Source organism: Rhinoderma darwinii, chromosome 1 (assembly GCF_050947455.1).
Source record: "Rhinoderma darwinii isolate aRhiDar2 chromosome 1, aRhiDar2.hap1, whole genome shotgun sequence".
Lineage (NCBI taxonomy): Eukaryota > Metazoa > Chordata > Amphibia > Anura > Rhinodermatidae > Rhinoderma > Rhinoderma darwinii.
In genome coordinates this window covers 321,927,696-322,449,348 of record NC_134687.1, presented here as the reverse complement: position 1 = coordinate 322,449,348, position 521,653 = coordinate 321,927,696, and the positions used below count along the sequence as shown (strand labels likewise).

Below are 521,653 nucleotides of genomic sequence, written 5' to 3'. Positions count from 1 at the left end.
GCGCAATCGATTTGGTACCAGGAGCTAAGCTCCCTAAGGGTAGGATATTTAATCTCTCTTGTCCCGAACGTGAAGCCATGAGAGAGTATATCCAGGAATGCCTGGCCAACGGTTACATTCGCCCCTCTACTTTTCCGGTAGGTGCTGGCTTCTTCTTCGTAGGGAAGAGGGATGGTGGTCTTAGGCCGTGCATCGATTACCGAAACTTGAATAAGGTCACTGTAAGGAACCAGTATTCCCTTCATTTGTTTCCGGATCTCTTCAATTAGGTTCAGGGGGCCCAATGGTTCTCTAAGTTTGATCTACGGGGGGCTTATAACCTTATCCGCATAAGAGAGGGGGATGAGTGGAAGACTGCGTTTAACACGCCCGAAGGTCATTTTGAATACCTCGTCATGCCCTTTGGGTTGTGTAATGCTCCCGCGGTCTTCCAGAATTTCATAAATGAGATTTTAAGAGACTACCTGGGGGTATTTCTTGTAGTGTACCTTGATGACATACTTGTGTTTTCCAAGGACTGGTCCTCCCATATTGAGCATGTCAGGAAGGTGCTCCAGGCCCTTCGGTAAAACAAACTCTTTGCTAAATCGGAAAAATGTGTGTTTGGGGTGCAGGAGATACCATTTTTGGGGCAAATCCTCACTCCTAATGAATTCCGCATGGACCCTGCCAAGGTTCAGGCTCTGGCTGAGTGGGTCCAACCTGCCTCCCTGAAGGCGTTACAGTGCTTCCTGGGGTTTGCTAATTATTACAGGAGATTTATTGGTAACTTCTCGGTCATCGCTAAGCCTCTTACGGATCTTACTCGCAAAGGTGCTGATCTCCTCCACTGGCCTCCGGAGGCGGTCCAGGCTTTTGAGATCCTTAAGAAGTGCTTTATCTGCCCCAGTGCTGACTAACCAAATGGAGCCATTCATCGTGGAGGTTGACGCCTCCGAGGTGGGAGTGGGTGCTGTCTTGTCCAAGGGTACCAGGTCCCTCACCCATCTCCGTCCCTGTGCCTACTTCTCCAGGAAGTTCTCGCCCACTGAGAGTAACTACGACGTGGGCAACCGCGAACTCTTAGCCATTAAATGGGCATTTGAAGAGTGGTGCCACTTCTTGGAGGGGGCTAGGCACCAGGTGACGGTCCTTACTGACCACAAGAATCTGGTCTTCCTAGAATCCGCCCGGAGGCTAAACCCGAGACAAGCTCGATGGGCATTGTTTTTTACTAGAATCAACTTTGTGGTCACCTATAGGGCTGGGTCTAAAAATATTAAAGCTGATGCACTGTCGCGTAGCTTCCTGGCCAGCCCTCCTTCCAAGGAAGATCCTGCTTGTGTTTTGCCCCCAGGTATAATAATATCCTCTGTTGATTCTGATTTAGTCTCCGAAATTGCGGCTGATCAAGGTTCAGCTCCCGTGAACCTTCCTGAGAACAAGCTGTTTGTTCTCCTGCAATTCCGGCTTAGGGTACTCAGGGAAAATCATGACCCTGCACAATCTGGCCATCCAGGCATCCTGGGTACCAAGCACCTCATTGCTAGAAACTATTGGTGGCCTGGGTTGCCTAAAGACGTTAAGGCCTACGTCGCCGCTTGTGAAATTTGTGCCAGGTCCAAGACTCCCAGGTTTCGACCAGTGGGCTTACTATGTTCTTTGCCCATTCCCCAGAGACCTTGGACCCATATCTCCATGGATTTTATCACCGATCTGCCTCCATCTGAAGGCAAGTCGGTGGTGTGGGTTGTAGTAGACCGCTTTAGTAAGATGTGCCACTTTGTGCCCCTCAAGAAACTACCCAATGCCAAGACGTTAGCTACCTTGTTTGTCAAACACATCCTGCGTCTCCATGGGGTTCCTGTTAATATTGTTTCTGACAGAGGGGTACAATTTGTTTCATTGTTTTGGAGAGCTTTCTGTAAAAAGTTGGAGATTGATCTGTCCTTCTCCTCGGCCTTCCATCCTGAAACTAATGGCCAAACTGAGAGGACTAATCAGTCTCTAGAACAATATTTAGGCTGGGTTCACACGACCTATTTTCAGGCGTAAACGAGGCGTATTATGCCTCGATTTACGCCTGAAAATACGGCTCCAATACGTCGGCAAACATCTGCCCATTCATTTGAATGGGTTTGCCGACGTACTGTGCCGACGACCTGTAATTTACGCGTCGTCGTTTGACAGCTGTCAAAAGACGACGCGTAAAATTACAGCCTCGTCAAAAGAAGTGCAGGACACTTCTTGGGACATTTTTGGAGCCGTTTTCTCATAGACTCTATTGAAAACAGCTCCAAAAACGGCCGAAAAAACGGCGCGAAAACGCTGCAAAAAACGTGAGTTGCTCAAAAAACGTCTGAAAATCAGGTGCTGTTTTCCCTTGAAGACAGCTCCGTATTTTCAGACGTTTTTGGCTGAGCATGTGAACATACCCTAAAGGTGCTTTATCTCTGACTGCCAATACGATTGTGTCTCCTTCATTCCTCTCGCCGAATTTTCTCTTAATAACCGGGTCAGTAACTCGTCAGGGGTCTCCCCCTTTTTCTGCAATTTTGGGTTTAATCCATGGTTCTCCTCCGTTTCACCTGGTGGTTCCAACAATCCTGAGGTAGATGTCGTTCATCGGGAACTGTGCACAGTCTGGGCCCAGGTTCAGAAGAACCTAGAGGCGTCCCAGAGCATACAAAAGACTCAGGCAGATAGAAGACGTTCTGCTAACCCCTTGTTTGTGGTCGGGGATCTGGTGTGGCTGTCTTCAAAAAATTTGCGCCTTAAGGTTCCGTCCCAAAAATTTGCTCCCCGGTTTATAGGGCCGTACAAGATCATTGAGGTCCTTAACCCTGTCTCCTTCCGGCTGGAGTTACCCCCGTCTTTTCAAATACACAACGTGCTTCATGCCTCCCTCCTGAAATGCTGCTCCCCGTCCTTGGTTACCTCGAGGAAACCTCCGGTCCCTGTTCTCACCACTGAAGGGGTAGAATTCGAGGTGGCCAAGATTGTGGACAGTACGATGGTCCAAGGTTCCCTCCAGTACCTGGTCCATTGGAAAGGATACAGGCCTGAGAAGAGGACTTGGGTACCCGCCTGGGATGTTCACGCTGGGGTATTGCTCAGGAGGTTCCATCTTCGGTTCCCCAATAAGCCAGGTCCACCTAGGAAGGGTCCAGTGGCCCCTCATAAAAGGGGGGGGGGTAATGTAAAGGATCTGCCGGACACAGCTTCTGTGTCGATGCCCGTGGTTAATCAGTCTGCATCTGCTCCTAGGTCTGATAGAGTGACTCGATCTGCTACCACTCCGGCTGGTAGGCTGAGGAGTGGGAGAACCTATCACAGCCTGGCCAGTCGGTTCTAGCTCCCGCCCTCCGTCTATGTATACCTTCATTTGCTTCTTGTCTTTGCCTGTGATTCTCTCCTGTTTCCTGGCTCTGCTGTTCCAGCTATTACTATTGACCTCTGCTTCAAATTGACCCTGGCTTTACTGACTACTCTCCTGCTCTGCGTTTGGTACGTCGTACACTCCTGGTTTGACTCGGTTCGTTCACTACTCTTGTTGCTGACGGTGTTGCCGTGGGCAACTGCCCAATTTCCCTTAGCTTCTGTGTACCCTTGTCTGTTGGTCTGTCGTGCACTTATTGAGCGTAAGGACCGTCGCCCAGTTGTACGCCGTCGCCTAGGATGGGCCGTGCAAGTAGGCAGGGACTGAGTGGCGGGTAGATTAGGGCTCACCTGTCTGTCTCCCTACCCCGTCATTACATTAGGTTTTGCGTCAGGAAAGCTATAAAGAATAATCTTGTTAGGTTTAGTGTCAGGGAATCGTCGCCGCAGATAGGTTTAGTGTCAGGGAAGTTCACATAAAATCTAGTTAGGTTTAGTGTTAGGAACCCTTGCCCTAGTTAGGTTTAGTGTCAGGCGACTCCACTCGTTCTATAAAAACCGAAAAACAAAAAAATAAATATAAAAAAAATAAAATATATATATATATATATATATATAAAAAGTTTAGATATTTAGTTATCTGCAGCATCTCAGCTGGTATTGGGGTTTCAGGGCATCATTCCATAAAAACAAAAAAAAAGAGTTTTAGGTAGCAATCTATTGCTTCTACTAGTACTAATAAAAGTACTAATAAAAGTACTGTGCAAGTGAATACATTTTGCTGTATACATAATACACGTGTCTAAGCACACAATTTACACGTGTGACACATAAATAATAAAATATGTCCCAAAGGTCATTTTCTCTAGAAGAGGCCTATGCGTTTCTTGCCTCTGACATGGACTCGTCAGATGGCGAGACTTTCATTTTATTTATAAACCTCCTCATCCAGTGATGAAGAGAAGGGACCCCCTAGGAGACGCCCCAGGACCTCCACCACAGTTAAAAGCCCTGAGAGAAGTAACCCCGCAACAGTTGAAACCTCCGAGCGAAGTGACCCCATTTGGACCATGAGTACATGGGCAGCCCAGGAATAAAATGTAATACGGCAGGGCTCAGTGAGATGGACTTTTTCAAGTTCTTTTTCACGGATGAATTTATAGAGCTTATGGTGTCCCAGACAAATTTATATGCCCAACAGTATATAACATATAATCCCACATCATTTTATGCCCAATCCTATAGGTGGACTCCTGTAGACGCAGCAGAGTTGGGCAAGTTCTGGGGACTGCTCTTGAACATGGGCCTTCTGAAAAAGCCATCCATTAGGACCTACTGGAGTACAGATCTGTTATACCCCACCCCGATGTACCGCATGGCCATGTCCAGGATGTGTTATGAGGCAATACTTTGCTTCTTACATTATGCTGATAATGAGCAGTGCCCACCCCGAGATTACCCCAGTTTTGACCGTTTGTATAAACAGCTATTAGACCATTTCAGTGCCCGGTTTGCCCAAGCATACACCCCCGAGAAGTGTATTTCTATTGATGAGTCCTTGGTACATTTTAAAGGGAAGCTTCAATTCCACCAGTACCAGCTGAGTAAGAGGGCAAGGTATGGCGTGAAAATGTATAAGCTGTGCGAGAGTACATCAGGGTATACGTACAAATTTAGAATATATGAAGGGAAGGACAGCAGTATTCAGCCCCCAGAGTGCCCCCGCTACTGGGAATTAACGCAAAAATTGTGTGGGATTTGGTGCACCCACTGCTGGACCAGGGTTACCACCTCTACCTGGATAATTTTTATACCAGCCTCCCACTCTTCAAGTGCCTCGCTTCCAGAAGTACTGCGGCATGCGGCACTGCTAGAAAAAAACCTGAGAGGCCTCCCTAAGACACTGCTTGGGCAAACACTAAGAAGGGGTGAGAGCAGGGCACATTCTAGCAGCAACATATTGTGTATCAAGTACAAGGACAAGAGAGATGTCCTTGTATTGACAACAATACATGGCCACACCAGTACCCACGTACCAGTACGTGGTACCAGTACAGAGACCCACAAACCAGACTGCATCCTGGACTACAATAGGTACATGGGAGGGGTGGACTTGTCAGATCAAGTCCTGAAGCCCTACAGCGCCATGTGGAAATCGAGGGTGTGGTATAAGAAGCTGGCCGTGCACATCATACAGATGGCATTGTACAATGCGTACGTGCTACATCGATGTACAGGCCAGAGGGGAACTTTTCTGGAATTTCAAGAGGTGGTTATCAAGAACCTAATCTTTAGGTACCAGGAAGGGGGGGCACCCAGTACTTCTGGAAGCGAGGCCACACGCATCGTACCAGGGCAACACTTTCCAGGAGAAGTTGCCCAAACTGGCAAGAAGGGAAAAAGTCAAAAGAGGTGCAGAGGCTGCTCAAAGAGGGGTTTAAGTAAGGATACAATAGACCAATGCGACACGTGTCCCGTGGGCTCTGTATGAAAGATTGTTTTAGAATTTATCATACATCCTGTAATGACGGGGGGTAGGGAAACGGACAAGTGAGCCCTAGTCTACCCGCCACTCTGTCCCTGCCTAATTGCAACGACCCGCCCTAGGCGACGGGGTACAACTGGGCGGCGGTCCCTGCGCTCAGTAAGTGCACGACAAACACGACAAACATACAAGGGAATACAAGCAAGGGAAAGGGGCAGTTGCCCACGGCAACACCGTGAGCAACCAGAGTGGTGAACGAGCCGAGTCAAGCCAGGAGTGTGCGAGGTACCAAACGAAGAGCAGAAGAGTAGTCAGTAAGCCAGGGTCTGTATGGAGCAGGATCAAAATAGAAGGAGCTGTAGCTGGGCCAGGAAACCACACAAAAAGAATCACAAGCACCGAGGGACAGGAAGGGCAGGCTTAAATAGACCGAGGGCGGGAGCTAGCTGAGTCTGGCCAGGTTGCGATAGGCTCTCCCACTCCTAAGCCTGCCAGCCTGAGTGGTGGAAGCTGGAGTCAGTCTCAGGGATGTAGATTCAGGTGCTGACTGATTAATTATGGGAGTTAACCCCGAAGCTGTGCCTGGCAGATCCTTTACACATCCCTTGATTTTTAATTTACCCTGATGCACTCCGCACAGCTTATCCCCCTCATCTTTCCCTTCTGAGCCCTGCCGTGTGCCCAGGCAGCAGATAACAGCCACATGTAGGGTATTGCCGTACCCGGTAGAACCCACATTACAGTTAATGGGGTGTATATCTCCGTTGGCACATGCTGGGCACAATATATCGGACACTGACATGGCATATATATATATAGAAAACTGCAAACCTCACTCTGCACTATCTGCTGCGCATTATCTTTTACACAGTTCCTGTGGGGTCAAAATGCTCCCTACACCTCTAGATGAATGTCTTAAGGGGTGTGGTTTTTCAAATGGGGTCACTTCTCGGGGGTTTCAACTGTACTGGTACCTCAGGGGCTTCTGCATACATGAGTTAGCACCAGAAAAGCTCCAGTAGGCCAAATGGTGGTCCTTTCCTTCTGAGCCCTGCCGTGTGCCCAGGCAGCTAATAACAGCCACATGTAGGGTATTGCCGTACCCGGGAGAACCCACATTACAGTTTATGGGGTGTATATCTCCGGTGGCACATGCTGGGCACAATAAATCGGACACTGACATGGCACATATATATAGAAAATTGCAAATATCACTCTGCACCATCTGCTGCGCATTATCTTTTACACAGTACCTGTGGGGTCAAAATGCTCACTACACCTCTAGATGAATGTCTTAAGGGGTGTTTTTTTTAAAGTGGGGTTACTTCTGGTGGGTTTCCATTGCTTTGATACCTCTGGGGCTCTGCAAATGCGACATGGCACCCAAACACCAATCCAGCAAAATCTGGACTCCAACGAACACATAGCGCTCCTTTTCTTCTGAGCCCTCCCATGGGCCCAAACGGCAGTTTATCACCACAAATGGGGTATTGCCGAACTCAGCAAAAATTGGGCAACAAAATGGGATATTTTGTTCCCTGTGAAAATAAGAAATTTTGATCAAAAATGACATCTTATTGGAAAAAATGACATTTTTTTAATTTCACAGCCCAATTCAAATAGATGCTGTGAAAAAACTGTGGGGTCAAAATGGTAACAACAACAATAAATGAATTCCTTGAGGGGTGTAGTTTCCAAAATAGGATCAGTTCTGGTGAGTTTCCATTTCTTTGATACTTCTGGGGCTCTGCAAATGCGACATGGCACCCGAAAACCAATCCAGCAAAATCTGAACTCCAACGAACACATAACGCTCCTTTCCTTCTGAGCCCTCCCATGGGCCCAAACGGCAGTTTATCACCACAAATGGGGTATTGCCGCACTCAGGAAAAATTGGGCAACAAAATGGGGCATTTTGTTCCGTGTGAAAAGAAGACATTTTTATCAAAAATTACATCTTATCGGAAAAAATTACATTTTTTTAATTTCACAGCCCAATTCAAATACGCGCTGTGAAAAAAACGGGGAGTTCAAAATGGTAACAACAACCATAAATAAATTCTTTGAGGGGTGCAGTTTCCAAAATGGGGTCACTTTTGGGGGATTCCTACTTTTTTGGCACCTCAACACCTCTTCAAACCTGGCATGCTGCCTAAAATATATTCTAATAAAAAAAGAGGCCCCAAAATGCACTAGGTGCTTCTTTGCTTCTGGGGTTTGTGTTTTAGTCCACGAGCACACTAGAGACACGTGGGACATTTCTAAAAACTGCAGTATCTGGACAATACATATGTAGTAGTGTTTTCCTGGTAAAACCTTCTGTGTTAGGGTATGTTCACACGCAACAATTACGGACGTAATTCGGGCGTTTTTGCCTCGAATTACGTCTGAAAATAGCGCCTCAATAGCGCTGACAAACATCTGCCCATTGAAAGCAATGGGCAGACGTTTGTCTGTTCACACGAGACGTAATTTACGCGCCGCTGTCAAATGACGGCGCGTAAATAGACGCCCGCGTCAAAGAAGTGACCTGTCACTTCTTTGGCCGTAATTGGAGCCGTTATTCATTGACTCCAATGAATAGCAGCGCCAATTACGTCCGTAATGGACGCGGCGTTCAAGCGCCTGCACATGCCGTTACGGCTGAAATTACGGGGATTTTTTCAGGCTGAAACATCCCCGTAATTTCATCCGTTACGGACGCCCTCGTGTGAACATACCCTTACAGAAAAAAAAATTGAATAAAATTGAAATTCAGCCGGAAAAATGAAATTTGCAATTTTCACCTCCACATTGCTTTAATTCCTGTGAAATGCCTAAAGGGTTTTAAAAAAAACAACTTTCTAAATGCTGTTTTGAATACTTTGAGGGGTACCTTCAAAAAAGACTTTTTAAATTTTCTTAAAAATATGAGAAATTGCTGTTTATGTTCTAAGCCTTCTAACGTCCAAGAAAAATAAAATAATGTTCAAAAAACGATGCCAATCTAAAGTAGACTTATGGGAAATGTGAACTAGTAACTATTTTGGGTGATATAACCATCTGTTTTACAAGCCGATGCATTTAAAATCTGAAAAATGCAATTTATTCAAAATTTTCTCTAAATTTTGCAATTTTTCACAAATAAACACTGAATATATCGACCAAATTTTAGCACTAACATAAAGCCCAATGTCTCACGAGAAAACAATCTCAGAATTGCTTGGATAGGTTTAAGCATTCCGACGTAATTACCACATAAAGTGAAATATGTCAGATTTCAAAAATGGACTCTCTTTTACTAGCTGGGCGTTCTGATGAGAAGTATCATCCACTTCTCTTCAGAACGCCCAGCTTCTGGCAGTGCAGACACAGCCGTGTTCTCGAGAGATCACGCTGTGACGTCACTTCCCCAGGTCCTGCATTGTGTCAGACGAGCGAGGACACATCGGCACCAGAGGCTACAGATGATTCTGCAGCAGCATCGGCGTTTGCAGGTAAATCGATGTAGCTACTTACCTGCAAACGCTGATGCTGCTGCAGAATCAACTGTAGCCTCTGGTGCCGATGTGGCCGACACGATGCAGGACCTGTGAGTGACGTCACAGATCTGCACTGCCAGAAGCTGGGCGTTCTGAAGAGAAGTGGATGATACTTCTCATCAGAACGCCCAGCTAGTAAAAGTAGTAAAAACGCCCCGATGTACGCACATAATACACGCCCAGTTGTACTTTTACTTTTCAACACGCCCAGTTGTACTTTTGCAAGCCTCATTTGCATAAATACAAAAATGGCCATAACTTGGCCAAAAATGCTCGTTTTTTAAAAATAAAAACGTTACTGTAATCTACATTGCAGCGCCTATCTGCTGCAATAGCAGATAGGGGTTGCAAAATCTGGTGACAGAGCCTCTTTAAGGCCCAAACTAGGCTGCATCCTTAAGGGGTTAATAGACATCGCTTCCTGGCTGGAAGCGATGTCTATTTACTCTCAAGACACTTCAGTAACGTTTATGTGGGTGTAAATGACAGCACACGATGTGCGGAGTACAAATGGAATGAAAGGAGTGAAGTGTATGACGCTGATTGGTCAGCGTCATACACTTCTCTCCACAACGCCCACTTGGTCAAAAGTAAAAACACGCCCAGTTGGGCATTAAGAAAGTCATTAGCATAAAGCTAAAATAGGTCATAACTTGGTGAAAATTTATCGTTTTTTGAAATAAAAACCACTGCTGTTACCTACATTACAGCGCCGATCTCCTTATGTAGGAGATAGGCCACTTATAATGTGGTGACAGAGCCTCTTTAAATGTATCTGCTTGTAAGACAGATAGTAATACCACACAAAATTGTTGCTAATTAACATCCCCCATATGTCTACTTTAGATTGGCATCGTTTTTTGAACATCCTTTTATTTTTCTAGGACTTTATTAGGCTTAGAACTTTAGCAGCATTTTTACAAGGGGCAGTTCAGTTGTGAAGTGGCTTTGAGGGCCTTATATATTAGAAACCCCCAATAAGTCACCCTATTATAAAAACGTCACCCCTCAAAATATTCAAAACAGCATTTAGAAAGTTTCTTAACCCTTTAGATGTTTCACAGGAATTAAAGCAGAGTAGAGGTGAAATTTACAAATTTCATTTTTTTTTTTGTAGAAATTCATTTTTTTTGTAAATTCTTTATTTTTGTTTTAAAGTATTCTAGGGGGGGGGGGATGGGGTACAGAAAAGAAAAAACAAGGGATGGGTGGGATAGTAACACAATAACAGGTCATGTTAAACATATTCCCCTTGGGGGAACTAGCTGACTAATACAAATAATCAGTAACTATCTAATTAGCGTATTTATTTGTAATTGAAGAACACATATATAGAGTTATACTTGCACAGAGTCTCGAGAAGGTATCTGCTTGTTTGCCCGATGTGTGAACTATATTTTCTTATGACATGGTGTTAATTCGTTATGTTTGTGGTAAGTGGGGTTCTATGTGTTTTGAGCCATAAAATGTAGACCAGTCATTCCAGATGCTCATATATTTATCATATTGTAAGTTCCTAGACCATTTGTTTCTTTCATAGGATTGGATGAGATTGATCTCTTTTAACCATTCTAGAATGGTAGGAGGATTTGTATTTTTCCAGTGTCTCGCTATTAGAGTTTTTGCTGCATTCAAAAGGTGAAGTATAGTGGAATTTGAGTTACTATATTGATGAGTAGTATCTAGATTGAGTAGTACCAGTTCTGGTGTAAGAGTGATAGTTTTTCCAGTATATTTGTTTAAGATCGATTCAATAGATTGCCAAAAGTGGGAAATATCACAGCATTTAAACCATATATGTAACATGGTATCTTTTTCTTTATTGCATCTCCAACATATAGGTGAATGATTCTGATCTATTTTATTTAATATGTCCGGGGTTTTATACCATCTTGTTATGATTTATAATTGAGTTCCTGAATTCTTGTAGAAACTGAGAACGAGTGGGAGTTCTTAAGAATCAATTTAGATTGTTCCGACGTGAAGGCGGTGTTTAAGTCATTTTCCCACTTCAATAAATATGATGGGAGTGCCTGTGGGGCTATAAGAAATGTATATAGTTTCGCTATTTGGCCTTTGACTGGTCTGTTTTGGGATTTTATAAGATTAATTAAATTCCTCTGATTTAAGTCAGTAATTAGAAATTCATTTTTAATCATTTTGTAACACAGAAAGTTTTACTAGAGAAACGCAACTCAATATTTATAGCCAAGGTTCTGCAGATTTAGGGAATATCCCACATGTGGCTCTAGTGTGGTAATAGATAGAAGCACCAGCCTCAGAAGCAAAGGAGCACCTAGGGTATTTTGGGGCTTTCTTTTTAATTAGAATATATTTTAGGCACCATGTCAGGTTTGAAGGGCTCTTGCGGTGCCAAAACAGTGGAAACCCCCAAAAAGTGACCCCATTTGGGAAACTACACCCCTCAAGGAAATTATCTAGGGGTATAGTGAGCATTTTGACCCCACAGCTGCTGTACCTGCATTTCAAAACGCTGAAAACTTTTATTTGATGGTACTCTGCTTTCCTGTCTTCCTATATAGTCTAATGTTATCTCTAACTTTTGTCAAAGTGTTTGATCGTCGTTAAGTTTTATGATCATCCAGATCAGTTAGTCTGTTTTTTTTATCTCTGCATAGCTTTTCACCTCATGTTTCTAGTTTATTTGATTAATAGCTGAACGAGCTTAATTAGGCCTTGATCTGAGCATCTACTCCCCTATAAATTTAGATGTAGCATAAGGGGAAGGCACTCGTGCAGGGGGGCACGATGGCAAAAGTCATCTCTGTCTAAGTGTCATATTGTCAAAGTGTCCTGGCAGTTATACATGGCAGTTAGACAGGGAAAGTGGCAGATAAGCTGCATTACCAAACCAAACAAACTAGCACACATTCTAATTATTAGATTCTAGATTCTATCTGTTTACAAACAAAATACAAACAAACATGTTCACTACCGCACTCATCATTATAGCTGCTCTTGGTTTACAATTCTACCGCCCATTTAGGCGTAGGGAAAAATCAGTCCACATCAGTCCCTCTCTCCTTGCCTCGCCCATGTACAGCTCCCATGCACTATTCACTTTCCTCAGTCAACTTAACACATCTCATCCCACTGCTCAACATAAAAATCACTCTCATAAATCACATAACCATCTGCTTTCTCTCTCCATTCTCCTGCTACTAGCTGCAGGGGACATCTCTCCCAACCCTGGTCCTCCCTTTTCTTCTGCCAAGCTCAACCACTTACTTGCCACACATAGAAACCTTGCAAATCTTCTTACCATTCCTTGTACATCTTCTCCTGTCTCTTTTAACTGTGCTCTCTGGAATTCTCGGTCCGTGTGCAACAAACTCACCTTTATTCATGACTTATTCATTTCTAACTGTCTCAACCTCCTGGCTCTTACAGAAACATGGCTACACCTGTCTGACACTGCTTCCCCTGCTGCTCTATCTTATGGTGGTCTCCAGTTCTCTCATGCCCACAGACATGAGAACAGGCAGGGTGGAGGAGTAGGTATACTTCTTTCCCCACACTGCACTTTTCAGGTCATTCCCCCGATCCCCTCATTCACATTTCCCTCTTTTGAAGTCCATACCCTCAGACTCTTTCACCCTTTTACCCTCCGAGTGGCAGTTGTCTACTGCCCCCCGGGCTCACTTCGCCAATTCCTGGATCATTTTGCTGCCTGACTTCCACAATTTCTATCCTCTGAAACACCCACTCTCATCATTGGTGACTTCAACATCCCCATTGATAACCCAATCTCCCCATCTGCCTCCCAGTTTCTATCTCTAACCTCATCCCTAGGTCTGTCACAACTTACTAACTCTCCTACACATGAGGACGGGCATTCACTTGACCTGGTCTTCTTCCGTCTCTGCTCAGTTTCTGACTTTATTAACTCTCCTCTCCCGCTCTCTGACCACAACCTTCTCTCCTTTACTATCAAATATGCTCTGCCTCCTCAGGTCATGCCTACGTATCAGACATACAGAAATTTACATGCCATTAACACTCAGAAACTCATAGACAGTCTACAGTCCTCATTGTCCCCTATCTCTTCCTTCTCCTGTCCCAATCTGGCTGCCAAACTTTACAATAACACTCTCAAAAATGCATTGGATGAAGCAGCCCCCCCCTACACTCCGAACCACCCGACGACAACCCTGGCACACGCCTCAATCCCGCTTTCTTCAGCGGTGCTTGAGATGTACCGAACGACTGTGGAGAAAATCGCATTTGGCTGCAGATTTCCTCCATTACAAATTTATTCTCAAAACTATCTAATAATCCAAAACGCCTCTTTGATACTTTTCACTCCCTCCTTAGTCCTAAAGTGCAAGACGCCAATCACAGATCTCAGTGCTGAAGACCTGGCCACTTATTTTAAAGTTAAAATTGACAACATCCGGCATGATAATATCTCCCAGTCCCCTAGTAACATCGATCCTCTTCCCTCCCACACTCCCTCTTCTTCACTTTCAACATTTGACCCAATAACAGAAGAAGCAGTCCCCAGGCTCCTCTCTTCTTCTCGTCCTACTACCTGCCCTAGTGATCCTATCCCCTCACACCTCCTCCAGTCCCTCTCCCCAGCTTTAGTCACCTGACTAAAATATTTAACCTCTCTCTTTCCTCTGGTATCTTTTCCTCCTCTTTTAAACATGCCATTATAAACCCATTACTGAAAAAAACAACTCTTGACCCATCCAGCGTTGCTAATTACCGACCAGTCTCTAATCTGCCCTTCATCTCCAAACTCCTGGAATGCTTGGTCTACTCTCGCCTTATCCGCTATTTATCTGCTAACTCCATTCTAGACCCCTTACAATCTGGTTTCCGCACTCTACACTCCACAGAAACTGCCCTTACTAAAGTCTCAAATGATCTCTTGGTGGCTAAACCGGATGGTAAATACTCTCTCCTGATTCTTCTGAATCTCTCTGCAGCCTTTGAGACTGTAGACCACAAACTCCTACTTAACATGTTCCACTCTATTGGCCTCCAGGACGCTGCTCTCCCTTGGTTTTCCTCCTATCTCTCTGACCGCTCGTTCAGTGTGTCATTTCCTGATTCCACTTCTTCTCCTCTTCCCCTTGCTATCGGGGTTCCTCATGTCCATCAGTCCTAGGTCCGCTCCTCTTTTCTCTCTCTACACAGCCCCTATTGGACAAACCATTAGCAGATTTGGCTTCCAGTGCCATCTCTACGCTGATGACACCCAATTACATGCCTCTTCCCATGACATCAGCCCTGCTCTAATACAAAACACCAGTGATTGTCTGTCCGCTGTCTCTAACATCATGTCCTCTCTATATCTGAAACGGAATCTTTCTAAAACTGAGCTCCTTGTGTTCCCACCATCTACTAACCTTCCTAAACCTGATGTCTCCATCTCTGTGTGTGGCACTATCATAACTCCTAAGAAGCATGCGCGCTGTCTTGGGGTTAATTTTGACTGATTTTTCCTTTACTCCTCACATTCAATCACTTTCACGCTCCTGTCATTTTCACCTCAAAAACATCTCCAGAATCCGCCCTTTTCTTACGGAGGAAACAGCCAAAACTCTCATTGTTGCTCTGATTCACTCTCGTCTTGACTACTGTAACTCATTACTAGTCATTCTTCCCCTCACTAAAGTCTCCCCTCTCCAATCTATCCTCAATGCAGCAGCCAGGCTCATCTTTATGACTAACCGCTACACCAACGCCTCTAATCTGTGCCAGTCACTGCACTGGTTGCCCATCCCCTTCAGAATAAAATTCAAACTTATTACTCTTACCCACAAAGCTCTCCACAGTGCTGCACCTCCTTACACCTCCTCCCTCATCTCTGTCTCCCACCCTACTCGGGCTCTACGTTCTGCTAACGACCTTAGATTAAAATCCTCCTTAATCCGAACCTTCCACTCCCGTCTCCAAGATTTTTCTCGTGCTGCACCAGTCCTCTGGAATGTGCTACCCTAGACAATCAGATTAATTCCCAATATCCACAGTTTTAAACGTGCCCTGAAAACACATCTATTTAGACAGGCCTATAACATTCCCTAATCTGACTCCTTTCCATGGCCCCCCTTTTAGATTAGTCATCAGAAAAAGATTCACTCACACTCCTCTTCATGTCCGTCATACACGGATACTGGCTGGTGACCGGCTCATGCAGCTTATGTGTACCACCCCATGTGTATACAAAATGGCTGGACTATTGTACAGAACAAACTCTGTTACACTTTGTGTCTCCCTTATTTCCTCATAGATTGTAAGCTCTTGCGAGCAGGGTCCTCACTCCTCTGGTTTGAATTGTAAATGAACTTTGTCACTATGGAATGTCTGATATTGTTTGTTTCATGTTTCCAAATTGTAAAGTGCTGCGTAATATGTTGACGCTATATAAATAAAGATTATTATTATTATTGCAGAAATTATTGGAAGTAGGCTGTGAAATTTTAAAATATATATTTTTTCAAAGAAAATGTAGGTTTAGCTAATTTTTTTTAATTTCCACAAGAACTAAAGGAAAAAAATTTGTAAAGCAATTTCACCCGAGTACGGCAATACTGCATATGTGATAATAAACTGGAAGACAAAGAAATGGATCCAGCGCTGTGTCCTTGGAGTCTTTTAAAATAGGAAACTATTTCCAAGTTTTATTATATAATGAAAAATAAAAACAATAGCATTGCAGGTAGATATTCTCAAATGAATGGTGGATTTATGGCAGTGTGAGCGGTGCCTACGCGTTTCTGACGCTTGCAGCGTCCTTAGTCATGGCTTCTGTTAAATCTCTTAGTCAGTCTGAGAAGCCATGACTAAGGACGCTGCAAGCGTCAGAAACGCGTAGGCACCGCTCACACTGCCATAAATTCACCATTCATTTGAGAATATCTACCTGCAGTGCTATTGTTTTTATTTTTCATTATATAATAAAACTTAGACTAAAAGACTCCAAGGACACAGCGCTGGATCCATTTCTTTGTCTTCCTTTGTATCCCATACGTGTGCCGACACGAGGACCCGCGCGCAAGTCCACATATGCGATAAGGTGAGCTGGAGGAATCCTCCCAAACATTTTTTCTCTGATAATAAACTGCTTTGGGGGCACACAGTAGGGCTCAGAAGGGAAGGAGTGTCATTTGATTTTGAGTGCAGATTTTACTGGATTGGTTTCTGGGGGCTATTTCGCATTTGCAAAGCCCCTTTGGGACCAAAGTAGTGGAAACCCCCCAGAAGTAACCACATTTTGGAAACAACACCCCTCAAGGTATTCACCTAGGGTTGTAGTGAGCATGTTAACCCCGCAGGTGTTTTGCAGAAATTAGTGCGCACTCGATGTTGCAGAGTGAAAATGGGAATTTTTCCATAGATATGCCAATATGTGGTGCCCAGCTTGTGCTACCATAACAAGACAGCTCTCTAATTATTATGCGGTGTTTCCCGGTTTTAGAAACACCCTACATGTGGCCCTAATCTTTTGCCTGGATATTTGACGGCTCAGGAGTGAAAGAGTACCATGCGAAATTGAGGCCTAATTTGGCGATTTACAAAGTATTGGTTCACAATTGCAGAGGCTCTGATGTGAAATAATAAAATAAACCCCTGAGAAGTGACCCCATTTTGGAAACTGCACCCCTCAAGGCATTTATTAAGAGGTGTAGTGAGCATCTTCACCTCACAGGTCTTTTCCATAAATGATTGCGCTGTGGATGGTGCAAAGTAAAAATTAAAATTCTTACCTAGATATGTAATTTGTGGCAAATATGTTGTGCCCAGCTTGTGCCACTGGAGACACACACCCCAAAAATTGTTAAAAGGGTTCACCCGGGTATGACGATGCTATATATGTGGAAATAAACTGCTGTTTGGGCACGCTGTAGGGCTCAGATGGGAGGGAGCGACATTTGGCTGTTGGAGCGTGGATTTGCTTTGTAGTAGATTTGTTTCAGTATTGTTGGTGTTTCCGTTTATAATGTGGGGGTATATGTAAGCCGGGCAGAGTTCATCAGGGGCATAGTCAGGTGGTATAATAATTGGGTTAAAAAAAACAATAAAATAATCCATAGATCTGTGTTACGCTGTACTCAAGTCGGTGTCGCACTGATAAATGTCCTTTGTTATCCCCCTTTTGGTCCACACTCCGCATCTTTGCAGTTTGGGGAATTTTGCTGGGAAGTGTTGTCCTGGTATAATACGGGCACCCTCGCTTCCAGCAGATATGTTTGGGCCCTCCCCTTCCTGCTTCCCTAATTTTAGGGCCTTGATAAATCGCCTCTTGAAACAGAAGAAATGTTCCTCTCGGGCCGGCACAACTGCATATTTTTTATTTCCTGACTTATGAAAGCCTTAACTAATTTTAGTTTTTGATAGACGTAGTGGTACGAGAGCTGTTTTTTTGTGGGATGAGCTGTAGTTATTATTGATACCATTTTGTGGTACATGCGACTTTTTGATTACTTTTTATCCAATTTTTTTGGGAGGCAAGGGAGCAAAAACAACTGCAATTCTGGCATAGTTGTTATTTTTTTTATACAGCGTTCACCATGCGTTATAAACTACATGTTAACTTTATGCTAAATTTATAGCACTTTTTTATATTTTACAAATGTTGCACAATAAAATTACTTTTGCAAAAAGAATGTATTTTTTGTTGTGAGAACCATAACATTTAATTTTTTTCGGAGCTGTACGAGGGCTTGTTTTTTGTGAGACGAGCTATAGTTTTTATTGGTACCATTTTTGGATACATGCAACTTTTTGATCACTTTTCATTCCAATATTTGTAGAGCAAAGTGACCAAAAAAACAGAAATTCTGGTATAGTTTTTTTACGGGTTTTTTTTAACGCCGTTCACCGCATGGAATAACATATTTTTATAGTTCAGGTGATTACGGACACGGCGATACCAAATATGTATGGTTTATTTTATTTTTTTCAATAATAAAGGACTTGATAAGGGAATAGGGCAATTGTGTTTTATTTTATTACTTGAAAAAAAGTGTAAAAAAAAAAAAGTTTTAAAACATAACAAAAGTTTCAAGTCCCACTAGGGGACTTGAAGGTCCAACTGTCAGTTTTTTCCCCCGAATATATTGCACTACCTATGTAGTGCAATGTATTAGATGTCAGTCATTCAGAGACAGCAAGCCGATTAGTCATCGACTCCCCGCGGGGCCTAATCAGCTTCTGTAATTGCAGAGCAGGCCATTGTTAGGTCCCCTGTTGCCATAGCAGCAATCGCCAGTTCTGCTTGCATAGCAGGGCTGGCGACCTGCTAGCAACCTCTAAGATGCAGCGATCGCTGCATCGAAGGGGTTAATGGCAGGGATCGGAGCTAGCTCCCGTTCCTGCCGTTACAGGTGGATGTCAGCTGTGACATACAGCTGACATCCACCGCTGAGGACGCTGGCTCAGCTGCTGAGCCGGCGCTATGTTGCCGTCGGCTATGGAAGCCTTTCAGGCTCCGCCAACGGGCGGGTCCTGGAATGCTTCCGTGCTAGGCAGACCGGGAGGCCAGTATTAGGCCTCTGGTCGCCATTGCAGCCACCGGAACCACAGCAATTTCATTGCAGAGGTTCTGATGAGCTGCAAACAGCTTAAATGCAGCGATCGTGTTTGAGCGCTGCATTTAAGGGATTAATGGCAGGGATCTAAGCGAATTTCGGTCCCCACCATTACAGCTGGATGTCAGCTGTAAGATACCGCTGGCACCGACTCAGCTTCTGTGTCGGTGACCACCATTTGTCGTATGGATAGGGGAAAATGTGGGAAACACTAGCTTTCCATGACGTATCCATACAACAAATGTCAGGAAGGAGTTAATAAACATAGCTGTAGATCACTGTTGCCACCTACAGTGATCAATCTTACCATCAACATTGCTGCAATATAATGAAAATGAGACTGTTTCTTTCAGAAAAGTCAGTTTGAGAACACCCCCTTATACACATAGCAGCATAAAGCCTCAGATGATATTATGATTGCTGGTGGACTAGAGGAAAGAGCAGGAGTAGCTGGAGAATGGAGAGCTGGTCCTGATGCCTCTATATGGTGCAGCATCAAGACACACCACAGATGGCATCACGTCATCTACATGGCAAACACAGAGGCCTATAACTACTGTCTGGGTACAGAAGACTGACCGTACCGTGCAGTACTGCGGACTCTTTACAAAGCGTTTGCGCTGTGAACTGTATCCTTTTCAATAAATAGATCTAATCACATGACAAGTGTTTTTTCATGATTTGTAATATTAACATATAGTAACCACAGTGAAGAGAAACTGTCCTTGTGTTTATGATTTTTTAAACTTACTGTCTCCATTACTAGATGCGGTAAGGAAGGTGGAAGATAAAGTCATGGCTGATCTTGCAGTGATACTACGACCACTTTGTGTACATCCCTTTCTAGTGAACTATGTTGGAATATTGTTTATTATTGCGGGGATTGCAGCAACTACTTTATAATATATACATTTAACCCCTAGGCGGACCAGGACACAACTGTATGTCCATGCTGCCAGTGTCTTAGAGCACAAGGACGTACAGTTACTGAGTTTTTCCCGATGCACACTGTCGCCGACAGCTGACACTTCACTCTTGCCGACCAGCGGTCCTTTGCCGCTGGTTTCGGCGAATTAACCCCTTAAATTCGGCGATCAAGTGCAATCGCCGAATTTTGGGGGTTTCTAACATATCGGCAGACCCCGGTCCGAAATCGCGGGGTTTGCCGATAGTTACTATGGCAAACGGAAGCCAAACAATGGCTTCCGTGTCTGCCATGGACGGAAGACCATCAGGACCAACCTTCGGCTGGTCCTGATAGGCTTCCTGTCAGTGACAGGAAGTCACTGTGTCGTTCCCGATGGCACACTGTCGGCGCCAGTGTGCATCGGGAACTTGGAGATCAGCTGTCCCCAACAGCTGACACTCCAGTGTTGCCGATCAGCGGCTCATCGCCGCTGATTTCGGCAATTAACCCGTTACATGCAGGGCTCGATTGCGATCTCCGCATGTAGCAGGTTTGTAGCGCATCAGCAGCCCCATGCAATCGTGGGAGCTTCTGATGGCACCCGGGGGCCAGACAACGGCCCCCAGGTCTGCCATGTATGTCATCCTATGAGGATCAGCCTCTGTCAGAGTGACTGACGTCACACTGACAGTTGGAATACGTTACACTACCTAGGTAGTGTAATGTATTCTAGCAGCGATCAAAAAAATAAAGTGTAAAAAGTAAAAGAAAAGTTAATAAAAATGTTTTATAAAAGTGTAAAAATAAGTTGTTTTTTTCCTATAGTAAGTCATTTATTATAGGGAAAAAATGAAAACGTTAAAAAAAGTACACATATTTGGTATCACCGTGTTCGTAACGACCCAAACTGTGACACTATAATGTTAATTTTTCCGCACGGTGAACGGCGCAAACAAAATAAATGGAAAACTATGTCAGCATCGCTATTTCTTGGTCACCATACCTCCCAAGATATAGAATAAAAAGTGATCAAAAAGCATTTACCCCAAAATCGTACCAATAAAATCTACAACCCGTCCCGCAAAAAAACAAGACCTCCCACAGCTTTTTTGACGAAAAAATTAAAAACTTACGGCTCAGAATAGCGTGTCCCAGAAAATAAATTATTTTATAGAAACGTAATTTTATTGTGCAAACGCTGCAAAACTTTTAAAAAAACTATACACATATGGTATCGCCGTAATCATACCGACCGGCAGAATAAAGTAAAACGTAATTTATTGCGCACGGTGAACGCCGTAAGAAATAAAGAATTGAAAGTGCCAAAATCGTTGTTTTTTGGTCACCTTAGCTCTAAAAAAGATCCTGTGGGGTCAAAATGCTCACTATACCCCTAGAAAAATTCCTTGAGGGGTGTAGTTTCCAAAATGGGGTCACTTTTGGGGGGTTTCCACTGTTTTGGTCCCTCCGGGGCGTTGCAAACCCAACATGGCACTAAAAACCAATCCAGCAAAATCTGCGCTCCAAAATCCAAAAGGCGCTCCCTCCCTTCTGAGCCCTGCTGTGGGTCCAAACATAAGTTTACGACCACATATGGGGTATTGCCGTAATCGGGAAATTGCTTTACAAATTTTGGGGTGCTTTTTCTCCTTTATTCCTTGTAAAAATGAAAAAATTCTGTTTCCACAGAAAAATAGGTGATTTTCATCTTCACAGACTAATTCCACTAAATTCTGCAAAAAAAACTGTGGGGTCAAAATGTTAACTATACCCCTAGAAAAATGCCTTGAGGGGTGTAGTTTCCAAAATGGGGTCACTTTTGGGGGGTTTCGACGTTTAGGTACCACAAGACCTCCTCAAACCTGACATGGTGCCTAAAATATATTCCTAAAAAAAGGAGGCCCCAAAATCCACTAGCTGCTCCTTTGCTTCGGAGGCCGGTGCTTCAGTCCATTAGGACACTAGGGCCACATGTGGGGTATTTCTAAAAATCTGCAGAATCTGGGCAATAAATATTGAGTTGCGTTTCTCTGGTAAAACCTTCTGTGTTAGATTTTTTTTTTATTACAAATGAATTGCGGCAAAAAAAATGAAATTTGTAAATTTCACCTCTACGTTGCCTTAATTCCTGTGAAATGCCTAATGGGTTAAAATACTTTCTGAATGTGGTTTTGAATACTTTGAGGGGTGCAGTTTTCAAAATGGGGTGATTTATTGGGGGATTCTAATATATAAGGCTCTCAAAACCACTTCAGAACTGAACTGGTCCCTGAAAAAATGACCTATTGACATTTTCTTGAAAATATGAGAAATTGCTGCTAAAGTTCTAAGCCTTGTAACGTCCTAGAAAAATAAAAGTACGTGAAAAAAAATGCTGCATACATAAAGTAGACATATAGTTAACTAGTGACTATTTTTTGTGGTATTACTATCTGTTTTACAAGCAAACACATTTAAATGTAGAAAAATTGTAATTTTTGCAAATTTTTGCTAAAATTTGAAGTTTTTCACAAATAAATATTGAATTTATCGACCAAATTTTTTCACTAACATAAAGTACAATATGTCACGAGAAGACAATCTCAGAATCGCTTGGATAGGTAAAAGCGTTCCGGAGTTATTACCACATAAAGTGACATGTCAGATTTAAAAAATTGGCTGTGCCACAAGGCCAAAACAGGCTGCATCCTAAAGGGGTTATGGTAGAACACCAGTGCCTGTTTCTATGTGCTCTTGTCATATTGCTAATAATATGTAAATGTTAACTATTGGTCCTATAGGGCTGAGCAAATTTTGGCCCTCGGCACCCGTCACCCAGACCCTAGGTCCTGAGACCCCAAAGTAAATTCAGTCATACTGTACTTCGTTTTTCTTCCTCTGGTTACTCTTTGGTGGCTCAGCCAGGCACTATTCGTTCTTGATAGTTGACTGTCATCTCTGACAGTAATTACTAGCCCGGGGCATAGCAAAATGCCACACCCTGCAGAAGGAATGCTTGGCACAGGCGAGTGGCTGCCAAGTGGGCAGCAGGGAGACATCTGCCTGCATTACACACTGAACAACCAATACAAGCAGCATGAGAATCTAGGTTCTCTTCCTATTGCAGGATTCCGCCAGGCCACCCTACAACTTGGGCCTGGTCAAGGTACTTCTGCATAGGAGACAGGGAGAAGAGATTGCAAAAAGACTGAGAAACAGTCAGAGATGTACTGTTAAATAAAAAGGCAGGTCAGAGGAAATTATTTTGAGTGCCCACCCCTCCATCTATACAGAAAAGGTACACGTCCATACTTAGATGGATTGTAACATTATCAAGCAGGACGCATCTTTAAAGGGAACCTTCTAGCAGCATTTACCCCCATCAAACACCCGTACCTTTCAGCAGTAGTTGCCCTTAATTGTATACCAGTGCTTTTGAATATTGTGAAATCATCGATGCAAATAATACACAGGTAAGATTTCCCTGCCTGCCATGTAAATGAACTGCTCAATGTCATCATGGCTGATTTCTCCATGCTATTAACCCTGCCTCCATGCCAATGATTGACAACAGCACAGGCCCCCATCACGCTGCAAGTCCCATGGTGCATGGGATCCAACGAGATGATGTCAGGTGAAATCACACCGCAGCTCATCCGATGCATGCTCAGTATGAGCTTTCCACAAATACCCTCCCCTTGAAATGAAGATAGCCATTCTATAATTAAAATACATGTTTCGCCAGACATTCTAGTAAAATGAAAAGCAGAGTGTATACTGAGAGAACATTTGAACTGTACTTGCCCCATGGTACCAAAAATAAAAAGGGACAAGATGTGTTTCAAATGTTAGCATCAGAGTTTTAGATCCCTGCTGTGTGCAGAAAACACAAAAACTCCTATGTTTTATTTTATGAAAATATCTCGAGGAGCAAGCAAGACGTCATTGTCAGTCATCTACAAATGTGAGTCTTCCTGGTCCCTCATTCTTCATCCACCTTCTATATCTTTTCCATCGTGGATCTGAAGCCATCTTTTGCTTCATTTCTTCCTCCTGCTCTTTTTTGTACATCTGTAAAAACACAACAATATAAGGTAACGTTGTTTATAGGCGTAGAGGTACAAGTGCATCAATTGCAATTCTCTAATATACTTTCAATTGCAGAATTCCTCAAACTGCAAGAAGGAACTGTCCAAACAAAGCAGGGAAGCTGGGAAGATATGTAGTTCCCAGCAGGTTCACTCTAACATCTATAGGCTAAGGCTTCAGATGATCAGAACATGGCCCCCAAGACCTGGACCCTTACTGTTCTACTGAACCAAACTTGGGTCACTGAAAGGATCATAAGTACAGTGCAGTAAAACCTTGGGGGGGGGGTGTATTGAGTGTTACATCTGTAATATGGATAGTAAAATGCAGCAATATTAGACATGTGAAACCAGCTTAGGGCTACACACAGACATTTTATTACTAGTCTTTAGAATTAAAAAAAATAAAAGCTGAAATGTGAACATGAGGACCCTGAGAGTGTGCTTACATTAAATGGCTATTGAATTATTCAGCATACACCGTTGTTTTCCATTATTAGTGGAGATATAAAAAAAAACAAAACACCTCCATAAAATAAGAACTACATACTTTACTTACTTCATAATTCTCTCGGATCCACAGCTGATCCTCAAGAAGCATTTTCTTCCGTTCATCCTCTAAACTGTCAAACTGAGACTCTGACATTTTCATGTATTTACGGATGAGGTAGAGCTTTTCCGTTTCACCATACTCCTCGCCTTTGATATTGAATGTATACACCCACCAGATATACCAACTCATATACTGGATGAAATAATAGGGGAACATGATTATTTGGAAAAAAAGAATGTCATAAAATTGGGGCTTTTGATAGCCTCCTTTAATGTCTATTTTGTTCTTGATTATGTCCCTAATTATCTCCTCATCTTCCTCTTTAATTTCTTCTTTCGATCTCCGGTTCTTCCCCTTTTCCTTTCCACGATTCAATAGACCTTGCTGCTTTGCAATTTCCGTGGCCTGAATTCGGTATTTTGGCACTGTTGATAAGTATTTAATGGCTTCGTTGTAGCTGCTCCTCCAGCTGTAAAACTAAAAGAAATATTTTATCATTTTTTTTTAAATGAAAACTACAGCTACAAATGTAAGTGACCTCACTTTCAACTTCGAAAACATTTTCAGAAACTTGAACTTAAAGGGGTTGTCCACTACCGGACAACCGATGACCTATCCACCAGATAGGTCATCGGTATATGATCTGTGGGGGTCCGACACCCGGACCCCGCAACGATCAGCCGCTCCGACTGCCTCCGGGGCACCAGACGTCCATGCCTGAAGCAGATGGCTCCGGCCACGGAAAAGCAGCCGAGCTGCAATCCTGCAGCTCTGCTCCAATTCAAGTGAATAGGAGCAGAGCTACAGTTCTGCAGAACGGCCGCTCTGCAACGTACGGAGCCAACTGCTTCCACTCTGTACATTGCACACAGTGCAATGACATCCGGTGCCCGCAGGTAGCCAGAACAGCTGATCGGGTCTGGGTGTCAGACCCCCACAGATCATATACTGATGACCTGTCCACCGGATAGGTGATCAGTTGTCCGATAGTGGACAACCCCTTCAAGCCAACAGAACAGCCCTGTAAAATATCATCCTGGGATGGCAATAAATATAAAAAGAAATAAAAACAAAAAAAAGTTAAAACCAAAAGGCACAAATACTACATTGCATACAGGAACTCATAAGGTTTGACTAAAGGTGACAACAGAAATGAGAATTTGTTTATCAGAACAAGTTAATTTTTATAATTTTGGATATGCCATAAATGACTGAGAGATGCAGGACATTTATTGGATCCGCACCTATCACGAGATCTCCGTCCTGCCTGCTGGCCGCAGATTCCATACGGGGACTATGTGGAGAGGTGGCCACCCATGCGCGCGGCTCCCCATTACGTTCTATGAGAGTTACGGAAAAAGCCGAGCAAGCACTGTGACACGCGTGACCACCTCTCTACTTAGCCTTTACCTTGAATTTGCAGTCACCGGCCGCCTTGCACTGCGGGGCAGGTTGATATGTCAAATGTCTGAGATGGGTATAACCCTCACCATAACAAATTATTTCCAGCCATGTTCACATTATATATAATTTTTTTTTAAATTATTGTCGTCCCCGAACTGAATGCATGTGGTGAATACAATAATAAAATATATTGTTTTGGGAAAGCTGTAAGGCATATCAGCTGGGCACTTTGAATCCTTATGATCTAACCAAGGAATTACAGTTTATAAACCAAATTGGAGCTTCCATTTAAGGAGTTTCTCCACCTAAACATATTTTTAGAATAGGAAAAATACTGCAGTCAGATTGGGAGTGACTTTGTTCTGACAGCTGCCCAGCTTCTAAGCTGTCAGCACAGTGCCAATCCAGCTGATAGTAACACAGCCAAATAACCAGTATTATTTTGGTTTGGTAAGAATGTCCTCAGCTACCATTCTCATGGCAGAATAACCACTTTAAGGGGTTTTCCCAAGAAGACAACCCCTGGCCATGCTCACTATTATGGCATATGGACCCCATAAAGAGGGGTCTCCTGCTTGGTCAGGAGAGTTGGAGGTGCCAGACTTATTGTGACAACTCCTATGACTAAGGGCAGCGATAGGGCAAGGATGCTTGGCAGGACTTTAAATATACATTTCTCTGTGTTCTACAACTAAAAATGTATTCTTAAAGGGAATGTGTTGCCAGAAAAACATGTTTTTTTTAAAAAAAATTAAACATTTAGTGTGTGGGTGATTAAACATTGTTCAAATTTTTTTTATTTTTTTCACGAGTCAGGAAATAGTCAGGAAATATTATAAATTAATTCTAATTTATAATACTACCCATTTTTGGTCACTAGATGGAGCTATTCCCAAAATTGCAGAATTGCAACAATGGGTTAAAAGCCCTCGCTCTAGTGAGTTCTCAGCATCCCCCCCTCCTTTATCCTGGCTAGTGCCGGGATAAACGAGGGGTTTGAACGGTGTAACCTCCTACGCTGTGTGTCGCCATTTTTTGAGCTAACACACAGTGTAGTAGGTTTACATACAGTAGTAAACACACACAAACACGAACATACATTGAAATCTCTTACCTGCTCCTGCCGCCGCGGCTCCCTCCGGCCCGTCCGGTCCGTTTGCTGCCGCTGGTCCAAGTGCACAAATCCGGAAGCCGCGTCCGGAAGTAGTAATATTACTGTCCGGCCGCGACTTCCGGTCCACAGGAAAATGGCGCCGGACGGCGCCAATTTCGAATTGGACTGTGTGGGAGCGGCGCATGCGCAGTTCCCACACAGACGCCGTACACTGAAGTCAATGGGACGGGAGCCGTTCGCAGTCCCTATGGGACTGTGGCTGCCGTATTCCATGTCTGTATGTGTCGTTAATCGACAGACAGAAATGGAACAAAAAATGGCAGCCCCCATAGGGAAGAAAAAGTGTAAAAATAAGAAAAAGTAAAACACAAACACACAAATGAATATAAACGTTTTTAATAAAGCACTAACATCTTTAACATATAAAAAAATAATTTGTGATGACACTGTTCCTTTAAATCACACCTAACTTTTCAGAACAAGTTGTCATGTGTGTGTATATGAGGAATAACACTATTTCTGGACATTATGGCTTGTATATGGCATTTTTTTTTAGCAGTTTTCTCCTCTGCGGACAGGCTCTCTCGGTCTTCTATACACTGCACACACAGAAGAGGTAAATATTGCTCTCCTATCTCTATCACATACATAGAAACAGCAGCAACATGGAGGACATTACACAGCAGTAATAAGCAGTGTAGCTGTGTAATAATAGTCCAACTGGTCTTGAAAAGAAAGATTTAGCAGTAGATTGAGTGAGTGAATAGTTAGGAGTGGGGGGCGGGGGGTGCCGGACAAGTGAAGAAAGGCATTTTTTTCTCTAATAAGATATATTACTAAAGTTTCTTGTATTTACTTGTACTATTGTTTTGTTGCAAAGTTAGTGACCATTTAAGTTAAGGCAATGTGCCCACGGTGAAACATCAGGGGCAGAGGTATGGGAACTTATGCCTGGGATACCTCTTAGAAGTTCTAGCTTAACAGCCAACGACCGCTACAAATTGTAATAGTAATAGTCGTAGTAATCTGGCCAGTAATTACCTGAAAGACTGAGATGACACACACTGTAACGAGAATGACTATCCTCACATCCACTTTTGGTGCCAGTCTCCTACTGTAGTAATGATAGTAGTGGCGGTAGTACTCCTCAGGGTTATCCAACATATAATCATAATCTTTCCGGGTTTCTTCATCCTAGCAGGAAACAAAATTGGATGATAATATTGATGTTAATATGGTTTAGATATATTTCCGATCAAGAACAGAATTTTAGTCTTCATAAAACAACCACAGATGGAGACAAGGCTGACACAAATACTGCTATCCATAGAGTACACAAAACTAGCTCGGACTATACATACCCCCTAGCGTATAACGTTACACACCATGTACAATCTGTCACCCACACAGTCCAGTCTGTCCTTACACAGCTAAAACCTGCTAACCATTATAAGGCTCTGTTCACATATGTGTTAATGCTTCTGATTCTGGTTATTTTGTTTAACAGATCAAAGTACAAGCATAACACATCCTAAGATTCCATGGACTTTAAAGAGATTCATAAGTTGTTTTATTTTAGAATAGCGTGGTACACTGCGACATACATCCCACCAGAAACAACAGAATCCTGACAGAATGGAGAACGGATTTGCGAACTATTGAAATCAATGGCTATATTCACACACATGACAAACACTAGTGCCTAAGCTTAGTTTCACAGGGGATTAATATGGGTGGCCGAATTAATGCCATTATTATTCCCCGTATTATGCTCGACCTGCGCGCTCCTTTCTGCAGTTAGCCATCGTGATTGACCCAAGGAAAGAAGGAGAAAGCAGGTCAGGAGCGTGCTCTGCTCACTCCATTACAGCCTATGCAACGTTTTGGCCTTTATAGTGACGACAAGCCTTTCACTAAAGAACTTGTATTATCTTCTATGTGTGTAGGTAGAGGGCAAAAGCTCACAGTCACCGACCAATAAGAAGTGGCCAACACATTCAAGCTCGGCTAGTCATGTCTGGAGCCTAAGCTCTTCCAATGAGTCAGCCCTGATCAGGACAACTGGCATAGCAATGTAGGAATCCAGCCAAAAGTGATCTACAAGTCAGGTCACATTGGTGAAGTCTGTGAGCTTGGACCAAAATCAAATTGCAGGACCAATGAGGGACAGATGGGGAGATTAACAAGCACCGTATACCACTAAGTATCTAACCACAGCAGTAAAATAAAATATATCTTCCATTTCTATGCTCCAGAACTCAGGAGTGAACAAAGTACAGGGGCAAGACCCTGTGAGGACACCTTGAGTTCTCTGCAGAGGTGTATTCATTCCATAGAAAGCTGCCCAAACTTTATCATGCGCTGCCTAGAAATCCCAAGACTTCCAAACAGTATAGAGGACTATTCACAGTGAGAAACGACTACATATACCGCAATGATGGCCCACTGGACAGAGTCGGTACTGCCTCATCTGTACACCCTAGGATCATATACGGTTACTATTGTCCGTATATAAACCGGAGGATCAGTTTTTCTATAGGCTCTAGTGTGCTGTGCAGCGCTGCCGCGTTACCTTCAGGGTCTCGTAAGCTGTGGCCACTAGCAGAAAGTGTTTATGCGCGGTCTCTTTGTCCTCAGACGTGCGGTACCGGTCCGGGTGATACTTCCTGGCCAGCTGCCGGTATGCCCGTGCAATGTCCGGCTTCTCGGCTTCTCTGCTCACCCCCAGAACATCGTAGCACACCTGCTGGCCGCAGTACAGTCCCTCGGTGAGCGCCTCCGAATGGCCAGCGAGACATGCCAAGCTCAAAAACAGGAAGACAAACCGTAGAGACATGGAGGACCCGGGAAGGAGGAGAGGGACACCGCACGCAGCCGCTTCCCCCTCCGCCTTCCCCGGGACCGCCATGTCAGCAGCTGCAACGTGACACCGGGGAGGAGCAGCTGCCGGATCGTCCGCGCATTACAATAACTTTATTGACAGACACATAGCTGGACAAGTGCAGCGCCGCTGAGGTGAGGCGGTCACCAGTGCTGAGGAAATTACATAAGGGAATTTCACTCGTGTGTTTTTTGTGTCATGTTAAGAAAATGGCTAGAACAATGTGGAAATATTTTCCCCTCAAATTTCCCGCAACTATGCGGTTAACGCTTAAGGATATGTGCACATGTGGCGGTTGGCTTCGCTGCTTTGAGAACTTCATGTGTTTTGTTTAAGAATAATCCGGTGTTGTATGCAGCATTTATTTACAAGTGAGAATAAACCGTATAAAAGACACATCAAAAAGGACTTGAAAACTGCCACCTCGGTAAATAAAAGTGCAAAACATAGCCTCAATGTTTGAACTTCATTTGGTTAAATCAACTGAATTTAGGCCTTATTCACGCAACAGGGTTTCCCGGCCGGGTGACGGCCGTTCATAAATCGTCCGTCACCCGGCTGCATTAGGAACAATAGACCCCTAATGGGGCTATTCACACGACCGATTTTTTGACGGGCCGGGAAAACCGGGCATCAAAAAATGGGACATGCCCTATTTTCGGCCGGGTACCCGGCCGCCCGGCTCCCATAGAAGTCTATGGGGCCGGGTAATACACGGCCATCACCGGAATGTGTCCCGAGTGATGGCCGGGTCTACCGTCGCTTGCGCTCTATCTCCTCACAGCGCAGAGTGCATGTGAGGAAGAGGAGTTTATGCCATTCGGACGAATGGCTGTACGCTGGAGGCAAGTTTATACACTGTGTGGCAGGGCCGGGGTGTACAGCAGGTGGAGGGAGCACTGCGCTGGCTCCCTTCCCCTGCTTGTTAAAAGCGCACTGGCCCGGCGACACCTTCCATGGCCGATGGCGCCGCTAGCAACTGCTGCTGCTGCGGCTGCTACTACTGTAGCGACGCCACTATAGCAGAGCAGGGAGGTATCTCCCTGCTCTGCTATGTGCTAGCCCCACTTTAGCTCCTTGAAGGAGCGGAATCCCCGATGCAGTGAGCGCCAATCAAGACATCGTTGATCGGCGCTCGTCCCCATACCTTATTATCATGTTGGCAGCTCATCTCCCTGTTTACACAGGGAGATGCGCTGCCGACAACGGTAATATTTTACTTTTTTAGGTTTCGTTCACATCTGCACTAGGGCTCTGTTCCGTCGCAGATTTCCGTTGGAACGGAGCACTGACAGAGACAAACGGAAACCATAGGATTTCAATGGTGACGGATCCGGTGCCAATGATTTCCGTTTGTCTCCGTTGTGCAAGGGTTCCGTCATTTTGCCAGAATAAATAGCGTAGTCGACTACGGTATTGGTTCCGTCAAAACCCTTGCACAACTGAGACAAACGGAAACCATTTGCAACCTATGGTTTCCGTTTGTCTCTGTCAGTGCTCCCTTCCGCTGGAAATCTGCGACGGAACAGAGCCCTAGTGCAGATGTGAACGAAGCCTTAAAACGATACGATCAGCAGATGATCGAGCGTTTGCGCATTCATCTGCTGATCACTGCCCTGTTTACACAGGGCAATTATCGGGAACGAGCGTTCTGTGAACACTTGTCTGACCAATAATCGACCAGTGTAAAACCCTCTTAAAGGGTTAGGGTATGTGCACACGATAACGCACACGAAAACAGCTCCTGAATTTCAGACGTAATTGCTCGTACTCACGTTTTTCGCGGCGTCCATTACGGACATAATTGGAGCTGTTTTTCAATGGAGTCAATGAAAAACGGCTCCAATTACGTCCCAAGAAGCACTTCTTTTGACGAGCCGTCTTTTTTACGCGTCATCTTTTGACAGCGACGCGTAAAATGACAGGTCGTCGGCAAAGTACATCGTAAAGCCCATTGAAATTAATGGGCAGATGTTTGTCGGCGTAATGGAGCCGTTTTTTCAGATGTAATTCGGGGCGTAAAACGCCCGAATTACGTCTGAAACTTGGTCGTGCGAACCCAGCCTTATTCCCATCTACAAAAATCTATCTATTAAGCTCACCCTTCTAAAGACATACATTTTTGTAATTACCTTTCTTTATCTCAGCTATGTTGTTTTCTGGATATTCTTTCTTGAAGTCGCTGTCAGTCCCTCTTTGTTTGTAGCTTGTTGTCTAGGGATTCAGCCACCACTATTTACCTTTAGTGGTGGCCTCGCTTGCGCAATTATATCCTCTCCGTCCTTAGGAGAGGATGTCATTTCTAGCATGAACGCGCATATCGGCGCATTCGCATATGCGCATTAGATGCTGGGCCGGCCACCAGTCGTGAGGAGAAATCAGCGGTCTGCTCAAGGTACTGCATGTAACGTGTGTGTGTGTGTGTGTGTGTGTGTGTGTTTGTGTCTTTGTGTGTGTGCATATGTGTGTATATGTGTGAAGGGTGCCGTGGTGTTGCAATTCACGGTGTGTTCGTCTCAACCAGGCTTACCATACCTGGTTGAGACGAACATTCTCCCGATGCTGCTAGAACTACATTAGCTAGCAACGTCGGGAGCACGCACAATGCAGAGCGGCTTGATTGACATCGAGCCGCTCACGCCCCTTTTTATAAAAGATAACCAGCACTAGCTGAGTTATCAAGTTTTAAAACAAGGTAGGGAATTAATTTTGAAACATTTTTAACAGCAACTTATTTTTTATTTAATTTCAGCTTAGAATGCCTAAAAAAAAAATTTGACTCAATTTAGGAATAACCCTTTAAAGAGGCTGTATGTTCATTACCCTGCACATAAACCAATCACGTTCTCCGAATATTCACAGCGCAACCAATCTGAAAGTTTACAGTGCTTGGGAATAAGTGATTGGGGCAGAAGAGGATGGAGGCGCAGCCTTATATAGTGGATCGAGCGGGTTCCCTAGCAGCATTTAAAAAAAAAACAGGATCCTGACCTGTCCACAGAGTTTAAGGCAGCACAGAGTATTTCAGGAGATGAGCGTGCGGATCTTGTGCGGGGTGGTGACTTGCCAATCATGTGAAGGTGTTATTGAGGACAGGAGTGGAGGAGAGGTAACAGACTGAGAGCTACGTAAGGCTTTATTCAGACGAACTGGAAAAACGTCCGTGCAACGCGCGTGATTTGCACGCGCGTTGCACGGACCTATATGTGTCTATGGGGCCGTGCAGACATGTCCGTGATTTTTCATCAGCGTGAGTCCGCTGAAAAAAAGTCACGATATGTCCGTTCTTTCGGCGTTTTGCACGCATCACGCACCCATTGAAGTCAATGGGTGCGTGAAAACCACGCATGCCGCACGGAAGCACTTCCGTGCAAACTGCGTGATTCGCGCAAGAGCTGTCAAAAGGATCAATGTAAACAGAAAAGCACCACGTGCTTTTCTGTTTACAAACATCCAAACGGAGTGTCTTTGAGATGAGCGAACCCGGACAACCGAACCGAACTTCACCGGGTTTTGGCCGAACCCGGCAAAAAAATTTCCGGTACGCGACGTCAGCAGACAGTCACTGTCCAGGGTGCTGAAAGAGTTAAACTGTTTCAGCACCCTGGACAGTGACTTCCGATCCCAATAAACATGAACGTGTACAAAAAAAGAAGTTCTGACTTACCGATAACTCCCGGCTTCTTCCTCCAGTCTGACCTCCCGGGATGACAATTCAGTTCAAGTGACAGCTCCAGCCAATCACAGGCCAAGCACAGGCTGCAGCGGTCACATGGACTGCTGCGTCATCCAGGGAGGTGGGGCCAGATGTCAAGAGAGGCGCGTCACCAAGGACGCGTCACCAAGGACGCGTCACCAAGGCAACGGCCGGGAGGGAAGTTCTCGGTAAGTACAAACGTGTTTTTTTTTTTAAACAGGTTGCTCGATATTGTGATCGGCATTCACTGTCGAGGGTGCTGAAAGAGTTACTGCCGATCAGTTAACTCTTTCAGCACCCTGGACAGTGACTGACGTCGACTAGCCTCATCTCTATGATGGCGGCTGCGTGAAAATCATGCAGCCGCGCATCATACACGGATGACACACGGAGCTGTCAAGTGTTTTTTGCGCGCGCAAAACGCCGCGTTTTTGCGTCCGCAAAAACGCCACGTTCGTGTGAATCCAGCCTAATGGTAAGAGCAGAGTTCACAGCAGCACAGAATATTTCAGGAGAGGAGCGTGCAGATGTTGAGGAGTGTATGACGCTGACTGGTCACTGATTGGTCATCGTCATACACATAAACACGCCCAGTTAAAAACACAATACACGCCCAGTTGGACATAACGAAAAAAAAACGCCCAGTTGTCCATTTCAAAGCTCATTTGCATATATATAAAATAGCTCATAACTTGGCCAAAAATGAACGTTTTTAAAAAACAAAAACGTTGCTGTTATCTACATTGCAGCGCCGATCACATGCAATAGGAGATAGGGGTTTGAGAATCTGGTGACAGAGCCTCTTTAAGTACATGAAATTTCTGATCATCTAGATCTGCCCCGGTCAACTGTATAGCTTCGTTCACATCTTCGTCAGGGCACCGTTCTGGCATTCCGTCAGAGCTTTCCGTCAGAACTGAACCCTGACTGAAACAAACGGAAACCATAGGTTTCCATTTCCATCACCATTGATTTCAATGGTGACGGATCCGGTGCACATAGTTTCCGTTTGTCTCCATTGTGCAAGGGTTCCGTCATTTTGACGGAAGCAATACCGTAGTCGACTACGCTATTTATTCCTGCAAAAGTGACGGAACCCTTGCAAAACGGAGACAAACGGAAACTATGTGCACCGGATCCGTCACTATTGAAATCAATGGTGATGCAAACGGAAACCTATGGTTTACCCTTTCACCTATTACAGCACCCCTGGAGAGACATCCCATTCGCTGGACAGGAAGCCTGAGGATATAAAAAAGGACACACCTCTCCACACACCCAGTCAGGTTTCTTGTCCTCCGGATGGAATCGTCCTGTTAGGAAAGAAGCACTTCTCCATGGGTTGCAGGCCCCCTAGCAAGGTCTTACCTTTTTTCCCTAGGGGTGCCCTGGAAGGTGTAAGTCTCCTTCGGAGGGAGCAACATTAAGCCTGGGGTTGGTTACTCCCTCCTTTCCCGGTCCATCGCCTCCCTCCCTGGAGATGGTTTTAGGTCTCACGGGTTGGGACCTTCCTCTGGCGGGACAGCGGTTCTCCCGGGGTCATCTCGGTTCCCTCGTGGGGCCGGCACGCATGCCCAGTGTTGGCGGCTTCTGGCGGACTGCGAAACTTCCGGTCGCCGCGACGCGTCACTTCCGGTGGGGTGACGCGACCTACACTCCAGGAGGTGGTGGTTCCTGCGGCCCCAACGGGGAGGAGCAGCTTCTGGTGTCTGGAGCAGAGGACCTCCCCAGCCAATCCAAGGCCTATTTAGGCCTGAACAAGACGGAGCCTCAGTCTCTAGCATCTCCTTCCATAATAGAAACGCCAGGAGAAGCAACAGGATGCGCTGACCGCTTGAATGCCACAAGATCCTCTAGTCCGGTACTTGAGAAGAAGGCAGGACCATAGGGTAAGATAAAAAAAACAAAACTCTTTCTTGCTGATACTGTTCCCTTCTCTTGTACATGTGTTTACGCCAGGAAAGGTCCTAGGAAAAAATTGGATAAAACCCGTAACAAAGAGTGCGCAGTTTGTAATAAGAAACTAGCAGCCTCTTATAATAAAAGACTTGCCAGAATTGTTTAGATAAAATCATCACGGAAGAATCTACAAGTCCTGCCTCAAGCATTAAAGAGATTGTGGGGGCAGAAGTTAGGAACTCCTTAAAGTCCCTAAAGAAAAAGAAGGATCTTCCATCCACCTCTTCTAGTCGGGTAGATTTATCCGATTCCTCTGCTGAAGAGGATTTTCAGCTAGAAGAAGAAGGAGAGCCGAGCTCTGCAGATAATTCCTCAGTCGGGGGGGGGGGGGGGGGAGGGGGCGGAGGTTTGTTCTTAGCAGAAGATGTAGACCAGCTTCTTAAAACTGTAAGAGCAACTATGAACATTGATAACCCCAAAGAACCTCGTTCCGTCCAGGACATAATGTTTGAAGGCCTAGGGCCTAGAAAACAGAGAACCTTCCCCATTTATAAGAATGTATAAAGTCTCATTAAAAGGGAATGGAAAAATCCGGATAGGAGAGTCATATTCCCAAAATTCTTAAGATGAAATATCCCTTTGAAGAAGTCTGCAAGGACTGGGATAATACCCCTAGACTTGACGCCCCAGTGGCAAAAATATCTAGGAAGAATGCTCTTCCATTTGAGGATCTAGGCTCTTTATCCAATCCCATGTATAGGAAAGCCGATTACTACCTCAAGAGAACCTGGGAAGCTTCTACAGGGGCCTTTAAGCCAGGCATTGCAGCCACTTGCTTGACTAGGTCTCTAAAGATATGGCTAGCGCAATTAGAGCTCCACCTTAGAGATAAAACTTCTAGGGATCAGATCCACTCCTCCCTTCCAATCTTATATAAGGCACGAGATTTTTTTGGCCGACACCTCGGTACATTCTGTGCGCCTCTCTGCCAGATCAGCGGCTCTCTCAAACTCCGCCAGGAGGGCTATCTGGCTAACAACCTGGAAGGGGGACACTGGGTCCAAAGGAAAGCTATGTGCTATTCCCTGCTCTGGTGATTATCTATTTGGGCCCCCGCTAGATGACCTGTTAGAAAAAGCGTCTGATAGGTAGAAGGGGTTCCCTACACAAGGGAAACCAACGGATTCCTTTAGTCCCAGGAAATTTAAGAAGTTCAGGAGCGGGCTATTTTAAGCCTTCAGGACCAGACAGGGTTTAGCCTCTTTTAGCACGCGTTAGTTAAATGGCTATAACTTTTTTATTTGTTGGGCTAGAGACGTGATTTTTGCAAAGTTTTTTTCCGTAGATAATGCAGGTTTCTTTTTTTTTTTTTTTTTTTATCATTTTTATACATATCCTTTTTGCTATTTTAGAATTTTTAGGCTTAAAGTTTGAAAATAATAGTAAAAAAAGAAGTTTTTTTACTTTTCAGCTATTTTTTTGGGTAACATAGTTTTACCCTAAAATAGACCTTTTATTTGTGATCGTCATTGTCTACACAGCAGCCCCAGTTACAGGGGAATTCAGCCCTCTCATAGTGACTATTGTCACTAATAGGGCTGTACTGGGTGTAGTAAGACCCAGCAGCAGTCTGCCACTAATGGCACCCGGCGATCATGTGACCAGTCACATGATCATGGGACCAATAGAGACAGAGGCGCAGCCGCTGCCTCTATTCCTATACACAGCATTCATTGACAGCTGCTTCTATCTTCTCCTCAGAGTCCCCGGCAGTCACTGACTGCCGGAGACCCGACATTCAGCTGCCCGATCACTCGGGCAGAAAGTTAAAATCCGCGCCGTAAATAGTCTATGGCGTGGGTTTTAAGGACCCTGACCACTGACCGTAAATACACAGCCAGCGGTCGGGAACCAGTTAATAAATGACCTAACCCTAGGCCCTCAAAATTTCCTAAGAAAAACAAGGGCTTTCTTTTCAGACCTCAAAACGACCCCAAAAACAGAGACCACCGCCAATGACGCCAGAAGGCCCATGGTGGGGGGTCATCTTTCCAGGTACAACAGAAATTGGGGAGAAATAACATAGAATCCATGGATCCTAGGAATTATAAAAACAGGGTACGTCCTGGAATTCAGATCTCTTCCCTCAAACAGATTCTTTCCCACAAAGACCCTAAAAAATTTAGAAAAGCAACAAGTATTAGAGGCAGAAATTCTGTCACTTATAAGAAACTGGTGAAGAAACCAGAAGGGAAATACAGGGTCATAATAAATCTAAAGGATTTGAACTCCTATCTAACATACAAAAATTTTTGTATGGAGAGCATTCCTTCTACCATAAATCTCCTTTCCAAAGATTGTGTGATGGCATCACTAGACCTGAAGGATGCATACTATAATGTACCAATATGCAGTCCTCACCAGAAATATCTAAGGGTAGCAGTGACCCTCAACAAATCCTTGTTTCACCTGCAGTGCAGAGTCCTCCTCTTTGGCATTTCACAAGCCCCAAGGGTGTTCTCAAAAATAATAGCAGAAATTACATCATACATCAGGACGAGAGACATCCTCCTGATTCCCTACCTGTTGGATTTTTTGATAGTGGCAGAAACATCTCAGGCACCGATCCAACAGATAAAAATAATATGCTCTATCCTAATGAATTTAGGATGGAAGATAAATCTAAAAAAATCTAATTTAATCCCAACAACCAGATGCGTCTTTCTAGGGATTCTGCTAGATTCCTCCAGGCAGATGTCCTTTCTCCCAGAAGGGAAGATCAATCCCCTGACAGACAGGGTCTCAGAGATATTTTTAGGCCATATCACCTCTTTCAGGAAGGCTATGTCCGTTCTGGGCCTCATGACGTCATGCATCCCATCAGTATTATGGGCTCACTTCAGATCCAGGGCTCTACAATGGGACATTCTAAATCAGTGGGACAGGAATAGTCTCTCCCTAGATCAATCCCTCCACATATCATCAGCAGCCAGGCTGTCTCTCAGATGGTGGTTCAACAGGGAAAACCTCAGGCGGGGCATTCCATGGATAACAACCCCTACCCTAAATATAACCACGGATGCAAGTCCTTGGGGATGTGGAGCTCACTACGACTCCTCTTTTCTTCATGGCCAGTGGGATCACCAGAACGCACAGAGGTCCTCCAATTTCAAGGAACTGGCAGCAGTTTTTCAAACTATGAAAAGCTCTATACCAGCAATTTCAGGTCAGAATATAAAGATATATTCGGACAACACAATGACAGTGGCATATATAAATAAATCATCAGGGGGTCCGAGATCTGGTCCCCTGATGGATTTATCTTCCCAGATATTTTCTCTGGCAGAACACCATCTATTGACTCTCTCAGCTGTCCATCTGAAGGGAAGGGACAACCAGATGGCAGACTTCCGAGAAAGGTTACGCCAGTCAGAATGGTCTCTGAATACGGAAATTTTTCAGAAGATTGTTTACAGATGGGGGAATCTCTCAATAGACCTGTTTGCATCCAGAGGAAACAGGAAGGTCAAGAGATTCTTCTCCCTGAATCCAAAGAACACCCAACAGCAATAGATGGATTCTCCCAGTGTTGGATTCAAGAGAAGGGCTATGCCTCCCCCTCCCCTATGTCTTCTCCCAAGGGTGATCACGAAAATCAGGGAAGACAAAGCTTCATTAATCCTGATAGCCCCCTTCTGGCCAAAGAGACCATGGTTCACATGATTAAGGAAAATGTCCTCAGACGAGCCTTGGATTCTCCCGACCATACCAGATCTCCTATGCCTGGGCCCAGTCATGCACCCAGAAATTCAAAAACTTCATCTGGCAGCCTGGAGACTGAAAGGGTAATCCTTAGACAGAGAGGGTTCTCAGAGTCTGTAATTTCTACTCTACTAGGGAGTAGGAAAAAGGTTACCTCTGAAATATATCTAAGGGCCTGGAAAGCATTCATAAATTTTGCAGGGGTGAACATAAATCCTCTAAACAAACCAGATATACCTTTGATATTAGATTTTCTCCAGGCAGGATTAAATAAATAACTTCAAGCCTAGCACCTTAAAAGTACAGATATCCGCACTAAGTTCCTTTTTTTACTTCAGATTGGCGGTACACCCCTGGGTTAGGAGATTCCTGATGGCCTCCTCTAGGCTTAAGCCCCAGATTAGATCCTTGGGACTTAAATATTGTTCACCAGGCCATGACAAATCCACCGTTCGAACCACTAGACTCTATAACCATAAAAATGCTGATGCTCAAAATGACGTTCTTATTAGCCATTACATCGGCCCGTAGAGTGAGTGAGATTCAGGCCCTTTCTGATTTTCCCCCATATACACTATTAGATGACAGGGTCATCCTAAAAAGCTTACCGGGATTTCTCCCTAAAGTAGTCTCCCCGTTTCATCTAGACCAAGAAATTGTTCTTCCCTCTTTTTGTAATTACCCGAAAAATCTGAGGGAACAGCAGTTCAAGTGCCTGGACGTAAGGAGGTGCCTAGTCCGATACCTAGAAAGCACTAAAGACTTAAGAACCTCAGAAAATCTGTTTGTCCAGTTCCAGGGTCCCAACAAAGGTTTGGCAGCCAGTAGATCTACAATAGCAAGATGGATTAAACAGGCCATACATTTAGCCTATCTAAGTCAGAATTTCCAGCCTCCAGAGTTCTTCAGAGCCCACTCCACCAGGGCTGTGTCCACTTCCTGGGCTGAGAGAGCAGAGGCATCCTTAGATCAGATATGCAAGGCCGCTACATGGAGCTCTCCTCCCACCTTCCTCAAACATTACCGATTACAACTGCATACAGCGTCTGACTTGGCCTTTGGTAGAAAGGTACTACAAGCTATGGTCCCACCCTAAATTTTGACTTCTATTGTACATCTCCAAGGGTGCTGTCATAGATGAAAGGGTAAAAGATTAATTACTTACCGGTAATCGGTTTTTCATGAACCGATGACAGCACCCCTCTGTTACCCTCCATAATTCTTGTAGCGTATGTAAACCTCATAAAGTGAGTGCCAACATGAATACAAAGGGATTCCTTGTAAATACTGTATATATGAAGGTGTGAGGTAATTCAGTGGCGCAAAAAAATAAATTATATATATATATATATATATATATATATATATATATACAGTATATAAAATAAACAAATTCTCATCCTGAGTTCTTCCTAAGACTGGGTGTGTGGAGAGGTGTCACGAAGCGGGTTAGTGGACCCACTAGGCCGTACCGCCGTAGCGGGAGGGCAGCTGGCCAAACCACAGGAAACCCCAGAAATCAATGTCCCGCACAAAGGTACCTGAACAGTCCAGACGGTGGCCGCAGCTCTGGCACAGATGAGATGGGTGCAGCAGATGGCGCCAAACGTGGCGGATGACAAAGGAGCGGCAAGTTGCGCCAGACGTGGCGGATTCCTCCGGACGTGGCAGATGACACAGGATGTGGCAGATTCCTCTGGACGTGGCAGATTCCTCTGGACGTGGCAGATGACACAGGACGTGGAAGATTCCTCTGGACGTGGCAGACGACACAGGACGTGGCACGTCTTGATACTAAGGCAAAGCACGGGAAATAGGAACGGGGAACAAGGCACGGGTAACAACAGGAACGGGAAACACTAAGGGACCATTTGCAAGACAGACTGGGAAAACTAACAATGCTCAGGCAAGGATTAGAAGGCCAGGGGCCTTCTTATAAACCAGGAAATCGTGGCAGTTGATGATGATGACGATTTCCTATTGCGTGCGCTGGCCCTTTAAGGCCGGGTGCGAGCGTGCGCGCGCACCCTACGGGACACAGTCGGACGGAGCGGAAGTGAGCGCTGGCGTCTCCTAGGAGGGAGACGGGGACCAGCGCTCACGGATCCATGGCTGCGGGCGTTGGGAGGTGAGTGAACCCGACGGCCCACGGCCATGGACGCTACAGTATCCCCCCTCTTACGCCCCCTCTTCTTGGGGCCAGAGTGAGAGAGGAACTTTTTAATAAGAGCAGGGGCGCTGGGGTTCTCTTCTGGCTCCCAGGACCTCTCCTCAGGACCAAACCCTCTCCAGTCCACTAAATAGAAAGTCCTTCCTCCTACCCTTTTGCAGTCCAGGATCTCCTTTGCCTCGAATATATTAGAGGGACCGCAGGAAGCAACTGTGGAACTAGAAGTCTTGCTGTAGCGGTTCAGGACCACTGGTTTCAGGAGGGACACATGGAAGGAGTTGGGGATTCTGAGGGTAGGAGGCAGCTGCAGCTTATAGGAGACAGGGATGATTTGTTGCAGGATCTCGAAAGGACCAAGGAACCTGGGAGCGAACTTGTATGAAGGCACCCTCAACCGAATGTTCCGAGAGGACAGCCAGACTTTAGTCCCAGGAAGATACTGAGGCGGCTCTCTTCTCTTAGTATCTGCCTTTCGCTTCATGCGATCTACCGCCAGCAAAATAGAGGACCGGGTCTGTTGCCAGATTTGCAGAAAGTCCCCATATGCAGAGTCAGCAGCGGGTACCTGAGATAAAGTTGATACAGGAAGAGGGACTCTGGGATGTTGACTGTACACGATGTGAAGCGGAAATGAGCTCTGGCGTCTCCTAGGAGGGAGACGGCGACCAGCGCTCACAGATCCATGGCTGCGGGCGTCGGGAGGTGAGTGAACCCGACGGCCCGCGGCCATGGACGCTACAAGAGGTGTGTCCTTTTTTATATCCTCAGGCTTCCTGTCCACCGACTGGGCTTTTCCCCATTCAATTCAATGAGGAGGTAAAACCCGCAACAAATAGCAAATGTTGCGATTTTTGCGGCGTAAAAGCTGCGATTCCACCGCAAAAATCGCAAATCAGAATAAAAACAAAACAATTTTTTTGTATTAAACACAATAAAAAAGGTTAATATTTACCACCCCCGGTCTTGTTATAGAGACGCGTTCATCTGTTCTCCTTCCAGGCCGGCCTCTTGGGATGACTTTTCATCCTATTTGACTGCTGCAGCTAATCACAGGCTGCAGCAGTCACATGGTGTAGCACCAGTGGCCGCTGGTCTCACCCCATGTAGCGCCCATGGCCGCGGGCCGTCGGGTTTACTCACCTCCCGACGCCCGCAGCCATGGATCTGTGAGCGCTGGCCTCCGTCTCCCTCCTAGGAGATGCCAGCGCTCACTACCGCTTCGTACGGCTGGGCCCCGTAGGGTGCGCGCGCAAGCTTGCGCCCGGCCTTAAAGGGCCAGCGCGCGCAATTAGGAAATCGTCATCACTATCAACTGCCACGATTTCCTGGTCTATAAGAAGGCCCCTGGCCTTCTAATCCTTGCCTGAGCCTTGTTAGTCTTTCCCAGTCTGTCTCGCAAATGGTCCCTTAGTGTCTCCCGTTCCAGCTGTTACCCGTGCCCTATTACCGTTCCTGTATTCCGTATTGTTCCTGTGCCTACCCGCGTTCAAGTGTCTTCTGCCACGTCAAGTGCCATCTGCCACGTCAAGTGTCTTCTGCCACGTCAAGTGCCATCTGCCACATCAAGTGCCATCTGCCACGTCTAGTGCCATCTGCCACATCAAGTGCCATCTGCCACGTCAAGTGTCATCTGCCACGTCAAGTGTCTTCTGCCACGTCAAGTGCCATCTGCCACTTCAAGTGCCATCTGCCACATCAAGTGCCATCTGCCACATCAAGTGTCTACCGCTCATCGGATACTGAGCGCCACGTCTGGCGCCACTTGTCGCACCTGCCTCCACCCGTGCTGAAGCCACAGCCACCGCCCGGACTAATTCAGGTACCCAAGCATTACTGTCTGCCATTTTACTTTCGCATAGACTCTGACCTGGTCAGCTGCCTCCCCGCTACGGCGGAGCGGCCTAGTGGGTCCACAAACCCAGTGTCCGTGACAGTACGCTCAGGCCATGGAACCCGCTGGCCAGCCCAAGACCCAGTAAAGAAGATTCAGACAGAGATGCAGGACCTACGCACACGTCAGGATCAACTCCTTGAGGCGGTGAATTCTATTCTGGTCCGCCTGGATCTACTCGCGGTTCCACCCCCGTTTCTTCCTCCTGAGGCTGTTGCCGTGCCACTGCCTGTTGCTCCCCCTGTTTGTTCTGGATCCTCAGTTCCTCTGCCTCTTCCTCCTCGCTACGACGGTGACCCCAGAGCATGCAGAGGATTTCTGAATCAATGCACGGTGCATTTTAGGCTACGGCCTCATCTCTTCCCCTCCGAGGAGGCCAAAGTAGCGTTCATTATCTCCCTCCTCGCTGGCAAGGCCCTCGCATGGGCGAACCCAATCTTGGAGCAACAAGGACCTGTATCCTCGGACCTAGCCTTGTTCCTGCAGTCCTTTCGTGCCGTGTTCGAGGAGCCGGGTCGAACATCCTCTGCCGCAGCCACTCTGCTGACCCTCAAGCAAGAAGGCTCCACAGTAGGGGATTATGCGATCTCCTTTTGTACCCTAGCAGCTGAGCTGGCATGGAACAATGAGGCACTGGTGGCGACCTTCTGGCAGGAACTGTCCTCTCACATCAAGGACGAACTGGCAGCCCGCGACCTTCCTTCTACCTTGGATGCCCTCATCCTGTTAGCCACCCGGGTTGATATGAGAATCCGGGAGTGCTCTCAAGAGGTTCGTCAGGAGAGCCGGGCCCACAGACCAGCACCCTCTGCCCAGAGACCACTATTGTCCACTCCTAGTGCGCTACCTGAGGAACCCATGCAGGTAGACAGAGTCCAGTTATCTGAACAGGAGAAGCAGCGCAGACGCTCCTCTGGACTTTGTATGTATTGCGGCCTCAAGGGTCATTTTGTGCGCCAATGCCCACAGAAACCGGGAAACTCCAGTACCTAGGGTTGGTTGGAGAGGCAACTCTAGGTGGAACGTCTCCAAACGTTAAAACCTCTTCCAAATTATCGATACCTGTGGCCATCGTCACCGGACAGGCATCACATCCTTCCTCCGCCTATCTTGACTCTGGAGCGGCTGCTAATTTTATCCACCAAGATCTAGTGGATTGGTTTCAACTACCCACAGTCCGTCTGGAGAGACCCCTGGCAGTTGCCTCTGTGAATGGTCTACCGTTGCCTGATCCAATCATGCTCATCACTGAGCCGTTGACATTACGGGTCGGAGCTCTTCACTCAGAACAGATCTCCTTCCTGGTACTACCCAAGGCTATCAATCCTATCCTGCTGGGCCTGCCATGGCTCCGTCTACACGCCCCGACACTCGACTGGAGTTCTGGAGAAGTTCTTCAATGGGGTTCCAGATGCCATAGCCATTGCCTGTCACAAGTCCGTCCTGTTGTGCCCCCTCTGCCTCAGTCACTCTCCGATCTACCTTCTCAGTATGCCAGTTTTGCAGATGTCTTCTGCAAACGAGAGGCTGAGACGTTGCCTCCACATCGGAATTATGACTGTCCCATTGAACTGGTTCCCAATGCTTCTCTTCCCCGTGGACGAGTATATCCTCTCTCCTTGCCAGAGACTTTATCGATGTCAGCCTATATCAAGGAGAACTTGGAGAGGGGTTTTATTCTAAAATCTTCCTCCCCGGCCGGGGCAGGATTCTTCTTCGTTAAAAAGAGAGATGGATCTCTCCGACCCTGCATTGACTACCGTGGTCTCAATCAGATCACGGTCAAGAACAAATACCCGTTGCCACTCATTTCCGAGCTGTTTGATCGCATACGAGGAGCCAAACATTTTTCCAAGCTAGATCTGCGGGGGGCCTATAATCTAGTCCGGATTTGCCGGGGTGACGAATGGAAGACGGTATTTAACACCCGCGATGGGCACTACGAATACCTAGTGATGCCCTTCGGATTGTGTAAGGCTCCCGCATTATTTCAGGAGTTCGTTAATGACATCTTCCGAGATCTCCTCTATACGTGTGTTGTAGTTTATCTCGATGATATTCTAATTTTCTCCCCAGATCTGATGACCCATCGGAGGCATGTTCGTCAAGTTCTTCTGCGACTAAGAGAGAATCGCTTGTATGCCAAGTTAGAGAAATGCACCTTTGAAAAGAGGTATTTTCCCTTCCTGGGCTATGTCATCTCGGATCAAGGCCTTAAGATGGACCCTGAGAAGTTAAAGTCTGTCCTGGAATGGTCACGTCCTCAAGGCCTAAGGGCCATACAGCGGTTCCTGGGTTTCGCCAATTTCTACCGCCAGTTTATTCCGAACTTTTCTTCTCTGACGGCCCCCATCTCTACCCTTACCAAGAAGGGTGTGAACGGCAAGGTATGGACTCCAGAGGCAGAGTCCGCATTTATTAGCCTCAAGAAAGCCTTCACCTCAGCTTCGATCCTCCATCACCCTGACGTATCTCAGCAGTTCTCACTGGAAGTGGACGCTTCCTCTGCTGGTGCAGGCGCACTTCTGTTCCAGAGGAGCTCCAAAGGAAAGGCAGTAGTATGTGGCTACTACTCAAGACTGTTTTCCTCGGCTGAGCGCAATTATTCCATTGGAGATCGGGAGCTACTGGCTATCAAATTGGCTCTGGAGGAGTGGAGACATCTTCTGGAGGGCGCTGCTCACCCCATCCTGATCTTCACCGACCACAAGAATCTCACTTACCTTCAGTCCCCTCAAAGACTGAATCCTCGTCAAGCCAGGTGGTCACTGTTCTTCACCCGTTTCCAATTTCTGCTCCACTACCGTCCCGCTGACAAGAACGTGAGGGCCGATGCCCTGTCCAGATAATTTGAAACGGAAGACACGGTGGAGTCCCTTCAGACGATCATAGACCCATCCTGCGTTGTCACCGCCAATCCTCTGCAGCTTAGAAATATCCCTCTGGGGAGAACTTTTGTTCGGTTGGCAGACAGAAAAAGAATTCTCCGCTGGGGACACGGTTCTAAACTAGCTGGGCACGCCGGTGTCCGTAAAACCCAAGACCTGATCGCTCGTCACTTCTGGTGGCCCACGCTACCTAAGGATGTTCTGGACTTTGTCTCTGCTTGCACGGTGTGTGCCTCTAACAAAGTGACTCACAGCAAGCCTGCCAGCCTGCTTCAACCCCTGCCTGTACCCAGTTCCCCCTGGCAGCACATCGCTATGGACTTCGTCACGGACCTGCCTCTCTCTGCAGGATGCAACACCATCTGGGTGGTGGTGGACCGGTTCTCTAAGATGGCACATTTTATCCCGCTGACCGGCCTACCCTCTGCTCCTCGTCTGGCAAGTCTCTTCATTCAGCACATCTTCCGCTTGCATGGCTTGCCTCTTCACATTGTGTCCGACCGGGGGCTTCAGTTTACCTCCAAGTTCTGGAGAGCCCTCTGTAAACTCCTGGATGTGAGTTTGGACTTTTCCTCTGCCTATCACCCCTAGTCCAATGGGCAAGTTGAGAGGATCAACCAGATCATGGAAAATTACCTCCGCCACTTCATCTCTTCACAGCACGATAACTGGGTACAGCTTCTTCCATGGGCGGAGTTTTCATATAATAACCACACAAGTGAGTCCACCACCTCCACTCCGTTTCACATCGTGTACAGTCAACATCCCAGAGTTCCTCTTCCAGTGTCGACTTCATCTCAGGTACCCGCTGCTGACTCTGCATATGGGGACTTCCTGCAAATCTGGCAACAGACCCGGTCCTCTATTTTGCTGGCGGTAGATTGCATGAAACGTAAGGCAGATACCAAGAGAAGAGAGCCGCCTCAGTATCTTCCTGGGACTAAAGTCTGGCTGTTTTCTCGGAACATTCGCTTGCGGGTGCCTTCATACAAGTTTGCTCCCAGGTTCCTTGGTCCTTTCGAGATCCTGCAACAAATTAACCCTGTTTCCTATAAGCTGCGGCTGCCCCCTACCCTCAAAATCCCTAACTCCTTCCATGTGTCCCTCCTGAAACCAGTGGTCCTGAACCGCTACAGCAAGACCTCTAGTTCCACAGTTGCTCCCAGCGGTCCTTCTGATGTATTAGAGGTAAAGGAGATCCTGGACCGCAAGAGGGTAGGAGGAAGGACTTTCTATTTGGTGGACTGGAGAGGGTTGGTCCTGAGGAGAGGTCCTGGGAGCCAGAAGAGAACCTCGGCGCCCCTACTCTTATTAAAATGTTCCTCTCTCACTCTGGCCCCAAGAAGAGGGGGCGTAAGAGGGGGGATACTGTAGCGCCCATGGCCGCGGGCCGTCGGGTTTACTCACCTCCCGACGCCCGCAGCCATGGATCTGTGAGCGCTGGCCTCCGTCTCCCTCCTAGGAGATGCCAGCGCTCACTTCCGCTCCGTCCGGCTGGGTCCCGTAGGGTTCGCGCGCACGCTCGCGCCCGGCCTTAAAGGGCCAATGCGCGCAATTAGGAAATCGTCATCACTATCAACTGCCACGATTTCCTGGTCTATAAGAAGGCCCCTGGCCTTCTAATCCTTGCCTGAGCGTTGTTAGTCTTTCCCAGTCTGTCTCGCAAATGGTCCCTTAGTGTCTCCCGTTCCAGCTGTTACCCGTGCCCTGTTACCGTTCCTGTATTCCGTATTGTTCCTGTGCCTACCCGTGTTCAAGTGTCTTCTGCCACGTCAAGTGCCATCTGCCACGTCAAGTGTCTTCTGCCACGTCAAGTGCCATCTGCCACGTCAAGTGCCATCTGCCACGTCAAGTGCCACCTGCCACGTCAAGTGTCTTCTGCCACGTCAAGTGCCATCTGCCACATCAAGTGCCATCTGCCACATCAAGTGCCATCTGCCACATCAAGTGCCATCTGCCACATCAAGTGTCTACCGCTCATCGGATACTGCCTGCCACGTCTGGCGCCACTTGCCGCACCTGCCTCCACCCGTGCTGAAGCCACAGCCACCGCCCGGACTAATTCAGGTACCCAAGCATTACTGTCTGCCATTTTACTTTCGCATAGACTGTGACCTGGTCAGCTGCCTCCCCGCTACGGCGGAGCGGCCTAGTGGGTCCACAAACCCAGTGTCCGTGACACCCCAGCCGCTATCCTTTTTGTCCTCTGAGCCGGCGTCTCCCTGCTCTGGGCCGCCAGCGCACTCTTCTCTATCCAACGCTCTGTGCTCGTAGGGTGTATCCGTAGGAATATGGACCCCAACCTATCCCAGCACACCCTGGACTTTAAAAGGAGGCCTGCCCACTACCTCTTTGCCTGAGCAATGTTGTGTCTTCCCCGGTGTTTGTCTGCAAAGGTTCCCCAGCTGTATCCTGTATCCAGTATCTGTGTCCGGTGTCCGAGCCAAGTCAAGGGTCCGGGACGACTGCACTATCCGTGATCGGTGTCCGAGCCAAGTCCAGTGTCTGAGACGACTGCACTATCCATGTCCGATGTCTGTGTCAAGTGTCTTCAGTGTTCAAGTACAGTGTCCGTGTCAAGTGTCCGAGACGACTTCAGTGTTCAAGTCCGGTCATCCAGCACAAGCCTGCTTCGGATAGTCCAGCACAACCCTGCTTTGTATAGTCCGGCACAAGCCTGCTTCCGATTGTCCAGCACAAGCCTACTACCAATAGTCCAGTTCAAGGCAGCTACCCAGGTACTCTCACTCTAGTGTTTGTCATAGACTTTCCGTTTGACCATCTGCTACTCTGCTATGGAGCGGCCCAGTGAGTCCACATAATTCACAGCCGTGACAGTTTGCTCAGGCCATGGATCCCGCTCGTCAATACAAACACCGGTCCAAGCGATACAAGCATACATTCAATATATCCGAGCACGCCAGGATCAGCTTCTGCAAGTGGTCAATGCTTTTGCTACATGCTTGGATCTTGCTTCAGTGGCAGCCCCACCTACTCCACTGCCCGCCAGCACTCCAGTCAGTTCTGGGTCCGGAATTTCGTTGCCACTTCCACCTCGTTACAATGGAGACGCAACAACCTGTAGGGGCTTTCAAGATCCAATTCCAGTTGCACGCACATCTCTTCCCCTCTGATCTTACCAAGGTTGCCTTTATTGTCTCCCTATTCTCTGGCAAAGCTTTAGCATGGGCGAACCCTGTCTGGGAACGTGAGGATCCGGAATCTTCCAAACTGCAGCTATTCCTGGAAAATGTTCTCACAGTGTTTGAAGAACCAGACCGAACCTTCTTCTGCAGCTGCTATGATTCTAACTCTCCGCCAAGAGGAATTGACAGTAGGAGAGTATGCTATCAAGTTCCGTACTTTGGTAGCAGAGCTTGCCTGGAATAATGAGGCCTTGGTGGCAACCTTCTGGCAAGGATTAGCTCCTCAAATAAAAGATGAGCTGGCGGCCCGTAATCTTCCATCTGCCTTGGATGCCCTAATTCTTCTGGCTACACGGATCGACATGAGGTTCCAAGAATGCGCCCAGGAAGTTCATAGGAAAAACGGTCCTACAGACTGGCGCCTAGGTTCCAGAGACCTCTGCTACATCCTTCGGTTGTTGTTCCTGAGAGCCGATGCAGGTGGACAGACTCAGACTGTCTGACCAGGAGCGGCAGAGCGGAGATTCAGCAGGATTATGTTTGTACTGTGGCCATAAGGGTCATTTTGTGCGTCAATGCCCCGAGAAGCCGGAATACTCCAGCACCTAGGGTTGGTAGGAGAGACTACCCTAGGTGGATTGACGCCTGCTGCAAAATTCTCTCCCAAATTATCAATTCCTGTGACAATCTCCTCTTGTGAAGAATTGTACTTCATTTCCGCTTATCTAGATTCTGGAGCGGCTGTGAATTTCATCCAACAGGCCTTAGTAGACCGTCTCTACTTGCCCACTACTCCTCTGGAGAAACCTCTAGCAGTCGCTTCTGTAAATGGTCTACCTCTGCCAGACCCAATTCTTTCCATTACTGAACCTCAGAAGTTGCAAGTGGGAGTTCTTCATTCGGAACTAATAGCTTTGTTATGTTCTGCGAAAAGCTATTAACCCTATCCTGCTTCGACTACCTTGGCTTCATCAACATTCTCCTGTCCTCGACTGGAATTCTGGAGAAGTACTCCATTGGGGATCCCGTTGTCTTCACCGCTGCCTGCCTCAGGTTTGTCCTGTCCAGCCTCTATACCTCAGTCACTCGCTGGTCTGCCTCCACACTATGCCTGTTTTGCAGTAAGAAGGAGGCTGTGGTTCTTACCCCCCATCGTCCATACGATTGCCCAATTGAATTTGATACCTGAAGCTTCATCTCCTAGTAGACGGGTTTATCCTCTCTCCTTGCCTGAGACCCAAGCTATGTCGGGATACCTCAAGGAGAACCTTGAGAGGGTTTTATCAGGAAGTCTACTTCTCCAGCTGGATCTAGATTCTTCTTCATAGAAAAGAAAGATGGCCATGTATCGACTATTGTGGTTTAAACAAAATCACTGTCAAGAAAAAATACCCCTTGCCGCTAATCTCTGAGCTCTTCGACAGAATTCGTGGGGCCAAGATTTTCACAAAGCTGGATCTACGTGGGACTTATAACTTGATCCGTATCCGCAAAGGTGACGAATGGAAAACTACATTCAACACCCGAGACAGTCACTACGAATATCTCGTGATGCCCTTTGGATTGTGTAATGCTCCAGCTGTGTTCCAGGGATTTGTAAACGACATCTTTCAGGATCTACTGTATGTCTGTGTGGTGGTATATCTGGACGACATCTTGATTTATTCACCAGTTCTGAGGACTCACCGGAAGCATGTTCGCCAAGTCCTGTTGCGGTTAAGGGGGAATAGTGTCTACGCTAAACTTGAAAAGTGCATGTTTGAACAGAAATCCTTGCCCTTTCTGGGCTATATAATTTCAGATCATGGAATCCAGATGAATCCGGAGAAAGTGAAGTCCATCTTAGAGTGGCCATGTCCTCAAGGTCTCCATGCCATACAGAGATTTCTTGGTTTCGCAAATTTCTACCGCCAAGCTTCAGCCATGATTAAGGACGCTCGCAGCGTCTGAAACGCGTAGGCTTTTCATTTACCACTAGCACTTTTTTCCTTACATTATCAGGATGTCACGCTGTGCTCCTCATTCCTGATTTTAACTTGCCAAACGTACTGGCCCATTAAACTCGGAAATTTTTTTTCTTCCATTTTATCAAATCTTCTGTGCTGGATCCAAACCCATTTGTTTCTAGTCTCAGCATTCTTCAATCTCAAGAGAGCCTTCAGCTTCTGTTCTTCACCATCCTGATGTGTCTCGCAATTCTCGTTGGAGGTTGACGCTTCTTCCATTGGCGCTTGAGCACTTCTCTTTCAAAGAAACTCCAAGGGTAAGCCGGTGTCCTGTGGTTTCCTCTCAAAGCTCTTCTCTCCAGCAGAACGAAACTACTCCATTGGGGACAGTGAGTTACTGGCCGTCAAATTAGCCTTGGAAGAAGTGGAGGCATATGCTAGTGGTCGCTGCTCATACTATTATCATCTACACCAATCGCTAGAACTTCACTTATTTACAGTCTGCACAAAAACTGAACCCTCGTCAAGCCAGATGTTCGTTGTTCTTTGCCAGATTCTAGTTCCTGCTTTATTCCCGTCCTGCTGATAAAAATATAAAGGCCGATGCACTGTCTCTGTCGTTTGAGACAGATGACTCAGAAGAAGATCCTCAACATATCATTGACCCTACTAGGATTATTTATGTGAACCCTCTGCAGATTAAAGACATTCCTCCTGGCAAAATCATTGTTTGTCCTACTGACAGGAAGAAAATTCTCATCTGGGGTCATAATTCCAAGGTGACAGGGCACTCTGGTATTTGTAAGACTCAGGACTTTATTTCTCGTCATTACTGGTGGCCCACGCTGCCCAAAGATGTTGTGGACTATGTCTCTTAATGTACCAACTGTGCCCAAAACGAAGCTACCCATTCCAAACCTGCGGGTCTACTCCAACTTCTGCCTGTTCCTGATGGTCCTTGGCAACATATTGCCATGGATTTTATCACGGATCTTCCTCCTTCTGCTGGTTGTACCACTGTCTGAGTCGTGGTGGATCGTTTTTCTAAGATGGCACATTTTCTTTCTCTGCCTGGCCTTCCCTCAGCTCCTCGCCTGGCAAATTTGTTATATTTATGCAAATTTGTTACATTTCTACATATTTTTCGTCTGAAAGGACTGCCCCTCCATAACATGTCTGATCGGGGTGTACAATTCACGTCTAAGTTCTGGAGAGCTCTGTGTAAACTCTTGGATGTAAAATTGAACTTTTCTTCTGCATATCACCCACAATCCAAAGTCCAAGTTGAAAGGATCAATCAAGCGCTAGAAAATGATCTTCATCATTTCATATCTGTTCAACACGACAATTGGGTGCATCTTCTTCCATGGGCCGAATTCTCTTACAATAATCACACGAGTGAGTCTACTGCTTCTTTTAAATTTTTTATTGTTTACAGCCAACTTCCACGTGTTTCCCTTCCTGCACCGGCTACATCTCAAGTGCCTGCAGCCAATTCTTCGTTCGGAAGCTTTCTTCAGGTCTGGCAACAGCAATTGTTCCCAGGGGTTCTTCTGACGTCTTCGAGGTCAAGGAAATCCTGGCCCTCCTGGGCTGCAGCGTCATCCCAGGAGGCCAGACTGTACAGAGAACAGAGGGATGCATCACTACGACAACGCCCGGGTCATTTTCCAGGTTTTTTTATTTTTCCAGCACTATTTCCGCAGTGGAGATTCTGGCCTAAAATTTGCACCACAATTTGCATGTTCCAGGGCTATGCTGTGTACTTTTACACAGCGTACCCGCCCTGTGTGAACATACCCCTATGCTCCGAAATACACTAAAATACGCCTGCAAACAGCTTCCTTTTGATTTCAATGGGAAATTGTAGTTCAGGGGTCGGCAACCTACGGTACCCGTGCCACAGCTAGCATGCAGGGCCTTGATCTCTGGTACACTCTCTCCATGTCCGGGCCGTTGTATGCTGCGGCACTGAACACAGGGGGAAACAAAGGGGGAAAGCAGGGACACACAGGGGCAGAGCGGGTTAGAGCGAAGAGAGAGCTGCTTCCTTAGGACGGCAGATCGGCTCTTCAGTTTGAACTATCAGATCGCTGATAAAAAGAAGAGCCTTGCTTTTTGTGTTTCTCTGCGCTGAACACTGGGCGACATTTAGTGTTTAGTAGCCGCTCTCTCCTGTGAAATGGAATGAAATGGGTTTCAATGGTCAAGCAACTGCACAGAAGGCCTAAGATCACCATGTTTAGGCAGATGGTGACTTGGGAGGTTTATAAGGTTCATTACTGTATATGAAGGGGCATCCTAATCAGCTGATTGGTCCAGCAGTACTCTTTTACGAGAAACCATTTATAGAAGTGGAAAAGAGCGTGCTTTGCTCGTTTGCAGAAAATTAGATAGTAGTGCTGACTAGAGGATCTCGTACTGGAGGAATTATTGTTACAGCTGGTCAAGAAACAGGGAGCTGTAACTGCAAAGTGTGGCTAAGGAGTTGCCCGGGTGAGCAGTCTTTGCCTGTGGGAGTGATGGAAACAGCGTCAAAGTATGGATGTTGAGAGGCCATCAGCAGGAGAAAATTGTCATCAGCCAGTGCCCCTAGTGGAGTGAAATGAAGAGAAGGAACGGCCATCAAAGAGGCTTAGGAGGCTTTTTCACTACCTCCTCATGGTAGGCGGAGGGAGTCTGGCAGCCAGAACGCATCGCCTGCATAGGTTATTCCATGTCTCTCTAGCACTCCTCCTCTCTAAAATATTTATATGCTATCCGCCATGCCCTATTTCACATTATCAAAGTGTGGAGATACACTATTCCCTCTCCTGAACACTGAGGATATTTAGGGAAGGGAAGTGTGGAATCTCCGGTGAGATACAAATGTAGTGGTAAGAGAGCGTTCACGTGACGCAGCACCCTTAATAATAATAATAATAATAATAATAATAATGATATTGTATTGACCAACGGGTGGTGGACCCACTGTGCTACTTAACCGGTTTGACTTAGAGACACCTCTACGGGCATTGTCTAAGTAGCCTCCCTGGTATTCACCTTTTAACCCTCGTATAGAGATCCGGCATTTGATGCTGGGAGACTAACTGGTTGCTACCTCTTGAGGTGGTCCCGGTGTGAGTAGCAGCTGGCTCAGTGGACCAGCAGACAACGGTGAAGTACACCTGGGACATCATTGTGTGCATTATCCAAGGTCTGTGACATCACTGTTTAATATCCCTGCGTTGGGACATCATTGTGTGCATTATCCAAGGTCTGTGACATCACTGTTTATTATCCCTGTGCTGGGACATCATTGTGTGCATTATCCCAGGTCTGTGACATCACTGTTTATTATCCCTGCGCTGGGACATCATTGTGTGCATTATCCCAGTTCTGTGACATCACTGTTTATTATCCCTGTGCTGGGACATCACTGTGTGCATTATCCCAGTTCTGTGACATCACTGTTTATTATCCCTGTGCTGGGACATCATTGTGTGTGTTATCCCAGTTCTGTGACATCACTGTTTCTTATCCCTGTGCCGGGACATCATTGTGTGCATTATGCCAGTTCTGTGACATCACTGTTTATTATCCCTGTGCTGGGACATCACTGTGTGCATTATCCCAGTTCTGTGACGTCAATATTTATTATCCCTGTGCGGGGACATCATTGTGTGCATTATCCCAGTTCTGTGACATCACTGTTTATTATCCCTGCGCTGGGACATCACTGTGTGCATTATCCCAGTTCTGTGACATCACTGTTTATTATCCTTGTGCTGGGACATCATTGTGTGCATTATCCCAGTTCTGTGACATCACTGTTTATTATCCCTGTGCTGGGACATCATTGAGTGTATTATCCCAGTTCTGTGATATACCAAATATTCCAATACATATATGAGGGTATGTTCACACGCAGTGTTTTCAGGCGTAATTCGGGAGTTTTACGCCTTGAATTACGCCTGAAAAAACGCCCCTAATACGCCTACAAACATCTGCCCATTGCTTTCAATGGGAATTACGATGTTCTGTTCCCACGAGCCTTTATTTTACGCGTCGCTGTCAAAATACGGCGCGTAAAATGACGGCTCGTCAAAAGAAGTGCAGGTCACTTCTTGGGACGTTTTTGGAGACGTATTTCATTGACTTCATTGAAAAACAGCTAAAAAACGGCCAAAAAAAAACGCAGCGAAAAACGTGAGTTGTTAAAAAAAACGTCTGAAAATCAGGAAGCAGCGTTCTGGGCCGGTTTTTTACGTGGCCGTTTTGAAAAATGGATGCGTAAAAAAAGGGCCGTGAAAAAGAAGTGCAAGACACTTCTTGGGACGTTATTGGAGCTGTTTTTCATAGACTCTATTGAAAAAAGCTAAAAAAACGGCTGAAAAAAAAGCCTCAAATATCGCGAGTGCCACAAAAAACAACTGAAAATCAGGAGCTGTTTTCCCTTGAAAACAGCTCCGTATTTGGAGACGTTTTTGACTGTGCGTGTGAACATACCCTAAGGGCTTATTTAGACGAACGTGATACACGTCCGTGCAACGCGCGTGATTTTCACGCGCCTCGCACGGACCTATGTTAGTCTATGGGGCCGTGCAGACTGTCCATGAGCTTCACGCATTGTGTGTCCGCTGCGTAAAACTCACGACATGTCTGATATTTGTGAGTTCGCGCATCACGAACCCATTGAAGTCAATGGGTGTGTGAAAATCACGCGCAGCACACGGAAGCACTTCCGTGGGACGCGCGTGATTCGCGCAACAGCAGTAAAAAGTATGAATGAAAACAGAAAAGCACCACGTGCTTTTCTGTTTACAAACATCCAAACGGAGTGTCATAATGAAAATCACACAGCCACGCATCATACAGGGCTGACACACGGAGCTGCTAAGTACCTTTTGGGCGTGCAAAACGCAGCGTTTTTTGCGCGCGCAAAATGCACACGCTCGTGTGAATCCGGCCTTAGGGTATGTTCACACGTCTTAACAAATTACGCCTAAAATTACACCTCGTCTGAACAGAACATCATAAAAACCCATTGCAAGCAATGGCCAGATGTTTGCAGACGTATTGGAGCCGTCTTTTCAGGCGTCATTCTAGGCGTAAAACGCCCGAATTATGTCTGAAAATAGGGTGTGTGAACATACCCTAGTGAATGATATTAGCTGCGTTTTATAAGTTGCAGCGCTTTTGTACTGACTTTAGGTTTAGCGGGCTTTTCATTTCCCAATGCACAGTACTTAGACTTTCCACAAAATGTTTTATCCTAGTAATACCACTAGGTGGTGCCCTTATCCAAATGTATTGCCATCCCTAGTTTGGAGCGGCTGTTGTGCTCTGGATGGGTAGGAGGGCTGCCTGCTGGTTTAGCTGCTTGTGAGATCATTTCCTGCCCCGGGATCAGAGAAGTATCTGTGGAGAAGTAGCAGAGAGCACTTTTCTCTCCTGGATAGACATGTCTTCTAACTCTAACCTGAACAGCATGCAGAGACTGGTGGAGCAGCTGAAGCTGGAGGCCAGCGTGGAGAGGATCAAGGTAACGACTCCCTGTGCTACTTGTTGGATGTTTTACGTCACTTTCCCGTTCTGATCTGGGGTGTTTGTGCTTCATTTACTGCTGCCAGCTCCTCACTCCAAGAATGATGTTCCCCTCCCAGTAGTGTAGTGCCATGACTTATCTTCTACAGGGTCAGGACTGGCTGCAGCTGAATCATACCACCGTGGAACAAGCTGTGCCCAGTCTGGAGATGTCCCCAGCTGAGGGCATTGGCAGCCACTTCTCCATCACTGTATACCCATGACATGGTTTGCTCATATATTATGAGCAATTTTCCATATAATGCTAGTGTGATAGGAATGAACCAAACATAAAGCCGGGCAGCCAAAGAACGGATCACCAACAATCTATTGTTTGCACAACGGTCGCTTGTGTTTTAGGAAAAAAAGTAGAAACTTTGTCCAATTCTTTATCCTTTTTTTTTTTTTTTATCAGAGAGGCTTGAAAATGAATCACAAATCCATAATATCGCGCTTTTTGGGACTATCGAAAGAGGGAATGGAAGGAGATAAATGACCGTTTTATAAAAAACTGGATTATGATTTCCCATTGAAGTGGATTGTGCTTGTAATGTATTCCTTGTAGAAAAACGCAAGAGCGCACATAGATCTGTATATAGAGAGATTTAGTACTTTATTGATCCCGCAAGGGAAATTTCATTCATGACCACATCTCCACCAAACAAAAACATTACAAATATTTTATGTTATACATAAAAACACTCAAATAAAATTAAGATATATTAAAAATACAATCCACCCTAGTCTTGGATCCTGTAGCTGCCTAGACTTATTATACAGTGTGATAACGCTTGGTAACCTCTCCTATATAGTTTGCGGCTGAATAGATCTCCTACTGCTTATTAACTACCTCATACAGCGCATGTAAATTATTACTAGCCATATCCACAAACTTCTGTGACACTCTTCTATCTGTCATCATTCACGTATCAACTTATTCATTCACATCCGCCACCTTTGCACACGTTTCCCACCACATCACCACACAAAAAATTGCACTCGCCACTGCCGCCAGATAAAGAACTTCCAATAATCTGCCACAGACATTGAAAGACCTCAGCATTAGGACTGGGTGAAAATCACGATTTAGGGCCCCATGCACACGACCGTAAAAAAACTCAATTTTTTCGGACCGCAATTACAGACCCATTCACTTCCATTGAACGCGGACACCTTTCCGTATCGCTACGTATGAGTGCCGCAGAACTGTGCCAGGAATTATGGAGCGTGTCTGTTCTTGGTCCGCAATTGCGGCACGGACTCCTCCATAGAAGTCTATGGGGGAAGCCAAAATTGCGGATGGCTTCGGTGGTGCGTCCACAAACACGGATAGCCATCCGCAATTACAGAAGTGTTGCTAAGCGACACAGAGGGGATTTCCCATCAAACAGACTTCTTTATTTTTATTTTTTTTGCAGAACCGTATATACGGATGCACTACGGCCCGTATTTGCGGATACTATTCAGCAGAAATGAGTACGTTGCTTATGATTTGCTGATGACTATAAAGCAATACGGAACCGTATTTACGGTCAGTATTTGCGGATACAGTCGTGTGCATGGGGCCTGATTGCACAGGTAACCTAGATTTATGATTAATGAACAATTATTTAGGTCATGCCCCCTTTTACAAGACACCCCATTTTGACATGCCACACCCCCTATTTTGCATACCATACTATTGCATTTTGGTCATTTGTTGATTAATTGACCAGCCCTACCTCATGGTTTACTGACAACGGGGTTGGGTGATGGGTGTGCAGATGCTCAACTATTAAACCTGGGATTTTTTTTCTAATGAGCGAGTGCATATCTTTGCGATTTTAAAATATTTGAAGGAAACACCACAGATGAATTATTTATGGTTATGTATTTAATATTTAGAACATTTGAGATCAAAGTATATATTGCTTGATGACGTCTTATGTCGTCCGACGTCTCATACGTTGCCTTATAAAAAAAAAAAAGGTCACATTTCTTATATTCAAAGGTCAAAACCACGATACTTGCTGAGCTTCCAGATACATAGTACAATATATATATAACAGCTACCGTCGGCCGGTATATAATGCATTGGACACCATACTCATGTATATACATGTGCATGTAGCAGACATTCGTGAGCAGGATGCAGAATGTTGTATATACAGACTGGCGGCTGTTCTATATGTTACTATGAGTCTGCTGTATACTACTGCATATAATACACCCCCTGAGCCTGCTGTATACTACTAGTATACAGAAGGTTTAGAGTCAGGGGGTATACATACAGCATATATATTAGTATACAGCAAGCAAGCTCAGGGGGTATGTATTATATAAAAAAGTATACCATTCCACTTACACTTGGCTGAGGCATCTCGGTGCATAATGTCAGCTGCCTCTCTCCCCCCGGATGGTCCCCATGCTCTCTTCTGCCGTCGACGCTCACCCCCCTCCCCATGCTCTCTGCTGCCGTCGCCGCTCACCCCCCCCCGATGGTCCCCATGCTTTCTGCCTTGTTTAACAAAGCTAAAAGCATGGGGACCGTCCGGGGAGAGGGCGCATGAGCGGCGAAGGCAGCAGAGAGCATGGGGACTGTCCGGGGGAGGGGTGGTGTAAGCGGCGACGGCAGCAAAGAGCATGAGGACCGTCCAGGGGGAGGGGGGGGTGAGCGGCGACGGCTGACCAAAATAAAGTGTAGTGAACTAACTGTAAATAGTGCAGCGACGGCACTGACGTGCGCTGCTCGTGTGGGGGAGACCACTCTTGGCTCAGGCAGGGCCCACCGGGTGATTTAGTGGGTCTGCTTGTGCCTTTATATGCTCGTGCCTGTATAGGTTTTTTAACTGATAGAACCCTGACCTGTTCATTTCAATGGGGCCATGCACACTTCCGTTGTTTCAAAGGAACCGTGTGGCCGTTCCGTCAAAAATAGGACAGGTCCTACTCCTGTTTGTTTTTGACGGAACAATCTCAGCCTTTTCATTGATTTGGTCTGTGAAACAACGGACTGCACACTGCGCATTACTTCTGTATAAACTTCATGCTGCGATAAAGAAGTCCTGTGTTAGGGCCTGTTCACATCACCGTTCGCTTTCCGTTCCGTCGGAGGTTTCCGTCGGGTGAACCCCGTAACGGAAAGTGAAACTGAAACCACAGTTTCAGTTTGTCACGGAAACCTGCCAGAATGGTGACGAACGGAAACCATTAGCAATCTTTCCGTCACCATTGATATCAATGGTGACTGAAACTGAAGCTGTGGTTTCAGTTTCACTTTCCGTTGCGGGGTTCACCCGACGGAATCCTCTGACGGAACCCCGGAATGGAAAGCCAACGCTGATGTGAACAGGCCCTAATATGTATATAGATATACAGAATTTTAACCCCTTCAGAACTGAGCCTGTTTTGGCCTTCAGAACGAAGCCGATTTTTCAAATCTGATGTGTTACTTTATGTGGTAATAACTTGGAAATGCTTTTACCTATCCAAGCGATTCTGAGATTGTTTTCTCGTGACATCTTATACTTTGTTAGTGAAAAAATTTGGTTGATAAATTCAATATTTATTTGTAAAAACACCAAGATTTAGAGAAAATTTGCAAAAATGTGCATTTTTCTAAATTTAAATGTATCTACTTGTAAAACAGATAGTAATAACACACAAAATACTTACTAGTTTATATTTACCATATATCTACTTTATGTTTGCATTTTTATGAACATCCTTTTATTTTTCTAGGACGTTACAAGGCTGAGAACTTTAGCAGCAATTTCTCATATTTTCAAGAAAATTTCAAAAGGTTATTTTTTCAGGGACCAGTTCAGTTCTGAAGTGGCTTTGAGGGCCTTATATATTAGAAAGTCCCCATAAATCACCCCATTTTGAAAACTGCACCCCTCAAAGTATTCAAAACAGCATTCAGAAAGTGTTTTAACCCTTTAGGCTTTTCACAGGAATTAAAGGCATGGTGTTGCCAGAAAAACATGTTTTGTTTTTTTTAATTAAACATTTAGTGTGTGGGTGATTAAACATTGTTCACATTTTTTTTATTTTTTTCACGAGTCAGGAAATATTATAAATTATTTCTAATTTATAATACTACCCATTTTTGGTCACTAGATGGAGCTATTTCCCAAAATTGCAGCATTGCAAAATTGGGTTAAAAGCCCTCGCTCTAGTGAGCTCTCAGCATCCCCCCCCTCCTTTATCCTGGCTAGTGCCGGGATAAACGAGGGGTTTGAACGGTGTAACCTCCTACACTGTGTGTCGCCATTTTTTGAGCTAACACACAGCGTAGTAGGTTTACATACAGTAGTAAACACACACAAACACGAACATACATTGAAATCTCTTACCTGCTCCTGCCGCCGCGGCTCCCTCCGGCCCGTCCGCTCCGTTTGCTGCCGCTGGTCCAAGTGCACAAATCCGGAAGCCGCGACCGGAAGTAGTAATATTACTGTCCGGCCGCGACTTCCGGTCCACAGGAAAATGGCGCCGGACGGCGCCAATTTCGAATTGGACTGTGTGGGAGCGGCGCATGCGCAGTTCCCACACAGACGCCGTACACTGAAGTCAATGGGACGGGAGCCGTTCGCAGTCCCTATGGGACTGTGGCTGCCGTATTCCATGTCTGTATGTGTCGTTAATCGACACACACAGAAATGGAACAAAAAATGGCAGCCCCCATAGGGAAGAAAAAGTGTAAAAATAAGAAAAAGTAAAACACAAACACACAAATGAATATAAACGTTTTTAATAAAGCACTAACATCTTTAACATATAAAAAAATAATTTGTGATGACACTGTTCCTTTAAAGCAATGTAGAGGTGACATTTACAAATTTCATATTTTTGTAATATATATTTTTTCTTTACCATAGAAGGTTTTACCCAAGAAATGCAACTCAATACTTATTGCCCAGATTCTGCAGTTTTTTTAAATATCCCACATGTGGCGCTAGCATGCTAATGGACTGAAACACCTGCCTCAGAAGCAAAGGAGCACCTAGAGGATTTTGGGGCCTCATTTTTTTTAAATATAATTTAGGCACTATGTCAGGCTTGAATAGGTCTTGTGGTGCCAAAACAGTAAAGACCCCCCAAAAGTGACCCCATTTTAGAAACTACACCCCTCAAGGAATTTATCTAGGGGTATAGTTAGCATTTTGAGCCCACAGTTTTTTTGCTAAACTTATTTGAACTAGTATGTGAAGATGAAAATCTACTTTTTTTCTGAAAAAACATTAGAAATGTTTAATTTTTATAAGGAATAAAGTAGAAAAAAAACACCCCAACATATGTAAAGCAATTTCTTCCGATTATAGCAATACCTCATATGTGGTAATAAACTGCTGTTTGGACCCACAGCAGGGCTCAGAAGGGAAGGAGCACCATTTGGATTTTGGATTTCTGATTTTGCTGGAATAGTTTTCAGTGCCGTGTCGCGTTTGCAATGCACTGGAGGGATGAAAAGAGTGGAAACCCCGCCAAAAGTCACCCCATTTTGGAAACTACACCCCTCAAGGAATTTTTTTAGGGGTAAAGTTAGCACAGTTGTTTTGCTGAATTCATTGGAATTAGTCTGTAAAGGTAAAAATCTACTTTTTTGCTGAAAAAACGTAGACATTTTTACAAGGAATAAAGGAGAAAAAGCACCCCAACATTTGTAAAACAATTTCTCCCGATTTACGTAAATAGCCATATGTGGTAATAAAGTGCTGTTTGGACCCACAGCGGGGCTTAGAAGGGAAGGAGCACTATTTGGCTTTTGGAGCTCAAATTTAGCTGGAATAGTTTTTGGGTGTCATGTCGAATTTGCAAAGCCCCCGAGGGGCCAAAACAGTGGAAGCCCCCCCCAAAAGTAACCCCATTTGGAAAACTACACCACTTAAGGAATCTATCTAGGGGTATAGTGGGCATTTAGACCCCACAAGTCTTTTGCAGGATTTATTAGAATTAGGCCTCATTTAAACGAGCGTAATATACGCGCGTGCTTTTCACGCGTGTCGTACGCACCTATATTACTCTATGGGGCAGTGCAGACGATGCGTGAATTTTGCGCAGCGCGAGTGCGTTGCGTAAAACTCACGACATGTTATATAATCGTGCGTTTTTCGTGCATCACGCACCCATTGAAGTCAATGGGTGCGTGAAAACCACGCATGCCGCACGGAAGCACTTCCGTGCGAACTGCGTGATTCGCGCAAGAGCTGTCAAAAGGATGAATGTAAACAGAAAAGCACCACGTGCTTTTCTGTTTACAAACATCCAAATGGAGTGTCAAATTAGAGATGAGCGCACCGTACTTCACCGGGTTCGGTCGAACTCGTTTTGACCGAATCCGGCAAAAAAATTTCCGGTACGCGACGTCAGGAGACAGTCACTGTCCACGGTGCTGAAAGAGTTAAGCTGGTTCAGCACCCTGGACAGTGACTTCCGATCACAATATACATGAACGTGTAAAAAAAAGAAGTTCTGACTTACCGATAACTCCCGGCTTCTTCCTCCAGTCTGACCTACCGGGATGACAATTCAGTCCAAGTGACAGCTGCAGCCAATCAAATGCCAAGCACAGGCTGCAGCCAATCACAGGCTGCAGCGGTCACATGCACTGCCGCGTCATCCAGGGAGGTGGGGCCGGATGACAAGAGAGGGACGCGTCACCAAGGCAACGGCCGGGAGACCGGACTGGAGGAAGCAGGAAGTTCTTGGTAAGTATGAACGTCTTTTTTTTATTCACAGGTTGGTGTATATTGTGATCGGAATTCACTGTCGAGGGTGCTGAAAGAGTTACTGCCGATCAGTTAACTCTTTCAGCACCCTGGACAGTGACTGACGTCGACTAGCCTTATCTCTATGATGGCGGCTGCGTGAAAATCACGCAGCCACGCATCATACACTGATGACACACGGAGCTGTCAAGTGCCTTTTGCGCACGCCAAACGCTGCGTTTTTTTGCCTGCGCAAAACGCACACGCTCGTGTAAATTAGGCCTTAGGCCGTGAAAGTTAATATCAACATTATTTCCACTAAAATGTTGCATTTTTTTTCAATTTCACAAAGAATAAAGGAGAAAAAGCACCCCAACGTTTGTAAAACAATTTCTCTCGAGTACGGCTTTACCCCACATGTGGTCATAAATGCTTTTTCATTAGAAAGTAATGAACCCTTTCCAGACTGATCCATGTTTTCCTTTTTCTTTTTAATTTTTCCCTCCCCGCTTTCCGAGAGCCATAACTTTTTTTTTTCATTTTTCCGTCAATAGAGAGGTGTGGGGGCTTATTTTTTGCGGGACGAGCTGTAGTTTTTATTTATTTTTTAGTACATACGACTTTTTTAGCACTTTTTATTACATTTTTTGGTAGAGCCAAGGTGACCAAAAAACAGCGATTTTGCTGTTTTTAAATTCTTTATTTTTCATAGCGTTCACCTTGCGCGTTAAATAATGGTATATTGTAAGAGTTTGGACTTTTACGGACGCAGCGATACCAATTTTGTGTTTTTTGTTTTTTTTACATTACTTAAGAGAAAAAATGTGAAAAGGTTTTTTTTTGGACTTTAAATATTTATTTATTTATTTTTTTCCCACTAATAATAACTATTTACTTTTGTTTTTACACATTTTATTAGTCCCTATAGGAGACTTGAACCAGCGATTGTTAGATCACTGGTAGAATACACTGCAATACTAATGTATTGCAGTATATTGTCATTTTTACATGCTCCTGTAAGGCTGGGTTCACACGACCTATTTTCAGACGTAAACGAGGCGTATTATGAAATAATAGACGACTGAAAATACGGCTACAATATGTCGGCAAACATCTGCCCATTCATTTGAATGGGTTTGCCGACGTACTGTGCCGACGACCTGTCATTTACGCGTCGTCGTTTGACAGCTGTCAAACGACGACGCGTAAATTGACTGCCTCGGCAAAGAAGTGCAGGACACTTCTTTGCAACGTAATTTGAGCCGTTCTTCATTGAAGTCAATGAAGAGCAGCTCAAGTTTACGGGCGTCAAAGACGCCTCGCAAAATGCGAGGAGGAGCTTTTACGTCTGAAACGACGCAGCTGTTTTCTCCTGAAAACCGTCTGTCTTTTCAGACGTAAAAGACAGTTCTCGTGTGCACATACCCTTACAGTGCGATGGCTGTTTCTGTCCGTTAGTTCCGGGTGTCAGCTGTAATACACAGCTGACACCCGCAGCGTATGGCGTAGGCTCAGTGCGTGAGACGCTCCATACATCACCCCCCACACCACGGCTTGCTATTAAGTCATGGTGCGCGAAAGTTTTCATGCGCAGCGGATGGTGCAAAGTGAAAATTAAAGTTTTCGACTGATGTGCCATTTTAGTGTACAATATGTTGTGCCCAGTTTGTGCCACAAATACCACAAATAAAATATTAACCGGGTTCTCCCGGGTATGGCGATGCCATATCGGTGGACGTAAACGGCTGTTTGGGCACGCTGTAGGGCTCAGAAGGGAGGGAGCGCCATTTGGCTTTTGGAGCACAGATTTAGCTTGGTAGTAGCTTTGGCGTTTTGCTGGTATTTCAGTTTATAATGTGGGGGTACATGTAGGCTGGGCAGAGTACATCAGGGGCATAATAAGAGGGTATAATAATCTGCAGGTATGTGGCCAGTGTCGCACTTATAAATGGCGCCCGATCTTATCCGCTTCTGGAACACTGCACATTTTGCATCGCTATATTCTGGGAGCCAGAACTTTTACATTTTTTTTCACCACCGGAGCTGCGTGAGGGCTTATTCTTTGCGGGACAATCTGTAATTTTCATTGGTACCATTTTGGGGTACATGCGATTTTTATTTTTATTTTTTTTGTGATCACTTTTTATTCCATTTTTCGGCAAGCAAGGCGACCAAAAACCATCAATTCTGATAATGTATTTTATTTATTTTTTACGGCGTTCACCCTAGGCTATAAATGAGCATTATATTTTATTCTGCGGGTCGATACGATTACAGCGATACCATATATATATATATATATATATATATATATATATATATATATCGTTATTTTAACATTTTGCAGCGTTTTCGCAATAAAAGAACTTAGTTATAAAATAAACTATTTTTTGTGTCACCATATTCTGAGAGCCATAACTTTTTTATTTTTCAGTCAAAAAAGCTGTGTAAGGGCTTGTCTTTTGCGGGACGGGATGTAGTTTGTATTGGTACCGTTTTGGCGTACATGCAACATTTTGATCACTTTTTAGTGTATATTTTGGGAGGCCTGGTGACCCAAAAATAGTGATTCTGGCATTGTTTTTAGTTTATTTTATTTGCGGTGTTCACCGTGCGGGAAAAATAATATTATAGTTTTATAGTTGGTCGTTACGAACGCGGTGATACCAAATATGTGTACTTTTTTTTTTACGTGTTAATTTTTTTTCCTATAATAAAAGACTTACTATAGGAAAAAAAGCAGTTCTTGTTTGTCACTTCTAACTTTTATTTTGACACTTTTTAAAAAATATATTTTTATTATTATTTTTTTTTTTTTTACTTGTCCCACTAGGGGACATTTAGACTTACAGCTCTGATCGCTGCTGGAACACATTACACTACCTACGTAGTGTAATGTATTCTAACTGTCATTGTGACGTGACAGTCACTCTGACAAGACGCCTACGACGACCAGCCTCCGGCTGGTCCTCATAGGCTTCCATACATGGCAGCCCGGAAGCCATTGTCTGGCATCCGGTTGCCATGGGTACCATCGCCAGCCCCCGTGATTTCACGTGGGGGCTGCCGATCTCCGCTAAACTCCTTAAACGTGGCGATCGGAATAGACCGCTGCATCGAAGGGATTAACTGCCGAAATCAGCGGCGATGGGCCGCTGATCGACAACGGGGAATGCAGGGCAGACACACTGCACAGTTAACCGCCGCGCGACGGTTAACTGTCAGAGCACTGACTTAACTGCACGTCGAGGTGCGCGAAGTTACTGATCATCTCGACGTGCATTAACGGCAAGGTGCGGGAAGGGGTTAAGGGTCCTTTTTTTTCGTACTATTATGGAAACAATTTCAGTACAAGAGTTGTTTTTGTCCTCGCTGGTACCATTGTCAGAAGCTTTTTCTAGGTCGATTAATGGAATTTTCTCTCGAAAGCTGGTGCCAGGTTTACTAGTGTGGTGTTTTTGTTTTTTTTATTATGTCTAATCATTCTGTAAAACATATTTGCTTGCCAACTTGTTGATTTTGTGTTGATATGTTGCTTCAGTGACTGCTCGTGTTAGCTTCCCTGGGAAAATCAGCTGCAGGGGAAATGTAATATTACATAGCAGCCAGTTAAATGATTAGTTTCCCATGTAATACATGGACAGCTCGAGTCCAGCAGACCAAGAGCTTCTGCTTATTAGCATCTCTCTGCTCTGGCTCATAAAGGGGGGTCTTGAGTGGAGAATCCCCCTCTATGATGTCTATACACACTTATCAGTTGTCCTAATTCATGCATATCTCTAAACTATCGTACAAACGGACAACTTGTGCAGCAGCCAATTTTTTTATGATTAAGCCACAGCTCTAACCCCCCCAATCCCAGCTTAATCCCTGTCCAAACACACCAAGTTCCCTTTGTACTCTCACACCGAATCATGGCAAGTAGTGCCCCCACATAGTAGCATGCCCCTATGCTTTTCCCATATAGAACCCTGCCTTCATAGTGCCCCCACACAATATCATGTCCTTATAGTGCCTTCCCATCGTATCATGCCTCCCATATCGTATAATGTCTCCATAGTGCCCCACACATAGTATAATGCCCCCATAGTGCCCCCCACTAGGTATAATGCCCCCATAGAGCCTCCTAAAAATGCCAAAATAAGTACTCACATAGCCCCATTGCCACGACAAATGGAGGCGATCTCTCTGCTGTTTTCCTCCAGTCTGTGCTGTGTGTGTGACCCCGACAGAGGCGATATGACTGCATTACGCCTGTCTGTGCCAATCTGCTCGCGGCAGACATCAGATAGTGAGTGGTGGAGCAGGGAGATGATGGCTCCCTACTCCACCATTAGATTCAATTGTATATGCGTCCTGTGGAGGCAGATACAGTTGAAACTGGGACATGCCGCAATCGGTCGGATTCCGGAACTGACACCCTGGTTTTGGGACAGTTGGGAGGCATGCTTTTTGTAAATCCTAACCGCATATTAAAGGGGAATCTGGCATAAAATTGCTTAGCAACAGACATTGCAATGGGTGGGCGACACAGCCAGATGTTGGTGTTTTGTTTTTTTAGCCAAAGCCAGAAGGGATCCAAAAACAAGGAAAAGTGTAAAGGAAAGACTGATATGTCTCCTCTCGTTTGTATCCACTCCTATGTTTTGCTCAAAAAACTGCAGCAAAATCTGCCACAAAAACTGCATGTGTAATTCCAGCCTTGGAGAGCCTGCTATATAACCACAATACTACTGAAGGCTTGGTGGTTTGTACAGGCACCTCTGGACACAAAAGTGAAGATTGCCTCTTGTCTCCAGAACTGAAGCATGGACTCGAAGGTAAGTAATTGAGTTAATTTTTATTCTTTTTTTTTCGTGCTGTAGATAAATTTTGTGGATAGGGAGACCATATTCCCGCTGGAATGTTTGTGTCTCCTTTTCTTCTCTTTAACTCTATATCGCCATATATTTGCTGCATCCTGAAAAGTTAACATAAAAGTGTCATAATTTACTTTATCACGTTGTGGTTGGAGCGTCCAAGTCGTTCTCTCCCTGTCCGTGATACAATTCTGTAATTGTGTGCAGTGTCCAGCCTGCAGGCAGTGGGTGTGCTGAATAATACATGCCTCTATTTACTGAATGATTCCCTTCTGTGTTTTTCCAGCTATTGATTCGGCATGCCTTGTAGAAGGAGCAGCCTGCCAGCTAGATCAGCTGCTAGCCCAGATAATGAAATGATTTGTAATGATAATATGATCTTGTCCTGAAACAGACCGTAAGATAATCTCTTCTCACATGATACTTTTCAGAAGTTCTTCTAACTAGTAATAAAACACAGGTCTCTTTTTACACTGGGTTATGGTCTCAGTTTTGGCGTATATGACGGGAAAAGCTATCAAAGTATACGTTAAATGGAGGCTGTGACGGATGCCTACCAGTGTTTTTTATCACCTGTAGAATATAGTGGTATCCGTTTAATGTACACGTCATGAACTCTCGTGACCCTTTTCAAGACGCCTCCGTAAAAAGGATACAATAATAGCCTATGAGTAACGAATGCCACTGTATGGCATTTGTCTCAGCCACAGTTTAATGGATACGTCTGGAAACTCCAGTGGCGTAACTGGACAGTTGTCACTTGAGCTTCTCTGCTCGGTGTCTAGTGTTCCCCACTTCTCCTTCACCCCTGAGCCCTCTGTTGTCCATCACTCACCCCAGTCCCTCTTCATCAGATGTGTGCGCGACTGTGTTGGGCCCCCCTTTTAAAGGCTATGTACACATTTGATTTTTTTTTTTAAATAAAACCGTGTAACAGTGTTTGATGCAGCTTTGTAATTACTTTTTATTTAAAAATTATTTTTACTTTTTCAGATACAGCTGCTTTGCATCCTAGATACACAGCAGCTGTATCGTGCACAGAAACCTGTATTCGTCAGGTCAGCGGGACTGACGGGTTCAGTGACAGCGGGTACGAATGTCTCTGACACGCAGAATCCACCTGTTATCGGTCACATCTAAGTTCATAAGTTAGATGTGATCGATAACATGTGGATCCTGTGTGTCGCTGATTCAGGTCTCAACGCAAGCTACAGCTGCTGTGTATACGGGATACAAAGCAGCTGTATCTAAAAAAGTAAAAACTATTTTTAATGTAATTACAAAGTTGCACCAAACAACACACTGATACACTGTTTCGTTAAAAAAAATGTTTTCAAAGGTGTACATAGCATTTAAAGGCGTTTGCCAATCAGGGACATTTATGGCATATCCACAGGATATGCCATAAATGTCAGATAGGTGCTGGTCCAACCCCTGGGACACGCACCGATCTCTAGAACAACCCCGTTCTACCTTTCTCGGTTCCAGTTGCCACTTCCTGATTACATGGTTGGAAGTTATGAAAACCGCATAGCTCGCTGAGCTATACTGTTTCTGTAACTCCTGTAGAAGTGAAAGGCGGTTACATAAACACCGTAGCTCGTGTGCTACGCTGCTTCCGTAACCTCCATTGACTTCTATGGGAGTTACGGAAACCGCATAGCTCAGCGAGCTACGCTGTTTTCATAATTTCCGACCATGTAATTAGGAAGTGGCACAGGAGGCAACGGGGACTGAGAAAGGTAGAACGGGGGTGTAGGGCACCCCGTTCTAGAGATAGGTGTGCGTTCCAGAGGTGGGACCAACATCCATCTGACATTTATGGTATGTCCTGTGGATATGCCATAAATGTCCCTGATGGGCACAGCCCTGCAACTTTATGGTATGTTAATGCACACTATTAAAGACAGCTGAAAATTCCGGAGCTGTTTTCAAGGAAAAAAAGCCTCCTGATATTCAGCCGTTTTTGAGGTGTTTTTTTCAGCCATTTTTGGAGCTATTTTTCAATTAAAACTATGAAAAACCGCTCCAAAAACATCTAAGAGGTGACATGCCTTCCTTTTACGCAGCATCTTTTTACACGCCGTTCTTTTGAAACAGCGGTGCCAAAAAAGGCCACATCTGAACAAAACGCCATTTTTTGATTACAATGGGAGGCTGTTTGTCTGCGTTTCACTAGCGTTTGTCAAGGCGTATTTCGAGGCGTTTACGGCCTGAAATACGCTTGGAAACACGGAGTGTGAACATACCCTTAGATAGTAACGGGAGTTTAAAAGAGTCCACCTGTTAGGTGTATATAGCCTATATATTGTCAGGCTTTTTTTGTCCCAACCCCTGAAAACACCCACAGATAGTGTCCATGTAGATAGTGTCACAGTGGTAACATGGATAGTGCCACACAGTGCACAGGTAGATAGTGCCACAATGCCCATGTATATAGTGCCACATTGCCCCCTGCGGAACTGATCAGTTTTTAACGGACGTCATACGGATGGCTTTCTTAAAAACTGCTGTTGAAAACTGATCCATCTCCAGTAGCCATTTGTCCTCTGCTATACAGATCATTGATAAGCCACCATATACATATAATAACTGTATATTAGACTATTACTTGTGTACAATTTCTCTGTCCAAGATATTTAACAGCTTACTGTCAATTTTTTTATTGTCCTATTCCCATCCGCTTTTTTATGTATTCACTGTTAAATATTTGTATCACATGTATTATGCATTCCATGTATTACACTATACTTCTCTTGTACCGATACAGCTGTGATACAATGTGTTTTTTTAACTACTGCTTTTCTTGTTAACAATAGAAATAGATTTGAGAGAGAGAAAACTGATCCATGAACTTCTATGGGGTCGTCGGCCCGTGAGAACACCTGAAAACAGAACATGTTCTATTTTTGACGGCCAGTATTCACGGTCCATATAAAAAACAGCCATGTGAATACACCCACTTGTTGTTCTAAAAACACGTATTTTCCCTGTCGTTTGAATATAGCCTAATACTGGCGCAGCGTGCGCCCTGTTGATGAATCTGTCATAGACTAAAAACGCCACCAGGTCAGGCCTGCCATTACAGTGGAGGAAAATCTCCATTAATGGGTTGGAAAATATGGTGCAGGGGCTTCATAAATAAATCTTTCAGCTTGCTCATCATCTTTTCAATTTATTTGTGCCAAGCATAAATACTTTGATAAATCTGCCCCATTACTCCTAAACTGTTGATGTAAAATGTATATAAAACACATTGTAAATTTGGCACACGCTTTGTACTTAAAGGGGTTCCCCAGTGCTAAGAAATTGATGGCCTATCTTCCGGATAGGCCGTCAATACCTGATAGGTGGGGGTCCGACTTCCTGCTCCTCCGCCAATCAGCTGTTTTGAAGTGGCCGCGGCCCTCGTACGAGCGCTGCTTCCCTTTCATTGCTGTCACTCCTTGTACTGTGAATCGTGGACACACTTATAGCGGTTTATAATATTACAGCCTTCTCCCACCCACTTCAATGGAAGAACGCTGTAATACTGTGAACCGCCGCTACAATTATGTTAGTGATTCACAGTACGAGCAGGTAAGAAATGAAGGGGAAGCAGCACTCATACACGCGATATGGCCCCTTCAAAATTGCTGATTGGCAGGGGGGGAGGAAGTCGGATCCCCACCGATCCGGTATTGATGGCGTATCTGGAGGATAGGCTATCAATTTCTTTGGACTGGAAAAGCCCTTGAATTTTTGTGCACAATTTGCCACCGAATTTTTGCGTGATTTATTTTCTGTTTTCTTTCCACTGTAGTTTTTTGCGCAGTGGTTGAACAGCGTGTGACGGGAAATAACACCAAATTGTCAATTTATTCTTACATTCTGTCACGTAGGGTTTGTGGACCCACTAGGCCGTACCGCCTTGGTGGTATGACAGCTGGCCAACAGGGCGCAGGTAACAGTCTATAGTTCATATAGGGTACCTGTAGCAGCTCGGACAGTAGCAAGGCAGGCTTGGCTGGGGCTAGGCAGCGGGTAGACGTCAGGCGTGGAATACAGTACAGCACTACTACAGCATAGCACAGGATACACTGGAAACTGAGACCATTTGCATAGAAAAACTAGTATACGACAAACAACGCTCAGGCATTGAAGGAAGGGGCTGGGCCCCTCTTATAGTCCAGGGCACTCATGGGCTGATTTAAACATTAAAGTCTACGGGACCCGGCCGAGGTGAGTGGTAATGAGCGCTGGCGTCTCCTGAGGAGGAGACTGGGGCCAGCGCTCGCAGACCCATGGCTGCGGCCGTCAGGGGGAGAGTGAACCTGACGGCCCGCAGCCACGGACATGACAGTATCCCCCCTCTTACGCCCCCTCTTCTTGGGGAAAGAGCGAGAGAGAAACTTCTTCAGAAGGGTAGGAGCATTGAGGTTCTCCTCTGGCTCCCAGGACCTCTCTTCAGGACCAAACCCCCCCCCCCCCCCAATCCACTAAATAAGTCTTTCCTCTCACTCGGTGTCCAAGATCTCCTTCACTTCGAAGGTGTCTGAAGGACCGCTAGAGACAACCGCAGGGCTAGGAGTCTTGGTAAAGCGGTTCAGAACCACTCGTTTCCGGAGAGAGACATGGAAGGAGTTGGGGATCCTGAGGGTAGGAGGCAGCCAAGTTTGTAGGCGACAGGGTTGATCTGCTGCAGGATCTCGAAGCGTCCGAGGAACCTGGGAGCAAATTTGTACGACGGTACCCTCAGTTGAATAGGACAGCCAGACCTTCGTGCCAAGAAGAAACTGAGGAGGTTCTCTTCTGCTTGTCTCCGCCCTCCGTTTCATGCAGTCGACCGCCAGCAGGATGGAGGATCGAGTCTGCAGAAGGTCCCTAAAAGCCGTGTCAGCAGGAGGTACCTCGGACGTATCAGGCACCGGGAGAGGAATTTGTGGGTGTTGGCCGTAGACCATGAAGAACGGTGTCTTCTGTGTGGAGTCGCTAGTGTGATTATTGTAAGAGAACACAGCCCATGGGACCAACTGCACCCGGTCCTCATGCTGCTTGGAGTGAAATGGCATAAGTAGTTCTCCACGATCTGATTGATCCTCTCGACCTGACCATTGGACTGAGGATGGTAGGACGAGGAAAAGTCCAACTTTACACCTAGGAGTCCGCAGATGGCTCTCCAGAACTTCGGGGTGAATTGAACCCCCCCCCCCCCCCGATCAGACACACTATGCTGCGGCAAGCCGTGCATGCAGAAGATGTGTTGGAGGAGCAGAAGGAAGACCGGTCAGAGGAACGAAGTGGGCCATCTTCGAAAATTGATCCACCACCACCCAGACAGCACTGCATCCAGCAGAGAGAGGCAAGTCAGTGATAAAGTCCATAGCTATATGCTGCCAGGGAGCGTCGGGCACAGGCAATGGCTGGAGCAGGCCAGCAGGTTTGGAGTGAGTGACCTTGTTAGCTGCACACACTGAGCAGGAAGAAACAAAGTCCAAAATGTCCTTGGGCAGCGTGGGCCACCAGAAATGACGGGCAATCAGATCTCGGGTCTTACGGGTCCGCGCGTGACCTGCCAGTCTAGAGGAGTGTCCCCAGCGGAGGATTCTTCCACGATCAGCCTGGAGCAACTTGCAGGGGGTTGACAGAGACCATGCAAGACAGATCAATAATGTTCTGTGGAATCTCAATGGTGTCTTCTGTCTCGAAAGACCTGGACAAGGCATCGGCCCTCACATTCTTGTTGGCTGGGCGATAATGGAGCTCAAACTGGAACCTGGTAAAGAACAGCGACCACCTGGCCTGACGAGAATTCAGCCGTTGGGCCGTCTGGAGATAGGTGAGGTTCTTGTGGTCCGTAAAAATCGGGATGGGATGAGCTGCGCCCTCTAGTAGATGTCTCCACTCCTCCAGGGCCAATTTAATGGCCAGTAACTCCCGATCCCCAATCGAGTAGTTGCGTTCTGCGGAAGAGAAGAGCTTAGGAAATATCCACATACCGTAGACTTTCCCTTGGAACCTTTCTGGAACAGGAGTGCACCAGCACTGACCGAGGATGCGTCCGCCTCCAACGAGAACTGTAGAGAAACGTCTGGATGACGGAGGATAGAGGCTGACGTGAAGGCACTCTTCAGGCTATTGATTGCGGACTCTGCCTCAGGAGTCTACACATTAGCGTTCATGCCCTTAGTGAGGTCAGAGATAGGAGTTGTCAGTGAGTCGAAGTTTGGAATAAACTCTCTGTAAAAATTAGCGAATCCCAGAAAGCGCTGTATGGCTCTCAAGCCTTGAGGGCGTGGCCATTCCAGGACGGCCTTTACCTTTTCATGATCCATCTTGAGACCTCTATTCGAGACGATGTAGCCGAGGAAGGGTAGAGCTTCCTTTTGAAACACGCACTTCTCCAACTTGGCGTACAGCAAAGCTTGACGGTCTCTGAGTCATAGGATCTGGAGAAAAAATCAAGACCACAACACAAACATAGAGGTCACGGAAAATGTCATTAACCAACTCCTGGAAGACCGCGGGAGCATTACACAGGCCGAAGGGCATTACTAGGTACTCATGTAGTCCATCACTGGTGTTAAATGCAGTCTTCCATTCATCACCTCGGCGAATCCGGATTAGCTTTTAAGCCCCACGCAGGTCTAGTTTGGAAAAAATCTTGGCACCACGTATACGATCAAACAATTCAAAGATCAGTGGCAACGGATACTTATGTTTCACCGTGATTTGGTTGAGACCCCGGTAGTCAATACAGGGAGCCATCCTTCTCCTTCTTTTTTTTTTTTTTTTTTTTTTGACGAAGAATAACCGGGCTCCTCCCGGGGAGGAAGACTTCCATATGATGTCCCTCTCCAAGTTCTCTTTAACATAGGCAGACATGGACAGGAGAGAGGATATATCCTACCACGGGGAAGGGATGCACCAGGGATCAGCTCGATAGGACAGTCATACGCCCGGTGTGGGGGCAGTGTCTCCGCCGCCCTTTTGCTGAAGACGTCCGAAAATGCAGCATAATGACCAGGCAATCCTGCCAATGACCGAGGTAGAGGAGGCTTGACCGAACGAATCTGCACCAGGCATCGGCTGTGACACTCGGGGCCCCACTGGAGAACTTCTCCAGAGTTCCAGTCCAGGACTGGGGCATGTAGTCGGAGCCAAGGCAGGCCCAGCACCACGGGGTTAACGGCCTTAGATAGGACATAGAAAGATAGAAGTTCGGAGTGGAGAGCCCCTACTTGGAGCCTCAGCGGCTTGGTCACAGCTATAACTGGGTCTGGCAGAGGTAGTCCATTTACCGATGCAACCATCAACGGTGTCTCCAGAGGGGTAGTGGGTAATTGGATCTGCTGCGAATTTCATTTGTAGAGACCTGGTGGACCTTCTTCAGAGTCCAGATATGCAGAGACCTGATGTGTTTGGTCACGGGTATGGACAACTTAAATGGGAGTCCTTCTTTGCCCAAGGTTGTCTCTCCTACCAACCCTAGTCTTTGGGGCTTTTGGGGACACAGACGCACAATATGGCCTCCGAGGCCGCAATAAAGACAGAGTCCCGAAGTGCATCTGCGTTCTCTCCTGGGTGGATAGCTCACATTGGTCCATCCTGACAGACTCCTTAGGAGGATCGGCATCTTGGAGCCGTTCTCGGAGCCTTCTATCAATCCGGGCAGCCAGAAGAATGAGGTCATCCAGGGTAGACGGCAGGTCTCGAGCGACAAGTTCGTCCTTAATTTTAGGAGACAGTCCATGCCAGAATGTAGCCACCAGGGCCTCATTATTCCACAACAGTTCTCCCACCAGGGTGCAGAAGTGGATGGCGTACTCTCCCACAGAGATGTCTCCTTGGCGTAGGTTCAGCAAGGAAGCTGCTGCAGAGGAGACTCGTCCAGGCTCCTCAAACACCGTGCGAAATGTCCGGAGGAACCCCTGGAAGTCACGGGTCTCTTGTCCCTGTCTCTCCCAGATAGGATTTGCCCATGCAAGGGCCTTGCCAGTGAGAAGAGAGATGATTAAAGAGACCATTGCGCCATTAAACGAAAACGTCCTTGAATACAGGCTGAAGTGGATATGGCAATGGTTAAAAAATCCACGACCAGTACCTGCGTCTCCATCGTAGCAGTCAGGAAGTGGCAAAGAAAAACGAGGATCAACACTGCCAGGAGGTGTAGTAGGAGGAACGGCAGCTCGTGCCTTCTGCCGACGTGCGAGAACGTTCAAGGCCTGGAGGAGTTGGTCCTGTCGAGACCGGAGGTCCAGCATATCCGTCCGCATCTCTTGTGACGTCGTCTTGGACCGACCAGCGGAGTCCATGGCCTGAGCGTACTGTCACGTAGGGTTCGTGGACCCACTAGGCCGTACCACCTTGGCGGTATGGCAGCTGGCCAACAGGGCACAGGTAACAGTCTATAGTTCGTATAGGGTAAATAGAAAAAGGAGGAAACCTCCAGCTCACCGGTTCTGAGTCTCAGAATGAACACCTCGCTCAGAATGTCATTCTTAGCCATGAATAAGAACACTGCACGTGTTCGAAACGCATAGGCTTGGGCACCAGCCCACATCATTCTCCACCTTGGACTGCGTCTCTGTTCTATTTGAAATCATTTTTCTACTAATAAAAGTGGGAACAGAGTATCCCTTTTAACTCAACACAGCGCTGGATCATCTTTTTCTCCTTTCCTTCGTATAGGGTACCTGTGGCAGCTCAGACAGTAGCAAGGCAGGCTTGGCTGGGACTAGGCAGCGGGTAGACGTCAGGCGTGGAATACAGCACAGCACGACTACAGCACAGCACGGCACTTGACCAGGATAGCACGGGATACAGGATACACTGGGAACTGGAAAACACTGGGACACCATTTGCATAGACCAACTAGGATACGACAAAAAACTCTCAGGCATCGAAGCAAGGGGCTGGGCCACTCTTATAGTCCAGGGTACTCATGAGCTGATTTAAACATTAAAGTCCGGTGCGAGCGCTGCCCCTTTTAAGAGCGAGCATGCGCGCGCACCCTATGGGACCTGGCCGAGGTGAGCGCTGGCGTCTCTTGCGGAGGAGACTGGGGCCAGCGATAGCAGACCCATGGCTGCGGCCGTCAGGGGGAGAGTGAACCTGACGGCCCGCAACCACCGACATGACATATTCCCACAAGAAATAAAAGAGGAACAGCACAATGCAGAATGCGCCAAAATTTTGAAATAATGAGGAATACAAGTAATTACGAAGACATACATGTCCAGGGGGCTGGTCGTTCCCCTTTAAGCAATTTGGAATTAAATTTGTTTTTGATTGCAAACTACAAACCCTTTTGTAGTCTGATCCTGCAATTATGTTTTACTTCCTTCTATCTGCCCCCTTTTCTACTTTTCTACTCTCTGTAGATTAGCAAGAAGTAGAGAAGGCATATGGATGAGAGAATACACCGGTGGTTTCAATGGAGGAGCAGCAGCAGCAGCAGCAACCTCTGGAAACAAACTTCTGCATAGAAGCTGTATACCCAAAACGGTGGAATATGAAAGTGGTCAATATGATGTAGCGATAAATAGGACTGATGAAAGCTCTCGACGTACACAATAAGTGTGTCCATAGGGCTTAATTAACCCCTTAGTGTGTAAGCCTGTTTTGGCCTTGTGGACACAGCCGATTTTTTCAAATCTGACGTGTGACTTTATGTGGTAATAACTCCAGAATGCTTTTGCCTATCCAAGCGATTCTGAGATTGTTTTCTCGTGACATGTTGTACTTTATGAAACTGAAAAAATTTTGTCGTTAAATTCAATATTTATTTGTAAAAAAAACACCAAAATGTAGAGAAAATTTGCAAAAATCTTCATTTTTCTAAATTGTAATGTATCTGCTTGTAAAACAGATAGTAATACCACACAAAATAGTTACTCTTTAACATTTCCTATATGTCTACTTCATGTTTGCATCGTTTTTTGAACGTCCTTTTATTTTTCTAGGACGTTACAAGGCTTAGAACTTTAGCTAGAATTTCTCGCAAGAAAATTTAAAAAGGCTGTTTTTTCAGGGACCAGTTCAGTTCTGAAGTGGCTTTGAGGGCCTTATATATTAGAAAGTCCCCATAAATCACCCCATTTTAAAAACTGCACACCTCAAAGTATTCAAAATAGCATTCAGGAAGTAGTTTAACCCTTTATGCATTTCACAGGAAATAAAGCAAAGTATAGGTGAAATGTACAAATTTCAAATTTTTTTTTTTAATGAAATTCATTTGTAATAAATTTTTTCTGTACCACAGAAGGTTTTACGAGAGTAACGCAAATCAATACTTATTGCCCAGATTCTGCAGTTTTTAGAAATATCCCACATGTGGCTCTAGTGCGGTAATGGACTGAAACACAGGCCTCCGAAGCAAAGGAGCACCTTGTGGATTTTGGGGCCTCTATTTTATTAGAATATATTTTAGGCACCATGTCAGGTTTGAAGAGGTCTTGTGGTGCCAAAACCGTGGAAACCCCCCAAAAGTGACCCCATTTTGGAAACTACACCCCTCAAGGAATTTTTCAAGAGGTATAGTGAGCATTTTTAGCCCACAGGTTTTTTGCTAAATTTATTGGAACTGGTCTGTGAAAATGAAAATCTACTTTTTTTTCTGAAAAAAACATACAATGTTTTAGTTTTTACAAGGAATAAAGGAGAAAAAGCACACCAACATTTGTAAAGCAATTTCTCCCGATTACGGCAATACCCCATGTGTGGTAATAAACTGCTGTATAAACCCACGGCAGGGCTCAGAAGGGAACGAGGGCCATTTGGATTTTGGAGCACGGATTTTGCTGGAATGGTTTTCGGTGCCATGTCGTGTTTGCAAAACCCTGGAGGGACCATAACAGTGGAAACTCCCCAAAAGTGACCCCATTTTGGAAACTACACCCCTCAAGGAATTTTTCTAGGGGTATAGTTAGCATTTTGACCCTACACGGTTTTTGCTGAATTTATGGGAATTATGCCGTGAAATTGAAAATCTAAATTTTTTTCTAATAAAATGTAGTTTTACCTCAGATTTTTTCATTTTTACAATAGATAAAGGAGAAAAAACACCCCAATATTTGTAAAGCAAACTCTTCTGAGCACAGCAATACCCCATATGTGGTAATAAACTGCTGTTTGGACACATGGCAGAAGTTAGAAAGGAAGGAGCGCCATTTGACTTTTGGAGCTCAAGTTTTACTGGAATGGTTTGCGGCCCCATGTCACATTTGCAAAGCCACTGAAGGGCCAAAATAGTGCAAACGCGGCAAAAGTGACCCCATTTGGGAAACTATACCCCTCGTGGAATTTATCTAGCGGTATAGTGAGCATTTTGACCCACAGTTTTTTTTTTTGCTGAATTATTGGAATTCTGCAGTGAAAATCAAAATCTACATTCTTTCCACTAAAATGTTGCATTTTTTTTCATTTTCACAAGGAATAAAGGAGAAAAAGCACCCCAACAATTGTAACCCAATTTCTCCCGAGTACGGTAATACCACACATGTGGTTATAAACTGCTGCTTGGATACACCGCAGGGCTCAGAATGGCAGGAATGCTACTTGGCATGTAGATTTTGGTTGATTTGTTTTTTGGGCGCCATGTCGCATTTGCAGAGCCCCTGAGGTACCCGTACAGTAGAAACCCCTGAGAAGTGACTCCATTTTGGAAACTATACCCCTCAGGGTAATCATCTAGGGGTGTACTGAGCATTTTGATACCACAGGTGTTTCATAGATTGTATTAGAATGAGGCAGTATGAAAATTATTATTTTTTCCCCAACAAATATGTCGTTTTGCACCCAATTTTTTTTCCACAAGGGGTAATAGGAGAAAAAAACACATTTGTTACCCAATTTCTCCCGAGTACGGCAATACCCCATGTGTGGCCCTAAACTGCTGTTTGAGCACATGGCAGAGCTCAAAATGGAAGGAGTGCCATGTGGCTTTTAGAGCACAGATTTTGCTGGACTGGTGTATGGGCGCCATGTCGCATTTGCAGAGCTCCCTTAGGTACCAGAGTAGAGTGTAAAACCCTGAGAAGTGACCCCATTTTGTAAACTACACCCCTCAAGGCATTTATCATTTGCCTGGATGTATAACACGGCTTAGGAGTGAAAGGAGCATGTGAGGCCTATTTTGCTGATTTTCGCAGCATTAGCCCACAATGGCAGGGCTCTGGGGTCAAATAGTAAACAAACCCCAAAGTAGTGACCCCCATTTTGGAAACCACCCCTGAAGGCATTTTATTAACGGGTGGAGTGAGCATTTTGACCACACAGGTTTTTTTTTTTCTATAATAAATGAATGCTCAGTTGATGGTGCAAAGTGAAAATTGCAAATTTCCACAGGTATATGCCATTTTAGTGCACAATATTTTGTGCCCAGTTCATGCCACTGAAGACAAATACCTCAAACTGTTAAGCGGGTTCTCCCGGATATAGCGATGCCATATATGTGGACGTAAACTGCCCGTTGGGCACGCTGCAGGACTCGGAAGGGAGGGAGCGCCATTTGGCTTTTGGAGCGCAGATTTTGCTTGGTAGTAGTTTTGTTTGGGGTTTTGCTGGTATTTCAGTTTATGATGTGGGGGCGTATGTAAGCTGTGCGGAGTACATCAGGGGCATAATAAGAGGGTAAATAAATAATAATTCATAGATATGTGGCCGGTGTCGCACTGATAAATGGTGCCAGATCTTATCCGCTTTTGGAACACTCTGCAAGTTTTGCATCGCCATATTCTGAGAGCCAGAACTTTTTATTTTTTTCTCCACCGGAGCTGGGTGAGGGCTTATTTGTTGCGGGACAATCTGTCGTTTTCATTGGTCCCAATTTAGGGTACATGCGATTTTTTTTTTTTTGATTTTTTTTTTTTTTGATTTTTTTTAATTTATTTATTTATTTTTTGATCACTTTTGTATTTCATTTTTTTTGGCAAGCAAGGTGACCAAAAACCTGCAATTCTGATGTTTTTTATAATATTTTTTTTACGGCGTTCGCCATGCGCTATGAATGACAATTTTACTTTATTCTGCGGGTCGGTACGATTACGGCAATACCAGATTTATATAAAATCACTTGTTTCAAATTTATTTTTTGTCACCATATTCTGAGAGCGATAACTTTTTTATTTTTGCGTCAAAAAAGCTGCGGGAGGGCTTGCTTTTTGCGGGACGGGCTGCAGTTTTTAATGGTATCATTTTGGGGTACATGCAACGTTTAGATCCCTTTTTTTTTTTATTCTGTTTTGCGAGGGGTAGTGACTAACAAACAGCGATTCTGGAATAGGTTTTTCTAAAAAAAATATACAGTGTTCACCGTACGGGTAAAATAGCGTGATATTTTTATAGTTTGGGTCGTTACGGACGCGGGGATACCACATATGTGTACTTTTTTTTTAATGTTTTTTGGTTTTTCCTATAATAAAAGACTTAAAGGAAAAAAGGCTGTTATAGTGTTTTTTGAAACTTAGTTTTTTCATGAAACTTATTTTTTTAAAACTTTTTTACAACATTTTACCTTTTTTTTTTGTGTCCCACTAGGGAACTTGAAGGCATGAAGCCCTGATCGCTATTCTAATACACTGCACTACCTACATAGTGCAGTGTATTAGAGCTGTCAGCTATTCACTGACAGCAAGCCTATTAAGCTTCACCTCCCAGCGGAGCCTAATAGGCTTCCGTACTAAGAAGCGATTGTTAGGCTACGGTTGCCATAGCAACCATCGGAACACCCGCGGGTGCCGAAGGTTGACATTAGCAACCATAGCTTGCAATCTAATCACTTAGATGCAGCAATAGCTGCATCTAAGGGGTTAATCGGCCGGATCGGAGCCTAGCACCGGTCCTGGCCGTTAGAGCACGATGTCAGCTGTGACAAACAGCTGACACCCGCGCCTGTGGCAACCATCGTGGTTGCCGACAGGCTACAAGACACTTCGATGCATCGATCGCGTTGATCGATGCATCGAAGGAGTTAATCGGCCGGATCGGAGCCTAGCTCCGGTCCTGGCCGTTGCAGAGGGGTGCCGGACATCTGATTACCGGCGGTGATAGCGCTGGCTCAAGCTGAGCCAGCGCCATCACATATACCACGTCATGGAGCTGTGATTGGTCAGTCTGCTTTGACTGACCAATCACAGCGATCGCCGGCAGGAGACCGCTGTGAATGGTCCCCTGCCGTCTTACTGTGCCGGTCAACTGTCATAAACCGTTGACGGCACAGTTCTGTCACATTGTCCTTTGACAGGGTGACAGTTTTTAGCCAGGACGCACTGGTACGTCCCTGTGCCTTAAAGCACTTCAATGCAGGACGTACCGGTGCGTCCTGGTGCGTTAAGGGGTTAACCTGACATAGGCCAAAAGATTAACTTTTTGGCCTTCATCAAGCTGGTATACATCGGTTGATTTCCTGCAGTTTTCAGAAAAAATGTCACCATCAACAGCCCTTGAAGAAAAAGTGGCAAAATCCGCACTATTTTCCTCAGTAAAAAATGCATGAAATGGTATGGACTGTCTGCTACTTTATGCAGAAATACTGCCGAAGTTTTCTGCAGCAAATCTGTTAAGTGTGGACAAGCCTTTAGGGATCCCGCAAAAAATTTATTCTGTGCGGTATATGGTTTTTTAACTTGGGAGAGCATGGGTGACGGATGCCCCTGTTAGGCATCAATCACCGGTATACGTTAAATGTATATGTTGGGAAGCTGAGATGACACAACTGTTCATATATGGACTGTTTATTCGCTGGAGCTTCATGCACAGCTGCTCTGCCTAGGGAATCTGGCCCTGGGGAAGCTCCTGACATCTGTCCATATATGGACAATGACATCAGGGGCTTCCCCAGGGCCGGAGTTCCCAGACAGTGATTTTTGATGCTTCCTCTACCTGGGGACTACGGCCCTAGCAAAGCTCCTAAAGTCACACTCTGTATATGGACAGTGACATCAGGAGTTCCCCAGGGCAGGAGTCCATGGGCAGAGTGATTCTTGATGCTTCCTCTGCCTAGGGACACCGTCTCTGGGGAAGCTTCTGACATCACTGTCCATATATGGCTGGAATCCCCGGGCTATGTATACCACTGCGTGCCATGCAGTGGGATAAGTTGCAGCCTTCTGTCGGAGGTATACGTCGGGGTCCTCCCGACATATTTCCCTCCGACGGAAAGCCAAAACACGGCGTGAAGATTGCCTGAGAGAGAAGCATCTTTTTATTTTTAGCAGTCTTTCTTACATTTTTAAAATCTCTAATAACTAACATTGTGGTGCCTGAGGGAGGGGTAGTCCTGCACAAATTTCCACTGACTGTGGGAAGACAGGATGGGAACAACCATAGCAGCTGCAGGGGCTACCTCTGATACGTTGATCCATCTTTATATAAACTTGTTTGTCAGGTATTGTGCCTACACACCTATGAAATATTTGGCTTGCGGCTTTTTAAACCAATTAAATTCCAGGGTGGAGAATACTGTGAAAGTGATATTATTATAGGGATGAACAACCATTCCCTTTCGCTAAAATGTTTCCTGAGTGAGAATATAATTAGAAGCACTTATAGGATATATAAAAAGAAACCTAAATGCTGTGCAACAAGCAAGTGACCACAAACCACTATTACTCATCAACAGTTTCTGGACAGTGTATTTCCTCACATCATTCCAGCGTTGCTAAGTAAACACCGCTTTCCAGTTTGGAACTGCAGTCTGTGGAAAAGTGTAGATTTGGCCTTGGCAGTGCTCCATATATGATAGCTCTGATTCAGGCTTACTTTCCCATTGATTGGCACTGTGAGTTACCCTCCGCTCAGTAGATGAAAATAGTAAGGCCAAGTGGGTGTTCGAGCTGAATTGTTATATATAGACCGCAGTGGAATATTGCATTTTGCTTAAAAGAAGTTCTCCTTGAAGTAGGAAAAAAAATCCTAGTTAATATAAGACCTAGAATTTTTCCTTCAAAGGCTATGTAAACCGTTTGAAGACTTTTTATTTATTTTTTGTTTTTAAAAAAAAAATAAAACTGAATTAGAATGTTTTGTGTAACTTTGTAATTTGTTTTTAACAAAAATTTATTATTACTTTTTCAGCTACAGCTTCTATGTATCCTGGATAAATAGAAGCTGTATCATGCACTGAAACCTGAATTAGTCAGGTCATCGTGACTGACTGCTTCAGTGCCAGCGGGTCCTGCGTTTCTCTGACACACAAGATCCAGCTGTTATCCACCACATCTAAGTTGCAGTGCAGGATACAGCTTCTATGTATCCAGGATACATAGAAGCTGTATTTGAAAAAGTAAGACAAAGTTACACAAAACACTCTTAATACCCTGTTTTAGTAAAAAAAAAAAAAAGTCTTCAAAGGTTTACATGCTTTTAAATGCCTTTAATGATTTTATGTAACTCAAGCTTAATCGCTGTATAAATAATTTCTAATACACTTTGTGTTTCAATTCCTGACTGTAAATACTGCAGGGTCATGTGCGTGAGGCCTGATAGTTTGCTACAATGTGTGATTCCGGAATCCAGGCTGTTTAGCTCACAGATTATTGCCTTTTTACCTTTTTATTAATGCATATTTAAATCCATGGTATCTGCAGCAAACAGTCTTCTATGCTTCAGACACAGGTCCTTGATCCCTTTAGGACGTGGCCTATTTGGGCCTTCAGGTTGCAGAGATTGTTTTAGTTTTTTCATCACCACATTTCACTAGCCATAACTTTCTTACTTGCTCAGCAACGTAGCCGTACGAGGGTTTGTTTTTTGCGGGATACGTTATATTTTTCAAGGGCACTATTTTGGGGTACATATAACTTTTAATATAAAAATTAAAAAAACCTGCCAGAGGTCGTTATGAATGCGGCGATACTAAATATCTGTACTTTTTTTTTTAGGTTTTGCTACTTTTACACAATGATGCATGAGGGACAGAAATGCTGCAGCATTTTTAGACCATGTTCAGGGGCCTCAAAGTATTTTTTCATAAAAACATATTGATTGTACGTCACCATGTTCCGAAAGCCATAACTTTTTTTTTTTTTTCTGTCGCTGTAGCTGTATGATTGCTGTTTTTTGTGAGTTATATTTTTCAATGGTACAATTTTGGAGTATATATAATTCACAGGTTACGTGTAAAAAAAAAAACAAAAAACCTGCAATTCTGCCATTAGTTTTTTTGGCAGTTTTTTTTTTGTTCACCATGCAGTATAAATAATATCTTAACTTTAGTATATGCAACACAGCAATATTAAATATTTTTTTTTTTTAAAGGGATTGTTCAGTTTAGAAAACCCATTTTCATATACTGAATTAGGGAAGAGTGAAAAGAGGAGGATCCTCTGTCCAGGATCCTTATGTCTTGGCCTGAATGGGGAGCTGTTAAAAAGTGTTTATTGCTCTGGAGGACCTCTACTGACATCCATTACACAGACGCCCCATTGATTTCAATGGGAACTGTGTAATGCTTAAAGGTAGCTAGGTTTGGAGCCACTGAACCATCAGCATGTTGTTTGGCAGCTGGGGTCTAGCTTTCCAAACATGTCCATGTGAAAAACATCAGTTTCGACAATAGTGAAAGAACTTACAAGTTGCGAGAGGATGCAGGAAAACAGGTGGGTTGGATCCAGCGTAGCTGCGGATAAAAAGGAACTTGTTCCAAGTTTAATGAGGATATTAAAAAGAGGTTGATCAGAGTGATGTCCTCGAGTGCTGGGAGAGAAATGGAGGGATTGAGGAAGCCTACGCATTTCAAACGCTAGCTGCGTTCTTAGTCATGGCTGGGAACGCAGCTAGCGTTTGAAACGCGTAGGCTTCCTCAATCCCTCCATTTCTCTCCCAGCACTCGAGGACATCACTCTGATCGACCTCTTTTTAATATCCTCATTAAACTTGGAACAAGTTCCTTTTTATCCGCAGCTACGCTGGATCCAACCCACCTGTTTTCCTGCATCCCACACAACGCGTGCCGACGCGAGGATCCGTGCGGAGACCAGAGTACAAAATCTGCATACATAAGGTGAGCTGGAGGTTCCCCTCCTCTTTTTTCTGCAAGTTGCGAGAGGAGTCGAGCTGCATCGGGCGCATTGCACACATGAAGATGAAGCCGAGGACCGTAAACTTCGCTAACGCAGTGTACGTTACTCGGCTTCATGTGTGAACCCTATGACAAAAACCTGACATAGACCCCAGTAAGTTTAACGGGTTGTCGGGCCCTGTTGTTTTCTGTCATGTGACGGATTTGTCACACCATTAATTTATTTTTTTTCTGCTCTTTTACGACGGAACAGAAAACTAGAATTCTTAACGAGAGATTGGGCGTTATTAAACTAGTGACCGATCCTCTTTGAGGGCTTTTTACATGGGGCGATAGATAATCGCCCGAATGATCGTTCGTACAAACTTTTGTTCCTGATCATTGCCCCGTGTAACATCAACAGATCGAACAACGAGCGTTAATTTGCTTGTTAGTCATTGACCGAATATTTTATGATGACCTAAAAATCATAATTTGTCAGCAGCACATCACCTTGTGTAAACAGGGGTTGTGCTGAGGATGACAAGGTATTGCACTGTACAAGGGGAACGATGGTTTGTACGTAAAAACTTAATTGCAACATATATATGGGGTAAAGGAGCACCGATTAACATGCTGTATCATTGATTGGTGCTAGTTATGGGCGATTTATAGGGTTAGAGAATGCGTCTTCCATTCGAAAAAGGGTCTTCTGCAATCGGTAAAAAATGGCCATGGGGGAAAGACCCATTACTCGCCTGATAAATCCAGTGCCGCCGCTCCACTGGTCTTTGTTTACGTCAGTGCTGCTATGACGAGTCTGGCTGCAGCAGTCACATTGGTATACAATCGGTGGCCTCAACGGACATGTGCCTTTACACCACTGAGGATGAGCTGAGCACTACTTTTATAGGAACCCCTTTATTCAGCACAATTTCAATGTAATAACTAGTTTCTTATTGTGAGAGGTCAACATTACACTGAGTGAATTCCCATAATCTATTTTAACTGCATGCAAGCATCTATTCCTGGACAATATAATATTATCTTGTGGGAAACCTGCAGACTTTGGCTGAGGAAATAGAACTACAATTACAAGAGTATAATACCTTTAAAATAGAATCTGTAAAACGTTCTAACTGGACATCATACAGTGAACGTGCCATGAGTGCCCTTTTCAGGTTTTTTTGTGAATTCTGTTTGCATCGTGTATGATAAAGTTTTGGTTTATTTTGATTAAATGTGTGGTGCCGGCAGGAAAATGTCCACCTACGGCTGGGTTCACAGAGTTTTTTGCAGGCGATAAATCTGCCTCAAAATTCAGTTTGTAAGTTTGAGGCAGATTTTCCTCTGCCTGCACTCCGATTTTCGCGGCGTGTTTCGCCCACGGGCATTGAGCGCCGCGGGCATAAAACGCAGCGAAATTCGCTTTCTCTGCCTCCCATTGATGTCAATGGGAGGTCAGAGGCGTAACTCCGCGAAAATGGGGCATATCCCTTCTTTCTCCCGCAAACCCAGTTTTACCGCTCGCGGGAGAAAACCGCCTCCGCCTCCCATTGAAATCAGTGGGAGGAATTTTCAGCCGGTTTTTGGTGAGTTTTGCGGCGTAGTTTCCGCGTCAAAATACTCGTCAAAAAAACTCAATGTGAACCCAGACATATATGTTTTCTGGGTAGTTTTAAGTCTTCAGTCACATACATATAGAAGCTTTTCCATCCAGGTATGGATATCATTTGTGTTTTTGTTTTTTTCTGACAGGTGTCTCAAGCAGCAGCGGAGCTCCAACAGTATTGTATGCAGAATGCCTGTAAGGATGCTCTCTTGGTTGGGATGCCTGCTGGGAGTAATCCATTCCGTGAACCTAGGTCATGTTCACTCCTGTGAGGCTGCTATATCTGACCGATGTAAGTATTCCATAAAACATCTCACCTATGGGTGTAGAAAGTGTCACAGGAGGAGATGACCATTGTGTTCTACAGTTTTCCAGAACTGTTTTTCTCTATAAGAGAAGTGCATTAAGAAATACTGGAAGGTTTTTTACAGGTCATTTGATGGACACACAGGTGCACAGCTTGTTACAGTACAGGTATCAGATCTCTGTCCTGTGACAAACCATGCAGCTGTGTCCATACCAGGACAGAATTTCATCCTCTCGAAGTAAACAGTGAAGGTTTCCTATTGAATGACAGCAGGGCCGGCCTTAGGATAGGTGGCGCCCCGTGCAAATTTCTCTTTCGCGCACCCTACCCCATCATCAAAAAAAAAAAGAATAATGCTCCCCCACAGTATAATGCCCTATATATTGCCCCCAATTTCCCTTTTAGTGCCTTCCATAGAGTATAATAATATTTCATAATATATTATAACTCCTTCAAGGACACTGTATTTTGTCCTCTAATTGTGCCCATACAGTATTATGCCCCCTAATTGCCACACACAGTATATTGCCCCCTGTAGTGCCCCTACACAGTATAATGTCCACTTTGTGGCCTCAAAACAGTGTAATGCCCCTCTCCCCTGGTTGCCACACACAGCCCCCCCTTGTAGAGTGTGCCATACAGCCTCCCTGTAGACCAGGGTTCTCAAGCCTGCGAGCCGCATGCGGCCCCTGCGGCTGTCATCTGCGGCCTGCGGGACACCGAGCCGCTAGTATAGGCTCTTCTCCAGGACTCTGTGGAATCCCCTGACATTGCTGTCCATATATGGACATGCGATGTCTGGGGCTTCCCTAGAGCCGGAGTCCCGGGCAGAGCGTTAGTATAGGCTCTGCTCCGGGACTCTGGAAAAGCCTCTGACATCACTGTCCATATATGGACAGCAATGTCAGGGGATTCCACAGAGTCCTGGAGAAGAGCGGGACTCTGGCTCTGGGGTTGCCCCTGACATCACTGTGCATATATGGACAGTGATGTCAGGAACAGAGCTGGAGTCCCAGTCAAAGCGATAGTAGCACTGGTGTTGCCCTGACATCACTGTCCATATTTGGACAGTGACGTCAGGAGCACAGCTGGAGTCCCAGGAAGAGCGCTACTAGCGCTCTGCCCGGGACTCCAGCTCTGGGATTGCCCCTGACATCTCTGTCCATAAATGGACAGTGATGTAAGGAGCATATCTGGAATCCCAGGCAGAGTTCTTGAAGCGGCTCTGCTCCGGGACTCCAGCTCTGGGCAAGCCCCTGACATCACTGTCCTTTTGTGGACACTGATTTCAGTGGCTTCACAGTGCCCTCTGCAGATGCTGCTACTGTTCCCTCTGCAGATGCTGCCCCTGCTGGAGGAGTTCCTGACGTCACAGTCCATACACAGTGATGTCAGAGGATCTTCCTGGACCGGAATGTGATGTCAGAGGATCTTCCTGGACCGGAATGTGATGTCAGGGGCAACCCCAGAGCCGGTGTCCCAGAACAGAGCAGTAGTATAGGCTCTGCTCCGGAACTCTGGGGGCTGTTACAGAGGGCACTGTGGCAGTATCTACAGAGGGCACAGTGGCATTATCTACAGAGTGCTCTGTGGCACTATCTAAAAAGAGGCTGCCCAATCTTGACATTTGTGTGTCTGCCAAACGCTGCCAACTGAGCCGCCGAACTGCATTTAGCGACACTTAAAGAGGCTCTGTCTCCAGATTTTGCAACCCCTATCTGCTATTGCAGCAGATAGGCGCTGCAATGTAGATTACAGTAACGTTTTTATTTTTTAAAAACGAGCATTTTTGGCCAAGTTATGACCATTTTTGTATTTATGCAAATGAGGCTTGCAAAAGTCCAAGTGGGCGTGTATTATGTGCGTACATCGGGGCGTTTTTGCTACTTTTACTAGCTGGGCGTCCTGACGAGAAGTATCATCCACTTCTCTTCAGAACGCTCAGCTTCTGGCAGTGCAGACACAGCCGTGTTCTCGAGAGATCACGCTGTGTCGTCACTCACAGGTCCTGCATCGTGTCGGCCACATCGGCACCAGAGGCTACAGTTGATTCTGCAGCAGCATCAGCGTTTGAAGGTAAGTAGCTACATCGACTTATCTGCAAACGCCGATGCTGCTGCAGAATCAACTGTAGCCTCTGGTGCCGATGTGTCCTCGCTCGTCCGACACGATGCAGGACCTGTCAGTGACGACACAGCGTGATCTCTCGAGAACACGCTGTGTCTGCACTGCCAGAAGCTGGGCGTTCTGAAGAGAAGTGGATGATACTTCTCGTCAGAACGCCCAGCTAGTAAAAGTAGTAATAACGCCCCGATGTACGCACATAATACACGCCCACTTGGACTTTTACTTTAAACACGCCCACTTGGACTTTTGCAAGCCTCATTTGCATAAATACAAAAATGGTCATAACTTGGCCAAAAATGCTCGTTTTTTAAAAATAAAAACGTTACTGTAATCTACATTGCAGCGCCTATCTGCTGCAATAGCAGATAGGGGTTGCAAAATCTGGTGACAGAGCCTCTTTAAGCTGGATTGTTGAAATAAGCACATGGAGAAATCTCGCAAATTTCCGTTAAGTTTAAACCTAGCAGTATTATTATAGTAATGTAGTATTTTTAAAGTAATGTAATTTAGTATTATTATAGTAATATAGTATTATAGTACTGTAGTATTTTTATAGTACTGTAGTATTGTTATAGTAATGTAGTATTATTATTGTAGTTCAAATAACTAATTGATTAGGTATTTGTATCAAATTTGAAAGTAATGCAGCCTTGTAACTTCACATATTTTCTATATGTGGCCGAGTTTGAGACCTCCGCTGTAGACCGTGCCATAATACCCCACCTCCTTCTTGTAGACAGTGCCATACAGCCACTCACCTACCCCTTGTAGACAGTGCCCCCAAACAAAAAAAAATTTACTCACCTAGGACACGAACTGAGATGCTCCACGTAAGTCGCCGTGATCCTGTAGCCTAGTACAGTTTCCCAACCTTTTCGGACTCGAGGCACCACTGGAAAAAACTAAATTTCCTCTGGGCAGCGCTAAAAAAAATTGTTTCGAGAAAGACAGAAAACGGCTAAAAATAGTGTTTTTTGTAAGGCAGCGTTGACAGCGTTATTTGACTAAAATGACCATCAGCCCCCCATTCACAATAAAATGACCATTAGCCCCCCCACTCACAGTAAAACGACCATCAGCCCCCCCACTCACAGTAAAACGACCATCAGCCCCCCCACTCACAGTAAAACGACCATCAGCCCCCCCACTCAGTAAAATGGTCATTTTATGTGAGTGGGGGGCTGATGATCATTTTATGTGAGTGGGGGGCTGATGGTCATCAGCCCACCACTCACAGGTGCCCCCTGTAGGTAGCGCCACACAGACCCCTTGTAGATAGCACACCCCCCCTCTTGTAGATAGCGCCATTGTAGCTCCATGAAGGAGCGAAATCCCCCCGTGGCTGGGGATTCCGCTCCTGGACGGAGCGCTTTATGTTTCCGTCCCTATATGGACAGTGACATCAGGTGCAACTCCTGAAGGTCGGGGATTCCACTCCAGGAGTGGAATCCCCAGTCACAGCGTTTGGATATATATGGACAGAGACATCAAGCGCTCCGTCCAGGAGCGGAATCCCCGGCCACATGGGGATTCCGCTCCTTCAGTCAATTACAGTGGCGTAAGTAGATAGCAGAGCAGCGAGATACTTCCCTGCTCTGCTATAGTGTTCAATGGGACGCAGATACTATTGAATGTGGCGTCGCTACCGCTGTAGCCGGTATCGCCGCTAGCAGCCGCTGTGGCTGCTATAGCGGTAGCGATGCCACTGAGAAGAAGAAGCGCCCGGGCGGAAAGGCCGCTGCAGTTTTGCTGGGCCCGGGCGCTTCTGAAACACAAGCAGGGGATGGAAGCCAGCCCAGCACCCCCTACCACCTGCTGGAGTGATGCACCCTGCTGCAATGGCACAGGTTGCACACCCCCTAAGGCCGGCCCTGAATGACCGCAAGCAGAGATCTTGAAAACGGAAGAATTGATACAGAAAGTATATTAGTAATTTTTATAACTTTTTATTATACAAAGAACAACATTTATTTGTTAGTCTCTTAGAGCTTATTTTTTTAACTGTGGATATATCCTCATCTTAGATCTACACTGATCCTACAAATCCTATCCATATGGATGAGCATACTTTATATTAATTATACATATCTAGTATATATATGCGCATTATCTCCACCCCTCCCCCCACAGTGGTTTGAATTTTGACATACAATATAACGATTTAGTATAAGACCATATGACAGTGACAATAGAAGGGAACATCTGTGTGGAGGACTGTGTGTGTGTGTGTGTGTTTATCTCTGTCTAATATTTTTCCACTGTTTTATATTTGTAGGTATATATCGCTTGAAGATCTAGAATATATACATCCTGCTTTTCCGGTGCCATTCCAAATGCGGCCAAAACCTTCACCGTTCAAATATTTATTATTCCTTTTCCAACCTTACAGTTTCTGTGGCGGCTTCTTCTTTTTTTTTTTTGTATAGTTTTCCTTTCTAAACCACAACAAAAAAAGTTGCCATGTAGTGCTTTATCAATGTCACAGAATCTTCAGATGTGTTATTTACACCTCTACCCATTTCATCTGAAAGTTTACTTATTGGGATTTAAGGTTAAAAGAAATCTAGTTAACATTTTCTATTTAAAGTGAAGAAGTATTTTTCTGGACAGGTATAATTGTTTTATGAAATAATATACATTACTGATCCACGAAACCTATATAATCTGTCCTCTGAAATATAACATTTTTATAACTTCAAAATAAATATTGCAATTTTATTGCAAAAAACTAATTTGATGTAAATTGCACAGATTGTACATTGCAAATATTTCCCTAAATTATTATTTTAAAAGGTCTGCATGTGAAATTATTTGATATGTGAAAAATACATTTGGGAATACATACTAAATTAGTTCTGCCACTTTGCTGGGATAACTCCATTCGAAAATATCATTGTTTTTTTTCCAAGTGCCTTATTTCTGAAATGCCACTGCCGTTTTTACTTACACGAACAACAAATTTGTAATTTTTGTCAGTAAAAGAGGTTTCCTAACACTATTCTAAATAGCCTATCCTATTTGGTATAATCTACTAAAGTTGGCCATACATGTTGGATAAAAGTAATCGGATCCTGCCTCTAGAACAACAAACACTGATCGTGTTGGCTCTTAACTTGCTCCATCTTTTATTACCCTTGAGTAAAGTGGCACCGGAGGTGTCTGGTAGCCGCGTATCCTGAGGCAATAAGCCTGCATGCTTGACCCATCCGTCTGACAGTAATCTTAAGAGTATGGCCAAGAATAAATGTATTTTTGCAATCCGAGGGGATGTGAACTGGATTGTTTATGTTCAGTACTCATTGTACATGCTCACAGATAGTCTTGTGCAGTCTGAATTTTGAAGGGAGCAGCACCTAATCTTTCTGATGGGGACTGATGTTTGCATAAGGCTAAAGCTTCATGGTGATATGAAGCGATTCGTTGTAAAATAGCAGTTGCATGTGACTCAAATTGTTGCCCACAAGGAAGGAAAATAACACAACCAACCGTGTGACTATTGCAAAAAATGTTAGAATAATCGCAGTCGCTTGCAACTTTTCTCCTCATAGGAAACCAGTGAAGATGCGTTGCGCTCTTACAGCAATTTGCGTGCAGCTTCCAGTCATCATTTAGCCTCACCGTGCAGAACTGTTACCCGCTGTTAAGGTTGTTGACCAGCCAGAAAACCTGTGCGGTCCTGACCTTGGATTAACAATCTGAAAACCACATATATTACAACAGCACAAAACAAACGATAAATGCATTATTCTTCCTTTTTAGGCTGGGTTCACACTGAGTTTTTTTGCAGGCGGAAAATCTGCCTCAAAATTCAGTTTGGAATTTTGAGGCAGATTTCGCTCTGCCTGCACGCTGATTTTTGCGGCGTTTTTCGTGGTGTTTTTCGCTCGCGGCCATTGAGCCAAATACGCTTTCTCTGCCTCCCATTGATGTCAGAGGCGTAAATGCCAAAAGATGGGGCATGTCCCTTCTTTTTCCCACGAGACGGTTTTTCCGCTCGCGGGAAAAAAACGCCTCTGCCTCCCGTTGAAATCAATGGGAGGCATTTTTGACCGTTTTTTTGGCGCGTTTTCCGACTTAAAAAAACTCTGTGTGAACTCCCCCTTATTCCTAAACCAAAAGTCATCCTTACGAATTTTACAAATTTTCCAGTGAGGTGCCCCCTAGTTGTTGGTAGGGCGCAGCAGGGGGCACTTTTGACAGAAGTGGTCATAAGGTGCACAAGCCTTTTTCTGCAACAATATTTGGTTTTTAATGTTTTACAGGGTTCAGGAGACAAATAAAAAGTAAATGAAGCAATCATTTTGGCATGTAGTTTGAATATGGGAGGTGAGGCCAGGCAATGTTCCAGGTGGTGAAACCCCAGTAGAAAAAGTTTGAGAAGCCTTGAAATAGAAGACTACTCAAGTTGCTCCCCACTGCCCTCTCACCATGCCTCTATCTTCCCTATGCTTGATCACCCACCACCTTACTCCCCCATTTATTCTTATTGGTTGTAATATTTTTGTTGAATAACACCAATAAAATGTATTTGTTCAAAAAAAAACGTGAAAATATTGAAAGCTCCCCATCATTCTCTGAAGCACTATTCACGCTTTAAAATACAATTGCCTTTATTCTCCTCAGACGCTGAAGGTAAATCAGGGAAAAATACGTATCATAGAGGCAGACGATGTGGCTACCATAGGGCCCATGGGGAGAGTGAGAGCGCATAGCCCTGGTTTGGTTTGCAAGAACCTATACAGGACTCCCCTCTCCAAAGGAATTGCTTGTTAACCAGGGGTGAGGAATTTAACTGAGGGTCATGGAAAGGATGGGGAGGGGGAAACAAATGCCAGGACCTTCTGTCATCAAAGTTACAGACTACCCTTCGCTCTGATTTCAATGCTTATGTCCCCCAGAAGTGACTGGGGTCAACTATTTGTTATTTTTAGCACACCTTTGCCAAGTGCCTGATGTCTTCATTGTTACTTGGGTACCATAAAAAAACAATTTGTCAGCTCCTATCGGGCAGCGAATGATTTGTGTGTGGACACTGTTACTGACTACATAGCATACACCGTTCAGCCATAACATTAAAACCACCTGTCTATTATTGTGTAGGTCCCCCTCATGCCACCAAAACAGCTCTGACCCGTGGAGGAATGGACTCCATAAGACCTCTGAAGGTATCCTGTGGAATATGGCACCAAGACACTACCATCAGATACTATCAGTTCTGTAAATTGTGAGGTAGGGCCTTCATGGATTGGACTTGTTTTTCCTGCACATCCCACAGATGCTCGATTTGGATTGAGAATTTGGAAGCCAAGTCAACACTTGGAATTATTTTGTTTTGTTCCTCAAACCAATCCAGAATTTTTTTGCAGTGTGGCAGGGTGCATTATCCTGCTGAAGAAAGCCACTGACACCAGAGAATACTGTTGCCATAAAGGGGTGAACTCGATCTGTAACAACGCTTAAGTAGGTGGTATGTGTTAAAGTAACATCCACATGAATGCCAGGACCCAAGGTTTGCCAGCAGAACTTTGCCCAGAGTATCGCACTGCTTCCACCGCCTTGCCTTCTTCCCATAGTACATCCTGGTCCCATCTCTTCCCAAAGAGATGCACACGCACCCAGCCCGTCCAGTCTGTAGCTACGCAAATGTTGCAAGCTATATATTCTAACATCTTTCTATCATAACCAGCATTAACTTTTTCAGCAATTTCTGCTACAGTACCTCTTCTGTAGTAGCAGACCTCCTGCATGCCACTGCTTATATTTAAGGTTTCAATACAGTGCAATACTGAACTATAGTGTGCACCATATTGCAGGCAAAACTGTTCCGTATTGGGTGCTGTAGCTCAGGCTATATTTACCACTAAAAGAATTGAAAACGATGCTTCTATGAGAGAATCCAGTCCAAGAGATTCCTTTTATGTAGACTCGTATAAAAACACAGCTGTACGGATGCTACAATTAAAATAAATGCACCCATAACAACATGCCTGCCGCAGATGTCCCTCATAATAGCATATCAACAACAGATGCTCCCACATAACAAGGTCTCATAACAGGGCAGAACGGTGGCTCAGTGGTTAGCACTGTTGCTTTTAGCACTGGGGCAGATGTCCGACCAAGGACAACATCTGCATGGAGTTTGTATGTTTGTGTCTTTATTCTGGGTATTCCGATTTCCTCACACACTCTAAAAATATAGAAAACGGCATACTAGAAACCAGAGCTAGGACCCGCATCTATCAGACATTTATTGTGTATTCTGTGGATATGCCATAAATGTCTCTCATAACCCAGCCCCTTTAAATTTGCCATGTAGTTGATAAGCAGAGTCCTCCTCCTTTCTGAGTTCCAGCAGTACAGACACTACTACACACTCCTGTTACTGACTGTAAGGGTATGTTCACACGGCTTATTTACGGACGTAATTCGGGCGTTTTCCGCTTCGATTTACGTCCGAAAATGCGGCTCGATAGCGTCAGCAAACATCTGCCCATTCATTTGAATGGGTCTTACGATGTTCTGTTCCGACGGTCATTTTTTTTACGCCCTGCTGTCAAAAGGGGGCGTAAATAGACGCCCGCGTCAAAGAAGTGCCTGTCACTTCTTCAGACGTAAATGGAGCCGTTTTCAATTGACTCCATGGAAAACCAGCTCCATTTACGTCCGTAATTGACGCAGCGAAAAAGCGCCTCAACATGCCATTACGACTGAAATTACGGAGGGGTTTTCTCCTGAAAACAGCCCCGTAATTTCAGCCGTAACGGACGCCGCTGTGTGAACATACCCTTAGGCTGGGTTCACACGACCTATTTTCAGACGTAAACGAGGCGCATTATGCCTCGTTTTACGTCTGAAAATACGGCTCCAATACGTCGGTAAACATCTGCCCATTCATTTGAATGGGTTTGCATATGTACTGTGCAGACGACCTGTCATTTACGCTTCGTCTGACAGCTGTCAAACGATGACGGGTAAAATGACTGCCTCGTCAAAGAAGTGCAGGACACTTCTTTGAAACTTAATTTGAGCCGTTCGTCATTGAATTCAATGAAGAACAGCTCAAATGATCGGCCGTCAAAGACGCCTCGCATAATGCGAGGAGGAGCTTTTGCGTCTGAAACTACGCAGCTGTTTTCTCCTGAAAACAGTCTGTAATTTCAGACGTAAAAGCCAGTTCTCGTCTGCACATACCCTCAACCTCCTGCAGCAGACAGTCCTGTGCTCTGTCTCCTACGCATCCGTATCCAGTAGAAAGTCCCTGCTGAAAAGCTCCTATTCATTACAATAGAAGCAGCACAGTGAGGCTTCTTGCCTAGGAGGTATGCATTAAATTCCGTTAATAGCACTTTCAAAGTAATTTGCAGTGTTTCTAGCATGAAAAAACCTTTTTTTTCCCCTCTTGCATTCCCTTTGGTGCTGCTGCTAATCTCTGCTGTTGGGGGAGGGACTCTCAGCAGAATCAGTCTTCTTTCCCCTTTTGCAGCTGACTATCTAGTCCCCTCCTACCTTCCCCGCATAAGGAGCCTCCTAAACTATACTGCCATGTTACTGCAGTTTCTCCTACACTGAAGAGCAGGGATGAACACTATTTATATTGGCTATGCTGCAGTGAACAAAGGATTACAATACAGAGACCTGGTTGTGAGGAGAATGAGCATGCGTGCCCACCAGCACTCAGCTTTTTAGGTAGACCTGCACATTGCTACACATTTTGACACCAGGTGGTGCCAAATTATGTAAATGTCATAACTCTTTACTAAATCATTTTTTCAACAGCATTTAATTGGAAATGTTAATTTTTATGGTCTATACAATAAAGATTATTGTATAGGGGGTAACTAAATGTTCAACAAACTTCTGATGTGTCATAGTGACACGTCAGAAGTTTTGATTGGTGGGGGTCCGAGCACTGAGAAAGTGCTCGTGTGAGCGCTCAGCCGCTTAGTTTCTGTTCTGCTTTTTCCGGAAAGCCGATGAAGCGGTGTACGGGCTCATAGACTTTCTTTTGAGCTACATTGATTTCTGGAAAAAGCCAAACAAAAACTATGGCTGAATGCTCACACGAGCAATTCTACCGCTTCATTTTAGCGATTGGTGGGGGTTTCCTTGCTCGGTATGTCAGAAGTTTGTGGAACGTTTAGTTATCCTTTAGGGTATGTTAACACGCAGTGTTTTCAGCTGTTCTTCGGGGAGTAATCGCCTCGAAAAACGGCAAAAAAACCGGAAGCTGAACGCCTCCAAACATCTGCCCATTGAGTTCAATGGGAAAAACAGCGTTTCGTTCAGACGGGGCATTTAAAAAAAAAAAGACGGGTAAAAAAACGCCCCGTAAAAAGTGCATGTCACTTCTTGAGCCGTTTTTCATTGTGTCAATAGGAAAACCGCTCAAAAAACGGCCCCAAAAAACGTAGCAGAAAATGTTTGTTGCTTTAAAAACGGCTGAAAATCAGAGCCTGTTTTCCCTTGAAAACAGCTCCATATTTTACAGGTGTTTTTACTTTAGTGTGAACATAGCCTTAAGCGTATATTCAACTGTTCCCATTAATTTATATGCTGCAGAAACAACCCCATTCAGTTGAATGGAATTGATTTTTCAGTCGAAGACATTTATGCAACAAATCTGCCACCTAACTATTCCCAGAAGCAAATATAATGTGGGGACAGAGCCTTTTTAATAACACTATAAGTGCCCTATCTCCTATATAAGGAGATGGGTGCTATAATGTAGGTGACAGCAGTGTTTTTTATTTCTAAAAACGATCTTTTTTTACCACGAGATTACGTTTGCCTTGTTGTTGTAAATCTCGCAGAAAAGATTGACTTGTCAGGATTCTGAATACACATCACGTCCTGCCTGGAGGTAATGTATATTCATTATCAGGACACTACAGTAATGTTAGTGTGTGTATGTAGCTGCACATAACGATATAACTATATCACTAGTGCAGTGTAAATGAATGAAGAGAAGTGCATGACGCTGATTGGTCACTGATTGGTCAGCGTCATACACTCCTCTGTACAACGCCCACTTGGTCTAACGTAAAAACACGCCCACTTGGGCATTAAGAAACGAATTAACATAAAGCTAAAATTCGCTCATAAAGTGGTAAAAAAAAGCTAGTTTAAAAAAAAAAAAAAAGCACTGCTGTCAACTACATTACAGCACCGATCTCCTTATATAGGAGATAGGGCACTTATAATGTGGTGACAGAGCCTCTTTAAAGAAGATTTCCACTCAAAACCCAAAGTTTGACCATATATTAGTAACTCAGAAGTAATGGGTATAGCCAACATTTGGTAAGTATTTTATTTTTTTACTTACAGAGCTATTGGCAATTGCAGTAATAAAATATTGATTAAAAAAACTTGAGACGAGTTTGACCATCACATCTTCCTGGCACTCTCTCATAAGTCAACTTTCTCCTTTTCAGTTGGGGCAGCTGTGTAATATTGTTTTCTGTATTCAAAGAAAAAAAAAATATATAGAATCCATTTAGTACAATTATGAACTTGTGCTTAGTGGGTAAAACATGCTTTTTAGATCTAAATTCTCTTTAAATAAGCAAGCAGAGAAAAAAACATGGTTAAAAGTATAGTACCAGGATGGCCACAGTGTGACTTGAGGGCCACATATGACTTGTGGCCCCGTTTTGTGCGGCTCCTGGCTTTCAACCTTGTGACAAACAAGTGTCCAAAATTCCTGGCGCCACCCTAGAGCTCTACACATTTAGATCCTGTTTACCTGACAAATATCTCCGGTACTGATCTCTGACTGTCTAGAGATTAGCACAGGAATAGATAGGTGCATGTGGCTGGCTGCTGAGTAGAGTGTGTTGAATACCAAGAGACAGCAAGCCAACTAGCCCTGGTATATTTGTTAGCTTCCCATCCTAGTATGTTGTATAACATGTTGATCAGCTCCTTGTCACAAAAATTGCTAAACACAGAACTCCGAATGAGTGTAAAATAAATAAATGAAAAAAGTAGTAAAATAAATTAAATATAAAAAATGGTTAAAGAAACTATAAAAAATAAGAAATGAAACCCCTCGCTCTATATTGGTAGCAAATTAAAGTCCCATCTCTCCTGCAAAAAAACCCAAATGTGTTAAAACGAATAAAAAAAAAAAATAACATTCGGAATGTGTCACTGTCACTTTTTTTTCTGGACATTTAGGCATTAATGATCTTGGTGCTTTTAAGGACTATGTACACCTTTGAAATTATTATTTTTATTGTTTACTTGTTTTCTAAATGCAAAATTAAGCAAGTTTCTAAATAGTCTTCATTGAAAATTTACTACCATGTGGCTGCAGTAGAGTCTGTGTAAGGCTCTGTTCACATCTGCGTTGGGGTGCAGTTCTGACGCTCCGTCTGAGGATTGCTTCAGAACGGGACCCTGAACAGACACAAACTGACACAGACGGAAACCAGAGGTTTCCATTTCCATCACCATTGATTTCAACGGTGACGGATCCAGTGCCCATGGTTTCAGTTTGTCTCTGTTGTGCACCGGACCCGTAGTCGTAGACTTCTGGCAAAACAACAGAGACAAACGGAAACCATGGGCACCGGATACGTCACCATTGAAATCAATGGTGATGGAAACGGAAACCTCTGGTTTCCCTTCGTGTCTGTTCAGGGTCCCGTTCTGACGGAAAGCTCAGACGGAACATCAGAACGGGACCTCAACGCAGATGTGAACAAAGCCTAACTCCTGTAGACAGCAGGTCTGCAAATTCTAACTCAAATCCATAAGTCCACTGCTCCTGACGACTGACTCAACTGCTCTCCCCCTTTCTCTCAGTGTTAGGGTATGTTCACACGGCTTAGCAAAATACGTCTGAAAATATGGAGCTGTTTTCAAGCGAAAACAGCTCCTGATTTTCAGACGTTTTTGTAACTACTGGTATTTTATGGACGTAATTGGAGCTGTTTTTCAATGGAGTCGGTGAGAAACGGCTCCAAAAACGTCCCAAGAAGTGACATGCACTTCTTTTTCGCGGGCATCTTTTTACGCGCCGTATTTTGACAGCGACGCGTAAAATAACACCTCGTGGGAACAGAACACCGTAAAACCCATTGAAAGCAATGGGCAGATGTTTGTAGGCGTAATGGAGCCGTTTTTTCAGACTCAATTCGAGGTGTAAAACGCCAGAATTACGTCTGAAAACAGTGTGTGTGAACATACCGTTAGAGATAGCAGAACACAGCAGGTAAGTGTATAGAGAAAGCATCTTGATAGCCTTTCTGATTTCCTCCCTACTTACACTACGATACTAACGGGTTAAAGAGACTCTGTCACCAGTTTATAAGTGCCCTATCTCCTACATAATCTGATCAGCGCTGTAATGTAGATAACAGCAGTGGTTTTTATTTTGAAAAACTGTCATTTTTGAGCAAGTTATGAGCAATTTTAGATTTATGATAATTTGTTTCTTAATAGACAACTGGGCGTGTTTTTACTTTTTACCAAGTGGGCGTTGTACAGAGGAGTGTATGACGCTGACCAATCAGTGACCAATCAGCGTCATACACTTCTCATTGTTCTAGCCCGGCTTCTTTCACTGCACAATCACACTGTAACAATGGGCTGGAACAATGAGAAGTGTATGGCGCTGATTGGTCACTGATTGGTCAGCCTTATAAACACTCCTCTGTACAACGCCCACTTGGTCAAAAGTAAAAACACGCCCAGTTGTCTATTAAGAAAAACTAATTAGCATAAATCTAAAATTGTTCATAACTATTATAGTTATTCAAAATAAAAACCACTGCGGTTATCTACATTACAGCGCCGATCAGATTATGTAGGAGACGGCATTTATAATCTGGTGACCGAGCCTCTTTAAGTGATCTTCCCTGTCCACACATTGATCTGCTTTATGTAACCTCCTCCCCATCCCTGCTGTTATCTCTAAGGCCCCATGCACACGACAGTATTTTCATCTATCTAGAAATACTGTCCGTAAATACGGTCCGTATTCCATCCGTATATACGGATCCTTACAAAAAGAGGGAGGTTGCAAATGATGTAATCAACATGTTGCCTAGCAATGCTTCTGTAAATACGGACAGTATACGGATACACATCAGTAGCCGTCCGTATTGATGGAAGCTCCCATAGACTTCTAAGGGATAGTCCTTGCCGTAATTACTGGCAAGAATAGGACAGGTTCTATAATTTTTTCAGCACAGACATCCATCAGTAAAAATACAGAAAGGTGTCTGTGGCCAATAGAAAATGAATGGGTCCGTAATTACTGTCGGTAATTACTGATGAAAAATACTTTCGTGTGCATGGGGCCTTAGGCAGGATTCACACGAGTCCGTGATATACGGACTGTATGTCGGCAGTATTTCCCGGACCGAACACACATCGGGGGGCCGGGCTCCTAGCATCATAGTTATCTATGATGTTAGGAGTCCCTGCCTCGCCGCGGGAAAACTGTCCCGTACTGAAAACATAATTACAGTACGGGACAGTTTTCCTGCAGCGAGGCAGCGACTTCTAGCGTCATAGATAATTATGATGCTAGGAGCCCGGTTCCCTGAAGTTTGTTCGGTCCGGGAAATACTGCCGACATACAGTCCGTATATCACGGACCGAACACACTCGTGTGAATCCGGGCTAACACTGAAAGAACGGAGGAGGGGCAGCGAGCAGTTGAGTTAGGCTGGATTCACACGACCATGTTACGTCCGTAATGGATGGAACGTATTTCGGCCGGAAGTCCCTGACCGAACACACTGCAGGGAGCCGGGCTCCTAGCATCATAGTTATCTATGATGCTAGGAGTCCCTGCCTCGCTGCCAGACAACTGTCCCGTACTGTAATCATATTTTCAGTATGGGACAGTAGTTCCACGGAGAGGCAGGGACTCCTAGCGTCGTAGATAACTATGATGCTAGGAGCCCGGCTCCCTGCAGTGTGTTCGGTCCGGGACTTGCAGCCGAAATATGTTCCGTCCATTACGGACGTAACATGGTTGTGTGAATCCAGCCTTAGAATTGAACCACTTTGTGTTAGAATTTGCAAGAGACCAGCTATCTAAAGGAGTTACACAGACTACAGCAGCCAAATGGGAGGACATTTTTAAATGAAGACTATTTAGGAAAAAACAAATAAACAATAATAATAATAAAAAAATAAATAATCAGATCAGAGATATACATAGATTTTAAGGGCTTCAACATCTAATATAAAAACCATGGAGCTCCTTTAACAGACTCCACACTTCAGGAAGGCTTTCTACATTTTGGAACAGCAGAAATGTGTCATCTCTGACCGTCTAATTTTCTATGATCTCCCTAGGGCTTTGAGGCCTTTGTCATTTCCCCCTCCGATGTCTCCATGACCAAATGCAATAAACAGAATATACGTGTTTAATTTTCTGTAATATGTACTAAATAGACAGTGTTGAAGCTTACACTTAGAATAAGAGGCACAAAAGCAATGCTGACTGAACATCATCTCAATATAAGAATGTGTATGAATTATTCTTCTAAGCTCATACTTGTAGAATACCTTTTCTAGTTTTCGGAAATGACTGTTTGAGAAACACACTTTACCTGCTGACATTCCGTCTTTTGTCATGACACTATTTACTGTTAATCTCCTTTTTCCAACAATTCCTTTTTGGGAGTAATAAGAATCGTCTGTCTCTTCATTGCTGTTAGCTGTTAAAAGATTATTGTGAAAGTTCCCCTGTGTTTGCTTCAATGGGGCCCTTTGTATTTGTGAAGGTAGTGGCTGGCTAATGCAGACCGCATCCATTAATTCATTTGTACAATATGATGGGGTTGTTGAATTTTGTTCACTTAATAAATCTGCATAGAAGCTTTCATGGTTAATGGAAAAGCTTGGTTCTTGTTCGTTGCTTTTGTAAACAGGGTTCAGGTGATAGGAAGCCCTCTGCAATAAACCGTGTTGTCCAGAGAAGAATGTTTTATCAACAGTATTGTCTTGTAGACATGCAGACTGGTGTAAGTGTTGATCCAATCCATTTTCGGACCATGTCCACTTTTTTAGAGGCTTAGAAAATGTTCCAAAATCTCTATTTGTGCAGCAACTGTGGCCGGACTGTGGCTCAGAGATAGTGGATATCTTATAACGCTCTGATGTGTGACAGGCTGAAGGCAGAAGTGGTTGCGAAATCTTATCTATTCTTTGACTTTTTTGAAATAGGAAAGATAAAGATTTGTCATTACATTTATTACTTTTTGCTTTACTCAGTAAAACATCTGACTGAGGCAGAATTTCATTGCTGACACATGGACTGGGAATGTTAGAAGTAGGTCCTTGGACGGCAGCAGTGTATTCCATACCGGTTGGTGTTTGAGAAGGTTTTGATGGGGAGGCAGATAAACTCAGCTGATGGAGGGCAGTGATGTCACTGAAATGCTGAAAAAGGAAACTAATTTTAATAAGAATGAGGATCCAAAGCATGTGCATAGATTCTTGAGATATTTAACATTCACTTTGCAAACAATTTTAGTAAGAACTAAGGCCAGGACTGGATTAAGGTTGGTGGAGGCCCATAAGCTGAAAATTTGGTGGTGCCACATCCCACTTCTGGGACCCAGGCAATACCTGACTCCTGTCTCTTTGGTATTATGGATACAACCGAGCCAGAGACCCACTTAGACTTCAATAGAGAAAGCCAGACACATGCATAGCCACCTTTCCAAATCTTCAAGTAGAGGTAACCCGTTTGCGCAAATGGGCGAACCATTAAGTTTTAATTGTGGTCTATTGAGCTAAAGGACGGAATGGTACGCCCAGTGGATGGCACGGGCAAAGAAGTTGAGCCCATGACATCCGCAGCAGGTACCAACTGTAATATACAGCTGACATCCCGCTGCAATGGCCAGGATCGAAGTTCCCTCTGATCTTGGCAGTTTAACCCCTTAGATGCCACGGTAATTGGTGAATGCGGCATCTAAGTGGCTGCAGAGGGAGGGGGCTCCCTCTGTCACCCCATCGGTGCCCCGCAACACAATTTCGGGGCACTTATGGGTTGCCATGGAACCTGGGGTCCTAACAAAGGCTCCCACGCTCACCATGGCTTAACCGACAATAATGTTTTGGTATATTTAGTATACCAAATCATTATATAAGCGATCAGAAGTCCCCTACTAGAACTAAAAAAAAATTGTTAATCACAGTTTAATAAAGCTTATTAGGAAAAAAAAAACTTTCACAGTAATAAAAAAAAAATAAACCATTTATTGGTTTTATAGTTTTATTCAGCAAAAGTATTTAAAAAAAAATCACACATGTATGGCATTATCGCGATTTTAACGACCCTTGTAATAAAGTTTACACATTATTTAAACCACACGATGAACGTAAAGAAATTAAAAAAAAAAAACAATGGCAGAATTGCTTTAAAAACATTAAGAAAACTATACGTACCCCAAAATGGTTCTATCAAAAAATAAGACTCATCCAGCAAAAAAAAAAAGCCAACATAAAGCTACATCGACAGAAAAATAAAAAACATTTTTTATGGCTCTTGGAATGTGAAGACATAAAAAGCGATTTTATTTCCATGAAACCTACTATTATTGTGCAAGAGTAGTAAAACATAAAATATATATATATACATATTCCGTATTGCCATACTCGGACAAACCTATTGAATAAATGTAATTTTATTATTGCCGCATGGTGAACGGCATAAATTTAAAACGCACAAATCTATGTTTAACCCTTTCAGGACCAAGGGTCATCGATGCCTGAATGACCAGGCCTAAATGTAAAGTTTTGGCATACATTCTTTTACACAGTTATAACTTTGGAACTATGTTGGATAACTTAACCATTTTTTAGAGTTCTTCAGCTTACTAAGGCTCTGTTCACATCTGCGTCAGAGGCTCCGTTTAGGGCCTCAGTCGCAGATCCGGCAGGGTTTACCCTAGAAAATAGCGCAGCATGCTGCACTATTGTGTCCGGTAGAATCACGGACACCACGACGGAAAGCCAACGGAACCTAGTAAAGTCAATGGGTTCCATCGGCAACCGCCGATGTCCGTTGGTTCCATTATTCCCTTGTTCTGCTCCTCTGACGGAGCCAAACAACGGAATGACACAACGCAGGTGTAAACATAGCCTTAGCTACTATGCCTGCCTGCCTATTCTAAGGCTGAGTTCACACGTCGCGGATTTGCCGCAGATTTTCAGCGCAGATTTTACACTTTGCAATGCAAAAGGGTGAGATCTGCTTCAAAACCGCAACAAAATCTGCGACAAATCCGCAACATGTGAACTCTAAAAGGCAGGGATTACAAAGTATATACTTTCTATATACTTTGTAAATGGGGCATATGCGGCTAGGACGTGAATCTACAGATTGGTGGCGTGAAGGGGTTAAGTTGCTGGTTTTTTCCCCCCCTCTCATGAAAAGTTAATAAAAGTTATTCAATAATTTACATATACCTAAAAATTGTGCTATTGAAAAACACAACTTGTCCTTCAAAAAAGAAAGCCCTTATACAGTTCCATTAACGGTAAAAAAAAAAAAAGTTACGGCTCTCAAAAAATGGCAACACAAACTATATATATTTGGTATAGCTGTAATCGTAATAACCCTCAGCATAAAGTGAACATGTCATTTTTACTGCACGAGAAGTGGCGTAAAAAGGAAACCCAAATAACAATGGTGGTATTGATGTTTTCTCCCACGCCCCCACCCCCCCCCCCAAAATGGTAATAAAAGTTTTTTAATACATTATATGTACAGTACTGTGCAAAAGTTTTAGGCAGTTGTGGAAAAATGCTGCAAAGTAAGAATGTTTTAAAAAATAGAAGTGTTATAGATTATAGTTATAGTGTTATAGTTTTTTTTTATCAATTAACAAAATGCAAAGTTAAAGGGGTTTTCCCATGAGGGACATTTATGACATATCCACAGGGTATCCTCAGAAAAAGCATGGTTGAACAGCAGCACATTTCTCCCAAATTTCAATCAATATGTTCTTTTATTGGTCAAACATCCAGTAAAAAAGGCAACGTTTCGAACCGTGACAAGTGGAGGGTCTTTCTCAAGCCTATATCGCTCCTGAGATCGGGATTTGTGCTGCTTCAAACACTTTATTTTTTGAATTATATCCACAGGCTATGTCATAAATGTCAGATAGATGTGGGTCCCACCTCCGCACCCATCTCTAGAATGGGGTTCCCTTAACCCCGTTCTAGCTTTTTGTGCCCATGCTGACTCCCGGCCACTTCCTGACTACATAGTCAGGAGTTACGGAAACAGAGAAATCAAATCAATATTTGGTGTGAACACCCTTTGACTTAAAAACAGCATAATTTCTTCTAGGTACACTTGCACAAAGTCATGGATTTTGTAGGATTATAGTCAGGTGTATGATTAAAAAATTATACCAAACAGGTGATATACCAAAGAAACGGGCAACGTTGAGGATCGTAGAATCATTGGTTGGCAAAGGAAACTTAGTGCAGCAGATCAAAGACACATCATGTTTACTACCCTTCAAAATCGTAAGTTGTTCAGCAGTGCCATCAGCTCAGAACTGGCAGAAACCAGTGGGACCCAGGTACACCCATCTACTGCCAGAGAACTCTGGCCAGAAGTGGTCTTCATGGAAGAATTGCAGCCAAAAAGCCATACCTTCGATGTGGAAACAGGGCCAAGCGACTCAACAATGCACTAAAACATAGGAACTGGGGTACAGTAAAATGGCAGCAGGTGCTCTGGACTGGCGAGTCAACATTTGAAATATTTGGCAGTAACAGAAGGTCAGTTTGTTTGCCAAAGGGCTGGAGAGCGGTGGAATAATGAGTGTCTGCAGGAAACAGTGAAGCACGGTGGAGGTTCCTTGCAAGTTTGGGCTGCATTTCTGCAAATGGAGTTTGGGGATCTGGTCAGGATTAATGGTGTCCTCAATGCTGAGAAATACAGGCAGATACTTATTCATCATGCAATACCATCAGGGAGGCGTCTGATTGTCTCCAAATGTATTCTGCAGCAGGACAATGATCCGAAACATACAGCCAATGTCATTAAGAACTATCTTCAGTGTAAAGAGGAAAAAGGAGCCCTGGAAGTGATGATATGAACCCCACATCTCAACATCGTTGAGTCTGACTGGGATTACATGAAGAGACAGAAGGATTTGCGGAAGCCTACATACACAGAAGATCTGTGGTTAGTTTTCCAAGATGTTTGGTACAACCTCCCTGCTGAGTTCCTTCAAGTGTGCAAGTTTACCTAGAAGAATTGATGCTGTTTTGAAGGCAAAGGGTGGTCACTCCAAATGTTGATTTGATATTGATTGCTCTTCCGTTCATTGACTTTAAAAAAAAAAAAAAAAAAAAAAACTATTAACACTTCTATTTTTGAAGGCATTCTTAGGTCATGTTCACATGCTTACTAAGAAACGTCTGAAAATACGGAGCTGTTTTCAGCCGTTATTTTAGCAGCTCGCGTTAAAAAAAAATAAAACAAATTGCTGCATCAAAGGCTCAAAATAGCTGCATGAAGGGGTTAAGAATTAGTTGAAGCATTCACCAGAATATAAAAGTTTTAGTTTAGTTTTAGTCTTAGCTTTAATAGAGTACAATAATAGATAGATACAAACAGGGAAATAATGCACAAAGCTAAATAAGTAAATGACTGACTATATAAACTGTCTAGGAAGATCTCATGTTTAACCCCTTCCCGACATCCGCCGTATATATACGGCGCACGCCGGGTGGGGGAATATGGAGCGGGCTCACGGGTTACTTCCGCGTAACGAGCGGGATCACGTTCAAGCGCGATCCCGCTTGTTTAACCCATTAAATGCCACGTTCAATTGCGATCGCGACTGTCACGAAGGGTCTGTGGACCCACTGAGCCGTACCGCCTTGGCGGTAGGGCAGCTGGCCAACAGGGTGCAGGACAATGTCTATAGTTCGTATAGAGGGTACCTGTGGCAGCACGGACATTAGCTTGGCAGAAACTAGGCAGCAGGTGACGACAGGCGTGGGTAGGCAGTCAAGCATGGTATCCAGAGCGGCATGGCAATGGCAAGCACGGCACAACACGGCAATGGCAAGCACGGCACAGCACGGCAATGGCAAGCACGGGATATAGGAACAGGAGCAGGAACGGGAAACACTGGGATCAGGAAACACTAAGGGACCAATTTGCATAGACAGACTAGGAATACACAACAACGCTCAGGCATCGAACTAGGGGGCTGGACCCCTCTTATAGCCCAGGGTACTCACGGGTCAAAGGTCGTTCATGAGGTCCGGTGCGCGCGCTGCCCCTTTAAGAGCGGGGACGAGCCTGCGCGCGCACCCTGCGGGCTCCAGCGGAGGTGAGTGGATGCAAGCGCTGGCGTCTCCTGAGGAGGAGGCTGGGGCCAGCGCTTGCCGACTCGTGGCTGCGGCTGTCAGCGGGAGGCTGGAGCTGACAGCCCGCAGCCACGGACATTACAGTATCCCCCCTCTTACGCCCCCTCTTCTTGGGACCGGAGCGAGAGAGAAACTTCTTTAGAAGAGTAGGGGCATTGAGGTTCTCCTCTGGCTCCCAGGACCTCTCTTCGGGACCAAACCCCTCCAATCCACCAAATAAAAGGTCTTTCCTCTCACTCTCTTGGTGTCCAAGATCTCCTTGACCTCAAAGATGTCCGCGGAGCCGCTTGGAGCAACCGCAGGGCTGGGAGTCTTGGAATAGCGGTTTAGGATCACAGGCTTCAGGAGGGAGACGTGGAAGGATTTGGGAATCCTGAGGTTAGGAGGCAGCCGAAGCTTGTAGGCGACAGGGTTGATCTGCTGCAGGACCTCGAATGGTCTGAGGAACCTGGGGGCAAATTTACATGATAGCACCCTCAGTCGGATATTCCTGGACAACAGGCAGACCTTAGTGCCAGGACGTAACCGAGGGGGCTCTCTTCTCTTTGTGTCAGCCCTCCGTTTCATGCGGTCCACTGCCACTATGATGCAGGATCGAGTCTGCTGCCAGATCTGCAAAAAGTCTCTAAACGTGGAGTCAGCTGCGGGTACCTCAGAAGCATCAGGCATCGTAAGAGGAACTCTTGGATGCTGGCCATAGACAATGCGGAACGGAGTACTCCTAGTAGACTCACTGGTGTGATTGTTATAGGAGAACTCCGCCCATGGGAGCAGCTGCACCCAGTCATCATGCTGCTTGGAGATGAAGTGGCGTAGGTAGTTCTCCAAAATCTGGTTGATCCTCCCGACCTGACCATTAGACTGAGGATGGTAGGCAGAAGAAAAGTCCAACTTTACGCCAAGAAGTCCGCAGAGGGATCTCCAGAACCTTGAGGTAAACTGAACCCCCCGATCGGACACAATATGCTGTGGCAAGCCGTGCAAGCGGAAGATGTGTTGAATAAATAACTTTGTCAACTGAGGAGCGGAAGGAAGGCCGGTCAGAGGAACGAAGTGGGCCATCTTCGAAAATCGGTCCACCACTACCCAGACAGTACTGCATCCAGCAGAGAGAGGCAGGTCCGTGATAAAGTCCATCGCTATATGCTGCCAGGGAGCATTGGGCACAGGCAATGGCTGGAGCAGGCCAGCAGGCCTGGAGTGGGTGGCCTTGTTGGCTGCACATACAGCACAGGAAGAAACGAAGTCCATAATATCCTTGGGCAGCGTGGGCCACCAGAAATGACGATCAATTAAATCCCGGGTCTTACGTAACCCCGCGTGACCTGCCAGTCTAGAGGAGGATTCTTCCACGATCAGCCAGGTGCACAAAAGTCCTCCCAGGGGGAATGTCCCCAATCTGCAGGGGATTGACCGAGACAATACAGGATGGGTCGATAATATTCTGTGGATTCTCAATCGTGTCTTCTGTCTCGAAAGACCTGAACAAGGCATCGGCCCTCACATTCTTGTCGGCCGGGCGATAATGAAGTTCAAACAGAAACCTAGCAAAGAACAGTGACCACCTGGCCTGACGAGGGTTCAGCCGTTGGGCCGTCTGGAGGTAGGTCAGATTCTTGTGGTCCGTAAAAATCAAGATCGGGTGAGCTGCGCCCTCTAGTAGATGTCTCCACTCCTCCAGAGCCAATTTGATGGCCAGTAGCTCCCGATCCCCAATCGAGTAGTTACGTTCTGCAGAAGAGAAGAGCTTAGACAAGTATCCATATACCCTTGACTTGCCCTTGGGACCTCTCTGGAACAGGAGTGCACCAGCACTGACAGAGGATGCGTCCACCTCCAACGAGAACTGTAGAGAGATATCCGGAGGATAGAAGCTGACGTGAAAGCACTCTTCAGGCTATTGAATGCAGACTCTGCCTTGGGAGTCCACACCTTGGCGTTCATACCCTTCTTAGTAAGTTTAGAGATGGGAGAAGTCAGTGAAGAGAAGTTCGGAATAAACTGCCTGTAAAAGTTACCAAATCCCAAAAAGCGCTGTATGGCCCTCAAGCCTTGGGGGCGTGGCCACTCCAGGACAGACTTCACCTTCTCAGGATCCATCTTGAGGCCTCGATTCGAGACTATGTAGCCCAGGAAGGGTAGAGCATCCTTGTCAAATACGCACTTCTCCAACTTGGCGTACAGATGATTCTCCCTTAACCGTAGCAGAACTTGACGGACATGTCTCTGGTGTGTCACCGGATCTGGGGAGAAAATCAAGATGTCATCAAGGTAGACTACAACACAAACGTATAGGAGGTCACGGAAAATGTCATTCACAAACTCCTGGAAGACCGCGAAAGCATTACACAGGCCGAAGGGCATTACTAGATACTCATAGTGTCCATCACGGGTGTTAAATGCCGTCTTCCATTCATCGCCCTGGCGAATCCGGATTAGGTTGTAAGCCCCACGCAGATCTAGTTTGGAAAAAATGTTTGCACCACGTATTCGATCAAATAGTTCGGAGATCAGTGGCAATGGATATTTATTTTTCACCGTGATCTGGTTAAGCCCACGGTAGTCGATGCAAGGGCGAAGAGAGCCATCTTTCTTCTTGACGAAGAAGAACCCGGCTCCTGCCGGGGAGGAAGACTTTCGTATGAAGCCCCTCTCTAGGTTCTCCTTCACATAGGCGGACATGGACAGAGTCTCTGGCAAGGAGAGAGGATATACCCTACCACGGGGAAGAGATGCACCATGTAGCAGTTCAATAGGGCAGTCATACGCCCGATGTGGAGGCAAAGTCTCCGCCTCCTTCTTGCTGAATACGTCCGAAAAAGCGGCAAAATGACCCGGCAATCCTGCCAGTGACCAAGGCAGCGAAGGCTGAGCCGAACGGATCCTCACCAGGCAACGACCCTGACACTCCGGGCCCCACTGAAGAACTTCTCCAGAATTCCAGACCAGAACTGGGGCATGCAGTTGTAGCCAACGCAGACCCAGCAACACAGGGTTAACCGCTTTAGGCAGGACATAGAGCGACAGAAGTTCGGTGTGAAGAGCTCCCACTTGGAGCCTCAGCGGCTTGGTCACAGCGATAACTGGGTCTGGCAGAGGTAGTCCATTCACTGAGGCAACTGTCAATGGGCTCTCCAGGGGGGTGGTGGGTAATTGCAGACGATCCACCAGATCTCTGCGGATAAAATTAGCAGCGGATCCAGAGTCCAGATAAGCAGAGACCTGATGCGTTCTCTCGCCGACCACTATAGTCACGGGTATGGATAGTTTAGACGGAAGTCCATCTTGACCCAGGGTCGTTACTTCAAGCAACCCTAGGTTTTGGGACTTTTGGTGACACAGGCGCACCAGGTGGCCATCGAGGCCGCAATAAAGACAAAGTCCAGATGTGCGTCTGCGTAGTCTCTCTTGGGTGGATAGCTTATAACGGTCCGTTATTACCGACTTCTCAGGAGGATCGGCATCAGAGGGCAGCAGGGGTTGCTGCGACGTAGGGGCCAGACTAGGAAGAGCTCCTTCCCGTCGAACCTCTTAGAGGCGTTCATGGATCCACATATCAATCCGGGCAGAGAGAAGGATGAGGTCATCCAGGGTAGACGGCAGATCCCGGGCGGCAAGTTCGTCTTTAATTCTGGAAGATAGTCCGTGCCAGAATGCAGCCAGCAGAGCCTCATTGTTCCATGCGAGTTATCCCGCCAGGGTGCGGAAGTGTATGGAGTATTCACTCACGGAGTTGTCTCCTTGGCGCAGGTCAATCAAAGAAGCCGCTGCAGATGAGACCCGGCCGGGCTCCTCAAACACCATGCGAAACGTTCGAAGGAAGGCAGGGAAGGCACGGGTCTCTGTTCCTTGTCTCTCCCAGACAGGGTTCGCCCATGCAAGGGCCTTTCCGGTGAGGAGAGAAATGATGAACGCAACCCTGGCGCCGTCAGACGAAAATGTCCTAGCATACAAGCTGAAGTGGATCTGGCATTGATTGAGGAAACCGCGACAGGCACTTGCTTCTTCATCGTAGCGGTCAGGAAGGGGCAGAGAAACACGTGGGTCAATACTGCCAAGCGGTGTAGACGGAGGCTCCACATCTCCAGGAGGTGTAGTAGGAGGAACAATATTGCCAGGAGGTGTAGTAGGAGGAAGAGCAGCTTATGCCTCCTGCCGACGTGCAAGAATGTTCAACGCTTGGAAGAGCTGATCTTGTCGGGACTGGAGGTCCAACATATCCGCTCGCATCTCTTGCGTCGTCGTTTTAGCTTTGAACCGACCACCGGGGTCCATGGCCTGAGCGTACTGTCACGAAGGGTCTGTGGACCCACTGGGCCGTACCGCCTTGGCGGTAGGGCAGCTGGCCAACAGGGTGCAGGACAATGTCTATAGCTCGTATAGAGGGTACCTGTGGCAGGACGGACAGTAGCTTGGCAGAAACTAGGCAGCAGGTGACGACAGGCATGGGTAGGCAGTCAAGCGTGGTATCCAGAGCGGCACGGCAATGGCAAGCACGGCACAGCACAGCACGGAAATAGCAAGCACGGGATATAGGAACAGGAGCAGGAACGGGAAACACTGGGATCAGGAAACCCTAAGGGACCAATTTGCATAGACAGACTAGGAATACACAACAACGCTCAGGCATCGAACTAGGGGGCTGGACCCCTCTTACAGGGTACTCACGGGTCAAAGGTCGTTCATGATGTCCGGTGCCCCTTTAAGAGCAGGGACGAGCGTGTGCGCGCACCCTGCGGGCTCCGGCGGAGGTGAGTGGATGCAAGCGCTGGCGTCTCCTGAGGAGGCTGGGGCCAGCGCTTGCTGACTCGTGGCTGCGGCTGTCAGCGGGAGGCTGGAGCAGACAGCCCGCAGCCATGGACATTACAGCGACATTTTAATGACTAAAACCAGGGAGGCGACCCCCTGTAACGTCCCAAGCCCCCCCCCCCACGGCGAGATGGGGGTTGCCGTTGGTTGGCATGACAGCCTGGGGGCCTGACGAAGTCCCCCAGGTACGCCGTCTTTGTACTCCGGCAGGGTTTCATAGGAGACTGTCAGAATCACGATATACTGCAATACATTAGTATTGCAGTATATCGTGCAAGCTATCTAAGGATCGCTGGTTAAAGTCCCCTGGGGGGACAAGTAAAAAACAGTAAAATAACGTTTTAAAAAAAATAAATAAATAAATTATAATATTAAAAGCTAAAAAAAAAAACTTGGGGGGACAAGTAAAAAACAGCAAAATAAAGTTTTTTTTAAAAAATAAAAAAAAATTCTAATATTAAAAGCTAAAAAAAAAACCTTTTCCCACAAGCACAATGTAAAAAAATTAAAAACCTAACATAACTGGTATTGACGTGTCCGTAAAAATCGGAACTATTACAATATATCATTATTTAGTCCACACGGTGAACGCCATAAAAAATAAAAAACATCAGAATTTCTGTTTTTTGGTCCCTTCATCTCCAACAAAAAAATTAAATAAAAAGTGATCAAAAAGTGATGCCAATATAAACTACAGCTCGCCCCGCAAAAAAATAAGCCCTCACACGGCTAAATCGACAGAAAAATAAAAAAGTTATGGCTCTCAGAATGTGGCGACAAAACTCAAATTAGATTTTTAACAAACAGTTTTTTCCTTGTAAAAGTAGTAAAACAAAAAAAACTATATAAATTTGGTATCGCTGTAATCGTATTGACCCGCAGAATAAAGTTATCATGCCGTTTTTACCGTACGGTGAACGCCGTAAAAACAAAACCACCCAAAAGGTTGAGGAATCGCTGTTTTTTTCCTATTCCACCCCACATATATATTTTTTCTCGTTTCCCACTACATTATATGGTACAAAAAATGTTGCTGTGAAAATCTACAACTTGTCCCGCAAAAATGCCCTCACACGGCAATATTGATGGAAAAATAAAAGAGTTATGGCTTTTGGAAGGTGGGGAGGAAAAAACTAAAGTGAAAATCCGAAAAATGACTGCGGCGTGAAGGGGTTAAAATATAAATGTTTAGTGGATATTCCACAAGTGCTGGTGTTCTATGCTGGGCTGGTTTAAGACTTATTTTTAAATGTCTACTCTACCGTTTACCTTTCAACATCTGCTTTGTATCATGCTACAGTAAGGCTATGTTCACACAGAGTTTTTTTGACGAGTTTCTTGACACAGAAACCGCGCCGCAAAACTGGTCAAAACGGGCCGAAAATGCCTCCCATTGATTTCAATGGGAGGCGGAGGCGTCTTTTTCCCGCGAGCGGAAAAACTGTCTCGTGGGAGAAAGAAGGGACATGCCCTATCTTTGGGCGTTTACGCCTCTGACCTCCCATTGACATCAATGGGAGGCAGAGAAAGCGTATTTCGCTGTGTTTTATGCCCGCGGCGCTCAATGGCCGCGGGCGAAAAACGCCGCGAAAATCGGCGTGCAGGGAGAGGAAAATCTGCTTCAAACTTCCAAACTGAATTTTGAGGCAGAAATTCCGCCTGCAAAAAACGGTGTGTGAACATAGCCTAAGGCTCTGTTCACAGCATGTTCGAACTCTACATTTGTTATGCATGTTTGAAAAGTGCTTGCTCAGGATCCTCCACCATCCTTAATCTGGCTATGCATAACAGCCAAACGCACAAGTCTGGGTTCACACGAGCATGTTACGTCCGTAATGGACGGAACGTATTTCGGCAGCAAGTCCCGGACCGAACACATTGAAGGGAGCCGGGCTCATAGCATCATAGTTATGTACGATGCTAGGGGTCCCTGCCTCGCTGCAGGACAACTGTCCCATACTGTAATCATGTTTTCAGTACGGGACAGTAGTTCCACAGAGAGGCAGGGACTCCTAGCATCGTACTTAACTATGATGCTAGGAGCCCGGCTCCCTGCAGTGTGTTCGGCCCAGGACTTGCGGCCAAAATACGTTCCGTCCATTACGGACGTAACATGCTCGTGTGAACCCAGCCTAACACTTTTTTGGCATTCCTTTGGCTAAAAATGTCTATGAGCATGTTGCTGTAAACATCAGGAAGTGCTCCCAGCATATACACCAAACATACTCCACAAACATGATATGAACAGGGCCTTACTGTGATCTTTTCGTTGTTTTTACAGTTAAAACATTGAGAGCCCTTTTAGACGTCAGTAAAGTGAGCTGAACATTGTAATGTGTGCATCAAGGTTTTTCTTATGGTCCCAATCCAGAAATGGTACCCATGAATAGGGGCTAAGCTATAGGTGGTGCAGAGGTAGCAGTCACTCCTGGGCCCTGGTGCCTGAGGCGGCCCAAAGGTCCATTACCAGCTAAGAAGACACCAGCATTATAAATGGGACATAGTAAGTTAATGCTCTGTTGAAGATTTTGCACTGGGCTCAGGAACTTTAAATTACGCCTCTGCCGTCGATGTCAGGAGTACATCCAGACACATAGCTGCATGTAACACGGGCATAAATTATTGCACTAAACATGGCACCACCCCACAGGAGGCTAGGTTTCAAAGCGCTAAACTAACACTAAGGCTGGGTTCACACGACCACATTAACGTCCGTAATGGACGGACGTATTTCGGCCGGAAGTCCCGGGGACCGAACACACTGCAGGGAGCCGGGCTCCTAGCATCATAGTTATGTACGATGCCAGGAGTCCCTGCCTCTCTGCAGGACAACTGTCCCGTGCTGTAATCATGTTTTCAGTACGGGACAGTAGTTCCACGGATAGGCAGGGACTCCTAGCATCGTACATAACCATGAAACTAGGAGCCCGGCTCCCTGCAATGAGTTCGGTCCGGGACTTCCGCCCGAAATACGCCCGTCCATTACGGACGTTAATGTGCTCGTGTGAACCCAGCCTTAACCCCTTACGCAAAGGCAGCTTAACCCCCTTTAAAGACACAGAGAATTTTTTTTTTTTCATCTTCGCCTTCCAAGAGCCCTAACTTTTGATTTTTCCACTGACATAGCTGTATAAGGGCTTGTTTTTTGCAGGACGAGTTTATAATGGCACCATTTAATGTACCATATAATGTATTGAGAAACTTTATTTGTGGGGTGGAATTGAAAAAACCCTGCAATTCTGTCAAATTCTGCAACTAGTTTTTTGGGTTTCATTTTCGTGTTCCTTGTTCTGTAAAAATTACATGTTAACTTTATTCTGTGGGTCAGTACGATTACTTGGATACTACATCTTTTTATGTTTTACTACTTTTACAAAATAAAACAATTTGTTAAAAAAAAAAGTTTTGTGTTGCAAATAGGGTTCGGCATGTGGTGGAACGGGTGGACAAATTGCTGGGAGGGGCTGGTGATGATCCAGCTGTTGTGGTCCATGTAGGTACCAACGACAGAATAAATGGTAGGTGGAGGAGCCTTAAGAATAATTTTAAAGAACTAGGCTACAAGCTGAAGGGAAGGACCTCCAAGGTTGTATTCTCAGGAGTACTGCCTGTGCCATGCGCATCACACGAAAGACAGCGGGAGCTCAGGGAGTTAAATGCATGGCTTAAGTCTTGGTGTAGAGGAGAAGGCTTTGGGTTCCTAGAGCACTGGGCTGACTTTTCATTGGGGTACAAACTGTATTCTGCAGATGATTTGCACCTAAATGGAAGGGGTCCGCTGTGCTGGGGGAGAGAATTCTAGCTGGGGTGGTGGAGTATTTAAACTAGGGCTGAGGAGGGAGGTCAATGTAGAAAAAAAAGGGGTAGTCAGGTTAGAGAGGGGTCAGATTATATTGGTGGCAGAGAAGCAGACTGTGGGGAGAGGACTAGACAACAAGATAAAGAGATCCTTTTGTTACAAAACAGCAGTGTAAATAAACATGCCCAAATAATGTAAAATCACATTTCTGATAATAAAAGTGAAAAAGGGAAAGGCAAGTTAAAGTGTATGTTCACAAATGCCAGAAGTCTAGCAAGCAAAATGGGGGAGCTGGAGGCCTTGGTACTGGAAGAAAATATAGATATAGTTGGTGTTGCTGAAACATGGCTGGAGTCTTCACATGACTGGGCTGTAAATCTACAGGGTTTTACACTGTTTCGGAAAGACAGGACAAATAGGAAAGGTGGTGGTGTATGTCTGTATGTGAGAAGTGATATGAAGGTGAGTGTGAAAGAGACAATAGTGGGTAAATACTGTGAGGAGGTTGAAACCTTGTGGGTGGAACTAGAAAGGGAGGTAATCACTGAAAAAAATACTTTTGGTGTAATCTATAGACCCCCCAATATAACTGAGGAGATGGAAGGTCAGCTATATAAACAGATGGAGCAGGCGGGTACTGTAGTAGTAATGGGAGATTTTAATTTCCGGGATATTAATTGGTGTCATGGTTCGGCTTCAACTGCAAAGGGAAGACAATTCCTCAACCTGTTGCAGGAAAATTTTATGGGCCAGTTTGTGGAAGACCCGACTAGAGGTGAAGCTCTGTTGGATCTGGTCATTTCTAATAATGCAGATCTTGTTGGGAATGTCAATGTTCGTGAAAACCTTGGTAACAGTGATCACAATATAGTTACATTTTACCTATACTGTAAAAAACAAACACAGGCTGGGAGGGATAATACTAATATCGATCTCACACGTTCGAGCAGGGACGCCCCCAGCCCTCAGCTACCTCCCTGAGAGCAGGGAGATTTGACAGCTCCCTGCTCTGTTTATTTATCCTGACGCAGTGGCGTAAAAAGGCCTATGCATCAGAATAAAGCCCGTTAGTGACTCACGTGAAAAGGCGTATTAGCGGTCACTAACGGGTTAAACTTTTTTTTTTGTCCTCTAAGGGGACTTTACCATGCGATTGCTGGATTTCTCATGCAATACACTGCAACACTTATGTATTGCAGTGTATTGACTTTTTGGCAGGGACTAATCAAACAGAGAAGGCAAACCTGGAGTCCGTAGCTAGCCCTCTGATTGGCTGAAGCAGTTACATGCTACGTGCATGCAAACAACCCCCGCACTGGATCCTCGGGGAAAAGGATAGGTAAGTATTGCTTTTTGTTTTATTTATTTATTTTGCAGCCCCTAAGAAAAGAAAATTCACTTCCCTGATAACTTCTTCAAATTGTAGACTCACCTTTGAACATAATTTTGGAATTTATATGTATATAAATGTGGAATTACGTTACCAAATAAGTGCTTTTCCTAATCTGTACTGGACCTAAACTACTGTTTATCATAATTTATAGTCCAGAACTGCATTCTAAATTCTGCTAGTGGTTAACGAAGTTGGAAATTATTCCTGCTGCACTGCATTGTGGGAGACTTAGTTTTTCCTACATAAGATCGAGCTGTGCAGAGCTCTGTATGTAACTGTAGTATAATATGTACAGTGCTCAGGGTCAGTACATTGTAGTACAAAATAGTAGAAGTTATTTGTAAAGTTGCTCATTTTTTATGAAGTTTTTATCTACTTTTACATTGTTAGGCCCCATGCACACTGACTGTAAATACTGGACGGACGCGCCGCAGAGTTTTATCGCATTTGCAGACCGTGCTCACAGTACGGCCCGGACACACACCCGTAAATGTACGGGAAGGTGTCCGTGGCGGATCGAAATTAATGTTTCAGTATTTTATCTGCAATTACGGATCTGTAATTGCGGATAAAAACGTTGGTCGTGTGCATGAGGCCAAAGATAGTACTCAAAGATGATCTTATGCTTTAATATACCTGCCAACAGACTCCTTTTTTCAAAGGGAAGGGGTACTTATGCAAATTTGCACAAAAATAGGCTGCTTTGGAAGTGTTCCTGGGCGGACTGGGTGGGGCTTAAAATGTTCCACAATTTTAGAATCAAAGGAATCTCTTTTCTTACGTAATGTATGCACTCTATTATTATTGTTTATTTCTAGCTGTCATGGTATTAGATTTATATACTTTAATATTAGACTTACCTTAAGAACTTTTGATGGAACTTCTGGAAAAAGTTCTTCCAGTTGGTCATGGGTTGCAGAGAGTAACGATTGTAATGAGGATCCTCTACATAGCAATAGCTGGGCCACCATGGGATTAATGCATGGGAATGAAAGCAAAACTTTCTCTGCCTTGAAAATATTGGAGATATTGCATTATGTTGCGTGCTTCATCACTAATGTTAAATACAAGCTATTGATATCTGGATATCTTGCAGTTTAAATTTGTTATTGTAAAATTTGGCCACTACTCTAATTTCATCTTCTGTAAATTATTGCTTGCGATATGGCAGGCTTCATGATGATAATGTTACATTGCTGATACAATTACGCCTAAAGAAAAATATATTTAAAGACGAGCTGTCATCTCTCCTGACATGTCTATTATAGTTAATATTTGTATTCCCCATGAAATAGCAATTCGGAACATCTTTTCTTAGAATGCTGCGTTTTGCTGTTCCTCTATCATTTCTCCTAAAAATTTGTGAATAAATTGACAACAGTTGTCAATTTATTCATCAATTTCTAGGAGAAATAAGAGAGGGACAGCAGAACACAGAGTTCCAAGAAAATATGTGCCAGAATTGTTATTTAATGTGGAAAGCAAGTATCTATTAAGATAGATATGTCATGAGAGGTGACAGGTCCTGTTTAAAGTATCACTTAAAGTATCACCCTACAATGGATAAGCTACCTTTGATTGTTGTGCTCTTATTATGGTGCAGGAGTGGACCATATAGTTTACTTAATGTTGAGAGCAGCTTTATGCTAAGTTTTTAGGTTTAGGGTTCAGAAGCAATGCACAGGTACATCTACTGTAATTGTATACTATATGGCCAAAGTAATGTTTTAGTTCATATTTTTCAGCCACACTGCAAACAACTAAATAAAAACAAGCACACTGCCATGCAATCTCCATAGGCAAACATTGGTAATAGTTTGAGTCATCCTGAAGAGCTCATTGACTTTAAATCTACCACTGTCGAAGAATGCCACCTTCGCCACAATTTAGTGAAATTGACAATCTAGATCTGCCCCAGTTAACTAAGTGCTATTATTGTGAAGTAGAAGTGTCTATGAGTACCAGCTCAGCCACAAAGCAGCAGACCACACAAACTCAAAGAGCGGGGCCTTCCAGTTGCCTACCTTCTGTTATATAATTTACTATAGTGTTCGAAAACTGTCTCTGGAAGTGACATGAGCACAAGAACTTTGCATCAGTAGCTTCATGAAATGGGCTTCCATGGTCGAGCAGCTACACACAAGCCTAAGATCACCATGTGCAATGCCAAGCATCGGATTTAGTATTGTAAAGAACACGGCCACTGGACTCGAGCAGTGGAAACATGTTGTTTGGAGTCAGTTTCACTATCTGGCAGTCTGATGGATGAATCTGGGTTTGGTGAAGAAGAAGAACGCTATTGTCGCGAAGGGTTCGTGGACCCACTGGGCCGTCCGTCTTGGCGGTATGGCAGCTGGCCAACAGGACGCAGGTCAAAGTCTATAGTTCATATAGGGTACCTGTGGCAGCCCGGACAGTAGCGAGGTAGGCTAGGCAGGAACTTGGCAGCAGGTGGACGTCAGGTGTGGAGAGGCAGGTCAGGCGTGGAATATAGCACAGCACAGCTACAGCAAGCACGACACTAGATTCAGGATACAGGAACAGGAAACAGGAACAGGAAACCACTCGGAGCAGGAAACACTAGGGGGCCATTTGCAAGACAGACTAGGGATACAACAACAAAGCTCAGGCATAGAACTAGGGGGCTGGACCCCTCTTATAGTCCAGAGAACTCACAGGTCAAAGGTCAGGAACGAAGTCCGGTGCGCGCGCTTTAAGAGGTCAGGAACGGGATCCGGCATTGGTGAGTAGATGCGAGCGCTGGCTTCTCCTGAGGAGGCTGGGGCCAGCGCTTGCCGACTCGTGGCTGCAGCTGTCAGAGGAGGAATGGAGCTGACAGCCCACAGCCACCAACATGACAGTATCCCCCCTCTTACGCCCCCTCTTCTTGAGACCAGAGCGAGAGAGAAATTTTTTAGAAGAGCAGGAGCATTAAGGTTCTCTTCTGGCTCCCAAGACCTCTCTTCAGGACCAAATCCCTTCCAGTCCACCAAATAAAAGGTCTTTCCTCTCACTCTTTTGGTGTCCAGGATCTCTTGAACCTCAAAGGTGTCTGAAGGGCCGCTGGCGACAGCCACAGGGCTAGGAGTCTTGGTGTAGCGGTTCAGGACCACTGGCTTCAGGAGGGATACGTGGAAGGAGTTGGGGATCTTGAGGGTAGGAGGCAGCCGAAGTTTATAGGCGACAGGGTTGATTTGTTTTAGGATCTCGAATGGTCCGAGGAACCTGGGAGCAAACTTGCATGATGGTATTCTTAGTCGAATATTCCTGGAGGACAGCCAGACCTTTGTGCCAGGAAGAAACTGAGGTGGTTCTCTTCTCCTTGTGTCCGCCCTCCGTTTCATACGATCCACTGCCAGCAGGATGGAGGATCGAGTTTGCCGCCAAATTTGTAGAAACTCCTTGAGGGCCGCGTCAGCAGCTGGTACCTTGGATGAATCAGGAACCGGGAGAGGTATTTGTGGGTGTTGGCCAAGAACTATGAAGAACGGAGTGTTCCGTGTGGACTCGCTGGTATGATTGTTGTAGGAGAATTCAGCCCACTGGAGCAACTGTACCCAGTCATCATGTTGCCTAGAGACAAAGTGACGCAGGTAGTTCTCCAAGATTTAATTGATCCTCTCGACCTGTACATTGGACTGAGGATGGTAGGCTGAGGAAAAGTCCAACTTCACACCTAGAAGTCCGCAGAGGGCTCTCCAGAACCTTGAGGTGAACTGAACCCCCCGATCAGACACAATATGCTGCAGCAAGCCGTGCAGGTGGAAGACGTGCTGGATAAACAGTTTGGCCAGTTGAGGAGCAGACGGAATACCGGTCAGAGGAACGAAGTGGGCCATTTTTGAAAAACGATCCACGACCACCCAGACAGTGCTGCATCCGGCAGAGAGAGGCAGGTCTGTAATAAAGCCCATCGCTATATGCTGCCAGGGAGCATCGGGCACAGGCAATGGCTGGAGCAGTCCAGTGGGTCTCGAGTGAGCGACCTTGTTAGTTGCACACACAGAGCAGGAGGAAACAAAGTCCATAACATCTTTGGGCAGCGTGGGCCACCAGAAATGACGGGCAATCAAATCCCGGGTCTTACGGATCCCCGAGTGACCTGCCGGTCTTAAGGCATGTCCCCAGCGGAGGACTCTCCTTCGGTCAGCCATGCGCACAAAAGTTCTCCCTGGAGGGATGTCCCCAACTTGCAGTGGATTGACTGAAACAATACAGGATGGGTCGATAATGTTCTGGGGCATCTCCATAGTGTCCTCCGTCTAGAAAGATCTGGATAAGGCGTCGGCTCTCACATTCTTGTCAGCCGGGCGATAATGGAGCTCAAACTGGAACGTGGCAAAGAACAGTGACCACCTGGCCTGACGAGGATTCAGCCGTTGGGCCGTCTGGAGATAGGTGAGGTTCTTGTGGTCCGTAAAAATCAGGATGGGGTGAGCTGCGCCCTCTAGTAGATGTCTCCACTCCTCAAGGGCCAATTTGATGGCCAGTAACTCTCGATCCCCAATCGAGTAGTTGCGTTCTGCGGAAGATAAGAGCTTAGAGAAATATCCACATACCCTAGACTTGCCCATGGAACCTCTCTGAAACAGGAGTGCACCAGCACCGACAGAGGACGCGTCCACCTCCAACGAGAACTGTAGGGAAACGTCTGGATGATGGAGAATAGAGGCTGACATGAAGGCACTCTTCAGGGTATTGAATGCGGACTCTGCCTCAGGAGTCCACACCTTGGTGTTCATGCCCTTCTTGGTGAGGTTAGAGATAGGAGATGTTAGTGAAGAGAAGTTTGGGATGAACTGTCTGTAAAAATTGGCGAATCCCAGAAAGCGCTGTATGGCCCTCAAGCCTTGAGGACGTGGCCATTCCAGGACTTTACCTTTTCAGGATCCATCTTGAGGCCTCTATTCGAAATGATGTAGCCCAGGAAGGGTAGAGCATCTCTCTCAAATACGCAGTTCTCCAATTTGGCGTACAGTTGATTCTCCCTTAATCGCAGCAAGACTTGACGGACATGTTTCCGATGCGTCATAGGATCGGGAGAAAAAATTAAGATGTCATCAAGATAGACTACCACACAAACATAAAGGAGGTCACGGAAAATGTCATTCACAAACTCCTGGAAGACCGCGGGAGCATTACACAGGCCGAAGGGCATTACTAGATATTCATAGTGTCCGTCGCGGGTGTTAAATGCCGTCTTCCATTCGTCACGCTGGCGAATCCGGATTAGGTTGTAAGCGCCCCGCAGGTCTAACTTGGAAAAGATCTTGGCACCACGTATATGGTCAAATAATTCTGAGATCAATGGCAATGGATACTTATTTTTCACCGTGATCTGTTTGAGACCCCGGTAGTCTATACAGGGACGAAGAGAACCATCCTTCTTTTTGACGAAGAAGAACCCGGCTCCTGCCGGGGAGGAAGACTTGCGTATGAAGCCCCACTCTAAGTTCTCTCAGAGAGAGAGGATATACCCTGCCACGGGGAAGGGAAGCACCAGGAACCAGCTCGATAGGACAGTCATACGCCCGATGTGGGGGCAGTGTCTCCGCCTCTTTCTTGCTGAAGACGTCCGCAAATGAAGCAAAATGACTCATCAATCTTGCCAGTGACTGAGGCAGATGAGGCTGAGCCAAACGAATCTGTCCCAGGCAACGATTGTGACACTCGGGGCCCCACTGGAGAACCTCTCCAAAGTTCCAGTCCAGGACTGGGGATTTCAGCTCTCATTTTTTCAAGACTCTTTGGAAAATTGAAACAGAAAATTTTGTGGTTGCTATGGGACTTTCTTCCCCACGTAGCCCCATTCAGGCGCACACATGTGTCTTTGGACATTAGCCATCTGAAATCCCAGATGTATGTGGTAGTATTGAGTCTGAACAGGGAGCTGTATAAGTAGATAGGCTTCTGCAATTGCATTACAAGCTGATTGGCTATGTAGAGGGATGATTTAGCATTCCACTTACAGAGTCTGAATTCACCCCCTCACCTCACAGTATCTAGAGACTGCCATCATGCATAACCCAAATATAGAAAAATATACATGAAGGTTGTGCCCCCACCATCCCTCACCTGCTGTCCTAGACATGGGTCTTCAGAAGCTTGTTATAAATATGCGGAATATGTGGAATTACTGTTCAAGAAGCCATGGTAAATCCCTGGATGACTTCAGGGGCGTAGCTAGGGGGGGGCAGGCGGGGCATGTGCCCCGGGCGCAGCTTAGAGGGGGGCACCAGCGCCACCTCCTGCTGAACTATAATTGTACCTGTGTCTATAGGACACAGGTGCAATTAGAAGCAATGAATGACCGGGCACGTTCCGTGCCCGGCCATTCAGCGCCTTTCCACGAGTGAAGCAACTTGCACCTTTTGTACCAGTGAAGCTTCCGTCGATGAAAGGCGCTGAGTGACAGGGAAAGTCATCCTGTCCAGCCAATCAGCGCCTTTCATAGACGCTGCATTCAATCCCCAGGAGACCTGCGCAAAAGAGAGCAGGTCTCCATGGCTGCCGGACGGCGTGGGAGCGGGATTAAGGTGAGTTTAAATAGTTTTTTTTTTTTTTTTAATTGTAATAAAAGTGTGTGGCTGTATCTACAAGGGGGACTTTATCTACGGGGGGGACTTTATCTACGGGGGGCTTTATCTACACGCGGGGGGCTTTATCTACAGGGGGGGGCTATATACTGGGGTGGGCTATCTATGGAGCACCATATACAGAGGTGGGCTATAGCTACAGGGGGGGCTATATAGTATATAGCCCCCTGTAGATATAGCCCACCCCTGTATATAGCCCCCCTGTAGATATAGCCCACCCCTGTATATAGCCCCCTGTAGATATAGCCCATTCCTGTATATAGTCCCCCTGAAGATATAGCCCACCCCTGTAGATATAGCCCACCCCTATAGATATAGCCCACCCCTGTAGATATAGCCCACCCCTGTAGATATAGCCCACCCCTATAGATATAGCCCACCCCTGTAGATATAGTCCCCCTGTAGATATAGTCCCCCTGTATATAGCCCACCCCTGTATATAGCCCCCCTGTATATAGCCCCCCTGTAGATATAGCCCCCCTGTAGATATAGCCCCCCTGTAGATATAGCCCCCCTGTAAATATAGCCCCCCTGTAGATATAGCCCACCTGTAGATATAATCCCCCTGTAGATATAGTCCCCCTGTAGATATAGTGACCCCCTCTAGATATAGGCCCCCTCTAGATATAGCCCACCCCTGTATATAGTCCCCTGTAGATATAGCCCACCCCTGTATATAGCCCCCTGTATATAGTCCCCCTGAAGATATAGCCCACCCCTGTAGATATAGCCCACCCCTGTAGATATAGCCCACCCCTGTAGATATAGCCCACCCCTGTAGATATAGCCCACCCCTATAGATATAGCCCACCCCTGTAGATATAGTCCCCCTGTATATAGCCCACCCCTGTATATAGCCCCCCTGTATATAGCCCCCCTGTAGATATAGCCCCCCTGTAGATATAGCCCCCCTGTAGATATAGCCCCCCTGTAAATATAGCCCCCCTGTAGATATAGCCCACCTGTAGATATAATCCCCCTGTAGATATAGTCCCCCTGTAGATATAGTCCCCCTCTAGATATAGTCCCCCTCTAGATATAGTCCCCCTCTAGATATAGCCCACCCCTGTATATAGTCCCCTGTAGATATAGCCCACCCCTGTATATAGTATCCCACAAATAGCTCCCCCTATAGTGCTCCACAGAAAGCCCACCCCTGTATATAGCCCCCCTGTACATATAGTTCACCCCTGTATATAGTGCTCCACAGATAGCCCACCCCTGTATATAGTATATACAGGGGTGGGCTATCTGTGGAGCACTATATACAGGGGTGGACTATCTAGTGGAGCACTATATACAGGGGTGGACTATATGTACAGGGGGGCTATATACAGGGGTGGGCTATCTGTGAAACACTATATACAGGGGTTGACTGTATGTGGAGCACTATATACAGGGGTGGACTATATGTGGAGCACTATATACAGGGGTGGGCTATATCTACAGGGGGCTACATACAGGGTTGGGCTATCTGTGGAGCACTATATACAGGGGTAGGCTATATCTACAGGGGGGCTATATAGAGGGGTGGGCTATATCTACAGGGGGGCTATATACAGGGGTGGGCTATCTGTAGAGCACTATATACAGGGGTGGGCTATATCTACAGGGGGCTATATACAGGGTTGGGCTATACGTGGAGCACTATATACAGGGCTGGGCTATATGTACAGGGGGCTCTATGGCAGGCACTATCTACAGGGGGCACAGTGTGCGTGTGGGACACGCTGTATGGTGCTATTATAATTAGAGGTGCTGTGTATGGCGCTATTATATTTAGGGGCGTAGTGTGTGGTATAATGATAACTTTATATTTATTTATAGGTGCAGAAATGTTGGAAAAGTGAGAAGCTGAAGACATGTGAGCGGCAAAGTGCAGAAATGGGCTGTGATCGGGAGAAGTCATTATATAGGTCTGGATCGGATGGAGAAAAATAACTAGAATCTGAGACGTCACCGGTGAGTCACTTAATGTAAATGTTCATTCTGCTGCTAACCAGTACTGTAGTCACTGTGTGATCTGCAGCGAGATGATGGGTGGTATGATTATGATTTATTTTTTGTGAAACTGCATCTCCCAGCATATCCTCACCATTGTTCGGGCCATGCTGGGGGCTGTAGTTTTACGCCATACAAACCTACGGCATGGGTTGCACTAAATTGAGCTGTATTTGTGCTGGTGTTGTTTTTATGTACTGAGCTTGGTTCTGGTGTATTGTATAGAACTATATTGCTTGTAAAATGTACAAATGTTTTTATGCTCGCGTTACATAAAAATTAATGTGGAAAAGAAATGACACGTCGATTGGTAGAGAAAACAAACACGGCGAGGGGGAAGGAGATGTCGGGAAAGAGGTTGGGGGGGGGGGGGGCGCCAAACTGAATCTTTGCCCCGGGTGCTGGAGAACCTAGCTACGCCTCTGTATTATGAAAGGATTTTAAGTAGGAGGGTCAATTTGTGGATGTTAGCCAATGACATTCCACACATCCTACCAATTTCAGAGTTTCTACTTTAATTTATTTAAAGTTCAAGGGTAAATGCAGGGCTGCATGCAATTCTAACAGCAGTTCAGGCAGAAAGTTGTGTCATTGAAGTTGTTGAATTTGAAGCTGTCAAACTCTGAATGTAAACAGAAAAGCACCACGTGCTTTTCTGTTTACAAACATCCAAACGGAGTGTCATAATGATGGCGGCTGCGCAAAAATCTTGCAGCCGCGCATCATACACTGATGACACACGGAGCTGTTAAGTGCCTTTTGCGCACGCAAAACGCCGCGTTTTTTTGCGTGCGCAAAGCGCACACGCTCGTGTAAACCAGGTCTAAATGTGTAATAAAATGACCATATGAACAAGCAGAACTAAAATAGAAAAAGACTCAAGGAACATGTTTCTTATCCTATACAGTTAAATAAAGGCTAGATGTATCTTAATAGTATTCAATAACCTATATTTTATGTAAAGTGGCCAAAATTAACTATGTAATACTAACCTCAGATATGAAAACAGAAAGCCATGACCTGTCTAACCACTTGTAGGGGTCACTCTTACATAACGTAAGTGTGTAGTTCACAATCTGATGAATCAATGATCCAGTCTCATCTATTCCTGAAGAAATTAAGACCTAAGCAGAAGTAACGCTGTGATATAATGATATCTATCATCTATCGTCTTAAATTAAAATGAGATTAAGCAAGTTCACATTTTTACTTTTCAGTTAGCTTTCAATAGGTTGTTAATAAGAAAATAACTACAATGCATCATCTATAAACATGCAATAGTAATAATACTGAACAACATCAAAATGAAAATGTGTAATATTTCCAACTGGAATAAGTATTGAGTCTTTTTTATTTTTTGACTGTTAAATGCTTTTAGGAGGTCATTTTACCCTAGATTGAAATTTGGAGAATGCAATGTCAATGCCCATTTAAAAAAAATATTATTATGTATCAAGCGAAGAATAGTAAAGGAAACAGAGGAATTTTCATAAATGTCAACTTTTTGTCAATTTGGCAGAATAACCTAGTGTATAAAATAATCCAACTCAGATTGACTTTTATAAAAGGTGGATAGGAGCCTTACAACTATCCCGTACTGTAATCATGTTTTCAGTACGGGACAGTTGTCCGGCAGCGAGGCAGGGACTCCTAGCATCGTACATAACTATGATGCTAGGAGCCCGGCTTCCTGCACTGTGTTCGGTCCGGGACTTGCGGCCGAAATACGTCCGTCAATTATGGACGTAATGTGCTTGTGTGAATCCAGCCTATGGGTCTAGTCACACGCTGCTGTCAAATTGTGGTTTACTGCTTTGATTACTTAGGCCTCATTCACACGGCAGGGTTTCCCGGCCGGGTGCCGGCCGTTCATAAATCGGCCGGCACCCGGCTGCGTTAGGAATAATAGACCCCTAATGGGGCTATTCACACGACCGATTTTTTGACGGCCGGGAAAACCGGCCGTCAAAAAATAGGACGTGCTCTATCTTCGCCCGGGTACCCGGCCCCCATAGAAGTCTATGGGGCCGGGTATTACACGGCCATCACCGGGATGTGTCCCGAGTGTTGGCCGGGTTTTCCGGCGCTTGCGCTCTATCTCCTCCTCCTCACAGCGCAGAGTGCATGTGAGGAGGAGGAGTTGATGCCATTCTGACGAATGGCATCGCTGCACGCTGTGTGGCAGGGCCGGGGTGTACAGCAGGTGGAGGGAGCGCTGCGCTGGCTCCCTTCCCCTGCTTGTTAAAAGCACCCTGGCCCGGCGACACCTTCGATGGCGCCGCTAGCAGCTGCTGCTGCTGCGGCTGCTACTACTGTAGCGACGCCACTATAGCAGAGCAGGGAGGTATCTCCCCGCTCTGCTATGTGCTAGCCGCACTTTAGCTCCTTGAAGGAGCGGAATCCCCGTGTTTTCGGGGATTCCGCTCCTGGACAGAGCGCTTGATGTCTCTGTCCATATCTGGGCAGTGACATCAGGGGAAACTCCTGAAGCGGAATCCCCGAACACATGGGGATTCCCCTTCAGGAGTTGCCGCTGATGTCACTGTCCGGATCTGCCCGGCCCGGCACGGATGCAAAACTTAATGCAAACCGGCCGGGCAAAATGGCCGATTTTACCGGCCGACACTCGGGCTCGGGAACGACCCGGTCGTGTGAATCCCGCCTTACTCAAGTGAATAGGAGCAAAGCTGCAGTTCTGCAGCATGGCCGCTATGCAACATACATTGCACACTGTGCAATGACATCCGATGCCCGCAGGCAGCCGGAACAGCTGATCGGGGTCTGGGTGTCGAACCCCCACAGATCATATACCGATGACCTGGATAGGTCATAAATTGTCCGGTAGTGGACAACCCCCTTAAGCAATTGACAACCATTAAGGCCCCATGCACACGATCGTATTTTTCATCCATAATTACGGAACGTAATTACGGACCCATTCATTTACCGTACTTGCGGATACCGTTCTGTATTTGCAGATAAGTTGCGAAAGACTACGGATCCATATTTACGGACCGTATTTAAGGATGGATGAAAATATGGTCGTGTGCATGGGACATTAGGCCTCATGCACACGGCCGTGCCCGTAATCACAGTCCGCGATTACGGGCACGGCCCGCCACCCGCATTTTTGGTCCGTGCTCTCATATAAAGTATGGGAGCACGGTCCGTAAAAAGCAAAAGATAGGACATGTCCTATCTTTTGCGGATAGGGCATGTTCTATCTTTCTATGGGCCGGACACCTTCCCGTATGTTCCCAAATATACGGGAAGTTGTCCGTGGTCAATAGAAATGAATGGGTTCGTAATTACGGTCCGCAATTACTGACGAAATCTACGTTTGTGTGCATGGGCCCTTACTGTTATTAGGGCATATTATAGGTAGAAATCTTCCTTACCCATCTGGCTGCTTAAATGAATAAAGATTAAAGTACCCATATTCTTTACTTCAGATGTCCATAACATTGTCTGAGCCCATTATGGTTTCAGATGTATTTACTGTAATGACATTTGTACCTTTATATCCACATCTTCAGATTTTAAAGTAAAGGGAATTATAGCTGCATAAATTAAACAAACACCATGGAGTATTTCACCTGAAAGACTGTACCTGAAATAGCAAAAAGAAAACAAACTTAAATAGGAACGTAAATTTGTAAAAATTATTTGGCAGAAATCTTGTAGCAAGTTAATTTTCAATATTTTCAGAAATAGTTGAACCTCAAGTGAAAAATTAAAACTTCATAGTGGTCTTAGGCTCTGTTCACATCTGCAGCGCTAATTTCCAATTAAAACGACAGACACCAGAGTGTTACCGGACATTATGGCTGGATTCACACGAGCACATTACGTCCGTAATGGACGGAACGTATTTCGGCCGCTAATCCCGGACCGAACACACTGCAGGGAGCCAGGCTCCTAGCATCATAGTTATGTACGACGCTAGGAGTCCCTGCCTCTCCGTGGAACTACTGTCCCATACTGAAAACATGATTACAGTACGGGACAGTTGTCCCGCTGCGAAGCAGGGACTGCTAGCGTCGTACATAACTATGATGCTAGGAGCCCGGCTCCCTGCAGTGTGTCCGGGACTTGCGGCCGAAATACGTTCCGTCCATTACGGACGTAATATGCTCGTGTGAATCCAGCCTATAAGTTAATAGGGTCCGTCAGCAGCCACTGGTGTCTGTCGTGCAATGGAAAATACAAACGAAGAGGCAACAGCATCAGAATGGATCACAAAAATAGAAGTGGAAGCCCGACAGGACTGAATCCAACCGTCCCAAACAATGGCAAACAAACGGAGAATCAGACAGCACATCTAAAAAATTAGGAACTTTTTATTCATCCATGCTACGTTTCAGCTCCTCAGAGCCTTTCTCATGCATAGTGCAATACATCAAGTGACCATTACCTGAAGTGCAGATAATCATTATAAATTATTCATCAATTAATGAATAAATATATGTAAATACAAAAGTATATCAGAAAATATTTCATACATTACATATCAAAATGTTTACAAAGACTCAAAGTATAAAAAGTATGTGCATCTGGTATAAAAAATATTAACATAACAAAGTTCAAGGTGCTGGCCTCCAAGTTCCCCAGATCTCAATCCGATCGAGAATCTGTGTGATGTGCTGGAAAAACAAGTCCGATCCATAGAGACCCCACCTCACAACTTACAGGACTTAAATGATCTGTTGCAAGCGTCTTGGTGCCAGATACCACAGGACACCTTCAGATGTCTTATGGAGTTCATGCCTTGACAGGTCAAAGCTGTTTTGGCAGCACAAGGGGGATCTAGACAATACTATGCAGGTGGTTTTAATGTTATGGCTGATCGGTGTATATAGTGCCTTAAAAAGTCAAAAGTTCTACATCCATTCTCTTAGTGGCCTTTATACAATATAATAGTTTCTATAACATCTATCAAGTATTTGTCACATGCCATTACGTGGAACAAATTTAAAGTGTAGCTAAACATTTGACAAACTTCTGACGTGTCATAGTGACATGTCAGAAGTCTGGATTGGTGGGGTCCGAGCGCGGAGACCCCCACCAATCACTAGAACGAAGCAGCTGAAGCGCTCGTGTGAGCGCTCAGCCACTTCGTGTCTGTTCGGCTTTTTCCGGAAAGCCAATGTATCGGAGTACGGGCTCATAGACTTTCTATTGAGTCCGTACACGATACATTTATTTCCGGAAAAAGCCGAACAGACACGAAGCGGCTGAGTGCTCACACGAACACTTCAGCTGCTTCGTTCTAGCATTTGGTGGGGGTCTCAGTGCTCGGACCCCCACCAATACAAACTTCTGACATGTCACTATGACATGTCAGAAGTTTGTCAAACGTTTAGCTACACTTTATTTCCTTTCTTTCTCAGAGCAAGTACTTACTCAGATTGATTACTCTTATTATACAAGAGGACCCAGCAGCAGCTGTATTGTAGAGACAAGGCTACAAGTTTCAAGATCAGGTTCTCTGCAGACTTATCTTGCATTAATTCTTCCAGTTCCTTAAAAAAATCAATCTCTATTAAATTATGTTATGTACTGTACTTTGGTAGTCAAATTACAATGTACTAATTGTAATAAAATTATATATATATATACATATACATACAGTGAAGGAAATAAGTACTTGATCCCTTGCTGATTTTGTAAGTTTGCCCACTGTCAAAGACATGAACAGTCTGGAATTTTTAGGCTAGGTTAATTTTACCAGTGAGAGATAGATTATATTAAAAAAAAAACAGAAAATCACATTGTCAAAATTATATATATTTATTTGCATTGTGCACAGAGAAATAAGTATTTGATCCCCTACCAACCATTAAGAATTCAGCCTCCTACAGACCAGTTACACGCTCCAAATCAACTTGGTGCCTGCATTAAAGACAGCTGTCTTAAATGGTCACCTGTATAAAAGACTCCTGTGCACAGACTCAATTATTCAGTCTGACTCTAACCTCTACAACATGGGCAAGACCAAAGAGCTTTCTAAGGATGTCAGGGACAAGATCATAGACCTGCACAAGGCTGGAATGGGCTACAAAACCATAAGTAAGACGCTGGGTGAGAAGGAGACAACTGTTGGTGCAATAGTAAGAAAATGGAAGACATACAAAATGACTGTCAATCGACATCGATCTGGGGCTCCATGCAAAATCTCACCTCATGGGGTATCCTTGATCCTGAGGAAGGTGAGAGCTCAGCCGAAAACTACACGGGGGGAACTTGTTAATGATCTCAAGGCAGCTGGGACCACAGTCACCAAGAAAACCATTGGTAACACATTACGCCGTAATGGATTAAAATCCTGCAGTGCCCGCAAGGTCCCCCTGCTCAAGAAGGTACATGTACAGGTCCGTCTGAAGTTTGCAAATTAACATTTGGATGATTCTGAGAGTGATTGGGAGAAGGTGCTGTGGTCAGATGAGACTAAAATTGAGCTCTTTGGCATTAACTCAACTCGCCGTGTATGGAGGAAGAGAAATGCTGCCTATGACCCAAAGAACACTGTCCCCACTGTCAAGCATGGAGGTGGAAACATTATGTTTTGGGGGTGTTTCTCTGCTAACGGCACAGGACTACTTCACCGCATCAATGGGAGAATGAATGGAGCCATGTACCGTCAAATCCTGAGTGACAACCTCCTTCCCTCCACCAGGACATTAAAAATGGCTCGTGGCTGGGTCTTCCAGCACGACAATGACCCGAAACATACAGCCAAGGCAACAAAGGAGTGGCTCAAAAAGAAGCACATTAAGGTCATGGAGTGGCCTAGCCAGTCTCCAGACTTTAATCCCATCGAAAACTTATGGAGGGAGCTGAAGATCCGAGTTGCCAAGCGACAGCCTCGAAATCTTAATGATTTACAGATGATCTGCAAAGAGGAGTGGGCCAAAATTCCATCTAACATGTGTGCAAACCTCATCATCAACTACAAAAAACTTTGACTGCTCTGCTTGCCAACAAGGGTTTTGCCACCAAGTATTAAGTCTTGTTTGCCAAAGGGATCAAATACTTATTTCTCTGTGCACAATGCAAATAAATATATATAATTTTGACTATGTGATTTTCTGTTTTTTTTTTTATATAACCTATCTCTCACTGGTAAAATTAACCTAGTCTAAAAATTCTAGACATGTTCATGTTTGACAGTGGTCAAACCTACAAAATCAGCAAGGGATAAAATACTTTTTTCCTTCACTGTATATATATATATATATATATATATATATATATATATATATATATATATATATATATATATATATATACACAGTGAAGGAAAAAAGTATTTGATCCCTTGCTGATTTTGTAGGTTTGCCCACTGTCAAACATGAACATGTCTAGAATTTTTAGGCTAGGTTAATTTTACCAGTGAGAGATAGATTATATTAAAAAAAAAACAGAAAATCACATAGTCAAAATTATATATATTTATTTGCATTGTGCACAGAGAAATAAGTATTTGATCCCTTTGGCAAACAAGACTTAATACTTGGTGGCAAAACCCTTGTTGGCAAGCAGAGCAGTCAAAGTTTTTTGTAGTTGATGATGAGGTTTGCACACATGTTAGATGGAATTTTGGCCCACTCCTCTTTGCAGATCATCTGTAAATCATTAAGATTTCGAGGCTGTCGCTTGGCAACTCGGATCTTCAGCTCCGATATACAATATAAAATTTTATTTCTTTTACTAAAAAGACTGATTTATGCTTTAAATGTTTTATTAATTTGCTATATTGATCATTAAAAATATTACAGGAACCCAGCAGAATATAGCGTTATTATTAAATGAGCTCATTTTAGCCACACAAGCAATTATAAATATCCATGTCGAAGTAAAACAGTAGACTGCTATTCAGACGACAGCTCCATCACACAACCTGACACATGAAAATCTAATGAAAAAGACTGTGTAGCATCAGTGTAAAACCAGGTTCACACAAAGCAGTTTGGTGCAGTTTTTAATGCTTTTTTTGGCCAAAGCCAAAAGTGGATCTTAAAGGGAATGTGCTGCCAGCAAAACATGTTGTTTTTTTTTTAGTTAAACAATTAGTGTGTAGGTAATTAAACATTGTTCTAATTTATTTTATTTTTTTCACGAGTCAGGAAATATTATAAATTGGATTCAATTTATAATATTTCCCAGCACTGGTCACTAGATGGAGCCATTCCCAAAATTGCAGCATTGCATGTGGTAAAGCAACCACATTGCTTTATGCTGCAAAATTGAGTAAAAATCCCTCGCTCTAGTGAGCTCTCAGAATCCCCCCCTCCTTTATCCTGGCTAGTGCCGGGAGAAACGAGGGGTTTGAACGGTCTAACCTCCTACACGGTGTGTCGCCATTTTGTGAGCTAACACACAGTGTAGTAGGTTTACATACAGTAGTAAACACACACTGAAACACGAACATACATAGAAATAACTTACCTGCTCCAGTCGCCGCCGCTCCCTCCGGTCCATCCGCTCCGTCTGCTGCCGCTGCTCCATGTGCACAAGTCCGGAAGCCGCGACCGGAAGTAGTAATCTTACTGTCCGGCCGCGACTTCCGGTCCACAGGAAAATGGCGCCGGACGGCGCGCATTTCAAATTGAACTGTGTGGGAGCGGCGCATGCGCCGTTCCCACACAGCGGCGTACACGATAGTGGATGGAACGGGCCCCGTTCGCAGTCCCTATGGGACTGGAGCTGCCGTATTCCATGTCTGTATGTGTTGTTAATCGACACATACAGAAATGGAAAAAAAAATGGCAGCCCCCATAGGGAAGAAAAAGTGTAAAAATAAAAAAAAGTAACACACAAACACACAAATTAATCCAAACGTTTTTAATAAAGCACTAACATCTTTAACATATTAAAAAAAAAATTTTGGTGACACTGTTCCTTTAAAGGGTGGAAAGGTATAAAGCAGGGTACTCAATTAGTTTTAGCAAAGATCCGCTTACCTGTGACTGCTGAACACCAATTGTAAGGCCACGTTCACACCTAATGGATTTGCTGCAGATTTTCTGTTAGTCCACACTAGACCCCTAAATTGGTTCAGACCAGACACCAAAATAAATAACTCATTCAGACTCCAGATCAGACCCCTAAACTCATTCAGATGAAGAAAATAGAGAAAATAGCATCCAGCACTCGACCCAATAAAAAAAAAAGAAGAAAACTTTCCTAGGAAGGACGCTTACGCGTTTCGAACTTGAGGTTCTTAGTCAAAGCTGCTATGACTAAGAATCTCAAGTTTGAAATGCGTAAGCGTCCTTCCTAGGAAAGTTTTCTTCTTTTTTTTTTATTGGGTCGAGTGCTGGATGCTATTTTCTCTATTTTCTTCATCTGATTTATCTGCTACCGACGCGGAGCATTTGTCCAGAGCACCGTATTGGATTTCAAGCGTGGTATCTACAGAGCACCTGGTGCATGGTGAGCAGACCAATATTTTTCTATAATCATTCAGAACCCAGATCAGACCCCTAAACAAACTTCAGATACCAGATCAGACCCCTAAACTCCTTCAGACCCCAGATAATACCCTAAAGTCCTTCAGACCCCAGATCAGACTCCTAAACTCAGACACCTAAAATGAATTCAGATCTCAGACGAGGCCCCTAAAATTAATTAAGACCTCAGACCCCTTTTTTATTGCTTCTTAGACTACCCCAAAAACATATTTTTTGGGTGGGACATTTCCTCTCTTTTTATGCTATGTTTTAAGGTAGTCTGTTTAATGAATATTTACCACAAAAATGAATCCTCTAATTCTCTTGTGCATTATAATGTCAAATATGTGTGCATTGTGTAATGTATGATGTCGCTATAGTGGCAAGAACAAAGCCCCCCTCATGTCCGGTGTCGCCGCTAGCAGCTGTAGCGACGTCATATTCAATAGTATCTGCGTCCTTAGGACGCAGATACTATTGAACACTATGACAGAGCAGGGAGATATCTCCCTGCTCTGCCATTTACTATGCTGCGGGCCACGTTCGGCTTGCAACCTATCAGGCGCAGGGTCAGGATCTCTTTGCAGGCCAGCGTGATGACGTCACTGGATCACGCTGGCCTACGCAAGGATCCTGTCGGCATTGATTCTTTGGAACAGCTCCGTTCGTCGCCTAGGTGAGTATAACGTCTTTTTTGTATTATTTGTTTGGGGGGGGGTGCTATCTACAAGGGGGGCTGTATGGCACTATCTACAGGGGCGCTGTATGGCACTATCTACAAGGGGGAGGTGGGGGGCACTACAGACGTAGCCGTCTTTATCTTGACTTTTAACGCATTAAATACACAGTAGCAAGATACTTTATCTTGACTTTTTCAATGACTTTTCAATGGCATTTGTTCTGTAAAATCACGCTGCACGAGTTATCAGAGTCAAAATAAAGATGGCTACATCCGTGTCTACAAGGGGGTGCTGTATGGCACTGTCTACAAGGAAGCACTATCTACAAGGCGGTGCTGTATGGCATGGTCTACAAGGGGGAGCGGGCACTATCTACAGGGGGGCTGTATGTCACAATCTACAGGGTGTGTGTGGCACCCAGGGGAGAGGGGCCCAGTCAAAAGTTTGCTATGGGGCGCTGTCTTTCCTAGTTACGCACCTGCTAAATGCCTCTGTAATATTATATTATCCTCCTCTGTGTTGATTACATTACAGAGCTTAGTATCACCTGAAAATATTGAAATTATACTCTGTAAACTTTCTACAAGGTTATTAATAAAGATATTAGAAAGAAGAGGGCACAATAGTGACGCCTGTGGTACCCCACTAGTAACAGTGACCAATGTTCCCTCTAAGTCTTGGCAGCTCCTGAGCGGGGCAGTTAGGGAGCAGGGCGAGTCTCCATAAATGGTGGACGATCTGATGACCAAAAGTAATACCCCCAGTAAACGCACTAAATGAGAGAATAAGAAAACTTATTTCAAATTAGTTTTAAATTACTTTTCTAACCCCTCCACGCTCCACGACGTACTATTCCGTCGTGCGGAGTGCATCGTTCGCGCTCAGTGACGGAATAGTACGTCGCGGGAGGAAAGGCCATTTCGGCCGTCGTCCTGGCATATACAGGAGCTGTGACAACTGCTGTCTCGTTCAGCAGTTGCCGCAGCTCCTTCAGCGGGGACCGATCGCGGTGTCCCCACTTATTAACCCCTTAGAAGCCGCGTTCAATAGCGGTCGCGGCTTCTTAGGGGTTAAACCACCATCGACGGCCCGCTACATGATAGCGGGCGGCGATGGTTGCTATGGCAACCGGAGGCCTAATAATGGCATCTGGCTATGCCATCTATGAAAGCCTAGGACCTACTATGCTTGCTGTCAGCAAGTAGCTGATAGCTCTAATACACTGCACTACGCATGTAGTGCAGTGTATTAGAATAGCGATAAGGGCCTCCTGCCCTCAGGTCCCCTAGTGGGACAAAGTAATAAAGTAAAAAAAAAAAAGTATAAAAAAAGTTGTGTAAAAATAAAAGTTTTAAAAGTAATAAAAGTAAAAATCCCCCTTTTTCCCCGATCAGTCCTTTATTATTAATAAAAATAAATAAACAGACAAACTATAAATAATTGGTATTGCTGCGTCCATAACACCCTGAACTACAAAAGTATTTCGTAATCTATCCTGCGCGGTGAACGCCATAAAAGAAAATAATAATATACCATACCAGAATCACAATTTTTTGGTCACTTCACCGCCCAAAAAATGGAATAAAAAGGGAACAAAAAATCGAATGTACCTAAAAATGGTACTGATCGAAACTACAGTTCGTTACGCAAAAAACAAGTCCCACACGGCTGTCTTGATGGAAAAAAAAGAAGTATTTTTATTGTGCAAACGCCATAAGACACAAAAAAAACTATAAACATATGGTATCACCGTAATCGTATCGACCAGCAAAATAAAGTGAATATGTTATTTATAGCGCACGGTGAACGCTGTAAAAATAAATAGAATAAAAAACAATAGTAGAATTGCTATTTTTTAGTCACCACGCCTCTTAAAAATAGAATAAAAACTGATCAAAAAGTCGCATGCACACCATAAAAATTACAATGAATTCCTCAAGAGGTCTAGTTTCCAAAATTGGGTCACTTTTAGGGGGTTTCCCCTGTACTGGTACCTCAGAAGCTCTGCAAATGCGACATGGCGCTCAGAAACCAATCCAGCAAAATCTAAATGCCAAATAGCGCTCCTGCCTTTCTGAGCCCTGCCGTTTGTCCAACCAGCAGTTTATGACCACATATGGGGTATTGCCGTAATCGAGAGAAATTGCTTTACAAATGTTGGGGTGCTTTTTCTCCTTTATTCCTTGTAAAAATTAAAAATTCTTACCTTTTATATCCTAACTGTGTGAAACTGCTACTGTACTCCTGTTGTCTTATTCTCTGTATGCATTATGGCTCTTAATATTAGGCTTATATCCTGGAATGTGTGGGGCCTGGGGGATCCTATTAAGCGTACAGCTATCTTTGAATATATTAAGTCACATTTTCCTGTTATATTGTGTCTGCAAGAAACTCACCTCTCCAGAGAAAAACTTCCCATTATACACCGTACATGGATGGGCCATGAATATCACTCTATTCACACCAGCTATTCGAGGAGTGTCAGCGTGATGATACATCGTCTGATACCTTTCCAGTGTCTTCAGGTGGATATCGATGATGAGGGGAGATATGTCTGTCTTCATTGCACTGTATATTCTATTCAATATATATTTGTTGGAGTTTATGTTCCGCCTCCCTTCAATTATGATGTGCTTAGGCAGATTTTAAATTTCACTGGTGCTAGGCCGGGTATACCGTTTGTCTTGTTGGGAGATTTTAATAACTGTGTACATCCTTACTGGGACAAATTTAATAATGCTGCTGGAGTTGGTGTAGATGGTCCTGTAACTGCTTTCGGATCTTTCCTTCAGGAGGTACAGTTGTTAGATCTGTGGCGACTGAAACATACACATGATAGGCATTATTCCTGTTTATCCAGCTCACATAACAGCCTGTCCCGTATAGCTCTTGGTCTGGGTCCTGAAAATGTAGCCAGAGCGGTTGTGAATATTGAATTCTTACCTAGGGTGCTTTCTGATCACTCCCCCTTCTTGCTGGACATCGCAATATTTCAAGGTCCTACTACTCATAGAACACTATGGAGGTTGAATGCCTTTTGGTTAACTATTATTGATGTTTCTGTTATCTCTAAGGTACTGGGAGACTATTTCTTGGAGAATGTGGGTACGGCGGACATAGGTGTGGTCTGGAACGCTACGAAAGCTACGCTGTGAGGGTGTTTGATCCAGTTAATACGTCGGGTTAAGAGGAAGACTAGACAGCTGGGTGAAGCTCTTAGGAGTAGAGTGCAACAGACCGAAGTGATTCATGTTTTGAATAATACCACCCAATCCCTGGCGGATTGGCGTGAAGCCCAGGAACTATTGCAGAAGCATCTACTGGAGATGGCTGCGAATAAGAGGATGTTTCAGCACCAGCGCGCTTATGCAGAAGGGGAGAAGGCGGGACATATGCTAGCAATGGTGGCAAGGGCGCAGTATGGTCAAACAGATATTGCAACAATACGGAATACTGCTGGAGCCCTGGTATACGGTAATGCGGAGATAGCAGAGGTATTTCGCTCCTACTACGCATCCTTATAGAGTTCACATGTCTGCGACTCAGTTGGATACATATCTGTCAGCTATCCCCTTACCATGTTTAGCTTCCAGCGATAAAGAAGTTTTAGAGACCCCTCTGGCTCTGGAAGAGCTGCAGGAGGCGGCGGCATCCTTGGCCAATGGCAAGGCTCCGGGATCGGATGGCCTGCCAGCAGAAATGTTTAAAAAAGTAGGTGACATACTTCTGCTGCATCTTTTGGATGTCTTTACATCTGCTGTTAGGGACCAGAGTTTACCTGACACTATGAGAGAGGCAGTGATAGTAGTTCTTTTGAAACCGGGTAAAGACCCCTTGTTAACGGACTCTTATAGGCTGGTATCTCTGCTAGCCGTAGATATTAAAATCATTGCTAAGGCCATAGCTATACGCCTTTCCAGGATTATCACATCGATAATACACCCTGATCAAACTGGCTTTATGCCAAATAAATCTACAGCCCTTAACCTAAGACGGTTATTTTTGAATCTACAACTTCCAGCTGACAACTCGGGTAAAAGGGTACTCTGCTCTCTGGACGCAGCAAAGGCTTTCGACAGAGTAGAATGGGCATATTTATGGGCAGTACTTCAGAAAATGGGCTTCGGGGACTCGTTTATCTCCTGGATTCGGATGTTATATGACAGACCTGTGGCTAGAATCAGAGTGAATAACTTTTTGACTGCCGCATTCCTGTTGGTTAGGGGTACAAGGCAGGGATGTCCGCTTTCTCCGTTACTTTTTGCCATAGCCATAGAACCATTAGCAATATTGATTAGGGGTTCTGTTGACATTGTTGGATTCAGACACGGTGAACAGGAGGATAAACTGGCGTTATACGCTGATGACATGCTACTGTTTCTGGAGGATGATGCTTCCTCCTTGGATGCAAAAATGACAGCTATTAGGGAGTTTGGCCGATTCTCAGGATTGACCATTAACTGGTCCAAGTCTGTCCTGATGAAGGTAGATGATGCACACTCGCAGGCGCCATATACTGATCTCCCTATGAAGTGTGTCACCTCCTTTAAATATCTAGGAGTTAAAATATCCATGAAACTGGAGGAATGTGAACCATTGAATTTGACCCCCTTACTGGCCCGATTTAACTCAAGCTGGATGTATGACGTAAATTGTATCTTTCAGTTATTGGAAGATGTAATTTAATCAAAATGATCTGGATGCCCCAACTGCTATATCTCTTACACAATGCACCAATATGGTTACCTCAGCGGTTCTTCTACAAGGTTAACAGGCTATTTCGGTCTCTTATATGGAGCACAGGACATGCACGTATTAAACTGGAGACTTTGCAGAGAGATAAGACAGACGGAGGCCTGGCGGTTCCTAACCCCCGCTTGTATTATCTAGCTTCTCAGCTGCAACATCTCAGAGGGTGGGATGTGGATGACTCACCTGATTCCACTAGGCTGCTCTTACAGCATTTCTTGTGTTCAGACTCTTTATACGAGGCGCTAGAGGCACATAAGTTTAAACAGCATACTAAACATTATCCAATGCTGTATCTGATGCACAAGGTCTGGTGGAGTGTTGGAAATATTCAGGGTATTACTGGTTGTACACAATATACGGCTATCTGGGATACGCTGTGGCTACCCCATATGAGCTCTCTGACAGATTTTGCTCTATGGAAAGACCAAGGGGTTCGTAGAATAGGTCAGTTGTTGGATGGTCAGGAGTTGAAATTATTCTCAGGTTTACAGGCAGAGTTTAGTCTCCCACATTCCAAATTTTACAAATATCTGCAGGTTCGACATGCGTACGGTGTGGAGCATAGGAGTAAAGCTATCACATTGATGGACAATGTCCTGATAGGAGTTATTAGTAAGACTAGTCACACTTCTGGCCTTATATCCCTTCTATACAAAAGTCTTCTGATAAGATTCCTTATGACTCTCCTTCCCTGCTGCAAAGAAAATGGGAAAGTGATCTTGGGCCCATAGAAGAGGGACCGTGGGGTGATATATTGTCGCGGATCCCTAAACTATCTCTGAATGAGGCACACCGTATTTCTCATCTGTTTCTGGTGCATCGGGTGTTCAGAACGCCGGAATTTCTAAATAAAATTGGGGTCAGGGACTCCTCCGACTGTCCTAGGTGTGGTAGGGAACCTGGCACGTTGATACACAAGATTGTGGCAATGTGTGCAGCTGCGACAGTTCTGGTCGGAGGTAGTGTCTTCTGTGTATCGGGTGTCGGTAGATTTCACCCCTTTTGTATGTGTCCTAGGGTATGTGGAGGATATTTATGCCTCTGAACATGTTAACCTGGCCGTTGCTCGTATGCTGTATATGGCAAGGAAACTTATTGCGCAGCATTGGTTGGACGACGAACCGCATACGTTATCGGAATTTTGTACCAAAGTCACGTGGTTGACACGCATGGATAGATATGTATACATGGCTAGAAATGTTAAACAGGCCTTCGATAAAATATGGTCTCCATGGGTGGAAAGTAGGGGCCTGAGTAAATCAGCAGGGCTTGCAGCTGAGATGCAGTCTAGTGTAAGGTAGTTGGGAGGATAATAGATGCTGCTTAAAGGAATCTGGTCAGTCTTGGGGGGATTATGTTAAATCGTGTGTGCATATGTCCTGGATATGTATATGGTATTCTGTATATTTGACACTAATTTCAGTATTGATCATTATGTATACATGAAAAAGCATACTTTGGAAGAAGGGGGGTGGGGGGTGGTATATCTGTGTTGCGTCACTGTGACGGAAATATTGTGTTTTTGTTGAAAATAAAAAATTACTTGATTAAAAAAAAAAAATTCGTACCATTTATTGGAAAAATTTCATTTTCAATTCCACAGCCTAATTCCACAAAAGGCAGCAAAAAAAAACGGTGGGAGCTATACCCCTCGATAAGTTCCTTGAGGGGTCTAGTTTGCCAAATAGGGTCACTTTTGGGGGGTTTCCACCGTTTTGGCACCACAAGACCTTCAAACCGGACATGGTGCCTAATAAAAAGGAGGCCTCAAAATCCACTAGGTGTTCCTTTGCTTCTGAGGCCTGTGCTTCAGTCCATTAACGCACTAGGGCCACATGTGGGATATTTCTCAAAACTTACAGAAAAAAATTGAATAAAAAGGATTTTCTGCCAAAAAAATTTAATTTGTACATTTCACCTCTACTTTGCTTTAAGTTCCTGTGAAACACCTTAAGGGTTAATAAACTTTCTAAATGCTGTTTTGAATATTTTGAGGGGTCTAGTTTCTAAAATGGGGTGTTTGATAGGGGTTACTAATATATAGGCCCCTTAAAGCCACTTCAGAACTGAACTGGTACCTAAAAAAAAGAGGCTTTTAAAATTTTATTCAAAATATGAGAAATTGCTGCTTATGCTCTAAGCCTTGTAACATCGTAGAAAAAAAAAAAAGAATGTTCAAAAAATGATGCCAACATATAGTAGACATATGGTAAATGTGAACTAGTAACTATGTTGGGTGGTATAACCCTCTGTCTTACAAGCAGATGCATTTACACTACCGTTCAAAAGTTTAGGGTCACTTAGAAATGTCCTTATTTTTGCAAGAAAAGCACAGTTTTTTTCAATGAAGATAACATTAAATTAATCAGAAATACACTCTATACATTGTTAAGGTGCTAAATGACTATTCTAGCTGCAAACGTCTGGTTTTGAATGCAATAGCTACATAGGTGTATAGAGGCCCATTTCCAGCAACCATCACTCCAGTGTTCTAATGGTACATTATGTTTGCCTACTGTGTTAGAAGGCTAATGGATGATTAGAAAACACTTGAAAACCCTTGTGCAATTATGTTAGCACTGCTGTAAACAGTTTTGCTGTCTAGAGGAGCTATAAAACTGACCTTCCTTTGAGCTAGTTGAGAATCTGGAGCATTACATTTGTGGGTTCGATTAAACTCTCAAAATGGCTAGAAAAAGAGAGCTTTCATGTGAAACTCGACAGACTATTCTTGTTCTTAGAAATGAAGGCTATTCCATGCGAGAAATTGCCAAGAAACTGAAGATGTCCTACAACGGTGTGTACTACTCCCTTCAGAGGACAGCACAAACAGGCTCTAACCAGAGTAGAAAGAGAAGTGGGAGGCCCTGCTGCACAACTGAGTAACAAGACAAGTACATTAGAGTCTCTAGTTTGAGAAATAGACGCCTCACAGGTCCTCAACTGGCAGCTTCATTAAATAGTACCCACAAAACGCCAGTGTCAACGTCTACAGTGAAGAGGCGACTCCGGGATGCTGGCCTTCAGGGCAGAGTGGCAAAGAAAAAGCCATATCTGAGACTGGCTAATAAAAGGAAAAGATTAATATGGGCAAAAGCACACAGACATTGGACAGAGGAAGATTGGAAAAAAGTGTTATGGACAGACGAATCGAAGTTTGAGGTGTTTAGATCACACAGAAGAACATTTGTGAGACGCAGAACAACTGAAAAGATGCTGGAAGAGTGCCTGACGCCATCTGTCAAGCATGGTGGAGGTAATGTGATGGTCTGGGGTTGCTTTGGTGGTGGTAAAGTGGGAGATTTGTACAAGGTAAAAGGGATTTTGAATAAGGAAGGCTATCACTCCATTTTGCAATGCCATGCCATACCCTGTGGACAGCGCTTGATTGGAGCCAATTTCATCCTACAACAGGACAATGACCCAAAGCGCACCTCCAAATTATGCAAGAACTATTTAGGGAAGAAGCAGGCAGCTGGTATTCTATCTGTAATGGAGTGGCCGGCGCAGTCACCAGATCTCAACCCCATAGAGCTGTTGTGGGAGCAGCTTGACCGTATGGTACGCAAGAAGTGCCCATCAAGCCAATCCAACTTGTGGGAGGGGCTTCTGGAAGCATGTGGTGAAATTTCTCCCGATTACCTCAGCAAATTAACAGCTAGAATGCCAAAGGTCTGCAATGCTGTAATTGCTGCAAATGGAGCATTCTTTGACGAAAGCAAAGTTTGAATAAGAAAATTATTATTTGAAATAAAAATCATTATTTCTAACCTTGTCAATGTCTTGACTATATTTTCTAGTCATTTTGCAACTCATTTGAAAAATATAAGTGTGAGTTTTCATGGAAACACAAAATTGTCTGGGTGACCTTAATCTTTTGAACGGTACTGTATATTCAGAAAAATTCTATTTTTTTCAAATTTTCTCTAAATTTTGCTATTTTTCAGAAATAAACACTGAATATATCGACCAAATTTTATCACTAATATAAAGCCCAATGTCTCACGAGAAAACAATGGGCTCTGAGCCTTAAGGCCCAAACTAGGCTGCGTCCTTAAGGGGTTAAATACTATAATATTACAAGTACACCAGTAAAATAGACAGTTATAAACACCAATTATAGGCATCAATGAAAGAATCCCTCATTACACCACTGACCTTATAGATAGTGCCACAGACACTTGTAGAGAGCGCCACACAGCCCCTTTAGATAGCGTCACGCAGACCCCCTGTAGATAGTGCCACAGACCCCCCTGTAGAGAGCACCACACATCCCCCTGTAGACAGCGCCACACAACCCCTGTAGATAGCGTCACACACAGCCCCCTGCAGATAGCGCCACATGCAGACCCCTTGTAGATAGCGCCACAGACCCCCCCTGTAGATAGTGCTACACAGACCCCCCTGTAGATACTGCCACAAAGCCCCCTATAGATAGTGCCACACAGCCAATGTAGATACTGCCACACATGACCCTGTATATAGTGCTACACAGCAATTCCCCCCTGCATATAGCGCTACACAAACCCCCTCTCCCCTTGTATATAGGGCTACACAGCTCCCCTCCCCCTGTATATAGCGCTACACAGCCCCACTCTCCTCTTGTATATAGCGCTACACAGCCCCCTCTCCCCTTGTATATAGTGCTACACAGCCCCTTTAGATAGCGCCACAGACCCCCTGTAGAGAGCGCCACACAGCCGCTTTAGATAGCGCCACACAGACCCCCTGTAGAGAGCGCCACACACATCCCCCTGTAGATAGCACCACGCAGCCCCTGTAGATAGCGCCACACGCAGACCCCTTGTAGATAGTGCCACACAGACCCCCCTGTAGATAGCGCCACACAGACCCCCCCTGTAGATATTGCCACACAGCCCCCCTATAGATAGTGCTACACAGACCCACCTGTAGATAGAGCCACACAGACCCCCCTGTAGATAGTGCCACACAGACCCCCCTGTAGATAGTGCCACACAGACCCCCCTGTAGATAGTGCCACACAGACCCCTCTAGATAGTGCCACACAGACCTCCCTGTAGATAGTGCCACACAGACCCCCCTGTAGATAGTGCCACACAGACCCCACTGTAGATAGTGCCACACAGACCCCCCCTGTAGATAGTGCCACACAGACCCCCCCTGTAAATAGTGGCACACAGACCCACCTGTAGGTAGTGCCACACAAACCCCTGTAGATACTGCCACACAGCCCCCTGTAGATAGTGCCACACAGCCCCCTCTAGATAGTGCCACACAGCCCCCTGTAGATACTGCCACACAGCACCCTGTATATAGTGCTACACAGCAATTCCCTTGTATATAGCGCTACACAGCCCTCCACTCCCCTTGTATATAGTGCCACACAGCCCCCCTCCCCTTCTATATAGTGCTACACAGCCCCCTCCCCCTGTATATAGCGCTACACAGCCCCCCTCCCCCTGTATATAGTGCTACACAGCCCCCCTCCTCCCCTTTTATATAGTGCTACACAGCCCCCCTCCCCGTGTATATAGCGCTACACAGCCCCCCTCCTCCCCTTGTATATAGCGCTACACAGTCCCCCTCCCCCTGTATAAAGCGCTACACAGCCCTCCCCTGTATATACTGCCACACAGTTCCTTAAAAAAAAAAAAGATTGTACTTACCTTGCCCCGTTCCCGCGACAGACGGAGCACTACACTGCCTCTCCGGTGGTACGCATGCGCAGACCGGCGTGATGATGTGACGTCATCACGCCGGCCTGGGCGACTCCCAGCGCCTTATAGGCTGCAGGCCTAACGTGACCTGCAGCCTATAGTATTCATTTGTATGTGTATCCTGAGGACGTACATACAAGTAAATGTGGCTGTCACTAGCTCCGGAGCCCCCTCCGGTGCTAGCGACTCCACTGCATCCGCCTGCCGCCCGTGACAGTGTGGAGACTTTAAAGTTTAGTGAGCGGGCGGATCGTGGAAGGTCTCGCGCACCGTATAGGGAACACCGACGGTGATCCAATCTGAGGATGTACCATTAATGACCACCCTCTGTTTTCCGTCACAGAGCCAGTTATTAACCCAACTACACAGATTATTCTCATTTTAAGCACCAACCTTAAGGCCGCGTTCCCACGTACCGTAAACGCTGCGGAAATTCCACAGCATTTACAGTAGCAGCAAAGTGGATGAGATTTTGAAAATCTCATGCCCACGCTGCAGAACAAAAATGCAGCGTAAACATTAATAAATTGACCTGTGGTGCGGAATTTAGCCCGTTAGTGACTGGCCCATAGTGTTTCTACGTCGGTCACTAACGAGCCTTATTCCGATGCCATAGACTTTTTACGTCGCGGCATCGGAATAAGTAAACAGAGCAGGGAGCTGTCAAATCTCCCTGCTCTCACCCGGTCTAACAGGGACGCCCCACGCCCTCAGCTGCCTCTGGCCGCTGAGAGCAGGGAGATTTGACAGCTCCCTGCTCTGTTTACTTATTCCGATGCCGCGACGCTCAATAGTGTGCACCGCATCTGAGTGGTTTTGGAGAGAGGGAGGGAGCTCCCTCTCATCCCACTGACACCCGGCGATAAGATCGCCGAGTGTCTGCGTATCCAACAGCGGCCTAATAAAGGCCCCCAGGTCTGCCTGTGGTGAATGCTTGTTAGGTCATGCCAGAAGTATTGCAGCGTATTATAAATGCGATCGGAGGATCGCATAGTGAAGTCCCCTAGTGGGACTAGTAAAAAAGTTTACAAAAAAGTTTAATAAAAAGGGGAAAAAAAATTAAAAACCCACTTTTCCCCCCTTACAAACTGCTTTATTATTAACAAACAAAATAAAGTAAAAAAGTTACACATATTTGGTATCGCCGCGTCCGTAACGACCCCAACTATAAACTTATTACATCATTTAACCCGCACGGTGAACGTCGCAAAAAATCAAATAAAAAAACATGCAAAAATTACTGTTTTCTTTGACTAAAAAGTGATCAAATAGTCGCATCTACTCCAAAATGGTACCGATAAAAACTACAAGTTGACCCGCAAAAAAAAAAGCCCTCCTACAATTGCATCGGTGAAAAAATAAAAACGTTACGGCTCTTCAAATATGGAGACACAGAAACAAATAATTTTGAAAAAATGTGTTTTCACTGTGTTTTCACTGTGTAAGTAGTAAAACATACAAAAACGAAACAAATTTGGTATCGTTGCAATCGCAACAACCCACTGAATAAGGTTATTGTGTTATTTATACCATACGGTAAATGGCGTAAATTTAGGACGCAAAAAATTGTGGCAAAATTGCTGTTTTTTTCCTATTCCCCCCCCCAAAAAAAAGTTAATAAAAGTTAATCAATAAATTCTATGTACCCCAAAATGGTGCTATTAAAAATTACAACTTGTCCCGAAAAAACAAGACCTTATACAGCTATGTCAACGCAAAAATAAAAAGTGTATAGCTCTTTGAATGAGACGATGGAAAAACGAAAAAAATGGCTTGGTCATTAACGTCTAAAATAGGCTGGTCATTAAGGGGTTAAATACGTAGTATGTCAATTTATGCTGCGTTTTTGTTGATTTTCTGTTGCGGGTTTTCCCCATTAAATTCAATGGGGATGCAAAAGTGTTGCGACTTTTGCGGCGGAGTCGCAGCAATTTCGACGCAAAAATCGCAACTCAGGAAAAAAATAAATCATACTTACCCAGAAGTCTCTCCTTTCTGACAGGCTAAAATTGGTGGGCAGGGATAATTATTTTATGTTTGGCGTTAAGTACATTCTGCCTGACAGGAACATATTAATGTCTGAGCACCGGACGTCAATGCAAAAAGTGTTTGTGTCACGCAGAATGTCTAAAATTGATATGTGTGGGTTTGGGGAAGCATGCACTTCTTTTGTGGAGGGGGCTTTTTAATTTTTTTTGACTTTATGATTTTTTTTTATTTTTTCTAATTTCATTAATTTATTATTAATAATTACCTGCATAAAATGTGTGTGTGATCCTGGTCTTAGGCTCTGGTATTCCATTTGGAGCTTGCTGATCAGTTGAAATAGCAAGTTCCAACACTCTCATATACTGTATCTAAATACACATGCATATTTCATTGGATATCAGTCATCAACGCTTAATTCAATTAGGGTGTCACTTTCTGAGATAATACTCCTTATAACAGAGTAAAGGCAATGACTACTGTGACATTGATATGTTTACAGCTAAAAGAATTACATGTCCTTTTATTGCATGGGGATGGATGATTTGGGGTCAAACCATATTTTTATTAAAGTATTAAAAAATTGTAATCTCATTTTATAGAGATGGACGAAATCTCTTATTATAGTTGTGTGTAAACACTAATATACCCCATGGACCAGATTGTTCATTATTAGGCTGCATGCACACTTCCGTCGGCCATTGTACGGCCGCTAATGACGGTTCCGTGAAACATGGGAACATGGATGGCTTCCGTGTGCAGTCTGTTGTTTCACGGACCAAATCAATGAAAAGGCAGTTCCTCGCTGTCAAGCTGGCCTTGGAAGAATGGAGACACCTGCTTGAGGGGTCTGCCCACCCCATCATCATCATCATCATCTACACCGACCACAAAAACCTTACATATCTGCAGTCTTCACAGCGACTAAATACTCGTCAAGCTAGATGGTCGCTGTTCTTCGCCAGGTTTCATATTCTGCTTCATTTCCACCCTGCAGACAAAAACATTAAGGCCGATATCTCGATCATTTGAGACGGACGACACAGAAGAGAAACCTCAACATATTATTGATCCTACTAGAATTATTGCTGTTAATCCTCTGCAGATCAAGGACAATCCTCCTGGAAAGATCTTTGTCCAATAATTCTTCGCTGGAGCCATAATTACAAACTGGCCGTGCATTCTGGTGTCTGAAAGACTCTGGACGTTATTGCTCATCATTATTGTTGGCTCTCACTACCTAGGGATGTCTTGGACTTTGTGTCCTCCTGTGCTAATTGTGCTCAAAACAAGTCCACTCTGTCACGTTTGGTACGTGGACCCACTGGGCCGTACCGCCTTGACGGTATGGCATCTGGCCAACAGGACACAGTCTATAGTTCGTATAGTGTACCTGTGGTAGCTCAGACAGTAGCAAGACAGACTCGGCTGGGACTAGGCAGCAGGCAGACGGCAGGCATGGTGTAGCAGGACAGGCGTGGAACACAGCACAGCACGACTTCAGCTCAACACGGTGCTTGACCAGGATAGCACGGGATACAGGTTACAGGTAGCAGGAACGAGAAACACTGGGAACTGGAAAACACTTAGGAGACCATTTGCATAGACAGACTAGGATAACGACAAGGCAGGAAGGGGCTGGGCCCCTCTTATAGTCCAGGGTGCTCATGGACTAATTTTGTACTTGAATTCAGGTGCGCGCACTGGCCCTTTAAGAGCGGGCACGAGCGTGCGCGTGCACCCTACGGGACCCGGCCGGGAGAAGCGCAAGTGAGCGTTGGTGTCTCCTGAGGAGGAGATAGGGACCAGCGCTCATAGATCCATGGCTGCAGGCTGGAGGTGAGTGAGCCTGACAGCCCGCGGCCATGGGCAAGACACACTTATTCTAAACCTCCTGGTCTGCTCCAACCTTTTCTGGTGCCTGATGCTCCCTGGCAACACATTAGTATGTACTTTATCTCTGACCTTCCCTCTTCTGCTGGATGTACTACGATCTGGGTGGTAGTGGATCGTTTCTCCAAAATGGCACATTTTATTCCCTTTAACGGGCCTCCCCATAGCTCCTCGTCTGGCAGATCTATTCGTTCAACACATCTTTTGTTTACATGGACTACCTTTTCATATTGTTTCTGACCGGGGTGTTACAGTTCTCGTCTAAATTCTGGAGAGCCCTGTGTAATCTTTTAGATGTGAAGCTGGACTTCTCTTCGGCCTATCACCCACAGTCTAACGACAAGTGGAGACGACAAACCAAATACTAGAGAATTATATCTGTCATTATGTCTCTGTCCAACATGACAATTGGGTACAGCTCCTAAAACCCATACAAGCGAGTCTACTGCTTCCTCTCTGTTCTATATTGTATACTGTCACCACCCACGAGTTCCTCTTCCTGTACCAACTATGTCAAAGTTACGCCAACATGTATGGCTATAGGAAAACGGATGTGACACGGTGATAACTAACAGAAACCACTGCACTTGTGCATGTTGTATGCTTAATGCATTGTTAAAGGTTAAAAAATTAACCATTTTTGGCGGCAGATGCCTGCCAGGGTTCATACATATAAGGTGGTAAAAGAAGAAGCAATGGCTTTTGACAAGCCCTCAAAAAATTTAGCCTTTATGGTAGCAGATGCCTGCCGGGGTTCATCCATACATGGATGTAAAAGCAACAAGCAATGGCTTTTGACAAGCCCTCCAAAAATGTACCCTTTTTATTGGCAGATGCCTGCCGGGGTTCATCCATACATGGATGTAATGTAAAAGCAACAAGCAATGGCTTTTGACAAGCCCTCCAAAAATTTACCCTTTTTATTGGCAGATGCCTGCCGGGGTTCATCCATACATGGATGTAAAAGCAACAAGCAATGGCTTTTCACAAGCCCTCCAAAAATTTACCCTTTTTATTGGCAGATGCCTGCCAGGGTTCATCCATACATGGATGTAAAAGCAACAAGCAATGGCTTTTCACAAGCCCTCCAAAAATGTACCCTTTTTATTGGCAGATGCCTGCCGGGGTTCATCCATACATGGATGTAAAAGCAACAAGCAATGGCTGCATCAACAGCACAGCAGCACATTAAAAAAGAGTGGACAGGACAAAGCCCTGTGGTTGTTTTTCTGAGACTTTTCAGAGGTACTGTGGATGGTGCTGTCACTGCTGTGTATGAGGACCGGCGTCGGTTACTAGGCAGACACAGACAACATGGAATATCAAGCCAAGGCTTCCTTTGGAACAAAAGATGTGGAAAATAAACTGTGGCAGAATTTTACAATCCCCAAGATAAAAAGAGGACATTAAAAAAAGACTGTGGTGGGGCAGGCCTGCTTGTAGCAGACGGCAGTGGAGGTGTATTGGTGGTAGTAGAGGTAGCCAACAGACAGCAAGGGTGGTAGTAGTAGTAGTAGCAGCACATTAAAAGAGACTGGACAGTCACAGGACAAAGCCCTGTGGTGGGGCTGGCCTCAGGCCTGCTTGTAGCAGACGGCAGTGGAGGTGTATTGGTGGTAGTAGAGGTAGCCAACGGACAGCAAGGGTGGTAGTAGTAGTAGTAGTAATAGCAGCACATTAAAACAGACTGGACAGTCACAGGACAAAGCCCTGTGGTGGGGCAGGCCTCAGGCCTGCTTGTAGCAGACGGCAGTGGAGGTGTATTGGTGGTAGTAGAGGTAGCCAACAGACAGCAAGGGTGGTAGTAGTAGTAGCAGCACATTAAAAGAGACTGGACAGTCACAGGACAAAGCCCTGTGGTTGGGCTGGCCTCAGGCCTGCTTGTAGCAGATGTCAGTGGAGGTGTATTGGTGGTAGTAGAGGTAGCCAACGGACAGCAAGGGTGGTGGTAGTAGTAGTAGTAGCAGCACCACATTAAAAGAGACTGGACAGTCACAGGACAAAGCCCTGTGGTGGGGCTGGCCTCAGGCCTGCTTGTAGCAGACGGCAGTGGAGGTGTATTGGTGGTAGTAGAGGTAGCCAACAGAGAGCAAGGGTGGTAGTAGTAGTAGTAGCAGCACATTAAAAGAGACTGGACAGTCACAGGACAAAGCCCTGTGGTGGGGCAGGCCTGCTTGTAGCAGACGGCAGTGGAGGTGTATTGGTGGTAGTAGAGGTAGCCAACGGACAGCAAGGGTGGTAGTAGTAGTAGTAGTAGCAGCAGCACATTAAAACAGACTCGACAGTCACAGGACAAAGCCCTGTGGTGGGGCTGGCCTCAGGCCTGCTTGTAGCAGACGGCAGTGGAGGTGTATTGGTGGTAGTAGAGGTAGCCAACAGACAGCAAGGGTGGTAGTAGTAGTAGTAGTAGCAGCACATTAAAACAGACTCGACAGTCACAGGACAAAGCCCTGTGGTGGGGCAGGCCTCAGGCCTGCTTGTAGCAGATGGCAGTGGAGGTGTATTGGTGGTAGTAGAGGTAGCCAACAGACAGCAAGGGTGGTAGTAGTAGTAGCAGCACATTAAAAGAGACTGGACAGTCACAGGACAAAGCCCTGTGGTGGGGCAGGCCTGCTTGTAGCAGACGGCAGTGGAGGTGTATTGGTGGTAGTAGAGGTAGCCAACGGACAGCAAGGGTGGTAGTAGTAGTAGTAGTAGCAGCAGCACATTAAAACAGACTCGACAGTCACAGGACAAAGCCCTGTGGTGGGGCTGGCCTCAGGCCTGCTTGTAGCAGACGGCAGTGGAGGTGTATTGGTGGTAGTAGAGGTAGCCAACAGACAGCAAGGGTGGTAGTAGTAGTAGTAGTAGCAGCACATTAAAACAGACTCGACAGTCACAGGACAAAGCCCTGTGGTGGGGCAGGCCTCAGGCCTGCTTGTAGCAGATGGCAGTGGAGGTGTATTGGTGGTAGTAGAGGTAGCCAACAGACAGCAAGGGTGGTAGTAGTAGTAGCAGCACATTAAAAGAGACTGGACAGTCACAGGACAAAGCCCTGTGGTGGGGCTGGCCTCAGGCCTGCTTGTAGCAGACGGCAGTGGAGGTGTATTGGTGGTAGTAGAGGTAGCCAACGGACAGCAAGGGTGGTGGTAGTAGTAGTAGTAGCAGCACATTAAAAGAGACTTGACAGTCACAGGACAAAGCCCTGCGGTGGGGCTGGCCTCAGGCCTGCTTGTAGCAGACGGCAGTGGAGGTGTATTGGTGGTAGTAGAGGTAGCCAACAGACAGCAAGGGTGGTAGTAGTAGTAGCAGCACATTAAAAGAGACTGGACAGTCACAGGACAAAGCCCTGTGGTGGGGCTGGCCTCAGGCCTGCTTGTAGCAGACGGCAGTGGAGGTGTATTGGTGGTAGTAGAGGTAGCCAACGGACAGCAAGGGTGGTGGTAGTAGTAGTAGTAGCAACACATTAAAAGAGACTTGACAGTCACAGGACAAAGCCCTGCGGAGGGGCAGGCCTCAGGCCTGCTTGTAGCAGACGGCAGTGGAGGTGTATTGGTGGTAGTAGAGGTAGCCAACGGACAGCAAGGGTGGTAGTAGTAGTAGTAGTAGTAGTAGTAGTAGTAGCAGCACATTAAAATAGACTGGAGGCCTGTAATCTGGCAGAAGGTAAGACGGCCGACATTTACACTGACTCTAGGTACGCTTTAGGCATCGCCCACAATTATGGGCCCATTGGTAGTAGGAATTTTATTGGATCATCGGGTAAGCCAATTGAGAGAGCAAGAGAAGACAGAACTGACAACAAGGGTATGTGCAGCCAGGTATCAGTAAATTGGCTTGTCCCTGGATACAATGGTGCCACCACTGGGTTTGTAGCAGCCGGCATGATGTGCGCACGGCGTGACATAGGTAAAACAGCAAAGGTACCTGTGAAAAGTGCGGCCCGGCCAGATTGCCCGTCCCAGTGACTGCAGAACATACAACTACCCAAGGTAGAAGTGTATGACAATGTGCTCGTGTGTGTAGACCTGTTCTCAGGGGGGCCTGAAGCCCGGCCGGTATTTTCCCCACTGCAGACGTTGTGTGTAGTGACAGGGGAACAGTGTTATCCCAAGTATTGACATAGTGTTTGTACAATAATAAGATGTCAGCAGTTCTCCAGATGTTATTCCAAAGTTAGTTTGTTTAATAATTGTATTTAAGAAGTGTTGTGGGAATATTAAATACTGAAAGGGAATGTGTTGCCAGCAAAACATGTTTTTTTTTTTTTAGTTAAACAATTAGTGTGTAGGTGATTAAACATTGTTCTAATTTTTTTTTTTTTTTTCACGAGTCAGGAAATATTATAAATTGGATTCAATTTATAATATTTCCCAGCACTGGTCACTAGATGGAGCCATTCCCAAAATTGCAGCATTGCATGTGGTAAAGCAACCACATTGCTTTATGCTGCAAAATTGGGTAAAAATCGCTCGCTCTAGTGAGCTCTCAGAATCCCCCCCTCCTTTATCCTGGCTAGTGCCGGGAGAAACGAGGGGTTTGAACGGTCTAACCTCCTACACTGTGTGTCGCCATTTTTTGAGCTAACACACAGTGTAGTAGGTTTACATACAGTAGTAAACACACACTGAAACACGAACATACATAGAAATAACTTACCTGCTCCAGTCGCCGCCGCGCCCTCCGGTCCATCCGCTCCGTCTGCTGCCGCTGCTCCATGTGCACAAGTCCGGAAGCCGCGACCGGAAGTAGTAATCTTACTGTCCGGCCACGACTTCCGGTCCACAGGAAAATGGCGCCGGATGGCGCGCATTTTAAATTGAACTGTGTGGGAGCGGCGCATGCGCCGTTCCCACACAGCGGCGTACACGATAGTGGATGGAACGGGTCCCGTTCGCAGTCCCTATGGGACTGGAGCTGCCGTATTCCATGTCTGTATGTGTCGTTAATCGACACATACAGAAATGGAAAAAAAAGTGGCAGCCCCCATAGGGAAGAAAAAGTGTAAAAATAAAAAAAAGTAACACACAAATTAATCCAAACGTTTAATAAAGCACTAACATCTTTAACGTATTAAAAAATTTTTTTGGGTGACACTGTTCCTTGAAGTTACGTTTTATGTAAAGTTCTGGACTAGCCTTAGCTTTGGACTATTAGAGTCATGCGACAGATAAAAGGTACAGAAGTGGAATATTCCCATTCGAAAACATTTTTAGTTATTTGTTTTTTTTTGTTGTTATTATAAAAGGAAAATTCTGTGCAGTGTTTGTGTGGGTGTGTGTATATATATATGTATAGAATAAAAATGAGTTTGCATGTATCATTTCTAGTTATTGCTCAATGTGAACGTTTGATGTAAAGATGTTATTTGTTAATGTTTTTCTTCAAATTAATTATTTGATTAAGATCAATTAATGTTTATACAATGAAAAAGCTTGTTCTCCACAGGAAGAGTCCAACTGGGAGCGGAAGGCGTGAGAACCAGATTCTAACAGAATGTGGACGGATAAGGGAAGGTGAACCGGTAACACCCAAGGCACTCTTGATGGCACTTGCATTGATGGTGTATGACCTCACATATGCCCCAAGACTGCAAGGATCGATTTGGTAAGATCTAATTGGTATGTCCCAGGCTTTACAGCTGTTGCTGCTAAATTCTGTTAGAGCTGTTTGATTTGCCTACAGAACAGTCCTGGCAGACCGGTGCCAACCTTATCATACCCGCCTCCCACGAAGAGAACAGACCTTGAGAGGCCTTCCCATGCAATACAAATTAGAGTAAGAAAAATTGGTTTGCGACATTTGTCAGATAAACATGTGGAATCTGTGTATATTTTGGTGAGCTGGAGATGTTCCAGGTAATCAGCTCAGATCAAGGTACAAATCCTGCTGGAAAGCGTGACACCAAGTGCAAATGAAATGTACCCAATAATGACACATCTTCTAGGTGCCATGTCTATTGGAACAGAGAAGTTTTTCTTATATAAAAGGTGTTTGTTTGTTTGATTTAGTTTAAGGGCCTGACATTGTTATTGTATGTACTTAGAACAACTTTTATAGTACGTAGATGTTATCACCAGATTAGTATTTATTTTAACAATTGACAAGGGTTGGGGGTCCCCAGCAAGTGCCAGTAAATATGAACTAAAAGATTTTTAATACGATGAACTCCATCACTGAGGTGCGGCAGGTGCAGCCGGAGCCAGTATAATGCGTTTGTCATGAACTGACGGCAGTGTCACAATTCCAAGCAGCCGCCCAGACAAGTAACTTACCGGAGGAAGAAGACAGATAAGCGGAGGGTTTGTGGTGGTCACAATAACACTCCACTAATCCGACCAACGTGGGATCTCACACCAGGCTCACAGCATGAGGTGTTGTGTACAGCCCGGTGACGTAAACTAAAAGAGACGGGGTCTGAAAGATGAGAAGGACCAAACCAAGTCCTGATGACATCAGCAAAGTTCAAAGTAAGGACCAAAGACCTGAGTGAATCCATCAGCAGTATCAAGTGTTTTAATCAGAAGACAGGAGAAGAAGAGGACGATGATGTACAGGACTTGTCAATACACTGGTGGGACCCCATACCCAAACCGGACATTGGTGATGGCATCATATTAGTTGTGGCCCTATTGATATATTGCTTGAGTTTCATAATCATAATATATAATTTCTGTAATTTAATATGAGAAAAAGGGGGGTTTGTGAAGGATGATTTATTTGCTTATATTCTCTGTATGAAATTACATTGTGAATTATCAAGCAGGATGCCGAATTACTAAGATATGTATTATGTGAAAGTGATGATAATGTTTAAATGATTTAGTTTCGTGCAGCAGCCATCTTGTCTGGAGTTCCCGTCTTGGTTTTATTGTAGTGAATAGAAAAGTCATTGTTCCTTTAATACAAGTAATGTTGATTTCGTATGTTTTATCTTTGACCTTGGTTCCCATGCGAAGTTGGTAGAGAATGGACAGGGAGGGAGATGGGAGGGTGGCAAGTATGCGTGAGGGAAGGTCTCCCCCATCTCCACGAGAATATTCTGTCCAAAAGAGATAAGACACCTGCAAAACCTAATGTGTGAAGAATTATAATGACGTATCTGGGATGTATTTTATTGTATGCTTTTTACTGAATAACAAATATTGTTATATTGTCTCTGATTGGTTAACCTCAAGCCTACACCCCTTCTGAATTTCAGTTTAACAGTTTGAGTTTGGTAATAAATTCTTCAGAGGAGAATTTTGAGCATATCAGCAGAGTCTGTGTGTTTTCTTCTCCTCTCTCGATATATATCGGTGAAATATCCTAATTAGGATACTGACTAATGGGGTCTGGCCTTGAGAGTCTGTTTGGACTCGTATAAATTTCAGTCTAATATATTTTGAGCGATAGATTTCCACGACAGATGCAACGGGGATGAGCCCCTTCTAAAAGCTTATTCACACACTGGCTTTGCAAATGGCAATGAATGAGAATTTCTATCAGCCACTGCACTGACTCAGGGAATGCTGGGCGTTGTAGTACTACAAAGGCTGCCTGTATTGCAAGTTGGATTGTTATGTTAACGGCCGGGGATGAGCCCCTTCTAAAAGCTTATTCACACTGACACTGGCTTGGCAAATGGCAATGAATGAGAATTTCTATCAGCCACGCCGCGGTGCACTCAGGGAATGCTGGGCGTTGTAGTACTACAAAGGCTGCCTGTATTGCAAGTTGGATTGTTATGTTAATGGCCGGGGATGAGCCCCTTCTAAAAGCGTATTCACACACTGGCTTGGCAAATGGCAATGAATGAGAATTTCTATCAGCCACTGCACTGACTCAGGGAATGCTGGGCGTTGTAGTACTACAAAGGCTGCCTGTATTGCAAGTTGGATTGTTATGTTAACGGCCGGGGATGAGCCCCTTCTAAAAGCTTATTCACACTGACACTGGCTTGGCAAATGGCAATGAATGAGAATTTCTATCAGCCACTGCACTGACTCAGGGAATGCTGGGCGTTGTACTACTACAAAGGCTGCCTCAGCTGCCTGTGTTGCAAGTTGGATGCAACGGGGATGAGCCCCTTCTAAAAGCTTATTCACACTGACACTGGCTTGGCAAATGGCAATGAATGAGAATTTCTATCAGCCACTGCACTGACTCAGGGAATGCTGGGCGTTGTAGTACTACAAAGGCTGCCTGTATTGCAAGTTGGATTGTTATGTTAACGGCCGGGGATGAGCCCCTTCTAAAAGCTTATTCACACTGACACTGGCTTGGCAAATGGCAATGAATGAGAATTTCTATCAGCCACTGCACTGACTCAGGGAATGCTGGGCGTTGTACTACTACAAAGGCTGCCTCAGCTGCCTGTGTTGCAAGTTGGATGCAACGGGGATGAGCCCCTTCTAAAAGCTTATTCACACACTGGCTTGGCAAATGGCAATGAATGAGAATTTCTATCAGCCACTGCACTGACTCAGGGAATGCTGGGCGTTGTAGTACTACAAAGGCTGCCTGTATTGCAAGTTGGATTGTTATGTTAACGGCCGGGGATGAGCCCCTTCTAAAAGCTTATTCACACTGACACTGGCTTGGCAAATGGCAATGAATGAGAATTTCTATCAGCCACGCCGCGGTGCACTCAGGGAATGCTGGGCGTTGTAGTACTACAAAGGCTGCCTGTATTGCAAGTTGGATTGTTATGTTAACGGCCGGGGATGAGCCCCTTCTAAAAGCATATTCACACACTGGCTTGGCAAATGGCAATGAATGAGAATTTCTATCAGCCACTGCACTGACTCAGGGAATGCTGGGCGTTGTAGTACTACAAAGGCTGCCTGTATTGCAAGTTGGATTGTTATGTTAATGGCCGGGGATGAGCCCCTTCTAAAAGCGTATTCACACACTGGCTTGGCAAATGGCAATGAATGAGAATTTCTATCAGCCACTGCACTGACTCAGGGAATGCTGGGCGTTGTAGTACTACAAAGACTGCCTGTATTGCAAGTTGGATTGTTATGTTAACGGCCGGGGATGAGCCCCTTCTAAAAGCTTATTCACACTGACACTGGCTTGGCAAATGGCAATGAATTAGAATTTCTATCAGCCACGCCGCGATGCACTCAGGGAATGCTGGACGTTGTAGTACTACAAAGGCTGCCTGTATTGCAAGTTGGATTGTTATGTTAACGGCCGGGGATGAGCCCCTTCTAAAAGCATATTCACACACTGGCTTGGCAAATGGCAATGAATGAGAATTTCTATCAGGCACTGCACTGACTCAGGGAATGCTGGGCATTGTAGTACTATAAAGGCTGCCTCAGCTGCCTGTATTGCAAGTTGGATGCAACGGGGATGAGCCCCTTCTAAAAGCGTATTCACACACTGGCTTGGCAAATGGCAATGAATGAGAATTTCTATCAGCCACTTCACTGGCTCAGGGAATGCTGGGCGTTGTAGTACTACAAAGGCTGCCTCAGCTGCCTGTATTGCAAGTTGAATGCAACGGGGATGAGCCCCTTCTAAAAGCGTATTCACACACTGGCTTGGCAAATGGCAATGAATGAGAATTTCTATCAGCCACTTCACTAACTCAGGGAATGCTGGGCGTTGTAGTACTACAAAGGCTGCCTCAGCTGCCTGTATTGCAAGTTGGATGCAACGGGGATGAGCCCCTTCTAAAAGCTTATTCACACACTGGCTTGGCAAATGGCAATGAATGAGAATTTCTATCAGCCACTGCACTGACTCAGGGAATGCTGGGCGTTGTAGTACTACAAAGGCTGCCTGTATTGCAAGTTGGATTGTTATGTTAACGGCCGGGGATGAGCCCCTTCTAAAAGCTTATTCACACTGACACTGGCTTGGCAAATGGCAATGAATTAGAATTTCTATCAGCCACGCCGCGATGCACTCAGGGAATGCTGGACGTTGTAGTACTACAAAGGCTGCCTGTATTGCAAGTTGGATTGTTATGTTAACGGCCGGGGATGAGCCCCTTCTAAAAGCATATTCACACACTGGCTTGGCAAATGGCAATGAATGAGAATTTCTATCAGGCACTGCACTGACTCAGGGAATGCTGGGCATTGTAGTACTATAAAGGCTGCCTCAGCTGCCTGTATTGCAAGTTGGATGCAACGGGGATGAGCCCCTTCTAAAAGCGTATTCACACACTGGCTTGGCAAATGGCAATGAATGAGAATTTCTATCAGCCACTTCACTGGCTCAGGGAATGCTGGGCGTTGTAGTACTACAAAGGCTGCCTCAGCTGCCTGTATTGCAAGTTGAATGCAACGGGGATGAGCCCCTTCTAAAAGCGTATTCACACACTGGCTTGGCAAATGGCAATGAATGAGAATTTCTATCAGCCACTTCACTAACTCAGGGAATGCTGGGCGTTGTAGTACTACAAAGGCTGCCTCAGCTGCCTGTATTGCAAGTTGGATGCAACGGGGATGAGCCCCTTCTAAAAGCTTATTCACACACTGGCTTGGCAAATGGCAATGAATGAGAATTTCTATCAGCCACTGCACTGACTCAGGGAATGCTGGGCGTTGTAGTACTACAAAGTCTGCCTGTATTGCAAGTTGGATTGTTATGTTAACGGCCGAGGATGAGCCCCTTCTAAAAGCTTATTCACACTTACACTGGCTTGGCAAATGGCAATGAATGAGAATTTCTATCAGCCACTGCACTGACTCAGGGAATGCTGGGTGTTGTAGTACTACAAAGGCTGCCTGTATTGCAAGTTGGATTGTTATATTAACGGCCGGGGATGAGCCCCTTCTAAAAGCTTATTCACACTGACACTGGCTTGGCAAATGGCAATGAATGAGAATTTCTATCAGCCACGCCGCGGTGCACTCAGGGAATGCTGGGCGTTGTAGTACTACAAAGGCTGCCTGTATTGCAAGTTGGATTGTTATGTTAATGGCCGGGGATGAGCCCCTTCTAAAAGCGTATTCACACACTGGCTTGGCAAATGGCAATGAATGAGAATTTCTATCAGCCACTGCACTGACTCAGGGAATGCTGGGCGTTGTAGTACTACAAAGGCTGCCTGTATTGCAAGTTGGATTGTTATGTTAACGGCCGGGGATGAGCCCCTTCTAAAAGCTTATTCACACTGACACTGGCTTGGCAAATGGCAATGAATGAGAATTTCAATCAGCCACTGCACTGACTCAGGGAATGCTGGGCGTTGTACTACTACAAAGGCTGCCTCAGCTGCCTGTGTTGCAAGTTGGATGCAACGGGGATGAGCCCCTTCTAAAAGCTTATTCACACACTGGCTTGGCAAATGGCAATGAATGAGAATTTCTATCAGCCACTGCACTGACTCAGGGAATGCTGGGCGTTGTAGTACTACAAAGGCTGCCTGTATTGCAAGTTGGATTGTTATGTTAACGGCCGGGGATGAGCCCCTTCTAAAAGCTTATTCACACTGACACTGGCTTGGCAAATGGCAATGAATGAGAATTTCTATCAGCCACGCCGCGGTGCACTCAGGGAATGCTGAGCGTTGTAGTACTACAAAGGCTGCCTGTATTGCAAGTTGGATTGTTATGTTAATGGCCGGGGATGAGCCCCTTCTAAAAGCGTATTCACACACTGGCTTGGCAAATGGCAATGAATGAGAATTTCTATCAGCCACTGCACTGACTCAGGGAATGCTGGGCGTTGTAGTACTACAAAGGCTGCCTGTATTGCAAGTTGGATTGTTATGTTAACGGCCGGGGATGAGCCCCTTCTAAAAGCTTATTCACACTGACACTGGCTTGGCAAATGGCAATGAATGAGAATTTCTATCAGCCACGCCGCGGTGCACTCAGGGAATGCTGGGCGTTGTAGTACTACAAAGGTGGCCTGTATTGCAAGTTGGATTGTTATTTTAACGGCCGGGGATGAGCCCCTTCTAAAAGCATATTCACACACTTGCTTGGCAAATGGCAATGAATGAGAATTTCTATCAGCCACTGCACTGACTCATGGAATGCTGGGCGTTGTAGTACTACAAAGGCTGCCTGTATTGCAAGTTGGATTGTTATGTTAATGGCCGGGGATGAGCCCCTTCTAAAAGCTTATTCACACTGACACTGGCTTGGCAACTGGCAATAAATGAGAATTTCTATCAGCCACTGCACTGACTCAGGGAATGCTGGGCATTGTAGTACTACAAAGGCTGCCTCAGCTGCCTGTATTGCAAGTTGGATGCAACGGGGATGAGCCCCTTCTAAAAGCTTATTCACACACTGGCTTGGCAAATGGCAATGAATGAGAATTTCTATCAGCCACTGAACTGACTTAGGGAATGCTGGGCGTTGTAGTACTACAAAGGCTGCCTGTATTGCAAGTTGGATTGTTATGTTAATGGCCGGGGATGAGCCCCTTCTAAAAGCTTATTCATACTGACACTGGCTTGGCAAATGGCAATGAATGAGAATTTCTATCAGCCACGCCGCGGTGCACTCAGGGAATGCTGGGCGTTGTAGTACTACAAAGGCTGCCTGTATTGCAAGTTGGATTGTTATGTTAATGGCCGGGGATGAGCCCCTTCTAAAAGCGTATTCACACACTGGCTTGGCAAATGGCAATGAATGAGAATTTCTATCAGCCACTGCACTGACTCAGGGAATGCTGGGCGTTGTAGTACTACAAAGGCTGCCTGTATTGCAAGTTGGATTGTTATGTTAACGGCCGGGGATGAGCCCCTTCTAAAAGCTTATTCACACTGACACTGGCTTGGCAAATGGCAATGAATTTGAATTTCTATCAGCCACGCCGCGATGCACTCAGGGAATGCTGGGCATTGTAGTACTACAAAGGCTGCCTGTATTGCAAGTTGGATTGTTATGTTAACGGCCGGGGATGAGCCCCTTCTAAAAGCATATTCACACACTGGCTTGGCAAATGGCAATGAATGAGAATTTCTATCAGCCACTTCACTGACTCAGGGAATGCTGGGCGTTGTAGTACTACAAAGGCTGCCTCAGCTGCCTGTATTGCAAGTTGAATGCAACGGGGATGAGCCCCTTCTAAAAGCGTATTCACACACTGGCTTGGCAAATGGCAATGAATGAGAATTTCCTACAGCCACTTCACTGACTCAGGGAATGCTGGGCGTTGTAGTACTACAAAGGCTGCCTCAGCTGCCTGTATTGCAAGTTGTATGCAACGGGGATGAGCCCCTTCTAAAAGCTTATTCACACACTGGCTTTGCAAATGGCAATGAATGAGAATTTCTATCAGCCACTGCACTGACTCAGGGAATGCTGGGCGTTGTAGTACTACAAAGACTGCCTGTATTGCAAGTTGGATTGTTATGTTAACGGCCGGGGATGAGCCCCTTCTAAAAGCTTATTCACACTGACACTGGCTTGGCAAATGGCAATGAATGAGAATTTCTATCAGCCACGCCGCGGTGCACTCAGGGAATGCTGGGCGTTGTAGTACTACAAAGGCTGCCTGTATTGCAAGTTGGATTGTTATGTTAACGGCCGGGGATGAGCCCCTTCTAAAAGCTTATTCACACTGACACTGGCTTGGCAAATGGCAATGAATGAGAATTTCTATCAGCCACTGCACTGACTCAGGGAATGCTGGGCGTTGTAGTACTACAAAGGCTGCCTCAGCTGCCTGTATTGCAAGTTGGATGCAACGGGGATGAGCCCCTTCTAAAAGCTTATTCACACACTGGCTTGGCAAATGGCAATGAATGAGAATTTCTATCAGCCACTGCACTGACTCAGGGAATGCTGGGCGTTGTAGTACTACAAAGGCTGCCTCAGCTGCCTGTATTGCAAGTTGGATGCAACGGGGACGAGCCCCTTCTAAAAGCTTATTCACACACTGGCTTGGCAAATGGAGAATTTGTATTGCAATTTGGATGTTGAGAGTAAACTCCCGCTGTAGTGGATGAGCCCCTTCGATTGCTGGATTCCTGGCTTTTAGATTCCTAAAGCTTTCCCTAACTGCACAGAGATGCTATCCCTACAGCTCCTGTCTGTAAAATGGCCGCTGAGCTCCGTGCATAGACTTTTATTGCAGGCTTGAGCCCGCCCCTATGCTGCCTCCCGATTGGCTGGGAGAGCCGTTTGCAAGGCATTATGGGGTAGCCTGATGTCAGGTGATATTGTGAAATCCTCCATTTTACATCTAACATGTGGCAGGCGGCAAAATGTAGCCGGGTTCGGTCAAAACGGGTTTGGCCGAACCCGGTGAAGTTCGGATTCGCTGCGAACCGAACTTTTCCCGATGTTCGGACCGAAACCTGGTTCGGTTGTCCCGGTTCGCTCATCTCTACTTATAATATATCGATTAACTTTTATTAACTTTATTTTAGGAGAGAATTGAAAATAAGGAGCTATTCCAGCCTTGATTTTCACGTTATAAATTTATGCCGTTTACTATGCAGCGTAAATAACATGTTAACTTTATTCTATGGGTTGGCATGATTAAGGGGATACCAAATATGTAAAGGTTTTATATGTTTTCCTACGTTTGCACAATAAAAACTCTTTTAGGAAAAAATTACATGTTTTTGCATCGCCGCATTCCAAGAGCCGTAACTTTTTTATTTTTCCGTCAATCTGGCCGTATGTGGGCTTGATTTTTGCGGGCCAAGGTGTAGTTTTCATTAGTACTATTTTGGGGTACATAGGACTTATAGATTAACTTTTATTTAATTTTTTTGTGGGTGGAATGGGAGAAAAGAGAGAATTTTGTTGATCGCATATATAATGCTTTGGTATACTTAAGAGGCTCTGTCACCAGATTTTGCAACCCCTATCTGCTATTGCATCAGATCGGCGCTGCAATGTAGATTACAGTAACGTTTTTATTTTTAAAAAACGAGCATTTTTGGCCAAGTTATGACCATTTTCGTATTTATGCAAATGAGGCTTGCAAAAGTACAACTGGGCGTGTTGAAAAGTAAAAGTACAACTGGGCGTGTATTATGTGCGTACATCGGGGCGTGTTTACTACTTTTACTAGCTGGGCGTTGTGTATAGAAGTGTCATCCACTTCTCTTCACAACGCCCAGCTTCTGGCAGTGCAGACACAGCCGTGTTCTCCAGAGATCACGCTGTGACGTCACTCACAGGTCCTGCATCGTGTCGGCACCAGAGGCTACAGATGATTCTGCAGCAGCATCGGCGTTTGCAGGTAAGTCGATGTAGCTACTTACCTGCAAATGCTGATGCTGCTGCAGAATCAACTGTAGCCTCTAGTGCCGACACGATGCAGGACCTGTGAGTGACGTCACAGATCTGCACTGCCAGAAGCTGGGCGTTCTGAAGAGAAGTGGATGATACTTCTCATCAGAAAGCCCAGCTAGTAAAAGTAGTAAACACGCCCCGATGTACACACATAATACACGCCCAGTTGTACTTTTACTTTTCAACACGCCCAGTTGTACTTTTGCCAGCCTCATTTGCATAAATACGAAAATGGTCATAACTTGGCCAAAAATGCTCGTTTTTTAAAAATAAAAACGTTACTGTAATCTACATTGCAGCGCCTATCTGCTGCAATAGCAGATAGGGGTTGCAAAATCTGGTGACAGAGCCTCTTTAGTATATCAAAGCATTATTGCCTGTCAGTGTAAAACTGACAGGCAATCTATTAGGCCAATGCCTCCGGCATGGCCTAACAGGCATTTGCTGAAGACAGACCTGGGGGGCTTTGTTAGGCCCCTGGCTGCCATGGAAACCCGACGGCGACCCGCGATTTCTTTGCGGGGGCACCGATGGGGTGACAGAGGGAGCCCCCTCCCTCTGTCAAACACATTAGATGACACTGTCGCTATTGACAGCGGCCTTTAATGGGATAAACTGCCGGAATCGGAGCGCGCTTCGATTCCGGCAGTTGCGGCAGGAGCCAGGCTGTGTATTACAGCCGTGCTCCTGCCGCTGATTGCGTGTGTACACTGTCAGTACCCGCGCAATCAGAAGACGGATATATCCGTCCTCCTGCGCAAACTAGCAGCTGCAGAGGACGGATATATCCGTCCTTCGGCGTTAAAAGGTTAAAGCGCCTATTAGATTAGGTAGGAGATAGGGCAGTTATAAACTGGTGGCAGAGCCTCTTTAAGATTCGGGTGGTCTGAAGCATTGGGTGCCAGGCCATTGGTGGGGATCCTTCAACACTGCACAGGTCACATACACCGAAGGCTGGCCCTGCATAAGTATCTACCTCTGTGTAGTGTTTCTATGGCTGGTACTATATGGGGCTCTGTTATGAAGGCCGGCAAAGTGTAAGGGAAAATTACTTTGGCTGGCAATGTTATGGGTGCACATGCTTATTTGTGAGCCTTCCTTCTAGACAATATTCTGTTTACGCCCCTGGAGAGAGGAGTATGCAGTTGTAGCGTCCATGGCCACGGGCCGTCAGGTTTACTCACCTCCAGACGCCCGCAGCCATGCATACGTGAGCGCTAGTTCCCGTCTCCTTCCTAGGAGACGCCAGCGCTCACTTCCGCTCCGTTCTGCTGTGTCTTGCCCGGCCTTAAAGGGCCAGTGCGCGCACAAAGGAAATCGTCATCATCATCAACTGCCATGATTTCCTGGTCTATAAGAAGGCCCCAGGCCTTCGAATCCTTGCCTGAGCGTTGTTTGTTTATCCTAGTCTGTCTTGCAAATGGTCCCTTAGTGTTTCCCATTCCAGTTGTTACCCGTGCCCTGTTAACTGTTCCTGTATCCCGTACTGTTCTTGTTCCTGTGCCTATCAGTGTTGGAGTCGTTTCTACTGCACCTGCTGTCGTTTGCCACGTCCAGTGTCTTCCGCCACGTCCTGTGTCATCTGCCACTTCCGGAGGAACTCGCCACATCTGGCGCAACCTGCGGTACTTGTGTCAACCGCCATGTCTGGCGTTACCTGCTGCGCCCTTCTCCATCTGTGCCAGAGCTGCGGCCACTGTCTGGACTACCCAGCTACCCTTGTGGCCGGGAAATTGTATTGCTGGGGTTTCCTGTTGTTTGGCCAGCTGCCTCCCCGCTACGGCGGTACGGCCTATTGGGTCCACTGACTCGCCTCGTGACAGTACGCTCAGGCCATGGACCCCGCTGGTCAACCTGAGACCTTGACGACACAAGCCATGCTGGCCGAGATGGAGGATCTCCAGTCTCGACAAGACCAACTCCTCCTATCAGTGAACGCCATTGCCCATCGGCTACTTGTTCCTACCACAGTCGTCACCGCACCCATTCCTGCTGTTCCTCCTGCTACACTTCCTGTCTGTACCAGTACCGATCCCCTGTGCTTCCTGCCGCTACCTCCACGCTATGATGAAGACCCGAGGTCCTGCAGGGGATTTTTGGATCAATGCCTGATCCACTTCAGACTAAATGCTAGGTCCTTCTCTTCGGATGACGTCAGGATCGCCTTTATCATCTCTCTCCTTACTGGCAAAACCCTGGCATGGGCTAATCCTCTGTGGGAACATCAGGGACCAGAGACCCGTAATTTGCAGTGCTTCTTACAGACTGTTAGGGATCTGCCAGGTACTTCATCTAGCTATACTCCTGGGATTAATCAATCCACACCTGAGGCCAGACCTGTTCGACTGACACCATCTCCCACCAACCAGGGTGGCAGGCTCAGGAGTGGGAGAGCCTATCGCGGCCTGGTCTCTCGGAGTTAGCTCCGCCCCCTGCCCTTTATTACCTGCCCTGTGCTCTCCCTCAGTGCTTGTAATTCTTTTGGATTCCTGGCCCCACTGCTGCTTGCTCCAGCCTGCTTCTGCCGTGCTTCTGCCTTGCTGCAGTTCTGCTTGACCTGCTTTGCTTGCCCTGGCTTGCTTCTGTCTCCGTGCCCGCTCGGGTGTACTCACTTCGTCCTGGTCCTGACTGTTCGTTCGCCGCCCCGTTTCCTCGTGGCGTTCAGTGGCTACTGCCCCTTCCCTTGCGTGTTCCCTGTTTGTCTTCCTGTGCACTTAGCCAGCGTAGGGACCGCCGCCCAGTTGTACCTCGTCGCCTAGGGCGGGTCGTTGCAAGTAGGCAGGGACAGGGCGGTGGGTAGATTAGGGCTCACTTTCCCTTCACCTCCTTCCTGCCATTACATAATTACAAGCCCCTTACCTAGTCTACCATTTCTCCTACGCTGACGCTATCATGGACCCCCTTGAGACCCTGACCCAGCAGATGCAGGGCCTCTCCCTACAGGTCCAGGCCCTGGCCCAAAGGGTCAATCAGGGTGACGCTGCTTTAGTAGTACCCCTCACCTCACCTCTAGAACCCGACCTCAAGTTACCTGACCGGTTTTCAGGGGACCGTAAGACGTTTCTCTCCTTCCGGGAGAGTTGCAGACTGTATTTCCGCCTAAAGCCCCACTCCTCAGGTTCCGAGAACCAGCGGGTGGGTATCATCATATCCCGACTCCAGGAAGGGCCCCAAGAGTGGGCCTTCTCCTTGGCTCCTGACGCCCCTGAACTTTCCTCTGTTGATCGTTTTTTCTCTGCCCTCGGACTCATTTACGACGAGACTGACAGGACTGCTTTAGCCGAGAGTCAGCTGGTGACCTTACGTCAGGGTAGGAGACCGGTTGAGGAATACTGTTCTGATTTTAGGAAGTGGTGCGTAGCTTCTCAGTGGAACGATCCGGCCCTAAGGTGCCAGTTTAGGTTAGGATTATCTGACGCCCTGAAGGATCTGCTGGTTAGCTACCCCTCGCCTGACTCCCTTGACCAGGTTATGGCCCTAGCAGTACGACTTGACCGACGTCTCAGGGAACGTCAGCTAGAACGCTTCAGTGTGCTCCCCTCTGACTTTTCTGCGATTCCCCCCGAGGTCCCGTCTCCTCGCCCCTCCACGGAGGACTCGGAGGTACCTATGCAACTCGGGGCCTCCATGTCCCCTCAACAACGTAGGGAGTTTCGCAGAATGAATGGTCTCTGCTTCTACTGTGGGGACGACAAGCATCTACTGAACACCTGTCCCAGGCGCAAGAATAAGAAGCCGGAAAACTTCCGCGCCTAAGTGATCATCGGGGAGGTCACTTGGGCGCACAGGTATTTCCCGTTAATGTGAAACGCAATAAAATTTTGCTTCCCTTTCAGGTCTCGTTTGCTGGCCGGTCTGCCACGGGCAGTGCTTTCGTGGATTCTGGCTCATCTGCTAATATCATGTCTGTGGAATTTGCTATGTCTCTAAAGATGCCTTGTATTGATTTACCTTATCCTATCCCTGTAGTAGGAATCGACTCAACCCCCCTTGCTAATGGTTATTTTACTCAGCATACTCCTGTTTTTGAACTCCTGGTTGGCTCCATGCATTTGGAGCAGTGCTCTGTACTGGTGATGCAGGGATTATCGTCTGATCTGGTTTTAGGCCTTCCCTGGTTGCAGTTGCATAATCCCACATTTGATTGGAATACTGGGGATCTCACCAAATGGGGTAATGAATGTCTTATGTCATGTCTTTCTGTTAACTCTATTTCTCCCCGGGAGGAGGTAAACACGCTTCCTGAGTTTGTTCAGGACTTCGCCGATGTGTTTTCTAAGGAGGCCTCCGAGGTGTTGCCTCCCCATAGAGATTACGATTGCGCTATCGATTTGGTGCCTGGTGCCAAGCTTCCTAAGGGTAGGATATTTAATCTTTCATGTCCTGAACGTGAAGCGATGAGGGTGTATATCCAAGAATGCCTGGCCAAGGGTTTCATTCGCCCCTCGACTTCTCCTGTAGGTGCTGGCTTCTTCTTCGTGGGGAAGAAGGATGGTGGTCTTAGGCCGTGCATTGATTATCGTAACCTGAATAAGGTCACCGTAAGGAACCAGTACCCACTTCCTTTGATTCCGGATCTTTTTAATCAGGTTCAGGGAGCCCAATGGTTTTCTAAGTTCGATCTACGGGGGGCATATAACCTTATCCGCATCAAAGAGGGGGATGAGTGGAAAACTGCGTTCAACACACCCGAGGGTCATTTCGAATACCTGGTCATGCCCTTTGGGTTGTGTAATGCCCCTGCTGTCTTCCAGAATTTTATTAATGAAATCCTGAGAGAGTACCTAGGTAATTTTCTTGTTGTGTACCTTGATGACATACTGGTGTTTTCCAAGGACTGGTCCTCCCACGTGGAGCATGTCAGGAAGGTGCTCCAGGTCCTTCGGGAGAATAATCTGTTTGCTAAGACTGAAAAATGTGTCTTTGGGGTACAGGAGATACCATTTTTAGGGCAAATCCTCACTCCTCATGAATTCCGCATGGACCCTGCCAAGGTTCAAGCTGTGGCGGAATGGGTCCAACCTGCCTCCCTTAAGGCGTTACAGTGTTTTTTAGGGTTCGCCAACTATTACAGGAGATTTATTGCCAACTTCTCGGTCGTCGCTAAGCCTCTTACGGACCTTACCCGCAAGGGTGCCGATGTCCTCCATTGGCCCCCTGAGGCCGTCCAGGCCTTTGAGACTCTCAAGAAGTGCTTTATCTCGGCCCCCGTGCTGATTCAGCCCAACCAAGAGGAGCCATTTATTGTGGAGGTTGACGCTTCCGAGGTGGGAGTGGGGGCCGTCTTGTCCCAGGGTACCAGCTCCCTCACCCATCTCCGCCCCTGTGCTTACTTCTCTAGGAAGTTTTCGCCCACGGAGAGTAACTATGATATTGGCAACCGCGAACTTCTAGCCATTAAATGGGCTTTTGAGGAGTGGCGGCATTTCCTGGAGGGGGCCAGACACCAGGTAACGGTCCTTACGGATCACAAGAATCTGGTTTTCCTAGAATCGGCCCGGAGGCTTAATCCTAGACAAGCTCGGTGGGCACTATTCTTTACCAGATTTAATTTCTTGGTTACCTATAGGGCTGGGTCCAAGAATATTAAGGCTGACGCTCTGTCACGTAGTTTCATGGCCAATCCTCCTTCCGAGAAGGATCCCGCTTGTATTTTACCCCCTGGTATAATCGTCTCTGCCACGGATTCTGATTTAGCTTCTGATATCGCGGCTGATCAGGGTGCAGCTCCCGGGAACGTCCCTGGGGACAAACTGTTTGTTCCCCTGCAATACCGGCTGAGGGTACTCAGGGAAAACCATGACTCCGCTCTATCTGGTCATCCTGGCATCTTGGGCACCAAACACCTCATTACCAGAAACTATTGGTGGCCTGGGTTGCCTAAAGATGTTAGGGCTTACGTCGCCGCCTGTGAGGTTTGCGCTAGGTCCAAAACCCCTAGGTCCCGACCTGCGGGCCTACTACGTTCCTTGCCCATTCCCCAGAGACCTTGGACCCATATCTCCATGGATTTTATCACCGATTTGCCTCCATCTCAGGGCAAGTCGGTGGTGTGGGTGGTAGTCGACCGCTTCAGCAAGATGTGCCACTTTGTGCCCCTTAAGAAGCTACCTAACGCCAAGACGTTAGCTTCTTTGTTTGTGAAACACATCCTGCGTCTCCATGGGGCCCCAGTCAATATCGTTTCTGACAGAGGGGTACAATTTGTTTCCTTATTTTGGAGAGCTTTTTGTAAAAAGTTGGAGATTGATCTGTCCTTCTCCTCCGCCTTCCATCCCGAAACTAATGGCCAAACGGAAAGGACCAACCAATCCCTGGAACAATATTTAAGGTGTTTCATCTCTGACTGTCAATTCGATTGGGTCTCATTCCTTCCCCTTGCTGAATTTTCCCTGAATAACCGGGTCAGTAACTCGTCAGGGGTCTCCCCGTTTTTCTGTAATTTCGGGTTTAACCCAAGGTTCTCCTCCGTCTCCCCTGGTTGTTCCAATAATCCTGAGGTAGAGGAGGTTCATCGGGAACTGTGCACTGTCTGGGCCCAGGTTCAGAAGAACTTAGAGGCGTCCCAGAGCGCACAAAAGATTCAGGCGGATAGTAGACGTTCTGCTAACCCCCGGTTTGTCGTCGGGGATTTGGTCTGGTTGTCGTCCAGGAACTTGCGCCTTAAGGTCCCGTCCAGGAAGTTTGCTCCCCGATTTATTGGACCTTATAAGATCATTGAAGTCCTCAACCCTGTATCCTTCCGTCTGGAGCTCCCCCCATCCTTTCGCATACATGACGTCTTCCATGCCTCCCTCCTTAAACGCTGCTCCCCGTCCTGGTCCCCCTCGAGGATACCTCCTGTTCCCGTTCTCACCCCTGAGGGGGTGGAATTCGAGGTGGCCAAGATTATGGACAGTAGGATGGTCCAGGGCTCCCTCCAGTACCTGGTCCATTGGAGAGGATACGGGCCGGAGGAGAGGACTTGGGTACCTGCCCGTGATGTTCACGCTGGGGTATTGATCAGGAGGTTCCACCTCCTCTTCCCCACTAAACCGGGTCCCCTTAGTAAGGGTCCGGTGGCCCCTCATAAAAGGGGGAGTACTGTTAGGGATCTGCCAGGTACTTCATCTAGCTATACTCCTGGGATTAATCAATCCACACCTGAGGCCAGACCTGTTCGACTGACACCATCTCCCACCAACCAGGGTGGCAGGCTCAGGAGTGGGAGAGCCTATCGCGGCCTGGTCTCTCGGAGTTAGCTCCGCCCCCTGCCCTTTATTACCTGCCCTGTGCTCTCCCTCAGTGCTTGTAATTCTTTTGGATTCCTGGCCCCACTGCTGCTTGCTCCAGCCTGCTTCTGCCGTGCTTCTGCCTTGCTGCAGTTCTGCTTGACCTGCTTTGCTTGCCCTGGCTTGCTTCTGTCTCCGTGCCCGCTCGGGTGTACTCACTTCGTCCTGGTCCTGACTGTTCGTTCGCCGCCCCGTTTCCTCGTGGCGTTCCGTGGCTACTGCCCCTTCCCTTGCGTGTTCCCTGTTTGTCTTCCTGTGCACTTAGCCAGCGTAGGGACCGCCGCCCAGTTGTACCTCGTCGCCTAGGGCGGGTCGTTGCAAGTAGGCAGGGACAGGGCGGTGGGTAGATTAGGGCTCACTTTCCCTTCACCTCCTTCCTGCCATTACACAGACCTTCCGCTCGATCTTTGAGGAACCTGGGAGAGTTTCTTCGGCTGCTGCATCCTTGCTGACCCTACACCAGGGAGACCTCTCCGTCAGCGAGTATGCCATTCAGTTTCGTATCCTGGCTGCTGAATTGACCTGGAACAACGAGGCTTTGGTGGCCACATTTTGGCAGACTGTCTTCAGGGATTAAGGACGAGCTGGCTGCTTGCGATCTGCCATCTACCCTAGACGATCTTATCCTACTCGACTCCCGGGTGCGTTCCCAAGAGGTTCTCCGGGAGAGAGAACTTCCTAGGCTGGATTCTACTTTCCAGCAATCCTCCTCAGTCGTCCCACCAGAGGATCCTATGCAGAGTAACTATGTCAAATTGTCTACCCAGGAGAATGATATATTTAGATAGGTATTACCCTCTTACAATTTTATATATAATATGTTGGAGTAATTCACACTAGGTGTTACACCACCAATTATCGATATATGAACAAAGGAACGGGGAGTGGGAAAAGTAGTGTGTTACATCAATGTTAAAAATAAAAAATACTTTATTGAATAATTATTAAAAACAATGTTAGATGAAAAAATGATGACGTTGTGCCAAAGTCCCCTAGATTGGCACACTGAGACAATATTATGTCTAAATTGATTGCTTCGTTTTATTAAAGATATATGTGTCTAGCCTCCCCCTGTGTATATGCGAGGAGGCTCTGTAATAGTCCCTGATCCAGAGATTAAAGTGTTAAATATTAGCAAATGGCTGTCCCCCTCAGTATCAATGACGAGACAGTCAACCTGCATATGACACTAAAGGTTCCTCCAACGGGCTGTAATTAAAGCCCTGCGGTGGAGAAATCCCTGCATCGATACAACCATATGGGTTGTATGTGCATGTGTCCCATGCAAGTAGACATGACCCCACAAATGACCGATTCTCTGGGAGATTCTATGAGAGTGATCAATTTATCGCAGCATTCTCTGACTGACACACAATCACAGGTCTTGCAGAGGGGCCTTAATTTTTGTCTTACGACACGACTCAACAAATTCACAGTGATTAAAGACCTGCACCTTTTCGGTAGGAAACTGATATTTAAGAAGATATTTTCACAAAGAGACACTCAAAATAGTAGACCTGTAGAAGAACTGACAACATACTTTCCAGATTTGCTGGACCTTACGAGTCAGGAAGCAGCAACTCTGGGAGATCTTGAAGCACTCTTATTAGATAACATGACTGATGGAGATACAGACACACTGGAACCGCAGAGTAGGAAACATCTCAAAGCAAAATCAACCACTATGCCTCTTCTTGACACCTGCCCAGCGGTTAAAGTTTTTCTAGACCTGGTGGGTCAGGATATTATGTCACTCTCATATCATAGAATAGAGAATAACATCACCGAAGAGGAACGTCATGCATTACAAGAACTCCGATTGTGGCAGGACGTTGTCTTTAAACAATCGGATAAGGGGGGTAACATCGTTATCTGGCCCAAGGATCAATATATACGTGAAGCGAAGAGACAGCTACTCGACAAACAGTGCTACAAACCGTTATGGGGAGATCCGACAGTCCAATTCTTGAATGAATATAATGTAATGATTTCAGAAGCTCTCTTATTGGGAGCGATCACACCCAATGAAAAAAGTTTTCTATCCGTCAAGGACCCTAGGGTTTCCACCTTTTACATGCTCCCAAAGGTTCACAAAAATCTTGTGAACCCTCCGGGCAGGCCTATTGTCTCTGGTGTGGGAAATCTCACGGAGAAGTGTAACAAGTGGCTCGACAACGAACTCCGTGACATTGTGTTGAATTTACCTTCCCACACCAGAGACACTATGCAAATATTGAAAGAGTTGGATGGAATCAGTCTTAACCAAGATGAAATTTTGGTAACCTGTGACGTGGAAAGTCTTTATACCAGCATCAACCACTCTAGATGTTGTTCAGCGGCAGACTATTTTCTCCTTTGTTCATCTACCCAGGAGAAACAACGCAGACACACTTCTGGACTTTGTTTATATTGCGGTCTCGGAGGCCATATTGTGCGTCTGTTTCCCCAGAGGCCAGAGAGACCCCATTGCCTAGGATTGGCTGGAGAGACAACCCTAGGTGGAACGGTACCTAATAAAGCATTCTGTTCCAAGTTGACTATTCCTGTGACCCTAGTATCCGGCGAGAGGATGCATCAAGTTTCTGCCTATCTTGATTCTGGTTCTGCTGCAAACTTCATCCAGAAAGAGCTTCTTCAGTTGCCCACAGTTCCCCTAGAGACGCCTCAGTTAATGGACTGCCTCTGCCTGATCCCATCGTTTCTAAAACCAAGCCATTGAATCTCCAGGTTGGAGTCCTTCATTTTGAACTAATTTCTTTCCTTGTTTTGCCAAAGGCCATCAATCCTGTTCTGCTGGGCCTGCCTTGGCTTCGACTACATGCACCAGTCCGGGACTTGAATTCTGGAGAGGTTCTCCAATGGGGCTCCAAGTGCCTTGGTCGTTGTCTGTTGCAGATCTATCCTGTCAAGCCTCCTCTGCCTCAGTCATTGGCCGGACTGCCTCCCCACTTTGCTCAGTATGCAGATGTTTTCAGCAAAAGGGAGGCTGAGACACTGCCTCCACATCGGACTTATGACTGCCCCATTGAACTGGTTCCTAATGCCTCTCTCCCCCGTGGTCGAGTATATTCTCTCTCCTTGCCAGAGTCTCTATCCATGTCGGCCTATATCAAAGAGAATCTGGAGAGGGGTTTCATAAGAAAGTCTTCCTCCCCGGCCGGGGCTGGATTCTTCTTCGTTAAAAAGAAGGATGGACCCCTTTCGACCCTGCATTGACTACCGTGGTCTCAACCAGATCACGGTCTAGAACAAATACCCGTTGCCACTTATATCTAAGCTGTTTGATCACATACGAGGAGCCCAAAAAATTTCTAAGCTAGACCTACGGGGTGCTTATAATGTAGTCCGGATTCTCCGGGGTGATGAATGGAAGACGGCATTTAACACCCGGGATGGGCACTACGAATACCTAGTGATGCCCTTCGGACTGTGTAACGCTCCCGCAGTGTTTCAGGAGTTTGTTAACCCCTTAGTGACCAACAGTACGCCTTTTTACGTTCCTCACTAATGGGCTTTAGGCTAAGGCGACACCTTTTAACGTGATCGCTTTAGCCTAAAGTAGCGCCGAAATGAAAGATCAGAGCTCCGTTCTCTCAGCTACCGGAGGTAGCTGAGAGTTCGGGGCAACGACCAGAGAGCATAACGAGTGGTCTCTGGTCACGTGATCGCCGTGAATCGCTATTTCACGGCGTTCACGCTAAAGCGGCAGATAATCGCCATTTCTCTCTCCTCTCATGGAATAACTCCTTAGAGAGGAGAGGGAACGGGTAATTAGTGCGGCCCCCCCCTCCCACATCCGATCCCCCCCCGTCCGATTCCCCTTCATGTCCGATTCCCCCCCCCGGTCCGATCCCCCCCCCCCACGGTCCGATTCCCCCCCCCAAAATGGCGCCCGCATGCGCTTTGCATATCTTACCTGTGTCGGCAGCTGGCACAGCAACAATCAGGGACCGTTGTGACTGGTCCCTGATCAGGTGATCTCTGTGATAAAACCTATCACAGAGATCACTGACAGTTATTTTCATAACACAGCCAGGACAAGCACTGTGTTTCTCTCTCCTCCCATTGTAGTTGTTCTGAGAGGAGAGAGAAATCAGTCTGCGTCCTGTGTGGTGAAGAAAGAAAAAGTGATAAAAAATCATCGTTCTAATATATACATATATATACCGTATATATAATATATAAAATCTATATTAGCGTCAGCGCTAGATTAGCGTCAGCGCTAGTTTAGCGTTAGTGCTAGTTTAGCGTTAGTTCTAGTTTAGCGTTAGTGCTAGTTTAGCGTTACTTTAGGTTTAGTGCTAGTTTAGCGTTACTTTAGGGTAAGGGCTAGTTTAGCGTTCGTGTTTAGGGCCGTTAGAATTTATTTTACGTCTGTTATATAAAAAAATATATATATATAAAAAAAAAAAAGAATTTGTGTCGTTTTTAGGATTTTAGGTTTACTTTAGGGTTAGGACTTACATATACATACACATATCTATACATACACATATCTATAAAATATGTCTCAGCGAATGTACAGCGCAGAGCAAGCCTACGCCTTGCTATGTTCCGACACTTCTGAAAGCGAAACAGACACCGCTTCAGAATTTGTTCCAGACAGTGACAGTGACGATTCTAATTCCACCGCTGAACCCCATAGTCCTATGGTGGTGGATATGTCAGTCGCTGTAGAGGTGTCAAGTGCAGGGCCGAGTGTTGCAGTCCCTCCCGTGATGTGGGATCCTGCACTATCATTTTCCCCCCAAGTACCCCAATTTGAAGCGACCCCAGGAATTAGTGTCGACGTCCAAAATTTTACCCCCTATAATTTTTTTTATTTATTTATATGTGATACGGTCCTAGACTTGATAGTCCAGCAGACTAATCTGTATGCTAGGCAGTTTGTTCTACAAAAGCCTGCGTCTATGTACTCCAGAATGTGGAGCCCCACAAGTGTCCCAGAAATAAAAAAAATTTTAGGCATTACCCTCAATATGGGTTTGGTTAAAAAACCCTCTGTCCGGTCCTACTGGACTTCTAGTGCTGTCCACGCTACCCCTGTATTTGCAGCAGTGATGTCCAGAAACCGCTATGAGGCCCTAATGCGATTCATGCATTTTACTGATAATTCCCAAGTCCCCCCAAGAAGTGACCCAGCCTATGATCGGCTTAATAAATTCAGGCCATTAATCACCCTTCTAAATTATTTATTTTTAAAGTTGTACACCCCTGACAAAAATTTGTCTGTAGATGAATCGCTCATGAGCTTCAAAGGGCGTCTTTCCTTTCGTCAATTCATCCCTTCCAAACGAGCCAGATATGTGGTGAAATTGTACAAAGTGTGCGAGAGCACAACGGGTTACACCTGCGGTTTCAAAATCTATGAAGGCAGGGACTGCCAAATTCATACCCCAGGCTGCCCAGAAACTATTGGCACCTCTGGCAAAATTGTGTGGAACCTAATGGAGCCATTTCTGCACAAGGAGTACCACGTCTATACAGACAATTTTTATACAAGCGTTGCCCTTTATAAAGCCCTCCATGCTGCAAATACAGGGGCCTGTGGGACAGTACGGAAGAACAGAGTGGGACTCCCACAACAGTTGGTGTCCAGGCGTTTGGGAAAAGGAACATCCACGGCCCTTGCAAGTCAGGAATTGCTTGCAGTGAAGTGGGCCGACAAGAAGGATGTCTACATGCTGTCCACCGTACACACGGACACCACTGTGGCAATTACGGAGAGGGGGGCTACCACTGGAAAGCAGAATCCTGTCTGTGTAACAGACTACAACAAATTTATGGGGGGTGTAGACCTTGACGACCAGGTGCTTCAGCCTTACCTGGTGAAGCGCAAAAATAAGGCCTGGTACAAAAAGGTAGCAATCTACCTCATCCAGGTTGCTATCTATAACAGTTTTGTTATTTTCAAAAAAGCCCAAGGAACGCTCACTTTCCTTCAATTTCAGGAGAAGGTCATTGAGCATCTCCTTTTTGAGTCCACTATACCGGCACAATCCTGCGAATCTGAGGATGTGCGCAGGCTTTCAGAGCGCCACTTTTTACACCCTATTCCTTCCACTGAGACCCAAAAATATCCCCAAAAAAGGTGTCGGGTATCTAGCTAGCATGGCAGGAGGAGGGATACCCGCTTTTATTGCCCCATGTGTCCATCAAAACCAGCCCTTTGTAACTACCCCTGTTTCGAAACCTTTCACACGGTTGCAAATTACTAGAAATTAACACAAAAAAAAAAAAAAAATGGGTTGGGGGCCTTTTTAGGGAGTCAATTTCTTTATATTTTCTTTTTAGTTCGTGGGCTTTCCAAGTAGGGATTATTTATTGTGGGAGAGGTTGTAGAGCACATTTTTTTCAGACCGTGAAACTAATTTTACCCCTTATGATTTTTTTTATTTATTTGTGGGTGATCAAGTGCTGGAATTAATTGTCCAGTACAAAATCCCACATCCACAATTTTTTTATTTTGACTGTTCTTATGAATATGTCCTGCCACATACAGCTGTTACATTCCTAATTCTGTACCGTGATACGGGCATGATCTTTTTTTTTATTTCGAGGATCTCTAATAATTGAGCTGTTCCTTATCAATACACCATGGGCTTTGTTACGGTTCTTCTGGAAATACTGACATCATTTTGGGGATTAGTGATCCTTTACTGTTCCTATAGATGGTTTTGGACACTGTCCCTTTATATATTCTGTAGGTGATTGGTTGTTTTGTGCACATAGCGGTTCCTACCTTGCCGGGCAGGGGCCTGTTATGGTGTACCGCGTCACTTGGCACATTCGTCCCTCATAAGGATTGATGGAGCTATAGAGACGATGTACAACCAGTCACTGAAAAAAAAAAACCTTGTCATGGCAGCCCTGCAGGTGTTCTTCTATCTAGTGAACAGACTCGAGTTTGCAACATAGTTGGATACATTTTCCTCCATTTGTTTGAAGATATTGCCCGTCACTCCAGTACAGTTTATTTGTTTCCTCTCTGACTGATTTTATATTAGGACAGAATTCTGTCCACAATGACATCATAATGGCACCAACTGCTTCTTCAGCAAGACATAGTCATAAGTACAGCCAAATACGTCTATAGCGACATGTATCCGTTATGAATACACGGCTTCACTTCTCTTCTGTATGCCGCACAAATTTATTAATGTGACATATTTCTAACAAAATAACCTTCTACCACGTCTCCTCTATTTCATGTGGAAACGTAATAAGAGTTTGAAGAAAACATTATATACCCATAGTGTCTGAAATAATAACCATTATTTCCTCCTTTAAAAATTTTTGGTCCGCATGCCCACTACACCACTAGATGAATACCTTTAGGGGTTTAGTTTTTAAAATGGGGTCATTTCTGCGTGTTTTTTTTTTTTGTTCAGGCAGCTCAATGCCTCTAAATGCATGATATGGGGCCTAGAATTTATTCAATTGTGCCCTGAAAGCCAAAGGGTGCTCCCTCTCTTTTTGGCCCAGCCACACGTCTAATAAGCAGATTGGGGCAACAATGGGAGTATTTTTGAAAACAGGAGAAACCGGGTGATAGATTTTGGGGTGTGTTTCTTCATTCTCATGGTCGCTTTACAAAGAAATCGGTCTTCAAAGTGATACTTTAATATAAAAAGTGTTTTTTTTTTTTATTTCACCAGCTATGCATTAAATTTAGCAAAAAACTGTGGGGTCAAAATACTCACTACACCCCTAGATAAATACATTAAGGGGTCTAGTTTTCTAAATGGGGTCGTTTATGGGGAGCTTCTATCGTTCTGGTAGTTCAAAACCTCTCCAAATTGTACCGTGGGGCCTAAAACATTTTCAAGCAAAATATGAGTCCTGAAAGCCTCCGGGTGCTCCCTCCCTTTCGGGCCCTGCCGTGTGTCCAGGCAACGCATTAGGGTCACAATGGGGGCATTTTTGAAAACAGGAGAAACAGGGTGATAGATTTTGGGGTGTGTTTCTTCATTCTCATGGTCGCTTTACAAAGAAATCGGTCTTCAAAGTGATACTTTTATATAAAAAGTGATTTTTTTTTAATTTCACCAGCTATGCATTAAATTTAGCAAAAAACTGTGGGGTCAAAATACTCACTACCCCCCTAGATAAATACCTTAAGGGGTCTAGTTTTCTAAATGGGGTCGTTTATGGGGAGTTTCTATCGTTCTGGTAGTTCAAAACCTCTCCAAATGTACAGTGGGGTCTAAAACATTTTCAAGCAAAATATGAGTCCTGAAAGCCTCCGGGTGCTCCCTCCCTTTCGGGCCCTGCCGTGTGTCCAGGCAACGCATTAGGGTCACAATGGGGGCATTTTTGAAAACAGGAGAAACTGGGTGATAGATTTTGGGGTGTGTTTCTTCATTCTCATGATCGCTTTACAAAGAAATCGGTCTTCAAAGTGATACTTTTATGAAAAAAGTTAAATTATATTTTTTTATGCCTGCTTTGCATGAATTCTTACAAAAAAACTGTGGGGTCAAAATACTTACAACACCCCTTAATAAATACCTTAAGGGGTCTAGTTTTCAAAATCGGGTCACTTGTGGGGGTTTCCACCATTCTGACACCTATGAGCCTATGAAAACCTGGCTTGGTGCAGGAAAACAAAATGTACTACAAAATTTATAAAATTATTACTTAACTTGTAAGTCTTCTAAATTGCTCAAAAATTATTATTTTTTTTCAAAAGTACTGCCAAAATAGAGTAAAGAGATGGAAATATATATTTAATAAAAAAATTGTACAGTATGTGTGTACATATGTGACATATTGCAGTTAAAAATAGGGAAAAATGATAATTTTTACAAAATTCTTCAATTTTTTAAGTTATTTCCGCAAATCGTATCAGTCTACTTTTACCACTAAAATAAAGTACAACATGTGACGAAAAAACAATGTCAGAATTACTTGGATATTCAAAACTTTCACAGAGTTATTCTCTGATAAAGTCACACATACCAGATTTGACAAATTTGGCTTGGTCATTAAGGTCCAAACAAGCTTGGTCACTAAGGGGTTAATGATATCTTCCGAGATCTCCTCTATGTCTGTGTTGTTGTTTATCTCGATGATATTTTGATTTTCTCCCCAGATCCGACGACTCATCGGAGGCATGTCCGTCAGGTTCTATTACGATTAAGGTAGAATCATTCATACGCCAAGCTGGAGAAGTGCGTTTTTGAGAAGAGTTCTCTGCCCTTCATCGGCTACATCATCTCGGATCAAGGTCTCAAGATGGATCCTGAGAAAGTGAAAGCTATCCTGGAGTGGCCACGTCCTCAAGGCTTAAGGGCCATACAGCGGTTCCTGGGATTTGCCAATTTCTACCGGCAGTTTATTCCAAACTTCTCTTCTCTGACGGCTCCCATCTCTACCCTTACCAAGAAGAGTGTGAATGCCAAGGTGTTGACTCCAGAGGCAGAGTCCGCATTTATTAGCCTCAAGAAAGCCTTCACTTCAGCTTCGATCCTCCATCATCCTGACATATCTCAGCAGTTCTCACTGGAAGTGGACGCTTCCTCTGTTGGTGCAGGTGCACTTCTGTTCCAGAGGAGCTCCAAAGGAAAGGCAGTAGTATGTGGCTACTATTCTAGACTTTTTCCTTCTGCTGAGCGCAATTAATTTATTGGAGATCGGGAGCTACCGGCAATCAAATTGGCTCTGGAGGAGTGGAGACATCTTCACCGACCACAAGAACCTTACCTACCTTCAGTCTGCTCAACGACTGAATCCCCGTCAAGCCAGGTGGTCGCTGTTCTTCACCCGTTTCCAGTTTTTGCTCCAGTACCGTTACGCGGACAAGACTGTGAGTGCCGATGCCCTGTCCAGATCGTTTGAGACGGAAGACACGGTGGAGTCAGACTATCATAGACCCGTCCTGCATCGTCACTGCTAATCCTCTGCAGGTTATAGACATCCCTCCAGGGAGGACTTTTGTTCGGTTGGCAGAGAGGAGAAGAATTCTCCGCTGGGGACAGTTCTAAACTGGCTGGGCACGCTGGTGTCCGTAAAACCCGAGACCTGATTCCTCGTCACTTCTGGTGGCCCACGCTACCTAAAGATCTTCTGGACTTGGTCTCTTCTTGCACTGTGTGTGCTTCTATTAAAGTTACTCACTCCAAGCCTAACGGCCTGCTTCAACCTGTGCCTGTACCCAATGCCCCCTGGCAGCACATTGCTATGGACTTTATCACAGACCTTCCCCCCTCAGCAGGATGCAACACCGTCTGGGTGGTAGTGGACCGGTTCTCTAAGATAGCACATATTATCCCGCTGACCGGCCTACCTTCTGCTCCTCGACTGGCGAGTCTCTTCATTCTACACATCTTTCGCTTGCATGGCTTGCCTCTTCACATTGTGTCTGACCGGGGGGGGGGGGGTTCAGTTAACTTCGAAGTTCTGGAGAGCCCTTTGTAAACTCCTGGATGTGAGTTTGGACTTTTCCTCAGCATATCACCCCCAACCAATGGGCAAGTCGAGAGGATCAACCAGATCTTGGAGAATTATCTCCGCCACTTCATCTCTTCACAGCACGATAACTGGGTACAGCTTCTTCATGGGCCGAGTTCTCATACAACAACCACACAAGTGAGTCCACCACTTCCACTCCATTTCACATTGTATACGGTCAACATCCTAGAGTCCCTCTTCCAGTGTCGACCACATCTCAAGTACCCGCTGCTGACTCTACATATGAGGACTTCCTGCAAATCTGGCAACAGACCCGGTCCTCTATTTTGCTGGCAGTCAATCGCATGAAGCGAAAAGCAGATACAAGGAGAAAAGAGCCGCCTCAGTATCTTCCGGGTACCAAAGTCTGGCTGTCCTCTCGGAACATTCGTTTGAAGGTGCACTCATACAAGTTTTCTCTTAGGTTCGTTGGTGCTTTCGAAATTCTGCAACAAATCAACCCTGTCTCCTATAAGCTGGGGCTGCCTCCTACTCTCAGAATCCCCAACTCCTTTCATGTGTCCCTCCTGAAACCAGTTGTCCTGAACCGCTACAGCGGTTCCACAGTTCCACAGTTGCTCCCAGCAGTCCTTCTGATGTATTCGAGGTAAGGGAGATCCTGGACTGCAAAAGGGTAGGAGGAAGTACTTTCTATTTGGTGGACTGGAGAGGGTTTGGTCCTGAGGAGAGATCCTGGGAGCCAGAAGAGAACCTCAGTGCTTCTGCTCTTTTTAAAAAGTTCCTCTCTCGCTCTGGCCCCAAGAAGAGGGGGCGTAAGAGGGGGGATACTGTAGCCTCCATGGCCACGGTCCGTCGGGTTTACTCACCTCCCGATGCCCGCAGCCATGGATCCGTGAGCGCTGGTTCCCGTCTCCTTCCTAGGAGACGCCAGCGCTCACTTCCGCTCAGTTCTGCTGTGTCCCGTAGGGCGTGCGCACGCTCGTGCCCGGCCTTAAGGCGCACAAAATCATCATCAACTGCCATGATGTCACGGACACTGGGTTTGTGGACCCACAAGGCCGCTCCGCCGTAGCGGGGAGGCAGCTGACCAGGTCACAGTCTATGCAAAAGTAAAATGGCAGACAGTAATGCTTGGGTACCTGAAATAGTTCGGGCGGTGGCTGTGGCTTCAGCACGGATGGAGGCAGGTGCGGCAAGTGGCGCCAGATATGGCGGGCAGTATCCAATGAGCGGTAGACACTTGACGTGGCAGATGGCACTTGACGTGGCAGATGGCACTTGACGTGGCAGATGGCACTTGACGTGGCAGAAGACACTTGACGTGGCAGATGGCACTTGATGTGGCAGATGGCACTTGACGTCGCAGAAGACACTTGACGTGGCAGATGGCACTTGACGTGGCAGAAGACACTTGAACGCGGGTAGGCACAGGAACAATACAGAATACAGGAACGGTAACAGGGCACGGGTAACAGCTGGAACGGGAGACACTAAGGGACCATTTGCGAGACAGACTGGGAAAGACTAACAACGCCAGGGGCCTTCTTATAGACCAGGAAATCGTGGCAGTTGATGATGATGATTTCCTAATTGCGCGCGCTGGCCCTTCAAGGCCGGGCGCGAGCGTGCGCGCGCACCCTACGGGACCCAGCCGGACGGAGCGGAAGTGAGCGCTGGCATCTCCTAGGAGGGAGACGGAGGCTAGCGCTCACAGATCCATGGCCGCGGGCGTTGGGAGGCGAGTAAACCCGACGGCCCGCGGCCATGGGCGCTACAGTATCCCCCCTCTTACGCCCCCTCTTCTTGGGGCCAGAGTGAGAGAGGAACTTTTTAATAAGAGTAGGGGCACTGAGGTTCTCTTCTGGCTCCCAGGACCTCTCCTCAGGACCAAACCCTCTCCAGTCCACCAAATAGAATGTCCTTCCTCCTACCCTCTTGCGGTCCAGGATCTCCTTTACTTCGAATACATCAGAAGGGCCGCTGGGAGCAACTGTGGAATTAGAGGTCTTGCTGTAGCGGTTCAGGACCACTGGTTTCAGGAGGGACACATGGAAGGAGTTAGGGATTCTGAGGGTAGGAGGCAGCCGCAGCTTATAGGAAACAGGGTTATTTGTTGCAGGATCTCGAAAGGACCAAGGAACCTGTGAGCAAACTTGTATGAAGGCACCCTCAAGCGAATGTTCCGAGAGGACAGCCAGACTTTAGTCCCAGGAAGATACTGAGGCGGCTCTCTTCTCTTGGTATCTGCCTTACGCTTCATGTGATCTACCGCCAGCAAAATAGAGGACCGGTCTGTTGCCAGATTTGCAGGAAGTCCCCATATGCAGAGTCAGCAGCGGGTACCTGAGATGAAGTCGACACTGGAAGAGGAACTCTGGGATGTTGACTGTACACTATGTGAAACGGAGTGGAGGTGGTGGACTCACTCGTGTGGTTATTATATGAAAACTCGGCCCATGGAAGAAGCTGTACCCAGTTATCGTGCTGTGAAGAGATGAAGTGGCGGAAATAATTTTCCATGATCTGGTTGATCCTCTCAACTTGCCCATTGGACTGGGGATGATAGGCAGAGGAAAAGTCCAAACTCACATCCAGGAGTTTACAGAGGGCTCACCAGAACTTGGAATTTAAACTGAACCCCCCGATCGGACACAATGTGAAGAGGCAAGCCATGCAAGAGGAAGATGTGCTGAATGAAGAAACTTGCCAGTCGAGGAGCAGAGGGTAGGCCGGTCAGCGGGATAAAATGTGCCATCTTAGAGAACCGGTCCACCACCACCCAGATGGTGTTGCATCCTGCTGAGAGAGGAAGGTCCGTGACGAAGTCCATAGCGATGTGCTGCCAGGGGGCACTGGGTACAGGTAGAGGTTAAAGCAGGCCGGCAGGCTTGCTGTGAGTCACTTTGTTAGAGGCACACACCGTGCAAGCAGAGACAAAGTCCAGAACATCCTTAGGTAGCGTGGGCCACCAGAAGTGACGAGCGATCAGGTCTTGGGTTTTACGAACACCGGCGTGCCCAGCTAGTTTAGAACTGTGTCCCCAGCGGAGAATTCTTTTTCTGTCTGCCAACCGAACAAAAGTTCTCCCCGGAGGGATATTTCTAAGCTGCAGAGGATTGGCGGTGACAACGCAGGATGGGTCTATGATCGTCTGAAGGGACTCCACCGTGTCTTCCATTTCAAATGATCTGGACAGGGCATCGGCCCTCACGTTCTTGTCAGCGGGACGATAGTGGAGCAGAAATTGGAAACGGGTGAAGAACAGTGACCACCTGGCTTGACGAGGATTCAGTCTTTGAGCGGACTGAAGGTAAGTGAGATTCTTGTGGTCGGTGAAGATCAGGATGGGGTGAGCAGCGCCCTCCAGAAGATGTCTCCACTCCTCCAGAGCCAATTTGATAGCCAGTAGCTCCCGATCTCCAATGGAATAATTGCGCTCAGCAGAGGAAAACAGTCTTGAGTAGTAGGCACATACTACTGCCTTTCCTTTGGAGCTCCTCTGGAACAGAAGTGCACCTGCACCAACAGAGGAAGCGTCCACTTCCAGTGAGAACTGCTGAGATACGTCAGGGTGATGGAGGATCGAAGCTGAAGTGAAGGCTTTCTTGAGGCTAATGAATGCGGACTCTGCCTCTGGAGTCCATACCTTGGCGTTCACACCCTTCTTGGTAAGGGTAGAGATGGGGGCCGTCAGAGAAGAGAAGTTCGGAATAAACTGGCGGTAGAAATTGGCGAAACTCAGGAACCGCTGTATGGCCCTTAGGCCTTGAGGACGTGACCATTCCAGGACAGACTTTAATTTCTCAGGGTCCATCTTAAGGCCTTGATCCGAGATGACATAGCCCAGGAAGGGCAAAGACCTCTTTTCAAAGGTGCATTTCTCTAACTTGGCATACAAGCGATTCTCTCTTAGTCGCAGAAGAACTTGACGAACATGCCTCCGATGGGTCATCAGATCTGGGGAGAAAATTAGAATATCATCGAGATAAACTACAACACACGTATAGAGGAGATCTCGGAAGATGTCATTAACGAACTCCTGAAATACTGCGGGAGCGTTACACAGTCCGAAGGGCATCACTAGGTATTCGTAGTGCCCATCGCGGGTGTTAAATGCCGTCTTCCATTCGTCACCCCGGCGAATCCGGATTAGATTATAGGCTATGTTGGCTCCTCGTATGCGATCAAACAGCTCGGAAATTAGTGGCAACGGGTATTTGTTCTTGACTGTGATCTGATTGAGACCACGGTAGTCAATGCAGGGTCGGAGAGATCCATCTCTCTTTTCAACGAAGAAGAATCCTGCCCCGGCCGGGGAGGAAGATTTTCGAATAAAACCCCTCTCCAAGTTCTCCTTGATATAGGCTGACATCGATAAAGTCTCTGGCAAGGAGAGAGGATATACTCGTCCACGGGGAAGAGAAGCATTGGGAACCAGTTCAATGGGACAGTCATAATTCCGATGTGGAGGCAACGTCTCAGCCTCTCGTTTGCAGAAGACATCCGCAAAACTGGCATACTGAGAAGGTAGATCGGAGAGTGACTGAGGCAGAGGGGGCAGAACAGGACGGACTTGTGACAGGCAATGGCTATGGCATCTGGAACCCCATTGAAGAACTTCTCCAGAACTCCAGTCGAGTGTCGGGGCGTGTAGACGGAGCCATGGCAGACCCAGCAGGATAGGATTGATAGCCTTGGGTAGTACCAGGAAGGAGATCTGTTCTGAGTGAAGAGCTCCGACCCGTAATGTCAACTGCTCAGTGATGAGCATGATTGGATCAGGCAACGGTAGACTATTCACAGAGGCAACTGCCAGGGGTCTCTCCAGACGGACTGTGGGTAGTTGAAACCGATCCACTAGATCTTGGTGGATAAAATTAGCAGCCGCTCCAGAGTCAAGATAGGCGGAGGAAGGATGTGATGCCTGTCCGGTGACGATGGCCACAGGTATCGATAATTTGGAGACGTTCCACCTAAAATTGCCTCTCCGACCAACCCTAGGTACTGGAGTTTCCCGGTTTCCGAGAGCGCTACCGGATTCTCATATCAACCCGGGTGGCTAACAGGATGAGGGCATCCAAGGTAGAAGGAAGGTCGCGGGCTGCTAGTTCGTCCTTGATGTGAGAGGACAGTTCCTGCCAGAAGGTCGCCACCAGTGCCTCATTGTTCCATGCCAGCTCAGCTGCTAGGGTACGGAAGGAGATCGCATACTCCCCTACTGTGGAGCCTTCTTGCTTGAGGGTCAGTAGAGTGGCTGCGGCAGAGGATGTTCGACCCGGCTCCTCGAACACGGCACGAAAGGACTGCAGGAACAAGGCTAGGTCCGAGGATACAGGTCCTTGTTGCTCCAAGATTGGGTTCGCCCATGCGAGGGCCTTGCCAGCGAGGAGGGAGATAATGAACGCTACTTTGGCCTCCTCGGAGGGGAAGAGATGAGGCCGTAGCCTAAAATGCACCGTGCATTGATTCAGAAATCCTCTGCATGCTCTGGGGTCACCGTCGTAGCGAGGAGGAAGAGGCAGAGGAACTGAGGATCCGGAACAAACAGGGGGAGCAAAAGGCAGTGGCACGGCAACAGCTTCAGGAGGAAGAACCGGGGGTGGAACCGCGAGTAGATCCAGGCGGACCAGAATAGAATTCACCGCCTCAAGGAGTTGATCCTGACGTGTGTGTAGGTCATGCATCTCTGTCTGAATCTTCTGTACTGGGGTCTTGGGCTGGCCAGCGGGTTCCATGGCCTGAGCGTACTGTCACGGACACTGGGTTTGTGGACCCACTAGGCCGCTCCACCGTAGCGGGGAGGCAGCTGACCAGGTCACAGTCTATGCGAAAGTAAAATGGCAGACAGTAATGCTTGGGTACCTGAAATAGTCCGGGCGGTGGCTGTGGCTTCAGCACGGATGGAGGCAGGTGCGGCAAGTGGCGCCAGACGTGGCGGGCAGTATCCGATGAGCGGTAGACACTTGACGTGGCAGATGACACTTGGCGTGGCAGATGGCACTTGACGTGGCAGAAGACACTTGACGTGGCAGATGGCACTTGACATGGCAGATGGCACTTGACATGGCAGAAGACACTTGAACGCGGGTAGGCACAGGAACAATACGGAATACAGGAACGGTAACAGGGCACGGGTAACAGCTGGAACGGGAGACACTAAGGGACCATTTGCGAGACAGACTGGGAAAGACTAACAACGCTCAGGCAAGGATTAGAAGGCCAGGGGCCTTCTTATAGACCAGGAAATCGTGGCAGTTGATGATGATGATTTCCTAATTGCGCGCGCTGGCCCTTTAAGGCCGGGCGCGAGCGTGCGCGCGCACCCTACGGGACCCAGCCGGACGGAGCGGAAGTGAGCGCTGGCATCTCCTAGGAGGGAGACGGAGGCCAGCGCTCACAGATCCATGGCCGCGGGCGTCGGGAGGTGAGTAAACCCGACGGCCCGCGGCCATGGGCGCTACACATGATTTCCTGGTCTATAAGAAGGCCCCAGGCCTTCTAATCCTTGCCTGAACGTTGTTTGTTTATCCCAGTCTGTCTTGCAAATGGTCCCTTAGTGTTTCCCGTTCCAGTTGTTACCCGTGCCGTTACCTGTTCCTGTATCCCGTACTGTTCTTGTTCCTGTGCCTACCAGTGTTGGAGTCGTGTTCACTGCACCTGCTGTCGTTTGCCACGTCCAGTCTCTTCCGCCACGTCCTGTGTCATCTGCCACGTCCGGAGGAATACGCCACGTCCTGTGTCATCTGCCATGTCCGGAGGAATCCGCCACGTCCTGTGTCATCTGCCATGTCCGGAGGAATACGCCACGTCCTGTGTCATCTACCATGTTCGGAGGAATCCGCCACGTCCTCTGTCACGTCCGGAGGAACTCGCCACGTCTGGCGCAACCTGCGGTATCTGTGCCATCTGCCACGTCTGGCGTTACCTGCTGCGCCCTTCTCCATCTGTGCCAGAGCTGCGGCCACTGTCTGGACTACCCATGTACCCTTGTGCGGGACATTGTATTGCTGGGGTTTCCTGTTGTTTGGCCTACTGCCTCCCCACAACGGCGGTATGGCCTAGTTGGCAAACTGACCCGCCTCGTGACAGCAGTGCTGCTAGCCAAAACGCCTCTACTGTGTTTAACTTCTTTGTGTTATATACATAATGAATCCAGTTAGTGCTTCTATCTTGTACATTTGTCCTGTTAAGCATATCTCTTTTTAAAGGGGTTTTGCCAGAAACACCTATCACCTATCCACAGGTAAGGTGATAAGTGTCTGAATGCTGTGGGTCCACCACTGAGACCATCACTGATCACAAATGAAGGTCTACATTCTTTCAAATAAAATGTAGGTTTAGCTAATTTTTTTTAATTTCCAAAAGGACTAAAGGAGAAAAAGCACCACAACATTTGTAGAGCAATTTCTCCCGAGTAATACAATACTCCACATGTGGTCATAAACGGCTGTTTGGACACACGGCAGGGCTTAGAAGGGAAAGAGCGCCATTTGGCTTTTGGAACTCAAATTTAGTAGGAATGGTTTGTGGAGGCCAGGTCGCATTTGCAAAGCCACTGAGGGGACAAAACAGTGGAAACCCCCAACAAGTGACCTCATTTTGGAAACTACACTCCTTGAGGAAATTATCTAGGTGTATAGTGATCATTTTGACCCCACAGGTGTTTTGCAGAAGTTATTGGAAGTTGGCCGTAAAAATGAAAATCTAAATTTTTTTCAAAGACAATGTAGGTTTAGCTTATTTTTTTTAATTTCCACAAGGACTGAAGGAGAAAAAGCACCACAAAATTTGTAAAGCAATTTCTCCCGACTAAAACCATACCCGATATGTGGTCATAAAGTGCTGTTTGGACACACGGTAGGGCTCAGAAGGGAAGGAGCGACATTTGGATTTTGGAATGGTTTCTGGGTGCCTTGTCACATTTACTGAGCCCCTGTAGTACTAGTACACTAGAAACACCCCAAAAGTGACTCCATTTGGGAAACTGCACCCCCTGAGGAATCATCTAGGGGTATAGTGAGATTTTTGATCCCAAAGGTTTTTTGCTGAATTAATTAGAATTAAGCAGTGAAAATTAAAAATATTTTTTTTCCCAATAAGATGTAGTTTTAGATCAACATTTTTCATTTTCTCAAGGAAGAAGAAAAAGCACCCCAACATTTGTAAAGCAATTTCTCACGAGTACAGTAACACCCCATATGTGGTTATAATCGGCTGTTTACATATATGGGAGCATTCAGAAGAAAAGGAGCGGTATTTAACTTTTGGAGCATAGATTTTGCTGGAATGGTGTGCGGACGCCATGCTGCATTTGCAAAACCCCTGATGTACCAAACAAAAGTGACCCCATTTTAGAAACTACACCCCTAAAGGCATTTATCAAGGAGTGTAGTGAGAATTTAGACTCCACAGGTGTATTTCAGAAATGAATACGCAGTGGATGATGCAAAGTGAAAATTTCAATTTTTCCACTGATATGCCTATTCACCACACAATATGATGTGCCCAGCTTGTGCCACTGGAGAATCTTACCCCATGAATTGTTAAGCGGGTTCTCCCGGGTATGTTAATGCCTTACTTGTGGACATAAATTGCTGTTTGGGCACACTGTAGGGCTAGGAAGGGAAGGAGGGCCATTTTGAGCATGGATTTTTCTTGGTAGTTTTGTTTGAGTATTACTGGTATTTCAGTTTATAATGTGGGGACATATGTAATCTGTGCGGAGTACATCAGGGCATAATAAGAGGGTATAATAATGGGGTAAATAATACAATTATCCATAGATGTGTGTTACGCTGTATAGCAATCCATTATGCGCAGGTCGGTGTCGCACTGATAAACGGTTTTCTTTCTTATTCCCCTTTTGTATCGCTCTGCACCTTCTGGGGACTTTTTCTCCTTTGTAGTTTGGGAAATTTTTCAGGGAAAGTTTTGCACTGGTATAATACGGGCGCACTCGCTTCACGCGAATGTGTTATGTCCCTTCCCTTCCTAGTTCCTAAATACTATGGCCCTGAAACTGAAGGAATGTTCCCCTCCGGCCTGCGCATTGAGATGTTTTTCATTACCGAATTACTAATGCCATAACTTTTTACTTTTCGGTTGATGGAGCTGTGTGAGGGCTTGTTTTTTGCGAGACGGGCTGTAGATTTTATTGGTACCATTTTGGGACACATACGACTTTTTAATCACTTTTTATTTCATTTTTTGGTATAAGAAATTACCAAAAACAATAAATTCTGGAATAGCGTTTTATTTATTTTTTTCGGCATCCACAGTGCGGCATATATTACATGTTAACTTTATTCAGCCGGTTGATACGATTACGGCGATACCAAATTTATATATATTTTTTATGTATTGCAGCTTTTGCACAATAAAATCACTTTTTTTTATAAAATCATTTGTTTTCTGTGTCGCCATATTCGAAGACCCATAACTTTTTGGTTTTTGCGTGGACAAATCTGTGTCAGGGATTATTTTTTGCGGGACAGATTGTCACTTTTATTGGTACTATTTTGGAGTAAATGTGACTTTTGATCACTTTTTATAGCATTTTTTGGGAGGAGATGTGACCTAAAAACAAAGATTCTGGCGTTGTTTTTCATGTTTTTTTTTTTTTACAGTGTTCACCGTGTGGGATAAATTACATAGTAGTTTTATCGTTTGGGTCGTTACGGACGCGGCGATACCAATTATGTATAGATTTTTCACATTTTTACGTTTTTTTCCCATAATAAAAGACTTATTCAGACTATATTGGTGGGGGGGAGAAACAGACTGTGGGGAGAGGACTAGACAACTGGATAAGGAGATCCTTTTGTTACAAAACAGCAGTGAAAATAAAAATGCCCAAATGTCAAATAATCACATTTCTGATAATAAAAGTGAAAAACGGAAAGGCAAGTTAAAATGTATGTTCACAAATGCCAGAAGTCTAGCAAGCAAAATGGGGGAGCTGGAGGCCTTGATACTGGAAGAAAATATAGATATAGTTGGTGTTGCGGAAACATGGCTGGACTCTTCACATGACTGGGCTGTAAATCTAGAGGATTTTACACTTTTTCGGAAAGACAAGACAAATAGGAAAGGCGGTGGTGTATGTCTGTATGTGAGAAGTGATATGAAGGCGAGTGTGAAAGAGTGAATAGTGGGTGGAGATTGTAAGGAGGTTGAAACCTTGTGGGTGGAACTAGAAATGGAGGTAAACTTTTGGTGTAATCTATAGACCCCCAATATAACTGAAGAGATGGAAGGTTAGCTATACAAACAGATGGAGAAGGCTGCACAGGCGGGTACTGTAGTAATAATGGGAGATTTTAAAAACCGGGATATTAATTGGTGTCATGGTTCGGCTTCAACTGCAAAGGGGAGACATTTCCTCAACCTGTTGCAGGAAAATTTTATGGGCCAGTTTGTGGAAGACCCGACTAGAGGTGAAGCTCTGTTGGATCTGGTAATTTCTAATAATGCAGGGCTTGTTGGGAATGTCAATGTTCGTGAAAACCTCGGTAACAGTGATCACAATATAGTTACAATTTACATATACTGTAAAAAACAAACACAGGCTGGGAGGACAAAAACACTTAATTTAAGAAGGCCAATTTCCCCAGGATGAGGGCTTCAATTCAAGATTTAGACTGGGAAGAACTAATGTTAAATAATGGGACAAATGATAAATGGGAGATTTTCAAATCTACTTTGGGTAATTATAGTGCAAAATGTATTCCTATAGGTACCAAATATAAACGACTAAAATTAAACCCCACAAGGCTTACACCTTCTGTAAAAAGGGCAATATATGACAAAAAAAGGGCATTTAAAAAATACAAATCTGAGGGTACAGCTGTAGCCTTTTAAAAATTATAAAGAACGAAATAAAATCTGTAAAATATGTAATAAAATTAGCAAAAGTACAAAATGAAAGGCAGGTGGCCAAGGATAGTAAAACAAATCCCAAAAATTATTCAAGCATATAAATGCAAAAAAGCCAAGGTCTGAACATGTAGGACCCCTGGGTAGTGGTAATGGGGAGTTGGTCACATGGGATCAAGAGAAGGCAGAGTTACTAAATGGCTTATTTAGCTCTGTATATACAACAGAAGAAAGAGCAGCTGATATAGCCGGTGCCAGCGCTGTTAATTTATCAGTTGATATACTGAATTGGATTAATGTAGATATGGTCCAAGCTAAATTAAATAAAGTGCACAAGGCCCCGTGACCAGATGGGTTACACCCTAGAATTCTTAAAGAACTTAGTTCAGTTATTTCTGTCCCCCTTTTCATAATATTCAGAGATTCTCTAGTGACTGGTATAGTGCCAAGGGACTGGCGCAGGGCAAATGTGGTGCCTATTTTCAAAAAGGGCTCTAGGTCTTCCCCGGGTAATTATAGACCAGTAAGCTTAACATCCATCGTGGGGAAAATGTTTGAGGGGCTATTGAGGGACTATATACAGGATTATGTGACAAAAAAATAGTACTATAAGTGACAGCCAGCACGGTTTTACTAAGGACAGAAGTTGTCAAACTAACCTGATCTGTTTTTATGAAGAGGTGAGCAGAAGCCTAGACAGAGGGGCCGCTGTGGATAAAGTGTTTTTGGACTTTGCAAAGGCATTTGACACTGTCCCTCATAGATGTCTAATGGGTAAATGAAGGACTATAAGTTTAGAAAATATAGTTTGTAATTGGATTAAGAATTGGCTCAAGGACCGTATCCAGAGAGTTGTGGTTCAATGATTACTACTCTGAATGGTCCCCGGTTATAAGTGGTGTACCCCAGGGTTCAGTGCTGGGACCACTATTATTCAACTTATTTATTAATGATATAGAGGATGGGATTAATAGCACTATTTCTATTTTTTCAGATGACACCAAGCTATGTAATATAGTTCAGTCTATGGAAGATGTTCGTGAATTGCAAGCGGATTTAAACAAACTATGTGTTTGGGCATCCAGTTGGCAAATGAAGTTTAATGTAGATAAATGTAAAGTTATGCATCTGGGTACCAACAACTTGCATGCATCATATGTCCTCGGGGGAGCTACACTGGGGGAGTCACTTGTTGAGAAGGATCTGGGTGTACTTGTAAATCATAAACTAAATGACAGCATGCAATGTCAATCAGCTACTTCAAAGGCCAGCAAGATATTGTCGTGTATTAAAAGAGGCATGGACTCGCGGGACAGGGATGTAATATTACCACTTTACAAAGCATTAGTAAGGCCTCATCTAGAATATGCAGTTCAGTTCTGGGCTCCAGTTCATAGAAAGGATACCCTGGAGTTGGAAAAAATACAAAGAAGAGCAACGAAGCTAATAAGGGGCATGGAGAATCTAAGTTATGAGGAAAGATTAAAAGAATTAAACCTATTTAGACTTGAAAAAAGACGACTAAGGGGGGACATGATTAATTTATATAAATATATTAATTGCACATACAAAAAATATGGTGAAATAATGTTCCATGTAAAACCCCCTCAAAGAACAGGGGGGCAATCCCTCCGTCTGGAGAAAAAAAGTTTCAACCAGCAGGGCCTACAAGCCTTCTTTACTGTGAGAACTGTGAATTTCTGGAATAGTCTACCGCAGGAGCTGGTCACAGCAGGGACCGTAGATGGCTTTAAAAAAGGCTTAGATAATTTCCTAGAACAAAAAAATATAAGCTCTTATGTGTAGAAATTTTTACCTTTCCTTTTCCCATTCCTTGGTTGAACTTGATGGACATGTCTTTTTTCAGCCGTACTAACAATGTAACTATGTAACTATTATGGGGAAAAAAGCAGTTTAGCTTTTTTTTTTTACTTGAAACTTGTGTATTTTTATTGTTTTATGACATTTTTATTTACTTTTTTCACTTGTCCTACTAGGCCACTTGAGGGCCTGATGCCCCGATCGCTACTCTAATCCACTGCACTACATACATAGTGCAGTGTATTAGCACTGTCAGTTATTCACTGACAGCAAGCCTATGAGGACACGCCACAAGCGGGTCCTCATCGGCTCCCATACAAGGCAGACTCAGACACCATTATTTGGCCTCCGATTGCCATAGCAACTCATCGATTGCGTCGCTGGGTTGCCGTTCGGGTTAAAACCTATCAGATGCTGCGCTCTATCGAGTGCAGCATATGAGGGGTTAATCAGCCTGATCGGAGAATAGCTCTGGTCATGGCAGTTACAGGAGGGTGCCAGCTGTATAATACAGCTGTCACCCCGCGGTGATGGTGCCAGCTCTGCCTCTGAGCCTGCACCATCACCGCGACATAACTGTACTTCGGTTTGCGGGAACACCTTCCCGGAAGCGTCATATATATATATATATATATATATAAACTACCGTTCAAAAGTTTAGGGTCACGTAGAAATTTCCTTATTTTTTAAAAGAAAAGGACAGTTTTTTTCAATGAAGATAGCATTAAATTAATCAGAAATACAATCTATACATTGTTAATGTGCTAAATGACTATTCTAGCTGCAAACGTCTGGTTTTTAATGCAATATCTACATAGGTGTATAGAGGCCCATTTCCAGCAACCATCACTCCAGTGTTCTAATGGTACATTGTGTTTGCTAACTGTGTTAGAAGGCTAATGGATGATTAGAAAACACTTGAAAACCCTTGTGCAATTATGTTAGTACCGCTGTAAACAGTTTTGCTGTTTAGAGGAGCTATAAAACTGACCTTCCTTTGAGCTAGTTGAGAATCTGGAGCATTACATTTGTGGGTTCGATTAAACTCTCAAAATGGCTAGACAAAGAGAGCTTTCATGTGAAACTCGAAGGTCTATTCTTGTTCTTAGAAATGAAGGCTATTCCATGCGAGAAATTGCCACGAAACTGAAGATTTCCTACAACGGTGTGTACTACTCCCTTCAGAGGACAGCACACACAGGCTCTAACCAGAGTAGAAAGAGAAGTGGGAGGCCCCGCTGCACAACTGAGCAACAAGACAAGTACATTAGAGTCTCTAGTTTGAGAAATAGACGCCTCACAGGTCCTCAACTGGCAGCTTCATTAAATAGTACCCGCAAAACGCCAGTGTCAACGTCTACAGTGAAGAGGCGACTCTGGGATGCTGGCCTTCAGGGCAGAGTGGCAAAGAAAAAGTCATATCTGAGACTGGCTAATAAAAGGAAAAGATTAATATGGGCAAAAGCACACAGACATTGGACAGAGGAAAATTGGAAAAAAGTGTTACGGACAGACGAATCGAAGTTTGAGGTGTTTGGATCACACAGAAAACATTTGTGAGACGCAGAACAACTGAAAAGATGCTAGAAGAGTGCCTGACGCCATCTGTCAAGCATGGTGGAGGTAATGTGATGGTCTGGGGTTGCTTTGGTGCTGGTAAAGTGGGAAATTTGTACAAGGTAAAAGGGATTTTGAATAAGGAAGGCTATCACTCCATTTTGCAACGCCATGCCATACCCTGTGGACAGCGCTTGATTGGAGCCAAGTTCATCCTACAACAGGACAATGACCCAAAGCACACCTCCAAATTATGCAAGAACTATTTAGGGAAGAAGCAGGCAGCTGGTATTTTATCTGTAATGGAGTGGCCAGCGCAGTCATTCGATCTCAACCCCATAGAGCTGTTGTGGGAGCCGCTTGACCGTATGGTACGGAAGAAGTGCCCATCAAGCCAATCCAACTTGTGGGAGGGCCTTCTGGAAGCATGGGGTGAAATTTCTCCCAATTACCTCAGCAAATTAACAGCTAGAATGCCAAAGGTCTGCAATGCTGTAATTGCTGCAAATGGAGCATTCTTTGACGAAAGCAAAGTTTGAAGGAGAAAATTATTATTTGAAATAAAAATCATTATTTCTAACATTGTCAATGTCTTGACTATATTTTCTAGTCATTTTGCAACTCATTTGATAAATATAACTGTGAGTTTTCACGGAAAACACAAAAATGTCTGGGTGACCCCAAACTTTTGAACGGTAGTGTATATACACGGCGGATGTCGGGAAGGGGTTAAGTAATTCTCTACAGGCAAATCTAAACAACTTCCACCACTGTTTTTCAAAGCTTTAAATGGACTTTGGAAATCATGGCACATTTTTCTACATTCATATAAGCATGCACAAGCCTTAGCAAAGTAAACAAAAGAGGCATTGTACCTCCAGAAAGGAGAGTAGGGCAGCAGGGCCTTATATGGTTTTCATTCCCCTTGTATAATGAATAAATAATCTCAACAGTTCTAATTTTATAAATCAGGTTTATGCTCTTTTACACATTGTTTCTTTTTTTAACTTCTCCAGGAAATACAAAGAAAATGGAAAATAATAATCATAAAATAAACATACATTGGCTATTCAAGAACCTTTGACCAACAATTAAAAGTTATTTAAACCTTTGAAAGTGATTTTTTTTTTATTTAATAGGTCAGTCAGTGTGATTGGTTAAATGTTAGAATTAGTTTTTATTAAAAATAAGTTTTACTTTTTGCAATACAGCTGCTGTGTATCCTGTGTACAGAGCAGCTGTATCGTTCGCTAAGGCCTGAATCTGTCAGTCCCGCGGGACTGACAGGTTCAGTGTCAGAGGGTCCTGCCACTCTCTGACACGCAGGATCCACCTGTAATCTATCACATCTAAGTTCATAACTTAGATGTGATGGATAACAGGTGGATCCTATGTGTCAGAGACACACAGGATCTGCTTTCACTGAACCTGTCTGTCCCGCGAACCCAATGGGAACAGGATTTAGCGAACGATACAGCTGCTCGGTATAGAGAATACCGAGCAGCTGTATCTCAAAAAGTAAAAATTATTTTTAATAAATTGTGAAGTTGCACCAGTCACATTGATTGACCTTTTTATATTAAAAAAAAATCCCTTTCAAAGATTTACATAGTTATATTCTTGTACATAGGGAGCAGTATTATAGTAGTTATGTTCTTTTACATAGTGGCAGTATTATAGTAGTTATATTCTTGTATATAGAGGGCAATATTATAGTAGTTATATTTGTGTACATAGGGGGCAGTATTTTAGTAGTTATATTTCTGTATATAGAGAGCAGGTGTACAAAGGGTGTTTCTTAACCCTATGCATCTGTGAAGTTGCTGCTGGTAGCTTTCTATTGAATGTTTTAGAATATAACTAGTTTCCCGTTAATATGAATGTGCAATGTTAACTCTATAGTAGCATGATGATGGGTGATGAGCAGCTGCCAAATACCTCTGACGGTGCTTTTCTTGAGGAAAACAATAGAATGGGACAAGAAAAAAATCCAAATTGTCATGTTAATTTTCCCTGCAAACATCACTATCACCAAAACAGGATAATCTGACAAGAAAATATCTAAATGATATGCACTGTATAGGATAAAGTAATTGATGCAGGCCCACAAAACTCCCAACCAATTTAGGGTGTGTTCACACCAGCGTCACCCTTCCGTTCACGTGTTCTGTCCGACCTTTCAGTTGGAGGAACCCATGAACGGAAAGGCAAATTAAAATCATAGCTTCCAATTGTGTTATCATTAATTTCAATGGTAATACTTCCCTTGCAAATTGTATCGGATTGTCTCCATTCCGCAAGGTTTCTGTTTTTTTGCAGAAACAATAGCGTAGTCGACTGCTATTTTTGAAAGGTGTATATATATTTTATACAGGAATGTATTTCTATTTTTTAGGAAATTAAAATGATACCTCTAGAATAATGACAGTGGACACATCTACAGTTATTATGGCACAATGGCTTTTATTCCCAAATAGATGCAGAGATGTATTGCTGCTCCTCTCGATAAAAGTCATATTATATCTGTAACACAGAAAATTTTATATAGACATATATTCTACTACTTTTATGTTGGTAGCATAATAAGAAAAGTGATTGCAGCTGCATTACTGCACTAGTAGTCAGGAAATTAGTAATGCCTCCTTCAAAGCTTATTCAGACGAACGGGATATACTTCCGTGCAACGCAATAGTCTATGGGGCCGTGCAGACAGTTGCGTGATTTTTACGCAGGGTGAGTCCGCTGCGAAAAACTCACGACATGTCCGTTCTTTGTGCGTATTTCGCGCATCACGCACCCATTGAAGTCAATGGGTGCGTGAAAATCACGCGCACCACACGGAAGCACTTCCGTGGGACAAGCGTGATTCGCGTAACAGCTGTCAAACTATGAATGTAAACAGAAAAGCACCACGTGCTTTTCTGTTTACAAACATCCAAATAGAGCGTCATAATGATGGCGGCTGCGCGAAAATCACGCAGCCGCGCATCATACGGGGCTGACACACGGAGCTGTTAAGTACCTTTTGCGTGCGCAAAATGCTGCGTTTTTTGCGCGCGCAAAACGTACACGCTAGTCTGAATCCGGCCTCACACACACTTTTTTCTGCATTTTAAAACGCATGTAAAAAAGCCATGCCATTTTTTACATGGAATTTTTTGTGGCATTTCTTATTTAGTGTCATTTTGTACAGGCTTTTTTCCTGGCATTTTTGAAGTCATATAGAGAAGCCTAATGAAAAATAGCAGACAAAATGCCAAACCTAGTAAAAGCTGCGTTTTCTTTTGCTGACACCAAAAATGCTACAATAATGCCATAAACCGAAACCGTGTATAGCTGTGTTTGAATCAAGCCTAATGAACACTGTATTTTATTTATTTATTTTTGGCAACTCTCCAACTTTATCCAATAATTATCAGGAAACTTTATATCCAACCCTGCCAACATAAACTACGGCTTCGTTCACATCTGCGTCGGGACTCCGTTCATGGGTTCCGTTGGAGCTTTCCGTCAGGGGAACCCATGAACGGAATCCAAACTGAAACAAACGGCAAACGTAGGTTTCCGTTTGCATTGCCATTCATTTCAATGAATGTGACTTATCTGGTACAAATTGTTTTGACGGAATGAATAGCGCAGTCGACTACGGTACTGATTCCATCAAAACAACGGAATCCTTACACAACAGTGACAAATGGAAACTATTTGCACTGGATCCGTCACCATTGAAATCAATGGTGATGCAAACGGAAACTTTTCAGTTTGGTTCAGTTTGGATTTCGTTCATGGATTCCCAAGACGGAAAGCTCAGACGGAACCCATGAACGGAGTCCCGACGCAGATGTGAATAAATATGTCCTACAAATAATGTAAATGAACACAAATTTAATCGAAAAATGCAAAATATCCTTTATTAATGAACATGTATAAGACAAACAGATTTAAAAATGAAGCATACACTACAACATCGCGGTGTCTTGCAGGACAGGAAAACACATGGGTATACAAAAATATATGAATGTAAACCACGGGAGCATCAATTACATGCAGTATAGATAATGGGCAAATATCCCCATAAATGAAGTTGAAAATGGTCCAGGAAAAGTGTAAGATAATGGTTCAAAATGGTGTGAACATTATATAGTATAAGGAGCCTCTCAAAAGAGATAATAAACAAAGAGTAACCAAATCTATAAGACCAGACCTATGTGACACATGGTAATGACAGGGTTACTTACCCATGCTGTTACTCCTGCACTGCAGAGACACCAACCCGACGCGCGTTTGTGAATGAAGCCTAAAATATGCAGCCACCTCAGGCAACAAATGTTATATATGTAGACATATAAAAGAGAATCTTAGTATCACATAATCTTAGGCTTCATTCATGCCACATTTGGCCAAACAGTTGACAACATAAACCTAGAGAAATATTTTTTTTTCATACTAAAATGTGTGTTCGTGCCCATGACCGTAAATACTGCACGTGCATGGGGCCTGACTGTATAGAAAAGTGTGGGCTACTATTCTTTTCAAAACAGAAACCCACAAAAAAGCAGTGCATGCATTGGCATACATTTGTGTATGTTTGGACATTTGGATCTGTCTAAATAACAGAAAGAGTTCACCTCTCCGTAGAAAATAAATACAGTAAATCTGTCAAACGGATGCCAACTGTATTTGTATTCTTTTTAAAACAAAGTATTTCTGATAAAGGGCACACATGTAGTGTGAGCACAGCCTTTCTGTTACACCTCCAATAATGTTATGTATCTCATTAAATGCAACAAATGCCACCAGAAGAGAAACAGCAAGTAAACAACACACCTGAAAATTGATGTTAATTTATGGGGCATCACTTCTCGCACCTTCACCAATCTATTAAAGAGTATAGGTTCAGTATTTTGCACCAGTTTGTAGAAGCCAAAACTAGGAGTGGAACTAGAACATGGAGTTTTTTTTTTACCATTCCTTTTTTTTGCTTTCAAACACTGATGTAAAATACTGACCCAAATACTGCCGTTTTAGGGCATGACCACACGTGGCGGATTTCCTCCGCAACTGTCCGCATCAATGCCGCACAGAATCTGCGTTGCAGATTCTGCTGCGGATCTGCACAAAATGTGCAGTAAATTGATGCGGACTAGCTGCTGCGGACTGCGGGAAAAGTGCTTCCCTTCTCCCTATCAGTGCAGGATAGAGAGAAGGGACAGCACTTTCTCTAGTGAAAGTAAAAGAATTTCATACTTACCGGCCGTTGTCTTGGTGACGCGTCCCTCTTTCGGCATCCAGCCCGACCTCCCTGGATGACGCGCCAGTCCATGTGACCGCTGCAGCCTGTTATTGGCCTGGGATTGGCTGCAGCCGTCACTTAGACTGAAACGTCATCCTGGGAGGCCGGACTGGAGACAGAAGCAGGGAGTTCTCGGTAAGTATGAACTTATATTTTTTGACAGGTTGCTGTATATTGAGATCGGTAGTCACTGTCCCGGGTGCAGAAACAGTTACTGCCGATCGCTTAACTCTTTCAGCACCCTGGACAGTGACTATTTACAGACGTCTCCTAGCAACGCTCCCGTCATTACGGGAGCCCCATTGACTTCCTCAGTCTGGCTGTAGACCTAGAAATACATAGGTCCAGCCAGAATGAAGAAATGTCATGGCAAAAAAGCAAGACGCATCCGCAGCACACATAACATGTGCATGACAGCTGCGGACTTCATTGCGGAACTTAGAATCTCCATTGAAGTCAATGGAGAAATTCCGCCATGAGTCCGCCACTGCTCCGCAACAGACAGAGCATGCTGCGGACACCAAATTCCGCTCCGCAGCCTATGCTCCGCAGCGGAATGTTACGCATCGTCTAAACGAACACTTCTAAATAGAAGTGGAAGTCAATGCAGAAACGCCTCCGCTGCGGATTAACGCTGCGGAGTGTCCGCAGCGGAATTTAAGTGAAATTCCGCCACGTGTGAACCCAGCCTAAAAGTAGCCTTAGGCCTTATTCACACGAACGTGTTATACGTCCGTGATATGCGCGTCGCAGAGATATGTAAGTGAATGGGGCCTCTCAGACTGTCAGTGATTTTCACGCAGCGTATGTGCGTTGCGTAAAACTCACGACATGTCCTATACTTGCCTGTGTTTCACGCAGCACGCACCCATTGAAGTCAATGGGTGCGTGCAAATCGCGCACGGCACACGGAAGCACTTCCGGGTGACGTGCGTGATTCGCGCTACAGCTGGTAATGAAGAGAAGGGAAACATAAAATCCCCTCCTTCTTTACTGTGTTGTCACATAAAAAGGGAGTGTCATAATGAAGCCAGCTGCGTGAAAATTACGCAGCCACGCACCATATACACATGTCATGTGCGTGCACAAAACGGACACGTTCGTGTGAATAAGGCCTTAATGTCATGATCCTGGGAGAGGATTTCAAAAACATAAAAGAAAGTCATTTAAAGAACTTTATTTGGTTTTATGGAAAAAGGAGCATTTTACATTTATATTCTATGTTCTATTAATATTTTGTCAGAGCGGTGTGTGGGTAATTATAGGTTGCACTCTATTGTCATGATGTCCCAATACTTTATTTCTAGGTTTCGCTCTGTTATGAAGATGTCACAACAGTATGTATATTTTTATTCTGCTTTCTATTGTGATGATGTGTGTTTGTGTATTTATAGGATGTAATGCCATCACAATAGTATACACTACCGTTCAAAAGTTTAGGGTCACTTAGAAATTTCCTTATTTTTGAAAGAAAAGCACAGTTTTTTTTAATGAAGATAACATTAAATTAATCAGAAATACACTCTATACATTGTTAATGTGCTAAATGACTATTCTAGCTGCAAACGTCTGGTTTTTAATGCAATATCTACATAGGTGTATAGAGGCCCATTTCCAGCAACCATCACTCCAGTGTTCTAATGGTACATTGTGTTTACTAAGGCTTTATTCAGACGAACGGGAAATACGCGCGTGCAACGCGCGTGATTTTCACGCGCGTTGCACGGACTTATATTAGTCACGCAGACATGTGCGTGAGTTTTGCGCTGCGTTGATCCGTTGCAAAAAACTCACGACATGTCCGTTGATTCAGCGTTTTCAATGCATCACGCACCCATTGAAGTCAATGGGTGCGTGAAAACCACGCATGCCGCACGGAAGCACTTCCGTGCGAACTGCGTGATTCGCGCAACAGCTGTCAAAAGGATGAATGTAAACAGAAAAGCACCACGTGCTTTTCTGTTTACAAACATCCAAACGGAGTGTCTTTGAGAAGAGCGAACCCGGACAACCGAACCGAACTTCACCGGGTTCGGCCGAACTCGTTTTGGCCGAACCCGGCAAAAAAATATCCGGTACGCGACGTCAGGAGATAGTCACTGTCCAGGGTGCTGAAAGAGTTAAACTGTTTCAGCACCCTGGACAGTGACTTCCGATCACAATATACATGAACGTGTTAAAAAAAGTTCTAACTTACCGATAACTCCCGGCTTCTTCCTCCAGTCTGACCTCCCGGGATGACAATTCAGTCCAAGTGACAGCTGCAGCCAATCACAGGCCAAGCACAGGCTGCAGCGGTCACATGGACTGCCGCGTCATCCAGGGAGGTGGGGCCAGATGTCAAGAGAGGCGCGTCACCAAGGACGCGTCACCAAGGCAACGGCCGGGAAGTTCTCGGTAAGTACGAACCTCTTTTTTTTTTTAACAGGTTGCTAGATATGGTGAACGGAATTCACTGTCGAGGGTGCTGAAAGAATTACTGCCGATCAGTTAACTCTTTCAGCACCTTGGACAGTGACTGACGTCATCTCTATGATGGCGGCTGCGCGAAAATCACGCAGTCGCGCATCATACACGGATGACACACGGAGCTGGCAAGTGATTTTTGCACGCGCAAAACGCAGCGTTTTTGCGTCCGCAAAAATGCCACTTTCGTGTGAATCCAGCCTAACTGTGTTAGAAGGCTAATGGATGATTAGAAAACACTTGAAAACCCTTGTGCAATTATGTTAGCACCGCTGTAAACAGTTTTGCTGTTTAGAGGAGCTATAAAACTGACCTTCCTTTGAGCTAGTTGAGAATCTGGAGCATTACATTTGTGGGTTCGATTAAACTCTCAATGGCTAGAAAAAGAGAGCTTTCATGTGAAACTCAACAGTCTATTCTTGTTCTTAGAAATGAAGGCTATTCCATGCGAGAAATTGCCAAGAAACGGAAGATTTCCTACAACGGTGTGTACTACTCCCTTCAGAGGACGGCATAAACAGGCTCTAACCAGAGTAGAAAGAGAAGTGGGAGGCTCCGCTGCACAACTGAGCAACAAGACAGGTACATTAGAGTCCCTAGTTTGAGAAATAGACGCCTCACAGATCCTCAACTGGCAGCTTCATTAAATAGTACCCGCAAGACAATATAGTTCTATGCACGATAGATAGAGTGCAAGGATGCCTTTAATTGTTTACATAGGTGCCCCCTTTTTGTGAAGTTGCAGTAGCATCATACTTTACCTTGACTCTAGGATGTGAAGTAATTCTGAGTTGTTGATAAGTTCTTCCGATGACAGCAAAACATATGGAACATGCATGTCAAGTAGGTGGTTGTAGTGCTTTGGCGTTTCTTACAAAAAAGGAACAGAGACATATTTTTCTTAGAAAGCAGTATTCAAAGGAAGAACATATATTTATTGTTTTCCCCATTTAACCCCTTAAGGATACAGCCTGTTTTCACCTAATGGACCAGGCCATTTTTTTAAAATCTGACATATGTCAATTTAGGTCATAATAACTTTGAAATGCTTTTATTTTTTCAAGCAATTCTAAAATTGTTTTCTCGTGACACATTGTACTGTAAGTTAGTGGTAAAATTTGGTGGATACATTCAGTGTTTATTTGTGAAAAATACCAAAATATAGAGAAAATTTGCCAAAATTAGCATTTTTCTAAATTTAAGTCTATCTAACTTGTAAAACAGATAGTGAAAGAGATAGTAATACCACACAAAAGTTACTAGTTAACATTTCCTATGTGTCTACTTTATGTTTGCATCGTTTTTTGAACATTCTTTTATTTTTCCAGGAAGTTACAAGGCTTACAACATTAGCAGCAATTTCTCACATTTTCAAGAAAATTTCAAAAGGCTATTTTTTCAGGTCAGGTCTGAAGTGGCTTTGAGGGCCTTATATATTAGAAACCCCCTATAAAACACCCCATTTTAAAAACTGCACCCTCAAAGTATTCGGAACAGCATTTAGAAAGTTTATTAACCCTTTAGTGTTTCACAGGAATTAAAGCAAAGTGGAGGTGATATTTACAAAATAATTTTTTTTTTCCAGAAAATCTGTTTTAAATTCATTTTTTTTCTGTAACACAGACAGTTTTAACAGAAATACGCAACTTCATATGCCCAGATTCTGCAGTTTTTATAAATATCCCACATGTGGCCCTAGTCTCCTACTGGACTGAAACACAGGCCTCAGAACAAAGGAGCACCTAGTGGATTTTGGTGCCTCTATTTTATTAGAATATATTTTAGGCACCATGTCAGGTTTGAAGAAGTTTTGTGGTGCAAAAACAGTGGAAACCCCCCAAAAAAGACACCATTTGGCCAACTACACCCCTCAAGGAATTTATCAAGGGGTATATTATGCATTTTAGCCCCACACGTTTTTTGAAGAATTTTGTGGAATTAGGATGTAAAAATGAAAATCTAAATTTTTTCCAATAAAATTTAGAAATCTTTAATATTTACAAGGCATAAAGGAGAAAAACAACCCCAAAAGCAATTTCTCCCGATTACGGCAATATCCCATATGTGGTAATAAACTGCTGTTTGGACCCATGGCAGGGATCAGAAGGGAAGAATAACCATTTGGCTTTTGGAGCTCAAGTTTTGCTGGAATGGTTTTCGGGTGCCATGTCACAATTGCCCGAACCAAAACAGTGAAAGACCACCCAAAAGTGAGCCCATTTGGGAAACTACACCCCCGAAGAAATTTATCGTGGGGTATAGTGAGCATTTTGACCCCACAGGTTTTTTGCTGAATTTAGTAGAATTAGGCCGTGAAAATTAAAATCTACGGGTTTTCTAATAAAATGTAGTTTTAGCTCAGATTTTTCCATTTTCACAATAGATAAAGGAGAAAAAAGCACCACAACATTTGTAACGTGAACTCTTCTGAGCACGGCAATACCCCATATGTGGTGATAAACTGCTGTTTGGATCCACGGCAGGGCTTAGAAGGGCAGGAGCACCATTTGGCTTTTGGAGCTAAAATTTTGCTGGAATGGTTTGCTGCGCTATGTCACATTTTCAAAGCCCCTGCGGGACCAAATCAGTGGAAACCACACAAAATTAACCCCATTTAGGAAACTACACCCCTGAAGGAATTTATCGAGGGGTATAGTGAGCATTTTGATCCCACAGTTTTTTGCTGAATTTAGTGGAATTATGCCGTGAAAGCACCCCAACATTTGAAAAGCAATTTCTTTCTGATTACAGCAATACCCCACATGTGGTAATAAACTGTTATTTGGACACACGACAGGACTCAGAAGGGAAGAACCACCATTTGGCTTTCGGAGCTCAAGTTTTGCTGGAATGGTTTTCGGGTGCCATGTCACATTTGCAAAGCCCCTGAGGGACCAAAACTGTGGAAACCCCCCCAAAGTGACCTCATTTTGGGAAACTAAAGCCCTCAAGGAATTTATCGAGTGGTATAGTAGCATTTAGACCTCACAGGTTTTTTGTGGAATTTAATGGAATTAGGCCGTGAAAATTAATATCAATATTTTTTCCACTAAAATGTTATTTTTTATTTCTACAAGGGTTAAAAGAGAAAAAGCACCCCAACATTTGTAAGCCAATCTCTCCCGAGTATGGCAATATCCCACATGTGGTCATAAACTGCTGTTTGGCTACACGTCAGGGCTCAGAAAGGCAGGGGCGCTACTTGGCATGCAGATTTTGCTGGAATGGTTTTTGGGAGCCATGTCGCATTTAATCCCTGCCAGATCAAATCAGTGGAAATCCCCCCAAAAGTGACTCCATTTGGGAAACTACACCCCTGAAGGAATTTATCAAGGGATATAGTGAGCATTTTGACCCTGCAGGCTTTTTGTTGAATTTATTGGAATTATACTGTGAAATTGAAAAAATTTTCTGACAAAACTTGGAAATTTTTAATTTTTACAAGGAATAAAGTAGAAAAAGCACCTCAACGTTTTAAAAGCAATTTCTCCCGATTACGGCAATGCCCCATATGGGGTCATAAACTACTGTTTGGACACCCGGCAGGGCTCAGAAAGGCAGGAGCGCTATTTGGCATGCAGATTTTGCTGGCTTGGTTTTTGGGCGCCATGTTGCATTTGCAAAACCCTGAGGTACCAGAGTACAGTGGAAGCCCCCAAGAAGTGACCCCATTTTAGAAACTACACCCTTCAAGGCAGTGGTAGCAGATCTGAGTGGTAGCAGATCGAGTCACTCTAGCAGACCTAGGAACAGATGCAGGCTGATTAACCACGGGCATCGACACAGAAGCTGTGTCAGGCAAATCCTTCACAAAAAATCAGGAGTCCAGCCGGGGTCAGGTCACAAGGAGTCAAAATGCAAGTAGCTCAGGGGAGTCTAAAACAAGGGAAAGCAAGGTAAGGGCATGACCAGACGTGGCGTATTTCTTCCGCCACTATCCGCATCAGTGCCGCACATAATCTGCGTTGCAGATTCTGTTGCGGCTCTGCCTAAAATGGGCATTAAATTGATGCGGACTAGCCGTTGCGTATTGAGGTGAAAGTACTTCCCTTCTCTCTATCAGTGCAGGATAGAGAGAAGGGACAGCCCTTTCCCTAGTAAAAGTAAAAGAAATTCATACTTACCCAGCCGTTGTCTTGGTGACGCGTCCCTCTCTTGACATCCAGCCCGACCTCGCTGGATGACGCGGCAGTCTATGTGACCGCTGCAGCCGTCACTTGGACTGAAACGTCATCACGGGAGGCCGTACTGGAGGAAGAAGCAGGGAGTTCTCGGTAAGTAGGAACTTCTATTTTTTTTACAGGTTGATGTATACTGTGATCGGAAGTCACTGTCCAGGGTGCTGAAACAGTTACTGCCGATCGTTTAACTCTTTCAGCACCCTGGACAGTGACTATTTACTGACGTCGCCTAGCAACGCTCCCATAATTACGGGTGCAGACACGTAGTCACCCGTAATTACGGGAGTCCCATTGACTTCTATGGGCCTGCCCGTGCCGTAATAACGGCCCGTGATTACGGGCGTTTTTACGTTAGTGTGCATGGGGCCTCAGTCTGGCTGTAGACCTAGAAATACATAGGTCCAGCCAGAATGAAGAAATGTCATGTTCGTAAAACAAATACGCTACGCAACACACATAACATCTGCGGACTTCATTGCGGAATTTTGACTCTCCATTTAAGTCAATGGAGAAATTCCGCAAGGAGTCCGAAACAAGTCCGCTACACGTCCACAACAACCAGTGTATGCTGCAGACACCAAATTCCGCACCGCAGGCTATGGTCCGCAGCTGAGTTTTCCGCAACGTGTAAACGAACCTCACTAAAAAGCTGTGGAAAGCAATGGAGAAACGTGTACTATGCGGATTTCCGCAGCAGAATTCCAGAGCAATTCCGCCACATCTGGTCATGCCCTAACTCTAATTACAGACAAAGGCCTACTATCCCAGGCTGAACTAAATAAGGAGAGGGCGGGAGCTCAGGAACATCAGCCAGGCTTGATTGGTCTGACGCTCCTGAGCTCCTATTGGCTGCAGACTGCCTCAGTCTGCCAGGCCGGGCGACGCACGAGCGAGTAACTCTTGATGTCCTGGAGACCGAGGAAGCCGCAGGCAGAGAGTACGTGACAGTAAGTGTGATTATTGTTAGTAATAAATATTACCCTTTTATTTACTACACAATTGTATTTATTGTACGGTCTTATACGCTTACATAGCAGCAAATCAAGTAGATTAACATTAGTATAAGGAAAAGGTAGGGGAACTAGTGACCCTGATTATGAAGGAGGTAGTAATAGTGGGTGACAAGAGTAGGTGAATCCCACCATTATACCAGCCCTTTAACAATGGTTATTTCTGTAGCCAACTTTAAATTGTGAACCTCATTGGGGACAGGGACAGCTCTGTGAAATATGTTGGAAATAAAGTAAAATTAATACAACCTAGATAATTCTCTTTTTAATTGAGTTTATTTTTATAGATGTCTATCCAGTCAGCAAAGTTGTGGAAAAAAATAACAATTACCGGTATTATACAAATATTGCACCTGGCAATAATGTCTTAATAGGAGCCAATCTGAAAGGAATGCTGAGGTCCGATAAGAAGAAAAAAAAATGGATAACCCCCCCTAATAAACTATTTGATCATTTGAGCAGCCACTACAGAAAGCAGAAAAAATGTATATAGTAGACGCTTTAAAATTATTTGTCATGTCCTTATATTCCTGCACTGTAGGTTATAAAAATTATGTATAGATCACATTTTGGAAGCGCTCCTATAAAGAGAAATGATTACTTACGAAGTATAAGATTTTCTGGCACACTCGTTTTAAGGGTCATGTGGGAGATATTTAATTTGTGACACAACTGTAGCCAATAATCAGTGCAGTCATACTCTATAACAAGAGAGAAATTAGCCCATGGAAAGTCACTTCCTATGTATTGGTTGTTTGATATGACACAAGAGTAACTTCTTAAGCTGCAAGAAAATAAAATAATATTATTTAATGATACAGTTACACATTTTTAGGTGTAAATAATAACATGGCAGCTTGTTTTTTTTTACTTTGCTGTCACATGCATCAGAGAAGCAATAGTCTGGCAAACGACGGACACAATGATGGAAACCCGACTGAACCTATAAGGGTATGTGCACACACACTAATTACGTCCGTAATTGACGGACGTATTTCGGCCGCAAGTACCGGACCGAACTCAGTGCAGGGAGCCGGGCTCCTAGCATCATAGTTATATACGATGCTAGGAGTCCCTGCCTCTCTGCAGGACAACTGTCCCGTACTGTAATCATGTTTTCAGTACGGGACAGTAGTTCCACGGAGAGGCAGGGACTCCTAGCATCGTACATATGTATGATGCTAGGAGCCCGGCTCCCTGCCCTGAGTTCGGTCCACTACTTGCGGCCGAAATACGTCCGTCAATTACGGACGTAATTAGTGTGTGTGCACATACCCTTAAAGTCAAAGGGTTTAGTCGGATGCTGTTATTTTCTGTCATGCGTAGTGCCTCCCACACAGTATAATGCCAAATAGCTGCTCCCACACAGTATAATGCCCTCTAGCTGCCACCATACAGTATAATGCCCCAATAGCTGCCACCATACTGTATAATGCCCCCATAGATTCACCCATACACTATAAAGCCAACACAGATGCCCCCATACAGTATAATGCCCACACAGATGCCCCATGCTGTATAATGCCCAAACAAATTTCCCCATACAGCATAGTGCCCCATAGAGTATAATGTCCCCATACAGTATAATGCCCACACAAATGCCCCCATACAGACTAATGCCCCCATAGCTGACACATATAGTATGATTCCCCTATAGCTGCCCCATACATTATAATGCCCCCATAGCTGCCACTATACAGTATAATTCCACCTTAGTTACCTCTAGTGCCAGCACCCACATATAAAGTGCCAGTGCCCATGTAGATAGTGCCACAGTTCTCATGTAGATAGTGCCACACAGTGCCCACGTAGATAGTGCCACAGTGCTCATGTAGATAGTGCCACACCCCCTGTAGATAGCGCTAACCCCCCCTGTAGCCATTGGGACTTCCTCTAGGGGCGGAATCCCCAGCCAGAGCATCGGAAACGCTGAGGCCTGGGATTCCGCTCCAGGAGGAGACCCGGATGTCACTGTCCATATATGGACAGTGACGTCTAGGATTGGAATCCCCGGCCAGAGTGTAGGCAATGCTCTGGCCGGGGATTCTTCTCCAGGAGGAGCCACTGACGTCACTGTCCATATATGGACAATGATGTTAAGGGCTTCCCTGGGCTCAGCGCTTAATGTAGCAATGTGCCCGGGGAGTCTTCTGTACTAATGCTGAAGCAGGGAGCTGACGGTTTCCTGCTTCAGCATTGGGTTCATCTGTATCTGCGTCCCACACCACCGGCTGCCCGGAACAGCGGGACAGCGCCCAAAATTTGGGACTGTCCCGCTGAATCCGGGACGGTTGTAGTGGTATTATTGTTATCAACAATATTATTAAAGGGGTTGTCCAGGCTTATGTAGCTGTTTTCTGTAATTGTACATTTTGTCTCTCCACGCTGAGTGGGTGGGCTCTTTCTGGTGTGAAAGAAATTGCAGCTGTATCCCCCTCCTCTCCTACCGACCTTCTATTTACTGTCTTACGCTAAACAGATTTTTTTTCGGTAAATGAGAAGGCTCTAGAACATTTACAGAGCTGGCTGGCAAGAGAAATGTACTACACGTAACTGGTAAGATAAATGCCACTTTTCTCTAATAAGATATACTAATACGTTTTATACAGTCATATGCACTACTGATTTGTGTAAATATATTTATAATTATAGGTACGCTTTCTAAAATACTTTCTGAAATATGTAATTTCCTCAATATTTGCAATATCTCTGCTTGCTGTCAGTACATGGAAACATTTCCAACGATGTCCTGGTTGTGCAGTACATGAATGTAGAACATAAGTGTGGTCTGTGTTTTCTCTCTTTTTGTTTTTTTTGCCAAAAGTATTTTAAAGGAATTAAAAAGGAATGTTCAATACTACTTCCATGAAGATCTGCTCTTTTTTTGGGCAAAAAGAACAGAGCAGCTGTCAGAAAACAGTGTCTTAAAGGGATATTCCCAGGATCGAGAATTATCACCTATCCACAGGATAAGTGATAATTGTCTGATGACTGGGGGCATCACGGCTGGGACCCCCACCGATCATGAAAACAGGGCTCCCGAACCCTGTGTTGCTCCTCATTGCTCAACCGCAATTATTTCTGACTTTCAAAATGTCTAATAGGTCTAAGTTTTCTGATAGGTGGGGGTCCAACCTTGACTCCAGTTTTACAAGAGGAGACAGCACAATCAAGTCACAGCCCCATATGCATAGGTCACTTTAGTCAAGTCTATGGAAAGAGTTCAGTAAGCATACAGTACTGTCCAGAAATTGACATAGACTTAAATGGGGAGAGCTGTGGCAACCTGTACATTCACTCTGTGACTGAATATAGCCATTGCCGCCCACCTCGCCTGGTAGAACGGGTTCGTTCTCCCGATAGATGAGGCCCTCACCTATCAGACTTTTATGGCATATTCTGTGGGTATGCCATAAATGTCTGAAATTGGAATTCTCCCAAAACCTGGGGAAGGCACTACACCCTATCCAGCTGCCTCAGGCTGTACAGCACAGACACATAGTCTGTTTGTGGCCCCTGTGCTTCCAGTTGTGCATAAATAGTGTAGGCAATCCTGTTTTGGCTAAACACAGCAGCAGCATACATTTCTCTCCTATCCTTCTTCTAGACTTATTGCTTTTATCTACACTGATACATTGTAACAAACAGCTGCTAAGCGGGCAGCGCTAGGTGAGGACCGAGTTTTCTTCACTGATAGTAACCAGAACTCTTGAAAATCTTGAAGAATTGAATCACAAAGTAAGGCCTCATGCACACGACCGTAAAAACTCCCGTTATTACGGGTCGTAATTACGACCCGTAATAACGGGCTCATAGACTTCTATTGGCGACGGGTGCCTTCCCGTTTTCTCACGGGAAGGTGCCCGTGCCGTTGAAAAAGATAGAACATGTCCTATTTCAGGCCGTAATAACGGCACGGACAGTCCATAGAAGTCTATGGAGCTCTCGTAATGACGGGTGGCTACATGTGTGCACCCGTCATTACGGCAGCGTTGCTAAGCGACGTCAGTAAATAGTCACTGTCCAGGGAGCTGAAAGAGTTAACTGATCGGCAGTAACTCTTTCAGCACCCTGGACAGTGACTACCGATCAGTATAAACCTGTAAAAAATAAAAATAAAAGACGTTCATACTTACCGAGAACTTCCTGCTTCCTCCAGTCCGGTCTCCCGCCCGTTGCCTTGGTGACGCGTCCCTCTCGACATCCGGCCCGACGTCCTGGATGACGTTTCAGGCCATGTGACCGCTGCAGCCAATCACAGGTCAATCACAGGCTGCAGCGGTCACATGGACTGCCGCGTCATCCAGGGATGTCGGGCTGGATGTGAAGAGAGGGACGCGTCACCAAGACAACGGCCGGGTAAGTATGAATTTCTTTAACTTTTATTACAGAAAAGGCTGTCCCTTCTCTCTATCCTGCACTGATAGAGAGAAGGGGCTGCCGATTAGTGCAGTGCTATTTTGCCGCCAAAAACGTGCCCGTAAATACGGGTGGAATACGGGTGACACCGGACCCATATTTACGGGCACGGATTCGTAAATACTGGTGCAAAACGGGTGGAATACGTGTGACACCGGACCCGTATTTACGCCAGTATTTACGGGTGGGAAAAAATACGGTCGTGTGCATGAGGCCTAAGCAGATGCCTACCTTTTACAGTTTACATATAGAATTAATCTACATGAAAAGTTGAGCAATGATGTAAATGCATTTTATTACTTATGTTGTCAATCACAATAATGCATTTAATGCATCCACTCAATTGATAAAAATATCATGATGTGTTATCCGTCACTTTACATGGAACCTCAGGCAACCTATTATATCATAACTCAGTAAAGCCCCATGCACACGACCGTATTTTTTCCCTCCCGTAAATACTGGCCGTAAATACGAGTCCTTGTCACACGTTTTTAACTCATATTTAACCCGTATTTACGGACCCGTGCCCGTAAATATGGGTCCGTTGTCATCCGTATTCCACCCGTATTTACGGACCCGTAAAAAAGGGGGGCTGGAAATGATGTCACAATCATATCCAAACCCCTTAAAAGGGTCAACTGATCACTCAGAGGGGCGTGGCCAGCAGTCGATGGCGCCGGTCGCATAAACTGAGAGCTCCGCGCCCTGCCACGCAGATCCAGCAGCCTACAGCGGGGAAAGGTGCCTCATATGGGGAAAAAAAGACCCCAAGGGTCTAGACTCACCCCTGCAGCACAGCACCAGGTCGCCGCCGCTCCACCAACGATCGACGGCTACTTTCTTCGGCGGCAAGCCACGCCGCTCCCTCAGCCGCAGCCATCTTGGACAGCCTCGTGTCAGAAGGAAGGGGAGATGTCCGAGCAGGGAGAGGAGACAGTGCCCCACGTACAGGGTAAGCTGAATAGCCGGATGGCTAAAGTTCACCCTCCCAGCTCCCCTAAGCTGTCCTCCACCTCGTCCTGTGAACAGCAGGGAAGGGGGTCCCCTATCCCAGGAGCAATGGAGGCCAGGCCACGAGGAGCATCAGCTCAGTCAGAGGCCCCAGTACACCTGCTTGAACCACCAATGTCACAGCCCTCAGCACAAATGGCCCTACAGATTTGGCCTGCACCTAAACCCCAACGGCCCACGATCCAGCAGCCGGGGAGGAGAGACGATCTGGGGGATACACCATCTTTGACCCCCTATGCCCAGGCCCCTGCATATGCCTCAGATTCTGACCTGGAGGATTCAGCCTCACTTCCTTCAGATGTGCCCCCTATGTGGAGGGAATGTTTCTCACAGTTGCCCACTAAAGAGGACTTTAAGAGTATGATACAAGAAGTGAAGGCAGCTTTTCGTTCAGAATTGGCGGGGGTGTCGCAGCATATACAGCAGATTGCTACGAGGGTGGAGGCTTTAGAAGATGACCACGATGCCACTAGGCGCCATGTTTCTGTGATACAGTCTTCAGTGTCCTCCCAGCTGGCGTCCATTAGAGATATGCAACTGCATCTAGAGGATTTGGATAACAGAGGTCGCCGTCATAATATAAGGATAAGGGGCATACCGGAGCCCTCGGGGTCTGAAGATCTTCCCATCGTGTTAGAGACTATCTTTAACGACCTTTTGGGTGCACCCCCGTCTAATCGGATACCGCTTGACAGAGCGCATAGAGCACTGAAACCAAAATCCATTACATCTCAGCCCAGAGATATCATCTGCTGTGTCCAGGATTTCCGCACTAAGGAGGACATTATGCTTAAAGCCCGTCAGCGTAAAGACCTGGAGTATGCCGGTGTGCCGATTCAGTTATTCCCGGATCTCTCCTGGATTACGTTACAGAAAAGACGTCTGCTTCGTCCACTTCTCGCAGCCCTACGGGACCACAATATTATTTATCGATGGGGGTTTCCGTTCTCCCTTACAGCCCGAAGAGATGGTGTTTCTGCAACCCTGAGGTACCCAGGGGATTTGCCTCATTTCTGTGACTCCCTTGGTATACCAACGCCCAAGATGCAGAATTGGGAGACTCCTTTGCCGCCTTCGTCTCCACCTCCAGTCTGGCAGTCGGTCCGAAATAAGCGGAGGACCTCTCCAAGACGACAGTCTACCCGAAGTTCACCAAGACCTGATTTGAATTGATTGACGCTGCGCAGATACACGGCACCTCCGTAATATATGTGAAGGAGCCTGGTCACCCATACCAGCTGCTCCCTTCGCCAGTTGCACTATCCTAGGCTAAAAATGCATTTAGGATTATATTTCTGATTTTATGTTGTTTCGCTTTAATTCGTTAACGTAAATTGTGGCAGGGCGCGATTGCCCGGGATACACTTGGCTCTTTCACCCCCTTTTTGTTTTTTCTCGGCCTGTACGTATTTATACGTACTTTTGTACTAGGTTCCTCGACTGTTGAGACCCGACCTCCTTTTTTGATAGGGGTAATTTGTTTTGCAGTTCTCCCTCTGTTTTTAGAGAGAGTTGCAAAGGGTAATATTGTATTACCAGTTTTCTTTTGCTTTAATATCACCCGCCCCAGGGTATAGTATTCTCCCTGGTAGTATTTTCTGAGTGTGTTTGAAATTCATTGATCTCATGCATTTCTCTTTGTTCTCACTGCAGATATGTGTATTGTCTCCCTGGTACGTCTTTACCCCAGTGTCTTTCCCTCCCCTCCTACTTTCATCCGAAATAACACTTGAGACGACAGTGAATCCTCCAAGAACCTCCAAGGTAGAAGGACGCCGTAGAACACTGCTTGCTTTGAAACCGACATGGGACTGGCCCCGACATAACTGTGAGCTGTATACATCCGCACTTTCCACATCATTCTTTGCTCTTTCATACATCTTTGACCATGGTTAAATTTGTCACACTTAATGTCAAGGGTCTCAACTCCAATGTGAAGAGACGCTTGCTTCTCAGGGAGTTGAAATCGCTTGGAGCGGAAGTTGCTTTTCTGCAGGAAACACACTTAGATTCATCCGGAACTTTCCAATTTGCCCGAGGGGCGTATCCTGCTGTGTACTCTGCCTCGTCAGGTCGCAAAAGGGAGGGGGTGGCCATTTTGATAGCAGCTTCCTGCCCCATACAAGTTCACACCTCACATCTAGATCCGAAAGGCAGATATGTTATAATAGAGGGGACTTTGCTTGGACAGCCCATCGTTTTATGTAACGTTTACTCTCCTAATACCGCACAGATTCCATTCCTACGTAGACTCCTTTCTAAACTCCAGAAGCTTCCTAGGGGGGCATGGCTGGTGGGAGGAGATTTTAATGTCCCGTTCTCCACGTCCATGGATAGGGTCTCTCTTACACACGCTACTCCGACGCCCACCCTTACAGGACTTTCTACACGTTTTAGGCAACTAATTAGAGAGCACCAGCTCTATGATTTGTGGCGAGTGGATCACCCAGGTGATAGGTCCTATACCTTCTTCTCCCATACGCACAGCACTCATACACGCTTAGATTACTTTTTTGGTAATGTCCCTGCCCTCCGTGCGCTCCAGGGGGCGAATATAGACCCCATCTCTTGGTCAGATCACGCACCAGTTTCTGTGTCCCTACAGATAGGGAAACCAAATACGAGAGTATGTCATTGGCGCTTAAACGAAACTTTGATTAAGTCCCCTTCTCTTAGGGACAGCCTGGCTGGGCATATGCGGGAATTTTATGCACTTAATGAGGGATCGGTTCCTTCAGTATCCACTCTTTGGGAGGCGCATAAGGCGGTGATGAGAGGGCAATGCATAGTAATGGGATCTAGATTGAAAAGAGACTCTCGGGCCAAGCGGGTGGCTCTCCATCGGACAATTACTAAGTTGGAGAGAGAAATGGGGATTAAACCGGCGGTCCCGACACTACGGAAATTGATAGAGGCTAGAGCACAACTCAAGGACTTAGCTATGAAGGGGGTAGAAAAGTCATTACTATACACAAAAAGGAAATATTACGACAAAGGTAATAAGGCGCACTCGCTTCTGGCCAGACTATTGCGGGATCAGGCGACTGTTCGTACTCCACAGGCGGTTCGGGATAAGGCGGGCATACTCCAGCATCACCCAGACACGATAGCCACACTTTTTCATGACTATTATAAATCCTTATACCACCTGCCAAATACCTTACCACCTGATCCGGCTCGTCGGAGGGAAACGCTGCAAGCATATCTCTCTTCCTGTGCTCTCCCTAAACTGAAAGATGAGGAGCTTTCATCCCTGAATGCCCCGATCTCTGCGGAGGAATTGTTTGATATATTGAAGGACCTCCCTAGTGGTAAGGCCCCTGGACCAGATGGCTTTACATATGGGTATTATAAGACCTTTGCAGAGATCTTGGTTCCACGGATGGCTTCGTTATTTAATGAATTCCTACAGGGTTCTCCCATCCCTCAAACATTCCTGCATTCTCATATCACGCTGATCCCTAAACCGGGTAGAGACCACGCAGAGTGCTCCAATTACAGACCCATAGCCCTTCTGAATTCGGATCTAAAAATTTTCACCCGTCTTCTAGCTAATAGACTCAATGTTTGGCTCCCTTCTTTGATTCACAAAGACCAAGTGGGCTTTGTGCCTCTTAGGCAAGGAGGAGACAACACACGAAGGGCCCTTGACCTCATTGATGCCCTCCAAAAGCAAAAGGAATCGGCGATCCTTCTTAGTCTAGATGCAGAGAAGGCGTTTGACCGCTTGGGATGGCCATTTATGTTCGAAACTCTAAATTCATTTGGGATTTCGGGCCCTTATTTGACAGCACTGCGTGGTCTCTACTCCAAACCAACAGCGGCAATTAAACTCCCACACTCCACCTCCCCTCCGTTTCAAATCTGGAATGGTACACGTCAGGGGTGTCCCCTATCCCCACTTTTATTTGTGCTATGCATAGAACCTTTAGCAGCTCAAATACGGAAATCCAGGGATATAGCGGGGGTCCAGATACAAGATAAAGAGTTTAAGGTTTCCCTGTTTGCAGATGACGTCCTCTTGACTATCACTAAACCTCATACCTCCCTCCCTAACCTTACTACAGTTCTCCGTAGGTATGGGAGGCTGTCAGGATATAAAACTAATACATCTAAAACGGAAGCGCTCCCTCTTAATGTTCCACACCAGGAGCTCCAGCTACTCAAACACAACTACACCTACAACTGGAAGGAAACCTCCCTGACTTATTTAGGAGTTCAACTCACTCCCTCCTATACGTCGGTTTACAAGGCTAATTTCCCCTCTCTGTTTGTAGAGCTACGTCAGCTAATGGCCAGGTGGGATCCTCTTCCCATGTCATTTTTTGGGCGCATAGCAGCGGTCAAAATGACCTTGCTCCCTAAATTACTGTACTACTTTGAGACTTTGCTGGTAGCAGTACCTATGAAGGAATTGCGGGCTATGCAGTCTTCTATCCTCAGGTTCATATGGCACTCCGGCAGACATCGAATTCCGAAATCAGTTTTATTATCGGGTCGATCTGCGGGTGGGCTATCGGTCCCTGATGTGGTGAAGTACTACTGGGCGGCACACCTCCGTCGCATACCCAGCTGGGTGTCTTTAAGGGCGTACAATAAATGGACCGAAATAGAGAAGCTATGGATGGCCCCGGTCCACCCAAACTCCCTGTTATGGGGTGACCCACTAGTAATGCCGACTGCATCTTTATTGGGTCCCATGAGATTTCAAAGGGAGGTGTGGGAAACCTGTAAAAACCGCTTCCATTTGGCATCGGGTTGCCCGCCCTTGACTTCGGTACTCTACACTCCCACTATCCCGGGGGGCACTACCTCCCGAATAGTCCGATTGTGGACGGGAATTGAGGTATTTCACCTGGCTGATATGGTTGATCCCCACACGCAAGAGCTTCACCCGTTTTCATACTTTCAAAAACATCATAATATTCCCTCCGCTGCGTTCTTTCACTATCTTCAGGTTAGACATTACATGCAGCAAACTTTTAGATCCACGCGGGTTACTGCACCTACAAGCTTCGAAAGGTTATGTCGGTATGCTACCACCACTAGGGGGCTTATCTCAGCCATTTATGCATTATTGCTATCCCCGGAGGGTTCCCCTCCGCCTGGGCATAGATACATGTTGAAGTGGGAGGCCTTACTGAATAAATCCATCCCGCTCTCATTGTGGCAGATTATTTGGTCGCAAGCAGCTAAAACCTCCATCTGCACTGCATATAAGGAAAACCAATATAAAATCCTTATGTTTTGGTACCATACCCCTGCCTTTCTGCATAGCTTCAATCCGGGTATTCCGTCGGATTGCTGGCGATGTAGAGGTCAGAGAGGTGATCTGTTCCATATTTTCTGGAGCTGTTCACTGGTACAACAGTATTGGTTGGAAGTTAAGAACTTGGCATTGGCGGTGTTGCAGCAGGATATTCCCTTAGACCCTCTTCATTACCTCCTAAATGTTCCCCCTAGGTCTTTGGGGAAATCACCAGCTCGACTCTTTCGACACTTTCTTACAGCCGCTAAGACGTTGATAGCATGGAAATGGAGACAGACAACCCCTCCCTCCCACATCGACTTAGTAACTAGAATTAGGGAAATACGTACAATGGAGCATATGACGGCCTCTATTGACAATGAACTGGACAGGTTCAAAGTGGTGTGGGACCCGTGGGACAAGTATTGGATACAGGGAACTCAAGATTAGGTGGTAGGTGGAGCTCCGACTATCCCCCCCCTCCTCACCCCCTTAAACCCCTGTGTTTTTTCCCAGATGTTTTGTCTGTCTATTGAAAGTTACTGTCTTACTATGTGAATTGCATGGCCCTTCATGCTGCTCTAAGTTATATGTATATTGTTGAAAAATTTTCAATAAAAACACAGTTGAAACCAACTGATCACTCAGACGCCATTTTCTCTGCTTCTCTATATTCAAAAATTTAAATCCCCTGACCTCGCCTAGCAACGCTCCCGTAATTACGGGTGTACACACGTAGCCACCCGTAAATACGGGAGCCCCATAGAATTCTATGGGCCTGCCTGTGCCGTAATTACGGCCTGAAATAGGACATGTTCTATATTTTTCAACGGCCCAGGCACCTTCCCGTACGCAAACGGGAAGGTACCCGTGGCCAATAGAAGTCTAAGGGCCCGTAATTCCGTTTGGAATTTTGAGGCAGATTTTGCTCTGCCTGCACGCAGTTTGCCGCATTTTTTGCGGCCTTTTTCGCACTTGGCCATTGAGCGCTGCGGTCAAAAAACGCAGCGAAATACGCTTTCCCATTGATGTCAATCGGAGGTCAGATGCGAATAACGCCCGAAGATAGAGCATGTCCCTTCTTTTTCCCACGAGACGGTTTTTCCGCTTGCGGGAAAAAAACGCCTCCGCCTCCCATTGAAATCAATGGGAGGCATTTTCGGCCGTTTTTTGGCGCATATTCCGACGCGGTTTCCCCGTCAAAAAACTCAGTGTGAACTCTCCCTAACACTTTCAAAATATCTGCTCTTGAAGCAGAGATCCCAAAATATTCATCTAGGGGTATAATGGGAATTTATTTTTTTGGGTTTCCTAAAATAAGAAATTGCAGGTTTATGCAAATGGAGCTCTCCAGCAGATGAACTTTAGAAAATATGCAAACATGACATCCACCCCCCACCCATTCCCTCCCTCACCCTTGGAGTAAAATCAGGGGAAAAATAAAAACGTAATGTAGGGCAAATATATTTTCAACAAATTAACTAAAATCTAATAATTCAGAACAGTGTGGTATTTTTTAAAACATGGGTCAATTCACAGGCCTGGTTGCGAGGGACATGAGGGACAGAAATATCGGGAATCTTTGCGGTGCCCGTCTTTTCTGCAGACACGGCACTTTTTCTGGGGGTTGCTTCTAGTTGGTGTTGGGGGAATGCGAGTGATAAAATGTTTTTCAGTCAGTCGCTTGACATCCTCAGACTGGGGGCATTCTATGGTGTCCTGAACGTCAAATATGAGGCCTTCAATAATTTTCTCCTGGAAATCCAGGTATGTGTCTCTGCCTCTGTTTTTTCTATAGAGCACAAATGAATTGTGGATTGACACCTGTAGAAGATAAATGACCACTTTTTTGTACCAGGTTTTTGTTTTTCGCTTTACTAATAGGGCTGTAAAACCTGGTTGCTTAAATCCACCCCCCCCCCCATGTACTTGTTATATTTGGACACGCTCACTGGTTTGTGCTTGTCCGATGTTGCCCCTCTTTCCCTCACTGCCACTGTTCCTGCAGTATGAATCATGCTTAGCACATACACATCTTTGCGATCCCTGAACTTGACCGGCAGCAATTCCTCAGATGTATAAGCACAGTAGTCCCCCTTTACCATGCGCTTCCCCACTAATTGCTGCGGAAAACCAATTCGGTTTTTGCGCATGGTACCACATGCCCCAGTCCTTGCAGCATGCAAATGCCTAAACAGGGGCACACTGGAATAAAAATTGTCGCAGTACAGGTGGTACCCCTTGTGAAGCAGAGGCTGGTAGTATATCCTGACCTGCTTTCACACAATTTATAAAGCTTAACGCCATATATTGCCCTTTTGGAAGGTAGATATAAAGCTAAATCTTCCATGGAAGTTGAGGAAGCATTCGCCCACACTTACATTCTGCTAATTTATTAGCGGTCTTATTTTGAACAACCGATCACGGTTTGCATCGGTACTTGGGGGGGCTTGTGCATTGTTGTTGAAGTGGAGGAACCTCATTGTTTCATAACGAGACCTGGTCATTACTGCAGAATACACTGGGGTGGCTTGGGTGGGTCTTGTTGACCAGTAAGACCTAATGAAGGGCTTTTTTACAATACCCATATTTAGGGCTTATTCAGACGAACACGTGATATACGTCCGTGCAACGCGGGTGATTTTCACGCACCTCGCACGGACCTATATTAGTCTATGGGGCCGTGCAGACAGTCCGTGATTTTTACGCAGCGTGAGTCCGCTGCGTAAAACTCACGACATGTCCATTCTTTGTGCGTATTTCGCGCATCACGCACCCATTGAAGTCAATGGGTGCGTGAAAATCACGCGCACCACATGGAAGTAAATCCGTGGGACGCGCGTGATTCGCGCAACAGCAGTCAGAAGTATGAATGAAAACAGAAAAGCACCACGTGCTTTTATGTTTACAAATATACAGAGTGTCATAATGATGGCTGAAGCGCGAAAAGCACGCAGCCGCGCACCATATGATCATGACACACGGAGCTGTTAAGTGCCTTTTGCGCACGCAAAACGCCGCGTTTTTCGCGTGCGCAAAACGCACACGCTCGTGTGAATCCGGCCTTAGGGTGAGCCCCAAAAATATTTTGCAAATTGGTGGGCGTCCAATCTCTGGAATGGGTGGATGAAGGTTTCTGCCTTATATACTGAGCAGCATATAAAGTCGTTTAGTGGACCATGATATTTAGAAGGTCGTCTGTTATGAATAAATGGAAGTAATCCATTTGGACAAAATTTGTATTGTCCACAGTTATGCCAGGAGTGGCAGTAAATCCGTGGATTCTAGGCCCAAAAGATGGAGCAGGTGCCCATACAAGAGCCTGAACTGGAGGGACCAGGCTGTCCCGTGTTACAGTGCTACTAGGCCCTGCGCTTTCATGTTCCGCTGTTTCTACTGCGTCAAGGATTACGTCCCCTGAAGATGAACCTGAAGTGACGCTATCATCGTCACTGCCCAAAACAGGTTCCATCTCTGATGCGGTCTCAGACTCTGACCACAGCATGGCGTATGCCTCCTCAGCGCTAAATAACTTCCTCGCCATAATGTCACTAACACTAACTAAACAAACAATTATTATTTATTTTATAACAGATTATATATATATATATATATATATATATATATATATATATATATATATATGTATCTAGATATATATATACACACACACACAAACTAACTTTTATATATATATATATATATATATATATATATACACACATCTACACTACTGCCAACAAAAAAAATAAACCGCTATTGATATATATATTATATATATGTGAATATATATATAATTATATATTCCCTACCTGCCTATTCTAATATTCTAAAATTCTCTCTAAGTCTCTTCTTCTCCTCACACTGAAACAATGTGTGAGGAGAAGAAAAGGAGGCAGGAGATTTGCTGCCAGAAATTTCAAAATAAAAGCAAATGTGATCGCTGTGATTGTGGTTTTCACAGCGATCACATGTTCAGGGACCATCAGATTGGTCCCTGATACTATGCCAAGTGCCCAGAGCTGTTGGTAACAGTGTGGGCACAAAGCTGTGTGCACGCGATTACGTGCACACTATATTTTACATTGAAATGCATGTGATCGGTCGTCATAGCGATCACATGTTCAGGGACCAAAAGATTGGCCCCTGACACTCTGCCCTGTGCCCACAGCCAACAGCCAGGGCACAGGGCTGTGTGCACACGATCGCGCGTGCACACTCTCTGAAGTGCCGCCGTAATTAGTCTATATGGTGGACTTCAGAGACCCTGACTGCTGGCTATAAAAACACAGCCAGCGGTCGGGAACCTGTTAAAGGACTGTGTGAAGGGCCTGTAAAAAAAAATAGGACATGTCCTATTTTTGGCTATTTTAACGAATCCCTATGAGGGATCTGTGAAAATGGGTCCTGCACGGGTGCAAATCGGCCATGAATAACACGGCCGTCTTAATAAGGCCTTAGTCTAGTTTGACAGTTCGGTCAAATCCCATTTTTTTGTTGCAAAATCGTGGCAAAAACTTGATTTGACCGCACTATGAGGATATAGCCTAACAGCACTATTTTTTCATGTTTTGTTTCCTTTTTTTATGCAATTTGCGGCACAAAACATTGGGGTTTTGCAGTGATATTTATATAACAACATTTTAGCTTACTATATTTTTTATATATTCTAAAAGTGGGGTCGGAAGGGATGGGAAGCAGGATGGAGAGGAATGTCAACACTCACCATCCTGCAGGGTCGAATCGGCTGTGTAGAGAAGGACGTGTCTTGTGGGTGGCTGTCTCCACACGCAGCTTCTGCTTGCATGCTGCATTTTCCCCTTCTGTTAGTCCTCTCAGGGCCCCAGCGTTAGTTACTTCAGAGTAAGGAGCGGGCCCCATTACATTGCAGGGTCCGTTCCTTTCTCTAAGTAACTAACGCTGGGGCCCTTATTCAAATGTGTAAAGCAGCTGAGAAGCGACAGGATATATTCAGTATATATATGCACTCCTCAACATTGGAATTGCAACACCAAGAAGGGCGAGCTATAAGGCTGGGTTCACACATCGCGGATTTGATGCAGATTTTCAGCGCAGATTTTACACTTTGCAATGCAAAAGGGTGAGATCTGCGTCAAAACCGCAACAAAATCTGCGACAAATCCGCAACGTGTGAACTCAGCCTAAGGTTATACAAATCAAAGTAGTAGCAGATGTCGCTAAGATCTGCAAATAATTTTCAAGCACCTAGCTGCAATCTATGGCATGTGGGAGGAGCATAAAAGTCAGATTGAAAGCAACGTTTTTTTAGCCACTTGAAACCTCAAATGTCGGATCAAGGGGTGTGGGATTATTGTGCGATGCCTCCTGTTCGTCGATGTGCTAGTTATCTCCACTTGTCGCAAACTGAGAGGGACAGAATCCTTGAATTGAAAGACCTTGGTTTATCACTCCGGCAGATTGCTGTGCACCTAGGCCGAGATGTCACCACTGTTCAACGTTGCGTGTCTCGGGTGTTGGAAAAACAACAACTAACGGGAATGACAGCAAGGGCTGCGCGGAGGCGAACCAGTGTCGACACAAACCATCAGAAGGCGTTTGTACGACATTGTGCTACAAGCCAGATGTCCAGCTACAGGTGTTCCATTGACCACATGCCACCGCTCTCAAATGCTATCATGGTGCACAGTGAGATGGAAATAGAGGTTAGAATGGAGGTCTATCCTCTTCTGCGATGAGTCAAGCTTTGGTATCGGACAAAATGATAACCTGAGATTGGTCTGGAGACCACGTGGGTAACGCCATGAAGAGGCCTTCACAAGGGAACATCACACCGGTCCTAATCCCGGGATTATGGTGTGGGGTGGCATAATGTACGTTAACTGGACCCCTCTAGTCTTCATTTCAGGTACACTAACAGCTCAGCGTTAGGGTATGTTAACACGCAGTGACCAAAAATGTCTGAAAATACGGAACTGTTTTCAGCCGAAAACAGCTCCTGATTTTCAGAAGTATTTGTAGCAACTCGCGTTTTTTGCGGCGTATTTTACGGCCGTTGTTGGAGCTGTTTTTCAATGGAGTCAATGAAAAATGGCTACAAAAACGTCTCAAGACGTGACATGCACTTCTTTTTAGCGGGCATCTTGTTTCGCGCCGTCTTTTGACAGCAACGCGTAAAATTAAGGCACGTGGGAGCAGAACACCGTAAAACCCATTGAAAGCAATGGGCAGATGTTTGTAGGCGTAATGGAGCCGTTTTTTCAGGCGTAATTCGAGGCGTAAAACGCCCGAATTACGTCTCAAAACACTGCGTGTGAACATACCCTTACATTGATTTAGTGTTGGAACCAGTGGTACGGCCATTTGTCCAAAGTGTCCCAGAAGCCGTTTTTCATGAGGACAACGCCAGGCCGCATGTTGCTCATGCTACTGTGAGCAACCTGCGTGGCATAAACGTGCTACCATGGCCTGCAACGTCTCTGGACTTGTCTCCCTTCGAGCACATCTGGGACGTCATTGGTCAGCAATTGCAAAGGAAGCTGGCAGCGACCAATCTTGATGATTTGCATTCCCAAGTGCCTTCAGCGTGGCATAACATTCCTCAGACAACCATTAATAACTTCATTGATAGAATGCCAAGGCGTATAAGTGCATGTATTTCTGCGTGTGGCGTTCATACTCGATACTGAACAAATCAAGATGTTTGGAATATTTTGTTTCCATTATTTTATAATTTGCATATCATTAACATCTCCATCGATCCTGTGATTTCCACAATTCCAAAACCTTTCCTTCTTGGTTTTGCAATTTCAATGCAATGTTGAGGTGTGTGTGTGTGTGTGTGTGTGTGTGTGTGTGTGTGTGAGAGACACACAATGACAGGCCTAATTTTATTTAGGCCTACATTGTTTTTTAAACTGGTTCTTATTTATTGTAAGGGCGGGTTCACACATAGCGGAATTTCACTTAAATTCCGCTGCGGACACTCCGCAGCGTTAATCCGCAGCGGAGCCGTTTCTCCATTGACTTTCACTTTAATTTAGCAGTGTTCGTTTACACGATGCGTACAATTCCGCTGCGGAGCATAGGCTGCGGAGCGGAATTTGGTGTCCGCAGCATGCTCTGTCTGTTGCGGAGCAGTGGCGGACTGGTTGCGGACTCATGGCGGAATTTCTCCATTGACTTCAATGGAGAGTCAAAATTCCGCAATGAAGTCCGCAGATCTTATGTGTGCTGCGGAGCGTATTGTTTTTACTACCATGACATTTCTTCATTCTGGCTGGACCTATGTATTTCTAGGTCTACAGCCAGACTGAGGAAGTCAATGGGGCTCCCGTAATGACGGGAGCGTTGCTAGGAGACGTCTGTAAATAGTCACTGTCCAGGGTGCTGAAAGAGTTACGCGATCGGCAGTAACTGTTTCTGCACCCGGGACAGTGACTACCGATCTCAATATACATGTATCTGTAAAAAAACATATAAGTTCATACTTACCGAGAACTCCCTGCGTCTGTCTCCAGTCCGGCCTCCCAGGATGACGTTTCAGTGTAAGTGACGGCTGCAGCCAATCACAGGCCAAGCACAGGCTGCAGCGGTCACATGGACTGGAGCGTCATCCAGGGAGGTCGGGCCGGATGCCGAAAGAGGGACGCGTCACCAAGACAACGGGCGGTAAGTATGAATTTCTTTGACTTTCACTAGGGAAAGTGCTGTCCCTTCTCTCTATCCTGCACTGAATAGGGAGAAGAGAAGCACTTTTCCTGCAGTCCGCAGCGGCCAGTCCGCATCAATTTTCTGCACATTTTGTGCAGATCCGCTGCAGAATCTGCAACGCAGATTCTGTGCGGCATTGATGCGGACAGTTGCGGAGGAATTCCGCCATGTGTGGTCATGCCCTAAAACTAGTCCTGCCCGTAATACACTGAAAAATAAAAAAAAAGTTGAATGAAACTAGTTTGATATCCCATCTATATAATTTATAACAAACTCCTCATTTGGTGTACTTACTAACCTGTCTAGCACATCTTTGGTCTTCAGGAATGTATTTCCACTTGCAGAACATAAGCCAACTGCTCTTAAACCTATCGCAAACCAAGCAACAGTTTAGAAGATGCGACTCAAACATTTGGAATGTTTTAAACCTGCTTAACACACACTATTTTTTCAGCGTTTTCAAATGCTTGTAAAAACGGCATAAATTTCAAACGTTTTTTATGACGCTTTTTGCAACATTTGGTACATGTGTTCTTTTCTTATGTTTTTCAAATCCTATAGAGAAATCTATAAGAAAAACTTCAGAAAGAATGCCATATTCAGAGCATGCTGCGTTTCAACAAAATGCCACTGACCTTAACCCCTTCAGGACTGAGCCTGTTTTGGCCTTCAAGACGAAGCCGATTTTTCAAATCTGACATGTGTCCCTTTATGTGGTAATAACTCCGGAATAATTTTGCCTATCCAAGTGATTCTGAGATTGTTTTCTCGTGACATATTGTACTTTATGTTAGGGAAAAAATTTGGTCAATAAATTCAATATTTATTTGTAAAAAACACCAAGATTTGAAGAAAATTTGCAAAAATTAGCATTTTTCTAAATTTAAATGTATCTGCTTGTAAAAACAGATAGTAATACCACACAAAATAGTCACTAGTTAACATTTCCCATATGTCTACTTTAGTTTGGCATCGTTTTTTGAACATTCTTTTATTTTTCTAGGACGTTACAAGACTTAGAACTTTAGCAGCGATTTCTCATATTTTCAAGAAAATTTCAAAAGGCGATTTTTACAAGGACCAGTTCAGTTCTGAAGTGGCTTTGAGGGCCTTATATATTAGAAAGTCCCCATAAATCACCCCATTTTTAAAACTGCACCCCTCAAAGTATTCAAAACAGCATTCAGAAAGTGTTTTAACCCTTTAGGCGTTTCACAGGAATTAAACCAAAGTAGAGGTGAAAGTTACAAATTTCATTTTTTTTTTTACAAAATTCATTTGTAATAAAAAAAATTCTATACCACAGAAGGTTTTACCCGAGAAATGGAACTTATTATTTATTGCCCAGATTCTGCAGTTTTTAGAAATATCCCACATGTGGCCCTAGTGCGCTAATTTACTGAAATACAGGCCTCAGAAGCAAAGAAGCACCTAGTGGATTTTGGGGCCTCCTTTTTTTTAGCATATATTTTAGGCTCCATGTCAGGTTTGAAGAGGTCTTGTGGGGCCAAAACAATAAAAAACCCCAAAAGTGACCTAATTTTGGAAACTACACCCCTCAGGGAATTTATCTAGGGGTATAGTTATCATTTTGAACCCACAGTTTTTTTGCTAAATTTATTTGAATTAGTTTGTGAAGATGAAAATCTACTTTTTTTCTGAAAAAACGTAGAAATGTTTAATTTTTTCAATGAATAAAAGAGAAAAAACACCCCAACATATGTAAAGCAATTTCTCCCGATTACAGCAATACCCCATATGTGGTAATAAACTGCTGTTTGGACCCACAGCAGGACTCAGAAGGGAAGGAGCACCATTTGGATTTTGAAATTCTGATTTTGCTGGAATAGTTTTCAGTGCCGTGTCGCGTTTGAAATGCACTGGAGGGTACAAAATAGTGGAAACCCCCGGAAAGTGACCCCATTTTGGAAACTACACTCATCAAGGAATTTTTCTAGGGGTAAAGTTAGCATTTTGACCACACAGTTGTTTTGCTGAATTCATTGGAATTATTCTGTAAAGGTAAAAATCTACTTTTTTTTCTGAAAAAAGGTAGCCATTTTTAATTTTTACAAGGAATAAAGGAGAAAAAGCACCCCAAAATTTGTAAAACAATTTCTCCCGATTACGGAAATACCCCATATGTGGTAATAAACTGCTGTTTGGACCCACAGCAAGGCTCAGAAGCGAAGGAGCGCTATTTGGCTTTTGGAGATCAAATTTAGCTGAAATGGTTTTTGGGTGCCATGTCGCATTTGCAAAGCCCCTGAGAGGCCAAACAGTGGAAGCCCCCCAAAAGTGGAAATTACACCACTTAAAGAATCTATCTAGGGGTATAGTGAGCATTTAGACCCCACAAGTCTTTTGCAGGATTTATTAGAATTAGGCCGTGAAAATGAATATCGACATTTCTTCCACTAAAATGTTGCATTTTTTCAATTTCACAAAGGATAAAGGAGAAAATGCAACCCAATATTTGTAAAGCAATTTCTCCCGAGTACGGCAATGCGCCACATGTGGTAATAAATGGTTTTTCATTAGAAAGTAATTAACCCTTTCTGGACTGATCCATTTTTATCATTTCCTTTTTAGTTTTTTCCTCCCCGCGTTCCAAGAGCCACAACTTTTTTTTATTTTTCAGTCAATAGAGCGGTGTGAGGGCTTATTTATTGAGGGACGAGCGGTCGTTTTTATTGGTACCATTTTTTGGTACATGCAACTTTTTGAACACTTTTTATTCCATTTTTAGGTAGAGCCAAGGTGACCAAAAAACAGTGATTTTGCAGTTTTAAATGCTTTATTTTTCACGTGAGACGCTCCATACATCCCCCCCCCCCACACTACGACATGCTATGTCGTGGTGCGCGCAGGGGTTAATGCGCAGCGGATGGTGCAGAGTGAAAATTACAATTTTCCACTCATATGCCATTTTAGTGCACTACATGTTATGCCCAATTTGTGCCACTGAAGACGAATACCTCATAAAATATTAAGCGGGTTCTCCTGGGTATGGCGATGCCATATCTATGGACGTAAACTGGTGTTTAGGCACGCTGCAGGGCTCAGAAGGGAGGGAGCGGCATTTGGCTTTTGGGGCGCAGATGTAGCTTGGTAGTAGTTCTGTTTGGGGTTTTACTGGTGTTTCAGTTTATAATGTGGGGGCATATGTTATCTGTGCGGAGTACATCAGGGTATAATAAGAGGGTATAATAAATAATAATTCATAGATATGTGGCTGGTGTCGCACTGATAAATGGCGCCCGATCTTATCTGCTTTTGGAACACTCTGTACATTTTGCATCGCCATATTCTGAGAGCCAGAACGGTTTTATTTTTTCTCCACCGGAGCTGTGTGAGGGTTTATTCTTTGCGGGACAATTTGTAGTTTTCATTGGTACCATTTTGGGGTACCAGAATTTTTTTGATCACGTTTTATTCAATTTTTTGGCAAGCAAGGTGACCAAAAACCATCAATTCTGACAATGTTTTTTATTCTTTTTTTTTATGGCGTTCACCCTGGGCTATAAATTACCATTATATTTTATACTGCGGGTCGGTACGATTACGGCGATACCATATGTATATAATTTTTTGATGTTTTGCAGCGTTTGCGCAATAAAATTACTTATTTATAAAATAAATTATTTTTTGTGTCACCATATTCTGAGAGCCATAACTTTTTTATTTTTCAGTCAAAAATGCGGTGTAAGGGCTTGTTTTTTGCGGGACGGGTTGTAGTTTGTATTAGTACCATTTTGGCGTACATGCGACTTTTTGATCACTTTTTATTGTATATTTTGGGAGGGTTGGTAACCAAAAAATTGTGATTCGGGCAGTTTTTCATTTATTTTTTTCCACTAGGGGACACTTAGACTTGCAGCTTTGATCGCTGCTGGAACACATTACACTACACACGTAGTGTAATGTGTTCTAACTGTCATTGTGACGTAACTGTCACACTGACAGGAAGCATTGGAGGATCGACCACCGCATCGAAGGGGTTAATTGCCGATTTCAGCGGCGACAGGCCGCTGATCGGCAACAGGGAGAGCAGGGCTGACACCCTGCACAGTTAACCGCCGCTGCGGTGTAGCGCCGCGCGGCGTTTAACTGTTAAAGCACTGACGTTAGTGAACGTCAAGGTGCGCGAAGTTACTGCACACATTGACGTGCATTAACGTCAAGGTGCGGGAAGGGGTTAAAAACGGCACAAACCAAAACGCTGTGTGTGCAGCCTTTCCTATAATTCGCTAAACACTTTAAAAGTTAAATATGGCCACAGCCTTTTTGACCTAAAAAAACGCAGTGAAAAACACAAACGTAAACTCCACGACAAAATAAAGCAATACACTGTGTGTGAATACAGCCTAAGGGTATACACACACTATGCAGACTACGCTATTCCATATACCGTAGTTGAAAAAAAATTATATTGACTTATACCAGCCCGGTGGAGGCCAAAAGAATACTCTTTTGGCTTCTGTCTAGTGAATGGGTGCCTATGGATATGTTTGGCGTAAGAGCCGGGAGCTTTCCCGGTGTATATGCCAGACGGACACAAGTGTGAATTTAGCCTTTGTCTGACTGTTTGACCTCAACGTCTGAGCTATACTACTTTATATCAACTTTTGTATATATAAAACAGAAAATCTAAATTTGTGGTAGTAGCTGCCGATTTCCTATGCTCAGTGTGTTTTAAATAATGTTAATTTATTAAATGTAAATCTACTATATATCTAAACACACACACACACATGCATTTATCTCCTTCCATTATTTTATAAATAAAGCTAAACGTTTGCAAATCCAAGTGAAAGTTTGATATTTACATTGGCATATACTATTCTGAACAGGTTATTAGATATTAATGCTGGGTTCATACAGTGTTTTTTGCAAAAGGAAAATCTGCCTCAAAATTCAGTTTGGAATTTTGAGGCAGATTTTCCTCTGCCTGCACGCCGATTTTCGCTGCATTTTTTGCCTGCGGCCATTGAGCACCGCAGGCATAAAACGCTGCGAAATAAGCTTTCTCTGCCTCCCATTGATGTCAATGGGAGGTCAGAGGCGTAAATGCCCGAAGATAGGGCATGTCCCTTCTTTTTCCCACGAGCCGGTTTTTCCGCTCGCGGGAAAAAAACGCCTCCGCCTCCCATTGAAATCAATGGGAGGCATTTTCTGCCTTTTTTTTTTGCGCGTTTTCCAACGCGGTTTCCGTGGAAAAAAAACGTGTCAAAGAACTCTGTGTAAACTGGCCCTTAGAGATGCTTGTATTCAAATCATTGTATTGTATTTTTTTTTCTTACTACTTACAATAATAAAGATTTATCAATTTCTATATATAATTTTAGAATTTTTTTCTCTGTAGGTTTGATTTATTGAAGTGTGCAGTAAATTGTATTTTGTATATAGTTTGGGTCATTGTAAACAGAACAAAATTGTTACCTATGGGAATATGACAATCCAAAAATTCGAAATCGAATTATTTTTGTGAAACAATGGAGCTGTCCAATTGTTCCAAATCTGTACCAAAATCTTCATTTATTAATCTGTTTTGTAGTTGTTCAACCAATACAATTTACCCAACAATCTATTTTACATGGGTGCATAGGCACTGTTGTACATGGGCAAACAAAAACATTTAGGGTATGTGCACACGACCTCTTTTCAGACATAATGGAGGAGTTTTACGCCTCAAATTACGCCTGAAAAGACGGCTCCAATACGTCGGCAAACATCTGCCCATTGGTTGCAATGGGTCTTACGGTGTTCTGTGCCTACGAGCTGTCATTTTACGTGTTGCTGTCAAAAGACGGCGCGTAAAATTACGGCTGCTTCAAAGATGTGCAGGACACTTCTTGGGACATAATTGGAGCCATTTTTCATTGACTCCAATGAAAACCAGCTCCAATTACGTCCGTAAAAGACGCCGCGAAAAACGCGTGCACTTGTAAAAATGTCTGAAATTCAGGAGCTGTTTTCTCCTGAAAACAGCTCCGTAATTTCAGACGTATTTGCCATTATCGTGTGCACATACCCTTAGGATTTTAGGTGGAGGTAGATTTTATTTATTATATATTTATATACAGTATATATATATATATATATATATATATATATATTGATTTTTTTATTTATTTTACATTTACTATTTGTTACTGTATATAGATCCCAGGTAACAGATCTCTGTAATTCCTCTGGAGAATAGGAACTTGTAAAGGATCTGCCAGGCACAGCTTCGGGGTTAACGCCCATAGATAATCAGTCTGCACCTGCTTCTATGTCTGTGAGACTACTCCATCTTCCACCACTCAGGGTGGCAGGCTTAGGAGTGGGAGAACCTATCACAGCCTGGCCAGACGGAGCTAGCTCCCGCCCTCTGTCTATTTATACCTGCCTTTCCTGTTCCTCCTTTGCTTGTGATTCTTCTCTGCTGGTTTCCTGGCCCTGCTGCAGCTTCTGTACTATTTGACCCTGCTTCATATGACCCTGGCTTACTGACTACTCTTCTGCTCTGCGTTTGGTACCTCGTACACTCCTGGTTTGACCCTGGCTTTACTGACTACGCTCCTGCTCTGCGTTTGGTACCTCGTACACTCCTGGTTTGACTCGGCTCGTTCATCACTCCTGTTGCTCACAGTGTTGCCGTGGGCAACTGCCCCGTTTCCCTTTGTTCTGCGTTTCCTTGTTTGGTTGTCTGTCGTGCACTTACGGAGTGTAGGGACCGTCGCCCAGTTGTACCCCGTCGCCTAGGGCGGGTCGTTGCAAGTAGGCAGGGACTGAGTGGCGGGTAGATTAGGGCTCACTTGTCTGTTTCCCTATCCCTGTCATTACATAATCACAAGCCCATATACCTACTCTACCCTGGTCCCTCACACCACTATGGACCCCCTTGAGACCCTGGTTCAGCAAATGCAGGGTCTCTCCCTACAGGTCCAGGCCCTGGCTCAGTGGGTCAACCAGCCTGATGCTACCATGGTAGTGCCCCTCACCTCACCTCTTGAACTCCACCTCAAGTTGCCTGACCGGTTTTCAGGGGACCGGAAGACTTTTCTCTCCTTTCGGGAGAGTTGTAGGCTCTATTTTCGTTTAAAGCCCCACTCCTCAGGTTCTGAGAGCCAGCGGGTGGGTATAATTATGTCCCGGCTCCAGGAAGGGCCCCAAGAATGGGCCTTCTCCTTGGCTCCTGACGCCCCTGAACTTTCCTCCGTTGATCTTTTCTTTTCTGCTCCCGGACTCATTTATGACGAGACTGACAGGACTGCCTTTGCCGAGAGTCAGCTGGTGACCTTACGTCAGGGTAAGAGACCTGTTGAGGAGTATTGCTCTGACTTTAGGAAGTGGTGCGTAGCTTCTCGGTGGAATGACCCTGCCTTAAGGTGCCAGTTTAGGTTGGGTCTCTCGAACGCCCTGAAAGACCTGCTAGTTAGCTATCCCTCTTCTGACTCCCTAGACCAGGTTATGGCTTTAGCGGTACGACTTGACCGACGTCTCAGGGAACGACAACGTGAACGTTTATGTGTTTTCTCCTCTGACTCCCCCATGATGCCTCCCGAGGTTCCGTTGCTTCGTTCTTCCACGGAAGACTCGGAGGTACCCATGCAACTCAGGGCCTCCGTGTCCCCCCAACAATGTAGAGAGTTCCGCAGGAAGAATGGTCTCTGCTTCTATTGTGGGGATGACAAGCATCAAGTGAACACCTGTCCTAGGCGTAAGAATAAGCAGCCGGAAAACTTCCGCGCCTAAGTGATCATCGGGGAGGTCACTTGGGCGCACAGGTATTTCCCGTAAATATGAAACGTAATAAAATCTTGCTTCCCTTTCAGGTCTCTTTTGGTGGTAGTTCTGCTACCGGCAGTGCCTTTGTGGATTCAGGGTCGTCTGCTAATATCATGTCTGTGGAATTTGCTATGTCTCTAGCTATGCCTTTGATTGATTTGCCTAAACCTGTCCCGGTAGTGGGTATCGACTCCACTCCTCTTGCTAATGGTTATTTTACACAGCATACCCCTGTTTTTGAACTCTTTGTTGGCTCCATGCATTTGGAGCAGTGCTCTGTACTGTTGATGCAGGGATTATCGTCCGATTTGGTTTTAGGCCTTCCCTGGTTGCAGTTGCATAATCCCACGTTTGACTGGAATACTGGGGACCTTACCAAGTGGGGTAATGAATCCTTGACGTCATGTTTTTCTGTTAATTCTATTTCTCCCCCTGAGGAGGTGAACACGCTACCTGAGTTTGTTCAGGACTTCGCTGATGTTTTCTCTAAGGAGGCCTCCGAAGTGTTACCTCCTCATAGAGAATACGATTGCGCTATCGATTTGGTACCAGGAGCTAAGCTCCCTAAGGGTAGGATATTTAATCTCTCTTGTCCCGAACGTGAAGCCATGAGAGAGTATATCCAGGAATGCCTGGCCAAGGGTTACATTCGCTCCTCTACTTCTCCGGTAGGTGCTGGCTTCTTCTTCGTAGGGAAGAAGGATGGTGGTCTTAGGCCATGCATTGACTACCGTAACTTGAATAAGGTCACTGTAAGGAACCAGTATCCCCTTCCTTTGATTCCTGATCTCTTTAATCAGGTTCAGGGGGCCCAATGGTTCTCTAAGTTTGATCTACGGGGGCGTATAACCTTATCCGCATCAAAGAGGGGGATGAGTGGAAGACTGCGTTTAACACGCCCGAAGGTCATTTAGAATACCTCGTCATGCCCTTTGGGTTGTATAATGCTCCCGCGGTCTTCCAGAATTTCATAAATGAGATTTTAAGAGATTACCTGGGGGTATTTCTTGTAGTGTACCTTGATGACATACTTGTGTTTTCCAAGGACTGGTCCTCCCACATTGAGCATGTCAGGAAAGTGCTCCAGGTCCTTCGGGAAAACAAACTGTTTGCGAAGACCGAAAAATGTGTGTTTAGGGTGCAGGAGATACCATTTTTGGGTCAAATCCTCACTCCTCATGAATTCCGCATGTTCCAGCCAAGGTCCAGGCTGTGGCGGAATGGGTCCAACCTGCCTCCCTGAAGGCGTTACAGTGCTTCTTGGGGTTCGCTAATTATTACAGGAGATTTATTGCTAACTTCTCGGTCATCGCTAAGCCTCTTACGGACCTCACTCGCAAGGGTGCTGATCTCCTCCACTGGCCTCCTGAGGCTGTCCAGGCTTTTGAGGCCCTTAAGAAGTGCTTTATTTCGGCTCCGGTGTTGGTTCAGCCCAACCAAATGGAGCCATTTATCGTGGAGGTTGACGCGTCCGAGGTGGGAGTGGGTGCTGTCTTGTCCCAGGGTACCAGGTCCCTCACCCATCTCCGTCCCTGTGCCTACTTCTCCAGGAAGTTTTCGCCCACTGAGAGTAACTATGATATTGGCAACCGCGAACTCTTAGTCATTAAATGGGCATTTGAAGAGTGGCGCCACTTCCTGGAGGGGGCTAGGCACCATCCTGAAACTAATGGCCAAACTGAGAGGACTAATCAGTCTCTAGAACAATATTTAAGGTGTTTTATCTCTGACTGTCAATATGATTGGGTCTCATTCATTCCCCTCGCCGAATTTTCCCTTAATAACCGGGTCAGTAACTCGTCAGGGGTCTCCCCCTTTTTCTGTAATTTTGGGTTTAATCCACGGTTCTCTTCCGTTTCACCTGGTAGTTCCAACAATCCCGAGGTAGAGGTCGTTCATCGAGAACTGTGCACAGTCTGGGCTCAGGTTCAGAAGAACCTAGAGGCGTCCCAGAGCATACAAAAAACTCAGGCAGATAGAAAACATTCTGCTAACCCCTTGTTTATGGTCGGGGATCTGGTGTGGCTATCGTCTAAAAATTTGCGCCTTAAGGTCCCGTCCAAGAAGTTTGCTCCCCGGTTTATAGGGCCGTACAAGGTCATTGAAGTCCTCAATCCTGTCTCCTTCCGACTGGAGTTGCCCCCATCTTTTCGAGTACACGACGTGTTCCATGCCTCCCTCCTTAAACGCTGCTCCCCGTCCTTGGCTCCCTCAAGGAAACCTCCGGTCCCTGTTCTCACCCCTGAGGGGGCAGAATTCGAGGTGGCCAAGATTCTGGACAGCAGGATGGTCCAAGGCTCCCTCCAGTACCTGGTCCATTGGAGAGGATACAGGCCTGAGGAGAGGACTTGGGTACCCGCTCGGGATGTTCACGCTGGGATATTGGTCAGGAGGTTTCACCTTCGTTTCCCCAGTAAACCAGGTCCACTTAGAAAGGGTCCGGTGGCCCCTCATAAAAAGGGGGGTACTGTAAAGGATCTGCCAGGCACAGCTTCGGGGTTAACGCCCATAGATAATCAGTCTGCACCTGCTTCTATGTCTGTGAGACTACTCCATCTTCCACCACTCAGGGTGGCAGGCTTAGGAGTGAGAGAACCGATCACAGCCTGGCCAGACGGAGCTAGCTCCCGCCCTCTGTCTATTTATACCTGCCTTTCCTGTTCCTCCTTTGCTTGTGATTCTTCTCTGCTGGTTTCCTGGCCCTGCTGCAGCTTCTGTACTATTTGACCCTGCTTCATATGACCCTGTCTTACTGACTACTCTTCTGCTCTGCGTTTGGTACCTCGTACACTCCTGGTTTGACCCTGGCTTTACTGACTACGCTCCTGCTCTGCGTTTGGTACCTCGTACACTCCTGGTTTGACTTGGCTCGTTCATTACTCTTGTTGCTCACGGTGTTGCCGTGGGCAACTGCCCCGTTTCCCTTTGTTCTGTGTTTCCTTGTCTGGTTGTCTGTCGTGCAATTACTGAGTGTAGGGACCGTCGCCCAGTTGTACCCCATAGCCTAGTGCGGGTCGGTGCAAGTAGGCAGGGACTGAGTGGCGGGTAGATTAGGGCTCACTTGTCTGTTTCCCTATCCCTGTCATTACAGAACTACTGGCACTCTGGGGGTTTCAAACACCTCACAAAGTAGCAACAGAAATTTGGGCACGACTCACTCCATAATTATGTGCTGCAGTCAGGAAGAGGTTATAAATATATTATTTTTAGGCTAACGATAAAAAGATGTTTGAATGATATTGTAGAATGTTTACCTTCAGTTCCAATATAGATATTATTTAGAGTTTCTTCTATGATCTTGGTATCCATTTGTGTTAGCATGAGTACCTGTCAAGATGAAGACAACAAGAAAGATAAAGATTTATGTGGAATTGTTAGTACAAAGGCGTAAGTTAAAGGGGTTTGCCCATCAGGCACATTTATGGCATATCCACAGGATATGCCATAAATGTCAGATAGATATGGGTCCCACCTTCGTGACCCGCACCTATCCCTAGAACGGGGCTCCCTATGTAACGGCTGCCGCGCCGTTCCCCGCGGCCTCTGCTCCGGTTCCGGCGCCCTCCATTACCAGCTGCTCATCCCGAACACCACTTCCCCGGTCCGGACACTCTGCTGGCCCTGGACGGCGTCATGTGACTGCATCCATTACCTCCCTCCGCGGCCGTCATCCTCGTTGTGTGGCTGCAGTCACTAGAAGGCGCGCGCGCTGACTCGTCCTGTCTTAAAGCGCCAGCACGCGCCTTAATTCCTAAGACTTCCTATTTTAGGTTCCTCCTCCCTTGCATCCCTGCTTGTTCAACCAAGTTCCCCGTGGGTTTCCCTGTGCCCTGGTTCCCTGTTTCCATCCCTTCTGCCTTTTGTCTGGATTTCCCGTTACTGACCTCTGCTTGAACTTGACTATCCTTGTCTGCCGCCTGCCTTGACCTATTGCTATCCATACCCGTTACGACGCCTGCCTTGACCTATTGCTGCCATACCCGTTACGACGCCTGCCTTGACCTATTGCTGCCATACCCGTTACGACGCCTGCCTTGACCTATTGCTACCATACCCGTTACGACGTCTGCTGCCTGTCCTGACTTCTGCCTATCCATCCGACCGCCTCTACCCGCTGTACGAAGCGATGCCTGGGTTCCAAGCACCATCTCCCAGACGACACCGATGATCCACGAACAAACCAGTGAGAAACGTTATAAGTTGAACAAGCCATGGATCCCCTTGACACAGCCCTGCCTGACACGGCAGATATGGCTCAGGAGCTTTCCAGACAACGAGTCCGCCAAGATCAGCTGTTTCAGCTACTGCAGAATGTGTCCACTCGTTTGAACGAACTAGCGCCTTCGGCGCCTCCGATACCACCACCACAGCAAGCTCCTGTCTACAGTCCAGGACTACATTTACCTACACCTGCCCTCTATGAGGGAGACCCCAAGACCTGCAGGGGATTTGTTAACCAATGCACCATCCACTTTGAAGTCATGGCACATCATTTTTTCCTCAGACCGGGCTAAGGTGGTCTACATCCTGTCCCTGCTGTCTGGTGAAGCGCTGGCTTGGGCATCGCCTTTGTGGGAGAGAAACGACTCCATCATGTACAACATTCAGAACTTTCTCTCCACGTTTAAAAGGGTGTTTGAAGAACTGTGTCGAGCCTGTTCTGCAGCTTCCTCTCTACTCAAGCTCCGGCAAGGAACCTCCACGGTAGGCCAATACGCCATTCAATTCCGCACCTTAGCTACTGAACTCCAGTGGAATAATGAGGCTTTGGTATCAACCTTCTGGGAGGGTCTGGCGGGCCGAATCAAGGATGAACTTGCTGGCCGAGACCTTCCACAGTTTTTGGACGACTTGAATACTCTAGCTAATCGTATTGATATACGTTTCCGTGAGAGACAACAAGAATCTGCTCGAGGAAATCGGACATCACGGTTGGCACCAACCTTCCAAAGACCTCTTCTGACCTCATCTTCCTACCGGTCGGACGAACCCATGCAGGTGGAGAGAACAAGACTCACGCCTAAGGAGCGCCAGAATAGACAGACGCAAGTTGAACTTATGTTTGTATTGTGGTGGAAAAACGAACTTCCTCAGAGACTGTCCAGTGAGGCCGGAAAACTCCAACGCCTAGGGCAAGTAGGAAAGGCTACCCTAGGTGGAATACCTTCCTCTCAGAAGATGACTATACCAGCGAAGCTGTCCTTTGCAGGATCCACTTTCTGCGTTCAAGCCTTCCTAGACTCTGGATCCGCTGGGAATTTTCTGTGCCAGTCCTTGGTAAACCGCTACCAAATCCCAGTGCAAGGACTAACCAAACCATTGTCCATTGCTTCTGTAGATGGGAGGCTTCTACAGGAAACTATCTATCTCGTCACCGAGCCCATTCTCCTGTTAACAGGGGCACTACACCAGGAACGTATCTTCTATGTGTTAAAGAACTCTCTGAACCCTTTGCTACTAGGTCTACCGTGGTTGCAGAAGCACTCCCCTGTTATCGACTGGACTGGAGGTCAAATTACACGCTGGAGTGACTTCTGTCATCAACATTGTCTACAATCTATTCGCCCACCCATGCCTCAGTCTAAAGAACCTAACTCAGCAGGACTTCCTACTCCATACAAAAGCTTCTCTGATGTTTTCTGTAAACAACAAGCTGAATCGCTGCCACCTCACAGGCCATACGACTTTGCCATTGACCTGGTCCTCAACGCTACGCCTCCCAGAGGTAGAGTCTACCCTTTGTCCTTGCCCGAGACTGAGGCCATGTCTCGGTATGTCCAAGAAAATCTGGAGAGAGGTTTCATCCATAAGTCCTCCTCTCCTGCTGGCGCAGGGTTTTTCTTTGTGGGAAAAAAAGACGGCTCCCTGCGTCCTTGTATTGATTACCGAGGATTGAATAATATCACGTTAAAGAACAGGTACCCGTTACCATTGATCTCAGAACTCTTTGACCGTCTACAGGGGGCGAAAATCTTCACCAAACCAGACCTTCGTGGAGCTTATAACCTCATTCGTATCCGCGAGGGAGACAAATGGAAAACCACCTTCAATACTCGTGATGGGCATTTTGAATACCTTGTCCTGCCCTCTGGACTTTGTAATGCTCCTGCGGTTTTCCAGGCATTTGTTAATGACATTTTTTGGGATCTGTTGTACAGCTGTGTGTGGTATACCTAGATGACATTTTAATCTTTTATCCCAATATTCGAACTCATCGTGTGCATGTGCGCCAAGTGTTACAGCGTCTGCGAGAGAACTCTCTGTTTGCCAAGCTAGAGAAATGCCTCTTCGAGAAAACCAGCCTGCCTTTCTTGGGGTATGTCATTTCCGACCAGGGACTTCAAATGGATCCAGCCAAGCTATCCTCAATTCTCAACTGGCCTCGGCCGCAAGGATTCAAAGCTGTCCAACGCCTGCTGGGATTCGCAAATTATTACCGCTAGTTTATTCCTCATTTCTCCTCTATGATAGCTCCTATTTCTGCTCTGACCAAAAAAGGGGTTAATGCTAAAGACTGGACCACGGAGGCCGAAGCCGCATTCCAAGCTCTTAAAGCTGCCTTCTCTTCTGCTTCAGTCCTACATAGACCGGATTCCACCAAACCCTTTGTTCTGGAGGTCGATGCTTCATCTGTGGGAGTCATAGCTATTCTTTCTCAAAAGACTTGTAGAGGGAGACTCGTGGCCTGCGTTTTTTTCTCCAAATCGTTCACATACGCTGAAAAAAAATATGGAATTGGAGATAAAGAACTTTTAGCTATTAAATTGGCCCTGGAGGAATGGAGACATTTGCTTAAGGGTGCACGGCACCCCATCATCATTTAAACAGATCATAAAAACCTCCTATACTTACAGACTGCTCAACGCCTAAACTCTCGCCAAGCTCGGTGGGCATTATTCTTCTCCAGATTCGATTTTCAGCTTCACTACAGACCCGCTGGAAAGAATACAGAGGCTGACGCCTTATCTCGCTGTTTTGACCCCACAGACCAAGAGCCCAGCCCAGTTTATTATAGATCCGAAACGTATTGTGATCGTTGCTCCAGCTGAAGTAGTACACATTCCACGAGGAAAGACCTACGTACCCCCTAAACAAAGGGATTGTGTTCTTTGTTGGGGCCATGCCTCCAGGGTTTCTGGGCACCCTGGCATCAAAAAGACTCTCAATTTGATTGGCCGTCAGTACTGGTGGCCTTCCATGTCCCAAGACACTAAAGACTTTGTTTCTGCCTGCTCCACTTGCTCTCAAAATAAAGTCTCCCATTCAAGACCTGCTGGCCTTTTGCACCCCCTGCCCCTGCCTGACTCTCCCTGGTCGCACATTGCCATGGACTTCATCACCGATCTGCCTAGTTCTGCTGGGTGTACCATGATCTGGGTTGTAGTGGATTGTTTTTCCAAGATGGCGCACTTCGTACCTCTCTCAGGCCTTCCGTCATCTTCCCGACTAGCAACGCTGTTTGTCAAGCACATCTTTCACCTGCATGGTCTTCCTAAGCATATTGTTTCTGACAGAGGAGTTCAGTTCACATCCAAGTTCTGGAGAGCCTTGTGCAAACTACTGGAGGTCAAACTAGACTTCTCTTCCGCGTACCATCCCCAATCCAATGGTCAAGTAGAGCGGATTAATCAAATACTTGAAGGTTTCCTCATGAATTTCACGTCTCCGCGACAAGAAGACTGGGCAGGTCTGCTTCCATGGGCCGAATTTGCCTACAATAACCATACAGGGGAATCTACCCACTCTTCTCCCTTCTTCTTGGTGTATGGCCAGCACCCAGGAATTCCTCTATCAGTCTCTGTGCCTTCTGAGGTTCCAGCTGCTAACACGGTCCACCGTGACTTTGTACGGATTTGGCAGACGGCCAAGGACTCCATCCACAAAGCCGTAGCTAGGTTTAAAAAAGACGCGGATAAAAGATGCAGGATACCGCCGCAGCTCCTTCCTGGGGATAAAGTCTGGCTGTCCACCCAGTACATACGTCTGAAGACCCCTTGTTACAAGCTAGTGCCTCGGTTTCTGGGTCCCTGTGAAATAACTAAACAAATTAATCCAGTAACTTTCATACTTCGCCTTCCTCAGTATCTGAAAATCTCTAATTCCTTCCATATTTCTCTGCTGAAACCCACTATACTCAACCGTTTTTCTAAGAAAATTCCTGTCCATCCTGCGCCAGCGGCTGATGCCGAATTTGAAATTCAAGAGATCCTGGATGTCAAACGATCACGGGGGAGATTATGGTACCTAGTGGACTGGAAAGATTATGGTCCTGAGGAGAGATCATGGGAGCCCGTGGAGAATATAAACGCCCCAGCTCTCATCAAGGACTTTGAGCGAAGGTTTCCAATCAAGCCTAAAAAGAGGGGGGGGGGGTACTGTAACGGCTGCCGCGCCGTTCCCCGCTGTCCCCACGGCCTCTGCTCCGGTTCCGGCGCCCTCCATTACCAGCTGCTCATCCCGAGCTCCACTTACCCAATCCGGAAGCTCTGCTGGCCCTGGACGACGTCAGGTGAGTGCATCCATTACCTCCCTCCGCGGCCGTCATCCTCGTTGTGCGGCTGCAGTCACTAGAGGGCGCGCTGACTCGTCCTGTCTTAAAGGGCCAGCGCGCACCTTAATTCCTAAGACTTCCTATTTTAGGTTCCTCCTCCCTTGCTTGTTCAATCAAGTTCCCCGTGAGTTTCCCTGTGCCCTGGTTCCGTTTCCGTCCCTTCTGCCTTTTGTCTGGATTTCCAGTTACTGACCTCTGCTTGAACTTGACTATCCTTGTCTGCCGCCTGCCTTGACCTATTGCTATCCATACCCGTTACGCCGCCTGCCTTGACCTATTGCTGCCATACCCGTTACGACGCCTGCCTTGACTTATTGCTGCCATACCCGTTACGTCTGCTGCCTGTCCTGACTTCTGCCTATCCATCCGACCGCCTCTACCTGCTGTGCCAAGCGTTGCCTGGGTTCCAAGCACCATCATCCAGATGACACCGAGGATCCACGAACAAACCGGTGAGAAACGTTATACCCTAAAACCCTGTTCTACCTTTCTCAGTTCTTGCTGCCTCCCAGGCCATTTCATAATTTCCAACCATGTAATCAGGAAAACAGCGTAGCTCGTGAGCTACGCTGTTTCCATAACTACCATTCACTTCTATTAGAGTTACGAAAACAGCGTAGCTCAGCAAGCTAAGCTGTTTTCGTAATTTCCGACCATGCAATCAGGAAGTGGCCCGAGAGGCAACTAGAACCGAGAAAGGTAGAACAGGGTATGGGGGGCCCCGTTCTAGAGATAGGTGCGCGTCCCAGAGGTGGAACCCGCATCTATCTGACATATATGGCATATCCTGTGGATATATCAAATGTCTTTGATGGGAAAACCCCTTTAATCAAACATACAAAAAATAAATTAAATTATAGAAAAAGCTTGTTTGCTATTGAAAAGCCATTACTTTTTCTTAATATTACAATTACTCAGACTATTACCTTGCAATGCTGTAAGTTTTTTTTAAATGTTTTATACCCAATAAATACAAATCACAAAACAGTAACGTTTATTTTCGATAAGAGTTTCATTACATAGCACAAGACTGCCCTCTACCTTCACTAAGCTGTGGTGCAGGTTTCCTGTGCTAGACTTATGCTTGTAATGAAAGTGTGGATACTTTCTTGAGATTTGGAAATTAATTGGGGGTGGATCTCTAAATGTATGTGTCTCATAAAACCGAAGTCTTTTACAGGAATTCACTTTACTGTGTAGGAGTCTATTTTTATAAAAGTAGGTATCTACAGATGTTATTTAACTCATCCTCTGATGACTTTACATAACACATTTGCTCAATACAGTATGTCAAATGTAAGTGTTTGTATAACAAAAAAAGTGAATATATGTATACTGTAGTGTACTTAAAGGTTTATATGATGCATACATATAACAATAGACTTTCTTTTAGGCATATGTTTGACTGGTTTATATTCGGATACTGATTTGTATATGTTTTTTTAGTACTGCTATGTTTTTGTTTTTTTTCACATACGTCAACCTGCTAAAGATAAAAATTTTATATAAACCTGATAGAAAGCTAAAAAAAAAAATCTTAATCCCTGTATAGTCTGATCTTGTAATTATGTATTACTCGCCTCCCTTTGTCACCTTATTTCTTGCTAAAATAATTCTGGACTCTGGAAAGGCAAATGTGGTAAAAAGCAGGTTAGTATTATTAACACACAGCATTGTATGTTTTCCTGAAAAGACTTCAAATTCAAATGGGGGTAGAGGCAGGGCCGACGTCAGCACCCGGGCAAGTGGCGGGGCCCACTATCCTTGGGGGGCCCACTCGGCCGCCTAGTGCTGTCGCTGTCGTCGTCACGGCATCACTGTCCATTTACGGACAGTGATGTCAGGAGGAGTCCCAAGCAGCGCGCTAGCGGCTCTGCTCCAGAACTCCGACTCTGGGGAAGCCCCTGACAGTGATGTCAGGGGCTTCCCCAGAGACAGAGTCCTGGAGCAGAGCCGCTTGTAGCGCTCTGCCTGGGACTCCTCTCCCTCTGACATCACTAGCGGCTCTGCTCCGGGACTCCGTCTCTGAGGAAGCCCCTGCATCACTGTCCATATATGGATAGTGTTGTCAGGAGCAGAGCAGTGTCACAGGAAGAGTGCTAGTAGCGCTCTGCCTGGGATTTTGGCTCTGGGGTTGCCCCTGATATCACTAGCCGTATATGGACAGTGATGTCAGGGGCTTCCCCAGAGCTGGAGTACCGGAGCAGAGCCTTTACTAGCCCTCTACCTGGGACTTCAGCTCTGCTCTGGACATCACTGTCCATAAATGGACAGTGATGTCAGGAGCAGAGCAGGAGTCCCAGGCAGAATGCTAGTAGTGCTCTGCCCGGGACTATGGCTCTGTGGTTGCCCCTGACAACACTGTCCATATATGGACAGTGACATCAGGGGTTTCTCCTGAAGCGGAATCCCCAGCCAGAGCGTTGGCAATGCTCTGCTGGCTGGGGATTCCACTCCTAGAGGGAACCCCAAAGGCGCTACCTACAGGGAGGGAGGCTGTGTGGCACTACCAGGGAGGGTGGCTGTGTGGCACTACCAGGGAGGGGGGCTGTGTGGCACTACCAGGGATCGGGGGGGCTGTGTGGCTCTAGCTGGGAGGAGGGGGCTGTGTAGAACTACCTGAGAAGAGGGTGTTGTGTAGAACTTCCTGGTAGGGGTGGCTGTGTGTGGCACTACCAGTGAGGGGGACTGTGTGGCACTACCTGGGAGGGGAGCTGTGTGGCACTATCTACAGAGGGCAGTAAATTTATGGGGGTACAAACTGGGGGCCTAACTTCTATATGGGGGCATTAACAGGGCCTAACGTGTATATGGGGTCACAAAGTGACGTTTTCTGCCATTTTACTGCCGTCATGAGTTCCCCCGCAAAGGGGCCTACTAAGTCTGTGTCGCACAAGGTCCCACATAAACCTGGAGCTGGCCCTGGGTAGAGGCGGACACTGAGAATAGAGGGTCTGGAAAAGTATATGGGCCCCTTGTTTTCCAACCGGGTCTAAAAAGCAGAGGTCTATTTTGCTGTTTTCAAGTCTTTTTTAACTGACTGTCCCTGTGCCTGCAGTGCGAATATGGAGATAACACTGCAGAGCCTTTATTTTGTAGGGCACATTTTACTTTTATATGGCTATATTTGTGGTCCGTTATATTTTTATATATCCTGTCAAAGGAAGGATGGTTTTCTTTTTCTCAAATCAATGATTTTCCTACCTACCCCTGGGGTTCCACTCCACTCCCATGGGTTACATTTTTGGAAATCAATATACAGATGTAAAGCTCTGCTCACATAGGCGTTCAGAGCCTCCATCAGGGGTTCCGTCACTTTTTACAGCAAGATTAGAGCAGCATGCAGCGCTATTCTTGCCGTCATAGTGATGTAAACCTCGACGGAACCCTGAAAGAACCTATTAAAAGTCAATGGGTTCCGTCTCTAACTGTTTGACGACGGATCCAGCACAGCGCCATGGCTTGTGCTATAAGCAGAAGTTATGATGCCAGTGTAAACATAGCCTAAAATAAAGAGAAAAAACAGTGTGTTCACATCTGCGTTGGAGGAAGCCTTCCCTGCGTTAGGAGCTTCCGACACAGATTCTGTAATGACAGGGATAGGGAAATAGACAAGTGGGCCCTAAACTACCCGCCACTCAGTCCCTGCCTACTTGCAACGACCCGCCCTAGGCGACGGGGTACAACTGGGCGACGGTCCCTACACTCAATAAGTGCACGACAGACAACCAGACAAGGAAACACAGAACAAAGGGAAACGGGGCAGTTGCCCACGGCAACACCGTGAGCAACAAGAGTAGTAAACGAGCCAAGTCAAACCAGGAGAGTACGAGGTGCCAAACGCAGAGCAGGAGAGTAGTGAACAAGCCGAGTCAAACCAGGAGTGTACGAGGTACCAAATGCAGAGCAGAAGAGTAATCAGTAAGCCAGGGTCAATACTAAGCAGGGACAAGTAGTTCAAGAAGCTGCAGCAGGGACAAGTAGTTCAAGAAGCTGCAGCAGGGCCAGGAAACCAACAGAGAAGAATCACAAGCAAGGAGGAACAGGAAAGGCAGGTATAAATAGACAGAGGGCGGGAGCTAGCTCCGTCTGGCCAGGCTATGATAGGCTCTCCCACTCCTAAGCCTGCCATCCTGAGTGGTGGAAGATGGAGTCAGTCTCACAGACATAGAAGCAGGTGCAGAATGATTACCTATGGGCGTGGATACAGAAGCTGTGCCTGGCAGATCCTTAACAGTACCCCCCCTTTTATGAGGGGCCACCGGACCCTTTCTAGATGGACCTGGTTTATTGGGGAAACGAAGGTGGAACCTCCTGACCAATACCCCAGCGTGAACATCCCGGGCGGGTACCCAAGTCCTCTCCTCAGGCCCGTATCCTCTCCAATGGACTAGGTACTGGAGGGAGCCTTGGACCATCTTGCTGTCCACAATCCTGGCCACCTCGAATTCTACCCCCTCAGGGGTGAGAACGGGCACAGAAGGTTTCGTCGAGGTAGCCAAGGACGGGGAGCAGCGTTTAAGGAGGGAGGCATGAAACACGTCGTGTACTCGAAAAGATGGGGGCAACTCCAGTCGGAAGGAGACAGGATTGAGGACTTCAATGACATTGTACGGCCCTATAAACCGGGGAGCAAACTTCTTGGACGGGACTTTAAGGCGCAAGTTCTTTGACGATAGCCACACCAGATCCCCGACCATAAACAAGGGGTTAGCAGAACGTTTTGTATCTGCGTGAGTTTTATGTATGCTCTGGGACGCCTCTAGGTTCTTCTGAACCTGGGCCCAGACTGTGCACAGTTCCAGATGAACGACCTCTACCTCGGGATTGTTGGAACTACCAGGTGAAACGGAGGAGAATCGTGGATTAAACCCAAAATTACAGAAAAAGGGGGAGACCCCTGACGAGTTACTGACCCGGTTATTAAGGGAAAATTCGGCGAGGGGAATGAATGAGACCCAATCATATAGACAGTCAGAGATAAAACACCTTAAATATTGTTCTAGAGACTGATTAGTCCTCTCGGTTTGGCCATTAGTTTCAGGATGGAAGGCAGAGGAGAAGGACAGATCAATCTCCAACTTTTTACAGAAGGCTCTCCAAAACAAAGAAACAAATTGTACCCCTCTGTCAGAAACAATATTGACAGGGAGCCCATGGAGACGCAGGATGTGTTTGACAAACAAGGTAGCTAACGTCTTAGCATTGGGTAGTTTTTTGAGGGGCACAAAGTGGCACATCTTACTGAAGCGGTCTACTACAACCCACACCACCGACTTGCCTTGAGATGGAGGCAAATCGGTGATAAAATCCATGGAGATATGGGTCTCTGGGGAATGGGCAAAGAACGTAGTAAGCCCGCTGGTCGGGACCTGGGAGTCTTGGACCTAGCACAAACCTCACAAGCGGTGACGTAGGCCTTAACGTCTTTAGGCAACCCAGGCCACCAATAGTTTCTGGCAATGAGGTGCTTGGTACCCAGGATGCCTGGATGACCAGATAGTGCGGAGTCATGATTTTCCCTAAGTACCCTTAGCCGGAATTGCAGGGGAACAAACAGCTTGTTCTCAGGAAGGTTCCCGGGAGCTGAACCTTGATCAGCAGCAATTTCAGAGCCTAAATCAGAATCAATAGAGGATATGATTATACCGGGAGGCAAAATACAAGCAGGATCTTCCTCCGAAGGAGGGCTGGCCATGAAGCTACGCGACAGTGCATCAGCCTTAATATTTTTAGACCCAGCCCTATAGGTAACCAAAAAATTGAATCTGGTAAAAAAATAACGCCCATCGAGCTTGTCTCGGGTTTAGCCTCCGGGCCGATTCTAGGAAAACCAGATTCTTGTGGTCGGTAAGGACCGTTACCTGGTGCCTAGCCCCCTCCAGGAAGTGGTGCCACTCTTCAAATGCCCATTTAATGGCTAAGAGTTCGCGGTTGCCAATATCATAGTTACTCTCAGTGGGCGAAAACTTCCTGGAGAAGTAGGCACAGGGACGGAGATGGGTGAGGGACCTGGTACCCTGGGACAAGACAGCCCCCACTCCCACCTCGGACGCGTCAACCTCCACGATAAATGGCTCCATTTGGTTGGGCAGAACCAACACCGGGGCCGAGATAAAGCACTTCTTAAGGACCTCAAAAGCCTGGACAGCCTCAGGAGGCCAGCGGAGGAGATCAGCACCCTTGCGAGTGAGGTCCGTAAGAGGCTTAGCGATGACCGAGAAGTTAGCAATAAATCTCCTGTAATAATTAGCGAACCCCAAGAAGCACTGTAACGCCTTCAGGGAGACAGGTTGGACCCATTCCGCCACAGCCTGGACCTTGGCGGGGTCAATGCGGAATTCATGAGGAGTGAGGATTTGACCCAAAAATGGTATCTCCTGCACCCCAAACACACATTTTTCGGTCTTCGCAAACAGTTTGTTTTCCCGAAGGACCTGGAGCACCTTCCTGACATGCTCAATGTGGGAGGACCAGTCCTTGGAAAACACAAGTATGTCATCAAGGTACACTACAAGAAATACCCCCAGGTAATCTCTTAAAATCTCATTTATGAAATTCTGGAAGACCGCGGAAGCATTACACAACCCAAAGGGCATGACGAGGTATTCGAAATGACCTTCGGGCATGTTAAACGCAGTCTTCCACTCATCCCCCTCTTTGATGCGGATAAGGTTATACACCCCCCGTAGATCAAACTTAGAGAACCATTGGGCCCCCTGAACCTGATTAAAGAGATCAGGAATCAAAGGAAGGGGATACTGGTTCCTTACAGTGACCTTATTCAAGTTACGGTAGTCAATGCATGGCCTAAGACCACCATCCTTCTTCCCTACGAAGAAGAAGCCAGCACCTACCGGAGAAGTAGAGGGGCAAATGTAACCCTTGGCCAGGCATTCCTGGATATACTCTCTCATGGCTTCACGTTCGGGACAAGAGAGATTAAATATCCTACCCTTAGGGAGCTTAGCTCCTGGTACCAAATCGATAGCGCAATCGTATTCTCTATGAGGAGGCAACACTTCGGAGGCCTCCTTAGAGAAAACATCAGCGAAGTCCTGAACAAACTCAGGTAGCGTGTTCACCTCCTCAGGGGGAGAAATAGAATTAACAGAAAAACATGACGTCAAGCATTCATTACCCCATTTGGTAAACTCCCCAGTATTACAGTCAAACGTGAGATTATGCAACTGCAACCAGGGAAGGCCTAAAACCAAATCGGACGATAATCCCTGCATCAACAGTACAGAGCACTGCTCCAAATGCATGGAGCCAACAAGGAGTTCAAAAACAGGGGTATGCTGTGTAAAATAACCATTAGCAAGAGGAGTGGAGTCGATACCCACTACCGGGACAGGTTTAGGCAAATCAATCAAAGGCATAGCTAGAGACATAGCAAATTCCACAGACATGATATTAGCAGACGACCCTGAATCCATGAAGGCACTGCCGGTAGCAGGCCTACCACCAAAAGAGACCTGAAAGGGAAGCAAGATTTTATTACGTTTCATATTTACGGGAAATACCTGTGCGCCCAAGTGACCTCCCCGATGATCACTTAGGCGCGGAAGTTTTCCGGCTGCTTATTCTTACGCCTAGGACAGGTGTTCACTTGATGCTTGTCATCCCCACAATAGAAGCAGAGACCATTCTTCCTGCGGAACTCTCTACGTTGTTGGGGGGACACGGAGGCCCCGAGTTGCATAGGTACCTCCGAGTCTTCCGTGGAAGAACGAAGCAACGGAACCTCGGGAGGCATCATGGGGGAGTCAGAGGAGAAAACACAAAAACGTTCAAGTTGTCGTTCCCTGAGACGTCGGTCAAGTCGTACCGCTAAAGCCATAACCTGGTCAAGGGAGTCAGAAGAGGGATAGCTAACTAGCAGGTCTTTCAGGGCGTTCGACAGACCCAACCTAAACTGGCACCTTAAGGCAGGGTCATTCCACCGAGAAGCTACGCACCACTTCCTAAAGTCAGAGCAATACTCCTCAACAGGTCTCTTACCCTGACGTAAAGTCACCAGCTGACTCTCGGCAAAGGCAGTCCTGTCAGTCTCGTCATAAATGAGTCCGAGAGCAGAAAAGAAAAGATCAACGGAGGAAAGTTCAGGGGCGTCAGGAGCCAAGGAGAAGGCCCATTCTTGGGGCCCTTCCTGGAGCCGGGACATAATTATACCCACCCGCTGGCTCTCAGAACCTGAGGAGTGGGGCTTTAAACGAAAATAGAGCCTACAACTCTCCCGAAAGGAGAGAAAAGTCTTCCAGTCCCCTGAGAACCGGTCAGGCAACTTGAGGTGGGGTTCAAGAGGTGAGGGGCACTACCATGGTAGCATCAGGCTGGTTGACCCTCTGAGCCAGGGCCTGGACCTGTAGGGAGAGACCCTGCATTTGCTGAACCAGGGTCTCAAGGGGGTCCATAGTGGTGTGAAGGACCAGGGTAGAGTAGGTATATGGGCTTGTGATTATGTAATGACAGGGATAGGGAAACAGACAAGTGCGCCCTAAACTACCCGCCACTCAGTCCCTGCCTACTTGCAACGACCCGCCCTAGGCGACGGGGTACAACTGGGCGACGGTCCCTACACTCAATAAGTGCACGACAGACAACCAGACAAGGAAACACAGAACAAAGGGAAACAGGGCAGTTGCCCACGGCAACACCGTGAGCAACAAGAGTAGTAAACGAGCAGAGTCAAACCAGGAGAGTACGAGGTGCCAAACGCAGAGCAGGAGAGTAGTGAACAAGCCGAGTCAAACCAGGAGTGTACGAGGTACCAAACGCAGAGCAGAAGAGTAGTCAGTAAGCCAGGGTCAATACTAAGCAGGGACAAGTAGTTCAAGAAGCTGCAGCAGGGCCAGGAAACCAAGAGAGAAGAATCACAAGCAAGGAGGAACAGGAAAGGCAGGTATAAATAGACAGAGGGCGGGAGCTAGCTCCGTCTGGCCAGGCTGCGATAGGCTCTCCCACTCCTAAGCCTGCCATCCTGAGTGATGGAAGATGGAGTCAGTCTCACAGACATAGAAGCAGGTGCAGACTGATTACCTATGGGCGTGGATACAGAAGCTGTGCCTGGCAGATCCTTAACAGATTCTGCCAAAAATTCCCGGGGCAAAAGAGAGCAGCATGCAGTGCTATTTTGTCCACTAAAATGACGGACACTATGACGGAAACCTGATTGTCCCCATTATAGCAACGGGTTCTGTCAGGGGCAGTTGGTGTCATGCGATGGGTCCATCACTGCCGTCATTTTTGTTGTTCTACTCCTATGACGGAACAGAATAACGAAAATGAAGTACGTAGAGGTAAACAGAGCCTAAGTCAGGAAAATATATTTGCTGGTTCATGTTCACTCCCTGTCAGTTCAACAAAAGTTTTGCACAAATCAGTTCATATGAATCAGTTCCCACTAATAAGAAAAAAGAAGCCTGGCTGGATGGCAATGATGGACCCAGATCTTTTGATATTGATGGAAACAGCTGTTGCAAACAAGTGTTGCATGGAACAGTTCTCTGTAAGACTGTTTTGTTTCAAAAAAGTTCCTAGTAAAATCAATAAGAACCTTTTACAGGTCAGTTTTCCACCAACTTTTAGACCACAAAAGATGGAGGGAAACGACTATCAGACCGCAGAGGTGTGAACTGGCCCTAAGAGAAATGTGGGCATGCAAGTTATATTTGTTTTTAATTTTTTTCTTGTGGTGCTTAGTTGAGGATTAAGAAGGCTTTAATATAACAGAGTCAAAAGTAAGATAAGAAATTTATGTGGAAATTCCCAGTCCTAATGTGCAAAGGATTTACTTTAAAGCGTTCATATTCCACATTTGCTTTCTCTATCCACTCTAAAAATGCCGTGATTTTTGGATTTAGTTCTTCTGTTTTATCTCTGACAAACTGAACGATCCTCAGCTTTCTCCAGATGTCATCTAAATAGGATCCAAGAACACTCTTGTATTCCTGCTTTGCTTTACACAAGTATTCTATAAAGAAACAGAATTGTAAAATAAACTGTCATCCGAAGAAGTGAAATGATTACAATACTGTCTGAAATATAGCTCATCTTGTGATATTATAAACTGCAGTACAATGTGAAGAGGCCTATGGCGCCTGTCTTATAGATAACTCTTAAAAATAGAAACAGGCCTGTGGCTGGAGTGTAACTATCACAGTATAATCTTATTTCCCTGTTTCAGATTTACTAAAACACCGGAGGTTTATAAGAGCTGCGTGTTAGTTCCACTGATCCATTCTTAAAGTAAATACAAGCTTGTCTTGAAACACAAGCTTGTCTGAATGCAATCTCATGCTGTCACAGAAAAGCTGCTAGACCGCAGACATGGTGGGCATGGGTTTATGCTCCACATTCTCCTTACAGCAATTGTATGTTATGATATAACATAAACTTATTGCACATGATGTATAGGGCTTTGTCTTGTATGGCATGCCATAGTTCTGTTGTAGATATGGTCCTGTTAATGTCACTATTATTGAACTTGATTGTGTATGATATAAAAAACACAAATGTATGGTTGAAACATAAAACAGACTTTTGTTGCTGTTTATGCTTTTTTCACTCTACAACGTGTACAAAAATTGAGCGCTATAGGAATGATACCACTAGATGGTGCATTTCTTTTACATATTTTGAAAAGTAGTAGGCTAAAAATCATGCATGTCTGCAGCATATACTTTCATTAGCTTAGAAAGAAAAATGTCTATAGGTTTAATTCAAAAGTTCAAGTTTCTGAAATATAAGGGGTTGTCCACTTCTAGCATATGTCATAAAATTACAAAACGTCTTCATAAGTTGTGCTTCCCCGCTTGATCTGTAACATTTGCTGCAGTCAGGAGGAGCACAAGTAAACATTTGTCACACAGTGATAGAGGCGGCGGTCACGTGATGTATCGTGTCACCGCTGCTTTTATTAACTGTGCCGCAATTGTTTACATGCTCCCCTGTCCTGCAGCGCATGTTACAGATCAGGTTGGGGAAACACATCTTATTTGGACAACTCTTTTACCAGTTTTTTTTAATGCCACGTATGTTTAGAAAATGGCCAAGCCATTTAAAGGACTAAACAAGATCCAATTTATATGTTGGAATGGTATAAAAGTTTTTGAAATTAATGCAGCCTATTACAATTCTTAATGGGACTTAAAGAGGCTCTGTCACCAGATTTTGCAACCCCTATCTGCTATTGCAGCAGATAGGCGCTGCAATGTAGATTACAGTAACGTTTTTATTTTTAAAAAACGAGCATTTTTGGCCAAGTTATGACCATTTTTGTAGTTATGCAAATGAGGCTTGCAAAAGTCCAAGTGGGTGTGTTTAAAAGTAAAAGTCCAAGTGGGCGTGTATTATGTGCGTACATCGGGGCGTTTTTAATACTTTTACTAGCTGGGCGCTCTGAAGAGAAGTATCATCCACTTCTCTTCAGAACGCCCAGCTTCTGCCAGATCACGCTGTGACGTCACTCACAGGTCCTGCATCGTGTCGGCCACATCGGCACCAGAGGCTACAGTTGATTCTGCAGCAGCATCAGCGTTTGCAGGTAAGTCGATCTTACCTGCAAACGCTGATGCTGCTGCAGAATCAACTGTAGCCTCTGGTGCCGATGTGGCCGACACGATGCAGGACCTGTGAGTGACGTCACAGATCTGCACTGTCAGAAGCTGGGCGTTCTGAAGAGAAGTGGATGATACTTCTCATCAGAGCGCCCAGCTAGTAAAAGTATTAATAACGCCCCGATGTACGCACATAATACACGCCCACTTGTACTTTTACTTTTAAACACACCCACTTGGACTTTTGCAAGCCTCATTTGCATAACTACCAAAATGGTCATAACTTGGCCAAAAATGCTCGTTTTTTAAAAATACAAAACGTTACTGTAATCTACATTGCAGCGCCTATCTGCTGCAATAGCAGATAGGGGCTGCAAAATCTGGTGACAGAGCCTCTTTAATACAATTTTGCTACAATGGGTTTTCTGGCATAAATACACAGAAAAAATTTGACGTTCAGATCAAATGGCATTAGTGCTAAGTGTGACTCATTTATAAAAATGTTTATTTTTTCCTATGGCACACCCTGTTGGTGAATCTGGAGAATTCTGCAATGGAGAAGAGACAAATAAATCTTCCCAGCGTATATTACAAACCTCGAGTACATCTAGTGCTCTGGTATGAGTTTTATTGATATAAAACTTTACAATTCTGTAAAAGGTATTGTAGGAGATTACAAAAGCAACACTTGAATGAGCTACAGTACCAGTCCCAACCATGAACAAGAGTGGCACTATCTCTAGAAAAAAGGCAGATGCTTTTTTCTAATCTCATACTAGAGCTCTGAGCAATGCTACAAGTAGATGGCCACATGGGACTCAAGAGCGAAAGAATTAATGTCAAAGTAAAAACAAATCTACATTTATTACAGTTATTAACCTCTTAAAGACCATGTACTTTTACAGCTTAACACAAGCACTTACTTCATGCATATGCATTCACTAGTGACCATGTCGGCACAGCACTATGCCCGCAAGATCACCTGTGGAAATGCGGCTTTTAATGAATATTATCAATAAAAGCCGCATTATCTACTATTTTCCCCTAAAAGTATTGCATTGCTTCTAGGCAAGAATATCTCTGTAATAAGACGCCATATGGTGGCCCACGAAATTCCTATGTCTCTGTACTATGGAGCGGCAGGGACTCCGTGTGCCTCTATACCTCTCCATGCACACTGCTCTGTCGTATGCGGAGGGCTTACATTGATTTTTCATTACAGATGGGGCTTTCTTATGTTGGGTGATAGTTTGCTATCATATTGGAAAATTATTGCTTTTCCAAATTGTAGATGTAGTATTTTCACGGTGTATATTTATGCCATTTTACTGAGACTTCACCGATCATTATAATAAAGGGTTACCAATGGACTTTAATGGGTCAACCAAGCCAGGCGTATCACATGAGAGTCAAATGGAAATAGATAAAATGACATGGTCCATTCGTTTTAGCGATAGGTGGTCAGACCCCAACTGATCATACATTTATGTATGCAATATGCCATTAATGTATATTGAGGGAAAACGTCTTTCCTACAGTTATGATCATCAACTCGACTCAGTTTCTTATTAAAATGGGATATATCACTACATGCTTAGGCAGATATACTACTTGGAGCTTGAAAACTCTGGGTGACAATCTATGTGGGATTTCTACTGACGCCCATATTGGTTGTCACTCTGCTTTCCCAAAAAAAGAAAAAGTTATATTTAACAACTTGACACAAGAGGGATACTTATTTTAATTTTCATAGAAAGTGCACTTTCACTGGAATAGCTCACACTTAATATTCTTCTTACATAGAGAACTAACCATGTTCATACGTGGCGGAATTGCTGTGGAATTCTGCTGCCGACAGTCCGCACTGGAAATCCGCAGCAGACAGTCTGTCCATTGGTTTCCACACCTTTTTAGTTATTGTCATGCAGACGTTGCGGACAACTCCGCTGCGGACCATAGGCTACGAGGCGGAATTTGGTGTCTGTAGCATACACTGGCTGTTGCGTACTTGCTGCGTACTTGTGGCATAATTTCTCCATTGACTTCAATGAAGTTGCAAAATTACGCAATGAAATCCGCAGATGTAATGTGTGTTGCGTTGCGGATTGCTCTCGCGAACAGGATATTTCATCATTCTGGCTGGACCTATGTGTTTCGAGGTCTATAGCCAGACTGAGATGGAATGTTTTAAAAGAGAGCAAGATGTACTCTTCAACGACTAATCAGCAGCAATTTACTTCACATTTTAGGCAAAGGCGCAACGGAATCTGCAACGCAGATTGTGTGCGGCATTGATGCGGACAGTGTCTGCAGAATTCCGCCATGTCTGAACATGCCCTAATAATTCTAATGAAATTCTATCTCAGAGACCTAGAGTTGCATCCAAGGAACACATCAAAGCAAGGTCTCTGAGTGTCACCAGAATGTGCAGAAGGGCGGCATTCTTGAATATTATTATGTCCTTCTCACTTTTATTTCCTAATGAATGGAGAAAAAAAAAGATAAATGTTATTCATAGCATTGTTTTCAATTTACATGAACAAAGAAATACATAGGATACAAGATCATGATTCTGTGATTAAATAACCATGTCACATTATTATGTGAAGATTGTAGGCCCAGAAGACGTTTTTTTTCTTAATGAATGTGCCACATTTACAAAATGCATGAATCACGGTCTACAGGATTCTCTGGCACCTCAGTCTGCGTTTTACTTATTTGAGACCAGTTGGACCAAGTCTCCCCAATGTGTCCTGTTTTCCCATGTACCTGACTTAACGTAATGTGATAACTCCTTTAGCATAGCCTCGTAACTCTAGTGTGGCAAGCCCTCTTGACATAAACTATTTACTTAAATACTCACTTCTGCATTTGGCTCGTACTCATGTTATGCTTTGTAGGATTTTTTTGTGGTCCTGGGCTCTCCGCTATATCCCCCAAATACCTGCCCTTCGCTGGACTGGCATAGGAGGGAACTGTCTTTCTCTATCACACTTAAAGTGTATTGAAAGTCCTTATTGTATTTATGATACGGTGTATTATCAAGGACTTCCTACTGTTGTACCCTTATGATAACTGCTTACTCTTTGTGAACATTTGCATGAGCTATTACTAGTTATTTGTACGCTACCTAGTGAAAAATGTAGTACCCAGACTCATATTTTTTGTTCGTCTTTGAAAATCGAAACATAAATTAAATAAATTTTTTAGCAAGATGTATGAAAGTACTGTCGTGAAACTATGACTCCTAGAATGCCCTGGGAAGTGTACTATTTACACTAGGCACAGGTAACTAGTAACTGATAATAAACTACATCTCACAGAATGCAATGGCGCAAACAGAATAACATTCGGATCTGAGCTAGGCTTTTAGAGGTATGTATGTGTCATGCCCATGGCCACGGGCCGTCAGGCTCACTCACTTCCTGATGCCCGCAGCAATGGAACTGTGAGCGCAGGTCCCCATCTCCTCCTCAGGAGACGCCAGCGCTCACTTCCGCTTCTCCCAGCCGGGTCCCGTAGGGTGCGTGCGCATGCTCGTGCTCGCTCTTAAAGGGCCAGCGTGCGCACCTGAAATTAAGTCAAAATTAGCTCATGAGCACCCTGGACTATAAGAGAGGCCAAGCCCCTTCCTGCCTTGCCTGAGCCTTGTTGTCATTATCCTAGTATGTCTATGCAAATGGTCTCCTAAGCGTTTTCCAGTTCCCAGTGTTCCCCGTTTCTGCTACCTGTAACCTGTATCCCGTGCTATCCTGGTCAAGCACTGTGTTGAGCTGAAGTCGTGCTGTGCTGTGTTCCACGCCTGTCCTGCTACACCACGCCTGGCGCCTGCCTGCTGCCTAGTCCCAGCCGAGCCTGTCTTGCTACTGTCTGAGCTACCACAGGCACCCTATATGAACTATAGACTGTGACCTGGGTCTTGTTGGACACTGCCATACCATCAAGGCGGTACGGCCCAGTGGGTCAACATACCCAACGTGACAGTATGTCAACAAAGTATATAATGGAAAAATGTAGAAAAAATCCTCAGCACATCCGCATTTGAAAAGGTAAAAAAAGGAGCTTTATTATGACATGAGTTTAAAAGTCCAGAGGACACAGGTAAGTAAGTGTTCTTACTCATAACATAATTTAACAGATTAGAAACATGTGTTTTAAAATCAACGTTAGCCAATCCTGACACATCTAATTAAAAGCAATACTAACACCATTTGTAGAATATGCAATGTTAAATACAAATGTCAAAAAAGACAAAAGTATAATAGGTATGATACCTTTATTGGCTAACCATAAAAGTTCTATATGCGGCTTTTAGAGCACAAAGGCCCCTTCGTCAGGCAAGTTAACAAATGAATGACTTAGAAAAAAGCACAACATTTAAGATGTTACACAAAGACAATTAGTACATGAGGTGATACATCAATTACCATTTGTAGAAATTAGTAGAAAGCAGAAAAAGACAATCTCTATATTATTACATATATCAAATAAAAATACGCACATAAAGATGCATGAATTATACCAGTAGATGCAGCAATTTTGGATCAAAAAGGCTATATTTCGTTTGGAAAAAATTGTGGGAAACGAAAAAATTTACAAAATAAATTATTTTCGAAAAAAATATATTTTTGACAAAAGCATGAATTAACCAAGCATTTAGGAAAAACATAATATGTGTACTGGAGCGCTAAACATATATACCTACGGATATATAACTATAACGTGCAGATGCCAGGAAAATAAGCTACTTGACTTGTAATAGCATATATTATATATATATATATAGAAATTCATTATAAATTGTAACCAAGCAAAGGATCTGCACAGAGAAAATTTCTAAAGACCAAATGCAATAGGCAAAAGTCTCCAAAATTAATTTAATATAGATATAAGAGATTTTCTCTCCAGGTTCCCCCTTTAGGGTGATGGGTATCCATTCGGAGAATCCAAAAGGCTTCCCTATAAACCCCTTTCCGCATTTTCACGTACATGCACATCGGGGAATGCAGTCTGTTCGCTCATTCCCATGTGCATGTACGTGATGGAGATCGTGCGGGCACAGAAGCTTTGTCCGCATGATCGCCGCGGGAGCCTGGCTGTGACTGACAGCCAGGATCCCGCTGTAACGGCCGAGATTGAAGATCAATCTCAGCCGTTTAACCCATTAAATGCGCGGTCAATAGCCACCGCGGCATTTAAATCTATTGACAGAGGGCGGGAGCTCCCTCTGTCACCCATCAGCGGCCTGCGAATGCACCCCCAGGCCTGCCCTGGCTGCATGCCTATTAGGCCGTGCCAGAAGTATGGCCTAATAGATTGCCTGTCAGTTTTACACTGACAGGCAATAATTCTTTTGTATACTAAGTATACCAAAGCATTATATCTGCGATCAGAATATCGCAAGATGATGTCCCCTAGTGGGACTTAAAAAAATAATTAAACACAGTCAAATAAAGTTTTTAAAAATATATAAAAAAATATGAACAGTAAAAATAAAAAAGAAACACTTTTTATAGAAAAAAAATGGTTTTAATTTAATAAAAGTGTAAAAAAACATGAAAAGTACACCTATATGGTATCAATGCGATCGTAATGACACAAAGAATAAAGTTAACACATTAATTCAACTCTATAGTGAACGCCGTACAAAAAAACCCCACAAAAAACAACGGAAAAATCGCTTTTTTCTCCATTCCCCCATCAAAAAAAAATATAATAAAAGTTAATCAATAAGTCCCATGCACCCCAAAATAGTAACGATGAAAACTACACCTTGTCCCGCAAAAAACAAGCCCTCATATAGTGATCTCAACGCAAAAATAATAAAGTTACGGCTCTTGGAATGCGGTTATGCAAAAATTTATTATTTTTGTTTTAAAGGTTTTTTATTGTGCAAACGTAGTAAAAGATAAAAAAACGTACACATATGTGGTATTGCCGTAATCGTACTGACCCATAGAATAAAGCTAACATGATATTTATACCGCATAGTGAACGGCGTAAATTAAAAATGCGAAGAACAATGCAGGATTAGAGGTTTTTTTCAATTCCCTTCCCCCAAAAAAGTTAATAAAAGTTAATCAATATAATATATGCACCAAAAAATGGTGCCATTGAAAAAAACAACTCTTCCCGCAAAAATCAAGCCCTCATACGCCCATGTTGACAGAAAAACAAAAAAGTTATAACTCTTGGAATGTGAAGGTGAGAAAAATAAAAAAGAATGCTTGGTCATGAACGCCAAAATAGGCCTGGTCGTTATGGGGTTAAAGAGATGTCTCTTCCAGTCACCTCCTCTAGTTGTTTTTTTCACTAGTTCTATACCCTGAAATCTAAAGTATTCCAAAGAGCTGTTGTGTCTATCAATAAAATGTTTGGCAGCTCCAGATGTTTTTAAAGAGCTTTTTAATATATCTGATGTGTTTTCTGCTATACGTGTCCTAAGTTTTCAGGTTGTATAGCCTATGTATTTGAGGTTGCATGAAGCACATACAATCATGTAAACTACATGATGTGTATCACAGTTTATGAAAGAATTTATTTCATGTTTTATTATTTGGTAGATAGAATTATTTTGTTTTAATACTGTATGTGCAAACATTGCATCTGTTGCCAATAATTCATGCATGTTTATTTGGGTTTTTTGATTTGATATATGTAATATAGAGATTGGCTTTTTCTGCTTTCTCTTGATATTTTTTACATGTAATACACACTTTGATCATATTTTAGTTTATATTGTGCTACTTTTTCCATTTCTGTAAGTCTTGTAGTATTACTTAGTTTTTGGTAAAGACTGTTGTGTATAAATTTTTACATACGGTCATTTATACGGCAATCTTGCAGATTCATCTATTTCTACAAATGGTGTTAGTATTGCTTTTAATTAGATGTGTCAGGATTGGCGAATGTTGATTTTAAAACACATGTTTCGAATCTGTTACGTTATGCTATGAGTAAGAACACTTTGTTCGAAACGCGTTAGCGGTAACACGCCTTACTGGTGTCCTCTGGACTTTTAAACTCATGTCATAAACAAGCTCTTTTTTTTACCTTTTCAAATGCGGATGTGCTGAGGATTTTTTCTACATTTTTCCACTATATTGGATTCCTTGCCTGCCTGCAAGCCCCCTTTCCGATTGCACTCCATTGAGGAACCAAAAATCCCAGGAAGAAATATTGGGTGAGCACACATGTGGCTTTTGCTGCTTTTTTTCCTTTTGAAAGTATATAATGATTCCAGTAACAACCAACACATTTGTGACTGCAGTTCTGAATTATAATACAGACTGTCATTTCCGATTAAAAAAAAGCTAAATATTTGCAGAGTTGCTAAATTTTTATATAGAATATATTTAGATACAAGCTGAAAAAGGATGTTTAAACAGGTATTCAGGTTACAAATTACCCCCTATCCGTAGGATAGGGGGTAACTTGCTGATCGGTGGGTGTCCGACAGCTGGAACCCCCATCGATCACGAGAACGGGGGTCCCATACCCCCCGTTTGAATGGAGCGGCAGGTCGCTCATGCTGCTCCATTCATTCTCTATGGAAGTGCCGAAGATAGCCGAGTACAGAGTTCGGCTAGGGGTAGGGGGTAACTTCTTGTAACCGGAATAACCCTTTAAAGTTGATCCTACATCTGTGACAACACTGGTGTAATTAATGCAGATGTTAATGAAAATAGGAAAACAGTCTTCAAATATTGGAGAATTTTAAAAGATAAACACATTAAAAATGGTTTAAAATTAGTTAAATAATTTTAGTAATAGTGCAACAATTGACGGTACAGAATATACCCGTTTTGTCGCTGATAATTTTCTCTTGCTTCCGTAAAAAAAAGCGGGTACAATCAAAAGGGACTGAGGCAAAGTTCCACTCCATGCATGCGAATACTTCAAGATAGACAAGCTTGTTCAGTACTGGTTCAGCAGCAGCTCGGAGGACCTGGTAAGCATGACACTGGCTAGCTGTTTACAGAAACAAAATGAAAGCTTATAATAACACAAAGGACCACAATAATACACTTTATATATACTGAAACAAGGATCTTCAGCTAAAAACCTCATGTCACTAACATTATGGAATAAATCTTAATTGAATCATTGTGAAAGTGCAGTTAATGTACAGTACATTCAGTATATCTTGAATGCAGAATGTTCCTGGCTATAACTATTATAAACTCACATTTTATTGAAAGTCTGTGGGCAACAGATGCCTCAAAAAAGTCTTACTTAGAGATAACATGCTGTACAATAAAACATGGAACTAATAAACTGGATGTACAAAGCAGCCAATTCCGATGCTATGGAGTGCAGAAGAAAGTCCCTGTACTTTAAGGCTGGATTCACACGAGCACATTACATCCGTAATGGACGGAACGTATTTCGGCCGCTAATCCCGGACCGAACACACTGCAGGGAGCCGGGCTCCTAGCATCATAGTTATGTATGATGCTAGGAGTCCCTGCCTCGCTGCAGGACAACTGTCCCGTACTGTAATCATGTTTTCAGTACGGGACAGTTGTCCTGCAGCGAGGCAGGGACTCCTAGCATCGTACATAACTATGATGCTAGGAGCCCGGCTCCCTGCAGTGCCTTCGGTCCGGGATTAGCGGCCGAAATACGTTCCGTCCATTACAGACGTAATGTGCTCGTGTGAATCCAGCCTAAGACTTAAAGAGCTATTCCCATCTTAACCCCTTCCCCATACCTCCAAACCGTCCCGGATCCGGCGGGACAGTCCCGGTTTCTCACCGGGGTCCCGCCGTCCTGGGCGGTCTGCAAAATGTCCCGCTGGGTGCTGCAGCTGTATCAAAACAGCTGATCGCTGCTGACAGGCGCCCTGCATGCCAGACGACTGCAGCAGCGATCAGAAGAAGGCAGGAGTCTTGCGCCGGTGTTCTCACTGGGATCGATGCCGGCACGGGAATGGACCAGTCCAGTCACCTGACCTGTCATCTGACCTCACCGGTCAGGTGACAGGTCAGGTGACTGGACTGGTCCACTCCCGGGCCGGCATCGACACCAGTGAGAACGCCGCTGCAAGACTCCTGCCTTCTTCTGACGGTGAGTGACGTCAAAGCAGAGCGGAGAGTGGCAGCAGTAGGCTACCTCTATCGCTCTCCCCTCTGGCGGCATTGTGGCACAAAGTATAAGGGGGTTGTGTTGCGCTACCTACAGGGGGCTGTGTGTGGAGCTATCTACAGGGGGGCTGTGTGTGGAGCTATCTACATGGGGGCTGTGTCTGGCGCTATCTACATGGGGGCTGTGTCTGGCGCTATCTACAGGGGGAGCTGTGTGTGGCGCTATCTACAGGGGGGCTGTGTCTGGAGCTATCTACAGGGGGGCTGTGTCTGGCGCTATGTACAGGGGGGCTGTGTGGAGCTATCTACAGGGGGGCTGTGTGGAGCTATCTACAGGGGGGCTGTGTCTGGCGCTATCTACAGGGGGCTTTGTGTGGAGCTATCTACAGTGGTGCTGTGTGTGGCGCTATCTACATGGGGGCTGTGTGTGGAGCTATCTACAGGGGGGCTGTGTCTGACGCTATGTACAGGCGGGCTGTGTGTGGAGCTATCTACAGGGGGGCTGTGTCTGGCACTATGTACAGGGGGGCTGTGTCTTGCACTATGTACAGGGGGGCTGTGTGTGGATCAATCTACAGGGGGGCTCTGGTGGATGATTTTTCCATTGACCGGTAGCAGTTACACAACTGGGAAAAAAAAATCCCCATCATGTAACTCTGCTACCTGTCAATTGAAAAGTCATCAACCACAGGGTCTCCCTCTTGACTTTCATTGTTCTCAGCCTTTTGGTTTGTCCTGCAGCTGCTGCCATGATGAGCAAGTGTTATACCCAACATAGGAAAAGTAACATAAAGACGATATAACCGGATCCATAATATCTGTGATATCCAGACAGTCCAGAGATCCGCAGTGAGAATGTGCGCTTGTTATTTGCAGAAGGATCTCGCTGTGATTTGATGTGTTTATGCGGGATATTGGGCATGGTTAGGGGCGTGGCTTAAAAATGTCCCTCTTTTCCGAATTCAAAAGTTGGGAGGTATGCCCTTCCCGACGCAGCCCTTTTTCAGATTTTCATTTTCGTTTTTTCCTCCCCACCTTCCAAAAGCCATGACGTCTTGATTTTTCCGTCGATATAGTACTATGAGGGCTTGATTTTTGCGGAACGAATTGTTGTTTCTCGTAGAAGCATTTATTTTGCCATATAATGTACTAGGAATCAGGAACAAAATAATTTGTGGGGTAGAAAATGAAAAAAACAGTGATTCCTCCATGGTTTTTTGCGCGCCGTTTTTAAGGAATTCACTGTGCAATTAAAACAACAAGTTAATTTTATTCTGTGACTCAATACGATTACACCGATACCAAATATATATCGTTTTTTTCTATATTTTACTACTTTTACAAGTAAAAACCTAAGTGTAAAAAAGAAAATTTATTTTGTGTCGCCAAATTCCGAGAGCCGTAACTTTTTATTTTTCCGTCGATTAAGTGGTAGGAGGGCTGTAGTTTTTAATAATACCATTTTGGTGTACATGCGACGGTTTGATCACTTTGTATTTCATTTTTTGTGGGAGATTAGGTGACCAAAAAATAGAGATTCTGGCGTTTACAATTTTTTTGCGCGATGAGCTGTTAGAGGGGGTCACCCCCCTCTTTCTAACGATTTAAATGCTGCGGTCACTATTGACCGCGGCATTTAACGAGTTAAAAGAGCGGGATCACGCTCGAGCGCGATACCGCTCGTTACTCTGAAGTGTTGGCTGTAACAAACAGCCGACACCCGCATCATATGGAGCGGGTTCACTCCGTGAGCCCGTTCCTTACTTCCCCTACCCGACTTTGGTGTATGGATACGTCAAATGTCGGGAAGTGGTTAAACTTTGTGACATGTCCAATGGATATTCCAAAAATGGCACCCTTAGGGCAGAGCGGCTGGTGTGAATTGACGAAACAGAGTTCACAGGACCCCCATTCCATATATAGGTGAGGTCCCAGAGGTGGAAACCACACCTATCAGGCATTTATGGTATATCCTGTCTGGTCTGTTAGGAGACAAGACCCATGATCAATGAGGCAGGAAATGATGTTACAAAGTATATTGTATTGTCCCTAAACTTGGGTCTTAGCTCCTTCCTGCCTTATGACGTAATAGGACGTCGCAGTGAGTTGGTCATTCCCAATAACCCGCCGTATAGTTACGTCTTGGAGTCGGTGCGAGCACAAGATTTAAGATACCTCTGATCTTGGCCGTGTAAACTCTTAGATGCTGCGTTTAAAAGCAACTGTGAGTACCTAAGAAGTTTGAGAGAGGTATTCGGCTTATGTAAAATAAAATACACATATTTGGTATCTCTGATTTTATTATACAGTTCATTACAAATGCAATGTTATTTATACTGCAGGGGGAATGATGTAAACCCCTCCCCAAAAAAATGACAGAATTGCAATTTTTTTACATTTTCTCCCCTAAAAAATGGATAAAAGTTAATAAATGAGTCCAAAATGGTACAATTGAAAAACACAACTTGTCCCGCAAAAAAACCCAAAAAAGACAGTCATACAGGTACAGTACATAGAGAGGAAAAAAAAATGTATAGATCACGGAATATGCAAACTATTTTTTGTTCTATGAATAGAGCTTTAATTGTGCAAAAATAGTAAAACATAAAAAAATCTATGTAATCGTAATGACCAGTAGAATAAATGGGAAATTTTATTTATACTGCATGATGAACAGTGTTGAAGGAAAAAAAAAAATAGAGGAGTTGCTGTTTTTTTCTTCCTCCCCCCAAAAAATTAATATTTGTATAACAGCGGACTTGCCACAGATTTCAGTTTTTGCATTGCAAAGGCTGAAATCCGCAGTGAAATTCCGCTTCTTCTCCACAACATAATGAGCATCCTGCGGAGGGAAAATTCTGCACCGCAGCCTAAATTCCGCAGTTATTTTCCGCAGCCTCTGAACTAAGTTTCCTAAAAATGTATAGAAACAAATGTAAAAAATGGCTGCTGCAGAATTCCGCTGCGGACTGTCCGCAGCGGAATTCAACAGCAAGTCCCCTAACTGTTTATTTTATGCACTGCGATAACTAACTGAGCTAGGGTAACTAAATAGTCTTAGCGTTATGAAAAAACACATGTATTACCCAGTGATATCACAAGGCATTGTTATGACATACTCAACCCTGCTGCACTGCTATATCTGTATATTTTATACATGTGGAGTATCATACCAGAAGGTGTAACATGGACTGTTATTGCCTGGCGTTTAGGACCCTCTTCAGGCATGGCTTCAGAAATACCACTGCATACAACGCTTTCTTTGTTGGTAGTAGGTTTGCTTTTCTGTGCATCATTGGCTTACAAAGAAGAAATAGTTATATAAAAGTTATATATAAAAAATAATATTTTATCAATTATTAATTCATTGTAAATGTTTTGTTTTAGTCATTTGTCATACAGATCAATGATACAGGACTAAACCCAATTTGGCAAAAACCTCTTTTAGAAGGCTCGAAATTGCGACTCCGGTACATGATCAAAAGACATAAAATGTTACAGAAAGACACTTTTTGTTGACCATATTAATATTTGTTCATTGCTCAGTACAATCTTACATTATCCACTATAAAAACCAGGCCATACTCAAGGCCGGCCTTAGGGGTGTGCGGGCTGTGCGAGCGCACAGGGTGCTGCCCTCTCCAACCATGTAGGGGGCGCCACTGGGCTCTGCCTCTACTCTATGCCCCTCTCTTAGTTGCACACACGGAGTAAATAAGACCCGAAGAGCAAGAGAAGAGGAAGCTCCGCCCACAGCCCGTCCTGCACGAAACCTGTGATCCTGTCAGCAAGGAGAGATGGTGAGTATCTATGTGTGTCTGTGTGTATACAGTATGTGTGTCTGTGTGTATAAAGTATGTGTCTCTGTGTTTGTATGTGTATATGTTACAGTGTGTGTGTGTGTGTCTCTGCATGTGTTTATGTCTCTTTGTAAAAGTGTTCAATATTAAAGTAGAACAGATAAAACGAAAATATATCTGTGCTGCCTCCTATATACCCTGCTGCCCCTATATATCCTGCTGCCCCTAAATATCCTGCTGCCCCTTATATAACCTTCTGCCTCCTATATACCCTGTTGCCCCTTATATACCCTGCTGCCCTTATATATCCTGCTGCCCCTATATATCCTGCTGCCCCTTATATATTCTGCTGCCTCCTATATACCCTGCTGCCCCCTATACATCCTGCTGTACCCTATACATCCTGCTGCCTCGAATATACACTGCTGCCCCTATATACCCTGCCGTCCCCAATATATCCTGCTGCCCCTTATTTAGCCTGCTGCCTCCTATATACCCTGCTGCCTCCTATATACCCTGCTGCCCCTTATATACCCTGCTGCCCCTTATATACCCTGCTGCCCCTATATACCCTGCTGCCCCTTATATGCCTTCCTGCCCCTTATATACCCTGCTGCCCCTTATATACTCTGCTGCCCCTTATAAACCCTGCTGCCCCTTATATATATATGCGTGTGTGTGTGTATATGTGTCTGTACGTCTATATATATACCTGTATGTATATATTCCAGATGTGTGTATGTATATTTATCTGCTGTCTTTATGTATGTACAGTATATATGTTCCAGTATGTGCGTGTCTATATATGTGGTTAATTTTTGGTTTGTGTAGGGGGCGGCAATAGAGAGTCCCGCACAGGGCGCCATCGAACCTAAGGCCGGCCCTGGCTGTACTGATCCTGGCACAGTTGAGGGGAAGCCATACGTGACAGGGATAGGAGGGAGGGTTATTGGTCACATGTGATGAGGGGGTGGTAACGTCAAGGGGAGGGGCAAGCAGTAAGTACTAAGTGCTGTGCTGCTGAGTTCCCGGTCTTTTCAGCAGGAGCAGCAGAAGTAGAAACATCCCTGCCCACCTGCCCTGTTGTTAGGTTGACTTTAGTGAATGTTATTTGGGGATTATTCAGTTCAAGGGTTCTTTTTAGTATATCATGGCAGCGTGCTGGGGGAGTCCTTGGAGTTGGTGGAAAGAGTGGTGTGTGGGACGCATCGTTGGTATGTATCCCCCAGGATTTAAGGATGTAAAGGACACTGGCTGTCTGGATGGTGTGGGGTTCCTTAGGGTGTTATCGCTTAGGAGTCAGTGGCGATTACATTATGTCATCTGCTGGGATTATTGGTGCCTCCAAACTGGTTTTTTTATGGCTGGGGTAAAGTGGTAGGGCAGATGGTCGGCAATAACCTTAAAAATATATAGCTCGAAGGACTTCTCCTAGTCAGTGCTGTCTGACGTTGGTGCGTGACATTGAACGTTGTGGTCTATAATGCGTATTGCATTTTGATACAGTAAATAATGATAATATTATTTATTTATGGTTATTTAACCCCTTCAGGACCAAGCTAATTTTGGCCTTGAGGACGAGACCCATTTTTTTAAATCTGACGTGTCACTTTATGTGGTAATAACTTTGGAATGCTTTAACCTATCCAAGCGATTCTTAGATCGTTTTCTCGTGACATATTGGACTTTATGTTAGTGGGAAAAATGGGGTCGATAAATTCATTGCTTATTTTTGAAAAACACCAAAATTTTGAGAAAATTTGCAAAAATTATGATTTTTCTAAATTTTAATGGATCTGCTTGTAAAACAGATAGTAATACTCTGTATGTGGAACTGGAGAGAGAGCTTCTTGGGTTACCTGACCAGCTGTTTCTTTGGGGATTGAGAGCCTTTTCTCCAAATTCTATATGCTCCAGCATTTTATTGAAGGGCATTATAAGGGTTTGGCAAGAGGTTAATACACGTGAGTCTCTCTTATCTGACAATCATCCGCTATTGCCTTTGAGTCTTTTGCCTTTTCTTGTAGATCCCAAGAGAATTCCTGTAACCTCCTTTTGGAGACACCTTGGTAACACAACGGTATCCAAATTTTTTGAAACGGAGTCACAGGATTTGGCTTCTTTATTGTTTAGGATTACAGGTCTTCTTTTATCGTATTTTATTCAAAAACAAGATTTTCAAACTGTATGTGATAGGTACAAATCACATTATGCCACCTCACTACATTTGACCTCATTTGAACGTAAATTACAGAATACTATACCCCAAAAAGGTGCGCTTGTTAGATCATACGATTTATTGTTGTTGGGTGAGAAAGAGGGCAAATTAGATCTAATCTCTAGTTGGGAACAGGACTTACAATCTACTTTTACAGCAGAAGACCAACGAATTATCTTGAAGCGTTCACATGATTTCTCGAAGTGCATTAAAATTAGGGAAAATTCTTACAAACTTATATCCTGGTGGTATAAGACTCCAGTGTGGCTGAATATGGTAAACCCTGATATAACTGATAAATGCTGGAAGTGTTCTCTAGACAGGGGCATTTTGCTTCACATTTGGTGGGAGTGCCCTTTGATACAGGGATATTGGCGAAAGGTCATTACCACAATAAATTCAGTTTGTTCTACATTAATTACTTTGTCGACTCAGGTAGTTCTTATGGTTCTCATCTGATTCCTTTACTCCCAGGAGACACGATCTAGCCACAATTTTGATTACTGCTGCTAAATTGTTGATTCCATTACTTTGGAAGTCCTCTAGGCCACCTACTGTTGAGGAGTGGGAATTGAAGGTACAAGAGATTCGTAGGTTTGAGGAACTAATGCACTGGGACACACAAACTAGAGCTAAATTTCTGCATATTTGGTCTCCTTGGTTGACTTATATGGATAGATCTAGATCTCCCTGTTGGATTTCTCGGAGGGGTATCTTTGAGTATGTCTGGAAAGGGCCAATTGTTCCATTGATTATGGGTGCCGCTTATTCCACAAGATTCTTGAGACTTTATAAATTCCACCACATGACCAGTTTTTGTTTTTACTTCCTGTCTTTATTTTTCTATTGTATTAAATGTATTTTGCTTTATTGTATTTTCTACTTGAAAAATATTTGTACATTGGCTGTTTTTATGGAATGTTTATTCTCAAAAATGGACTGTATATGATTTTTCATGATTTTTTGACATTCTCAATAAAAATACTTTGAAAACTAAAACAGATAGTAATACCACACAAAATAGTTACTAATTAACCCCTTAGTGACCACTAATACGCCTTTTTACGTCGGTCACTAATGGGCTTTAGGCTAGGCTGACGCCTTTTCACGTCAGCCTAGTCTAAGTCCTGCACGGGTCTCCCGTGCAGGCAGGAGCCGGGGCTCTGCTGTCTGATGACAGCTGAGCTCCTGCTCCAACGCCCGCGATCGAAGTTTACTTCGATCGCGGCCGTTTAACCCGTTAAATGCCGCCGTCAATAGCGACCGCGGCATTTAACTTTGTTTACAGAGGGAGTGAGCTCCCTCTGTCACCCATCGGCGGCCCGCGAATGAAATCGCGGGTCTCCGATGGGGTGTCATGGCAGCCGGGGGCTTGATAAAAGCCCCCAGGTCTGCCCTGGACATATTCCTGTTAGGACGCGCCGGAGGCACGTCCTAACAGATTGCCTGTCAGATTTACACTGACAGGCAATAATGCTCTGGTATACGAAGTGTACCAGAGCGTTATAGCAGCGATCGGAATATCGCACAGTAAAGTCCCCTAGTGGGACTAATAAAATAAGTCATCAAAGTGAAATAAAGATTATTAATAAAAAGTACAGTAAAAAAATAAATAAAACCATTTTTTTCCATAAAAAGTGGTTTTATTTAGTAAAAGTGTAAAAAAAAAAGTACACATATGTGGTATCGCCGCGACCGTAATGACTCCATTAATAAAGTTAATATGTAATTTAAACCGCAAAGTGAACACCGTAAAAAAAAACCGCAAAAAACCATGGCGAAATTGCAATTTTTTTCCATTGCCCCACAAAAAAGTCATAATAAAAATGAATCAATAAGTACCATGTACCGCAAAACAGTACCATTCAAAACTGCGTCTTGTCCCGCAGAAAACAAGCCCAAAAAATCACTACATTGATGGAAAAATAAAAAAATTACGGCTCTTGGAAAGCGACGCTGCAAAAGCAAATAATTTTAGTTCAAAAGTGTTTTTATTGTGCAAAAGTCGTAAAACATAAAAAAACCTCTACATATGTGGTATCGCCGTAATCGTACCGACCCATAGAATAAAGGTAACATGTTATTTACGTCGCATAGTGAACGGCGTCAATTTAAAAACGCATAGAACAATGGCGGAATTTCAGTTTTTTTTTATAATCCCCCCCAAAAAGGTTAATAAAAGTTAATATAAAAATTAGATGTACCCAAAAATGGTGCTATTAAAAAGCACAACTAATCCCGCAAAAAACAAGTCTTCATACAGCTATGTAGACGAAAAAATAAAAACGTTATAGCTCTTTGAATGCGACTATAGAAAAACGAATAAAATAGCTTGGTCATTAGGGCCTAAAATGGGCTGGTCACTAAGGGGTTAACATTTCCCATATGTCTACGTTATGTTTGCATCATTTTTTGAACGCCCTTTTATTTTTCTAGGACGTTACAAGGCTTAGAACTTTAGCAGCAATTTCTTACATTTTCAAGAAAATTTCAAAAGGCTATTTTTGCAGGGACCAGTTCAGTTCTGAAGTGACTTTATGGGGCCCATATATTTGAAACCCTTATAAAACACCCAAATTCTACACCCCTCAAAGTATTTAAAACAACATTCAGAAAGGGTTTCAACCCTTCAGGGATTTCACAGGATTTAAAAACAAAGTAGAGATGAAATTTACAAATTTCATTTTTTTTTGCCGAAATTCATTTGTAATACTTTTTTTCTGTAACACAGAAAGTTTTACCAGAGAAATGCAACTCAATATTTATTGCCCAGATTCTGCAGTTTTTAGAAATATCCCACATGTGGCCCTAGTGTGCTAATGGACTGAAGCACAGGCCTCAATAGCAAAGGAGCACCTAGTAAATTGTGGGGCCTCCTTTTTTTTTAGAATATATTTTAGGCACCATGTAAGGTTTGAAGAGGTCTTGTGGTGCCAAAACAGTGAAAATCCCCCAAAAGTGACCTCATTTTGTAAACAACACCCGTCAAGGAATGTATCTAGGTCTATAGCTAGCATTTTGACCCTACAGTTTTTTTGCTAAATTTATTTGAATTAGTCTGTAAAATGAAAATTTTTTGTTTTTGGGAAAGAACATAGAATGTTCTAATTTTTACAAGGAATAAAAGAGAAAAAGCACCCCAACATTTGTAAAGCAATTTCTCCTGATACTTCATATGTAGTCATAAACTGCTGTTTAGACCCACAGCAAAGCTCAGAAGGGAAGGAGCGCCATTTGGATTTTGGAGCACAGATTTTGCTAGAATGGTTTTCGGTGCCATGTCGCATTTGCAACGCACTGGAGGGACCAAAACAGTGGAAACCCCCCAATAGTGACCCCATTTTGGAAACAACACCCCTCCAGGAATTTTTCTAGGGGTATAGATAGCATTTTAAACCCACAGGTTTTTTGCTGAATTTATTGGAATTAGTCTGTGAAGATGAAAATCTACTTTTTTTTTCTGAAAAAACATAGAATTTTCAAATTTTTACACGGAATAAAGGAGAAAAAACACCCCAACATTTGTAAAGCAATTTCTCCCGAGTATGGCAATACCCCATATGTGGTCATAAACTTCTGTTTAGATACAAGGCAGGGCTCAGAATGGCAGGAGCGCTACTTGGCATGCAGATTTTTTTTGATTGGTTTTTAGCCACCATGTCGCATTTGCAGAGCCCCTTAGGTACCAGTACAGTAGAAAACCCTGAGAAGTGACTTCATTTTGGAAACTCCACCTCTCAGGGCACTCATCTAGGGGTGTAGTGAGCATTTTTACCGCACAGGTATTTCATAGATTTTATTAGAATTAGGCAGTGAAAATGAAAAATTTAATTTTTCCCAAAAATATATAGTTTTAGCTCCCAATTTTTTATTTTCACGAGAGGTAATAGGAGAAAAAACACCACATAATTTGTTACTCAATTTCTCCCGAGTACGGCAATACCCCAATGTGTGGCCCTGAACTTCTGTTTGGGCACATGGCAGAGCTCAAAATGGAAGGAGCGCAATTTTTCTTATAGAGCGCAGATTTTGCTAGATTGGTGTACGAGTGTCATGTCGCGTTTGCAGAGCCCCTGAGGTACCAGAGTAAAGAAGAAACCCCTGAGAAGTGACCCCATTTTAGAAACTACACCCCTCAAGGCATTTATAATTTGCCTGGCCATATGACATCGCTCAGAAGTGAAGAGCACCATACGCATTTGAGGTCTATTTTGGTGATTTTCACAGCTCTGACCCACAATTGCAGGGCTCTGAGGTCAAATAGTAAAACAAACCCCCAAGTAGTGAACTTTATTTTGGAAACTGCACCCCTCAAGGCATTTTTTAAGGGGTGTAGTGAGTATTTTGACCCCACAGGGTTTTTATTTATTAGAAATGAACGCTCAGCGGATGGTGCAAAGTGAAAATTGCAATTTTCTACTGATATGCCATTTTAGTGTCCAATATGTGGTGCTCAGTTTGTGCCACGGCAGACAAATATCTTATAAACTGTTAAGCGGCTTCTCCCGGGTATGGCGATGCCATATATGTGGACGTAAACTGTTGTTTGGGCACACTGTAGGGCTCAGAGGGGAGGAAGCGCCATTTGGCTTTTGGAGCGCAGATTTAGCTTGGCAATTGTTCTGTTTGTAGTATTACTGGTGTTTCAGTTTATAATGTGGGGGCATATGTAATCTGTGCGGCGTACATTAGGGCATAATAAGAGGGAATAATAATGCAGTAAATAAATAATAATCCGGACATGTGTGGCCAGTGTCGCACTGATAAATAGTGCCCAATCTTACAATCTTTTGGAACGCTCTGCACATTTTGTGTCGCCATATTCTGAGAGCCAGAACTTTTTTACATTTTCTCCACCAGAGCTGTTTGATGGCTTATTTGTTGCGGGACAATCTGTAGTTTTAGCACCATTTTGGGGTACATGCACATTTTTTTATCACTTTATATTCCATGTTTTGGCAAGCATGGTGACCAAAAACAAGCAATGCTGACAATGTTTTTTATTCTTTTTTTTTTTTTACAGCATTCATAGTGCGCTATAAATAACATATTTACTTTATTCTGTGGGTCGATACGATTACGGCGATACCATATGTATATAGTTTTTTTTATATTTCACAGCGTTTGCACAATAAAGTCACTTTTTTTTAAAATCATTTATTTTTTGTGTCACCATATTCTGAGAGCCATATGTTTTTTTATTTTTCCATCAAAAAAGTCTTGTTTTTTGCGGGATGGGCTGTAGATTTTATTCGTACAATTTTGGGACCATGCAACATTTTGATCCAGGTGAGCAGAGATGGTTAACCGGGGTGGAAATCACCGCTAAACTTAGACCCTTAGAGGATAGGGTTAATATTTTACAAGTTCTTCAGGTACGATCATTCTGCACCTCTAGGCTCAGGGATTTGAATAAGGAAGCCACCACTCACACTCTAGATGAGGTCATAGGTCCAACGACTGTGCGTGCGACTATTTCAGGGTTGTATAGAGCACTTGGGGATGGTTTTGTTCGTCCACAGCCAAGGGCTAGATTCAAAGTCTGGAAACGATGGACTCAAGATCCAGGTATAGGCGAGATCATATTGGGGGGTTGGGAGACGGTACGGAAGAGTGTCATAAACGAGAGCTGGAGGGAAACCTATTTTAAATTAATGCATTCGGCTATATATGGCTTTAATATTTTGCCTTCACAATCCTTCCCCGACCGCATTACGTGTTGTCCCAAATGCAACACCCCCCTGACGAATTTGTGGCATGGAGTATGGGGGTGTGTTCATACTAAACGATATTGGGTGATGGTACACAAATATATTTCGGATCATTGGAAGGCGAAACTCCCAATGACGCCTCAGGCGCTGCTCTTCCACCAGGCGCTACCGCCGGAGGAAGAGGGTGCTCTAGGGGCGAGATCTCCTCCCCTGCTGGTACACACGATTTTACTGGTGGCCTTGAGATGCCTCCTTGGTAAATGGCTGGAAAAAGACACGCCGGGGTTAGATCTGATAGTGTCCCGTTTGAAACAGTTATTAGCTCTTGAGCGGGTGGAGGTGGAAAGACGGAAAGAAACGGGAACCAAGAAGCTATTTGCTAAATGGGAAATAGTCATAGAATCGCAGTGCACAGCGGTCGAGGTGGTGGAAATTGTTACGCCTTTCCGGCACACAGCGTGGTATCATACGCAGCTATTGGCAGGCACTTTAGGAGGCTTGCAACTTTAATCTAGTTAGGGGATACATGGGACGTAGCTACTCATTGATGACCTAAGTCGTGTTCAGGGATAGGGGAAGTCATGTTTTCAGTTGATATGAGGATCGAAACTTATGCCATGATTTTATGTTTTGTTTAATTCAATGTTAATTTGTTGACAGTTGAGTGCTGTGCACTTATGACGCAACCTTTGCGTGGAATATTTATAAGAAAATGTGAAAACTGTTAATAAAAAATGATGTTTTAAAAAAAAAAAAATGGATTTGGATTTTAAATGTTTTAATGGATGTGAAAAATAGTCCTTATTGTTTAAAGTAGAATGAAAAAAATACTTTGTAAAAGAGAAAACAACCCAAAAAAAAAACCAAAAGACTAAAATGTTTTGAGTGCATACGTATTCACACCCAGGAAACCCCTAAATAACACCTGTTCAAACCAATCAACTTCAGAAGTCACATAATTAGTGAATAAGGTCCCTGGTTTGTAATCAAAGTGTCACATGACCTGTCACATGATGTCAGAATAAATACACCTGTTCTGAAAGGCCCTGAGTCTATAACACCACTAAGAAAGAAACATGAAGACCAAGGAGCTCTCCAAACAGGTCAAGTATAGATCAGGGTTGTGTTATAGAAAAAATCCCTAACGTTGAACATCTCACAGAGAAGCATTAAATCCATTTTAACAAAATGTAAAGAATATCGCAAAATTACTAATCTGACGAAATTAAATAAATTGGTGTCTTTTTTGACACAAAAGTATTTAACATTGCATAATTTTTTCTGGCTAACACGGTACTACACTATTTTTTACTGTAACCTGACAAGAGAAAGCCATTCACCAAAACTCACGGAACGGGCGAGGAGGGCATTGACCCCTTCGCGCACCTTGGCGTACATGAACGTCCAGGTGAGCAGTATCTTTGCGCACCTTGGCGTGCAGTTAAATCCGCGCATTAACAGTTAACCACCGTGCGGCGCTACACCGCAGCGGCGGTTAACTGTGCAGGGTGTCTGCCCTGCACTGCCCGTTGACGATCAGCGGCCCATCGCCACTGAATGCGGCAATTAATCCCTTAGATGTGGTGGTCGATTGCTGCATTTAAGGAGATTAAAGTAGATCGTCAGCCCCCACATGAAATCACGGGGGCTGGCGATGGTTGCCATGGCTGGTCCTCATAGGCTTCCTGTCAGAGTGACTGTCACGTCACAATGACAGTTAGAATACATTACACTACGTAGGTAGTATAATGTATTCTAGCAGCAATCAGAGCTGCAATGCTTCAAATCTCCTTGTGGGACAAAAAAAAAAGTTACAAAAAAGTAACAAAATGTTTTATGAAAGTGTAAAAATAAAACTTATAAGTTACATAAACAAAAAATGATTTTTTTCCTATAATAAGGCCTTTATTATAGGGAAAAAATTAAAACGTTAAAAAAAGTACACAGATTTGGTATCACCGCGTTCGTAACGACCCAAACTATAAAACTATAATATTAATTTTCCCACACGGTGAATACCGCAAAAAAGCAAAATAAATGCCAGAATCGCTATTTTTTGGTCACCACCCCTCCCAAAATATAGAATCAAAAGTTATCAAAAAGTCGCATGTATCCCAAAATAGTACCAATAAAAACTAAAACCCATCCTGCAAAAAAACAAGCCCTTACACAGCTTTTTTGAATAAAAAATAAAAAAGTTATGGCTCTCAGAATATGGTGACACAAAAAAAATTATTATTTTATAAAAAAAGTGATTTTATAGCGCAAACGCTGCAAAACATAAAAAAAAACTATATACATATGGTATCGACGTAATCGTATCGGCCCATAGAATAAAGTAAATTGTAATTTATAACCCAGAATGAACACCGTAAAAAAAAAAAAGATTAATAAACATTGTCAGAATTGATGGTTTTTGGTCACCTTGCTTACAAAAAAATTTAATAAAAAGTGATAAAAAAAAAATCGCATGTACCCCAAAATGGTACCAATGAAAAGTACAGATTGTCCTGCAACAAATAAGCCCTCACACCACTCCGGTGGAGAAAAAATAAAAAAGTTCTGGCTCTCAGAATATGGCGACACAAAATGTGCAGAGCGTTCCAAAAGCAGATAAGATTGGGCACCATTGATCAGTGCGACACTGGCCACATATCTATGAATTATTTATTTACCCCATTATTCTACCCTGATTCTACCCCATTATTCTAACCAAACACAACTACTACCAAGCAAAATCTGCGCTCCAAAAGCCAAATGCTGCTCCCTCTCTTCTGAGCCCTACAGCGTGCCCAAACAGCAGTTTATGTCCACAGATATGGCAAAAGACCAGTGGGGTCTAAATGCTCACTATACACCTAGATGCATTCCTTAAGGGGTGTAGTTTCTCAAATGGGGTTACTTTTGGGGGTTCCTACTGTTTTGGCCCCGAGATGCGCTTTGCAAATGTGACATGGCACTCAGAAACCATTCCAGCTAAATTTGAGCTCCAAATGGTGCTCCTTCCCTTTTGATCCGTGATTTTCATTTTCACAGCCTCATTACATTAAATTCAGCAAAAAAACAAAAACCTGTAGGGTCATAATGCCCACTGTACCCCTTGATAAATTCATTGAGGGGTGTAGTTTGCCAAATGGTGTCTTTTTTGGGGTCTTTCCACTGTTTTGGCCCCACAAGACCTCTTCAAACAGGACATGGTGCCTAAAATATATTCTAATAAAAAGAAGGCACCAAAATCCTCTTGGTGCTCCTTTGCTTCAGTAAATTAGCACACTAGGGCCACATGTAGGATATTTTTAAAAATGGCAGAATCTGGGCAATAATTAATTAGTTGCATTTCCCTGGTAAAACTTTCTGTGTTACAGAGAACAAAAGGACTAAAAATTTATTTCTGCAAAAAAAATAAAAAAAATGACATTTGTAAATTTCACCCCTACTTTGCTTTCATTTTTGTGAAATGCCAAAAGGGTTAATAAATGTTCTAAATGCTGTTTTGAATACTTTGAGGGGTGCAGTTTTAAAAATGGGGTGATTTATGGGGGTTTGTATGGTATGGGCCCCTCAAAACCACTTCACAACTGAACTAGTCCCTGTAAAAATAGCCTTTTGAAATTTTCTTGAAAATGTGAGAAATTTCTGCTGAAGTTCTAAGCCTTGTAACGTCCTAGAAAAATAAAAAGGATGTTCAAAAAACGATGCCAATCTAAAGTAGACATATGGAAAATGTTAATTTGCAACTAATTGGTATGACTATCTGACTTAGGCTATGGTTACATCCGTTCTGATAGAAAGCTCTGACGGAACATCTGAACGGAGCCCTGACTGACACAAACGGAAAACATAGGATTCCGTTTCCATCCCCATTGATTTCAATGGTGACGGATCCGGTGCCAATGGTTTCCGTTTGTCTCCGTTGTGCAAGGGTTTTGTCGTTTTGACGGAATCAATAGCGTAGTCGACTTTCTCACAATTAAATACGGATTGTATTGGCTAAATTTTACCAGAAACAAAGTCCAATGTGTCATGAGAAAACAATCTTAGAATCGCTTGGATAGGTAAAAGCATTCCAAAATTATTACCACATAAAGTGACAACTAGTCCACGTCCTTAAAGGGTTAAAAAACCCCATAAGAAAACACGTTTTGATTTTGCCAAATAGAATGTAGGGGACTCCTCAAACGCACAGAAGAATGTTCACTGGTCAGATGAGACGAATATTGAATTTTTTGCCCACCATGAGAAAAGCTATATATGGCACAAACACCCAACACTTCCCATAACCACAAGAAACCACTCCCACAGTGAAGCATGATGGCGGCAGAATTATGCAGGGACTGGAAAACCGATTAGGATTGAAGGAAAGATGGATGGCAGTAAATACAGGGCAATTCTTGAGGAAAACCTGTTTCAGTCTGCCAGAGATTTGAGACTGGGATGCCTCAATATGGAAAATGTCTTGGAATAGCCTAGTCAAAGCCCAGACCTCAATCTAATAGAGATTCTATGGAATGACTTGAAGACTACTGTACACCAACATAACCCATCAAATGTGAAAGAGTTGGAGCAGTTTTGCCTGGAAGAATGGGCAAACATACCCTAAGAGACTTGTATCTGTAATTGGAGTAAAAGGTGGCTCCATAAAGTATTGACTTTCAGGGGGTGAATACTTACGTACATCAATGTTCTCTGTTTTTTTTTAATTATTGTTTGTGTCACAGTAACAAATATTTTGCACCTTCATAGTGGTGAGCATGTGTAAATAAAATGGTACAAACCACCCAAAATCCATTTTAATTTAAGGTTGTAATGCAACAAATCATTATTAAATTATATATTTTGCAATGTGCTGTAGGGCCAAAGATAATGATAGTGTGGGATGAATAAATGATATTGCTGTAGGGCCAAGGATAATGATCGTGTGGGATGAATAAATATTAAAGGGCACCTGTTACACTGAACACACACATTATATATATATATATATATATATATATATATATATAATATATATGTGTGTGTATATATAGTTGTATAGCGCTGTGTTATAGAGCAGGGGAAACTAATCAGATTGCTATATGGTTTTGTCTAAAAAGACTCAGTATTAGTACTTTATTCATTTAAATCTCCTGCTGATTCTGGGCCTAAAAGTCCAGTGAGCGGTCCTACTCAGTGATTGAAAGCCATCTATGTAAGCACACTTATACAGTGAAGGCTGTCAAACGTTAAGTGAGACCGCCCATTGGTCTCCAAAAACCCAGAGAGAGCGGAGATTTAAATTACTTGATTTCAAGTTATACTAAATATTTTCCCACAAAACTACCATATTTTTCGGATTATAAGACACAGTTTTTAGCAAGAATAAATCTTGCTAAAAATTCCCTGCATCTTAGAGTTGGCAGTCAAGGGACCCGGAAGCGCTGGGCCCCCTGACTGCTTCTTACCTAACCCCTTCCCGACCCATGATGTGCCGGCAGGGGATGATGTTTGGAGTGGGCTCACACGCTGAGCCTGCTCCATACACTGCAGGTGTCAGCTGTGTTTTACAGCTGACTTGCTGCTCTAATGGCCAGGAACAGCAATGGCTCTGTTCCAGGCCGTTTAACTAGTTAAATGCTGCGGTCAATAGCGACCGCTGCATTTATAGGGTTTTCCTATGAAGGATATTTATGGCATGCCCACAGGTTATGTCATAAATGTCAGATAGATTCAGGTCCCACCTCTGGGATCCGCACCTATCTCTAGAACGTGGCCCCCTAAACCCTGTTCTATCTTACTCGCTCTGCTGTCTCCCGGCCACTTCCTGGCTAGGTGGTCAGGAGATACGGAAACAGCTCGCTGAGCTACTCTGTTTCCATAACTCCAACAGAAGTGAATGTGAGTTACGGAAACAACGTAGCACCACAAGCTACGCTGTTTCCGTAACTCGGTAGCTCCGAAAACAGCGTACATGGTCGAGTCACGGAAACAGCGTAACTTGCTGAGCTATGCTGTTTCCGGAACTCCCATAGAACTGAAAAGTAGTTACGGAAACAGCGTAGCATGCTACGCTGCTTCTGTAACTGCCATTTACTACTATGGGAGTTATGGAAACCGCGTAGCTCAGCGAGTTACACTGTTTCTGTAACTCATCCATGTATTGCAGTGTATTGTACCAGCGATCTAATGATCAATTTTTTTTTAACAAATAGTTTTTGCTTTGAAAAAAAAAAAATTTTTCCCCAATATTTTGTTGTCTAAAACCTGGGTGCATCTTATAGTCAGGTGTGTCTTATAGTCTGAAAAATACGGTATATGTATAAATCTGCTCAGCTCCTGCATGCAGCTAGGACATCAGGGTCAATGTGACAGGTTCGCTTTAAGATAAAAAAAAGGTAGGGTAAGGGAAGACAGACTCATACTTTGGGAAACATAATCTTGAGGAAAAACATCCACACATTAAAAAAAGGTTGGTAATTAGTTTAAAGGCTATGTAAAACTTTGAATAGCATTTTGTTTTTTTTAATAAAATGTCAGTAAGTATGATTGGTGCAACTTTATAAATAGGTTTGTGGGACTGACAGATTCAGGTCATAGTGAAAGATACAGCTGCTCTGTATAGACAATACAGAGCAGTTGTATTTCAAAAAGTAAAAATAATTTTGAATAAAAATGATTTACTATTTACTAAAACACACTGACTGACATTTTTATTTAAAAAAAAAAAAAAAAAAAAAGCCTTTCAAAAGGTTTACATAGCCTTTAACATCACTTTTATGATTTGGTTTTACAATGTAAAGGAGTTGTTTTTATTAGGGCATTTTTAGTTAGTAGTTGATACCCTCACTTACCATGCCACTACCACTAAGCTATACACCAACATGGATATTGGTTATAAAGGAGACCATGAATGTCCATGGATTTCAAAGGGTACATACACTAATCGTGGAGGCTCCCAGCAGTGACAGACTCTTTTGTGATCAGTTTCTTTTAGAGGGACCAGTAATTCTGAAATAAGGTTGTCCAAACCTATCATTTACCTTTACAAAGTGTTTCAAGTTCTCTAGTTGGCTGCAAATATACTACAGTGCATTGTCAAGTGCCATAGATTCTTCAAATATAATACTGCTAAATGCTGGGAAATTGAGATTTCACTATGCTGGACACAATGAACAAGGGTAGAGGTTCTTAACTATTTTGTAAATGTTGAACCTGGTGAATTGAGTCTGCCAACTACAACTGAGTGTAATTTCAACAATTCTCTCCTGCATTGATTCTTTAAAATGTGACTAATTGTGATTTATTGATCATATGACATACACTCTACGAATCTACAGAAGCAGATTTAAGAGATTGTATCATGTGATCCCCTGTGATTCCACAGAACAAGGAATTGTTTCTTTCCAACCCTTTTAGAATTTTGGACGCTGTTTAGCAGGTGTAAATGTGCCCTCTAATAGAACTCTATTATGTCATACAGGTAGCTCATAGTTACATGTTCTATCATCTCTAGTCAGGAGATGCCACAGTATGCCCCCCCCCCCCCACAGTTTCATTCCTATTAAAGGGGTATTTCCACCTAAGACATTTATGAGAGAGATGGCTCGGTTATATCTGTAATTCTCATAGAAATCAACAGGGAAAGCCGCACATATTCTCTGCCACCTTACCATTCATTTTTCTCCTGGATGCGTGGCTAGTATCCGCCTCACCAGACGGGATAGGGGTGGAGTGTCCCCCGTTCCCGAGATTGGTGCAGGTCCCAGAGTTGGATCATACATTTTTGGCATATCCATAAATGTCTAAGGTGGGAATAACATTTTAATGTCTGCCTACTGATGACAGAATAAAAAATACAGGGGCATCTTTGGTCGATTAAAAAGACTATATGAAATTCACAAATATGCCTAATATAGGGCCAGGAGTGCAGGCGTCCTTTAAAAGCCTCTTTGTAAATCCTGGCATGCAACTTATAATGACAAGTAAAGATAAAACAGAAATAAACATTACCTGGAGATGGAACTTTCTGTTTATGTTTGCTTTCACTGTGGCCTAATAAGGATTTGGTTCTAAGAGCAATAAAACTGGAAAGCAGATCAGCATCATCTTTTGCTTGTGTATCATGCCCACTTAGACCTCTATCCAGACTCAAGTCTGGTTTGCAGGATTTCTGTTGGCTAGTGCTAGCTGGGCCCACATAACTCACTGATAATATGTCTTTGCTTGGAGTTAGATTCCGCTTAAGATTTTCATCCTTTAGTAAAGTTGGAAATACTTTTGGTTGATCTGTTTCATCTCCATGTGTAACTATTTTTATATCATCTGCATTCATATCTGCAATGTTAATGGTGTCCATAAAGATCACATTGTTCTGTGCGGTTGAGTGGTTTATAACAGACAGAGAATCATTACAGGAAGACTGTTTTTCCAGTTTGTGAACACTAGTCTTCTGATTTATAGCAGAAACTTTTTCTGACATTCCTGAAACAAATGTAAGATATTTATTAATTAAGCTAATTTCTAAATATCTGATTTGTTACAATAGAAACGGCAAAATCCCTCCTACCCCCAATTTTACAGACAGTACAGGAATTGATGTACAAGTGGTATCCATGAATGGCATGATAAAAGAATTAATGGAAGTGGTCTGGGACAAGAAAAGGTACCTATAATTTAAAGGCTATTTACACCTTTGTAGACATTTTTTTTTTTAAATAAAATCATTTTTTATGTGTGTACAAATATTTTTTAAATTGACTTATTAAAACTGTATTCTTAGTTTTTACGATCACAATTATATTAATCACATCTAAGTTGATGAACGTAATTATTGTAATTATAGTGATCCTGTGTGTAAGGGTATGTTCACACGCAGTGTCCAAAAACGTCTGAAAATATGGAGCTGTTTTCAGGCAAAAACAGCTCCTGATTTTCGGACGTTTTTGCAAGTACTCGCTTTTTTCGCTGCGTATTTTACGGCCGTTATTGGAGCTGTTTTTTAATGGAGTCAATGAAAAACGAAGTCTTTTTCGCAGCCGTCTTTTTACGCGCCGTATTTTGACAGCGACACGTAAAATTAAGGCTCGTGGAAACAGAACACCGTAAAACCCATTGAAAGCAATGGGCAGATGTTTGTAGGCGTATTAGGGGCATTTTTTCAGGCGTAATTCGAGGCATAAATCGCCCGAATTACATCTGAAAACACTGCGTGTCAACATACCCTTAGAGACACACAGGACCCACTTTCAGCTGAGCCATCAGTTCACTTCACTGATGGTTTTGGCTGAAAGCAAATGATACAGCTTTCATGTATAGAGGATACATAGTGGCCGTATCGTAAAAACAAAAAACATTTTAATAAAAGTTAATTTCAAAAAATGTATGTAAGCACCTAAAACATAGATTTAATTTAAAAAAAGGTGTACATAAACTTTCATTTTATTTGTCCCAAATTGGTCCAATATTCTTCATTGGGGACAGAGTCTTATTTTTATTATACAGAGCTTCAAATTCTCTGCTGCTCTCCACACAGTCATAGTAACATAATTAAATTCTGGTTGCCTGCAGCCACCACTAGTGGGAGTTCACTGCATAAAGATGTATACAGCTTTCATTGGCCTATATAATAAATCCATATGTAGTGAGCTCTCTCTGGTGGCAGCAGAAAGTTTTATCATTTAATTCCAGAGAGGGTTTCTAGGTAGTAGTAGTAAACTCCCTCCTCCTTAGTGCGCCCCTGCAGATATAAAATCAGATGACATTTGTAAAGAAAAAAATACTGTTAATGCATTGTCAAGCTTCTTATTAAAGATTTTTTTATTGTTCAGTGTCGGACTGGCCCACCAGAGGAGCCTATTTTTGGCACGAACGTTGATACTGATATAAAGCCTCCTTGTGGTAGCCCATTATAGGATTTCTTACATTCTGGTCCTGATATTGCAATGTATTTCCTGTGAAGCTTTCCGAAAGGATTTGTAACTTCACTATTGCTGGATAACACACATGAGAACAAGCACAACAACAGAATGTGAGCAGGACAGCAATTGTCCTCTGCTATCATTGACCATATGTGCTTGTACAGTAGGCCGTCGTTCAGACTTATCCTCTGATGGCCCAGGCCATGGACATCTGTGTTCTCGGTGACATCTCCCTCCTGGGAGACGCCGGCACTCACTTCCGGGTTCTGGGGCTGTTTCCAGCAGAACGCGCATGACCCTAAATCCTTGCCTGAGCATTGTTGTCTACCTAGGGTTTGTCTTGCAAATGGTCTTCCAGTGTTTTCCCGTTCCCAGCGTTACCCGTTCCTGCTGCCTGTAACCTGTATCCTGTGCTACCGTGCCCCTGAGCCATCTACAGTGAAAGTCAAGTCGTGTCTTCCACTGCATCTACTGTGCCATCTACAGTGAAAGACAAGTTGTGTCACCGCTACGGTCTACATTGCCTTAGGTACCCGTTCTGGACTATAGAAATTGTTTTGCACCTTGTTGGCCAGTTGCTATCCCGCTACGCGGTACAGCACAGTGGGTCCACACCCCGCGCCGTGACAGTTTGTCAGTCCATCAAATATTTTATGTGGCCAAAACAATGGTCACTTGTCGGCAGCAAAACTCCCCGTGTAAACAGGGCATGTGCTGCCAATACACATGGCAGCGTTAAGCCGACCAACGAACAAATGGCATTTTGTTGGGCGATCAGATCTTTTATGCGGGCCAAAAAATAGTCGCTTGTCAGTAAATGGAGCAAATTAGCACTTATCGACATGCTGTTGTTGTTGATCAGCGTTCGTTAATAGGTGAAAATCTGCTTATATAAAACCAGTCTTAGATCAAACCTGTCACATGTGAACTTACCCTAAGAGGAAGTGACATGCAACTGCTGCTGACAGGATGTGTAAATGTAACTTCCTGGCTTTATTGGTGGAGGAGGAAATGGCTGCTTTTTGCTTTACTATGAAGAGGGCACTATGGGGAGTACTTTGCGGCTAACACTGTACGGACTATAGGGCCATTAGCACTGTAGCTCTACATAAACCAGAAGCACAAATATGTTTCTTGTCCTGGGAGGCAAAAAGAACCTGCGGCGCTTGTTTGGAGCATTTTTTGCCGCAGTTTTTTAAGTTTTTTTGCATTCAATTCATGTTTTTTTTCATTTTTCTTAGAAAAAACAAAAACGATCCTGCGCCCCCCCCCCCCCCTGCTGGACGCCCTATGCACTACAGCCCAGTGCCTACTGGCAAATACAGGCCTGTTCCCACCAATGAGAAGTGCAGTATTAACATAATACAGGAACAATCTACAGTGTCTACTGTTTGTAAAGGGTGTAGATTCCATGAATACTTTACAAATAATGTTTGCCTTTGGCATTCCCTCTAAAATCACCCTTATTAATGATTGCTATTGAGTAAGGCAAACAAGCACTATTTATGTTCATTGCTAACAATTCTAGATTTCTTATGTCAATGAAAAGCATTTGCTTCTTCTAAGCCCTTACATTTTTCAGTTGAATAAGGGTAATTTAACACCGGACAATTTTGTCCATAATAACGAGCACCGATCAACAAGATAGCTCAGCTCGTTGATCGGCACTCGTTTGCTCCTTTCACAAAGAGCTATGATCAGTAATGAATAGGTATTAGAGAACGTTACTACGACTGCTCTTTTCCATGCACTACCATCATGTCAGCCGCACATATCCCTGTTTACACAGGGAGATGTGCGGCCGAAAGCGATAATATTTTCTGGTGCATGAACGATACGATCGGCTGATCGATGCCCTGTTTACATATGAACGCTCGTTTGCCCAATCATTGGCCTGTGTAAAAGGACCTCTAGTCTGCTACAGTACAGGGACATTTAAAGGCTATGTACACATTTGAAAGCAATTTTTTTAATCAAAGTGTAATGTGTTTTTAAGTCTCTTTCAAACTGACTTTTATTTTTAAAAAAAATTAACTTTTTATAATACAGCTTTTATGTATCCTGTATACATAGAAGCTGTATCGTTCTCTCTCAGCCAAATCCGTCAGTTCAACTCAAGCCCGCCTCACCTCCTGCCGCAATGGCAGTAATTTATCCTCAGGAAGCCTGCACTGCATTGCAACTGAATCAATTTCGATCCCTTAAAAAACAAATGGTAGAAACCGGGCCCTCAGTTGTACCAGGCGCCAGAGGGATTCCAAAATCCGTCGCAACCTTCTGCAATTAATACAATACGTTACCGCAAACAGGGGAACCGCTAGGGCCGACGCACAAAAAATCATCAAGCTAATGTATTAATGAATCCACCCCAGCTACGCCCTTCGTCACCCATTCCACGAAACTACTAAATGCTTCGAAGCATGCGCAAGAAAGAGAGCATCCCATTGGAAGACACCTATCGACATAAAACCCCCCGTTCCAGAAGCAACCCAACATGTACAGGCAGCAACCGAAAAGCCGATGTCAGTCTTTGCCAACAACGCCCCGGGCCCCGCCTACCGCACTAACGCACCGCTGTGTCGAATGACCCGTAAACAACTGAGCATAAGTCGTTATCTATCCCGTCATTCACGGACGATCCCCTGGGAAAAGACAAATGCTGAATCAGGCGGAATTTATGAGGCTCCCGCTTCTGCACAAATCCCTAGGGGGATACCACTAGATTCTCTATCGGCGGCTCGGCAACGGGCCCGGCCCTGCGACCCAACGACACTTCCTTCAAAAGCTTTCCCGAGACGACCGCCGAGTGCAAATAAGCCGATTTAAGGTTGCGTCGGGTAACCGGAACCTCATGTGCAGGAGGAGGGATAACAAAACCACACAAAAACCCTTCGTAAATTAACCTGGCTGCAACTCTATCCGGACACTCACTCAGATACCGGGCCATCCTTTTCACCCTCACCGGCGACCGACCCCTTGACCAACGGCAGAAGACTGAGGGCCCGACCGCCTACCTTTCCGCGTGCATTTTGCGGCCCCATGCGAGGACCCGTTGCACTCCGAACAGACATGCTTAAATCTACACGTGGCACCAAACTTACATTGGCCATCATTGAATTGCCAGCAGAACCCCAACTTTGACCCAGAGCCCTGTCCGGACTGACTAAACTGACCACCTTGGCCAACGCTCCCGGGAAAGGACTTCTTAACCGGGGCCGTAACTCGTAACCACAGCGCAATATCCTTTTGATCCCACCTGATCGCCGGCCGGACCGCCTTCCGCTGGCGAAATTGCTCGTCGTACCGCAACCAAGCCTGACCCCCGTACGCCCGATAGGCCTCCCCGATGGAATCAAAATAATAAAACAACGCCAAGCAATTTTCCGACGCCTTTTCTCCGATCATGCTTGCCAAAATAGCAAAAGCTTGCAACCAATTGACGAACGTCTGCGGGATAAGCCTATACCGCCGACGTTCCTCTTCCTCCTTCTTACTCTCATCCCGCTTGCCTTTATCCAAATTGAATTTAGCAAGCGGCAGAGGAGAAAAAATTTCCACGTACTCGTCCTTCCAAATCCGGTCACGGACCTCCTGCTTAAGGTGAGCCCCTAAAGGGCCCTCAAAACAGACATAAACCTCGCCACGAGCCCGATCGTCAAGCCGAATTCTATCCCCATCCTTCGGCGCCTCGGTTTGGACAGACACTGCTACCGCGTCCTTGGCCACCCCGGAACGTCACCACCCACGGACCGCGACTGTATCTCCCGAGGACCTTCCCAAACCACCACCAGGGACCCCGCCGGAACTACAGGCGCCGCTGCCCTATCTAAGTGCCCGACCAACTCGCGCAAACAACCCACTAAATCTGATAAGCCATCGCGCCCGACCACGCCACCACCGACAGCCGATACTTCCACTCTCGCTGCCCCACCCCGAACAGCCGACATGAAAATTGCTGGATACGGTAAAGTAGGAGTTATACACTCACCAGGCTGCCCAGGCACTGTGTTCCTGCCAGCCGGAAAATTCTGACCACGTTGCGACTCATCCAGCGCTCCATCTTCCAGATCCTCTCTTACTGCCGATTGGTACTCACACCGACCCAGGCACGCTGGCAGAGGGGCTAACAACCTGCCGCCCGACCTCAGGGACCCAGACTTCCGACCGAACCTGTTGCCACGTCGTCGTTGCCGATCTTGACGTCCTCACCGATGCTCTCGAGGAAGCCTGCCCCCTGGCTGGAACATCACCATGCGGGGCGGCCGTGGACTGCATTCCGAAAACTGCAGGTGGAGGCATGACAGGGAGCCCGGCCTGCGACTCCCTGTTAACCGCCGAGCTCCATCGCGGCTGGGGATTCCTGCCAGGACGCAGGCCCTGGGAGGAGGCGCCCGTCCCAGCAGCCTGGCCTACAGCGTCCTCAGAAGGGCTCCCCCAGCGACGCCGGGCCCGCGGGGCCACATCCGGACTCAACCGTTCAGGTGGGCGGGACCTCCGGGAGTGGCGGGGTGACCTAGCCTGAGCCACCGCCGCTCCCGCCAACACCCTCTGCTTTATCGGAGATGGGGCAGTAATCATCAACTCTCCCCCCACCGCCCTGTGACCAGCGTCTGAGAAAGGGGCGGGGGAGCGCATCCATGCGGGCCGCCGACACAGAGCGCCGGGCCCGCCTGAGGGATCCGGGCCAGCGTCGCCACTGACTCCTCCAGCCAGCCCGGATCGTGATACGCAGCTGCTGCCCGAAGCTGCTCAAGCAGCAAGACCAGAGACGCCATCAGGTAAGCAGGAGAAGGGGAGCCGATTATCTTACTTGTTGTTCCTCCCGCTGCTTCCGGCTCAATGCCGAAAACAGCGGGAGGAACGGATAACACCCCCGGCTCCTCCCCGCTCCATCTCCTCCCTCTCCCTGCCTCAACTAACCCTCTCTTCCCCAATTGGCTGTCCCTCCTATGGCAGTCATGGAGGCTTACCGTTAAGCCCTCCGTGCTGCCGTCCAGCCTCTTCTTTCCTGTGTTTGGCTAAAAAAAAAAACTAAGCCAAAAACAGTCATCTCCTTTTTTTGTGTTCACTTCTATGTATGGCTCAAAAACGGCATCAAAACTGTGTATGCGATCCTAGCCTTAAACATGAACAGTTTTGATATATGAGGTCTTAATGTCTTTATTCAACTTCAAGATTTGGGCAGGAATCAAGAGTAAACTGACTGATCATTTACTCATCTGTGCATAAAGAATTCTTGCCTCCCAAAGTATTATATGTGATCATTTCTGTTTCACCACACATTGCTGAATGATAAAGTTAGCAGCTTGTCAATACACAATCTTTATAAAAAAGAAAAAAAACGAACGCAATGATCAAAAGTGGCTTAAAGCCTATGTACCTTTTTTTATTTTGTTTCAATTTTAGGTGTTAGATGTGATCGATATTATGGTGGTCCAATGTGTTAGACACACACAGGAGCCGCTCTTAATCCAACCATACAGCTTCTATGTATAGAGGATACATAGAAGCTGTTTTAGAAAAACTGAATTTTTTTTTAAATTAAAGTCAATTTAAAAAATGCGCACAATTGTCTTTTGTTTTAGCATTTTGTAGTATTATATCACACTGTACTGTACCAAATTACTTTGACTTTTCTTTAAATGTACTTTATTTTTTTTCTGTATCGATTTTATAGCCCAGTTGGGCTTTTTTATGTTCTCTTGTATTATATTAATTTTCAAAAAAAAAAAAAAGCTTGCAAAAGCGTGCATAGCCTTTAAGAACAACATTTGACAGACTAGATGTTTAATCATGCCAAATTTATCAAAATAGTGCACACTACATAATATATGTGGCACAAGCCAAGACATATTAGACACACTTACCCCACGTCATGGCTGTCTTATATGTATCCCAGTAAAAGTCAATAATCAATTTGGCGCAATCATGACAATATTATTTAGCCACGCCCCAATGATTTTTCATTTCTAATTTGTCAGATTGCGGCTCAAGATTAATGTGACCCTGCGGTTTCAGCAAAAAAAATGTGTTTGCTGGAAAATGCAGTTTACTTACCTAGTGCCCTCCATTTATCTTGTTGTGCCACCGATTGATTCCTGGGCCCCCTCTTGCTGTGTCCGTGGTCGTGACCGCAGCACCCTGGCAGCTTGTCGGCGTCTCCCTCCTAGGAGACGCCAACTCACGCGGCTGCATCCTCCTGCTTAAAAGGTGCGAACACGCGCTCGTCCCCGGCCTTAAAGGGCCAGCGCCAGTGTTCCCTATAAGGTACGTGGCTGCGCACCTTCCACGATCCGCCCGCTCACTAAATTTTAAACCCTGCGCACAGTCACGGGTCAGCGGGCGGATGCAGTAGCGTTGCTAGCAACGGAGGGGCGTCCTCAGGACACACGTACAAATTAATACTATAGGCTGCAGGCAGGGCCGGCCTTAGTGGTGTGCGAGCGAACAGAGCGCTGCACCCGCCCAGCATGTAGGAGGCGCCACTGGGCTCTGCCTCTACTCTGTGCTCTGCTCTTAGTTGCACACACGGAGTAAATAAGAGCTGAGAAGCAGAGGAGGAAGCTCTGCCCACAGCCCGTCCTGCAAGAAGCCTGTGATACTGTCAGCAAGGAGAGATGGTGAGTACCTTTGTGTGTCTGTGTATATACAGTGTGTGTCTCTGTGTGTATACAGTATGTGTATGTATACAGTATGTGTCTGTGTGTATACAGTATGTGTTTCTGTGCTTGTATGTGTATATGTTACAGTGTGTGTCTCTCTCTCTCGGTCTCTGCATGTGTTTGTCTCTTTGTAAAAGTGTGTGTTCTATATACCTGCTGCACCTATATACGCTGCTGCCCCCTATATATCCTGCTGCCCCCTATATAACCGGCTGCCCCTATATACTAAGAGAGTTATCACTGTGTGTTATCTGTGCTGTTACATAGGACTGCAGGTAACACTACTACATTAGATGTTCCTGTCTGTGTATTTATCTGCCGATGTGTGTGTGTGTGTGTGTATATGTGTCTGTACGTCTATATATTTACCTGAATGTGTGTATGTATATTTGCCTGTATGTCTAAATATCTGTCTTTATGTATGTACAGTATATATGTTCCAGTATGTGCATGTCTATATATGTGGTTAATTTTTGGTTTGCTTAGGGGGCGGAAATAGAGAGTCCCGCACAGGGCGCCATCCAACCTAAGGCAAGCCCTGTCTGCAGGTCACGTTAGGCCTGCCACCTATAAGGCGCTAGGAGTCGCGCAGGCCGGGGTGATGACGTCACATCATCACGCCGGTCTGCGCATGCATCCCGCCGGAGGCAGTGTAGCGCTCCGTCTGTCGCTGGAACGGGGCAAGGTAAGTACAATCTTATTGTTTTTTTTAAGGAACAGTGTGGCAGTATGTACAGGGGGAGGGGGGCTGTGTAACGTTATATACAAGGGGAGGAGGGGGGCTGTGTAGCGCTATATACAGGGGGAGGTGGGCTATGTAGCACTATATACAAGGAGAGGATGGGGGCTGTGTAGCGCTATATACAAGGGGAGTGGGGGGCTGTGTAGCACTATATACAAGGAGAGGGGGGCTGTTGTAGCGCTATATACAAGGGGAGAGGGGGCTGTGTAGCACTATATACAAGGGGAGGGGGCCATGTAGCGCTATATACAAGGGTAGAGGGGGCTATGTAGCACTATATACAAGGGGAGGATGGGGGCTGTGTAGCGCTATATACAAGGGGAGTGGGGGGCTAAGTAGCACTATATACAAGGAGAGGAGGGGGGCTGTTGTAGCGCTATATACAAGGGGAGAGGGTGCTGTGTAGCACTATATACAAGGGGAGAGGGGCCATGTAGCGCTATATACAAGGGTAGAGGGGGCTGTGTAGCCCTATATACAAGGGGAGGAGGGGGGCTGTGTAGCGCTATATACAAGGGGAGGGGGGGCTGTGTAGCGCTATATACAAGGGGAGGAGGGGGGCTATGTAGAGCTATATACAAGGGGAGAGTGGGGCTGTGTAGCGCTATATACAAGGGGAGGAGGGGGGCTGTGTAGCCCTATGTACAAGGGGAGGAGTGGGGCTGTGTAGCGCTATATATAGGGGGAGGGGAGCTATGTAGCGCTATATACAAGGGAAGGAGGGTGGCTGTGTAGCGCTATATACAAGGGGAGGAGGGGGGCTGTGTAGCCCTATATACAGGGGGGAATTGCTGTGTAGCACTATATACAAGGGGAGGGGGCTGTGTAGCGCTATATACAAGGGGAGCTTTGTGGCACTATCTAGAGAGTGGTCTGTGTGGCACTATCTAAAGGGGGTTCTGTGTGGCACTATCTACAGGTGGTCTGTGTGGCACTATCTACAGGGGGGTCTGTGTGGCACTATCTATAGGGGGGGTCTGTGTGGCACTATCTACAGGTGGTCTGTGTGGCACTATCTACAGGGGGGTCTGTGTGGCACTATCTACAGGGGGGTCTGTATGGCACTATCTACAGGGGGCCTGTGTGGCAGTCTCTACAAGGGGGTCTGCGTGAGGCGCTATCTGCAGGGGGCTGCATGTGGTGCTATCTGCAGGGGGCTGTGTGTGATGTTATCTACAGGGGGGTGACGGTATCTATAGGGGGATGTGTGTGACGCTATCTACAGGGGTCTGTGTAGCACTATATACAAAGAGAGGAGGGGGGCTGTTGTAGCGCTATATACAAGGGGAGAGGGGGCCATGTAGCACTATATACAAGGGGAGAGGGGGCTGTGTAGCCCTATATACAATGGGAGGAGGGGGTCTGTGTAGCGCTATATACAAGGGGAGGGGGGCTGTGTAGCGCTATATACAAGGGGAGGAGGGGGGCTGTGTAGCGCTATATACAAGGGGAGAGCGGGGCTGTGTAGCCCTATATACAGGGGGGAATTGCTGTGTAGCACTATATACAAGGGGAGGGGGGCTGTGTAGCACTATATACACAAGGGGAAGAGGGGGGCTGTGTAGCACTATATACAAGGGGAGCTTTGTGGCACTATCTAGAGGGGGGTCTGTGTGGCACTATCTAGAGGTGGGTCTGTGTGGCACTATCTACAGGTGGTCTGTGTGGCACTATCTACAGGGGGGTCTGTGTGGCACTATCTACAGGGGGGTCTGTATGACACTATCTACAGGGGGGCTGTGTGGCAGTCTCTACAAGGGGTTCTGCGTGAGGCGCTAACTGCAGGGGGCTGCATGTGACGCTATCTACAGGGGCTGCGTGTGGCGCTATCTGCAGGGGGCTGCGTGTGATGCTATCTACAAGGGGGTGACGCTATCTACAGGGGGATGTGTGTAACGCTATCTACAGGGGGGCTGTGTGTGTTGCTATCTACAGTGGGGTGACGCTATCTACAAGGGGGTCTGTGTGGCACTATCTACAGGGGTCTGTGTGGCACTATCTACCGGGGGTCTGTGTGGCACTATCTACAGGTGGGTCTGTGTGGCACTATCTACAGGGGGGTCTGTGTGGCACTATCTACAGGGGGCTGTGTGGCACTATCTACAGGGGGGCTTTGTGGCACTATCTACAGGGGGGGCCTGTGTGGCACTATCTACAGGGGGGCTGTGTGGCACTATCTACAGGAGGGCTTTGTGGCAGTATCTATGGGGGGGTGTCTGCGTGTGGCGCTATCTGCAGTGGGCTGCATGTGGCTGCGTGTGATGCTATCTACAGGGGGTGATGCTATCTACAGGGGGATGTGTGTGGCGCTATCTACAGGGGGGCTGTGTGTGTCGCTATCTACAGTGGGGTGATAATCTCTACAGGGGGATGTGTGTGGCACTATCTACAGGGGGTCTGTGTGGCACTATCTACAGGATGTCTGTGGCACTATCTACAGGGTGCGTGTGCATCACTATCTACAGGCGGTCTGTGTGGCGCTATCTATAGGGACAGTGGTGTAATGAAGGATTCTTTCATTGACGCCTATAAATGGTGTTTAGAACTGTCTATTTTACTGCTGGACTTTTAATATTATAGGATTTAAAAAAGTAATATAAAACTAATTTTAAATAAGTTTTAGAATTCTCTTACTTAGTCGCTATATTAGCGTTTACTGGGGGGTATTACTTTTGCCCATTAGATCGTTCACCATTGATGAAGACTTGCCCTGCTCCCTAACTGCCCTGCTCAGGAGCTGCCAAGGCTTAGAGGGAACATTGGCCAGCGCGCTAACCAACTAAATGTTCCCTTACTTTCTGGACTATATAAAAGGCTCTGCCCTTCCACTCCTTGCCTGAGCATTGTTGCTGTATTTCCATGTTAGTCTTGCAAATGGTCCCTTAGTCATTATCCTGCTCCCAGTGTTCCCGTAACCTGCTACCTGTATTCTGTAACTGTGCTCGTTTCTGAGCTGCATCTAGTGTTGGAGTCGTGTTGTCATCTGCCACGTTTTGTGTCATCTGCCTTGTTTCGTGTCATTTTCCATGTTTCATGTCATCTGCCACCTCTGGTGTCATCTGTCACGTCTGGTGTCATCTGCCACATCTGGTATCATCTACCACACCAAGCATCATGTGCCACGTTTGGCCAGCTGCTACTCCGCTACGGCATAGTGGCCTAGTGGGTCCACATACCCCACAGGCGTGACAGTATGCTCAGGCCATGGATCCTGCGGGTCAACCTAAAACGGCGATTCAGGTGATGCAAAGGGACTTGCGTAATCTGCGGGCACGCCAGCATCAGCTTCTACAGGCAGTAAATTCAGTAATCCCCCGTTTGAATCATCCCACTGTGCCTCCTCTGGAAGCTGCTGCTGCTGTTCCATTACCTGTTACACCTTCTGCCTGCCCTGGATCTACAATTTTGCTGCCTCTACCGGCTCACTACGATGGGGACCCTAGAGCCTGTAGAGGCTTCATCAATGTACGATCCACTTTAGGTTGCGAGCCCATCTCTTCCTCTCAGATGACGCCAAGGTAGCATTTATTATCTTTCTCCTCGCTGGCAAAGCCCTGGCATGGGCTAACACCATCTTGGAACGTGAGGGCCCGGAATTCTCTGATCTATCCCTGTCCCTAGAGACTTTCCGCACAGTGTTCGAAGAACTAGGTCGAACATCCTCTGCAGCTGCCTCACTGCTATCCCTCAAACAGGGGGGAGTCAACCGTAAAAGAGTACGCTCTCTACTTCCGCACACTGGCAGCGGAGCTGGCTTGGAATAATGAAGCCCTGATGGCAATCTTTTGGCAGGGTCTTGCTATTCGTATTAAGGATGAACTGGAGGCTCAAGAACTTTGTTACCTTGGATGCCTTAATACTTCTGGCTACACGGATCGATATGCGGATACAAGAGGAAGTCCATCGGGAGAGAAGACTTTGGTAACGGTCATCAAAGTTCCAAACGGCCGCTACTACCCTGTCCTACTGCACCTTCCTCGGAGGAGTCTATGAAGGTAGATAGACTCTGTTTGTCCGAACAGGAACGGCAATGCAGACGAACACCCGGATTGTGTCTGTACTGTGGCCACAAGGGACATTTCGTGCGCCAATGCCCTCAAAATCCGAGAAACTCCAGCACCTAAGTTTGATTGGAGAGACTAGTCTAGGAGAATCACTCTCTACCACTAAATTCTCTCCCAAATTGTCTATTCCCGTGTTGATTGTCACCAGTGAAGGATCGCACTGCGTGCCTGCATACTTGCATACCGGAGCGGCTACAAATTTCATCCGACAGGACATAGTTGATCGTCTCTATTTGACCACAGTTCCTCTGGAGAAACCCTTTGCGGTCCACTCTGTAAATGGACAACCACCTGCCAGCCCCAATTCTGCCTATCACCCACAGTCTAACGGTCAATTAGAGAGGATCAACCAGGTACTAGAGAATTATCTCCGGATATTACAGCTTCTTTGGAAGCCACGGTGTCGACCCTTTTACACCAACACTGCAGTCCGATGTCTCTAACCATCATGAAGAAATCACTGATCTGGAAAAACGCCTTAGTTCTGTGGAGGATGAGCTGGCGGGGGCAGAAACAGCGGTAAATAAGGCGATTGATTCCAACCGCAATCTTGTAGATAAAGTGGATGACCTGGAAAAACGCTCGAGACTAAATAACCTACGCATAATTGGTCTCCCAGAGTCTATACCCACAGGACAGTTGCTTAAATTATGTGCGGTGGAGATGCCACAGGTGCTAGGTTTGAAAACCCTGTTACGAGCCGAAAGAGCTCATAGGGTGGGGCCGCCGAGAGGTTCAACTCAAGATGGCTCTCAGGTGAGACTATGGCCTGTCGTTGTAAAGTACTTGGATTATGTTGATAAAACCAATGTTCTGCAGGCTTATCGTAGAAACTCTGCATAAACTAGACTACGAGGCCACAGACTTCTACAGCTTGGAGACTACTCAGCTGAAGTTACTCGTAAGCGGCGTGCTTTTAGCACAGTTTGTTCTATTCTAGTGCAGAAGGACATTCATTCTCATTACTATTTCCCGCCATTCTTAAAAACTTAAAGCCAGGAGGAGTGGATTCATTCTCTTCCGTGGCAGAAGCAGCTAAATTTGTGGACAGCCTACCTCGGGCTAGTAATGGAGAACCTATTGATCCACACAGAGACAGCTTTCCAAGGGAGGTCGTTCCAGAAGAGTACTTGCTACATCTTCTCCAGATTAAAGACAGACGACAGCATATCGAAGACAGGAGAGATATGAGACTTTAAGTTTGATTATTTCTTCTTTCTCATAGAATGCAAGATACGTAGAGTGCGATTACTATGAATATGTTCTTATCAATCAAAATTTAATGTATCGTTATAAGGAGCTTTTCGGGTAGAGTCAGGTGGGGGTTTTCCGATTTCCTGACATTTACATGATATTTTGAATGTATGAGCTGATTCGGAGCTTTATTTGTGGTGGAATGTACAGAGATTTTACCCTTATATGTGCGAAAAAAGTGAACTCTATGACTAGTTATACTCTGTTTATGGTGTTCAAATACTTGGAGGTTGGGGGGATGGAACGCCTCGGTGGTGAGGTCTGCTTTGCCATTTCTGTGAGTTGCCAACTAGATATTTTGAAATATACGTCTTACATAACATGAAAGTAATAACTTGGACTATAAAGGGATTGCAATCCCCGCATAAATGCATTATGGTACTCCGTAATTCGAAAAAAATTAACAGCAGACATAGCGATCCTGCAGGAAACCCATTTGCCGGAACAAGATTTTCAGAGAATGCAAAAATTATGGTTGGATAAAGTATTGGGATCTCCGGCAGTAAATGGCAAGGCAGGCGTCCTACTTCTTTTTCATAAAAAGCTAGACTGTACTGTGATCTCTTCTGAGCAGGATGTAGAGGGCAGATATTTACATGTAACTTTGGAAGGAGCGATGGGCAGATTGAGCTTGTACTGTATATACGCACCAAATGACAATAACCATGCCTTTTTTCAACTTTTGGAAGGTAAACTTCTAGCTGACAAAGAACGTCAAATTCTTCTGGGGGACGACCCTAACTCAGTTCTATGCATGACGTAAGACAGACGACGAGGACGGTAGAATATTAGCTGAAAGATCACATGATAAGGTATTGTCTCTACTACTGACCTCCGCAGGTATGGTAGATGTTTGGAGGACACAATTTCCCTTGGGAAGAGAATTCACACACTTTTCTCACGGCCATTCAGCATGGTCATGTATTGACTATTTAGTGGCCTCTCCAGTGCTACTTCTTCTTAAACAGTTCATGACCGGGCTATTTTGAACCTTCAGGACCAGACACCGTTTAACCCTTTTTAGCATGTGTTAGATAAATGGCTATAACTTTTTTATTTGTTGGGCTAGCGACGTGATTTTTGCGATGTTTTTTCCGTAGACAATGCAGGTTTCTTTTTTTATCGTTTTTATACACATCCTTTTTGCTATTTTAGAATTTTTATTCTTAAGTTTGAAAATAGTAAAAAAAAAAAAGCTTTTTTACGTTTCAGCTATTTTTTTGGGTAATAACATAGTCTTACCCTAAAATAGACCTTTTATTTGTGATCGGCATTATCTACCGTAAATGTTAATATATTACATGTCTATATTAGGGTAATTGGGTCAGCGCTAGCGTTACAACAATGATTGGCGGGAGGGAACGTTTTATTTATTATTAAATTTTTTTTGCACTTTACTTTACTTTTATTTTTTTATTACTATGGTCTGTCCCCCAAAGGTCAAAGAAGACCTTTGGGGAACTTTATATATATTTTTTCTTTCTTTTACACCATGCTTTTCCACTGTAACTGGAGCTGCACATTGTCACTAATAGGGCTCTGCTGGGTCTAGTAAGACCCAGCAGCAGTCTGTCACTAACGGTACCTGGCGATCATGTGACCAGTCACATGAACACCGGGATCAATAGAGACAGCGGCTGTGTACAAGTGATCGGAGAAGACAGAAGCAGCGAAAGCCGGAGACCTGACATTCAGCTGCCCGATCGCTCGGGCAGTAAGTTAAAACCCGAGCCGTAAAAAGTCTATGGCTCGGGTTTTAAGGACCCTGACCACTGGCTGTAAAAATACAGCCAGCGGTTGGGAACCAGTTAAAATCCTTACTACGCGGATAGAGGACTTGGTGATTTCCGCTCATGCACTAGTCTCCCTGGTCATGTCAGATACATATGAGAAGGGATCTGACATACTGTGGAGGTTTCCTTCTTATTTGGCAAACTGTTTGCGGCAAACTTTTTAAGTCCTTTCAGACTCAACTGAAGGGGTAGTTATTGGAATTCAGCCAGGGGAATCAGGATCATAGGGATGATATTCACCTATTCTGGGATACAGCAAAAGCAGTACTGAGAGGGAGGATTATTTCCTTTATTGCGTCTTTAAAAGCTAGAACCAACAAATCCTACAAAGAATCTAGCTGTAATCTTTGCACGAAATACACTGCGTATATCAATACTCCCACGCTGGCGCTTAGAAATGACTGGCTCAGGGCCAAGTCCGACTTTGAAAGATGGCTAGATAGGCGAGAAATATTTAAGAGACCAGGCAACGGCACACTTTTTCAGATACGGTAATAAGACAGGTTCGCTTTTGGCCAGATTGGCGAAAGGTCAATTTAATCCGACTCATATAGGTAGTATGAGAGACGGGAGAGGTGAATTACAGAAAGATCCTAAACTAATTAACAATATATTGAGTGATTACTACACTAAATGCTTTAATTACGGAGCAGGAGATAGTATTGACAATCAAATCATTGGCAAATAATAAAGCACCAGGACCACATGGTTTTTCTAGGGATTTTTTTATAAAATCATGAAAGATGAGGTCACATATATGGAGAGCAATGTCAGGGGATTCCACAGAGTCCGGAGAAGAGCCTATACTAGTGGCTGTGTCCTGCGGGCAACAGATGACAGCCCCAAGGGCCGAATGCGGCCTGCAGGCCGTGTGTTTGAGACCCCTTATCTAGATGGTCAAAAACGACAGTCTGCATTCCTACAATTTTTATGGTAGAAGAAAAGACCGATGATCGCATACAAGAAATTGTCCTTATCTAAATGTGATGGTGGTATACAATTACCAATTGTCCGATATTATAATCTAGCTGCACTCTGCAGGCACATAAGAGATTGGCTACATGATACTAACTTCTATTACAATGTCCCTTTAGAGCAGAGTCTCACAGGTCCGGTACATTTACCAGCCTTGTTACATTTGCCACATGCACAACTTCCTAGTCATGTTAAGTCAAGCCTACTTCTTAAAGATACTTTTGGAGCTTGGAAGGCGGTACGGAAACGATATGGCCTTCCATTATTGCCTCTCTAAATACTTTCCGCTATGGGATAATACGACTTTCCGCAGGGGCATCAAAATGGAAATCTGAGGGGATTAATGGCTTGGGTGCTCTTATGAACGTAGAGGAGGGGAGGTGGCTCACATGGCACGAATTTTCTAGTAAATATCACTTAGGAAATAACCAGTTTCTACAATTTGCTCAGGTGACGGAGTTTTGCAAATCTAAAGTACGCAATATAGCTGAAGTGGAGATACTTGGAGCATTTGATGGGTTGATGCGTGGGGACACTACTGGACGCAGTCTATCAGGCCTTTACAGCAAACTAAGAAATCGGTCTCTCAAGTCTCTTAGCATTTCTTGTTTTCGGACTTGGGAATTGGAATTAGAGGACTTGGAAATTAACAGCAAAATTTTAGAAGGATGGGAGAAAGTGAGGAAGGTAAAGAACAGTGGCACGAGATGCACTTCCGTCTTAGCAACATACGCTTTTGACCTGTCATCTAGAGATGCACCAGCACACTATTTACGTAGTTGTCCTTAAATAAAGCCAACCTCTTACATGGAATGTGGCATTGCCCACAAATAGCGGAATTTTGGAAAAATTCCTTACAATTTATTAAGGATACCTGGGATGTAGCCAGGGCGGCCTTAGGGGTGTGTTAGCTGTGCGAGCGCACAGGGTACTACACCCTCCCAGCATGTAGGGGCGCCACTGGGCTCTGCCTCTACTCTGTGCTCTGCTCTTAGTTACACACACGGAGAAAATAAGAGCCATGGAACAAGAGAAGAGAAAGCGCCACCCACAGCCCATCCTGCAAGAAGCCTGTGATCCTGTCAGCAAGGAGAGATGGTGAGTATCTATGTGTATACAGTATGTGTCTCTGTGTATACAGTATGTGTCTGTGTCTATACAGTATGTGTCTCTGTGTTTGTATGTGTATATTTTACAGTGTGTGTCTCTGCATGTGTTTGTCTCTTTGTAAAAGTGTGTTCAATATTAAAGTAGAACATATAAAACGAAGATATCTTTGCTGCCTCCTATATACCCTGCTGCCCCGTATATATCCTGCTGCCCCCTATTTACCCTGCTGCCCCTATTTACCCTGCTGCCCCTTATATACCCTGCTGCCCCTTATATACCCTGCTGCCCCTATTTATATGCTTCTGTGTTTATATATGTGGTTGTGGGTATAGTTATCATCTACGACATTATCTGAACTCAGAGCGTTATCACTATGTTATCTGAGGTGTTACATAGGACTGAAGGTAACGCTACTACATTATTTGTACTGTTATTACTGTGTGTTATCTGTGGTGTTACATAGGGCTGCACGTGAAATCTACGACATTATCTGTACTCAGAGTTATCACTGTGTTATCTGCGGTGTTACATAGAACTGCAGGTAACATCTGCTACATTATCTGTAATGGGTATATATGGGTCTGTTTGTGAATGTGTCTTTGTGCTTGTATATATGTGCCTTTTATGTATTTGTATATGTTCATGTCTGTGTATTTATCTACATGTGTGTATGTGTCTGTACGTCTATATATTTACCTGTATGTATATATTCCAGAATGTGTGTATGTATATTTGCCTATATGTCTAAATATCTGTCTTTATGTATGTACAGTATATACCCTACCGTTCAAAAGTTTGGGGTCACCCAGACAATTTTGTGTTTTCCATGAAAACTCACACTTATATTTATCAAATGAGTTGCAAAATGACTAGAAAATATAGTCAAGACATTGACAAGGTTAGAAATAATGATTTTTATTTGAAATAATAATTTTCTCCTTCAAACTTTGCTTTCGTCAAAGAATGCTTCATTGGCAGCAATTACAGCATTGCAGACCTTTGGCATTCTAGCTGTTAATTTGCTGAGGTAAATCGGGAGAAATTTCACCCCATGGTTCCAGAAGGCCCTCCCACCAGTTGGATTGGCTTGATGGGCACTTCTTGCGTACCATACGGTCAAGCTGCTCCCACAACAGCTCTATGGGGTTGAGATCTGGTGACTGCGCTGGCCACTCCATTACAGATAGAATACCAGCTGCCTGCTTCTTCCCTAAATAGGTCTTGCATAATTTGGAGGTGTGCTTTGGGTCATTGTCCTGTTGTAGGATGAAATTGGCTCCAATCAAGCGCTGTCCACAGGGTATGGCATGGCGTTGCAAAATGGAGTAATAGCCTTCCTTATTCAAAATCCCTTTTACCTTGTACAAATCTCCCACTTTACCAGCACCAAAGGCAACCCCAGACCATCACATTACCTCCACCATGCTTGACAGATGGCGTCAGGCACTCTTCCAGCATCTTTTCAGTTGTTCTGCGTCTCACAAATGTTCTTCTGTGTGATCCAAACACCTCAAATTTTGATTCGTCTGTCCATAACACTTTTTCCAATCTTCCTCTGTCCAATGTCTGTGTGCTTTTGCCCATATTAAGCTTTTCCTTTTATTAGCCAGTCTCAGATATGGCTTTTTCTTTGCCACTCTGCCCTGAAGGCCAGCATCCCGAAGTCGCCTCTTCACTGTAGACGTTGACACTGGCGTTTTGCGGGTACTATTTAATGAAGCTGCCAGTTGAGGACCTGTGAGGCGTCTATTTCTCAAACTAGAGACTCTAATGTACTTGTCTTGTTGCCCAGTTGTGCAGTGGGGCCTCCCACTTCTCTTTCTACTCTGGTTAGAGCCGCTGTAGGAAATCTTCAGCTTCTTGGCCATTTCTCGCATGGAATAGCCTTCATTTCTAAGAACAAGAATAGACTGTCGAGTTTCACATGAAAGCTCTGTTTTTCTAGCCATTTTGAGAGTTTAATCGAACCCACAAATGTAATGCTCCAGATTCTCAACTAGCTCAAAGGAAGGTCAGTTTTATAGCTCCTCTAAACAGCAAAACTGTTTACAGCGGTGCTAACATAATTGCACAAGGGTTTTCAAGTGTTTTCTAATCATCCATTAGCATTCTAACACAATTAGCAAACACAGTGTACCATTAGATCACTGGAGTGATGGTTGCTGGAAACGGGCCTCTATACACCTATGTAGATATTGCATTAAAAAACAGACGTTTGCAGCTAAAATAGTCATTTAGCACATTAACAATGTATAGAGTGTATTTCTGATTAATTTAATGTTATCTTCATTGAAAAAAACTGTGCTTTTCTTTCAAAAATAAGGAAATTTCTTAGTGACCCTAAAATTTTGAACGGTAGTGTATGTTCCAGTATGTGCGTGTATGTTATATACCTTTGGATGCAGTTCGCCTTTATTAGCTAAAAGAGTGGTTCACATAGCCTTAGGGTATGTTCAAACACCCGAAAAACGGTTGAAAAATCGGAAGCAGAACGCCTCCAAACATCTGCCCATTGATTTCAATGGGCAAAACGGCGTTCTGTTCTGACGGGTTGCGAAAAAGTGCGAGTGGCTTAAAAAAGTTCTGAAAATCAGGAGCTGTTTTCCCTTGACAACCGCCCCGTATTTTCAGACGTTTTTGGTTAAGCGTGTGAACATACCCTTATTGGTTATCAAAAAGTGCATTTTGAGCCACTGGTTGCAGAACTCTGTTCCAGAGCTTTCCGAGGTACTTACTACTCTCAAAATATTGTTAATGTGTGATAAAAGTGACATAGAACGACACATATAAAAATCCACGGAGGTTTTTTTTAAAACATGGCGTACGTTTATAGAAAAACATTACTCCTCAGCGGATATTGGCACTTTAATGCACACATTTCAATATACATCATGGTATAACTTACAGAACATCCAAGGAACTCTGGGTTTACTGCAGAGCGGCTAGAGGATAGAATGTCCCCCGAGACGGTTTTGTTATTGTTATAGGTGGGTTTTTGGAATTATATTGTAATTGTTCATTTATAAATATGATGATGTTTACAAGTATCAAAGAACATTTTCTTTGGGGTCAGAACACACATGTATCTCATTCTGAAATTTTGCTTTTGTTATCGAAAATGCCTTTCTGATATGTAACATACAAATAATGATGTACAATTTTATTTTCGTATGTGTTTCCTACTCTGAATAAAAATTATTTCTAAAATAAACAAAAAAAACAACATATGCCGACAAGAAAAGAAGGGTTCCTCCTCAGTTTCTCCCCGGAGTCAAGGTCTGGCTTTCCTCTAGGAACATTCGTTTGAAGGTCCCTTCCCACAAGTTCGCTCCCAGGTTCCTCGGTCCCTTCGAGGTGTTACAACAGATCAATCCAGTGTCCTATAAACTTCAACTGCCTCCAACTCTCATAATCCCCAATTCGTTCCAAGTTTCCATCCTAAAGCCTGTGATCCTGAACCGCTACAGTAAATCTCCTGGTTCTGCAGTTGCTCCCAGTGGTTCTACTGATGTCTTTGAGGTGAAGGAGATCCTGGACTACAAGGCAATAGGAGGAAAGACTTTCTATCTGATGGACTGGAAAGGGTTTGGACCCCAGGAGAGGTCCTGGGAGTAAGAAGTGAACATCAATGCCCGAACTCTCCTCAAGAGAATCTTCCTACGCTCTGGACCTAAAAAGAGGGGGCGTAAGGTGGGTACTGTGGTGTCTGCTGTCGCTGACTGCTGGCACGCCGTACTTACCGGCAGCCACGACTTCGGGACACTGGGAGCTTGTCGGCGTTTCCCTCCTAGGAGATGCCAACTCATGCGGCTGCATCCTCCTGCTACTGCACGCGCTGTCCCTTTAAGGCAGGGTACGAGAGCGCGCACACCAACTAAATGTTCCCTAACTTATCCCCTTACATCCTGGACTATATAAAGGGCTCTGCCCTTCCATTCCTTGCCTGAGCGTTATTGTTGTATTCCTATGTCAGTCTTGCAAATGGTCCCTTAGTCGTTATCCTGTTCCCAGTGTTCCCGTATCCTGCTACCTGTATCTCGTAACTGTGCTTGTTCCTGAGCTGCATCTAGTGTTGGAGTCGTGTTGTCATCTGCCACGTTCCGTGTCATCTGCCACGTTCCGTGTCATCTGCCACACCAAGCATCACCTGTGCCACGTGTCTGCTACTCCGAGCATCTGCCTGAACATCCTCCCAAATACTCTAGCAGGATCCCTATGCGCTGAGGAAATGAATGGAGAGGAGTGCATGACGCTGATTGGTCAGCGTCATACACTCCTCTGTAGAACGCCCACTTGGTCTAAAGTAAAACACGCCCACTTGTGTTTTAAGCAACTTATTAGCATAAATCTAAAATCGCTAATAAAGTGGTGAAAATAGATCGTTTTTTTAAATAAAAAGCACTGCTGTCACGTACATTATAGCGCCGATCTCCTTATGTAGGAGATAGGGCACTTATAATGTGGTGACAGAGCCTCTTTAAGTGGTAATGGGGCGGTGCCACTATCCTGAAGTCACATAGTCCTGCCTCTAAACCCGCCTTTCCATGCTTGATTGGCATCATCCCGGCAGTTCTACATCACTACCAGTCTCCTCCAACTTTCTTGGATGTGCCATTGCCTTGTACTCCATGGGCACGCTCCGTTCAGCGAGGTGTACTCTGCCCGGCTTCATCGCTGCACCGTGCATGCCAGGGGAGTACAAGGCAACGGCGTATCCGCAAGAGTTGGAGGAGGCTGCAAGTGATGTAGATCAGCCAGGGGGATATCAATCAAGATCTGGGGGGAACCATTTAAATTTTCACCTCAGACAGCAGAAAAGCTAGTATTGGCCCTGAGCCCACATATGGCTACAGTACATCGATGGAAAAATAATATAGTATATAAATTCAGATAGCACCAGATACGGGGGGAAAAGTGGGACTTTTGCACGGATAGGGGTCCAACCCGAAGATGAGTAAGTAAAGAGTATCCGGCACACCAATTTGAGAAAACTGTAATTTTTATTTATTTTTAATGCCAGTGGCAGAGTGCAATGTTTCGGTCAGGGGGACCTTCTTCAGGCGCTGAGCCATGCTGGTATGACTGCGTATACGAGCGCTTGTCAGAAGAATAGCGGCTGGCCGCTTAGTCATGGTGCTGTATTGGCCCTGAGCCCACATATGGCTACAGTACATCGCCGGGAAAATAAAATAGTTAGTGCTCTTGGAATGCGGCGATGCAAAAACAAATTATTTTTATTTAACCCCTTCCCGACATTTGCCGTATGGGTACGTCATGGAAAGCAATGACTTCCCGCATCTTGCCGTACCCATACGCCGAATGTTTGGGACCGGCTCAGAAGCTGAGCCGGTGCCATCATCACCGGATCTCAGCTGTATCTTACAGCTGACATCCGGCTGTAACGGCGGGGACCGAAATTAGCTTCGATCCCCGCCATTAACCCCTTAAGTGCAGCGCTCAAACGCGATCGCTGCATTTAAGGTGTTTGCAGCTCATCGGAACCCCAGCAATGAAATTGCCAGGGTTCCGGTGGCTGCAATGGCAACCGGAGGCCTAATACTGGCCTCCCGGTCTGCCTAGCACGGAAACCGGTCAAGATCCGCCCGGTGGCGGAGCCTGATCGGCTTCCGTAGCTGCCGGCAACATGGCGCCGGCTCAGGAGCTGATCCGGCGTCATCAGCTGTGGAAGTCAGCTGTATATTACAGTTGACATCCACCTGTAACGGCAGGAACCGGAGCTAGCTCCGATCCCTGCCACTAACCCCCTTCGATGCAGCAATCGAAAGTGATTGCTGCATCGTAGCGGTTACTAGCAGATCGCCAGCCCTGACAGGCAATCGGGACTGGCGACTGCTGCTATGGCAACAGGAGACACAATGGTCTCCTGCTCTGCCATTACGGAAGCCGATTAGGCTCCTCCGGGAGGCGAAGCCTAATCGGCTTGCTGTCAGTGAATAACTGACACATCTAATACATTGCCCTACGTAGGTAGTGCAATGTATTAGAAAAAAATTAATCTGACAGCTGGACCTTCAAGTCCCCTAGTGGGACTTGAGAAAAAGTGTAAAAAAAAGTATAAAAAAAGTGTAAAAAAAAGTGAAAAAAATAAAAGTTTGAAAACAATAAAAGTTTCAAGTAATTAAATAAAACACAATCCCCCTTTTACTCTTATCAAGTCCTTTATTATTGAAAAAAAATAATAAACCATACGTATTTGGTATCGCCGCGACCGTAACGAGCTGAGGTATCAAAATATTATATTATTTATTGCACGCGGTGAACAGCGTAAAAAAAACTGTAAAAAACGATATCAGAGTTTCTGTTTTTTGGTCAGTTTGCTCTATAAATATAGGAATAAAAAGTGATCAAAAAGTCGCACGTATTCCAAAAATGGTACCTATAAAAACTATAGCTCGTCTCGCAAAAAACAAGCCCTCATACAGCTCCGTCGACAAAAAAATTAAAAAGTTATGGTTCTCACAACTTGGCGACAGAAAAAATACATTATTTTTACAAAAGTAGTCTTATTGTGCAAAAAGTTGTAAAAAATAAAAAAGTCCTATAAAATAGGTATCGCCGGAATCGTACTGACTTGCAGAATAAAGTTAACATGTAGTTTATAACGCATGGTGAACGCTGTATAAATTTTTTTTAAATAAAACTATGCCAGAATTGCGTTTTTTTTGTTTACCTGACCTCCCAAAAAATAGGATAAAAGGTGATCATAAAGTCGCATGTACCCCAAAATGGTACCAATAATAACTACAGCTCGTCCCGCAAAAAACAGCCCTCATACAACTACGTCTATGAAGAAATAAAATTAGTTATGGCTCCAATAAGTCAGGAAATAAAAAATATGCAGTTGTGCCCAAGGGGAACATTTCTTCTGTTTGAAGAGGCGATTTATCAAGGACCTAAAATTAGGGAACCAGGAAAGGGAGGGCCCAAACATATCCGCTGGAAGCTCCTGTGCCCGTATTATACCAGGACAACACTTCCCAGCAAAATTCCCCAAACTGCAAAGGTGCGGAGTGTGGAGCAAAAGGGGGATAATAAAGGACGCCATATATCAGTGCGACACCGGCCTGTGCAGAAAGGATTGCTTAACAGCGTAACACACATCTATGCATAATTTTATTGTTTTTTTTTACCCCATTATTATACCGCCTGACTATGCCCCTTATATACTCCGCCCGGCTTACATGTACCGCCACATTATAAATGGAAACACCAGCAATACTCAAACAAAACTACTACCAAGCAAAATCCGCTCTCCAAAAGCCAAATGGCGTTTCCTCCCATCTGAACCCTACAGCGTCCCCCAACAGCAGTTTCCTTCCACATATATGGCACTGTCATACCCGGGAGAACCCTTTTAGCAATTTTTGGGGCGTGTGTCTCTAGCGTCATAAGCTGGGCACGACATATTTGCCACTGAAATGGCATATCTAGGGAAAAATATAAATTTTTAATTTGCACCATCCGCAGCGCATTCATTTATGGAAAAGACCTGTGGGGTGAAATGCTCACTACACCCCTTAATAAATGCCTTGAGGGGTGCAGTTTCCAAATGGGGTCACTTCTCAGGGGTTTCTTTTTATTATTTCACATCTGAGCCTCTGCAGTTGTGAACCAATACTTTGTAAATCGCCAAATTAGGCCTCAATTTGACATGGTACGCTTTCACTCCTGGAGACAAGTGCAGGTAAAAAAGTGGATCTTTTGATGGCGCTGCTGTGTGGTGAGAAGGATGTGAACCGGAGTCTCGAGGTATAGATAATAGGTTAAATTTATTAAGAGTGGCTACGCGTTTCAACGATGAACAATCGTCTTCCTCAGGCCATGCACATATCAGAGAGGACACATCTTATATAACATGTTGGTACAAATTAACATAATTGAAAAAAAAACCGCCAAATCTGACGGGGTCAAGGTGCGATCCTGACGTCACTCCCGTTTTTTTTGCTACTTCACAATGTTCACATTACGGGGCTATAAATACATAATATGTTTTAACATATAAGTTAAATATTTATTCATAAAATGAAGTACAATTAAAATAGTGATAGAGATAAATGAAGAATAAATAAAAGATAGCTGAGTTTGAAGTGAACAAAGCCGGGACGCGGCCTCGTTACCTAGGCAACAAAGCAGAAATCATAGCGAAGGAGCGAGTTGGTAGAACTGTGCTATCCATGGATAAGATATTGAACCCATTGAAAGCTACTTAAAGGAATGTATAATTTAAATAAAAAAATGTGTACATGAAAGCCGTATCGGGCATAGGCATTAATATATAGCTGTGCTGATAAAACATTAGGTAACTAAATTTGGCATGGTTAGCAACCTGGATCAGTTCTGTTTATAATTAAACCTTGTAGCATCTTAAAAATGGAATGTAAGTTTTAATTAGAGTATGCATATTTTTAAAAACAGGAATGTAAATCGAAGTGAACGAAGCCGGGACGTGGCCTCGTTACCAAGACAACCGGGTAGAGATCGTGAAATTAGAAGAACTATGCTAGCCGTGGGTTAGATATTGAACCCCTTAAAAGCTGCTTAAAGGTATGTATAATTTAAATAAAAGAATGTACATGAAAGCCATATCGGGCATAGGCATTAATATATAGCTGCGCTGATAAGACATTAGGTAACTAAATTTGGCGTGGTTAGCAACCTGGATCGGTCATGTTTATAATTAAACCATGTAGCATATTATAAATAGAATGTACATTTTAATTTTAATTGAAATATGCAGTATATTCTTTAAAAAGGAATGTAAATTGGAGTGAACGAAGCCGGGACGCGGCTTCGTTACTAAGGCAACCGGGTAGAGATCGTAGCAAGGAAGCGAATTAGAAGAACTATACTGGCCGTGGGTAAGATATTAAAACCATTAGAAGCTGCTTAAGGCATGTATAATTTAAACAAAAGAATGCATATGAAAGCCGTTTTAGGCATGGGCATTGATATATAGCTGCGCTAATAGAGCATTAGGTAACTAAATTTAGCGTGGTTAGCAAAAATTTGTTCGGTCCTGTTCATAATTAAACCATGCAGCATATTATAGAAGGAATGTAACTTTTTAAAAAAAAGATGCTGCATACTCTAATTAAAAAGGAATGTAAATTACTATTAGTGAGTTCGGAGTGAATGAAGCTGGGACGCGGCCTCGTTACCAAGACAACCGAGTAGAAATCATAGGGAAAAAAAAAAGCGAATTGGTGGAGCTACGCTTGCCCTAGGTAAGAAATTAAGAACTGCTTGAAAGACATGTATTGTTTAAATAAAAGAATGCATATGAATGACGTGTCGGGCATAGATAATCATCTGTGGCCGCGCTAATGAAACATTTGGGTAACTATGTTTAGCGTGGTAAGTAACCTTGTTTGGTCCAGAATATAATTAGAGTATGCAGCATATTTAAAACAGTATGAGGATCTTATACTTTAACACTACTGTACATGGAAAGAATATAATTGTGGTTTATATAAATCGGTCTATAGTGCGGAAATAAGGAACAATGGGATCAGAAGGCAAGGAAGGCAACACATACTCCAGGTAAAATGATAAAAAATAATAAAGTAAAATAAAATAAAATAAAAATAAAAAATAAATAAAAATAAATTTAATAAACTCAAACAGAGGGAACATTTTTGGATTTTTAAATTGCAGACTTTACATCCAAGAGGCTTGAATGACATCTCCGAATCATCTTTGGACTAACCTACACTTTTAAGAAAATATTTGAGGCTATGATCTCCAAATTATCACATATTATTTAACCTTTGTAATTTGTCTGCCTAGTTCACCCATTCATCAAGCATTCTCTTACATATTGTCCCTAAATATTTTCCTTTTGAAATTAGCAAAATCTTGCATACTTTTATTTTATTTTAATTTTATTTTTATTTTATTTTATTTTATTTTACTTTATTATTTTTTATCATTTTACCTGGAGTATGTGTTGCCTTCCTTGCCTTCTGATCCCATTGTTCCTTATTTCCGCACTATAGACCGATTTATATAAACCACAATTATATTCTTTCCATGTACAGTAGTGTTAAAGTATAAGATCCTCATACTGTTTTAAATATGCTGCATACTCTAATTATATTCTGGACCAAACAAGGTTACTTACCACGCTAAACATAGTTACCCAAATGTTTCATTAGCGCGGCCACAGATGATTATCTATGCCCGACACGTCATTCATATGCATTCTTTTATTTAACCGGTTAAGGACTAGGCTGTTTTACAGCTAAATGACCAGAGCAAATTTCACAATTTTGCTATGCGCTTCTTTAGATGACTATAACTCAGCAGGTGAATAAAGTTCATCTTTGAATTTTACACTCTTTTTAAAGGACAGATAGGGCTTTGTTTTAGTGGCATTTGTCAGTATATATAATTATTTTTTTTTTCTCTAAAGTGGGCAAAATTGGAAAAAAATGCAAGAATTTAACAATTGCGTCGGTTTATGCTAGCATTTTTCACACACGGTATAGACCACGGTCAAAATTCATCTCCTTTCACATTCTTCCACTTCTCCCGTGCATGGGGATACCAAATATGTGAGCCTTATTCACTGTGCGGGCATGTGCCAGGGCTTGGCATAAAAGGAGGCTTTTTGGCCTTTTCGGTCCAGGAATTTTGCATTTGATTTTATAGCCGTATACTGTTTTCTGGGGGGCCTAATGCTGCTGAAACATTAGAAACACCCCATAAATGACTTCATTCACACAAGTAGACCCCACAAGGTTTCCTTCAAGGGGTTTATCATATTTTTAGCAAGTCCAGTTTTCTTCTGAAAGTTTCTTGAATAAGATGGAACAAAATAAAATCAGCACTTTTTTAGCAAATGCGTCAGTTTAGGCTAGCATTTTTCACACACGGTATAGACCACGGTCAAAATTCATCTCCTTTCACATTCTTCCACTTCTCCCGTGCATGGGGATACCAAATATGTGAGCCTTATTCACTGTGCGGGCATGTGCCAGGGCTTGGCATAAAAGGAGGCTTTTTGGCCTTTTCGGTCCAGGAATTTTGCATTTGATTTTAGAGCCGTATACTGTTTTCTGGGGGGCCTAATGCTGCTGAAACATTAGAATCACCCCATAAATGACTTCATTCACACAAGTAGACCCCACAAGGTTTCCTTCAAGGGGTTTATCATATTTTTAGCAAGTCCAGTTTTCTTCTGAAAGTTTCTTGAATAAGATGGAACAAAATAAAATCAGCACTTTTTTAGCAAATGCGTCAGTTTAGGCTAGTATTTTTCACACACGGTATAGTCCACGGACAAAATTAATCTCCTTTCACATTCTTCCACTTCTCCCGTGCATGGGGATACCAAATATGTGTGCCTTATTCGCTGTGCGGGCATGTGCCAGGGCTTGGCATAAAAGGAGGCTTTTTGGCCTTTTCGGTCCAGGAATTTTGCATTTGATTTTAGAGCCGCATACTGTTTTCTGGGGGGCCTAATGCTGCTGAAACATTAGAAACACCCCATAAATGACTTCATTCACACAAGTAGACCCCACAAGGTTTCCTTCAAGGGGTTTATCATATTTTTAGACAGTCCAGTTTTCTTCTGAAAGTTTCTTGAATAAGATGGAACAAAATAAAATCAGCACTTTTTTAGCAAATGCGTCAGTTTAGGCTAGTATTTTTCACACACGGTATAGTCCACGGACAAAATTAATCTCCTTTCACATTCTTCCACTTCTCCCGTGCATGGGGATACCAAATATGTGTGCCTTATTCGCTGTGCGGGCATGTGCCAGGGCTTGGCATAAAAGGAGGCTTTTTGGCCTTTTCGGTCCAGGAATTTTGCATTTGATTTTAGAGCCGCATACTGTTTTCTGGGGGGCCTAATGCTGCTGAAACATTAGAAACACCCCATAAATGACTTCATTCACACAAGTAGACCCCACAAGGTTTCCTTCAAGGGGTTTATCATATTTTTAGACAGTCCAGTTTTCTTCTGAAAGTTTCTTGAATAAGATGGAACAAAATAAAATCAGCACTTTTTTAGCAAATGCGTCAGTTTAGGCTAGCATTTTTCACACACGGTATAGACCACGGTCAAAATTCATCTCCTTTCACATTCTTCCACTTCTCCCGTGCATGGGGATACCAAATATGCGTGCCTTATTTACTGTGCGGGCATGTGCCAGGGCTTGGCATAAAAGGAGGCTTTTTGGTCCAGGAATTTTGCATTTGATTTTAGAGCCGCATACTGTTTTCTGGGGGGTGTAATGCTGCTGAAACATTAGAATCACCCCATAAATGACTTCATTCGCACAAGTAGACCCCACAAGGTTTCCTTCAAGGGGTTTATCATATTTTTAGACAGTCCAGTTTTCTTCTGAAAGTTTCTTGAATAAGATGGAACAAAATAAAATCAGCACTTTTTTAGCAAATGCGTCAGTTTAGGCTAGCATTTTTCACACACGGTATAGACCACGGTCAAAATTCATCTCCTTTCACATTCTTCCACTTCTCCCGTGCATGGGGATACCAAATATGTGTGCCTTATTTACTGTGCGGGCATGTGCCAGGGCTTGGCATAAAAGGAGGCTTTTTGGTCCAGGAATTTTGCATTTGATTTTAGAGCCGCATACTGTTTTCTGGGGGGTGTAATGCTGCTGAAACATTAGAATCACCCCATAAATGACTTCATTCGCACAAGTAGACCCCACAAGGTTTCCTTCAAGGGGTTTATCATATTTTTAGACAGTCCAGTTTTCTTCTGAAAGTTTCTTGAATAAGATGGAACAAAATAAAATTAGCTTTTTTTTTTAACAAATGCGTCAGTTTATGCTAGCTTTTTCACACACAAAATGGACCACGGACAAAATTCATCGCATTTCACATTCTTCCTCTTCTCCCGTGCATGGGGATACCAAATATGTGTGCTTTATTCATGGGCATGTGCCAGGGCTTGGCATAAAAAGAGGCTTTTTGGCCTTTTCGGTCCAGGAATTCTGCACTTGATTTTATAGCCGCATACTGTTTTCTGGGGGGTGTAATGCTGCTGAAACATTGGAAACACCCCATAAATGACTTCGTTCACACAAGTAGACCCCACAAGGTTTCCTTCAAGGGGTTTATCATATTTTTAGCAAGTCCAGTTTTCTTCTGAAAGTTTCTTGAATAAGATGGAACAAAATAAAATCAGCACTTTTTTAGCAAATGCGTCAGTTTAGGCTAGTATTTTTCACACACGGTATAGACCACGGCCAAAATTCATCTCCTTTCACGTTCTTCCACTTCTCCCGTGCATGGGATACCAAATATGTGTGCCTTATTCACTGTGCGGGCATGTGCCAGGGCTTGGCATAAAAGGAGGCTTTTTGGCCTTTTCGGTCCAGGAATTCTGCACTTGACTTTATAGCCGCATACTGTTTTCTGGGGGGTGTAATGCTGCTGAAAGATTAGAATCACCCCATAAATGACTTCATTCACGCAAGCAGACCCCACAAGGTTTTCTTCAAGGGGTTTATCATATTTTTAGACAGTCCAGTTTTCTTCTGAAAGTTTCTTGAATAAGATGGAACAAAATAAAATTAGCAATTTTTTAGCAAATGCGTCAGTTTATACCAGCATTTTTCACACACGGCATAGACCACGGTCAAAATTAATCTCCGTTCACATTCTGCCACTTCTCCCGTGCACGGGGATACCAAATATGTGGCCTTATTTATCACATAGAGATGTAGGAGGGCGGACGATAGAAGAAGATTATTTCACATATCGCTTTTTTTCAAAGCTGGTTTTACAAAACTCAACAGAGTTTCTATAACACTTCCAAAATATCTGCTCGTCCACACTTACATTCTGCTCAGGGGTGTAGAGTTGCAGAAATAAATTATTCAGGGAATTTATTAGCGGTCTTATTTTGAACAACCGATCCCGGTTTGCATCGGTACTTGGGGGGGCCTGTGCGTTGTCATTGAAGTGGAGGAACCTCATTATTGTCTCATAACGAGACCTGGGCATTACTGCAGAATATACTGGGGTGGCTTGGGCGGGTCTTGTTGACCAGTAAGACCTAATGGAGGGCTTTTTGACAATACCCATATTTAGGGTGAGCCCCAAATTTTTTTTTAATTCCTGCAAATTGGTGGGCGTCCAATCTCTGGCATGGGTGGATGAAGGTTTCTGCCTTATATATTGCGTGGCATATAAATTTGTTTCGTGGACAATCTGATTTAGGATGTCGTCCGTTATAAATAAATGGAAGTAATCCATTTGGACAAAATTTGTATTGTCCACGGTTATGCCAGGAGTGGCAGTAAATCCGTGGATTCTAGGCCCAAAAGATGGGGCAGGTGCCCATACAAGAGCCTGGACTGGAGGGACCAGGCTGTCCCGTGCTACAGCGCTACTTGGCCCTGCGCTTTCATGTTCTGCAGTTTCGACTGCATCAGGGACAACGTCCCCTGAAGATGAACCTGAAGTGACGCTGTCATCGTCACTACCTAAAACAGGTTCCATCTCGAACGCCATCTCTGATGCGGTCTCCGACTCAGACCACAGCATGGCGTATGCCTCCTCGGCGCTAAACAACTTCCTCGCCATAACGTAACTAACACTAACACTAACTAAACAAATTTTATTTTTTTATTTTTTTTATAAAACACACAAACTAAGGCCCCATGCACACGACCGTGCCCGCAATTGCTGTCCGCGATCGCGGGCACGGCCGGCCGCTGACTGACAGCCGCATTTTCGGGCCGTGCTCCCATACAAAGTATGGGAGCACGGCCCGCAAAATGCGAAAGAACGGACATGTTCCATAATTCCCGGAACATTTCCACGGCACTGACACCCTTCCGTAGTGCTACTGAAAGGTGTCAGCGTTCAATGAAAGTGAATGGCTCAGTTTTTGCGGACCGCAGTTGCGGTCCGCAAAAACGGAGGTTTTTTGCTGTCGTGTGCATGGGGCCTAACTGCTATATATATCTACACTACCGCTAACAAAAAAATAAACCGCTATTGCTATATATATTATATATATGTGGATATATATATAATTATATACTCCCTACCTGCCTATTCTAATAGAATAAAAGAAAGAAAGGTAGATAGATAGAAAAAAAGATAGATGGATAGATAGATTGTATAGATAGATAGAAATCTATCTATACAGAGAATGTTTTATAGTGTAACTGTTTGTTTTTTTTTCACTGTAATCTTCTGGCAGCAATTCTCCCGAGTCTCTTTTTCTCCTCAAACTGAAACAATATTTGAGGAGAAGAAAAGAGGCAGGAGATTTACTGCCAGAAAACTCAAAATAAAACAAATGTGGTCGCTGTGATTTTCACAGCGACCACATGTTCAGGGACCATCAGATTGGTCCCTGATACTCTGCCCAGTGCCCAGAGCTGTTGGTAACAGCGAGGGCACAGGGCTGTGTGCACGCGATCGCGGGCACAGGGCTGTGTGCACGCGATCGCGTGCACACTGTTTTATAAGCAGAAATGCATGTGATCGCTGTGATTGGTTGTCACAGCGACCACATGTTCAGGGACCATCAGATTGGTCCCTGATACTCTGCCCAGTGCCCAGAGCTGTTGGTAACAGCGAGGGCACAGGGCTGTGTGCACGCGATCGCGTGCACACTGTTTTCTAAGCAGAAATGCATGTGATCGCTGTGATTGGTTGTCACAGCGATCACATGTTCAGGGGCCAAAAGATTGACCCCTGACATTCTGCCCAGTGCCCATGGCTGTTAGCAACAGCCAGGGCATAGAGCTGTGTGCACGCGATCGCGCGTGCACAGTCTCTGAAGTGCGGCCGTATATATACTATACGCCGGACTTTAGAGACCCTGACCGCTGGCCGTATATTTACGGCCAGCGGTCGGGAACCTGTTAAACAATACATGTCTTTCAAGCAGTTCTTAATTTCTTACCTAGGGCAAGCGTAGCTCCACCAATTCGCTTTTTTTTTTTCCTATGATTTCTACTCGGTTGTCTTGGTAACGAGGCCGCGTCCCGGCTTCGTTCACTCCGAACTCACTAATAGTAATTTACATTCCTTTTTAAAAAAAAGATGCTGCATACTCTAATTAAAAAGTTACATTCCTTCTATAATATGCTGCATGGTTTAATTATGAACAGGACCGAACAAATTTTTGCTAACCACGCTAAATTTAGTTACCTAATGCTCTATTAGCGCAGCTATATATCAATGCCCATGCCTAAAACGGCTTTCATATGCATTCTTTTGTTTAAATTATACATGCCTTAAGCAGCTTCTAATGGTTTTAATATCTTACCCACGGCCAGTATAGTTCTTCTAATTCGCTTCCTTGCTACGATCTCTACCCGGTTGCCTTAGTAACGAAGCCGCGTCCCGGCTTCGTTCACTCCAATTTACATTCCTTTTTATAGAATATACTGCATATTTCAATTAAAATTAAAATGTACATTCTATTTATAATATGCTACATGGTTTAATTATAAGCATGACCGATCCAGGTTGCTAACCACGCCAAATTTAGTTACCTAATGTCTTATCAGCGCAGCTATATATTAATGCCTATGCCCGATATGGCTTTCATGTACATTCTTTTATTTAAATTATACATACCTTTAAGCAGCTTTTAAGGGGTTCAATATCTAACCCACGGCTAGCATAGTTCTTCTAATTTCACGATCTCTACCCGGTTGTCTTGGTAACGAGGCCGCGTCCCGGCTTCGTTCACTTCGATTTACATTCCTGTTTTTAAAAATATGCATACTCTAATTAAAACTTACATTCCATTTTTAAGATGCTACAAGGTTTAATTATAAACAGAACTGATCCAGGTTGCTAACCATGCCAAATTTAGTTACCTAATGTTTTATCAGCACAGCTATATATTAATGCCTATGCCCGATACGGCTTTCATGTACACATTTTTTTATTTAAATTATACATTCCTTTAAGTAGCTTTCAATGGGTTCAATATCTTATCCATGGATAGCACAGTTCTACCAACTCGCTCCTTCGCTATGATTTCTGCTTTGTTGCCTAGGTAACGAGGCCGCGTCCCGGCTTTGTTCACTTCAAACTCAGCTATCTTTTATTTATTCTTCATTTATCTCTATCACTATTTTAATTGTACTTCATTTTATGAATAAATATTTAACTTATATGTTAAAACATATTATGTATTTATAGCCCCGTAATGTGAACATTGTGAAGTAGCAAAAAAACCGGGAGTGACGTCAGGATCGCACCTTGACCCCGTCAAATTTGGCGTTTTTTTTTTTTTTCAATTATGTTAATTTGTACCAACATGTTATATAAGATGTGTCCTCTCTGATATGTGCATGGCCTGAGGAAGACGATTGTTCATCGTTGAAACGCGTAGCCACTCTTAATAAATGTAACCTATTATCTATACCTCGAGACTCCGGTTCACATCCTTCTCACCACACAGCAGCGCCATCAAAAGATCCACTTTTTTACCTGCACTTGTCTCTACCTAAGCGGTCCCATCTTGGACACCGACTCGGATCTGGCAGCAGCACTGTGGATATTATACGCTTTGATACCTCCGTAATTCTGGTGAGCATACTCTTGTCATTGTTTCCTCACCCTGACCTACTGATCTACACAAGGTGGCGCCGTCCTTTTGTTCTTTATTTCGCTTTCACTCCTGAGCCTGGTCGAATGTCCAGGCAAAAGATTAGTGCCCCATGTAGGGTGTTTCTAAAACCAGGAAACCCAGCATAATAATTAGAGAGCTGTCTTGTTATGGTGGCACAAGCCGGGCACCACATATTGTCCACATATCTGTGGGAAAAAAAATCCCATTTTCACTCTGCAACATCGAGTTCACACTAATTTCTACAAAACACCTGCAGGGTTAAAATGCTTACTACACCACTAGGTAAATGCATTGAGGTGTGTAGTTTCCAAAATTGGGTCACTTCTGGGGGGTTTCCACTGTTTTGGGCCCACAGGCGCCCAGAAACCAATCCAGCAACATCTGCACTCCAAATGGCGGTCCTTCCCTTCTGAGCCCTGCCGTGTGCCCAAACAGCAGTTTATGACCACATATGGGGTATTGCCGTACTCGGGAGAAATTGCTTTACAAATGTTGGGTTCTTTTTTTTTCCTTTATTTGTTGCGAAAATGAAAAAAAATTGCGCTAAAGCTACGTCTTATTGAAGAAAAAGGATTGTTTTTATTTTCACTGCCCAATTCTAATAAATTCTATGAAACATCTGTGGGGTCAAAATGCTCACTACGCCCCTAGATGAATTCCTCAAGAGGTGTAGTTTCCTAAATGGTGTCACTTTTTGGGCGATTTCATTGTTTTGTCTCCTCAGGGACTTTGTAAATGTGACAAGGCCTCCGCAAACCATTCCTGCTAAATGTGATCTCCAAAAGCCAAATGGCACTCCATCCCTTCGAAGCCCTGCCGTGTGTCCTAACAGCAGTTTATTACCACATGTGGGGTATTCTTTTACTCGGGAGAAATTGGTTTACAAATTTTACGGTGCTTTTTCTCCTTCAGTCCTTGTGGAAATGAGAAAAAATTAGCTAAACCTACATTTTCTTTGAAAAAATTTAGATTGTCATTTTCAGGGCCTACTTCCAATAATTTATGCAAAAAACCTGTTGGGTCAAAACGCTCATTATACCCCTAGATAATTTCCTCAATGGGTGTAGTTTCCAAAATGGGGTCACTTGTGGGGGGTTTCCACTGTTTTGTCCCCTCAGGGGCTTTGTAAATGTGACATGGCCTCTGCAAACCATTCCTGCTAAACTTGAGCTCCAAAAGCCAAATAGCGCTCTTTCCCTTCTCAGCCACGCCGTGTCTCCAAACAACCGTTTATTACCACATGTGGGGTATTGTTTTACTCGGGAGAAATTGCTTTACAAATTTTATGGTGCTTTTTCTCCTTTAGTCCTTGTGGAAATGAGAAAAAAAAAAAATCGCTAAACCTACATTTTCTTTGAAAAAATGTTAATTTTAATTTTCACGGCCTACTTCCAATAATTTCTGTAAAAAACTTGTGCTGTCAAAATGCTCACTATACCACTAGATAATTTCCTTGAGGTGTGTAGTTTCCCAGATGGGGTCACTTTTGGGGGATTTTGACTGTTTTGGCACCGCAAGAGCCCTTCAAACCTGACATGGTGCCTAAAATTTATTCTGACAAAAATAAGGCCCCAAAATCCACTAGGTGCTCCTTTGCTTCTGAGGCCGGTGCTTCAGTCCAGTAGCATACTAGGGCCACATGTGGGATTTTTCCTTAAACTGCAGAAACCGGACAACAAAAGCGGGTGTTGCATTTCTCTGGTAAAACCTTCTGTGTTATAAAAAAAATTGTATTAAAAATTTATTTCTGCAAAAAAATATGAAATTTGTAAATTTAATCTCTACTTTGCTTTAATTCCTCTGAAATGTGTAAAGGGTTAAGACATTTTCTAAATGCGGTTTTGAATACTTTGAGGGGTGAAGTTTTTAAAATGGGGTGACTTTTTGGGGGTTTCTAATATATAAGGCCTTCAAAGCCACTTCACAACTGAACTGGCCCCTGTAAAAATGGCCTTTTGTAATTTCTTGAAAATGTGAGAAATTGCTGCTAAAGTTCTAAGCCTTGTGATGTCATAGAAAAATAAAAGGATGTTCAAAAAACAATTCCAATCTAAGGTAGACATATGGGGGATGTTAATTAGCAACAATTTTGTGTGGTATAACTGCGTGTCTTACAAGCAGATACATTTAAATTGAGAAAAATGCACATTTTTGAAATTTTTCGCTAAATTTTGGTGTTTTTCACAATTAAATACTGAACATATCGAGCAAATTTTGCCAGTAACTTAAAGTCCAATGTGTCACGAGAAAGCAATCTCAGAATCTTGGATAGGTGAAAGCATTCCGGAGTTATTACCACATAAAGTGACACATGTCAGATTTGAAAAATGAGGCTCGGTCAGGAAGGTCAAAAGTGGCTAAAGAGGGAAGGGGTTAAAAGGGTTTTTATTGTGCAAACGTAGTAAAACATAAATAACCTTTACATTTGTGGTGTCGCCATAATTGTACCAACCCATACAATAAAGGTAACATGTTATTTAAGCTGCATCGTGAATGGCGTAAATTTAAAAAGCAGAAAACTATGCTGGAATAGTTGATTTTTCCATTTTTTTCCCCCAAAAAAAGTTAATGAAAGTTAATCAATATACTATAAGCACCCAAAAATGGTGCTATTAAAAATAAAATTCGTCCCGCAAAAAAACAAGCTCTCATACGACTACGTCGACAGAAAAATAAAAAAAGTTATGGCCCTCAGAACGAGGTGATAAGAAAACAAAAACAATCACTGCATCCTCAAGGCCAAAAATAGCTGCAATTCTTAAGGGGTTAAGACACACAGTGGCACCCAGACTGCAATACGGGTCCACAGTGCATACCATATCGTAGTCTGTCTGGTGCGTCCATGCACCTCAGCTTGCCAAAGCATTGTTTCCAAAAGAGAATACATGTGTTGGAGAGTGCCACAATTATGATTCTTTTTAATTCTCATTGGAAAATAATTGGAGGTGTACGGAGATTTACCAGAGGCCTGTAGAATATTTTGGGTAGCTTATTCGTGCCTTGTACAATACAGATCCCGGATATGGTCATGTGCATGAGGCCTAAGGTAAATGAATTTATGACTGAAATGTCATAGGCCACATTATCATCAAAATGTAAAAGGGTTACAAAGGTGATTCTGTGTACGAAAGATAGAGCTTTCGTAAGAATAACACTACATAAGCACTATAATAAATACAATCATAAATTCTTTTTTCTAGCATTGGTTATTAATCGGATTCAGAAGGACTTCTTGTTTTGTTAAACTAAGGATACTACTGGCAGAGCCACCATGGCGTTCTCTCTGGAGGGTGGAGCTTTCATAAGAATAACACTACATAAACACTATAATAAATACAATCTTAAATTATTTTTTTCTAGCATTTTTTCTATTAATCGGATTCAGAAGGACTTCTTGTTTTATTAAACTAAGGATACTACTGGCAGAGCGGCGTGTTGGCCTGTCCGAGACATTACGTCACAATTGCAACAGGACGCAACAGCTCTACTCTTCCTGTGAAATGTTGCTCCAGCCGCAAGATCAGAACCCGGCTTCGGAAGTCTCTTTCTTAGTCCCTAAAAGGGGAATTGCTTCAATCTTCTAGTGCTTTGTTATCATCCCAGGTGATCCGTTGCCTGGCGTTTATTTCTGTTAAACCCTGGGATTCACCTTTGTTTGACCTGGGTTACATCATGGTTCCGATTGATCTAATTTGTCCATTTACCTACCTCTGGCTTAACCCTTACCCAGTCTTCAGACATTGATTTCTGGACCCGACCCTGCCCACTTGTTGCCAACCCGGATCTGTTTGACCTCAAGAAGTTTCATACCCGCCATTTACAGCCCGACTCTATTTTGGGGACTGTGACCTGGGAATTTTACCGGAATAGTTGGCACCTCGGGTTAGCCTGCACCAACTCAATAAAGGTCCCAGTCATACATTGTTGCTGCTGGCTGCTACAACTTTCCGCAACTCTGCTTTACCACCCCTGAGATGTCCCGCCAGGCAATGCAATTTTTCTGCATTGTCTTCGAAACATCATCCAAGACCCGATCACGCTAGCTTAGGACCGGCATCCAGGTACGCTCTTGGACTTAATAGTTTTATATGTAGCATTACAGTTCATCTGGCTAGTATTAACTTACCTTCTGGCTTGTCGGCTATAATTGTCTTGAATGACTCGATTTCTGTTGGATTAAGGTTTTCTCCACTGGGAATATTTGTATTTAAGTGCTCTATGATGTTAGGGTCTTTCATGCTCGATCCAAGTTTACTCCAGTCTTCTTCCAAAGTAAGATCCAGAGATGTATCTGGTTTGATGGATATTTTCCCTTTCAGTTCCTCAATAGTAAGATGCTCTGATCTATCTTTAATAAGTGGAACTGAAAAATGCAACACCTAGTTATTTCAGTTTACACTAAGGAATAGCGGACATAGAAGTAAAACACAAACAGAAATAAGCACCAGCCTGGTTAATATCAGTAAATATCAACATCTATCGTGACAAACTACAGGCAAAGCATGTAGGCTAGAAACACTAGCACGGTGTGAATATGGGGAGTTACTTTTGTTATGGAATTACAACACAAGTACATTTGCAATCCATAGAACGTTAGTTATCAGCTGGACATCAGAGAACAAGTAGGTAGGGAAAGTTAAGTGGGGGTCACCCTGACCATTACAATTAAATAAGTACCATTGTACTAATCATAATATAAATTTAGAGGAAAGGAACTTTAGATCCAAAATGTAACGTTGGCTACGAGTAACAAATACTACGAGTCCTGGATTTAGTGTAAGGAGTGAAAAAAATTTCATAGTCATTTTAAGGCTACATGTACACTTTGCGTATTTTGCAGCGAAAAATACGCACGAAAACAACAGCAATACGAAGGTAAAAACAGCACCAGATGGTGTATTTCTTGATGCGGTTTTAAATTTTGATGGGTAAATTGCGGCGTTTTCATGCGATTTTCCTCTGCACTAGGCAATAGTATTTGCAATCGGAAACGCAAGATAAATTGACATGCTGCGGATTTTAAAATCCCCACCGCAGTTCAATTTACATGCGGAAAAATACTGCAGCGTGTACATGAGATTTCCTAGAATATCATTTTCAATGCTAGCACTGTATTACGTTGCAGTTTTTCCGCACGTAATACGCATCATGTGCGTTGACCCTAACAGTTCCTGTTGCAGATTATTTAGCTCAAATGAGGAGATTGGGGTGCTATCCACCCGGAAGCATTTATTCAAAAGCAGGTTAGATCAAATGAAGTACTTTCAACCACAAGTGGGCAATAGAATGGTATGTTTGGTATAAGTAATATATGTCCCGAGAGTCGCATACCCTCATACCAAAGTTGAATTTTCAGCGTTTACTTGGAGTTTAAAGGGGTTGTCCATTATTTATTTGTTCTATTAATTTATTTATAGAATAGGAAAATATACAGATGTCTAATATACATGTATTTAAAATTCTGCTCACAAACCTTTTTTTTTATATCAGTGCAGTTGTCTCTGTCTAAAAATAAAAAAAGTTGTATAGCCCACAAATTTGACCATAAAAAACACCCATAACTGAATGGACAGTCATGTGAGCCACATCATGTGATCATTGGCATTCAGGAAACACTGTCCAGTTATAGAATAAGTGCAAAATAGGTTATTGAGGAGCAGAAATGTTTTAAGTATTTCTACCTACAGCAACATCTCATCATCATGTCTGTCAGGGTATGTTCACACGGGCTATTTACGGACGTAAATCGGGCGTTTTTGCCCCGAATTACGCCCGAAAATAGCGCCTCAATAGCGCTGACAAACATCTGCCCATTGAAAGCAATGGGCAGACATTTGTCTGTTCACACGAGGCGTATATTTACGCGCCGCTGTCAAATGACGGCGCGTAAATAGACGCCCGCGTAGAAGAAGTGACCTGTCACTTCTTTGGCCGTAATTGGAGCCGCTATTCATTGACTCCAATGAATAGCAGCGCTAATTACGGCCGTAATTGACGCGGCGTTCAAGTGCCTGCACATGCCGGTACGGCTGAAATTACGGGGATGTTTTCAGGCTGAAACATCCCCGTAATTTCAGCCGTTACGGACCCCCGCCGTGTGAACATACCCTCAGTCTCTGCATAGGAACAGCCCTAACATTTTTCTCACTGTCTCTGCAGTGTGTGTGGTGTTTTTTTTTTTTTTAATTTAACTTTAACAACATGACAACATCCCCTAGACACAGGCAGTTATTTTATAAATCATCTAGAGACAGTGAATCAATTGTTTATCAGTGTGTGTGTGTGTGTGTGTGTGTGTGTGTGTGTGTGTGTGTGTGTGTGTGTGTGTGTGTGTGTGTGTTTTATAGGGTTGCATGATGCATCAAAACTCCGGTACTGTTTCGATACTCTGCATCTCCAAACGGTTCGATACCGCTATTTCCTGTATTTCGATACTTAGCTGCGCATACATGAATGTATGAGAGCGGGGCTGTGGCTGTGTAATTCAGCCATTGCCCCACTCCTGAGTCCTGATAACAAGTGAGCGCTGTCAGGATGATGCGATGCGACCAGCGCTGCACTAATGAGCGGCGGCACTGAAGGCAGAACATGGCGGGCGCTCTACAAAACACCCCCATGTTCTATCTTCAGTGCCTAAACTGCCGCTCATTAGTGCAGCGCTGGCCGCATTACCTCATGCTGACCGCGCGCGCACTTCTGTCAAGAGTGGGGCAATGACTGTATTACACAGCTGCAGCCCCGCTCTATAACGGCGGAGATCAGAGAAACCTCTCAACTCTGCCGTTATTCCCCTGAATGCTGCGATCACAGCTGACTGCAGCATTCAGGAGAAAATGAGAAGGGGGATGCCCATGGATCGCGTCACAGGGAATTCCTGGGACGCGATCGAGGGCCATACCATATATGGGCAGACAGCCCAGGGTCTATTGACGGACCCCAGGGCTGTCTTACCATATTTCTTGTTGTTAGGGCAAACTGAGGTATGTCCTAACAACTGCCTGTGTACTATCCATACGCAGGCTAATGTACTGGCACATATCTGCTATATGTCAGTACATTAAAGTTTAAAAATAAAAGTAAAAACAAAGTAATGTTAAATAAAAAAATAAATAAATACACATTCACCTTTTTTACAATAAACATTAAAATAAGTCTCAATACATAAAATATTCACACATTCAGTATTGGCGCGGCCGTAATAACCTGCACAACAATTTTTTGGGATAATTTATGATGTGTACGCTGTAAAAAATAAAATAAACACTGCTTTCTTTAACTTATTAATGTGGGGCACGAGGTGCGATGAATTTAACCTCCATGTGCCTCACATTAATAGTAATTAACCCCATCATGTACCTCACACATTAACCCATTATGACTGAGAAACATGATGGGATTAATTACTATTAATGTGAGGCACATTCAAAATTCATCACACCACGCGCCTCACATCAGAAAACGGAAGAACTTTTTTTTTTATTACTGTTGGCAAAGTATCGAAATTGGTATAGAGATCGCAATACTAAACGAAGTATCGGTATCGAAGTCCAAATTCTGGTATCGTGACATCTAGTGTGTTATACCATTCTACTGTGACAGGTACCTCATGCACTATACTAAGGCCTCATGCACACGACCGTATTTTTTCCCACCCGTAAATACTGGCGTAAATACGGGTCCGGTGTCACACGTATTCCACCCGTTTTGCACCAGTATTTACGAACCTGTGCCCGTAAATATGGGTCCGGTGTCACCCGTATTCCACCCGTATTTACAGGCACGTTTTTGGCGGCAAAATAGCACTGCACTAATCGGCAGCCCCTTCTCTCTATCAGTGCAGGATAGAGAGAAGGGACAGCCTTTTCTGTAATAAAAGTTAAAGAAATTCATACTTACCCGGCCGTTGTCTTGGTGACGCGTCCCTCTCTTCACATCCAGCCCGACATCCCTGGATGACGCGGCAGTCCATGTGACCGCTGCAGCCTGTGATTGACCTGTGATTGGCTGCAGCGGTCACATGGCCTGAAACGTCATCCAGGACGTCGGGCCGGATGTCGAGAGGGACGCGTCACCAAGGCAACGGGCGGGAGACCGGACTGGAGGAAGCAGGAAGTTGTCGGTAAGTATGAAAGTCTTTTATTTTTATTTTTTACAGGTTTATACTGATCGGTAGTCACTGTCCAGGGTGCTGAAAGAGTTAACTGATCGGCAGTAACTCTTTCAGCACCCTGGACAGTGACTATTTACTGACGTCGCTTAGCAACGCTGCCGTAATGACGGGTGCACACATGTAGCCACCCGTCATTACGAGAGCTCCATAGACTTCTATGGACTGTCCGTGCCGTTATTACGGCCTGAAATAGGACATGTTCTATCTTTTTCAACGGCACGGGCACCTTCCCGTGAGAAAACGGGAAGGCACCCGTCGCCAATAGAAGTCTATGAGCCCGTTATTACGGGTCGTAATTACGACCCGTAATAACGGGAGTTTTTACGGTCGTGTGTATGAGGCCTGAATGTATGTGAGCAGAATTTCTAATACATGTATATTAGAAAACTATGATTTTCTATTCTACAAATGAATAATAAAAAAAAAAACTGGACAACCCCTTTTTAACTACTGAGAATCACTTAATTGTGCCTTAGTTTCTGCTTCCCATAGTCATTTTACCTTTAAGTAACAGCGGTTTAACATCAGTATGGCTCCCAAAGCATTCCAAAATGTCGTTGTCAGCATCTGTAATGTTAAAGCTTGAACACAAGATATCAGTAGTTAGACGCTAAACTTTAGTAATGTTTTTAATTGGCAGCAGTTATTATAGCTCTAGTAAAATAAGGGTATGTTCACACGAGGGCGTCCGTTACGGCTGAAATTACGGGGATGTTTCAGCCTGAAAACATCCCAGTAATTTCAGCCGTAACGGCATGTGCAGGCGCTTGAACGCCGCGTCCATTACGGCCGTAATTAGCGCTGCTATTCATTGGAGTCAATGAATAACGGCTCCAATTACGGCCAAAGAAGTGACAGGTCACTTCTTTGACGCGGGCGTCTATTTACGCGCCGTCATTTGACAGCGGCGCGTAAATTTACGCCTCGTGTGAACAGACAAACGTCTGCCCATTGCTTTCAATGGGCAGATGTTTGTCAGCGCTATTGAGGCGCTATTTTCAGACGTAATTCGGGGCAAAAACGCCCGAATTACGTCCGTAAATAGGCCGTGTGAACATACCCTAAAGGTCACTTCGTTTTAGAACTACAAATGACTAGATCAAACCAAATTATTCAGTATCGCCATGTGTGTCAAACAAACAAAAACAAAAAAAGACACATTTGTTTATGTAAAAATAATTTCAATGTTCACATTTAGAGAGTAGTTTAGGAGAGCATATACTAGTTTTTTTATTTCTTGTGTCTTCATAGAGAAATTCACTTGTTCATATTATTTCCAAAAACTATACCACAAAACAGTCTATGGAACTCACGTAGTAGAAATAGGTGATAGTTCCTCTGCTGTGAGATTGATACAATTCTTGTTCATTGTATCTTCAGGCTTCGAGCATGGTGGAGTGATGGGAACCTCTATCTCATAGTCATGATATGACCTGAAAGAGACTTAGGGGAAAAAACATTTACAATCAGCGATTTCTTAGCCAACTAAATAGTTGAAGACTGTATCAAAAACCTCTTATAAAGATTTTTCCTTAAAATTGTAATTGAAGTTAAAGCCTTTAATCCCTTCCCGCCCAATCACGTAACTGTACGTGAAAATCGGCGGTGCGTTCCTGCCTTCTCAGGTACAGTTACATGACGACGACACTAACCTGTCACCATGTCAGATGACATGGCGATAGCGGGCAGATCACGGCGGCGAGTGACAGACACTCACCGCTCGCCGGCACAGGACCAATCAGAGTGGTCCTGTGACGTCGATGGCTGTGATTGGTCATTCAAAACTGAATGACCAATCACAGCATATGTAAACAAAAGACGCAGATTTCTTCTTATCACCGGCTCTGACAAGCTCATTTCTGTCAGAGAGCTTGTGAGAGTCGGTGTGTGAAGCCCTGTGAAAAAAGAAAAGTGAAAGAAACTTAATAAAGATCTCTCCTAGATCTCCCCAGATCTCTCCTGTCCCAGTAATTAGAGAATAGCCCCCAAATTGCCCACCCATTACCCCAGTGAAATTACTGCGCCGTATTACTTTAGGCAATAGCCTAAATACCCCCAGATCGCCCCCTGAGAGTACATTGAGCCGTGTCAGTGTCCATACGATCCACACAGATCGCCACCATTCAGTGTTGCCGTGCCACATACAGTGACAGTTTTACACAGTGATCCAGTCGGTTACATCCCGCTCCTACATTTTTGAGAGCGCCAGTTTTTTCTCTAGTTAATACAAAAAAAATATACACTACCGTTCAAAAGTTTGGGGTCACCCAGACAATTTTGTGTTTTCCATGAAAACTCACACTTATATTTAGCAAATGAGTTGCAAAATGACTAGAAAATATAGTCAAGACATTGACAAGGTTAGAAATAATGATTTTTATTTGAAATAATAATTTTCTCCTTCAAACTTTGCTTTTGTCTTGGAATGTTCCATTTGCAGCAATTACAGCATTGCAGACCTTTGGCATTCTAGCTGTTAATTTTCTGAGGTAATCGGGAGAAATTTCACCCCATGCTTCCAGAAGCCCCTCCCACAAGTTGGATTGGCTTGATGGGCACTTCTTGCGTACCATACGGTCAAGCTGCTCCCACAACAGCTCTATGGGGTTGAGATCTGGTGACTGCGCTGGCCACTCCATTACAGATAGAATACCAGCTGCCTGCTTCTTCCCTAAATAGTTCTTGCATAATTTGGAGGTGTGCTTTGGGTCATTGTCCTGTTGTAGGATGAAATTGGCTCCAATCAAGCGCTGTCCACAGGGTATGGCATGGCATTGCAAAATGGAGTGATAGCCTTCCTTATTCAAAATCCCTTTCACCTTGTACAAATCTCCCACTTTACCAGCACCAAAGCAACCGCAGACCATCACATTACCTCCACCATGCTTGACAGATGGCGTCAGGCACTCTTCCAGCATCTTTCCAGTTGTTCTGCGTCTCACAAATGTTCTTCTGTGTGATCCAAACACCTCAAACTTCGATTCGTCTGTCCATAACACTTTTTCCAATCTTCCTCTGTCCAATGTCTGTGTGCTTTTGCCCATATTAATCTTTTCCTTTTATTATCCAGTCTCAGATATGGCTTTTTCTTTGCCACTCTGCCCTGAAGGCCAGCGTCCCGGAGTCGCCTCTTCACTGTAGACGTTGACACTGGCGTTTTGCGGGTACTATTTAATGAAGCTGCCAGTTGACGACCTGTGAGGCGTCTATTTCTCAAACTAGAGACTCTAATGTACTTGTCTTGTTGCTCAGTTGTGCAGCGGGGCCTCCCACTTCTCTCTCTACTCTGGTTAGAGCCTGTTTGTGCTGTCCTCAGAAGGGAGTAGTACACACCTTTGTAGGAAATCTTCAGTTTCTTGGCAATTTCTCGCATGGAATAGCCTTCATTTCTAAGAACAAGAATAGATTGTCGAGTTTCACATGAAAGCGCTCTTTTTCAAGCCATTGTGAGAGTTTAATCGAACCCACAAATGTAATGCTCCAGATTCTCAACTAGCTCAAAGGAAGGTCAGTTTTATAGCTCCTCTAAACATAAAAACTGTTTACAGCGGTGCTAACATAATTGCACAAGGGTTTTCAAGTGTTTTCTAATCATCCATTAGCCTTCGAACACAGTTAGCAAACACAATGTACCATTAGAACACTGGAGTGATGGTTGCTCTATACACCTATGTAGATATTGCATTAAAAACCAGACGTTTGCAGCTAGAATACTCATTTAGCACATTAGCAATGTATAGAGTGTATTTCTGATTAATTTAATGTTATCTTCATTGAAAAAAACTGTGCTTTTCTTGCAAAAATAAGGAAATTTCTAAGTGACCCTAAACTTTTGAACGCTAGTGTATATATAAAAAAAAAATTATTAAAAAAATTAATTTTTTCTTAGGGACAGTTACGTTTTAAAATTATATCGGTTACATTGTAGTGTACATTACTGCAATATGGCACAGAAATTTTATAGCCCAGAGGAGGCATACGCTATGCTGTGCTCGGATACAGACTCTGCTAGCGAGGATGAAATGCAGTTCGTGCTGACAGCATCTTCGTCTAGCGAGTCTGATGAGCCCCCCCAGCAGCGCAGAAGAGTTGCTGGTTCTGACCAGCCCCCCGATAGTGAGGCGATATGGATGCCTGCTACGAATTATGCCCCCCAGGTTCCCAACTTCACTGCATCCTTGGGAATCCAAGTGGAGACCACGGGGTTCGGAGAGTTTGATTTTATAAAATTATTTTTCTCCGCTGAATACATCAATTTAATGGTCAAACAGACTAATTTATATGCAGAACAATTTCTCGCCCACAATCCCACATCCTATTATTCCAAAGGCCAAATTTGGACCCCACAAACTCAGAGCTTTGCAAATTTTGGGGCCTGTTACTGAATATGGGCCTCATAAAGAAACCCAGCATTAGGGACTACTGGTCATCTGATGTCCTATATAATACCACCCTTTATGGCAACATTATGACCAGAAAAAGATTTGAGGTCATCCTCAAATTTCTGCATTACGCAGACAATACCTGATGCCCACCACCTGATCATCCAAATTATGGCCGTTTATATAAAATAAGGCCTGTAATCAAACATTTGAATTTTAAATTTGCCCAAATTTACACCCCAAGTAAAAATATTGCGGTCGACGAGTCTCTCGTCAGTTTTAAGGGAAGGCTCCACTTCCGTCAATACCTCCCAAATAAAAGGGCCCGGTATGGAATAAAGCTATATAAGATCTGTGAAAGTTCCACCGGGTACACTCACTGTTTCCGGATTTATGAGGGAAGGGATTCCAAAATTGATCCGCCAGAGTGCCCCCCTTCCCTTACTGTCAGCGGAAAAATTGTGTGGGATCTTATACACCCGCTACTTGGCCAGGGATATCATGTCTATATAGACAATTTTTACAACAGCATCTCTCTCCAAAAGTGCCTTTTGGCAAGAGCAACAGTGGCCTGTGGCACAATAAAAAAAAATATTCTAAGGGCCTCCCCAAAACCCTCCTGGGTCAAACATTGCCAAAAGGAGGAAGCAAAGCAATGTGCAGCGAGAATATGCTGCTAGTAAAATATAGGAAGATGTCCACATTCTAACTAGCATCCATAAGGATAGCAGCATCCACGTTTCAGTTCGTGGCTCCAGCACCACTACTGCCAAGCCTGCCTGCGTACTGGATTATAACCGCTTCATGGGTGGGGTGGATCTGTCTGATCAGGTCATAAAGCCGTATAGTGCCATGCGGAAAAGTAAGACCTGGTACAAGAAGCTGGCAGTCCACCTCACCCAAATGGCAATGTATAACGCATTTGTTGTGTCCAGATACGCAGGCAATACAAATACATATCTCCAATTTCAGGAGACAATTATCAAGGCCCTTTTGTTTGACAACGCAGAAGGCGAGGGCACTTCTTCACGAGATTACAGTTGCCGTATAATCCCAGGCCAGCACTTTCCCTCAGTAAATCCCCCACTGACAAGAAAACAAGACCCCAGAAAAGATGTCGGGTGTGTTCCAAAAAAGGCATTAGGAAAGACACTATCCACCACTGTGAGACATGCCCCACAAAGCCAGGCCTGTGCATCAATGAATGCTTCAAAATTTTCCATACCTCCACTGAGTTTTAGATTATTTTACAAATTGGCCATTCTAAATTGATTTTTGAAGCTGAGTAATTTAATATCATATATTTTTGCCCACAAAATTTATAAGAATCCCAAACAAAACTAAAAATTCTTACTACACCCCTAGATGAATACCTAAAGTGGTTTCACGTTATAATTAGTCACACCAAATTAAAATATTTTTGAAAAACCCCTAACAAATTTTCTCACTATACCCCTAGATGAATACCTTGAAGGGTAGAGTTTTCTAAATAAGGTCAGTTGGAATCACTGAAATAGCATACTTGACATAAAAATTTAATTTTTATTTGACAGCATCATTTCATATAAATGTAATATTCCTTCAATACATATTTATTTTAATAATTTTACTGAGTTTGCCTATTATTATAACTATGTCCTGCCATATAAAGCGGTTATATTAATTCTTATAAACTGTTTGGTGATATGGGCATAGTTCTTTATATTTGGAGGTTACTCAATTTACGAACTGTTCCTGATCAATACGTTATGGGCTTTTTTTTTTTGTTCAGGCTTCTGCACAGCCTGTTAAACCCGAAAATACTTCCAGGAAAACTGACAATATCTTAGGGGATTAGTGATCCTTTACTGTCCATAAAGATGGTGTTGGACACTGCCCTTTTATATATTCTGTAGGTGATTGGTTGTTTTGCGCAAATTACGGTTCCTACTTTGACGGGCAGGGACCTGTAATGCTGTGCCAACGTCCCCTGGCACGTTCGTCTCTGATATAGAGATTGATGGGGCTAAAGAGATCTTGTTTGACCAGTCCCTTTGAAAAAAAGAAGTGACATTATAAAGCCCTGTTCTTTCATCCTGTGAACATGCTCAAGTTCTAAATTTTTCCCCCCAGTTCTCAAATATATTGCCCTTCAGTCCAATACAGTTCTAATTTAAATTCTCCCTGCTTTAGCTGTTGTTAACATCTGTGGACTGACACATTTGTTGGTCATCTGCTTTGTTGGCATGACATAGTTACATACACTGGCAAATGCACTTCTACGGGTTAATATGCTGTGGAAGGCAACCATGCCCCAAAAATAATAGATTTGGTAAAAAAAAATGACCACCTAAATACCATGATTCCGGCTATGAAAACCTAGCGGTACAAACACTCATTAAACCACTAGGTGAATACCTTAGGGGTGCAGTTTTCAAAATGGGGTCATTTCTAGGGGTGTCAGATAGTTCTACAAGCTCAAATCCTTTACAGGCATGTAGTGGGGCCTATCAACTCATTCAAGCTAAAATTATGTTATGAAAAGCCAAAGGGTGCTTCTTTGCTTTGGGGTCACACTGTGTGGGCATGCAGCAGAATTAGAAAATTCTATGTTTTTCAGAAACACAGTAGATTTTCATCTTCACAAACTAATTCTAATAAATGAAGCAAAAAACCTGTGGGGTCAAAATGCTGACTATACTCCTAGAAAAATTTCTTGAGGGGTGCAGTTTCCAAAATAGGGTCACTTTTGGGGGTTTCTACTGTTTTGGTCCCTCCAGGGCGTTGAAAACACGACATGGCACCGAGAACCATTCCAACAATATCTGCGCTCCAAATGGCAGTCCTTCCCTTATGAGCCCTGCTGTGGGTCTGAACAACAGTTTATTATCACATATGGGGTATTGCCGTATTCGGAAGAAATTGCTTTACAAATGTGGTGGGGGGTGGGGGGGGTTTCTCCTTTATTCCTTGTAAAAAATTCTATGTTTTTTCAGAAACACAGTAGATTTTCATCTTCACAAACTAATTCTAATAAATTCAGCAAAAAAACAGTGGGGTCAAAATGTTAACTATACCCCTAGAAAAATTCCTGGAGGGGTGTAGTTTCCAAAATGGGGTCACTTTTGGGGGGTTTCTACTGTTTTGGTCCCTCCAGTGCGTTGCAAACGCGACATGGCACCGAAAACAATTCCAGCAAAATCTGCGCTCCAAAATCCAAATGTCGCTCCTTCCCTCCTGAGCTCTGGCGTGGGTCTAAACAGCCGTTTATTACCACATATGGGGTATTGCCGTAATCGGGAGAAATTGCTTTACAAATGTTGGGGTGCTTTTTCTCCTTTATTCCTTGTAAAAATTAGAAAACTCAATGTTTTTTCAGAAAAAAAGTATATTTTTATCTTCAAAGACCAATTCCATTTCATTTAGCAAAAAAACTGTTGGGTCAAAATGCTAACTATACCCCTAGATAAATTCCTTGAGGGGTGTAGTTTCCAAAATGGGGTCACTTTTGGGGGGTTTCCACTGTTTTGGCACCACAAGACCTCTTCAAACTGGACAAGGTGCCTAAAATATTAAAATGTATTCTACAAAAAGGAGGCCCCAAAATCCCCTAGGTGCTCCTTTGCTTCTGAGGCCTTTGCTTCAGTCCAGTAGCGCACTAGGGCCACATGTGGGATATTTCTAAAAACTCCAGAATCTGGGCAATAAATATTGAGTTGCGTTTCTTGGGTAAAACCTTCTGTGTAAGGCTGGATTCACACGAACGTTGCGTTTTTGCGCGCGTGAAAAACGCGCCGTTTCGGTTGCGTTGGAGTTGCGTGTGGCATCCGTTTGGGCAGCGTGATAGCGTATTTAACGCGCGTATGGCATGCGTTTTTTACGCGCGTCAAAACAACGGAGGGTGGAGTAATGGAGAGGGCAGCCTACAAAAAGACACCTTCTCCAACACCTGCTTGCTGTGAGCACATGTTCGCATCAAGATTTCACGTTACCTCACACTTTGGCCCGTGTTTGTTGTTTTTGGGTGGTTTTACAGGTTAAAAAACTACTATTGCTGCAGATGTCAGTTTAAACTGTGCGCATGTGCTCAGAAAGTGAAAAGCCACTTCCTGGTTTGTAGTTGTTTTGTCTAGTCTGCTCAACTCATTTACATAGACTTAACAAGTGTTGCGTGAAAAACGCTGTGCGTACGGAGGTGCTTCCGTGTGCCCTGCGTTGTTTTCACGCACCCATTGACTTCAATGGGTGCGTGATGCGTTGAAAACGCTGAATCAACGGACATGTCGTGCCTTTTTGGCAACGGAGCAACGCTGCGCAAAAACCACGCACATGTCTGCACGGCCCCATAGACTAATATATGTCTGAATAAAGCCTTACAGAAAAAAATGTATTACAAATGAATTTTGGCAAAAAATATGAAATTTGTAAATTTCCCCTCTACTTTGTTTTAATTCCTGTGAAATGGTTAAAAGGGTTAAAACACTTTCTGAATGCTGTTTTGAATACTTTGAGGGGTGCAGTTTTCAAAATGGGGTGATTTATGGGGACTTTCTAATATTTAAGGCCCTCAAAGCCACTTCAGAACTGAACTGGTCCCTGAAAAAAATAGCCTTTTGAAATTTTCTTGAAAATGTAGGAAATTGCTGCGAAAGTTCTATGTCTTGTAACGTCCTAGAAAAATAAAAGGACGTTCAAAAAACGACGTAAACATAAAGTAGACATATGGGATATGTGAAATAGTAGCTATTTTGTGTGTATTACTATCTGTTTTACAAGCAGATACATTTAAATTTAGAAAAATGCTAATTTTTGCAAATTTTCTCTAAATCTTGGTGTTTTTCACAAATAAATATTGAATTTATCGACCAAATTTTTTCACTAACAAAGTACAATATGTCACGAGAAAACAATCTCAGAATCACTTGGATAGGTAAAAGCATTCCAGAGTTATTACCACATAAAGTGACACGTCAGATTTGAAAAAATTGGGCTGGTCCCGAAGGCCAAAATGAGCTCGGTCCTGAAGGGGTTAAGTAACCCACACTCTATGCTTAGGATCTTGATACATGGATGTGACAACAGTCTAGTCTACAGCTTGTGAAGAGACCTAGCACTTACATGGCGAGTATGTCCGCACACACAATACAAACGCTGGTAAGATTTTCAAACATATAACTTTCTAAAGACTGTATATGTGGCAGAGTCTCAAAGTTCACAGTATCGTACAAGCTATGGAACATTGAAATAGACATTTTACTGGGTATTAACAAAGCACTGTAGCTATGAAGTAGGCCATATCTATTATTTGTTATTACTTTCTTTTTGCATTTTATTCCCAAAATGTTTGTGCATTTTAATAAACACTGATATAGTGAATAGATGAGGCATAATGTGGAGGGGGAAAAAAAAACCACAGTAGAAAATCATAGATTTATCACACAGTTAGTACTAGCATGACACTGAACTTGGGAGATGTATTAAGACTGGTGTAATGCTCTGAGGTATAATAACTAGAATTTTCAGGGTAGAAAATATTTAGGTAAATATAGTAACCTATTGTAACGTCCACGGTCGCAGACCACAGACTCCTATCATCCTGCAGACGTCTTCCTCTACAGAGATGCCAGCACATGCGGTCGCCATGTCCTGCAGTGACAACTAGGGTGCGTGCTCAAACTCATTCCAGGGCTTAATGGGCCTGAGTACACACGTTTTAGATTGACCGATTGCTCCAATGATCACCCTAGACTATAAGAAGGGCCCTGTTCAGTGGCGGATTAAGTAGACCATAGGCCTGCAAAAAACGGAAGCTGAACGCCTACAAACATCTGCCCATTGAAATCAATGGGAAAAACTGCATTTAGTTCATACGGGGCGTCTTTTTACGCCGCTGTTTTAAAAAACGGAGCGTAAAAAGACGCTCCGTAAGGGCCAGTTCACACAGTTTTTTTTACGCGGAAACCGCGTCGAAAAATGCGCCAAAAAACGGCCGAAAATGCCTCCCATTGATTTTAATGGGAGGCGGAGGCATTTTTTTCCGGCGAGCGGAAAAACCGGATTACGGGAAAAAGAAGGGACATGCCCTATCTTCGGGCGTTTATGCTTCTGACCTCCGATTGATATCAATGAGAGGCAGAAGAATCGTATTCCGCAGCGTTTTTTGCCCACGGCGTTGAATGGCCGCGGGCCAAACGGAATTTTGAGGCAGATTTTCTTCCTGCAAAAAACTCAGTGTGAATAGTCACTTTTTGAGGCGTTTTTGGAGCGGATTTGCCATTGAACACTATGAAAAACGCCTAAAAAAAGCCTGAAAAGACTAGAAGCTTCATTTTCAGCTTCAAGAACGCCTGAAAATCAGAAGCTGTTTTCTCTGAAAACAGCTCCGTAATTTTCAGCTGTTTTTGACCCAGCATGTTCACACAGCCTATTTTCGGGCCGTAAACGCCTGAAAAACGGCTGCAAAATCGGAAGCAGAACGCCTCCAAAAATATGCCCATTGATTTCAATGGGAAAAACCGCAATCTGTTCCGACGGGCTATTTTTTTTACGCGGCCGTTTTGAAAAACGGCCGCGTAAAAAAACGGCCGTGATAAAGAAGTGCACTTCACTTTTTGGGACGTTTTTGGAGAAGTTTTTTTATAGACTATGGAAAACAGGTCCAAAAACAGGTGTAAAATATGCCGCGAAAAATGCTGCAAAAATCGCGAGTGGCGTAAAATACGTCTGAAATTCAGGAGCTTTTTTCCCTTGAAAACAGCTCTGTATTTTCAGACGTTTTTGAGTTTGCGTGTGAACATACCCTTACATATACTTACATAGCAGCTCGTCTTAGTCTTCTATGTGGAGTCTTGCTGCTGCTGATGGACCTGCGGTCATGTGACAAGCAGGTCTCTAAGCAGTAGTAAGATCTTCAGAGATAAGGTCATGTGACCATGTCTAAAGGTCCTTTTGCAGGACATACACAATGCAGTTTTGTCTCGGTTTTAGCCGCAATTCGCGGCAAAAAAGCGTCAAACTAGATTGCACTTTGGGCGACCATGGGCCCCCTGGGAGCCTTGGGCCCCAGGAGGCCGCACAAAACGCCCTATGATGATCCGCCATTGGCCGTGCCCCTTCCTTCATTGCCTGAGCTTTGTTGTGTTTACCCGTGTTAGTCTTTGCAAATGGTCCCTTAGTGTTTTCCAGTTCCCAGTGTTCCCATTCCTGCTACCTGTATCCTGTGCTACCTTGTTCCTGTACCGTAGAGAGTTGGAGTCATGTTGTGTCGTATACTCCGCCTGCTGTATTTCACTGCGCCTGGTGTCTGCCTGCTGCCAAGGTCCCATCCAAGCCTGCCATCGCTACTGTCTGTATTGCCACAGGTACCCTCATTCAAACTATAGACTTTGTCTTGGTATCCTGTTTGGCCAGATGCTATCCAGCTACGGCGGTACGGCCCAGTGGGTCCACACACCCATCGTGACACCTACGATCACTTAGAAATCTAGGTAAAAAGCAACTTGCTTCCAGCAGAACATTGCAGTCTACCCTTTATGGAACGGTCTAAATACCTTGGAGAAGCGAGACTTGAAAAGATCATGTGCTGTGTAACTAAACCTATAAAGGCAATTTAATTTAAAAGTGTATTATAATGGTTGTTAGCAAGCATAGGACACTCCTTTAAATGCGCATTCTCAGACGACTAAAATATAATAAAAATCTAAACACATTACTACTCTTTTAGGGTAAGGCCACACGGTGAAGTCACGGTGCGTTTATGTTGCGTTTTTAAACTGCAGCAAGTCATTTTTCAATAGAAGTCAATGGTGACATTTTTGTTATGGACAGACTGCTGCTATTATATTACAATGTGTGTTTTGTGCAGTTAACTGCATCTTCACAATGTCCGGCCGCATGCAGTTAATGGCCGCGCTGCCAATGTTGTTGCTGAACTGCTTGCGTTTTTGATAACAGTTCTGCAATGCCTTGTAATGAACGATATACAGAAAGCACCTAACAAACTTCAACACGGGTGAAAACTATGTCCATAAACTATGTGCGTAAAGAAACGCAACAGAACTGCAGCATTACAGAGACAAAAAACGCACGCAGTTGGCCGCATGCGGTTTTCAAACGCAAAAAAACGCATCAACGACGCACCATGTGGTCTTACCCTTAGGCCTTATTCACATGAACGTGTTATACGTCCGTCGCATGGACCTATGTTAATGAATGGGGCCGTTCAGACTGTCTGAATTTCATGCAGCGTATGTGCGCTGCGTGAAACTCATGACATGTCCTATATTTGCCCGTGTTTCGCGCTGCACACACACATTGAAGTGAATGGGTGTGTGCAAATCGCGCTCGGCACACGGAAGCACTTCCGGGTGCTGCACATGATTCGCGCTACAGTAGTAAAAACAATGAATGAAAACAGAAAAGCACCACGTGCTTTTCTGTTTGTAAACATAAAACCAGAGTGTCATAATGATGCCGGCTGCGCAAAAATCACGCAGCCACGCACCATATGCTGATGTCACACGGACCTTTTGCGCATGCAAAACTGAGACGTCCGTGTGAATAAGGCCTTAGGCTGATGTTATAAGGCTGTAATATAGCCACATTTTAGCTCGGTTTGTGATGGTTGTTGGGGGGGGGGTAGAACTGAGGGTTATTAGAAGACAGTCAGATAAGAAATGTACAGGGAATATGGAGCGGTTATGAAATTCTAGAGAATTAGCAGGATTTTTATGGCCACTTTTAGGGCTTGTCCACACGTAACGGAATTGCTGTGTATTTTTCGTCCGCAATTGTGGTCGGAAAATACGCAGCGGAATATAGTAGCATCAAAGTGGGTGACATTTAACATATCTCATCCTAAAATTTTGCTGCTGCGGAAGGTGGACTCAATTGCTGCACTTTTCAGAGGAGATAACACCATATCAAGGACTTGGAAAAAACGCGGCAAAATCCGCATTATTTTCTCCAGTAAAAAATGCAGGAAATGGTGCGGTTTTTGCGCAGCGGAATGTCTGCTAGTTTTAGCGGAAATACTGCAGAAATTTTCTGCAGCAATTCCGTTACGTGTGGACAAGCCCTTACACGGCAGTATTTTGCTTCAGTATTTGGAAGCCAAAGCCAGGAATAGGGCCTACACAGAGAAAAAGTATAATGAAAGATTTACACCACTTCAGTGTTTTGGACCCACTCCTGGTTTTGACTTAAAGAGGCTCTGTCACCAGATTTTGCAACCCCTATCTGCTATTGCAGCAGATAGGCGCTGCAATGTAGATTACAGTAACGTTTTTATTTTTAAAAAACGAGCATTTTTGGCCACGTTATGACCATTTTTGTAATTATGCAAATGAGGCTTGCAAAAGTCCAAGTGGGTGTGTTTAAAAGTAAAAGTCCAAGTGGGCGTGTATTATGTGCGTACATCGGGGCGTGTTTACTACTTTTACTAGCTGGGCGCTCTGAAGAGAAGTAACATCCACTTCTCTTCAGAACGCCCAGCTTCTGACAGTGCAGATCTGTGACGTCACTCACAGGTCCTGCATCGTGACGGCCACATCGGCACCAGAGGCTACAGTTGATTCTGCAGCAGCATCAGCGTTTGCAGTTAAGTCGATCTTACCTGCAAATGCTGATGCTGCTGCAGAATCAACTGTAGCCTCTGGTGCCGATGTGGCCGTCACGATGCAGGACCTGTGAGTGACGTCACAGATCTGCACTGTCAGAAGCTGGGCGTTCTGAAGAGAAGAGGATGTTACTTCTCTTCAGAGCGCCCAGCTAGTAAAAGTATTAAAAACGCCCCGATGTACGCACCTAATACACGCCCACTTGGACTTTTACTTTTAAACACACCCACTTGGATTTTTGCAAGCCTCATTTGCAGAACTACAAAAATGGTCATAACTTGGCCAAAAATGCTCGTTTTTTAAAAATAAAAACGTTACTGTAATCTACATTGCAGCGCCTATCTGCTGCAATAGCAGATAGGGGTTGCAAAATCTGGTGACAGAGCCTCTTTAAGTCCTGTTCACATCTGCGTTGGCTGCGTTAGGGGTCTCCGTCGCAGATCCGGCAGGGATTATCGGAAACAATAGCGCTGCATGTTGCGTTATTGTTTGCAGTAAAATCACGGACACCCCAACAGAAAGCCGCCAGAACTCATTAGAGTCAATGGGTTCAGTCGGCCGCTGGCGGTGTCCGTTGTGCAACGGAACCGTTATTCCCTTGTTCTGCTCTTCTGACAGGTGTGAACATAGCCTTACAAATACAGAAGCAAAATACAGACCTAAATACTGCACGGTTAGGCCTGGTTCACGCATTGTTAGTGCACACGATGCGTTTTTTGACACACTCAGGTAAATTTTTTGGCGCGTAAAACGCACAGAAAGCGCGACGAATACGCACCTAATTCCCATAGTCAATGGGAGTCCTAATTAAATGCCGAAAAAATGCTCTGAAAGCATGTAGAAAAAAAAACACAACAAAAACGCCTGTAATTTAACCCGTAAGGGTATGTTCACACGGCCTATTTACGGATGTAATTCGGGCGTTTTTGCCCCAAATTACGTCCGAAAATAGCGCCTCAATAGCGCTGACAAATATCTGCCCATTGAAAGCAATGGGCAGACGTTTGTCTGTTCACACGAGGCGAAATTTACGCGCCGCTGTCAAATGACGGCGTGTAAATAGACGCCCGCGTCAAAGAAGTGACCTGTCACTTCTTTGGCCGTAATTGGAGCCGTTATTCATTGACTCCAATGAATAGCAGCGCCAATTACGTCCGTAATTGACGCAGCGTTCAAGCGCCTGCACATGCCGTTACGGCTGAAATTACGGGGATGTTTTCAGGCGGAAACATCCCCGTAATTTCAGCCGTAACGGACGTCCTCGTGTGAACATACCCTTAGTGACCGGCCCATCGTGTTTCTACGTCGGTCACTAACGGGCCTTATTCCGATGCCATAGACTTTTTACGTCGCGGCATCGGAATAAGTAAACAGAGCAGGGAGCCGTTAAATCTCCCTGCTCTCAGCTGCTAGAAGCAGCTGAGGGCTGGGGGCATCCCTGCTCTGCCATGTGAGATCGATATTAGTATCGATCTCACACGTTTAACCCCTCAGATGCGGTGCTCAATAGCGTGCACCGCATCTGAGTGGTTTTGGAGAGAGGGAGGGAGCTCCCTCTCTCTCCCACCGACAACCGGCGATACGATCGCCGAGTGTCTGTGTCTCTAATGGCAGCCGGGGGTCTAATAAAGGCCCCCAGGTGTGCCTTGAGTGAATGCCTGCTAGATCATGCCGCAGGCATGACCTAGCAGATGCCTGTCCGTGTTAAACGGCCAGGCAGTAATACACTGCAATACAAAAGTATTGCAGTGTATTATAAATGCGATCGCAGAATCGCATATTATAGTCCCCTAATGGGACTAGTAAAAAAGTGAAAAAAAAGTTTAATAAAGTTAATAAAAAAAAAAATTTGAAAAAAAAGAAAAACCCAGCTTTTCCCCTTACAAAATGGTTTACTATTAAAAAAACAAAATAAAGTTAAAAACGTACACATATTTGGTATCGCCGCGTCCGTAACGACCCCGACTATAAATCCATCACATTATTTAACCCGCACGGTGAACGCCGTAAAAAAATTAATAAAAAACTATGGAAAAATTGCTGTTTTCTGTGAATACTGACTTTAAAAAAATGTGATAAAACGTGATCAAAAAGTCGCATCTACTCCAAAATGGTACCAATAAAAACGACAAGTCGTCCCGCAAAAAAAAAGCCCTCACACAACCGCATCGGCGAAAAAATAAAAACGTTACGGCTCTTCAAATATGGAGACACAAAAACAAATAATTTTGACAAAAAAGCGTTTTTACTGTGTAAAAGTAGTAAAACATACAAAAACTATACAAATTTGGTATCGTTGCAATCGTAACAACCCGCTGAATAAAGTTATTGTGTTATTTATACCACACGGTAAACTGCGTAGATTTAGGACGCAAAAAAGAGTGGCGAAATTTCAGATTTTTTTCTATTCCCCCCCAAAAAAAAGTTAATAAAAGTTAATCAATAAATAATATGCACCTTAAAATGGTGCTATTAAAAAGTACAACTTGTCCCGCAAAAAACAAGACCTTATACAGCTATGTCGACGAAAAAATAAAAAGGTTATAGCTCTTGGAATGCGACGATTGAAAAACGTAAAAAATAGCTTGCTCATTAAGGTCCAAAATAGGCTGGTCATTAAGGGGTTAAAAAGAGCTTTACATAAACGCTAGCGTTTTTAACACGTTTACACATCGGTTTTTTTTAGCGCTGTGTAAACAAGGCCTTAGGCTTTTATACACATGGCAAAGCCATTTGCACAGAGCGCCTTTGGAGGAACACAGAGTATCTATGGCTCCAGACAGTAACGTATGGTGCCTCAGTACAGTGCTGTATTGAGGATATATTTTCAGCAATGCTTTCAGAGGAGAATACTCCACAGTTTTTAACAATGTATGAAATAGTAAGCATATGGAGATACAGAAAAGCCTCTTAAGCTTTAATGGGTGTCATTTTCAGGAATGACCTCACAAGTGTTCATGCTCTTGCTTGTGCTCTCAGTTGGCCACTGGGGGCGCATGGTAAGGTGAGCTCATTCCATCTGTTCACATGTTGTGATGCTGTATGGTGGTGTCTGTTGCTGTAGTGCTGCACTTGTGGAGGGAAGTGGCCCAGAGCCAAGGAGGCTTGGCACTGTCTGTTAGCATGGGTGCTTTTGGACCACTGGGTTGCTCCCTCTGCTGGAGCGGTGCTGCAGTGGCGGGGGCCTACTTTAAAGAGGTCGCCATGAAGTGGCAAGTGGGCTTATACAATTTGCTCAAAATGTTTACAAAGAATCTCATGTTCATGTTTCTAAATTATGCCTAGCGGCTCAGATCAACATATGTGGATGTGCGGTCCATGTCTAATTTCTCCCAATGTGTAAAGGATCTGCCAGGCACAGCTTCGGGGTTAACTCCCAGAACTAATCAGTCAGCACCTGAGAATACATCCCTGAGACTGACTCCTGCTTCCACCATTCAGGCTGGCAGGCTTAGGAGTGGGAGAGCCTATCGTAACCTGGCCAGACTCAGCTAGCTCCCGCCCTCGGTCTATTTAGGCCTGCCCTTCCTGTCCCTCGGTGCTTGTGATTCTTTTCGTGTGGTTTCCTGGCCCAGCTACAGCTCCTTCTATTTTGTTCCTGCTCCATACAGACCCTGGCTTACCGACTACTCTTCTGCTTTTCGTTTTGTACCTCGCACACTCCTGGCTTGACTCGGCTCGTTCACCACTCTGGTTGCTCACGGTGTTGCCGTGGGCAACGGCCCCTTTTCCTTGCTTGTGTTCCTTTGTATGTATGTCGTGTTTGTCGTGCACTTACTGAGCGCAGGGACCGCCGCCCAGTTGTACCCCGTCGCCTAGGGCGGGTCGTTGCAAGTAGGCAGGGACAGAGTGGCGGGTAGATTAGGGCTCACTTGTCCGTCTCCCTACCCCCTGCCATTACACAATGTTGAAATTTTATGGCTCTGTACAACTCAAAAGTTTTGCGGGATGAGTTATACCTTTCAATGGCAACATTTTGAGGTACATGTTTATTGAAACCTTTCCCGTCGCTGCACAGGCTTTTTACATCGGGAAAGGGTATTTAAATATGGCACCCGCACAGAAGCAGATCGGGCGCCATAGCCGCCGTGTTTCTGCTGTGTTACACAGCAGGGACCCAATGGTTGAGATCAGAAACATCTCTGATCGCAAGCATTTAACCCCTCAGATGCGACACCCGGTATCTGAGTGGTTTTACCTTCACTTTCTTTGCGCTAGCGGTCATCGGATCCCGCGCAGCGAGAACGCAGGAGCCGGTGTGTTCCTCTAGCAGCTGGGAGCCTTGTGAACACTCCCAGCCCTGCTATAGAAAGATTGCTGTGGCAGGTCTCAATAGCAATACACTGGTTTTGCCATAGACTGCAATACTGTGACATTGCAGTATATGGCATAAGCAATCTAATGATCGCAGGTTCGAGCCCCTAGGGCTTCAAATCACCCACCTTTCCCTAGATCATATATAAAAATAATTAAACAAAAATAAATATAAATATTTTAGGTATCCCCACGTCTGAAAATGCCCGAACTATAAAAATATTTATCCAATACGGTGAACGTCGTAGCGGGAAAACACAGTGAACACCGTAAAAATTAAACTCATAAGAAAATGGCACAACTGCTGTATTTTTTCCAATTCCACCCCATGCTATATTTTTTTCCAGCTTCCCAGTATATCACACATAATATTAAATAGTACCATTAAAAAGTACAATTTGTCCTGTAAAAATTAAGCCCTTATATGTCTGTGTTAACGAAAAAATAATTTAGGACTTTTTGAAGTCGGGGAGGAAAAAACAAAAGCATAAAAATGAAAATTAGTCTGGTCCTGAAAGGGTTAACCCTTGTTACATGTTATTTTTTTTTTATACTACGGGTCATAGTTATTGCGGTAATACAATATATGTATAGTTTTATTTAATATTATAGTACTTTTGCACCCTAAGGCCTCATGCACACGGCCGTGCCCGTAATGACAGCCCGCGATTGCAAAGTATGGGAGCACGGCCCGTAAAATCAGAAAAGTAGAACATGCTCCATATTTTCCGGCACGGTTCTACGGCACGGACACCTTTCCGTAGCATTACGGAAAGGTGTCCGCGGCCAATAGAACCGGGCGGGTCCGTAATTGCGGACCGCAATTACAGAGTTTTTCTACGGTCGTGTGCATGGGGCCTAAAAGAGTGTTTTGTGGGAACAGAATTCATTTTTGTGTCACTGCATTCCACGAGCCATAACTTTAAAATTTTTCGGTTTATGCAGCAGTATGAAAAACTATTTTTAGCGACACGAGTTGTAATTTCTATAAGCACCTAATACATATATAAATTATTGATTGTAAATATACTAATGGGCCAGGGGGAATAAATATTATGGTATCTTTATTTTACGGGTCATTACAATTTTGGCGATACTTTATATGTATCTTTCTTATAGTGTACAATTTTCCCTAAATTAACTTATATTTTAAATTGAAAATTATTTTCTAAAATTTTGTTTTATTTCGGACAATTACATTTTTTTACTATACTTTCTTTTATTAGGGTCACTAGGGTACTTGAATTTACAAACTCTATAATGCTTTGGAATACTTAGGCCTCATGCACACGACCGTAGCCATGTGCACGCCCGTCATTTTTGGGTCGGCCGGATACGGAGTGTGAGCCGCGAGCCACCCACAAATCACGGGCCGTGCACATGGCCGCAGCCATTATTTTCAATGAGCCTGGACCGCAGAACACGGCCGTAATAAGGCTTGCCCGTTCTTTCTGCTATCCGGGCTCTGAGAACCACGGTCGTGTGCATGGCCCCATAGGAATGAATGGGGCCGCAATTCTCCCGTGGATTTTCGGGGGAATTGCGGCCGCAAAAGCACGTTCGTGTGCATGGGGCCTTATTATTCCTGTCCCGTCCTGGGACATCAGGAAAGCAAATAGGAAAGATTTCCTGATCTCACTGTACAGGATTTGCTCATGTCCTTGAACAAACAGAGCAGTAATACCGCCATATGCCGCAGTGAGCCATCACTGCAGGATTTCTACTTTATCTCTCAGAAACATGCAGGCACTGTTTTGATGTCAACTGGCATCAACTATTAAATTGGTTCTTACTAGTACGACAACTGTTTTTTTTTGTCTCAGCTGTAAGCATCTATTGCTGTTTATAACACTGTTGCTATTGCAAACATCACAGAATCATCCAAATTACATAAAGTGGTACTCCAATGATAACATGGGAGAAGGTCATTCATGCACCCCCATCTCTTCATTTAGTTCACTTGAAGTTATAGAAAGCTAAGGCTGTGTTCACATCAGCCTTGCTTTCCGTTGAGGGGTTCCGTCGGAGCTTTCAGTCGGGGGAACCCCTCAACGGAAGGGCAAACGGAAACCTTAATCGACTGCGCTATTGATTCCGTCAAAATAACGAAACCCTTTCACAATGGTGACAAACGAAAACTATTAGCAAAGCTTCCGTCACCATTGAGATCAATGGTGATTCAAACGGAAGCTAAGGTTTCCGCTTGCCTTTCCGTTGAGGGGTTCCCCTGATGGAAAGCTGCAACGGAACCCCCTCAACGGAACGGCAACGCTGATATGAAGAGGCCCTAATTCCCATCACTTTTGTAATGACATTTCATATGACATTCAGATTGACATGTTAGAAAGTTACAACCATTTTAAGAACAAACATATCATTTGAAAATGTAACTGGGCTCTAAGGATTGTTTATATATATATATATATATATATATATATATATATATATATATATATATATAAAACACTATTTGTTATTTAATTTACCAGTGTCCTCCATATCTTCTTTTTTACATGGATCTAAGTTTCTTTGAATTGTATTTCGCTCAATGAAATAATCATCCTCAGGAGATATTTTGGTAGATAAACCTGAAAACAGATACAAGCTCTATCATAACAAGGGTAGCACATGTAAAGTTGGGATCAAAAGAGACATTTTATGGTTTCATCATTTGATATATATGCAGCATTTTTAAGTTTCTTACATCCACCAAAGACTGATTGTTAATCTCCTTGTAATTGCGTTAGACAACACACTTGCAAGGCAGACATCACTTTCCATCAAATTGAAGGCTCATGACAATCCTATATGGTTATACATACATTCTGCACTGCTGAGATAACCGTTGTAAAGGTCTCAGTGCAGCAGATGCATTGTAATGTGCATTGACAAATGTATAATCAAAGTTTAGAGAAGACATTTACGAGACAATGAATAATAACAATAACAACATCAAAACTGCCAGAGCGTATACAACAAATATAGCTGTATTTCTTCCACCTTAGATCTAAGTTTAATCAGCATATTCTACACACAGCATCACATTGGACTGTGTTCTTTATTTATCTGTCTGCCAATAATTGGAAACTAAAGTCTAAACGCATGAGCTACCGGAAGGAAAAATTGTAAACCAGATCCACACTGCTCAGTTTGGATGGTTTTCCTTTGAGTCAAAGCCAGAAGTGATTTCAACAGAGAAGAAAAGTATTAAAGGAACAGTGTCATCACAAATAATTTTTTTATATGTTAAAGATGTTAGTGCTTTAATAAAAACGTTTATTTTCATTTGTGTGTTTGTGTTTTACTGTTTCTTATTTTTACACTTTTTTCTTCCCTATGGGGGCTGCCATTTTTTGTTCCATTTCTGTGTGTGTCGATTAACGACACACACAGACATGGAGTACGGCAGCCACAGTCCCATAGGGACTGCGAACGGCTCCCGTCCCATTGACTGCCGTGTACGGCGTCTGTGTGGGAACTGCGCATGCGCCGCTCCCACACAGTCCTATTCGAAATTGGCGCCGTCCGGCGCCATTTTCCTGTGGACCGGAAGTCGCGGCCGGACAGTAATATTACTACTTCCGGTCGCGGCTTCCGGACTTGTGCACATGGAACAGCGGCAGCAAAGGGAGCGGACGGGCCGGAGGGAGCCGCGGCGGCAGGAGCAGGTAAGAGATTTCAATGTATGTTAGTGTTTGTGTGTGTTTACTACTGTATGTAAACCTACTACACTGTGGGTTACCTCAAAAAATGGCGACACACAGTGTAGGAGGTTAAACCTTTCAAACCCCTCGTTTATCCCGGCACTAGCCAGGATAAAGGAGGGGGGGATGCTGAGAGCTCACTAGAGCGAGGGCTTTTAACCCAATGTTGCAATGCTGCAATTTTGGGAACTAGCTCCATCTAGTGACCAAAAATGGGTAGTATTATAAATTAGAATTAATTTATAATATTTCCTGACTATTTCCTGACTCGTGAAAAAAATAAAAAAAATTTGAACCATGTTTAATCACCCACACACTAAATGTTTAATTTTTAAAAAAAAAACATGTTTTTCTGGCAACACATTCCCTTTAAAGGGGAGACTAATACTCCTCATTCATTTAATTTAATCCAAAAAAGAAAAGCTTCACCAAAACTGCACTCACTTGACAGTTTCCATATGTCCTATTTACTTTCTGTTTATTACTTGCTGCTGACTCTTTTTAAATCTCTTTCATTCCCTACCAAAGATCGGATATCCCCGATCTTCGGATTAGTAGGGATCAGTGGTTAGAGCCCCACCTTAACAAATTTGTGGGCTTTCTAGTCAATATGCCATAAATATTTTTTCTTCACGGCTAGATTATAGGGTGGGCACATGGGACACATATCCTGGGGCCTCTACCACTCGGCTGTCTCCATTACGTCTATATACTTCAATTGAAAGGGCCATGGGCATGTGTGGCCACCTTTCCTATATTTGGCTTTAATAGGGGTTAGGTGGGGACCCCCAATCCCACCTCTGGAACTCCTCCTAACCCCCTATTGCAGCTACATATAGGAGAGGTAGAACATTTTTGCCCAGAGGCCTCAACCAACCTTAATCCGGCCCGGTCTGTCTTGTGAAACTGCTTTAAGATGGAACAGAAGCATCTGTAAAAGTAGAAAGTAGATGACCATACTAAAAGTGCAGCTGATACTGCTGTACTTTTACACTGGTGCAAACTGTAAAAAGTGGATTTTATTTATTCTTTTGAAAGGTAAGTGCCCTCTTCGGTCTGAACAGATTAGATCTTGTTGCTTGCAACTGTAAGATAAATACAAAAAATAGCATCGTGCATGCATTCCCATTACCTGTTATGTTTGTCTTTCCATCCTCCTCTGACATTTCTTCAGGAGCAATCTGCAGAATTGTGATGAGTTCAGACACGGGCAATCTGGATTGTGTAGACTCTTTCAATTCCAGAGTACAAGGCAGGGAGAGACACTGCTAGTCCCAAATAAGAAAGTGCATTGTACTTTAATGTGGCAAATGTTATTTGTACAGGGGTGGGGCGAGAGGTAGTCACAATAAGGGCACGTTCAGACGCGGCAGAAATTTCCCACTGCAGATTTTGCTGCACATTTGCAGCAATTATGCAGCGATTCAATCTGCTGCAAAATTTGATTATGTGAGGGCGAATCTAGACGTGTGGATTTCGAGGCGGACTTGCCGCAGGTTTCAGCCTTTTCATTGCACAGGCTGAAATCGCAGGGAAAATCTGCTGCTTCTCCACAACAGACTGAGGATGCTTCGGAATGTAAATTCTGGACTTCAAGCTATTTTCCGCACCGTTGTTTTCTAAAATGCCTGCACTAAGTAAACTAAAAAGCTATAGAAACTGAAGAAAGAAAAGTCTGCTGCAGATTTTCTCTGTGGCCTGAACGTGCCCTAAGGGCATGTTCAGACGTAGCGAAAATTTTTTACTGCAAATGTTGATGCAAATTCGCGGCAGCAACATTTGCATATTTTTACAGGTAATTCAGATTGAAAAAAAATCTTATTTTTTTATTTTATTTTAATGCCAGTGGCTTGGTGCAAAGTTTTGGTCACAATTGAATGCTTCTTTCTAGTTGTGATCTATGTTGGGACCCCATTTCGTGCACCTATCAAGTCTAGTGTGATCTGAACCACTATGCAGGTAATTCAGATGTTGCAGATATCACATTGCATTGCAAAGGCTGAAATCCACAGTCAAATTTCACTGCTTTTCCACAACATGTAACCCAGCAAAAGGATTGTATGGCATTGAGAAATGGGAGGTTGTGGCCGGCCACTAGAGGGCGCTGTGAGGTTAGTACATCGACAGTGTTTAGTGTGTGGAGGGATATACAAGAGAGGTCTAGTGAGGAAGTGTCTGGAGAGAGGTCTGAGAAGCGCTGGACAGGAAGAGAGAGAGACTGGACTGAGAGAGCTGTAGCAAGTAAGGAAGACATTGTGACTCAGATAACTGTAAAAGATAAAGAGCATTCTGGCCAGCAGCAGAGCATAAGTAATGTGAAGTATCAGACACGCATTTACTGGAGTTCCAAGTTAAGGAGATCCGGCGGAGTTAAGAAGAGAGTGTTTAGAGCAAGAAGCTGAAGACGCCATTTTTGAGCATAAGGTAACATAGAGCCATTAACTGCCGGCTCATCAGAGAGTGCATTGTATTACATTGCCGGACCTCAAAGATCACATTACACTAAACCTGGAAGCTAAGAGACTTTATTATCCTAAGGCACCGGATAAAGAGAACATATTTTAATCATTACGGATTATAAGAGACTGTGTTATATTGAAGTGCCGGATAAAAGCAGAGACTGTATTGTTTACCGAGCACCAGTTATATTTTGCCTAGAGCTCAAGTTTTTGACTGTTGTCATATTTTCTGCATGTTCAGTAAAGACAAAACGAATATAATCCCGGTGTCAGTAATTATTGTCCTTAAAGTCATATTACAACTTGGCGTAGTCGGCAGGATGGATGCAGATACAATGGACGAGACAACATTATCATCCAGTGTGACCCATCCAATGATACCGGTGGGAGCCCTCTTAAATCATTTGCCAAAGTTTAATGGATCTGATCTATTGTTGGAAGATTGGAGTGAACGGCTGGAAGGAGCGGCACGGCTCTGTAATGTCGCTCCACATTTAAAAGTAGAATTGGCGCTAAGTACCTTAGAAGGAGAAGCTAGGAAAACCGTTTTGTTACAGCCAGCACGACACCGGCAAACCTTCGAACAAATTCGGCAGCTATTAGATGATGTGTATGGGGATACGTCCTCTGAGGGCATGATAAGGAAGCGATTCTTTGCCCGCCAGCAAAAAGAAGAAGAGACACTGGCGCAGTTTGCAAATGGATTACAGGAAATAATGGCAATGTTGCAACGTAAAGAAGAACAATCAGCCGGGTCCTTTACCAATGTACACGTTGTATTGCGGGATCAGTTTGTAATAGGTCTCAAGAATCCACCGTTAAGGAGAACTCTGAAGGAAAAGTTAAAGAAAGAACCAGATATGACGATTCATCAATTATTGACGGAAGCTATCGCATTGGAAAAAGAGGAATCGGCCAGCACTGATACGGTGGTCAGGCAAGCAGAAATTGTAACCAAGAAGAACCCCGACATGGAGGCAAGGATGGAGTCATTGGAAGGTGCCATGAGAGAGTTGAAAGCCGCTATTACTAATAAGCCTGACCCTGGAACTCCAGTTCGATACTCACAAGAGAGACAGTCGTTTGCAGATGGGAGGAAGCAAGGTAGGAATGCTCCAGACCCTACCATCTGCTATAATTGTGGCCGAGCAGGACACAGTGAGAACGCATGCAATTTCTAGCAATATCAGAGCAATCGCAGGAATTTAAACTAGAACGACCTGTAGTTGAGGGGCAAACTACAGGGGAGTCCACGGATACATGCCCTGCGTTAGATGCTACAGATATAGTGGGGGAATGTCCCGTCGTCGTAGCAAAATTCAATGGCGTTGAGTTGTCATGTTTAATCGATACTGGATCTCAAGTGACCACTATGGATAAAGTTGTGTTTGAAACTTATTTCCCTTCCTTGTTATGTGAGAAGAGTGACACTTGGATAAGACTCAAGGCAGCTAATAGTTTACCTATCCCTATCCTGGGAGTTATACAAATGGACATTTCAATATGGAATCGTGATTTGAACAAAAAGGGGGTTATCATAGTAGAAAAAGCTATGGACTCTGAAATTCCCGTGATTCTAGGAATGAATATATTGCGGGACTTAGATGGAGTAATGTCACAAGAGCTGGGCCCAAAATACTGGAAACAAATACCCACTCAACGACCTTCTCAAATGGCTTTACAGCGCACTTTAAAACATTGTCGCATTAATGGAGAACTGTTAAATTGGCCTGGAAGGGTAGGACTGGTTAAGATACCAGCCTCTCGAAGTATACAAGTACCAGCAGGCCATGAAATGTTGTTACCCTTGCCAGTGGGTACTAATAAAGTGTTAAAGGGCACCACTGTGTTAATTGAATCAGCTCTGCAGAAAGAAGGAGTAGCCGTGGCCCGGTCGATATGCAAGGTACAGGCTGGACAAGTATTATTACGAGTGGTTAATATCACGAAACAAAATGTAACCTTATTTCCCCGGGAACTAGTAGCTGAAGTGTTTCCGGTGAGGGAGGAACAAGTGGAAAGCCGTTCAGATTGGCAAGTGAGTTATCCTTGTGAAAGTGTAGCTGTGGTTACAGTGTGTCGAGCCACCACTCAAGCTAATGACACCATTGGGAGGCGATTACTGGAGCAAATACCTTTAGAAGGAACGGATTTGACTACCAGACAAATAGATGAAGTGGCGGGAGTGTTAGGAGAGCACTCCAAGGCTTTTTCCAAGAATGAAGCAGACTTTGGGTTGACAACAACTTTAGAACATGAAATACATACGGGAAATGCTCACCCGGTACGAGAACGATACCGTACCATTCCGCCCGCTTTTTATCAAGAAGCCAAAGTGTTGCTAAAACGCATGCTAGACAGTCATGTTATCCGACCCAGTAAAAGTCCATGGGCTTCTCCCATAGTATTAGTAAGGAAGAAAGATGGAAGCTTGCGGTTCTGTGTAGATTACCGGCGATTGAATGCCTGCACCGTCAGAGATGCATACCCTTTACCACGAATAGAAGACTCTTTGCTGGCTTTGGGTAAGGCCAAATACTTCTCTACCCTGGATTTGGCCAGTGGGTACTGGCAAGTACCAGTTGCAGAAGAAGATCGAGAAAAGACTGCATTCATCACCCCTATGGGGTTATACGAATTTTTGAGAATGCCGTTCGGTCTAACCAATGCACCAGCTACATTTCAGCGCTTGATGGAAGTTTGTTTGGGAGATTTAAACTTTGAATGTTTGCTCATCTACCTAGATGACATCATTATCTTCTCAACCACTTTCACAGAACATTTGGAAAGATTGAAAGTGGTACTTACGCGTATCGAAGAACATGGTCTAAAACTAAAACCGGGCAAATGTCACTTGTTTAAAGAAAGAATTGAGTACCTGGGACACGTGGTTACTAGAGACGGTGTACAACCAATGGATGCCAAAGTACGAGCCGTGCAACAATGGCCGGTACCAAAGACAGTAACAGAGCTTAGAAGTTTCCTAGGACTGATTGGATATTACAGACGGTTCATACAGAATTTTGCTAAGGTGGCTGCTCCCCTATATGTGTTACTGAATGGAACCAAACCGGGAGTCGATCATAAGAGAAGTATCACTTGGGGGATAGAGGCTGAACAAGCCTTCCAAGAGTTAAAAAGACGACTAACTGGTGCTCCTGTCTTGGCGTATGCAGATTACTCTCTACCATTTGTTTTGTGTACCGATGGAAGTTTAAAAGGATTAGGAGCTGTTCTTTCTCAAGTGCAGAATGGACGGGAACGTGTCATTGCTTATGCCAGTCGGACGCTGAGAGATGGGGAAAAGAATCCGGACAACTATAGCTCATTCCGGTTGGAACGTTTGGCAGTCGTATGGGCGGTTACCGAGCGATTTGCAGATATCTTGCTGGGCGCAGAGTGTGTGTTATGGACTGACAATCCATTGGTTCATTTAGACTCGGCCAAATTGGGTGCTATGGAGCAACGTTGGCGAGCACGACTTAGCAAATTTAAATTTACTGTGAAGTACCGCCCAGGACGAGCTAATGGGAATGCAGATGCCCTGTCCCGTAATCCAGTAGATTTGCCTGAAGGACTGACTGAAGAGGAGTTAGAGGAAACAGAGACTCCTAATTTCCTTGCCAATGAAGTACATGATCAGATGCCAGGTGAGAATATTCAAAGTGCTCCGGTGCATACTGGGGAGCCCATAAGAGAAACCATCGATCAATGGACTGCTGAAGAATGGAAGAAACAGCAGTTGCAAGATATTCAAATTCGGACTGTAAGAAGATGGGTGCTAGAGAGATACCGACCCAATCAACGAGAGCGATTGCGATTGTCTGGAGTGGGACAGAGAATATATCGCCAACGAGATAGATTGGCAGTAAAACAAGGGATATTGTACCGCCGAGTATTCCTACCGACCATGGAAGGACCCGTCTGGCAAGCTGTGTTGCCGGAGCGAGAGTTAGAAAGTACGGTTAAGTGGATGCATGAGAAAAAGGGGCATTATGGTCCTGAAAAGACTTTCCGTTGGTTGCAACAATTCTACTATCATCCTTTGCTGTTTGCAGTGGCACAGAAAGTGTGTCAGAACTGTAGAAATTGCACCCTGGCCAGAGCGGCTGAACAACAAGCTCCGGTGGGGCATATACAGACGCATTATCCATTACAGTTGGTCATGATGGACTATTTGACAGTAGATGAGTATTTACAAGGGTACAGATATTTATTGGTTGTGATAGACCACTTCACCAAATTCACAGTGGCCGTACCTACCAGAGATCAAACGGCTGAATCTGCGGCACAGGGATTGTGGACTCATTTCATCTTACCCTATGGATGTCCTTCACAGCTTCACTCTGATCAAGGAGCTTGTTTTGAGGGGCGAGTAATAGAAGAATTATGCAGATTGTACCAGATTAAAAAGACCCGCACGACCCCGTATCACCCTCAAGGGAACGGGGCCTGTGAAAGGATGAATCGGACCATATTGCAGTTGTTGCGAACACTGGAGAAACAAAAAAAAGAGAGATGGCCTGACTACATTGCAGAATTAATCTGGATCTATAATAACACTGTACATGCCACTACTGGATATTCTCCTTTTCTGTTAATGTTCGGAAGAAATGGACGATGTCCCCTAAATTTAATGATGCCTATCCCGGAAGAACAAGAAGAGTGGATTCCGCAGACCTGGATGTGGGGTCATCGACGCAAGGTACAAGAAATGTATAATTTAGTGGCGCAGAGACTGGGGCCTCATGATCTTACAGTAAATCAGAAATTGAAGGAACTACCTTTGCAAGTGGGTGATAGAGTAATCGTGCGAAACCAGGGTGCAAGAAGAGCAGGAAAGCTGCAATGGAAGTGGGAAACCTTGGCGTATGAGGTGGTGCGTCAGCCCAATCCATATATTCCTGTATTTGTAATCAAGCCGGAGGGTAGTAGTGGCCCTTTGAAAACCGTACACAGAAATATGCTGAGACCCTGCACATTTATAAGTCGTGAACCAGAAGCAAACACTAGAGATCCTCCTGTTGCAACACCCGTTCCCATAGATGAAGGTTGGTGGAGTCCGCCGGTTCAAGTACCAGAGAGACAAGAAAGTACCAGTGAAGTACAAGAAGAGAATGTTACTCCTGTGGAAGAAGAGTTGTCACAGGTACGTCATTCTCAGCGATCCAATTTTGGAAGACTTCCTTCTAGGTTTGAAGGATTTGTGACGCCACAGCAAGTTGCCGGGACGGCAACTGATAAACCTGGGGGAAAAGATGTAACCCAGCAAAAGGATTGTATGGCATTGAGAAATGGGAGGTTGTGGCCGGCCACTAGAGGGCGCTGTGAGGTTAGTACATCGACAGTGTTTAGTGTGTGGAGGGATATACAAGAGAGGTCTAGTGAGGAAGTGTCTGGAGAGAGGTCTGAGAAGCGCTGGACAGGAAGAGAGAGAGACTGGACTGAGAGAGCTGTAGCAAGTAAGGAAGACATTGTGACTCAGATAACTGTAAAAGATAAAGAGCATTCTGGCCAGCAGCAGAGCATAAGTAATGTGAAGTATCAGACACGCATTTACTGGAGTTCCAAGTTAAGGAGATCCGGCGGAGTTAAGAAGAGAGTGTTTAGAGCAAGAAGCTGAAGACGCCATTTTTGAGCATAAGGTAACATAGAGCCATTAACTGCCGGCTCATCAGAGAGTGCATTGTATTACATTGCCGGACCTCAAAGATCACATTACACTAAACCTGGAAGCTAAGAGACTTTATTATCCTAAGGCACCGGATAAAGAGAACATATTTTAATCATTACGGATTATAAGAGACTGTGTTATATTGAAGTGCCGGATAAAAGCAGAGACTGTATTGTTTACCGAGCACCAGTTATATTTTGCCTAGAGCTCAAGTTTTTGACTGTTGTCATATTTTCTGCATGTTCAGTAAAGACAAAACGAATATAATCCCGGTGTCAGTAATTATTGTCCTTAACCCCTTCAGGACCAAGCTCATTTTGGCCTTCAGGACCAGACCCATTTTTTCAAATCTGACATATTTCACTTTATGTGGTAATAACTCCGGAACGCTTTTACCTATCAAAGTGATTCTGAGATTGTTTTCTCGTGACACATTGGACTTTATGATAGTGGAAAAATGTGGTCGATAAATTCAATATTTACCAGTGAAAAACACCAAAATTTGGTGAAAAATTGCAAAAATTTGCATTTTTCTAAATGTAAATGTATCTGCTTGTAAGACAGGCAGTTATACCACACAAAATTGTTGCTAATTAACATCCCCCATATGTCTACTTTAGATTGGCATCGTTTTTTGAACATCCTTTTATTTTTCTAGGACGTTACAAGGCTTAGAACTTTAGCAGCAATTTCTCACATTTTCAAGAAAATTTCAAAAGGCTATTTTTACAGGGGCCAGTTCAGTTGTGAAGCGGCTTTTAGGGCCTTATATATTAGAAACCGCCAAAAAGTCACCCCATTTTAAAATCTTCACCCCTCAAAGTATTCAAAACAGCATTTAGAAAGTTTCTTAACCCTTTAAACGTTTCACAGGAATTAAAGCAACGTAGAGGTGAAATTTTCAAATTTCATTTTTTTTTTGCAGAAATTCATTTTTATTCTATTTTTTTTGTAACACAGAAGTTTTTACCAGAGAAATGCAACTCAATATTTATTGCCCAGATTCTGCAGTTTTTAGAAATATCCCACATGTGGCCCTAGTGTGGTAATGGACTGAAGCACCGGCCTCAGAAGCAAAGGAGCACCCAGTGGATTTTGGGCCTCCTTTTTATTAGAAAATATTTTAGGCTCCATGTCAGGTTTCAAGGGCTCTTTCGGTGCCAAAACAGTGGAAATCCACCAAAAGTGACCCCATTTTGGAAACTACACCCCTTGAGGAAATTATCTAGGGGTATAGTGAGCATTTTGACCCCGCAGGTTTTTTGCAGAAATTATTGGAAGTAGGCCGTGAAAATAAAAATCGTCATTCTTTCAAAGATTATGTAGGTTTAGCTAATTTTTTCTAATTTCCACGAGGACTAAAGGAGAAAAAGCACCACAACATTTGTAAAGCAATTTCTCCCGAGTAAAACAATACCCCACATGTGGTTATAAACGGATGTTTGGACACACGGCGGAGCTTAGAAGGGAAAGAGCGCCATTTGGCTTTTGGAGCTCAAATTTAGCAGGAATGGTTTGTGGAGGCCATGTCGCATTTGCAAAGCCCCTGAGGTACCAAAACAGTGAAAACGCCAAAAAAGTGACTCCATTGAGAAAACTACACCCCTTGAGGAATCCATCTAGGGGTGTAGTGAGCATTTTGCCCCCACAGGTGTTTCATAGATTTTATTAGAATTGGGCAGTGAAAATAAAAAAAATCCTTTTTCTTCAATAAGACGTAGCTTTAGCTCCAAATTTTTAATTTTCTCAACAAATAAAGGAAAAAAAGAACCCCAACGCTTGTAAAGCAACTTTTCTGGAGTACGGCAATACCCCACACGTGGTCGTAAAATGCTGTTTGGGCACACGGCAGGGCTCAGAAGGGAAGGAGCGCCATTTGCTTTTGGTGTACAGATTTTGCTGCATTTGGTTTCTGGTCGCTATGTTGCATTTGCAAAGTCCATGTGGGACCAAAACAGTGGATCCCCCCCAGAAGTGACGCCATTTTGGAAACAACACCCTCAAGGTATTCACCTAGGGGTGTAGTGAGCATGTTAACCCCACAGGTGTTTTGCAGAAATTTGTGTGCACACGATGTGGGAGAATGAAAATGGGAATTTTTCCTTAGATACGCCAATATGTGGTGCCCGGCTTGTGCCACCATAACAAGACAGCTCTCAATTATTATGCGGTGTTTCCCTGTTTTAGAATCACCCTACATGTGGCCCTAATCTTTTGCCTGGACATTCGACAGGGCTCAGGAGTGAAAGAGTACCATGTAAAATTGAGGCCTAATTTGGCGACTTATAAAGTATTGGTTCACAATTGCAGAGGCTTTGATGTGAAATAATAAAAGAAACCCCTGAGAAGTGACCCCATTTTGGAAACTGCACCCCTCAAGGCATTTATTAAGAGGTGTAGTGAGCATTTTCACCCCACGTGTCTTTTCCATAAATGATTGCGCTGCGGAAGGTACAAATTAAATAGTTTCCCTAGATATGCCAATTCAGTGTCAAATGTCATGCCCAGCTTGTGCCACTTTTTTTTTTATATACACCGTTCACCGTACGTTATAAACTACATGTTACCTTTATTCTGCGGGTCAGTACGATTCCGGCGATACCAAATTTATAGAACTTTTTTATAACTTTTTGCACAATAAAATTACTTTTGGAAAGAGAATGTATTTTTTCTGTCGCCAAGTTGTGAGAGCCATAACTTTTACATTTTTTCGTCGATGGAGCTGTGTGAGGGCTTGTTTTTTTTGCGAGACGAGGTATAGATTTTATCGGTACCATTTTTGGATACATGCGACTTTTTGATCACTTTTTATTTCAATTTTTGGAAGACAGTGACCAAAAAAACAGTAATTATGGCAGTGTTTTTGAGTTTTTTTTTTACGGCGTTCACTGTGCGGAATAAATAACATAATATTTTTATAGTTCAGGTCGTTACGATCGCTGCGATACCAAATATGTATGGCTTTATTATTTTTTTCAATAATAAATGACTTATAAGGGAAAAAGGGCGATTGTGTTTTGTGTTATTATTTGAAACTTTTATTGTATGTTTTCCAACTTTTATTTTTACTTTTTTTACACTTTTTTTTACACTTTTCTTTAGTCCCACTAGGGGACTTGAATGTCCAACTATTTGTTTGATGTTCTAATACATTGCACTACCTATGTAGTGCAATGTATTGGAACTGTCAGTTGTTCACTGACAGCAAGCCGATTAGGCTCCGCCTCTGGGCGGGGCCTAATCAGCTTACGTAATGGCAGACAGGAGTCCATTGTTAGGGCTCCTGTTGCCATGGTAGCAGTCGCCAGCCTTGCCATCGCATGGCAAGGCTGCCGATTTTCTACAAACCTCTAGGATGCAGCGATCACAATGGATCGCTGCATCGAAGGGGTTAATGCCAGGAATCGGAGCTAGCTCCGGTTCCTGGCGATAGATCGGGGTGTCCGCTGTAACATACAGCGGACACCCACTGCTGATGACGCCGGCTCAGCTTCTGAGCCGGAAGCTGAGCCGGCGCCATCTTGCCGATGTTACCGGAAGCCTCCTGGGCCCCGCCGACGACGGGGCATAGGAGGATTCCGTTACAGGCTGATCGGGAGGTAAGCATTAGCCCTCCGATCGCCTTTGCAGCCACCGGCAACCCAGCGATCACGTTGCTGGGGTGCCGGTGGCTATAAACTCCTCACATGCTGCGATCTCTATTGAACGCAGCATGTGAGGGGTTAATCGGTCGGATCGGATGCTAGCTCCGGTCCTGGCCGATACCTTAGGGTGCCAGCTGTAACATACAGCTGTCACCCGGTGGTGATGTCGCTGGCTCAGCTCCTGAGCCAGCTTCATCTCCATGACGTATATTTACGTGAAAAGGCGGTAAGCCACCGATTTTAATGACGTATATATACGTGATCCGGCGGGAAGGGGTTAAAGTCATATTACAAACAGAACGTGCATGCTGAGGAGTGAAAATTCTGCAATGCAGCCTAAATTCTGCACTGTTGTTTTCCGCAACGTCTGAACGAAGTTACCTAAAATCGTATAGAAACCAATGAAAAAAACGGCTTCTGTAGATTTCCACTGCGGATTGCAATTCCGCCACGTCAGAACATGCCCTAGGAGGTCGCATATGGAACAATTGGGGGGGGGGGGCAATTTGTGAATTAAAAAAAAAACTATGATCTGTCATTAAATGAATTACTAACCAAGTTGAGAGCTATAAGGGCACATTCACATGTGGTGGAATTGCTGTTGAATTCCGCTGCGGACAGTCCGCAGTGGAAATCTGCAGCAGCCGGTTTTTACATTGGTTTCTATACCTTTCTAGGTAAGTTAGTTCAGATGTTGCAGAAAATAACTGTGCAGAGTTTAGGCTGCGGTGCAGAATTTTCACTCCGCAACATTCACATTTTGTTGCGGAGAAGCAGCGGAATTTCACTGCGGATTTCCGCCTTTGCAATGCAAAAACTGAAATCTGTGGCAAGTCCGCTGTGATATCTGCAACGTCTGAATTATCTGTCAAATATGAAAATGTTGCTGCAAATTTGTAACGAATCTGCAGCAACACTTGCAGCGAAAAAATTCTGCCACGTCTGACCATGCCCTTATTCTTTTCAAAAGTGTGGAATAGTAATAAAAAAAAACAAAAAAAACACAAAGGTATATACAAAGTAAATGTCTGAATGTCTGCAATAGCAAACAAGTAAAAAGATATAGATGGTTTTGTAGCAAAATGATGCAATTCTAAAATGGAATTAACTATATTATACCTACTGTGTGATGTAAACAAAATGCAGATAATAGCAAAAGACAAATTGCCATGAACGGTCTAGCTTGATCAGAAAGTCTTGTTTGAAATACACATACACTGACCTGTTTTTTTGTAATGTAAAGTAATTCAACAACTTTTTTGTCAAACAACAAGACAATTTCAGAATACTTTGGATAAATACAAATATGCCGCCAGAATTTGGCATAGCTTAGGTACACACCAAGAATCCACAACAATATTTTTAATGGGGCGTGTCCCTACACACTGACACTGTCCAATCAGTGCTGACAATAGGGACACACCCCACTGACAAGGAGAACGGTCGCTTCTAGCTGTAATTCATTGATAGATTTCGAGGAGGAATAACAGAACAACACTAAGGTTATGTGCGCACACAAAATAAAAGACGTCTCAAAATACGGCTCCTGATTTTCAGCCCATTTTTTAATCAAAGTCGCGTTTTTAACAGCTGAAGAAGTGACATGCACCGTGACCCGCTTGCTTTTTTAAGCGGCCGTTTTGACCGCGTAAAAAATGCTCCGTCGGAACAGAACGCCGTTTTTCCCATTGAAATCGATGGGCAGATGTTTGGAGGCGTTCTGCTTCAGATATTTCAGCCATTTTTTGGGACTTTTACGGCCCGAAAACACTCCGTGTGAACATACCCTGATAGTTCTAAGAAAAGATGCTCTAGCATTGTCATTTTATGGGGAACAAAAGTATTTACCAAAACATACATGTCAGCAGAGGTGACAGCTCCTCTTTAGGCTGGATTCACACATGCAGTAGATGTTTTTTCTAGCGTTTCAGCTGCATAAAAAAAACTAATGTAAAAATGCAATTTTTTATGGCGTTTTAACATGCGTTGTTGGTGGTGTTTTTTTATTTCGTGTTATTTTGTACATTCAGTTTTTTATAGTGTTTTTCAAAGTCCTATAGAGAGGCCTATTGGGAAAAAATACACCAGTGACCACAAAAAAAAACACCACAAACCAAACCGCAGTGTATGAAGTGCGTTTTATATTTGAATATAGACTTTAATGTAACATCTGGCTCTCCCAAAAAACGCACCTAAAAAACGTAGATAAAAACGCCATTAAAAATTAAATGAAAAACACCGCAAAATTCTGGAGCGCAATTTTTTCTGTAAAATGGATCTGGGAAAGCGTAGCTTTTGTTATGAACAGAAGCATTAACGCAAGTGTGAACAGAGCTTAAGGTGGTAGAAGAGATGCATGTTTACCAGAATGAGGTCAGGTAGGTTGGCTACCTATGCAGCATCTTTTGGCTAAAAAAAGTTCTATTCTTTGGGGCACATTTCTGGGAACAGTTTCATTATCTTACAGTAACTGACAATTAGTAATACATATAACTGTGTAAAGACAGACGTTCAGTACTTTTGTGATAACCAGATATCAAGGACTGTCAAAGGCTCGCTAGCAGTAAGAATTTACAAAAAAAGTATTTGTACAGATGTTTATCTCATCTCAAGCAGTTTATCTAATCACTTGTCATATCAGAGATAATACATGCTACACAAATCCAGTAGTGTTTACTTGCAACTGCTAAACTGTGGTGCTCTGTACCTCATCTGTACTTGCAGGCAGCACATGGAACTCTTCCAAGAGTAGATTTGGCTTCAAGTCTTCTTCTATTGATGTCTTCATTCTACAAAACAAAATGAAATGGCATGATATTACATAAAAGTATAGCGTTTCCTTCATACCACATAGCTCTCCTTTACAGTGAATAATAAGGGGATTGTGGCTTTTGTGTATAAAATGTTCCCTCTGAGTAATGAGTGAAACATTGAATAGTACATTTTAGGTGATCAGTGCTCAATTTGGAAACCAGGGACAGCTATTCTCATAGAAGATGAGAGTTATGTTTCCTCTTTTAACCAAATCCGGATAAACCTGTTAACCAATATGCTAGACCAGGGGTCTCAAACTCGGCCGGGTAAGTGGGCCGCATATAGAAAAAATGGGAAGTTGACGGGCCGCATTATTTTCAAATTTGATACAATACAAAATTATTGTTAATCAATTAGTTATTTGAACTACTATAACACTATATTACTATAATAATAATACTACATTACTATAATGATAGTGCTAGGTTTAAAATTTGAGATATTTCTCCACGTGCTTATTTCAACAATCCAGCTTTCCAGTTTAAGTGTCGCTAAATGCAGTCCGGCGGCTCAGTTAGCACACATGTCAAGATTGGGCAGCCCCTTTTTAGATAGTGCCGCAGTGCCCTCTGTGGATAATGCAACACACCCCTAGATAAGGCCACAGTGCCCTCTGTAGATAAGCCCACAGTGCCCTCTGTAGATAAGGCCACAGTGCCCTCTGTAGATAAGGCCACAGTGCCCTCTGTAGATAAGGCCACAGTGCCCTCTGTAGATAAGGCCACAGTGCCCTCTGTAGATAAGGCCACAGTGCCCTCTGTAGATAATGCAACACACCCCTAGATAATGCCAGTGTCCTCTTCAGATACTGTCACACACCCACTTGTAGATAACGCCACAGTGCCCTCTGCAGAGGCTGCCACAGTGCCCTCTGCAGAGGCTGCCACAGTGCCCTCTGCAGAGGCTGCCACAGTGCCCTCTGTAGAGGCTGCCACAGTGCCCTCTGTAGAGGCTGCCACAGTGCCCTCTGTAGAGGCTGCCCCAGTGCCCTCTGTAGAGGCTGCCCCAGTGCCCTCTGTAGAGGCTGCCCCAGTGCCCTCTGCAGAGGCTGCCCCAGTGATGTCAGGGGCTTGCCCAGAGCTGGAGTCCCAGGCAGAGTGCTAGTAGGCTCTTCCTGGGACTCTAGCTGTGCTCCTGACATCACTGGGACTCCTGCTCTGGGGAAGCCCCTGACATCATTGTCGATGTATGGACAGCGATGTCAGAGGCTTCCCCAGAGTCCCGGAGCAGAGCCGATAATAGCGCTCTGCCCGGGACTCCGCTCTGGGAAAGACCCTGACACACTGTCCATATATGGGCAGCGATGTCAGGGAATTCCACAGAGTCCCGGAGCAGAGCCGACACCAGCGCTCTGCTCGGGACTCCGGCTCTGGGGAAGCCCCAGACATCGCTGTTCATATGTGGACAGCGATGTCAGGGAATTCCACAGAGTCCAGGAGCAGAACCGACACCAGCGCTCTGCTCCGCTCTGGGCAAGACCCTGACACACTGTCCTTATATGGGCAGCGATGTCAGGGAATTCCACAGAGTCCCGGAGCAGAGCCGACACCAGCGCTCTGCTCGGGACTCCGGCTCTGGGGAAGCCCCAGACATCGCTGTTCATATGTGGACAGCGATGTCAGGGAATTCCACAGAGTCCAGGAGCAGAGCCGACACCAGCGCTCTGCTCCGCTCTGGGCAAGACCCTGACACACTATCCATATATGGGCAGCGATGTCAGGAAATTCCACAGAGTCCCGGAGCAGAGCCGACACCAGCGCTCTGCTCGGGACTCCGGCTCTGGGGAAGCCCCAGACATCGCTGTTCATATGTGGACAGCGATGTCAGGGAATTCCACAGAGTCCCGGAGCAGAGCCGACACCAGCGCTCTGCTCGGGACTCCGGCTCTGGGGAAGCCCCAGACATCGCTGTTCATATGTGGACAGCGATGTCGGGGAATTCCAGAGTCTCGGAGCAGAGCCGATAATAGCGGCTCTGTGTCCCGCGGGCCGCAGATGACAGCCCCAGGGGCCGCATGCTTGAGATACCTATGCTAGACTAAGGGCCACTCGGGCCTGAAACCGGTCAGCTTCTGTTCTAGGTGTTGTCCCTGATTTTATGGAACCTCAATAAAAGCCGCATTTTGTTCAAGATATTGATGATGGAAACTTCTTGCCTTTCTGCTACAATTTGGTGCAGTCCTGCACCCTCCCTCCGCGCATCTACTTGGTTGGTGAGCTGGATAAAAATCAACTGTTTCTGTTTTGTTAACCAACTTCAACCTATTGCAGTGTTATGTTCAGTTATGTTCAGTCTCAGAAGAAGAAAAACATACCTTCCCTTAACTGAGGAGACTGAGGACATTTCAGGTCACTTCTATAAAACTGTATTCTATACAATATATTGGTTGTTCATTACATTGTATGCACCCATTTATATATGAAATCTATTGTTGTAAGGAGTGTGCAAAGTATTCCTTAACAGATGTGCACCATGTCAAGTAATATGGCAAATATTACACTTCTTTCACATTACTCTTAGTAAATGTTCCCCAATTTGTGTTCAACTAGAAATATAGTAGAAAATATGGCATTTTGCCACCCCAAAATATATATATATATATATATATATATATATATATATATATATATATATATATATATATATATATATATATATATGCGCCCTGGTAGAATGTTGCAATCCCACTATGTCAGTTTTGTGCATCAAAAAAATTTCATACATTTTCAACAAAGTAGACATGTCATCAGGGCTGCCTCCAGGTATATGTGGTTACTTGGGTAATAGTCTAAACAATAAAGCCCCCCCCTTTCCCATCTACCCTACCCTTGACAAGCATAGAGTATGTTTAACCAGATCACTATGGGCGCCCAAGCCCTGTGGTCCCTGGATTCTGCCAAGGTTCTAACACCCCTTAAAGGGGTTTCCCCACTAAACACGTTTATCAGGCTATACAGAGGCTAAATGATAAATGTATAATTGCTGGAGACACCATCACTAGGATCCCCACCGATCACTAGAACGGGGGTCCCGTACCAAAGAGATAACCTAGTAAAGGAAATAATATTTTTGTGGTCTGACTCATTGATATGTTTGATTCTGTCATGGTAAGCCGCCATGTCGGCCACCGTCCCCCGCTTACCTGTGGTCGGCATTCCGCTCGGTCTTCCCGCCATAAATAATTTTTTACTCCGCTGCGAAAAGGGTCATGTCTTAAGAGATTGCCATATGGAGCCAGAAAACTCCAGTGCCTAGGGCAAGTAGGAGATGCTACTCTAGGTAAAGTTTCTTCCTCTAACACGATTACTATAACCATCCTTTTGTTTGTCACGGCTTCATGTTTTAGAATCTAAGCCCTTCTGGATGCAGGATGAGCTGGCAATTTCATGCACCAGTCTCTGGTTTCTCAGTATCAGATCCCAGTAACTCCGTTCAAGAAACCACTATCTATTTCCTCCGTTAATGTTCTGCCTGAAGTCATCAGGTATGTTACTTCTCCATTGTCTCTTCAAGTTGGAGTACTCCACTCTGAACAAACTTCATTTTATGTTTTACAAAAGGTTCATCAGTCCATTATTGGGAATATTCTGGCTTCAGCAACATACACCGATAGTGAATTAGAGCACATGCCAGATCACTCGGTGGGGAGAGTCTTGTCACAAATGGCGTTTGCCTGTCATTTGACCTCCTACTTAAAATCTGACTTTGAACTGCCTGCCCAAGTCTAATGCTGAGCTCCCTGATGTCTTTAGTAATCAGCAAGCAGAGACATTACCAGCGTATAGGACCTATGATTTTGCTAAAGACTTGCTTCCTGGCACCTTACCACCTCAAGGTAAAGTCTATCCGTTATCACTTCAGGAAACGGAAGCGGAGTCTCTCTACATAAAGGAGAACCTGGAAAGTGGGTTAATTTTAAATCACATTTCCCTGCTGGAGTCGGATTCCTCTTGGTGGAAAAAAAGACGGAACATTTCGATCCTGTATCGACAATCGTGGACATGTATCGGCAAAATCACGGTCAAAAACAAATATACGTTACCCCTAATTTCAGCACTTTTTGATCACATGCAAGGTGCAAGACTTTTCACTAAATTGGATCTTAGAGGCGCTTACAATCTTATTTGGATTCGTGAAGGGGACGAATTGAAGATAGCTTTTAACACTCTTGATGAACATTTTCAGCACATTTGGGCTCCCTAATACCCCAGATGTCTTCAGGAATTTGTGAATGACATTTTCTGAGATCTTCTCTATGTTTGTTTAGTAGTCTACTTGAATGAGATCTATAAAAAACCCAATTCTTACAACCAGTTTGTTCAAAAGCTGTTATTCTAGAAAATTATTTTTAATGCGGTTCTTGAAACACCCTTCCAAACCCATGCCTAGTCCTCCTTGACACAGGGATTTTTCATGGAAAAAGCGCTTGTAAAAATGAGTTTTTTGTATGGCATTCAGTGTCATTTTGTGCATGCATTTTTCCTTGCGTTTATGAAGTTCTATAGAGAAACCTATGAGAAAAACAGCAGAAAAAAAAACGCTGTACGCAGAGCATGCTGGTTTTGAAAAAACACCACTGAACCCAAAAGCAGCAAAAATCTAAGTTCTTTGTTTGTAGTCTTATGAATAATTCACTATAGACTTTAAAGGAACATCTGGCTGCACGAAAAGCGCAGCAAAACACTGTGTGTGAATCCAGACTCACTCATAAAAGAAACGATTCCAGAAAAGAGTAGTGTAAGTGAACCTTTGCTTTAATTGTAAAGAAATATATTTTTAAGAATTTTGGGTGATTTTTAAAAAAAATTGTCTTTGTCATTATCTATATTAAAAAATTATCTAAAAATCTTGCAGTTTTCACCCTGGCCACTGAGCCTCACAATAGACTGAAACTTCCTGTTCTGTAGAGGTCACTTCTCAGAATCATCTCATTAACTTCACAGGCAGGATTACAATAAAAGGTAAAACCTCATATATAGATAACCCAGGATCCACCATTCATAATAGACTGACACTTCCTGTTCTGTAGAGATCACTTCTCAGCATCATCTCATTATCATCACAGGCAGGATCACAATGATAGGTAACACCTCTATATATAAATAACACAGGATCCACCATTCATAATAGACTGACCCTTCCTGTTCTGTAGAGATCACTTCTCAGCAGTCATCTCATTATAATCACAGGCAGGATTGCAATGAACGGTAACACCTCTATATATAGATAACACAGAATCCAACATTCATAATAGACTGACCCTTCCTGTTCTGTAGAGATCACTTCTCAGCATCATCTCATTATCATCACAGGCAGGATCACAATGATAGGTAACACCTCTATATATAAATAACACAGGATCCACCATTCATAATAGACTGACCCTTCCTGTTCTGTAGAGATCACTTCTCAGCAGTCATCTCATTATCATCACAGGCAGGATCACAATGATAGGTAACACCTCTATATATAAATAACACAGGATCCACCATTCATAATAGACTGACCCTTCCTGATCTGTAGAGCTCACGTTTCAGCAGTCATCTTTTTATCATCAGGCAGTATTACAATAAAATGTAACACCACTATACAGATAACACAGGATCCCCCATTGACAATAAATGATGGAAGCAACGCCCCTTCTATCCCTTCCTACACAATGACCCCTGCACAGGTCACAGAGCATGCCTTGAAAACACTCCCATAAAAGTCAATGGTCCCCCTCCAGTTCACAGGTTCCTATGGTCATGTGGCTGCTATAAAGCATATCTCTAAATTCTGTTAACAGCAGCTCAGACAAGATGGCTGCCTACATAATCATGTAAAGAAAATAGAATAAAAAAAGCTACAATCAAAAAATAAAAACAGATTAGAAAAAAAGATTATGTTACACTATCTGGTTTTAATTATGAAAAAACGAAAAAATATAGGTGACACTTTCCCTTTAATTTTTTCATATTTTCAAAGAAATTGATAAGCATACCTGAAAAGCCTTTTCTCTGCAGGAAGATTTCTTTGCCAGTCCACAAGGGGGTCTTTTATAGGAAATGTTTTTAATCTGCTTAGTAGAGAACTCAATCTAGGTAGATGCTGTCCAAATTGTGCAAGGTGGTCTACGAAAACAGTTTCCTCTGGCAGAAGATGGTCTGAAAATTTCAAACATTTCACAGAATGACTTGAATTATAATTTATATTGCTAGTTAAAGAAAAAGTTTCAGTTATATGCAATGGGCGGTGGCTATTAAGAATGCCGTTTCATACGCCACCCTTAATCTGAAAAGTGTAGTGTAAGATGCAACTAATTTATTAAGAGGTACACGCCTCTTAATAAATAAATCGCATCTTTGGCTGTCCGTGTGCCACAAAGGAAAATCTATGCCAGCTACGAGCTGGCAAAGATTTTCACAAAAAATTATAGTGAATTTGTAAGGCCGTGGGTGCCCCCCATTGTGCTAAGGTCTGCCCACTTTTTTTTAAACTGGCGTGGGGGGCGTAAAAGGCTAATTATTGCACAAAATATGTCATACAGTGGTTGATAAATTCCCCAGATGTGTCTGTCTTGTCTGTTGACATCAAAATAGCTTTAATGGGGTTGTTCAGGATCACAAAAAAATGGGCCAAATCCATACAAGTTAAATCGCACGCCGCTCTGTCACCACAGATTCGGTGCTCCCCGCCAGTCTTTGTTTACTGTGCTGCCGAGATGACGTCGAAGTGACGTCTCTGTCTGACAATGGAGCCCTATGAACACCTTTAGCTTGTACGTCGGGAGCATTTCCGATGTACAAGCTAAAAGTAGTGCAAAAATGTGACATGAACTGTAATGCCTGCAGTCGCTGACCACCGGCATTCCCTACTCACCAGCAGCGTCATCCGCAGGACACTTAGTACCTGCCGGCATCTCCCTCACCGGCACACGTGGCTGCATCTTTCCACTGTTTCCCCTAAGGTGCGCGCTCGTTCCCAGTCTTAAAAGGCCAGAGCGTGCACCAGTAAAATTGTCCCTGCCCAATCCCAAACCACCCTGGACTTTAAAAAGGACTCTGCCCACTTCCTCCTTGCCTGAGCATTGTTGTGTCTACCCAGGTTTCTTCTGCAAATGGTTCCTTAGCTGTATCCATATTTCCTGTATCCCATATCCAGTAATTGTGTTTAGTTCCAGATGAAGTCTAGTGTCAGAGTTGAGTTCACCATCTGTGCCCGGGCCGGCCTGAGGGTCCAGACAACAACAGTACATCTGTGTCAAGTGTCCGTGCCAAGTCAAGTGTCTGCCATGTCAAGCGTCTGCCAAGTCAAGCGTCTGCCAAGTCAAGCGTCTGCCAAGTCAAGCGTCTGCCAAGTCAAGCGTCTGCCAAGTCAAGCGTCTGCCAAGTCTTCTATCCAGGTACTCTTGTCCTAAGGACTATCTTTCACTCTTGTTTGGCCAGCTGCTACTCCGCTACAGCAGCCCAGTGGGTACACATACCCCACATGAACAGGGCTTAATGGGGCTATGACACAGCAGCATCAAACAACAAAAAAAAATACATTAATTGGGTATATTTTCTGTATCAATTACTAATGGTTCCCAAGATCTCTAATTGAAATCATTCAATGGGACAGTAAGGTGGCAGCCCCCTGGCAGATGGTATTTAGGGCCCGATGCAGTTTCTGTCACAGTATTAATGGTATGAAACAGGAGTTAGTTGCAAAACATCAAACTCAAAATCAGGCCGTGGCCAATGATGCACACAGTAACAAATGATATGTATGCATATGCACTCAATGAGTAGAGGTGAATAAACCACTGCCAGACACCTCTGGCAGTGGCTTATCTCCTGCGGGAAGGATAGTTAAAATCCATCATGAATGATGCTTTTTTCCCCAACACTGGGAAACTCCTATACATATAAGATAGCCGACCAGTCCAGGCCAATTACGCACCGCTGGTCAATTTCTGCTTGGAATTTTTACGCAGCGTGTGGATGAGATTTGTTAAATCTCATCCACTATGCCGCTACTGTGTTCTTCTGCGTTTTTTCCGTCCGAAATTACGGACAGAAAATACGCGGCGAATTCCCTATGGTCCGCAGCAGAGTTTTCCCACAATGTCTGAACTAACTTGCCTAAAAATGTCCGCAGTGGAATTCCACAGCAATTCCGCCACGTGTGAATGTGCCCTTAGACTTGATTCAAACGCAATGTTTTGCTGCATTTTTCATGGTGTTTTCGTTGGCGTTTTTCACAGCTTTTTTTAGGTAAAAAAAATACTGCGGCTAGATGTTAATTAAAAGCCTATAGTTAATTATTGAAAATTCTAAATACAAAGCATTTTGGTTTGTTGCGTATTTGGGTTTTTCAAAACACAGCATGCTACTGGTATGTTTTTTATTTTTCAGGCGTTTTTCTCATAGACTTCTCCGGCTGGAGAAAAAAAGGTTCAATCTGCAGAAGCGACAAGCTTCCTTTACTGTGAGAACTGTAAATCTCCCATTCCTTTCCCATATCTTGGTTGAACTTGATAGACATGTCTTTTTTTCAACCGTACTATGTAACTTCTCTATGGGACTTGAAAAACTCCAGAAAAAAAAGTGTGTAAAAACATTAATTTAAGGAGTAGTTCACACTGAGTTTTTTTGTAGGCAAAAAAAAAAAATCTGCCTCAAAATTCCTGTTTTTGAACTGCCAGCGGTTTTTTTTTCCCGCATTTTTCACTGCGTTTTTTGATTGCGGCCATTGAATCTAATGGCAAAACACTGCAAAAAATGCTCAGAATCGAGTGCTGCTGTTTTTTTCTGTCAGAGGCGGAAACCGTGGCGAAATAGAACATGCCACTTTTTTTTACCGTAGCAGCCAAAAGCTGCCTGGGAAAAAAAAAACCGCCTCTGCCCCCAATGGGGGGTGATTTTGCCATTTTTTTGGCGCTGATTTAGACGTGGCTTCCACGTCACATTGAGCCCCAATAGACTCTGTGTCAACTGACACCAAAAAAAAAACACTGACCTGTTCAAAACACCAAATCCCTCTAACCCTCTCCCATCGCTAGACTAGCTATTTATGTCGGGAGAGGGTTATTTTAAAAATAGTGCCTGCTCGGAGAGTGTTACACAGCAGGGACCCTGATCGCAGGCATTTAACACCTCAGATGCCGTGGTCAGGTGTGACCAACAGCATCTGAGGTTTTTTTTACTTTCACTTTCAACTTGGGGTCGCTCACTGGCTCCCGTGTGGTGAGATCGCGGGAGCCACTGGGTTTCTATGGCAGCCGGGAGCCTTCTGAACGCTCCCAGCCCTGCTATAGGAATATTGCTATTGAGCTCTGCCTGAGGCAGGTCTCCACAGCAATGCAGTGATTTTGCCATAGACTGCAATATTGTAATATTGCAGTCTATGGCATAAGCAATCTAATGATCACAGGTTAAAGCCCTTATATAAAATATAAATATAAAAATTCAAATCACCCCCCTTTCCCTCGATATATTTTTTTTTGTATTTTTCAAACATTTGCATTTTTTTTTAAAGGTACTAAAGCATAACAAAAACTACACCGTAATCGTACTGACCTGCAGAATAAAGATAATGTGTCATTTTCACCATACATTGAACACCGTAAAAACGAAACCCATAAGAAAATGGTTCCCCATTCTATATTTTTTTCCAGCTTCCCAGTACATCACACAGAATATTAAATAGTGCCATTAGAAAGTACAATTTGTCCTGCAAAAATTAAGCCCTTATCTGGCTGTGTCAACGAAAAAACAAAGACATTGTGACTTTTTGAAGGCGGGGAGGAAAAAACAAAACCATAAATACAAAAATTAGTCTGGTCCTGAAAGGGTTAATAAACAAGTATGATTGAGGCTTAATGACTGTATTAGGGATCTGTGTTGTACAGATGGACCATAATTATACGGAGGCTTTTTCCCATGGAAAAAAAATGCAGAATCCTATATTGCATGCTGCCTTGTGGACCATATTCTATCGCTGAGACACATGGGGGCACCACATGGAGATACGAGGTCTGTAAAAGAGGTTCGTATTGCTGACCTGAATCACTATCCGTTTGTCTCCGCACCTTGTGTGCATGAGGACTAGACTTTTGTTTGTTTTTTTAAACCAGAGTAATTTTCTAATTGGTTCTCTCTGCTCGGTCTTCCTCTGTTGGTCTTCTGAAATTCCACATTATATTGTGGTTCAGTGTTGGAAGCAAGTGGCAAGTTATCAGACGTTCTGGATTATCAAATTCCAAATTAAAGCAAATTGATTATAATTGCTTTTTTTGTCATTGCAATTTAATGAGAGGTTTAGGGTATGTGTACACGACCTATTTTCAGACGTAATGGAGGCGTTTTATGCCTCGAATTACGCCTGAAAAGACGGCTCCAATACATCGGCAAACATCTGCCCATTACTTGCAATGGGTTTTACGATGTTCTGTGCAGACGAGGTGTAATTTTACGCGTCGCTGTCAAAAGACGGCACGTAAAATTACGTCCGTTTCAAAGAAGTGCAGGACACTTCTTGGGAAGTATTTGGAGCTGTTTTTCATGGACTCCAATGAAGAACAGCTCCAATTACGTCCGTAAAAGACGCCGCGAAAAACGTGAGTACGAGCAAAAACGTCTGAAATTCAGGAGCGGTTTTCCCCTGAAAACAGCTCCGTAATTTCAGACGTATTTTGCGCTGTCGTGTGAACATACCCTTATACTTAAACACAACAATACGAGATAAACCCACATGATTTCTATATTACCTTCTACGTAGGTAGTTGACAGAATAGTCTTCCAACATTCCTCATGAGTGTGCTTATCCTCAGATACATAAAGTTCAGGCACAGAACACACCTCTTGTAGTTCTATCTGAGAGCAAGGATTTGAACTCGGAACAATGTCAAAAGATATATTCTTATGTAACATAGGCCTAAATAAAAAAAATAAAAAATCCTAATTTTTCATTGGCTGCAATCGCTATTGAGAAGGATAAAAAAATATGAGCCCTTGATCTCTTCTGGGCCATTAAAAAAATACCTTTAAAAACAAAACACTTGGTACAACAATGTATACAATATAACAGCCATTTCTCCTTTTCTTTCTGCTTTTATACAGGCATTTTTGGCACCGTCACTTAGGACGCAGCTACAACTGAATGTGGCAGTCGCTAGCCCCCTCTCCCTCATGCATCAGGGCCTTTAGCAGCCGCTAGGTCTGTTATAGTGGGTTGGGGGCTCTGAGAGGATGGGGGCCCTGAGCAATTGCCCAGTTTGCCACCCTAACGCCTGCCTTGGTGACACAGGAGCTTCCCCAGGGCTTGAGTCCTCCAGGACATGGTGTCCCCTCACCGAAAGTCCCCAACACAGAAACGGCGGTGGCTGGTCAGGGAGAAGAGCGGTGAGGCTGGAGACAGGGAGGAGGAAAAGGTGAGGCACCCTATAACTGCCCCAATGTGCTTTTAGGCCTCATGCTCACGACATTTGCGGCCGTATTCTATCCGCAATTGCATATAGTATAGAACACTTGCTTTCCTATGGGCCAATGCACACGACTATGGTTTGCACGGTCCGTGCATTGCCCTGAGCGTGGACCACAAAAAAAATAGGACATGTCATTATATGCACCGCAATTGCGGTCTGGCCTCATTGAAGTCAATGCACATTTTGTGCGTGCATGGTTCGCGATTGCGGATGGCCTGTGGATGACACTCTGCGGCCTGTCTGCACCGTAATCACGGCTATGGTCGTATGAATGAGGCCATTTTCTGTATACCAACACCCCTGTCCTGTCATGCTGTACAGCAATATACTGTACCAATACCTCTTGTTCTGTCACCCTATAAACCACTCAACCCAATACCCCACCCAGTTGGGTGTTGAGGTGGTGAGGAGGGTGGAGAGTGTGATCAAGGGGGGGGCAGGGGGGGGATCTACCAGGGTTCTCTGACACTGGGGAAGCTCATATATGGGCAGTGACATCACTGGAGTTTTCCAACACATACCCGACCCGATAAACGTATGCATGTGACATGTACCATTGAAACACATACATCTGCCATTTAAAAAAAAAGTATGGTGCGTGGTATATGTTTTTTTTTTGGTTTTTTTGCGGGATCCCTTAGATGGGGTAACGTAATCTACTTTGCTATTTCATAATTTACAAAAAGGTATATTGAGGTATACCAGCCTGACGGAGGCCAAAATAACATTCTTTTGCCCACTATCGGGTTAATAAAGCCCTATGGACACGAAAACATAATAAGCATAGTAAAGAAACATAATTTGAAGAGGGCCTTACAGGAGAAATAAAAAGTTCCAGATTTATTCATGGAGTACACATTTCTTTTGAGACAAAGTATAGATAGAAAGTGTGCCAGCCAAGAGATGGCATAAGGAAAAAAAAGTCTCAAGCAAGTCGTTTCAAATTTATTATACAGTGTGCGCCACGGTCATAAATTTGGTGCAGTTTCTGCCTCTCTGATCTAGTTTTATCCTGTCTAACTTTAAGACAGTATTAATACATTTGACCCAATATGTAGACACTATATGTAGGGCATAGGTGGTCTGTACAACTAGTTTTAATCACAGTAGCTAAATTAACCAACAGTCCTACGCAATAGTATTCATGAATACTATTCATACTTCTATTGATCACAATACATGGATGATATCTAACTGTGCTTTCACATACTTTTCCAGTAGGTCAGTAAAGGAAGCATATCTTTTCCACACTTCTGTTACCGGTTCCTCTTCATTTACTTTGCAGATTGGAATAGCTGTATTTAAAAATGAAGAAATGAACACAGTTATGTCTGCTCTTGAAGACAAAGTATGACTACCATTAACCAAGTGTAATGGCAGGAAGGAGGTGAAGGGAAAGTGAGCCCTAATCTACCCACCGCCCTGTCCCTGCCTACTTGCAACGACCCGCACTAGGCGACGGGGTACAACTGGGCGGCGGTCCCTACGTTGTCTAAGTGCACGGGAGAACAAACAGGGAACACGCAAGGGAAGGGGCAGTAGCCCACGGAACGCCGAGGAAACGGAGCGGTGAATGAGTTGTCAGGACCAGGATGAAGTGGAGTATACCCAAGTGAGCACGGAGGAGGAAGCAAGCCGGAGGCAAAGCAAAGCGGGTTAAGCAGAACAGCAGCAAGGAGAAGCTCGGCAGGAGCAGGCTGGAGCAAGCAGCAGTGGGGCCAGGAATTCAAAAGAATTACAAGCACTGAGGAGGAGAACACAGCAGGTAATAAAGGACAGGGGACGGAGCTAACTCCGACTGACCAGGCCGCGATAGGCTCTCCCACTCCTGAGCCTGCCACCCTGGTTGGTGGGAGATGGTGTCAGTCGAACAGGTCTGGCCTCAGGTGTGGATTGATTAATCCCAGGAGTATACCTAGACGTAGTACCTGGCAGATCCCTAACACCAAGCTTGCCCAATTTAGTCCTTTTTAAAGGGGTTTTCGAGTCCTAAGAAATGTATGGCCTATCTTCAGGATAGGCCATCAATACCTGATTGGTGGGGGTCTGACTCCCGGCACCCCGCCGATCAGCTGTTTCTGAGGACCCGCAGCGTTCGTACTAGCGCTGCTTCCCCTTGATTACTGTCACTGATCATACTGTGAATCACCAACACACTTGTAGAGAAGGCTGTAATACTGTGAATCGCCACTACAAGTGTATTGGCGATTCACAGTACGAGCAGGTTGAAATGAAGGGGAAGGAGCGCTTGTACGAGTGCCGCGGCCCATCAAAACAGCTGATCGGCTATATACCATATATATTTCCAAATTGACTAAAATACAGTTGGCGTTAGTTACAAGGAACAGAGTAGCATTTGACCCCCCCCTCCCCCCACTTCTGTTCTAGTCCTAAACTAAATACTTCTGATAATGGACAAATATTAGCAATTAATTTCTTAATAATGACTAAACTACATCTTAAACACTATTAGTAAAACAGCAAGGTTTCTTACGCCTCTTCCATGGTGTTCTATATACATCATTGACAAATATGCTGCTGTGATAATATTCCTCCTTTTGCAGAATTTCTTTAGGAAACTGGATGAGCATCCAAGAAGTAGCAAGTTTTTGCTTCATGACATTCTGAATAGTGTAAAGTAGAACATACTTTTGCTTATTGTTTTGCATAGTACACAGGTCTTCAATATAGATGTGAATATATGAATAAACAATATAATAATACAAATATGTTATGTGAGCAGTGTCCCTTTCTTTCTAAACAGGTTTCCATCAGGGTGGACCATGATTTTGTACATATTATTGTCATGAAGTAGTCTCAAACTCAATACTTTCAAAGAACTACTGATGTGTTGACTGATGTAACATTTGTTCATATCTTTATTTGTAGTTCTCAATTTTGATTTTCTTATCTCTGATACATCCCATGATTGGTTGATTTTAATTAAAGACGTTTGCTCCCTATACTCTTCATCTCATTCTTTTTGACTATAGTTACTCTCTCTGGGTCTAGGCGTAAACTCTTTCTAAATATATGTGGTTTAGATATGAATACATTGATGAAAATACGCTTTACTGTTAAAATATGTAACTATGTACGGTCAGTTGTCATCACCATGAACTATCAGACTTTGCCTCTTTACTGTACTGATGTTAACAATACGGGGGATTGTCAAAAATGTCTCTGTCTCACGTTTTCCCTGCCTTCGTTACTTAGCTAGAGGGGCGTGGTCAATGCAGCCCAACGCGCATACTATAATTTACGCAAGAAACTGGTGTAAATTATAGCGGAAATCTACATCAGCTTCTGGCTAATGAAGATTTCATTAGTGTCGCGCAGACAGCCGAAGATGCGATAAATGTATTAAGAGGTGTATACATCTTACTCTAGATTGCCTTTTATTAAGACTGTTGTAGTCCTAATACATCCCCCCATACATGTATGAAAGTAACTTGTTTTAAAAGCACATAAAAACTGGATAATTGAGAGGTTTCTAGTGTAAGATAATTCTGCATAGGACATTTCCAGTCTCAAATAATTTTTCACATCTTGTAGCAGAATACATCGAACTGCAAACCTGGAAATGTGGGCACATAATGTGGTAGCAGAACCTCATGGTAATGGTAAAGGAAGCGCTACTGGGGTAAAATTTGGGATCACTTGTAAATATAGCACGGTGACCAAGTGACAAAGATTAACATGTAAAACGCAGTAATGTGGTTACACATGCATATGCTGCAGTAATTTAAATCTATCTGGAGTTACAATTTTAGGAAATGGTGTCTACGGTACTAAATAACAACGTGTACAAAACTTTTCACATAACCATAAAGTTATATGATAACATTCTGGCCCCCTGCAGTCACCACAAGGGGGAACTCACTGAATACAGTACAGCTCACTGTACACAGTTTTCACTGAAATCAATGGGAGCAATATAGACACATATGCAGTAAGCTAGGCCTAGAGGAGGCTGCCAGCAACCTTTGCAAGAGATTTGCCTGCACTGCCATAAGTCTTGGAGATTTTTACCTATCTTTCGAGACTCCCAGAGAATCCGGGAGAGTAGGCAAGTATGAATTAGAGGTTGAGGTAGCAGGATTTTACTTAATAGTAAATAGACATTAATATGTTTTATTATTTCTCAAATAATCTATCAATCCTTACCAAATGCCTGTGTTTCGACTTTACAATGCAAGGAAAAGTAATTATGGATTTTTCCTTATATCTGGAAGGTGGCCTCTTAGAAACAGTTTCTCTGGTGTGCTCAAATTAAGGCCCTTTTGCACGGGCCAATGATTGGGAAAACGCTCGTTCATCGGATGATCTGCTCGTTTCTGCAGTAATAAATATTATCGTTATCAGCAGCACATATCCCTGTGTAAGCAGGGACATGTGCTGGCGACATGATGGAAATGGATTTTGGATGAACAATCGTAGTAACAATCGCTCATCCACATACATAACCAATCATAGCTCCTTGCGAAAGGAGCGCCAATCAACGAGCCGTCTCGTTGATCTGAGCTCGTTTTTACGGCCTATATTGAGACGTGTAATAGGACCTTAAGGCCATGTTCAGACATGGCAGAATTTTTCCACTGCCAACGTTGGTGCAGATTTGGGGCAATTACGCAACGAATCTGCAGCAACATTTGCATATTTGACAGGTAATTCAGACGTTGCAGATATCACAGCAGACTTGCCACAGATTTCAGTTTTTGCATTTCAAAGGCTGAGATCCGCAGAGAAATTCTGCTTCTCCGCAACATAATGTGCACGCTGCGGAGGTAAAATTCTGCATCGCAGTCTAATTTCCGCACAGTTCTTTTCCGCAACGTCTGAACTAACTTTCCTAAAAATGTATAGAAACAAATGTAAAAAACGGCTGTTGCACAATTCCACTGCGGACTGTCCGCGGCGGAATTCAACAGCAATTCCGCCACGTCTCAATGTGCCCTAACTCCACTCAAACACTGCCACAAATTGACAATATGCATATCACAAGTTATGTTAAAAAAAAGTGAAAGATAGATCATTTCCATCTTGGGGTTAGAATTATGTTTTAATCACTAGTCATGATGACATAGGGGACAGTACCATTATGAGAACAATCATTTTAAGCTATTTGAGCAAGTAAAGGAATAATGGACACTGCATTGCAGCTACTTTTTGCATAGAAGACATTGTCTGATTACCAGAATTAATTAAACTCAAGTGTATTAGCTCAAGTGGATCAGATTAGCCCTTGATACGGCTGGTAAGGTATTGTCTAATTTCTGGCTTTATGATTCAATAGGGTCCATTTGAAAACTTATTTCGCATAGCTGACATGGTTTGACATAAACGGAAGCCGTGATGTTAATGTGAACATAGCCTAACATGTAATCATGGAACCCTATAATGAAACTTGGCATGAGGCCCCATTCCAACAGGTTAAAAGGTTCTAACTCTTTCATGAATTTTTCCCTATTCCTTTATTATAAAGATTCACCCCTATTCACCCTTACAACCGCCAAAAATATAATATACATGTACTGCTGAGCTGCACATGCCAGTCACTGGGTAAATAAGGCAGCTATCTGATATGTGTACGCCTGGCTTAAAACACAGAACTCCGTACATTTCATGCCTTGGATTATAAGAGGTTGTCCCTCTCCTGTTTAACCCCTTCACGACTGCCATATGGCTATATACGTTCCAACTGCCGATGCCCCGTGCAGTTGTCATGTATATAGACGTTGACAGCCTGGAACAGGGTTTAATGAGTGCAGTGCTGCTTTAGAGTGAGCAGCGCTGCACTCTCATGTTGGCAGGGGCTTTGAGAGTCCCGGAATACACCCCCCACAGTAGATAGCGCCACCCACAACCCCCTGTAGGCAGCGCAAAACCCTCTGTAGATAGCACCACCTAAGCTCTGGCCGAGGATTCCCCTCATAGAGGGAGCCCCCGCCGTCTCTACATCCCCGCTGTAGATGGCAACCCTCCCCTGAAGATAGTGCCACCTAAACTCCCACTAGGAGCAGAATCCCCGGTCTCAGATCGCTCTGTGCCAGGGATTCCGCTTCTAGAGAGAGCCCGGCATCACTGTCCATTTGGAACTCGTTAAAATTACAGCCAGTTCGCAGAACTGAGGTGAAGCAGGAAACCGGAACCGATCCCCTGCACTCAATTATATCCCCGTCCGTAGGACGGGGATACAATTGAGATGACTAGCACTGCCCTGGCGAGGCACATGATGCCTCGCCATTCTGCGCTTTAGCGATGATACAGTAGGCGCGATGACATAATCGCACCGCCGTGTTGTTCTGGAGGACTGGCGTCGCTGGAGGACGGCGCGGGAACAGGACAGGTAAGCAAATAATGTTTCTTTTTTTCCCTTTTACTATGGGCAGTGTTGGGGGCCTTATCTATAGGGGATACTGACTACAGGGGAGGACTATATAGGGAGCACTAACTATATGGGAGGACTATATAGGGGCCCCTATCTACGGGGGACTATATAGGGGCCCCTATCTACGGGGGACTATATAGGGGCCTTATCTACAGGGAATGCCTCAGGGAGTACCATCTACAGGGAACGCTACAGGGGGTACCATCTACAGGGAACGAAACAGGGGGTACCATCTACAGGGAACGCTACAGGGGGTACCATCTACAGGGGGCACTATCTACAGGGAACGCTACTATCTACAGAGGGCTCTGTGGGGAGCACTATCTACAGAGGGCTCTGTGGGGAGCACTATCTACAGAGGGCTCTGTGGGGAGCACTATCTACAGAGGGCTCTGTAAGGAGCACTATCTACAGAGGGCTCTGTAAGGAGCACTATCTACAGAGGGCTCTGTGGGGAGTACTATCTACAGAGGGCTCTGTGGGGAGCACTATCTACAGAGGGCACGGTGTGTGTGGTGTATTACTTTACAGCGTTTAACACAATTTTATTCACGGGCACAGTGTATGGTACTATTATATTCAGGGGCACAGTGTATGGAAGTCATCACCGGTGAGTAACTATATGTAAATGTTTATTCTCTCGGTGACTGATCAATACTGTAGTCACTGTATGATCTGCAGCGAAATTATGGGTATATCATTCTTTTTTGTGAAACTGCATCTCCCAGCATATCCTTACCATCATTCTGGCTATACTGGGAGCTGTAGTTTTATGCCGTACAAGCTCATATGGCAGGGGTTAAACTGAATTTGCAAATGATCTCTGCACTGAGCTGTATTTGTGATTGTGCTGTATATATGTACGAAGCTTGGTTCTGGGGCTGTATATATTTATACTGAGCTTGGTTCTGGAGTTACATACATCATAACAACCAATCTCAATACATATATACAGCACAAAAGAGAAGCTCATTACATATATACAACTCCAAAACCAAGCTCAACATTTAAATACAGCACCAGAACAAAGCTTAGTACATATATTATATATACAGTACCACAACAAAGCTTAGTACATATATACAGCACCACAACAAAGCTTAACCCCTTAGTATCTAAGCCTGTTTTGGCCTTGTGGACACAGCCGATTTTTGCAAATTTGACATGTGTCATTTTATGTGGTAATAACTCCAGAATGATTTTGCCTATCCAAGCGATTCTGGGATTGTTTTCTCGTGACATGTTGTACTTTATGATACTGAAAATTTTTTGTCGTTAAATTCAATATTTATTTGTCAAAAACACCAAAATTTAGAGAAAATTTGCAAAAATCTATTTTTCTAAATTGTAATGTATCTGCTTGTAAAACAGATAGTAATACCACACAAAATAGTCACTAGTTAACATTTCCTATATGTCTACTTCATGTTTGCATCGTTTTTTGAACATTCTTTTATTTTTCTAGGACATTACAAGGCTTAGAACTTTAGCTGCAATTTCTCGCATTTTCAAGAAAATTTCAAAAGGCTATTTTTTCAGGGACCAGTTCAGTTCTGAAGTGGCTTTGAGGGACTTATATATTAGAAAGTCCCCAGAAGTCACCTCATTTTGAAAACTGCACCCATCAAAGTATTCAAAACAGCATTCAGGAAGTGTTTTAACCCTTTAGGCGTTTCAGAGGAATTAAAGCAAAGTAGAGGTGAAATTTACAAATTTAATTTTTTGTCTTCGAAAATTCATTTGTAATACATTTTTTCTGTAACACAGAAGGTTTTATCCGAGAAATGCAACTCAATATTTATTGCTCAGATTCTGCAGTTTTTAGAAATATCCCACATGTGGTCCTAGTGCGGTAATGGACTGAAATACCGGCCTCAGAAGCAAAGGAGCACCTAGTGGATTTTGGGGCCTCCTTTTTTTAGAATATATTTTAGGCACCATGTCAGGTTTGAATAGGTCTTGTGGTACCAAAACAGTAAAGACCCCCCAAAAGTGTCCCCATTTTGGAAACTACACCCCTCAAGGAATTTATCTATGGGTATAGTTAGCATTTTGAACCCACAGTTTTTTTGCTAAATTTATTTGAATTAGTATATGAAGATGAAAATCTACTTTTTTTGTGAAAAAACGTAGAAATTTTAAATTTTTACAAGGAATAAAGTAGAAAAAACACCCCAACATATGTAAAGCAATTTCTTCCGATTATAGCAATACCTCATATGTGGTAATACACTGCTGTTTGGACCCACAGCAGGCCTCAGAAGAGAAGGAACACCATTTGGATTTTGGATTTCTGATTTTGCTGTAATAGTTTTCAGTGCCGTGTCGTGTTTGCAATGCACTGGAGGGATGAAAACTGTGGAAACCCCCCAATAGTGACCCCATTTTGGAAACTATACCCCTCAAGGAATTTTTCTAGGGGTAAAGTTAGCATTTTGACCCCACAGTTGTTTTGCTGAATTCATTGGAATTAGTCAGTAAAGGTAAAAATCTACTTTTTTTTTCTGTAAGAACTTAGACATTTTTACAAGGAATAAAGGAGAAAAAGCACCCCAACATTTGTAAAGCAATTTCTCCTGATTATGTAAATACCCCATATGTGGTAATAAACCGCTGTTTGGACCCACACCGGGGCTTAGAAGGGAAGGAGCGCTATTTGGCTTTTGGAGCTCAAATTTAGCTGGAATAGTTTTTGGGTGTCATGTCGAATTTGCAAAGCCTCAGAGGGACCGAAACAGTGGAAGCCCCCAAAAATTAACCCCATTTGGGAAACTACACCACTTAAGGAATCTATCTAGGGGTATAGTGAGCATTTAGGCCCCACACGTCTTTTGCAGAATTTATTAGAATTAGGGCGTGAAAATTAATATCAACATTATTTCCACTAAAATGTTGAATTTTTTCAATTTCACAAAAGATAAAGGAGAAAATGCCGCCCAACATTTCTAAAGCAATTTCTCCCGAGTACGGCTATACCCCACATGTGGTCATAAATGTTTTTTCATTAGAAAGTAATTAACCCTTTCCGAACTGATCCATGTTTTGCTTTTTTCTTTTTCGTTTTTCCTCCCCGCTTTCCGAGAGCCACAACTTTTTTATTTTTCCATCAATAGAGTGGTGTGAGGGCTTATTTTTTGCGGGACGAGCTGTAGTTTTTATTGGTACCATTTTTTGGTACATAAGACTTTTTGAGCACTTTTTATTACATTTTTTGGTAGAGCCAAGGTGACCAAAAAACTGAGATTTTGCCATTTAAAATTCTTTATTCTTCACGGCGTTCACCGTGCGAGTTCAATAATGGTATATTGTAATAGCTTGGACTTTTACGGACGCAGCGATACCAATTTTGTGTATTTTTTTACATTACTTTAGAGAAAAAATGTGGAAAGGGTTTCTTTTTGGACTTTAAATATTTATTACATTTTTTCCACTAATAATAACTATTTACTTTTGTTTTTACATATTTTATTAGTCCCCCTGGGACACTTGAACCAGCAATCGTTAGATCACTGGTAGAATACACTGCAATACTAATGTATTGCAGTATATTGTCATTTTTACAGGCTCCTGTAACAGCGTGATCGCTGTTTCTGTCCATTAGTCCCGGGTATCAGCTGTAATACACAGCTGACATCCGCAGCGTATGGCGCGGGCTCAGTGTGTGAGACGCTCCATATATCACCCCCCACACCACGACATGCTATTAAGTTATGGTGCGCGAAGGGTTTAATGCGCAGCGGATGGTGCAGAGTGAAAATTACCATTTTCCACTGATGTGCCATTTTAGTGTACAATATGTTGTGCCCAGTTTGTGCAACAAATACCACAAATAAAATATTAACCGGGTTCTCCCGGGTATGGCGATGCCATATCGGTGGACGTAAACGGCTGTTTGGGCACGCTATAGGGCTCAGAAGGGAGGGACGCTATTTGGCTTTTGGAGCGCATATTTTGCTTGGTAGTAGCTCTGCCGTTTTGCTGGTATATCAGTTTATAATGTGGGGGCAAATGTAGACTGGGCAGAGTACATCAGGGGCATAATAAGAGGGTATAATAATGGGGTAAATAAATAATAATCCATAGATGTGTGTCCAGTGTCGCACTTATAAATTGCACCCGATCTTATCCGCTTTTGGAACGCTCTGCACATTTTGCATCACCATAATCTGGGAGCCGGAACTTTTTTTTATTTTTTCACCACCGGAGCTGTGTGAAGGCTTATTTGTTGCGGGACAATCTGTAATTTTCATTGGTACCATTTTGGGGTACATGCCATTTTGTTGATCACTTTTTATGCAATTTTTCGGCAAGCCGGGTGACCAAAAGCCATCAATTCTCACAATGATTTTTATTTATTTTTGACGGCGTTTACCCTGGGCTATAAATGACCATTATACTTTATTCTGCGGGTTGGTACGATTACGGCGATACCATATGCATATAGGTTTTTTTATGTTTTGCAGCATCTGCGCAATAAAATAACTTATTTAGAAAATAAAATATTTTTTGTGTCACAATATTCTGAGAGCCATAACTTTTTTATTTTTCAGTCAAAAAAGCGGTGTAAGGGCTTGTTTTTTGTGGGACGGGTTGTAGTTTATATCGGTACAATTTTGGCGTACATGCGACTTTTTGATCATATTTTGGATGGGGTGGTGACCAAAAAATAGTGATTCTGGCATTGTTTTTCGTTTATTTTTTTTGCGCTGTTCACCGTGCGTGAAAAATATTATAGTTTTATAGTTGGGGTCGTTACGAACGCGGTGATACCAAATATGTGTACTTTTTTTTAAAATGTTCATTTTTGTCCTATATTAAAAGACTTATTATAGGAAAAAAAGCATTCTTTGTTTATGTCACTTATAACTTTTATTTTTACACTTTTTTTACAACATTTTTATTCTTCTTTTTACTTTTTTCACTTGTCCCACTAGGGGACACTTAGACTTGCAGCTCTGATCGCTGATGGAACACATTACACTACACACGTACAAGTGGGACAAGTGAAAAAAGTAAAAAGAAGAATAAAAATGTTATAAAAAAAGTGGTCCTCCTAGGCTTCTGTACATGGCAGCCAGGAAGCTATTGTCTGGCGTCCGGTTGCCATGGGTACCATCGCCAGCCCCCGTGATTTCACATGGGGGCTGCCGATCGGCGCTAAACACCTTAATTGTGGCGTTCAAAATCGAACGCCGCAATTAAGGGGTTAACTGCCGAAATCAGCGGCGATGTGCCGCTGATCGGCAACAGGGAATGCAGGGCAGACACCCTGCACAGATAACCGCCGCTGCGGTGTAGCGCCGCGCGGTGGTTAACTGTCAAAGCACTGACGTAACTGCACGTCAAGGTGCGCAAACTTACTGCTCACCTCGACGTACAGTTACGTCAAGGTGCGGGAAGGGGTTAAGAGACTCTGTCACCACATTATAAGTGGCCTATCTCCATAAGGAGATGGGCGCTATAATGTAGGTGACAGCAGTGCTTTTTATTTAGAAAAACGATCTATTTTTACCACTTTATGAGCGAATTTTAGCTTTATGTGTTAGGGATCTGCCAGGTACTACGTCTAGGTATACTCCTGGGATTAATCAATCCACACCTGAGGCCAGACCTGTTAGACTGACACCGTCTCCCACCAACCAGGGTGGCAGGCTCAGGAGTGGGAGAGCCTATCGCGGCCTGGTCAGTCGAAGTTAGCTCCGCCCCCTGTCCTTTATTACCTGCCGTGTTCTCTTCCTCAGTGCTTGTAATTCTTCTGGATTCCTGGCCCCACTGCTGCTTGCTCCAGCCTGCTTCTGCCTTGCTGCAGTTCCGCTTATCCTGCTTCGCTTTGCCCCTGGCTTGCTTCCTTCTCCGTGCTCACGTTGGTATACTCCACTTCATCCTGGTCCTGACTACTCATTCCCCGCTCCGTTTCCTCGCGGCGTTCCGTGGGCTACTGCCCCTTCCCTTGCGTGTTCCCTGTTTGTTCTCCCGTGCACTTAGACAGCGTAGGGACCGCCGCCCAGTTGTACCCCGTCGCCTAGGGCGGGTCGTTGCAAGTAGGCAGGGACAGGGCGGTGGGTAGATTAGGGCTCACTTTCCCTTCTCCTCCTTCCTGCCATTACATAATTACAAGCCTATACCTAATCTACCATTCTCCTACGCTGACGCTATCATGGACCCCCTTGAGACCCTGACCCAGCAGATGCAGGGCCTCTCCCTACAGGTCCAGGCCCTGGCCCAGAGGGTCAACCAGGGTGACGCTGCCCTAGTAGTACCCCTCACCTCACCTCTAGAACCCGACCTCAAGTTACCTGACCGGTTCTCAGGGGACCGTAAGACGTTTCTCTCCTTCCGGGAGAGTTGCAGACTGTATTTCCGCCTAAAACCCCACTCCTCAGGTTCCGAGAACCAGCGGGTGAGTATCATCATATCCCGACTCCAGGAAGGGCCCCAAGAGTGGGCCTTCTCCTTGGCTCCTGACACCCCTGAACTTTCCTCTGTTGATCGTTTTTTCTCTGCCCTCGGACTCATTTACGACGAGACTGACAGGACTGCTTTGGCCGAGAGTCAGCTGGTGACCTTACGTCAGGGTAGGAGACCGGTTGAGGAATACTGTCCTGATTTTAGAAAGTGGTGCGTAGCTTCTCGGTGGAACGATCCGGCCCTAAGGTGCCAGTTTAGGTTAGGATTATCTGACGCCCTGAAGGATCTGCTGGTTAGCTACCCCTCTTCTGACTCCCTTGACCAGGTTATGGCCCTAGCAGTACGACTTGACCGACGTCTCAGGGAACGTCAGCTTGAACGTTTCAATGTGCTTCCCTCTGACTTTTCTGCAATCCCCCCGAGGTCCCGTCCCCTCGCCCCTCCACGGAGGACTCGGAGGTACCTATGCAACTCGGGGCCTCCATGTCCCCTCGACAACGTAGGGAGTTTCGCAGAATGAATTGTCTCTGCTTCTACTGTGGGGACGACAAGCATCTACTGAACACCTGTCCCAGGCGCAAGAATAAAAAGCCGGAAAACTTCCGCGCCTAAGTGATCATCGGGGAGGTCACTTGGGCGCACAGGTATTTCCCGTTAATGTGAAACGCAATAAAATTTTGCTTCCCTTTCAGGTCTCGTTTGCTGGCCGGTCTGCCACGGGCAGTGCTTTCGTGGATTCTGGCTCATCTGCTAATATCATGTCTGTGGAATTTGCTATGTCTCTAAAGATGCCTTTTATTGATTTACCTTATCCTATCCCTGTAGTAGGTATCGACTCAACCCCCCTTGCTAATGGTTATTTTACTCAGCATACTCCTGTTTTTGAACTCCTGGTTGGCTCCATGCATTTGGAGCAGTGCTCTGTACTGGTGATGCAGGGATTATCGTCTGATCTGGTATTAGGTCTTCCCTGGTTGCAGTTGCATAATCCCACGTTTGATTGGAATACTGAGGAGCTTACCAAATGGGGTAATGAATGTCTTATGTCATGTCTTTCTGTTAACTCTATTTCTCCCCGGGAGGAGGTAAACACGCTTCCTGAGTTTGTTCAGGACTTCGCCGATGTGTTTTCTAAGGAGGCCTCCGAGGTGTTGCCCCCCCATAGAGATTACGATTGCGCCATCGATTTGGTGCCTGGTGCCAAGCTTCCTAAGGGTAGGATATTTAATCTTTCATGTCCTGAACGTGAAGCTATGAGGGAGTATATCCAAGAACGCCTGGCCAAGGGTTTCATTCGCCCCTCGACTTCTCCTGTAGGTGCTGGCTTCTTCTTCGTGGGGAAGAAGGATGGTAGTCTTAGGCCATGCATTGATTATCGTAACCTGAATAAGGTCACCGTAAGGAACCAGTACCCACTTCCTTTGATTCCGGATCTTTTTAATCAGGTTCAGGGAGCCCAATGGTTTTCTAAGTTCGATCTACGGGGGGCATATAACCTTATCCGCATCAAAGAGGGGGATGAGTGGAAAACTGCGTTCAACACACCCGAGGGTCATTTCGAATACCTGGTCATGCCCTTTGGGTTGTGTAATGCCCCTGCTGTCTTCCAGAATTTTATTAAAGAAATCCTGAGAGATTACCTGGGTAATTTTCTTGTTGTGTACCTTGATGACATACTGGTGTTTTCCAAGGACTGGTCCTCCCACGTGGAGCATGTCAGGAAGGTGCTCCAGGTCCTTCGGGAGAATAATCTGTTTGCTAAGACTGAAAAATGTGTCTTTGGGGTACAGGAGATACCATTTTTAGGGCAAATCCTCACTCCTCATGAATTCCGCATGGACCCTGCCAAGGTTCAGGCTGTGGCGGAATGGGTCCAACCTGCCTCCCTTAAGGTGTTAGTGTTTTTTAGGGTTCGCCAACTATTACAGGAGATTTATTGCCAACTTCTCGGTCGTCGCTAAGCTTCTTACGGACCTTACTCGCAAGGGTGCTGATATCCTCCATTGGTCCCCTGAGGCCGTCCAGGCCTTTGAGACCCTCAAGAAGTGCTTTATCTCGGCCCCCGTGCTGATTCAGCCCAACCAAGAGGAGCCATTTATTGTGGAGGTTGACGCATCCGAGGTGGGAGTGGGGGCCGTCTTGTCCCAGGGTATCAGCTCCCTCACCCATCTCCGCCCCTGTGCTTACTTCTCTAGGAAGTTTTCGCCCACGGAGAGTAACTATGATATTGGCAACCGCGAACTTCTAGCCATTAAATGGGCTTTTGAAGAGTGGCGGCACTTCCTGGAGGGGGCCAGACACCAGGCAACGGTCCTTACGGATCACAAGAATCTGGTTTTTCTTGAATCGGCCCGGAGGCTTAATCCTAGACAAGCTCGGTGGGCACTATTCTTTACCAGATTTAATTTCTTGGTTACCTATAGGGCTGGGTCCAAGAATATTAAGGCTGATGCTCTGTCACGTAGTTTCATGGCCAATCCTCCTTCCGAGAAGGATCCTGCTTGTATTTTACCCCCTGGTATAATCGTTTCTACCACGGATTCTGATTTAGCTTCTGATATTGCGGCTGATCAGGGTTCAGCTCCCGGGAACGTCCCTGGGGACAAACTGTTTGTTCCCCTGCAATACCGGCTAAGGGTACTCAGGGAAAACCATGACTCCGCTCTATCTGGTCATCCTGGCATCTTGGGCACCAAACACCTCATCACCAGAAACTATTGGTGGCCTGGGTTGCCTAAACACGTTAGGGCTTACGTCGCCGCTTGTGAGGTTTGCGCTAGGTCCAAAACCCCTAGGTCCCGACCTGCGGGCCTACTACGTTCCTTGCCCATTCCCCAGAGACCTTGGACCCATATCTCCATGGATTTTATCACCGATTTGCCCCCATCTCAGGGCAAGTCGGTGGTGTGGGTGATAGTAGACCGCTTCAGCAAGATGTGCCACTTTGTGCCCCTTAAGAAGCTACCTAACGCCAAGACGTTAGCTTCTTTGTTTGTGAAACACATCCTGCGTCTCCATGGGGCCCCAGTCAATATCGTTTCTGACAGAGGGGTACAATTTGTTTCCTTATTTTGGAGAGCTTTTTGTAAAAAGTTGGAGATTGATCTGTCCTTCTCCTCCGCCTTCCATCCCGAAACTAATGGCCAAACGGAAAGGACTAACCAATCCCTGGAACAATATTTAAGGTGTTTCATCTCTGACTGTCAATTCGATTGGGTCTCATTCCTTCCCCTTGCTGAATTTTCCCTGAATAACCGGGTCAGTAACTCGTCAGGGGTCTCCCCGTTTTTCTGTAATTTCGGGTTTAACCCAAGGTTCTCCTCCGTTTCCCCTGGTTGTTCCAATAATCCTGAGGTAGAGGATGTTCATCGGGAACTGTGCACAGTCTGGGCCCAGGTTCAGAAGAACCTAGAGGCGTCCCAGAGCGCACAAAAGACTCAGGCTGATAGTAGACGTTCTGCTAACCCCCGGTTTGTCGTCGGGGATTTGGTCTGGTTGTCGTCCAGGAACTTGCGCCTTAAGGTCCCGTCCCGGAAGTTTGCTCCCCGATTTATTGGACCTTATAAGATCATTGAAGTCCTCAACCCTGTATCCTTCCGTCTGGAGCTGCCCCCATCCTTTCGCATACATGACGTCTTCCATGCCTCCCTCCTCAAACGCTGCTCCCCGTCCTGGTCCCCCTCGAGGAAACCTCCTGTTCCCGTTCTCACCCCTGAGGGGGTGGAATTCGAGGTGGCCAAGATTATGGACAGTAGGATGGTCCAGGGCTCCCTCCAGTACCTGGTCCATTGGAGAGGATACGGGCTGGAGGAGAGGACTTGGGTACCTGCCCGTGATGTTCACGCTGGGGTATTGATCAGGAGGTTCCACCTTCTCTTCCCTACTAAACTGGGTCCTCTTAGTAAGGGTCCGGAGGCCCCTCATAAAAGGGGGAGTACTGTTAGGGATCTGCCAGGTACTACGTCTAGGTATACTCCTGGGATTAATCAATCCACACCTGAGGCCAGACCTGTTAGACTGACACCGTCTCCCACCAACCAGGGTGGCAGGCTCAGGAGTGGGAGAGCCTATCGCGGCCTGGTCAGTCGAAGTTAGCTCCGCCCCCTGTCCTTTATTACCTGCCGTGTTCTCTTCCTCAGTGCTTGTAATTCTTCTGGATTCCTGGCCCCACTGCTGCTTGCTCCAGCCTGCTTCTGCCTTGCTGCAGTTCCGCTTTGCCCCTGGCTTGCTTCCTTCTCCGTGCTCACGTTGGTATACTCCACTTCATCCTGGTCCTGACTACTCATTCCCCGCTCCGTTTCCTCGCGGCGTTCCATGGGCTACTGCCCCTTCCCTTGTGTGTTCCCTGTTTGTTCTCCCGTGCACTTAGACAGCGTAGGGACCGCCGCCCAGTTGTACCCCGTCGCCTAGGGCGGGTCGTTGCAAGTAGGCAGGGGCAGGGCGGTGGGTAGATTAGGGCTCACTTTCCCTTCTCCTCCTTCCTGCCATTACATTATGCTAATTAGTTTCTTAATGCCCAAGTGGGCGTGTTTTTACTTTAGACCAAGTGGGCGTTGTACAGAGGAGTGTATGACGCTGACCAATCAGCGTCATGCACTTCTCCCCATTCATTTAGTCAGCGCATAGTGACACTGCGTTATTCACTATGTGCGGTCTTATACTGACATATTAACGTTACTGACGTGTTTAGAGAGTGAATAGTCATTTCTTTCAGCCAGGACGGGATGTCTATTCACAATCCCTGCACTTCGTTAACGTTTGTTTGGTACTTACAGCAGAGCAAAGCGTAATCTCATTGTAACCTGTCATTTACAGCGTGATCTCGCGAGATTACGCTTGCTCTGCTGTAAGTACCACAGAAACGTTAACGAAGTGCCGGGATTGTGAATAGACATCCCGTCCTGGCTGTCTATTCGCTGTCAGACACTTCAGTAACGTTAATATGTCAGTATAAGACAGCACATAATGAACAACGCCTATGTACAACGCCCACTTGGTCTAAAGTAAAAACACGCCCACTTGGGCATTAAGAAACAAATTAGCATAAAGCTAAAATTGCTCCTAACATGGTGAAAATAGATCGTTTTTCTAAATAAAAAGCACTGCTGTCACCTACATTATAGCGCCGATCTCCTTATGTAGGAGATAGGACACTTATAATGGGGTGACAGTCTCTTTAGTACACATATACAGCACCACAACCAAGCTCATTACATACATACAGCACCAGAACAAAGCTTACTACATATATACAGTATAGGGTCTATTTGGAATATCGTAATTTTTTTATTTTATTATTAGAATAATTTTCCATCGCGCAATACACCGCGACACCGACTGACCCCCTTCCCCGCGCGGGAACCTGTTGTTAAAAATTAGAATCCCATATATGGACAGTGATGTGAGGGGCTACTTCTGGAGTGGAATCCCTGCTCTGGCAGGGGATTACGCTTTTAGAGTTAACCCCTGACGTCACCTTCCATATATGGACAGAGACATCAGGGGCTCCCTGTCGGAGCGGAATCCCCTGCCAGAAGAATTCCGCTTCTACAGGGAGCTAAGGTGCTATTTACAGGAAGTGGGTGCCATTTACAGGGGTGGCGCTATCTGTGTTTAGTCATTCGGTCATCTAGACAGGTCCCTACAGTACAGTATACGGTCATTGGTGTCATAACTAGTAAAATGAACCTACCTCATACTCATAGTCCAATGAAAGAAACGTAAACGCTGGGAACAGAGCTTTGTTCATTTTTCAGCCCTGCAAAAAAACTATAAAATGACACGGTTTTTAATATAATTTTTTCTATGTAACTTATAACTGCTCTCGTTGATTTTCAGAAATGTATACTCTTCTACATAGGAGACATACTATATATTCATATACGCCCACAACCATACCTCCCAACTTTTGAATTAGAAAAAGAGGGACATTTTAAGCCACGCCCCCTAACCACGCCCAATATCCCGCATAAACACTTCAAATCACGGCCAGATCCTTCTGCAAATAACGTGCGCACATTCTCACTGCGGATCTCTGGACTCTCTGGATATCACGGATATTATGGATCCGGTTATATCGTCTTTATGTTACATTTCCTAACTTGGGTATAACATTTGCTCATCACGGCGGCAGCTGCAGGACAAACCAAAAGGCTGAGAACAATGAAAGTCAAGAGAGAGACCCTGTGGTGGATGACTTTTCAGTTGACAGGTAGCAGAGTTACATGATGGGGAATTGTTTTTCCTGTTGTATAACTCTGCTACCTGTCAATGGAAAAAATCATCTGCCAGAGGGAAAAATGTTTGCCCATGGCGGAGTACCACAAAGAAACACTGGGGAATCAGACATGGTGGGGAAACATTTTTCCCTGTGGTGGATGACTTTTCAGCTGACAGGTAGCAGAGTTACATGAAGGGGAATTATTTTTCATTGACGTCTAGTATATATCGCAGCAAAGAGAAGATGACAGAAGTCGCTAGAGGTGAGGAGAAGTATTTTTAGTCTTCATATTACGAACCTTATTATTTTGTTTTGCAGGTTCCGCTGGACCGTTTGGACTACCTCGTAGATTCGTTGTACTGCGATGATCTACGTTTTTTTTTTAAATAAAATGGTCAAAGAGGGTTTTGTGGGGGAGTTCTTATTTCAATAAAAAAAATATTTTCTTATGTGTCTGTTTTTTAAATCCTTTATTAGCGCCTTGGTAATGGCAGTAGTCGGATTGACTGCATTCATTACTAAGTTGGGGCTTAGTGTGAGCCAGTAAAAAGGCTGCAACTAACCCCTCATTATTACCCTGGTGCCCACCACCACCAGAGGTGTCGGGAAGAACCGGGTACGATCCAGTATCCGACCATCTGTAGTGATGGCCGGACACTGGGGCGGCCGCAGGCTGGTATTATTAGGCTGGCAAAGGCCAGAAACGGTGGCCCTTCCCATTCTGGTAATGCTAGCCTGCTGCTGCTTTGTTGAATCTGGCTGGTTAGGAAAATGGGGGGAAAGCAATGTCGTTTTCTTTTTTTTTTTAAATCAACTTGGGGTCCCCCCCATTTTCCATAACCAGCCAGATACAACACAGCAGCAGCCTAGCATTACAAGGGTGGGAAAGGCCAAGGTTTTTGGCCCTTTCCAGCCTCATAATACCAGCCTGCGGCCGCCCAGTGCCCGACCATCACTGCAGTTGGTGTGGTACTGGATCGCACCTGGCTCTTCCCAGCACCCCTGGTGGCGGTGGGTACAGGGGTAATAATGGGGGGTTAGTTGCAGCCATTTTACTAGCAAACATTAAGCCCCACCTTAGTAATGGACGTTGTCAATCAGACTGCTGCCATTACCAAGGCGCTATTAAAGTATTAAAGAAAACACAGAAACATAAGAAAATATTTTTTTATTGAAATAAGAACTTCCCCCACATAAAAAAAATAAGTAGATCATCGAAGTAGTACAACGAATCTACGACCTAGTTAAAACGGTCCAGTGGAACCTGCAAAACAAAAAAAATAAAAATAAAGTTAGTAATTTGAAAAATAAAAAATATTATACTCACCTCCAGCAGTCTTCTGTCTTCTTCCCTGCGATGCAATAGAAACTAGACATCAATGAACTTCTGAAATAAATATCATATATTACAAATTAAAAGGGTTTTCCCCACAAACACATGTATCCCCTATCCACAGGATAGGGGATACATGTGTGATCGCTGGGGGTCCGACCACTGGGGCCCCCAGAGATGAGAACTGGGGACTGAAAGTCCCCCGAAGTGGCCAGCGGTCCATTCATTTCTAGGGACTTAGGGGACCACTATCTCCGGCAGCTCCATAGAAATTAATAAAGCAATGGTCGAGCAAATGCACTTCGGTCCCCCGATCTCATCGCTGGGAGTCCCAGTGGTCAGACCCTCAGCGAACACACATGTATCCCCTATTCTGTGGATAGGGGATACATGTGGTTGTGGGAAAACCCCTTTAAAGGGGTTTTGCAATCCCTAAAAAGTGATGGCCTATTCACAGGATAGGCCATCAATAGCTAATGGCTCGGGGTCCGACTCCTGCGACCCCCGCCGATCAGCTGTTTTGAAGGGGGTGCAGCGCTTGTACGAGCACTGCTTCCCTTTAGTTTTTTCTTGCTCACTGTGAATCTCCGACACAGATGCAGCGGCGATTCACAGGTATTTCAGCCTGTTCTCCCAATTCACTTCAATGTTAGAAGGCTGCAATACTGTGAATCGCCACTACATCTGTGTCGAAGATTCACAGTGAGCAAGAAAAAACGAAGGGGAAGCAGCGCTCGTACGAGCGCTTCACCCCCTTCAAATATGCTGATCGGCAGGGGGTCCCGGAAGTCGGACCCCGACCCATCATCTTTTGATGGCCTATCCTGAGGATAGGTCATGAATTTTTAGGGACTGGATAACCCTTTTAACTCCATATGGAGCATCCATTTAGGCATTTTTATACTTAAAGGGAACCTGTCACCAGCATTTCACCTATTAAACCAGCAATACCTGGTGGTAGTGGGTGAAAAATCATTTCTATATAGCCTATAATTGTCTTCCTAGTTGGCTCTGTAGCTTTAGTATTCAGCTTTTTAGTGTTCCCACACCGTATGCTAATGAGCAGAAGAGTAAAATCTTCGTTTGAAAAGAGTCATAACTTCATTCCTCAAGTCTTTCCGAGTTTACCCCGCCTCCTTACTTTTGATTGACAGCTCCTCGCCTTCCCCCAGCACACAAAATCCTGCGCTTGTGCATTGATGTCCTATTCTGGTGTGAGCGCACAAAGGGACACCGGATTATTACGATAAAAGGCGCAAAATGTTTGCAGACCGTTATTTACAGTCAGAGGAGGAGTTTAGCAGAGGGGAGAACGCCAATGAACTTTTTATAGCAGCGGCCAGTGAGGGACAAGTAAACCTCAATAGGTGAAATGCTGGTGACAGGTTCCCTTTAAAGTGTTTGGTAAACGTTTAACAAACTTCTGACGTGTCATAGTGACATGTCAGAAGTTTGGATTGGTGGGGTCCAAGCACTGAGACCCCCACCAATCGCTAAAACGAAGACGCTGAAGCACTCGTGTGACCGCTCAGCTGCTTCGTGTCTGTTCTATTTACTGCTTTTTGTCTATAGGGACAGTGATCAGTTCCCTAAGGCTTGCACCCCCTTTCATTTAAGCCTGTGCTGCAGGATTTTTGTAGATAGATAGATAGATAGATAGATAGATAGGTAGGTAGATGTTTAATGGAGAAGTGTGGGTATTTTTTATTACCAGTATTCTCCCTCCTGCCAGAAGTTACAGCAGTCCAAAGAGGGGGGAGGTGCACGGGGGGAGGGGCACGGGGGGGGGGGGGGCGGCGGGAGCTGCAAAAAGAATGTGCCTGGAGACACAAGATTTTCTAAAACCAGAAAATAAAGTAATTTATTTTATGATTTTATAAATGCTAGTGTTCCCAGGCACTAAATAGTTTAATCTGTGTACTCACCAGTCACCCCTGTCCTGTAGCTTCGTTCTACTTCCCTCCAGCGTTCCGCTTCAGTGTGTCTGCTGCGCTCTGCTTCCTGCTCCAAGCAGACTGTCGCAGGGGGGCGTGGCTGGCAACAGGGAGAGTCGGGGGCAGAGCGGGACATTGCTCAAACCGCCGGGACGGCGGGACAGCAGTCAAAAACCGGGACTGTCCCGCCGGATTCTGGACGGTTGGGAGGTCTGCCACAACAGCTATAAATGTCTCTGTTAATATTTTACATAGTGCTGCCGGCATCGCCCTGCAGATCACTTTACTGTATTTTGCAGCCTAAGGAAATGCCTCTGCAAATAAGATATAGGATTTGATGTCAAATTAGTATTCGATCTTCAGTGCTACCACAGTATTTGTTAAAGTATGGCGGTGTTCAGGGGCGGATTGGGAGCCATGTTGTGGGTGGGGCCAGCACAAGTAGGTGGAGTCAGCAAACAATTAGCTGTAGCCACATTGGTGCTAGATGTAATAACGCAGCCTCAGGGTATGTTCACACGGAGTGTTTTCAGCCGTTTTTCGGGCCGTAAACGTCCCGAAAAATGGCTGAAAAATTGGAAGCAGAACGCCTCCAAACATCTGCCCATTGAGTTCAATGGGAAAAACGGCGTTCTGTTCCGACCGGGCGTTTTTTACGCGGCCGTTTTTCAAAATGGCTTCTTCAGCCATTTTTGGAGCCATTTTTCATAGACTCTATAAAAAAACAGCTTCAAAAACGGCCGTTAAAAACGCAACTTTAGCTTTCCCTTGAAAACAGCTCCGTATTTTGAGACGTTTTTGATTTTGTGTGTGCACATACCCTTATTATCATTGTCACCATTGGGCTGTGTTCACATCTGCATTGGACGCTCCTAGCCGGCTTTCACACCACAGTAAAGCTCCCAGGAGATGCATTAAACCGTTTAAAAACCGGATGTCTCTGCTATCCATCCCCCATAGGCGCCCATGTTAAAAAAAAAAAAAAAAAGCACATATAGATGCACGGAAACGCGCAGCCTTCAAAGCTATTCAACAGCAAAAAAATCTTAATGCTGAATAAGTCCCCCACACACACATAGCGTTCACAGCCAAGCCACTCCCACAAGAACAATTATGAAGTCCCCCTCCCCAACGCATAGCATTTACAGTCAAATCCTCCCTCCCCCACAAAAACTATTTATAAGGACTTCACTCACCCCACATAATATTACGGCAGGCTTTCCCGGCCGGGTGCCGGCCGTTCATAAATCGGCCGGCACCTGGCTGCATTAGGAATAATAGACCCCTAATGGGGCTATTCACACGACCGATTTTTTGACGGCCGGGAAATCCGGCCGTCAAAAAATAGGACATGCTCTATCTTTGCCCGGGTACCCGGCTCCCATAGAAGTCTAAGGCGGGATTCACACGACCGGGTCGTTCCCGAGCCCGAGTGTCGGCCGGTAAAATCGGCCATTTTGCCCGGCCGGTTTGCATAAAGTTATGCATCCGTGCCGGGCCGGGCAGATACGGACAGTGACATCAGCGGCAGCTCCTGAAGGGGAATCCCCATGTGTTCGGGGATTCCGCTTCAGGAGTTTCCCCTGATGTCACTGCCCAGATATGGACAGAGACATCAAGCGCTCTGTCCAGGAGCGGAATCCCCGAAAACACGGGGATTCCGCTCCTTCAAGGAGCTAAAGTGCGGCTAGCACATAGCAGAGCGGGGAGATACCTCCCCGCTCTGCTATAGTGGCGTCGCTACAGTAGTAGCAGCCGCAGCAGCAGCTACTACTACTAGCGGCGCCATCGAAGGTGTCGCCGAGCCAGGGTGCTTTTAACAAGCAGGGGAAGGGAGCCAGCGCAGCGCTCCCTTCACCTTCTGTACACCCCGGCCCTGCAACACAGTGTACAGCGATGCCATTCGTCAGAATGGCATCAACTCCTCCTCCTCACATGCACTCTGCGCTGTGAGGAGGAGGAGATAGAGCGCAAGCGCCGGGAAACCCGGCCATCACTCGGAACACATTCCGGTGATGGCCGTGTAATACCCGGCCCCATAGACTTCTATGGGAGCCGGGCGGCCGGGCAAAGATAGAGCATGTCCTATTTTTTGACGGCCGGATTTTCCGGCCGTCAAAAAATCGGTCGTGTGAATAGCCCCATTAGGGGTCTATTATTCCTAATGCAGCCGGGTGCCGGCCGATTTATGAACGGCCGGCACCCGGCCGGGAAACCCTGCCGTGTGAATGAGGCCTATGGGGCCGGGTATTACACGGCCATCACCGGAATGTGTTCCGAGTGATGGCCGGGTTTCCCGGCGCTTGCGCTCTATCTCCTCCTCCTCACAGCGCAGAGTGCATGTGAGGAGGAGGAGTTGATGCCATTCTGACGAATGGCATCGCTGTACACTGTGTGGCAGGGCCGGGGTGTACAGCAGGTGGAGGGAGCGCTGCGCTGGCTTCCCTTCCCCTGCTTGTTAAAAGCACCCTGGCTCGGCGACACCTTCGATGGCGCCGCTAGTAGCAGCAGCTGCTGCTGCTGCGGCTGCTACTACTGTAGCGACGCCACTATAGCAGAGCGGGGAGGTATCTCCCCGCTCTGCTATGTGCTAGCCGCACTTTAGCTCCTTGAAGGAGCGGAATCCCCGTGTTTTCGGGGATTCCGCTCCTGGACAGAGCGCTTGATGTCTCTGTCCATATCTGGGCAGTGACATCAGGGGAAACTCCTGAAGCGGAATCCCCGAACACATAGGGATTCCCCTTCAGGAGCTGCCGCTGATGTCACTGTCCGGATCTGCCCGGGAACGACCCGGTCGTGTGAATCCCGCCTTAGTCAAGTCCCCCCTCCCCCACAAAAAAACAATTTATACAGACTTCACTCAACCCACATAATATTTAGTCAAGTCCCCCCTCCCCCACAAAAACCGATTTATACAAAATCCCCTCCCCCACAGATAACAAGCTCCCCTCCCCCACAGATAACAAGCCCCCCTCCCAACAAAAACGATGTATAAAAATATCCCCCCACATAACGCTACTTGCACAGCACATACACATCTATACTCACCAGTCCGTGGAGGGAATCTTCATGTTGTCAGCGGTCGTACGTTGCAGGCAGGAGGAGAGCTGTGTGTAACTTCTCCTCCCCAGCCCCCTCTTCCCCCATCCTCCCGGCCTGTGTGCCGGGTAATCACTACACAATCAACGATGTTCTCTTCACAGGCAGTGTGGCCGGCTGCATTATATGACGTCACATGTGACGTAATGCAGTCGCCCGGAGCACACACGCTCTGCCTGTGAGGAGAACACGCACGTTACACGGCTTCTGTCCCCTGTGCTGCCCCAGCTTGCACACGACCGTATTTTTTCACACCCGTAAATACTGGCGTAAATACGGGTCCGGTGTCACACGTATTCCACCCGTTTTGCACCAGTATTTACGAACCCGTGCTCGTAAATATGGGTCCGGTGTCACACGTATTCCACCCGTATTTACGAGCACGTTTTTGGCAGCAAAATAGCACTGCACTAATCGGCAGCCCCTTCTCTCTATCAGTGCAGGATAGAGAGAAGGGGCAGCCTTTTCTGTAATAAAAGTTAAAGAAATTCATACTTACCCGGCCGTTGTCTTGGTGACGCGTCCCTCTCTTCACATCCAGCCCGACATCCCTGGATGACGCGGCAGTCCATGTGACCGCTGCAGCCTGTGATTGACCTGTGATTGGCTGCAGCGGTCACATGGCCTGAAACGTCATCCAGGACGTCGGGCCGGATGTCGAGAGGGACGCGTCACCAAGGCAACGGGCGGGAGACCGGAATGGAGAAGCAGGAAGTTGTCTGTAAGTATGAACGTCTTTTATTTTTATTTTTTACAGGATAGGGGATACATGTCTTTTGTTTATGGCAGAGCGGGGAGATACCTCCCCGCTCTGCCATAGTTTTCATTGTAGTCCCGGCGGTAGTTACGCCACTGGGCTGTGGCCTGCAGACCGGGTAGTCCCCTGACCTCGCCTCACCTCGCAACGCTCCCGTAATCACGGGTGAACACACGGAGCCACCCATGATTACGGGAGCCCCATAGACTTCTATGGGATGCCCGTGCCGTTATTACGGCATGAAATAGGGCATGTTCTATCTTTTTTAACGGCACGGGTACCTTCCCGTGAGCAAACGGGAAGGTACCCGTGGCTAACAGAAGCCTATGAGCCCGTTATTGCGGGTCGTAATAACGACCCGCAATAACGGGTGTTTTTACGGTCGTGTGCATGAGGTCGTGTGCATAATACAGAAATCGGCAGGCTCGCGGCCCAGTCACCCAGCCAGCACCTGAGCAGTGGAGTGAGGAATTCCCGGGGGAGTACATGGCCAATCCGCCCCTGGACGTGTTCACATTACATTTGAACACTATGTTTGGCGTATGCGCAAAGAAAGCGTCAGGAAAGCGTTACTGCATGAAATAGCATAGTAGACTATGCGCTTCCATACAGAGGTTTCAGTAAAAAAAAAAAAGTGTTATAAATCATTGTTAATAATAAATACAGGAGAAAGTCACAAGTCGTCAGAATCCATTACAATACAAAAATACAATATGTAAATATATATTAATTTCCTGTGGAAAAAAAATTAATTTAGGAAAACCAATAAACTGAAATCTTTCCTCTTAGATCCAGGGACGAACGCTGTGCTAGAATGTTACCTCAGGACAGTGTTGAGAACTTTCTGGAATGAAAGTCACAGAACGCTATGGTCCTCAGACATAGGGTTAGGCAGCTGCCCACAGCAACCAATCAGATCACTTCTTTCAGTTTTGAACCTTGCCTTAAAAAAATGAGAGCTGTAATCTTATTGGTTAGTGTGGTTAACCGCTCTGCTCTCTGTCTGGACTAGAATGCAATATTCCGTTAGATACTACAGTATATATGGGTATGATTTCAGTTTGTCTAAGCTGGTATTGCTTTTTCAAAAGCTAAGGATATGCCTTGGGCCTCATGCGTAAAAACTGTGCAGACATGAAGTGTTGCCCATGGCAACCAATCAGATTCCTGCTTTCATTTCTCCAGAGCAGCTTTACAAATGAAAGATTCTATTGGTTGCCATGGGCAACACTGACACTTTCTGAATAATAGTCTTCATGCAGGAGGACCACAAACGTTTGCCGCCTGACAGCTGCAGTGTATAGGAATACAGACAATTCAACAGACTGTGGGGGAATTTATTACTCGTTCTACTACACTAGATTTTCTGATGTAGCAAAGGTGCAAACAGCACAAAAGTCACAATCTGCGCAAAAATGTTAACATTAGTGCTGGTCACGCTTCTTTTCTAACAATGGTCGGAGCTTATCAGAAGGAGCAGGACCACCCACGGCCTGATAAAGTTACTATAATTTATGCCAGAGACTGCTGTAAATTATAGCTCAAGTCTAAACCAGCTCTTAGGCCTCACGCCCACTTAGCACCCTGACACATTAATTTCAATGTGGCCATGCACACTCCCGTTGTTTTAACGGAACCGTGCGGCCGTTTCGTCAAAAGTAGTGCAGGTCCTACTCCTGCCCGTTTTTGACTGAACAGTCTCGGCCTTTGCATTGATTTGGTCCGTGAAACAACGGGTTGCACACGGAAGCCATCCGTGTGCGGCCCGTGTTTGACGTAACAGTCATTAGCGGCCGTACAACGACACACGGAAGTGTGCATGAGGCCATATTTGGCATGGATTTCACTTTCTGCGCACAGACTGCCAGAGATGCGCCTAATTTATTTAGAGGCGTGCACGTCTTAATAAAATAGGCGCATCTTACTCCAGCGTGTTCATATTTTTTTCCCTTTTTTTTTTCACTTTTTATTAAACTTTTATTTTAACTTTTGTACTAGTCCCACTAGGGGACTTTAATATGCGATCATCCGATCACATTTATAATACACTGCAATACTTTTGTATCGCAGTTTATTATGCCTGTCCGTGTAAAGCGGATAGGCATCTGCTAGGTCATACCAAAGGCATGACCTAGCAGGCATTTACTACAGGCAGACCTGGGGGCCTTTATTAGTCCCCCGGCTGTCATCGGAGACACAGACACTCGGCGATCTTATCGCCGGGTGTCAGTGGGATGACAGGGAGCTCCCTCCCTCTCTCCAAAACAACTCAGATGCGGTGCACGCTATTGAGCACCGTATCTGAGGGGTTAAACGGGTGAGATCGATACTAATATCGATCTCACCCGGTCGAGCAGGGACGCCCTCAGCTACCTCTGGCAGCTGAGAGCAGGGAGATTTGACAGCGCCCTGCTCTGTTTACTTATTCCGATGCAGCGACGTAAAAAGTCTATGGCATTGGAATAAGGCCCGTTAGTGACCGACGTAGAAACACTATGGGCCGGTCACTAACGGGTTAAGGTTGCATGCACACCATGCGTATTACGTGCGAATTTGTCACACGTATTTTCCGGCGGGAAAACCGCAGCGTAATACAGTCACAGCAAAATAAATGAGAGTTTAAGTAATCTACGTCTTGGAGCACGGAAATTGACTTGCGGTGCAGATTTTAAAATTTGCATAATGTCAATTTATCTTGTGTTTATACTGAGCCTGTTCCATACTTTCCCCTCCAACTTCCGCTGTATATGTACAGCGGATGTCGGGAAGGGGTTGAAGGGATTTTCCCTCAATAAACATTTATGGTATATCGATTTGATATATGATAAATGTCTTATTAGTTGGTTTCCGATCCTCATGCGAGTAGTACTAAATTAAAGAGGCTCTGTCACCACATTATAAGTGGCCTATCTTGTACATGATGTGATTGGCGCTGTAATCTAGATTACAGCAGTGTTTTTTATTTAGAAAAACGATCATTTTTGACGGAATTATGACCTATTTTAGCTTTATGCTAATGACTTTCTTAATGGACAACTGGGCGTGTTTTACTTTTTGGCCAAGTGGGCGTTGTACAGAGGAGTGTATGACGCTGACCAATCAGTGACCAATCAGCATCATACACTTCTCCCCATTCATTTACACAGCACATAGCAATATAGCTATATCGCTATGTGCAGCCGCATAAATACACTATAACGTTACTGCAGTGTCCTGACAATGACTATACATTACCTCCAGCCAGGACGTGATGTGTATTCACAATTACGAGATTACGCTGTAAACTGTCATTTAAAATGAGATTACGCTTGCCTTGCTGTAAATCTCACACAAACGTTACCGAGGTGTCAGGAATCTGAATAGACATCGCGTCCTGGCTGGAGGTAATGTATATTCATGAGTGGCGGATTAAGAAGACCATGGGCCCTGGGCTGTTACCCAAACTTGGGCCCCCCTTCTCCACCGCCACCCTGCCGCACCGTAACTATTGCTAACACTACCTTTTTGCACAAGCATTAACAAATGGGTGTTATGATTCCCCTTTCACTACATACTGACAGTATCACACTGTGCAGGGACACATCCTCCTGACAAGAGGATTGGTAACACCAATTTTTCTATCAGTCCTGGACTGCACAAAGACGTTATGTGGAATACAAGGATTTCCGATAATAAACATGTCAAGAGAGGGGACAGATTCTCTACAAATCCAGTGACTCACAGGTGATGACGTCTCAGATGCTAGTAGTTTTTTTTCCTCTTTTCTTCTCCATCCGGTCCAGAGCTCATGACGACTTCTCCTGGCCATGATCCATTTCTGCAGCCCTTAAATATAATATCACCATGCACTGCGCCCTTGAATATAATTGTGTCACAAACTGTAAAGTAAAGCACCACATACACAGTGTCCCCTGTAGATAGCGCCAACCCCCCATGTAGACAGCGCCACACACACACACACACACCTGTAGATAGCGACACACAGACACACAACCCCCTGTAGAGGGCGCGCCACACACACCCCCTGTAGATAGCGCCACACACACACCCCTGTAGATAGAGCCACACACACACCTGTAGATAGCACCACACACACACCCCTGTGGATGGCGCCACACACACACACACACACACACCTGTAGATAGCGCCACACACACAACCCCCTGTAGAGAGCACCACACACACAACCCTCTGTAGAGAGCGTCACACAGCCCCCTATAGATAGCATCACACAGCCCCCTATAGATAGAGCCACACAGCCCCCTATAGATAGAGCCACACAGCACTCCCCCTTGTATATAGTGCCACACAGCACTCCCTTCCTTATATATAGTGCCACACAGCACTCCCCCCCCCACCCTTGTATATAGTGCTACACAGCGTCGCTACACTGCAGCCCTGGGTTGATATTTTATCCAATATTACTGCTGCAGTCTGTGATTGGCTGCAGCGGTCACATGGGGGGAAACGTCACCCCAGGAGGCCGGCCCGGACCAAGAAACAGAATTCTGGGCAAGCATAAGATTTTTATTTTTTCTAAATTGCGTTTTTACATAACATCTGTTACTTGTTGCGGGTTTTACCTCCCCATTGAATTAAATAGGGAAAACTCGAAACAAATGAGCAGCGTTTACGCAAATACAATTGACATGCTGCGGAATAAAAAACCGCACCGCAGGTCAATTTCTGAGCTTTTTTTCCCCACTTATCATTTACGCAGCGTGTGGATGAGAATTGTTCACATCTAATCTACTCTGCTGCTACTATATTAGGGCTTGTCCACACTTAACGGAATTGCTGCGTATTTTCCGCCTGGAAAATACGCAGAATACAGTAGTGGCAAAGTGAGTGAGATTTACCAAATCTCATCCAGACGCTGCGTAAAATTTCCGACCAGACATTTTGTCCTGCGGTGCGTATTTCTCGTACTGCAGCATGTCAATTCCTGCTGCGGAAAGTGGACTGAATTGCTGCGTTTTTTCAGAGATGTCACCATCTCCCAACATTGAGAATAACGCAGCAAAATACGCACCTTTTTCTGCAGCAAAAATGCAGGAAATGGTGCTTTTTTTCTGCAGCGGAATTATATATTTATATACACACATACACTACCGTTCAAAAGTTTAGGATCACTTGGAAATTTCCTTATTTTTGAAAGAAAAGCACAGTTTTTCTCAATGAAGATAGCATTAAATTAATCAGAAATACACTCTATACATTGTTAATGTGCTAAATGACTATTCCAGCTGCAAACGTCTGGTTTTTAATGCAATATCTACATAGGTGTATAGAGGCCCATTTCCAGCAACCATCACTCCAGTGTTCTAATGGTACATTGTGTTTGCTAACTGTGTTCGAAGGCTAATGGATGATTAGAAAACACTTGAAAACCCTTGTGCAATTATCTTAGCACTGCTGTAAACAGTTTTGCTGTTTAGAGGAGCTATAAAACTGACCTTCCTTTGAGCTAGTTGAGAATCTGGAGCATTACATTTGTGAGTTCGATTATACTCTCAAAATGGCTAGAAAAAGAGAGCTTTCATGTAAAACTCAACAGTCTATTCTTGTTCTTAGAAATTAAGGCTATTCCAGGCGAGAAATTGCCAAGAAACTGAAGATTTCCTACAACGGTGTGTACTACTCCCTTCAGAGGACAGCACACACAGGCTCTAACCAGAGTAGAAAGAGAAGTGGGAGGCCCCGCTGCACAACTGAGCAACAAGACAAGTACATTAGAGTCTCTCGTTTGAGAAATAGACGCCTCACAGGTCCTCAACTGGCAGCTTCATTAAATAGTACCCGCAAAACGCCAGTGTCAACGTCTACAGTGAAGAGGCGACTCCGGGATGCTGGCCTTCAGGGCAGAGTGGCAAAGAAAAAGCCATATCTGAGACGGGCTAATAAAAGGAAAAGATTAATATGGGCAAAAGCACACAGACATTGGACAGAGGAAGATTGGAAAAAAGTGTTATGGCCAGACGAATCTAAGTTTGAGGTGTTTGGATCACACAGAAGAACATTTGTGAGACGCAGAACAACTGAAAAGATGCTGGAAGAGTACCTGACGCCATCTGTCAAGCATGGTGGAGGTAATGTGATGGTCTGGGGTTGCTTTGGTGCTGGTAAAGTGGGAGATTTGTACAAGGTAAAAGGGATTTTGAATAAGGAAGGCTATCACTCCATTTTGCAACGCCATTCCATACCCTGTGGACAGCGCTTGATTGGAGCCAATTTCACCCTACAACAGGACAATGACCCAAAGCACACCTCCAAATTATGCAAGAACTATTTAGGGAAGAAGCAGGCAGCTGGTATTCTATCTGTAATGGAGTGGCCAGCGCAGTCACCAGATCTCAACCCCATAGAGCTGTTGTGGGAGCAGCTTGACCGTATGGTACGCAAGAAGTGCCCATCAAGCCAATCCAACTTGTGGGAGGGGCTTCTGGAAGCATGGGGTGAAATTTCTCCCGATTACCTCAGCAAATTAACAGCTAGAATGCCAAAGGTCTGCAATGCTGTAATTGCTGCAAATGGAGCATTCTTTGACGAAAGCAAAGTTTGAAGGAGAAAATTATTATTTCAAATAAAAATCATTATTTCTAACCTTGTCAATGTCTTGACTATATTTTCTAGACATTTTGCAACTCATTTGATAAATATAAGTGTGAGTTTTCATGGAAAACACAAAATTGTCTGGGTGACACCAAACTTTTGAACGGTAGTGTACATACACACACTATACATATGTATGTATGTATATATATATATATATATATATATATATAATACATACATACACACACTATATATACAAACACACACACTATATACATACACATGTACACATCACAGACACACATGAGTGCACGTTATACACATATAAAGTACACATTGTAAACACACATGCACTTACCTTTTATGTAGGATATTTGTGAAGGGCGTTCAGCAGGTTGATGTGGTGGGAGTCTTCACACCGCGATTCTCCTGCTCACAGCCCGACACAGAGCCCACAGACAGTCTCCCCTCCCCCATGTCCCGACTGCTAGCAGCAGGATGAGAGATGTGTAGAGCAGGGAAGGGGGGCTGGAGGGGGAGTTTCAGCACAGACCACGGCTGCTAAGTAGGACAGAAGCTCACCTCGCCTCATGACTGGTGCGGTCCTGGCACCGGGGCTCCCCCCGGTGCTAGCGACGCCCCCCGCATGAGGGGGTTCGCCCTAATGATGATCCGCCACTGATATTCACTGTCAGGACACTTGAGTAACGTTTGTGTGTGTTTATGTGGCTGCACATCGTGTTCTAGTAAGATCACTATGTGCTGTGTAAATGAATGGAGAGAAGTGTATGACGCTGATTGGTCACTGATTGGTCAGCGTCATACACTTCTCTCCACAACGCCCACTTGGTCAAAAAGTAAAACACGCCCAGTTGTCCATTAAGAAAGTCATTAGCATAAAGCTAAAATAGGTCATAACTACGTAAAAAATTATCGGTTTTCCTAAATAAAAAACACTGCTGTGATCTACATTACATATTATACATATGTACATATTATGTACAAGATAGGCCACTTATAATGTGGTGACAGAGACTCTTTAACCCCTTCCCGGCATTAATCGTAAGTATTCATCAGGGAAAGCCAGTGCTTCCAGCAAAATTTCGTATACTTACGACAAATGCATGGCACCGGCTCAGAAGCTGAGTCGGTGCCATCATCCCCGGATGTCATCTGTATCTGACAGCTGACATCCTGTTGTAACGGCGGGGACCAAAGTTAGCTTCGATCCCCACCATTAACCCCTTAAATGGAGCCGTCAAAAGCGATCGCTGCATTTAAGGTATTTGCAGCTCATTGACACCCGAGCAATGAAATCAACGGGGTGTCGGTGGCTGCAATGGCAACCGGAGGCCTAATACTGGCCTCCCGGTGTGCCTAGCACGGAAAACTTCCAGCCCCTGCCCGGAAGCGGGGCCTGAAAGGCTTCCGTAGCTGCTGGCAAGATGGCGCTTGCTCAGGAGATGAGCCGGTGTCATCAGCTGTGGTTATCAGTTGTATTTTACTGCTGACATCCAACTGTAATGTCAGGAACCGGAGCTAGCTTCAATCCCTGCCATTAACCCCTCAGATGCAGCGATCGGATGCGATCGCTGCATCTTTGTGGTTGCTAGCAGATCGCCAGCTGTGCCCTGCAATTGCACAACTGCCGACTGCTATTATGACACCAGTAGACCTAACAATGGCCTCCTGTTTGCCATTACGGAAGCCGATTAGGCCCCGCTCGGAGGCAAAGCCTAAATCGGCTTGCTGTCAGTGAATGACTGACAGATCTAATATATTGCACTACGTAGGTAGTGCAATGTATTACAAAACAAAATCTGACAGTTGGACCTTCAAGTCCCCTAGTGGGACTAAAGTAAAGTGTAAAAAAAAAGTTGTAAAAAATATAATAAAAGTTTTAAGTAATAAAATAAAACACAATCACCCTTTTTCCCTTATCAAGTCCTTTATTATTGAAAAAAATAAATAAACCATACATATTGAGTATCGCTGCGACCGTAATGGCCTAAACTATAAAAATATTATGTTATTTATTCCACGCGGTGAACGGCGTAAAAAAAACGTAAAGGGGGGGCGTGGCCAGCTATGGGAGAGTGAAGACGTGCTCTCTCCAGCTCCTCAACTAGCGCTACTAAATTGGCTTACATCCACTCCCAGATATGGGGAAAAATTCTAAAAAAGCAAGGGCAGCAGCCCCTACATGTCCCTCATCGCCCCAGCGCGATATCGGGGATTATTTTGGGCGACAGCCCCAGATGCAGCTGCGGGCTGCGGCGCGGGCCGAGGCTGGAGGTCAAAATGGCCGCCCGACCTCTCCATCTCCAACGGACCAGGGCCCGGAGATGACGGCAGGACATATCCACTCACCCTCTGAGGTGCAGACCCTGGAGTTCACCGATCCTCTGTCTCCTTCCCGGGCTGCGATGGATCGTGCGGCCCGTGCGACAACGCCTCCAGCTTCCCAAGATGGCCGCCGGGACCACGAGGCTGGCGGATGCAGGCCTGCTCTGGAGAGCACGGCCCTCCCTTCAGCTGCTCCGATAGAGAGCGTGCCAGCACAGGACCCAGAGGCATTGGATCCCCGGTCTTGCTGGGAAACTTCGGAGACCACTGTAGCGGCGGATGCCGTTCCCCGGTCACAAGAACATGTGGCCTCTCAAGATGGCTGCCATCCTCCATCGTCTCTGCTTTCATGGCCTGCGGGCCCTCTTCTTCCGGGATCCGACTGCGGCCTACTACCAGCCCCTGGAGTGAGAGACACCGCATCTGCCCTGCCTGCAGTTCTGCAGTTGGAGGAGTTAGCGAGGAGGCACAGTGAGTACCGAGGCCCTGAGCCTCCCATCATCCAGGTCACCTCACACCCCATGGGACGGATAGCCCCAACTCTCCCCCTTCCATCCAGGGATCCGGGGCTGGTGGGAACCTCTCCCTCTCGGCCCTCCAGCTCCGCACGGCACGGATACCCCAATGCCCCAATGATATTAACCTCGACCCTGCTTATGGGATCTCCCCAGCACCCCGGGACTATGCCTGCACTACCTGCAAGTGGCCAAGGTCCTCAATTGCATCCACTCCCGTCTCCTGAAGTGGACACGCCAGCCAGTAGTGGATTAAGTTTTACCGACCCGTTGTCTGGATCTATGTGTGAAAATCGGCCGGCGACTCTCGCAGATATCCGCCAGCTTGTTCAATTGTTGCCTACTAGGGCTGATATGACTTCCTTTGCCAGACAGATCGTGGAAGAATGCAAGCTGGAGTTTACACAGTTTCGTGCGGAACTTTCCTCACTTTCTACGAGGGTGGACACTCTTACGCAGGATCGGGTCGCTGAAAGTGCCACTATTGCAGATATCCAATCCACTATCCAGCAGCACTCAGCTCAGTTGTTCACCTTGCAGCAGCATCTTGATGATATTGAAAACCGTAATAGGAGGAACAACCTACGTGTTCGAGGATTGCCCGAATCTGTTCCTGCGTCTGATCTGTTTTCGACTCTATCCACCATCTTCAATACTTTACTAGGCCGTCCGCCGAATACCCATATAGAGATCGACCGGGCACATAGAGCTCTCCGCCCTGTAAGTATTGACGATCCTCGGCCGAGGGATGTCATTTGCCGAATACATTTCTACGCAATCAAGGACTCTATCCTCCAAAAAATCAGACGGCAACCCATCATTCTCCATCAAGGCACGCAGTTACGTATTTTACCGGATTTATCTCGACATACGCTGGCGCAAAGAGCTGCTCTCAAACCCCTGCTGGAGGTACTCCGAAGCCGGGACATCATCTACAGGTGGGGCTTCCCGTTTGCCCTGATGGTCCGACAGGAGGGCCGTACCTACACTGTGCGATCCCCGACCGACCTGCCTGGTTTCTTGCGGGACTTGAATCTTCCTCCTGTTGCATTACCGGAGTGGCCCTCGTTGTTATCCTCTGCTGGCGGGGGATCACGGGGGAGACGCCCAATCTCTGGGCCCCTAGCGGTGGTGGAGGGACGCCCTCCGCGTGGACCCCGGAGACGATCTAGACGCCGACAAGAACATGACCCTATTCCACCCATGGAGACCGCCCGTTCGGCGTGATGACCCGGACGGCCGTTCTTGGAATTCCTCCTTTTATTTACTTGCTGCTGTCTGTTTTCAAGATTGCTTGTTGCTTTTTTACCGTTACCTTCAGATGCCTTCCAATGTCTTCCTCTCTTATTATTTAAAGTGTGCAAATGATGTTAAAGCTGTTAATACCTATATTATTGTACGCTAGGGAGTGCGGATAACTCTTATGCGTAGTTGTCACCTTCCCCCTGTAGGTTTTGGACCGAATTTTCGGTCTTCCGCAATAGTGCGATTAGCTTGTGCGGCAGTTGTTTTTCTACTGCCTTTTCTGTTTGATTTTATGTCTGTGTTTTTTTCTAATGCTCTGTTCTTTACTCCTAGCTTGTTTCCCTCCTCTACTTCCCTCCTGGCGATCCTGGACTCCGATCCTTCGTGCGTTAGCCGGAATTCCTCAGCGAGTCGTTTAGTATGCATCCATGGCTGACCTTAATATTGCCTCCTTCAACGTGAAGGGGCTGAATGTTCCTGAAAAGCGGGCGCAAATTTTACACCATCTACACAAACGTAAGGTACACATCGCATGCTTCCAGGAAACACACTTTAAGGAGGGACATACCCCTACTATCAGGCACAAACACTACACTACGTGGCATTTCAGTAATAATCCCCTTTCCAGATCGTGTGGAGTTGCCATAGCCCTCCACAAGTCTCTCCCCCATCAGGTTGTCAATCTTGTTGCGGATCCCGATGCGAGATACCTCATCTTAGTGCTTAATATTGGTGGGAGGGAATTTACGGTGATTAACGCTTATGCCCCTAACCAGGGTCAGGTGCCCTTCATTCTTCAACTAATAGAAACCGCCCTTCCAGTGGTCCGAGGGACTGTGGTGCTGTGCGGAGACCTTAACCTTACTCTAGATCCGACGGTGGATAATTCTACTGGTCGCTCTAGTGTTGCATACGGTGCTATTAGGCGGGTGAGGCGTGCTCTCCTACAGCTTCAACTGTGTGATGCATGGCGCATTCAACACCCCACGGATAAGGATTATAGTTTTTACTCCCATCCGCATGGCACCTACAGTCGCCTGGATTACATTTTCCTTCAGCAACATGCTCTCCCCTGGGTGGCATCTACGTCCATTGGCAGTATCCTGTGGTCTGACCATGCCCCGGTATATTGTACCTTACATCTCCCCTTCATCACTAAAGGCCCCTGGACTTGGAGACTGAATGAGTCCCTGCTCCTGGATGGGGTGTGCCATGCTGATTTGCTTCAAACGGTGGAAAATTTCACTATTGATCATGCCCAGGACGACACATCCCCCTTGGTTCGTTGGGAAGCTCTTAAATGTGTTCTCAGGGGGGTCCTCATAAAACACGGGGCGCGCCTTAAGAGGGAAAGGGCCCACTCCCTTAAAATTGCTCTCCAAAAAATTAGTGCTCTTGAACTGGCTCACAAACGTGCGCTGTCTCTCCCGATTTTACGTGAGTTACAGATTGCCCGACAGGACGCCAGACGGCTGTTGGACTCTGCCCAGCAGCGCGCTCTTCAAGTCTGTCGCAGTAAATTCTACGAGTTTGGCAATAAGAGCGGACGTATGTTGGCCAGAGCTTTAAAAACCAGAATTGCCCAGTCACACATCCCAAATACTAAGGCCCCTTCTGGCCAAGTTGTTCACACGACCCCAGAGATAGCGGAGTGCTTCCATAGCTTTTTCTCTGAGCTTTACAACCTTAACCCTCCCACCCCCGCCCCCTCCCATCCGCCGGGACGGGACTCTTTCTCATCTCCCTTCACACCGTTGTCTGGGGAGATGGCTGAGGAACTTGATACGGACTTCACTCCCGCGGAGCTCCTCATGGTTATATCTGATCTTCCTGGGGGAAAGAGTCCTGGCCCGGATGGTTACACTGTCAAGTTTTATAAGGTGTTGGCGGACCGGTTGCTACCGCTTCTGTTGTCAGCTTTCAACTCTATTTCCCCGGAGGTCCTGTTTCCCCCTAGCTCCACCTTGGCTCATGTCGCGGTTATCCCTAAGCCGGGTAAAGACCCTCAACTCTGCTCCAGTTATCGTCCCATCTCCCTGCTCAATGTAGACTTAAAAATTTACGCCAAATTGCTCGCCAATAGACTGAATAAATACCTGCCAGATTTAATTCACCCGGATCAGGTGGGGTTTGTGCCTGGTCGGGAGGCCCGTGACAACACCCTTAAAACTTTTGATATCATTCACCACGCCCAGGCTAACCGAATCCCGCTCATGATCCTGTCCCTGGATGCTGAAAAGGCGTTCGACAGAATATCGTGGTCTGCCCTTTACCAAACCCTTCGACATGTGGGAATAGGACCATCTTTTATGGCAAAAATTATGGCATTGTATCGTACACCCTCGGCCCAAATAAAAATAAATGGCTCCCTTTCGGCACCTTTCCCTATTTACAATGGCACACGACAGGGCTGTCCCCTATCCCCCCTGTTGTATGTCCTGGTTATGGAACATCTCATGGCCTCCATTCGGAACAACTCAGATATTAAGGGTATTAACATTGGAGGGAAGGAATACAAGTGCTCGGCATTCGCTGATGACCTATTGGTCTATCTCACAGACCCTCATGTCTCTCTCCCTTCACTGATGTCCGAGCTGTCTCGTTTTGGAACATGGTCTAATTTCAAAATCAATTTCTCTAAGTCTGAGGCGCTAAATGTTTCTCTCCCGGGCCCATTAGTGTCGCTTCTCCAAAGTAATTTCCCCTTTTCATGGCCCTCTAGAGGTATTACATATTTGGGTGCCCGTATAAGTGGGGACCTTACACAATTGTTTACAAATAATTTTATCCCCCTACTGGCCAAGTTTCGTACTGACCTTAATTCCTGGCATAAGACTGAGTTTTCCTGGTTTGGCCGTATCAATATTATTAAGATGTCCCTCCTCCCCCGCTTGCTTTATCTCCTGCAGACGATCCCCATCTCTATCCCATCTTCCTATTGGTTGCGGCTTCAGCGATGCTTCGGCTCCTTCATTTGGCCGACTGGTCGCCCACGTCTGAGCCGGGCTCTTCTGACTCGTTCCAGGGGTACGGGTGGGGTTGGTCTGCCGGATTGTCGGCTCTACTATTTGGCATCAAATCACGCACGGGTTTTAGATTTCTTTCATAACCGTGAATCAAAACTATGGGTTCGTTTAGCTCAACAACTATGTCCCAGTACCCTATCATCCCTGCCGTGGATCCTGCCCGGGAATAGACCGACTCAAGCCTCCTTTGTTGTTTACCATACTCTCATGGCGTTGAGGTCCTTAGGGCCTGGAAGTACGCTTGTAGACCCCCTGGGTCCTTTAACTCCTATCACAGATAATCCAGCCTTTCCTGCTGGTAAGGCTGGTCGCTCCTTCCTAGGCAGGCAGTCCACCAACCCCATGTATTTTGCCCAGGTCCTCTCCGCTTCCTCTCTTCTCCCTCTAACCTCCATCTGCCCCGATGCCGTGCCCCTCACTCGCCATATATATGAGTATGCCCAGTTAAAACATTTTTATGGAGTGGTAAACCGACGCGCACATCTTCACAGGTCGTTGACGGACTTTGAGCGCCTATGTGTCTCCTCCCAGCCCCCTACACATACCATATCCACAATATATAAATTACTCCTTTCGCTGCGTTCCCAACAACTCCCCTCCTTCTGCGGGGCCTGGGAGAGAGAATTACATACTACATTTACTGATACACAATGGAAGCGGTGTTTCTCCCTCTCACAAAAAGCCTCTATAGCCGTTAGGGCCCAGGAAACTAGTTATAAAATTGTCTCTAGATGGTATCGGGTCCCGGCTGCGCTTCATAAATGGTATCCGTCTGTGCCTGATAATTGTTGGCGCTGTGGTGCTGTGGGAGGTTCCATGTCTCATGTTTGGTGGAGTTGCCCCTTGTTGAGGAGTTTTTGGGAGGCGGTACTTAAATTGATATTGGAGGTTACTGGAGTCTCTGTCCCCAACTCTCCGGAGGCAGCTCTCTTATTCATGTTCCCGATGCCATTACACATTTATAAAAGCTCCCTAACTAGACATCTGCTTCAGGCGGCAAAGTCAGTGATCCCGCGCAGGTGGAAAACGGCAATGCCCCCAACATTAGATGAGTGGTTTCGGGAAGTTGCCTTGATACAGCGAATGGAACACTTGGTGGCTCACTCCCCGGCAGCTGTGGTAAAATACACGTCTACATGGTCTCCTTGGATAGTGTTTCTTTCTTCGCCTTCCTACCTCACGGTTGTAGCCTGAGTCGGCCTATGCCCCTGTGAAACATACTACGGCTCTTGCTCGCTGCTGATTTTTTACTCATAATACGCTGGAACTGGAGTCCAGGATCCCTCCTGTCCTCTCCCCTCCCCCCTATCCTTCCCTCTCGTGGGGCCTTTTTCTGTACTTTCTTTCCCCCTGACTAGGGCTAAGTGCCTCTCCTTCTCTGTTTGAGTTAAGTGATCTCATTGTACCTTTTGATGATTATGCCTTTATGATTATTCATGCTACTGTTGTACACTGATAATTCTGTTTCATGTCAAGATGTGATGCACATTATTAATTTTTCCCTTTTTTTTTTTCTGTATGTTTTTGCTTTGGTCCACTGACCTTGTTTGTTCTTTTAGTTATGGGTGGAGGCCTTCTCTCCCATATGTTTTGTAATTTTGTGTTCTAAAACTCAATAAAAATTTTTGAATAAGAAAAAAAAAAAAAAACTTAAAAAATAATGCCAAAATTTCTGTTTTTTGGTTACTTTGCCCTACAAAATTGTAAATAAAAAGTGATCAAGAAGTCGCATTTATCCAAAAATGGTGCCTATAAAAACTATAGCTCGTCTCGCAAAAAACAAGCCCTCGTACAGCTCCATCAACGAAAAAAAGAAAAAGTTATGGTTCTCACAACATGGCGACAGAAAAAATACATTCTTTTTACAAAAGTAATTTTATTGTGCAAAAAGTTGTAAAACATAAAAAAGTGCTATAAATTAGGTATCGCCAGAATCGTATTGACCTGCAGAATAAAGGAAACATGTATTTATAACGCATGGTAAACGCTGTATAAAAAAAAACCAAAAAAAACTATGCCAGAATTGCTGTTTTTTGGTCACCTTGCCTCTCAAAAAATAGGATAAAAAGTGATCAAAAAGTACATGTGAATGTAGATTTTAATTTTCACGGCTTATTCCAATAATTTCTGCAAAAAACCTGCGGCGTCAAAATGCTAACTATACCCCTGGTTAATTTCCTCAAGGGGTGTAGTTTCCAAAATGGGGCCACTTGTGTGGGGTTTCCACTGTTTTGGTCTCTCAGGGGCTCTGCAAATGCGACATGGCCTCCGAAAACCATTCCTGCTAAATTTGAGCTCCAAAAGCCAAATGGCGCTCTTTCCCTTCTAAGCCCCGCCGTGTGTCAAAACAGCCGTTTTTGACCACATGTGGTGTATTGTTTTACTCTGGTGAAATTGATTTACAAATTTTGCTGTGCTTTTTTTCCTTTAGTCCTTGTGGAAATGAGAAAAAATAAGTTAAACCTACATTTTCTTTGAAAGAATGTAGATTTCCATTTTCACGGCCTACTTCCAATAATTTCTGCAATAAAACTGTAGGGCCAAAATGCTCACTATACCCCTAGATAATTTCCTTAAGGGGTGTAGTTTCCCAAATGGCGTCACTTTTGGGGGATTTCCACTGTTTTGGCACCGCAAGAGCCCTTCAAACCCAACATGGTGCATAAAATATATTCTAATAAAAAGTAGGCCCAAAATCATCTAGGTGCTCGTCCATTAGCACACTAGGGCCACATGTGGGATATTTCCTAAAACTGCAGAACCTGGGCAATAAATATTGAGTTGCGTTTCTCTGGTACTCTTTTAATAGAAAAATATAAAACATTACAAAATAAACGGTTTTTACAAAACAAACACAACAAAACAAAACTCATGTACATTTCTGTACAATTTACCCAGCCTGGCCCTTCTTACATAAATCCCCATGCATACATAACTATAATCCCATACTCATTCATACACACACCTAAACCCCCCCAACCCCAAGAAAACATAACTATAACACTATATACAACATACTCTTAAAACCCATGTGCCAACCAATGGCCCCCTAAAAAAAAACACCACATATATAAAACAAAATAAATAATAATCATAATAAAAACAAACAAAATAATAATAATAATCTCTAAAAATAAAAGTTACCATCTCATGGTGCACTTACTTCAGTGCACCATGTAAATGAAAAGAAAGAACAAAACATAAAAACACAACAAAACAAACCCCAAAAAACAAAGAATTTTTTTTAAATGTTTTTTTTTTTTTAAATTTATTTTAAATTTTTTTAATTTTTTTAAAATTTTTTTTTTTATTTTTTTTAAATTTTTTTTTTTTTTTTAAATTTTTTTTCTATATATTTTTATTTTTTATTTTTTTTTCCTTTTTTATTAACTTATCCACATTCATACCTAACCCTGTACATACTACCTTATCCATCACCACCCATCACCTCCCCCAACCAGCATCACGCCTCATGTCCTTCCATGTCCGCATAGTTCAGATGCTGGCCCCCACCACCCAACACATCACCCAACCAGCCCGATCCCACGTCTCATGTCCTCCTCACGTCCACGTAGTCCAGAATCAGGCTGGGCACACCCCCAGGCCCCCCACCCCACCTATCTACTGCCCATCTTACCTAAACATTCACACAAACCCATGCATAGACCTATACACCATATCGACACATAACTATAACCAAATACCATACTATATACATAAACCCGAAAACCTAAGTTTGGCTGCTTGTAAGCCCTTTTTCTGTCTCCAAAAAGCTCAAAACAAAAACCTACTTGTGCTTACTCAGCCCATCACCAGAGGAGAGAGAGAGGAAAGCCCCCCTAGAGCACCAGCCCAGAGGCCAAAGCCAACCCCCAACCACCACCCCGGTCCCTATCGCTAAACCTATCCTGCTTGCCCTATCTCTATCCCTTATTACTTTATAAACTAATCTGTCCCTCCTGCTGTCTCTCATTCTGTCCCTATCGCTATTTCCCGGTGTCATGGCCAGGTGCAGACCCCCACCTCCAGTCTAATACCCAGGGGCACTCCCTCCCCTCCCCCTGAAGGTTGGTTCCACCTAGGGCACCCTAAAATTGAAGCCCCTCCAAAGTCGAGAGGCCTTGGATGCACCCAGTTTCTCAACCTCCAGAGACCGGACCTTCACCAGGTCACCCATGATATTCCTACACACCTCGTCCTCCAGGAGGATTTTACACTGAGTCGATACTAAGCACCGTGCGTTCCACGTGAAATACCTGATCACTAAACTAACTAAAAAAGAAGTGCAATGATCCCTTCCACCCAGGTCTCCGAATGCCCCATAGGCCCAACCAGCGTAGGAGAGGTTGGTCAGACCGGGCCAACCGATGGAGGCACCCACCCGTTTGTAAACCTCTGCATTGAAGGGACACTGAAGCAAGAAATGGTCCATGCTTTCCAGCGTGTCATCGCACTCCTCCCGAGGACAACCTCTTTCATCGGAGTTTCTAAACTTCAGATTGCCCCTTACATACAGCCTCCCATGGAAGCAGCGCCAAGCCAGATCCCAAAACTTCTGGGGAATCCTCACAGAGTTTAAAAGTTTTAATCCCACCCCGAGGTCGCTACTTGGGCAGTCCCTGAGCGCCAGGGGCTTCTGGAAGCAGGTCAACAAGACCTTTCTGTCAAGAAATTTTCTCGACATGGTCTTGATCTCCCTCGCCTCCAGACCCCACCGACGAACAACCTTCAGAACCGGGGCGGCATAAGCCGGGAGGTGCCCATGGGGTACACGCAGGTCTTTCGCTTGGCCTCCTGTCTCCCATTCCTGGAAGAAAGGCCGAAACCATCCCCTGCAGGAGGATATCCACAGAGGAGCCCTTTCTCTTTCAAAGAGGTTTGCCAAATTAATTTTAATGAAGGTGTTTACTAGAAACACCACTGGGTTAACCATACCTAACCCACCTAGTTTCCTCGGTAGGTAAGTAACCTCCCTCTTGATTAGGTTAAGCCTGTTTCCCCATAACAGTTGGAAGAACAGGCTATAGACCCGAGTCCAGAGAGGCTCTGGCAACATGCACACGCTGCCAAGGTAGAGCAACATGGGCATCAGGTAAGCCTTGGCCAGGTGAACCCTTTCCCTAAGGGACAAAGACCATCCCTTCCATTGGCCAACCTTCTGGGCAGCTATTGATAGCCTACCTTCCCAGTTTTTCTTGGGGTAATCACCCGGGCCAAATTCAATGCCTAAGATTTTAGCAGACCCTTTGGGCTCTGGGAGGGTGTCCGGGAGATCAAAACTAGGATCCCCTCCCCCCAGCCAGAGACTTTCACACTTGTCCCGGTTGATCCTGGACCCAGATGCCCGTGAGTAGCGCTCAACTTCTGACATCACCCACTCTGCCTCCCCTCTCGAGGAGACAAAGATAGTGACGTCATCCGCGTACGCAACCACCCTCTGAGTGGCTTCCGGCTCCTCCAAGTCCATCCCCACCCCCGCCAATGGCCCACGATCGAGCCGCCTAAGAAAGGGGTCGATCGCGAAAACATACAGCAAGGGGCTTAAGGGACAACCCTGGCGGACACCAGACCCAACCTCAAAGGGGGTTCCAGTCCAACCGTTCACCAGTGCAAAAGACTCAGCCCCAGCGTATAGGGTCTGGAGCCAATTAACGAACTCACCCGGTAGGCCATACCTCAGAAGGACTGACCATAGGTACTTGTGATTCACCCGGTCAAAAGCTTTGGCCTGATCCAAGGACAGCATGTACCCCTCCCATCGGCCAGAATGTCCCTGCTCCACTGCCTCTCTGACACTGAGGACAGCACTAAAGGTGCTGCGGCCTGGAACAGAGCAATGCTGGGCCGACGAAAGGAGCCGGGGTGCAAACTTCACCAGCCGATTAAACAGTACTTTTGCGAGAACCTTTCTGTCCGTATTGAGGAGCGCTATGGGACGCCAGTTCTCAATACGGGTCGAATCCTTACCCTTTGACAGAATGATCAAGGCCGACTTGCCCATTGACTTTGGCAGAGCGCCCGAGGAGAGGCACTCATTAAAAACCGCAGTCAAGAGGGGAACTAAGGTTCCCTTAAAAGCCTTATAAAACTCAGATGTTAAGCCATCTGGGCCTGGCGACTTTTTGATGGCCAACCCATCAATCGCCAGCATAACTTCCTCTTCCTTGATCGACTCTGTCAAAACACCAAGCGAGGGGTCTGCTCCTGGCTCAGGGATGGTTTCAGCCAGGAAAGCCGACATTTCGTCTCGGTTTAGATCCTGCTCACCCAAAAGCTGCGAATAAAAGGATCTGATGACCTCCAGGATCCCTGATTTGGATCTCATCAGGGAGCCTGTACTATCTACCAGTCCTGTCACCACCTTACGACTCACTGACATCTTGCAGTTCTTGTAAGGGTCGGGCGAGCGGTACCTCCCGAAATCCCGTTCAAGAACCAAAGACGTGTGCCTATCATATTGGCATCTTTTGAGCAGAGCTTTCACCACGGAGATTTCCTCACGGCTACCTCCGGTTGAGACTAGATGTTCGAGTTTCCTCCTCATGTCTTGATACAGGCGATACCTGCTCATAGACCTGAGGCACGAGATCTGACGGAAAAACTCAGCCACCCGTTCTTTGAACACCTCCCACCACTCAGACTTAGTACCACCTAGATCCAATAAAGGTACCTGGCTCTGAAGAAAATCCTCGAAGGCCTGTCTTATCTCTGCTTCTTCCAGGAGAGTAGAATTCAGCCTCCATATACCTCTTCCCATCTGGAGGGACTCTGCAACATTCAAAGAAAAAATAATCATACAGTGATCGGAGAACTCCACCTCAACGACGGACACTGCCGAAGAGATGGCGTCCTCCTTTAAAAAAAACCTGTCTATCCTGGACCTACGACTACCGCTATGATAGGTGAACCCCGAGTGGCCTGGGGTATACCGAATGTGGATGTCCTCCAGGCGAGCATCACTAGCTATTCTATTCAACTCGACACTATCATAGGCCAGTACCTTTCTGGAACCTCCTCTGTCTTGGGGCCTAACGACAGTGTTAAAGTCCCCTCCAAAAATGACTTGTCGGCCTGTAAAAAGGAAGGGCTTAATCCTCATGAAGAGACTTTTCCGGTCCCACTTTGTCTGGGGACCGTAGATGTTGATAAGTCTTAGTTCTTGTCCCCTCATGAGAACATCTAAGATCAAGCACCGCCCCATTTCTAACTCGATCATCCGCCGGCATGTGACCGGTGCGGTAAAAAGTACCGCCACCCCGCTATATGGCTCAGCCGCAAGAGACCAGTAGGAGGGCCCACGTCGCCACTCCCTCCTAGCTTTCACGACCTCTGCCAAAAGTGACAGTCTGGTCTCCTGCAAAAACAAAATGTCTGCTTCAACCCGGCCGAGAAAATCAAAGGCTGCAAATCTAGCCATATTCGACTTAATGCTGGCAACGTTAATCGATGCCAGCGTCAACGGAGTGGGTGCCGCCATCATAAATGATTGAGTTAGACGGTTTTCTTCTTCCCACCCCTTGCTTTCTCCTCTGAGGAGGACCCCTCACCCTCTTTACCTCTTTTTTTTGTTTTTGAGGAGTCCATAACCTCCACCACCCCCCTCCCATTCTCATCTCCTGGGTCCGGGCCGACCCCCTCCCCCGGGGACAGTGGCCCCCGCAGAAGAGGAGGCTCAACGACACCTAGACTCCCTACCGTGCTCTCCCCCCCGGCCTGGGGGTCTGGAATATCCATGAGAACACGGTATCGGTTGGGGGAGCACACCAGGGGGGTGCAGGTTTTGCCTTCCTTGGCCGGGGCAGGGCCAGATGTTTTTAGCCCTGTTTTGATGTTACCCGGTGTCCCCTGTTTTGTTTTAGGCTGTGACCTCCCTTCCTCTTCCACACTTTCATAGTGGGAGGACTGGGAGTCCTCAGCCCTCTGCTCTCTCTCTATCCTCCTTATCTCCTCGTCCAGTACGGCCCCCCCAAGAGCATCAGTATCCTGGGGGGCATCCAGGTCCGAGCCAGAGGAGTCCCCAGTTTCCTGGGTCCTCCTCAGCTCTCGTTCCCTTCTGCGTTTTTCCGCCCTTCTCTGACGAGAAGGGGGTCCCCTCCTGGCGTTCGTCCTTTGCTCTTGGGCTCTATCGTCTCTGTCCACCCCCTCGCCCACGGAGACCTCCCTCCTTACATTCTCCGTAGGGTTGGAACAGACATTGACGACTGAGCGCGGACACCGACTGAAAGGGTGACCTAGGTCACCACACAGGTTACACCTAATCTGCTCACACGATGCGGCCAGATGGCCTACCCCCCACAATGAGCGCACTTCTGCACAGTGCAGCTTGCGCTCAAGTGTGAGGGGTCGCCACACCGGTGACACAGCTTCGGCTGCCCCTGGTAGAAGACAAGGATTCGATCTCTTCCCAAGAAAGCAGATGATGGTATGTGGGACACCGTCTGCCCCAGACGCTTAAGTTTGACCATAAACGTCCAGGCTCCCGACCAGATGCCAAACTCATCGCAGTTCTTCCGTGGCATCTCTGCTACCTCACCGTATCTTCCCAACCAGGTCATGATGTCCACACAGGAAAGCGACTCGTTACGGGTAAGAACGGTCACTTTCCTGAGACCATTCTGGCGAGAGATTGCTTGCGCAGCAAACCCTCGCCAGCCGGGCTCGCTTTTCACCAGCTCATAGTTCCCCCAGAAGACCTCAAGGCCCCCCGGCTGAACAAAGCTGATGTCAAACTCAGCCGTACCATGAGGATGTATCAAGGCGTAGATGTCACTCGCCTTGAAGCCCATCTCCAGCAGCAGCTCCACCACCCTCTTACGAGGAGGGCACGCATCATTGCCACGCCACTGGAGACGGACCACATTCCTCCTGGCCACGGCCGGCCCGGTTGTTGGGAGCGACCACTGATCTCCCCGTCTCTCTCGGAAGGCATCCAGACCATACCTATTTATCCAAAAGGATAGGTCCTTCTGCACTCCCCCTACTGTTATCGTCTGCTTCCCCTCCCTTAAGGCTTCTAGGAGGCGCTGTTGCAAACTGCCGTCCCCGGGCCCAGAAGATGAGGATGGGTGGGCCGACGGTCCCCCCACCACAACGCCCGCATACGACCTGCCGGGCGCTCTGGCAGAAGGAGCAACCGGCCCGCCACTGGTTGACACTCCCCCCACAATATTACAACCCACATTAACATCCACAACATTACCACCACCAACAATATTACCAACACTACTAACATTACCATTAATATTTACATTTTCACTTACATTCCTCTCCACAACTTTCATACCGGCCAGGCTGGTTACAGAGTTCTTCCTCTTGTCGATGGGCTTTTTATAAGTTGTTTTTGTCGTTTTTGGGGTCTCCACATCATCAGGTGCCGCTACTTCTGGGGTGCCGCCGGATATCTCAGGCGGCAATCCCTCAGCACCCTCCGCTTCACCGACCTCCATATCTGCTGCGCCACCAATACAATGTTCGGGAGGAGGGGTGCCGTCACCCCCGTGCCCGCTAAACCCCTCCCACCGCCTTGCGGCGATGCAGATGGAGGGGCCGCAGGCACCGCTAGAGCCGCTCCCGGCACCAAACCAACCCCCCCTCCCGTCGGGGGATGGCCAGCAGTGCCGGAGCCTCTCCTACCGCCACCACTCGCTTCCGCAACACTTTCTGGTGCGTCCGCCGGCCGAGTCACATGACCAGCGGACTTCCGGTTTTCCGGCGCCACATCCGGTTTCCGGTTCCCCCCGTCCCCCGGCCTCCGGCTTGCGCCAGAGACCGGCTTCTGAGGTTCCCCATCCGCCGGACACGGGGACACGCCCCCTAGCGCCACGTGGCCATCGACACCACCTCCTTTACAGGAGACGGCGTCTGGTGCCACCTTGGCCACATTGCTCAAAACCAGCACCATGTCTTTCTGCCCACATACCCGCCACGACCCCACTGCAGAGGCCGGAGCTGGGGGATTTGCGGGGTTTGCGTCCCGAACTGAGCTCTCACCCGGTCCGGAACGCAAGGAAGACAGGTAGGAATACTTATAGGTTACTCCACCTGTCTTCGCCTTTGCCTTCTTCCTCATCTTCCATAACTTTTTCTTCCTTTTTTCCTCCTCTGGCGGCAAATCTGCTCCAAAAGAAAAATTCTGCATAGACACTGGGGACTCCTGCTGCCGTATTTGTGTGAGCAACCCCGGGGGGTGCTCACTGTTAGACTCAAAGTTCTCCACAGATCGGTTACAGGAAAGTTCCACATTTGCCTCTCCATTGCTGCTTTCCCAGGGGGCCTCTGAGCCCGTCTCCGTCTCCCCCCGGGTCGGCATCCTCTCCTCCTCCGCTTCCACACTCTCCTCCATCTCCACAATTTCTCCAGCCTCCACTTCCCTGGCCTCCACTTCCACGGCCTCCACTTCCACGGCCTCCACTTCCACGGCCTCCATGTTTATTGCAGTATTATCCTCATTTTTCCTGACTTTGCTGTCTTTCTTTTTTGCTACTTCCCCTTTCCAGGGGGTTTCGTTACCTTGTGTGGGGGACGCCATCAGGGAAAACCTCTCATCGTTTTCCAGCTTCTCCCCGAAGGCTCCCCCACCAGCCACGATCTCCGATCGCCTTTCCTCCACCGCCTTGACTTCCTCCAGGATTTGTTTAACCTGGAGACTATACCGGGACCTCTTGGCGCCTGATGTTTTTGCGGCTCGTCCCCTGGCGACCGCCAGATCTTCACGCAGCCGCCGCAGGGACTTACCGAGGTCCCGGTATTCTTCCAGCCGGGCAGCTAGGCGGGAGCTGAACGTCTCCACAGACTCTCCTGACCGCAGTAGCCCCCACTCCTCGACCGTACTCTGGTCCCTGGGTCGGGTGACTTGCCTTGCTGGGCCTTCTGGTCCTCCACCTGGATGATCCGCCATGTCTCTCCTCCTGGCTCCTTCCAGAGCCCCAGCATCAGGGGGGGCCGCACAGATCTTTCCACGGGATGACCTTCTCACCACTGATGCTGGCTGCACGCTCCCAGCAGGTTGGGAAGACCCCCTACCCCCCGCCTGCATGCTCCAGGGGGTAGAGGTCTGAGGCTCCATGTATGAATGGAGCCTCCTTCAGGGAAGCTTCCTTAGCCCAGGCAGGTGATAGAAACCTGGGCTGGTGAAAGAAAGGAAACTCCCTGGATTCCGGGTGTGGTCCACTCAACACACTCACAGCACACACTCAGCAGCTCCCAAACACACAACCTCCCTCCTTGCTAGTCACTGCTGGTGTGGCGTTTCTCTGGTAAAACCTTCTGTGCTACAAAAAAATTGGATTAAAAATGAATTTCTGCAACAACAAAAAATGTAATTTGTAAATTTCACCTCTACATAGGTTTAATTCCTGTGAAATGTATAAAGGGTTAAGAAACTTTCTAAATGCTGTTTTGAATACTTTGAGGGGTGAATTTTTTAAAATGGGGTGACTTTTTTGAGGTTTCCCTTATATAAGGCCCTAAAAGCCACTTCACAACTGAACTAGCCGCTGTAAAAATAGCCTTTTGAAATTTTCTTGAAAATGTGAGAAAGTTCTAAGCCTTGTAACGTCCTAGAAAAATAAAAGGATGTTCAAAAAACTATGTCAATCTAATGTAGACATATGGGGGATGTTAATTAGCGACTATTTTGTGTGGTATAACTGCCTGTCTTTCAAGCAGATACATTTCAATTTAGAAAAATGCAAATTTTTGCAATTATTCGCAAAATTTTGGTGTTTTTCACAATTAAATACTGAATGTATCGAGCAAAATCCGGTTAAAGCATTCCGAAGTTATTACCACATAAAGTGAAACATGTCAGATTTGAAAAATGAGGCTCTGTCGGGAAGGTCAAAAGTGACTAAAGAGGGAAGGGGTTAAAGTACAGAGAGGACTATTTCTGAGCTGTTTTGTGGCTGAGGTAGTATAAGCTATTCCTGAAGCTTCTGTCTCATCCTGTCATCAGAGATAAGTGGTTGTAGGACAGTCTGTGACTGATGCACCACATTCAACAGATTATACAGGCAGACATAAAGGTGTTACATGTTATATCTGTATGTGCTACTTATCTGTCAAAAGAACTGCTGGAGAATAGGGGTGCAGCTCATTAAGGCTGGGTTCACACCTGCGTTCTTACATTCCGTTGTACAATGGACACCGCCGGTTGCAGACGGAAACCAGTACTTTAATAGGTTCCGTCGGCTTTCCGTCCGGTTTATCCGTGATTTTACCGGACACAATAGCGCAGCATGCTGCGCTATTGTCTCCGGTAATCCCTGCTGGATCTGTGACGGAGGCCACTAACGAAGCCTCAGATGCAGATGTGAATGAAGCCTAACGTGGTTTTTTCTCTTTTCTCATCAACAGTTTTGGGTGCCATTAAGTAAGAGAGCTTTAGGCTATGTTCAAATTGCGTTGTGGCTTCCAATCATAACTTATATAAAGATAATAATAATCATTTTTTTCTTCCATTTTGACAGGAAAAATAGTGAGGCCTCCGACGCAGATATGAAGAGTCCTATTTGTTGCATTAGAGATGAGTAAAGACAATATTAATCGTTTACAATGACGTTTTGATAGGAAAAATTCTGAAGCCTCCGACCACAGATATAAACAATGTCTTATTTGTTGCATTGGAGAAGAGTGAAGAGAATATTAATATTTTTTACTGACGTTTTGATGGGGAAAAATAGTGAAGCCTCTGTCGCAAATGTGAATAGGCCTATTTGTTGCATTGGAGATGAGTAAGAAAAGGTCTAACTGACCTGACATTGCAAATCTGTTAAATATACTCAATTTAATTTTGTGGAGGTAAAATAATATTGAGTATTTGAAAGGGAAGCAAAAGCAAATTTCTGTAGGTACTCAAATTTCTTTTTGTACTTTATTTGAGGATTTTTGAGTCTTTTCACTGCATTTTTTTTAGGACAAAACTGTATGGTATCCCACGATAAGACTGTAAGGGTATGTTCACACGAGGTCATTACGTCCGTCTCGTACTGAAAACATGATTACAGCACGGGACAGTTGTCCGGCAGCGAGGCAGGGACTCCTAGCATCGTACATAACTATGATGCTAGGAGCCCGGCTCCCTGCACTGTGTTCGGTCCGGTACTTGCGGCCGAAATACGTCCGTCAATTACGGACGTAATGACCTCGTGTGAACATACCCTTAGATCTCATGTATATGACTGTGCAATACTTTACGCAATTCAGAACAGTCAGCATGTTTGTGTACTTGGTGCTTTATATTGAAACAGTGCTTCTGGGGGGTTATACAGCCAGCATACGGCATCTGATGCTGCATTTTTGTAGGGCGTCATACTGTTTTAACCCCTAGGCGCACGAGGACGCAACTGTACGTCCATGTGGCCAGTGTCTTAAGTGTCTTAAGTGAAAAAACAAAATGGAAAAGCAAAAAAGGATCAGTCCTGCAAAGGTTAATTAATTTCTATTAAAAAAATAAATTATTACCACATGTGGGGTATTGTCGTATTTGGGAGAGATTGCGCTACAAATTTAGCGTGACTTTTTCTCCTTTATCCCTTGTGAAAATGAAAAAATGCAACATTTTAGTGGACAGAAATGTTTATATTCATTTTCACGGCCTAATTCTACTAAATTCTGCAAAAGACCTGTGTGGTATAAATGCTTACTAAACCCCTAGAAAAATTCCTTGAGGGGTCTAGTTTCCAAAATGGGGTCACTTTTGGGGGGTTTCCACTATTTTGTTCCATCCAGGGGGTTGCAATCGCGACATGGCACTGAAAATCAATCCAGCAAAATCTGTGCTCCAAAATCCAAATGGCGCTCCCTCCCTTCTGAGCGCTGCCGTGGGTCCAAACAGCAGTTTATTACCACATATGGGGTATTTCCGTAATCGGGAGAAGATGCTTTACAAATGTTGGGGTGTTGTTTTCTTCTTTATTCCTTGTAAATATTAAAAATGTCTATGTTATTTCAGAAAAAAAGTAGATTTTCATTTTCACAGACTAACTCCAATAAATATAGCAAAATACCTGTGGGGTCAAAGTGCTAACTATACCCCTAGATAAATTCCTTGAGGGGTCTAGTTTCCAAAATGGGGTCACTTTTGGGGAGTTTCCACTGTTTTGGCCCCACAAGACCTCTTCAAACTCGACGTGGTGCCTAAAATATATTCTAAAAATAAGCAGGCCCCAAAATCCACTAGGTGCTGCTTTGCTTCTGAGGCCGGTGTTTCAGTCCATTAGCACACTAGGGCCACATGTGGGATATTCCTAAAAACTGCAGGACCTGGGCAATAAATATTGAGTTGTATTTCTCTGGTAAAACCTTCTGTGTTACACAATTTTTTTTATTACAAATGAATTTCGGCAAAAAAAGGAGAAATTTGTAAATTTCCCCTCTACTTTGCTTTATTTCCTGTGAAACACCTAAAGGGTTAAAATGCTGAATGCTGTTTTGAATACTTTGAGGGGTGCAGTTTTTAAAATGGGGTAATTTATTCAGGTATTCTAATATATAAGGCCCTCAAAACCACTTGAGAACTGAACTGGCCCCTGTAAAAATAGCCTTTTGAAATTTTCTTGAAAACGTGAGAAATTGCTGCTAAAGTTCTAAGCCTTGTAACGTCCTAGAAAAATAAAAGGATGTTCAAAAAACGATGCAAATATAAAGTACACATCTGGAAAATGATAACTAGTGACTATTTTGTGTGGTATTACTATCGGTTTTACAAGCAGATACATTTAAATTAAGAAAAATGCACATTTTTGCAAATTTTCTCTAAATTTTGGTGTTTTTCTTGAATAAATATTGAATTTATCGACCAAATTTTTCTACTATCATGAAGTACAATATGTCACGAGAAAACAATCTCAGAATCGCTTGGATAGGTAAAAGCATTCCGGAGTTATTACCACATAAAGTGACACATGTCAGATTTGAAAAAATCGGCTGTGCCACAAGGCCAAAACAGGCTGCGTCCTGAAGGGGTTAAGGAAGTAGCCCTTGACTGTAGATGACATGCTTTACATGTTTCAGGAGTTAAATTCCCTGCAGCTCTTGTTGATTTAGATTCACCCTTGTGTTATACTCCCAAAAAGTAAAGTACCAAGTTATAGGGGGGTTTATGTATTTGCCCTGCTTTTGTTATCCAGGGTTGACCCTTCCCTCCCCCTCTGAGTATGCTGATAATGGTTCCTCTCATTGTCACATAGGCAGAGGAGAAGAGCTGTTCCTCCTCTTTCCGGCTGCCTTTACCAGGAGTTGTATCCCAGCGGGTATGGCCGACGAGAGACACATTATTTCTGTTCTGAGATCTCAGTATGAGACTCAGGGAGAGAGTTTTTTGTCCCAGCTCATAGTTGAGCTTCGGGGACCCCCTACTGTTGCAGCTGCGGCGGGTTGTGATGCTCATAGAACGGGTGGCAGACGGACCACTCGGCGTACCCATCCACCTATTAGGCTGAGCCATAGTCCCCCTGTTTCTAACATGTGGCGAGGCAATAAGCATACCTCTGTTGTTGTTGTTGTTCGGGTCCCGTCGGCTGTTGCTACAGCACTTCCGGCCGCGCGTCCGTTAGCTCCGCCCACTTTGTCCGTTTCACACCAAACCACTACCTCTCCTTCTACAGCACAGACTCTCCCTCCTGTTGCTGTTACCTCCTTACTGCAAAAGCAGCATTAGGCCTCATTTACACGAGCGTATTATACGCGCGTGCGACGCGCGTGCTTTTCACGCGTGTCGTACGCACCTATAATAGTCTATGGGGCTGTTTAGACGATGCGTGAATTTTGCGCTGCGTGAGTGCGTTGCGTAAAACTCACGACATGTTCTATATTCTTGCGTTTTTCACGCAACACGCACCCATTGACTTCAATGGGTGCGTGAAAACAACGCATGCCACACTGACGGTCCTGCGTTGCAGGCGCGAAAATCACGCAAGAGCTGTCAAAAGGATGAATGTAAACAGAAAAGCACCACGTGCTTTTCTGGTTACAAACATCCAAACGGAGTGTCAAATTAGAGATGAGCGCACCGAACTTCACCGGGTTCGGCCGAACTCGTTTTAACCGAACCCGGCAAAAAATGTTCGGGTACGCGACGTCAGGAGACAGTCACTGCCCACGGTGCTGAAAGACTTAAACTGTTTCAGCACCATGGACAGTGACTTTCGATCACAATATACATATACGTGTAAAAAAAAACAGAAGTTCTGACTTACCGATAAGTCCCGGCTCCTTCCTCCAGTCCGACCTCCCGGGATGACAATTCAGGCCAAGTGACAGCTGCAGCCAATCACAGGCCAAGCACAGGCTGCAGCCAATCACAGGCTGCAGCGGTCTCATGGCCTGCCGCGTCATCCTGGGAGGTGGGGCCGGATGACAAGAGAGGGACGCGTCACCAAGGCAACGGCCGGGAGACCGGACTGGAGGAAGCAGGCAGTTCATGGTAAGTGTGAACGTCTTTTTTTATTCACAGGTTGGTGTATATTGTGATCGGCATTCACTGTCGAGGGTGCTGAAAGAGTTACTGCCGATCAGTTAGCTCTTTCAGCACCTTGGACAGTGACGGGCGTCGACTAGCCTCATCTCTATGATGGCGGCTGCGCGAAAATCACGCAGCCGCGCATCATACACGGATGACACACGGAGCTGTCAATTGCCTTTTGCGCACGCAAAACGCAGCGTTTTTTTGCGCGCGCAAAACGCACACGCTCGTGTAAATGAGGCCTTAGTATTATGGGGAATAATCCTGCTTCCTCTACATCTGAGGATCCCTTCCCTAATTCTCCAGCTCAGACCCCATTAGTTTTACCGGTGTCTGAACCCGTCTGGTTCAGGCTCAGGAACCTGATCCGCCATTTCTGGATGCCTCAGAGTCAGGGCCGGCATTAATTGAATCGCAGGCCTCCGCAGCGGAGCACATGCTGCTATCTATGCCCCTGCTTCATATTCCTAGGAGGTCCCGGAGCCGCCATCGCAACTCCTAGGCGGCCTCCTCCCAGAGTCCTGCCCGTCCTAGTCAGCGCAGATCTTCAAGGAGAAGCAGCAGATCTCGTAGTTCGAGATCATCTAGGTGGCGTTCTCCGTCCACCTCGGAAGTGAGCTCCTGTAGTTCCTCGAGTGTTGCAGGGCTTCTAGAAGGCGCAGTATGAGGCAGGAGCCTGCTCGGTCGGCCATACGGTCGTACCGTGGATCCATCGGGCTAGCGCGGTTCCAGACTTCGTGCCGGAGTGTATTGTATTCATTCTCCTGACCACTTCTGTAGTGTCTCTGTGAGTTATAGCATAGCAGGCGTAACCTCGCGAGATTACGCTGTAAGCTGTCATTCACAGCGTGATCTCCCTGTGCTGTGCTGTAAATCACAGAGACGCTACAGAAGTGGTCAGGAGAATGAATACACATCACGTCCTGGCTGGAGGTAATGTATATTCATTGTCATGATACATGAGTAGCGTTATAGTGTGTTTATGTGAATGTACATAGCGATATAGCTATATCGCTATCTGAAGTGTAAATGAATGGAGAGGAGTGTATGATGCTGATTGGTCAGCGTCATACACTCCTCTGTACAACGCCCACTTGTTAATATAGTAATACACGCCCAGTTGTCCATTGAGAAATCCATTAGCATAAAGCTAATATAGGTCATAACTCCGTCAAAAATGATCATTTTTCTAAATAAAAAACACTTCTGTAATCTACATTACAACGCCAATAGGCCACTTATAATGTGGTGATAGAGCCTCTTTAACCCCTTAAGGATGCAGCCTTGTTTTAGCCTTAAGGCTCAGAGCCCATTTTTCAAATCTACAAAACGAAAAGATTCCACAGCACTGGACTGCAAGTGGGTGCACGCCTCAAATAGACCTGGTCCGCGGTCCTGGATATCAAGCAGACAAAGAATGGACAGAGGCAGCACTTCCAAAAAGAGCAAGAGCTATTTATTCACCCATGCGACGTTTAAGTCCAACTGGACTTTTTTCAAGCATAAAAACACACATCAAGTCCTAAGTATATAAAGGCTTGCAAAGCCCAATTGAAATTAAACAGTGATTAAGACAAAATCCAATATAAAATTGATAATACAAAAACAGAATACAATATTGAAAGATAAATATGAATGTCAGTGTACATGTGAATATACAAAGTGATAAATAAGGGACTAGTACAGAAAAAAGACATTCCTAGGTACATGAATGTCAGTGTACATGTGAATATACAAAGTGATAAATAAGGGACTAGTACAGAAAAAAGACATTCCTAGGTACATTAAAGTGTTAATGACATAATGACTCACCCAGATGTACATAATAAAAACATTCAAAGTTGTCAATAACAGAAAACCGAAAGAAGGGCTCGTTCCTCTAGGTCTCAGCTGTCCAGTATGTGTACAAATGTATTGCACACCTGTGTAATGAGACTATCATTACTGCTTGCAATACATAGCGAGATCCCGCGAGATCGCGGGTGGCTATTCCCGCGCATGCGCACTCGATAGTGCGGCGGCCATCTTGGCCAAAATTTGCTATCTTAATTTCGCGCATGCGCAGTATGAATTCCAGTACGCGGCGGCCATTTTACTGACTGGAAGAAGATATCACATCCAGGAACTAAACTAAAATGGAACAACAGGTCAAAAAATGTTTCAAACAGAGGATTATATCAGCAATGAACACTTAGTATGGGATTAATGATATGGCCATATATTGTTAGTTGTATATATTTAATAGGTATGCATCCGGATAAATAGTCCGAAAATGCTTGAATAGGGGAGTTAATCCGCAGAAAACACATTGTCTAAAATAAGTGCTTTTACTGTGTAATGTTATTATATATATGCAATGAATATATATCCATCTAAATGTATATGTATTGGAGGCGTAACGCCTCAAGGTATAAAATAAAATATATGATAATGTCATAATGTGCGTAAACATGTGGATATTCCCCTAAATATAATATAAGCCCACTGCTGTAATGGCTATCCCTGGAAAGATGTCAAAAAATGTCATATTATACTGCCCCCTTTATTGAAACAAAAAAACGGACCAAGTTGACCAGATGTAAATGGCCGATGAAAACAGTTCTATAAGGACTCCAGAACCCAGAGGAAAGAATCAAGCCCAATATCGGAATCTGAAAAAATGACAAAAATTTGAAAATTTATGAATATATTGATAAAAACAAAATTAATTATTTTATATTGCAATGACAATGTCGTCATATTGAATGTGTTCACAGATACATGTATAATAGTGGACGACAGTCAGAGACCATGCATGGCACAACAGAGAAAAAACACAATCACTGTACCCATTTAGTTGAGAACCACCCCAACTTTAAAATCAACATTCAACCCCCTTGGATGTAAAGAATCCAATCTATGAATCCACTCCAGTTCTTTACGTTTTAATTTGGCAATTCTATGGCCGCCCCTCCTATGTAGGGGCACATGGTCAACGATCCAAAATCTCAGATCGCTGACCCTGTGTCCCGCTAAAGAAAAATGTGCTGGGACTGGAAGATCCAGTTTGTTGGTTTTAATAGTGGATCTATGCTTATTAATACGTAAGCGGCATTCCTGTGTGGTTTCACCCACGTATAGCAACTTACATGGACACTGCAGTACATATACAACAAATGTTGATGCACAAGTTAGAAATTGTTTAATATGGAATATTTTCCCATTCGTCGGGTGTCTAAATATATTGCCCTTCACCATGATGTTGCAATTCACACAATTCAAACATGGGAAGCATCCCAATTTTTTGGGGGCCAAAGTTAATTGGCGACTCAATTGCGAAGACCCCACATCCGCGTGTACCAATTGATCCCTAAGATTTTTTTGACGCCTGAAAGCCATCATAGGGGGATTGCTAAATTCGGGAACCTCACCCGTTAAATTACCGAGGATATGCCATTCTTTACGTATAATGTTAGAGATCCTATAGCTAATGTCACAAAAAGTTGAGACAAATGCTACTCTGTTTGATGTATTTTTACTTTGTGATGTCAATAGCTGATCCCTAGCAACAGATTCAACCCTATCTCTCTGTTTACGTAGGAGTGTTCGGGGATATTTACGTTGGACGAATTTCTCACCCATGTCATCCAGACGTGATGTGAGATGTTGAGGTTCTGTCACAATGCGTTTAACCCTCAACATTTGACTGAAAGGTAAAGATTCTATCATCCGTCGGGGATGCTGACTGTCAAATCGCAACAAACTGTTGCGATCTGTGGTTTTATGATATAGATCAGTTACTAGTTTATCATCAACCCTATATACCATAGTATCCAAAAAATTCAAATGTGTGGTAGAGAACTCCATTGTAAATTTAATGTCCTCATCAATAGAGTTGAGGAACTCAAAAAATTCCTCTAGCTGTGGATCTGTTGGAATTAATACTTACAGAGAATTATTTTCTGTTCGTTGATTCCTTCTACATTCAAAAAAGAGGCACGGCCATGGGCTCGAATGTGGCTCCTACTTACGCCAACATGTTCATGGCGGCCCTTGAAGAGCGTCACATCTATGTATCTCACCACTTCAGGCATGTACTGAGGTGGTGGCGATACATAGATGATGTGTTTGTTATTTGGACCGGCACTGGGTCACAGCTAGAGGAATTTTTTGAGTTCCTCAACTCTATTGATGAGGACATTAAATTTACAATGGAGTTCTCTACCACACATTTGAATTTTTTGGATACTATGGTATATAGGGTTGATGATAAACTAGTCACTGATCTATATCATAAAACCACAGATCGCAACAGTTTGTTGCGATTTGACAGTCAGAATCCCCAACGGATGATAGAATCTTTACCTTTCAGTCAAATGTTGAGGGTTAAACGCATTGTGACAGAACCTCAACATCTCACATCACGTCTGGATGACTTGGGTGAGAAATTCGTCCAACGTAAATATCCCCGAACACTCCTACGTAAACAGAGAGATAGGGTTGAATCTGTTGCTAGGGATCAGCTATTGACATCACAAAGTAAAAATACATCAAACAGAGTAGCATTTGTCTCAACTTTTTGTGACATTAGCTATAGGATCTCTAACATTATACGTAAAGAATGGCATATCCTCTGTAATTTATCGGGTGAGGTTCCCGAATTTAGCAATCCCCCTATGATGGCTTTCAGGCGTCAAAAAAATCTTAGGGATCAATTGGTACACGCGGATGTGGGGTCTTCGCAATTGAGTCGCCAATTAACTTTGGCTCCCAAAAAATTGGGATGCTTCCCATGTTTGAATTGTGTGAATTGAAACATCATGGTGAAGGGCAATATATTTAGACACCCGACGAATGGGAAAATATTCCATATTAAACAATTTCTAACTTGTGCATCAACATTTGTTGTATATGTACTGCAGTGTCCATGTAAGTTGCTATACGTGGGTGAAACCACACAGGAATGCTGCTTACGTATTAATAAGCATAGATCCACTATTAAAACCAACAAACTGGATCTTCCAGTCCCAGCACATTTTTCTTTAGCGGGACACAGGGTCAGCGATCTGAGATTTTGGATCGTTGACCATGTGCCCCTACATAGGAGGGGCGGCCATAGAATTGCCAAATTAAAACGTAAAGAACTGGAGTGGATTCATAGATTGGATTCTTTACATCCAAGGGGGTTGAATGTTGATTTTAAAGTTGGGGTGGTTCTCAACTAAATGGGTACAGTGATTGTGTTTTTTCTCTGTTGTGCCATGCATGGTCTCTGACTGTCGTCCACTATAATACATGTATCTGTGAACACATTCAATATGACGACATTGTCATTGCAATATAAAATAATTAATTTTGTTTTTATCAATATATTCATACATTTTCTAATTTTTGTCATTTTTTCAGATTCCGATATTGGGCTTGATTCTTTCCTCTGGGTTCTGGAGTCCTTATAGAACTGTTTTCATCATCCATATGCGGCCATTTACATCTGGTCAACTTGGTCCGTGTTTTTGTTTCAATAAAGGGGGCAGTATAATATGACATTTTTTGACATCTTTCCAGGGATAGCCATTACAGCAGTGGGCTTATATTATATTTAGGGGAATATCCACATGTTTACGCACATTATGACATTATCCTCCAATACTTATACATTTAGATGGATATATATTCATTGCATATATATAATAACATTACACAGTAAAAGCACTTATTTTAGACCATGTGTTTTCTGCGGATTAACTCCCCTATTCAAACATTTTCGGACTATTTATCCGGATGCATACCTATTAAATATATACAACTAACAATATATGGCCATATCATTAATCCCATACTAAGTGTTCATTGCTGATATAATCCTCTGTTTGAAACATTTTTTGACCTGTTGTTCCATTTTAGTTTCGTTCCTGGATGTGATATCTTCTTCCAGTCAGTAAAATGGCCGCCGCGTACTGGAATTCATACTGGGCATGCGCGAAATTAAGATAGCAAATTTTGGCCAAGATGGCCGCCGCACTATCGAGTGCGCATGCGAGGGAATAGCCACCCGCGATCTCGCGGGATCTCGCTATGCATTGCAAGCAGTAATGATAGTCTCATTACACAGGTGTGCAATACATTTGTACACATACTGGACAGCTGAGACCTAGAGGAACGAGCCCTTCTTTCGGTTTTCTGTTATTGACAACTTTGAATGTTTTTATTATGTACATCTGGGTGAGTCATTATGTCATTAACACTTTAACCCCTTCCCTCTTTAGCCACTTTTGACCTTCCTGACAGAGCCTCATTTTTCAAATCTGACATGTGTCACTTTATGTGGTAATAACTCCGGAATGCTTTCACCTATCCAAGCGATTCTGAGATTGTTTTCTCGTGACACATTGGACTTTATGTTACTGGCAAAATTTGCTCGATATGTTCAGTATTTAATTGTGAAAAACACCAAAATTTAGCGAAAAATTGCAAAAATTAGCATTTTTCTCAATTTAAATGTATCTGCTTGTAAGACAGGCAGTTATAATACACAAAATTGTTGCTAATTAACATCCCCCATATGTCTACTTTAGATTGGCATCGTTTTTTGAACATCCTTTTATTTTTCTATGACCTCACAAGGCTTAGAACTTTAGCAGCAATTTCTCACATTTTCAAGAAAATTTCAAAAGGCTATTTTTACAGGGGCCAGTTCAGTTGTGAAGTGGTTTTGAGGGCCTTATATATTAGAAACCCCAAAAAAGTCACCCCATTTTAAAAACTTCACCCCTCAAAGTATTCAAAACAGCATTTAGAAAATGTCTTAACCCTTTAAACATTTCACAGGAATTAAAGCAAAGTAGAGGTGAAATTTACAAATTTCATATTTTTCTGCAGAAATACATTTTTAATACAATTTTTTTTATAACACAGAAGGTTTTACCAGAGAAATGCAACTCAATATTTGTTGCCCAGTTTTTGCAGTTTTAGGAAATATCCCACATGTGGCCGTAGCGTGCTACTGGACTGAAACACCGGCCTCAGAAGCAAAGGAGCACCTAGTGGATTTTGGGGCCTTATTTTTGTTAGAATATATTTTAGGCACCATGTCAGGTTTGAAGGGCTCTTGCGGTGCCAAAACAGTCAAAATCCCCCAAAAGTGACCCCATCTGGGAAACTAGACACCTCAAGGAAATTATCTAGGGGTGTAGTGAGCATTTTCACCGCACAGGTTTTTTACAGAAATTATTGGAAGTAGGCCGTGAAAATTAAAATCAACATTTCTTCAAAGAAAATGTAGGTTTAGCGATTTTTTTTCTCATTTACACAAGGACTAAAGGAGAAAAAGCACCGCAAAATTTGTAAAGCAATTTCTCCCGAGTAAAACAATACCTCACATGTGGTAATAAACGGTTGTTTGGAGACACGGCGTGGCTGAGAAGGGAAAGAGCGCCATTTGGCTTTTGGAGTTCACATTTAGCAGGAATGGTTTGCGGAGGCCATGTCACATTTACAAAGCCCCTGAGGGGACAAAACAGTGAAAACCCCAAACAAGTGACCCCATTTTGGAAACTATACCCCTTGAGGAAATTATCTAGGGGTATAGTGAGCATTTTGACCCCACAGGTTTTTTGCAGAAATTTTTGCAAGTAGGCTGTGAAAATGAAAATCTACATTTTTTCAAATAAAATGTAGGTTTAGCTAATTTTTTTTCATTTCCACAAGGACTAAAGGAGAAAAATCACCATAAAATTTGTAAAGAAATTTCTCCCGAGTAAAACAGTACCCCACATGTGGTAATAAACGGCTGTTTGGACACACGGCGAGGCTGAGAAGGGAAAGAGCGCCATTTGGCTTTTGGAACTCAAATTTAGCAGGAATGGTTTGCGGAGGCCATGTTACATTTACAAAGCCCCTGAGGGGACAAAACAGTGGAAACCCCCCACAAGTGACCCCATTTTGGAAACAACACCCATTGAGGAAATTATCTAGGGGTATAGTGAGCGATTTGACACCACAGTTTTTTTGCAGAAATTATTGGAAGTAGGCCCTGAAAATAATAATCTACATTTTTTCAAAGAAAATGTAGGTTTAGCTAATTTTTTCTCATTTCCAGAAGGACTAAAGGAGAAAAAGCACCACAAAATTTGTAAAGCAATTTCTCCCGAGTAAAACAATACCCCACATGTGGTAATAAACGGCTGTTTGGACACACGGCAGGGCTTAGAAGGGAAAGAGCACTATTTGACTTTTTGAGATCACATTTAGCAGGAATGATTTGCGGAGGCCAGGTCACATTTGCAAAGCCCCTGAGGGGACAAAACAATGAAAACGCCCAAAAAGGGACTCCATTTAGGAAACTACACCTCTTGAAGAATGCATCTAGGGGTGTAGTGAGCATTTTGACCCCACAGATGTTTCATAGAATTTATTAGAATTAGGCAGTGAAAATAAAAACAGTCCTTTTTCTTCAATAAGACGTAGCTTTAGCGCAAATTTTTTCATTTTCTCAACAAATAAAGGAAAAAAAGAACCCAACATTTGTAAAGCTATTTCTCCCGAGTACGGCAATACCCCATATGTGGTCATAAACTGCTGTTTGGGCAAACGGCAGGGCTCAGAAGGGAAGGACCGCCATTTGGAGTGCAGATGTTGCTGGATTGGTTTCTGGGCACCTGTGGGCCCAAAACAGTGGAAACCCCCCAGAAGTGACCCCATTTTGTAAACTACACCCCTCAATGCATTTACCAAGGGGTGTAGTAAGCATTTTAACCCTGCAGGTGTTTTGTAGAAATTAGTGTGCGCTCAATGTTGCAGAGTGAAAATGGGATTTTTTTCCATAGATATGCCAATATGTGGTGCCCGGCTTGTGCCACCATAACAAGACAGCTCTCTAATTATTATGCGGTGTTTCCCGGTTTTAGAAACACCCTACATGTGGCCCTAATCTTTTGTCTGGACATATGACAGGGCTCAGAAGTGAAGAGTACCATGCGGAGTGGAGGCCTAATTTGGCGATTTACAAAGTATTGGTTCACAACTGCAGAGGCTCAGATGTGAAATAATAAAAAGAAACCCCTGATAAGTGACCCCATTATGGAACTGCACCCCTCAAGGCATTTATTAAGGGGTGTAGTGAGCATTTTCACCCCACAGGTCTTTTCCATAAATGAATGCGCTGCGGATGGTGCAAATTAAAAATTTATATTTTTCCCTAGATATGCCATTCAGTGGCAAATATGTCATGCCCAGCTTATGACGCTGGAGACACACACCACAAAAATTGTTAAAAGGGTTCTCACGGGTATGACGGTGCCATATATGTTGAAGGAAACTGCTGTTTGGGCACGCTGTAGGGTTCAGGGCCGAGGGAGCACCATTTGGCTTTTGGAGAGCGGATTTTGCTTGGTACTATATTTGTTTGAGTATTGCTGGTGTTTTATAATGTGGGGGTACATGTAAGCGGGGCGGAGTATATAAGGGGCATAGTCAGGTGGTATAAAAAAATAAAAATAATCCATAGATGTGTGTTACGCTGTGAAGCAATCCTTTCTGCACAGGCCGGTGTCGCACTGATAAATGGTGTCATTTCTTATCCCCCTTTTGGTCCACACTCCGCGCCTTTGTAGTTTGGGGAATTTTGCTGGGAAAGTATTATCCTGGTATAATACGGGCACCGTCGCTTCCATCGGATATGATTGGGCCCTCCCTTCCTGGTTCCCTAATTTTAGGTCCTTGATAAATCGCCTCTTGAAACAGAAGAAATGTTCTCCTCGGGCACAACTGCATATTTTTTTATTTCCTGACTTATTGGAGCCATAACTAATTTTATTTTTCATAGACGTAGCGGTATGAGGGCTGGTTTGTTGCGGGACGAGCTGTAGTTATTATTGGTACCATTTTGGGGTACATGTGACTTTTTGATCACCTTTTATCCTATTTTTTGGGATGCCAGGTAAACCAAAAAACGCAATTCTGGCACAGCTTTTTTTGGTTTTTTTTTATACAGAGTTCACCACGCATTATAAACTACATGTTACCTTTATTCTGCGGGTCAGTACGATTCCGGCGATACCTCATTTATAGAACTTTTTTATGTTTTACAACTTTTTGCACAATAAAATTACTTTTGTAAAAAGAATGTATTTTTTCTGTCGCCAAGTTGTGAGAACCATAACGTTTTAATTTTTTTGTCGACGGAGTTGTATGAGGGCTTGTTTTTTGCGGGACGAGCTATAGTTTTTATAGGTACCATTTTTGGATACGTGCGACTTTTTGATCACTTTTTATTGTAATATTTGTAGGGCAAAGTGACTAAAAAACAGAAACTCTGGTAACGTTTTTTACGGGTTTTTTTTACGCTGTTCACCGCGTGCAATAAATAATATAATATTTTGATACCTCCGGTCGTTACGGTCGTGGCGATACCAAATACATATGGTTTATTATTATTTTTCAATAATAAAGGACTTGATAAGAGTAAAAGGGGGATTGTGTGTTATTTGATTACTTGAAACTTTTATTGTTTTCAAACTTTTATTTTTTGCACTTTTTTTTACACTTTTTTATACTTTTTTTACACTTTTTCTCAAGTCCCACTAGGGGACTTGAAGGTCCAACGGTCAGATTTTTTTTTTTCTAATACATTGCACTACCTATGTAGTGCAATGTATTAGATCTGTCAGTCATTCACTGACAGCAAGCCGTTTAGGCTTCGCCTCCCGGCGGGGCCTAAATCGGCTTCCGTAATGGCAGAGCAGGAGACCATTGTGTCTCCTGTTGCCATAACAGCAGTCGCCAGTCCCGATTGCCTGTCAGGGCTGGCGATCTGCTTGTAACCGCTACGATGCAGCAATCGCTTTCGATTGCTGCATCGAAGGGGTTAATGGCAGGGATCGGAGCTAGCTCCGGTTCCTGCCGTTACAGGTGGATGTCAGCTGTACAGTACAGCTGACTTCCACCGCTGATGACGCCGGATCAGCTCCTGACCCGGCGCCATCTTGCCGGCAGCTACGGAAGCCGATCAGGCTCCGCCGCCGGGCGGATCTTGACCGGCTTCGGTGCTAGGCAGACCGGGAGGCCAGTATTAGGCCTCCGGTTGCCATTGCAGCCACCGGAACCCCGGCAATTTCATTACTGGGGTTCCGATGAGCTGCAAACACCTTAAGTGCAGCGATCGCGTTTGAGCGCTGCACTTAAGGGGTTAATGGCGGGGATCGAAGCTAATTTCGGTCCCCGCCGTTACAGTCGGATGTCAGCTGTAAGATACAGCTGAGATCCGGTGATGATGGGACCGGCTCAGCTTCTGAGCCGGTGCCAAACGTTTGACGTACATGTACGGCAAGATGCGGGAAGTCAGTACTTTCCATGACGTACATGTACGTCAAATGTCGGGAAGGGGTTAATGTACCTAGGAATGTCTTTTTTCTGTACTAGTCCCTTATTTATCACTTTGTATATTCACATGTACACTGGCATTCATATTTATCTTTCAATATTGTATTCTGTTTTTGTATTATCAATTTTATATTGGATTTTGTCTTAATCACTGTTTAATGTCAATTGGGCTTTGCAAGCCTTTATATACTTATGACTTGATGTGTGTTTTTATGCTTGAAAAAAGTAAATTTTTCAAATCTGACATATTTCACTTTATGTGGTAATAACGCCGGAATGCTTAAACCTATCCAAGCGATTCTGAGATTGTTTTCTCGTGACACATTGTGCTTCATGTTCGTGGTAAAATTTGGTCGATATATTCAGTGTTTATTAGTGAAAAATTGCAAAATGTAGAGAAAATTTTGAAAAAATAGAATTTTTCAGAATTTAAATGCATCTGCTTGTAAAACAGACGGTTATACCACCCAAAATAGTTACTAGTTCACATTTGCCATATGTCTACTTTAGATTGGCATCATTTTTTGAACATTCTTTTATTTTTCTTGTACGCTACAAGGCTTAGAACATAAACAGCAATTTCTCATATTTTTAAGAAAATTTAAAAAGCCTTTTTTTTAAGGTACCTGTTCAGTTCTGAAGTGGCTTAGAGGGGCCCTATGTATTAGAAAGCCCCATAAAACACCCCATTTTAAAAACTAGACCCCTCAAAGTATTCAAAACAACATTTAGACAGTTTTTTAACCCTTCAGGCGTTTCACAGGAATTAAAGCAAAGTGTAGGTGAAATTTGCAAATTTCATTTTTATTGCTGAATTTCAATTTTATTCCATTTTTTTCTGTAACACAGAAGGTTTTACCAGAGAAATACTACTAAATATGTATTGTCCAGATTCTGCAGTTTTTAGAAATGTCCCACATGTGGCTCTAGTGTTCTCGTGGACTAAAACACAAGCCCTAGAAGCAAAGAAGCCCCTAGTGCATTTTGAGGCCTCTTTGTTTATTAGAATATATTTTAGGCAGCATGCCAGGTTTGAAGAGGTGTTGAGGTATAAAAGCAATAGAAACCCACCAGAAGCGACCCCATTTTGGAAACTACACCCCTCAAGGAATTCATTTATGGTTGTTGTTAGCATTTTGACCGCACAGTTTTTTCACAGCACCTATTTGAATTGGGCTGTGACATAAAAAAAATACATTTTTTTCCAATAAGATGTAATTTTTGATCAAAATTTCTTATTTTCACAGAGATTAAAATACCCCATTTTGTTGCCCAATTTGTCCTTAGTGCGGCAATACCCCATTTGTGGTGATAAACTGCCGTTTGGGCCCATGGGAGGGCTCAGAAGGAAAGGAGCGCTATGTGTTTGTTGGAGTCCAGATTTTGCTGGATTGGTTTTCGGGTGCCATGTTGCATTTGAAGAGCCCCAGAGGTATCAAAGCAATGAAAACCCACTAGAAGTGACCCCATTTTGGAAACTACACCCCTCAAGGAATTCATTTATGGTTGTTGTTAGCATTTTGACCGTACAGTTTTTTCACAGCACCTATTTCAATTGGGCTGTGACATTAAAAAAATGTCATTTTTTCCAAGAAGATGTAATTTTTGATCAAAATTTCTTATTTTCACAGGGAACAAAATACCCCATTTTGTTGCCCAATTTGTCCTTAGTGCGGGAATACCCCATTTGTGGAGATAAACTGCCGTTTGGGCCCGTGGCAGGGCTCAGACGGAAAGGACCACCATTTGGCCTCCTGGAGCTTTTCTGGTGCTAAGTTATGTATGAAGAAGCCCCTGAGGTACCAGTACAGTTGAAACCCCCGAGAAGTGACCCCATTTTAAAAACTACACCCCTTAAGACATTCATCTAGAGGTGTAGTGAGCCTTTTGACCCCACAGGTACTGTGTAAAAGATAATGCGCAGCAGATGGTGCAGAGTGAGATTTGCAATTTTCTATATATATATGGAATGTCAGTGTCCGATATAGTGTGCCCAGCATGCGCCACCAGAGATCTACACCCCATAAGCTGTAATGTGGGTTCTCCCGGGTACGGAAATACCCTACATGTGGCTGTTATCAGCTGCCTGGGCACACGGCAGGGCTCAGAAGGAAAGGAACGCCATTTGGCCTACTGGAGCTTTTCTGGTGCTAAGTCATGTATGAAGAAGCCCCTGAGGTACCAGTACAGTTGAAACCCCCGAGAAGTGACCCCATTTTAAAAACTACACCCCTTAAAACATTCATCTAGAGGTGTAGTGAGCATTTTGACCCCACAGGTACTGTGTAAAAGATAATGCGCAGCAGATGGTGCAGAGTGAGATTTGCAATTTTCTATATATATATGGCATGTCAGTGTCCGATATAGTGTGCCCAGCATGCGCCACCGGAGATCTACACCCCATAAGCTGTAATGTGGGTTCTCCCGGGTACGGCAATACCCTACATGTGGCTGTTATCAGCTGCCTGGGGACACGGCAGGGCTCAGAAGGGAAAGATGAGGGGGATAAGCTGTGCGGAGTGCATCAGGGTAAATTAAAAATTAAGGGATGTATGATAAATTCGAAAACAATCTTTCATACAGAGCCCTGGTTTTTCGGGACACGTGTCACATTGGTATATTGTTTCCCTCCTTATCCCCCTCTTTGAGCAGACTCGGCACCTCTTTTGACTTTTTCCCTTCTTGCCAGTTTGGGGAACTTCTCCTGGAAAGTGTTGCCCTGGTACGATGCGTGTGGCCTCGCTTCCAGAAGTACTGGGTACCCCCCCTTCTTGGTCCCTAAAGATTAGGTTCTTGATAACCACCTCTTGAAATTTCAGGAAAGTTCCCCTCTGGCCTGCACATCGATGTAGCACGTACGCATTGTACAATGCCATCTGTATAATGTGCACGGCCAGCTTCTTATACCACACCCTCGATTTCCGCATGTCGCTGTAGGGTTTCAGGACTTGATCTGACAAGTCCACCCCTCCCATGTACCTATTGTAGTCCAGGATGCAGTCTGGTTTGAGGGTCTCTGTACTGGTACCTCGTACAGGTACATGGGTACTGGTGTGGCCATGTATTGTTGTCAATACAAGGACATCTCTCTTGTAATTGTACTTGACACACAATAAATTGCTGCTAGATTGTGCCCTGCTCTCACCCCTTCTGAGTGTTTGCCCAAGCAGAGTCTTAGGGAGGCCTCTCAGATTTTTTCTAGCAGTGCCGCATGCCACAGTACTTCTGGAAGCGAGGCACTTGAAGAGTGGGATGCTGGTATAAAAGTTATCCAGGTAGAGGTGTTAACCCTGGTCCAGCAGTGGGTGCACCAAATCCCACACAATTTTTGCATTAATTCCCAGTAAGGGGGGGCATTCTGGGAGCTGAATACTGCTGTCCTTTCCTTCATATATCCTGAATTTATATGTATACCCTGATGCACTCTCGCACAGCTTATACAACTTCACGCCATACCTTGCCCTCTTACTCGGCAGGTACTGGCGCAATTGAAGCCTCCATTTAAAATGTACCAGGGATTCATCTATAGAAATACACTTCTCGGGGGTGTATGCTTGGGCAAACCGGGCACTGAAATGGTATAATAGGGGTCTCAGTTTGTATAAACGGTCAAAACTGGGGTCATCTCGGGGTGGGCACTGCTCATTATCCGTATAATGCAAGAAGCGAAGTATTGCCTCATAACGCATCCTGGACATGGCCATACGGTACATCGGGTTGTGTGGTATAAGATGTCCGTGCTCCAGTAGGTCCTAATGGATGGCTTTTTCAGAAGCCCCATGTTCAAATGAAGTCCCCAGAACTTGCCCAACTCTGCTGCATCTACAGGGGTCCACCTGTGGGATTGGCCATAAAATGATGTGGGGTTCTTTGTTATATACTGTTGGGCATATAAATTAGTCTGGCAGACCATTAGTTCTATAAAGTCATCAGTGAAGAAGAACTTGAAAAAGTCCATCTCACTGAGCCCTGCCGTGTTAAATTTTATCCCTGAGCTGCCCGTGTACTTTAGGATTTGGGGCTCATAAATGTCTGGTGTGGGGGTCCAAATGGGGTCACTTCGCTCGGGGGCTTGAGCTGCGGCGGGGTCATTTCGCTCGGGGGCTTCAACTGCAGTGGTGGTCCTGGGGCGTCTCCTAGGGGGTTCCTCTTCTTCATCACTGGATGAGGAGGTAGACAAATTAATCAGAGTCTCACCATCCGACGACTCTGTGTCGGAGGCAAGAAATGAATATGCCTCTTCGGGACTAAATGTCCGTTGGGACATGTTTGATTCCTTCCCTAATAGGCTGCTAAACCAGCCAAAAAAATTAGTTTTTATAGAACGAGTGGGCTTCCCTGACACTAAACCTAACTAGGGCGAGGGTTCCTAACACTAAACCTAACTAGATTTTATTTGAACTTCCCTGAGACTAAATCTAACTACGGCGACTATTCCCTGACACTAAACCTAACTAGATTATTTCGAGCTTCCCTAACACTAAACCTAACTACGGTGACGGGTACCTGACACTAAACCTATCTAGATTATTACGAGCTTTCCTGACGCTAAACCTAACTACGGTGACGGACCCCTAACGCTAGATCTAACTACGGTGACGGATTACAGACGCTAAATTCCATGACGCTATACCTAACTACGCTTTTTGACGGTTCACTGACACTAACTAACCCTAATACTAAACTAACCAGTTAAATTGTCAAAATTGGCTAAACTAACTTTTTTTTTATTTTTATTTTTTTATTTTTTGTTTTATATGAAGAAAAAAATAATAATAATCCCCAGGGACCAAGAAATTGGTCCTGAAGACTAAGAAGTGGTCAGTGATAGGAGATCACTGACCAAAAACGTGGGGGGAATACAAAGAGGAAGGGTACAGGACTGGGTAGTGGATTGGGGAGGTGGGAAGCAGAAAAAAGTTGTTTTTTAACTTCTTATTTGACTTTTTTCACACTTTTTTCACTCTTTCTCTTCTCTCTCTCTTTCTCACAACCGCTCCGAACGCCTCGCTAACTCCAACAGGGCGTTCAGGGCGGATGTGAGGTCAGGGAGAGGAAGTGAAGCGAATGATCGCCACTATTGGACAGTTGCTCACTAACTGACCAATAGTGGCGATCGTGGAGGCGGGACCATCGCGGCAGGTCCCGGCGTATTGAGCTGTGATAGCCTGCTGTTGGAAACAGCAGCTGTCACAGCTCGTGCATGCGCCGGGGGAAAATGGCGATGCATTTTCCCCGCGACGTAATAGTCCGGCGCTGAGCGCTAACGATACAGTTAGCGTGACGGATTATTACGCCGCTGAGCGCGAAGGGGTTAAAGCCTTTTTCGGTCCTGGGATGCGTGATGGGTACTAAGCACCCTGAGCGCTGCTCTGACCTTTTTTTTATATGGATACAGTTTACAATGCATATAGGTCCCATGGTGGTAGTGCTTGGTGGAAGTACGATGAAGAATTCCGTAGGCGGCTAGTGCTGCAACCAGACATCAGATGGGGCGTTAAAGCTAAGGATGTATGGTTAAGATTGATGATGGCTCAAAAGAGCTCGCCCTTTCCAACCGCGGCTGCTGCTCCCGTGACGGCATCATCAGCAGTGGGTGTCAGTTGTATGTTACAGTGGACACCCCGATGTATCGGCAGGAACCGGAGCTAGCACCGATTCCTGCCATTAACCCCTTTGATGCAGCGATCCAATGCGATCGCTGCATCTAAGTGGTTTGTAGCGATGGCAATGCTCTCTTGTTATGGTGGCACAAGCTGGGCACCCCATATTGGCATATCTATGGAAAAAAAATTATTTTTCACTCTGCAACATCTTGTGCACACTAATTTCTGCAAAACACCTGCGGAGTTAAAATGCTCGCTAGGGGTGAATATGTCAAGGGGTGTAGTTTCCAAAATGGGGTCACTTTTGGGGGGTTTCCACTGTTTTAGTCCCACAGGGGCTTTGCAAATGTGACATAGCAACCAGAAAGCAATCCAGCAAAATCTGTACTCCAAAAGCCAAATGGCACTCCTTCCCTTCTGAGCCCTACTGTGTGCTCAAACAGAAATTTTTGACCACATATCGGGTATTGCCGTACTCAGGAGAAATTGCTTTACAAACGTTGTGGTTCTTTTTTGCTTTTATTTATTGAGAAAATGAAAAATTTTGAGCTAAAGCTACGTCTTATTGAAGAAAAAGGATTTTTTTTATTTTCACTGCCCAATCCTAATAAAATCTATGAAACATCTGTGGGGTCAAAATGTTCACTACACCCGTACATGAATTCCTCAAGGGGTGTCGTTTCCAAAATGGGGTCACTTGTGGGAGGTTTCCATTGTTTTGTTCCACAGGGGGCTTTGCAAATGTGACATGGCCTCCGCAAACCATTCCTGCTAAATTTGAGCTCCAAAAGCCTAATGGCACTCTATTCCTTTATAATCCCTGTTGTGTGTCCAAACAGCCATTTAGGACTACATGTGGGGTGTTGTTTTAATCGGGAGAAATTGCTTTACAAATGTGGTGGTGCTTTTTCTCCTTTAGTCCTTGTGGAAATGAGAAAAAATTAGCTAAACCTACATTTTCTTTGAAAGAATGTAGATTTTAATTTTCATGGCCTACTTCCAATAAGTTCTGCAATAAACCTGTGGGGTAAAATGCTCACTTTACCCCTAGATAATTTCCTTGAGGGGTCTAGTTTCCCAAATATGGTCACTTTTGGGGGATTTCCACATTTTTGGCACCGCAAGAGCCCTTCAAACCTGATATGGTGCCTAAAATATTTTCTAATAAAAAGGAAGCCCCAAGCTCCACTAGGTACTCCTTTGCTTCTGAGGGCCGCATGTGGGATATTTCTAAAAACTGCAGACTCTGGGCAATAAATATGGAGTTGCATTTCTCTGATAAAACGTTCTGTTTTACAAAAAAATTGATTAAAAATTGATTAATTTAAAAAAAATAACTACTTTGCTTTAATTCCTGTGAAACGTCTAAAGGGTTAAGAAACTTTCTAACTGCTGTTTTGAATACTTTGAGGGGTGAAGTTTTTGTTTTTTTTTCAAATTCTTTTATTTTCCGTTTTCCACAACACAAACACATGCAAACATAAGCAGCACAAACATCGGCTTGCATGCCAGTATATGTTTCTACAGTAAGTGCAAGAAGAAGAACAACGCACAGCTGATACAGTACTTGAAACGGACGACCTATGCATCCTGAACCCGCAGCCATGCACATTGGTCCGTGAGTGGACATATCAGAAAAAGAGAGAGAAGCAAAAGAGGAGATGAGACAGAGGGAGAAAAAGGGAGGGAAGAAAACTGACATAGCCCCCTATTCCTCGGGTTTATCTTCAAGAAACCACAATGTTCCTGAACTCAACAGAAGACTGGAATCTGACCCAGTGATACCATGTTTTGAGAAATTTAGCATGAGTCCCGCTCGTGGATGCCGTAAGATCCTCCATTCTCATAATATCCTGGATCTTGCCGAACCACATGCCAACCGATGGATGGCAAAGGGGTGAAGTTTTTAAAATGGGGTGACTTATTCGGGGTTTCTAATATATAAAGCCCTCAAAGCCACTTCACAACTGAACTGCACCCTGTAGAAATAGCCTTTTGAAGTTTTCTTGAAAATGTGAGAAATTGCAGCTAAATTTCAAAGCCTTGTAACATGCTAGAGAAATAAAACGATATTAAAAAAACGATGCCGATCTAAAGTAGACATATGCAGGATGTTAATTAGCAACTATTTTGTGTGGTATAACTGCCTGTCTTACAAGCAGATACATTTAAATTTAGAAAAATGCAAATTTTTGCAATTTTTCACCAAATTTTGGTGTTTTTCACAATTAAATACTGAATGTATTGAGCAAATTTTGCCAGTAACATAAAGTCGATTCACTGAAGTGATATATGAGTAAAATATAACTTTATTTCATAACTCTCTAAAAACAGGGGTACAATCACCACTGTGAAAAAGCCCCACCGTGTGCATTAAAAACGTATTAAACAATAACGACCAAGTCCTGATTCAGTTGTGAACCCTCTATGACTAAGTATATTATAAAAGATATCAATCTGGAATCAGCATTTGAACATGGGTATAACAGTAGTTTTGACCCTAAAACACACTGGAGCCCGCGATAACCGCACCGGAAACTCCTAATGCTAAGGTATACAACAATGCCACTGTCCCCTATGCTAAGATTCCTCATTAAACCCGACCCAACGCGTTTCTATACTTATCATCAGGGGTCTGTAGCTTGGTCACTCTGGCCAGGATGCCAGCGATATTAGTTCAACAGCAGATATTCTGCTGTACACCACGGAAGCATGCTCGCATAGATGTCAGCGGCATGCTTCACTACGGGACTCTGAGTTACTATAAACACCTAACTCCTCACCCTGTCCTCGGCAGCGCTCTCCGAACCAGCCAATCCCACTCATCCCCCAAATTCGTGACGCCTGTCCATGTGACTCCCGGCCGTCAGCTGACATACCCGGAAGCAACATCGACCGCATCAAAACGAACGCGCAGGCGCAGTGGAAGGCCGCAGACGCATCGCCCATGCTGCACAAGAACTAACCTTGATTCAGGAAGGAGTCTAACGATATTGAGAATTTGGATAATTATTGCGGATCAGCTCAAGCCCGCAACTGGACTACCATTGATAAAGCACCTTCCTTGTAAATACATATTGTATAGATGAATGAACGATGTAATGTCTACCACACTTCGGAGTTTTTGAAACACCTGCTGAAAAAGACCATGCCTGTTAGCAAAAATGCAAATTGCTGTATAAAGACCTGGCACAACAGCCATATATCTGGCTGCCTTGAAAGGATAACAGACGATAAAAATGCATATTTAAATAAAACAGGCATAATTTGTCTGCTCGTTTAAACCTTCTGGTTGTACACACGCCAATCTATAAATCCATTGGGCTTCTTTACGCAGAATGAGGTTGTCCCAATCCACTCCCCGTTTAGGAGGCCTTATAAGTTCAATTGCCTGAAATTTCAAACATTCTGCTCTGCCTTGATGTTTTGCATGTACGTGCTTGGATATAGGAGTGTCTCTCGAATGAACAATATCTCCAACATGCTCTCTGATCCGGCGCCGAAACTGCCGCACCGTTTTGCCCACATAATTCAGTGGACATGGACATGTTATCAAGTAGACTACCCCTGCTGTTTTACAATTGACGAAGTCTCGAATGTCGTACTCCACCTTCGTGGCAACACTTTTGAATTTATTTCCTCTCTGGATGAAATCACAAGCTTTGCAACTGCCACATCTATGTGTACCCGGTATCTGCCTGTCCAGCCATGTTCCTTTTTGTGTAATGGGGTCAAAACAACTCTGCATGACCCTATCCCTAATGTTTTTGCCTCTACGGAACGTGACTGAGGGCCTTTGTGTGATCTGATCTACCAAGTCTGCATCAGCACTCAGAATACGCCAGTATCTTTTCAAAATTTGCATAATTTCACATTGTTTGGAATCATAAGTGCCTATGAGTCTCGTGACCCTTTCTTCTTTTCGTTTTCTAGGGACTCTGCCTATCTGCATCCCTCGCTCCCTCATAGGCCTTCCTGATTACCCCCATGGGGAAGCCTCTATCCTTCAATCTATTCGTGAGGTCCTGCGCCTGTCTCTCAAAATCGTCCATCGAGCTACAGTTCCGGCGTACTCTCATGAACTGGCCTCTGGGAATACCGCGTTTGAGGGGATAAGGGTGGCAACTGTTCCATTGGAGGAAACTATTGGTTGCTGTTTCCTTACGGTGTACTTTAGTACGTATTGTACCTTCCGCTGTTTTGATGATTTTAAGATCTAAAAAAGACAGTTCCTGATTACTGATCTCACATGTGAACCTTAGCCCTAGATCGTTTATATTAAGGGCTGCTACAAAGCTATTGAATTCCTCCACTGTTGAATTCCAAAACAGCAACACGTCATCAATATATCTGATCCAGATCCCTATTGATGACGTCCACTTGGAAAAACTATCCCCAAAAACAATTGTCTCTTCCCACCAGCCAAGAAATAAATTTGCATAGGTGGGAGCAGTAGGACTCCCCATTGCTGTACCACGTTGCTGGTGAAAAATCCGGTCTTCAAAGATAAATACATTTTTTTCTAGCACAAAATGTAGCAATTGCAAAACGAGCTGATTATGAGCCACAATCTGGATCTAAGGAAATGTTCTACTGCCTCACAACCAAGTCTATGTGGAATAGAAGAATACAAAGCCTCAACGTCCAGGCTGGCCAATAGGGTATTGTGTTCCAGTGTGATACCCTCAATTTGTTTCAAGACATCCATAGTATCACGTACATATGATGTGAGGCCCAGTACAAACGGACGCAACACCTGGTCTATATATGTGCTCACGTTCTGGGTTAGGTTATTGATGCCTGAAACAATAGGTCTACCACGTAAGGGGGGATACCCTTTGTGGTTTTGGGCAGGCTATAGAAACATGCCATGATGGGAAATTATGGAAACAAGAAATTAAATTCACTAGCACTGATCAAAGACCTGCTTTTTGCATCACGCAAAATGCCCAAAAGCTCCTTTTTGAACAGTGCTGTGGGATTATCTTTTAAGATGGTATAACAGTCAGGATTGAGCAAAATGTCCTCACACATTCTCTTATAGTCTTCCCTGCTCATTACCACGATGTTCCCACCCTTGTCGGATGCTTTTAGAACGATATTTCGTCTTTTTTCCAAAGTGGTAAGAGCTAACCGTTCAGACCAAGACAAGTTGTTGTCAATGCCCCTCATATCCTGACTCAAAGCCTTAATCTCATCTCCCACCATGTCAACAAATAAATACACATTAGTAAAATCTCCTATTGGCGGCAACTTCCTACTTTTAGTTTTTAAATTGGTAAAGGGGCCTAGTCCTGGGGCTCTACTTGATTCCTCAAGCAACCCTTCCAAGGCTTCTAGGCCTTCCAGATCAGATTCTTCTAAACCCATTTCCATACATTTTTTCCGGTTGTGATGTTTAAAATTTTTTATCCATTTTAGTTTACAAGCAAACAGATTTAGATCCTTAATCCAGGTAAATGAATCAAACTTCACTGTGGGGACAAATGAAAGCCCCTTCTCTAATAACATGGTCTCAGATGCACTCAGATTATATTCAGATAAATTAATAATTTGTAATTTATCCGTTCCTCTTCCCTTCACTAATCCTTTTGTCCCCTCAGCATGTAGCGGGAAATGGGGGGATTTTTGGATAAAAAATTACTGCCACTATTGGAAGAAGCTCTAGCCCGACCTCTATTCCTACTTCTGGCACCTCCCCTAAATTTCTGTCTACCACCACCAGTCCCAAAGAAAGGGCCCACTCTTTCAGAGTCTGTTGTTTCACTCTCAGATGTAGAAGGGTCAGATTCTCTTAGACCCCTATTTAACTGCTGGTGCTGCTGTTGTTGTTGGTTAACAAAATCATAAGCTTTTTTCTCCCTAAATTCCTGCAGATCTCTCTGGAACTGGAAGTGCTTACGCTCTTTTAGATGATTAGTAAATCTCTCTAAAGATTGTTGTAGGATTTTATCTTTTTTATCAAAGCCAGGGGTATCAACCAGAGTCTTAACCGTCTCAATTTCTTTTTTTAGTTCAGCACTGATATGATCAAACTGGATTATCTCTTCCTCAACCAAAATTTGCATTAGTCTCAGTGAACTCCCTGTGATCTCCTGTTCCCACCTCTCTTTTATATTAGATGTTTTTAATCTGGAGGCTGGGGCAATAGGGACTCTCAGGCCTCTAGGTACTATTTTATTCTTGAGATAATTCTCCAGGCTCTGAAATTCCCACCAACTCCTTGTATAATCCTTATGTAATCTGGTAAGGTTTTTAAAGGTGGATTTAAGGGACGCACCCTGCGTTGTATACACCAGTTCACACTCAGAGAAGACGCTTTTTGCTTCCTGAATCAAGGTTAGTTCTTGTGCAGCATGGGCGATGCGTCTGCGGCCTTCCACTGCGCCTGCGCGTTCGTTTTGATGCGGTCGATGTTGCTTCCGGGTATGTCAGCTGACGGCCGGGAGTCACATGGACAGGCGTCACGAATTTGGGGGATGAGTGGGATTGGCTGGTTCGGAGAGCGCTGCCGAGGACAGGGGGAGGAGTTAGGTGTTTATAGTAACTCAGAGTCCCGTAGTGAAGCATGCCGCTGACATCTATGCGAGCATGCTTCCGTGGTGTACAGCAGAATATCTGCTGTTGAACTAATATCACTGGCATCCTGGCCAGAGTGACCAAGCTACAGACCCCTGATGATAAGTATAGAAACGCGTTGGGTCGGGTTTAATGAGGAATCTTAGCATAGGGGACAGTGGCATTGTTGTATAGCTTAGCATTAGGAGTTTCCGGTGCAGTTATTGCGGGCTCCAGTGTGTTTTAGGGTCAAAACTACTGTTATACCCATGTTCAAATGCTGATTCCAGATTGATATCTTTTATAATATACTTCGTCATAGAGGGTTCACACCTGAATCAGGACTTGGTAGTTATTGTTTAATACGTTTTTAATGCACACGGTGGGGCTTTTTCACAGTGGTGATTGTACCCCTGTTTTTAGAGAGTTATGAAATAAAGTTATATTTTACTCATATATCACTTCAGTGAATCTACTAATTTTCCTATATTGTGGGAGCACAAATTATATGTATCGTTTAATACAGTGAATTATTATCAGTAACATAAAGTCCAATGTGTAATGAGAAAATAATCTCAGAATCTCTTGGATAGGTGAAAGCATTCCGAAGTTATTACCACAAAAAGTGAAACATGTCAGATTTGAAAAATGAGGCTCTGTCAGGAAGGTCAAAAGTGGCCAAAGTGGGAAGGGGTTAAAGGGGTTTATGGGCCTGCATACCCTGTCCGAGCTGTGTCTGAATTTTTAGCCCTCCATTAGAGTGAGAACTGATTTTTGTCCCACGCTGATGGATCGCCGTTTCCAATTTCAATCGGTTTTTAAACGTTGCTTATTGGTGTCTGGTCAGCAGCCATCTGACTTTGAAACACATTCATTCCATATAGGAGGGGCTACTGAGGCGGCCAGAGCGGGCCTTCCCAATGAGGAGATTCAGCGTATTGGTCGTTGGAAATCTTCGTGTTATGTTGGATATATACAGCCAGGTCTAGTAACTTAATTTTGTTTTTCAGATGTTCTTCGCCCTGTTGTCTGGTTTCTGGGTCACTCATATATATTTTGGGCAGCCCAGAGGGCTGGGTGCAGACTAGGCGGTTGCAGCCTGATTTTCCAGAATATCGAGCCCTGTTGGCGAGGAATACGTGGTTTGAGATTGTCGCAAGTATTACAGGAGGCAGTTGATATCAGTAGAGGTGTTTCATCCCCAGTTATTCTTGTTATTCATGCTGGGGGAAACAATCTCTGTTTTTTTGAGAATGGCCGAATTGATCACCCTGATGCGTGCCGACTTTGAACGTATACCTGGTTATTTCTCAGAAATTATATTGGTATGGTCTGAGATCAGTCCACGGGTTACATGGCAAGGTGCTTGGGATGCATAGGCAGTCGAGAGAGCACGGAGAACGGTTAACGCCCGGCTTTCTCGTTTTGTCCGCTCCTGTTCAGGTGTGGTGGTACGTCATCGACAGCTTGAGGGGGATAGCCAGCACCTCATGCGGCCAGATGGTGCCCACCTCAATGATATTGGCCTTGATATTTTTCTTTCAGGTCTAAAGGATGGTGTGGAGCAAGCTTTATTTTTGCTGGGTGGGGGTCAGACCTCCGTATAGGTTTTTTACAGCCTCCTCCATGGCGGTCTGAGTTGGTGATGATGGTGGAACTAAAGGCGGACTTGGCATGACCTCGCATGCATACACTACAGGCAGACCTGGGGGCCTTTATTAGGACCCCCGGCTGCCATAGAAGACACCGGCACTCTGCGATCACACGCAGGGTGCCGGTGGGATGAGAGAGGGAGCTCCCTCACTCTCTCCAAAACAATTCAGATGCGGTGCTTGCTATTGAGCGCCGCATCTGAGGGGTTAAACGGGTGAGATCAATACCACTGGCAGATGGGAGTTTTAATGGCTCCTTGCTCTGTTAATTTATTCCGATGCAGCGCCGTAAAATGGCCTATGTATCGGAATAAACCCCGTTAGTGGCCGCCGTAAAAATACTATGGGGCGGTCACTAACGGGTTAAGGTAGCCAGGGCTAACTAAAGGCTGGGTTTACACAGGCAGATTTCTGCCCATAACGAGAGCCAATATTAACAGCTTGATCTTTGCTTGTTTAAAGGCCCTTTAACAAGAAACGTATAATCGTTTATATGATCGTTTGGTCCCCATACAGTTTGCATTCTGTTCAGATGGGCAGATGTGCTTCCGACAATGATCATTTTATCTCAGGCTGCATAAAGTATGCAATCAGCCAACGTTTGCTCGTTCGTTGGTGGATCACTAACGTGTTAACACAGGGCAATGGTTGTAAACAAGCGTTTGTAAGAATGCTCGTTCGGCCAATCATTGGCTTATGTAAATGCGCCTTAAATAAAACTCTAAGCAATTTGAGTAATACTCCACCTCTCTAATATCAGTGCTGATGATCCATTAAAGGCCAGTTTTATTGTGCTTGGACTGTAATGGAAAGGGAAATACAAATTGTAGGAAAGAGGATTCGTTTTGATTTTACTGTGTAGTAAAATGTAATGTGTAGTAGAACTGTAAAGTAAATGACCTTCCCTTAGTAAGTGTAGGTCACAATGAACTGATAAATTATTATCATTGGAGACTCTCAATGTTCTTTTACTTCTTTAACACGTAAGGTAAAAGCACAATAGCTGAAGGTTACTGAGATAAAATTCTGTTTGTATAAAGATTTCTCGCATGTGGCACTTTAGTCTAATGACCTTCATTGGTAGGCTCATATTTTAGTAACCTAACTTCTCCACAGTGCACATAATTGTTGTATAAAAAATATTGTTGATGTGAACAGAGCCTAATTACCAAAAGCTAAATAGTTGAAAAAAACTGGAAACCAGCTCACAAGGGACAACTGACTGGGTGTTGATGAAGATGGATGCTGGCACATGGACTAGCACTTTGTATAAATATTTCACCACTAAACAGACTCCCGTACCCCACCTTAGGACGTCTGCTGCCATAACACAGGCTTCTTTGCCTGATGGCAGTTCTCTTCCTCTCTGCTACAACAGCCAAGGCAGAAGCAGAATCGGCAACTCTTTCCGCTTTCTCCGAATTCTACAACGGCTTTAGTAGGGATGCAGGCAGGGGCGTAGCTGAAGGCTCATGGACCCTGGTGCAAGAATTCAGCTTGGGTCCCCCTACCCCTACCCCTCCCCAACACCACCAGGCCCCTGCACACACCTATGCCCAGCTGCCTTGCCCGAAAAACCCCATAGCTGACCACCACAGTATAATGCCCCCCCATAGCTGACCACCACAGTATAATGTCCCCATAGCTGCCCCCACAGTATAATGCCCCTATAGGCAGTAGCTAGGGGGAGCAGGCGGGGCATGTGCCCCGGGTGCAACTTAGAGGGGGGCGCCAGCGCCACCTCCTCCTGCACTATAATTCTACCTGTGTCTATAGGACACAGGTACAATTAGAAGCAATGAATAGCCGAGTACGTTCCGTGCCCGTCCATTCAGCTCTTTTGTACAAGTCACGCTTCTGTCGCTGAAAGGCGCTGAATGACAGGCAAAGTCATCCTGCCCAGCCAATCAGCACCTTTCATAGACGCTTCATTCAACCCCCAGGAGACCTGCGCAGAAGAGAGCAGGTCTCCATTGCTGCCGGCCGGCGTGGGATTAAGGTGAATTTGAATAGTTTTTTTTTAAATTGTAATAAAAAAGTGTGTGGCTGTATCTACAGGGGGGGCTTTATCTACAAGGGGGACTTTATCTACACGGGGGGGGGGGGGGCTTTATCTACAAGGGGGACTTTATCTACATGGGGGGGCTTTATCTACAAGGGGGACTTTATCTACACGGGGAGGGCTTTATCTACAAGGGGGACTTCATCGCTTTATCTACACGGGGGAGGGGGCTTTATCTACATGGTGGGGGGGCTTTATCTACAAGGGGGTCTTTATCTACGGGGGGACTTTATCTACGGGGGGGGGACTTTATCTACAGGGGGTGTCTATCTGCAGGGGGGCTATATACAGGGGTGGGCTATCTATGGAGCACTATATACAGGGGTGGGCTATATCTACAGGGGGGCTATATACAGGGGTGGGCGATCTATCGAGCACTATATACAGGAGTGGGCTATATCTACAGGGGGGCTATATACAGGGGTGGGCAATATCTACAGGGGGGCTATATACAGGGGTGGACTATATGTGGAGCACTATATACAGGGGTGGACTATATGTGGAGCACTATATACAGGGGTGGACTATATGTGGAGCACTATATACAGGGGTGGGCTATATATACAGGGGGGCTATATACAGGGGTGGGCTATATCTACAGGCAGTCTATATACAGGGGTGGGCTATCTGTGGAGCACTATATACAGGGATGGGCTATATCTACAGGGGGGCTATATACAGGGTTGGGCTATACGTGGAGCACTATATACAGGGTTGGGCTATATCTACAGGGGGGCTATATACAGGGGTGGGCTATCTGAAGAGCACTATAGGGGGGGCTATTTGTGGGACACTATATACAGGGGTGGGCTATATGGGGGGCACTATCTACAGGGAGCGCTATGGCAGACACGATCTACAGGGGGCACAGTGTGTGTGTGTGTGGGGGACACGGTGTATGGTGCTATTATAATAAAAGGTGCAGTGTATTGCGCTATTATATTTAGGGGCGTAGTGTGTGGCATAATGATAACTTTATCTTTATTTATAGGTGTAGAAATGTTGGAAAAGTGAGAAGCTGAAGACATCTGAGCGGCAAACTGCAGAAATGGGCTGTGACCGGGAGAAGTCATCATAGAGGTCTGGACCGGGTGGAGAAAAAGAACTAGAATCTGAGACGTCACCGGTAAGTCACTTAATGTAAATGTTCATTCTGCCTCTAATCAGCACTGTAGTCACTGTATGATCTGCAGCGAGATGATGGTTGGTATGATTATGATATGATTTATTTTTTGTGAAACAGCAACTCCCGGCATATCCTTACCATTGTTCGGGCCATGCTGGGAGCTGTAGTTTTACGCCGTACAAACCTGTACAGCAGGGGTTGCACTAAATTGAGCTGTATTTGTGCTGGTGCTGTATATATGTAGTGAGCTTGGTTCTGGGGCTGTATTTATGTACTGAGCTTTGTTCTGGTGTTGTATATAGGTAATGAGCTTGTTCTGGTGCTGTATATAGGCAATAAGCTTTGTTCTGGTGTTGTATATAGGTAATGAGCTTGGTTCTGGTGTTGTGTATAGAACTATATTGCTTGTAAAATGTACAAATGTTTTTATGCTCGAGTTACATAAAAAGAAATGTGGAAAAGAAATGACACGTCATTGATTGGTAGAGAAAACAAACATAGCGAGGGGGAAGGAGATGTCGGGAAAGAGGTTGGGGGGGGGGTGGGCAAACTGAATCTTTGCCCCGGGTGCTGGAGAACCCGGCTACGCTTCTGCTATAGGTGCCCCACAGTATATTCCCACCCATAACTGCCACATACAGTATAATGCCCCCACAGCTGCCCCATACAGTATAGTGGCCCCATACAGTATAATTCCCCCCATAGCTGCCCCATACAGTATAATGCCCCATACACTATAATGCCCCATACAGTATAATTCCTCCCATAGCTGCCCCATACAATATAATGCTCCCATAGCTGCCCCATACAGTATAATGCCCCCATACAATATAATGCCCCATAGCAGCCCCATACAGTATAATGCCCCCATACAGTATAATGCCCCCCATAGCTGACCCATACAGTATAATGCCCCCATACAGTATAATGTCCTCCATAGCTGCCCCATACGGTATAATGCCCCCCATAGCTGTCCCATACAGTATAATGCCCCACGCAGTATAATTCCCCCATAGCTGTCCCACACAGTACAATGCCCCCATAGTTGTCCCATACAGTATAATGCCCCCATATAGTATAACGGCCCCTCAGCTGCTACCATATGAGCCCCTCTCATACCCAGTATAATGTCCCCATATGTACCTAATAGAAAAATAATAACATAATTACTTACCTATCCCCATTCCCACGACAGGTGAAGGAGATCCTTCTCCTCCTCTGCACTGTGCTGTGAGTGACTCGGTGCAGACAGGCGCGATGACGTCACTACATTGCGCCTGCCTGCGCCGAGCCACTCGAGGCACAGTGAATGCTGGAGCAAGGCTCCAGCATTGAACCCAACTGAATGTGCGTTCTGCAGCTGCAGATTCAATTGGAAGCGGGACCAGCGCGGTCAACACTGTGTGGCAACGGGGGCTTAGGGGCCCGGTCGCAGTTGCAACTGTTGCGACCCCTATAGCTACGCCACTCGATGCAGGCCTCTGTGGGGTAAATGCGCCAGGCTGACTCTCTGACTCCACTGGCCTCTGAGGCCTAGTAAGGCAAGTAGCCTAAGTTTTTTTGGGTCCACACTCAGGGGAAGCTCAATTACCTCACCAGCCTGCAGGTTTTCGAGGCGTTCAGGGTGCGGACCTTCTGTGGATGAAAAGCTCTTCACCTGTCGCATCCACAGTGACAAATCCATAGCCCCTCTGCTTGCTAAAGCAGACGACCGTTCCCCTCACTCTCTGCTCGAGTTGTCTTGTTGCCTGAAGTCATCAACTTCTCCCAGGTCTGTTTCTCTCCCCAGATGCAGTGCAGTGGTGACTCCTTCTCATCCTCCATGGACCTAGTCAATCCCGCCAGTGGTGGCCTGGTTGATTACGCCCTTCCCACCAGCGGACATGGCAAATGTGTTGCCACACTCATTCTCCTACACCTCTCTCCTACTGCGCGGTCTTTAATGGCGCCGACCACCACTTATCCCCTGGGGCCCCAGGTGTTTAGACATGTTCAGGCAGGCGTAGGTGAAGACTGACTAGCTGTTGCACTATCACAGACAGGGCCAAGGGCGCCTCTTCTGGATTCAGGGGTTTTGTCTGGCAATTCAGGTCTCGTAGGCGCAAAATGGCTGGCTGCTTTACTTGCTGCTTGTGGACAGGCTCCTCCTCGTACCCATCACTGCCTACAGGAGAGTGTGGGGAGACTCCTGCCTACCACTCACAGCTCTCTCCAGGACCTCTGCCACAGGCCCAACAATGATGCCTTCTCTATCAGTAGCTTCTCCACAGCTCTCCAACACACCACAGCATCTTTGCTGCTTTCTCTCTCTCTATAGTGCACGCATCTCAGGTCACTCTAACTTCCACTCAACACTGAACAGATAACTGGTGGGAACACCTCCATTTTATACATTATACAACATGGTACAGCCACGCTGCACATCGACACCCTGTTATGAGGTGCAGCGAAAACAGCTGAAATGGCGTTCAGGCTGTACATCCCGGTGCGAAACAACTTTAGGGGCCAGCAAGTCAACTATTATTAGCCGTACCTACAAATGAACAACCAAAACGTTACAATGCAGCACAATACAACTTAAATACACGCCAGGTGGCCACATAACATAAGTGCCATACTTCACTTGGCCGTACTGATCACAACTCCTCTGAAACGCCACCTAGAGGGAACAATGGCACCCAACAGAGCACACAGGTTATATACATCACCGTGCATATATGGAAAGCACGGGAACAATGCTACTACGGGTCCAAAATACAATTTAAAAAAAAACGTAAATTCTCCTTGGGGATACAATTCACGTTTGCTATAAATAATAAAAGGGAAAAAAACTAAGCAAAACATTTTTAAAGCTTTGTTACACTCCATGGGTATCTGATTAGAATACATAAAAGAAGGAGCTGTATAGTTTATTGCTTTTGACATGAGGTAGGTTGAGCTAAAAAGGCAATTGATGAATGGATTTAAATTATATACTTACAGCATCTAATACAAGCATCAATGTTCAATTTTCAATGTTCAATTTATAGAATGAATGTATCGAGCCCTCTGGCATGACCTAGCAGATGCCTGTCTGTTTTACACGGACAGGCATAATACACTGCAATACAGAAGTATTGCAGTGTATTATAAATGCGATAGTATAATCGCATAGTGAAGTCCCCTAGTGGGACTAGTAAAAAAGTTAAAAAAAAAGTTTAATAAAATGTGAAAAAAAAAAGTGAAAAATAAATAAATGAAAAACCCACTTTTCCCCCTTACAAACTGCTTTATTATTAACAAACAAAATAAAGTAAAACAGTTACACATATTTAGTATCGCCGCGTCCGTAACGACCCCAACTATAAACTTATTACATAATTTAACCCGCACGGTGAACGTCGTAAAAAATAAAATAAAAAACTATGCAAAAATTGCTGTTTTCTTTGAATCCAGCCTTAAAAAAAATGTGATAAAAAGTGATCAAAAAGTCGCATCTACTCCAAAATGGTACCGATAAAAACTACAAGTCGTCCCGCAAAAAAAAAGCCCTCCTACAATTGCATCGGCGAAAAAGTAAAAACGTTACGGCTCTTCAAATATGGAGACACAAAAACAAATAATTTGGAAAATAAATTGTTTTCAATGTGTAAAAGTAGTAAAACATACAAAAACGATACAAATTTGGTATGGTTGCAATCGCAACAACCCACTGAATAAAGTTATTGTGTTATTTATACCACACGGTAAACGGCGTAAATTTAGGACGCAAAAAAGTGTGGCGAAATTGCTGTTTTTTTTCTATTCCCCCCCCAAAAAAAAGTTAATAAAAGTTAATCAATAAATTCTATGTACCCCAAAATGGTGCTATTAAAAATTACAACTTGTCCCGCAAAAAACAAGACCTTATACAGCTATGTCGACGCAAAAATAAAAAATGTATAGCTCTTTGAATGAGACGATGGAAAAACGTAAAAAATGGCTTGGTCATTAACCCCTATCCGCACCAGGACGTAACTGTCCGTCGTCGCGGGAGGTTACTTCCCGCACGAGGACGTACAGTTACTGAGTTTTTCCCGGTGCACACTGTCGGCGACAGTGTGCACTGGGAATCGGGAGGTCAGCTGTTGCCGACAGCTGACACTCCACTCTTGCCGACCAGCGGTCCTTTGCCGCTGGTTTCGGCGAATGAACCCCTTAAATTCGGCGATCAGGTGCAATCGCCGAATTTTGGGGGTTTCTAACATATCGGCAGACCCCGGTCCGAAATCGTGGGGTTTGCCGATAGTTACTATGGCAAACGGAAGCCAAACAATGGCTTCCGGGTCTGCCATGGACGGAAGCCCATCAGGACCAACCTTCGGCTGGTCCTGATAGGCTTCCTGTCAGAGTGACAGGAAGTCACTGTGGCATTCCCGATGGCACACTGTCGGCGACAGTGTGCATCGGGAACTTGGAGATCAGCTGTCCCCGACAGCTAAGACTCCAGTGTTGCCGATCAGCGGCTCATCGCCGCTGATTTCGGCAATTAACCCGTTACATGCGGGGCTCGATTGCGATCTCCGCATGTAGCGGGCTTGTAGCGCATCAGCAGCCCCCATGCAATCGTGGGGGCTTCTGATGCTTGTGATTGCACCCGGGGGCCAGACAACGGCCCCCGGGTCTGCCATGTATGTCAGCCTATGAGGATCAGCCTCTGCTGATCCTCGTAGACCAACTGTCAGAGTGACTGTGACGTCACACTGACAGTTGGAATATGTTACACTACCTAGGTAGTGTAATGTATTCTAGCAGCGATCAGAGCTGCAGGTCAAAAATATCAAGTGTAAAAAGTAAAAAAAAGTTTATAAAAATGTTTTATAAAAGTGTAAAAATAAAAGGTTTTGTTTTCCTATAATAAGTCGTTTATTATAGGGAAAAAATGAAAACGTTAAAAAAAAAGTACACATATTTGGTATCACCGTGTTCGTAACGACCCAAACTATGAAACTATAATGTTCATTTTTCCGCACGGTGAACGCCGCAAACAAAATAAACGGAAAACTGTCAGCATCGCTTTTTTTTTGGTCACCACCCCTACCAAGATATAGAATAAAAAGTGATCCAAAAGTCGCATTTACCCCAAAATGGTATCAATAAAAACTACAACCCGTCCCGCAAAAAACAAGACCTCCCACAGCTTTTTTGACGAAAAAATAAAAAAGTTACGGCTCAGAATAGCGTGTCTCAGAAAATAAATTATTTTATGGAAACTTAATTTTATTTTGCAAATGCTGCAAAACTTTTAAAAAACTATACACATATGGTATCGGCGTAATCGTACTGACCGTCAGAATAAATAAAAACGTAATTTATTGCGCACGGTGAACGCTGTAATAAATAAAGAATTTAAAGCGCCAAAATCGCTGTTTTTTGGTCACCTTAGCTCTAAAAAAGATCCTGAGCGGCCAAAATGCTCACTATACCCCTAGAAAAATTCCTTGAGGGGTGTAGATTCCAAAATAGGGTCACTTTTGGGGGGTTTCCACTGTTTTGGTCCCTCCGGGGCGTTGCAAACCCGACATGGCACTGAAAACCAATCCAGCAAGATCTGCGCTCCAAAATCCAAAAGGCGCTCCTTGCCTCCTGAGCCCTGCTGTGGGTCCAAACATCAGTTTACGACCACATATGGGGTATTGCCGTAATCGGGAGAAATTGCTTTACAAATGTTGGATGGCTTTTTCTCCTTTATTCCTTGTAAAAATGAAAAAATTCTATGTTTCCACAGAAAAATAGGTGATTTTCATCTTCACAGACTAATTCCACTAAATTCTGCAAAAAAACTGTGGGGTCAAAATGCTAACTATACCCCTAGAAAAATGCTTTGAGGGGCGTAGTTTCCAAAATGGGGTCACTTTTTGGGGGTTTCGACTGTTTAGGTACCACAAGACCTTCTCAAACCTGACATGGGGCCTAAAATATATTCCTAAAAAAAGGAGGCCCCAAAATCCACTGGGTGCTCCTTTGCTTCTGAGGCCGGTGTTTCAGTCCATTAGGACACTAGGGCCACATGTTGGATATTTCTAAAATCTAAAGAATCTGGGCAATAAATATTGAGTTGCGTTTCTCTGGTAAAACCTTCTGTGTTACAGATTTTTTTTTATTACAAATGAATTTCGGCAAAAAAAATGTACATGTAAATTTGTACATTTCACCTCAAGGGGTATTGAGGAAGCATACCGCGAAACGTTGGGGTTTAACTGCACACCTGACTGACTCTCCTGGTGCACGTATTATGGGTAAGATTATCTCTGAATAGAGAGGTGGGGGCTGATTAATCGTTTTTGCGGACTTGATATCACCAATGATTCATTATCTCTATCCCTTATCTTGTCTATCGTATTTATCGGTTACACTATATTAGGGCTTTACCTTGCATCTATATCATCTGATACTTTGCCCACACCCCACACTTCGTATCTGGAGTGTTTGTTACTTTTACCCAGGACCAGTATTGGGAGTCATTCCTTGGTAGTGCTTTACTGGAACTACAGAGTCCTTTTGTCCTTTTGTAACTTTTAACATGTGTTGTGTATTGATGTGTTAATTAAAGATATGGTATTTTATTACTTGGCTGTTTTGCTCCTTATCCTCATTCTGTTCATATATGGGGGATGTTAACTAGTAAGTATTTTGTGTGGTATTACTATCTGTTTTACAAGCAAATACATTTAAATTTAGAAAAATGCTAATTTTTGCAAATTTTTGCTAAAATTTGACGTTTTTCACAAATAAATATTGAATTTATCGACTACATTTTTTCACTAACATAAAATACAATATGTCACGAGAAAACAATCTCAGAATCTCTTGGATAGGTAAAAGCATTCCGGAGTTATTACCACATAAAGTGACACATGTCAGATTTGAAAAAATCATCTGTGTCCACAAGGCCAAAACAGGCTGTGTCCTAAGGGCATGACCACACGTGGCGGATTTCCTCCGCAACTGTCCGCATCAATGCCGCACAGAATCTGCGTTGCAGATTCTGCTGCGGATCTGCACAAAATGTGCAGTAAATTGATGCGGACTAGCTGCTGCGGACTGCGGGAAAAGTGCTTCCCTTCTCCCTATCAGTGCAGGATAGAGAGAAGGGACAGCACTTTCCCTAGTGAAAGTAAACGAATTTCATACTTACCGGCCGTTGTCTTGGTGACGCGTCCCTCTTTCGGCATCCAGCCCGACCTCCCTGGATGACGCGCCAGTCCATGTGACCGCTGCAGCCTGTGCTTGGCCTGTGATTGGCTGCAGCCGTCACTTAGACTGAAACGTCATCCTGGGAGGCCGGACTGGAGACAGAAGCAGGGAGTTCTCGGTAAGTATGAACTTATATTTTTTTACAGGTTGCTGTATATTGTGATCGGTAGTCACTGTCCAGGGTGCAGAAACAGTTACTGCCGATCGCTTAACTCTTTCAGCACCCTGGACAGTGACTATTTACAGACGTCTCCTAGCAACGCTCCCGTCATTACGGGAGCCCCATTGACTTCCTCAGTCTGGCTGTAGACCTAGAAATACATAGGTCCAGCCAGAATGAAGAAATGTCATGGCAAAAAAGCAAGACGCATCCGCAGCACACATAACATGTGCATGACAGCTGCGGACTTCATTGCGGAACTTAGAATCTCCATTGAAGTCAATGGAGAAATTCCGCCATGAGTCCGCCACTGCTCCGCAACAGACAGAGCATGCTGCGGACACCAAATTCCGCTCCGCAGCCTATGCTCCGCAGCGGAATGTTACGCATCGTCTAAACGAACACTTCTAAATAGAAGTGGAAGTCAATGCAGAAACGGCTCCGCTGCGGATTAACGCTGCGGAGTGTCCGCAGCGGAATTTAAGTGAAATTCCGCCACGTGTGAACCCAGCCTAAAGGGGTTAAGGTCTAAAATAGGCTGGTCATTAAGGGGTTAAATGTATCCAATGTAAACAAACAAAGCACAAAACATTGATAGAATAATACAATCAGCAGCAATCTATATTATAGTATAATATAATTATATAATAATCTATAGATATTGCATTGTATAATACAGCTGAAAGAACCCTTTACATTCAGCAGATGGTCAGTTACCTGTAACTGTCAGATGGCCATAACCCAATGGATATCTATGTGACTGGTTAGAGCACATGTGCTTGATATGAAGCCCTCTGTATAACTTAAAGGCTGTGTACACCTTTTGTCATGTGGTTTTGTCAATGTCAAAGGTGTACATAGCCTTTAAGGGTAAGTTGCTGATAGAGAGCTAGTATCTTATATCAAAACCATGTTTAGTGAACGACCATACACCCAAGAGTTGCATGGCAATGATTGCAATAGTTCCGTTTTTTACCCACTAATATCCCAGGTCCTTATCCAAATCAGTGTTACCAAATTTGACATGATATTTGTTCAGAACCTGACATTTATCTATATTAAACATTATTATAATATATTATATCATTGTGTATGGGCAGTGTTAGTGAAGGAGCATGATAGATTCTTATTCAGTTTTCCAACGTTTTGTCTGTGCATCTGGCAAAAACAGATATACAATGATGCCTGTAGGTGGCATCATTGAGCTGTATTTTGAAACCCATGCCTTCGGTAACTGGTTCCTCAAATAACCTTGTCATAATGTAATGTTTGTTAGAAGTCATGTAAAGGAATAATATGTTTTACAAATACTGTTATACAATGAACCCTGATACAGACACAGGACTGGTTTAATAACCCACAAGTACAAAATTAACTTCAGACCATGTTGGCACAATATGAAAGTTTTTATTTAGCAAAACATCATGTGCTATGCTGCTACTGTATTCTGCTGCGTTTTTTCCGTCCGCAGTTCTGGACGGAAAAAATGCAGCAATTCCGCTGCGTGTGGACGAGCCCTAACAGATTTGCTGCAAACAATGCGCTGCGGAAAATCCACACCATTTCATGTGTTTTTTACTGTGGAAAATAGTGCCGATTTTTGGTGTGTTTTTTTTTTTCAAGGGCTGTGTGATGGTGATTCTTCTTCCTGTGATGTAATTTCTAGCTCCTGTAAGAAATTCTGCAGCGTTTCCGCAGCACATTGTACACCGCGTTCCAAATTATTATGCAAATGTTATTTTTCGCTGATTTTCCTAAATAGTCGATGCAAATGACAGTCAGTATAATCTTCAAGCCATCAACCGTTGGAGTATAATGCGAATTTTATTGAACAAATCTCCTAATAACAGATTTTTTTTTTAGAAGTAAAAAACTCAAAATGCATTGTTTCACATTATTATGCACAACAGAGATCAAAACATTTTAAAGGTTGTAAAGAGAACTAAAATGGTAATTTGTTGAATTTGCAGCATCAGGAGGTCATATTTACAGAAATCAAAAGCTCTTTCAATCCAAAAAAACTTAGCAGGCCAAGTTACCTGTTAACATAGGACCCCTTCTTTGATATCACCTTCACAATTCTTGCATCCATTGAATTTGTGAGTATTTGGACAGTTTCTGCTTGAATATCTTTGCAGGATGTCAGAATAGCCTCCCAGAGCTTCTGTTTTGATGTGAACTGCCTCCCACCCTCATAGATATTTTGCTTGAGGATGCTCCAAAGGTTCTCAATAGGGTTGAGGTCAGGGGAACATGGGGGCCACACCATGAGTTTCTCTCCTTTTATGCCCATAGCAGCCAATGACCCAGAGGTATTATTTGCAGCATGAGATGGTGCATTGTCATGCATGAAGATAATTTTGCTACGGATGGCACGGTTCTTCTTTTTGTACCACGGAAGAAAGTGGTCAGTCATAAACTCTACGTACTTTGCAGAGGTCATTTTCACACCGTCAGGGACCGTAAAGGGCCTACCAGCTCTCTCCCCATGATTCCAGCCCAAAACATGACTCCGCCACCTCCTTGCTGACGTCGCAGCCTTGTTGGGACATGGTGGCCATTCACCAACCATCCACTACTCCATCCATCTGGACCATCCAGGGTTGCACGGCAATCATCAGTAAACAACACGGTTTGAAAATTAGTCTTCATGTATTTCTGAGCCCACTCCAACCGTTTCTGCTTGTGAGCATTGTTTAGGGGTGGCCGCATAATAGCTTTATGCACACTTGCAAACCTCTGGAGGATCCTACACCTTGAGGTTCGCGGGACTCCAGAGGCTTCAAATACCTGTTTGCTGCTTTACAATGGCATTTTAGCAGCTGCTCTCCTAATCCTATTAATTTGTCTGGCAGAAACCTTTCTCATTATGCCTTTATCTGAACTAACCCGTCTGTGCTCTGAATCAGCCACAAATCTTTTCACAGTACGATGATCACGCTTAAGTTTTCTTGAAATATCCAATGTTTTCATACCTTGTCTAAGGTATTGCACTATTTCACGCTTTTCGGCAGCAGAAAGATCCTTTTTCTTTCCCATATTGCTTGAAACCTGTGGCCTGCTTAATAATGTGGAACGTCCTTCTTAAGTAGTTTACCTTTGATTGGGCACACCTGGCAAACTAATTATCACAGGTGTCTGAGATTGATTACAATGATCCAAAGAGCCCTAAGGGTATGTTCACACGAGGTCATTACGTCCGTAATTGACGGACGTATTTCGGCCGCAAGTACCGGACCAAACACAGTGCAGAGAGCCGGGCTCCTAGCATAATAGTTATGTACGATGCTAGGAGTCCCTGCCTCTCCATGGAACTACGGTCCTGTACTGAAAACATGATTGCAGTACGGGACAGTTGTCTGGCAGCGAAGCAGGGACTCCTAGCTTCGTACATAACTATGATGCTAGGAGCCCGGCTCCCTGCACTGTGTTCGGTCTGGTACTTGCGGCCGAAATACGTCCGTCAATTACGGACGTAATGACCTCGTCAGGGGCGTAACTAGGAAAGGCTGGGCCCCATAGCAAACTTTTGACTGGGGCCCCCCCTCCCCTGGGTGTCACACAACCCCCCCCCTAGTAGATAGTGCCTTTTTTACAGCCCCCCCTGTAGATAGCGCCATACAGCCCCCTCTGTAGATAGCGGCCATACAGTCCCCCCTGTAGATAACGCCATACAGCCCCCTCTGTAGATATCTACAGAGGGGGCTGTATGGCGTTATCTACAGGGGGGAATGTATGGCGCTATCTACAGGGGGGACTGTATGGCGCTATCTACAGAGGGGGCTGTATGCCGTTATCTACAGGGGGGACTGTATGGCGCCATCTACAGAGGGGGCTGTATGGCGTTATCTACAGGGGGGATTGTATGGCGCTATCTACAGGGGGGACTGTATGGCGCTATCTACAGAGGGGGCTGTATGGCGTTATCTACAGGGGGGCTGTATGCGTTATCTACAGGGGGGACTGTATGGCGCTATCTACAGAGGGGGCTGTATGGCGTTATCTACAGGGGGGACTGTATGGCGCTATCTACAGGGGGGACTGTATGGCGCTATCTACAGAGGGGGCTGTATGGCATTATCTACAGGGGGCTGTATTGCGTTATGGGGGCTGTATGGCGTTATCTACAGGGGGGCTGTATTGCGTTTTGGGGGCTGTATGGCGCTATCTACAGGGGGGACTGTATGGCGTTATCTACAGGGGGGACTGTATGGCGTTATCTACAGGGGGGCTGTATGGCGTTATCTACAGGGGGGACTATATGGCGCTATCTACAGAGGGGGCTGTATGGCGCTATCTACAGAGGGGGCTGTATGGCGCTATCTACAGGGGGGGCTGTATGGCGTTATCTACAGGGGGAGCTGTATGGCGCCATCTGCAGAGGGGGCTGTATGGCGCTATCTACAGGGGGGCTGTATGGCGCTATCTACAGGGGGGCTGTATGGCGCTATCTACAGGGGGGACTGTATGGCGTTATCTACAGGGAGGGGTCTGTATGGCGTTCCCTACAGGGGGGTCTGTATGGCGTTATCTACAGGGGGTCTGTATGGCGTTATCTACAGGGGGGACTGTATTGCGTTATCTACAGGGGGGTCTGTATTGCGTTCCCTACAGGGGGGTCTGTATGGCGTTATCTACAGGGGGTCTGTAGGGCGTTCCCTACAGGGGGGGGTCTGTAGGGAACGCCATACAGCCCCCTCTGTAGGGAACGCCATACAGCCCCCCCCCCTGTAGGGACCGCCATACAGCCCCCCCTTGTAGGGAAAGCTATACAGCCCCCCTGTAGGGAACGCTATACAGCCCCCCCTGTAGGGAACGGCATACAGCCCCCCCCCCTGTAGGGAACGCCATACAGCCCCAACCCCCCAAAAAAATGCGACCTACAGTGTGAAAAGACAAAAGACATGTATCCCCTATCCACAGGATAGGGGATACATGTGTGATCGCTGGCATTGATAGGGAGAACGGGGGACCGAAAGTCCCCCGAAGTTCTCCATCACTCACCTCTGACTTCCGGCGCCTGCGCAGCTCAAGAAAAATGAAAGGAGCGCTGGTCACGCATGCGCACAAGCGCGACCGGCGCTCCATTCATTTCTACGGAGCTGCCGACACAGACCCCGGAAGTCCGAGCTTTGTCATGGAGAACTTCAGGGGACTTTCAGTCCCCCGTTCTCCCTAGCAATGCCAGCGATCACACATGTATCCCCTGTCCTGTGGATATCCTGTGGAGAGGGGATACTTGTCTTATGTTTAATGGCAGAGCGGGGAGATACCTCCCTGCTCTGCCGTAGTGTTCAGTGGCGTCCCGCTGTAGCAGCCATAGCGGCTGCTAGCGGAGCCTCCGGCCATGGTGGGGGCCCGTGCCGGCGGGCGACACGGGCCCCCTCATGCTGCGGGCCCTGTAGCAGCCGCTACGGCTGCTATAGCGGTAGTTACGCCACTGTGTTAGGGGGAGTTCACACTGAGTTTTTTTAAGCGAAAACCGTGGCAAAAAACTTCAGAAAGTGCCTCCCATTGAAAACCATGACATTTTTCCTGCGAGCAGTAAAAAACGCCTGCGGGAAAAAAGAAGCGTTAGGCTATGTTCACACGGAGTTTTTTGCAGGAGCAATATCTGCCTCAAAATTCAGTTTGGAAGTTTGAGGCCGATTTTTGCGGCGTTTTTTGCACGCGGCCATTGACCGCCGCGGGCATAAAACACAGCGAAATACGCTTTCTCTGCCTCCCATTAAAGTCAATGCGAGGTCAGAGGTGTAAACGCCCGAAGATAGGGCATGTCGCTTCTTTTTCGCGCGATGCAGTTTTACTGCTCGCGGAAAAAAAGACGCCGACGCCTCCCATTGAAATCAATGGGAGGCATTTTCTGGCCGTTTTTGACGAGTTTTGCGACGCGGTTTCCGCGTCAAAAAATTTGTCAAAATACTCAGTGTAAACATAGCCTAATGCCCTTGCTTCGGGCGTTTCTGTCTCCGACTTCCCATTGACAACAATGGCAGGCAGAAAATGCATTTTTTGCTATGTTTTTCTGCCCACGGCCCGATGGCTGAAAAACGTCACAAAAAACGCAACAAAAACGCGGGAAGTGTTCAAAATATGCCTCAAAATTCCGGAAGGAATTATGAGGCAGATTTTTCTAACTAAAAACTTTTCCCTTCTCCCATTAACTTTTTTATTTGATGTACATCATGTACCTGTCCTCTGCAGTCTGCACGTCCTCCGCCCGTCCTCTGATTGTCCTCCGCCCGTCCTATGGGATGCTAGTACTCCGGCAGTCCTGACTTTACTCCGGCAGTCCTTGGCTCCTGACTGTACTGTCCTCCGCCCAAAGTCTCGCGTCGGTCGTTTAGCTCCGCCCCCTGTCCTCTCCCCTGCCTGAGCGCTCCTCCTACCACGTATCGCCGTCCTATTCCACTGTGTGTGGGAGGACTATCAGTGGAGTGCACAGTGTGCAGTGAATATCACCGGGCCCCCGAACCCCCCCCCCCGCGGCTGTCACCAGGCCCCCCCCCCGATGCCTAGTGTAACGTTAGCGTCGTGACTCGTGATGCTACTACTAGGCATGAGGGGGCCCGTGCCTCCAGGCCTGGCAGTGGCACATAATGTAATGTGCCTGACTGTCAGGGCGACACGGGCCCCCCCATGCCCCGGGCCCCGTAGCAGCTGCTACTGCTGCTACTGTGGTAGTTACGCCACTGGACCTCGTGTGAACATACCCTAAGACACAATACCATCCATGAGTTTAATTGAAAAACTAATAATTAAATGTTTATGACACTTAAATCCAATGTGCATAATAATTTGGAACACGGTGTAGATGCTGCGGAATTGTTGTTCCTCATTGATTTCTAGAGGGGAAAAAACACAGGAAATCGCGATTTGCACGCACCCATTGACTTCAATGGGTGCGTGCTGCGCGAAACACGGGCAAGTATAGGACATGTCGTGAGTTTCACGCAGTGCATATACGCTGCGTGAAATTCACGGACAGTCTGAACGGCCCCATTCACTAACATAGGTCCGTGCAACGCGCGTAAAAATCACGCGCGGCACATTTTCTCACTGCATTGTGCCGTTTCTCTGTTATTCCTCATAGAAATGTATAAATAAATTGACAACTGGGTGTTACCATTTCCCTTGTCAATAGATTGTGTATGACACTATCCAATCAGTGCTTACAGTGTCAGGTCTCTGACGAAAGAGAGGTAAACGTATACTTATGGTAGTCTGAAAGAAGCCTTAGGGCACATTCAGACGTGGCGGAATTGCTGTTGAGTTCCGCTGCAGACAGTCCGCAGTGGAAATCCGCAGCAGACAGTTTGTCCATTGGTTTCAAAACCTTTTTAGTTAACATCGTATAGACATTGCGGAAAACTCCGCTGCGGAATATAGGCTGCGGTGCAGAATTTTCAGACCGCAGCATGAACTGTCTGTTGCGGAGAAGAAGCGGAATTTCACTGCGGATTTCAGCTTTTACAATACAAAAACTGAAATCTGTGGCAAGTCCGCTGTGATTTCTGCAACGTCTGAATTACCTGTCAAGTATGCAAATGTTGGTGCAGATTCGTTGCGTAATTGCCTCAAATCTGCACCAACATTTGCAGCGGAAAAATGCTTAGTTATCAATTTACTCACACATTTCTATGAGGAATAACAGAGGAATAGCACAACACAGAGTTCTAAGAAAAGATGCTCCAAATCTGCTAATTTATAAGCAATCCAAGTATTAACTATAACATCTTCCCATGAAATAACAAATCTGGACCCTCTTTCCTTAGAACTATGCACTGTGCCCTTCCTCTGTTATTCTTCCTAGAAATTTATGAATACATTGACAACTGGGTGTTACCAATTAGGGGAGTTTCACTGCACAGACTGACAATGTCCAATGAGTAACGCCTTATTTACACAAGCGTTGAATACGTCCGTGTGATGGCCGTTAAAACAACGGCCGTCACACGGACGCATGTATTTCAATGGGGCCATTCACACAGTTGTTTCAACGGACCTTATGAAGGTTCTGTTGAAAAATAGAACCTGTTCTATTATCTTCCGTTTTCACGGATGCCTCCATAGGCTCAAATCACGTTTTTCACATCTGCGTTTCCCCATGCTCGTGTGAATCTAGCCAAAGACTGTGTAGGGACACGCCTGTTTGACAAAAGCAATGTTGATTTATTAATACAGTTCTATGAAGAATAACAGAGGAACAGTACAACACAGAGTTCTAACAAAACATATCCCAGAATTGTTCTTTCATGGGAATTGCAAGTATTAACTAAAATTGACATGTCAGAAGAGGTGACATGTCAGAAGAGGTGACAGGTCCTCGCTAAGACTAAAAGCAGAATAGCAAAAAAGATTCAAGCAGTGACCCATGATAATGTAATCACCATGTACAAACTACATTGCTTAATAAAAAAGAACTAAATCATCTAGTCAGTGGCGTAACTATAGGGGTCACAGCGGTCGCAGTTGTGACCGGGCCTTGAAGCCAGGGGGCCCGCGGCCCCCGCACCATATCAATGAAAAGTTACTATAGTAACTGGAGCCCATGTAATAAACTACACGGGCCCCCATTACTAGAGTAACTGACAGTACTTACCGTCCTTGTTCCGGAGCGCACAACATCCTGACCCTGGATGGAGTCAGGACCTCCGCTGCGGCCGAAGAAGTTAGTAAGTTTAATACCACTGACTGCTGGAGCTGATAGGTCGGGGTCCGACTCCCGGGACCCCCGCCAATCAGCTGTTTTGAAGGGAGTGCAGCCGCTCGTACAAGCATTACTTCTCCTAATATTGAGGATAGCCCATCAATGTTTAGGGACTGGACAACCCCTTTAAGCCTACCATGTGTTAGGCTTAGATACAGGGCAACAGCAGGCAGTAATCTTATACTGTATAAGATTACTGTCTGCTGGACCCTGTATCTAAGCCTACCTTGTGGTAGGTTTAGATACAGGGTCCAACAAACAGTATCACACATGCACATTGGTCTTGTATCTGCCTACCCAGTCGACTGCGCTATTGATTTCGTCAAAACAACGGAACCGTGTCACAACGGTGACAAGCGGAAACTTTTAGCAACGTTTCCGTCGCCATTAAATGGTGAGGGAAACGGAAGCTGAGGTTTCAGTTTGCCTTTCCATTGAGGGGTTACCCGACGGAAACCTTCAACGGAAGGGCAGCAGTGATGTGAACAGGCCCTTACTAATGTTTTTTTTTTTTTGTGTTTGTGTTTTTTTACCGGTTCGGTCGTTGGACTACGGCAGATTCGAGGACTACTTAGATTACATCTTTTTTTGATTATCAATAAAATGGTTAACGAGGGTTGTGTGTTTTTTTTTTTATTTCAATAAACCTATTTTTTCTAGGTCTTTGTATTTTTTAAAATTTTATTACTGCCGCCTTAGTAATGGCCGCTGACTGATTGACAGCATCCATTACTAAGGCAGGGCTTAGTGTTAGCCGTTGAAAAGGCTAACACTAACCCCCATTATTACCCCGGTACCGACTGCTACCAGGGGTACTGGGAAGAGTCGGGTACGATCCAGTACCCGACCATCTGCAGTAATGGTCGTGTACTAGGGCGGCCGCATGCTGGTTTTATTAGGCTGGGAAAGGCCAACACAGTGGCCCTTCCCACCCTGGTAATGTTAGGCTGCTGCTGCTGTGTTGTATCTGGCTGGTTATGAAAAATGGGGGGGGACCCCACTGCATTTTAAAATAAATAAATAATTAGAAAGAACGATGTGGGGTTCCCCCATTTTTATAAAAAAAACAAATACAACATAGCAGCAGCAGGCTAGCATTACCAGGGTGGCTACTGGTTTTGGGCTTTCCCAGCCTAATAATGCCAGCCTGTGGCCACGCCACTGCACCTCCTTCACTACAGATGGTTGGGTACCGGATCGTACCCGGCTCTTCCCGGTACCCCTGGTGGCGGTGGGTACCGGGGTAATAATGGGGGTTAGTGAAAGCCTCTTCATGTCTAACATTAAGCCTCGCATTAGTAATGGATGCTGTCAATCAGCCAGCAGCTATTATTAAGGCGGTAGTAATAAAGTTTAGAAAAATACAAAGACATAGAAAAAATATTTAATTGAAATAAAAATCCCCCCACACAACTGTCGTTAACCATTTTATTGAGAATAAAAAAAACATACTTATCGAAGTAGTCCTCGAATCCGATGTAGTCTAACAACCAAACCTGTAAAAAAACACAAACACACAAAATAATTAGTAACACATAAAAAAAAGTAAAACATATATTATTCTTACCTTTCCTGGGTCCCGCGCTGGAGCCGCAATGTCAGCGAGCTGGTCCCTATATCTAATCCAATCATGTGTGATACTGCCTGCTGAGCCACTGTATCTAATCCTATCCATAGATATAAGGTCGTAGTGCTATAGATATGCTGTCTCCCATATACATACACACATATTTTTTTTTGGGGGGGTATATGTATTGGGGCTATTTCCCCTGAAGTTTTGAGACCTTAGTGACGCCCCTGGTTGCTAGTGCTGCATCGTTGGGTCACTTAGGAGACCCAGCGATGCTGCTGAAAGCTGCGGGCCGTCTGCCATGAGAAGTTTGGGGAGGGGGGGGCCCAAAAAGAACCTTTGCATCGGGGCCCATGAGCCTTTAGCTACTCCCCTGCATCTAATCAAACACAATAATCCTACACGAAGTGAATGGAGCGGAGCTGCAACACCATACATCGCCCATGAACAAGAAGCACAAATTGAGATGTGTCTGGAAAAACCCAGTGTCCAGTTCTTAGGAAAATGCGGGCAGGTGATCAGAGGCCAGTGAAACTCTAACATGTTTTACTAGAAATAAGCCTGTCATTGTTCAGCTCGGGAGCGAAGAAACCTGATCTAAACAATGTGACCCAGAACACACACAGTCACAAGCACAGAGTTTCATGACATCAAATGTACTTTCAGCTCTGCCTTCTAGCAGCTGTACAAACCAATAGCATGATTCTCCAGTAAGATGTGCCGTTGGGTTGGTTCATTAATTCCACTAGGGTTTTCTTATGCAATGAAATTAGTCTCTCTATGAACTATTAGGCTGGGTTCACACACACTATTTACGGACGTAATTCGGGCGTTTTAGCCTCCAATTACGTCCGAAAATACGGCTCCAATGCGTCAGCAAACATCTGCCCATTCATTTGAATGGGCTTTACGATGTTCTGTGCCGACGGTCATTTTTTTTACGCGCCGCTATCAAAAGAAGTGCCTGTCACTTCTTGAGACGTAATTGTAGCCGTTTTTCATTGACCCCATGGAAAAACAGCTCCAATTACGTCCGTAATGGACGCAGCGAAAAGCGCCTGCACATGCCATTACGTCTGAAATTCCGGAGCTGTTTTCTCCTGAAAACAGCTCCGTAATTTCAGGCGTATCGGAGGCTGCAGTGTGAACATACCCTTAGGGTATGTGCACACGTAAACTGCATTTACGTCTGAAATTACGAAGCTGTTTTCAGGAGAAAACAGCTCTGTAATTTCAGACATAATTGCTCGTCCTGGCATTTTGCGAGGCGTCATTGACGGCCGTAATTTAGAGCTGTTCTTCATTGAATTCAATGAAAAACGGCTCAAATTACGTCCAAAGAAGTGTCCTGCACTTCTTTGACGACGCGTAAATTACAGGTCGTCGGCACAGTACATTGGCAAACCCATTCAAATGAATGGGCAGATGTTTGCCGACGTAATGGGGCCGTATTTTCAGGCGTAAATCGAGGCATAATACGACTCGTTTACGCCTGAAAATAGGTCGTGTGAACCCAGCCTAAGGGTATGTTCACACACTGTGTTTTCAGGCATTTTTAGGGACGTAAACGTCTTGAAAAATGCCTGAAAAAACAAGCTGAACGCCTACAAACATCTGAACGGCGTTTAGTTCAGACGGGGCGTATTTTTACATGGCGATTTAAAAAAACGGCGCATAAATAAACGCCCCGGAAAAAAAAGTAGCATGTTACTTCTTGAGCCATTTTTCATTGTGTTAATAGAAAAACAGCTCAAAAAAGGCATCAAAGAATGTTTGATGCTTTAAAAATGGCTGAAAATCAGAGGCTGTTTTCACTTGAAAACAGCTCGGTATTTTACAGCCGTTTTTACTTTAGCGCGTGAACATACCCTCAGGGTGCAGTCACACGTGCCGTACTTGTTTGTATTTCTACAGTGTAAACATAGCCTGGGGAAAACTTTACAATGTATGCCTATGGGAAAAATATTTTGCAATGCAAGAACTGGAGAAATCTGTCTGTGTTGCACATTGTATTTCCCTTAGTCATACATTGTAGTTTTCCACAGCGTATATTTATGCTGCGGAAATATGAAGCACATAAGCAGCAAAGTGAATCATATTTGAACATATCTCATCCATATGCTGCGGAAAAAATCAGCTGAGAAAGTGTTCATAAATTTTTAATCCGCAGCATGTCAATTCATGCTGCGGAGTCGCTGCACTCATGTTGCGGGTTTTCCCGATAGAATTCAATGGGGAGGTAAAACACACAACAAATAGCAAATGTTGTGATTTTTGCATCGGAAAAGCTGCGATTCGACTGCAAAAATTGCAAATCAGAAAACAAAATGTAAAAATGAAAAAAGTCTATACTTTCCCCCTGGCGTTATCATAGCAACTGCTCCTTTTCTTTCCCGGCTGTTCTCCGTGCAGCCCGGGCTCCTGGGATGACTATTCATCCCATGTGACTGCTGCAGCCAATCACAGGGTGCAGTGGCTACATAGGCTGAGGCGTCATCACAGGAGGCAGGACTGCACGGAGAACAGAGCGACGAGTCCATATGGCAATGGCGTAAGGGGAGGGTAAGAGCTTTTTTTTTTTAAATTTGTTTTCCGCAGTGGAGATTTCGTTTGAAAATCTGCACCACAATTTTCTCGCCAAAATTCCTTATCGGTTCTGTATTGGATACGCTGCATACTCTTGTATGAACATACCCTTAGGCTGGGTTCCCACGGGTCGGATACGCTGCATAAAAATCACGCAGCGTGTCCTACCTGGAAGCCACAATATATTTTGTCCGAAAAATTGCACCACATTGTGGTGCAATTTGTAGGACGGATTTTCCAAAGCAGCTGTAAAAAACGCTCATACTTACCAAGGCCGTTGTTATGGCAACGCGTCCCTCCTGTGCAGTCCGGTCCGACCTCCCTGGATGACGCTGCAACCCATGTGACCGCAGGAGGCCAGACTGGACGAAGAAACACAGACTTCTGGGTAAGTATGACTTTTTTTCTTTTTCCGTCATTGTGATTTTTGCAGTGTAATTGCTCTGAATACGCCGCAAAAGTCGCAACACTTGGCTTTCTGTTGCGTATTTTGAATCCCCACTGAATTCCATTGGAAAAACCCGCAATGGAAAATCAACTAAAACGCAGCAGAAATTGACATGTTGCAGATTTAAATTCCGCATGGCTGGTCAATTTATTAACGTTTAGACTGCGTTTTTTCCCTAAATCTCATCCACTTTGCTGCTACTGTAAATGCTGCGGAAATTCCGCAGTGTTTACGATACGTGGGAAACCGGCCTTAGGGTATGTTCACACAGTTTAGGGCTTATTCAGACGAACGTGATATACGTCTGTGCAACGCGCGTGATTTTCACGTGCCTCGCACGGACCTATATTAGTCTATGGGGCCATGCAGACAGTCAGTGATTTTTGCGCAGCGTATGTCCGCTGCGTAAAACTCACGACATGTCCGTTCTTTGTGCGTATTTCGCTCATCACGCACCCATTAAAGTCAATGGGTGCGTGAAAATCACGTGCACCACACGGAAGCACTTTCGTGGGACGCGCGTGATTCGCGCAACAGCAGTAAAAGAATGAATGTAAACAGAAAAGCACCACGTGCTTTTCTGTTTACAAACATACAGAGTGTCATAATGATGCCGGCTGCGCGAAAAGCACGCAGCCGCGCACCATATGATTATGACACATGGAGCTGTTAAGTGCCTTTTTTTGCGTGCGCAAAATGCACATGCTCGTGTGAATCCGGCCTTTATTTTCAACCGCTTCAGGCCGTAAACGCCCGAAAACCGGCTGAAAAAAGGGAAGCTGAATGCCTCCAAACATCTGTCCATTGATTTCAATGGGAAAAACTGCGTTTCGTTCCGACGGGGTGTTTTTTTACGCAGCCGTTTGAAAATCAGTTCCATTCATCTGAATGTGATTGTTTCTGCAGCAGGTGTATGGATGCCATGTGTGACTGCATCCTTAGGCTATGTTCACACAGAGTTTTTTGCAGGCAGAATTTCTGCCTCAAAATTCTGTTTGGAAGTTTGAGGCAGATTTTACTCTCCCTGCACGCCGATTTTCGCGGCGTTTTTCGCGTGGGTTTTTCGGCCATTGAGCGCCGCGGGCATAAAACGCAGCGAAATACGCTTTCTCTGCCTCCCATTGAAGTCAATGGGAGGTCAGAGGCGGAAACGCCCGAAGATAGGGCATGTCACTTCTTTCTACCACGAGGCGGTTTTACCGCTCGCGGGGGAAAATTGCTCCCGCCTCCTATTGAAATCAACGCGAGGCATTTTCGGGCCGTTTTTGACGAGTTTTTTGGCGCGGTTTCTGCGTAAAAAAACTCGTCAAAAAACTCAGTGTGAACTTAGCCTTAAACTGTCTCGATTAAAGAGGTTCTACAGTCAAACTTACCTTGTCCAGTTTTATGTTTGTAAAGTCTTAGGGTATGTTCACACGGGCTACTTTCAGCCGTTTTTCGGGCTGTAACGTCCCGAAAAACGGCAGAAAAATCGAAAATGGCTGAAAAATCACCTACAAACATCTGCGAATTGAAATACGGCGTTCTGTTCTGACGGGGCATTATTTTACGTCTCATTTTCAAATAAAAGCTCGTAAAAAGACGCCCTATAAAAAGAAGTGTATGTCACTTCTTGAGCTGTTTTGGAGCCGTTTTTCATTGACTCAATAGAAAAGCAGCTCCAAAAACGGCCGTAAAAAACGCTGCAGAAAACGCTAGTTTCTTAAAAAAAACAGCTGAAAATCAGGAGCCGTTTTCCCTTGAAAACGTATTTTGTATTTTCAGCCGTATTTTGTTAAGCTTGTGAACATACCCTAAGGTATGTTCACACATATTGAAGAATATGAGGCTGATTTCAAGAGAAAATAGCCTCTGAATCCAGGAGTTTTTTTAGCTGATTTTCTGGGTACAAACAGACACAGCGTAAACACTGCAGATTTTCCGCAACGGATTATATGCGGAAAATCCGCAGCGTTTTACAGTAGCAGCAGTGTGGATGAGATTTCAACAAATCTCGTCCCCACACTGCGGAAAAATGCAGCCGAAAAAAAGTTATATTTACCCAGAGTTCCCTGCGTCATCTCCAGTCCAGCCTCCCTGGATGACGTTGCAGGCCATGTGACCGCTGCAGCCAATCACGCTGTGCTCTAAAATACCTGTGCTCTCAGGTATTTAGCCTCCCCTCCAGTGCAGGTCAATTCCCATGAGCATTTTCTGCCTGCACTCCTCTATATGTGGGCTTCTTCTTAGCAAATGTCCAGTTTGCATGTTTTCCTCTTAGGGCATGTCCACACATAATGGAATTGATGCATAAAATTTCTGCAGCATTTCCGTTACAACTAACAGACATTCCGCTGCGGAAAAAACACACCATTTCCTGTGTTTGTTTTACTGCAGAAAATGGTGCACATTTTGCTGCGTTGTTCTCAATGTTGGGAGTGACATCTCTGAAAAACGCAGCATTTCAGTCCACTTTTTGCAGCTGGAATTGACATGCTGCGGTTAGAAAAATAGGGTATGTGCACACGCTAACTGCATTTACGTCTGAAAACAGCTCCGTCATTTCAGACGTAATTGCTCGTCCTCGCATTTTGCGAGGCGTCTTTGACGGCCGTAATTGTGAGCTGTTCTTCATTGGAATCAATGAAAAATGGCTCAAATTACGTCCAAAGAAGTGTCCTGCACTTCTTTGACGAGGCTGTTATTTTACGCGTCGTCGTTTGACAGCTGTCAAAAGACGACGTGTAAATTACAGGTCGTCGGCACAGTACGTCGGCAAACCCATTCAAATGAATGGGCAGATGTTTGCCGACGTATTGGAGCCGTATTTTCAGGCGTAAATCGAGGCATAATATGCCTCGTTTACGCCTGAAAATAGGTCGTGTGAACCCAGCTATACGCACCGCAGATCAATTTTGGGTAAGAATTTTTGCGCGACGCGTGGATGAGATTTGTTAAATCTCACCCGCTACGCAATTCCGGATGTAAAATACGCAGCAATTCCGCTACGTGTGGACAAGAATTTTACTCAGCAAACTTCCTCTAGTCTGCTTTAGCTTCCCTCAGTTACAACTATACTAGGGGCCCAATTCATTTTATGATATGTGAGACAGACCAGTCCTCATCTACACTCAAGATTGCTAGGGCCACTTATAACTCTGCCTATTGTGCTGATGGCGGCCTTGACTGTGCTATATAGTGTGATGCCGGGTTCCCACAAGTTGGATACGTTGCGTAAAAATCATGCAGCGTGTACGACCTGGAAGCCGTAGCACCTTCTGTCCACATTGTGGTGCGGTTTTTTGTCCGGAATTTCCGCTGCAGAAAAGAGCGCTTGAAAAAAAAAAAAGACCATACTTACCTCTTCTCTGCGCGTAGTCTGGCCTCCTACGATGACGTTGCAGGCCATGTGACGCTGCAGCCTGTGATTGACTGCAGCAGTCACATGGTATGAAACGTCATCCCAGTAGGCCGGACTGCAGGAAGAAGGAGACCGTTCTGGGTAAGTATGATTTTTTTTTCCGGAGTTGCGATTTTTGCGGCGTAGTCACTGCGATTACGCTGCAAAAGTCGCGACACTTGGCTTTCTGTTGCGGGTTTTGCATCCCCATTGAATTCAATGGGGAAAAACCGCAACAGAAATTGAACAAAAATGCAGCATAAGGCCGGGTTCCCACGTAGCGTAAACACTGCGGAATTACCGCAAGGGAATTCTGTGCGGAAATTCCGCAGCATTTAGGCCGGGTTCCTAGCGAATCCAACCTGGAACCCGCTGTACTTCCATCTGAAAACCGCACCACATTGTGGTGCATTTTTTCTGACAGAATTTCTGCTGCGGACAGCAGCAGTAAAAAACGCTCATACTTACGTAGGTCGTTGTTGTGGCGACGCATCCCTCCATCGCAGTCTGGTCCGGCCTCCCTGGATGGCGCCGCAGCCCATGTGACCGCTGCAGCCTGTGATTGGCTGCAGCGGTCACATGGGATGCAACGTCATCTCAGGAGGCTGGGCTGCAGGAAGGAGATTTGTTCAAATCTCATCCACACTGCTCCTACTGTATTATGCTGCGGATTTTCCGCAATGAAATCGTTGCGGAAAATGCACAGTGTTTACACCTAGTGTATTCCTACCCTGGTCACATGGGATGAAGCGTCATCCCAGGAGGCCGGCCCTCTGTCGTCATCCAGGCCGGCCTCCTGGGATGATGTTTTATCCATGTGACTGCCGCTACAGCCTGTGATTTCCGTTGCGGAAAATCCACAGTATTTACGCAACGTGTGAACTGGCCCTAAGGCCGGGTTCCCAAGTAGCGTAAACTCTGCAGAATTTTCGCAACAGAATTGTGTGCGGAAATTCCGCAGCATTTACAGAAGCAGCAATGTGGATTAGATTTTGAAAAAATCCCATGCCCAAGTTGCAGGAAAAAAACGCAGCGAAATCGTTAATAATTTGACCTGCAATGCGGAATTTAAATCCGCAGCATGTCAATTTATGCTGCATTTTCGTTGCTTTTCGGTTGCGGTTTTAACCCATTGAATTTAAAGGGGATGCAATACCCGCAACAGAAAGCCATGTGTTGCGACTTTTGCAGCAGAATCGCAGCGATTCGGCTGCAAAAATCGAAATTGAGAAAAAGAAAAAAAATCATGCTTACGCAGAACCTGCTCGTTCCTTTAGTCCGGTTTCCTGGCACGACGTTTCATCCAATGTGACCGTTGCAGCCAATCACGGGCTGCAGTGGTCACCAAGGAAGGCTGGACCGGACGGAAATCGAGGGACTCGTCACTATAGTATGGTAAGTATGGACGTTTTTTTTTCTTTTTTTCTACCGCTGCTTTCCAGGGAGATGTTGAAAAAGTGGAAAGCAAAGTCTCATTAGCCAGGCTCATAACACTTGCTCTTACCCCCATACAGAACACCATACATCTTCTCATATTTTAATAATGAAGATGTTCAAAAGTGCACATGCCCGTTAAAAGAAAAAAAAAAAAAAACATTACATAGATGTGAGTTCTGATACTTATTACATTATTTATTGAAAACATGGAACCAAACGTTTTAGTAATAGACGAGCCTGAACATTCCAAGCATCTGTCAAATGTAAATTACCTAAAGGAGAAATAACTTCTCTGCAAACTTTATCTGCCATGACCAGGGCCGGTTTTAGACAAAGTGTGGCCCTGGGCAAAGTTAAAAGTGGGGCCCCAAATGCTGAATTAGGGCCTGTTCACATCTGCGTCGGGGTTCCGTTAATGGCTCCCGTCATACCTTTCCGTCAGGGGAAGGCATGAACGCAAACCAAACTAAGTTCATAGCTTTCCGATTGCCTTACCACTGATTTGAATAGTAACGCTTCCGTTGCAAATGGTTTCCATTGAAATCAATGGTAATGCAAATGGAAGCTATAGTTTCTGTTTGCCTTTCCGTTGATGGGTTCCTCCGACGGAAAGGGATGACGGAATCCATTAACGGAAACAAAACGCTGATGTGAACTCACCCTTACTGTATCAATAATGCGGTAAATTCAGAAGGTGGTGTGCAGGGGCGTAACTAGGAAAGACTGGGCCCCATAGCAAACTTTTGACTGGGGGCCCCCCCTCTGCTGGGTATCACACAACCCCCCCCCCACTGTAGATAGTGCCTCCCTATAGATTCCACCACACAGCGCCCCACTATAGATAGCACCATACACAGCCCCCTGTAGATAACGCCATACAGACCCCCTGTAGATAACACCATACAGCCCCCTCTGTAGAGAACGCCATACAGCCCCCTCTGTAGATAACACCATATAAGCCCCCCCCAAAAAAACAAAAACGGCCTATAGTTTGTCCTACAAAAAACATGCATCCTGTGGATAGGGGATACATGTGCGATCGCTGGCATTGATAAGGAGAACGGGGGACCGAAAGTCCCCCGAAGTTCTCCATGACTAACCTCGGACTTCTGGCGTCTGCGCAGTTCAATAAAAATGAAAGGAGCGCTGGTCACGCATGCGCACAAGCGCGACCGGCGCTCCATTCATTTCTACGGAGCTGCCGACACAGACCCCGGAAGTCCGAGGTTTGTCATGGAGAATTTAGGGGGGACTTTCGGTCCCCCGTTCTCCTCATCGCTGGGCGTCCCAGCGATCACACATGTATCCCCTATCCTGTGGTTAGGGGATGCATGTCTTTTGTAGGAACAACCCCTTCAGTGGCGTCGGGCTGTAGCAGCCATAGCGGCTGCTAGCGGAGCCTGCGGCCATGGGAGGGGGCCGTGCCGGCGGGTGCCACGGGCCCCCTCATGCTGCAGGCCCCGTAGAAGTCGCTACGGCTGCTATAGCGGTAGTTACGCCACTGCGTATAGGTTTGTACTGTGTAAAACTACAGCTCCCAGCATGGCCGGAACAATGATAAGGATATGCTGGGAGATGCGGTTTCACAAAAAAAAATCATACCACCCATCATCTCGCTGCAGATCATACAGTGACTACAATACTGATTAGAGGCAGATTAATTTACATTAAGTGACTCACCGGTGACATCTCAGATTCTAGTTCTTTTCTTCTCCCTCCGGTTCAGACATCTATGATGAATTCTCCCGGCCATGACCCATTTCTGCAGTTTTCCGTTTAGATGTCTTCAGCTTCTCAGTTTTAAAACTTCTGCACCTATAAACAAAGTTACAATTCTCAACACATCTAAATATAACTGTCTCACACACACACACACACACACACCGTGCCCCCTGTAGATAGTGCCCACATATGGACTCCAGAGCTGCAAGGCAATAGCGCTAACCACTGAGCCACCGTGCTGCCCTACATATAGCTTCCCCTATAGTTAGTGCTCCACGTATAGCCCACCTCTGTAGATAGTGTCTCACATATAGCTCCCCCCTGTAGACTGTGCACTACATATAGCCACCCTGTTGCTAGTGCCCCACAGGTATCCCACCCCTGTATATAGTGTCCCACACATAGCCCACCCCTATAGAAAGTACCCTAAAAAATAGCTCCCCTATAGATAGTGCTCTACATATAGCCCACCCTTGTATAGTATCTCACATATACTGCCCCACATATAGACCCCCCTGTAGATAGTGGCCCACATCCCCACATACAGACCTCCCCTGTAGCTAGTGCCCCACATATAGACCCCCCGCCTGTATATAGTGGCCCACATATAGACCCCCCTGTATATAATGGCCCACATCTAGAGCCCCCTGTATATAATGGCCCACATATAGAGCCCCCTGTATATAGTGGCCCACACCCCCACATATAGACGCCCCTGTAGCTACTGCCCCACATATAGACCCCCCTATATATGATATGCCCCACATAAAGACGACCAACCCCCCCATTATAGATAATGCCATTCACATTTTTGAAGAAAAAAATTAATAAATTGCCATACTCACATGATCCCGTTCCCACGCTGTTCACTGGCGATGCAGACATGCTCTCTTCTGAGCATGTCTGCAGGAGCTGAACGAGCGTCCTCCAATGACGCTGATTGGCGGGGCAGAATGACTTGCCCCGCCAATCAGCACCTTCCAAGCATGGAAGCGGCGCGATGATGTCATCGCGCCGCTAGCCAATCAGTGTCATTGTAAGGCACTGGATGGTCAGGCACGGAACATGCCCGGCCATTCAGTGCTGACACATGTATTTGGCTGCCGCTAGCACTGGGGCCCCCTCCGGTGCTAGCGACACCTACAGGCATGATGAGAGGGCCTGTGTAAGGCCCCACAGTAGCGGCGCTACCGCTGTAGCAGCCATAACGGCTGCTAGCGGCGCCACCGGGCATTTGGGTGGGCGTGTCGGCTGGCGGCACGGGCCCCCTCAAGCCCCGGGCCCCGTAGCAGCCGCTACTGCTGCTACCGCGGTAGTTACGCCACTGGTGGTGTGCAGAGAACTGCATCGCTGATTTCTATCGCGTCCAGGAGTATTGCAAGCCACAAAAGCAAATGTCCCTCCTCTAACACAAAAAAATTATCTTTATACATATAGTTGCTAAATCATACCACTATACCAGATGAAATATTACCTGTATACTGTTACTGAACACAACTCACTATTATAAGCACAGCAAAAACGGAAGAATTTGATCCAGCGCTGTTTCGTTAAAAGGAAGTAATATTGCAACTTTATTTCAGACAAAAGTAAAATCCACTAGGAGTAAGCTGGATCAAATTCTTCCGTTTCTGCTGTGTTTGTCCAAATCTGGAAATACATACTGGTGAGCTGGAGGAATTTTCCTATATTTTCAATATTATAAGACCAGTATTACTGTAATGATGGGGGTAGGGAAACGGACAAGTGAGCCCTAATCTACCCGCCACTCTGTCCCTGCCTACTTGCAACGACCCGCCCTAGGCGACGGGGTGACAACTGGGCGGCGGGCCCTACGCTCAGTAAGTGCACGAGACAAACAGACAAGGGTACACAAAGCTAAGGGAAATGGGGCAGTTGCCCACGGCAACACCGTGAGCAACAAGAGTGGTGAACGAGCCGAGTCAAACCAGGAGTGAACGAGGTACCAAACGCAGAGCAGTAGAGTAGTCAGTAAGCCATGGTCAGTATGGAGCAAGATCAAATAGTTAGAAGCTGTAGCTGGGCCAGGAAACCACACGAGAAGAATCACAAGCAAAGGAGGAACAGGAAAGGCAGGTATAAATAGACAGAGGGCGGGAGCTAGCTCCGTCTGGCCAGGCTGCGATAGGCTCTCCCACTCCTAAGCCTGCCATCCTGAGTGGTGGAAGATGGAGTCAGTCTCAGAGACATAGACTCAGGTGCAGACTGATTACCTATGGGCGTATACACAGAAGTTGTGCCTGGCAGATCCTTTACAGTACCCCCCCTTTTATGAGGGGCCACCGGACCCTTTCTAAGTGGACCTGGTTTATTGGGGAAACGAAGGTGGAACTTCCTGACCAATACCCCAGCGTGAACATCCCGGGCGGGTACCCAAGTCCTCTCCTCAGGCCCGTATCCTCTCCAATGGACCAGGTACTGGAGGGAGCCTTGGACCATCTTGCTGTCCACAATCTTGGCCACCTCGAATTCCACCCCCTCAGGGGTGAGAACGGGAACAGGAGGTTTCCTCGAGGGAGCCAAGGACGGGGAGCAGCGTTTAAGGAGGGAGGCATGAAACACGTCGTGTATTCGAAAAGATGGGGGCAACTCCAGTCGGAAGGAGACAGGATTGAGGACTTCAATGACCTTATATGGCCCAATAAACCGGGGAGCAAACTTCTTGGACGGGACCTTAAGGCGCAAGTTCCTAGACGATAACCACACCAGATCCCCGACCATAAACAAGGGGTTAGCAGAACGTCTTCTATCAGCCTGAGTTTTTTGTACGCTCTGGGACGCCTCTAGGTTCTTCTGAACCTGGGCCCAGACTGTGCACAGTTCCCGATGAACGACCTCTACCTCGGGATTGTTGGAACTACCAGGTGAAACGGAGGAGAACCGTGGATTAAACCCAAAATTACAGAAAAAGGGGGAGACCCCTGACGAGTTACTGACCCGGTTATTAAGGGAAAATTCGGCGAGGGGGATGAATGAGACCCAATCATATTGACAGTCAGAGATAAAACACCTTAAATATTGTTCTAGAGATTGATTAGTCCTCTCCGTTTGGCCATTAGTTTAAGGATGGAAGGCAGAGGAGAAGGACAGATCAATCTCCAACCTTTTACAGAAGGATCTCCAAAACAATGAAACAAATTGTACCCCTCTGTCCGAAACAATATTGACAGGAACCCCATGGAGACGCAGGATGTGTTTGACAAACAAGGTAGCTAACGTCTTGGCATTGGGTAGTTTCTTGAGGGGCACAAAGTGGCACATCTTACTGAAGCGGTCTACTACAACCCACACCACCGACTTGCCTTGAGATGGAGGCAAATCGGTGATAAAATCCATGGAGATATGGGTCCAAGGTCTCTGGGGAATGGGCAAAGAACGTAGTAAGCCCGCTGGTCGGGACCTGGGATTCTTGGACCTAGCACAAACCTCACAAGCGGCAACGTAGGCCTTAACGTCTTTAGGCAACCCAAGTCACCAATAGTTTCTGGCAATAAGGTGTTTGGTACCCAGGACGCCTGGATGACCAGATAGTGCGGAGTCATGATTTTCCCTAAGTACCCTTAGCCGGAATTGCAGGGGAACAAACAGCTTGTCCTCAGGAAGGTTCCCGGGAGCTGAACCTTGATCAGCCGCAATTTCAGAGACTAAATCAGAATCAATAGAAGAAATGATTATACCAGGAGGCAAAATACAAGCAGGATCTTCCTCCGAAGGAGGGCTGGCCATGAAGCTACGCGACAGTGCATCGGCCTTAATATTTTTAGACCCAGCCCTATAGGTAACCAAAAAGTTGAATGTGGTAAAAAATAGCGCCCATCGAGCTTGTCTCGGGTTTAGCCTCCGGGCAGATTCTAGGCAAACCAGATTCTTGTGGTCGGTAAGGACCGTTACCTGGTGCCTAGCCCCCTCCAGGAAGTGGTGCCACTCTTCAAATGCCCATTTAATGGCTAAGAGTTTGCGGTTGCCAATATCATAGTTACTCTCAGTGGGCGAAAACTTCCTGGAGAAGTAGGCACAGGGACGGAGATGGGTGAGGGACCTGGTACCCTGGGACAAGACAGCCCCCACTCCCACCTCGGATGCGTCAACTTCCACGATAAATGGCTCCATTTGGTTGGGCTGAACCAGCACCGGGGCCGAGATAAAGCACTTCTTAAGGACCTCAATAGCCTGGACAGCCTCAGGAGGTCAGTGGAGGAGATCAGCACCTTTGCGAGTGAGGTCCGTAAGAGGCTTAGCGATGACCGAGAAGTTAGCAATAAATCTCCTGTAATAATTAGCGAACCCCAAGAAACACTGTAACGCCTTCAGGGAGGCAGGTTGGACCCATTCTGCCACAGCCTGGACCTTGGCGGGGCCCATGCGGAATTCATGAGGAGTGAGGATTTGACCCAAAAATGGTATCTCCTGTACCCCAAACACACATTTTTCGGTTTTCGCAAACAGTTTGTTTTCCCGAAGGACCTGGAGCACCTTCCTGACATGCTCAATGTGGAAGGACAAGTCCTTGGAAAACACCAGTATGTCATCAAGGTAGACTACATGAAATACCCCTAGGTAATCTCTTAAAATCTCATTTATGAAATTCTGGAAGACCGCAGGAGCATTACACAACCCAAAGGGCATGACGAGGTATTCAAAATGACCTTCGGGCGTGTTAAACGCAGTCTTCCACTCATCCCCCTCTTTGATGCGGATAAGGTTATACGCCCCCCCGTAGATCAAACTTAGAGAACCATTGGGCCCCCTGAACATGATTAAAGAGATCAGGAATCAAAGGAAGGGGATACTGGTTCCTTACAGTGACCTTATTCAAGTTACGGTAGTCAATGCATGGCCTAAGACCACCATCCTTCTTCCCTACGAAGAAGAAGCCAGCACCTACCGGAGAAGTAGAGGGGCGAATGTAACCCTTGGCCAGGCATTCCTGGATATACTCTCTCATGGCTTCACGTTCGGGACAAGAAAGATTAAATATCCTACCCTTAGGGAGCTTAGCTCCTGGTACCAGTTCGATAGCGCAATCGTATTCTCTATGAGGAGGTAACACTTCGGAGGCCTCCTTAGAGAAAACATCAGCAAAGTCCTGAACAAACTCAGGTAGCGTGTTCACCTCCTCAGGGGGAGAAATAGAATTAACAGAAAAACATGACGTCAAGCATTCATTACCCCATTTGGTAAGATCCCCAGTATTCCAGTCAAACGTGGGATTATGCAACTGCAACCAGGGAAGGCCTAAAACCAAATCGGACGATAATCCCTGCATCAACAGTACAGAGCACTGCTCCAAATGCATGGAGCCAACAAGGAGTTCAAAAACAGGGGTATGATGTGTAAAATAACCATTAGCAAGAGGAGTGGAGTCGATACCCACTACCGGGACAGGTTTAGGCAAATCAATCAAAGGCATAGCTAGAGACATCGCAAATTCCACAGACATGATATTAGCAGAAGACCCTGAATCCACGAAGGCACTGCCGGTAGCAGACCTACCACCAAAAGAGACCTGAAAGGGAAGCAAGATTTTATTACGTTTCATATTTACGGGAAATACCTGTGCGCCCAAGTGACCTCCCCGATGATCACTTAGGCGCGGAAGTTTTCCGGCTGTTTATTCTTGCGCCTAGGATAGGTGTTCACTTGATGCTTGTCATCCCCACAATAGAAGCAGAGACCATTCTTCCTGCGGAACTCTCTACGTTGTCGGGGGGACAAGGAGGCCCCGAGTTGCATAGGTACCTCCGAGTTTTCCGTGGAAGAGCGAAGCAACGGGACCTCGGGAGGCATCATGGGGGAGTCAGAGGGGAAAACACAAAAACGTTCAAGTTGTCGTTCCCTGAGACGTCGGTCAAGTCGTACCGCTAAAGCCATAACCTGGTCAAGGGAGTCAGAAGAGGGATAGCTAACTAGCAGGTCTTTCAGGGCGTTCGACAGACCCAACCTAAACTGGCACCTTAAGGCAGGGTCATTCCACCGCGAAGCTACGCACCACTTCCTAAAGTCAGAACAATACTCCTCAACAGGTCTCTTACCCTGACGTAAGGTCACCAGCTGACTCTCGGCAAAGGCAGTCCTGTCAGTCTCGTCATAAATGAGTCCGAGAGCAGAAAAGAAACGATCAACGGAGGAAAGTTCAGGGGCGTCAGGAGCCCAGGAGAAGGCTCACTCTTGGGGCCCTTCCTGGAGCCGGGACATAATTATACCCACCCGCTGGCTCTCAGAACCTGAGGAGTGAGGCTTTAAGCGAAAGTAGAGCCTACAACTCTCCCGAAAGGAGAGAAAAGTCCTCCGGTCCCCTGAGAACCGGTCAGGCAACTTGAGGTGGGGTTCAAGAGGTGAGGTGAGGGGCACTACCAAGGTAGCGTCCGGCTGGTTGACCCTCTGAGCCAGGGCCTGGACCTGTAGGGAGAGACCCTGCATTTGCTGGGCCAGGGTCTCAAGGGGGTCCATAGTAGTGTCAGGGACCAGGGTAGACTAGGTATATGGGCTTGTGATTATGTAATGATGGGGGTAGGGAAACGGAGAAGTGAGCCCTAATCTACCCGCCACTCTGTCCCTGCCTACTTGCAACGACCCGCCCTAGGCGACGGGGTACAACTGGGCGGCGGTCCCTACGCTCAGTAAGTGCACGAGACAAACAGACAAGGGTACACAAAGCTAAGGGAAATGGGGCAGTTGGCCACGGCAACACCGTGAGCAACAAGAGTGGTGAACGAGCCGAGTCAAACCAGGAGTGAACGAGGTACCAAACGCAGAGCAGGAGAGTATTCAGTAAGCCAGGGTCAGTATGGAGCAGGATCCAATAGTTAGAAGCTGTAGCTGGGCCAGGAAACCACACGAGAAGAATCACAAGCAAAGGAGGAACAGGAAAGGCAGGTATAAATAGACAGAGGGCGGGAGCTAGCTCCGTCTGGCCAGGCTGCGATAGGCTCTCCCACTCCTAAGCCTGCCATCCTGAGTGGTGGAAGATGGAGTCAGTCTCAGAGACATAGACTCAGGTGCAGACTGATTACCTAAATGAGATTTTAACAGATTACCTGGGGGTATTTCTTGTAGTGTACCTTGATGACATACTGGTGTTTTCCAAGGACTTGTCCTCCCACATTGAGCATGTCAGGAAGGTGCTCCAGGTCCTTCGGGAAAACAAACTGTTTGCTAAAACCGAAAAATGTGTGTTTGGGGTACAGGAGATACCATTTTTGGGTCAAATCCTCACTCCTCATGAATTCCGCATGGACCCCGCCAAGATCCAGGCTGTGGCGGAATGGGTCCAACCTGCCTCCCTGAAGGCTTTACAGTGTTTCTTGGGGTTCGCTAATTATTACAGGAGATTTATTGCTAACTTCTCGGTCATCGCTAAGCCTCTTACGGACCTCACTCGCAAAGGTGCTGATCTCCTCCACTGGCCTCCTGAGGCTGTCCAGGCTTTTGAGGTCCTTAAGAAGTGCTTTATCTCGACCCCGGTGCTGGTTCAGCCCAACCAAATGGAGCCATTCATCGTGGAAGTTGACGCATCTGAGGTGGGAGTGGGGGCTGTTTTGTCCCAGGGTACCAGGTCCCTCACCCATCTCCGTCCCTGTGCCTACTTCTCCAGGAAGTTTTCGGCCACTGAGAGTAACTATGATATTGGCAACCGCGAACTCTTAGCCATTAAATGGGCATTTGAAGAGTGGCGCCACTTCCTGGAGGGGGCTAGGCACCAGGTAACGGTCCTTACCGACCACAAGAATCTGGTTTTCCTAGAATCTGCCCGGAGGCTAAACCCGAGACAAGCTCGATGGGCGCTATTTTTTACCAGATTCAACTTCTTGGTTACCTATAGGGCTGGGTCTAAAAATATTAAGGCCGATGCACTGTCGCGTAGCTTCATGGCCAGCCCTCCTTCGGAGGAAGATCCTGCTTGTATTTTGCCCCCTGGTATAATCATTTCTTCTATTGATTCTGATTTAGTCTCTGAAATTGCGGCTGATCAAGGTTCAGCTCCCGGGAACCTTCCTGAGGACAAGCTGTTTGTTCCCCTGCAATTCCGACTAAGGGTACTTAGGGAAAATCATGACTCCGCACTATCTGGTCATCCAGGCGTCCTGGGTACCAAACACCTCATTGCCAGAAACTATTGGTGGCCTGGGTTGCCTAAAGACGTTAAGGCCTACGTCGCCGCTTGTGAGGTTTGTGCCAGGTCCAAGACTCCTAGAGAGTAACTATGATATTGGCAAGCGTGAACTCTTAGCCATTAAATGGGCATTTGAAGAGTGGCGCCACTTCCTGGAGGGGGCTAGGCACCAGGTAACGGTCCTTACCGGCCACAAGAATCTGGTTTTTCTAGAATCTGCCCGGAGGCTAAACCCGAGACAAGCTCGATGGGCGCTATTTTTTACCAGATTCAACTTTTTGGTTACCTATAGGGCTGGGTCTAAAAATATTAAGTCCGATGCACTGTCGCGTAGCTTCATGGCCAGCCCTCCTTCGGAGGAAGATCCTGCTTGTATTTTGCCCCCTGGTATAATCATTTCTTCTATTGATTCTGATTTAGTCTCTGAAATTGCGGCTGATCAAGGTTCAGCTCCCGGGAACCTTCCTGAGGACAAGCTGTTTGTTCCCCTGCAATTCCGGCTAAGGGTACTTAGGGAAAATCATGACTCCGCACTATCTGGTCATCCAGGTGTCCTGGGTACCAAACACCTCATTGCCAGAAACTATTGGTGGCCTGGGTTGCCTAAAGACGTTAAGGCCTACGTCCCCACTTGTGAGGTTTGTGCCAGGTCCAAGACTCCCAGGTCCCGACCAGCGGGCTTACTACGTTCTTTGCCCATTCCCCAGAGACCTTCGACCCATATCTCCATGGGTTTTATCACCGATTTGCCTCCATCTCAAGGCAAGTCGGTGGTGTGGGTTGTAGTAGACCGCTTCAGTAAAATGTGCCACTTTGTGCCCCTCAAGAAACTACCCAATGCCAAGACGTTAGCCACCATGTTTGTCAAACACATCCTGCGTCTCCATGGGGTCCCTGTCAATATTGTTTCGGACAGAGGGGTACAATTTGTTTCATTGTTTTGGAGAGCCTTCTGTAAAAAGTTGGAGATTGATCTGTCCTTCTCCTCTGCCTTCTATCCTGAAACTAATGGCCAAACTGAGAGGACTAATCAGTCTCTAGAACAATATTTAAGGTGTTTTATCTCTGACTGTCAATATGATTGGGTCTCATTCATTCCCCTCGCCGAATTTTCCCTTAATAACCGGGTCAGTAACTTGTCAGGGGTCTTCCCCTTTTTCTGTAATTTTGGGTTTAATCCACGGTTCTCCTCCGTTTCACCTGGTAGTTCCAACAATCCCGAGGTAGAGGTCGTTCATCGGGAACTGTGCACAGTCTGGGCCCAGGTTCCAAAGAACCTAGAGGTGTCCCAGAGCGTACAAAAAACGCAGGCTGATAGAAGACGTTCTGCTAACCCCTTGTTTATGGTCGGGGATCTGGTGTGGTTATCGTCTAGGAACTTGCGCCTTAAGGTCCCGTCCAAGAAGTTTGCTCCCCGGTTTATTGGGCTGTATAAGGTCATTGAAGTCCTCAATCCTGTCTCCTTCCGACTGGAGTTGCCCCCATCTTTTCGAATACACGACGTGTTTCATGCCTCCCTCCTAAAACGCTGCTCCCCGTCCTTGGCTCCCTCGAGGAAACCTCCTGTTCCCGTTCTCACCCCTGAGGGGGTGGAATTCGAGGTGGCTAAGATTGTGGACAGCAAGATGGTCGAAGGCTCCCTCCAGTACCTGGTCCATTGGAGAGGATACGGGCCAGAGGAGAGGACTTGGGTACCCGCCCGGGATGTTCACGCTGGGGTATTGGTCAGGAAGTTCCACCTTCGTTTCCCCAATAAACCAGGTCCACTTAGAAAGGGTCCGGTGGCCCCTCATAAAAGGGGGGGGGTACTGTAAAGGATCTGCCAGGCACAACTTCTGTGTATACGCCCATAGGTAATCAGTCTGCACCTGAGTCTGTGTCTCTGGGACTGACTCCGTCTTCCACCACTCAGGATGGCAGGCTTAGGAGCGGGAGAGCCTATCGCAGCCTGGCCAGACTGAGCTAGCTCCCGCCCTCTGTCTATTTATACCTGCCTTTCCTGTTCCTCCTTTGCTTGTGATTCTTCTCGTGTGGTTTCCTGGCCCAGCTACAGCTTCTAACTATTTGATCCTGCTCCATACTGACCCTGGCTTACTGACTACTCTCCTGCTCTGCGTTTGGTACCTCGTTCACTCCTGGTTTGACTTGGCTCGTTCACCACTCTTGTTGCTCACGGTGTTGCCGTGGGCAACTGCCCCATTTCCCTTAGCTTTGTGTACCCTTGTCTGTTTGTCTCGTGCACTTACTGAGCGTAGGGACCGCCGCCCAGTTGTACCCCGTCGCCTAGGGCGGGTCGTTGCAAGTAGGCAGGGACAGAGTGGCGGGTAGATTAGGGCTCACTTGTCCGTTTCCCTACAACCCATCATTACAGTAGCAGCAGAGTGGATGAGATTTGAACAAATCTCATCCACACGCTGCGTAAATGATGAGCAGAAAAAAATGCAGTATGTCAATTGTATTTGCATAATGGCTGTTTTTGTGTTGCGGGTTGAATTCAATGTGGAAATAAATTCCTAAAGTTTTTTGCAGCGGAAAAGCAGCGATTCTGCTGCAAAAAACGCAGTATTTTGTGTTTCTTCGTCCAATCACAGGCTGCAGCGGTCACATGGGATGAAACATCATCACAGGAGGCCGGGCTGCAGGGCGGCAGAGGGATGCGTCGCCATGGCTATGTAAGTATCAAACTTTTTTTAATGTGCAGTTTTCGACAGCAGACATTCCGACTGAGAAACTGGACCACAATTTGGTGCAGTTTTTCTGCCAGAATTCGCTGCGGCACCCAGTGCGGATACGCTGTGTGCTTTTATGCAGCATATCCACACCGTGTGAACATAGCCTTAGTGTGCAATCACACACAGCTAATTTTGTTGCAGAAATCTCTGAGACCGAAAATCAGTTTTATTTATCTAAATGGAACAAAAATGCATGCACCTGTTGCAGAAACAGCCAGATTCAGATGAACGTGACTGATTTTCGGTCGCAGAAATTTCCGCAACCAATTCTGTCGCGTGTGAACCCTTCACAACATGCACAAAACTGCAGACCCTGGAAGAAGCCAATTTGAGTATCTGAAGTGTTCTTTGGAAGGAATGATTTGGCATCAGATGTCCCTAATGCAATTCCCCATAGCATTGGCTTACGTCACAGCCAATACGTCACAGCTTCCTTTTCAATATCTTTGTATCCAAACGCCTATGTGAAAATCTAACATTTCATGTGCATAATAATATTAGTCCTAATTCCCACCGGCTTGTAATATAATTATCTTGTTCAGGATGCAATCTGCATTATAAAACAGCCTACCATAATAATACCACAGCAGTGACATAATAAACATATATACCCTACAGCACATTGGTAAATGGAAATTAACTTTCTGATTCACCTCTTAACGCCGAAGGACGGATATATCCGTCCTCAGCAGCTGCTAGTTCACGCAGGAGGACGGATATATCCGTCCTGTGATGGCGCGGGTACTGAGACTGTACCCACGCGATCAGCTGCAGGAGCACGGCTGTTATACACAGCCTGGCTCCTGCTGCAACTGCCGGAAACGAAGCGCGCTTCGATTCCGGCAGTTTAACCCATTAAATGCCGCTGTCAATAGTGACAGCGGCATCTAATGTGTTTGACAGAGGGAGGGAGCTCCCTCTGTCACCCGATCGGCACCCCCGCAAACAAATCGCGGGTCGCCGTCGGGTTTCCATGGCAGCGGGGGGTCTAACAAAGACTCCCAGGTCTGCCTTCAGCATCTGCCTGTTAGGCGATGTCGGAGGCATGACCTAACAGGTTGCCTGTCAGTTTTACACTGACAGGCAATAATGCTTTGGTATACTAAGTATACCAAAGCATTATATATGCGATCAGTAGATCGCATAGTGAAGTCCCCTGGTGGGACTAAAAAAAATAAATGTCAATCAGTTAAATAAACTTGGTGAAAAAAATAAATAATAATTACATTGAAAATCAAATAAAACAACTTTTTTTTCCCAAAAAGTGGTTTTATTTAGTAAAAGTGTCAAAACAAATCACACATACACATATATGGTATCCCCGCGATCGTAACGACTTGAACAATAAAATGAACACATTAATTAAACCGCCGGATGAACGGCGTAAAAAAAAACTGCAAAAAACAACGGCAAAATTCTCTCTTTTCTCCCATTCCCCCCATAAAAAATAAAATAAAAATTAATCTATAAGTCCTATGTACCCCAAAATAGTACTAATGAAAACTACACATTGGCCCGCAAAAATCAAGCCCCCATACGGCCACATTGACGGAAAAATAAAACCGTTACGGCTCTTGGAATGCGGCGATGCAAAAACAAGTAATTTTTTTCTAAAAGGCTTTTTATTGTGCAAACGTAGGAAAACATATAAAACCTTTACCTATTTGGTATCCCCGTAATCGTGCCGACCCATAGAATAAAGTGAACATGTTATTTATGCCGCATAGTAAACGGCGTAAATTTATAACGTGAAAATCAATGCTGGAATAGCTGCTTATTTTCAATACTCTCCTAAAATAAAGTTAATAAAAGTTAATCAATATATTATAAGCATCTAAAAATGGTACAATTACAAAATACAACTCGTCCCGCAAAAAACAAGCCCTTATACGGCTATGTCGACGGAATAAAAAAAAAGTTACGACTCTTGGAATGCAACCATGAAAAAGCAAAAAATAATCCTTGGTCATTAACGTGCAAAATGGCCCGGTCATTAAGGGGTTAAATTGCATGTAGATATACAATTTTTTGTCTATAGTGATATACCAACAAGAGAAATACATTTCTGTATGCTTAGAAAAAAACCTACACTTCTTAGGGCTTATTCAGACGAACGGGATATACGTCCGTGCAACGCGCATGATTTTCACGCGCGTCGCACGGACCTATATTAGTCTATGGGACTGTGCAGACAGTTGCGTGATTTTTACGCAGCGTTGGTCCGCTGCGTAAAAGTCACGACATGTCCCTTCTTTGAGCGTTTTTCGCGCTTCACGCACTTATTGAAGTCAATGGGTGCGTGAAAAGCACGCATGCCACACGGAAGCACTTCCGTGTGACCAGTGTGATTCGCGCAACAGCTGTGAAAAGGATGAATGAAAACAGAAAAGCACCACGTGCTTTTCTGTTTACAAACATCCAAATGGAGCGTCATAATGATGGCGGCTGCGTGAAAAGCACGTAGCCGCGCATCATACAGGGCTGACACACGGAGCTGTTAAGTGCCTTTTGCGCAGGCAAAACGCTGCGTTTTTTGGCGTGCGCAAAAAGCATACGCTCGTGTGAATCCAGCCTTAGACTGAATTCAGACGACCGTGGCATACGGCCGTCACAGGGGCGCATGTATTTCAATGTGGCCGTTCACATGGCCATTGTTTCAACGGACCGCTTGAAGGGTCTGTTGAAAAATAGAACATGTCTTATTTGTTCCATTTTCACGGATCCCTCGATAGACTCATTTGCAGTTTTTCACGTCCGAGTTTACCCACGTTCGTCTGAATTTGGCTTTAGGCTTCGTTCACATCTGCGTCGGGACTTCGCTCAGTAGTTCCGTCGGACCTTTCTGTCAGGGGAACCCATGAACGGAATCCACCTGAATCAAACTGAAACCGTAGGTTTACGTTTGCATCACCATTGGTTTCCGTTTGTCTCCGTTGCGTAAGGCGTGATTTACACGAGCGTGTGCATTTTGCGCACGCAAAAAACGCGCCGTTTTGCGTGGGCAAAAGGCACTTAACAGCTGCGTGTGTCATCAGTGTATCAGCCGCCATCATTATGACACTCCGTTTGGATGTTTGTAAACAGAAAAGCACGTGGTGCTTTTCTGTTTACATTCAGAGTTTGACAGCTGTTGCGCGAATCACGCAGTTCGCACGGAAGTGCTTCCGTGCGACCTGCGTGGTTTTCACGCACCCATTGACTTCAATGGGTGCGTGATGCGCGAACAGCGCACAAAGAAAGGACATGTCGTGAGTTTTACGCAACGCACTCGCGCTGCGCAAAATTCACGCACTGTCTGCACTGCCCCATAGCCTAATAGAGGTGCGTACACGCGCGTATATTACGCTCGTGTAAATGATGCCTAAGGGTTCCATCGTTTTGAAGGAATGAATATTGTAGTCGATTGCGCTATTGATTCCGTCAAAACGATGGAACCCTTACACAACAGTGACAAACGGAAACCATTTGCACCGGATCCGTCACCATTGAAATCAATGGTGATGCAAACGGAAACCTATGGTTTCTGTTTGTTTCAGTTTGGATTCCGTTCACGGGTTCCCCTGATGGAAAGCTCCGACAGAACCCATAAGTCCTGACGCAGATGTGAACAAAGCCTTAGTGCTGTAACTTTCCCAACTATTACACAACTTCAGTCATCAAAGGCTAAAAATAAATATTTGCACTGTTACTTTATTCTCCACAAGTGATTATTATGTGTTGCACAAACGGATCATTATATCATTACATGTTACTCTACGTTTTCTGCATTGATAAACAATTTTTGTTATTATTACTCCATGAAAAATAACCCTATCCGCATAATGTCAGGAACCTGTGGGTAATCAAAGAGAATACTGCAAAGGTGTTTCTTGGGTTTTATATATAAAGCCATATACAGTCTCCAAGCAGTAACCAAAATGCAATAAAATACTGCAAACTCACCGTGATCATTCAATCTCAAGGGGAAAAGTTTCCAATCCGGCAGAAAATGTGTTAGATGTGTACACTTGTGTTATTTTTTTTGTTTTCCACCCTGTCTTGTTTATACATATGGTGATGTTCATTCAGCCATGAACAAATTATTGCATGTTGTCTGCATATTAAATAAGAAATAGAATGTACTTTGTTCTTATCATTGTTTATCTGATTGTTCTTTTTTTTTTTTTGGCCAACAGCAAGAAAATATCAAGTAGCAAAACAAGATCTATCAGAAATATAACTGCTGTAGGTGAAGGATACCAGCAGCCTGTCCATAGATAGTATTATCCCGGTCACCTAACCTGTCAAGCTGATATTCTAGGCAATTGTGCAATGTCTAAAGCTATGGTGGGCAGATCATTAGCTCAAGAGGCGACAGTATAAAACCTTATAGCATATCAACGTCTGGAGATTTCCCACAATTAATGTTTATGACCTTTCATAAATGTCTGTTTGTTAGAGGTCCGACCACTAGGGGACTGGGGGGGATTGGGGCACTAAAGAACTGGAGGACAGAACTCTCACCAATGGGGATTCCTGGTCCCCCGGGTCCAGCGTAGAGTTGACTGCGTGAGTGCGGTCACTCTCTGTTGAACTCTGCGGGAGACATGGGAACAGCTGACTGCTTTCATATACTATATCTCCTAGACTGCAAAGGGATATATGGAAAGTGCACTTACTTGGCTGGTTCTTTAGCTTCCATAGAGTTCAAAAGAGATTGAACAGACACCCCAATTCTGTGAATTTGTGAGGATACAATTATTTACTATAACAGACATGTCAGGAGAGATGACAGATTCTCTTTAAAGGGTAACTAAACTTTCAGAAAGCTTCTGACATGCCATAGTGACATGTCAGAAGTTTTGATCAGTGGGGGTCCGAACACGGAGACCCTCACCGATCGCTAAAAAAAAGCGGCAGATGCGCTCGGGTGAGTGCTGAGCCGCTTAGTTTCTGATCTGCTTTTCTCTGAAAGCCAAGCAGTTGGTGTACTGGCCCATAGACTTTCTATTGAGTCCGTACACCTTTACCTCAGTTTTCCGAGAAAAGTTGATCAGAAACCAAGCGTCTCAGTGCTCACCCGAGCGCTTCTGCCGCTTCGTTTTAGTGATCGGTTGTGGTCTCTTTGAAGTTTGCAGCATTTTCATAGTACAAGACAAATATCTTCAATTGCAGACAAGTTTACCTGTAGTAAGATAAAAACTATACAATACATATTTGTAACATGTTCTGTTTGACAGCCCAGATTTGGAAAATGCAACCTAACTATCATATTCCTGAAAACTAACCAGCGAATATATTTAGGATAACATGCACACAAGAAATTTGTACCGCCTTTCTGAATGAATGTATTTGTTAGATAAAAATCTATTATAAAATTAGAATGATTATTATTATATAAGATATTAATAAAGTACTATTCATTATGCATCTTGATTTCTTGTCACCTCCTAACAAAGGGCAGGCTGTGATCAGTGACTCACAGGTTTATACTTGGAACACAATGCTGTAATTGAAGGCTTGTTTTGCCTAGGTGGAGCATTACCATGTTTCTTGCCCTACGTTTATATATGATTTTGAAATACGATTACTAAAGAGTCATTTCATTGTGGCCAACTCTTACCTATGAATAGCAACAGCACGTAAACCTACAATTGCACATAACTGGCACTAGCCAAGCCCTTGAGGAGCTAAAGATGTCTGTGAACTGGGATTTGGATGCACACAATGTCCTATGACAAAGCTGAAATAAGCCAGAACATAGGCAGGATGTGTTGTCATAGGAGTAAAGAAGATCTAGCCAACAAGCATATTATTTCACACATGAATAGCATTCTTATTGACAGAGGCAAATAAGCTGACCTGACCATGTACAATTGAAACAGGTGCAAAGCTCATTTCAGTGTTTTAGAGCTTTCACTTGTAATGCGCCATGCACCTATATCAGTTGTTTATGATCAGGATTGGTCTTATAGCTTCTAAATATTACAACTAATATTTCCATTCTCTGAGAGCAAACAGAGATCTTAAAAATGGTGAGGAATTTATACACAAAGTATATTAGAAAGTTGCACAACCTTTCATTAAGCTCTATTTTCATAACAACTGAAAGCACCCTTTAATAACGCTAAATAACTCTAAGGGTATGTTCACACGTGTAACGGCCGCGGTCGCAGACCACAGACCCCTCTCATCCTGCCGATGTCTTCCTCCCCGGGGATGCCAGCACATGCGGCCCTCCTGTCCTGCAGTGACCACTAGGGTTTGCGCGCGAGCTCATTCCCGGCCTTAAAGGGTCAGTGCGCGCACATGTTAAGAATTAACTAATTATTCCCAGATCACCCTGGACTATAAAAAGAGCCCAGCCCTTTTACTCCATGCCTGAGCGTTGTTTGTATTCTTCTAATTACAAAAGTAATTTTATTTTATTTTTTAATGACCTTGCCTCCCAAAATATAGGATAAAAAGTGATCAATATGTCGCATGTACCCCAAAATGGTACCAATAATAGCTGCAGCTCGTCCCGCAAAAAACAGCCCTCATACTACTACGTCTATGAAAAAATTAAATTAGTTAAGGCTCCAATAAGTCAGGAAATAAGAAATATGCAGTAGTGCAGGCCCGAGGGGAACATTTCTTCTGTTTCAAGAGGCGATATATCAAGGCCCTGAAATTAGGGAACCAGGAAGGGGATGGCCCAAACATATCTGCTGGGAGCGAGGGTGGACAACACTTTCCCAGCAAAATTCCCCAAACTGCAAAAGGTGCAGACTGTGTACCAAAAGGGGGATAAGAAAGGACGTTTATCAGTGCGACACTGGCCTGTGCAGAAAGGATTGCTTCACAGCGTAAAACACACATCTATGGCCCATTATTATACCACCTGACTATGCCCCTGATGTACTTTGCCCAGCTTACATGTACCCCAACATTATAAACGGAACCACCAGTAATACTCAAACAAGACTACTACCAAGAAAATCCAAATGGCGTTCCCTCCCTTCTGAGCCCTACAGTGTGCCCAAACAGCAGTTTACTTCCACATATATGGCATCGCCATACCCGGGACAACCCTTTTAATAATTTTTGGGGTGTGTATCTCCAGCGGCACAAGCTGGGCATGATATATTTGCCACTGAAATGGCATATCTAGGGAAAAATTGACATTTTTACTTTGCACCATCCGCAGCGCATTCATTTATAGAATAGACCTGTGGGGTAAAAATACTCACTACACCCCTTAATAAATGCCTTGAGGGGTATAGCTTCCAAAATGGGGTCACTTCTCAGGGGTTTTATTTTATTATTTCACATCGGAGCACTGCAATTGTGAACCAATACTTGGTAAATCGCCAAATTAGGCCTCAATTTCGCATGGTAATCTTGCACTCAAAAGATTAGGGTCACATGTAAGGTGTTTCTAAAACCGGGAAACACAGCATAATAATTAGAGAGCTGTCTTGTTCTGGTGGCACAAGCTGGGTACCACATATTGGCATATCTATGGAAAAATTCCCATTTTCACTCTGCAACATCGAGTGCACACTAATTTCTCGAACCACCTGCGGGGTTAACATGCTTACTACAACCCCTAGGTGAATACCTCAAGGGGTGTTATTTCCAAAATGGGGTCACTTCTTGGGGGTTTCCACTGTTTTGGTTCCACAGGGGCTTTGCAAATGCGACATAGCGCCCAGAAACCAATCCAGCAAAATCTGCACTCTAAAAGCCAAATGGCGCTCCTTCCATTCTGAGACCTACTGTGTGCCCAAACAGCAGTTTATGACCACACATGGGTTATTGCCGTACTCGGGAGAAATTGCTTTACAATTGTTGGAGTGCTTTTTCTCCTTTATTTGTTAAGAAAATAAAAAAATTTGAGCTAAAGCTATGTCTTATTGAAGAAGGATTTTTTTATTTTCATAGTCCAATTCAAATAAAATCTATGAAACACCTGTGGTGTCAAAATGCTCCCTACACCCCTAGATTAATTCCTGAAGGGGTGTAGTTTCCCAAACGGAGTCACTTTTGGTTGTTTCTACTGTACTGGTACATTACGGGCTTTGCAAAAGCGACATGGTGCTAAGAAACCAATCCAGCAAAATCTGTGCTCCAAAAGCCAAATGGCGCTCCTTCTCTTCTGATCCCTGCCATGTGCCCAAACAGCAGTTTATGACCACATATGGGGTATTTACGTATTGCAGAGAAGTTGCTTTAAAAATGTTGTGGTTCTTTTTTTCCTTTATTTGTTGAGAAAATAAAATTATTTGAGCTAAAGCTACGTCTTATTGAAGTAAAAGGTTTTTTTTTTTTCACTGTCCAATTCTAATAAAATCTATGAAACACCCGTGGGGTCAAAATGCTCACTACACCAGATGAATTCTTTGTGGGGTGTAGTTTCCAAAATGGGGTATTTTTTGGGGGAGTTTGCGTTGTTTTGGCATCACAAGACCTCTTCAAACCGGACATGGTGCCTAAAATATATTCTAATAAAAAGAAGGCCCCACAATCCACTAGGTGCTCCTTTGCTTCTGGGGCCTGCGCTTCAGTCCAGTAGCACACTAGAGCCACATGTGGAATATTTCTAAATGCTGCAGAATCTGGGCAATAAATATTGAGTTGCGTTTGTCTGGTAAAATCTTCTGTGTTACAGAAAAAAATTGATTAACTATGAATTTCTGCAATACAAATAAAATGTGTAAATTTCACCTCTATTTTGCTTTAATTCTTGTGAAACACCTAAACGGTTAAGAAAGTTTCTAATTGCTGTTTTGAATACCTTGATGGGTGCAGATTTTTAAATGGGGTGACTTATGGGGGTTTGTATTGTATAGGCCCCTCAAGGCCACTTCACAACTGAACTGGTCCCTGTAAAAATAGCCTTTTGAAATTTTCTTGAAAATGTGAGAAATTTCTACTAAAGTTCTAAGCCTTGTAACATCCTAGAAAAATAAAAGGACATTCAAAAAACAATGCAAACATATAGTAGAAATATGGGAAATGTTAACTAGTGACTATTTTGTGTGATATTACTATCTGTCTTACAACCAGATACATTTAAATGTAGAAAAATTTTAATTTTAGCAATATTTTGCTACATTTTGGTGTTTTTCACAATTAAATACTGAATGTATCGACCAAATTTTACCACTAACTTAAAGTACAATGTGTCATGAGAAAACAATCTCAGAATCGCTTGTATAGGTAAAAGCATTCCAAAGTTATTACCACATAAAGTGACACATGTCAGATTTGAAAAATAAGGCTCGGTCAGGATAGTCAAAAGTGGCTGCAGCGGAAAGGGGTTTCAACCATACCGTATACAGGGCCGGCCTTAGGGGTGTGAGACCTGTGCCATTGCACAGGGTGCATCACTCCAGCAGGTGCAAGGGGGCACCGCGCTGGCTCCCTTCCCCTTTTTGTGTTTCGGTTCAGCGGGCCGGCGACTCAGCAGTGCTAGGTCAGCTCCTTGCAGGGGGCGGCGCCAATTGAGTTATTTTTTTTTTACAACCCCCTTCCTTGCTCCCCGTCAGACTAAGTAAAAAGGAGGCGGGGGTTCGCGTACAAAGGGGGTTCGCGTACAGGCCGCACATCAGCGAGGAGAGAAATGTTCATTCCTCTCCTTTGCATTGTGAAGTGAGCGCTGATTGGTGGAGCAGCAGGGGCCCTCTGTCTGCTTCACCAATCAGCACAGCCTGTACTGCACAGCCACACAGACTCAGCGCCTCCAGCAGCTCTCCTCTGCTGCTGCCACAGTGAAGACTCCTCCACGGAGCTCAGGACTCTGGTAAGAGCAGCAGCTTTAGTGTAATCCATGTTCATGCATGTGCTGTGTGAGGGAGGAGGAAAGAGGGAGCCACAAATGATGTGTAACAGGATGTTTTGTTTTTTGCATAGATCGATTTTGTGGGGGAGGGGAAACTTGTTTATAGGTGCTTTGTTTGTTCAGATTCTTTATAGATCGATTTTGTGGGGGAGGGGACATTGATTTTGTGGGGGAGGGGACATTGTCTAAATGCTACAGGAGTTTGGGGGAATTCTTTACAAATCTATTTTGTAGGGAGGGGGACTTCTGTATAGTCTATTTTGTTGTGTAGGAGCTTATTATAAATTATATGTGGGGGAGGGTAACTGGGCCGCAAATGTTATGCATGGGGGAGAAATGATTCTTTAGAGATCATTTTTGTTGGGGAGAGCAACTTGATTATAGTGGTAGGGACACACAGGGCGGATACACTGCATAAAACTACACAGAGTATCCGTCCTGGAAACCACTGGGAATTCCACCTGAAAAACACGCACTAAATTTTGGTGCAGTTTTTCGGGCGCAAGTCCGCTGCGGAAAGACTGCAGAGATAAAAATAAAAAAAGCTAATACTCCTTGCCGTAGTCATAGCGATGCATATTCTCTTCTGAGCACAGTCCGGCCTCCTGGGATAACGCTGTAGTCCATGTGACCGCTACAGCCTTTGATTGGCTGCAGCAGTCACATGGGATGAATCATCATCAAGGGAGGCCGGGCTGTGCTCAGAAGAGAATAGGCATCGCTATGACTACGGCCAGGAGTAAGAATAAGTTGGTTTTTTCTCATTTTAGCTTGTGTGTGGGGGGCGGGGAGGACTTGGCTATAAGGCTAGAATTTTAGCATTAGGACGACATGCGCATCAATTTCAATGTTTCCCTATCAGACATTTTGAAATGTTCGTAAGGTTGCGCACAACTTTTTTCTTCCATAGTGTTATCTAGTCATTGTATGGTGGTATTATTCAGAGTTTAAATAATACCACCATACTGTGACTAGATAATACCACCATAAACTGAATAATACCACCATACTGTGACTAGATAATAGCACCAATGCATGGTGGTATTATTCAGTGTTTGGTGGTATTATCTAGTCACAGTATGGTGGTATTATTCAGCGTTTGGTGGTATTATTTAGTCACAGTATGGTGGTTGTAATGGCAGGGGGGGGGTAGGGAAACAGACAGTGAGCCCTAATCTACCCACCACTCAGTCCCTGCCTACTTGCAACGACCCGCCCTAGGCGACGGGGTACAACTGGGCAACGGTCCCTACGCTCAGTAGGTGCACGACAGACAAACAGACAAGGGGACACAAGCAAAGGGAAATGGGGCAGTTGCCCACGGCAACACCGTGAGCAACAAGAGAGGTGAACGAGCTGAGTCAAACCAGGAATGTACGAGGTACCAAACGCAGAGCAGGAGAGTAGTCAGTAAGCCGGGGTCAGTATGAAGCAAGGTCAAATAGCTAGGAGCTCCAGCAAGGCCAGGAAACCACACGAGAAGAATCACAAGCAAAGGAGGAACAGGAAAGGCAGGTATAAATAGACAGAGGGCGGGAGCTATCTCCGTCTGGCCAGGCTGCGATAGGCTCTCCCACTCCTAAGCCTGCCATCCTGAGTGGTGGAAGATGGAGTCAGTCTCAGAGACATAGAACCAGGTGCAGACTGATTACCCATGGGCGGATACACAGAAGTTGTGCCTGGCAGATCCTTTACAGTACCCCCCCTTTTATGAGGGGCCACCGGACCCTTTCTAAGTGGACCTGGTTTATTGGGGAAACGAAGGTGGAACTTCCTGACCAATACCCCAGCGTGAACATCCCGGGCGGGTACCCAAGTCCTCTCCTCAGGCCCGTATCCTCTCTAATGGACCAGGTACTGGAGGGAGCCTTGGACCATCTTGCTGTCCACAATCTTGGCCACCTCGAATTCCACCCCGTCAGGGGTGAGAACGGGAACAGGAGGTTTCCTCGAGGGAGCCCAGGACGGGGAGCAGCGTTTAAGGAGGGAGGCATGAAGCACGTCGTGTATACGAAAAGATGGGGGCAACTCCAGTCGGAAGGAGACAGGATTGAGGACTTCAATGACCTTATAAGGCCCTATAAACCGGGGAGCAAACTTCTTGGACGGGACCTTAAGGCGCAAGTTCTTAGACGATAACCACACCAGATCCCCGACCATCAACAAGGGGTTAGCAGAACGTCTTCTATCAGCCTGAGTTTTTTGTATACTCTGGGACGCGTCTAGGTTCTTCTGAACCTGGGCCCAGACTGTGCACAGTTCCCGATGAACGACCTCTACCTCGGGATTGTTGGAACTACCAGGTGAAACGGAGGAGAACCGTGGATTAAACCCAAAATTACAGAAAAAGGGGGAGACCCCTGACGAGTTACTGACCCGGTTATTAAGGGAAAATTTGGCGAGGGGAATGAATGAGACCCAATCATATTGACAGTCAGAGATAAAACACCTTAAATATTGTTCTAGAGACTGATTAGTCCTCTCAGTTTGGCCATTAGTTTCAGGATGGAAGGCAGAGGAGAAGGACAGATCAATCTCCAACTTTTTACAGAAGGCTCTCCAAAAGAATGAAACAAATTGTACCCCTCTGTCCGAAACAATATTGACAGGGACCCCATGGAGACGCAGGATGTGTTTGACAAACAAGGTAGCTAACGTCTTAGCATTGGGTAGTTTCTTGAGGGGCACAAAGTGGCACATCTTACTGAAGCGGTCTACTACCATCCACACCACCGACTTGCCTTGAGATGGAGGCAAATCGGTGATAAAATCCATGGAGATATGGGTCCAAGGTCTCTGGGGAATGGGCAAAGAACGTAGTAAGCCCGCTGGTCGGGACCTGGGAGTCTTGGACCTGGCACAAACCTCACAAGCGGCGACGTAGGCCTTAACGTCTTTAGGCAACCCAGGCCACCAATAGTTTCTGGCAATGAGGTGTTTGGTACCCAGGATGCCTGGATGACCAGATAGTGCGGAGTCATGATTTTCCCTAAGTACCCTTAGCCGGAGTTGCAGGGGAACAAACAGCTTGTTCTCAGGAAGGTTCCCGGGAGCTGAACCTTGATCAGCCGCATTTTCAGAGACTAAATCAGAATCAATAGAAGAAACGACTATACCAGGAGGCAAAATACAAGCAGGATCTTCCTCCGAAGGAGGGCTGGCCATGAAGCTACGCGACAGTGCATCGGCCTTAATATTTTTAGACCCAGCCCTATAGGTAACCACAAAGTTGAATGTGGTAAAAAATAGCGCCCATCGAGCTTGTCTCGGGTTTAGCCTCCAGGCAGATTCTAGGAAAACCAGATTCTTGTGGTCGGTAAGGACCGTTACCTGGTGCCTAGCCCCCTCCAGGAAGTGGAGGATAGTTACTCTCAGTGGGCGAAAACTTCCTGGAGAAGTAGGCACAGGGACGGAGATGGGTGAGGGACCTGGTACCCTGGGACAAGACAGCCCCCACTCCCACCTCGGATGCGTCAACCTCCACGATAAATGGCTCCATTTGGTTGGGCTGGACCAGCACCGGAGCCGAGATAAAGCACTTCTTAAGGACCTCAAAAGCCTGGACAGCCTCAGGAGGCCAGTGGAGGAGATCAGCACCTTTGCGAGTGAGGTCCGTAAGAGGCTTAGCGATGACCGAGAAGTTAGCAATAAATCTCCTGTAATAATTAGCGAACCCCAAGAAACGCTGTAACGCCTTCAGGGAGGCAGGTTGGACCCATTCCGCCACAGCCTAGACCTTGGCGGGGTCCATGCGGAATTCATGAGGAGTGAGGATTTGACCCAAAAATGGTATCTCTTGCACCCCAAACACACATTTTTTGGTCTTAGCAAACAGTTTGTTTTCCCGAAGGACCTGGAGCACCTTCCTGACATGCTCAATGTGGGAGGACAAGTCCTTGGAAAACACGAGTATGTCATCAAGGTACACTACAAGAAATACCCCCAGGTAATCCCTTAAAATCTCATTTATGAAATTTTGGAAGACCGCGGGGGCATTACACAATGCAAAGGGCATGATGAGGTATTCGAAATGACCTTCGGGCGTGTTAAACGCAGTCTTCCACTCATTACCTCTTTGATGCGGATAAGGTTATACGCGGGGGGCGTAGATCAAACTTAGAGAACCATTGGGCCCCCTGGACTTGATTAAAGAGATCAGGAATCAAAGGAAGGGGATACTGGTTCCTTACAGTGACCTTATTCAAGTTACGGTAGTCAATGCATGGCCTAAGACCACCATCCTTCTTCCCTACGAAGAAGAAGCCAGCACCTACCGGAGAAGTAGAGGGGCGAATGTAACCCTTGGCCAGGCATTCCTGGATATACTCTCTCATGGCTTCACGTTCGGGACAAGAAAGGTTAAATATCCTACCCTTAGGGAGCTTAGCTCCTGGTACCAAATCGATAGCGCAATCGTATTCTCTATGAGGAGGTAACACTTCGGAGGCCTCCTTAGAGAAAACATCGGCGAAGTCCTGAACAAACTCAGGTAGCGTGTTCACCTCCTCAGGGGGAGAAATAGAATTAACAGAAAAACATGACTCCAAGCATTCATTACTCCATTTGGTAAGCTCCCCATTATTCCAGTCAAACGTGGGATTATGCAACTGCAACCAGGGAAGGCCTAAAACCAAATCGGACGATAATCACTGCATCAACATTACAGAGCACTGCTCCAAATGCATGGAGCCAACAAGGAGTTCAAAAACAGGGGTATGCTGAGTAAAATAACCATTAGCAAGAGGAGTGGAGTCGATACCCACTACCGGGACAGGTTTATGCAAATCAATCAAATGCATAGCTAGAGACATAGCAAATTCCACAGACATGATATTAGCAGAAGACCCTGAATCCACGAGGGCACTGCTGGTAGCAGACCTACCACCAAAAGAGACCTGAAAGGGAAGCAAGATTTTATTACGTTTCATATTTACGGGAAATACCTGTGCGCCCAAGTGACCTCCCCGATGATCACTTAGGCGCGGAAGTTTTCCGGCTGCTTATTCTTACGCCTAGGACAGGTGTTAACTTGATGTTTGTCATCCCCACAATAGAAGCAGAGACCATTCTTCCTGTGGAACTCTCTACGTTGTCGGGGGGACACGGAGGCCCCGAGTTGCATAGGTACCTCCGAGTCTTCCGTGGAAGAGCGAAGCAACGGGACCTCGGGAGACATCATGGGGGAGTCAGAGGGGAAAACACAAAACCGTTCAAGTTGTTGTTCCCTGAGACGTTGGTCAAGTCGTACCGCTAAAGCCATAACCTGGTCTAAGGAGTCAGAACAGGGATAGCTAACTAGCAGGTCTTTCAGGGCGTTCGACAGACCCAACCTAAACTGGCACCTTAAGGCAGGGTCATTCCACCGAGAAGCTACGCACCACTTCCTAAAGTCAGAGCAATACTCCTCCACAGGTCTCTTACCCTGACGTAAGGTCACCAGCTGACTCTCGGCAAAGGCAGTCCTGTCAGTCTCGTCATAAATGAGTCTGAGAGCAGAAAAGAAACAGTCAACGGAGAAAAGTTCAGGGGCATCAGGAGCCAGGGAGAAGGCCCATTCTTGGGGCCCTTCCTGGAGCCGGGACATAATTATACCCACCCGCTGGCTCTCAGAACCTGAGGAGTGGGGCTTTAAGCGAAAGTAGAGATTACAACTCTCCCGAAAGGAGAGAAAAGTCCTCCGGTCCCCTGAGAACCGGTCAGGCAACTTGAGGTGGGGTTCAAGAGGTGAGGTGAGGGGTACTACCATGGCGGCGTCAGTCTGGTTGACCCTCTGAGCCAGTGCCTGGACCTGTAGGGAGAGACCCTGCATTTGCTGAACCAGGGTCTCAAGGGGGTCCATAATAGAGTGAGGGACCAGGGTAGCCTAGGTATATGGGCTTCTGATTATGTAATGGCAGGGGGGGGTAGGGAAACAGACAGTGAGCCCTAATCTACCCACCACTCAGTCCCTGCCTACTTGCAACGACCCGCCCTAGGCGACGGGGTACAAGTGGGCGACGGTCCCTACGCTCAGTAGGTGCACGACAGACAAACAAGGGGACACAAGCAAAGGGAAATGGGGCAGTTGCCCACGGCAACACCGTGAGCAACAAGAGAGGTGAACGAGCTGAGTCAAACCAAGAATGTACGAGGTACCAAACGCAGAGCAGGAGAGTAGTCAGTAAGCCGGGGACAGTATGAAGCAAGGTCAAATAGCTAGGAGCTGCAGCAAGGCCAGGAAACCACACGAGAAGAATCACAAGCAAAGGAGGAACAGGAAAGGCAGGTATAAATAGACAGAGGGCGGGAGCTAGCTCTGTCTGGCCAGGCTGCAATAGGCTCTCCCACTCCTAAGCCTGCCATCCTGAGTGGTGGAAGATGGAGTCAGTCTCAGAGACATAGAACCAGGTGCAGACTGATTACCCATGGGCGTATACACAGAAGTTGTGCCTGGCAGATCCTTTACAGTGGTATTATTCAGTGTATGGTGGTGTTATCTAATCACAGTATGGTGGTATTATTCAGTGTATGGCGGTGTTATCTCATCACAGTATGGTGGTATTATTTAGTGTATGGTGGTATTATCTAGTCACAGTATGGTGGTATTCAGTCAGTATATGGCGATGTTATCTAGTCACAGTATGGTGGTATTATTCAGTCAGTGTATGGCGGTGTTATCTAGTCACAGTATGGTGGTATTATTCAGTCAGTGTATGGCGGTGTTATCTAGTCACAGTATGGTGGTATTATTCAGTTAGTGTATGGCGGTATTATCTAGTCACAGTATGGTGGTATTATTCAGTGTATGATGGTATTATTTAGTCACAGTATAGTGGTATTATTCAGTCAGTGTATGGCGGTGTTATCTAGTCACAGTATGGTGGCATTATTCAGTGTATGGTGGTATTATCCAGTCAGTGTATGGTGGTATTATCTAGTCACAGTATGGTGGTATTATTCAGTGTATGGTGGTATTATCCAGTCAGTGTATGGTGGTGTAATCTAGTCACAGTATGGTGGTATTATTCAGTGTATGGCGGTGTTATCTAGTCACAGTATGGTGGTATTATTCAGTGTTTGGTGGTATTATCTAGTCACCGTATGGTGGTATTATTCAGTCAGTGTATGGCGGTGTTATCTAGTCACAGTATGGTGGTATTATTCAGTGTATGGCGGTGTTATCTAGTCACAGTATGGTGGTATTATTCAGTGTATGGTGGTATTATCCAGTCAGTGTATGGCGGTGTTATCTAGTCACAGTATGGTGGTATTATTCAGTGTATGGCGGTGTTATCTAGTCACAGTATGGTGGTATTATTCAGTGTATGGTGGTATTATCCAGTCAGTGTAGGGCGGTGTTATCTACTCACAGTATGGTGGTATTATTCAGTGTATGATGGTATTATTTAGTCACAGTATGGTGGTATTATTCATTCAGTGTATGGTGTGTTATCTAGTCACTGTATGGTGGTTTTATATAGTCATAGTGGTAATATTTAGGCATTGTATTATTATAATAATTTGGGGGTAGGGCTAATCTATGTATGCAGATTCCATATTCTTGTACAGCGTAGTGTGCCCTGTATTTCCCAATACAACTCATGAGTTTTGGGGAACACAGTCAACACCACCTGACACCAGGACCAGACTGTGCACTAGGCAGCAATGCTGAGTGTAAATTTCACTATGAGCGGCACTTACATCTATCAATTGTGTCACTGATAACAATTATTTTTACATCACAATTGCAGAGCAACGATAAAGAAAGGTTTTATCATTGATCTTCTCCTTTGTTAACACTGACCAAATATCAGTATAATTGGTCAGAAAATAGCAAATCATGATGATAATTGGCTAAAGTAAATAGGCCTTTAATGGGGGCGTATTCAGGCTTATGGCCTAGGGCAGCGTGAGCTGTAAATACGCATCAAAAAGCATCAAAACCGCACCGAAAAACGCATAAAAAAACGCACAATTAGCTGTGGTTTTTACCTGCAAGTTGACGGCATATTGTTGCGGTTTTGGTACGTATTTTCCACAGCAAAATACACAACGTGTGCATGTAGCCTTAGGGAGACAACTTAAAACAAATTATGTATAAAAAAAAAAGAGAAAAGAAGACAGAAACAAAGTAAATCAAAGAGAACCTAGTAGAATTAAAGATTACAGGCAGAATTTTCTGCATGAAAAAAACCCTGTGTGAACAGGGCCTAAGAATGTATCAAAGCTTATGAGGTCATACTATTTCAGAGAACCATGCAATACTACATTCACTATTATAAAACACTAAAATAATGGCACCACCATATATTGCCAAAAATATTTGCCATATGGGACTCAAAATTAGAGTGCTCAAATAATGATACCATACATGGCACAAAACAATTCCACCATAAAGTGCTCAAATAATACCAAAAACATTCACATGGATTCTGACAAGACATCCTGACAAAGCCGTCAATAGCGAAACACACATTGGAGAACACGTACACCAGTCTTTGTTCATAGTGGGGATTATACATACCAACTACAGGTAATGTTATTTCATCTAGTAAGCTGTACATTGGCATGAGTGTATATATATATATATATATATATATATATATATATATATATATATATATATATATGTCTGTTCCCTCAACTTGTTAGTTCATTGCATAAACAGTATACTGTTAGGGCTTATTCAGATGAAGGTGTGGAAACTCGGACGTGAAAAACTGCAGTACTGCATACTGTGTTGGCCCTGTGCGGGTTTCGTTTTCACGGATCGCCATAGACTTCAGTATTCTACGTTAGTCTGAATAAGGCCACCTATTTTTTTTTAATGTATCATTTAA

The 521,653-nt window shown here is 44.8% G+C and overlaps 3 protein-coding genes across 14 annotated transcripts; 1 reads left to right on the top strand and 2 right to left on the bottom strand.

Annotated features, from left to right (window-relative positions):
- Nucleotides 1-23,651: 23,651 nt before the first annotated feature.
- Nucleotides 23,652-29,917, bottom strand: DNAJC25 (DnaJ heat shock protein family (Hsp40) member C25). Its single transcript, XM_075825612.1, has 4 exons — nucleotides 29,544-29,917; nucleotides 28,013-28,165; nucleotides 24,460-24,930; nucleotides 23,652-23,883 (listed from the first exon to the last, which is right to left on the bottom strand). Exons 1-4 carry the CDS (start codon nucleotides 29,877-29,879, stop codon nucleotides 23,761-23,763), a joined length of 1,083 nt encoding a protein of 360 aa, XP_075681727.1. The 5' UTR covers nucleotides 29,880-29,917; the 3' UTR covers nucleotides 23,652-23,760.
- Nucleotides 29,918-56,572: 26,655 nt separating this feature from the next.
- On the top strand, nucleotides 56,573-95,466 carry GNG10 (G protein subunit gamma 10). Its single transcript, XM_075825613.1, has 3 exons — nucleotides 56,573-56,775; nucleotides 88,106-88,251; nucleotides 92,669-95,466. The coding sequence occupies exons 1-2, from the start codon at nucleotides 56,695-56,697 to the stop codon at nucleotides 88,229-88,231; spliced, it is 207 nt and encodes a 68-aa protein (XP_075681728.1). The 5' UTR covers nucleotides 56,573-56,694; the 3' UTR covers nucleotides 88,232-88,251; nucleotides 92,669-95,466.
- A 4,220-nt stretch (nucleotides 95,467-99,686) lies between these two features.
- SHOC1 (shortage in chiasmata 1) lies at nucleotides 99,687-407,388 on the bottom strand. 12 transcript variants are annotated; one of them, XM_075825601.1, is made up of 29 exons: nucleotides 405,617-405,861; nucleotides 402,560-402,882; nucleotides 398,774-398,850; nucleotides 382,777-382,906; nucleotides 381,493-381,577; nucleotides 379,566-379,732; nucleotides 374,817-374,979; nucleotides 368,727-368,808; nucleotides 355,375-355,510; nucleotides 353,025-353,126; nucleotides 333,560-333,689; nucleotides 332,748-332,827; nucleotides 328,203-328,439; nucleotides 287,962-288,432; nucleotides 271,420-271,545; nucleotides 266,961-267,131; nucleotides 261,531-261,638; nucleotides 257,397-257,575; nucleotides 242,303-242,375; nucleotides 231,571-231,640; nucleotides 213,505-213,683; nucleotides 208,470-208,578; nucleotides 202,361-202,472; nucleotides 133,766-133,884; nucleotides 131,879-131,972; nucleotides 129,355-129,486; nucleotides 120,626-120,775; nucleotides 103,965-104,796; nucleotides 99,687-99,850 (listed from the first exon to the last, which is right to left on the bottom strand). In XM_075825601.1, the coding sequence occupies exons 3-29, from the start codon at nucleotides 398,828-398,830 to the stop codon at nucleotides 99,750-99,752; spliced, it is 4,395 nt and encodes a 1,464-aa protein (XP_075681716.1). In that variant the 5' UTR covers nucleotides 398,831-398,850; nucleotides 402,560-402,882; nucleotides 405,617-405,861; the 3' UTR covers nucleotides 99,687-99,749. The 12 variants fall into 12 exon arrangements, with proteins under 12 accessions (XP_075681716.1, XP_075681717.1, XP_075681715.1 ...); XM_075825602.1 differs by lacking the exons at nucleotides 402,560-402,882; nucleotides 405,617-405,861 and adding an exon at nucleotides 407,246-407,388; XM_075825600.1 differs by lacking the exon at nucleotides 402,560-402,882.
- Nucleotides 407,389-521,653: the final 114,265 nt, after the last annotated feature.

Coding starts and splice junctions, on each gene's coding strand:
- DNAJC25 (XM_075825612.1), bottom strand. CDS start 29,879: ATGGCGGTCCCGGGGAAGGCGGAGGGGGAAGCGGCTGCGTGCGGTGTC. Junction 28,166..29,543: donor CAGCTTACGAGACCCTGAAG/GTAACGCGGCAG, acceptor GTTTCCTGCTAG/GATGAAGAAACCCGGAAAGA. Junction 24,931..28,012: donor GTGTCATCTCAGTCTTTCAG/GTAATTACTGGC, acceptor TATTTCTTTTAG/TTTTACAGCTGGAGGAGCAG.
- GNG10 (XM_075825613.1), top strand. CDS start 56,695: ATGTCTTCTAACTCTAACCTGAACAGCATGCAGAGACTGGTGGAGCAG. Junction 56,776..88,105: donor CCAGCGTGGAGAGGATCAAG/GTAACGACTCCC, acceptor TTTTTCTGACAG/GTGTCTCAAGCAGCAGCGGA.
- SHOC1 (XM_075825602.1), bottom strand. CDS start 398,830: ATGAACAAAGCTCTGTTCCCAGCGTTTACGTTTCTTTCATTGGACTAT. Junction 379,733..381,492: donor TTTACTGACCTACTGGAAAA/GTATGTGAAAGC, acceptor TTTTTTATTTAG/GCCTATGTTACATAAGAATA. Junction 353,127..355,374: donor TGGAAAGACAAACATAACAG/GTAATGGGAATG, acceptor ATCTGTTTTCAG/GTTTATCTACCAAAATATCT.